A 576,716-nucleotide genomic window follows, 5' to 3' on the forward strand; every position below is an offset into this window, starting at 1 on the left:
AGCTGAACTTTACTATAGACTAGAAGCAGGAACCAGAAAACTGTTATGAACCAGTACAACTGTCCTCCCTTCCTTCTCTGGACACATGATCTCTTATTATCTGCTTTGTTTTTCTTTCTTGGCATTGGCTTTTTCTATTTCTCTGTGTACAAACTAGAAAATGGTCACTTTAGTCATACCAGTTCAAATGCAAACTAAGATTGAGTAGCATCTCCTATGTTTTAAGTCCTCTGGGGAAAGAATATGATTGGTCCAGTTTTGATTGTATGTCAGTCTTTAATCCAATTTGTGACCATGGGGATGGGTCAAATGACTTTGCAGTTCTTAGGAGCTGAGCAAGAATACTCTTTTGAGAAGGGGCCATGGGTGAGTATGTGTCTGTATGGCAGTGGTTATTGAAGAAGAAATAATAGACAGATCTACTACTCTCTCGATATCCGTAATCTGAGGAATGTGTTAGTTGTTCAGTCATGTCTGACTTTTTGTGACCCCATGGGCTGTAGCCCACCAGGTCCTCTGTCCATGGAATTCTCCAGGCAAGAATTCTGGAGTGGGTTGCCATTCCCTTCTCCAGAGGATCTTCTTGACCCAGGGATCGAACCTCGGTCTCCTGCATTGCAGACAGATTCTTTACTGTCTGAGCCACCAGGGAAGCCCAATCTGAGGAAAAGATAAATCAAATTAACCATTCATTCATTCTATAGACATTGGTCTCAGTTTTCTTCCTCTTATGTTTCTTTCAAAGAGTGTCATAACATTTATGTAGTTTCCCAAATTAATGAATTCTATACCACCAATAAGCATCACAATAGCTAATATTCATTGAATATTGTACTATGTGATAGGCATTCTATGTACATTATTTTAAGTTCAATCTCAAAACAACTACAAATAAGTATTATCTATTTTGTAGATAAGCAAAGTGAAATTTGGAGATGTGAAGTCAAGCTTTCAACATCTCTTTTGGATTACTGCAGTAATCTGCCATCTCCCTGCCTCTGAACTGGCCTCTCCAATTCTTTTTTTGCCTGGCAGTCACAGTGGTATTTCTAAAACGCAACAGATTTGTTATGTTTGATCATGCTACTTTCCTGCTTAAAATCCTTATAAGATTCCCTCAAGATAAAGTCCAAATTCCTTCACAGGATGTATAAAACCTTTTATGATCTGGGCAGCCTTTACCTTACCAACCTCCAGCCTCATCTCTTTCAGTCCTGTACCTCACAGTCTATCCTCAAGCCACACAGATTATTTTCAGTTCGTAACAATTCATTTCTTTCCTCTGCACAACAACCCTGTAGTCATTATCCCGCAGACTCCTACACATTACCCATAGTCAGGATTCAACTTAGATGTTACGCTATTCAGAAGCCTTTTCTGACTGAATTTGGTACTCCTTCTTTATACTTTTGTATCACTCAGTGATTTTCTCTTATGCTTATCAAACCATGCTGTAATCGTGTGTTAACTTACTCTGTCTCTTGCATTGGATCGTAAAGTCCTTGAGTGGAAAGATGCAGTATAGTTTAGTTTTGAAAACCCTAAGATTAGGGTAGTGCTTGGTGTGTATTTGTTGCTCAATAAATATTTGTTAAATGAATAAATCTGAGAGAGGTCTGGAAGAACTTACAAAGTTACCTGGAGAGAAACAGATATTCAGCATTTCTTGTTTAGTAAATGGATTATTCTGACAGCTATTTCTCCTTAACTATATACTTTTGGCTTATAATTTATAAAAATTGAGCAGATACAAATTTAAAAATTGAGAAAATTAACCATAAAAACATATCACAAAATAATAAAATAAGAAAGTGATATAAAACAGTAACCTAGGAGTGTTAAACTTAATGTAAGATAAAGAAGACTGAATGAAGTAACAAAGTTTGAGACTGGGGAAGAAAAAGCAAGGAATTGAATTTTTTTCAGCGCCTTCTAAATTGAATGGATTTTCCCCCCGGTAATATCTGATTTAATTCTTAGAATAATTCTTTGAGGTTGCTATGCTACAGTTGCATTAAAACTAAAGAAATTAAAGATCAGAGTAAAATAAACTGAATGATTATACAATAAACTTTCTACAGATAGAAAGCAAATGAAACAAAACTCAACCATAGAAAATATGGGGTATATGTGAGGATAAATCACCCTACACCCTAAATGATCCTTTTTTGGGGTCTCTGTATCAGCTTTCCAGCTTTCTTTCCTAAAGTGATTTCCTTCACTCTCATCTGCTTTGAATGTATGGATACATCCTTCCTTTTACCAGGATAAATTCCATCTCCTCTTTCAAGCTTTGTCTCACTCAAGTTGCTTCTTGAGTGAAATTTGTTTCATTAGATCTGGTTTTTGATTTAGCTAAACTTTTCGGAGCCTAGCAAAGCACTGATTTCTCTTTCAGAGAATTATAAGCACACAGCAGGAAAAACCAACACAAAAGAGACTATTACTATCGATCACTCAGGAGAAAAAAAATCCTTAATAGTGGCAGTGTTTAAGTGACTATATTCTGCGCTGTGAGAACACCTGGAGTCATTTTTAACTTCCACCACTCCCTACTTCTTAGTCGGGTCAGTTTTCTAAACTTTCTAAATCTCAGTTTTCTTATCTACGAAAAGAGAATCGTATTGAGTCTCCTACTTACTCCAGAACTTCTGTGAGGAGCAAATTAGAGGATATACGTGAAAATATTTCACAGACGTTTGGTAAAAGGCTACAAAATGTTTGTACCTGGCTACAGATGAGACCACGACAAGTTACGTTCCTGGGCTAAACAAACTCAGAGGCTAATCGCTAGGGAATGGAAGCGGAGCGTTGCTACGGGACGTCATCACCCCGCGCCAGACGCGACGGTTTCCGGATTGGGCTTCAGGCAGTATTCCGCGCCATGGGGGTTTGGCGGCGTTTGCTGGTGTTTGGTGGAGTGTCGCTTCGGGGCTGCGGCGGGGTCCGTGTCCCACTTGGGGGAAGCCGACTAGTGATTTGTCGGCGCCAGGTCCGTGTTGCTGCAGGGCAGGTGGAGGCGGGCGGGTCGGAGATGCTGGGGCGCCAGGGCTGCAGGTTCCCTGCAGGTGTTCTGCAATTGTCTCTTGCCAAGAACTCACTTCAGTCCCTCTTGGGCCCCCTCCCCTGCTCAGTGAGACCCCAGTTGTCTGGATGTGCCCACTTTCCAGGCAGGCCCCCAGTAGGACCAGGGCGAGGCATAGAGGGATGTGAAATAGACGGTTAGAACATGGATGTGTGGCTTGCACATGCTTTCTTAGTGTTTATTTAGAAAATAGGTTAAAGAGAAGGAAAACACGTGGGGGATTTAGCTCCGTAAAGAGGGAGATTGTTTACTTGCTATTTTTAACGCCTGGTAAATAAATTCCAACTTAAACAATGTGTCTCTGCAGTTTTTATCAACAGCTATTTGTAAATAACACTAAAGACCTAACTAATGGAGATGAGCAGAATTAAAGTAGAAAAGAAAGCCCTGTTAGTCGCAAATACCTCATTGTTTAACCGCGTAATAATGGAGATAGCTTATTTTAAAACTGTTTTTTCTTCTTCTCAAGTTCTCTGGCGCTGAGAGTGAGACCCTAAAACAAAGAAGATCACAAATCACGTCTCGAGGACTTCCAAAGCAGAAACCGATAGAAGGTGTTAAACAAGTTATAGTTGTGGCTTCTGGAAAGGGTGGAGTTGGAAAGTCTACTACAGCAGGTATTATAGGATATTCTCATTTTGAGTAGAACTTTAGGCCAACTGGCAAGTGCACAATATTAAAGTTGTAGTTTTGTTCTTGAAAAAGTGTTTGTGAAGTTTCTAATAGCTGGTTCCTTAGTATGAGGAGTTGGTAGAGACTGAGGGCTTAGATTTTGGAGTTAGGCAGAACTGGATATGTTGCCAGGTCTTTGACTCCTTGACCGAGGAAAAGGTAGTCAGGTTGCCCATCACATCTGCAGTTTGAAAGTGAAGTCGCTCAGTCGTGTCCGACTCTTTGCGACCCCATAGACTGTAGCCTACTAGGCTTCCCCGTCCATGGGATTTTCCAGGCAAAGTACTGGAGTGGATTGCCATTTCCTCTTCCAGGGGATCTTCCCAACCCGCGGCTCGAACCCGGGTCTCCTGCATGGTAGACAGACGCTTTATCGTCTGAGCCACCAGGGAAGTTCTCTGATCTTCAGTTTACTTAACTGTAAAGTGACAATGATGATAATCTTTTTCATAGGGTGGTCATGCAAATTAAACTAGTTAACCACTTAGCCCCCTGTCTCCTACATAGTAAGTACTCAACATTTGATTGTTATTATTTTTAAAACATTTAGTAAGTTTAATATTAAATTTATTTCTGTTTTTTTAATACTAAATTTATTTGTTTTATTTGCGTTCTTTTCTAATCTTTTTCAGTGTGCATTGAGCTAAGTAGTTGCAATGAGATTGTTTACATTATTGTGACCTATTTTCATTTAACCATAACAGTTTTCCAGCATTTATAAAGTCAAAATAGATCTAATATTTGAAAATCTTTTAATTATTTAAAACATTTAATCTTTAGATCTTTATATTAATATACTGGAACAGAGGATTTTTTTTTGGTGGAGTTTTCAAATTGATTATAGATTTCATTGTGACTGAAATGCTGCTTTCGGAACCCATAAAAGAAGTCCCACTAGAAATGTAAGAGGTACCATCCAGGACTAATGAACAGGTATTCCCAATTTTTTTCAAAAGAAACTTTTTATTTCTAAAAAAACTTTCAGTATAATAATGTAAAAAGGTAGCTCCCCTCCTTCCAGTTCAACAGAGGCAACTTGTATTATTAATTTGAAGTCATAAATCTCTCAAGTTTTGTTGCATCACTTAAAATTTTCAGTCATTTTAATAGGAATGGCTTAATTCAGATCTTTTTCCAATCTATCCTTTTTGCAGTTGATTAAAAAAATAACTATCCTTATTGTATTTCATTTTGTTAGTTTTGACATAGTTCCTCACTATTAAGATCTTGTATATATCATGTATTTTTTTTTCAGCTTTTGACTCATATTTCTGCATTTTTTCAAATTGAAGTGTAGCTGATGTACAGTATTATGTAAATTCCAGGTATACAGTATAGTTCACAATTTTTAAAGGTTATATTCCATTTATGGTTATTAAAAAATACTGGATCTAATCCCTATGTTGTATAGTATATCCTTATAGCTTATTGATTTTATAATAGTAGTTTGAACCTCTTAATTCCCTACTCCATCTTGCACCTCCTCCCTAAGATCTGTAAAGTTTTTTTTTCCTCAGATATTAATCTAAACTTGGGGCATATATGTACCTTAAAATCACTTAATTCCATTGAAACCAGTGACATTTTGAAATAAAAAGGGCCAGGTACAGAGTTCTGTGACTTTCACTAGAGATCCTGTGTCTTGACTCAAAGCCATATTTGGTAATTCCTGGATACAGCAGTTCTGTAGTTGTATAACCAGGTATAGATCCAACTATATAGTGTTATTAGCTTAGTTTTTCCCCCCCATTTTGACCTGAATGTATTGTGGAAGAGTTTTTCAGATATTTTGAAGAAATTAAGATTTAACAAGAATTGTAGTTATGATAGATTCCTACTATACTGTTTGATAGATACCATATTATTATTTAAAATGGTTAGTGATTGTTCTTAATGAATTTATGCTGTATCCTACACACTCTTGCTTTCTTTCCTAGGGACGTACAATCTATCTGTTTGATATTTTGTGTGTAAAATTTGGAAGCTCTTAGTTTTCAGTTCTAGAATCCACCTCTACTTGTGTTTTGAAAATTAAGGTTTCAAAAAAAAAAATACCTGTTTTCAGTGGTGTGAATCCTTTTGCAAGCTCTGTGTTTACTTGGTTTGGTTAAAGATGGAAGGCATTTTCATGATAATAGCCATAAGTTCTTTGGGTTTTGTGCAATATAATTTGTCAAATCTGTAGGCTAGCACTTATTTAAAGCAAATTTATTTATTGTTTTAGGTTCTAAGATCATCTAATGCTATGGGCTGTGGCAGCATTTAGACAGGAAAATATATGAGAAAATGTTGAGTGTGTGACATACGTGTGCTTTAGTAAGCATCCCTTCCTTGTTTTCATCTTTGTTAGCATCATACCATCTATCTCAAATAATTGATCTATACTTTTTCATAACTGCTCTCTCTGCTTTAGAAATAGATTATTTCTATGTAACTCTGTTGGCATTATATTTCTTTCCCTTATACATATTTATTCCAATTCCAAACTGTCTCAAAATATTTCCCATCTGAATATGTGCTAGAAATATTTTGGATTAGAATGAGGACCTTTGATTAATGCAAACATGCTCTTAGATTCTATTGTGTAAATGGAGAAAGACCCTCACATTGAAATGAATTACTCTGCCTCAAAGTTGGATTATGTTTAACCTACAGTATACCTGAAATTCAGAATTATTTTATAATTTATGATTTAATGATTAAATCAAATATTAAACATTAATAATGATTTAATAATGAATTGTCAAGTGCCATTCCCTAGGCTGAGGACTTTACACTTTGATTTGATTCTCACAACAGTTATGAAATAGGACCTCATTTTATTGAGGAGGAAACATACTTGGGGGTAAAAATACTCAAGATTGTAAAAGACAAGAGTGGTGACCCTGGGGTTTGAACCAGGTCTGCCTTGAGAGTTTATGTTCTTAAATACTTCAAAAGAAACAGTATTGGCATCATCTGTAACATTGTCCGGTAAGGAATTATCATCCACAGTATGAGGGTCTGTTTATCAGTTTGGGAATATATTCTTTTTGGACCTCTTTCTCATCTCAGATGTAGCGTATCTCACTTGCTGGGTTAACAGTGGTTTTGGGGCCTACTGCTTTCCCTGTTTATGTCTGAGATTCACTATTAATAGGCACTTTTGGGAAAATGTTTCATTGTCTTACCTTTTTCCCTTTTTCCCTTCCCTTTCCTCACTGGTCCAAGCTTTCAGTTATGTGGGTATTTGTGAGTTAGAGTGTTTGGAATTCCTGTATTACCTGCATTTATGTTTAAAAAACAGTAGGATCAGCTCCATTTTTATTTATTAAAAAGTAATTTTTCTGCAAAGTATTTTTTGAAAATAATTGAATGATATATACATTAATATGATTAAAATATTTAATGGATTATTTAAACACAGTTGTAACATATGATAAATGGATTATTTAAAGTTTTGAGGCAGGCATCTGTTGCTTATGCTGAAATGTTACTTTCCTTTATGTCTTTTTTACTTTCTATAGTCTCTCCATGTCCTTGTTTATTTTTTTAATAAAGGATTTATATTAAAATTTTACTTGCTTTGGTTATTACATTGAAAATATTAAAAGGCAAAATAAATTCTGGTAGAAGGAAAGTTACTAACTTTAATTACTTCTTTGTTTCTTACAGTGAACCTTGCACTTGCTCTAGCAGCGAATGATTCGGTAGGTATTTATTAATAGAACTACTAATTTATTAACATTTTTAAGTCAATGATTTAGAGCATACTGATGTTTTTCATTTACTCTTATCAGGGGCTGTATATTGTAGCTCTAGTTATTTGCATGTCTTTAAGGGGCTAAAAAATCTGCCATAAGTACTGGTTACATTTAATAATGGTGATGAAAATGAAAGGAGATTGCTGGTCAAGGAATTCAGGTAGCCTCTAGAAGTTAGAGAAGGCAAGAAATGTTTTTTTGTCCTTAGAGCCTCCCAAAGGTATGTAATCGTGTCAGTACCTGAATTCTAGCTCATTGAAACCCATTTGAATTTCTTTGATAATTTTTCACAGTAAAAGTAGGAAACTGATACAGGAAGTCAGTTTTCTTAAGTCCTTAAATTTCCAAAAGTGTCTTTATTTTACCTTCATATTTGCTAGTTTGACTAGATGTAGAATTCCAGGTTCACGATAATTTGCTCTCTGAACCTTGAAAACAGCTTTCCATTTTCTTCTAGCATGCTAATAAGATGTCTGGTGATAGTTTGATTCATACTGCTTTGTAATAACCTGTGTTTTTCCCCTTGAGGCTTTTATGAGTTTCCTTTATGTCTTTTAAATTTAGAAATATCACAGATATGGTTGTTGGCATTATATTTTTTTTTACCTGTTTGGAAATTGGGCAAGCAGTACAAGGCTTGAGTCTTTTTCAGCTTAGGGAAAATTTCCTCATTGATTACTTTTTGTGATGTGCTTGTTCTTTCTCCAGGAATCTATTAGGTAGATATTGATTGTTTATGCTTGTTAATTTTTCTCTCATATTTTCCATCTCTTTGTCTTTTGCTCTGTGTTTTGGAAGATGTCTTATGCTATTTTTCACACTGCTATATTAGGTTGTGGTTGTTATTTAGCTCTTTTTATTTTTAATTTGGAAATTATATTTTTTCTAGTTTTTCAGCACTGTTTGCCTATTTTGCAGTTGCTTTTCCTGATCACTTAAAAAAATGGTTGTACCATTAGTTTGAGTCTCTCCGAGGATGCTAATTAGAATTAATAAAAAAGATTCCTTTTAATGATCTCTATTTATTTAGCATGGTGGTTCTTATAATGTGGTCCTCTGACCAGCAGAATGAGCATCAAATACCTGGGAACTTGTTAAACACATAAAATCTTGAGCCCCAGATGTACTGCATCAGAAACCCTCAAGGTGGAATCCTACAGTCTGTGTTTTAACCAGCCCTCTAGGTGATTTTGATGCATGCTAAAGGTTGAGCCACGGAGAAGGCAATGGCACCCCACTCCAGTACTCTTGCCTGGAAAATCCCATGGATGGAGGAGCCTGGAAGGCTGCAGTCCGTGGGGTCGTTGAGGGTTGGACGTGACTGAGCGACTTCACTTTCACTTTTCCCTTTCATGCATTGGAGAAGGAAATGGCAAACCACTCCAGTGTTCTTGCCTGGAGAATCCCAGGGACGGGGGAGCCTGGTGGGCTGCCGTCTATGGGGTCGCATAGAGTCGGACATGGCTGAAGTGACTCAGCAGCAGCAAAGGTTGAGCCATGCATCTAGAATTTTTTAGAACTCTAAATTGCTAATGCATTCTTTTTTGTTTTCTTGTGTGATTATTTTTAATTTAGTTTTAAGCTTTTTTTGTTTGTTTGTTTGTTTGGTTTCAATGTGAATTTGGAATAGAAGAGAGATACTCGTGTATGGTTAGGCAACTTTATTGAAATAAAATCCAGTACTACTTTTTAAAGAATACTTTTTATTAAAGCACTTAGTTACCTTGAAGAAAGGACCCCATCTTTCTTAAATTAGGGAGGAAACAGGAAAAGTTCAGTGGATAGGAAGGTAAGTAAATTCATAGGTGTGGGGATCTTTTAATTTGGATATCATTTCAGCCAAAGCTTTGAGTCATAACATAATGTGAAGTAACCATGTAATAAATGATCTAAGGATGAAAAAAATAGTTAAAAGGGATTGATTCCTTCATGTCAGATGTTGCTAGTTTTTTAAAAACTTTATTATTTATTTTCATTCATTTATTTTGGTTGTGCTGGGTGTTAGTTGCTGCTCACGGGCTTTCTCTAGTTACAGTGAGCACCACTCTTTGTGGTGCACAGGCATCTCGCTGCCTCTAGGCCCACGGGCTTCAGTAGCTGCAGCAGACAGGGTTACCAGCTGCGGCTCGAGGGCCCCAGAGCGTGGCAGGCTTCACTAGTTGTGGTGCGTGGGCTTAGTTGCCCCACAGCCTGTGAAATTTTCCCAGACCAGGGATCAAAACATGTCCCCTGCATTGGAAAGTGGGTTTTTATCCAGCACACAACCAGAGAAGTCCTAGATGTTGCTAGTTTGGTGAGATGGTAGCTCCGAAATTTCTGTTTTTCTGTTTGCTTCACCCCACCCCCACCCCCACCCCCTCCTTCAGGCATGAGAGCAGCTTCGTCTTTAATGGTCTAGATGTATGACAGGGAAATTGGCCGCAAGAAAGGAAAAGCAATGTTTTTCTCTGGGCCACTTTTTCAGAAAGCATTTTAGTATCCTTAAGTGTCTTTAAAGACGTTGTAGAATCTTCCTTAGGCAGGGCTTCAGTATTCTGTTGAGTTTTTTTTTTTTTTTTTCATTTCTTGATTTTTTTTCTTTAGCAATGTTAGTATAGAACTTAGAAAAAAGAAAGTCAGGAAATTTGAGCAGCATGCTGTGGAACTCAAAGATAATCAGACATAATGCAGTATTTTATAGTTGGTTACTGTCTTGTCCTAGTTAATTAGTTTGCATGTATTTAAGAAAGATTCATTGTATATAGCTTGATTAACAGTGTTTTTGATTTGGGAGCAACATGTTTGACTTAAACTGTGATCTGCCGGAGGACTAACTGCATATAGAAAAGAAGATAGATCATATATAAATATATGATTTATATATATATATGGCATAGTCTTATAATCTGTATTCCCCAACTTAAGATTTTAGTAATATTGCATTTATTTCAAGGACATGTTTGGTCTATAGGGAAAACTCAAGATTCCTCCGAGGCCTTCTCATTGCCTGAGCTGATATAGATGGCTTATGTCCAGGGACATTTATTGGGGAATGGTACTAGGGTATGTTGCTTTGGGGCTTAAAATCTCCAGGCATGATGGTGTCTTTGGAGCTGATCTAGTGATTCATTCCCATGGAGTCTTAATTCCATGGAGCTTGTGTTGTAAGAGGGGTCTCTGACCCGCTTACCCTTTAAGCCAGCTTTGCCCAAGACCTTGCTAACCGTTTTCTCCTTTCTTCTTTGGGTTGCCCTTTTTCAGCATCGCAGTAGGAAGATCTAATAAGGCTTGTTTGTTGGCTTAGAGGAAACAGGTCCAGAAAGTTATTCATTTTACTTACAATGTTGGTCTTTATAATCTCTAAACAGGGTTATATAAACCCCAGGGGATATGTAAGATAGTCATTGGAATGTGGAATTTTTCTTTATGTTGTATGAATTTTTATCTTTTAAAATTTATGTTTTTTGTATACACTTTATAATTTATAGTAAATTAGTATAGTGGCTCTAATAAAGTCAACAGATGTATTAACATGTATTGAGGTTGTATACCTAAACATTTTTCACCGAGTGGGGTACGTGGTCAAAAAAGTTTGGTTGTCACTGGCCAAGGCAAAAGAAAATTTCTGAGCTGGATCATATGCCAGTTCAAAAGAAGACTACTTTATAGCTGGAAATAAAAGCCTTAGAGGAATAGGGTGTGAATTTTCCCTGCCTTTTCTTTGCCTTTTGTACTTTCCTTTGGGGAGGTGGCAGGTAGTGTTACAGGGCAGAATCTGGGATCCTGTCACGTGTACCATGCATTTAAATATTCACTCCTGTGGTATATTGGAGCTGGCTCGTGCTAGTTGTGAGAACTGTTAAATTTTTAAGAATTTTCCAGTTGATATCCTGTTGTTAGCTCAAAATAGGCCATGGTGGGAGTATTTAATTAATGAAAATAGACAAATACTGAAAATTAGACTTCCCAGCTCACCCTGGGCCATTGTTAAACATTTTCTGGCACAACACTGATTATACGTATTACCAATCATATATTTTAGTCTTTCTTTTTTCTATCTTCTTAACCACTTTTATTATGGATCTCATTCTTCTACAGTGTAAATTTAGTGAACAGAGAAGCACTGAAACTGGAGAGGGGAAGGTAAAGGTCACCAGAAACCATTGATAAGCTATGTGATATTCCTAAATCAGTTCACTTCAGTTCATTTTAGTTCAACAGACATTTAGTGAGCACCTCTAACACTCACTGTCAGACACAATGAGTAATATAAAGAAAAGTAAATATGCCTACTAAGACTGCATTAACAAAACTGTTTTGTGTGTGTATATATAATTACGTAAGTGTATATATGTCTCTTTGTGTATGTGTGTGTGTATTTTGGTGATGGTAATTGTTTCAGTTCAGTAATTGTTTCTTCTGTGAGTGGGACAAAGTGTGCTTAAAGCAACACTTAATAAGGTTTTATCGTAGTTTGTTTCAGAGTAGGCACGCTGTGCATTCTTAAAAGTTTTATAATCTAGTGAAGACAAGAGGAAGATAAATGTCTTAAAATGATGACCTGTGTTCAAGGTCAAATATAGTAGTGTTTCTGTCCAAGACAACTAGCTTTTATTTCAGAGAAAAGCCGTCTTTTTTTCATAGAGCATTTTTGTGAACATAATTATATTTGCCTTTCACAGAAACCTATAATGCAGTACACTTAGTATTTATCAGTTTTACAGTCTTTATTGATTTTGCCCTATCCTTGTCACATTTCATCAGCCAGCAAATGTCCTTGTCTCTGCAATATTTTTCCAGTATGTATCTTTCTCTTTTCATTGTTCCCACTCTAATTAAGCCTCATATTACTTTTTTTTGGCTCATTCATTCATGTACACCTCAAACAGTTACAGAGTGCCTACGCTTCCCCAAGAACTTTGCTACTTTGGAGAATATAGAAATGCATGAAATACAGCCCCTGCCTTTAAGGGCCTCGCAGACTAGGAGACTGCTGCAAGCACGTCTTACCTGCCCAAGCACAAATCCATTCAGTACATAATGCCAGATGCAGCACATCTTACCTGCCCAAGCACAAATCCATTCAGTACATAATGCCAGATTATTCTTACTTGAGCACCATTGGAACTCCATTTCACCCTGCTCAGAGTCACTCCTGAATGCCTTTGGTGAGCTTCAAGATCTTCTGTAATCTGGCTCCCATCCACCTTTCTGGGTTTATCTTCAGCTCTTCTAGACAGTCCCTGTGCTCTGGCAAATCTGGGTTACTTGCTGTTGCCAGTTTGGGCTTGACTATATTATGTTCTTAATAGCTTACAGTGTTTCTTCTATGTTTCTACTGGAGTGTCTCTACATTTTCTTCAGCTTTACAGGTCTTCTCCTCCAGGCTGCGATGCATGGCTTGAGCTGGTTATATTGTGCCCCTAGAGTACTTCTCAAGGGCATTGAGTGATGACAGGCATCCAGGGTATCCTCCTCTTCATGTGCACCCGCAGACTGCATTCTGATGCACACTGAGGCACTGTGTGAGCTAGCCTGCCCTGAGAGGTACTTAGTGACGTGCTCCCTGAGTTCACTCCCAGTGAGGGTCTTTCTTCCATCTTGTGAAATCCAGTAGCACTATTTATTGTTACTATTATGTACCTATGTAACCATTCTGGTAATTTTATATAGCAAATAATAAAAATAACATTTATCGAACATTTGTTATACGTCAAGCACTGTTCCTCATTATATGTTTCTTAATTCATTTATTCTTCATAGCAACCATATGGGAACAGATACTGTTATGATCCCTGTACATAATAAGCAGAGGCAGCTGGAGGCTAAGTACTTTGCCCAAGCTCACCCAGGAAGTAAACAGCAGAGCCAGGTTTGAATGCCAGCCTAGATCCTGTGCCCTTAGCCTATTTGTTATACTACGCCTATGATAGCTGGATTCTTATGATTCAGAACTGTGTTGTCTTCATTCTTGGCTATTGACTTAGGAAATAGACAACAAATGTTTGCTACATGGATGAATCAAGTGTATATAGATGGGTTTCATAGTATATAAGTGCAAAGTTTTGTTTTGCATTGTTTTTTGAGGAGTGGTGTGGGATGGGAGGGCTTGTGGCTTAGTGGGCTGCATTCTATTCTTTTCCTGATTCTTAAATGATAGTGTGCTCCATCATTCTACTTGGCTCTCTTCTCATTTTATACTGTCCAGTAATCTCATCTTTCCCCACTACCCCAGTAACTACCCATGTGCCCTGGATTCTAAATGCATTAGCAGCCTAGATATCCTGGGTGCCAGACCTGGCTATCTCACCTACTGTAGATGCCCACTTGAGTGCTTTACAAACATTCAGGCTCAACATGTATAAAACCAAACTCTTCTTTCTTGTAATTGTCTTTGTCCTGTGACAGTCATGTGGTTCCCTCCCACCTCCAAATCAGATACCTGTTCCTGCTGCTGCTACCACTCAAAGCTTTCTGGAGTATGTCTTCTCATTTCATTCCTTAATGCCATATCTTTTTCAGACCTTTATTATGGATCTTTCATGAGGTGATTTCAGCTGTTTATTTTCTCTGCTATGATGCTTTGAGGACAGGACTAGTACTTCCCATATTATTTGAGAGGTCTGTTTCCTTGTTTAATTTCCATGCTAGTTTAGGAAGCTTTTTGGGCCAAGGATCTTGGCCTTATTCCCTTTTTTTTAATTCTCAGTCTCTAGTCCAGTGATGGTATATAGAAGGCTCTTGGTAAATGTTGGTAATGACAATGGAACACGTTAAGTGAAGAGTGGTTGTGAATATATATACTAATATGTTTCACATATGTAGATTCTAAGTGTTGGATAAGCTATCTATGATTTGTTGAATGCTAAATTATGCCCCTTTCCCCCCTGAGCAAATGAAATTGAAATCTAAATGGGATAATGTGAAGTGCTTAGCACAATGGCTGATACACAGTAAGCTTTAAATTACTTTTTAGTATTGTAGCTAAATAAAATTTTTTTGCAAGTAATGTCTCAAAAATTGATATGCATTTTACTTAATTGACTATTAACAAAAACTTAAGTTTTTACTTATTTTTCCATTGCTACAATGAATCATTAAGTAGAATTTTAATTGGACTGAAAGATGGAAAAGGAAGCAGTATACTCTTCAAAGAGTTTGTATTTCTTTGGTTATTTTTTTTTCCATTGATGTTTATCTCAAAATATTTTTTTTTCCATGATTACATAATGTCTTCACACTTATTCTTTGCAGATGTACTTCTCTATTTCACAAAATTATTATGAGAGGCTCTTAAACATAATTAAGATTGTCTTAAGTCTTTGAAGTTCTGTGATTATGTTGGAAAAACTGGGAAGTTTTAGTTTGAGATTTAAGTTTTGGTTTTTGAAAAGTTCATTGATCTTGGAAACAGAACATATGTACTGCCACTTAAAACACGATGATTTTCTTCATTAATAGTTATGTGTATAGCAGTTAACAATCCAGCTTTTTGGTGGCAAATAGACCTGGGCTTGATTCTGGCTCTGCCTCTTGCAGCCTGTATAACTTTTGCCTGTACCTACCTCTTAAGGCTGTGAGTATTAAAGGAGATAATACGTATATAGCACTTAGCACAGTGTCTGGCACATTGCCATTCAGTTGCCTCTGATTCTTTGTAACCCCATGGTCTGGCATATAGTAAATGCCAATAAGAGCATTAGCTGTTCTAGTATTCTAAATTCCAGCCTGGACACATTAACTGTAATATTAGTTATAATGTGAATTTGGATTAAATATGAATGAAACTCTGTTTTTCACAGTTCATAGGAAATCCTGATGTATACTACTTAGCTCATATTGGGGATTATCTTCTCTTTAATGCCAGTCTTGTAAAGAAATTACAGTATATTAAAGCAACCTATTAATTTTTTTTTTAATCATTGCTTGGTAGTATATACAACATACACATTTCTTATAAAAATATTTTGTTTTGTTAATGGTTAGCCATTTTGGAGGAAGGGTGCACTATTCATGTTCAAAGTATAGATATTTTAAAGCTGGAGAGGAAACTCGGACAAGAGATCTGGAAGGAACAATTGCAAAATCATTTTCCCTCCTTTTTGTTCTTCAATTCAAAAGTAATTCTTGGTAAGAAGAGTGTTTTTTAAGTGAATTTGAACTCACACATTTTGACATTTACTGAGGAGAGACTCAGAGGATATATATGTAACTAGAGCAGAAATCTTAATTAAAACTAAGAATTTGTTTTAGGATAAGAAATGGATTTATTTTAGTAGTTATAAATAAATTTATAATGACTTTCTTACAAATATTTGATAATTGTGATCACTACACATATTCATACATATTACATTCATAGGGGATTATCAGTTTATAATCAATGAAAAGAATAAATAGATTTCCAGTGAGGCACTTTTGTCTTGGACTTCCCTGATAGCTCAGCTGGTAAAGAATCCACCTGCAATGCGGGATACCTGTTCGATCCCTGGATTGAGAAGATCCACTGGAGGAGGGCATGGCAACCCACTCTAGTATTGATGCCTGGAGAATCCCCATGGACAGAGGAGCCTGGTGGGCTGCACTGCATGGGGTCCCAAAGAGTTGGACACAACTGAGTGACTAAGCACAGCAGAGTACTTTTGTCTTATTCCTTCATATATAGGTTTGTTCATTCATTCTTTTATAAAAACATTTGTTGAGGGCCTGTCATCTCCTAGGTTCTATGCTTGACATGGGAATTCAGAGCTGAAAAAGCCCTACCGCTGTCCTCATCTTAGTTAATTTACAGCCTAAGTGCCTGTTTGGGAGATTGTTATTTCAGTTGGAGCCGGGATCTCTGTGTGACTAGATGATTTTTGACTTGTCTCTGGTCTACTTCTCTTCTCATTTGCCACAAATGCTCTTCCAAATATTTCCCATTTTCAATCTGTCTATCACATTCCACATTTCTTCACCCTGAAAGGTTGTTGTTGAACCACGCAAAGACGTCGGGATCCTTGGCCTCTGGAGGAGAAGAATTCAATCCAGGGCCAGAGACGAGGCTTGATCGCTCAGAGCTTTTGTGTAATAAAGTTTTATTAAAGTATAAAGGAGATAGAGAAAGATTCTGACATAGACATCAGAAGAGGGTAGAAAGAGTACACACTTCCTAGTGTTAGCAGTGGAGTCACATACTCTCCAGTGAATCCAAAGAATGTCTGCTGCTAAGTCACTTCAGTCGTGTGCGACTCTCTGCGACCCCATAGACGGCAACCCACCAGGCTCCTCCGTCCCTGGGATTCTCCAGCCAAGAACACTGGAGTGGGTTGCCATGTCCTCCTCCAATACATGGAAGTGAAGAGTGAAAGTAAAGTCACTCAGTCATGTCTGACTCTCAGCAACCCCATGGACTGCAGTCCACCAGGCTCCTCTGCCCATGGGATTTTCCTCACCAGACCTGCTCCCATAATTTACATTTTAAGATAACAGAATTAGCCAGAAGGTTTAATCCAGAGACTGTCCTCAGGCAGGATACATTATTGTTAAATGATCCTAAGGAATGTAGAGGAAAAAAAAAAGTTTGTCCTTTCTTCCTCCTTGAGAATTCCAGACCCCTCTCTCCTTGGGGACCCCTGGACTTCTTATCAACCTGCGTAGGAAATGACTCTCTCAACCCCTAGCATGTGATCTTGCCTCCTATTCAATTTGAAAAATGGACTTTTCCTTGGTAACTTGTTTACTGTCCTCTCCCTGTATCATTTGTATCTTCCTGTGATCATCATGATTACGTTCCTCTCCTTCCTCAGGGAAAGAGATTTCAGACCCGATACCTCTACCTGGACTCTTGATCCTCCATTTTCTGTCTTTTCTAGGATTTGACTCATACATTCCTTTTGTTATCTTCAGTTTATCTTTACTCATTCTTTCCCCGTGGTCTAGAGAGCTCCTCATCTCACTCATACACATCGAAAAGTATGAATGTGTATTTGTTGGGTGAGTGAATGAATCAGCAGATCTTCGTTAGCCCCTGGGTCCCCTCAAGCTTCTGCCCCCTCCGACTTTCTGGTTACAGCCATACTTGAGAGAGTTGTCTACACTTGCTGTATCAGTTTACCCAATTCTCGTTTGCTTCTCGACTTCTGTAATTTGACTTATTACTATGCTGTTGAATTTCCTCTTGTAGTTATCAACTATCTGCCAAATATATATGCTGTGTCCAAATTGCTTGATTCTACTTGATACCCTGCTACATTTGATACTGCTGACCACAGTGGCTGACGTGTTAGAGAATCTTTATTTGTTTGGCTTTTTTATCATTCTATCTTGATTCTTCTCTCTTTCTCCAACCCTTTCAGTTTCTCTCTAACTTTTCATATTGCTCCATTCCTATTTTTTAACATTTTTCTCCCTTATACTTAACATGCCTTCCCTTTGTCTTTATATACTGCTTCTTTGTCATCTGTCTCTTTTTAAAAATCCAGAGCTTTATTTTCAGTAGTTTGTTCAGCATCTCCATTTGGTGTTCTACAGATCTGTCAGATTTTAATCATTGGAATGGAACTACCGTAATTTTCTTCCTCTCCTGAACCTTCTGTTCCTGTATTCTTTGATAAATCACTTATATGCTACCATTACTCATGTCAGTTATCTATTGATGTGTAACAAACCACCCTAAGCTTGGTCATATAAAGCAACAACTATTTTATTTTGCTCACGGTTTCTATGGGACACAAATCTGGCTAAAGCATAGGTGGGATGGCTTGACTTTGTTCTACAACATTTGGGGCTTCACCAGGGAAGATTCAAATGGCTGGGGACAGAAATTATCTGGGACTCTTCATTCATATGCTTGGTCCTTAGACCGGGATGATTTGAAGGCTGAGCTTAGCTGGGATTGTTGATTGGAGTACCCTGGCTTTTCCATATCACATGGGCTTAATCGCAGCATGGCAGCCTCAGTGCAGTTGGACTTCTTATGTGACTGCTCAGAGCTTTGAGAGTTAATGCCCCACTGAATGAGGAGGAAGATGTATGGCCTTTTGTGATCTAGTCTTGGTCATCAGGCTGGGTTCTGGTTCTGAAGTACTCATGTGCTTCCTGGATTCAAGGGGGAGGAGGCATAGACCTCACTTCATAATGGGAGGGGTACTAGTAAATATGTGGCCATGTTTTAAAAATATCACACCACATCTATTGGTGTCCTAATTTAGAAACCTTGATATTATCTTGTCTTTAGTTTCTTCAATCCCACTCCACTTTTATATATCTGTTACTAAGTGCTGGCCTTTTTAAATTTGTAAGTATCTCCTTTTCTCCATTATCATGAACATATGTAAGACTTTTATTACCTTTCACTTAGGAGTTTTCATAACCTCTTCAGTTCAGTTCAGTTCAGTCACTCAGTTGTGTCCGACTCTTTGCGACCCCATGAATCCCAGTATGCCAGGCCTCCCTGTCCATCACCAACTCCCAGAGTTCACTCAAACTCATGTCCATCAAGTCGGTGATGCCATCCAGCCATCTCATCCTCTGTCGTCCCCTTCTCCTCCTGCCCTCAATCCCTCCCAGCATCAGAGTCTTTTCCAGTGAGTCAACTCTTCACATGAGGTGGCCAAAGTATTGGAGTTTCAGCTTTAGCATCATTCCTTCCAAAGAAATCCCAGGGCTGATCTCCTTCAGAATGGACTGGTTGGATCTCCTTGCAGTCCAAGGGACTCTCAAGAGTCTTCTCCAACACCACAGTTCAAAAGCATCAATTCTTCGGTGCTCAGCTTTCTTCACAGTCCAACTCTCACATCCATACATGACTACTGGAAAAACCATAGGCTTGACTAGACAGACCTTTGTTGGCAAAGTAGTGTTTCTGCTTTTGAATATGCTATCTAGGTTGGTCATAACTTTCCTTCCAGGGAGTAAGCGTCTTTTAATTTCATGGCTGCAGTCACCATCTGCAGTGATTTTGGAGACCCCAAAAATAAAGTCTGACACTGTTTCCACTGTTTCCCCATCTATTTCCCATGAAGTGATGGGACTGGATGCCATGATCTTTGTTTTCTGAATGTTGAGCTTTAAGCCAACTTTTTCACTCTCCTCTTTCACCTTCATCAAGAGGCTTTTGAGTTCCTCTTCACTTTCTGCCATAAGGGTGGTGTCATCTGCATATCTGAGGTTATTGATATTTCTCCCAGCAATCTTGATTCCAGCTTGTGCTTCTTCCAGTCCAGCATTTCTCATGATGTACTCTGCATGTAAGTTAAATAAGCAGGATGACAATATACAGCCTTGACGGACTCCTTTTCCTATTTGGAACCAGTCTGTTGTTCCATGTCCAGTTCTAACTATTGCTTCCTGACCTGCATATAGGTTTCTCAAGAGGCAGATCAGGTGGTCTGGTATTCCCATCTCTTTCAGAATTTTCCACAGTTTATTGTGATCCACACAGTCAAAGGCTTTGGCATAGTCAATAAAACAGAAATAGATGTTTTTCTGGAACTCTTTTGCTTTTTCCATGATCCAGCGGATGTTGGCAATTTGATCTCTGGTTCCTCTGCCTTTTCTAAAATCAGCTTGAACATCTGGAAGTTCACGGTTCATGTATTGCTGAAGCCTGGCTTGGAGGATTTTGAGCATTACTTTACTAGTGTGTGAGATGAGTGCAACTGTGTGGTAGTTTGAGCATTCTTTGGCATTGCCTTTCTTTGGGATTGGAATGAAAACTGACCTTTTCTAGTCCTGTGGCTAGTGCTGAATCTTCTAAATTTGCTGGCATATTGAGTTCAGCACTTTCACAGCATCATCTTTCAGGATTTGAAATAGCTCAACTGGAATTCCATCACCTCCACTGGCTTTGTTCGTAGTGATGCTTTCTAAGGCCCACTTGACTTCACATTCCAGGATGTCTGGCTCTAGGTGAGTGATAACCTCTTAATTAGTCTTTATTATCTCTCCCACTTGAATTAAATAGTGATTCCTTACATTGACTGTAGGATAGTTCTTACTACATACAGGTCTATGTCCAAATTGCTTAATTTAGCTCTTAAAGGTTGGTGGTGATGGTTTAGTCACTAAGTCGTGTCCGACTCTCACGATCCCATGGACTCTAGCCCGCCAGGCTCTCTGTCTGTGGGATTTCCCAGGCAAGAATACTGGAGTGGTTTGCCATTTCCCTCTCCAGGGGATCTTTCTGACCCAGGAATCAAACCCAGGTCTCTTGCACTGCAGGCAGTTTCTTAAAGGTTGTGTCTACCTAAATTTCCACTCTGTGATTGACTTTGCTTCAGCTTCTCCTTTGCATTAGCTGTCTTCTTTGTTTTGTTTGCCCAGTTCCTTTCATTCTTCAAGTCTCATGTTGGCAGTTTTCTTCCTCTTCTAAACCTCCTTCCTCTCTAAAGCCTTTTTAGTGGCTTCACATAATGTCAATGTCACTTCTTTCTCATTGGTTCATATGGTTATCTCCTGCCATTAGAATGACCATAACTTTCACAAGGTCAGGGACTATATCTTAAATCATCTGCCACTATTGCCTGTCCTATTATATACTCAGTAAATGCTTGCTAGGCAACTGAAAACAAATTTCACTTTGGTCAAATTCTCTAAATATTTGAATGAGTTACTGGACTTTCTAAAATGTCTATAAAATTACCAAGGAGTCATTTTTGTCTTGGGAGAGTTATGCTCAGAGAAGCTTTGAAGTTAGGGAGTTTATATTCTGTGTGTCAACATTTTATTTCAGTTAAATCATATACAACAAAACCAAAAACCTTATACTTGCAATATTATCATTGTGTGCCAGAATTTAGGGAAGTGAACAAGGATTAGATTTAAAAGAAGCTTTGATAAGATTAAAGCCTGTGAGAATAAAGTTGAAACCAGAACAGTATTGTTTTCGTTTGAAGCATTTGAAAGTTTCAGTTTTGGCCTTGAAAAAGTTCACGTTACAGATTTTGTTCCAGCCTATTTCTGTTTGGTCGGGAACATGTGATGCTTCGCTTTTGGCAGCTGCGCTGTGTGAAAGGGCTGGGGTCAGCACTGCTGTGCAGAAATGGGTCAATGAGCGTTCAGATGAAAGCGAAAAAAACTTTTAGAGTCTTTATTTATTGTTGGTGTAATAAGACAAAATAATTATAAGCTTGAACCTCTTACTGTCCTTACTTCCTCCTTCATCTCTCAAATGCCTTGCCAAATTAACCACATCAACGAATTTTACAGAAAATGGATTGCTGTTTTAAATAGTTCTTTAGCTATTATTCTTAAGAAGCTTCTTCAGAAAGTCTTTCTCTGTTGTCCTCCAAAAGGACATAAGTCTCCTTTGTATGTCTATAAAAGTCTGAAATGGCCATTTAAGAGAGCAGGCAGCATGTTCTGCTTGAGTGAGTGATAAAGTACAGTAACCACCTGATTTTCAGCTGAGCTGGAAGGAAGAACTCTATCCTGCTATTTCTTTAAAAGATGATTTTATCACTGTCAGGACAGATAACAAGCTAGGATTTTTTAAGAGCAATAAATGACAGGTTGGTTTATCACTTGTGGCTTTTAAACAATGTAACGTTCTTAAATTAAAGAGAGAAAGTACTCAGGTAATCTTGGGAAGCAGTTTCCATGCCCTGCGTGGGAATATGGTTGCTCTATGTTTAGATTTTTCCTGAATAAGATAAGACACATATGGTTTCTCCAAACCCTGGAACAGCCTTGCTCTCAAATTTGTGCTGGAATGTTATCTGGAATGTGATGGGGCTCTTTGTCAGTCACCATGGAAACTGACCAAAGCTCTATCTAGTCCTATTCTTTGGGCTATTTGGGGTGACTTAAATAAAAGATGACCAGCAAATGTAATCCTATTCCCCACATATATATTTTCTTTAAAAGTTATTAAAGATACAGCTTACTAAGAGAGAAAAGGGTATCTGTATCCTATTTTTATTAGGCTACTTAAAACATTCTGTGCAGCTGAAGACTATTCTGGCCAAGGAACATTAATGAAAACGCTCATTTTGGATGGGCATAATTCCATTGGTTTGTGATTTTGTCTTTTGGCCTCTGTGCTTATATATGCAATAGAATAACAAATGCTGAATTTCCATTTACTGCTTAGTGATGGAGAGGGACTTGTCATAGATTTTAAGTCATGTGTATTATATTATATGGTTGCCAAGTGAAACGTGGTTTATGTTGTACAGAGATGGACGAGTTAAAGGCATCTGTGAGCAATTAAGATAATTAAGTATTCAGGTATTATAGACATCTAATAGTACATCTTCTGAAATGACCAGTTTGTAGCCAAAGTTAGGGAGGACTTTATATTTATGGTAATCCTTAGAAGTCTGAGCTTTGACAGTCTCTTTCCTCAGTGGGAGACTGGTGAGCAGAGGAGTATGATCTGAACAGAGACTATGGGGATTTGCCTGATGCTGACAGAAGAGCCTTTTAAAATTTTTATTTATTTTTAAATTAATTTTTATTGGCTGTAGTTGCTTTGCAGCATTGTGTTCAAAGTCTTTTTTAAATAGTTAATTTTAGAAATTGAGGTGAAATTTACACTAATAGTGTTAAGAGCCACACTGCCTGCATTATTCCATATTCAAAGGTTTATTCCGTTTTCAAGGTCAGACTCAGAAAAGGTAAAAATGGAAACTTGAATTGTTGAGGCTCCTCTTGGTTATTTCAAATAACATGATTTCCTTTAATGTTCAAAACAGTCTATCTATAGGAAATTAAAATACTCAATGCTTCTACAGATAGAGATACTTTGAATCATTCATTCAAGTACTTACTAAGTACTTATGTATTGAGTACTTTTCTGGGTCCTGGAGATATAATGATAAAAAAGTCCACAGTCCTGTTTTAAAGGAGTTTACAGTCTGGTGGAAGAGATACAATAAATAAATATATACTTTTAGGTAGTAGCAAGAGTTATGAAAGATAATAAAACAGTGTAAGGAAACAGAAAGTGATGGGAGGTGCTGTATTAGATTGGGTTGTCAGGAAGGGACTGTCTAAAGATGTCAGAGCAGAGACCTAAGTAAATTGAAAAACTGGGCCTGGGGAAGAGCAGAAGCCCTGACATGGACTCCACTTGGATTGTTTAAAGAATACCAGGAAGGTCAGTGTGTCTAGAGTGGACCAAGGGAGAGGGTGGCAGGGTCACGTCATGCAGCCTTATAAGCCATGGTGGAACTCTGAACTTTTTTTCTGAGTATGATGTCAGTTTTAAACCAGGGCAGTGACATGATCTTATTTCCTTTTTAGAAGGATGCAGCTGCATTGTAGAGCATAGACTATAGGGGAGTAAGAATGGAAGCAGAGAGACTTGCTAGTAGCGGTTGCAGGAGTTGAGGCTAAAGATGATAGCTTGCACTGTCATCTGCCTTGGTGGTAGCTATGTGCTGTGCTTAGTCATTCAGTCGTGTCCGACTCTTTGCGACCTCACAGACTGCAGCCCGCCAGGCTCCTCTGTCCATGGGGATTCTCCAAGCAAGAATACTGGAGTGGTTTGCTATGCCCTCCTCCAGGGGATCTTCCAACCCAAGGATTGAACCCAGGTCTCCCTCATTGTAGGCTGATTCTTTACCATCTGAGCCACCAGGGAAGCCCAAAAATATTGAAGTGGGCAGCCTATCCCTTCTTTAGGGGATCTTCCCAACCCAGGAATCGAACCAGGGTCTCCTGAATTGCATGTGAATTCTTTACCAGCTGAGCTACCAGGTAAGCCCTTGGTGGTAGAGTTAGTGTTAATTAAGTACTTGGGTCCGAAACCCATCACTTGAACTATATCATCATCCCGAACTGAAACTTGGGATTTGGGAAAATGGTCTTATATCAAGTAGTACATTTTTAAGATTGTGATAATGGAATGCATGTATTTTAAGACTTATCCAAATTGCTAAAGCCGTAGAGAGTTAAAAAAAAAAGACATTGGTTTTAAATGTTCTAATTGGTATAGCACATTGGTTTTAAGCAGTTGTCTACTTGTTACTTTATTAGCCATTTCCCCATACTTTCTTTGGCTTAAAATAGTGGAAAGCTTCGTTCTTTTGGAAGTTCTCTAAGGAATTAAAAAAAAATCATGTCAGGATGAATTGGGTACTGACTAGAATGGTTAATTTCCAAAAGTTACATAGCATAGAAATTCTATCATGGTAGGGACAATTTGAAAATTAATAGATGCTGGTGATAATAGGATAGAGGGGGCTTGTTTATGAACAGAGTATTTTAGTGAGCAAATGCCAGCTGTGCATGACTAAAGGTGGCATTCATCCAGGCAAAGGATGTTTTGGGGGAAATTTGTGTACTTTTTTTTTTTAACAGCAGAGAGACTTTTTTTTAGTTAGACTACTGGTCTCTTTACTTTTACAGAGGATTAAGTTTCAAAGGAAGGATTGGACCACTCTGGTGGGATGAGGTGGTGGTGGAGGACATATTTGGAATCAGAGGGATGTTTGCAACAATACTGGGCTAGAATTTCCCTAAATACTATATTTCATAGGCATTTGACCAAATGTTCAAGGGCTAAATCTTCATATTACTTGTTTTCCTCCATTTAATGAGAATGATTGAGCTTAATTAGCTCCCAATTTTGTATTTACAGTGGTCACACCACAGAGCTTGTGAATACTTTGACAAACTTTTTTCCCCACATTATAGTAATAAATAATACCTGTTTTGAGCATCAGATCTTTTCAAAAGTAGTTTGGTAGTAGAAATTGTTTTTGTAATGGAGAAAAAAGGACTAAAGATTGTTATAAGTAGTCAAAAGAAAAAGGGAAATATAAGAGTCTGCAATACGTCTTTTTAAAACTTTTTTGACTGTGCCACACAGAATCTTGTTAATAGTTCCCTGGCCAGGGATTGAACCCATGATTCTTGCAGTAGAAGTGCAGTCTTAACCACTGGACTGCCAGGGGAGTCCCTGAAATGTTGTCTTTTTACAAAAAGTATTTATTAATTTATTTTTTGGCCACTCCATGTAGCTTGTGGAATTTTAGTTCCCTGACCAGGAATCAAACCTATGCCCTATGCAGTGGAAGCTTGGAGTCCTAACACTGGACCTCCAGGGAATGCCCCTGAAATGTCGTTTTTAAAGGAGGAAATTAAAGTCAGGAAAGAAGAGACCTGCCTGGAAACAAGTCCTGTAATTGCAACTTGAGGAATCCACCTTTGACAGAATCCCCTGCAAAGCTGCTACTTACACTTATGGTCCTTGAATTAGGGCTCTGACATTTTCATATTTGCCATGGAAATGATCGTGATAATAAATGATGCTTTATTTTTATACTTGACTAGATAGAGAATATGGAAGCCAGATGTTGTTTTAAGTGTGTATCTTCTGAGACTGCAGGGACTGTAACATAGGCAATAGTAAACTGAAGGCAGCAGAGTGGGTGTTGCAGAAGCTGGTAGGGCAGGGGTGGGACAGATAACCTCTGGTTTTTCTTGGTAACTCTTGGTTTTGGTTCTGGCTAGGTTGACTGATTACATCACATGGACTGTGGTTTTCCGATTGATGTTGTGAAACTGGAGAACCCAAGGCATTCCTTTAAAGTGTGTTTAACTGTCTGCTTTATGTCAGACTCTATGGTAGGTATTTTGAATAGAGTGGTGAATAAGACAGTTCAAGTTGTTTATTTACCTCTGTGCTAAGTACTGCAAAGGAGAAATCCTGTTGTTAGGGAAGCATGTAACAGGATGCTGATCCTAATCTGAGGGCTCAGGGAAGACTTCCCTGAGGGAGTAACAGCAGTTATATCTTCTTTCCAACAACCACCATTGCTCTCTTTCCCAGTACTCTGTTCTACTTTATTTTTTCCAGTTTCAGTTCAGTTCAGTTCAGTCACTCAGTCATGTCCAACTCTTTGCGACCCCATGAATCGCAGCACACCAGGCCTCCCTGTCCATCACCAACTCCCGGAGTTCACCCAGACTCATGTCCATAGAGTCAGTGATGCCATCCAGCCATCTCATCCTCTGTCGTCCCCTTCTCCTCCTGCCCCCAATCCCTCCCAGCATGAGAGTCTTTTCCAATGAGTCAACTCTTCACATGAGGCGGCCAAAATACTGGAGTTTCAGCTTTAGCATCATTCCTTCCAAAGAAATCCCAGGGCTGATGTCCTTCAGAATGGACTGGTTGGATCTCCTTGCAGTCCAAGGGACTCTCAAGAGTCTTCTCCAACACTACAGTTCAAAAGCATCAATTCTTCGGTGCTCAGCTTTCTTCACAGTCCAACTCTCACATCCATACATGACCACAGGAAAAACCATAGCCTTAACTAGACGGACCTTTGTTGGCAGACTAATGTCTCTGCTTTTCAACATGCTGTCTAGGTTGGTCATAGCTTTCCTTCCAAGGAGTAAGCGTCTTTTAATTTCATGGCTGCAATCATCATCTGCAGTGATTTTGGAACCCAAAAAAATAAAGTCTGACACTGTTTCCACTGTTTCCCCATCTATTTCCCATGAAGTGGTGGGACCAGATGCCATGATCTTTGTTTTCTGAATGTTGAGCTTTAAGCCAACTTTTTCACTCTCCACTTTCACCTTCATCAAGAGGCTTTTTAGTTCCTCTTCACTTTCTGCCATAAGGGTGGTGTCATCTGCATATCTGAGGTTATTGATACTTCTCCCGGCAATCTTGATTCCAGCTTGTGTTTCTTCCAGTCCAGCGTTTCTCATGATGTACTCTGCATGTAAAGTTAAATAAGCACGGTGACAATATACAGTCTTGACGTACTCCTTTTCCTATTTGGAACCAGTCTGTTGTTTTCCAGTTTAATAAATGCTATTGCCCCCAAATTCTTACTTTTCTTCTTCCTTCGTGTCTCCTTTTCCAACTCCCCTAACCCATCACCCCCATTAGAATGAAAACTCCTGGAGAGCAAGGACCTTTGTGCCAGAAAACCCTGAATTGAAAGGAACACGGAGAGGTAGATGAATGTAAAAAAGGCCAGTGAGGTGGCAGTCAGTATGAGAGGGAGAATAGCAGCCTTGGAGACCCTGTCAAGGATTTTAGAAGTTTAGAATTTATCCTAAGGGCAGTGGGAAGCAGTTATGAGCAGGGGATAGAAATGTTCAGATTTGCTTAAACATTCCTTCACTGTTGCATGAAGAATGGTAGAGATGTTAGAATGGGCCCAAGAGACCAATTTAGGCTATTATAGTAACCTAAGTAGCAGAACATGGGTGATGTCTTCGACTCAGATTTTAGCAGTGGAAATGGAAAAGAAAGTAAAATTGGTAGGTCTTGATGATGGATTGGATACAAGAGAGGAGATGAAGAAGTCAGGGGTGACCTTCATCTCAGACTTCTTTACTGTACAGGTGAATTGATGTCAGATACATTTTCCTGATGCCTTTGAAAAATAACGTGCACATTTTCAAGTTTTATATATAGAAGAATTGTTCCTGATTGTGAAATATTAGCAAATGTGTTGAACTTTTCCAGTCAACTTTTGGTAAAGACAGAAGTGCACCTTTTAGTCTATACTCTTTTACCTACTAGTAAGTAATCTATATCTTTGCTTAAGGCTTGCTAATTGTTATAACTGACTGGGGTCCGAACATTTCTTTTTTTAATGGTTTTATTGAGATACAATTCACGTACAGTTACCTACAGTTAGATTCATATACAAATAGATACAGTTTATCTATTTTAAGTGTACAATTCACTGCCTCTTAATATATTCACAGAGTAGTATATCTATCAATTTTATAACGTTTTCATTACCCCAAAAGAAACCCTGTGTGGCTTAGCCATTATTCTTCAATCTCCTGTACTCCAGCCTTAGGCAACCGTTAATTTACTTTCTGTTTCTATTGTTGTTATTCAGTTGCTAAGTTGTGTCTGACTCTTTGTGACCCCATGGACTGCAGCAGGCCAGGCTTCCCTGTCCTTCACTATCTCCTAGAATTTGCTCAAATTATGTTCATTGAGTTGCTGATCCCATCCAACCATTTCTTCTTCTGTTGCCTGCTTTTCCTCCTGCCTTCAGTCTTTCCCAGCATCAGGATCTTTTCCAGTGAGTTAGCTCTTTCAGCGAAGTAGGCAATGGCACCCTACTCCAGTACTCTTGCCTGGAAAATCCCATGGACGGAGGAGCCTGGTAGGCTCCAGTCCATGGGGTCGCTAAGAGTCGGGAACGACTGAGTGACTTCCCTTTCACTTTTCACTTTCATGCATTGGAGAAGGAAATGGCAACCCACTCCAGTATTCTTGCTTGGAGAATCCCAGGGACAGAGGAGCCTGGTGGGCTGCTGTCTATGGGGTCACACGGAGTCGGACACGACTGAAGCGACTTAGCAGCAGCAGCAGCAGCAGCTCTTCCAGCTCACTTGATTCGTTCTTCTGCTTCAGATATTCTGCTATTGATTCCTTCTAGAGTATTTTTAATTTCAGTAATTGTGTTGTTTGTCTCTGTATGTTTATTCTTTAATTCTTCTGGGTCTTTGTTAATTGATTCTTGCATTTTCTCCATTTTGTTTTCAAGGTCTTTGATCATCTTTTCTATCGTTATTCTGAATTCTTTTTCAGGTAGTTTGCCTCTTTCCTTTTCATTTATTTAGACTTCTGTGTGTCTAGTTTGTTCCTTCATTTGTGTAGTATTTCTATGCCTTTTCTTTCTTTCTTTTTTTTTTTTAAACTTATTGTGTTTGAGGTCTCCTTTTCCCAGGCTTAAGGGTTGAATTCTTTCTTCTTTTTGGTTTCTCCCCTCCTAAGGTTGATCCAGTGGTTTGTACAAGCTTTGTATAGGGTGAGATTTGTGCTGAGTTTTTGTTTATTTGTTTGTTTTTCATCTGATGGGCAAGGCTGAGTGAGGTAGTAATCCTGTCTGCTGATGATTGGGTTTGTATTTTTATTTTGTTTGTTGTTTAGATGAGATGCCCTGCACAGGGTGCTAGTACTGGTGGTTGGGTGATGCTGGGTCTAATATTCAAGTGGTTTCCTTTGTGTGAGTTCTCAGTATTTGATACTCCCTAGGGTTAGTTCTGGAGAAGGCAATGGCACCCCACTCCAGTACTCTTACCTGGAAAATCCCATGGATGGAGGAGCTTGGTAGGCTGCAGTCCATGGCGTCGCTAGGAGTCGGACACGACTGAACGACTTCACATTCACTTTTCACTTTCATGCATTGGAGAAGGAAATGGCAACCCACTCCAGTGTTCTTGCCTGGAGAATCCCAGGGACGGGGGAGCCTGGTGGGCTGCCGTCTATGGGGTCGCACAGAGTCGGACACGACTGAAGCAACTTAGCAGCAGCAGCAGCAGCAGGGTTAGTTCTGTCGTAGTCTAGGGTCTTGGAGTCAATGTTCCTACTCCAAAGGCTCAGGGCTTGATCTCTGTTCAGGAATGAAGATTCCACAAGTGGTTTGTTATGGCATTTAAGTGAGATTAAAACAAATATCCAAAAACAAGAAACAAAAGATGAACCCCCGACAAATGGCAGTTACAAAATCAGGCAAATAATAATTAAAATAATGGACCATACACATATACATATACACCCATGAGCAGAGTCAAAACAGTCCAACAAAAATAAAGTACAAAAGATTGACCCAGCGAACAAAGGAAATCAAAAATTATATTTACTGGTTAAGAGCAAAACTAAAGCACAAACTGGAAAACAAAACTAAAGCAAGGTACCAAGTGGGGAATAAAGCAATGAAAATAAAACTAACAAATATGTTGAATGGAAAGGAAAGAAAAGAAAGAATAGATATGCAAAGTTAAATAGATGTAGATGAAGAAGATTTATATACATTAAAGATTAACTGCAAGGGGAAAAGGACAGTAGTAAAGGCAAGGAAAGGAATAAATGTAGGAAAAATATAATAGGTTAAAAAATTAAAAATTAAATTTAAAAAAAGAAGAAAAGGAAAACTCCACAGAACTGCAAAAGCTCAATGTAGAGGCAGAGGTTTATAACAACAATAAAAAATGTGACTGAGGAAAAAAAAAAAGCTCAAAAGCTTAATTAGATTTCATAGTGCCAATAAAATCAACAACTATAGCAGAGGGGGAAATAAAAGGAAAAAAAAAATCCAAAAGAATCTACAGAACAGGTCAAAACATAATAAATGTTTTTCTTGAGTCACTGCTCTCAGAGTCCTTTCCCTCGCTGGGAGTCACAGTCCACCTCAGCTCTCTAGGAGGCCCTCCAACACTGTGCTGATCTCTGGACCTGCTGTGGAGGCAGCTCAGATTCTAATCTGGTCCTGCTTCTATGTGTTCTTGCTTCCAGTGTCCACAGCTCTCAGAACTAGTGCGTTTTCTTTTGTGGGAGCTCTCAATGACCTTTTATATATTCCATAGACACAGAGTCTGCTTAGTTGATTGTGTGGATTTAATCTGAAGTTTGTACAGCTGGTGGGAAGGTTTTGGGTCTTCTTCCTTAGCCACACTGGCCCTGGGTTTCAATTGTGGTTTTATTTCCACCTCTGCATGTGGTTTGCCCACTGGGATTTCCTCCTGAGGCTGCCCTGGAGGGCTTGGGTTTGCCCCTGTGAGGGCCAGGTGTGGAGGTGGTGCAGCTGCTTGGGTCACAGGGGTTTTGGCAGCTCCAGGTACTCAGGGGAGTTGGTGGCTAGGACAGCCGGAAATATAGTGCTCAAGAAGGCTATGGCAACCAGTATTGGCCAGTATGCTCCAGTATTCTTACCTGGAGAATCCCCCTCCCTGACAGAGAAGCCTGGCAGGCCACAGTCTACAGGGTTGCAGAGTCAGACACTACCAAAGTGACCCTGCGCGCACTGGCGTAAGACTTTTTTCCCTGTGTCAGCTCTGCCCCAGTGAGAGTTGGGCGTGAAGGCTGCGCAGCTGCTTGGCTTGCTGGGACCCTAACAGCACCAAATGTGCAGGGACACGGACTGCCTCCACTGTGGGAGTTATGGCCCTGTCAGAGTCTTCTTCCGAGTTTTGTAGCTGGCGATCAGAAGGCCTCTTTGGCCAGTCTTTCTCCGTAGCTCCACCGGTTCAGGCGCTTAGAGGGCTCCCTTGCCTGGGGTCCTTCTCTGTTGTTCGGCGCATCAGGCACATCTGGGGCACCCTGGGTGGGGTCCTACTCTGTAGTTGGGCACATCAGTCTCTTAAAGGAGTACCCTGAATGGAGTTCTGCTCTTTAGTTCAGTGCATCAGGTGTTTGATGGGCCAGCCTTTCTATTATTTAGCTGCTGATGCTGGTGTGTGGGGAGATAGAGGCTATGGTGATGGCCCCACCCGCTACGCGTGACTCAGCAGTATCACCTTGCTTCCATGGTTACCTGGCTTTCCTCCACAGGCATTCCCCACCACAATCTCCTCTCTCACATCCGTTCGATCCATCTCTCCTCAGTCAACAGCAGCCCTCCCCCAGGATTGCTTCACAGTCCCTAAACTTCAGCTCCCAGCTGTTGCACCTTCAAGGAGACTTACGTCTCCCTGTCCAGGGTATGTATGACTGCAGCAAGGACTGTCTGATTCTCATTCCATTTAGGCTGCCACAGATGAGTTGTTTCACTCACAGCCTTAAATGTTTCTCGTCTGACTCAGCTGCTGCTGCTCCTAAGTTGCTTCAGTCATGTCCGACTCTGTGCGACCCCATAGTCGGCAGCCCACCAGGCTCCTCCGTCCACAGGATTCTCTAGGCAAGAATACTATTGTTGGTTGCCGTTTCCTTCTCCGCCTCTGACTCAAACGATTGCCCCAAAATGGGGGTTGGACCCCTGCTTCAGTTCCTCCACCATCCAGTCCTACTAACGCTCCCTGTTTTTCCGTCTAGTTCCTTCACCCTACTGAGTTTTGTGTGGTTCTATATATTCTTTTCCTCTGGTCAGGTACTCCTTTCTGCTCTTAGCTGGAGTTCTGCATGCACTTCTGTGTCTGAAGATGTATTCCTGATGTATCCATGGAGAGAGTTGTACTCCACGTCCACCTACTCCTCTGACATCTTGTTCTCTGAATGTTGAGTTTTAAGCCAGCTTTTTCATTCTCCTCTTTTCATTATTGTCAAAAGGCTCTTTAGTTCCTCTTCAATTTCTGCCATTAGAGTGGTATCATATCTGTATATCTGAGGTTGTTGATATTTCTCCCAGCAATCTTCATTCCAGCTTATGCTTCATCCAGCCCAGAATTTTACATGATGTACTCTGCATATAAGTTAAATAAACAGGGTGATGGTATACAGCCTTGTCTTACTCCTTTCCCAATTTGGAACCAGGCAGTTGTACCATGTCCAGTTCTAACTGTTGCTTCTTGACCTGCATACAGGTTTCTCAGGAGACAGGTAAGGTGGTCTGGTAAATTTTCCACAGTTTGTTGTGATCCACACAAAGGCTTTAGCATAGTCAATGCAGCAGAAGTAGATGTTTTTCTGGAATTCCCTTGCTTTCCCTATGATGCAACAAATGTTGACAATTTGATTTCTGGTTCTTCTGCCTTTTCTAAAGCCAGCTTGTGCATCTGGAAGTTTTCAGTTTATGTACTGCTGAAGACTAACTTGAAGGATTTTGAGCATTACCTTACTAGCATGCAACTTGAGTGCAGCTGTATGGTAATTTGAACGTTCTTTGGCATTGCCCTTTTTTAGAATTGGAATGAAAACTGACCTTTTCCTGTGGCCACAGCTGAGTTTTCCAGATTTGCTGACATATTGAATGCAGCAGTTTAACAGCATCATCTTTTAGGATTTTAAACAGCTCAGCTGGTATTCCATCACCTGCACTAGCTTTGTTTGTAGTAATGTTTCCTAAGGCCCAGTTGACTTAACACTCTAGGATATCTGGCTCTAGGGGAGTGACCACACCATTGTGATTATTCAGGTCACAATGTGATTATATACCTTTTGTGTATAGTTCTTCTGCCTGTTCCTGCCACCTCTTCTTAATCTCTTCTGTTTCAGTTAGGTCCTTGCTGTTTCTGTCATTTATTGTGCCTCTCTTTACACAAAATGTTCCTTTGGTATCTCCAGTTTTCTTAAAGTGATCTCTAGTCTTTCCCATTCTATTGTTTTCCTTTACTTCTTTGCACTGTTCATTGAAGGAGGCCTTATCTCTCCTTGCTATTGTTTGGAACTGTGCATTCAGTTGGTTATATCTTTCCTTTTCTCCCCTGCTTTTCGCTTCTCTTCTTTCCTCAGCTATTGAGGAGTAAAGCTTCCTCAGACAACCATTTTACCTTCTTGCCTTTCTTTTTTTGCAGACGGTTTTGGTCACTACTTCCAGTACAATGATTCGAACCTCCATCCATAGTTCTTCAGACATTCTGTCTACCAGATCTAATCCCTTGAATCTAGTTGTCACTTCCACTGTATAATCATAAGGGATTTGATTTTAGGTCATACCTGAATGGTCTAGTGATTTTCCGTACTTTCTTCAATTTAAGCCTGAATTTTGCAATAAGGAACTGATGATCTGAGCCACAGTCAGCTCCAGGTCTTGTTTTTGCTGGCTGTATAGAGCTTCTCCATCTTTCGCTGCAAAGAACAGATTGATGAATATGATTTTGGTATTGACCATTTGTTGATGTCCATGTGTAGAGTTGTCTCTTATGTTGTTGGAAAAGGGTATTTGCTATGACCAGTGTGTTATCTTGGCAAAACTCTGTTAGCCTTTGCCCTGTTTCATTTTGTACTCCAAGACCAGACTTGCCTTTACTCCAGGTATCTCTTGATTTCCTGTTTTTGCATTCCAGTCACCTGTGATAAAAAGGACACCTTTTTTGGGGGGTGTTAGTTCTACAAGGTGTGGTAGATCTTCATAGAACCAGTCAGCTTCACCTCCTTTGGCATCAGTGTTGGGGAATGAACTTGGATTATGTAATATTGAATGGTTTGCCTTGGAAACCGACCAAGATCATTCTGTCTTTTTTGAGATTGCACTCGAGTACTGTATTTCAGACTCTTTTATTGACTATGAAGACTACTGTCTCATTTTCTGTCTCTACAGGTTTGCCTGTTTTGAACATTGCATTTAAGTAGAATCATTCAATACATGATCTTTTGTGACTGGTGTGTTTCACTTAGTGTAATATTTTCAAGGTTTATCCATGTCATAGCATGTTTCATTTCCTCATTTCTTTTTATTTCTGAATAATAATCCATTGTATGGTTATAACACATTTATCTGTTTCATCCACTTGATGGATGTTTGGGTTGTTTCCACTCTTTGGCTATTATGGATAATGCTGTTGTGAATATTTGTGTGTAAGTTTTAGTATACACATATATTTTCAGTTCCCTTGAGGGTATACCGAGCAGTGGAATTGCTGGGTATACCATTTTACATTCCTACCAGCAGTATATGAAGGTTCCTGGTTTTCTACATCTTCAACAATGCTTTACTTATTTTCTCTTTTTGATTATAGTCATCCTCGTGGGTATGAAGTGGTTTCTCATAGTAGTTTTGAATTGAGTTTCCCAACAGTGTTTCTATTGGACTAAAATAATAAGATAGAGAAAGGACAGTTTACAGGCTGACATAGAATATGTTAATCATAAGAGAGTAGAAATGAATTGGCATATGCAAGTAAGTATTTTAATCATTGTCTAAGACTTTGCATTATCTTTATGATTCTTATTTATCAATTGACAATGAAGACATTTTATTTTGTACCTTAAATTGAAAATAGTTTTGAGGTTCCAAAATGCTTTTCACAAATTCCCTGAATATTTTTGTTACAGTTTTTCTTTCCCTTTAAAATATAGTCTTCATCCCTTTTGGCTCCTAAAAGACATAGTTGAGAACATTTACTGATTTTGAACAAGTTCAGTTGAACAATCCAAGGACCATCTTGTACTAGTCACTCTTTTTACTGTGTTTACATGGGGGCTGCCTTCACAAATCCTCCAATCTTGTGGGGGAGACAGATACACATTTATTTATATATAAGGAAGAATGTGACAAGTGTAGCAGTTGGTGGGTATAAATACAGTGTGTTACTATCAGAGTTATTAACTAGAAATTAATTCCAGTTTTTAGCAGAGGCAGTAACTTGTAGACTAGGTAGAATTTTGGCTGGTAGAAAGCAGAATAGAAGAGAATTTTAGGTTGAAGGAACTATGTAAGCAAAGTCCTAGAAACACTAAGGTGTTTGGAATGAGAAGTAGTCTGTGTGATTATAGTTTCTGCTGTATTGGAACAAGACGGCTCATGGGGGATCCAGCTGAAAATAGCCTGGATGCATATGACATGTAAAGGACTCTGAATTTTGTCCTGTAATCAGTGGGATACTTTAGAGATAGATGGGGAGGCAAGGGAGGCATTTGTAATGAGAAGGGTGAGAACTGACTTATCAACTAAAATTCACTGAAAAATAGGGGTTTATTATTTCACATGAAAGAAATCTAGAAGTTAAAGAGTTGGTTAAAAGAAACCCAGTTATATCAGGGCTCTAGGATGGCATTGCTGCATATTTCTTGTTTTAATCTTTATGGTCACAAGATGGCTCTCATTCAGTCACAAACAGGATGTTAAAAGGGTAGGCTGTCTTGTTGTTAGAGAAGAAAACTTTGACTAGGCACTCCTAGCTTGACTGACCAAGATTGGATCTCATGACAGTGACTTAGCTGCAAAAGAAGCTGGGAAATGGGGAATCTGATTTTTTCCATCTTTATAGTGGTACTCTTGCCTGGAAAATCCCATGGATGGAAGAGCCTGGCAGGCTACAGCTCATGGGGTTGCTAGAGTTGGATATGACTGAGCAACTTCACTTTCACTTTTCACTTTCATGCATTGGAGAAGGAAATGGCAACCCACTCCAGTGTTCTTGCCTGGAGAATCCCAGGGACGGGGGAGCCTGGTGGGCTGCCGTCTACGGGGTCACACAGAGTTGGACACGACTGAAGCGACCTAGCAGTAGCAGCAGCAGTGGGAGGTGAGCTCTGCTGATGAAAAGAACAGGTGAGAGTAGGAGTTCTCAGAGGCTAGAAATTAGTAGTGTTAGGAGATGCTAATACCCTCTAGTTAGTAGTAAAAAGGCAAAAGGACAGATTTAAAAGAAAAGTTAGAAGTAAAGGAGAAATTAAGATTGGCTCCTGGTTTGGTGATGAGTGAAGAGATGATAATGCTATTTACCAAAGTGTAAAATCTAAAATCTAAGATCTAAAATTAAGTTGGGTCCTTAACCTGTTAATACCACTTACAAGGTGATACCGTCCTAGGCCTAGGACCCTATTATTGTACCTTCTAATCACCAAGCTAATGGAACTTGGAGGAGACTGTTGGAGGTAGTTCAGTCTTTTTTTTTTAATTGGTTTGATTTCTGTCATACATCAACATGAATTAGCCACAGGTATACATATGTCCGCTTCTCATTTTTAAGGACTACTTCTTGGACCAGTGTCAGCTCGCTGCATAAGAATCACCTGGGGAGCTTGTTAGATAAATCAGAATCTTTGGGAATTTGATTATTTTTAGATCTTCGATTTGACCATCAATTTTGTTAACAAGCTCCCCAGGTAATTCTGATGCACAGCTTGGTTTAGGTATATTTGGTAGGAAAAATGTGGTCTTTGGTTTTAGGCAAACCTGAATTTAAATCCCAGGTCTTCACTTATTAACTGTGTGAACTTGGCCAAAGCACTTCGCTCACAGAGCTCAGGTCCCTCATCTGTGAAATGTGTAATAACAACAACATCACCAATAATAATAATAATAGCTACTTTACACAGCTTTTTGAAATACACAGTATTTATGTAGTGTGTCTAGCTTAATGACTGCCATATTGTAAGGATTCAGTAACTGGTTATTTTCATGTACCTTAGTAAGTACTGGGTGTTTAATTTAGCAAAGAAACACATTTCTGTAAAGCTACAACAAAAAGAAAATAAAAAGCCAAATATAATAAATTGCTTTTCTTGTTACTTGGTATCCACTGTAATCAATAATTGATTTTTTTGGCCCAGCCAAATATATTCTAAGCTTGAGCATATAAGCTCTGTTTATTTTCCTAACTGCATTTTTGGCTGTGTCTGTTCTGTATAATCTATATAAATATATAGCCTAAAAATCAGTCAGTATACAGAATTACTAATCCCATTTCTGTGAAATACATTATTTAATATTCAGTAGAGGCTATTTTTCACAGTAATCTCATATGAAACCTTAAACTAGGCAGGATTCTTGCTCTGATAAAACAAAAACCAGACAATTCTGATAAAAGTAGTAAGTGCATATTTAGGATCAGTTTGTTATTCTTGGGGCTTATGTAGTTGCCTGGGTTAATAATTGGAATGTTATTGTGATGACTGTCTCGTGATAAATAACTACTCATTGAGAGTGAATGCTCGTTGTTCCTGTTTCAGTGCGTAAGGAGGTCTTGGTGGAAGGGAGAAGATGCTTACATTGGCTATTTACTTTGTGCTAGGGAATTTGACTTAATTTGTCTTATAGGAAAGAGGCAGCCTGCTGTAGTGGGTTGTTCCTGTGGACTCTGAAGGCATGCTGTCTGGGTTCCTTTCTCAGCTCCTGCACTTACAGATGTGACTTTAGGTAAATTACTAATCTTTGTGTGCCTTGACATTATACTGTACACCTACCTCATGAAGTTGTTGTGAGGATTACATAAGCTAACATACCTAGAGTACTTGCAAAGTGCCTGGCTTATAGTTATATATAACTGTTGGCTATTATTAGTTTCACAAATTTCACAAATTTACACTGTTCTGTGTAAAAATCCTGTAAGGTATGTATCTTAATCTTTTTTTATAGGTAAGAAAACTGACATTTGATGAGGTTAGTAACTTAGCCACAGTGCCGTCTATTTGGTGATGCAAATCCTAGATAGCTTCTTTCTGCATTCTACTATGCCTTTAATAATTTAGTTATTTTTAAAAAATTATAAAAATAATTAGTTATGTGATTCATATGGTAATAAGTAATATTGATTTCATTTATCAAAAAATATTTTTGCTAATTGGCAATAAAATGGATTAACTATTTTTGAACTTTGAGTAAGCTGTTAATATTTTGAAAAACATTTTTTATTGATCCTCCCTTAAAAATATTGCATCAAGGGATGTGGAGAAAAGGTAACCCTTGCACTTTGTTGGTGGGAATGTAAATTGGTGCAGCCACTATGGAAAACAGTATGGAGTTTCCTCAAAAAACTAAAAATAAAGTTGTCATATGATCCAGCAATTCTACTGCTGGATATATATTTGAAGAAAACAAAAACAATAATTTGAAAAAAAAACACGTGCACCCCAGTGTTCATAGTAACATTATTTACAAAAGCCAAGATATGGAAGCAACGTAAGTATCCATTAATAGATTAATAGGTAGTTGAACATACATTTACAACGGAATACTACTCAGCCACAAAAAATAATGAAATTTTGCCATTTGCAACAACATGGATGAATGTGGAGGGTGTTACGCTTAGTGAAATAAGTCATTCAGAGGAAGAAAATACTGTATATTATCCTTTATATGTAGAACCTAAAAAATACAACAAACTAGCAAATGTAACTAAAAAGAAACTGGCTCACAAATATAGAGAACAATTGTGGTTACCAATAGGGAAGAGTTAAGCGGGGAAAGCGATATAGGGGTAGGGAATTAAGTACAACTACTGTGTATGAGTACATCATGAGGAACGCTGGGCTGGAAGAAGCACAAGCTGGAATCAAGATTACTGGGAGAAATATCAATAATCTCAGATATGCAGAAGACACCACCCTTATGGCAGAAAGTGAAGAGGAACTAAAAAGCCTCTTGATGAAAGTGAAAGTGGAGAGTGAAAAAGTTGGCTTAAAGCTCAACATTCAGAAAACGAAGATCATGGCATCCGGTCCCATCACTTCATGGGAAATAGATGGGGAAACAGTGGAAACAGTGTCAGACTTTATTTTTTTGGGCTCCAAAATCACTGCAGATGGTGACTGCAGCCATGAAATTAAAAGACACTTACTCCTTGGAAGGAAAGTTATGACCAACCTAGATAGCATATTCAAAAGCAGAGACATTACTTTGCCAACAAAGGTCCGTCTAGTCAAGGCTATGGTTTTTCCTGTGGTCATGTATGGATGTGAGAGTTGGACTGTGAAGAAGGCTGAGCACCGAAGAATTGATGCTTTTGAATTGTGGTGTTGGAGAAGACTCTTGAGAATCCCTTGGACTGCAAGGAGATCCAACCAGTCCATTCTGAAGGAGATCAGCCCTGGGATTTCTTTGGAAGGAATGATGCTAAAGCTGAAACTCCAGTACTTTGGCCACCTTATGTGAAGAGTTGACTCATTGGAAAAGACTCTGATGCTGGGAGGGATTGGTGGCAGGAGGAGAAGGGGACGACAGAGGGTGAGATGGCTGGATGGCATCACTGACTTGATGGACATGAGTCTGAGTGAACTCCGGGAGTTTGTGATGGACAGGGAGGCCTGGCGTGCTGCGATTCATGGGGTCGCAAGGAGTCGGACACGACTGAGCGACTGAACTGAACTGAACTATGTATGAAATAAATACGCTACAAGAATATATTGTGTAGCACAGGGAATATAGCCAGCATTTTTTAATGGCAGTTAATTTTGAGTGAACTCCGGGAGTTGGTGATGGACAGGGAGGCCTGGTGTGCTGCAATTCATGGGGTCGCAAAGAGTCAGACACGACTGAGCGACTGAACTGAAGTGAATGAAGTATAATCTTAAAAAGTTGTGAATCACTGTTATAACCTGAAACTTACATAATATTATAAATCAATTATGCTTCAATAAAAAATTAAATATTGTATCAAGATGTATTGAGATATTTTAAAGTATAGTGTAATTGTAATAGGTATTTAATTGAAATTAATTATATAAATATAACTTACTTGGGTTTAGATAATGATATTTTTATAACATCATTTTATACTTGATGATCATAATATTTCAGTTCAGTTCAGTTGCTCAGTTGTGTCCAACTCTGTGCGACCGTAATAGTACCTTGAGGTTTTTGGACTTTATTTTTGTTTGTTTTGTAGTTATATAAATATTTGAATACAATACTGTTATTTACTTCATTTATAATATGGATGCATTTGTGATACATCTAAATCTAAATCCTGAATTATCTAACCCTAAATACATTTTATGGAATATATATACAGTTTTGCCTGCTAATAGATCGCCACTAATGTGTATGAATAATGTTGACTTGAGACATTTGTGTCTACCTCTCTGTATCTTTTATAAGAATAATTGTGTACTGAATAAGAAACTTAATTTAAAATATTAAAATGAAAGATAGGCTGTGTTTTTTGTTTTTAATTAATTCTGTAACAGAGGGGGAAGTATGTTAAACTAGCCTCTAAAACCAGTCTTGCATTAGAAATGTTTCCTTACTTACTCTTCCTTCTTCTCTGTAAGCACACAGATACATTCACCACACTTACCAAACAATAAAATAAAAATATTGTTTTATAAGGTAATTTTCAGAAGGTAAAAAGCCCCAAACTGCTTTTTCCCTTTATAGTTTTAGGTAGAAAGCGTTGTACACAACTTGCTTTGATATTTCCCATTAGAAGCAATAGCGATTTTGCTTTGAATAGCTCTCAAGAAGCTATGTGTTTCCTCCTCAGCACTGTTTGGCCTACCTTATAAATTTCTTTTGGTAAAGTGCAGCGTGTTGCCAGAAATTCATTTTCTCTCTTTGGAATGGAATGGAAGTTGCTGAATTTGCTTATGGGTTAGAAAGAGAACAGTTACCTAAATTTTACATTCAATATATTTTCCCTTAGTTTCGTTTAGTTTATAACATATTGGTGGCAAAACTGTTCCACATCCTTTGAATTTCACGATCTGATTCTGTACAATAAGAAGTTATCCAGATCTTTATCACAGAACAGTCTTGTCTTTTTTTTCTTAATTATTCTCCCCTTCCTCCCTACCTTGGCTCTCACCGATTCCTTTTTTCTCTCATTTTTATTCTTCTCAGTGGTTTATTTCCCTCATCTCATCTCTTTGAGGAATAAGGAGGGCTCTAAATCCTCGGTAGGGCAGTGTTGAAACAATTGGTGAAAGGAGAGCAGAGGACACATGAAGACGTGGGTTTTAAAACCATGCTTGGCTCCTGTGATTTTGAATCTGGAGGGTGGATCAGGTGCTGTGTTTACATCTGATTCCTGCATTGCTGCATTGCTTTTCTTTGCAAGAGCTGCTATCAGAATTGTAAATGCTCTTCCCTGCATTGCAGTTTAGTTAAGGACATTTTGAAGGAATTGATGTTGGTTTTCAGTGCTTTTGCTGCAGTACCTTATCTGATTTGGGAAAGAAGGTTCTTACTTGGTTAGGTTTGTAGTTCTGTAGGCTTAGATTCTGTCAAAAAAAGGGGCTGGTTGATGTCGCAGATAAGATGACCATTATTTTTAGAGGTTAGTATCTAGAAGTATCTTTTTCTGCATCTGTATTACCATGGTGATAGAAGGCGTCCTAATTTTTCTCTGATTTTGAAGACTCTGCTAAGAGCATCAATACTTTTTTTCTTTAATTATAAAGACCAAAGATGCAAGGTTTTTCTTAATCTTAGTGGTTTTATTCCTAATTTACTTTCTCTGATACTTGCTAGATGAAAAGGTGGAACTTAACGCAATTCCTTTTGTTAAAGATGATGTTGCCTGTCTCCATGGTATGTGTGTGTGTTCTGGAAAGGAACTCATACACACACACACACACACACACACACTTCTGTGTTTTTTATGTTAAAAAAAAAAAAAAGCCTTTTTCTGCTTAAAACCCTGGATTGAACCTAATCTTGATAGTGAACAGGTATAAAAATTGCCTTCTTTTTAATGAGCCCTTTCACACTATATTGTGGGTCTAGTTTTTAAAAATTTAGATAGTGTGCTTTTTTTTTTTTAAAGATAGTATACTCTTATTTTTTATATATATATATGTGTGTGTGTGTGTGTGTGTGTGTGTATTTTACAGCAGCCCACTATAACCAGTCTTTGCACTAGATTTTCTTCTATGAAGTCCCATTTTTCTGGATTTGAGATCAGTAGGAAAATGCAGATAACATTGGATTTTCTTGGGGAAAAGTGGTGGTTAAGAATAGACTGCAAGGAAATGTATGACCCCTCGCCCCTTTTTTTTAATACTAGATATTTTAAACTTTACCTACATTAATTAATTTTGAATTTTCTAACTTAAACTGTTAGTGTAGAGGTGTTAGGAGAGGGAATTTCATGAACTCATATAGAGTGTTAGATCTTAAGAGAGACCATAGGGATCATATAGTAACCAATCTTGATACTCTGTAGAGGAACACTGGAGGTTTATTCATTCATTCATCCACCCATTCACTCAATGAATATTTATTTTACTATTGCTATTTTAGGTGCTGGGGATATCCTTAGCATTATGGAGTTCACAATTAATAGATATTAGACATCATAAGTAAGTAAATAGCATATTGGAAAGTGATAAAAGTAGTCTAGGATAAGGGGGAGAGAAAAGTACTTGTGTGGGGGTGGGTTTGGTTTGCACTTCAAAATAGGGCAGGTCCCAATGAAAACATGATATTTGAGCAGAAACTTGAAGATGAGAGTGTAGCCTATGTGACTATCTGTGGGAAGATTGTGTCAGACAAAAGGGATAGCCAATTCAAAGGCTAATACATGGGGCCATGTCTAGTTTACTGTTCACTGAATAGTAAAAACATCACTTTGGCTTCTGGAGTAAAAGTGGACTGAAGTTAACAGGTAAGGAAAGTTGACAGGATTGGAAGGCAAGGATATGAGAAACTGGATAGATTCTGTGGGGTCTGGTGAGTCGTAGGGACTTTGGCTTTTCATGAATGAAATGTAGGAAGGGGTGTCAGTGAAGGTTTTGGGTAGACAGCATCTGACTTATGTTTCAACTCTGAATCATTCTGACTGCCCTATTGAGAAGAGATGCTGGGGTAGGGTTACTGGATTTAGAAAATAAAAATATGCTCACTAAATTAAATTTGAATTTTAGATAAACAGTAGTTTTTTTATCTACATTTGCCCTAAGCCTTGTGACTGTTTACCCATGTGGCAGAATGTAAACTCCTATTTTATAGTTAAAAAAAGAAAAAGAACGCTCTTCATTGTTACTGTCGTTTACTGTCGATGACTGTTACCCTGATCCTGCTGATCCCAAGGCATGGGCCCTTAGAGCAAATTTTCCTCTTTGCCTTTCCATACTATCCAAATTACTGTTTTTCACATTTTGGTCATCTTATCCCCGAGAGTGTTACAAATGCAGTTTGTTGGACTCCGCCCAGACCTACTGAATCACAGTTTCTTGAGATAGCACAGAGTAAATCCATGACTGCCTACTGTTCTAGATTCTATTTACAGTAGTGAATAAAACATACAAAATTCTTTGCCCGAATGAAATTGGTATTCTAGTGGGTGAGACAAATAAGATAAATAAGTAAATATATAGTAAGTTAAATATTTATATAGGCGCTAAGAAGAAAGAAAAAGCACGACGAGGAAAGGACATATGTTATGTAATGATGAGGGAGTTGTAGTTTTAAACAGCTTATGCCCAGTGAAGACCTCACCATATAGTGATGTTGGAATCGAGACTTGAAGAAAGTGACAGAACAAGGTAGATCCCTGGAGGTATGCATTCTTCACTGAAGAAATAACAACTACAAAAGTCCTACTGCTGCTGCTGCTGCTAAGTCGCTTCAGTCATGTCCGACTCTGTGCAGCCCCTTAGACGGCAGCCCACCAGGCTTCCCCGCCCCTGGGCTTCTCCAGGCAAGAACACTGGAGTGGGTTGCCATTTTCTTCAGGCAGGTGCAAATCTGGTGTGTTAAATACACTGCCGGGGGCTGTGTGTCTGGAGTGAAGTGAAAGGGGAAAAATAGTAGGGGAAGAGATGAGAGGAAAAAATAAGAAAGAGGAGTGGTTAGTGAGTGTTAGTAATTAGGCTTTATGGTATGTTGGAAAGAGACTTGGAAGCTAGACCCAGCTACGACATTATCTCTGGACCAGTTTCTTCTTTGCTAAAAAGCAGTCAGAAGATTAAGATGATCTCTTTTGGTGTTGTTTTTGTTTGTTTGTTTTGTTTTTAATCCTAAATAATCTTTAATTTGATACTCTTCCATTTCTAGCTTGTTTACAAACAGTTTATCATTTGAGATTCTTTTGTCCTTTTCGTGAGCTCATCTCTACCCTCTGTCTAGCCATGTGAACTTTTTCCTTTATGTTGCCCTTGTTCCTCTTTCTTTCTTGATTGAACTTGAAGATTTAGACAGTCCTTTGATAAATATAGTAGGAAATTGTTCTCTTATCACTTTGTCCAACCATTACTACTTCTGACATTCAAAGTTATTTAATGTTAGCTAGGAATTAAAGGCGTGCTGCGATTCATGGGGTCGCAAAGAGTTGGACATGACTGAGTGACTGAACTGAACTGAACTGAAAGAATTAGGAACCTCTTCATGGATCACAGCCTTGTTGTGGGGAAGGGACTTGCGTAACTCAGTGAAGCTATGAGTAATGCCATGCAGGGCTACCAAAGGCAGGCAGTCATGGTGGAGAGTTCTAATAAAACGTGGTCCACTGGAAGAGGGAATGGCAAACCACTCCAGTATTCTTGCCTGGAGAAGCTCATGAACAGTATAAAAAGGCAAAAAGCTATGACACTGAAAGATGAGCACGCCCCCCCGCCCAAGTCAGAAGTATCCAATATGCTACTGGGGAAGGGTGAAGGGCAATTACTTATAGCTCCAGAAAGAATGAAGCAGCTTGGCCAAAGGGGAAATGACGCTTAGTTGTGGATGTGTCTGGTGGTGAATGTAAAATCTGATACTGTAAAGAAAGATATTGCATAAGAACCTGGAATATCAGGTCTATGAATCCAGGTAAGTTGGACTTGGTTGGTCAAGCAAGAGAAGGCAAGATTAAACATTGACGTCTTAGGGATCAGTGAACTAAAGTGGATGATAATGGGCGAATTTAATTCAGATGACCATTGTATCTACTTCTGTGGGCAAGAATTCCTTAGAAGAAATGGAGTAGCCCTCATAGTCAACAAAAGAGTCTGAAATGCAGCACTTGGGTGCAACCTCAAAAACAACAGCATGATCTCAGTTTGTTTCCAAGGCAAACCATTCAACATAACAGTAATCCATGTCTGTGCCCTAACCACTAATGTCAAAGAAGCTGAAGTTGACCATTTCTATGAAGACCACCAACACCTTCTAGAACTAACACTCAAAAAAGATGTCCTTTTCATCATAGGGTATTGCAGTACAAAAGTAGAAAGTCAAGAGATACCTGGAGTAACAGACAAGTTTGGCCTTGGAGTACAAAATGAAGCAGGGCAAAGGCTAACAGAGTTTTGCCAAGAGAATGCACTGATCATGGCAAACTCTTTTCCAGCAACACAAGAGACTACTCTACACATGGACATCAACAAATGGTCAATACTAAAATCAGATTGATTATGTTCTTTGCAGCCAAAGATGGAGAAGCTCTATACAGTCAGCAAAAGCAAGACCTAGAGCTGACTGTGGCTCAGATCATCAGTTCCTTATTGCAAAATTCAGGCTTAAATTGAAGAAAGCAGGGAAAACCGTTAGACAATTCAGATATGATCTAAATCAAATCCTTTATGATTATACAGTGGAAATGACAACTAGATTCAAGGGATTAGATCTGGTAGACAGAGTGCCTGAATAACTGTGGATGGAAGTTCGAATCATTGTACAGGAGGCAGTGACCAAAACCCTCCCCCCAAAAAGAAAGGCAAGAAGGTGAAATTGTTGTCTGAGGAGGTTTTACTCCTCAATAGCTGGGGAAAGAAGAGAAGTGGAAGGCAGGGGAGAAAGGGAAAGGTTACATCCAACTGAATGCAGAGTTCCAGAGAATAGCAAGGAGAGATAAGAAGGCCTTCTTCAATGAACAGTGCAAAGAAGTAGAGGAAAACAATAGAATGGGAAAGACTAGAGATCTCTTCAAGAAAATTGGAACAAGGGAACATTTCAAGGGAACATTTCGTGCAAGAATGGGCATGATAAAGTACAGAAACAGTAAGGAGCTAACAGAGGTAGAAGAGATTAAGAAGTGGCAAGAACATACAGAAGAACTGTATACAAAAGGTCTTAATGACCTGGATAACCATGATGGTGTAGTCACTAACCTAGAGCCAGATATCCCAGAATGTGAAGTCAAGTGGGCCTTAGGGAGCATTACTACAAATAAAGCCAGGTGATGGAATTCCAGCTGAGCTATTTAAAATCCTAAAAGTCGATGTTGTTAAACTGCTGCACTCAATACGCCAGCAAATCTGGAAAATTTAGCAGTGGCCACAGGACTGGAAAAGATCAGTTTTCATTCCAGTCCCAAGGAAGGGCAATGTCAAAGACTGTTCAAACTACCATACAATTGCACTCATTTCCCATGCTAGTAAGGTTATACTCAAAATCCTTCAAGCTCGGCTTTAGCAGTACAGGAACTGAAAAATTCCGGATGTATAATCTGGGTTTAGGAAAGGCATAAGAACCAGAGATCAAATTGTCAGCATTTGTTGGATCATAGAGAAAGCAAGGGAATTCCAGAAAAACATCTACCTCTGCTTCATTGACTATGCTAAAGCTTTTGACTGTGTGGATCACAACAAACTGTGGAAAATTCTTCAAGTGTGGGAATACCAGACCGCCTTACCTGTCTCCTGAGAAACCTGTATGCAGGACAAGAAACAACAGTTAGAATTGGACATGGACCAATTGACTGGTTCCAGATTGGGAAAGGAGTACGTCAAAGCTGTATATTGTCACTGTATATTATTTAACTTCTATGCGGAATACTTCATATGAAGTGCTGGGCTGGATGAATCACAGGCTGGAATCAAGATTGCTGGAGAAATGTCAGCAACCTCAGGTATGCAGATATGATACCACTCTAATGGCAGAAAGGAAAGAGGAACTGAAGAGCCTTTTGATGAGGGTGAAAGAGAAGAGTGAAAAAGCTTTTGAAACTCAACATGAAAAATCCTAAGATCATGGCATCCATCGCTTCATGGCTTATAGATGGGAAAAAGTAGAAGCAGTGACAGATTTTGTTTTCTTCGGCTCCAACATCCCTGCAGTTGGTGACTGCAGCCATGAAATTAAAAGACACTTGCTCCTTGGAAGGAATGCTACGACAAACCTAGACAGCATATTAAAAAGCAGAGACATCATTTTACCAGCAAAGGTCCGTTTAGTCAAATCTGTGGTTTTTCCAGTAGTCATATATGGATGTGAGAGTTGAACCATAAAGAAGGCTGAGTGCCGAAGAATTGAAACTTTCAAATTGTGGTGCTGGAGAAGACTCTTGAGAATCCCTTAGACTGCAAGGAGATGACACCAGTCAATCCTAATGGAAAACAATTCTGAATATTCATTTGAAGGACTGCTGCTGAAGCTGAAGCTCCAGTATGTTGACTACCTAATGTGAAGAGCCAACTCATTAGAAGAGGCCCTGATGCTGGGAAGGATTGAAGGCAGAAAGAGAAGAGGGCGGCAGAGGATGAGATGACTAGATAGCATCACTGACTCAATGGACATGAATTTGAGCAGACTGTAGGAAATGGTAGAGGTCAGAGGAGCCTGGCATGCTGAAGTCTGTGGGGTCGCAAAGAGTTGGACATGACAGTGACTGAACAACAACAAGAACAAGATAAGAAGCATTTTTCTCTACTAAGAGACTTAAATTCTTTGAATGACAGCTTGACTTAAAGCTTAACAGAGAGAGGAAAAAGAGGCTTGACTAAGTTTCAAATTGAATAAATCCCCAATTCCAGTCCAAGGTTAAATGTAATATAATGTATAGATAATCATGGGATTCTTAACTGGATATCTCTGTGGAAAGGACACTTTTGAGTAGATCTTAATCTTAAATGACTGTTTACTTACAAATAATCGGGTAGACCACTCTAAGATGTTGTTTTGATGGGTTCTATTAGCAGATGTCATGGATAAAAAGATCATCATGAAGCTTTGCAATCTTCTTTAGTAATAATTCTGTTGGAAGAACAAAGCACTATCAAATTTATTGCTGGAGGCTTTGAAATCCAACACACAGAAAAAACAGGACTTGTAGGCGCTCAAATTGCAGCTTTCATGCAATGGTAATGAAACATTATAATCACTCTGAATAATTCTGCCGCCTTGTCTAGCTCTCACAGGGTATTGTGAATTATAAAGAAACAAATCCAAAAATCTAAGTAGTATCTTGGGGTTTGATGTGTTTTGTTTTTGTTGTCTGCTAGAGTGTGAGTACTGCAGGAGAGTCACAGAAGGGGTATAATACTAGGTACCAACGTATTAGGTTAAGTTTATCATGGCAGTTCTACTTTACAATAGTTGTTGTTTAGCCACTAAGTCGTGTTCAATTCTTTTGTGACCCCATGGGCTGTCGTCCATCAGGCTCCTCTGTCCATTAGGTTTCCCAGGCAAGAATGCTGGAGTGAGTTGCCATTTCCTTCTCCAGGGGATCTTCCTGAACTAGGGAGTGAGCTCACGTCTCCTGCTTGGCAGGCAGGTTCTTTACCGCAGAACCACCTGGAAAGCCCACCTTACAACAGTGCATTTACAGGTGGTTTTTTTTTTTTTTTTTTTTGCTAATAATCATTTTCTTTGTTGTGTATTTGATGAGGCTTTTGTAGTGATTATTCTTTTGGGCCTGGCTGTAATGAAAGAAATCTTAATTGGACCTTTCTTGACTAAATATAATTATTTTAGAAGGAGTGAGGTGGAAAGGCATTATAAAACTTAGTTGAACAATCAGTTGCATATATTTATTTGTAACCTTTACCTTGCTCATTTATTTTCCTACAGTGTGAAACTGTTGAAAGTTTAAATTGAAACTGTTCGTACACTTAAAATAGGAGCCTATTGAAAAATAATGGTGTAAATTTTGAAAAACAAAGTTTATTTTGCATCTTTTGAACATTATTGAATTCTAGACTTGAAGATATGTTTCAGCTGATTTTTGTAGCTATGGTAATTTTATCAGGTTGGTAGCTGTGCCACAATCAAAGTACAATATACTTTAATTAATACAGGCTTTGGAGTTTCTATTTAATGGGCACTAATTTATTTGCATTTTATAAAATCAAAACAAGACATACTAAGTTCCAGTGAAACAGCCTAATACATGTGCTCCTTATTATTTTTAAAAACTATCCAATTAAAGATGAGGAAGTAAATCTTTACTGAGGTAGCTCCTCTGACACCATAAGAGATGACTGTGTCCTGCCTGCTCTTGGCTTCACCAAAATTAGGTTGTTGGGCAGCTGAATAACTTTGTCATGAAAAAGTTTATTTTTAAAATCACTGTTGGCAAACTATGACCTGTGGACTAAATCCTGTCTGTTTTTGTAAAGGAAGTTTTATAGTACACAGCCATGCTCATTTGTGTTCACATGTTGTCTATAGTTGCTTTGCTGCTACAGTGGCAATGATCAGTACTGTCAGATCAAATGATTCACAAGGCTTAAAATATTTTCTGTTATTTGGCCCTGTCGGGAGAATCTTGCTGACTCCTGTTTTTTAATCTAAGTCTTCTGTAGATAGGTTGTGTTCAAGTTACGGTGGAGTTTTATGTGGTTGGTATTTTTGTGTTTAATTTTCTATTCTGTTTCATTCTAAGGAAGAGTAGTGAAAAAAAATCATTTGGAGTGTTAGTTTCTAGCTTCCTCATCAAAAGTAGGTATAAAACCACTTCACACGGTTGCTATGAGGAGTCAAGGAGAACTGTAAATAAAATCCTTAAAGTGCCTGGCACCCAGCAGGAATTTAGGTGGTAGGGAGATATAATCAGGGAAAGTCTAGGTGTTTCTTTGGGTGATTTAGGATGGCATGTTTTTAGAGATTCTGATTTGTCCACAGAGCTGGCTGTGGAAGCCTAGTTTATACAGGTTCTTAATACAACACTGTTGATTAACTTTCCTCCATCCTTTCCTTCCTGCTTCCCTGTGCCCCTCTTTCTCTTTCCTCTCCTTCTACTAACCATTGTATATTGCAGGAAAAATGGGGTATGAGAGGATGGTCATGTACCAGGTCTTGACTGAGTACCTGGGATGGGCTGCCAAGTGAGGGTCCTTGGCCTTGTGCAGGAAAGAGTTCAAGAGCTAGCCATAGTAAAATGAAAGCAGGTTTATTTAGAGAGACCCACTCTTTTGAGGGGCTTCTCTGGTGGCTCAGATGGCAAAGAATCTGCCTGCAATGCAGGAGATCCAGGTTCGATCCCTGGGTTGGGAAGATCCCCTGGAGAAGGGAATGGCTACCTACTCCCATGGAGAATCCCATGGACAGAGGAGCCTGGTGGGCTACTGTCCATGGGATCTCAAAGAGTCTGACATGACTTATTTACTAATACACACACATACACACACTCACACTCTCTTTAGAAGGTAAGAGGTGACCCCAGGGCATGGAGTCTTTTTGAAAAGTGAGAGCAGAGCTTGGCTGTGGCAGGTGGTTAGTGGTTTGCATAATTTAGTTTTTATGGGCTTCTATGGTGGCTCAGAGTTAGAGAATCCGTCTGCCAATGCAGGAGACAGGGGTTTGATCCCTGGCTCAGGAAGGTCCCCTGGAGAAGGAAATGGCAACCCACTCCAGTATTCTTGCATGGAAAATCCCACTGACAGAGGAGCCTCATGGGCTGTAGTCCCTGTGGTTGCAAAGAGTTGGAGAGAATTTAGCAACTAAACAACAAAGAAGGAGTAGCAGGAATAGTCTAACCATCTTAGAGAAGGAGTGGGGATTTTCAGGAGATGGGGCACCACCCTCTTTGGGGCCTTTTATAATTGGCTTCCAAACTGTCATGGCACCTGTGGGTGTATATTTAGCATATGAAAATGTATTACAGCGAGCATATAGTGTGGCTGAAGGTCTACTGGAAGCTGAATCTTCCTCCATCTTGAGCCTAGTAGGTTCTAACCCGTTTTGGTCTTGTCCTCTTGTTTTTCATGGTTGTGTCATTCTTTTAACGGTTATGTCCTGCCCTCTTCCTTCCTGTCTCAATACCTTGGCTTCTCTGTTTCCTTTTTGATACATGTAAGCATTAGTGCTAAATTTAGTACTAAATTTAAATTAGTACTAAATTTAGTCAGTCAGTAGAGACTTGTAGAGGATTTTCTATTATTCTTCTTAGTTCCATCGTCTTGGAAGCAGAGGAAATTAACTTCTTGTGATCTCCCTCCCTACCCTCTTTATTCTTATGTGATAATGTGTACCAGCAGCTATCTAGGTGTGTGTGTGTGTGTGTGTGTGTATATATATATATATATATATATATATATGCATGCAAAATCCACTCCTACCACAGCAAATTTTAGAGCAGGTTTTCAGTTTTGTTTTAACCCATGATGCCAAGGGCTCACTTGTAGACGAGCATAGTTTTCTTCTAGAAGACAGGACAGATAGATGATAAATAGATTCTCCGTAACATTTTGAAGGAAACTTAACGATCTAGTGATGATAAAATTGAGCTTGCAATCTTCTATTGCAAGCACCCACTTCATTGTTTTCTTGTTTCTTGAAAACATAAACTTAGAAAACTTAAGTTATTTTACTTGACAGGTATTTTTAGAAGATTAATTTGAAACCTGGGACCTAACCCTTTCAAGTTACTTTAAAACCAATCTTAATATAAATGAGAGCAAGGACAAAGAATCTTAGAATGTTTTTTGTTTTAATTGCCATTATTATTATTTTATGGTAGCATTTAGTTTTGTAGGTGTCATGGAAAAGATATGGAAAAGAGGTGATAGTTATAATATTAGCAGACCCATAGATAATAGTTAACAGTTATCTAGATTTGTTAGGTTTGAAAATCTTTTTATCCATAGTGAATTTACTCCTATTTTCAATTTAACTGGATTCTTTTGTTTGTGGTTTAAAAAGGAGTTAAATTGGGTCAGAATTTCTCATTGAATGTTCTACCTTTTTAAAGCTACTGACTGACCTGAATTTAGTACCAGTGCTTCAGTTCAGTTCAGTCGCTCAGTCGTGTCCAACTCTTTGCGACCCCATGAATCGCAGCGTGCCAGGCCTCCCTGTCCATCACCAACTCCTGGAGTTCACTCAGACTCATGTCCGTCGAGTCGGTGATGACATCCAGCCAGTGCTGACATACATCAAAAAGGTAACAGAGGAGAGAAAGGTATGAAGACCAGCAGGAAGAGAGGAAAGTGAGAGAGGGACAGAGGGAAGGAGGGAGGAGAGGGAAGGACGGAAGAAGGTTAATCAGAAATGTTACATTTGCCTTATGACCCAGCAATCCCACTGCTGGGCATACACACTGAGGAAACCAGAAGGGAAAGAGACACATGTACCCCAATGTTCATCGCAGCACTGTTTATAATAGCCAGGACATGGAAGCAACCTAGATGTCCATCAGCAGATGAATGGATAAGAAAGCTGTGGTACATATACACAATGGAGTATTACTCAGCCATGAAAAAGAATACATTTGAATCAGTTCTAATGAGGTGGATGAAACTGGAGCCTATTATACAGAGTGAAGTAAGCCAGAAGGAAAAACACCAATACAGTATACTAACGCATATATATGGAATTTAGAAAGATGGTAACAATAACCCTGTGTACGGGACAGCAAAAGAGACACTGATGTATAGAACAGTCTTATGGACTCTGTGGGAGAGGGAGAGGGTGGGAAGATTTGGGAGAATGGCATTGAAACATGTAAAATATCATGTATGAAACGAGATGCCAGTCCAGGTTCGATGCACGATACTGGATGCTTGGGGCTAGTGCACTGGGACGACCCAGAGGGATGGTATGGGGAGGGAGGAGGGAGTAGGGTTCAGGATGGGGAACACATGTATACCTGTGGCGGATTCGTTTTGATATTTGGCAAAACTAATACAATTATGTAAAGTTTAAAAAAAAAAAAAAGAACCTGGATAAACTAGGCTTCCACAGCCAGCTCTGTGGAGAAATCAGAATCTCAAAACACATGCCATCCTAAATCACCCAAAGAAACATCTAGACTTTTCCTGATTATATCTCTGTACCACTTGAATTCCTTCTGGGTCCTGGCACTCTGCTAAGGATTTTATTTACAGTTTTCACTGACTCCTCATAGTAACCGTATAAGGTGGTCTTCGGAGAAGGCAATGGCACCCCACTCCAGTACTCTTGCCTGGAAAATCCCATGGACGGAGGAGCCTGGTAGGCTGCAGTCCACAGGGTCGCTAAGAGTCGGACACGACTGAGCAACTTCACTTTCACTTTTCACTTTCATGCATTGGAGAAGGAAATGGCAACCCACTCCAGTGTTCTTGCCTGGAGAATCCCAGGGACAGGGGAGCCTGGTGGGCTTCCGTCTATGGGGTCGCACAGAGTCGGACACGACTGAAGTGACTTAGCAGCAGCAGCAGCAAGGTGGTCTTACACCTACTTTTGATGAGAAAGCTAGAAACTAACATTCAAAATGATTTTTTTAAGTATTAAACCCAGTTTTTATATATCACTATTCTATTAAAGGTAATGTATTCTTCCTCCTTTTTCATTTATTTTATGGCAAACTGAGAGATAGATAGTAATCTCAAGTCCCTTAGCTTCTGTGAGTCACAGAGGGATATTAAATAATTTCCTTACAACTGCCATTTGAGTCAAAGTTAGGGGCATAAATTTGAGTGTACCTTATTTTGTCAATTTATGGGAACCAGACAGGTTTAAAAAGTAATTTTGTGTCTGGAAATAGGTAGATAACAGAAAATGAGAGATTGTTTAGTGTTAAAAAGTTTTGAGAGTTTAAGGAATTTTATCTTGCCAGCATACAGGGAGAGAACTGAGTGAGTTGTATGTCCTGGGGAAACAGAACTCAAAAGCACGTGTTAGTATTAGCATTCTGTTTGCTTGTATATGAGAAAAACCAGTAACAAATTGATTTAATCTGTGAAAGGAGAAAGAGCAGGGAGGTGGTAGGGGGAGAAGAAAAAAAGACCTATTTAGAGATAGTGAATTTTGTTTGTCTTTCTTTGTTAATCTGCTGATTAACTGTCAGCTAGTGAAGAGACCAATTAGATATTCTGCTCTTGGGCAACTGCATAAATCATCAAAGAAAATGGTTTTGGTTGTTTATGAATTCTCTGGAAGACTTTGGGTGTTCTACTGTGACTTGCACATAAGAGGTTGCCTCTGTATTATGTCTGCCACTATCCTCATTAGCATTTCCATGCCAGATTTGCATCAGAATTCCTCACTTGCTTTAATTATGGTCTTGTTTCCATGATTTTCTCCCCTCATTTTGTAATCTTTGGTGTGTTAGATAGTCTTTCCAAAAGTTAATGCTCCATCTTCCTGGGGTTATGTTTGCTGTTGTAAACCATTATTTTAACATTGTGTGCATGTAATTTGTTAGTTCTCAGATCAAAAAATCTTAGTCTGTTTGTGACTGTATGGGAGATCTGAACCACAATGTTTAAAGTATGTGCAGTGGATTTCTTTGGTCGGTTATCTGAAAGAGATTAGTAAACCAACAAAAAATATTTACACCTAGGAGTTTATGTTCTTTTACCTTACTGTTGCTTTAAAAGTTTAGGTTGTGATTTTGAAATATTTTACAAATTAGCTTCTCTGTAGTTAGACTTACTGTTGCTGTGCACTTTCTCTTTGATGAAGAGTGGGGGAATCTTATGGTAAATTCTGTTTTCTTACAGTCAAAAGCTGTTGGTTTGTTAGATGTGGATGTGTATGGCCCTTCAATTCCAAAGATGATGAATCTGAAAGGCAATCCAGAATTATCACAGAGTAAGTAAAGAAGAGATAAAGAGTATGACAATATAGTTACACTTTTATTTAGTACCTGCGGGGTGTCAGGCATTGTGCCATATACCGTGTATACCTTACACGCACTGCAATATAAGGTATGGAGCCAGACTGTCTGGGTTTGAATTCTGGCTCTGTCACTGATTAACAGTGTAGCTTTGAATGACTTGTTCAACCTCTTTGTGCCTCAGTGCCCCCATGTCTAAAATAGGGTTAAACAATTGTACTTACCGGATAGAATTGCTATATTTAATTGCTTAACTACAAAATTGCTGTAAGTGTAGTGCATATGAAGCCCAGTGCTTGGCACACTGTACATGGTCAAATTTAGCTCATCATCGTCTTCGTATATAAAATGTGTGGATGTATGGGGGTGTTTGAATAGAAAGAATCTAATATATTTGTTAGAAGAGCTGAAAATTATTTTCTCTAATCAGATTTTTGTTATATTTATTTTAAATTGTTTTTGAAAAAATTAATTTCTCTCCCGAGCCTTCACTGCCATCAATAATAGGACAGAGTAATTTTTTGAATAAATCTTTAACATTTATAGCTGTTGTTATTATATTTTCTTACAAAACTATTAAATATAAAGCTTTAAGAACAAGGAAATTCTATGCTCAAAAAGAGAAAAATTGAAACAACTGGTAACTTTCCTTGAAAAATAGTTTTGCATGAAGACACTTTATTAAAATTTATTTGTAACTATATTCTGAAAGAGATGGGAATACCAGACCACCTTACCTCCCTCTTGAGAAATCTGTATGCAGGTCAGGAAGCAACAGGTAGAACTGGACATGGAACAACAGACTGGTTCCAAACAGGAAAAGGAGTATGTCAAGGCTGTATATTGTCACCCTGCTTATTTAACTTATATACAGAGTACATCATGAGAAACGCTGGACTGGAAGAAGCACAAGCTGGAATCAAGATTGCCGGGAGAAATATCAATAGCCTCAGATATGCAGATGACACCACCCTTATGGCAGAAAGTGAAGAGGAACTAAAAAGCCTCTTGATGAAGGTGAAAGTGGAGAGTGAGAAAGTTGGCTTAAAGCTCAACATTCAGAAAACGAAGATCATGGCATCTGGTCCCATCACTTCATGGGAAATAGATGGGGAAACAGTGGAAACAGTGTCAGACTTTATTTTTCTGGGCTCCAAAATCACTGCAGATGGTGACTGCCGCCATGAAATTAAAAGACGCTTACTCCTTGGAAGGAAAGTTATGACCAACCTAGAAAGCATATTCAAAAGCAGAGACATTACTTTGCCAACAAAGGTCCGTCTAGTCAAGGCTATGGTTTTTCCTGTGGTCATGTATGGATGTGAGTGTTGGACTGTGAAGAAGGCTGAGCGCCAAAGAATTGATGCTTTTGAACTGTGGTGTTGGAGAAGACTCTTGAGAGTCCCTTGGACTGCAAGGAGATCCAACCAGTCCATTCTGAAGGAGATCAGCCCTGGGATTTCTTTGAAAGGAATGATGCTAAAGCTGAAATTCCAGTACTTTGGCCACCTCATGCAAAGAGTTGACTCATTGGAAAAGACTCTGATGCTGGGAGGGATTGGGGGCAGGAGGAGAAGGGGACGACAGAGGATGAGATGGCTGGATGGCATCACTGACTCTATGGACATGAGTCTGGGTGAACTCCGGGAGTTGGTGATGGACAGGGAGGCCTGGCGTGCTGCGATTCATGGGGTTGCAAAGAGTCGGACACGACTGAGTGACTGAACTGAACTGAACTGATAGTAAGCATATGAAATTGAATAATTTCTTTTATTTCTTATTGGACCTTTCATTTTCCATGAATCTAGGACAAAATGCCTGTATTTACTGAAGGGTTTTTATTGAATTTTCTGTGTACATAACAGAAGGTGTTATTTTTGTCATTGTGATTAAATGTTAGTAAGACATTATCTGCTATTTAAGGTGCCTTTGTTTGTGCTGAGATGGGCTTCCCTCACGGAGAAGGCAATGGCACCCCACTCCAGTACTCTTGCCTGGAAAATCCCATGGACAGAGGAGCCTGGTAGGCTGGAGTCCATGGGGTTGCGAAGAGTCGGGCACGACTGACCGACTTCACTTTCACTTTTCACTTTCATGCACTGGAGAAGGAAATGGCAACCCATTCCAGTGTTCTTGCCTGGAGAATCCCAGGGACAGCGGAGCCTGGTGGTCTGCTGTCTATGGGGTCGCACAGAGTTGGACACGACTGAAGTGACTTAGCAATAGCAGCAGCAGGGCTTCCCTCATACCTCAGTCATTAGAGAATCTGCCTGCAATGCTGGAGACCCAGGTTCGATTCCTGGGTCAGAAAGGTCCCCTGGAGAAGGAAATGGCAACCCACTCCAATATTCTTGCCTGGAGAATCCCATGGACAGAGGAGCCTGGTGGGCTGCAGTCCATGGGGATCAAAAGTTGGACACAATTTAGCGACTAAACCACCACCAAGGTGGTTTTGTTCGTGCTGTAGTTGTTGAAATCAGTTACAGCGTTAAGTTCTGAATAACCGCTTATCAGATAATAAGGATTCTTCCTATTATTTTGAAGGAATTTAAGGCTCTAGTGATGATAAAAGGGACCCTAGCCGTCCTACATTTCAAGCACCCACTTAAGTTGTTTTCTTGTTTTGTGAAAATATAAACTTAAAAGAAAGCTAATTTATTCTAGTTTCTTTGTTCTTTGCCCTTTTAGTGGAATGCGTACTTAGTTTACAAATATGTGCCATGAGCCAAAATGTCAAACTTACACAAAGAAGTAATGGATTTGTGTACTTTAAATGATAGACTCTTTATGTCTGTCTCTTTATTAAAGTAGCATGAAAACTAGTGCGTGTAGCACATAAGTGATGGCAAAATGGAGCCCTTGGTGTCAGTTTTTCTTAGTCTGTTCAGTCTATGCCAGTATAAATACTTGAAGTGAACTTTAATTTCTTTTTTCTTGTTTTTCTGAAGCTGTACTCTTAAATTTGATGTTTGCAAATTGGCTGCCATTAAATAGACTTTCTGGTAAAAATGAGCTACTGGAAATCTTGGAAAGCCTAAAAAGAATATGTGTTGACAAGCAGATCTCAAGTCCCATAAGAAATAAACCAAACGATTGAGGCATTCACTTAGAAGAGTGTGGATTCTTGAAAGCCCATCTTATAAATTGGTTTTTGAATCTTAGATAAACCTGCTACCATTGTACTAATTGGCATCATTTTGACTTTTCTATGTTTTTGTCATTTTAATTTATCCTGTATTACTGTTTATTAAAGAAAGCACAGTGCAGCATGAAATTATCTTACTAACGGTAAGAAAAAAGATTTGTTTTCCGTGGTTCAGATTTTGGGGAGATAGAACTGTGAGCAGAATCTTAGCTTTATAAACGTTTCCCCTGTTCTTGGACTTAGCTACACAACCATAGAGGGAATGGGACTTCAGGATTGTATTTTTTTGTTCATTATTTAAGCAGACATATGGTAATGTAGTTTTGATCAATTTGTTAATTTTAAAACTCCATGTTAAAGTTGGCAGATTCATTCTCTTATATTTTTTATTTTTGAGGAGATTATAGAAAAACCATACTTTTTATACTTATGATATTTTAGTCTTGATCACCAAGGGAAATTTTACATTTGTTTCTAGAGAAGTGAGTTCAGTAATTGAGGAAAAATTTGTTTATAATAGTTTTGGATTTCTTAGGCTGAAAATGTTTCTATCAGCTTAAAATGACAATAGTGATTTTCTACGTTGGTTTGAAGTATGCAAAATTATGGTAATGGAAAGTCTAGCTGGTTTGTAGAGAGAGTATTGTACAAAAAACCTCACCAGGTTGACATTATAATGGCTGCAAATGACCAGTTGCTTTGGGAACCTAATGGAATTTAGAATAAAATCCATGTGTAGTTTGAGAAATTATCATCTTACCATGAGTTAACCTTTTTTTTTAGTCTAAAGAACAAATATCAGTCATTTTTCTCTTTTTTAAGTTTGTAAATAACATAATATGCAGATTTCATATTATAGTATAGCCAAACTATACTCCTAGAAATGATTGACTAGGAAGGTTTTCACTTGAAATTGTAAGAAAACATTACATGGTAGTTGCACACAGAAATGTGTTGTTAATTCACTGATGTAATACTCTTTTTTGTTGAGGATTTTCACTAAGCTTTCTCAACTAACTTTTATTGGTAGACATCTGCTTTCTTTCACAGTTTTATGATGATGAATTCACACTTTATCACAGTTGTGAATTTATCACTACTTAGTTTTACTAAAGAATGTCTTATAGTATATTTAGCTAATAAAGTAGGAAAATTTTTAAGGCCTGTGGAGAGAGGTTACTAAAATTGAAATGTCAAGTAATTTTATTGAGGATGACACAGTTCTTATTAATAATGATTAACTATGAGACTTTTTTTTAAAGTAGGATTCACTTTTTTTTGTTGGGGGATAGATTTTCCACTCATGTCACAATATTCTGCTCTCTCTGTCTTAATAAGCATTTTCCAAGTTTATGAAATGAATGTGTGTACAGAAGAGACAGAGAAAATGTGGAAAATCAGCTTGGCAAATGACTTTTTATAATAGCAGTCATCTCCAGTAAGAGCTATCAAGAAGTGACTAAATTTTCTTAAGGTAATTTAAGTGCATAAAGAATGAGAGTGAATTCTACTTATTTCTGAAATTACCTTTTTTCTTCCAAGGCAGAGAGTTAGGGGTGTTACTGAAGTTACTGATTTGAATAATTAAATTTGGATGCAGTAGTTACAGTGAAAGTTTCTCATTTACAATTTACTTCTTCTGGTCATTGTCTTGTGGACTCTTGGGTTTAATCTGATGCTAGAGTTCCTCTGATTATCTTTGGAAAGGGTTCTGGGATGTATTGCATAATCAAGGTGTTATAGAAATGACTTTTTTCTTGCTGACTTCCTGGATTTTGTTTACAATCTGTTTTATACCTACAATATTAAATTGTTGTTGTTGTTTACTCACTGAATTGTGTCCAACTCTTTTGCAACCCCATGGGCTGTGTAGCCTACTAGGCTCCTCTGTCCTTGGGATTTCCCAGGCAAGAATACTGAAGTAAATTGCCATTTCCTTCTCCAAGGGATCTTCCCTACCCCGGGAAGGAACCCACATCTCCTGCATTAGCAGGTGAATTCTTTACCGCTGAGCTACCAGGGAAGCCCAGAATATTAAGGCAAAGTGTAAATCAGGAGTTGAAGGAATCTTGAAATCTTATTAACTTAATCATGTTAATCTGTAAATCTTGTTTTGATTTACTCTGGCTTTCAGTTCAGTTCAGTTCAGTCGCTCAGTTCTGTCTGACTCTTTGTGACCCATGAATCGCAGCACGCCCAGCATCCCTGTCCATCACCAACTCCCAGAGTTCACTGAGACTCACGTCCATCGAGTCAGTGATGCCATCCAGCCATCTCATCCTCTGTCGTCCCCTTCTCCTCCTGCCCCCAATCCCTCCCAGCATCAGGGTCTTTTCCAATGAGTCAACTGTTCGCATGAGGTGGCCAAAGTACTGGAGTTTCAGCTTTAGCATCATTGCTTCCAAAGAAATCCCAGGGCTGATCTCCTTCAGAATGGACTGGTTGGATCTTCTTGCAGTCCAAGGGACTCTCAAGAGTCTTCTCCAACACCACAGTTCAAAAGCATCCATTCTTCGGCGCTCAGCTTTCTTCACAGTCCAACTCTCACATCCGTACATGACCACTGGAAAAACCATAGCCTGGACTAGATGGACGTTTGTTGGTAAAGTAATGTCTCTGCTTTTCAATATACTATCTAGGTTGGTCATAACTTTCCTTCCAAGGAGTAAGCGTCTTTTAATTTCATGGCTGCAGTCACCATCTGCAGTGAGTTTGGAGCCCCCCCAAAAAAAGTCTGACATTGTTTCCACTGTTTCCCCATCTATTTCCCATGAAGTGATGGGACCAGATGCCATGATCTTCGTTTTCTGAATGTTGAGCTTTAAGCCAACTTTTTCACTCTCCTCTTTCACTTTCATCAAGAGGCTTTTGAGTTCCTCTTCACTTTCTGCCATAAGGGTGGTGTCATCAGCATATCTGAGGTTATTGATATTTCTCCCGGCAATCTTGATTCCAGCTTGTGCTTCTTCCAGTCCAGCGTTTCTCATGATGTACTCTGCATAGAAGTTAAATAAGCAGGGTGACAATATACAGCCTTGACGTACTCCTTTTCCTGTTTGGAACCAGTCTGTTGTTCCATGTCCAGTTCTAACTGTTGCTTCCTGACCTGCATACAGATTTCTCAAGAGGCAGGTCAGGTGGTCCGGTATTCCCATCTCTTTCAGAATTTTCCACAGTTTATTGTGATCCACACAGTCAAAGGCTTTGGCATAGTCAATAAAACAGAAATAGATGTTTTTCTGGAACTCTCTTGCTTTTTCCATGATCCAGAGGATGTTGGCAATTTGATCTCTGGTTCCTCTGCCTTTTCTAAAACCAGCTTGAACATCTGGAAGTTCACGGTTCATGTATTGCTGAAGCCTGGCTTGGAGAATTTTGAGCATTACTTTAGTAGCATGTGAGACGAGTTCAATTGTGTGGTAGTTTGAGCATTCTCTGGCATTGCCTTTCTTTGGGATTGGAATGAAAACTGACCTTTTCCAGTCCTGTGGCCACTGCTGAGTTTTCCAAATTTGCTGGCATATTGAGTTCAGCACTTTCACAGCATCATCTTTCAGGATTTGAAAGAGCTCCACTGGAATTCCATCACCTCCTCTAGCATTGTTCGTAGTGATGCTTTGTAAGGCCCACTTGACTTCACATTCCAGGATGTCTGGCTCTAGGTGAGTGATCACACCATCGTGATTATCTTGGTCGTGAAGATCTTTTTTGTACAGTTCTTCTCTGTATTCTTGCCACCTCTTCTTAGTATCTTCTGCTTCTGTGAGGTCCATACCATTTCTGTCCTTTATCGAGCCCATCTTTGCATGAAATGTTCCCTTGGTATCTCTAATGTTCTTGAAGAGATCTCTAGTCTTTCCCATTCTATTGTTTACCTCTATTTCTTTGCATTGATCACTGAGGAAGGCTTTCTTATCTCTTCTTGCTATTCTTTGGAACTCTGCATTCAGATGCTTATATCTTTCCTTTTCTCCTTTGCTTTTCACTTCTCTTCACAGCTATTTGTAAGGCCTCCCCAGACAGCCATTTTGCTTTTTTGTATTTCTTTTCCATGGGGATGGTCTTGATTCCTGTCTCCTGTACAGTGTCAGGAACCTCAGATAAAGATATTTATCTTTAAAATATCTCAGAGATAAGATTTGTGTTCTTTAAAGAATCCTGTCACCTTACTTTATCAAGACAAAAGTCCACCCTTCACTTGGCTTATTGTTTCTTACACAGGTCATTGAATAGTCTGAACTAAATACTTTTTTTAGTATGGTAAAACCCTTTTTCCTTTTTTCTTTGCCAGTTCTGAGCTGGTGAATAGGCAGCCTCTTTTTTGGAGTTCTACTTGTTCTGCTGCAAACCATCTTAGCCAAAGGCTGTAGCACATAAAGTCCATGAAGAATGCTTTATTTATCTAAAGAACAAACAAGTGTATTTTAGTAGCTGTGTGTGCACAGTCAGGCACTTGTTCATATCTGACTTTTTGTGATACTGTGGACTGTAGCCCTCCAGGTTCCTCTCTCCATGGATTTCTCCAGGCAAGAATACTGGTGGTGGTTTAGTAGCTAAGTTGTGTCTGACTCTTGCGACCCCTTGGACTGTAGCGCTCTAGGCTCCTCTGTCCATGGGATTCTCCAGGCAAGAATACTGGAGTGTGTTGCAGTTTCCCTTCTCTAGGGTATCTCCCTGATCCAGAATCGATGCTGAGGCCACAGGCAGTTAAGGCAACTGGGAAGCCCCCATTGAGGCATGTGCATTCCTAAATAATATGATTCTTAGACTTCCCCAGTGGCTCAGACGGTAAAGCGTCTGCCTACAACGTGGGAGAACTGGGTTCGATCCCTGGGTTGGGAAGATCTCCTGGAGAAGGAAATGGCAACCCACTCCAGTATTCTTGCCTGGAAAATCCCATGGACAGAGGAACCTGGTGGGCTACAATCCATGGGGTCGCAAAGATCGACACAACTGAACGACATTTACTTTACTTTACTTACTCATATCTATTTCACCGTGGAGAAGAGTGGTGCTCAGAAAGAATTAGGGCTGAAGTCAGGGGACTTGAAGGTATGGTTTTTCCAGTGGTCACGTATGGATGTGAGAGTTGGACTATAAAGAAAACTGAGTGCTGAAGAATTGATGCTTTTGAACTGTGGTGTTGGAGAAGACTCTTGAGAGTCCCTTGGGCTGCAAGGAGATCTAACCAGTCCATCCTAAATTAAATCAGTCCTGAATATTCATTGGAAGGACTGATGTTGAAGCTGAAACTCCAATACTTTGTCTACCTGATACGAAGAACTGAGTCATTTGAAAAGACCCTGATGCTGGGAAAGATTGAAGGCCGGAGGAGAAGGGGATGACAGAGGATGAGATGGTTGGATGGCATCACCAACTCAATGGACATGAGTTTGAGTAAACTACAGGAGTTGGTGATGGACAGGGAGGCCTGGCATGCTGCAGTCCATGGGGTCCCAAAGAGTCAGACAGGACTGAGCGACTGAACTGAACTCAGTATGAAAGAGAAGTTAATTACTACCCTTCCCTGGATCTGATTGCTGATAATTTATCAGACTAAAGACACATTCTATGAATTCAGGACAATGGAGTGGGATGTTTACTGAAAACAGGACTGAGGTCTCAGAGTTCTGCACTGGCTCCCTAGTAATTTCTACCTCACTTCATATTCTCTTTTCTAGTCTAACCCCAGATAGACTAGATGTTTTGTTTTTTGTTTTTCCCCTTATTTCCTAATCTTTGATCATTTTTAGTATTTCTCAACATTATCAGGACATTTTCAGTATCTTCTCTGAAATGAGAAAAATTAAAAGAAACTTACTATTATTAGGTATTGTGGAGGGATAGCTTGCAATTTTGTTTGTAATACTCTAGTTTTTATGTATGTTTTCTCTGAATTTTTGCTTTTTAGAACAGAACACATTATTGCTGATTCATAGTTACTTTAATAATTCAGTGAGTACTTTAGAAACCTTTAAGGAATATTTTAACAAAACATATGCTCCCCCCTCCTCCTTTTTTTTTCTTTTTGAGCTAACAGAAAGTAAAGCATTTAAGACGGAAAAAGAGTTTGGTGAAAGCAGAACATAAAATGAGTTTTGAAGTGGAAGATAAGGGAAATAATTCATCCATGAATTGGGGATTCTAGGGCAAAAGGCAAGAGGCCATTAATAATGAAATTATACTAAGAGGCATGAAAAGTTTTGATGGTCTGGATTTGGAGGCTAGCAAGAGAGAAGAGAAATTAGACATGCTATCCCTGGTGGCTCAGCTGGTTAAGAATTCGTCTGCAATGTGGGAGACCTGGGTTTGATCCCTGGGTTGGGAAGATCCCTTGGAGAAGGGACTCACTTTAGTATTCTGGCCTGGAGAATTCCATGCACTGTGTAATTCATAGGGTTGCAAAAGCGTCGGACACGACAGACCGACTTTCACACACACACAAAAATAATGAAATGAGGCATCTTTTTCATTTTCTTTCTGCACTTCCACCCAGGATTTTGTCTATGTGGCATGCATCTATATAGGGTAATGCATTGAAATGCCATCTTGTTCTTTAAGATTGGATAGATTTTGTATACCCATGTTCATAGCGTATCCACAGTAGATAAAATGCAGAAGCTACCCACGTGTCCATCAGTGAATGAATTTAAATGTGGTATATACATACAATGTAGTATTAGTCAGCCTTAAAGAGATAATTTTGACATAACCTGAAACATGGATGAATCATGAGGATGTTATGCTAAATGAAGTAAAACCAGTCATAAAAAAAGAGAAATAGTATATGATTCCCCTTACGTAAGGTACTTAGAGTAGTCAGTTTTATAAGCACAGAAAGTAGAATGGTAGTTGCCAGGAGCTGGGGGGAAGGGGAAATGGGGAATTATTGTTTGGTAGGTATAGAGTTTCAGTTTTTTAAGATGAAAAGAATTATGGAGAGGGATGGTAGTGATGGTTGGACAACATTATATTTAATATCACTCTTTTGTATACTTAATGATGGTAAGTTTTATGTTATGAATGTTTTACCACCATTACAAAAGGGAAAAAACTGGGTATATTTTTTGACAGTATTAACTGTACTAGGCTTAACAGTATAGGGTTTCTTCAGTATGTCTATGGTCTCAACCCAGTGAATCAACTTGCTCTGTAAAAGAGCAATCATTACAGAACTGGGAGAAAATAGAATAGTGAGGTTTATTTGGGAGACTTCGTAAGCTTAGCTGTAAACTTTCTCTGTTGTTCAGTTTGGAAACTTCACTAGTATACAAGTTATGAATTATAGCCAAAAATTACATTTTTCTGTCACAAAAAGTGACAGAGCTTACTGTATTTTAAATTCTTATTGTTATTGCTACCTGTATTACCATTTGTAACATTATCAATGTTATAAACACCTCTGTGATTTGGTCCCTGCCTTCTTTTTACTTCTACTGCCTCAGTTCCAATAACCTTGTTCTGTTATTCAGCAAATACCAGTCTCAGTGGCCTCTGTTTCTCAAAAATGCCAGCACAGAAGTGCTGAGGACCCTCACATAGTATATTCTCTCTCCCTGAGACACCTTACATTTCTAGTGTCTTCCACCCTGCCTCCACAACTAATTTCTACTATCAAGTCTCAATTTTAATGATTCTTCTTCTATGACTCCTTCTCTCACTCCTTACTCTCCTTACTGCAATTGCAAGGGTAAGTTATCTGCTTAATTTTTTCAGTCTCCTCTACCGGACAGTAGAATATCCACAAAGCTGAGGCTTTCTGGCTCAGTTTCACTTACACTTGGTTATATAGTAGACGCTCAGTCAATCTTAGTTGAATAAAAGAAGTTTTCTGTTAGATTTCTTGTACATTAGATGCATACTTTATTTTCTACTTTGGGTATGTGAGTAACTTAATTTGCAATCATAATATATATATATAATCTTTTTAATGAATAATGTAGACTGTTCTAAGGTATTTTCTTAGCCATTAGTCTTTGTGGTAGATGAATGATTCTTACACCACTTTTTTCCATTTTTCGGAAAAGAGAAAGAACCTATATGGTTAGTAATTTGACATTTGGGAATTATGTTACATGGAGTGAAATGGTTGTTCACATTGTTTCAGTCTGTAGGACAGTGCCACTCTTGCCTCATATTTTAACTTAAATGTTGAGTATAGCTCTGGTTAGCTATAAGAGGTAGAGGATTGTGGGGCCTGAATTTGGGCCATGATGAAAAGGACAGAGTTCACAGTCCCTGCTCTGAGACAGAACAGCCTGGGAAAAGAAGAGGAACTGGAACCTCAGCATGCATCATCCTACTTTTCCTCAGACTGCCTTCATTGCCAGGCTAAAATAGTGCATGGACAACGATTATTATGTGAATGTATTAGTATAAAGATGTTATTTGAGACTGTTTATTCTGGAACTTGTTATTTGTAATAGGTTTGGAGACATGGTGAGTGAGGAAGCAGTGACAGTAAGTTTTGATTTTATTCTGCTGTCACTGAGGTATTTCAATTAAGGAAAGGAAAGCAGAAATAGCAGCTTGCAGTTTGATGGGCTTTGGGATCTCCCTTGCAATATTACAAACCACAGACTTTTCTTGGAAAAACTGGGTTCCCCAGAAAGCAGAGCCCTGCACACTAATAATTTATTAGAGAGTAAAACTGGACTGAGGAAGGAGAAAAGGAGGGAGAGCCAATATGAAAATGTGCTGTCAAAAATGACTAGAGATGTTTTTGATTGTCGTAACTGGGGGGAATGTAGTGGGTAGACACCAGAGATGCTGCTAGATATCCTGCAATGCACATATCCTGTAATGCACAAAGCACAATAATAATAAATTATTGGTGGTGGTTTAGTCACTAAGTGTGTCTGACTCTTGTGACCCCATGGACTATAGCCCACCAGGCTCTTCTGTCCATGGAATTCTCCAGGCAAGAATTACCGGAGTGGGTTGCCATTTCCTTCTCCAGGGGATGGGATTGAATCTGGGTCTCCTGCATTGCAGGCAAATTCTTTATCAACTGAGCCACTAGGGAAGCCAATAAATTATTATCTGGTCCGAAATGTCACTTCTGCTGGAGTTGAGAATTCCTGATTTAGATAATGTAACCCAAAAGAATTTCAGAGAGATTGCAGTACTGTATAGGGCTGAGAATAGAATTTTGGGGAAATAACCTAAGGTGATCAGAGAAAGACTGACAAGGAGTGACCAGAGAACCAAGAAGAAGGCAGGAAGAAATGGCATCCTGGAAGCCAAGGGGGAGCCTTAGGATGAAGTGGTCAACATTTTTTGGCTTCCCTGGTGGCTCAGAAGGTAAAGCATCTGCCTGAAATGTGGGAGACCTAGTTTCAATCCCTGGGTCAGGAAGATCCCCCGGAGAAGGAAATGGCAACCCACTCCAGTACTTTTGCCTTGACAATCCCATGGACGGAGGAGCCTGGTAGGCTGCAGTCCATGGGTTGCAAGTCCATGGGGTTGCATGGGGTCAGCAATTTTAGAGAGGCTAATTTAGATAAGTATTAAAAATTATGTATTTTAAATTTGATAATATTTCTGTTTTCAGTTTATGAAACTACTGTTTTATAAATGTGCACAACTTGTGTTGTGCTTCTTGAAGAAATGTATTTTATAAAATATTTACATTTGGCCTCTGGGAAATCAATCATTTGGAAACTGAGCATGACTAAAATGGTACTATGCTGTGCTCCAGGGGAAAAAGATGAGTAAGATGTAAACTCTATTCTTGAGGCGCTTACAGTGGGAGAGACGGGAAATGTCAGCATGCAATGTAACATATGAAGAGGTATGATCAGAGAACCATGGAGAGGACCTTCTAATCTTCCTGTGATGTAGTACATACAGCCAGCCCTGGATCCTGAGAAGGCTTGAAAGAGCAAAAGACTTAGGCATATTGAAAACAAATAATGGAAAGATTATGTTTATTTTTTAATTTCAGTGTTAAAAATGGCCATTGGGAGTATGGGTGATATGTTCTGCCATGAGCAGTATGTATGGGATGTTTCACTTATAAATCGCAATGTAAACTACCACCTTCTGTCTCCACCCCAACACAGCCCTTTGTTTAGAATGTGCCTGAGGCTTGTCTCATTTCTGTGCCGTTTCTCTTTCCTCTCTACCCACTTCTGTTTCTTTGTAATTCCAAGCAGAGATAGGAAATGGTAGTTATAACTGAGGGCTGTGGGGAGTTGGGAATTTTTCTGGAGAATCTATAAGTTTATCCTAGAGTTGGCTTTTCCTCTTGTCTATCCGTTTCCTCCAAAATGAATGATAGTCATCTCCTTACATCCTAACCCTGGGTGTGACCAGAAGTGAAGTGAGATTTTTTCCTCACAAATTTGTGTTTTTTAATTTTTAATATTTAGATTATAAACTGTTTACTTATCTTCATATTCTTCTGAGTGTTGGTCACAAAGAGTGGGACATGACTGAGGGACTGAGCACAACGCACAGCACACACTATAGTAGTTCTCAAACCTTCTGGTCTGTGGGGCCTTTTATGCTCTTAAAAATGATTGAGGATCCCACACAGCTTTTGCTAATGTGTGTGCTGTGCTTAGTCGCTCAGTCGTGTCCGATTCTTTGCAACCCCATGGCCTGTAGCCTGCCATGCTCTTCTGTCCATGGGGATTCTCCAGGCAAAAACACTGGAGTGGGTTGCCATGCCCTCCTCCAGGGGAATCTTCCCAACCCCCAGGGATCGAATACAGGTCCCCTGCATTGCAGGTAGATTCTTTACCATCTGAGCCACCAGGGAAGCCCAAGAATACTGGAGTGGGTAGCCTATCCCTTCTCCAGGGGATCTTCCTGACCCAGCAATTAAACTGGGGTTTCCTGCATTGCAGGTGGATTCTTTACCAGCTGAGCTACACAGGAGGTTATATTTACTGATATTTATCAAGTTAGAGTTAAGACTGAGAAATTAAAAAAAAAACTTTATTAATTCATTAAAAGTAACATCAAGCTCATACTTATTAACATAAATAACATTTTAATGAAAAGTATTTTCTGAAGTAAAACATCAGTGAGAAAAGTGGCATTGTTTTATACTTTTGTAAATCATTTATATGTCTGACCTGATAGAAAACTGCTTGACTTTCATAACTCGTTTTTCGTTCTGTCTGTTGCAATATTTTGGCTGAAATATATGAGGAAATTCCAGTCTCACACAGACATGTAGTTAGAAAAAGAGAATGATATTTTAGTAGTTATTTCAAATAAGTGTCGGTTTTCTTTGATGCTACACCGAAATTTGACAAGTAATAGTTTCATTTTAAAGTTTATGTTATTGAAGTATAGTTGATTTATAATGTTGTGTTTCTACTGTACATCAAAGTGATTCAGATATATTTGTGTGTGTGTGTTGTGTGTATACATATACACTTTCCATTAGGGCTTCTCACAGGATATTGAATAGAGTTCCTTGTGCTCGACAGTGGGACCTTGCTGTTTATCAGTTCTATGTATGATAGTTTGTTAATCCCAAATTTCCATTCCTTCCCTCCCTACCCTTCTCCCCCTTGGCAACCACAGGTTTGTCATCTATGTGGTCTTTAAGTTTGTCTTTCAGGTAAAAATGGTGGTCCATGAAAAATATGGCCAGTTAGCTTACAGCTCAAACAAATATACAAGTGCTTTCCCTTGGCAATTGTAATTGTGTGCTGCAGAGATGCTTTATATGTATCTTCTGTGTTGTCACACAGAACTTTAAAAAGATGTGTACTCAAGGGTCAAGATTTAATAAGTAAGTTTCACTACTTCACCCAGGGCTGGCCTTTATTTTTACTGCAGTCCATGGTGGGGGAGAGTCTGATGACTGCTAGTACATTTGGTGCAATTGCCTTGATTTGTGCTAAGGCATCATTAGTTTCTAGTACCCGTCATCGCTTTTGGACCATCAGTGCAAAAGCTGACTGAGTGGAAGGCCAAATGATGTCTTAGTACTTTTATGAAAATAGTCTTCCCCTCGTGGATCATCTGAAAGGTTTTCTGGGATCTCTAGAGGACCAGAGAGTGTGCTTGGAGACCTACTTGTTTAGTAAGACATTCTTCAACCCGACGTCAGAATTCTTGGTTTCTGGTTTAGTAATGCTTGTTATGGATTTCAGGAAATTATTGACCTCATTTTTTTCTTCCTTTTTTAAAGTAATGTGGAAATGAGTGCTTTGCAAATGAATTAGTTTGTGTCAGAAGTCTGGAAATATTATTTAAATGTGGCTCTTTATAAAGAAGTCCTGTAGATTTGCACTGGGACTTTTCTCTCCATTTATTTTGTTTATACCTGGACTTGATAACCTATTTTTTAAAAATTTCTAATTAATTTTTCAAAAATATAATACTTGAATATGATCTTTATCAATGCAGACACTGCAGTCATGTTAGAATATAGGCTATAAGATACAAAAGATGTCCTCAAAGCTGCTTATAATCTGATTAATATACACTCAGAAATAGCAATATAATATATTTTATGCTATTACATGATTGCTTTGGAGAATATAGGAGACTAGAGAGGGCAAGGAGAAGTAGAAAATGTCTTTGTGAATTTGATAGAATTAAACTGGACCTTAATGGAAACGGAAATGATAGTGAGCCAAGAAGCCCAGAGAATACATCATACTTCACAGTGAAGCTTTTCCCCTCCCAAATAGCCATTCAGTTTCCCCTTGCATTCCTTCTTCCCTTTCTGTGGTTTGGGACACAGTTTTTCTTACACTTCTCAATTTTGGACCACTCTGAGGCCTATGATTTGTGCTGCTGTTAAGACAGTGTGCTGTGGTGGAAAGATATTAGGCTTTGGGATCTCACTAATGCAACCCCCATTTCTGATGTCACCATTTACTGCCCATGGGCAAGGTCTACAACTTTGAAGCCTATATAAAAAATAAGTAAGAAAATAAATTTAAAGGTTCCTAGTAAATGCTCACTGCCTTTCACTGTTATTACAAGTAGTTGATAGTGACAGAGGATGCATCAATTAAGATGATAGCATCAGTTGGTAAAGAATCTGCCTGCAATGCGGAAGATCCTGGTTCGATTCCTGGGTCAGGAAGACTTGCTGGAAAAGGGATAGGCTACTCACTTCAGTATTCTTGGGCTTCCCTGGTGGCTCAGCTGGTAAAGAATCTACCTGCAATGCGGGAGACTTGGGCTTGATCCCTGGGTTGGGAAGATCTCCTGGAGAAGGGAATGGCTACCCACTCCAGTATTCTGGCCAGGAGAATTCCATGCACTGTATGGTCCATGGGATTGCAAAGAGCCGGACACAACTGAGCAACTTTCATGCTGTGATGAAATTTATCTGTTAGACTGGGATAGCAAAAGGCTTATTACAAGGGAGGTAGTAATACAGAATTGTTACCATGGATTTCACAGTCTGAGAGACTTGGAGTCAGATCTTGACTGCAGGCTATGCTATTACCTTCATTTACTTTGAGCAAGTTGACTTATATTCTCCAAGCCTTAGTTTATTTATATAATAAATGGGAATGGTTTTAGGAAAATAGTCAGCTTCGATTGTCATGGATATCTTGACATACATTGCCCAGTTCAAGAGGTCTAACCATGTAAAAGAGACTAAAATATTTACTGTCTGGTTCTTTACAAAAAAAGTTTGCCAGTTCCTGTTATATATAATTAAGTTATTTGGAATCAGTTTGATTCTTTGAGGATAACTTTTAAACTTAGAGTGGGTCCAGAACAGACTTCAGTCCAGGGCTAATTTACCCCAATACTACTGTGATGACTTCCAGAGGACTCTACCGTGTATTGGTAAATCTTTCCTCTCTGGCTGGTGGGAACATAGCAAATGTTCCCAGCCATATGTGATCTTGGGAAATTGTACAGTTTGCGGCTTCCTGCTGATTCTTTCCTTGGTCCCGGGGAATTTCCTCTTACTCATGTGCAGATGAATACTCAACAGCGACTCCTCGGGTCCCCTGTGCAGTTCTCTGCAGTGCTCTGTGTTGCTTCCGCCTCTCTGATATTCTGCCCCATAAATACTTGCTGCCTTTGCTTCACTTAACTCTTGATTATTTTTTTCTCAATTCACCATGTTACTGGGCTTTGTTTGAATTCCCCCTTCCTGTGCCACAGTCTGGAAAGTCCTTCAAGGGCACTGAACTGGGGCAGTCGTAGCCCTCGTCTTCTGCTTTCCCTTCTTTCAAGGATTGTGGGCTTCCTTCCTGTTGTCCTGTGTCTGAAAATGTGTGGTTTTTCCATGTGTGTGTGTGTTGGTGGGGTGGGGTGCTGAGGCTGGGGGTATTTATAGGGTAAATACTGCTGTTAGTTTTTATTGCCAGAAGCAAAGATATGTTCATAGCTTTTCTTTTTCCTTCCTGTGTACTCTTTAGGAAGTCAGATGAGTCCACAATTTTACAATCAGCTTTTTTTTTTTTTGTAGCAGTTAAGTTCCATAGCCATTTGTATTAATCTGGATTCTTTAGAGAAACAGAACCAATAGGAGATACAGATAGATAGATGGATAATAGGGAATTGACTTATGTGGTTAAGGAGGCCAAGAAGTCCCAAGATGTGCAGTCAGCAAGCTGGAGACCCAGAAGAGCTGATGGTATAGTTTCAGTCCAAGTCCACACATTTGAGAACTAGGAGAGCTGATGATGTGAATTCCAGTCTGAGTCTGGAGGCAGGAGAAGACTGATGTTCCAGCTTGAGGACTGGCAGAGAGAAAATATTCTCCCTAACTCTGCGTTTTTATTCTATTGAGGCCTTCAATGGATTGGATGAGGCCCACCTACATTGCCCTCAGGGGCTTCCCTGATAGCTCAGCTGGTAAAGAATCTGCCTGCAGTGCAGGAGACCCCAGTTCGATTCCTGGGTTGGGAAAATCTGCTGGAGAAGGGATAGGCTACCCACTCCAATATTTTTGGGCTTCCCTTGTGGCTCAGCTGGTAAAGAATCCAGCTGCAATGCAGGAGACCTGGGTTTGATCCCTCGATCCCTGGGTTGGGAAGATCCCCCAGAGAAGGGAAAGGCTACCCATTCAATATGCTGGCCTAGAGAATCCCACAGACGGTATGTATAGTGCATGGGGTTGCAAAGAGTTGGACACGACTAAACAACTTTCACTTCACTTCACCTAAACTGGGGAGGGTAATCTGCTTTATTCAGTCTGTTGATTCAAATATTAATCCCACCCAGAAGCACCCTCACAGGCACACCCAGAATAATGTTAAACCAAATATCTGTGTACCCTGAGATTCTGGCTAATTGCCATAAAATTATATATCACACCACAGTATCTCCCAGTTTGCCCTTCATCTGATTTGTATAATCATTAATCTTTATAACGTTAAATGCATTACCTTTGGCCCCATTTTCTCTCACTGTGGAGATTATTCCTGAGTTTCTAGAGTAATCTCAATCTCATTTCAAAGAAAAGCTGTGATAAACTTAGTGTATTAAGAAGCAGAGACAACACTTTGCAGACAAAGGTCCATATAGTCAAAGCTATGGTTTTTCCACTAGTCATGTACAGATGTGAGAGCTGGACCATAAAGAAGGCTGAGAGCTGAAGAGTCAATACTTTCAATCTCTGGTGCTAAAGAATATTCTTGAGAGTCCCTTGGACAGCAGGGAGATCAAACCAATCAATCCTAAAGGAAATCAACCATGAATATTTATTGGAAGGACTGATGCAGAAGCTGAAGCTCCAATACTTTGGCCACCTGATGCGAAGAGCCAACTAATAATTGGAAAAGACCCTGATGCTGAGAAAGATTGGCAGGAGGAAAAGGGGGTGACAGAGGATGAGATGGATGGATGGCATCACTGACTCAATGGACATGAGTTTGAGCAAACTCCAGAAGAAAATGAAGGACAGAGAAGCCTGGCATGCTACAATCCATGGGATTGCAAAGAGTCGGACATGACTGAATGACTGAACAACAGCAAAATCAGCATTTCAAGCAGCTGTTCCCTGGGATCACTTTTCACCAAAAACACAGAAGTGTGCTTTTCAAAGTATTTGAAAGGGACTGTTTGTAAATCTGTAGAAGTGGTGTGGGAGGGAAAACCACAAGAGGTAGGATAATAACTGTTGATAACAGTGGAAGTAGTAACTGTTGATAGTGGCTACTACTTCTAGGCCTGAAGAGGTTAGAGGAGGGAGCATGTTAAGCCTGGAAGGAGACTGTTCTTGTAGAGATGGCTGCTTTGGGAGAAGCATTGGCACTCGGTAGAGGTACCCAGCAGAGAAGGCAATGGCACCCCACTCCAGTACTCTTGCCTGGAAAATCCCATTGGCAGAGGAACCTGGTAGGCTGCAGTCCATGGGGGTCGAGAAGAGTCGTACACAACTGAGCGACTTCACTTTCACTTTTCACTTTCATGCATTGGAGAAGGAAATGGCAACCCACTCCAGTGTTCTTGCCTGGAGAATCCCAGGGACGGGGGAGCCTGGTGGGCTGCTGTCTATGGGGTCGCATAGAGTCGGACATGACTGAAGTGACTTAGCAGCAGCTGCAGCAGCAGAGGTACCCAGCCAGCTTAAGATCATCCTACAGAGGGAAAGTCAGGAAATGAAATGCCATAACCACTCCCCGCTTCCTCTTTCTGCTCTGCTTTTGATGTGGTCTATGGAAAAACAAAGAAAAGCAATGCCAAAGAATGCTCAAACTACCACACGATTGCACTCATCTCACACGCTAGTAAAGTAATGCTCAAAATTCTCCAAGCCAGGCTTCAGCAATATGTGAACCATGAACTTTCAGATGTTCAAGCTGGTTTTAGAAAAGGCAGAGGAACCAGAGATCACATTGCCAACATCTGCTGTATCATTGAAAAAGCAGGAGAGTTCCAGAAAAAGGTCTATTTCTGCTTTATTGACTATGCCAAAGCCTTTGACTGTGTGGATCACAATAAACTGTGGAAAATTCTGAAAGAGTCGGGAATACCAGACCACCTGACCTGCCTCTTGAGAAATCTGTATGCAGGTCAGGAAGCAACAGTTAGAACTGGATATGGAACAACAGACTGGTTCCAAATAGGAAAAGGAGTACGTCAAGGCTGTATATTGTCACCCAGTTTATTTAACTTATATGCAGAGTACATCATGAGAAACACTGGGCTGGAAGAAGCACAAGCTGGAATCAAGATTGCCGGGAGAAATATCAATAACCTCAGATATGCAGATGACACCACCCTTATGGCAGAAAGTGAAGAAGAACTAAAGAGCCTGTTGATGAGGGTGAAAAAGAGGAGAGTGAGTAAGCTGGCTTAAAATTCAACATTCAAAAAACTAAGATCAGGGAAGCTGATCCTATCACTTCATGGGAAATAGATGGGGAAACAGTAGGGAAACAGTGCAAACAGTGGCTGACTTTATTTTCTTGGGTGCCAAAATAACTGCAGATGGTGACTTCAGCCATGAAGTTAAAAGACACTTGCTCCTTGGAAGAGAAGCTATTACCAACCTGAGACTGTGTTAAAAAGCAGAGACTTTACTTTGCCGACAAAGGTCCATTGAGTGAAGGCTATGGTTTTTCCAGTAGTCATGTATGGATGTGAGAGTTGGACTATAAAGAAAGCTGAGCACCAAAAAATTGATGCTTTTGAACTATGGTGTTGGAGAAGACTCTTGAGAGTCCCTTGGACTGCAAGGAGATCCAACCAGTCTATACTAAAGGAAATCAGTCCTGAATAGTCATTGGAAGGACTGATGCTGAAGCTGAAGCTCCAATACTTTGGCTACCTGATGCAAAGAAGCAACTCATTGGAAAAGACTAGGATGCTGGGAAAGATTGAAGGCGGGACGACAGAGGATGAGATGGTTGGATGGCATCACTGACTTGATGGACATGAGTTTTAGCAAGCTCTGTAAGTTGGTGATGGGCAGGGAGGCCTGGCATGCTGCAGTCCATGGGGTTGCAAAGAGTCAGACAGGACTGAGTGACTGAAGTGAACTGAACTTTATGGTAAATAAGACTGTATAAGTAGCCAGCTGTGGAAATCAAGTAATCAATAATGGTAGACATGTAAGCTTCTATTTTAAAGAGTTGATTTCTGTCATAATTTTTGATTATCATTTGTGAAAGCAACAGCAATAAATTAAAATTTCTCTGTTGTGTTTCTCCTGCCAATAAAATGAATGTAGCATTGTGGCATTGAGCCAAATGAGAAAGATGAGGAAAGAAGGCAGAATCCAATCAGTCACTAATGATATTGGTTGAATCTGAGTATAGTATACAGACTGTTGTTGTTTGGTCACTAGGTCGTGTTGAACTATTGCGACCCAGTGGACTATAACCGACCAGGTTCCTCTGTCCATGGAATTCTCCAGGCGAGAATACTGGAGTGGGTTGCCATTCCGTTCTCCAAGGGATCTTCCCATGAGACACTATTGAACTTGTGTCTTCTGCATTGGCGGGTGGGTTCTTTACCAGCACACCACCATACAGACTGTTACCAAATCAAACAGGCAAGTAAGTGATGTGTTGGGAGGTTGCTTAAAAAAATTGAAGAAGCATGATATATTGAGGTGTAAGAAAAACCATTGGCCTGAAAAGCCCTAGAACTATTAAAACAACAAAAACAACACGGCAAAACTTAGCGTGCTTGCCAAGCAGAACTCTCCTGGAAGAAGACCCTAGGTTCTGTGACCCTGTTTGATGCTGACTGATAAACTGTACTCCTAAACCATATCGTGGTAAATGTGCTGTCTTATGGAACAAATCACATCTATTAGTATTAACATTTTTGTGTTAAGAAAAAGTTTTAGAATCATTGTGGTACTATATATGTGTATTTGTTTTTAAAGGTGTTGGAAGCATTTAAGAGAATTAAACATATTAGAGAATCTCATGTTAGCTTTGTAATTTTAATTTGAAATGTTTTATTGATATTAAACATATGTATTAATTAGTATTTTTTTTGATTGTGGGTGAAAGGAAACACAACACAATGTTGGCTTAAACAAGGTAGTTTATTTCTCTTTCACATAAGAATTTGGATGCATCCATATAGGCCTGATAAGACAGTTTTATTCCACAAGGTGTTCAGGAACCAGGGTTTTGTTTTTTTTCCCCCCAGTTTGCTGCTACAGTACATTTAGGAAGATTTTAACTTGAAAGTATTAAAATAATTTGGTTAAGTTTCTAAAGTGTTAGAGCATTCAAGATACTTGGATTTATTTCATTTATTATTTCTGTTTATTAAATTTACAAGAGTTACTTGGGTATTTAGAGTGATTTTGGTAGTTGGTAAGGCTACCCTGTCAGGCATTTGTTAGATTTGAGAGTGTCAGGTTTATTTGATTTCTAAATATAGTTTTAAATATTTTAGACAACTTAATTTACCTAACTGTATAATTGGAGATAATGAGGAGATAACATGCTGTGCACCTGGAGTTGAGACTGCTGACATTAGTTCTTTAAATGCTTTTGAGTGTACATTTTATATTGTCAAGGGGGAGTAAATAATTGCTTTAATATTTGCATATCTTTCATGAGACTTTGACAAGCTTAGCTCTTTGCTGTTAGGAGACTCAGTCAGTTGTGTCCAACTCTTTTGTGACTCATTGGACTATAGCCTGCCATGCTCCTCTGTCCGTGGGATTTCCCAGGCAGGTATACTGGAATGTGTTGCCATTTCCTTCTCCAGAGGATCTTCCCAACCCAGGGGTTGAACCCATGTCTCCTGCATTGGCAAGTGGATTCTTTACCACTGAGCAACTAGGGAAGGCCCTTGGTATATGGTAGATGCTCACTAATATGTTGAATGAGAGAGTGAATGGAAAGAAATCTCTTTAAGTGGTGAGTGTTCATTGATACCTTAAAATAAAACTCATTTTTACAGAAATGTAATTTATATTTAGTCTTTTGTGGGGTTGCAACTTTTATATAAGTTAATTGCCTGTAATTTTAAGTGGTAGAGAATGGAATTTTTAAATGTTACTATTTTATAAATGCTTTAATGGTAGCCCATATCCAAAATAAAAAGCTATCTAACATTACAAAGTTTCATTACCTTTTTGAATAGTTTTCAGATTACTGTGGGGTCACAGACATTAGTGACTCTGCTTCCTATTAATTCTTTTTTTTTTTTTCTGTTTTCTTATCTATATACTCTGATATATGGACCGTTCATATAAGTTCCCAGATATCTAGTATAACTTCATGGGTAATGGTAAGGCTTTTATTGTATATGCAAAATGCTTATTGAAAGGAGTTGGCCTCTGAGTATTTGTAAATGTATTATTTCTTTTATTTCCTAGTTGTTAATGTTTTTATTGTAATTTATGTTTATTTACATTTCTCAGCTATACCTTTGGGCTTTCTTGGTGGCTCAAATGGTAAAGAATGCAAGGCAGGAGACCCTGGTTTGATCCCTGGGTTGGGAAGATCCCCTGTAGTAGGGAATGGCTACCCATTCCAGTATTCTTGCCTGGAGAATTCCATGGACAGAGGAGTTTGTCGGACTGTAGTCTATGGGATCTCAAGAATCGAACACAACTGAAAGACTAACATTTTTAGCTTTATCTTTATTATGGCTTTTTTTTGTTGCTGTCATGTTAGGTCTGTTTTTTTTTCCCTCCCCTGGTAGTCTTCTTAAGATGGTTTTTTCATTTTTATGCCTTGTATCTTTTCCTTTCCTCTTAACTTGAGTTTAATGTATTGTTTTAACCACACTGATGTAGAGAGTGTGCTGTAACCAGAGTGTTGTCTTTGGCTGTACATCTATTTATTTTCTCTATTGTATTTTGTATTCTTGTGTTTTTTAAATGTTGGCAGTCATAATTTTGTCTAACTTTTTTATGTTTTGTTGCTTCAAGTATACACATTAATATGTATTTTAGTTACTGTATGAAGCTCAGTTTTGTGTTAAGCCCTTGTCATATGGCTAAGATAGCGTTTGTCCCAGTATGTCACTCCTGTTTTGCTAATTTGCTGCTAAATTCTCTTATTTTGCCTTGTGGGCATGTATTGCTAGTATGTTTCAAATTCCAGCTCCTGAATCCCCTGTACTTGGAGCTTGCTGTAGCTGCTCAAAAATGAATTTGAGATTTTTAAAAGCTTGGTGGGTTAATAAAACCAGTTTTATATGTCATATAAATTTGATAAGAAGGCTGGAAATGTCACCATATAAACAGAAAGATAGGGATTACAGAAATTTATATAAAAGATATATCAAAATAACCCAAAATAGTCAATTATAATTTTACAGCCATAACCCCAGTTAAGACTTTTCTGTTGGCTTAAAAGATGATACACATTAAGTATAGAATAACTTGGTCTTTCAGAGTTAAATCATTTCAGGAAACTTGTTTGGACATCATCAAGCGATAGAAAGAAAACATGCTCCTATATTTGCTGCTCTTTAAACTGTGTGTTATCTTCTGATCTCATGTATGTTGGCATGACCTTAATTAAACCTTCTGCTTCTTTGGAGATATATGTGGTAAGAATATGAGACTTAGTATGAAACAAGCCTAGACTCAAATCCTTACTCGTTTTGTTGCTAGCTGTTTAACTTTGGGCAATTTAGTTTTCTGATGTTCGACTATGTTATAAGAAGTATGACATATAAATACTTCATGTGTCATATGAAGGCAACTTTTCAAGGCCACAGCTAGAAGTGGTTAATTTCGTATAATAAATTAGCTTTCCTGGGGCCTTCCCTAGTGGTCCAGTGGCTGGGACTCTATGGTCTCAAAGCAGGGGGCCTGGATTCAACCCCTGGTTGGGGGAACTAGATACCACATGCCACAGTGAAGTGTTTGCATGCTACAACTTATAAAGAAAATATTAATAATAAAAAAGTGATAATAATAATATTTTACTGTACTGAAAATGCCTGAGTGACGAAATATAGGGCATGCAGGTTTACTTTACATCTGTTTACTTTTGACTGTTTACCTATTTACAGAAGTGTTTTGGCCATTATGTTAACATGTAGTTTTGAGTACCAGCTATACTGAGCAAGAAGAATATGGTATTGGTTGGAGAGGCAAGAAAGAGGCATGAAAAAGATAAATAATCATACAGGGTAACATTTAAAAAGAAATAAATTTATTTACTTGTAAGTGAAGGAAAATTGCTTCACAATATTTTGTTGTTGCTGCTGCTGCTAAGTCACCTCAGTCGTGTCCGACTCTGTGCGACCCCATAGACGGCAGCCCACCAGGCTCCCCGTCCCTGGTTGTGTTGGTTTCTGCCTAATGTTAACATGAATCAGCCGTAGGTATACCTATGTCCTCTTCTTGAACATCCCCCCCACCTCCCACCCCATCCCAGCCCTCTAGGTTGTTATAGAGCCTTGGTTTGAGTTCACTGAGTCATACAGCAAATTCCCACTGGCTATTTATTTTCCATATGGTAATGTATGTTTCCATGTTACTATGTCCATGCATCCCACCCATTTGTTAAGTGTTTGATGCTGGAGGAGATTAGAAGAGGGGATGGCTATGGAGAGCTGGTTTCGAGGCTGCCATGCAAGAAAGGCATTAGAGACTGGGGACAGCCTTCAACTTTCCTCAACTGTAAAATGGAAATAGTACTGCCTCATAGGATTGTTATAAGGATTCAGTGAAATATGGTAAATATCTGTAAAGTATCTATACGGTGCTGTATGACACATAACTGCTATTTTTGTTATTCTTCTACACTGAATGTAAGTGGTTCCTTCTGTCATCTTAAAAAATTTTTCCTTCACAGATGCCTGACTACTCCATTAACTTGGAGATAACACATAGTTTTCAACTTAAATACTAACTTCTTATCTGGAACATAATGTTGAAAAAATTCTTATCCGTATCTGGTTGCAGCAATAAAAAATGTGGTCAGTTAGTGATCAGTTAGTGCTCAGTTAGTGATGCCAAAGCAGGTGTAAAGTAGGCTGGAGCTCAGGAATTGTGGTGTATGGGTTGTTGGAGTATGTGAAGCAAGTATTTATCATCCTTACCTGTAGTCCTGTTATCACCTGTTTTTTCTAGTCCTCCTTTCACTTCTTCTTGTTAAACTCTGCAGTATAAATTGACAAGATTCAAATGTAGGATGCCAAGTTTGTCCCTGTATTTCTAGTTACTCAGTAAATATTTGCTAAGTAGTTAGGTGGTGCAGTGGTAAAGAATCTGCCTGCCAGTGCAGGAGATGCAAGAGACGTGGTTTCGATCCCTGGATTGGGAAGATCCCCTGGAGAAGGAAATGGCAACCTGCTCCAGTATTCTTGCCTGGAAAATGCCATGGACAGAGGAGCCTGATGGGCTGCAGTCCATGGGGAAGCAAGAGTTGGACACAACTGAGTGAGTGAGCATACACATACACACACGCACACGCACACACACACACACACACACTAAATGAAGAAAATCAGAAAATCATAGCTCTAGATTGGTAAGAATTTGAGATAGTAATCCTTCCTCCAAAATATCTCTTTATATATTATCTTATTTATATTATTCTAGAGAGCAGCTTCTATTTAAAATATATATATATATCCTCTATAAAACTTAAGTTCTCAATGTGGTTTACTCATAGCAGATTCTTTTCCTAAGGGAAGCCACCCACATGAGAAAAGGAGAGTTTTAAATTGAGGGAAGGAATGGGTTGGAAAAGAAAGAGGCAGTGTTTTAATTGGGAAAAGGGTTAGATTTTGAGAAAGATTTGCTTGAATGGCTTTCAGTTCTTAGATGAGTGGATTCCTGGGATGGTATAGTAAGGCTCTAAGGTGGTACAAAAATGAAAAGTACTCTGGAGATAAGTGAAATTGTAATGTTGATTGATAGGTGTATTAGGTGCTCAGTGTGTCCGACCCTTTGCGACCCCATGGACTGTAGCCCACCAGGCCCCTCTGTCCATGGGATTTCCCAGGCAGGAACACTGGAGTGGATTGCCGTTTCCTTCTCCATGATTAATAGATATACAATAAAAGCACTGAAGAATTGTCTTTGTGTTCATACTTTTTGCTCCCTTCTCTGAATTCTAGATGTCTTTCCTTTCCACTTCTATTAATATTTACAGTATTACTACTTTTGGGCTATCCAGGTTTTCACGTGAATTTTGACCCATTTTATTCTCACCTTTACTCATCTTCTCTCTAAATTCTTTTCTTCTAGGTAAGCTGGTAGGATATTCAAAACCTTTCCTAGGTACTATTAATTGGTGGAACTACTTTGTCTCCCCAAACCACTTGAAGTTCTCCCGAAAGAACAATAGTGGATACAACTCCTTGCATCTTATTTCTCCTAAGAAAGGTTCTTTGTTTTAGAAAGAAAAGAAGGAATATGAAAGTGGATGGTGAGAAAGTGAAATTGTAAAATTTGCCTGTCAGTCCTTTCTTACTTTTTGAAGGTTCTTATACCTTTGAGTGTCTTCTCATTAATTTGTGGGTAAAGGCTTGTTTTTATAAAACTTTTATTATTTACTTGATTCTATGTTTAAATACTTCTTAAAATTCATAAGATGAGGTTCTATATTCTTGGCTGCACTCTGCATTTTAAAAATGAATTTAATACCTTTAATTATACGATATCAAGGTATAATTTTTTTCAAGACATATATTCCTGACCTTGGTGTTCAACTGTGTTTAAAATACTTTCTTTATTTTCAGAGCTAAGGGACAGAGTAGAAGGTACAGAGATTTTTCAGGCTTATTGCTAATACCAAGTAAATGGGAATGTCTACTATTTAGCTGATTTGCGAACAGTGGGATTGCTACAGAAAAAGATTTGATTCTAGATCAGAGTTATCCTTGGAACATTTAATGATGTCAACTTTAATAGAAAGGTTTAAAACAGCCCTTGTTATGCCCATTTCCTTTTACCTAGTTTTTAATCTTGACATGGTCACAGTGTCTATTCTAGCTTGACAATTAGTTTATAATATAAAAGTGGTCTCTAAATCTGTTTGAAATCCACTGGTGACATATAATCCATTAATTAAATTCGCACCTGTTAGAAATGATGGGACTGTGTTGTAATAGAATGAGGAGGATACGACAGTGTGTCATTCATTCTGTGAGTGACATTGTGGCGATTGAGATAGTTTGACTTACAGTAAGACTCTTTTGTGCTTAAATGCATGAGCTCTTGTGAAGATATGAGCAAGTGGGAAATAATGATCTGTGTCATGGTATGTTCTGCTAATGATGGTCTCTTCAAAATGCTATTATTCACAGGACAGTGGATTCCAAAGTATCTATGCAAGCTTACAGTAGTATTGTGTTAGTTTTCCTATGAGGTTTATGTGGAGGAATGGCTGTACACATTTTCTTTAAATAAAAGTGTAGGGTGAAGAAACTAATTTGTACATGTAATCATGAGTTATTTTTCAGTCTTTCTCTGTTAATTTAAATGTATGGCTTCAGCCTATGCCGGCAATATATTTTGGTAGTTTTATTAATTAGACTAAAATGCTTTTAGGCAGCATCAGTTTTGTTTACTCCAGTTTACATGGGAGAAGATAGTGAAGGATGTGCCTTCTTCTTTAATGTATATGCAATCCATGTTTCTGTTTCAGTGTACATTTTTTACAGTTAAATTTTGAAAAAAACATTTAACATGGTGCTGAATCTGCTCACATTGCTGAGCTTTTGGTTTATAATTGATTATTCACTAAAGTACAAGAGATATTTAAAGTATACATTTTCACTGGACTAGGAACTAACATGCTAATACAGTAGATTAAAGATTGTTCCTTTATGGTGTTGCTGTTCAGTCACTCAGTCGTGTCTGACTCTGGGACCCCATGGACTGCAGCACCCCAGGCTTCCTGGTGTCCTTCACCATCTCCCAGAGCTTGCTCAAACTCTTGTTCATTGAGTTTACAGTGTTAGACATTTTAATTTTCAGTTTTGTGAAAAGATTTTGATTGACCCAATGTCTTAGTCTTCAGGTTACTGTTACAAAAATATCATATATTCGGTGGCTTAAATCACAGACATTTATTTCTGTCATCAAAGTACTAGCCAGGCCCCACCCTGCTTAGCTTCCAAGATCAGACGAGATCAGGCGTGTTCAGGGTAGTATGGCTGTAGACAGACATTTATTTCTCACAATTCTTGAGTCTGGGAAGTCCACAAGCAAAGTGCCAACAGATTTTGGTCTGGTGAGGACCTGCTTCCTGACTCACAGATAACCATCTTTTCATTGTGTGCTCTCATGGTAGAAAGGGCAAGAGAACTCTCTGGGGTCTCTTTTAGGTCACTCATCCCATTCATGAGAACTCCACTCTCATGACCTGATCACCTCACAGGACCTACCTCCTAGTACCATCAGATTGGGGGTTAGGTTTGCAACATAAATTTTGATGGTGAAGCGGGGGTCGGAAATCACAGACGTTTATTTATTTATTTTTTTACTTTACAATATTGTATGGGTTTTGCCATACATCAACATGCATCTGCCACGGGTGTACACACGTTCCCCATCCTGAACCCCCTCCCACCTCCCTCCCCATACCATCCCTCTGGGTCATCCCAGTGCACCAGCCCAAGCTTCCTGTATCCTGTATCGAACCTAGACTGGCGTTTCGTTTCTTATATGATATTATACATGTTTCAGTGCCATTCTCGCAAATCATCCCACCCTCTCCCTCTCCCACAGAGTCCAAAAGACTGTTCTATACATCTGTGTCTCTTTTGCTGTCTCGCATACAGGGTTGTTGTTACCATCTTTCTAAATTTCATATATATGCGTTAGTATACTGTATTGGTGTTTTTCTTTCTGGCTTACTTCACTCTGTATAATAGGCTCCAGTTTCATCCACCTCATTAGAACTGATTCAAATGTATTCTTTTGAATGGCTGAGTAATACTCCATTGTGTATATGTACCACAGCTTTCTTATCCATTCATCTGCTAATGGACACCTAGGTTGCTTCCATGTCCTGGTTATTATAAACAGTGCTGCGATGAACATTGGGGTACACGTGTCTCTTTCAATTCTGGTTTCCTTGGTATGTATGCCCAGCAGTGGGATTGCTGGGTCGTATGGCAGTTCTATTTCCCGTTTTTTAAGGAATCGCCACACTGTTCTCCATAGTGGCTGTACTAGTTTGCATTCCCACCAACAGTGTAAGAGGGTTCCCTTTTCTCTACATCTTCTCCAGCATTTATTGCTTGTAGACTTTTGGATCGCAGCCATTCTGACTGGCGTGAAATGGTACCTCATTGTGGTTTTTATTTGCATTTCTCTGATAATGAGTGATGTTGAGCATCTTTTCATGTGTTTGTTTGCCATCTGTATGTCTTCTTTGGAGAAATGTCTATTTAGTTCTTTGGCCCATTTTTTGATTGGGTCATTTATTTTTCTGGAATTGAGCTGCAGGAGTTGCTTGTATATTTTTGAGATTAGTTGTTCGTCAGATGCTTCATTTGCTATTATTTTCTCCCATTCTGAAGGCTGTCTTTTCACCTTGCTTATAGTTTCTTTTGTTTTGCGGAAGCTTTTAATTTTAATTCGATCCCATTTGTTTATTTTTGCTTTTATTTCCAATATTCTGGGAGGTGGGTCATAGAGGATCCTGCTGTGATGAAATATGTCGGAGAGTGTTTTCTCTATTATCTCTTCTAAGAGTTTTATAGTTTCTGGTCTTATGCTTAGATCTTTAATCCATTTTGAGTTTATTTTTGTGTATGGTGTTAGAAAGACATTCAGTCCTGAACACCTAGTTTGAATTTCTAATTCCAGTTTGAACTTCACACCTATGTTTTGAGCAGAGTCAAACTACTCAATGGCACCCCACTCCAGTACTCTTGCCTGGAAAATCCCATGGATGGAGGAGCCTGGTAGGCTGCAGTCCATGGGGTCGCTAAGAGTCGGACACGACTGAATGACTTCACTTTCACTTTTCACTTTCATGCATTGGAGAAGGAAATGGCAACCCGCTCCAGTGTTCTTGCCTGGAGAATCCCAGGGACGGGGGAGCCTGGTAGGCTGCCGTCTATGGGGTCACACAGAGTCGGACACAACTGAAGTGACTTAGCAGCAGCAGCAGCAGCAGCAAACTACTCAAACCATCTGTATTTCAAATGGAGGAGTAAAGGAATAGATGATACTCATATTCTCTTAATTTACTTTGGTATAATCTTTTTCCTATGAGATGAGACTGTTATTACTATTGCAGGTTTTAGCCAATGCACTAAAACAAGAAAAGGAAGTAAGTATTATTAATAGTGGAAAGGAAAAGATAGAATTGACATGGATTTGATGTAATATGTCTACCTTGAAAATTCAAAGATATGAATAGAAAACTATTTGAAAAATAGAGTTCTGCAAGATATTTTGGGGGGATATAAGATCATTAAATAAAAATCAGCAGCTTTCCACTTTTAGTTCTGTCAGGTAGGCAGACAGTGTTTAGAAAAACTCTTCCTGAAACATGTATATTATCATATATGAAACAGATTGCCAGTCCAGGTTCGATGCATGAGACAGGGTGCTCAGGGCTGGTGCACTGGGATGATCCAGAGGGATGGGATGGGGAAGGAGGTGGGTGGGGTGTTCAGGATGGGGAACACATGTAAACCCATGGCTGATTCATATCAATGTATGGCAAAAACCACTACAATATTGTAAAGTAATTAGCCTGCAACTAAAATAAATAAATAAACTTATCAAATTGCACGCTTAAAAAAAATAAAAAAAATAAAATATGGAGGGTTCGAGAAAAAAAAAGAAAAAGAAAAACTCTTCCTGTAATGGCATACCTTAAAATATTATGTGGAATTTTAACAAAAAGTACTTTTCAATGCATACCTGAGGTAGTAGGAAAGGAAGAGAGTTTCTGAGAACTTAGAAATAATAAGAAAGTGTGAGCTAATTAGTATTGGTTAGCACTGGAAATGATGCCTACCCAGGTATTACCTGCTGATCCTTGGTAGCTTAGGACCTATATTTTTATAGATCTGTGTATGAGAGAATGGAGATGAAGTTTGGCACCTTAGGTGGTGGGGAGGGAAAGAAGTTTCAGTGGAGAATCACCAGGTATAAAGCTGGGATGTCTGAAGGATGACATCCTTAATAAATGACCAGTGAAAGAGCTCTTCCTTACACTGGTGGTTATAGGGATGTATATTGAACTTGTCTTTGGCTCTGGGTAGAATGCAAACCAAAGGAAGTGGGCAGTGGGGTGGGGGTGGGGGCGGGGCGTGGGCGAGTGGTGGGGGGAGACAGATAAAACAAAAGATTAGACACAACTAAAGAGGAAGTCAGTTAACTAGAATATAGATGAAAAGAAAATACTCAGAATGTAACCTATAGAGAAGACTGGGGGGAAAAAAAGAAATTTGAAGGGCATGGAACATAGCATGAAAAGGTCTGTCATAGGTCTAATAAGACCTTCTAGAAGGAGGTAATGGAGAAAATGTGACTGAGGCATTCTTTAAAGAGACAGATAATGTTTGAGAGGTTTCCAGATAGAACTAAAATTTAGGAAAACAATAGCGTATAATTTGGCCTGGGAGAGAGAGTCATTAGATTTTAAACATTCAGATGGGAAAAGGAGCAGTATTGATTAACTTTATACTTTAAATGTTTGTGTACATTACTGGATCATCATTTTAAGAACAGAACTGGACCATGTGATTTCTATTTTAGAAGGGGGAAATGAGGGAAAGAATCACAATAAAAAAATAAGGCTACTCCTCAAAAAACTTAGGTAAAGAGAAAGTACAATACAGAATAGTTGATATGAATTCAAATGTACCAATAATATTAATATTATGCAACTCTCCAGTTGCAAGATTAATATTGTAAGACAGGATAAAACAAAACCTAAAACCATAATTACAACAAGAGTAAAATCCGGATAGGTTAAAGCTGTTTAGAAGAGTTGTTCCTTAAAACATAAAAACGTACATAGGCTAAAAGTTAAAGGATCGAAAATGATAAATCAGGCAAAATGAAAGTGGGTATAATATTAATAGACAAAATAGACTTTGAAGACTTTTAAAGCCAAAGTATTACTGAAAGTGAGGAATTGCTACCTGTAAACAAGCTTCCTCTAATGGCTATCTATGGACTCTTCTTTTTGAATGTAAGTGGAACATTTGGAAAAATTGACTGTGTGCTGGCCACTGAAACAAGTTTGAGTAAATTTCAAAGATTATACATTCAGACCACATTCTCTAATTGTCACACAATTAATTTAGAAGTTTATAACAAAATAGTAACTAAAAACATCTACACATTTGGAAATTAAGTTGATTAATAACTTATGGTTGAAAGAAGAAATAATGAAAATGAAAACATGGGACAGTGCTAAAATAATATTTAGAAGTAAATAGTCATGTTATATTTAAAAAGAAGAAATTGAAAATAAATCTGGTAACTCTTTAACTGAAGAAATTAGAATAATGCAGTCAACCCAAAGATAGTAGAAGGAATAAAGTGATTAAGAACAGAAATTAATGAACTTGAAAGCAAAGATACAGTGGAGAGGACCAACAGAACTGAAAAAAAATTAATAACTTAGACAAATTTCTGGTAATGTAGACTTAAAAAATAGATGTATAAAAAATTGGAAATAAAGAAGGGAATTGACAGATACAACCATTAGTTTTAATTATGAGAAAGTGTTTTAAACATTTTCTGAAATAGAAAATTCCTGAAAAAATATGTATCACCAAAACAGGTTAAGAAATAAATAGAATATCTAGATCATTCTATACTTATTAAAAAAAATGGAATCAGTAGTTAAAAATCTTATTGTGATGAAAATAGCAAGCCAACACTCAAAAAACTGGTAATTCCAATCTTTTTTTTTTTTTTTTAATTTATTTTTTAATTGAAGGATAATTGCTTTACAGAATTTTGTTGTTTTCCAATCTTACACAAACTCACTCATGGAATAGAAAAGTATACAATACTTTACAACTTATGAGGCTTAACTGTGAGGCTAGTTAAACCTTAGAAGCTGGGATGAAAAGAGAAAAATTATGGAACAGTCTCCCTAATTAATGTATGTAAAAAGACTGAAGCAAATGTTAGCAAAACAAATTCAACATTATACAAAACAACTATATTTTGATTAAATTTGATTTAATACACAAAAGCACATTTGATTCAGTATTAGTAAAACTTTGTTAATGTAGCTTACTATTTTAGCAGATTAAAGCAGAAAAAGTATAATTCAGAAAGATGCTGAAAAAGCATTTTACAAAACCCAGAAACCATTTATGATCAAAACTCTTCTCGAACAAGGAATAAAATTATCGGAACTTTCTTTAACCTGATACAGTGTATCTCTTAAAAATATATAGCAAAAATCATACTTACTGGTGAACTATTAAAAGCATTCCATTTAAAATTATGAGTAATAGAAAGACGCTGGTATCACGGCTTTATTTAACATTATATAGGCACTCCTAACCTGCAAAATAAGTTCCAACACATACTAACACAGGTGAATAGGGAATTAAATAAAAGAAGCAAACTGTCATTATTTGCAGAAAATATAATTAAGTAGAAGTAAACTTAAATCTATAGAAAAATTATTAAAATGGACACAAATTTAGTAGGGTGATTAGATATAAGATTAATATATGAGAAAATTAAACTTCTATTTAGTACCAATAAAAAATTAGAAAGTTCAGTTTCAAAAAAGATACAAATAGCTTCAGAAATACAGGGTACCTGGGAACAAATCTAGCAAATGTACAAATTTCATGTGGAAAATTTTTTTTAAGTTTTATTGAAATAGAAAAATGGTAACGATGACCCTATATGCAGGACAGCAAGAGACACAGATGTAAAGAACAGACTTTTGGACTCTGTGGGAGAAGGCAAGGGTGGGATGATTTGAGAGAAAAGCATGAAACATGTATATTACCATATGTGAAATAGATGACCAGTCCAAGTTCAATGCATGGAACAGGGCAATCACAGCCAATTCATTGGGACAACCCAGAGGGATGGGATGGGGAGGGAGGTGGGAGGTGGGGCTTGGGACAGGGGGACACATGTACACCCATGGGTGATTCATGTCAATGTATGGAAAAAACTACCACAATATTGTAAAGTAATTAGCCTCCAATTAAAATAAATAATTTTTTTTAAATGTCAATAAATGGAAAACAAATGATGTTCATGGATAGGAAGACTAAATTTTATAAAAATCTCAGGCTTCCTAATAGTCTTGCAAATTCAGTCAAAACTCCACTTGTCAAAAGTGATGACCAAGTTGAATTTACATATTATAAAGATGAGCAAAGGGTCTATGAACAGATAAGAGAGAATAATATGTGGCTTGCTGTGCCAGATAAGAGGACTTATTATAAAGCTGCACTATATGCCCTATTTGAGGATAGACAGACTTAAGGATAGACAGATAAACAACTAGAACTGAATAGATAGTCCAGAAACAGAATATACATATTTGGAAACCTGATTTATGACAAGGCTAGCATTGCAGATTATTGATGATGGGACAATTTATTATCCACACAAAAATAAAAAAGTGAATCCTCACACTACACACACAAATTAATTTTAGATGGTTTAATGACTTAGATGGCTCAGATGGTAAAGCATCTGCCTGCAGTGTGGGAGACCTGGGCTCAACCCTGGGTTGGGAAGGTTCCCCGGAGAAGGCAATGGCAATCCACTCCAGTACTCTTGCCTGGAAAATCCCATGGACGGAGGAGCCTGGTGGGATACAGTCCATGGGGTCGCAAAGCATCAGACACAGCTGAGCGACTTCACTTTAATTAATGACTTAGATGTGAAATTCAAAGCCATGGAGGTTTAGAAGATAATATGAGACTGTCTCAATGACTGTATTACTAAAGGCTTTCCTAAAGAAAACCCAAAAAGGTTAGAATATAAATGAAAAAAATCGATTAGTTTGATTACATAAAAAGTAAGAACTTCTGCTATTCAAGAGACATTATAAAGGATTCAACAGAGCCTTGTTCAAGATGATGAACTCAAATACCTAGTGCATTTGATTAATGAATTTGATACTTGTGCAACTGGAAAATGGGAACAAACAGCTAATAAATACATAGAAACTGAAGGAAACGCATACACACGTTCCGCACAAAGATCTTATCAGTTCAGAGAGACAAAGGAAAAATAGTATTGTGTGCTATATTGCTCATCTGTTACTAACATTTACATGACTATGTAATAAAAATTGTGTGATATAATTGTGTTGGGAAGATGGGTGCATGAAAAGTGTGTCAGTGTTTGTGGAAAAGAGCTAAATAATATGTCATAACTAAAAACTGTCAGACTTTTGGTTTGGTGGATTAGCTAATTGTATAGTATCAACATTAATTTTATAGTTGTGACTAATTGTACTACGGTTATATAAAATATTAACATTAGGGAAAGCTAGGTGAAGGGCATATGAGGACTTTGGCTATATTTGCGACTGTCTGTAAGTGTAGTATTAATTCATTATAAGAAGTTTAAAAAGTCAGTTAATTAGCCATCTGTATGTCTTTGGAGAAATGTCTGTTTAGGTGGGTGGGGTGAATTGAGAAAGTAGCACTGAAACATAAATTCAGTTCAATTCAGTTCAGTCTCTGTCGTGTCCGACACTTTGCGACCCCATGAATTGCAGCACTCCAGGTCTACCTGTCAATCACCAATTCCTGGAGTTTACCCAAACTCATGTCCATCCAGTCAGTGATGTCATCCAACCATCTCTTCCTCCATCGTCCCCTTTTCCTCCTGCCCCCAATCCCTCCCAGCATCAGGGTCTTTTCCAATGAGTCAACTCTTCGCATGAGGTGGCCAAAGTATTGGAGTTTCAGCTTCAGCATCAGTCCTTCCAATGAACACCCAGGACCGATCTCCTTTAGAATGGACTGGTTGGATCTCCTTGCAGTCCAAGGGACTCTCAAGAGTCTTCTCCAACACCACAGTTCAAAAGCATCAATTCTTTGGTGCTCAGCTTTCTTCACTGGTGAACTCTCACATCCATACATGACCACAGGAAAAACCATAGCCTTGACTAGACAGACCTTTGTTGGCAAAGTAATGTCTCTGCTTTTGAATATGCTATCTAGGTTGGTCTTAACTTTCCTTCTCAGAAGTAAGCGTCTTTTAATTTCATGGCTGCAGTCACCATCTGCAGTGGTTTTGGAGCCCCCCAAAATAAAATCTGACACTGTTTCTCCATCTATTTCCCATGAAATGATGGGACTTGATGCCATGATCTTAGTTTTCTAAATGATGAGCTTTAAGCCAACTTTTTCACTCTCCTCTTTCACTTTCATCAAGAGGCTTTTTAGTTCCTCTTCACTTTCTGCCATAAGGGTGGTGTCATCTGCATATCTGAGGTTATTGACATTTCTCCCGGCAATCTTGATTCCAGCTTGTGCTTCTTCCAGTCCAGCGTTTTTCATGATGTACTCTGGATAGAAGTTGAATAAGCAGGGTGACAATATACAGCCTTGACATACTCCTTTTCCTATTTGGAACCAGTCTTTTGTTCCATGTCCAGTTCTAACTGTTGCTTCCTGACCTGCATATAGGTTTCTCAAGAGGCAGGTCAGATGGTCTGGTATTCCCATCTGTTTCAGAATTTTCCACAGTTTATTGTGATCCACACAGTCAAAGGCTTTGGCATAGTCAATAAAGCAGACATAGATGTTTTTCTGGAACTCTCCTGCTTTTTCGATGATCCAGCGGATGTTGGCAATTTGAGCTCTGGTTCCTCTGCCTTTTCTAAAACCAGCTTGAACATCTGGAAGTTCATGGTTCATGTATTGCTAAAGCCTGGCTTGGAGAATTTTCAGCATTACTTTACTAGCATGTGAGATGAGTGCAATTGTGCAGTAGTTTGAGCATTCTTTGGCATTACCTTTCTTTGGGATTGGAATGAAAACTGACCTTTTCCAGTCCTGTGGCCACTGCTGAGTTTTCCAAATTTGCTGGCATATGGAGTGTAGCAATTTCACAGCATCATCTTTCAGGATTTGAAATAGCTCAACTAGAATTCCATCACCTCCACTAGCTTTGTTCGTAGTGATGCTTTCTAAGGCCCACTTGACTTCACATTCCAGGATGTCTGGCTCTAGGTGAGTGATCACACCATCGTGATTATCTTGGTCATGAAGATCTTTTTTGTACAGTTGTTCTCTGTATTCTTGCCACCTCTTCTTAATATCTTCTGCTTCTGTTAGATCCATACCATTTCTGTCCTTTATCAAGCCTATCTTTGCATGAAATGTTCCCTTGGTATCTCTAATGTTCTTTAAGAGATCTCTAGTGTTTCCCATTCTGTTGTTTTCCTCTATTTCTTTGCATTGATGGCTGAGGAAGGCTTTCTTATGTCTCCTTGCTATTCTTTGGAACTCTGCATTCAGATGTTTTTATCTTTCCTTTTCTCCTTTGCTTTTTGCTTCTCTTCTTTTCACAGCTATTTGTAAGGCCTCCCCAGACAGCCATTTTGCTTTTTTGCATTTCTTTTCCATGGGGATGGTCTTGCTCCCTGTCTTCTGTACAATGTCATGAACCTCAGTCCATAGTTTAGCAGGTACTCTATCAGATCTAGTCCCTTAAATTTATTTCTCACTTCCACTGTATAATCATAAGGGATTTGATTTAGGTCATACCTGAATGGTGTAGTGGTTTTCCCTACTTTCTTCAATTTAAGTCTGAATTTGGCAATAAGAAGTTCATGATCTGAGCCACAGTCAACTCCCGGTCTTGTGTTTGCTGACTGTATAGAGCTTCTCCATCTTTGGCAGCAAAGAATATAATCAATCTGATTTTGATGTTGACCATCTGGTGATGTCCATGTGTAGAGTCTTCTCTTGTGTTGTTGGAAGAGGGTATTTGCTATGACCAGTGCGTTCTCTTGGCAAAACTCTATTAGCCTGTGCCCTGCTTCATTCCGTACTCCAAGGACAAATTTGCCTGTTACTCCAGGTATTTCTTGACTTCCTACTCTTGCATTCCAATCCCCTGTAATGAAAAAGACATCTTTTGGGGGTGTTACTTCTAAAAAGTCTTGTAGGTCTTCATAGAACCGTTCAACTTCAGCTTCTTCAACGTTACTGGTTGCGGCATAGGCTTGGATTACCATGATATTGAATGGTTTTCCTTGGAAACGAACAGAGATCATTCTGTCGTTTTTGAGATTGCATCCAAGTACTGCATTTCAGACTCTTATTGACTATGATGGCTACTCTGTTTCTTCCAAGGGATTCCTGTCCACAGAGGTAGATATAATGGTCATCTGAGTTAAATTCACCCATTCCGGTCCATTTAGTTTGCTGATTCCTAGAATGTCGATGTTCACTCTTGCCATCTCCTATTTGACCACTTCCAATTTGCCTTGATTCCTGGACCTACCATTCCAGGTTCCTATGCAATATTGCTCTTTACAGCATCGGACCTTGCTTCTATCACCAGTCACATCCATAGCTGGGTATTGTTTTTGCTTTGGCTCCATCCCTTCATTCTTTCTGGAGTTATTTCTCCACTGACCTCCAGTAGCATATTGGACACTTACCGACCTGGGGAGTTCCTCTTTCAGTATCCTATCATTTTGCCTTTTCATACTATTTGTGGGGTTCTCAAGGCAAGAATACTGAAGTGGTTTGCCATTCCCTTCTCCAGTAGACCACATTCTGTCAGACTTCTCCAGCATGACCCGTCCGTTTTGGGTGGCCTGACATGGCATGGCTTTGTTTCATTGAGTTAGACAAGGCTGTGGTCCGTGTGATCAGATTGGCTAGTTTTCTGTGAGTATGGTTTCAGTGTGTCTGCCCTCTGATGCCCTCTTGCAACACCTACCATGTTACGTGGGTTTTTCTTACCTTGGACGTGGGGTATCTCTTCACGGCTCCTCCAGCAAAGAGCAGCCGCTGTCAGTGGGTGTTCACTATATGATGCAGAGAGTTCATACCTGGTGCTCTGTGACAGCCTAGAGCAGGTGGGGTGGGTTGGGAGATGGAAGGGAGGTTCAAGAGGGAGGGGACATATGGATACCTATGGCTGATTCATGCTGATATACGGCAGAAACCAACACATGTTGTAAAGCAATTATCCTCCAATTAAAAATAAATAAAATAAATTAGAAAACAAGAAACAGCAACAACAAAAAAGTCAGTTAAGAGTTATTGGCTCGGGAGAGTAATAAAATAGAAGAGGGTTGGGGATTATTGACATTTAGTAATAATTTTAATTATACTACTTGAGTCTTTAATCATTATGCATATGTTATTGAAGAAAATAGAAAGTAGAACGAGGTCCAAAGCAGAATGAAGGAAAGTTGTTACTCTGAAAATTTAACTTGGATGCTTTGGAAAGAATTGATGAAGTTATGTGGAAAAGAGTCCTATTACCAAATTAGCTATGAGGAAGATTGAGCTTGTTAGTTTAGTCAGAAGTTATAGAGGGAAACCATAAAGAAATATATACATTCTTAAACATTTTAGTTTGGAACAGTAAAAAGCATTCTTATTCACCAGTCTTTTAATGAAGGGTCGTAGTTTTTTCTTTGTGTGAAGTGAAAGTCGCTCAGTCGTGTCCAACTCCTTGCGACCCCATGGACTATACAGTTCATGGAATTCTCCAGGTCAGAATACTGGAGTGGGTAGCCTTTCCCTTCTCTAGGGGATCTTCACAACCCAGAGATCGAACCCAGGTCTCCCATATTGCAGGCGGATTCTTTACCAGCTGAGCTATCAGGGAAGCCCTTTTCTTGTGTAGGTATCCAATGAATAGAGTTGAGTTCAGTAATGGATTTCTTGTATAAACCATGCCTATATGCTTTATACATTATTTTAAATTTAAACTTCTTTAAAGAGGAGAAAGAACTGAAGAATATATGATAAAATCTGAATGTGTAATCTTGCTAGATTTTTATGATTTTGTCCTAAACTTTTAGCTCTGTACTTGTCTAAGTTATCTAAGATAAGAGGGCTTTTTATATACTTTGTTATAGTGAAAATGTAGGATATGGTAGCGAAAATGACTGGAGGCATGACTGCACAGATAGTTTGATAAAAGAAACTATATTTTATAATAGTCTTTTGCCCCATGAAGTGTATTTTCTTTGTTTTGTTGTGAGCATAAGTAGTACACTGGTTTTTATCTTAAGATTAATACAATTTCTTGTTTCAGATTAGAGTCAAGTTGTTTATTTTTTCTTTCTTTTATTGTGGTAAAAACCACATAACTTAAAGTTTACCCTGTTAACCATTTTTAAGTGTACGTTGTTCAGTCACTCAGTCGTGTCCGACTCTTTGTGACCCAATGGACTGTAGCACGCCAGGCTTCCCTGTCCGTCTTCATGTCCTGGAGCTTGCTCAAACTCATGTCCATTGAGTCGGTGATGCCATCTAGCCATCTCGTCCTCTGTCGTCCCCTTCTCCTCCTGCCTTCAGCCTTTCCCAGCATCAGGGTCTTTTCCAGTGAGTCAGCTCTTTGCATCAAGTGGCCAAAGTATTGGAGCTTTAGCTTCAGCATCCGTCCTTCTAATAAATATTCAGGACTGATTTCCTTTAGGATGGACTGGTTGGATCTCCTTGCAGTCCAAGGGACTCTCAAGAGTCTTCTCCAACACCACAGTTAAGTGGTATTTAATACATTTATAATATTGTTCAGCCATCAGCACCAACTATCTCCATAGTTCTTTTCATCTTGGAAAACTGAAACACTCTGCCCATTAAACAGTACCTCTTTATTTCTACTTCCCCATGCTTTTGTCAACCATCATTCTACTTTCTGTCATTTTGACTTTCAGTATCTCATTTAAGAGGAATCATAGAGTTGTTCTCTCTCTTTTTTTTTTTTTTGGTGGATAACTTACTTTACTCAGCATAATGTTCTCATGGTTCATCCTTGTAGCATATGTCAGAATTTTCTTCCTTTTTTGAGGCTGAATAATATTCCATTGTATATCTATACCACATTTAGCTTATCCATTCATTCATTAATGGGCACTTGGTTTGTTTCCACATTTTAACTATTATGAATACTGTTGCTATGAACACGAGTGTACAAAAATCTCTTCGGGACACTGAGGCCATGCTTTCAGTCCTTTTTTGGTATATAGTAAGAAGTAGAGTTGCTGGATTGTATGGTAATTCTATTTTAGTTTTTTGAAGAACTCATATTATTTTCTGTAGTATTTCCGTTTTACATTCCTGTTAATAGTGCACAAGGATTCCCATTTGTCTATATTCTTGCCAATTGTTATTTCTTGTAGGTTTTTATTTTTTACATTTTGATGGCAGCTATCCTAATACTGTGAGGTGACCTTTCATTATAATTTTGATTCACATTTTAATAACAATCAGGATGTTGAACATTTTTTCTTGTGCTTGTTGGCCATTTGTATATCTTCCTTGAAGAAATGTCTATTCACTTCCTTTGCCCATTTTTGAATTTTGTTGTTTTATTGAGTTTTAAGAATTTTCTCTATATTCTGGGTGTTAATCTCTATAGAACAGATGATTTACAAATATTTTCTCCCATTTTGTGGATTGCCTTTTCACCCTGTTGATATTGTCTCCTGATGCACAACATTTACAAACTTTCATGAACTCCAGTTTGTCTGTTGTTTCTTTTGTCGCTCTTGTTTGGTGTTGTATCCAAGAAAGACTCACCAAATCCAGTGGCATGAATCTCTTGCCCTGTGTGTTCTAAGAGATTTATAATTAATAGCTCTTTCATTTAGGGCTTTGATCCATTTTTTAGTTAATTTTTTATGTTAGGTAAAGGTCCAACTTCATTCTTTTGTGTTTGGATATCCAGTTTTCCCAGCTTTCCCCCCATTGAATGATTTTGGCCTCTTTGTGAAAAAATCATTTGACTGTATAAATGAGAGTGTATTTCTGGGGTCTCTATTCTATTCCATTGGTTTATATGTCTGCATTTCTGCCAGTACCCCACTGGGTTTTGATTGCTGTAGCTGTGTAGTAAATTTTGAAATAAGGAAGTAAGAGTCTTCAAGCTGTGTTCTTTTTCAAGATTGATTTTCATATTGGGGATCCCTTGAGATTCCATATGAATATTAGGATGGATTGATTTCTGCAAAAAATGTTAACAGCATTTTGATAAGGATTGCATTGAATCTGTAGGTGACTTTGGGTAGTATTGCCATCTTAATGTTAAGTCTTTCAGCTGATGAACATGGGATGTGTTTTTATTTTTGTCTTCTTTAAATTCTTTCAGCAATATTTTATAGTTTTAATTTTACAAGTCTTTTATCTCCTTGATTAATTCCAAAGTATTTATTCTTTTTGATGCTGTTATAAATAGGATTTTCATTATTTCCTTTTAAGATTGTTCATGTGTATAAGAAATAAACTGATTTTTTAATTTTAACTTTGTATCTTCTACTAGGTTTACTTATTAGCTCCAATAGTTTTCTTTCTGGAATCTTTAGAGTCTTATATATAAGATCATAATATCTGTGAAACGAGGAAACTTTACTTCCTCCTTTGCAGTTTGGATGCTATTTATTTCTTTGTCTTGCTTCATTGCTCTGGCTATAACTTTCAGTATTATGTTGAGTAGAAGTGGCAAAAGTGGGCCTCCTTGTCTTACTCCTGATCCTAGAGGAGAAACATTCAGTCTTTTATTATTGAGTACTATGTTGCTTTTGGTTTTTCACATTTGGCTTGTATTATGTTGAGATTTGAAGTAAGAAATTGACAGACAAATTACTTATTGAGGCTATTTTTTAGAACACTTGAAAATTATAGATGTGTTTCTGAAACTATATCCCACCTATTTTTAGATGTTGAATCTATTGCATATGTTAGTTGTATACTTGGTATGATGTTTTAACTGTTTCAAATTGAGATGTATTAATTTAAGAGTAGCAATATGAGTAGCTTTGTTATTTTTCAGTTGCTAAGTCCTGTCTGACTCTTTGGGACCCCACGGACTGCAGCACACCAGGCTTCCCTGTCCTTCACTCTCTCCCAGAGTTTGCTCAGATTTATGTCCATTGAGTCAGTGATGCCATCCAACTATCTCATCCTGTCACCTCATTCTTCTGCCCTCAACGTTTCCCAACATCAGGGTATTTTCTAATGAGTCGGCTCTTCACATCAAGTGGCCAAAGTATTTATTGGTGCTTCATCTTCAGCATCAGTCCTTCCAGTGAATATTCAGAGTTGATTTCCTTTAAGATTGACTGGTTTGATCTTGCAGTCCAAAGGACCCTCAAGAATCTTCTCCAGCACCACAGTTGAAAGTATCAATTCTTTGGTGCTCAGCGTTCTTTATGGTCCAACTCTCACATCCATTCATGACTACTGGAAAAACCATAGCTTTGACTATACGGACCTTTGTTGGCAAAGTGATGTCTCTGCTTTTTAATACACTGTCTAGGTTTGTCATAGCTTTTTTTCCAATACCTTAGTTAGATTTTTAATTTGACACTGCTTGATGATTATGTTTATGTATAGTGACTTTCTCTTCTAAAAAATGTTTTTTTCTCTTTCAGGCAACTTAATGCGGCCTCTTTTGAATTATGGTATTGCTTGGTGAGCATATTTTTTTTTTACTTTATGTTAGTTTTCAGAGTAATATTGATTACCCTACGTAATTTAGTTGTATTTTTGGTTTCCTTCTGCAGTATGTCCATGGGCTTCCTGGTTGAAGAGACTGCCCCCCTTGTTTGGAGAGGTCTTATGGTAATGTCTGCCATTGAGAAACTATTGAGGCAGGTAATAAAATTGCTTTAAGTAGAATTTTATTATGGGTACACTGTGGTAAATATTTGCTGGTGAAGGGTCATTAAGGTTTCCAGTCATGTTTGAGATGTTTTGCAAAAGAATCCAGTTGACAGACTGAATTTATAATGAGTTATGTGGCGCCAAGACCAAATTCCACCATCATGTGATTGAAACTTTCCCATTGCTTTTCAGTACTAATGTCTAATGCCTTATTTTATATTGTTCTGTTTCCCTTTTCAGACTCTGTTGAGTCTGTAGTACAATGAGGATATCTATTTTATAAGTAATCTGCCTTCTTTAGATTTATGGTTAATTTCATTGTGGCCAATATTGAGTTATAAGGGCATTGTAGAAATTCTTCAAATGTAGAAAAAAATATTTAAACCACTGTGTTTATGATTTAAAATTGCTTCAGAAGAAAATGAAATTTTATTTTACTCTGAGTACATATGGCTATATATTTATATATATAGTGTCTGTCCAATCAACTTTAATTTATCCTTAAGGAAGAGAACATTTGATTTGATAATCTAAAAATATCAGATGGGCTGTATGTTATTTATAGAAATAAATTTTATTTTTTTCTTAGTTGCTGTACATTTATAGTTAATTATTTTCTAGGTTATAAGTACTTCACATTTTCTCACTGACTCACAACAGTTACCCCTTATTTATTCACGTTTTACTTTAGGTCAGGCACCATGCCATAGGTTGACAGTTCTAATCATAGGTACTCCTATATTCATTTCCAGTTGTTAAAGTAAGTAGATATTTCTTGAACTCTGAAACTCTTCTTTTTCCCCTGTAACATCTTGTCTTATTTTTCTGCTGCTTGAGTTCTGATAAATTTGCTTTTTGATCTTTGTTCCCAGGATCTTTCTGTTTTCCCAGCACATTTAAGTCTCTTGGCTACATTTCTTTCTCTTTTACACTCAGATCCCATAGTTAGTTATTTCAGTTATACTCCTAACAACATTCTGTCCATCCCGTGATCTTGACCTTTATTTTCGTGGATTAAACCAGCCTTTTTTTTCTTTAAGGAAATTTTAAAACAATCTTTATTCAGTTTATAATTAGAGTCAATGAAAATTTGGAAACACAGAAGGAGGATTCTGATTTTAATATTGTTGACTGAAAAAAAAGTACAACCTATAATTTGAAAATTATGTTTTGTTTGGTGGACAAACCGAGGACTTAATCCTTGGATGCAGTCTCTCGGATAACTCTAAGGGACTGCTTCAAAGTGGTTAAGGGAGGAACCAGGATATATGAATTTTTGCAGCAAAGTTTTCCAATTAGTCAGAACATCAAAAGATTACCGTTAATTTGGGGAGAATGGATACATGTATTCATATGGCTTAGTTCCTTTGGTGTCCACCTGAAACTCTCACAACATTGTTAATTGGCTATACTCCAGTATAAAATACAAAAGTTAAAAAAAAATTACTGTTACTAAAGAAAACCACATATCTCAAGGTAAGGAATTTAGTGCTTGTTTATGTACAGGAAGATGCAAGAGCTTGGGCTCACTGAAATCATTCCTCAGTTATCTGGGGCCTCAGCTATCTGGGGCCAGTATCCTGTGCTTTCTCCTTCTAAGCTTGCTCTCAGGGTGCACCATCGGGGTGGCTGCAGCAGCTGACAGACCGCTAGATGACAGACATCCTGTTTCTATCCTAAGTTCCCTCAGGGCTAACTGTCAGGGAGGCTACAGGGCAGTGGCTTGATGGCTGCAAGTCCTTTGTTTACCAATATGGCAGGCAACATTTTTTCATCCTCATTATTGGTTTTCCCCCTCCTGTGTTAGGGTTAGAATTATCAACAGGAAATGATTCAGAATTCCTCCTAAGGCTTTGTGGATGGCCACAAGAAGGTGGAAGTTCTTCCACTTTCCACAGTAATCAGACACTTAGAGATTCAAGTCAGTGAGAAGAGACACAGAAATACAGGCCAAAGGTTGGTGTTCTGAGGAGCATGCTCTGTGAAAGTATAATAGCTGGTTAGATGCTCTGTGGGCTTCCCCTGATGGCTCAGCAGGTGAAGAACCTGCGTGCAATCCAGGAGACACAGGACACGCAGGTTCGATCGTTGGTTGGAAAGATCCTCTCGAAAAGGAAATGGCAAACCACTCCAGCATTCTTACCTGAAAAATCCCATGGACAGAAGAGCCTGGAGGGCTACAGTCAGCAACAAATTTCCTTCGTTTCTTGATGTTCTATATAGCAGTGGATTGTGGAGGATACCTAGTTCATTGGCCAATTAAAAAAAAATTGAATATAACACATGTACAGAATATAACACGTATACATGATCTGATCTGATACATGTACATAAGGGTCCAGATAGATGGATTATCCCAAAGAGAAAATACCTTTGTACTCATCACCTTGGACAAAATAAGCAGAATACCAGTGTTTCAGATGCTCTTCTATCTCATCCCAGATACTAATTTGTAGGGAGATGATAAGTACTTGTGGTCAGTCTGCCATCTTAAGCTAAAATCTGTTTTTAAAGTTGTTTTTCCTTTCTTTCAATGTTTTACTGGGTTAAACTTACAGATATAGTAGGATGCACATATCTTATATATGGAGTTCAATGATTTTTGATAAACATATATAACTATGTAACCACACCCCAGTCAAGATAGAGAACATTTTTATCCCCCTCTAGAAAGTTTCCTTGGGCTCCCTTGCTGCTGCTGCTAAGTCACTTCAGTCGTGTCCGACCCTGTGCGACCCCATAGATAGCAGCCCACCAGGCTCCCCCATCCCTGGGATTCTCCAGGCAAGAATACTGGAGTGGGTTGCCATTTCCTTCTCCAGTGCATGAAAGTGAAAAGTGTAAGTGAAGTCGCTCAGTCGTGTCCGACTCTTAGTGTCCCCACGGACTGCAGCCTACCAGGCCCCTCCATCCTTGGGATTTTCCAGGCAAGAGTACTGGAGTGGGGTGCCATTGCCTTCTCCACTTAGGCCATCACTATTGTGACTTCTGTCACTCTAAGTGAGTTTTGTGTGTTCTTATATATTTCATATAAAGGGAACCTTGTAGTATAATTTCCTTTTGCATCTCATTTGTTTTTCTTAGCCTAATGCTTTTAAAATCATCCTTGTTGCATGTATCAGTAGCTGAGTCCTTTGTATTGCTGAGTAGTAATTCCTTTGCATGAATATAACCCAATTTATAACTTCTGATGATAGACAATTGTGTAGTCTCCAGTTTTGGGCTATTATGAATGATGCTGCTGTAAATACTTGTACAGGTATTCATAACGGTTCCAACTGTTTCACATCCTTTTTTTGTGTGTGTTATCATTCTCTTCACTGGTGGCTGTAAAAATGATGTCTTCCGATGGTTTCGGTTTGTGCTTCCCTGATGGTCAGTGATGTTAAGCCCCTTTTCATGTGCATGTTAGATATTGCTGTGTCTTCTTTCATAAGTGTTATGTTCAAGTCCTTCACTTTTTTTGGCTCATTTCTCTTCTTGTAATTGAGTATTCTGGCTATGAGTCCATTATCAGATACATATATTGGGAATATTTCTCCCAGTCTGTGGCTTGCCTTTTGATGAGCTGAAGTTGTAAATTTTCATGAAATCCAGTTTATCAAAAAATTATGTTTAATGCTTAGTGCTCTCTGTGTCCTCTGTAGGAAATCTTTGCCTGTCTACCCCAAGGTTGTAAAGATATTCCTGTATATTTCTTTTATCTTAAAACTTATGGGTCTGGCTTGTATATATTGAATTAATTTTCATGTGTGAAGTGAGATAATGATCGAGGTTTATATTTTTCGTTGTTGTGTGATAACAGGAAATATTTATTCTTTGTCCTTTGGTCCTGACACAAAGCTCCCCAAACCCTTGGAATTTCCTGAGTGGTAGATTTGTCCTTTGTCATTCATAAGGAGCCCCTTTTTCAGCACACTGGCTGGTTCATGCTAGGGAGATGACTTAGGGTGGAATCTCTAGATAGCCTCAGATGGGACTGGTCACCAGAAGACCAAGTATTTAGAGAGTTAGAATTTTCCACCTCACCTGCCTACCTCTGGGAAGGGGATATGGGGTGGACTGCAGATTAAACGCTATAAAACTCTTGAATAAGATTTGATGAGCTTCTGGGTTGTAAAACACATCCATGTGCTGGGTAGGTTGTGTACTCTAGCTCCATGGGGACAGAAGCTCCTGTGCTCAGAGCCCTTTTGAACCTTGCCCTGTGTACTTACCACTTCTTCATCTGCCCTTTCATCTGTATCCTATACCCTTTGTAATAAACTGGGAAATGTAAGTAAACATTTCTGTGAGCTCTGTGAGCTGCTCAAGTACAATATAGGCACACCTAAGATATTTTAAGTTTGGTTCCAGACCAGTACAATGAAGTGAGTATCACAATAAAGCCATTACACAAACTTTTTTGTTTCCCAGTGCACAAAGAGTTTTGTTTCACTGTACTTTAGTCTGTTAAGTATACAGTAGCATTATGTCTAAAAGAAACATTGTACATACCTTAATTAAGAAACACTTTATTGCTGGAAAGCATTAACCATCATCTAAGTCTTCAGCAGTCCCTTGGACTGCAAGGAGATCCAACCAGTCCATTCTGAAGGAGATCAGCCCTGGGATTTCTTTGGAAGGAATGATGCTAAAGCTGAAACTCCAGTACTTTGGCCACCTCATGCAAAGAGTTGACTCATTGGAAAAGACCCTGATGCTGGGAGGAACTGGGGGCAGGAGGAGAAGGGGACGCCAGAGGATGAGATGGCTGGATAGCATCACTGACTTGATGGACGTGAGTCTGAGTGAACTCCGGGAGTTGGTGATGGACAAGGAGGCCTGGTGTGCTGCGATTCATGGGGTTGCAAAGAGTCGGACACGACTGAGCGACTGAACTGAACTGAACTGAAGTCTTCAGCAAGTCATAATCTTTTTGCAATAGTGACATCAAAGGTCAGTGATCACAGATCACAGTGACAAATACAGTAATAATTAACAAGTTTGAAATATTGTAAGGATTACCAAAATGTGATGCAGAGACACAAAGGGAGTAAATGCTCATGTGGAAAAATGGTCCTGAAAGACTTGCTTGATGCAGGTTTGCCACAAACCTTCAATTTGTAAAAAATGCAGTATCTGTGAAGCATGATAAAATGAGATATGTTTGTAATTGAACTTAAGGAGAGGGATCTTGAGAACCTCTGATTAATAGCCAGTTAGCCCCAAAGCACATGTAACAGCCTGGATTTGTGATTGCCATCTGAATTGGGTGCAGTCTTGTGGGACTAAGCCCTTAATATGGAATCTGATGCTATCTCCAGGGAGAGAGTGTCAGAGTTAATTGCTTGGTCATATTGGAAAATACACATTATCTAATTTTTCTAGCATTATTTGTTGAGAAGACTTCCCTTTCCCCATTGAATGGACTTGATACATTAGACAAAAATCAATTAAGCTTATGTATAGGGTCTATCTCTGGACACTGCTGTATTCCAGTAATAGTTGAATCCTTACAGTAAAACCATATTGTCTTAATGATTGTAGCTCTTTAGAAGGCTTATTAATATCAGAAAGTGAGAGTCCTCCAACTTTGTTCTTTCTTAAGATTACTTTGACTACTTTAGGTTTTCTCACATTTCTATATAATTTTCATATTCAGCTTATCAATTTGTAAAGCATATTACTGTTTTCATTAGGATTTGTTCAGCTGCTAAGTCGTATCCAACTCTTTGTGACCCAGTGGACTGCAGCACACCAGGCTCCTCTGTCCTCCATTATCCCCTGGAGTTTGCTCAAATTTATGTCCATTGAGTCGATGATGCTGTCTAACTGAGTCGGTGATGCTGTCTAACCCTTTCATCCTCTGCCACCCCCTTTTGCCTTTAATCTTTCCCAGAATCAAGGTCTTTTTCAGTGACTCAGCTCTTCCTAATCAGGTGGCCAAAGTGTTGGAGCTTCAGCTTTAGCATCATCTTTCTAATGAGTATTCAGGGTCGATTTCCTTTAAGATTGACTGGTTTGATCACCTTGCAGTCCACAGTACTCCAAAAGCATCAGTTCTTTGATGCCCACTCTTCTTTATGGTTCAATCTCACATCCATACGTGACTACTAGAAAAACCAGAGCTTTGATTATATGGACCTTTGTTGGCAAAGTGATGTATCTGATTTTTAATATGCTATCTAGGTTTGTCATAGCTTTCCTTCCAAGGAGCAAGTGTCTTTTAATTTCATGGCTGCAGTCAACATCCACAGTGCTTTTGGAGCCCAAGAAAACAAAATCTGTCACTGCTTCCACTTTTTCCACTTCTATTTGCTGTGAAGCGATGGGACCAGATGCCATATCTTAAATTTTTTGAATGTTGAGTTTTAAGCCAGCTTTTTCACTCTCTTCTTTCACCCTCATTAAGAAGCTCTTTACTTCCTCTTCAGTTTCTGCCTTTAGAGTGGTATCATCTGCATATCTGAGGTTGTTGATATTTCTTCTGGCAATGTTGATTTCAACTTGTGATTTATCCCACCTGGCATTTCACATGATATACTCTGCATGTAAGTTAAATAAGCAGGATGACAATATACAGCCTTGTGGTACTCCTTTCTCAATTTTGAACCCGTCCATTGTTCCATGTCCAGTTCTAGCTGTTGCTTCTTGACCCACATACAGGTTTCTCAGGATATAGGTAAGATGGTCTGGTACTCCCATCTCTTTAAGAATTTTAGTCAGTGAAATAGAAGTAGATATATTTTCTTGAATTCTCTTGCTTTCTTGATGATCCAACACATGTTGGCAATTTTTATCTCTGGTTCCTCTGCCTTTTCTAAACCTGGCTTGTACATCTGGAAGTTCTTGGTTCATGTACCACTGAAGCCTAGCTTGAAGGATTTTGAGCATAGCCTTGTTAACATGTGAAATGAGCGCAATTGTACAGTAGTTTGAATATTCTTTGGCATTGCCCTTCTTTGGGATTGGTATGAGAACTGACCTTTTCCAATCCTATGGCCACTGCTGAGTTTTCCAAATTTGCTGACATATTGAGCACAGCACTTTAACAGCATCACCTTTTAAAATTTTAAATAGCTCTGCTAGAATTCCATCACCTCCACTAGCTTTGTTTGTGGTAATGCTTCTCAAGTAATGCTCCAGGATTTCTGGCTCTAGGTGAGTGACCACACCATCATGGTTATCCAGATCATTAAGACTTTTTTTGTATAATTCTTCTGTGTATTCTTGCCACTTCTTCTTAATCGCCTCTGCTTGTTTTAGTTCCTTACTGTTTTTGTCCTTTTTTGTGCCTATCCTTGCATGAAATATTCCCTTGACATATCCAATTTTCTTGAATAGATCTCTAGTCTTTCTCATTCTATTGTTTTCCTCTATTTCTATGCATTGTTCTCTTAAGAAGGCTTTCTTATCTCTCCTTGCTATTCTCTGGAACTCTGCCTTAAGTTGGGTATATCTTTCCCTTTCTCCCTTGGGTTTTGCTTCTCCTCTTCCTCCATTATATGTAAAGCCTCCTTAGACAACCACTTTGCCTTTTTCTATTTCTTTTTCTTTTGGATGGTTTTGGTCACGGCCTCCTGTACAACATTACAAACCTCTGTCCATAGTTCTTCAGGCACTCTACCAGATCTAATTCCTTGAATCTATTTGTCACCTCCACTGTATAATCATAAGGGATTTGGTTTAGGTCACCTGAATGGCCTAGTGTTTTCCCCTATTTTCTTCAATTTAAGCCTGAATTTTGCAATTAGGAGTGTATAGAGCTTCTCCATCTTTAACTCCTAAGAATATAATCAATTTGATTTCCATATTGACCATCTGGTGCTGTTCCATTGTCTTCTGCTTCTCATTATTTCCAATAAGCAATATGCCCTAATTTGTCTAATTGATGTCCATAGCTCAGTAGCTAAGGGCATGGACTATGGAGCCACAATTGCCTGAGTCCAATACTTACTACACATGTAATAGCTGTATATCCTTGGGCAGAAAGCTCTCTGGGCTTTAGTCTCCTAACCAGTATAATGGGGTTAATAGTATCTACCACATTATAAAAATTAAATGAGTTTATAATATTCTTAGAAAGCATAGTAATTTTATATAAGTGTGCCATGTTATTACTGTACTTTATCAACCTTAATACAAATTAGATTCTCTCCAAATTTTAACATTTTCTAATCAGAATGCATCTTATGAGTGATAACTTCTCAGAATTCCTTTATCTGTGGCTTGAATTCTGGTTCTTCCAGAGATATTCTGTGTTGTTTCTTCATTCATCTGGGGTGTTTTCAACCGGAGGCAACTTTATTTATTTTCAAAATTTAGTTTTAATTGGAGGATAATAGCTTTATAATGTTGTGTTCATTTCTGCTGTTCATCAACATGAATCAGCCCTAGGTATACACACATCCTCTCCCTCTTGAACCTCGCTCCCACCTCCCACCCCTTGAGGCAACTTTAAATAGAATTCGTTTTTGGGACCAGTCTGGTGGTCAGAATTCAGATGGAAAGCTCCATGGGTACCAATTTTGGTTCATTGTCTTTAGGAGGTGTTTTTCTGCCTTCTGCCATGGCCTGGAGAGGTGCATATTTCCTTGAAATTTATTTCTCACTTGAGGATTTATGTTTTATTTACCTTTAGAAGAAGAGAGTTTAGTCTTTTAGGGCCCCAACTTTACGAAAGTTTCTTCTATTAGATTCTTTCTCATCTTAGGTGTTTGCTCTATTTTCTTCTGACATAAAATAATGATACATCTTATAATAAGTAGGGTATTAGATTTCTTGATATTAGGTGTCATTATTATTGTCATAATCACCACCATCCTCCCTGAGACATCTAATTTCATGACTTCAGCTATATTAATTATAGTAGCAGACTTCTCTTTGGTTAATATTCCGATTTGAGGTGGTGATTTTGTGAGGAAAAGGAATTAGTCAAGAAGAAGAGAAGTAGTTCAAGTAGGAAAAGAACTAAGAATGCTAATATCATAAAGTGTTTGCAGCCATGGTTTTTCAACATATCTGCATAGTAGAGTCATTTGGGAATTTTAAAAAAATTTCAAATTTCAGGTCACACCCCAGACAGAGTAAATCATAAACTCTTGGGGTGTTAACTAGGCATCAGTGTTTTTGGAACTTTGCATCTGATTCCACTGTGTAGATAAGTTTGGGAACCACTAGTTTCAAGAAGGATAGGTCAGTGAGAGTGAGGATTGAAAAAGGGCAAGAAATAATAGATGGTAGGTAACCATTTATGATCCCTTAGTAGTATAGTGAATGAAAAATGTCAGATGATAGATGTTTAAGAATGAATTTATAGCATGGCCTTGGAAGTAGAGTTGTATAAAGCCCATAATATAAAATAGGCCATTCAGCAGTGATGGGGAAAAGGAAAGAAAAACAGGGTGGAAACTTAAGGAGGAATGGTATCAAATGAAAACCCTTTTCATTTGTTTTCCGAGTAGGGCAGGCATACCTTTTCCAAAGCACAGAATATAGTGTAGAAGGACTGAAGAATAGAAAATGAGAGGATTATTGAAAGAGGAATATTATGAAAGAGGCAAAAGGGAAGGGGATTAAAAAGTTATGAATTATTTATAGAAAATAAGTTTTCAGTCCAAGTTTGGTGAGTACAATGAAAAGAAGAACAGATGAGGGAACCCCATCATAACTGATACTAAAAAGAGGTTAACCAAAATTCGTATTTCCTAGATCTTCTCAGTGGAAGGAAAAAGATAGTGAGTTTACTCAGTTGAGCAAATTTGGTTCACAAATTTCTGTATTCATAAAAATTGTCTAGGGAGCTAGTTGAAAATTCATATTTATAGCCTTCCCATTCCACTCCCCCACTTGAACATTTTCCTCAGTAGGTTCAAAGGAGGGCCAAGAAGTTTACATTTTTAATAGATTATCCCAGGTGAGTCGTCTTAATGCTGGTGGTTCTGAAATCAAGGTTGGTTATACCTTGGGCTAGAGGCAGTGCTTTTGAACTGCTTTCAGAGGAATAAAAAAAAGATGAGAGAAATGAGCCCTGTGCAACAGCCAAGGCCCACTGGATGCTAAATGTGATTTTTTTAGGTTTGATGAGTTTTTGTGACTGTCTTTAGCAACTCTCCAAAGCCTGAAAGCTGACATAGGTGAAATCTGTTGTTGGATCCAGGATCGGCATGGCAGAAAATCCAGACGGGAAACACATCCAGGGCATCAATGAAGGAAATATTGAATTCACGGTCTGGTTTCCTGGAAGACAGGCAGTCAGGAGGGATCAGGAGGCTGAGTGTAAAATCGAAGGCATCACATAATTGAGAATCATTCTTTATGGGGAAGAAGTGGTTCAGTAGCTTGGTAGGAACAAGTGTAGAAAGTTTCAGATAAATTGATTTTGTTAGGGAAGGGAGGGGCATTAGAAAGGTTGGGCCTTCCTTCCTTATTTGAAAATTTGGTGTTGTTGAAGAAAGGCACGTTTCTCTCAAAGTGAGAAAATTGTCAAGGATCAAGTTATCTCATTGTGGGATGGTAATAGGGTTGCTAGATAAAATGCAAGATATACTTAGTTAAGTTTGAGGTCAGATACACAGGGAATAAGTTTTCAGTATGGACATGTCCCAAATATTGCTTGGGTCATGCTCACACTAAGAAAGTATTCATTGTATATCTGATATTCATATTTAACTGAGAGGCCCATGGATGGAGGAGCCTGGTGGGCTGCAGTCCATGGGGTCACGAAGAGTTGGACACGACTGAGCGACTTCACTTTCACTTTTCACTTTCATGTATTGGAGAAGGAAATGGCAACCCACTCCAGTGTTCTTGCCTGGAGAATCCCAGGGACAGGGGAGCCTGGTGGGCTGCCGTCTATGGGGTCACAGAGTCGGACACAACTGAAGTGACTTGGCAGCAGTGTCCTCTATTTCTTTCTTTCTTTTTTTTTTTTTTACTAAGTCTGGCAACCTTTGGTAGAAATGATGTTTCATAAGATATAGATAAGAGCCAGGCTGGGAGAAGGTTGTCACGGTGGTGGAGTGGAACTGAGTTGTTTGAGAAGAGAAAGTATGAAGTAGTATCAGGGGAATATTATTTAGCCAAGAGTGTCACATATAAATAATCAAAATAAGATGACCATTAGAGTGGGAGATGAGACAAAGAATTATTGTGTATTAAAGTAAGGGAGCTCTGCCAGGATCATTCTTTGTAATTTTGTAAAGAAAGATGGTTTGTCAATTTATTTTACCAACGTCTGCAGCTTCTTCTGAAGCATAACTTATTTTTCTGGATACAGAAGCAGTTGTATAGGGAGTCTCTCATGGTTTCAGTTGCCAGTGTCTAGTTAATTTATCTGCATAATATCACCCCACCTCCTTTCAACCTCATCTACTAAAAGGATGGGAAGAGATTGATGAATAAATGTTGTGTGTTCATGAATGCATCTTGTGATGAGTTGCAGGAAAGCATGCCAGCCCATAAAAATAGAAGTTAAACTTTATGATCAATTAGGAAAACTAGGCAGATAAATGCTAGAATGTCATTTTGAATAGTAGATTTATCTTTGTGTTTTTCTTTTTATTCTCCTGATTTTGGAAACAATTTCCTTTTATTTTCCATCTTGACTTTAAATAATTAAAGGCACAAACATTTAGTATCATTTCACTCAATGAATAACTGATAGTTTAAAATTTTTCTATTATTCGTTGATTCTGGAGTAATATTTTTTTTCCTCTTAAGTGGTGCTCAACATAGATATAATTAGTTTAACTCAAACAAGGAAATCTTGTCTTAGAATCTTTGACTTTAAAAATGTGGGATATTGGAAAAATAACTTTAGTTAGTAGAAGAAGAGCATGGGAAGGAAAACTTCAAAGGCTAGTCTGGTGTCAGCACCTGCTGCGGTCACAGTGTAAACCCTGAAGACCAGGGATTTTGGCAGCAGTCTCAGTGCTTTTAGTTCATTCTCCAGTATCCCCAAATGTGAAGCAGATGCCAGTTTCTTCTCTAGGGCTCTGATAATGGCATATAATGAGTTGGTTGTTTCCTAGCAACTAAAGAAGCAGTTTCACTTTAGCTGATCCTGCAATAGGAATGAGACATTTTCCCTTGATAGCTGGTATTAGTGATTTCCCTGACAATGGAATTTCACTTCTGAATAAGGAATGTTCTCAGCCTTTGGTTTCCTAAAGAATTTTGCTTTTGAGTGTGGGCTAAGCTCTGCTTAATCCTGTATAAAATGAAAAAAATTTCTTGAGCCCCCTAAGTACCTCTCATGGGAAGAGCCAAAGGAGTTTGATACATCATTTCTCAAATGGCAAGTCATTATACAAGAAGCTATAATGGGTGTATTTTTCCCAGTGTTTAACAGGATAATTAACAGCCAGATTCTTTTCTGTATTTAATGTTTGAGGCAACCAAGGTTTATTAAGTATTGGCCAATGTATGGTAGAAAATATATATATGAAACTTTATTACCATTTCAATATACAGTGTAATAAAAATATCTTCTAATCTATAACCTACTTTATTTCAAACAGTATTCTATACATAAAGTTACTATTATACCAGTTATTACAATAGTTCATTTTATACTAAACTGTTGAACAATTTAATGTTTAACTTTAAATAATTGCTAATATTTAGTTGTACTTAATTGTGGCATATCTAAATCCTTATTTGGCAGTGGTAATAGATCAGAGGTCTTCTGATTATTAAGATACATGGAAGCATGAAAATATTACTTTAAATGATTTTCTTTTAGTCATTCATAGTTTAAACAATTCCTAAGGAAATTATCTGTTTTTCTTCCTTTGATATTATATAACTAATAATCATTAAGAATTATAATATGATATATTAAATTTCAGAAGTTCCTACTTAGTCAAAGAAATAAAATGTTAAATGATGTTCTTAAGATAATTAAGTTAACCATGTCTAAATATACTAAAGAAATTTATTGCCTTGCATGGAAAAGTTTCTCAGACTATGCATTAAATGTAGATCAAGTTATTGAATGTTTTCCTTGTCACTTTTGGGCATCTGCCCTTATTCATTTCTATGATTTTTGCGTCATCAGATAGTTAGCAAGTCTCATATTTAAAAACACTTTATTAGGCTTCCATGAAGCATTAAAGAACAAAGAACATTAGTGAATTCAGTTGGACAGGACAGTAGTCTCTCAGGCACCTAAAGACCTGATTTTTCCTTAAAAAGTCTTTAAACATGAGGCACAGTTTCTGTGTAATATCTCAGTTACTACTCTTAGATTTCTTTGGGACTTCTGAGGTGACAGAATCAAGCATGTTAAGCATTGTTTTTAATTATCCTTTCCCTTTTAAAACTATAGATTAGTCAACAAGGAAATAGAGATACAATATAACTAAAGTCTAGTTCTTTGAAATACTTTTCTGAGGCAGTATTAGCTAAGAAATAGCTCAATTTGATTAACCTGGCAGGCGTTTCTTTTGATCACTGCATTTATTCACTCATTTCGCAATCAGATACTTGTACAGTATCAGATACTTGTACTTCTACAAATACAGTACAATTCTGTACTTTTAAAATGTCATCAGACTTTTTGTCATTGTCAGCAGCACATATTTAAGTGGCTCCTGCAAAGGTTTGTCTAGTCAAGGCTATGGTTTTTCCTGTGGTCATGTATGGATGTGAGAGTTGGACTGTGAAGAAGGCTAAGCGCCGAAGAATTGATGCCTTTGAACTGTGGTGTTGGAGAAGAGTCTTGAGAGTCCCTTGGACTGCAAGGAGATCCAACCAGTCCATTCTGAAGGAGATCAGCCCTGTGATTTCTTTGGAAGGAATGATGCTGAAGCTGAAACTCTAGTACTTTGGCCACCTCATGCGAAGAGTTGACTCATTGGAAAAGACTCTGATGCTGGGAGGGATTGGGGGCAGGAGGAGAAGGGGAAGACAGAGGATGAGATGGCTGGATGGCATCACTGACTCGATGGACGTGAGTCTGAGTGAACTCCGGGAGTTTGTGATGGACAGGGAGGCCTGGTGTACTGCGATTCATGGGGTCACAAAGAGTAGGACACGACTGAGCGACTGAACTGAACTGACTGTGTTTGGGGGGCCACTGTTTAGATGCTGAGGACACAAGGATTATGTAAGATGTAGTTCCACCTTTGAAAATGTCAAAGCTTTTAGTTGCAGACCTACTTTTGAGTTTTGGTCATAAGCAAGATGTTTTGAACATTAGACGTTTTGATAATGATACTGTTTTACAGTGTTTTGTTTAAGGCAGTCAAGGCTGGTACTTAGAGGACAAAGCTGAATATTATATAGTATTGACCATTCAAGTTGGTGGTATTGTCATGAGACCAGGTTTAACCAATTCATTTCGGTTCCATGTCATAGAAGGAACCATGCAGTCACATTGAAAGGGAATGAGTTCTCAGGAATTGAAAATGGCTTATGAATATAAATGCTGGTTATTTCCTCCAACTTAAAGTACCCTTTTTAAAAATAACAGTTGTCAGAGATGACTTACATGAGTTCCTCCAACTCACCATGATGACTATTCTTATATATGCAGCTTTGAATACAAGCTTTTACAGTGTTCTAGGCTGGCACCGACTTCCCTAATCCCCCACCCCAAGCCATTTCTGGTAAATTTCTCAAGCATCAGAGTGGATCTAACACGTCATTACTTCACCAGTTTACTCATGTGTGCTGATCCCTGTTAACACAGGCGTAGACATACGTTTTCACCTGATAGAACTACTTAATGACCAGAATGTTTAAATGGGTATTTTTATGAAGAAAACAATAGAAGTAAAGCAACCAAAGTACATATATAAAAAGAAGGGTTCTTGTTGTCCAGTGTCAGCCACTGATATTCTCTGTGTAGCACTGATATTCTTCTGTGTAGTTTTGGGTTGGAGCAATTTCTAAGTTTGGGAGGACCCTGCTTCTCAGAGCTTCTTTTCTAACCTGACACCCACAGAAGGCCTCCCGCTGCAGCCCTCTGACCATATATACCTGAGTCAGATTATTCTCTGCTGTCTATTCTCTGCTGATCAGCCCTACTCCTGGTACCTTTGGAAGATGAATTTTCCTATTTGTGGTCATGAATTCCTTTCTCAGGTTTTAGGTGTTTCAGTCATATCTTGCTCTGGTCTAGATGCAGGAATCAGCATGTCATCTCCTATCCCTTCTCATGTGGTACCTCATTAGCTATTTCTTCACATGGCTCACCCCTTTGGCAAGGATAGGCTTTGTCACCTGTCTAGTTAAATGTCCTTCTTCCCTAGAACTTTTCAGTAGTGTATTCGGTTTCTCATTTCTGGTCTTCCCTTTTCTTCTCAGCTCAAAGCCCTTGTTTACTTTGGATAGCTCTTTTTGCCTGAGTGAAAAACATGTTCTCAGCCTATCTGTAGGCTCACCCACCCTCTAGGAGTGATAGAAGCTGTGGACTCAGATTACCAGTTTTGAGTCCCTGGCAGTGGTTCTAGTGCTTCCCAGTGAGAGAGATGGGGCCTTCCTGATTTTGTCCCATCATATTAATTTTTCATTCTCAGTAGTGAACATAGAGAATCAGGATTCATTTTCAGGACGTAGAGTGGGAAGGGAGGCACAGTGTGACTATTCAGTCCCAATGAAATACAACAGCAGATTTCATTTATGACTTTTCTGACACCTAAATTGGGAAGTAAGGACAAATAAAGAAAAACAGAGCATCTGGCTTGACTCCAGGCCTTGCATCTGGAAGGAAAGCAGGAAAGGAAGTAACAAGGAAGAAAGGACAGAAAGGTACTAGGAAATTGAAGTAATTTTTGTGGTTTAAACTTGGTCAGTGTTTCATTGACCATGCAAAGATGCTCTAGTATTCTTTTGCGTCTAACAGCACAGGAAGCTTTCCCCATTTCCTTCTTTGTGTAACTACCTGGGGGAAGTAATAGGGGTCCTTGGACAGTCATTTCATATTAAAGATGGCTCTCACTGTAGCTCTGACATAGTAGGAAGCATACAGAATCCTGTCGTGTTTTTAAGAGAATTGACAAAATGGACTCTCTCAATTAAGTTGAAGTCAGCAATCAAAATTAGTGCAAAAGGAATCACTACTAGAAAATTGTGCCAAGCCAGTGAAATACATTAATCAAAGGGCAATGGAATGATGTCAAATATAAATCATTAGCAGCAAAAACCAACGAGGCTAAAATAATTGCCTTAGGAAATGAATAAAATAAAAGTAGACTAATTATCCAAACCTTATAATTTCCCATTTCTACCTTGAACACTTCAGAATTCCTAACTTTCTATAACTTTCTAATTCTTTTATATTGTTGATCCAGACTTTTAAGAATAAGCTACAATAATATGAAATGAGTCTAGGATAGAGGGTAATTATAAAAGGTAGGACCTTGTCTTCTGCAGTTATAATTAAGAAGCCTTAATAAAGATCAAGATTAATAAAGTAAGATTACTTACTGGGCCCTTAGGAGAGCTTCTTAGAGCTGTGGCCCCTTTGGATGGACAGGGCTTTTTCTATTTCCTTAGGTCCAGAGGGAGAATCATGGGTGAGAATCATATCTTAGAAGCCTACTGCTGCTGCTGCTAAGTCGCTTCAGTCGTGTCCGACTCTGTGCGACCCCATAGACTGCAGCCCACCAGGCTCCACCGTCCCTGGAATTCTCCAGGCAAGAACACTGGAGTGGGTTGCCATTTCCTTCTCCAATGCATGAAAGTGAAAAGTGAAAGTAAAGTCGCTCAGTCGTGCCTGACTCTTAGCGACCCCATAGACTACAGCCTACCAGGCTCCTCCATCCATGGGATTTTCCAGGCAAGAGTACTGGAGTGGGTTGCCATTGCCTTCTCCGAGAAGCCTACTAGAGCTGTTCAAATTCCAAAAATATTTGAATAGATCCCAAGCAGGCTATAAGGAGAGTTGTGGTTGTTACTGGGGACTTTATAGGATTTTGACCACTTTTTATTATTTAAATAGATACTGTACGTAATTGATTTTTTTTTTCCTAATTGATTTTAAGATAGATATTTTTTCAAATTTCAGTATCTCTGAAATTGGAGTATATTTTATAATCATTAAATCTTGACATCACATTTGTTTAATTATTAACTTTTTAATCTTTTTTGGTATATAAAATAATGGTATATCATACAATCTATGATGTCTTCTGTATGGAAAATATTATTTTAACTGTGACTGCTTTGGTGCTGATTGAATTATATTCTCATCTTTTTCACAGTCACTGCAGAATGATTCTATGTCATTCATTTTGGTCAGGTATTTTTATTGTTGAAAGACTGTTTTAAACTGCTGGTGACAGCTTTGGCAACCTATTCATCCTCTTTCATCTCCTCATCACTAACTTAATTTTCCTTCTTATTGCTTAGCCAGAGCCTGCCAGATTATTCTTCCCAGTGTCTGATTTTGGGGATGTCAGTCATTGAGTCTCCCTATTACTTTTTACAGCAACCTATCCTCTGACATTTTTCATTTGTTCAGTGGTTAGATTTAGAGAAATTGTAGATAAGAAAGGCATGAAACTTGATGGCATAGATTCTTTTTGTTTCTGTGAACCTTTACTTAATTTTTATTTGATGTTGATAAAAAGTGCACTGAAAGAAATGAAAACATCCTTTTTAAAGAAAATTTCTTTTTGTATTTATGCCAAGCCTATATATATATGTATGTATGTCCATAGCAACAAATTTGTCAGATCCTCAATGTAGAAAGCATCAGATTAAATAGATTGAATTAATGTATTATCACTGGATAATTTTAAACTACTAAAAATAGCTAATATTGAGTTTTTACTATATACTGAGCCTTATGCTGTTTGCCTTTATTAGCTCATTTAATGTTCACAATTCTGTGTAATAGATACTGTTATTCTTATTTTACATATGAGGAAACTGAGGCATAAAGACATTAAATAACTTCAGCAGAATCCTACAAGTAATCTTTCTGATTCCCTAGGCTGAGCTTTTAACTAAACTGTACAACTGAAATCTCAAAGGTTTAAATTTTCACTTAAAAGAATGAAAACACGCCTTTTGCTGTCATCTCTGAAATACTAATGGGTATTAATATATTGAGACTTTTCCTTTGTCATTTGACTATATATTTTGTATTTTATGCTTTGTACCATATAAGGCATATCTGAGAGAATGTCTTGATAAATCTCTTTACAATAACATTCATTAGTTAAATACCGTTTTTCATTCCACTTAAATTGCATTTTTAAAAATTTAGGCAATATGTTAATTTGGTACAGTTTTTATATGAAGGTAAGTTATAAAGTCTTTACCAGTATTTGATAATGGGAAATTTGACAAACCATTTATAAAGTGTAGTAGTTATAGAATGCCTTTTTAAAAAATTAAAATAGTTTTATAAGGATTCATTATTTGGGTTTGATGACACTTCACTGAGGTACTATGGCGTTTCCCAGTTACCTAGAATAAGCTGCAATTCAGTAGAGGGAAATGACTTTCTGTCTTAGTGATATAGTGAGTATCTATTATATCTAGATGAAACCTCAACACTGCTTTTCTTAGTGGTTATTTGTTGAGACTTCTTCACAGTTCAGAGGAATTTATGGGAGCAAAGAGTCATCGATATCAGAATAGACTAGTTACTATTCAGTGACAAATTTCAGCTAACCTCATATATTGAGTTCTTTTCAAATCATTTTTTTGCCAAACATTTTGATTTAGAGAGAACAGATGTAGTTTAGACCAAATATAAATTTAGAGGGGTCCCACGACTGCCCTCACTCTGACACTAGTTACAAATTCAGGGATTCCCAAGACCATCCTTAGATTCAGTAATTTGCTAAAAGGACTCGCAGAACTCACTGAGTACGACTGCACTCATGGGTATGGTTTGTTACAGGAAAAAGAGATTAAAATCAGCCAAAGGAGGAAGTGCCTAATGCAGTATCCGAGGAATTATCGTTCAGTATGGAGCTTCCATTGTCTTCTCCCAGTGGCGCCAGGGCACACTACTGCCCTGGCATTGATGTGTGATGCTGTGCATGGAGTATTGCCAACCAAGGAAGCTCACCTGAGCTTGGTATTCTCAGAAGTTTTGCTGGGACTCTGTGACATGGTCATTGTTGACTGTCCGAGGCTGGTCTCAGTCTTTAGTCTCCAGCTCCTCTGAGACTGACCAAAGAGAAAGCCCCCATTCTAAATCACATTGTTACTACCTGGCTATGCCATCGCCCCAGGAAAACAGAGACCTTAGAGATTACCTCCCACAAGCTGAAGTCAAAGGTCAGTGTTTAGGGGTCTTTTTGAGCAAGGTTAGATTATTCACTACAGAGATAAATGTGAATAAAACTGACTTCCAGAATGAATGTATGCCTAAGCTAAACTTGGGTGTTCACCTAGTACGCTAAAAACATTGTTGCTGAGTTTCTAGGTATTGTTACTCAGTATGGGAATTCCTTGAAAGTACAGTTTTTCTCAGTTGTAGAAAGGCTGCTGTGACTGTTCTGGAAATCTTGAGTCTGCTAATTCCGTCACACCCCATATACCTGCCATTTTGGTAATTACCCCAATGTAATCCTCTCTGGTCATTACAAAATTTTTCTCATCTTTATATGTGCTTGGAACTTCTCTCCTAAACCTGAGTTTACTTTCCTCTTCCCAAAGCTTTGTTTCGAGGATCTCTGGTGCCCCAACTTACATTAGATGTATTCTCCTTAATGTCATTAACTGAGAACTCCTCTCTGTCTCTTTGCCTTTACTGAAAATTGCAATTCCTTGTAGACAGCACTTTTCATGAAGTCTTCTTAAGTGGACGCACCTCTTTCACTTACTGTGTACCCATGGGTTTAGGGTAAGGTCTGACACATTGTTTTTCCCTAGAGCAGCTTCTGCTCTGGTACTCCTCCGTACTTACTTTCTCTTCTGATAGTCATGGTTACAAAAAGTACAGTCGACTTCTCCTGTTCTTCTTTGGTCATTCTTTTTTTTTTTTTTCTTTTTTATAATTATTTGTAAATAATTATAAATTTAAGTAAATAAACTTATTTGACTGTGCTGGGTCTTAGTTATAGAAAGCAAGATCTTCAGTCTTCCTTGCAGCAAGGTGGGATCTTTAGTTGTGGCATGTGGGATCTAATTACCTGACCAGGAACCGAACCTGTGTCCCCTGCATTGGAAGCTTGGAGTCTTAGCCACTGGACCCCCAGAGAAGTCCCGTCATTCTTTGTTAGTTGCTAAAGATATTGCCATTTCCTTTTACTCCTGTTCTAGCCACCGTCTTGGATAACTTCAGAGTCCATATGGACAATCCAGTTAATATCCTGGTCTTTCAGTTTCTTTGCCTTTTTTGTTTTTTTTTAACAGAGCTTAAAACAATTTTTTTAAATTGCAGTATAACTCACATACTATAAAACATACTATTTAACCATATTAATTGTACAATTCAGTGGCACCAAGTACAGTCACATTGTTATGCAGCTCTTACTATCATCCATCTCTCAAATTTTTCACCTTCCTAAACTGAAACTCTGTCCCCATTAAATACTAACTCTCCATTCCCCCTCCCCACACCATCCCCAGCCCCTGGCATCTACCAATGTACTTTCTGACCCTATAAATGTGGCTGTTGTGGGTTCCTTGTAAAAGCAGAATCAAACAGTATTTGTCTGCACCCACTGCATATGCCTAGTCGCTCAATTGTGTCAGACTCTGTCCGGCCCCATGGACTGTAGCCCACCAGGCTCCTCTGTCCATGGGATTTTCCCAGCAAGAATGCTGGAGTGCATCACCATTTCCTTCTCCAGGGGATCTTTCCAACCCAGGAATTGAACCTGCGTCTCCTGCTTTGGCAGGTGGATTCTCTACCACTGAGCCACCTGGGGAGCACCTATTATATATTGCAGTGCATTTTAAGGTTAACTGAATATATGTCTGTAAGCAGGTTGTACCTCCCCACCCCTCCCAGTGCTGTACAGTAAGTTCTCATTAGTTATCTGTGTTATACATAGTAGTGTAGACATGTCAGTCCCAGTTTCTCTGTTCATCCCACCTACCCTTTTCCCTCCTTGGTGTCCACATGTTTGTTCTCTATGTCTGTGTCATATTACAGTTTTAACACAAGCCTCAGCACATTCCCTGGGGGCTCTGGAGATGGAGTGACTTCTTGGGGATCACCCCCTTCGCCAGGCCTTTATCCTCCATCATGGGCTGGTTGTTGCATGTGGGTTATCCCCAGGTGGGATGCACAATCTTAGGCATGGGATGCCTTTGTGATGCTTGGATGGAGACTTAGCTGAGTGACATCTTCTGCCAACACTCCCAGCAGTTGGAAGAAAGAGTGACTCAGTTCTGAAGGGGGCCCAAGTGGCACACATTAACATCCAGCTGAAGCTCAGGGATGAGAGGAAACTGGTCTTATGTGTGTGTTCTGTCCATCATGTTTTGCATGACTTCTGACAGCTGGTTGCTGTTGTTTAGTAGCTCAGTTGTGTCAGACTCTTTAGGACACAAAGAGTGGCGTGGACTGTAGCCTGCCAGGTTCCTCTGTCCATGGGATTTCCCAGGCAAGAATACTGGAGTGGGTTGCCATTTCCTTCTCCAGGTCTTCGCCTTCTTAATGTGAGTGCCTTTAACCTCCATTCTATGTCAGCCACCCATTCTCATGGTATACCCTCAATCTTGTCCCCTGGAAGTGCTCATCTTACTCATCTTGCCGGTATAATTTTTATTCTCTGCTGCAGGCAAGCTTCTTGAAGGAATTTTCCAAATCTGTCTCACTCCTTCATTTATCATCTACTTCTGGCACCTTCACCCTACTTTAGCCAGGATCACCAGAAATGTCTATTAAAAAAATCCTTTGTATACTTTTCTCATTTTAATTGATCTGTTCTTAATTGATCTATTCTTAATTTTGAATACCCTTTTCCATTGGTTTTCATAATACTACATTTCCTATGATATCTACTTTTTAATCTTCTTTTTCTCTTTCTCCTTTATAGTTTCTTCTCTATATTCATTTAAAAAATATTAGTCCTTCAGTTCAGTTCAGTTCATTTTAGTTGCTCAGTCATGTCCGACTCTTTGCGACCCCATGAATTGCAGCACAGGTGTAATTATCCCAACTCACAGGCTTGGAGACTAAGTGACCCTACTTAGTAAATGGTGTGGCCAACATTTGAACTGAGTCTAAAGACTTTACAGTTCATCTCTTAGAATCCCATCTGATCTCGTGCTTTCCTTGGGCAATAGCAGCCAGCCCTGAAGCCCAGATACTATATTCACCCCATCTGTCTCTTCTGATGGTAAAAACACCCATCCCATGGGCAGCTGCCTGCTGGCTAGCTGGATATCTCAAAGTCATGGAGTCCAGATGAGAGCTTGTCATTGTCTCCCACACCTGAACTCCTCCTTCTGTGCTGGTGACAGAGACTCAGTGATTGACACTACCATACCGTACCTGTTCTGGCCAAAATCCTGGCTGTCATCTTTGATTCGTCCTTCTCCCCTCTAGCCCCCATATTCCTTGTGTCCTAGTCTCCCATCTCTGTGGCTGCCCCTCCCGCACTCTCCCTTCTCTCTCTCCTGGGAAAGCTATAACAGACTTCTACATCTATATCCCTCTGTAATCTGAGATAGTCTGACTAATCTTTTTAAAATGCAGATCTCATCATGTACTTTCCTGATTTAGACTCTTTAGTGACAATTTGTTATTTTCTGGACAAAAGTGCAAAAATCCAAGTTGGGAAATAAAGCCCTTCTTGATCTGATCACAGCTCATTCCCCTACTCCCACTCTCTGCTTCAGCTGCCCTAAACTATTTGCTATTCCTGGATTCATTTTGCTCTCTTGCCTCCAGGACTTCCCTCATGCTCTTACTTCTTGGCAAAATGCTCTCTTCTGTTACTCCATCTAGTCCTTGAAGTCTTGGCTTAGGCGTTACCTCCTTGGGAAAGCCTTCTGTGGTGCTTGCAGTGCCTTGAAAGGAGCACACACTCTCTCGTCTCAGGGCCTTTGTACTTGTTGCCTCCTCTGCCTTCTGTCTCGTCCCTGCCTCTATCGTCTTGCTGTTCATTACAGATAATGGTCTGTGGTGAGCCTACATTCCCCACTCCCCATTACAGTTAAGAAATCCTTCTCTTCACTTTGTGAAATCTGAAACAATTCTATGACATTTTTATATATTAGGAATGTAGAATTTTGAACCATTTGCTTCTAATTTGCATCTCCTTCTCCCTTAATCCAGACCTTCAAGAACAAAACAAAAAACCTAAGCCTGTTCTTTAGCTTTATGCTTCTCCAAGCAAGCTGACATTGCCTAACTTGAGAATCGATTATGTGCCAGAAGTCAGCTGATGCTGTTTGTTTAAAAAAAAAAAAAAAAATGGCATTTACAGCTTTCAGCTCTAGTCACTGAACCTGACAAGTTCCGACATCTCTTCTCTTGGCTGCCTCTCACTTCTTTTTCTGTTTCCATGGAAATGGACATCAGATCACAGAAACATAGTAAGATACTGGTGGCTAATTGCTGTTGCAGATTTCTGGATTCTCTTTGCCTGTGGAGTGATTATTTTAGTGACTCCTGCCCACTGTGTAGTACATGGTAGTCAGCTAAAGCATCTGAGGCTGTTTCTGGGTTTGGAAGCTAGCTGATGTTTCCCGGTTGTCACTAACTAGTATTGTAAAAGCTTATTCCCTGTTTCAACTCGGAGGGAAAATATGTTTTAATTTTAGAACTGTAATCCTGTTGGATTTCAAGCCAGGATACCTGGCCTTGGGCCCAGGTCTGTTACTGTCTCACTTTCATCAGATTTATTGGATGAGCCCATTGCTACCACCTAGCCCTGAGGCTTATGTCCAAATGTCCCAGAGAAAAGCCTGCTTCTCTACAAGTGTGTTTTCATAGAAAACATAGAAATAAGATACACAACTAATTTTAGTTAAGGAGACCAAACCAGGTTTCTAAACATCTGAAATAGAAAAATGCTTTTAATTCTAGCCCTTTACTTTCTTTTCCTATAAAATTATGAGAATAAGATGGCATGTGGCTAGAAATACTAGGTTAAGATTCCCTTTTTAATGTACATGTGGTTTCCCAAGGCAAAAAAAAAACCTATCGTATGGCAGAGTGATTAACATTATAGTTGAAAAAAATCTATTCATTTCCTAGTTAGTGAAGGAGGAGTTATTACATTGCTTATCTAATTGTGTTTTATTCACATCCAAAATGTATTAGGATTTGTCATAGCCATATGCCTCTCTGGTAGGCTTATCTATACTAGATTAGGATTTCCTTGTAAATCTAAATGTAGGGCTTGGAAAGCTAGGTTTTTGCTAAATGCAAAAAGGACTGAATGTACCTATAAAAGAAATTAGTATTTGCTGAACCACTTCTTGAGCATACAGTGTCTGCTGTATATCAAGTGAGCCTGAGTAATTGAAATTTAGTATGAACAGAATAAATCTTTTTTTTTTGCATGACTACACAGAATAAAAGATAGGTTTGTAGCAAATTCCCACTTGTAGTCGCAAGTATATAGACATAAACTATACATGATAAGACATTATAAATAAATTTAATGGGGAAGAATCCATTTTATACTTTGTAGTAAATTTTTCAAATTGAAAAAAACTGCTTTATTCAATGTGTCATGAATTTAGTCTCCCATAACAAACCTGCAGTAGACTTTGGGGAACGGTCACGTCATATTCCCTCTGTCAATAAATGGGAAGGATGTAGAGAAAAGGGAACCCTCTTACACTATTGGTGGGAATATAAATTGATATAGCCACTGTGAAGAGCAGTATGGAGGAGGGTCCTTAAAAAACTAAAAATAGAGCTACCATACTACCCAGCAATCCCACTATTGGGCATATACGTAGAGAAAAACCGTAATTCAAAAAGTTACTTGCACACCAGTGTTCATTGCAGCAGTGTTTACAATAGTCAGGACATGGAAGCAACCTACATGCCCATCAACAGAGAAATGGATAAAGACGATGTGATGCATATATATTATACAGTGGAATATTACTCAGCTATAAAGAAGAACAGAATTGGGTCATTTGCAGAGATGTGTATGGACCTAGAGACTGTCATACAAAGTGAAGTAAGTCAGAAAGAGAAAAACAGTTATTGTATATTAATGCATATATGTCGGAGAAGGCAATGGCACCCCACTCCAGTACTCTTGCCTGGAAAATCCCATGGATGGAGGAGCCTGGTGGGCTGCAGTCCATGGGGTCGCTAAGAGTCAGACATGACTGAGCGACTTCACTTTCACTTTTCAGTTTCATGCATTGGAGAAGGAAATGGCAACCCACTCCAGTGTTCTTGCCTGGAGAATCCCAGGGACAGGGGAGCCTGGTGGGCTGCCGTCTATGGGGTCACACAGAGTTGGACATGACTGAAGTGACTTAGCAGTAGCAGTTAGCAATGCATATATGTGGATTCTAGACAAATGGTAAAGATGATCTTATCTGCAAAGCAGAAATAGAGACACAGACATAGCGGACAAACGTATGGATACCAAGGGGAAAGGAGGCGGTGGGATGAATTGGGAGATTGGGATCGACACATACATACTACTATGTATACAATCGATAACTAATGAGGACCTGCTGTATAGTACAGGGAACTATACTCAGTGTTCTGTGGTGACCTAAATGGGAAGGAAATTAAAAAAAAAAGAAAGGATATATTGCACATACGGTTGATTTGCTTTGCTGTACAGCAGAAACTGACACAGCGTTGTAAAGTAAATCCCCTCTGTTTGTGACACAGTTGCACACTTCAGTAGTTTTACCACAGATGCCAGTGCTGTAAGTACGGTGCATGTATGCTTAGGCGCTCAGTTGTGTCCAACTCTTTGCAACCCCATGGACTGCAGCCCCGCGGGCTCCTCTGTCCATGGGATTCTTCAGGCAAGAATACTGGAATGGGCTGCCATTTCCTCCTTGAGCAGACCTTCCTGACACAGGGATAGAACCCATCTCTCTTGTATCTCCTGCACTGGCAGGTGGATTGTTTACCACTGAGCCACGGTACCCATAAAGTACAGTGCTTTAGACCAAAAGTTTATTTTTAAAGAAAATATATTCTGTAGTTGTTGGAATAAGACAATAAGAAAAAAAATAGTCAAGAAAGAAGTTGTAATGGCCCATTACCTCACTATCAAAGTAAGCTACTATTCACTTTGGGCATATTCCCTCAATTAAAAAAATTCCTACCAATATACAGAACAAAATTGGGGTCGTGCTGTATATGGTGCTTTGTAGTCTACTTGTTTCATTTATTATGTCATGATATTTTACCCTGGTATTATATATTCTTTAAAAATAATTTTAGTAATTATACTATCTCAATTACAAAATTTATTTAAATTTTAAGATATTAATGGATATTTAGATTGTTTCTGACAAACAACTGTAAGCAAGAGCCTTTAAATTTTCTTTATCCCTTCAGTCAATGTAGGAAGTAACTAAATTATCTGGTTTTCCAAGCTGATACCCCAGCTGCTTTCACTTTGATTTCCTTCTTGTCTGCCACATCTCAGTTTCCTAAATCTCACTTATTTTATCTCCAAAATGTCTCTTGAATTTGTTTCTTCATCTTTGTTCTCCCTGTGATTGTGGTCATCAGAATCACTGAAACTACTTTGAGAACTGCAGTAGTTTTCATAGCTAAAGCCACCTCTCTGGTCTCCTCTTTCTTTCAATGTATGGCTCCTCTTATGGTCCTAATTGTCTTTCTAAGGTGTGGATATGGTCATATGCATATGTTCCCTGACTCTGAAGTCTTTAATGTTTTCCGCTATCTGGTGCATAAAGTTTAACTCTTTAGCCTGATATTCACAGGTGTCATATTTTGGCTCTATCTAGCCCTCTAACCTCATTTCTTTTTCCCACATTTTACATATCCCAGGCAGCCTTCCCTAAACATGTTAGGAAATCCTTCTCACAGGCCTTTGTCTCATCTGTGCCCTTATTTCCTGGGAATGGGACTGTGCTGTCCCCTACCCCCATCAGTTCCTTACTCCCTTCTTTCAAGATTTCAGCTCAGTATTACCTATTCTGTAAAGCCCTGCTGCTATTCAGTAAAGTAACCACTAGTTACTACCACTAGTTAATACCTGTGGCTATTAAAATTAAAATTAATTAAAATTAAAAATTCCATTTCACAGTTACATTAGCCACATGTGGTTAGTGGCTGTTGCATTGGACAATGCATATTAAAGAACATTTTCATTCTTGCAGAAAGGTCCATTGGAGAACATTTCTATAAAGCTGTTCCTAAAATAATTGATTCCTTCCACAGAGCTTCCATAACCCTTAAGATGAGCTATTTTTAAAAGCCTTTGCATTCCTTTAAGGGTAGATGAGAGACCAAGCCTTATCCTTTTTATCTCTAGCACCTAGAATAATAGGTGGCATGCACTTGAATTTCAGGATGTGTTGGCTTGAACAAATGAGTGAAAAAATGACATGATTTTGGGGGAGTCATATGAATAATGACAATGTTAGGGGTTTTTCAAGTCTAGAGAAATGCTGATTCCATCTTGTAAAGTGCATGGTTATCAGTTTCTCTTCATTAATGACTCACAAAACCTTGGACAAATTGCTTGGTTTTTGATGCTTTTAACATCTATACACTGTGTAATTAGGTATGTTTCCCCTATATAATGTAATATAAGGTCAATATTTACTAAATCTGTGCCAGATATTGTGGACATTACACAAAAGCATAAAGCACTGCCAAATTCCATACTTCCACTTGAGCTTATATTCCATGAGCTGTGAGAGCAGACATTAGTGTCTTTGTGTGTGCCTGAAATCTCACCTCCTTTATTTTATTTCATTTTCATAATATCTTTATGAGGTAATTTTTGTTGTTGTTCTGTTTTGCAGTTAAGGAAACAGAAGCATAGGGAAGCTAAGTAGCTTGCATGAGGTCATATGTAGCTGGGAAGGGACTCTTTACTATTATACCATAGCTGCCTCGCCTATAACCTCATTTGAATTGTTAATATAATCAGTGCCTCTGGCTAGGTTTGGTGATTCATATACTTTATAATTGTTCATGGCTGGAGTATGTCTTGGGTTTTGGTTTTAAGAAAAGTCAACAGCCTGAAAAAATAGTAAAGAAGAAAATGATAATGCCCCCACTGTTAACGTTTTATTATTGACTGCTATTGCCTGGTACTGTGCGTGGACTAATGGGATATACAGATCAAGTTAAAGGAAAAACCAGAAAGTCTGGAACTAGTAGAATTCCAGAAGTCTTTTGGAGGTATTTAATTACTTTGTGAATTGCAACTATCATCCTATGCCAGTGGCTTTCTAGCTAGTTTTCAAAAACTTGTCAACGCCCAAAATCAACATGTAAAAAATTACACAGTACAATGCCTGGCACAAAGTTAGTGTTTAGAGGTAGTTTGTTTAATGAATGTATGAAAAATAACAGAAATACTGGTAGTAATAATAGTGGTTATTATTGTTGTTAACACTGAATGTTTTCTGTTTCCCAAACGGTTGTGCTAAGCTCTTTATTTGCATTATTTCATGGATTAACTATTAAGCACCTACAATGTGCTAGGCACTATGCTTAGTACTGGAGATACAGTGGTGAGCCACATGAAGACCCTGTTCTCATGGGTTAGTTAATATTTTTTGGTAGGAGAGACAGAAATAAACAAATAAATAAAAACATAATATGATAGAGGTTACTGATCAGTGCTGTTGGAAATAAGTAGAGGAAACTAGGGAAAGCTTATATGAGCAGGTGACATTTAAAGCAGACTTGAATGGAAGGAAGGAGATTGAGCCATCCAGGCATCTAGGGGAAGAACATTCATAGTGGCGGGTATAAGTGAGCAAGGAAGCCAAGGATTGGACCATTTAGGGTTTTACAGACTCTGGTAAGGATTTTGGACTTTGTTCCAAAAATGACACCAACTACTGAAGGTTTTTGTACAGTGGGATCATGTGATAGGATTTTTGTTTTCAACTTTGGCTGCTTGGGTACAGAACAGAAGTAGGTGGAATGGGAAGGAACGGATGAGAATGGTGGAAGTAGCGAGACCCATTCAGGACCTGTTATAGTATTCCAAAAGCCCTGTGAGGTAGGTTTTATTGTTTTCTTCATTTTTAGGTTAGAGCACAGAAGCCCAAAGAGATTAAGAGGTTATTCAGTATTTCATACCCAGTCTGTCACTAATCTCTGCCATTATATTATTCTGTCTGATTTCCATGAATGAGCTTTAAGAATTTGTGACATTGTATATTATTTCAGTATAGCTAATAGTGTATAGATTTCAATTGAATGTTATCTTTCTTAATTAGATTGTTTTCTTAAGGTATAGCAACTTGTGAAATCATGTATTACATAGAATTTGTTAATCAAGCAGAATTCAATGTATAATAGGGAGAATTGTATAGGTAGAGTGAAATTTATGTATATTCTTATTAAAAGGCACTTAATGTTATAATGCTTTTATATTAGAGCAAGTTTCTTGTTTATGCAAGCATAAAGTACTCTGAGATTTAGCTTCATTGAAAGACTGGTTAATGGAAATAATGAAAACTCAGTGATTGAATTAAAATGTCAACGCAAGCACCATTTTTAGATAACATGGTATAGTGAAAAGAACATGGGCTTAGGAAAGGCATATGATCTCGAAAAATTGCTTGAATCTTTCTTTTTATTTTTAATGAAAGGAATGTTTATTGCTGTGTAACTGACTTGTTCTAATCCTTTTCCCAGATACCTTTTTTTTGTTGTTAAATTTATTTTTAATTGAAGATAATTGCTTTAAAATATTGGTTTGATTTCTACCATACATCAACATGAATTAGCTACAGGTGTACATATGTCTCCTCCCTCTTGAACCTCCCTCCCACTCCCCACCCTTTCCTACCCGTCTAGGTTGTTATAGAACCCCAGTTTGAGTTCCCTGAGTCATACAGCAAATTCCCATTGACGATCTATTTTACATATGGTAGTGTATTTGCTTCCATGCTGCTCTCTCCATTCATCTCACCCTCTCATTCCTCCCCTTCCACCCTTGTCCGTAAGTCTGTTCTCTGTGTTTGTGTCTTCACTGCTGCCTTGCAAATAGGTTCATCAGCGCCATCCTTCTTGATTCCATATATTTTCATTAATGTATGATACTTGTTTTTCTCTTTCTGACTTACTTCACTCTGTATAATAGGCTCTAGGTTCATTCACCTTATTAGAGCTAACTCAAATGTGTTCCTTTTTATGATTGAGTAGTATTCCATTGTGTATATGTACCACAGTTTCTTTCCTTTTATCTTCCTGACCATGAATTCTTCATGTCTTAAGTGAAGATAAAATTATGTTCTTCACTGGATTGTTGTGATAGTTAAATATGATGATGCATATAAAATGTCAAGTATATTGTACATGGAGGTAGTAAATATATTCTTTCTTTTTAAAAACAATTTTGTGGGTTTGAGAAGGATAGCTCAAGAAAATTTATCACTTACTAATTAGTAGCCAAAATTCTTGCAAAATCTTAGTGATTTTATTCATTTCCATTCAGTCTTAAGGATCATGTCTTATGAAGAACTGTCAGAGGTAGTAGAGTTGTTTTAGCCTCTGGGAGACAAAATTCAGAGATGTATGAGAGCTGTCTTTAAATGTGTAAAGGGCTGTCATGTGGAACAGACATTTGTTCTTTATGACTCAGGAGAGCAGAACTATGATCAGAGGGTGAAAACTACAGGGAAGGTTATTTTGGCTTATTAAAATGAAGACACTTCCAAAAATAGAATGAGTGCTCTATCATTGGGAACTGTGTGCATAGCTACACCAGTTATCCAGAATGTATCAGCAATGGAAGGTTTTTTAAATTTAGTTTGAATATTTCTTCAACCTGGAAGCATTGGAACATAAGCTAGATGAAAGCAGATTTCTTGTCTTAGCACCGTGATATCCTCAATGCCTAGTACTGTGTCAGACTGTGATCTGATCGTAGTACTATCATATGTTGAATGAGTGAGTCAGGTGCATACTTCAAGTACGATTATCTGCATTCTTCACTCCTCTTCACTCTCCTTAATTAAGTTTAGTTACTGATTTTTGGTTGATATTTTTATATGTTTGTTTCGGTTAAAAATAAGGGAAACTGTGAACTGCCATTTGGTAAGAAAACAAATGAGTGGAATTAAAGTTCCACTAAAACAAATTAGTGGAACGTTTCTCAACAGTAGCACTATTGACGCTTTGGGCCAGGAAGAGGTTATCTTGTACATTGTAAAATTTTTAGCAGCCTCGCTAGCTGTTGGATACTCATCAGATAGCCATAGCATCACCTCCTGTACAGTGTTACAAGCCTCCATCCATAGTTCTTCAGGCACTCTGCCTACCAGATCTAGTCCCTTGAATCTATTTATTACTTTCACTGTATAATCATAAGGGATTTGATTTAGGTCGTATCTGAATGGCCTAATGGTCTTCCCTGCTTTCTTCAATTTAAGCCTGAATTTTGCAAAAAGGAGCTGATGATCTGAGCCGCAGTCACCTCCAGGTCTTATTTTTTCTAACTGTGTAGAGCTTCTCCATCTTTGTCTGCAAAGAATATAATCAATCTGATTTCGGTACTGACCATCTAGTGATGTACATGTGTAGCGTCGTCTTGTGTTATTGGAAGAGTTTGCTATGACCAGTGCCTTCTCTTGGCAAAACTCTATTAGCCTTTGTTCTGCTTCATTTTGTACTCCAAGGCCAAAATTGCTTGTTATTCCAGGTATCTCTTGACTTCCAACTTTTGCATTGCAGTCCCCTAAGGTGAAAAGGACATCTTTTTTTGATGTTAGTTATAGAAGGTCTTGTAGGTCATCATAGAACTGTTCAGCTTCTTCGGCATTAGTGGTTGGGGCATAGACTTGGATTACTGTGATGTTAAATGGTTTGTCTTGGAAACGAACCTAGATCTTTCTGTCATTTTTGAGATCACAACCAAGTACCTCATTTCAAACTCTTTTGTTGACTGTTAGGGCTACTCCATTCCTTCTAAGGGATTCTTGCCCACAGTAGTAGATAAAATGGTCATCTGAATTAAATTTGCACATTCCAGTCCATTTTAGTTCACTGAGTCCTAAAATATCGATGTTCACTCTTGGCATGTCCTGTTTGACCACATCTAATTTACCTTGACTGATGGACCTAATATTCCAGGTTCCTATGCAGTATTGTTCTTCACAGCATTGGATTTTACTTTGACGACCAGATACAACCAAAGAATGTTCAAATTACCACACAATCGCACTCATTTCACATGCTAGCAAAATTATGCTCAAAATCCTTCAAGCTAGGCTTCAGCAGTATGTGAACCATGAACTTGCAGATTTACAAGCTGGATTTAGAAAAGGCAGAGAGGAACCAACATCTGCTGGATCATAGAAAAAGCAAGAGAATTCTAGAAAAACAGGTGCTTTATTGACTACGCTAAAGCCTTTGACTTTGTGGATAAAAACAAATTATGGAATATTCTTAATGAGATTAGAATACCAGACCACATTACCTGCCTCCTGAGAAATCTGTATGCAGGACAAGAAGCAACAGTTAGAATTTGACATGGAACAACAGACTGTTTTAAAATCAGGAAAGGAGTACGTCAAGGCTGTATATTGTCACCCTGATTATTTAACTTATATACAGAGTACATCATACGAAATGCTGGGCTGGATGAATCACAAACTGGAATCAAGATTGCCAGGAGGAATATCAACAGCCTCAAATATGCAGATAATACCACTTTAATGGCAAAAAGCAAAGAGGAACTAAAGAGCCTCTTGATGAAGGTGAAAAAGGAGAGTGAAAAAGTTGGCTTAAAACTCAACATTCAGAAAATGAAGATCATGGCCTCCAGTCCCATAATTGCATGGCAAATAGATGGGGAAAATGTGGAAACAGTGTCAGATTTCATTTTGGGGGGCTCCAAAATCAATGCAGACGGTGACTGCAGCCACAAAATCAAGTCAGTTGCTCCTTAGAAGAAAAGCTATGACAAACCTAAGCAGCTATTAAAAGCAGACATATCACTTTGTCAACAAAGGTCCATATAGTCAAAGCTATGTTTTTTTTTTTTCCCAGTAGTCATGTATAAATGTGAGAGTTGAACCATAAAGAAGTCTGAGCCCTGAAGAATTGATGCTTTCAAAGTGTGATGTTGGAGAAGACTCTTGACTTGGACTGCACAGAGATGAAACCAGTCAATCCTAAGGGAGATCAGCCCTTTATATTCATTGAGGGACTGCTGCTGAAGCTGAAGCTTCAATACTTTGGCCACATGATGCAAAAAACTGATTCACTGAAAAAGACCCTGGTGCTGGGAAAGGTTGAAGGCAAGAGGAGAAGGGGACGACAGTGGAGGAGATGGTTGGATGGCATCACTGACTCACTGGAACATGAGTTTGAGCAAATTCTTGGAGACAGTGAAAGACAGGGAAGTCTGGTGTGCTGCAGTTCATGGGGCTCCAAAGAGTCAAACCTGATGTAGTGACTGAAAAACAATAAACCAGTAGCATCCCTCTCCTCACTCATTACAATGAAAAATGTCTCTAGACTTTGCCAGATATCCTTTGGGGAACAAATTGTCACTTGTTGAGAACCACTGAGTCAGTGAATAACTCAGTAGGACACACCAATGCAAGTAGACAAATATAGTATTTTCATTAGATGAAAATAGAGAAAATGGTATCCCTTAGAAAACTTTGTAAATTATTTGTTTTAAGATGAACTATGTGCTGGTATCATGAAATGTATGTTGTTATCTGCATACAGCTTTATAATGAAGTTGTCTGTGTAATGCTTCTGGGTTTCTACTTTGCTTTGAAACATGAAGTTGATTCTTTAGTTTTAGCTTCTTAGTAAGTGAAGGTTTACCATATTTCTTTGGTAGTGGTAGAATTGCTTATTCTGGGTCTTTGGATCCAAATTGCTTTGAAAGAAAAAACTGAAAGAGTTAGTCTGTCCGTTGAGTCTGACTCTTTGCGACCTCATGGGCTGTAGCCCTCCAGGCTCCTCTGTCCATGGAATTCCTCCAGGTAAGAATATTGGAGTGAGTTGCCATTTCCTTCTCCAGGGGATCTTCCTAACCTAGGGATCAAACCCCGGTCTCTTGCATTGCTGGCAGATTCTTTATCATATAAGCCACCAGGGAATTGCTTTGACTGCCATTATCTATTGTAGTATAGGTATGGAGGGTTCAAAACAAGGTTACTGGAGATGGTCAAAAACAAAGACAGCATGAGGTATAATGGCAGGAAATGTTGCAACAGCAGAGTGCTGATCACAGATTCTAGAAGAAGGAATACTGAGGGTTTTTTTGTTTTTTAAACTTATATCTGTGTTCTAAGTTTATACTTTGGTCTTAGTTTAGGGATATGATCATCTCAAAAACAGATATGATTTTGTAAGTAACTATGGTATACACTGGTCACATTAGAACTAAACTATCTTAGACTGTATGGGTTTCCCTGGTGGCTCAGATGGTTTAGAGTCTGCCTGCAGTGCAGAAGACCTGGGTTGATCCCTGGGTTGGAAAGATCCCCTGGAGAAGGAAATGGCAACCCACTGCAGTATTATTGGCATGGAAAATCCCATAGATGGAGGAGCCTAGCAGGCTGCAGTCCATGCGGTTGCAAAGAGTTGGAGATGACTGAGCATCTTCACTTCATTTTAGACTGTGCTGAGTTTGTACTTCTCTGACTTGTATTACTAGTATTTATGTTGGTATTTTCTCTTGTTTAAATCTTCTAAATAGTTAAGTTCTAAGAAGTCCTTGTTTGAATTATATTTTAACTTCATATAAATTCTTGTCACATCACACTTTCTTTATAACGTGTTCTACAGAAGTTTTCATGGTTTTGATTTAATTATAAGCTAGGCATTGTTGCATTTTAATATACAACACTTGCATGCATATTGTGATGTAGTCATTTGTAAAATATAGTCTCACCAGGCATTATTATAGAGAAGCATCTGTCAGCATTTCCATTATAAGCCCTAATGTAGTTTTAAGGAGTTTCTGACTTGTCTATTTCTAAATTGCTTTGCACTGAAACTAGTATAGAAATTGTCAGATGAAATCCAAGTTTTGTTGTATTATAGAGGGAAAAATTGACACTAGTATTTTCTACTACTTTGTGTCACAGCATTTAAAACCCTCATATTTTTAGCAGATTCAGATGGTTTTTATTTGATATTTAATTCCCATGAACCCAAGTGAGGAAACTGACAGCCTCTTAAATGGGCTTGTTTCTTTTCCTGTGTTTTGTTATAACATTTCTGATAGATTTATTTGAAAAGTATTTACTGAGTAGATGCATTAAGTATTTTGTTAGAACCACCTTAGAATATGAAAGTGTCTTTACAAAGCCCATAGGAAGTCAGATCTAGGTTTACAGTGAATAGAGAAACTTATAAAAGCATCAACTATGATGAGATTCTGGAACCAGTTCTGTAGTTGAGAAAGTGAATAACTGTTTAGTGATCAAGTTTTGGGATTCTTATTCTCCTTGTCTCTCCTCAAATTGTATTACTTTGCAATCATTATTAACCTGGCTGATTCCTCCCTCGCCCTCTTCTTTGTGAGATGTCATTGTTGCTATCAGTAGATGCTTCTATGGGAATTCTCAAGTTGCTTTTATCTTATATATATTATAAATATAAAATATAAAAATTTAAAGAGAGACTCCTAAAAAAAAAAGAGCAAAACAACTATGGTCCACAGGCACACCTCAGAGATACTGCAGGTTCAGTTCCCGACCAACACAATCAAGTGGACATGGCAGGAAGTGAGTCATACAAACACTTTGGTTTTCTAGTGCAAGTTACATTTACACTCTACTGTAGTCTGTTATGCAATAGCATTATTTCTAGAAATGTACAAATCTTTTTCAATAAATACTTTATTGCTAAAAATTGCAGACCATCATCTAATAATGCAGGGTTGCCACAAACCTTCAAGCTGTAAAAAATGCAATATCTGCAAAGCACAAAATAAGCTGAAGCACAGTAAAATGAGGTATGCCTGTACAAGGGAACACCCATAATACTATCAGCTGATTTCTCTATAGAAACTTTTCAGACCAGAAGGGAAAAGCATGCTATTTTAAAAGTACTGAAAGGAAAAAGAAACAGCTTTCAATCAAGAATATTCTGCCCGGCAAGATTATTGTTCAGACTTGAAGGAGGAATAAAGAGCTTTCTAGAGAAACAAATGCAAGAGAAGTTTATCCCTACTAGCTGGCCTTACAAAAGATGTTAAAAAGGAAAATCTTTAAGCTAAAAAGAAGTTACTAATTAGTAACAATAAAACAGACAAAAAACCTCACCAATAAAGATAAATTTATACTAATGGTATTGGATTAAAAACTTGTGAAACTAGTGTGAAAGTTAAAAGGCAAAAATAATATATTTACCATAACTGTAACTACAATAATTAGTTAAGGAATACACTTAAAAAAAGATGTAAAATATGACATCAGAAAACTTGAAACATTGGACAGGGAGCAAAAATGTAGAGTGTTAGAATGACTTCGAACTTAACTTGTTACTGTAGGTATGTATGTGTGTGTCCCGGGCGGCACTAGTGGTAAACAGTCTGCCTGCCAATGTAGGTTAGACGTAAGAGATACAGGTTCAATCCCTGCGTTGGGAAGATTCCCTGGAGGAGGGCATGGCAACTCATTCCATTATTCTCGCCTGGAGAATCCCATGGACGAAAGATCCTGGCAGGCTGCAGTCCATAGGGTTGCACAGAGTCGGACACAACTGAAGTGACATAGTGCATACACAGACACACACACACACAGCTTAGGTGACATAATGCGCGCGCACGCGCGCGTGCGCACACACACACACACACACACACAGTTTCCCAGGTAGCGCTAGTGGTGAAGAACCTGCCTGCCAGTGAAGGAGACTTAATAGACATGAGTACAAAAATAAGGCCCACATATTTGTTGATAATAAAAGACTCATATACAGTGAAAGGATGGTAAAAGATGTTTCATGCATATGGAAACAAAAAGAAATCTACCCAAATCTATGAGATGCAGCAAACATCATTCTAAGAGGGAAATAGTTCTAGGTGGGAAGTCTATAATGATAAATGCCTACCTTATGAAAAAAGAAAAATCTTCAATAAACAGTCAATTTATACCTAAAGAAGACAGATAAGAACAACACATGAAATCAAAATTAGTAGAAGGGAGGAAAGATCAAAGTGGAAATCAATGAAATAGAGGCTAAAAATACGATAGAAAAGATCAATGAAACTAAGAACTTGTTCTTTGAAAAGATATAATTGATAAATCTTTAGCCAAACTCACTAAGAAAAACAGAGATGGAGTTCAAATAAATAAAATTAGAAATGAAAGAAGAGAACTTAAAACCAACACTTCAGAGATACAAAGGATTATGAGACTACTTTGAACCACTATCTGTGTCAACAAATTGGACAACCTAGAAGAAATGGATGAATACTAGATACATACAGTCTTTCAAGACTGAGTCATGAAGAAATAAAAAACGTGAATATACCAATTACTAGTAAGGAGATTGAATCAGTCATCAAAAAACTCTCAACAAAGTCCAGGAGCAAAGAGCTTCACTGGTAGATTCTACCAAAACATTTAATACCTGTTCTTTTAAACTCTTCCAAAAATTTGAGGAGAAATTGCTTCCAAACTCATTTTACAAGGCTGACAGCATCTTGATACCAAAACCACACAAGAATAAAAAGAAAATTATATGCCAGTGTCCCTTTGAGCATAGATGCAAAAATTCTTAACAAAGTATTTACAAACCAAATTCAACAATACATTCAAAGGATCATACACCAAGAACAAGTGAGGTTTAACCAAAGGATGCAAAGATGGTTCAATTAATATGACACACCACATTAACAAAATAAAAGATAAAAATTATATTATCTTCTCAATAGATACAGACAGAACATTTGACAAAATTCAACACCCAGTTATGATAAAAAAAAAAAAAAAACACCTCTCTCAGCAAAGTGGTATCAGTTCAGTCTCTCAGTCGTGTCCGACTCTGCGACCCCATGAACCGCAGCACACCAGGCCTCCCTGTCCATCACCAACACCTGGAGTTTACTCAAACTCATGTCCATTGAGTCGGTGATGCCATCCAATCATCTCATCCTCTGTCATCCCCTTCTCCTCCTGCCCTCAATCTTTCCCAGCATCAGGGTCTTTTCAAATGAGTCAACTCTTTGCATGAGTCGGCCAAAGGATTGGAGTTTTCAGCTTCAACATTAGTCCTACCAATGAACACCGAGGACTGATCTGCTTTAGGATATACTGGTTGGATCTCCTTGCAGTCCAAGGGACTCTCAAGTCTTCTCCAGCACCACAGTTCAAAAGCATCAATTCTTTGGCGCTCAGCTTTCTTTATAGTCCAACTCTCTATCAACATAATAAAGGCCATATGACAAGCCCACAGCTAACATCATACTCAGTGGAAAAAGCTAAAAGCTTTTGTTTTAAGATGAGAAACAATACAAGAATGTTCACTCTCTCCATTTTTACTCTATAGTATTCAATTTTCTCCACTTTTATTTTATTCACTCTGTCCACTTTTATTGTTAGTAAAAATCCTAGCCAGACCAATTACGCAGGAAAAAGGCATTCAACTCAGAAAGGAGGAGGTAAAATTATTATTTGCAGATGATGTAAGTTTATATGTAGAAAACCCTAAAGACACCACTGAAAGAAACAGCCTGTGAGAACTAATAAACACATTCAGTAAATTTGCAGTATCCAAAATCTGTCTTTTTTATACACTAACAACAAGCTATAAGAGAAATTAAGAAAACAGTCCTATTTGCAGTTGCATTTAAAAAATACTGAGGAATAAATAAAGTCAAAGCCACAATGAAATAGCACCTCACACCTGTCAGAATGACTGTTCCAAAAAAAGACGAGAAATAAGAAGCATTGGCGAGTATGTGGACAACAGGGAACTCCTGTGCAGTGTTGTTGGAGATGTAAAATGGTGCAGTCACCATGGAAAACAGTATGAGGATTCTTTTAAAAATTCAGAATAGAACTCTCATACAATCTAGCAATTCCACTTTGGGATATTTATCTTAAGAAAATGAAAACAAATTTTCTGCATTGAAGGAACTCTTCAAAACCGTTGGACCAAATGCCTTTTGGGTTATAAGTTGATCGTTGACTATTTTCTTGTGTTATTTATTCATTCATATTTTCTATTTATTCTTGTGTCAGTTTTTAAATTTGTAATTTCTTAAGAAATGATCCATTTCATCTAGTTTTAAGTTTATTAGTATGATATTGTATTTAGTAATCTCTTACAATATCAAATCTCTTCTTATTCCTAATGAGACTTGTCAAAGTGTTGTCTTATTTTATTGATCTTTTTTGAGGAAAAAAGCTTTCGGTTTTGCTGATTGAGTTTATTGGTTATTTTTGTTTTATTGAAGTATAACTTACATATAATAAGATACAAGGATGATAGGTGAACATTTTGGTGAGATTTTGATATTGGATACACCCATGCTCTGTCCGATATACAAAACAAAATAAAGAGCATTCTCATGACAACAGAAACTTCCCTTGTGCCCCTTTTCAGTCATCCCCTCTCCCCATCCCCCACAGGAAGCCACTTTATGAAATTTTACAATCATAGAATAGTTTTGCCTTTGTTCAGCATAAAGTTTTTGAGATTATCAATGTTGCATGTATTAGTAATTTGTTCTTTTTTGCTGAATAATATTTAATCATATGAATGTGCCACATTTTATTTACTTTATGTTGAGGGACAGTTGGTTCATCTCTGTTTTTTCAATGTGTTTCATTGAAAAATGCATGTGTTTCATTGTGTTTCAATGTGTTGATACCTAGGAGTAGAATTGCTGATTTATAGATTAGGTATTGGAGAAGGCAATGGCACTCCACTCCAGTACTCTTGCCTGGAAAATCCCATGGATGGAGGAGCCTAGTAGGCTGCAGTCCATGGGGTCGCTGAGGGTCAGACACGACTGAGCGACTTCACTTTCACTTTTCACTTTCATGCATTGGAGAAGGAAACGGCAACCCACTCCAGCGTTCTTGCCTGGAGAATCCCAGGGAAGGTGGAGCCTGGTGGGCTGCCGTCTATGGGGTTGCACAGAGTTGGACACGACTGAGGTGACTTAGCAGCAGCAGCAGCAGATTAGATATACATTTAACTTTATGAGAAACTACCAAAGAGTTCTCCAAAGTGATTTTATACTGCCACCAGTGGTGTATGAGAATACCATTTGCCATGTATTGTTGCCCACATTTGGGGCTGTCATTCTTTTTGACTTAGCCATTCTGCTTAGAGTTTAGTGATAACTTACTGTGTTTTACATTTGCATTTCTCTGATGACCAAAAAGTGTGAGGACCTTTTCATATGGTTATTAGCTGCTGGAATATCTTCTTTTGTGAAGAGTCTGTTCAGTCTTTTGCTCATTTTTAAATGGTTGTTTTCTGTTTATTTGTAATATTTTGATTAACAGTCACATAAAATTAGATGTGATTTCATCGATCTATTTAGAGTAGCAAGATAGAGTGTGTATGTGCACATGTGACAGAGGAGAGGTAAAGAGAAAGAAAGAAAAATATTTTATCACGTTTGTCAGTCATTTTTAAATGGTGTTTTTTGATGGACAGATTCTTTTTTAGTTTTGGTTGTCTTTTGTATTTAGACATGTGCTTCATCTCAAATTATTTTTTGTGTATAGTGTGAGAAAGAAGTTAAACTTCATTTTTTAATACACGTTTCCAGTTTTCTAGCACTAAATTTAAGAAGACACTTTCCTCCATTTAACTAACTTGAAGCCTTGGTTGAAAGAAAAATACATGTATGTATATATGTATAGAAAGGTAGATAGATATTATCTGTGTATGTGTGTAGGGAGTCTATTTTTAGATTATGTATTCTGTTATCTGCCTCATGCCAATACGACTTAGTCTAATAGCTGTAGGATAAGGCTTCTGGATTTGTTTTCTTTTTAAAGAATTGTTTTGGGAATTTTAGATTGTGTGCTAGTTCCATGGAAATTTTGGAATCAGCTTGTAAGTTTCTTCAAAATGATTGCTGGACTTTTGCTGGGGGGTTTGTGAAATTGATACCTCAATTTGGAGAGAATTGCTGACATAGCAATATTGAGTCTTCTGATGCATGAACATGATTTATCTTGCCATTTATTTAGGTCTTTTGAAATTTCTTACAGTAGCATTTTGTAGTGTAATAAACTTGTACATCTTTGTTAGGCTTATTTTTAGATACCTTTTTGTTTCTTTTTTAACTTCATTTGGAATTGTGTATTGCTAGTATATGGAAATACAGTTGAGTTTTGTATATTGATCTTATATCTTCCTCTATTCCTAAAATCATTTATTATTGCGATTTTTGTAGAGCCCATTGAGTTTTCTGCATACCATGCAGTCATATTATCTAGGAATAAAGAAGCTTTCCGTTTTCAATATGTATGTCTTTTATTTCTTTGCCTTGGCTTACTGCACTGACCAGCTTTTTCAGTATAATGTAGCAGCAGTAAGAATGGATTTCTTCATCTTTTTCCTGACTTTTTGAAAAGCATTTAATGTTTCATCATTAAGTAAATATGTTATGTAACCTTAGTTTTTTTACCGATCTCATCTCTTAGCTTCAGATAGTTCCTTCCTACTTTGCTAAATGTTAATATTATGAATGGGGATTGAATCTTGTTTAATGCTTTTTCTATATATGTTGAGATGATCGTACAGTTTTTGTCTTTTATTCTACTAATGTAATAAATTACATGAGTTTTTATTAATTAGATCTACTATGTATTCATGACGTTAAATCCCTTTGTCATGATGTTTTATTATTTTTATATTTTGATAAATTTGTTTTTTCTAATTTAGAGGTTTTAAAAATCTGTGTTCATAAAGGATGTTGGGTTATAATTCTCTTCTCTTAGAATATCTTTGTAGTGATTTATTGTCAAGGTTGTCTTCAGCTTTTTGGTATTCTATAGCATAAATTTCTTCAGTTTTAAATTGCTTTTCTCTTCTTTTTCTCAAGGTTTATTATTATTTTTCTATTTTTTAATTGAATCTTATTTTGAACCATAGATGTAAGTATAGTCTATAAATGTTTCCCTGAGTATTGCTTTGGCTACCTCATTTTAAATAGATGTTGCATGTTATTTTAGTCTAATATATTAAATGTTGCAACAGGAATACTGTATACCTCGTCACAAATAAGATTTCAGTAAATGGTTTAGTACATACTCACGTTTCTGCTGAGGAAGAACAGAAGCAAAAGGCAAAGGAGAAAAGGAAAGATAGACCCATCTGAATGCAGAGTTCCAAAGAATAGCAAGGAGAGATAAAAAAGCCTTCCTCAGTGATCAGTGCAAAGAAATAGAGGAAAACAATAGAATGGGAAAGATCAGAGATCTCTTCAAGAAAATTAGAGATATCATGACGACATTTCATGCAGAGATGGGCTCAATAAAGGACAGAAACAGTGTGGACCTAACAGAAGCAGAAGATATTAAGAAAAGGTGACAAGAATACACAGAAGAACTGTACAAAAAAGATCTTAATGACTCAGATAACCACGACAGTGTGATCACTCACCTAGAGCCAGGCATCCTGGAATGCGAAGTCAAGTGGGCCTTAGGAAGCATCACTATGAACAAAGCTAGTGGAAGTGATGGAATGCCAGCTGAGCTCTTTCAAATCCTCAAAGATGATACTGTGAACGTGCTGCACTCAATAAACCAGCAGATTTGGAAAACTCAGCAGTGGCCACAGGACTGAAAAAGGTCAGTTTTCATTCCAGTCCCCAAAAAAGGCAATGCCAAAGAATGTCTAAATTACTGCACAATTGTGTTCATCTCACACGCTAGCAAAATAATGCTCAAAATTCTCCAAGCTGGGCTTCAACAGTACATGAACCAAGAACTTCCAGATGTTCAAGCTGGTTTTAGAAAAGGCAGAGGAACTGGAGATCACATTGCCAACATCCACTGGATCTTTGAAAAAGCAAGAGAGTTCCAGAAAAACATCTGCTTTATTGACTATGCCAAAAGTGAAGAAGAACTAAAGAGCCTCTTGATGAAAGTGAAAGAGGAGAGTGAAAAAGTTGGCTTAAAGCTCAATATTCAGAAAACTAAGATCATGGCATCTGGTCCCATAACTTCATGGCAGATAGATGGGTAAAAAGTGGAAACAGTGGCTGACTTTATTTTTCTGGGTTCTAAAATCACTGCAGATGGTGATTGCAGCCATGAAATTAAAAGACGCTTACTCCTTGGAAGGAAAGTTATGACCAGCCTAGACAGCATATTAAAAAGCAGAGACATTACTTTGCCAACAAAGGTCCATCTAGTCAAGGCTATGGTTTTTCCAGTGGTCATGTATGGATGTGAGAGTTGGACTATAAAAAAGCTGAGCACCAAAGAATTGATGCTTTTGAACTGTGGTGTTTGAGAAGACTCTTTGAGAGTCCCTTGGACTGGAAAGAGATCAAACCAGTCCCTCCTAAGGAAGATGAGTCCTGGGTGTTCATTGGAAGGACTGATGTTGAAGCTGAAACTCCAATACTTTGGCCACATGATGCAAAGAGCTGACTCATTTGAAAAGACCCTGATGCTGGGAAAGATTGAGGGCAAGAGGAAAAGGGGATGACAGAGGATGAGATGATTGGGTGGCATCATCGACTCTGTGGACATGGCTTTGGGTAGACTCCGGGAGTTGGTGATGGACAGGGAGGCCTGGCGTGCTGCAGTTCATGGGGTCACAGACTCGGACACGACTGGGCGACTGAACTGAACTGAACAAAGCCTTTGACTGTGTGGATCACAACAAACTGTGGAAAATTCTTCAAGAGATGGGCATACCAGACCACCTGACCTGCCTCTTGAGAAATCTGTATGCAGGTCAAGAAGTAACAGAACTGGACATGGAACAACAGACTGGTTCCAAATAGGAAAAGGAGTATGTCAAGGCTGTATATCGTCACCCTGCTTATATAACTTACATGCAGAGTACATCATGAGAAATGCTGGGCTGAATGAAGCACAGGTTGGAATCAAGTTTGTCAGAAGAAATATCAATAACCTCAGATATGCAGATGACACCACCATTATGGCAGAAAGTGAAGAGGAACTAAAGAATCTCTTGATGAAGGTGAAAGAGGAGTGAGAAAAAGCTGACTTAAAACTCAACATTCGGAAAACTAAGATCATGGCATCTGGTCCCATCAGTTCATGGCAAATAGATGGGGAAACAATGGAAACAGTGACAGACTTTATTTTGGGGGGCTGGCTCCAAAATCACTGTAGATGGTGACTGCAGCCATGAAATTAAAAGACGCTTGCTCCTTGAAAGAAACACTATGACCAACCTAGACAGCATATTAAAAAGCAGAGACATTACTTTGCCAACAAAGGTCCATCTAGTCAAAACTATGGGTTTTCCAGTAGTCATGTATGGATATGAGAATTGGACCATAAAGAAGGCTGAGTATCGAAGAATTGATGATTTTGAACTGTGATGTTGGATAAGACTCTTGAGAATCCCTTGGATTGCAAGGAGATCAAACCAGTCAATCCTAAAGGAAATCAGTCCTGAATATTCATTGGAAGGACTGCTGCTGAAACTGAAGCTTCAGTATGTTGGCCACCTGATGTGAAGAGCTGACTCATTAGAAAAGACCCTGATGCTGGGAAAGATTGAAGGCAGGAGGAGAAGGGGATGAGATAATATGGTGGCATCACCAACTCAATGGACATGAGTTTGAGCAAGCTGCAGAAGATGGTGAAAGACAGGGAAGCCTGGCATGCTGCAGTTCGTGGGATCACAAAGAGTTGGACATGACTGAATGACTGAGTAGCAACCACCTGTCTTCTATGAATGCTGTTTAGTCTCTGTGGATCTGGGCTTTTTGGCCCCAGATTGTAGCCAAAGAGATAAATCACAGTTTTTCTGAGACATGAAATGTTATAGTCTTCATATGGCAGCTCTAGGTGTGGGCTGGGTAATGTCTTTGTTGGCTGGGAAGGCGGGCTGTCTTGTGCCCTGGAAGATATTTAGCATATCTGGCTTTTATCCACTGGTGCCCATAGCAGCTCCACTTGTGACAATTCACATTTTCTCTAGACCTTGGTAATGTTCTGGTTTGAGGATGAGGTCAGAGTTGTACCTGGTTGAGACATATCACTCTAGGCTAGTATCTTTGTGTCCTTTTTGTTATTCCTGTAGATATAGTAAATTTCCATGCAAAATGGATATATATTAAATTGCTTTTTTCAATTGATAGCAAACCAGGAAGAATGTGGCAAAAACAACTATTAGCTGCTTCCAACAGTAGGAAAATTATAGACTACCTTGTTTGGTTACACAACTGATATCTGGATCAGGGACTGCAGACATTTGAATGTATGGTTCAAATAGTAGAATAGTCTGGGGAACAGTAGCTCTCTCTTCTGTGTCTGTTGCTTAGATGTGTCCCACTAGTCTTTTCGCTGAGAAGCAGAACTGCTTCCCTGGTTTCAAAAATCAGAGTAGATATGCATTCATAATCTTGGACAGTGAGAAAGGCACATTTCTTGTTTATATTTCATTTGTGTGATAAATATCTGAAGCATGCTTCACAAACTACTGCAGTGGCACATAAAATCTTCTCTCAATAAAGGTAGCTCCTGACAAAGGCTATACACTTCAGAGTGAGTAGATATAACTCAGTCTTCCCAAGTTTTCCCCTTTGTTAGAAATTCAGTGTTTTTGTTTCCCTCCCATTATAAATATTTGTATGAAAAATATCTTATCTGCATTTCAAAGAGTTTATATTATAAAGCTAGATTGCTTCCCGAGGGTCTGGGCAGCCATTTGTGATGTTACTTTTAACTTTAGATTTTTCTTGACTTTTTTTGCCTTTTTGTCTACCACTCTAACTTTAAAAATACTTTCAAAAGTATTTAACAGTGAAGTACAATGCACCAATCTTAATATATTATACACTCCTGCATAATTGCTACCCAGACCAAGATCTAGAATGTTTTTAATACCTGGAGGTTCCCTCATATTTCTTCCCACTCAGTGCTCACTTTCAAAGGTAATCAGTATATGACTGATATTGATACTGATTGATTGATATTTATTTATACATGTATATATGTTTGTTTATTTTTCAGCTACATTGAGGTATATTGAGAAATAATATTAAAATATGTTTCAACTGTATAACATGATTTGAAAGGATTCCCACGATTAGCACTTTCATCACCTCACATATTTTGGGGTTTTTTGTTTGTTTTTTTTTGCTTTTAACACTTAAGTTCCATTCTGTTAACAAATTCTGATTAGGTTACCAACAGTCGTCATCATGTTGTACATAAGGTGTGTGTGTGAGTCTCTCAGTTGTGTCTGAATGTGACCCCATGGACTGACAGGCTCCTCTGTCCGTGGGATTCTCCAGGAAAGAATACTGGAGTGGGTTGCTGTGCCTTTCTCCAGTATATATTAGATACTCAGACCTTATTAATCTTGTAACTGAAAGTTTATACCTTTTTCACCAGACTCTCCCTTTTTCTTCTACCCCCTTAATCCCTGGCAGCCATTATTCTGCTTTGTTCATGAGTTCAACTTCTTTTTTAGATTCCACATATAAGTGGTACCATACAGTATTTGTCTGTCTCTGTCTGGCTTATTTCACTTAGAGCATAACACCCTCCATGTTCATCCATGTTGTTGCAAATGGCAGGGTTTCCATCCATTTTAAGACTGAATAATATTCCATTGTGTATATACATCACATCTTTGGGGCTTCCCGTGTGGTTTGTGATTCAGTGTTAAAGAATCCCCCTGCCAGTACAGGAAATGCAGGAGACGTGGGTTGGATCCCTGGGTTGGGAAGATCCCCTGGAGTAGTAAATGGCAACCCACTCCAGTGTTCTTGCCTAGAAAATTCCATGGAAAGAGGAGCCTCTTGGGCTGCAGTCCATGAGGTCATGAAGAATCAGACATGACTGAGCGACTGAGGACACATGCACATCTTCATTCATGTATTCATCTGTGGCACTTAGGTTGTTTCTGTACCTCGGCTGTTGTGAGTAGCGCTGCAGTGAATATGGGAGTACAAATATGTCTTTGAGGCAGTGATTTTGTTTCCTTTGGATGTTTACCTAGAGGTGGGATTTCTGGATCATACGGTAGTTCTGTTTTTCATTTCTTGAGGAACTTTCATACTATTTTCCATCATGGCTGTCCCAATTTATATTCCCACCAGTAGTCTGCAAGTTTTCCCTTTTTACTACATTCTTGCCACCATTTATCTCTTATCTTTTTGATAATAACCATTCTAACAAGTATAAATGACACCTCATTATAATTTTGATTTGCATTTGCATGGTGATTAGTGGTGCTGAGAACCTAATCTTGTACCTATTGGCCTTTTTAATATGTCTTCTTTGGAAGAGTGTCTATTCAAGAACTTTGCCTATATTTTAATTGTTTTTTTTAATTGAATTATATTAATTCCTTATATATTTTGGATGTTGTTCAGTTGCTAAGCTGTGACCGACTCTCTGTGACTGACTCCATGGATTGTAGCATGCCAGGCTCCTCTGCCCTCCACTATCTCCTGGAGTTTGCTCAAATTTTAAAGTTTTCATTGTACAGATCTTACAGCTTCTTGGTTAAATTTATTCCAAAGTATTTTATAGAGAGAAAATATTTTTGAGGAGATTTTTGTGTGAGGGTTCATATAGAAAAGAAAGAGGAAGTTTTCCTGAAAATAGAAAGTGTTGTTTTTGTCACATTATTTAACAAATGATAGAACTCAAACTTTGCAGATGCCTCAGTGATGCTGTTCCTCAGGGTGTGCAGAACTTCAGGAGTTTGAATGGCAGAAAATTCCTAGCTTTCCCTACCCACTTCAACACTTGCCTGCATATCTGCAGTAGTTCTCAATTCCTGGTTCCTTTCCCTATTCAGAGCTCTATTTTTGTGTACTTTCATCATTTCCTTTCTTCCTGATTTCTCCAATATCTTCTAGTGTTGATAACTTTCCTTCACTGCTATGACATTAAGAAACGGAAAAAGGTATAAGAAAGAAAAGCAAGAAGAGTCATTGTCTTAAGTTTAATAAGACTTCATTCTTTAAGTGAGAATTGCTGTATCCAGAATGCTTCTCTTCCTCAAATCTAATTTGCACATTCATTATTGATTACAGTAATATCTTTATAAGTGTCATCAAGAAATTGTTACTTAAGTATAATTGATATAATTTAAGGTCTATATTTAGAAATCATAAGCTATTGTGAAAATTTCTGAATAAAGTAAAAACCAAAGGTATTCGTACCTTGTGACAGGAGATTTGGCAAGTAAAATTTTCAGTGATTCTTAGAGTGGCCTGTGTCCTCAATAGTTGTTAGTTGGTGAATGTGTTACATGACTCTTAAAAGCCACAGTAACTCTAAATACTGTTTATTACAAGTTATGGTGGTATTCTCTATCAGGCATCTTCTTTGTTTCAATTTTGAATTTCCTATCTAATTTAAGATTCTAAATATTTCTGATGAGGAAGTATCCTGTTTTGTTGTGAATCTGAATCCGTCTGGTTTACTTGATGAAACCAAATCTGTCTGGTTTGCTTGGAAAACATACACCTCATGGTGGTACTGCCTTTTCATCCTGGTGCTAATCAACCTAAAACAAGAGAACAGTTTTCCCCCAGGATCAGATAATCTTTGAAATTCTGGATCTGCATCTCTACTAATTTAAAGTAATTATAGGATGACATTCTAACCAACTCCTCAGGAACTATGTTGCACTATTTCTTTATAATTGAGGATAAGACTAAGCAGAGTCCTTTTGAGAGGAAATCAAAGAAATAGCCTGGTGGCTCAGATGGTAAAGTGTCTGTCTGCAATGCGGGAGATCTGGGTTCCATCACTGGGTTGGGAAGATCCCCTGGAGAAGTAAATGGAAATCCACTCCAGTACTCTCGCCTGGAAAATCCCATGGACGGAGGAGCCTGGTAGGCTACAGTCCAGGGGGTCGCAAAGAGTCGGACATAACTAAGTGACTTCACTATACTTCTTCAAAGAAATAGTAATCAGAAAGGTTAAAGGCATGAAAATATATGGCTTGCTTCTTTTCAAGCTAGCCCATGACCTTGTTTCTCACTTTACCCAGATTAAGGATAATGTATTAGCCAGGCTTCAGCAATACGTGAACCGTGAACTTCCAGATGTTCAAGCTGGTTTTAGAAAAGGCAGAGGAACCAGAGATCAAATTGCCAACATCCACTGGATCATAGAAAAAGCAAGAGAGTTCCAGAAAAACATCTATTTCTGCTTTATTGACTATGCCAAAGCCTTTGACTGTGTGGATCACAATAAACTGTGGGAAATTCTGAAAGAGTCGGGAATACCAGACCACCTGACCTGCCTCTTGAGAAATCTGTATGCAGGTCAGGAAGCAACTGGACATGGAACAACAGACTGGTTCCAAATAGGAAAAGGAGTATGTCAAGGCTGTATATTGTCACCCTGCTTATTTAACTTATATGCAGAGTACATCATGAGAAATGCTGGGCTAGAAGAAGCACAAGCTGGAATCAAGATTGCCAGGAGAAATATCAATAACCTCACAGATGCAGATGATACCACCCTTATGGCAGAAAGTGAAGAGGAACTAAAAAGCCTCTTGATGAAAGTGAAAGAGGAGAGTGAAAAAGTTGGCTTAAAGCTCAACATTCAGAAAATGAAGATCATGGCATCTGGTCCCATCACTTCATGGGAAATAGATGGGGAAAGAGTGGAAACAGTGTCAGACTTTATTTTGGGAGGGCTCCAAAATCACTGTAGATGGTGAGTGCAGCCATGAAATTAAAAGACGTTTACTCCTTGGAAGAAAAGTTATGACCAACCTAGATAGCATATTCAAAAGCAGAGACATTACTTTGTCAACAAAGGTGTGTCTAGTCAAGGCTATGGTTTTTCCAGTGGTCATGTATGGATTTGAGAGTTGGACTATGAAAAAACCTGAGTGCCGAAGAATTGATGCTTTTGAACTGTGGTGTTGGGGAAGACTCTTGAGAGTCCCTTGGACTGCAAGGAGATCCAACCAGTCCATTCTGAAGGAGATCAGCCCTGGGATTTCTTTGGAAGGAATGATGCTAAAGCTGAAACTCCAGTACTTTGGCCACCTCATGCAAAGAGTTGACTCATTGGAAAAGACTCTGATGCTGGGAGGGATTGGGGGCAGGAGGAGAAGGGGACGACAGAGGATGAGATGGCTGGATGGCATCACTGACTCGATGGACATGAGTTTGAGTGAACTCTGGGAGTTGGTGATGGACAGGGAGGCCTGGCGTGCTGCAATTCATGGGGTGGCAAACAGTCGGACACGACTGAGCAACTGAACTGAACTGAACTGATTAGAAAGTTAATGAAGAAACACACTGTCAGTCATTTACATTGGGGAAGTCTTAGCATCTAGATAAGGAGAATGAAAAAAAAAAATAGGGAAAATTTTACCAAGAAGGAGCCAGTAGGAATGAAACAGATATGAGAAAAAATGTGATCTTTTACATGGAGAAGGTAGAGTAGTAAAGAAATTTGAGACTAAGTTAGTTAGTCTTATATCACATACATAAATAAAAGGACCTATTTTGTATTACAGATAATGAATAGATACATTGTCTGAAATTTGTGCATTCTATATTTAAACAAGCTGTTTAGAAATCTTCTGACTATGCATTTTTGAATAATTTATATTCAAAATACAATTTATCATCTATAAAGCTGTTGATGGAACTGATTTGCATTAAAACATTCATCATGATTCTGAATAAGAAGAATACACAGGATCACAGAGCACTTAATTATGTTTCTTTAAAAATAAGTGTCAAGAAAAGCATTTAAAAGTAAAATAAAATGTAGTACCTAAGGGACAATTTTATTTCATAATTCAAAGTATTTTATAGCTGTGCGTGGGTTAATAGAATTATTTTATGTATTTTAATGTATACATTGGGCTTCCCTTGTGGCTCAGCTGATAAAGAATTTGCCTGCAATGTGGGAGACCTGGGTTCGATTCCTGGGTTGGGAAGATGCCCTGGAGAAGGGAAAGGCTACCCACTCCAGTATTCTGGCCTGGAGAATTCCATGAACTGTATAGTCCATGGGGTCGCGAAGAGTTAGACACAACTGAGCCACTTTCATTCTCAATGTGTTCATTATGTTGAAGGCTTTTTATTATTGATTTTAATGGCTTTGCTTTTCTAAATGAACTCAGACTCCTTTCTTCTTTTCTTGTTTAAAGTATGATAACACATTTATAGGAGACTTGGAAAATACCGAACAAGGTTAGGTACAGTTTCACTATATATTGCAATTATTTTTTAAAAAAAGATAAAGATTTCTAGTTGGAGTTTCAATATCAAACTCTCAAAAATTAATAGAATGAATATACAGAAAAGTAGACGGATATAGTAGACTAAAAAGCACTATGAACCAATTCAACATAATTAAGATTTATATAGTTTTCACACAATAGCAGGATACAAATTCTCTTCAAGTTCCCCTGGACTATAAACCAGGAGACATTGGAACATATCTAGGGATATAAAACAGGTGCAAAAATGTTATGGGCAGACTTCTTTCATCAATTCCCTTTAGGTCCAGGATATCTCTCTTTCTAATTAAGAGATGCTTGATCCACATTGGTAATTTTTGGAATTATATTTGTGCTTATCCTATTTCTATCTTTATACTTTGATTTTTAGCTGAAAAAAACTTTCTCTTACTTTTTCTGAGTAGTCCAGTGGAGCCCAATTAACAAGACACTGTTGAGGCTGGAAACTATAACCCAGAGCTATTATTTGCATATTAAAAAGAAAGACATTCTAGTCTGGAACCCAGTTCCTATTAAATAAGATATATTTACACGTAGTTATAAGACCTAATGGAGATCAAAAGCGTTGGTAAACTATTATCCAGAAATACAATGTGTATATGAATAATGCATTATGAAAGGAGTGATTTGTTAACTCACTAGGTAATCAGATATTTTGTAGATGTGTATTATCAAAATGGAATAACATTCTAAAAGTTCTATATATAGAAGTAGTTTGTGACACATCTGATATTCCTTTCCTGTATGAAAATTTAGATAATATATCTTTAGAAATCTTGTCATTTAGAAGGTAATTTTAATTATTTTTGTTGTTATTGACAATATGTTAAGGTTAGACTCTTTTCTTTCTCTTCTGTCTTTAACATTCCACATCTTCCTTTGTAGAACGAGGCAAGGGAAAGCAGCAGGGCAATTTGGATTATTATTACTCACATAGAAATGGGAGTTTGGAAAATTAGCTTCTAAAAAGTGAAGTATTCCCCCAAGATTAATTTCATTAATACTTATTAAATGGTAATGTTTTTAATCTGTTTCTCCTGTTTTCTGTATCCTGACTCTTTGTATATCCCTAATTTGTGGTGACCTATTAGGTGATATGGGCTTCCCAGACGGCCTTGGTGGTAAAGAATCTGCCTGCCAATGCAGGAGACTGAAGAGACATGGTTTTTATCCCTGGGTCAGGGAGATCTCCTGGGGGAGGGCATGGAAACCCTGCCCTCTGTTCTTGTCCGGAGAGTCCCATGGACAGAGGAGCCAGGCAGGCTACGGTCCATGGGGTTGCCAAGAGTTGGACAGGACTGAAACAACTTAGAACTACATAGCATACACATTAGAAAATATAAAAGATTGATAATACATGTGGGTTAAAATATTTAATACTATTCTTTGACATTTTTAACCCAGTGTATTCTTTGTTAATATATGCATGAAGGGATATGGTGAGAAAATGAATTCTCTAAGAAAGAAAGTTGGAATTTGTATTATTTTTGAGCAGAAATATTATTTATAGAAAACGACAAATAACAGTATTTTATTTCTCTGTCCTGAAAATTTTAGTTATCTTCAGCTAGGATAAGGAAAAAAAAAAACCATAATAAGTTGGGTAAATATTGACTTAATTTCATCCATATCATTACCTAGATGACTTTGATTCCTAAATTTGTGCCTCCCTTAGGGTTTCCCATAACAAGTTGTTCAGGCCAAACATCTAGGACTCATTCTTAATCTCTTTCATTCCCTTACCTTATATATACAACTTACCAGCAACTTCTATAGATTTTGCATTCCAGATAGATCTTAAATCTGTCTACTCCTCTCATCTTCTCCAGCAACCTAGTATAACCTATCATCATTTGTTCAGAATAGTGCAGGAGCCTCCTAGGTGATATCTCTGCTTTCACTTTCTTGTATTTCACTCTGTTCTCCAAATGATATTCAGAATGATCTTTAAAACCTTCCCTGCTTAAAATCATCCATATACTAGGCAACCATCTTATTATTTGGAAAACTTGAATATAAAGAAAATCAAGTATTTATTTTATTTTTCCTGTACTATTAACCATAAAATTGATGAAGAAAATTTTTTACAGAAGTATTTCAGCTGATAAAGAAGGAATGATAGAATTATAGTTATCAACATTTTACAACTCTTAATGAAATATTATAATAGATCTAAGTAATTAACACTGGTTGCATATATATATATTTATAGACTTCCCTGGTAGCTTAGCTGGTAAAGAATCCACCTGCAATGCAGGAGATTCTGGTTCAATTCTGGGTTGGGAAGATCCCCTGGAGAAGGGATAGGCTACCCACTCCAGTATTCTTGGGCTTCCCTGGTGTCTCAGATGGTAAAGAATCCTCCTGCCTTGTGGGAGACCTGGATTCAATCCCTGGGTTGAGAAGATCCCCTGGAGGAGGGCATGGCAACCCACTCCAGTATTCTTGCCTGGAGAATACCCATGGACAGAGGAGCCTGGTGGGCTACAGTCCATGGGGTTGCAAAGAGTTGGACATGACTGAGTGACTGAACACAGAACAGCATATATATATATATATATATGTATAAAGAGAGAGACAGAGAGAGTATACTATATGTTTATCTGCCTCCTGTTTAGAGTACGTAGCATAAGCTATGAAGCAGTCTTGTTTGAAATTCTAACCTGAATCTGATTAAACTACCAGTTTATAGGAAATACAGGACACAGAAGAACATGTTAAGTGACACAGGGAGGTGCAGTCAGGAAATCCAGAATTGGAAAATCTTGTAGGACTCAGTTTTTTCAACAAATAAATTACAGGGGAAAACAGTAAAGGAACAATGATTTATAGATTTAAAGGGTCAGGAAACGGTTAATTGCAATATCTGGGCCTTATTTTGATTCTGATTTGAACCAGTAAGCTTTTTCAGAAAATGATACACAGGGAAATTTGAACACTATCTACATAGTTGACAATTGTAATAAATTATTATTGAAAATAATGTATAATGGTGATAATATTGATTGTGGTTATACTTATAAGAGTCCTTATCTTTTAGAGATACATACTAAAATGAAATGATGTCTAAGGAGTAGGTAGGGAATAAGTAAAATACAGATTAAGCAAGACCAGCTATAAATTAATAATTGTTGAAACTGGGTAATAAAGATATCAGACTCCATTTTGCTTTTCTCATATATGTCTTAACTTTCTTTAATAAAATTGGAAGCAAAACAAAAAGTCACTGTGCCTATAGTCAAAAATATTTATCTTGGCAGGTTCTACCTAATATGACCTCTACTTAGCTCATCTCTGCCTTGTTTACCTTTGTTCAGAGTACAGTTCTCCCTTTTTCTTAGGTACCGCAAGTTCATTCCCATTTTAGGGCCCTTGAAATTGCTGTTCTCTCTATCTGCAACCCTCTTTTCCTGGACCTTTAGTGTCTGTTCACTCTTAAAATTCAGGTCTCATTTTAATTTTTTTTCAGGTCTCATTTTAGTGTCATCCCAGAAGAGCTGGCTGTGATAATCATTTCATCTTATTTTATTTGTCACAACACTTACCGTGATTTGACATTTTCTTTTATATTTATTTATTGACAGTTTCCACCATTAAAATGTAAGCTGCATAGTGGTGGTGATAAGATCTTGACTAGCATGTTCGCTTTTAAATTCCCAGCACTTCAGGTGAATACCTGGCAGATGCAGCTGGCAGTTAATAAATATTTGGAATGAATCAATGAAATCTTTGTTAAGCTGGTGAATTATTAATCTTTTACATTTGGAATATTAACAGTATATACTGTTGTTGCCTAATGAAAGTATTTAATATTCAGCTGGCATTCTTATTGTTAATGTTTTCAAAGACTCATGTGTGGGAGAATTAACTGTGTAGCAAAGCTTCAGAAAGATTTTTTAAAATTCACAAAATGTCACATTTTCTCTTAGCATTTATTTAAAAATATTTGTATTTTGGGTAATTAATGTCACATCGTGTCTAAAAGCTGTTTTCCATATCTGGATAAGTAGAGGTTAAGTTTTGTGATATGTGTTTATATGTGATATAAAAATTTGGCAAACATTCCTTGGCTCATGTGAATAATAGACACTTACAATTATATCTTCCATCAAGAGGGAACTGAGAAATAATTTATAGGTAAATGCATAGAGGGAATGAGACTGTAAAAATATGTACAAATAAAAATATGTACATATATATATGAGGTGTCATTCAAAATAATTACTTAAGGAAATTGTTCATTATGGTTGTTGAATAAAATGATAAGTTTCCTTGGTAAAATAATTTTTATCCTAATATTTATAAGTAGAAACATAAATGACTGGTAGATTTTCTCCTCCTTGTGTCCTTAGGATGCTTCCGCTCTGCAGCACATTCTGGGCTCCAGAGTTGGGCTTGTTTTGCTATGGCCAGGGTGGTCCTCTCACCATCCTCCAGTTTGGCACACAGGTGTCACAAAGGTGATCATGGCCTTTCCACTGGAAACATGATGCTGTATGCTTCTTGCCTTCACTATCTCCTGTTAGGGATATAGTGGAACTTCTTCAGACTTGACTCTTGGTCAAGACATATTTTATTCTAAGTGGGCTTGTTTGTTTGCTCCTTTGCTCATTTCCCCATTTATTTCTTTATTTAATGCAAGTTTATTGTGGTTTGTCATGTAGAAAGCACTAGCTTTGAGATTGTAGAGAATAAGATAGAAATGAACATGGCATGATACACTCACCCCAAGGATGTTGCCTTGGATAACTGCACTTTGTGGAACATCTCTTCTGGAATTGCCTTTAGAATGAGTTTTTCGTTACCTATGTGCTCATTCATTTATAGTCCTATCTTAGGTTTAGGAGGAGTCAGAGAAAATGAGCCTTTCCTGTCTCCCTGGGAGAGGGCTATAAAGACAGAATTTCATCAGGCTCTGGGGTCTCATAGGGCCTAGTTCTCCACAAAAGAAAATGTGGATTTCCCTTGTCTTGGTCCTGGCCTTGCTCCCAAGCTCATCCTCCAGTGTTTAGAAGTCATTCAGTTCCCAAAACCCCCTTCCTTTAGTTCTCTAGCATTTTTACTCAGGGAAGGAGGCTGCTTACCTGTGACAGGGTCCTGGGGGAGTTGTCATCCTACAGGATGGTGAGCAGAGACCTCCCTAGTACCTTATTTTCCATCCATTGCGCTTAGAACCTGAAGATTGGAGAGTCTTGGGGTCTCTCAAGGCTGGCCATAGGGGTTTTGGTGAGTTGTGCTGTTTCTTCCTGTCCAGAAGGAAGCTCAGTCTGGCTTCAAGATGATGTCTGGTCCTCAAGGGATTACCGATGCCCACAGGCAATTCCAGTTCAGATGAGGGTGCCTCTGGATTCAGTTTGGGGGCTTCAGTCTCACATAGTTCACTGAACTGTTTCACCAGTGAGTTTGCGAGGTGGTCTGTCCTGCTGGAGTTCATGGGTATCCATGCAGTGTAAAGGGTAGGAGTGCAGGCACTGGAGTCCTGGGACTGATTAAGGCCCTGCCACCACTCCTCTGTGGGTCATTTGGGGTGTGGGGTCTACACTTAAACAGGAGTGTACAGGAGGCCTTCAGTAGGTGAATAGGGATCTGCCAGTAGAGCAACATATGGAAAACTCAGCAGTGGCCACAGGACTGGAAAAGGTCAGTTTTCATTCCAACGCCAAAGAAAGGCAATGCCAAAGAATGCTCAAACTACCACACAACTGCCCTCATCTCACATGCTAGTAAAGTAATGCTTAAAATTCTCCAAGCCAGACTTCAGCAATATGTGAACCATGAACATCCAGATGTTCAAGCTGGTTTTAGAAAAGGCAGAGGAACCAGAGATCAAATTGCCAACATCCACTGGATCATCGAAAAAGCAAGAGAGTTCCAGGAAAACATCTATTTCTGCTTTATTAACTATGCTAAAGCTTTTGACTGTAAGGATCACAATAAACTGGAAAATTCTGAAAGAGATGGAAATACTAGACCACCTGACCCGCTTCCTGAGAAATCTGTATGTAGGTCAAGAAACAACAGCTAGAACTGAACATGGAACAACAGACTGGTTCCAAATTGGGAAGAGAAATTGAGATAGAAGGGATGGGGGTAACTGTTATTGAAAAACAGTATGTTATATGGAAAGAATGTGGGCTGTGATGACGAAGGTTAGTGGCTTTGGTGGTGGGAGGTTGTGGAAGATTTCTTTTGATTGTCTCTGTTTTTCAACAGAATGAGACTTTTGATTGGGCATGTATGTACCTTGCCTGGAGAAGGAAATGGCAACCCACTCCAGTGTTCTTGCCTGGAGAATCCCAGGGACGGGGGAGCCTGGTGGGCTGTCATCTCTGGGGTTGTACAGAGTTGGACACGACTAAAGCGACTTGGCAGCAGCTGCAGCAGCAGCATGTACCTGGCCTGAAGATACAAAGGTGAATGAGACTTGTCTTCTGCCCTTTAGAGAGAGATTTACTATTTAAACAGGATAGCAGCTTGGTTCTACTGTTAATACACATTTCTTCCAGTTATATTGGTTTGTGCTCAAGTTTTAGCCTTAGTTTTCTCACTGTTGGTCTTTCTTCTCTCGTTTTTATCTTTTAATAGGTCATTGATTGAGGAATTCAGAGAGAGAGGGGAGATACCAACAGATTGATTCAGGCCATAAAATTAACTTACATTTTATGTTGGCAATCCACATATATTTGTTTACTCTGACTTATTGTCCTATATGTTAATATTTCAGAATTACTAAGACTATACCTGATTCACGGAGTTAATTTCTTACACCCAGATATCCTTGCTTTCTGATGCTAAAGTAGCTTGGTCAGAACTTCAACCCTTAATTTGTTCCTTCATAACTAGTTTGCTGTTGTTTTTAAAATGGGGACCATTTTTAAGGTCTTCACTGAGTAGCTGTTACAGTATTGCTTCTGTTTTTTGGCTGCAAGGCATGTGAGCCTTTAGTTCTTTAACTAGGGATCAGCCTCACACCTTCTGCATTGGAAAGCAAAGTCTTAACCACTGGAATGCCAGAGAAGTCCCTAAATGCAAGAAATCAAACTGTTTTAAATGCAAGAAATCAAACTTCATATTATATGCCTGCTGTTGCTGCTTCTAAGTTGCTTCAGTCGTGTCCGACTCTGTGCGACCCCATAGACGGCAGCCCACCAGGCTTCCCCGTCCCTGGGATTCTCCAGGCAAGAACACTGGAGTGGGTTGCCATTTCCTTCTCCAATGCATGAAAGTGAAAAGTGAAAGTGAAGTCGCTCAGTTGTGTCTGACTCTAGCGACCCCATGGACTACAGCCTACCAGGCTCCTCTGTCCATGGGATTTTCTAGGCAAAAGTACTGGAGTGGGGTGCCATTGCCTTCTCTGACTATATGCCTATTCTGATGCAATTTGAAAAAGTATGTGTTCATCATACTAAATAAAATTATATTATTTTTCAACTGAAAGAGAAAAAAGAATTCTCATGTTCAATGTGCCTTGAAATTCATTATCTGAAAACAGTAGTCTAGTTGATAACAAAGATTTTTAAACAGACAGCCATGATATTTAAATTGAAAATGACTTCTCTGGGCAATAGTACTGAAACTAAGAGAAAATATTTTCCAGAATAGCAATATATGTCATGATTATCTTATTTGAGAAACCATAGCTTACTAACTAGAGTTAGTTGTGGCTCAGATGGTAAAGAATCTCCCTGTAATGCAGAAGACCAGGGTTCAGTCCCTAGGTCGGGACTGAAAAGGGAATGGCTGTCCACTCTAGTCTTGTCTGGAGAATTCCACGGACAGAAGAGCCTGGTGGGTTAAAGTCCATGGGGTCACAAAGAGTACGACACGACTGAGCAACTAACACTTGTATTGAGCCTCACCATTATCCAATTATTTTTCTTCTGTTTCATGGCATGGCTTACACTTCCTACTCTGGACTGGATTCTGTTATGTCTACCACTGGAGGCAAGGATCGATTAGAGAAAATTGTAGTGCAAGTTCCATTGATTACAGGTTTTTGGTGTAGTTTTTGTTTGAGAAGAGTCTAGTGATACTTAGTAATATTAATTTCCAGTTTTATAGACAACAAACTGAGGTCTCAAAAGATGACTTTCATAAGATTACAAGTGATATACCAGATTTGGTTTGTTTTTTGTCCTTCTGTCCCCATTTCAGGGGCACAGGAGCTTCAGTTAGTTTGTTCATTGCTGTATTCTCAGTGTCTAGAACAACACTTGGCACATGAAGATGTTGGAATTAATTTCTTAGTTAGGGTTAAACTCCATAATGGTGATTCTGTGTACCCTCTTATATTCTGGCGCTGGGCATGTGTATTAATGTGTGATCTGCAATATTAAGATAAATAAGAAAACACTAGATACCTGTTTCGGAAAGAACAATTTCTAGATACATTACCACATTCACTTGCTCATTAGGGGACAGGATTATTGTGAACAAGTCTGGACATAATGACCAGTGTTCATAAATGAGAATGAAGGAACAGCTGTTCATTTAATGGTCTTTTAATGAGATGCATAAAATTCAGTCCGTTTTTCTATTTCTTTGCAATTTGGTTGTTTCAGGTTTCTTAGATGTCTTTTGGGTACTTCTAAAGTAATTATGTAGTTTAGGAAGTTGGGAAATTCAGAAGTTGATGAGATGGGAAGTAGATTGTTTTATGTGTTTTCCCCTCTCTGTCCACAAACATACTTCCAATCTATATCTGTATCATCTTCATCATCTTTCTCAAAATCCTTTGTTAAATATAGCTTGGTCTTTTGTATTAGCTGTTACATTTTTAGTTTTCGCTAGGAAAAATCACTTATGAGTGTACATTTATTGTTTTTTCTTCAGATATGTAGGTGACAGGTCTACTTAACAGGAACAGGATACAGGTCACTAAAATGTAGAAATTTAATTAATATATTCAAAGAACAGATGTGACTTCTTTTCTGCTCTTTTCTTAGCCTTTATTTTTAGTCATTTACATAATTTTAAATTGTACTTTGACACAATGGTTTCATGCTTAATTTTACTGGTGAGAAAATTTCCTTTAATTTGCAAAAAGGCATTTAAATCAGCTTATCCCATCACTTCATGGGAAATAGATGGGGAAACAGTGGAAACAGTGTCAGGCTTTATTTTGGGGGGCTCCAAAATCACTGCAGGTGGTGATTGCAGCCATAAAATGAAAAGACGCTTACTCCTTGGAAGGAAAGTTATGACCAACCTATTTAGCATATTCAAAAGCAGAGACCTTTGCCAACAGAGGTCCGTTCTAGTCAAGGCTATGGTTTTTCCAGTGGTCACGTATGGATGTGAGAGTTGGACTGTGAAGCAAGCTGAGCGCTGAAGAATTGATGGTTTTGAACTGTGTTGTTGGAGAAGACTCTTGAGAGTCCCTTGGACTGCAAGGAGACCCAACCAGTCCATCCTAAAGGAGACCAGTCCTGGGTGTTCATTGGAAGGACTGATGCTGAAGCTGAAACTCCAGTACTTTGGCCACCTCATGCGAAGAGTTGACTCATTGGAAAAGACCCTGATGCTGGGAGGGATTGGGGGTAGGAGGAGAAGGGGACGACAGAGGATGAGATGGCTGGATGGCACCACTGACTCAATGCACATGAGTTTGGGTGAACTCTGGGGTTGGTGATGGACAGGGAGGCCTGGCATACTGGGATTCATGGGTCGCAAAGAGTTGGACACGACTGAGCGACTGAACTGAACTGAACTGATGACATCTAAACATATGGAAAATATATTTTTAAATTACATTTTCAGGTCTTTTTGGAATGTGATGACCTCAGAAATCGACACATATTTTCTTAGCCCTTGATGAGAAGAATAGACGTGATATGCTCATTGAGAGAAATTTTAGTGCTGACTTGCACTATATGACAAATTGCTCTTTAAAGTAACTTTTTTCAATATGATACTATTTAATTATTTAATGCTTTTTACAAAATTAGTGATCTCATTTCTGCTTCAGAAAAAAGCCTCTGTATATCAGACAAAGGTATTTTTATTATCCCTATTTTACAGGGTAAGTTTTAGGCAAATCATCTGATTTCTCAGTTTCAGTTTTTTTATCTGGAATGTTAGGTCCATGAATCATGGTAAACTGGAAGTGGTCAACAGGACATTTTTTAAGACTCAGTGAACTAAAATGGACTGGAATGGTCAAATTTAATTCAGGTGACCATTATATCTACTACTGTGGGCAAGAATCACTTAGAAGGAATGGAGTAGCTCTCATAGTCAACAAGAGTCCGAAATACAGTACTTGAGTGCAGTCTCAAAAATGACAGAATGATCTCTGTTCATTTCCAAGGCAAACAACTCAGTATAACAGTAATCCAAGTCTGTGATCCAACCACTAATGACAAAGAAGCTGAAGTTGAATGGTTCTTTGTAGACCTATAAGATCTTTTAGAACTAGCATCAAGAAAAGATGTCCTTTTCATCATCAGATCAGATCAGTAACTCAGTTGTGTCGGACTCTTTGCGACCCCATGAATCTCAGCACACCAGGCCTCCCTGTCCATCACCAACTCCCGGAGTTCACTCAGACTCACGTCCATCGAGTCAGTGATGCCATCCAGCCATCTCACCCTCTGTCGTCCCCTTCTCCTCCTGCCCCCAATCCCTCCCAGCATCAGAGTCTTTTCCAATGAGTCAACTCTTCGCATGAGGTGGCCAAAGTACTGGAGTTTCAGCTTTAGCATCATTCCTTCCAAAGAAATCCCAGGGCTGATCTTCTTCAGAATGGACTGGTTGGATCTCCTTGCAGTCCAAGGGACTCTCAAGAGTCTTCTCCAACACCACAGTTCAAAAGCATCAATTCTTCGGTGCTCAGCCTTCTTCACAGTCCAACTCTCACATCCATACATGACCACAGGAAAAACCATAGCCTTGACTAGACGAACCTTTGTTGGCAAAATAGTGTCTCTGCTTTACAATATGCTATCTAGGTTGGTCATAACTTTCCTTCCAAGGAGTAAGCGTCTTTTAATTTCATGGCTGCACTCACCATCTGTAGTGATTTTGGAGCCCCGAAAAATAAAGTCTGACACTGTTTCCACTGATTCCCCATCTATTTCCCATGAAGTGGTGGGACTGGATGCCATGATCTTTGTTTTCTGAATGTTGAACTTTAAGCCAACTTTTTCACTCTTCACTTTCACTTTCATCAAGAGGCTTTTTAGTTCCTCCTCACGTTCTGCCATAAAGGTGGTATCATATGCATATCTGAGGTTATTGAGATTTCTCCCGGCAATCTTGATTCCAGCTTGTGTTTCTTCCAGGCCAGCGTTTCTCATGATGTACTCTGCATATAAGTTACATAAACAGGATGACAGTATACAGCCTAGAAGAACTCCTTTTCCTGTTGGGAATCAGTCTGTTGTTCCATGTCCAGTTCTAACTGTTGCTTCCTGACCTGCATACCAATTTCTCAAGAGGCAGATCAGGTGGTCTGGTATTCCCATCTTTTTCAGAATTTTCCACAGTTTATTGTTATCCACACAGTCAAAGGTTTGGCATAGTCAATAAAGCAGAAATAGATGTTTTTCTGGAACTCCCTTGCTTTTTCCATGATCCAGCGGATGTTGGCAATTTGATCTCTGGTTCCTCTGCCTTTTCTAAAACCAGCTTGAACATCAGGAAGTTCACGGTTCACATATTGCTGAAGCCTGGCTTGGAGAATTTTGAGCATTACTTTACTAGCGTGTGAGATGAGTGCAGTTGTGTGGTAGTTTGAGCATTCTTTGGCATTGCCTTTCTTTGGGATTGGAATGAAAAGTGACCTTTTCCAGTCCTGTGGCCACTGCTGAGTTTTCCAAATTTGCTGGCATATTGAGTGCAGCGCTTTCACAGCATCATCTTTCAGGATTTGGAATAGTTCAACTGGAATTCCGTCACCTCCACTAGCTTTGTTTGTAGTGATGCTTTCTAAGGCCACCTTGACTTCACATTCCAGGATGTCTGGCTCTAGATCAGTGATCACACCATCATGATTATCTGGGTCATGAAGATCTTTTTTGTACAGTTCTTCTGTGTATTCTTGCCACCTCCTCTTAATATCTTCTGCTTCTGTTAGGTCCATACCCTTTCTGTCCTTTATCGAGCTCATCTTTGCATGAAATGTTCCTTTGGTATCTCTGATTTTCTTGAAGAGATCCCTAGTCTTTCCCATTCTGTTGTTTTCTTCTGTTTCTTTGCATTGATCGCTGAAGAAGGCTTTCTTATCTCTTCTTGCTATTCTTTGGAACTCTGCTTTCAGATGTTTATATCTTTCCTTTTCTCCTTTGCTTTTCGCTTCTCTTCTTTTCACAGCTATTTGTAAGGCCTCCCCAGACAGCCATTTTGCTTTTTTGCATTTCTTTTCTATCGGAATGGTCTTGATCCCTGTCTCCTGTACAGTGTCACGACCCTCATTCCATAGTTCATCAGGCACTCTATCTATCAGATCTAGGCCCTTAAATCTATTTCTCACTTCCACTGTATAATCATAAGGGATTTGATTTAGGTCATACCTGAATGGTTTAGTGGTTTTCCCTACTTTCTTCAATTTAAGTCTGAATTTGGCAATACGGAGTTCATGATTCGAGCCACAGTCAGCTCCTGTTCTTGTTTTTGCTGACTGTGTAGAGCTTCTCCATCTTTGGCTGCAAAGAATATAATCAATCTGATTTTGGTGTTGACCATCTGGTGATGTCCATGTATAGAGTCTTCTCTTGTGTTGTTGGAAGAGGGTGTTTGTTATGACCAGTGCATTTTCTTGGCAAAACTCTATTAGTCTTTGCCCTGCTTCATTCCGTATTCCAAGGCCAAATTTGCCTGTTACTCCAGGTGTTTCTTGACTTCCTACTTTTGCATTCCAGTCCCCTATAATGAAAAGGACATCTTTTTTGGGTGTTAGTTTTAGAAGGTCTTGTAGGTCTTCATAGAACCATTTAACTTCAGCTTCTTCAGCGTTACTGGTTGGGGCATAGACTTGGATTACTGTGATATTGAATGGTTTGCTTTGGAAACGAACAGAGATCATTCTGTCGTTTTTGAGATTGCATCCAAGTACTGCATTTCAGACTCTTTTCTTGACCATCATAGGGGACTGGAGTGAAAAGTGGGAAGTCAAGAGATACCTGGAGTAACAGGCAAGTTTGGCCTTGGAGTACAAAATGAAGCAGGGCAAAGGCTAACAGAGTTTTGCCAAGAAAATGCACTGGTCATAGCAAACACCCTCTTCCAACAACACAAGAGATGATTCTACACATGGACATCACCAGATGGTCTATACTGAAATCAGATTGATTATATTCTTTGCAGCTGAAGATGGAGAAGTTTATACAGTCAGCAAAAACAAGATCTGGAGCTGACTGTGGCTCAGATCATGAACTACTTATTGCCAAAGTCAGACATAAATTGATGAGAGTAGGGAAAACGACTAGTCCACTCAGATATGACCTAAATCAAATCCATTGCAATTATAAAGTGGAAGTGACATATGGATCCAAGGGATCAGATCTGATAGACAGAGTGCCTGAAGAACTGGGGACGGGGTTCATGACACTATACAAGAGGCAGTGATCAAGTCCATCCCCAAGAAAAAGAAGTGCAAAAAGGTTGTCTGAGAAGCTACAAATAGCTGAGAAAAGAAGAGAAGCGAAAGGCGAAGGAAAAAAAGGAAAGATATACCCAGCTGAATGCAGAGTTCCAAAGAATATCAAGGAGAGATAAGAAAACCTTCCTCAGTGATCAGTGCAAAGAAATAGAGGAAAACAATAGAATGAGAAAAACTAGAGATCTCTTCACGGAGAAGGCAATGGCACCCCACTCCAGTACTCTTGCCTGGAAAATCCCATGGACGGAGGAGCCTGGTAGGCAGCAGTCCATGGCATCGCAAAGAGTCGGACACGACTAAGTGACTTCACTTTCACTTTTCACTTTCATGCATTGGAGAAGGATATGGCAACCCACTCCAGTGTTCTTGCCTGGAGAATCCCAGGGACAGGGAAGCCTGGTGGGCTGCTGTCTTTGGGGTCACACAGAGTCGGACACGACTGAAGTGACTTAGCAGCAGCAGCAGCAGCAGAGATCTCTTCAAGAAAATTAGAGATACCAAGGGAATGTTTCATGCAAAGATGGGCACAATTAAGGATAGAAATGGTATGCTAACAATATGTTGCTGCTAAACATATTAATATCTTCTGCTTCTGCTGCTAACAGAAGCAGAGGATATTAAGAAGAGATGGCAAGAATATACAGAAGAACTATACAAAAAAGATCTTAATGTCACAGATAACCACGATGGTGTGATCACTCACCTAGAGCCAGACATCCTGGAGTGTGAAGTCAAGTGGGCCTTAGGAAGCATCACTACGAACAAAGGTAGTGGAGGTGATGGAGTTCCACTTGAGCTATTTTAAATCCTGAAAGATGATTCTGTGAAAGTGCTGCACTCAATATGCCAGCAAATTTGGAAAACTCAGCAGTGGCCACAGTCAGGTTCCATTCTAGTCACAAAGAAAGGCAATGCCAAAGAGTGTTTAAACTATCACACAGTTGCACTCTTCTCACACACTAGCAAAGTAATGCTAAAAATTCTCCAAGCGAGGCTTCAACAGTATGTAAACCAAGAAATTCCAGATGATCAAGCTGAATTTAGAAAAGGCAAAGAAACCAGAGATCAAATTGCCAACATCTGTTGGATCATAGAAAAAGCAAGAGAGTTCCAGAAAAGCATGTACTTCTGTTTACTGACTACGCTAAAGCCTTTGACGGTATGGATCAAAACAAAATGTGGAAAATTCCTAAAGATACAGGAATACCAAAGCACTGTACTTGCCTCCTGAGAAACCTGTATGCAGGTCAAAAAGCAACAGAACCGGACATGGAACAACAGACTGCTTCCAAATTGGGAAAGGAGTTCTTCAAGGCAGTATACTATCATCCTGCTTATTCAACTTATATGCAGAGTACGTCGTGCGAAATGCCAGGTTGGATGAAACACAAGCTGAAATCAAAATTTCTGGGAGAAATATCAATAACCTCAGATATGCAGATGACACCATTCTTATGGCAGAAAGTGAAGAGGAACTAAAGAATCTCTTGATGAAAGTGAAAGGGGAGAGTGATTTTTACTGGCTTAAAACTGAACATGCAAAAAACTAAGATCATGGCATCCGGTCTCATCACTTCATGGCAAATAGATGGGAAAGCAGTGGAAACAGTGACAGACTTTATTTTCTTTGGCTCCAAAATTACTGCAGATGGTGACTGCCATGAAATTAAGTCACTTACTCCTTGGAAAAAAAGCTATGACCAACCTAGACAGCATATTAAAAACCAGAGATATTACTTTGCTGTCAAAGGTCCTCTAGTCAAAGCTTTTGTTTTTCCAGTAGTCATGTATGGATATGAGAGTGATCATAAAGAAAGCTGAATGCTGAAGAATTGATGCTTTTGAATTGTGGTGTTGGAGAAGACTCTTGAGGGTCCCTTGGACTGCAAGGAGGTCCAACTAGTCCATCTTGAAGGAAGTCAGTCATGAACTTTCATTGGAAGGACTGATGCTAAAGCTCAAGCTCCAGTACTTTCGCCACCTGATGCGAAAAACTGACTCATTGCAAAAGACCCTAATGCTGGGAAAGATTGAAGGCAGAAGGGGACGAGAGAGGAGGAGATGGTTGGATGGCATCACCGACCCAATGGACATGAGTTTGAGCAAGCTCCGGAAGCTGGTGATGGACAGGGAGGCCTGGTGTGCTGCAGTCCATGGAGTTGCAAACAGTCAGACACGACTCAGCGATTTAGCTGATCTGTAAAAAGGACTTTGTACAAGATAACCTCCAGAGTCCCTGCTATCTCTGAAATTCTCTGTTGAAAACCATTTCAAGATGAGGATACAGAGGCACCAAAGAGTTAAGCAGCTTGCTTAAATTCAGAGAATCAATCAATAATAAAACCTTAATATCTGACTTTCGGACTAAGCTGTTTTTTGACACTTTCACACAACCCTTACACCTGAAACTGCTGATATCTTCCCTTTACTGAAAACACATCAGTTTACAAAAATTATTCTACACATTTAATCCTTTTTATTTTTCTAAAAGCCCAAGTATATGTCTGTAGTCTCAAGTTAAATCCTTATAATTTAGTAGGCGCTTATTCATATTTTTAAAAGGAGGAGGTCTTTATAAATAGAGGTTCCCGTAGCAAACAAAGGGCTTCCCTGGTAGCTCAGTCGGTAAAGAAGCTGCCTGTAGTGCAGGAGACCTGGGTTCCATTCCTGAGTTGTCAAGATCCCCTGGAGAAGGAAATGGCAACCCACTCCAATATTCTAATCTGGAAAATCCTATGGACAAAGGAGCCTGGCAGGTTACAGTCCATGGGGTTGCAAGAGTAGGACACGACTTAGCAACTAAACCACCATACCAACAAAGGAAAATCAGAAAACAAAGCATATTTTAAGCTGTGTTGTAGGAGAAATAAAGTAAGTTAAAGTAAACTGATCTTATATATAGCAAAAGAAAAAAATAGAAAAAATTCTTAAGTGACAACTTTTGTCCATCCTTTTTGTGTAAATTATTCCACGATTTGTATTTGAGTGTGATATGCATTGGAATGATTTGAACTTTCTGTTGTTGGCTAAGTATATCTCCGTCATGAATGTTTATGGACAGAAGTTTTGTATTAGTGGGAAAACTGGGTTAGGTCCTCCCCCTTTAAGAGTCTGTGATTGAATCCCCTCCCCACTCCTTACCTCAGTGGTAGTTCCCCATACAGCTTTTCAGGAAGAATCTATTTTGTAAATTATGACATTTTATAGAGATATAACATATTAATTCCTAGATGAGCCAGAATGAGGTATTTTAGGATGGTACTCAGGACTGATCAAAACAAATTTATATTTCTTTGTAAAATTCAGCTAATTTTTCCATAAGAAATATCATTCCATGAAATAAATTTGTTAAATATACCAGTTTGCTTTTACCTTTCTTGTTTTTATATAAAGTACTCCCATTAAAAAAATTAGAAAAAAAGCTTGTGTTGTCATTTTGGTGCTTTTGGATAAGAATACTTTCTATTCACTTTTTTCTCTAAGCAAATCTCTCACAAATGTTTTTCAGCTTACACAAACAAGTCATCATCACATTTTCTTTTTTTAAGTTATTTTAAGGAATCTTACTGATTATCTAAACACTTGATTTTAGCAGAAGAGAATAGTTAGGGCCACAGAGGTTAATTAGTTGACCCATGGTAATACAGTTAATTAGAGACAAAAATGATTAGAACTTAGGTATACAAGTTTCCCAGACTAGAACTCTTCTGTTTGATGAAGAGCTATCTGGATTCTTATCTATATCCAGCTAGATTCATAGTCTTGATTTTTGCTGAGCTCCTTCTTTCCAGTGCCGTTTTTTTTTAAATCATAGTAATTAATGTCTGAATCAGAATTTGAAATCTAAAAGCTGCATTATAATAGCTCATACTTGAAATATAGCTGCATATGGAGCTATAAATTCCTCACAGTTGGTTTTCTATTTGGTGTTAGATCTTTAAATTTTTGGATTAAAACCTAGTGGGCCAGTTTAAGAAACACTGTGTTCAAAATTGTAGGTATTTAAAAACATATTTATTTTCTGTCTTAGTCTTTAGAAGATATTTACTTTGTTTCAGACCGTTGCTCCACATAATTTTTTGTGTGTAGATGGTTGGTAGAATGATGATTCTATGATTTATGATTCATTAATGATTTATTGATTGACAACAAAACCAAAATTTAGTGGTGGGTTATTATTATTACTATTAATATTCTTTACTAACACATAGTTAACATTTCCATGGTTATAAGAGCCTTTAATCTGTTGTTGTTGTTGAGTCACTCAGTCATGACTGACTCTTTGTGACCGCATATACTGCAGCAGGCCAGGCCTCCCTGTCTTTCACTGTCTCCCAGAATTTGCTCAAACTCATGTTCACTGAGTCAGTGATGACATCCAACCATCTCATGCCATCCAGCATGAGATGCTGGATGTGGTCCCCTTCTCCTCCTGCCATCTATCTGTCCCATCATCAGGGTCTTTTCCAATGAGTTGGCTCTTTGCATCAGATGGCCGTAGTATTGGAGCTTTAGCTTCAGCATCAGTCCTTCCAATGAATATTCAGAGTTGAGGGTTGATTTCCTTTAGGATTGACTGGTTGATCTTGCTTTAATATGTAAAAGACTCTTAAAGGATTATGTAAGGAAAGAATACTATGACATACCATAAAAAATACTCAGAAATAGAGGAAACATCATTCTAATTAACCAGTAAAGGGGAAAAAATAAGGAAACAAATGATTCTTCTATTTCTTACTTATATTATGTAAGTAAATAATTTTCTGTGAGTCTATAGTGTCTACTTTTTTATTATCATACTCTGAAAAAGTGGTGTAGTAAAGCTCATTTGTTCTTGGGGTTGTGCGAATAGAACAAGGCCTCGGAGAATGGGCTTGGAATAGTCATGCTGCTCCTAATTCTCTGGGAGACTTGGAAACATGACTTGAGTCACACAGACCAGAATTTATATCCCAACTCTATCACTCACCATCAGCCTTACCTTGGGCAACTTTCTTAACTTCTTTAATCCTCAATATTCTTATCTCTATAAGAAAGAAATTATAATGCCCATTTTGCAGTGTTACATAAATGTATCTGCCTTAGACTCTCAAAAACGACTCATTTCCATTTGCTCTCCTTTACCTGTTACCTGCAAACCCTTCCCCCCACCTCTTCCCTGTTCACTAACCCAGTTCCTCCTGATGCACCATAAGGCTCAAGTATAGGATTCTAGATGGCAGGTAACTGGAGCTCAAGAAATCATCTGGAACAGTTAGTCAGATCACCCCTAGCATTCAGTACTGTTAATACATTGGGTAGATTGCTTTCCAGGAGCAGAAAGTCCCTCAAGTTCTGTAACATCTTTAAGAACCTCCTTCAGGACCTTGGATCCTCGCAAATACAGTATTTTTTCTAAGGAGTTTTTAAAAAGAGTATTATAGTTTTTAATTTTCTTAAAGAGAGTCCTACACATCTAAATATATTTTATAAACTGTTCCAAATTAGGTTGGGTTTCCCTGGTGGCTCAAATGGTACAGAATCCACCTGCACTGCAGGAGAACTGGATTTGATCCCCGGGTCGAAAAGATCCCCTAGAGAAGGGAATGGCTACCCAGTCTAGTCTTCTTGCCTGGAAAATCCCATGGACAGAGGAACCTGGCAGGCTATGGTCTATGGGGTCGTGAAGAGTCAGACATCAGTGGGTGACTAAGCATGCAAATTAGGTTAGTAAGGTGGTTTGTTATTCCTACTTAAAAAAAATTCTGAAGCTTCAGCGTTTAGGTGTATAATAAAAAACAAAGCAGAGTTTTTATTTTTTAAATATCTTTTAGTAATTTTAACATTTATTTTTAAATGAAGGATAATTGCTTTACAGTAGTGTGTTAGTTTCTACCAAACATCAACACGAATCAGACATACGTTTACCCATGTTCCCTCCCACTTTAACATCCCTCCCACCACCCTCCCCACAGTATTTTTTAAAAATAAAAGCATCTTGATTTTCAGGCAAGTTTGTAATATTTTAGGCCTTTTTGGTAGCAGTCGTATCCTTTACTAACATCATCTTCCTAGGTTATGAACATCTATATGTATAAGCAGTTGGTCTAAAGCAGGAATCTGGAGAACTTATATGTTCTCATAATTAACTGATATATTCTTACTTTTGTGGTAACATTATTATTTTTATACCGTGAAGTTTTACTGTTTGAGTTGTACTGTGGATTTACCTGGGTGTCTGTGGATTTACCTGTGTGTCTGTGGGCTGGACTGGGAATTGGATAATCTTTAAATATTGCTTCAGAAACTGGGTAGCGTTACCAAAGATTGGCCCATCTATCAGCTTTTGGGTAAGAAGTCATCTGTGAATTGATGCTGTCCGTGTTGTCAGGTTCAGTCTGCTCTGTATATCTGCTAGGACAGTTAATGAAATGGAAGATGATGTTAAAGAGAAGGATAAAATGAAATGAAATATGATGTTAAAGGGAAGGATAAAGAATAAAGTTTCTCTTTCTCTCTCAGAACGTTACTGCTGTCATTTGGGTTGGTAGTATCTGGAGGGATTTATTCAAGGCATTTTCCACCCCACCTTCTTTTCCTATGGCAAGGAAGAAATTTAAAAATGGACTAGAGAATTTTCATCTGAAATAAATGAAAATATTAAAGAAGTTTTAGATCATTGTTATAACTCGAATAATGTGTTTTCACCACGTAACTGGGTTGCTGCTGCTGCTGCTAAGTTGCTTCAGTTGTGTCCGACTCTATGCTACCCCATAGACGGCAGCCCACCAAGCTCCCCCGTCCCTGGGATTCTTCAGGCAAGAACACTGGAGTGGGTTGCCATTTCCTTCTCCAATGCATGAAAGTGAAAAGCGAAAGTGAAGTCGCTCAGTCGTGCCCGACTCTTCGCGACCCCATGGACTGTAGCCTACCAGGCTCCTCCATCCATGGGATTTTCCAGGCAAGAGTACTGGAGTGGGTGCCATTGCCTTCTCCTGTAACTGGGTTAGCTCTTATCAAAATAGTCTCAAGGATAAGTTCATTAAATTTTGTTGTGTCATTTATTTCTACAAGTTAGTAGGTCGTCAACTCAAGTGGAATTTTTTTTTGTTATTCAAGTTTTTATTACATTATTTGTTATTTAAATAATTTCATCTTTGTAGCAATTTTCTTCTTGCAACCAAAATAAAATGTTATATGATTTTATGAATAAGCCACTGGGCAGAGCAAAAACCATGGTTCAGACTTAATCCTAATTTGTGTTCTATTTTAGATCTATATTTTATGTAAAAGGTACTTCATATGGCAAAAAAAAAATTAGTTTTAATAGTGTAATAAATTGACTCAGAATTACTGTCAGTGGATATGGATTGAACACTGAACACTGGTTCATTATGGAGGGAATTAGTTGTGGAGAGTTCAGAGATGCATAAAGAATGGACTCATGTCAGGGAACTTACACTGAAGTTGAGAAGATAATTTTATATAAAAATAATTACCTAGAATTCTTGGAGTTGAAGACCTATTCAAACCTTGGAAGTTAGTTGAAGCAAAAATCCTAGTAGCTTGGTGATTTGCCTGACAAGTTTGTCCATGGGTCTGGGACAAGGTTAGCTGCATCTCCTGTGCCAGAGGTAGCATGGTTTCATGTCTGGGATTCTGAACAAAGTATAAGTACTGTTCTATTTGCTGTTAGGGTTAAATCATGCAGTTGGAGAACCAGGAAATCAGGGAGAGATGGCAGGACTTCGGTACGGGATAGAAGGAGCAACAGATGGATAACCAGAGTCAGATGTCAGGACACGACATTAAGATCTACTCATGCCTCAAGTGGGCATAAGGGTCAACCAACTATTCAAGGACTGATTAAGAGCAGACAGGAAGGAAAGAGGCAATGTCTGACTTAGCCAGCTTCCTTTAGAATTTGCTCTGTTACCGATGGACTTATTTTAAGCATTGTATGAATAGGTTTTCGAGATAAAGTCCACTTTTAAATTATTCAATCTAGATTTTTCTCCCATTTCTCCTGCTTCATGATTTGTCTTTTTGTTCTTAAGTCACACCTTTTTCTTGTCCTCAGGAGTGTAATTCTTCTTGGCCACTACTTTGGCTCCAGCAGATCATAACTCTAGCTCTTCTTTCTTGGCAGTGATGTTCCTCCCTGAATCCACAGGGATCCAGGGCCCACCCTGGCTGATGTTGTTTTCATCTGGCTCCCATTGACCTTGCTTACAAACCTAGGATAGCTGGGACACTCTGCCTTCCAAAGCTTTGCTTTGGAAAAGCTCGTCTTGACCCTGTGGTAGTAGCATGGCCTGTGTAGTGCTCATGATGGAAACCACTGGAGGCTGACTGTGGTACACTGCCCCAGCCAGCTGAGAAGCTAAAAATGGAATGCATCCATGGGCCATTTCTTTTTAACACTTACAACTCAGACACTTTGCACTTGTACTCCCAGCATCCTCTGCTTCGAGGCTTGATAGGTGCTGCTTTGGTCAGCTTCTTAAGAGAAATATCTGTGGAAGGAAGTGGTCCATCTTCTTTACCCATTCATAGCAACATACTCTTCATAACTGATGTCCTGCTGTCTTCATAACCTTATCTGTCCAAATATAAGACACACTTTTATCTCCTAGTCATTCCTCAGTAAAGAAGGAATTACCTTTATTTGAGCTTTTGGGTTTCTGTCTGATTATCAGGCATTATTTTGAATACAAAACACAAATATTGTTTGGGGAAGACATATTAGCCTTAGGTCATCAGGCACTCTATATATCAGATCTAGTCCCTTAAATCTATTTCTCACTTTCACCATATTAAGGGACTTGATTTAGGTCATACCTGAATGGTCTAGTGGTTTTCCCTACTTTCTTCAATTTCACCCACTCCAGTGTTCTTGCCTGGAGAATCCCAGGGATGGAGCCTGGTGGGCTGCCGTCTATGGGGTCACACAGAGTCAGACACAACTGAAGCGACTTAGCAGCAGCCCCTAGATGAAAAGGACATCTTTTTTGGGTGTTAGTTCTAAAAGGTCTTGTAGGTCTTCATAGAACCATTCAACTTCAGCTTCTTCAGCGTTACTGGTTGGGGCATAGACTTGGATTACTGTGATATTGAATAGTTTGCCTTGGAAACGAACAGAGATCATTCTGTCGTTTTTAAGATTGCATCCAAGTACTGCATTTTGAACTCTTTTGTTGACCATGATGGCTACTCCATTTCTTCTGAGGGATTCCTGCCTGCAGTAGTAGATATAACGGTCATCTGAGAATGGGAAAGACTAGAGATCGCTTCAAGAAAATTAGAGATACCAAGGGAACATTTTATGCAAAGATGGGCTCAATAAAGGACAGAAATGGTATGGACCTAACAGAAGCAGAAGATATTAAGAGGAGGTGGCAAGAATACACAGAAGAACTGTACAAAAAAGATCTTCACGACCCAGATAATCACAATGATGTGATCACTCACCTAGAGCCAGATATCCTGGAATGTGAAGTCAAGTGGGCCTTAGAAAGCACCACTACGATCAAAGCTAGAGGAGGTGATGGAATTCCAGTTGAGCTATTTCAAATCCTGAAAGATGATGCTGTGAAAGTGCTGCACTCAATATGCCAGCAAATTTGGAAAACTCAGCAGTGGCCACAGGACTGGAAAAGGTCAGTTTTCATTCCAATCCCAAAGAAAGGCAATGCCAAACAATGCTCAAACTACCACACAGTTGCACTCATCTCACATGCTAGTAAAGTAATGCTCAAAATTCTCCAAGCCAGGCTTCAGTAGTACGTGAACCGTGAACTTCCTGATGTTCAAGCTGGTTTTAGAAAAGGCAGAGGAACCAGAGACCAAATTGCCAACATCCTCTGGATCATGGAAAAAGCAAGAGAGTTCCAGAAAAACATCCATGTCTGCTTTATTGACTATGTCAAAGCCTTTGACTGTGTGGATCACAATAAACTGTGGGAAATTCTGAAAGAGATGGGAATACCAGACCACCTGACCTGCCTCTTGATAAATTGGTATGCAGGTCAGGAAGCAACAGTTAGAACTGGACATGGAACAACAGACTGGTTCCAAACAGGAAAAGGAGTTTGTCAAGGCTGTATATTGTCACCCTGCTTATTTAACTTCTATGCAGAGTACATCATGAGAAACGCTGGACTGGAAGAAGCACAAGCTGGAATCAAGATCGCTGGGAGAAATATCAATAACCTCAGATATGCAGATGACACCACCCTTATGGCAGAAAGGAAGAGGAACTAAAAAGCCTCTTGAGAAAGTGAAAGAGGAGAGTGAAAAAGTTGGCTTAAAGCTCAACATTCAGAAAACGAAGATCATGGCATCCGGTCCCATCACTTCATGGAAAATAGATGGGGAAGCAGTGAAAACAGTTTCAGACTTTATTTTTTGGGGCTCCAAAATCACTACAGATGGTGAGTGCAGCCATGAAATTAAAAGACGCTTACTCCTCAGAAGAAAAGCTATGACCAACCTAGATAGCATATTGTAAAGCAGAGACATTACTTTGCCAACAAAGGTTCATCTAGTCAAGGCTATGGTTTTTCCTGTGGTCATGTATGGATGTGAGAGTTGGACTGTGAAGAAGGCTGAGCACTGAAGAATTGATGCTTTTAAACCGTGGTATTGGAGAAGACTCTTGAGAGTCCCTAGGACTGCAAGGAGATCCAACCAGTCCATTCTGAAGGAGATCAGCCCTGGGATTTCTTTGGAAGGAATGATGCTAAAGCTGAAACTCCAGTACTTTGGCCACCTCATGCGAAGAGTTGAGTCATTGGAAAAGGCTCTGATGCTGGGAGGGATTGGGGGTAGGAGAAGAAGGGGACGACAGAGGATGAGATGGCTGGATGGCATCACTGACTCTATGGACATGAGTCTGGGTGAACTCCGGGATTTGGTGATGGACAGGGAGGCCTGGCGTGCTGCAATTCATTGGGTCACAAAGAGTCGGACACTACTGAGCGACTGAACCAAACTGAACCCCAGTTGGTGCTAGCTGAAATGTTTTCCTTGAATAAGGTTGACAAAAAAGATAAATAGTAAGATGAGGACAAAAAATAAAAGTAATTTAGCAGAGATCTAGTAATTATTTCTGATGGCATACCCTTCAAGTGTTGGTTGTCTTAATAACAGAGAAAGAGCAATTTAAAAAAGCAATACCATAAGATGTGCTGTTTTAGCAAATACAAATGCATATTTATAAGACAGGAAAAAACAGCTGTTCTAATGTTATCTGAAGGACTTTGGACAAAGCTTAGTGACTGATTTGATTCCAAAAGTCCTGTATCTCAAACACTTTAGAGGAAATTAAAAGTTACATGTAACTGTGTAAAAGAGACATCTTGCACAGAGCTTCTGTTGGCAGACTGAGGTCTGAACTGTTGCTCCTAATCTGTACCACATCCCATCCTTCTCAATTGCCCTGAACACTGATTTTTTTTTTTTTTTTAATCTCCTATTATGCTGTTTATGTGCCCCTTCAGATACGATGCACCTATTTGACTCCCTAACTGCATTGCTGGGTTCTCTGCTGCAGCACTGCCTCTTTATCCATAGGGCATCTCTGAACCACCTTGGTAACTCCACTCCTAGACTGACTCAGTCTGTCCCACTGGGATCTTTTAAGTCTAGAGCCTGAGAGGCAGCTGAGAAGGTTTTACCAGAGGTGGAGTTACCTTGAAGGTAATGAAGCTTAAGTTCAGGATTCCACACAGTCTTGGGTTATAGAATGTTCTCAGTGGACAGCGGAAGCCGGTTGCAGTCAGGGACAATTTCTGTGTAAGCATTTCTGGTGTTCAGGAGGTCTTGGAGAAAGGAACTCTAAGGTGCTAGCATGTTATGATGATTTCTTTTACATTCTAAATAAATATTCACTTTTGTATCTAGTTTTGCATTCCTGACTTTGCATTCTTATTCTTAGAGAAGACCACCGAAGTTGTATGTGCTCCATGACACAAAGTCCGGGTGTTCTGCTGTGCTGTGTGCTCTGTTACTAAGTCATGTCTGACTCTTTGATACCCCATGGACTATAGCCCACCAGGCTCCTCTGTCAATGAGATTTTTCAGGCAAAAATACTGGAGTGGGTTGCCATCCCCTTCTCCAGGGGATCTTCCCGACCCAGGGATTAAATCTGCGTCTCCTGCATCGTCAGGCAGATTCTTTACCATAAAGTCTCCTGGGAAGCCAGGATCTGCTGCTGGGTTTTACTAAATTAGATGCCTGGGTGTTTTGCTAGTACTTATTTCCCTGCATTTAGTAATGAATAATTTATGTGAGTAAATCCACACTGAATAGAATATAAAGAATCCCCAAATCATTCTAAAATCGATGCTTTGGTAGTTCTTTTACAAGAGAACTGGAACTTTCTGGCAGACAGTATATTTTAATATATTAATATTGTATTCCTTGAGAGCTTCCCTGGTGGCTCAGTTGGTAAAGAATCTGTCTGCACTGCAGGAGACCTGTGTTCGATCCCTGGGTTAGGAAGATCCCCTGGAGAAGGAAATGGCAACCCACTCCAGTATTCTTGTCTGGGAAATCCCGACAGAGTAGACTGGTGAGCCCCAGTCCATGGGGTTGCAAAGAGTTGGATATTACTGAACAACTAACATTTAATTTCAATATTATAATAATTTGTTAATTGGGGTCACAAAAAGTCAGACATGACTTAGTGACTGAACAACAATAATGTGTTAATTATGTTAATTTTATATTATTATATATTCATCAATAGCCATATATTGATATATTAGTGAATGCCATAAAACTAGAAATCAGATACTGAGTTCAGTTCAAGTCTACAAGCCTTGGTGAAATGCCTACTATGTGTGATGAAGGTTCTGGGCCAGGTTTTTTATTTTTCCCATAGAGTTTGAATTCAGTTTAAGAGTCATTTGAAATTCATTGCCTTAACAGTGTAGTATTTTTAGTTCCTTGGAAATATAATAGGAATTCTCTTTAAAGATGTAAGAAATTGGAGCCAATGTGATAAATATGATTAAATGCCAAGGAACAACAATTATAAATTGTTGGCGCTAGTCATTTGATGTCCTCTGAAACAAAGAGGCTTGTCAGTTTGCCAGTACTAGGAGTTTCAGTGTAGAGGGTGTAAAATGAAAAGTATCCTTATATTCTTGTAAATAGTTTCATAGATGATGGCCATGGGTAACTTAGGGATAACTGTTTTCAAACCAAGAAACCCCATATTGAAAGTGAACTACTTCATGTTCATCATTTCATCATTCTCTTAAAGTGTGTCATGTAATCAGTATCAAATACTTGTGATTGAGAAATATCATAGAATTCCTAAAAGACATGTCAGTATATAATGTCAGATATTGATAAATGTTTTCAAGAAAAACACATTCAGAGAAGGAAAGAGACTGATGGTTGGAGGAGTGCTGTTTTAGAAAGGCTGTGCTGCCTTCCTAGCTATTCCATGAATGTACCAAGCGTATCCCCATCTCAGGGTCTTTCCACTTGCCATTGCTTCTGCCTAGAATGCTTTCTAAGAATTGCATGCTATTTTTCTCACTTCAGACTCTGACCACCCTGTCGAAGGTAGTCCCTTACACCACATTCTATTCCTTTTCTCTCTTCTTCATGTGTTCCTCACTATCTGACCCTGGGAACTAAAGAGACTCAAAGAACTCCTTTGATAAATTCTTAGCTGTCTGAACTCTTACTGCCCACTCTCTGAAACTCAGAAATTGAAGACTTTTAAAATGTTTCTTGCTGTTTGATCTGGATATATCCAAATCAGGAACCAAGTAATTCTGCATAGAAAGGGATGCTTGTTTTCTTTGTAGTACTTTTTACTCTTTGTCTTTCTGTTTATCTACCTGTCTCCCTCACTAAAACTATAGTTGCTTAGTGGCTGGGACTTTGTTTTTTTCATTGCTGTCTATTCACCACCTGGAACAGTGCCTGGAATCATTTCTTTTCTCAGTAAATATATGTTGAAAAAATGTATTAAAACATAAATGAATCCATCAGACCCAATATCATATTTTAAGAATATCTGACTTTGTGGAAAAGGCTTATTTCACATTATTAAGTTTTAAGAAGCAGGATACACAGTATAATTTCCATTTCCTTTTTAAAAAATGTTAAGTATTTGCATGTGTGTATTTATTCATCCATTCCTTGAAAGAAAACTTGAGCGTCTCCTATGTGTCCATTCTATGTTAGATATTCTAAGTCATCTACAGTTTCATGAGAAGATAGATACTGAAAAGATAGTAAACGAATGCCATCTTTCCTCTTGCACTGCTCTTCAGCTATGTTGATCTTTCAATTCTCTCACTAACCTTTTTTGCACAGGTTATATCATTTTGTGTTGAATATTTCTCTCCCTCTGTACTGTAAATTCTGTGAGACTAGGGACCATGATACTATTCAATTATTAATTACCTTGCTCAATGCCTGATATAGAGTAGATACTCAGTAAATATTGTTGGTTGAATGAATGAACAAATGATTAGAAGAATTGTTCCTACATAATAGGAACAGCATATCTAATCTTTAATGAAATTTATGGGAAGTGATTTTCAAGCTGCAGCCTCAAGAATGAGGAGGAATTAGCAAGTAAAGAAGACCAGGTAGAAGTTCTAAAGCTTAAGCTCAGCCTTTATTCTAAAAGCAATGGAGGAGTTTTAAACAAACAAACAAAAAAACACTGCACTATCAAATCATTTTTGTCTGTGGTATTAAGAATAGACTGTATGGGCAATGCTGATACAAGGAAATTGGTTGGGAGATTTTGGTGATAAATGACTGTGGTTCATGTTGGGTTCTTGGCCATGCAGAAGGAGAAGTGAATACATTTCATAGATTTTTTAGAAAGTTTAATATAAATGGTGAGGGAAAGGGAACAAGTTAAGTATGATCCCAAGTCTTTGTATTAGACAACTGAGAGGACCTTACAGCCATTTGCTGAAACTGGGGATTCATAAGGAAGAACCATTTAAGGAGAAAAGAGCTTGAAGTACCCTTGGTGGTGGTGGTGGTTTAGTCGCTAAGTTGTGTCTGACTCTTGGGACCCCCATGGACTGTTGCCTGCCATGCTCCTCTGTCCATGGGATTTCCCAGGCAAGAATACTGGATTGCGTTGCCATTTCCTTCTCCAGGGGACCTTTCTGAGCCAAGGATCGAACCCAGGTCTCCTGAATTGCAGACAGATTCTTTAAAAACCAACTGAACCACTAGGAAAGCCCCAAAGTATCCTTGATACCTATTTAATTGAGGCTGAACATTTTTCTAGGTATAGATACTTAGAAAAGTGACTGAAAAGTAATAATCAAATGCTAATAGTTTGGAAATCTAGTTATATTTATAAAATTTTCTTATCAAGTTTCAGTTTTCGTTATTAGTGTGTTATATGAAGAAAAAATAATAAACATTAAAAATTTTAGTAGGATCTGATACAGGAAACAAAGTGCTCTTTCTACCCCCTTCTGGGGTGCTCTTTCTACCCTCTTCTGATGTCTATGTCAGAAGCTTTCTCTATCTCCTTTATACTTTAACAAAACTTTATTACACAAAAGCTCCGAGCTATCAAGCCTCATCTCTGGCCCCAGATTGAATTCTTCTCCTCCAGAGGCCAAGAATCCCGGCGTCTTTGAGTGATTCAGCAACAACCTTTCATCTTGGGGGCTCGTCCAGGATTCTTCAGGACATGATACTGGGGCAACTTACTCCGTGCTTACTGAAGCCCCTGGCCACTTTCTTCCCGATCCACTTCCATAATGGGACTGTCTGGACGAGCCAAAAGATGGGCCTGATAATCTATGTGAGCCTACTTCTGCTGACTCCAAAAATCCTGAGTCTGCCGTTTGATCCTCAAGACAATTCCTTCCTATCCTGGGTTCACTCCTACGCAGCATTTCACAATCAGTCTAACTGCTGGGTCTGTGGGGTGCTCCCCTCTTCATCAGTGGAAGGCTTCCTGTGGTGGACATCTCCACTTCAAGGAAAAGACTTTCTCCAAGTCTGCAAACACCTTCAACAACAATCGCATGTGATGCCTCTTCTTAAACTGATGACATCTAACAACCTTAAGATGGACTGACGTATCTATGGACATAATGTGACTTTTCATTTTGATTTTAACTTGGTTTAATGACTATTTTGCCTTATGTCTGTAACTGTATAATGGGGTTTTCTAACCGTCTAAAAGCTTTTAATTTACAAATGGTTGTCCAAGCTCCTATGAGTGCCATAGGCTCCTCCAACTATTACTTGGGGCCACTGCATCAGAGACCCTCAATATGAGGGTTAGGAGAATATGTTGCCTCAACAATTTAGGGACCACACCCCTAAGCAGCAGGAAGTAGTTATGGAATGAAAATGACACCCCTTTCCCTTGGCAACACAATTCTCCTAAAAGAAAAGGGGGGAATGAAAGAGTAATTTCCTAGGCAGGTTGATAAGAAGTCTAGGGGTCCCCAAGGAGAGAGGGGTCTGAAATTCTTGAGGCAGGAGAAAGGACAAACTTTTTTTCCCTCTACATTCCTTAGGATTATGTATCCTGCCTGAGGACAATCTCTGGATTAAACCTTCTGGCTAATCCTGTTATCTTAAAATGTAAATTATGGGAGTAGGTCTGGTGAGGTCTTTACAACCTCCAGACATTCTTTGAATTCACTGGAGAGTATATAACTCCATTGCTAACACTAGCAAGTGGGTGCTCTTTCTACCCCCTTCTGATGCCTATGTCAGAAGCTTTCTCTATCTCCTTTATACTTTAATAAAACTTTATTACGCACACACACACACACAAAAAAAACTTGAAGGACAAAAAGCTAAGACCTCCTTAGGTAAAATTAGGGCTGTTCTCAGTGAAAATAGATTATTGGTCCCGAAGTCCATTGTGCAATGATATCATCATTATGGTATTGTGTGTGTTTTGTGGGATCATCTGAAAACTTAACCTTATTGGTCAGAGAAGGTCTGCTAGAAGCAAAGATGGTTTCTTATACGTCCATATCAGCCCTTAGCATAGTCCCTGGCACTTAGTAATCTTATTTTAGATTTGTTATTATTTCATTATTCTAGAAAGTGAAAACTATCTATTATTTTAGATTTGTTATTAATTCATTTTTTTGTTTACATCACTATTCACCACATTTGTTTTTATAGTGATATTATTTGTGTCATCTTGGTTTTTAGGTAGATTGGGGTCAACTGGATTATCTGGTTGTTGACATGCCACCAGGAACTGGAGACGTGCAGTTATCAGTCTCACAGAATGTTCCCATTTCAGGTAACTCTTACAGTTAAACGGAATTTGTGCTATCCTTGATGTTTTGTTATTGTCATACAGTAAAACAAACTCTATGACAGGCAAACATTTTTGTGTCTTAAAAACATTATCATTTATAAATTTACCTTTAGAAATCAGATTCACGAACAAAAGTTGCAAAGAACTGCCAAACAAAAATATAAAGAAAGACACTTTGAAAAGGTAGTTATGTTAGTCTGTGTTTTAGAAAAGAAGTAGTGCTTAAGTATTATTTAGTTAAAACCTGGCTTTTTGGTTCACAGTCGTTCAGCACTTACAGCATGGTGCCTGATATGTGGCAGGCACTCAGTAATATTTATTGAATGAATATTGAATAAGAATAAATACTGGGAAAATTTGGCTTTTTAATAAATACAACTATGGGAAAATTTTATATCCTGCCGATTAGTTAATGTTAAAGTTGAGAGCAATAAACATGTTCGTTTACATCAAATACAAAATATATAACACTTCAGTATGGTAGTGGATATCTTTTTATGCAATGGAATTTAAATATTAGTATTAGCTTTTATATTGAACCTGTTTCTAAGGATTTTCCTGGATTCCAATGCAAAAATAGTTGTAAATCTCTCTGTAAATCTCTCTTATATACATATAGGACTTTGAGGAAAATAATGGAATTTTAAAATGTCTTTTCAAATCTGTTATTTGTTGGTAATAAATAACCAGGAGCTATCATGGACAGTCACCAAAAAGTTTAGAAACTAGGTATTTGATAATATATATACATTCTTCCTGTGGTCATGTATGGATGTGAGAGTTGGACTGTGAAGAAGGCCGAGAGCCAAAGAATTGATGCTTTTGAACTGTGGTGTTGGAGAAGACTCTTGAGAGTCCCTTGGACTGCAAGGAGATCCAACCAGTCCATTCTGAAGGAGATCAGCCCTGGGATTTCTTTGGAAGGAATGATGCTAAAGCTGAAACTCCAGTACTTTGGCCACCTCATGTGAAGAGTTGACTCATTGGAAAAGACTCTGATGCTGGGAGGGATTGGGGGTAAGAGGAGAAGGGGACGACAGAGGATGAGATGGCCGGATGGCATCACTGACTCGATGGACATGAGTCTGAGTGAACTCCGGGAGTTGGTAATGGACAGGGAGGCCTGGCGTGCTGCGATTCATGGGGTCGCAAAGAGTCGGACATGACTGAGCAACTGATCTGATCTGATCTGATCTGATACATTCTTTGAAAATATCATTATGATATTACTAATAATTATGACTGCTTTTGATATTTTAATTAGATTTGTAACCTTTCTGGAGCCTGAGGCTTTTACTTTGTTGGGGCAAATTATAATGCATGAGATGGGAGTAAAGTGCAGTAAAACAGGAAAGTAATTTGTCCTTTCTGTAGTCAGAGTTCTAAATAGTCTGTATTTTTTTCTTTTTAAAGTAGTTTTGGGACTTTTATTTTTTAAATACCAAGAGTAATCGCTAAATGTTTATTGAATAAGTTGTACTCCTTGAACTTTGAAATGCCTGTTGCAGGATTCCAAAACTCTTATTTATGTGGATAATATTGATAAAGTTGAGCTAAATTATTATTTATTCCCTGAGTTGTGAATTGGTACCTTGAAAAAATTTAATTTACTTCACACAGATAAACGGATGTCCCTAAGCAATTTTCCTTTGTTTATTCAGATAATAGCCCCTCTATCTGGATAGGATTTATGATTATATCACCCTGTTTAATTTGTGCTTATACTCTAAAACAAATAATGTGTAGATTGAGGTTAAGATTTACTTCTCCTTTGAGGATTTCTTTATAATGTCCTAAAATTTAACTAGTATCTCTATTTCTTACCTTTGATGAAGAGTCTACCCTGTAATAGGTAATTAATGTTCAGTTCAGTTCAGTTCAGTCGCTCAGTCGTGTCTGACTCTTTGCGACCACATGAATCTCAGCACGCCAGGCCTCCCTGTCCATCACCAACTCCAAGAGTTCACTCAGACTCAACGTCCATCGAGTCAGTGATGCCATCCATCCATCTCATCCTCTGGCGTCCCCTTCTCCTCCTGCTCCCAATTCCTCCCAGCATCAGAGTCTTTTCCAATGAGTCAACTCTTCACATGAGGTGGCCAAAGTACTGGAGTTTCAGCTTCAATATCATTCCTTCCAATGAATACCTAGGACTGATCTCCTTTAGAATGGACTGGTTGGATCTCCTTGCAGTCCAAGGGACTCTCAAGAGTCTTCTCCAACACCACAGTTCAAAAGCATCAATTCTTCGGTGCTCAGCCTTCTTCACAGTCCAACTCTCACATCCATACATGACCACTGGAAAAACCATAGCCTTGACTAGACGGACCTTTGTTGGCAAAGTAATGTCTCTGCTTTTCAGTATGTTAGATGAATAAAAAGCAATGTTTTTAGAATTTTGCTCAAATGTGCATGACGGATCAATAGCATTGCGTACATTCATGCTGTTGTGCAGCCATCACCACCATCCATCTCCAGAGCTTTCTCATCTTCCCAAACTGCAGCTCTTTACCCATTAAACAATAACTCTGAATTCCCTCCTACCCCAGCCCCTGGTAAGCACCATTCAGAAACAGTATTTTTTACAATAAGATGAGAGAATGATTCTAGAATGAGGAAAACATATTTATAAGATTGCATTAAACATAAACCTAACATTGATTTTATGATTTAATAATAAACTTTAATTATTTTTTAAAATGAAGAAACAGTGTTTCCTTCTTAATTTTGTTGTCATTCTTAAAATCTGCCTTTGAGAAAAACTCATCAACTCAGTTTATGCTGTACTCCATAGTAGGTAGCTGCTGCTGCTGTTGCTACTGCTTCTTCTTCTTCAAGTTTTTGTTTTCATTTATCTTTTGTGCCTTTTTATTTGTTATTGAAGTATAGTTGAGGTTGCAAAGCAACAAATACTATCCATATGAAGGTAGGTACTTAGCACTGTACAGAATCCATGGATGGTTAAATCAAGTCTTTCCCATAGACAAGTGTTCCAAACCTTTTTTTGATTCTTGGACCTTTTTTTGATAATTTGATGTATAAATGGAAATGTATTTATACCTATAGAAACACAATTTTTATGTATAATTTCAGAAAGTTCACTGTCCTCAGGTTAAAAGTCCCATCTGAATCCTTGTACACCGTTGATGGGAATGTAAATTGGTACAGCCACTGGGGAAGACGGTAGGGAGGTTTCTCAAAAAACTGAAAATAGAACTACCATATAACTCAGCAGTTCCACTCCTGGATACATATCTGAGAGAAATGGAAATACTAATTCAAAAAGACAAACACACCCCAATGTTCATAGCAACATTATTTTCAATTGCCAAGATATGGAAGCAACCTAAATGCTATCAATAGATGAGTGGGTAAAGAAGATGTGGTGAGTATGTATATATATCTATGTATATCTATGTATACATATGTGTGCACACATACACACAATGGAATACTACTCAGCTGTAAAAAACAACAACAAAAAACAAAAAAAACAATGAAAACTTGCCATTTCCAACAACATGGATGGGCTTGGAGAGTATTGTGCTAAGTGAAAGAAGTCAGACAGAGAAAGACAAATACTGTACAATATCAGTTTTATGTGGAATCCCCAAAATACAACAAACTAGTGTATATAACAAAAAAGAAACAGACTTACAGATATAGAGAACAAACTAGTAGTTACTAGTTGAGGGAGGGAAGTGGAGAGAGGCAGCATAAGGGTAGGGAATAAGATATACAAAACAATATGTATAATATAAGCTACAAGGATATTATATTTTATAATACCTATAAATGGAACATAAAGTTTAAAAATTGTGACTAACTATATTACACACCTGTATATAGTATTGTATATCACTTATACTTGAAAACTAGAAGTCCCAGTCTTAGGAGATAGAGCAAAGGGAAGGGCAAGGAGAGGGAGTGGCGGGTAAGAAAAGAAACATGGATAGCTATAATATGGAGTACGAAGAAGTAATCTGAGAGATATAAACCCCATGGTATGGAGGAATGGCAGCCCACTCCAGTACTCTTGCCTGCAGAATCCCATGGACAAAGGACCCTGGTAGGCTACAATCCATGGGGTCGCAAAGCGTCGGACACAACTGAGTGAACAACACACACACACACACACACACACACACACACACACACACACACACGGAGGATCAAAGGAAGAAGAGATTATAGGTTTGAAGGGATTTGTAGAACACTTCATGGAGATGAGGTTTAAAGAATAAACAGTGCATTGGGGAGCATTTTAAGATCGTGCCACACCTAGTTTGTCTTGTCTTGTCTCAGGAAAGAGATCTGAAAATGAAAATTCTAGTGTTCCATAATTCTGTTATGGAAAATTAATGTATATTTCACTTCCCGATTCTGATCCATTAAAAAAACAATCGGACCAGGTAGTAAAGATGCTTTCAAAAATACAGAAACTTAGCTATATCTGGACTATAACACTAAAATTTTCGTTTATCAGTATTTTCTAAATTTTCTTTAACAAATGTGCATATTTTTATAATTTAAAAAAAGTAGGTCAAAAGCACTCATTCTTTTTTTTTTAGAATTGAAGTATAGATGGTTTACAATGTTGTATTAGTTTCTGCTGTACAGCAGAGTGATTCACTTATACACATACATATGTTCTTTTTCATATTCTTTTCTGTTGTGGTTTACCACAGAATATTGAATGTAGTTTTCCTGTGCTGTACAGTAGGATCTTGTTGATCTACATATAGTCGTTTGCATCTGCTAACCCCAAACTCCCCTACTCCATCCCTTCCACATCCCGCTTTCCCCTTGGCAACCACCAGCTATTCTCTATGTCTGTGAGTCTGTTTTTCTTTTGTAAATATGTTTGTTTGTGTTGTGTTTTAGACTCCACATATGGGTGATATCGTATGGTATTTGTCTTTCTTTTTCTGATTTACTTTGCTTAGTATGATAATCTCTAGGTCCATCCATGTAGCTTCAAATGGCATTATTTCATTCTTTTTTATGGCTGAGTAATATTCCTATATATATATATATATATACACACATGTTAAGTTGCTTCAGTCACGTCTGACTGACTGTGACCTCATGGACTGTAGCCTCCCAGGCTTCTCTGACCATGGGATTTTCAAGACAAGAATACTGGAGTGGATTGCCATTTCTTCCACCAGGGAATCTTTCAGACTCAGGGATTGACCCACCTCTTCTGTGTCTCCTACACTGGTAGGCAGATTCTCTACCACTGAGCCACCCAGGAACCCCTATATGTGTGTGTGTGTGTGTGTGTGTGTGTGTGTGTATGTATGTGTATGTAGGAGAAAGAAATGACAACCCACTCCAGTATTCTTGCTGGAAAAATATCATGGACAGAGGAGCCTGGCATGCATGACTAAAACCACTGAGTGTATATATCTGTGTGTGTGTGTACAGCCAGCACAGCAGGTAGGGATCGAAAGTGGTTGACGCAGTTTGGGAAAAAGAAACTAGAGACAGAGTTAAGTCGCCAGTCCAGGTTTGATGCACGATACTGGATGCTTGGGGCTGGTGCACTGGGACGACCCAGAGGGATGGTATGGGGAGGGAGGAGGGAGGAGGGTTGAGGATGGGGAACACATGTATACCTGTGGTGGATTCATTTTGATATTTGGCAAAACCAATACAATATTGTAAAGTTTAAAAATAAAATAAAATTAAAAAAAAAGAGAGACAGAGTTAAAGGTTTAAAGATGGGACCGGTGGACTCAAGACCTCTTAGATCAAGAGCCCTGTTCCTTGGAGCCACATCACTTTTATTTAGTGTCTTGGCAAGCAGAAAGTATCTGTTGTGTTGCAATAAAGTCAGCCTCCTGTGTTCCCAGTCACGTCTCCCATTTTATTGATTACTTTAAACTATCTTTGTTAGTTTTTGTACAAGGGGTATCACCTAGCTGGAGGTCATAGACCCGCATATGCCTTGGGAAAACATCTTAGTGTGTGCACAAGCAGCATTCTGGACTTGCTCTGACCCAGTGTTCCAAGGTCCACACTGTGTTTTTCCTTAGCTTAGCAGGGCATGACAACCCCAACTGATCAACCCAATGTACTTTTATTTGGGTTATGCTGTATTGCTGTATTTTGCTTTTATTCTTTTCCCATGGTGATTTTCTCATGGCTTAGCCAGAGCAACAGGTGGCTGACTATTAACTCCTGCATATATATATAATATATAATATATATATCTCACATCTTCTTAATCCGTTCATCTGTTGATGGACATTTAGGCTGTTTCCACGTCTTGACTATTGTAAATAGTGCTGTTGTGAACATAGCACATATATCTTTGAACTATAGTTTCTTCTGGATATAGGCCTGAGTAGGATTGCTGGATCATATGGCAACTTTATTTTTAGCTTTTTGAGAAACCTCCATACTGGTTTTAATAGTGGCTTCACCAACGCACGTTCCCACCAATGGTGTAAGAGGGTGCCCTTTTTTCTCCACATCCTCTCCAGCATTTGTTATTGGTAGATTTTTCAATAATGGACATTCTGACTGGTGTGAGGTGGTATCTCATTGTAATTTTGATTTGCATTTCTCTAATAATTAGCAGTTTGAGCATCTTTTCCATGGCCCTGTTGGCCATCTGTTTGTTTTCTTTGGAAAAATGTCTATTTAGGTCTTCTGCCCATTTTTAAATAGGGTTATTTGGTTTTTTGTTGTTGAGTTGTATAAGCTGTTTATACATTTTGACAGTTAAGCTCTTGTCAGTTGTATCAGTTGCAAATATTTTCTCCCAATCCATAGATTGTCTTTTCATTTTGTTTATGGTTTCCTTTTCTGAGAAAACACTCATTCTTTAAAGACAATACATTTCTGTGTAAACAGATACCATGATGATTGGCTGTTATTAACAAACTGCCACTTAATGACAGTTTTCCATGTGTTAGTTTTTTATTTGAGGATCACAGGTGTTATATTATGTCTATTTTCTTAAATTTTTGAAGGGCTAAGTAACTTTCTCAAGACCACACAGTTACAATGAGTCATAGCAGAGGTTTTATTAGTTCTGATTGAGTTTAAAGCTTATACTGTCAAGCTCTACATCATGCTGCCCTAGTAGAAAACCCAGCAATATTTGACTGATGGATTTACTAAGTTTAGTTCTAGTCCATTCAACCCATTTAGGCTGTAAATATTCTAATCTAAGTTATCTCTAATAAAAATAAACTTGTCTGTGAATATGTCTAAACCCATGCACCCTATGTGGTGAGTATCCAACCAGTGGTCTAGATTGGTTTCTCCTGCATTCAAGGCTTTTGCTTATTTGTTTCTGACTCCTGAAAGATTGCTTTGGGCCTCTTTATACATCCTAGGGAAGACCTGAAGGCAGTCTAGAAGCAGTCTCCTTTGGGCTTTAGGAAAGTAGTATTAGTCGCTCAGTTATGTCCAACCCTTTGCAACCCCATGAACTGCAGCCTGCCAAGCTCCTCTGTTCATGGGATTTCCTAGGCAAGCAAAATGGAGTGGGTAGCCATTTCCTTCTCTAGGGGATCTTCCTGACCCAGGGATGGAACCCAGGTCTCCCACGTTGCAGGCAGACTCTTTACCATCTGAGTCACCAGGGACGCCCTAGGAGACCTCCAAATCATTCTTGGGAAGACTGGTGTTGTCTTTGGGGCTGGTCATACTGGTCATGGGCCTTTGGCTGGTTTCCAGGCACACTGGCTCTCAGTATAGAATTGCAGCTCTTGGTGTTAATATAATGATGGTTTATTATGTCAATGTTAAAGTTAATAGCAGTGAGAAGACTAGATTTTCTATAGTGAACATGTCTTAATTTTATAATGAGAAAAACAGAGCAAGCCGGACATATCAGAAACACACCAGAAAGGATATGAGGGGATGTTGAGGGGACAAGTGCATTGGTGATTGTCTCTGTATATGTATATTTCTTACAGGCTTAGGTCCTGAAGTGTAGTTTTATTCAGGCCATGGTCATTTCATAGCTAACATTTCTAAGTAAATACTAAAATTGAGCCAGTTCCCAGGATTTAGAGGGAAGGGCACCAACCAAAGACTTACTGGCCTGGCTTGAATCATGGCTTTCATCACTTCATATAATCTGGAACAGCCTGACAGAATCATGTCTGCCCTTCTAGACCTACCTGAATTATCTTTCTCTAATTATGAACCTCATTTTCCTTTTTTCTTATCATTGACTTTAGAACTCTTTTAGGATACTCTGTGTTATACTTTTTCTTATGTCCCATATCCCACAAACCACAGAAACTTTTACAACTCTCAATTGAGCCCCGCTATGATTCGACTTCCTTTTCTTTCCCACTAAACTCCTTCGTATAACCTGGGATTACTCCCCCTAAACCTTACATACCCACTGCCCTTCTTTCCTACCTTTACTTTCTCTAATATAAGACACAGTTGACCCTCACTTAGAATGTCTTCCTTTCCCATTCACTGGGTACCCTGGTCCTGCTTACTCTTTATTCTAATGGCTACTACTTGCCATTTTCCCCTAGTCTCCCAGTTAGAAACCCTTTATCTCTCTTTGGAATTCACATAGCATTTTATTTGAACGATTTCTATAGCACTTCTTATGTTCTGTATTCAAAACTTACATAACTATGTTATCTTCTCTACCAGACTGTTACACTCTTGAGAGTAAAGCCTCTGCTTCATTCATCTTTGTGTTTCTTGCAGGGCCGAACTCAGTGCCTTCCTGTAATCACTCAGGAAATGTTGATCAGTGAATGAGTGTTTTATCTGTGTTGGTATTATCTTACCAACTAGGTGGTAAGCTGCTTGAATGCAATGATTTTTTCCCCACTTATTATAGTATTTCTTAGAGTATCTTGGGCAATGGCTTATGCAATTAATATTGATCGAATAAATGACAAAGTTAGTTGACTAGTTGTCACTGTTTATGTGCCCCCTTATCTAACTCATTCCTGTGATCTCTCCTAACCCAGCTGCTTTTACCTGGGAGCTCTTTTCTGTGTATCAGTTAAAGCATTACCTTTAAAAACATCAGTCAGTTCAGTTGTTCAGTCGTGTCCGACTCTTTGTGATCCCATGAACTGCAGCACACCAGGCTTCCCTGTCTATCACCAACTCCTAGAGCTTGTGCAAACTTATGTCCATTGAGTCGGTGATGCCATCCAACCATCTCATCCTCTGTTGTCCCCTTCTCCTCCTGCTTCAATCTTTCCCAGCATCAGGGTCTTTTCCAATGAGTCAGTTCTTTGCATCAGGTGGCCAAAATATTGAAGTTTCAGCTTCAGAATCAGCCCTTCCAATGAATATTCAGGACTGATTTCCTTTAGGATGGACTGGTTTGATCTCTTGGCAGTCAAAGCGACTCCCAAGAATCTTCTCCAATATCACAGTTCAAAAGCAACATAGATTTTATTTAATTCTTCCTTTGAGGGAAAAACATTTTCATTTTAGGGATTTCTTTATGCTATCTTTTTTCTTGTGTTATGTATAACATACTTGTGGTTAGTTGATATCTTTTGATACTAACTTTTCTTTGGTGTCTGGGATAATAGTATACATGTGGGCACTTGTTATTTGGTTACATGCAGGCTCTGTATTATGGGCTTCCCAAGTGGCTCAGGGGTAAAGAATCAGGTAAACCTGTAATGCAGGAGATGCAGGTTCGATTCCTGGGTTGGGAAGATCTCCTGGAGAAGGAAATAGCAACCCACTCCAGTATTCTTGCTTGGGAAATCCAACGGACAAGGGGTTGCAAAAGAGTAGACCAACTTAGTGACTAAACAGCAATAACAACAACAGGCTCTGTATAAAATTATGGATGAGAGTCACTAGTGCTGCTCCATTGAAGGTGATAAGAAATTCTTTTATTTACTTGCAGGGACATTTGGCAAGGGACTAAATATGTGATTATCTTTATGTGTGGAATACCTGCCTACCCCATAGACTTAGAAGGAGCAAATGAGATAATGAACATAAAAGCTCTATATAAATGTATAGTCATTTTTAGAAACTACTTGAACACTTTAGAAGAGTTTTTTTTGGGGGGGTGTGAAATGTTGTGAATTAGGAATCTTTATATGAACTTTGCATTTCTCCAACCCATGTTGAGAATGAAATTGTGTTTTATGCTTGTAAAGAGACATCATTTTGCAAAATTTATGGAGACAGACCTGTACAAGTAAAAGATCTTCTTTCCGAGTGCTAATTAGCAAGTCTTATTATGTGTTCCATTTTGTTCCATAGGATAGATGACAAGCTCATTATAAGAGGAAACTTTAAAGAAAAAAATCCTCCTCTTATTTGTTAAGAGTGTTGTGTAGCAAAAATAGTGATAAATGTGTTGGCAGCAGTATTAGTAGCTAATGATTTAAATTTGAGCTTCCGTGGACTACTGAATCATTATATACTGCAAATATCTAGTAGCTGTAGTAATTTCTAGAGGGAAAAGGGACAGAATAGAGGGTGAGAAATAATCAATTATAGTCCTTGCATTTGCTCTTGTCTTGTTGAACCTGTCAAAAGGAGAAGCCAGAGTTATCAGTGACAATTTTGTTGTGTTATTTTTCTTATTTTTTTTTGTTGCACAGTTTGCTGAGTTTTTGCTTGCTGTTTGTTTTGTTGTAAATTAGTTGGTGCCATATATTGAGTTGGGTATATTCCAGTGTTGACGTGTAGTGTTGTTGTTTTTGTTTTAATCCATAGTGATGTACTCTTGGGAATTATCGAACACTTAACTGCTCTCCATAATGGAAGAGGATTAATATTTCTTTGAGAAACATTATAAGTTCCTTGAAAGTCTGAAAATATAGGCACCATGTTACTATTTGAATTCTAATAGATGTTGCCTAAAATATTTTTCTTGCTTTGTTAGATGACTGACTCTTGGAATTAAGTGAAGAATTTATGCCTCTCATGAAATCTGTGAAGCATATTTTTGTTTTTTGAGAGACTAGAGAGTTTTAGTGACTCATATTAAGGTGCTGTATTAGTCAGGGTCCTAGCTGGAAAGAGGTGACACACTTTAAAAAGAATTAACAGAGTGAGTTTAATGAAGGGATTAGTTACCGAGGTGTGGGCAACAATCAGGAAACCAACAAGGGATGGAGAAATACCCAGAGGCTGGTGACAGTCAGGAATTTTTACTGACTGTCTGCCTGAAGGAACAGAGGGTGAAGCCTGTTAGTGAGACCTGGCGACTGCTGAAGTCATGGTAGAGGGGCTGTTTGTTGGGAGCTCTGACCACAGAGGAATGCAAGCAAGGGCAGAACTTCTGCAAGACAGAGAGGAAGCAGTGTGTGTGGTACTTACAGTGGTCCCACCTTTTTCTCCTCTCACAGCTTTGTGCCCTGCGTACCTGCTATGGCAGATCCCTATTGAAAGCCAGAAGATAAGGAAATTCAGGCGCTAGAATTCACACAGGTCAGCTACCTGGGTTGATCAGGACAGAGAATGAAGCAGAGCTTGGGAAAGAGGGAGAGGAAGGAAGTGGAGCATAGCAAGTGGAAAATAATCAAAACAGCTTTTTTTTTCCTTCATGGTTGTCATTATAACTGTGAATTAGTGACTTGTGATTGATGAAGCACAAAGATTCCTGCCTTCTGAAAGTTTGAAGCTAATACAGATTTCAGTAAAGTCAAATTAGTGAAAATTCATGCTATCAGATGTCAAAATTTTACTATCGTCAAATTAATGAACAGAATATTTATATTGGAGATAAACTGTGATGTTAAGTATATTTTGTTGCAGTGGGGAGTAATGGATTGAAGGGCTTATTTTGATAGGATAGAGTTATGAAAAAAAAGTTCTCCTTCACTTTATTAAATAAAAATAGATGCAGGAATAAAACTTCTGGAAATGATTCTTAAAATAGAAGGGACAAAGACTGAACACTCGTGAGGGCGGTACATGATCCCTTCTTGGTCTTCTTTCTTTTACTTCCAAGGAAGGGCATAGAAAGCAGCCAGGTGGTCCTCATGTGGGTGCTGTCTTCATTACTTTCCCACAAGGAGGGAGAAGCTACTGCGTGTGGCAGAGTAGGCAGCTAGACAATATGCTGAATATCCACGGACTCAAGCTGCACTAGCAGACTGGCATGGCATTATGGAAATGAGGTTATGCCCTTTCTTCCTGTCTGGAGCCCTTCCTGTCTGGACGCTACAGATAGAAGGAAAGCCCGAGGCCTTTCTGCCTCTTATTCGCTTAAATGAGATGAGATGGGAATTTTAAATTGGGCCACCTTAATATTTCAGTCATCATTTAAAGTGAAGGGCATTTATTGCTTATGAAAGGCAGTGGGCCTTTTGCCACATTAACTGAACTCCTATTCACTCATCGTAGATGCCAGTCCAAGCCCACACTTGTATTTTTCCCACCACCAGCTTGGGCTATTCAGTTATCTCTTTTACAGTAATACTCTTTGACTGCCCATTTTGACAGTAGTGTGTGTGTGTGTGTGTGTGCGTATAAAATTGTATTTTGTCTTTATTTGTGGCTGTCCTGTGTCTTTGTTGCCTTGCAGGCTCTTCTCTAGCTGTGGCAAGCGGAGTCTGTTCTCTAGTTGTGACGTGCAGGTTTCTCAGTGCGGTGGCTTCTCTCATTGCAGAGCATGGGCTCTAGGGCAAGCAAGGGGCTTCAGTAGTTGGACTCCTGGATTCTAGAACGCAGGCTCGACAGCTGTGGCCCATGGGTTTTGTTGTTTCACAGCCTGTGGGATCTTCCCGGATCAGGGATTGTACCTGTGTCTCCTGTATTGGCAGGGGAATTCTTTATCACTGAGTCACTGGAGAAGCCCAACAGTAGTTTTTATTACATGAATGGATCAGAAACATATTGTTGCCTTCATTAAGTAAATTACCATGGGCCATATTTGGCTGCTTTGGATTTTAGTGCTATTTTCTCCCTACATTGTACAATTTGTAATTACCTCAAATTGTAAAGCTTAAAGCATGCTTATACCTGATAGGTGGCAGACTTAGGTCATAGATTTCCCTAGTATTCAGAGATAGTAAATCTTCATTATGTTTTTGGTTTGTAGTGTGAAACTAAAGGAGACAGTCAGTTTTGGATTTCTCCCCTGGTGTATTTCCATAAAAATGTTGGGCAGGGTTATAATTAATGGATATTTGGCAAATAATCACATGATGAAGAAGAGAATTACTGTTTTATCCATCAAATTATAAAAATTCTTTCCAAAATAATTTTTTTTTGTTGTTTGTTAGGCAAATTGTAGCCAAGGATTAAAGACCAGGAATTGTATTCCAGTATTTTATCTTTAAGGACTCTCCTGGTATTCAGTCTGAAACTTCAGTCTTTGTTAGTTTGGGAATCAAATTATAAAGCAAATATAATGCTATTGGTTAATGAACAATAATGTTTCAAATTAAATGTAAGAAGCAGGGCCCCTGTATTTGTGTCAACATATATTATAGGTAGAAATTATAATGTGTCAGTTAACAGTTTAAGGAAATAGCCTAAGAATTAACAACTTTTAAACTATGACATGGAAAGACCCAGGATTTGAAAAACTTCCCCAAATGATTCTTATGTAGATATCAGAATCATTCTGTCTAGAACAACTTATCTGATAATTCCTTGATTTATCCAGCCTGTGTTTTGATGGGACCCTTCTGATATCGTTCATTCAGTTTTATCCTTGAAGAATTTCTAGGCACTTTGTTCATCATATGCCTGACAGCTAAAATTCCTTAATATCTTAAAGTTCAATGAATAGTTAATGGCCAAGGGATAGTCAGATTCATATTAAAAACTACTTTTAAATCTATTAAACATTTATATGTAGAAAAAGGATGAGACTCACAATCTATCATTTAAAATCTATCATTTGCACTTTGTCTTAGATGTTAAAGATTTGATCAGAGTGCTGTGTAGCTCTGAAGAATGTCTTCATATCTTAAGTATGATTTGAAACTGGAGCAAAGCTTTTCCATGAAAAATCTCAGTCTTTCTTTTGTGAAATACACCTGGTTAAATAAGTTAAGGTAATCAGGGTATAGCAGTTCTCTTCTTTGGGGTTCGTGTTAGAGAAACAATGTGTTCAGAAAGGAATGTGTATCATTATGAATAAAACAGCCTTTGGTGGTGGCTCACTGAGAGCATGGGCAGCTTGAGCTTTATGTGCATGCTGCACTCAATATGCCAGCAAATTTGGAAAACTCAGCAGTAGCCATAGGACTGGAAAAGGTCAGTTTTCATTCCAATCCCAAAGAAAGGCAATGCCAAAGAATGCTCAAACTACCGCACAATTGCACTCATCCCACACGCTAGTAAAGTAATGCTCAAAATTCTTCAAGCCAGGCTTCAGCAATATGTGAACCGTGAACTTCCTGATGTTCAAGCTGGTTTTAGAAAAGGCAGAGGAACCAGAGATCAAATTGCCAACATCCGCTGGATCATGGAAAAAGCAAGAGAGTTCCAGAAAAACATCTATTTCTGCTTTATTGACTATGCCAAAGCCTTTGACTGTGTGGATCACAATCAACTGTGGGAAATTCTGAAAGAGACAGAATACCAGACCACTTGACTTGCCTCTTGAGAAATCTGTATGCAGGTCAGGAAGCAACAGTTAGAACTGGACATAGAACAACAGACTGGTTCCAAATAGGAAAAGGAGTTCGTCAAGGCTGTATATTGTCACCCTGTTTATTTAACTTCTATGCAGAGTACATCATGAGAAACGCTGGCCTGGAAGAAACACAAGCTGGAATCAAGATTGCCGGGAGAAATGTCAATAACCTCAGATATGCAGATGACACCACCCTTATGGCAGAAAGGAAGAGGAACTAAAAAGGCTCTTGATGAAAGTGAAAGTGGAGAGTGAAAAAGTTGGCTTAAAGCTCAACATTCAGAAAACAAAGATCATGGCATCTGGTCCCATCACTTCATGGGAAATAGATGGGAAAACAGTGGAAATAGTGTCAGACTTTATTTTTCTGGGCTCGAAAATCACTACAGATGGTGACTGCAGCCATGAAATTAAAAGACGCTTACTCCTTGGAAGGAAAGTTATGACCAACCCAGATAGCATATTCAAAAGCAGAGACATTACTTTGCCAACAAAGGTCCGTCTAGTCAAGGCTATGGTTTTTCCAGTGGTCATGTATGGATGTGAGAGTTGGACTGTGAAGAAGGCTGAGCGCCGAAGAATTGATGCTTTTGAACTGTGGTGTTGGAGAAGAGTCTTGAGAGTCCCTTGGACTGCAAGGAGATCCAACCAGTCCATTCTGAAGGAGATCAGCCCTGGGATTTCTTTGGAAGGAATGATGCTAAAGCTGAAAATCCAATACTTTGACCACCTCATGTGAAGAGTTGACTCATTGGAAAAGACCCTGATGCTGGGAGGGATTGGGGGTAGGAGGAGAAGGGGACGACAGAGGATGAGATGGCTGGATGGCATCACTGACTCGATGGACGTGAGTCTGAGTGAACTCCGGGAGTTGGTGATGGACAGGGAGGCCTGGCGTGCTGCGATTCATGGGGTCGCAAAGAGTCGGACACGACTGAGCGACTGATCTGATCTGAACAGAGTTTGAAATCCAAAATATTAAATCTTAAGAGTCCAGCATGAACAGATGCTTATAGAAGAAGATTGCAGAGACATTTGTGTTAAACAAGTAGGCTTCTCTAGGTGTTTACTGATCAACATAAAGATGGACTCAAGACTTGAGGATTTAATCTTTACTGATAGTATCAGAACTGAGGGAAAGAATGAGAATGAGAGAGAGAGCGAGCATGTGAATAGAATATGAGAGAACTGGATGGTTCTAGCCCAAGCTCTTTAGAATCTCCAGAAACTTCTCTTATCCTCAGTGGTTCACAGTGAACGCAGTCTGAATCCCTAGTGAGTTCATCATTAAGGTAGGTGATTGGAAGCCTGTTGCCTTTGACTCCATTATTGAAGAGCTAATCTCTCTTTCTAAATAGCAGATGTGTGTCCAGATTCCTTTAACAAACTTGAATTCTTAATTAAAAGTGCACATGCTCTCTCTCACCAATGACTTTGAAATTCTGTGATTTCCACTAATTATTGTGTTTTATAATGCTTTTTGGCAGCAATTGGCATAATTTTCTGTGACAAAATTCATTTCTAAAGTGAGCAACGTAATGATTGATCTTTAAATTAGTAAAACCTATACCCTTTGTGACTATACCAATTCTCTCCTCTGTTGGAATGGAGTGTAGAATCCAAAACAGTGACTCATGAAAGAATTATTTATATTCCCTGTTGAAACACAGTCTGGGGGTACATTTAAGGTGAATCTGCCTTTTTAATTTTGTTTTACTTAATCTGCTGCTAATGTTAGTGGACATTTATTGATATTACCGGGAATAATGTTTATAATTCAGGAAGTTTGGGAGTTATAGAGAAGAATGGCAAGGGAGAGCTAAAAAATACTGAAGCAAATCTCCTTTATAGTCAATAAACAATTATGTAAACATAATTCTGCTAAGCTAGCAGAAAATGATTATTTTGCTGTAAGTATCTTTAAATAAATCAAGGAGCATCAGCAGCATTAAATATTAGAGCACTGTGAACATTAAGAATAGCAGTTAATTTCTTCTTTTAAGTGTTGGTTGACTTTACATTGATGTGCTAAAGGATTATATAGAATTACTCATCCAGGTATACTTAAGGGCAGTTTTTGTTGTATATTTTTATTAGGTTCCAACACTGAAGTTCTCAATCAAGCATGGGTATTAGATACAATTTATGCCTTGGAGACTTAGAATGCCATAGTTGAGTAATTCCACACTGGTATAATTATGATGAGCCTAACATCTGGAATGATTAGTTTTAAATGCTTCAGTTCAGTTCAGTCCCTCAGTTGTGTCTGACTCTTTGCAACCCTATGGACTGCAGCATGCCAGGCTTCCCTGTCCATCACCAACTCCTGGAGCTTACTCAAACTCATGTCCATCGAGTCAGTGATGCCATCCAACCATCTCATCCTCTGTCATCCCCTTCTCCTTCCACCTTCAATCTTTCCCAGCATCACGTTCTTTGCATCAGGTGGCCAAAGTATTGGAGTTTCAGCTTCAGCATCAGTCCTTCCAATGAATATTCAGGACTGATTTCCTTTAGGATGGACTGGTTGGATCTCCTTGCAGTCCAAGGGACTCTCAAGAGTCTTCTCCAACACCACAGTTCAAAAGCATCAATTCTTCAGCACTCAGCTTTCTTTATAGTCACTCTCACATCCGTACATGACCACTGGAACTAACTGCTCTGAACTTGGATCCAAATCTAGATATGCAGTTATAGATGCAGTTTCCTGTCAATACTCAAGAGAATTAGCAGTTAAGACAATACTCTAAATAATTATTTTTCAAGATGTTTATATATTTTCCAGAATCTGATAGACAACTAACCTCTTATAGTAAATCCCAGAGGGTAAAATGCCTTTTATATAGATTACAACTTGGAAAATAACATTTAAACAATATTATTTATTTAGACTTAGACATTTACCCTAGAAAATGAATAGAAAATTCTTCATGGAATTCTTGAGATGGTACTTTATGGTACTCTGTTTTTACCCCTTGAAAATTATTATCCTTATTGCAAAGTAAACATTCTCTTTGTTGCTATTAGTATTCCTTGTGGTCAGTAGAGGGAGCACAAGTTTCCTAACCATCACAAAACTGAAGTGACATCATCAGTGATGGTATAGAGGGGAACAATCTAGGCTAGTTCATATTGGTTCCTGTTCCAGAGTCTGTGAGAAAAATGGAAATTTATTAAGTAGAAAGTCAAGAATTGTAGAGATAAACTGTAATATCAGATTTAGAGATCATATTTTAAGTTAAGAGATTAGTAACAAAAACCAACATAATTCCTTTAAAATTGAAAAATATGCATTGTGATGCACAGATTGGTTAATGACTAATTTTACTGGAGATTTTGTTTCTCTTTTGTTTACTTTATTTCTTTGTAATTTGTAGAGGTCACTTTCGGGTGTCTGGAATAGTACACGTGTGATGCAGTAAAATTTGGTACAGCAGAAGAGGTGTAGTGATTTCTATAGGGGTCAGTTATGTTTTTGTATTGTTTAACAAGGGCTAGACATTTTTTTCTCAAAATTGCTTCCTGAAGACTGATTGCATTGCAATTAGTCAGTAGTTAAGAACATATATTTAAGGGGAAGAAAATCTTACACCAAAAACTCTTATGAATGTAGCTGGTAATTCCAGAGGAATGTTTACATGTTTTATGAGCATTTTATGGAACATGGAAGATGATCGTCTGTCCTTGTCAGAAGTTTATTATGATGGATGAGTGGTACTGTTTAAATTACAAACAAGCTCAGGCATCATGGACGCTTATTTGTGATACCATGTTAGTGTTAAGTACAAGAAAACCAAGACACTTTAATCCCTCTTTCTAGGGTCTTACAGCTATCACTAAGCATTGTTGTAACAGTTTTGTTATTTTTTAAAAAGTGAAATAGCTCTTTAAATAAGACCAGTGGAAATAGGTTCATTTTATAGAGAAGTTAATTGAGATGTATTGAGATTTAGTGAGCTATCCAAGATTATATAATACATTAGCATAGTCAACAAAACCAGAATTCAGAGCTTTTGCTTCCTGGTTCAAGGAGTTACAAAGAGTTCTTAGAGCTGTAGTCTAGGATAATTCGAAAACATAGGACAATTATTTAAATCCCTGATCCTTTGTTAAGTGCCTGTTTTGTGTACAGCATAGTTATTTTGTTTGATTAAAAATTGAGAAAAATAACCATCCATGAAACTATATTGTCTACTAGTAATATAAACAGTGAATGAAGTGTGTTTCAACGAAAAAATGTTTATATTATCTTAAAGCTAAAGGTACTTTTTAGGACTAATAGAAAACCCCTCTATACTGATTTATCGTTATGAGAGAATTTGGAGGAAATAGCCGAGGGGTTGGAGAAGGCAATGGCACCCCACTCCAGTACTCTTGCCTGGAAAATCCCAGGGATGGAAGAGCCTGGTGGGCTGTTGTCTATGGGGTCGCACAGAGTTGGACACGACTGAAGTGACTTAGCAGCAGCAGCAGCAGGGGTGGGGGGCATTGTTTACAGGTGAAGAGAATGGCTCTGAGATTGAGGGACTATAATTCTTAGAGGAGGTGGTATTTCACATATGCTTAAATAGGATTACTGAGGCAGTCAGGTTGAACTGAAAACTACAGTTAAAAGGGAATGCAAAATCGTGTGATCAGAGAGCTGGCTGAGACCTTGAAGACTATCTGCCCTTGCATTAATTTTACGGCTAAGGAAACTGAGACCTGGAGTGATTCTGAGTTATTTGCCCAAGGTTAGTCACACAGGTAGATGGGGGCAGAACTGGAATTAATTTTCCTCCAAATGCCTGGATATGATAACAGAACCGGGAAGGTGGCAAATTATGGAAATACACTGGATGTGCAGAGTTGAGTATATTTTTGCACAACAGTTATTTCCATCAGTCTTTAAAAAAGGAAAAAGAGAAATGTTGGTTTGTTTTGGGTTTCTTGGGAAGAATAAATCCAAATAGAAGAATGTAGTGATCCATGGAACAGTTCAAAAAGTAGGATGAGCTGCCTGATGGCAAATATGAAAATGACCTTGCCAACAACGTCTAGAACATTTTTACTAATAATAGTAATAAAGATAATAAAAATATAACCAACAGCAACAGCTACCATTTATGGATTGTTTACCTATGGCATCATGTCGAGTATCGTATGTACATTACTTCATTAAATTATTGCATCCTGTGACCTAAGAATTACTATGCCATTTTGTAAATTAGAAACTAAATCTCAAAGAGATTAAGTTATTCCCCTTGTCACACTGGTAGTCAGCTATGGAATAAAAATTTGAATTCTCATTCTGTTTGAATTCCAAGCCAGTGTTTCTGAAGCTTGACTAATGAATAAACCCTTCTTCTAAAGGAAAATAATCTGCTCATGCCCCAAATAGACTTATTTTTGTTAGTAGGCTACTTATCTAAGCATAAACACAAATCCTTAAGCTTATAGCTCTTATATAATTTTTAAAAACTACAAAACTTACAAATTACATTCAAGCAAATGTGTAAGATCAGTAAAATCCAAACTAATGACATTGATTTAGCATGAAAGATAAAGTTTTTGCTGAAATGAAAGTACCAATTGCAAGATGAATTTGTAGCTAACTGCTGCTGCACAGTTGCTCTGGGTTTAGTGTGCCAGTGCTGCCACATGCTTTGTGAGGACTTGATGCTGCTGCTGCTTTTCTCTGTTCTGTCTTCTTCAAATTGTCCCTTCAGACTCTGTAGTGCTCTGTAATAGTACCATCTGCCCTTCACTTGATGCATCAGTTATTTATTGTTAATCCTACTTCTGTTCTCATTGGCTGTGCCAAAGTACTACTGCCAGTTTGGTGGTCTGGAATGCCGAAATGTCACGGCAGTAAATATTTCATTATAAGATTGTGGTCATCAGGTGACCTAAAATATGTTCATTTTTTCAGTCTATCATCTAGAAGAAACCCCCAAATTTAAGAAATTCATACTGTCTACAAATCATAACCAGGTCTCTGGTGTTTCTACTTACAGGAAAAAATTGCACTGCACTTTCCCTCAAAACTCAAAACCATCTGGTTACTGTGGGGTAATAGTGGAGACCCAGGAAAGCCTCCATCTCCATCTACTTTCAGTGCTGCCTTAGTTCAGACTGCCCCTGTTTTGCATCCAAGTTTCTGCCACAAGCCCTAGTTTTATCCCCACCAAAGGATTCTCTACAGTATAAACCACAGTAGCGAGTTTTCTGGAATACAGATTTAGAGCTCAGCTGGGTATCGCTTCTTTCTGGAAACTTTCCCTGTTGTTTCTTCTTATCACTTGTTTCCTCACCCCATTCACGACCACCTTAACCATCCTCTTCTCTTGTTCTTCCTTTATAACTCCATAACACCCTAGGTCTACCTTTATTATAACCCTTATTAGCATATTGTGTTGAATCCTTAATTTGGGGGTTTCCCCAAGTAGGCTGTTAGGTTCTTGAAAGTAAAGCATACCTTGTGCATCTTCTAGGTAGCACGTTGTGTGTGTGTGAAAGAGAAGAAGATCCTGATGATACAGCTGTGATCATGAATCACAGGTCAGTTTTAATTTTAGGAGTGAGGAGTCAAAACTTGGCAAGAACAAAACAGATATTGCCTTATCTTTCCTATTCATGTATGTGAAATTTATGCAAATTACCTAAACGGTTAATATAATAGACTCTTTTAGTGTGTAGTCAACATAATTTTGGAAGTAATCTTTCCATACGGAATTAAATAATAGCATCATTTTGCTGTGGTTTCTGTTTCCACTTGGTTAGGTGCTGTCATTGTCTCCACGCCTCAGGACATTGCATTGATGGATGCACACAAGGGAGCTGAGATGTTTCGAAAAGTCCACGTGCCTGTAAGTATTTACACCTTCACTGTTGGAAAAGTAAGAAATGCTTCTAACTGAAAAAAGCAGATCATTGAGAAATACAATCCAAAATTTAATTTAGTCCTGGGTGGAAATCTGTGTGAACACCCTACTTCATTTTTTGTTGTTGTTTAGTTGCTAAGTCATGTCCAACTCTTATGCGACTCCATGGGTTGTAGCTGCCAGGCTCCTCTGTCCGTAGGCTTTCCCAGGCAAGAATACTGGAGTGAGTTGCCATTTCCTTCTCCAGGGGATTTTCCTGGCTCAAAGATTGAACCCACATCTCCTGCATTGGCAGGCAGATTCTTTACCACTGAGACCGGGGTAGCCCATTCTTCATTTTAATTGTTACTTTAAAAATACACATATAGGTGGAAACAGGAATGCACATTATATTAATCAAAGAAAAATCTGAAATATCCTTCAAGTATGAGTTTTCTGAACAATTATTCCCTCTCTCAACTATCTGTAGCTGTCATTATCTAAAAAAAAAAAATGAGAATTTTGAGAAATTATTTAGGTAGATGACTTTTTTCCTTCTGTCTTCTACAGTTGTAACTCATTTATAGCTCACCATCTTCTTGAAAGTAAGAATTTGCTATACAAAGTGGCAAAAAATAAAAATATTATAAAAAGGAGCGAGAAGACAAAATCAGATGGACTCAGAGTGAAGTCTGTAAACAACTTGCATGCTATTAAGGGACTTAGGTGTGTGCTGGAAGTATGCCATGTATTTTCAAGCAGTCACAGGGAAAGAAACATAGGCTATTATAAGACTGTCCATTTCTGTGGGGTTAAATAAAAGAGCTTGAAGCACTACTTATAATAGCCAGGACATGGAAACAGCCTAAATGTTCACTGACAGATGAAAGGATAAAGAAGATGAACTATTACTCAGCCATCAGAAAAGAATGAAATAGTGCCATTTGCAGTAACATGGATGGACCTAGAGATTATCATACTAAACAAAGTAACTCAGAAAGAGAAAGATAAATGCCATATGATATTACTCATATGTGGAATCTAAAGTGCTATACAAATCAATTTATTGATAAAACAGAAGCAGACTCACAGACATAAAGAAGACTTGTGGTTGCCACGGGGATGGCGGAATAGGGAAGGAAAGGAACAGGAGTTTGGGATTAGTAGATAACATATATATACATATATATAACTGAGTCACTTTGTTGTGCAGAAGAAATTAACACAACACTGTAAGTCAACTGTACTTCAGTAAATTTTTTAAAAAAGAGCTTGATGCTCAAAAGAAGCAGAACTGAGAGAAGAGACATTACTCTTTCCTAGATCCTCAAGAATATTAATAAAAGAAACCCTGTAGGTAATGAACACATTTTCATCACCTTTGTAACCATAAATAGAGGGTTCTTCCTCCTAGCGTGCCTCATCAAAAGCAAGTGGATTTGTGCCAAAGTGTGGTTTAGAACAAGTGTTTCAGTATGAAGCCAAAATTATACTTCCATCTCTGTGGCTCCCAATGGCTTTGTTTAATTCTTGGTTAGATTTTAGAGCTTATAAAGCGGAACTTTTTGTTTTTGTTTTCCTATATGGCTTATTGCAGAGTCTTTCATATACTTCCCTGGGCTGCACAGTAGGACCTTGTAGTTTATCCATTCTATATATAATAGTTTGCGTCTACTAATCCTAGACTCCCAATCCAACTCCCTGACCCCAGCAACCACAAGTCTGTTCTGTTTGTGAATCTGTTTCTTTTTCATAGGTAAATTTATTTGTGTCACATTTTAGAGTCCACGTATGAGTGACATTATATGGCATTCATCTCTCTTTCTGGCTTACTTTGCTTAGTGTGATAATCTCTAAGTCCATCCCTGTAGCTATAAATGGCATTATTTCGTTCCTTTTGATAGCTGAGTAACATTCCGTTGTATATGTACGTACACACACCGCATCTTTATCCATCCATCTGTTGGTGGACTGGACATTTAGGTTGTTTCCATGCCTTAGCTATTGTAAATAATGCTTCTGTGAACATTGGAGTGCGTGTTTCTTTTTTATTTAGTTTTGTCTGGATATATGGCCAGGAGTAGGATTGCTGGATTATACAGTAGCTCTATTTTTTGGTTTCTGAAGAACCTTCTTACTGTTCTCCACAGTGACTACACCAATTTACATTCCCACCAACAGTGCAGGAGAGTTCCCTTTTCTCCATGCTCTCGCCAGCATTTGCTGTTTGTAGGTTTTTTAGTAATGGCCTTTTCTTTGCAGTTTTGATTTGCATTTCTCTAATTAGTGATTTGAGTATCATTTGTATGTCTTCTTTAGAGAAATGTCTATTTAGGTCTTCTGCCCATTTTTTTATTGGGTTGTTTTGTTGTTTTGTTTTTTAGTTATTGAGTTGTATGAGCTGTTTGTGTATTTTGGGAATTAAGCCCTTATCAGTTGCATCATATGCAAACATTTTCTCCCAGTCCATAGGTTGTCTTTTCATTTTGTTATGGTTTTGTTTGCTATGCAAAAGCTTATAAATTTGAAGTTTAGCTTGGACAAATTTTAAAGCAAGTTGACTCATTGGAAAAGACTCTGATGCTGGGAGGGTTTGGGGGCAGGAGGAGAAGGGGACGACAAAGGATGAGATGCTGGATGACATCACTGACTTGATGGATGTGAGTCTGAGTGAACTCCGGGAGTTGGTGATGGACAGGGAGGCCTGGTGTGCTATGATTCATGGGGTCGCGAAGAGTTGGACACGACTGAGCGACTGAACTGAACTGAACCAAATACCTGCTTCAGATAGAAAACTGTCTTGATAAAGCACTTAGTTGAACAATTTTATTTCCTATTATGCCTTCCGAGATAAACTAGATGCAAGTAATGTGCCTACGCAGATAACTAATAAGACTACTTATATGAGATTTTAAAGTATAAATCAGCAAAAAGTTAGATAGTTACCCACCCAAAATTATGAGAACAAGTAATTCATAATCCGTCTTTCTGGCAGGAATTAGATAACTGAGCCAATGATCTGTTACTGCCACTTCAAGGTCATGATAATAACCATTCTATCAGCATATAAGTGAAGCGAAACTTCCAGTTCTGTAAGATGAGTGCAGAGGCAAGTGTCCAGCTCACTCAAAAGGAGCATGAAATCCTTGAGAGAAAAGTTTTTAAAAGAGAGGAAGCCAGAATTTTGTTAGGTGGGTGTCACTAATGGATAAAAGTTGAGCTGTCAGCCAGAAAGTATTGTGAGGAAGTATTAGGCAGCATAAGGCTTGTGGGACTAGGGCAGGATTAGTTATGGAAAAAAGGAACTATTCGTGAAGTGAAAGTGAATGTCGGAATATAAATTTGCAGAGTCAGAGCAGTCCTGGGTCATGACAAGGTACAGGATATGGTTGGTCATGGGTGTGTGGGACTGAAGAGGAGTGGAAATGAAAGTCATTGGAAATGCATAATTCCTCCATTATTTTTTTGACATTGTCTGTTGTCTTTATTATAGCCCTCATTCTTCACTGATTTTAATTATTTGCCTTCTAAACCGCAGAAAATTTGAAAAAGCGGTAGAATGTTTTAGTCAGCTCTTAACCTGCAAAACAAGACAGGTGTTCGGTAATCTTTGCAAGTAAATGAATGAGAACTTCCCAGCAGAGAGCTGTGTAAACTGCTGGAGGACAGCCATGGTGTAGGTGCCTTGTGAAGGGAATCCTGGCTTTGAGCAAGATGTGGATTTGATGACCTCTGAGATCCTTCTGGCACTTAAGAGCCTTGCAGTCTGAGTAATGGTAAAGCATTTGAAATTAGAAAGTGTTCCATAAATGCAAAGGAGAAATGTTATGCTTTGTTTATACCACTTTATTTCATTTTTTTCCTGGTTTTTAGTCTTGTTCTCTTTTTTTCCCCTTTTGAAGTGCATTAGTTACCATGGAAACAGTGATGTCATTGGAATTCATTGGTATGGTCAGAGTTTATTAATGTCTACAAAAACGTTTTGAAATTAATTTAAATAATTTCTTAAAATTCAAGGCTCCTTAGGGGAAGGAGAAGAGCTATTAAATTCTCTGTTCTCTGCCTGAAATGATATTGACTTTGCCAAATTCTTGATTATGTCAGTATTTGTAGATAGACAGTTTTAAAAAAAAAAATAATTTTTCAATCTTACACATTTTTAATGATGACTATATACTATGTCCAGAGAAGGCAATGGCACCCCACTCCAGTACTCTTGCCTGGAAAATCCCATGGATGGAGGAGCCTGGTAGGCTGCAGTCCATGGGGTCGCTAAGAGTCGGACATGACTGAGCGACTTCACTTTCACTTTTCACTTTCACGCATTGGAGAAGGAAATGGCAACCCACTCCAGTGTTCTTGCCTGGAGAATCCCAGGGACAGGGGAGCCTGGTGGGCTTCCGTCTATGGGGTTGCACAGAGTCGGACACGACTGAAGTGACTTAGCAGCATATACTATGTCATTCTCATCCATTTTTGTTGACTTTTATAAGAAAGCCCTTATAAATGTTAAAAAGCAAAAACATTACTTTGCCAACAAAGGTCCGTCTAGTCAAGGCTATGATTTTTCCAGTAGTCATGTATGGATGTGAGAATTGGACTGTAAAGAAAGCTGAGTGGTGAAGAATTAATGCTTTTAAACTATGATGTTGGAGAAGACTCTTCAAAGTCCCTTGGACAGCAAGGAGATCCAACCAGTCCATCCGAAAGGAAATCAGTCCTGAATGTTCATTGGAAGGACTGATATTGAAGCTGAAACTCCAATACTTTGGCCACCTGATGTGAAGAACTGACTCACTGGAAAAGACCCTGATGCTGGGATTGAAGGCAGGAGGAGAAGGGGACAACAGAGGATGAGATGATTGGATGGCATCACCGATTCAATGGACATGAGTTTGAGTAAACTCCAGGAGTTGGTGATGGACAGAGAGGCCTGGTGTGCTGCAGTCCATGGAGTCGTAAAGAGTCGGACACGACTGAACTGACTGATAAGGAAGGCCCAGACACCTCAATTTAGAGCCCTTCCTCTTCTGTTTGAACTGTAAAATCACAGGTATTTCACTACCCAGCCCTTTCTTCTTAGGTAATCTCCTTTTCAGAAGCTGAAAAGTATATTAAAGTATGTCATTGTTTAGTCGCTAAGTCATGTCTGACCCTGTGCAATCCTATGGGCTGGAGCCTGCCAGGCTCCTCTGTCCATGGAATTCTCCAGGCAAGAATACTGAAGTGGGTTGCCATAACCTTCCCCAGGGGATCTTCCTGACCCAGGGATTGAACCCGTGTCTTCTGCACTGGCAGGTGGATTCTTCACCCCTGAGCCACTAGGGAACCACATAGTAAAGTATTTTTCTTCTCTTATTCTTTCTGTATATAAAGGGTCAGTTAGTAATTTTAATTCAACAAATACTTATGTTTATTTATTCTACAAATATATATTTACTTACATTGAGTGCCTTCTATAAGCAAAGTACTGTGGTAAGCTCAATTGATGATTTAAAATAAAAAAGTGAGAATGAAGCCTTTTCTTCAAGTACCTTATCATTTTGTAGACTAACTTCATTGTGGTGCAGGGGCCCTGAATTCTGAGGGACATGAGAACTCTTTCTTCTCTGGGCTATCAAGGAAAGTTTTCATGGCAAAGCCATATTTGGCTTTTTTTTTTTTTTTTTTTGTTCCTGTAATTTTGTACATGCTGGTCTCTGGCCTAAACAGCCATTTCCAGTTCATATTCATTTTTCAAATTCCTGCTCAGGCATGACATCCTCTAGGAAGCTTTTCCCAACCTACCAGAAAAGGTTAATACTTCTTTCTCTGAACTACTTGAACATATATCTAGTTTGTCTCTTATTCCACTACAAGTTTACCTATCAGTCCCAACAGAAGAATCTGAGTTCTTAGAGGGCAAGAAACATATCTTAAATATCCTCAAATGTTCCTTCCTACACTGACATTTGACCTGTGATATAATGCCATCCACAATCTGCTGTTCCCAGCTCAAGGCCACTCTGATTGGCATTCTCTCTGCCCCAGGCAAACGGGTTGTCTTTCACTTCTTTGAGATTTCCATAGTTTCTCTTCTCTTGGTCCTCAGCATGCTGTTTTCATATTTCAGAACCCTTACCCTCACTTCTCACTTGGTAGATCCTTTTTATCCTTTGGTGCTTAGATTAAATGGCTTTTTCTCTGGGAGACTTGCTCTGACCCTATTAATGAGGTAAGCTTTTTCTAGTGTATGATTCAGTAATGCTCTGCTTCCCCTTTTGTAACTGTTTTCACATTTCGTCAGTATTTTCACACTGTACTGCCATACTGTTAACTCTGTGAGTACAGGGACCACTGACCTCCTACTGTGTCCACCATGTATGAAAGTGAAAACAAAGTGAAAATCACTAAGTCGTGTCTGACTGCGACCCCATGGACTGTAGCCTGCCAGGCTCTGTCCATGTAATTCTCCAGGCCAGAGTCCTGGAGTGGGTAGCCATTCCCTTCTCCAGGGGATCTTCCCAACCCAGGGATCAAACCCAGGTCTCCCACATTGCAGGCAGATTCTTTACCAGCACAGCTGCTCAGTAAATTTATATTGAATGAATGAGTGGAGGAGGATTGTTATTAGTTTATCATGAGACTAGGGAAGGGACAGAATTCAGTCTGAAAAAAACCAGGAAATAACTAGTGTTCAGGGTTATTCAGTTTGCTATAGTTGACATAATACATTTGTATGTGTCTTTGCTAGCTAGGCTCTGGTTCGGTCAAACCTTAAATATTAGGTTGAAGAATTTGGAAATTCTTCTTGAAATGTTTAGAGGCATTCATAATGAATGCTGGGTAGGAAAAAGACAAAATTAGAATGGAACTTTAAAAGAAATTAATCTTGCGGAGATAAGTAGAATAGCAGCCAGGAGTGTGGAGGCAATAAGAAAGCATTAGCAATGGTCAGAGTCATTCACTCTCTAGGTTGTGACCCACCAGTGAATCAGGAAATCAATACAGTGAGAGATATAACCAAAGTTTTAAAACAGTATCAGGGTAAATTGCTCTTAGGAAGAGAAAGTGTTATTTCGTAGGGATATGGTCTCAGTCATAAACACATATACATGTGTTTTTGTATTAGATCAAGATGTCAAATATTTCTCTTATAAGACAGTTTTAGAAAGTTTCAAAAACACTAGTGTAGGTGATAGGTTCAGTTCAGTTCAGTCTCTCAGTCATATCCGACTCTCTGCGATCCCAGAGAGTAACCTTACATGGTCATCTGAGTTAAATTCACCCATTCCAGTCCATTTGAGTTTGCTGATTCCTAGAATGTCGACATTCACTCTTGCCATCTCTTGTTTGACCACTTCCAATTTGCCTTGATTCATGGACCTGACATTCCAGGTTCCTATGCAATATTGCTCTTTACAGCATCGGACCTTGCTTCTATCACCAGTCACATCCACAGCTCGGTATTGTTTTTGCTTTGGCTCCATCCCTTCATTCTTTCTGGAGTTATTTCTCCACTGATCTCCAGTAGCATATTGGGCACCTACCGACCTGAGGAGTTCCTCTTTCAGTATCCTATCATTTTGCCTTTTCATACTATTCATGGGGTTCTCAGGCAAGAATACTGAAGTAGTTTGCCATTCCCTTCTCCAGTGGACCACATTCTGTCAGATCTCTCCACCATGACCCACCCGTCTTGGGTTGCCCCATGGGCGTGGCTTAGTTTCATTGAGTTAGACAAGGCTGTGGTCCTAGTGTGATTAGATTGACTAGTTTCCTGTGAGTATGGTTTCAGTGTGTCTGCCCTCTGATGCCCTCTTGCAACACCTACTGTCTTACTTGGGTTTCTCTTACCTTGGACGAGGAGTATCTCCTCACTGCCGCCCTTCCTGACCTTCAACGTGGGATAGCTCCTCTAGGCCCTCCTGGGCCCATGCAGCCACCGCTCCTTGGACACAGGGTTGGTCCTCCCGGCCGCTGCCCCTGGCCATTATATCCACTATGGCTCCCATGTAGCCATCATGGTCAACAAAAGAGTCCATAATGCAGTACTTGGATGCAATCTCAAAAATGACAGAATGATCTCTGTTCGTTTCCAAGGCAAACCATTCAGTATCACAGTAATTCAAGTCTATGCCCCAACCAGTAACGCTGAAGAAGCTGAAGTTAAACGGTTCTATGAAGACCTACAAGACCTTTGAGAACTAACACCCAAAAAAGATGTCCTTTTCATTATAGGGGACTGGAATGCAAAAGTAGGAAGTCAAAAAACACCTGGAGTAACAGGCAAATTTGGCCTTGGATGCACTGATCATAGCAAACACCCTCTTCCAACAACACAAGAGAAGACTCTACACATGGACATCACCAGATGGTCAACACAGAAATCAGATTGATTATGTTCTTTGCAGTCAAAGATGGAGAAGCTGTATACAGTCAACAAAAACAAGACCAGGAGCTGACTGTGGCTCAGATCATGAACTCCTTATTACCAAATTCAGACTTAAATTGAAGAAAGTAGGGAAAGCCACTAGACCATTCAGGTATGACCTAAATCAAATCCCTTATGATTATACAGTGGAAGTGAGAAATAGATTTAAGGGCCTAGATCTGATAGATAGAGTGCCTGATGAACTATGGAATGAGGTTCGTGACATTGTACAGGAGACAGGGATCAAGACCATCCCCATAGAAAAGAAATGCAGAAAAGCAAAATGGCTGTCTGGGGAGGCCTTACAAGTAGCTGTGAAAAGAAGAGAAGCGAAAAGCAAAGGAGAAAAGGAAAGATATAAGCATCTGAATGCAGAGTTCCAAAGAAGCAAAAAGAGATAACAAAGCCTTCCTCAGCCATCAATGCAAAGAAATAGAGGAAAACAATCAAATGGGAAAGACTAGAGATCTCTTAAAGAAAATTAGAGATACCAAGGGAACATTTCATACAAAGATATGCTCGATAAAGGACAGAAATGGTATGGACCTTACAGAAGCAGAAGATATTAAGAAAAGGTGGCAAGAATACACAGAAGAACTGTACAGAAAAGATCTTTACGACCCAGATAATCACAGTGATGTGATCACTGACCTAGAGCCAGACATCCTGGAATGTGAAGTCAAGTGGGCCTTAGAAAGTATCACTACAAACAGAGCTAGTGGAGGTGATGGAATTCCAGTTGAGCTATTTCAAATCCTGAAAAATGATGCTGTGAAAGTGCTGCACTCAATATGCCAGCTAATTTGGAAAAGTCAGCAGTGGCCACAGGACTGGAAAAGGGCACTTTTCATTCCAATCCCAAAGAAAGGCAATGCCAAAGAATGCTCAAACTACCGCACAATTGTACTCATCTCACATGCTAGTAAAGTAATGCTCAAAATTCTCCAAGCCAGGCTTCAGCAATACATGAACCGTGAACTTCCTGATGTTCAAGCTGGTTTTAGAAAAGGCAGAGGAACCAGAGATCAAATTGCCAACATCCACTGGATCATAGAAAAAGCAAGAGAGTTCCAGAAAAACATCTATTTCTGCTTTATTGACTATGCCAAAGCCTTTGACTGTGTGGATCACAATAAACTGTGGGAAATTCTGAAAGAGATGGGACTACCAGACCACCTGACCTGCCTCTTGAGAAATCTGTATGCAGGTCAGGAAGCAACAGTTAGAACTGGACGTGGACAACAGACTGGTTCCAAATAGGAAACGGAGTATGTCAAGGCTGTATATTGTCACCCTGCTTATTTAACTTCTATGCAGAGTACATCATGAGAAACGCTGGACTGGAAGAAGCACAAGCTGGAATCAAGATTGCCGGGAGAAATATCAATAACCTCAGATATGCAGATGACACCACCCTTATGGCAGAAAGGAAGAGGAACTCAAAAGCCTCTTGATGAAAGTGAAAGAGGAGAGTGAAAAAGTTGGCTTAAAGCTCAACATTCAGAAAATGAATATCATGGTTCAGGTCCCATCACGTCATGGGAAATAGATGGGGAAAGAGTGGAAATAGTGTCAGACTTTATTTTTCTGGGCTCCAAAATCACTGCAGATGGTGACTGCAGCCATGAAATTAAAAGACGCTTACTCCTTGGAAGGAAAGTTATGACCAACCTAGATAGCATATTCAAAAGCAGAGACATTACTTTGCCAAAAAAGGTCCATCTAGTCAAGGCTATGGTTTTTCCTGTGGTCATGTATGGATGTGAGAGTTGGACTGTGAAGAAGGCTGAGCGCCAAAGAATTGATGCTTTTGAACTGTGGTGTTGGAGAAGACTCTTGAGAGTCCCTTGGACTGCAAGGAGATCCAACCAGTCCATTCTGAAGGAGATCATCCCTGCGATTTCTTTGGAAGGAATGATGCTGAAGCTGAAACTCCAGTACTTTGGCCACCTCATGTGAAGAGTTGACTCATTGGAAAAGACTCTGATGCTGAGAGGGATTGGGGGCAGGAGGAGAAGGGGACAACAGAGGATGAGATGGCTGGATGGCATCACTGACTCGATGGACATGAGTCTGAGTGAACTCCGGGAGTTGGTGATGGACAGGGAGGCCTGGCGTGCTGCAATTCATGGAGTCGAAAAGAGTTAGACAGGACTGAGCGACTGAACTGAACTGAACTGAACTTTACATGAAGATAGAGACAAGTGACACATCTATTCTCTTCATTCTTGAGCATAGTTTTCCCTCTGTGATCATCAAGTTGTCTCATTTGTTTCTCTGTAAAGTTTAATACGCTTGATGTACTTAGTCTTTCATCATTGGCTTTCAAGGCCTTGGAAGGTGCTATTAGAATTCGTTCTTGGAACTCTACTAGTTTGCACATGATGTATCACATGTGGCTTCCTTCTTCACAACTGAACAAGTTTTCCATTTTCAAAAATGACTTTTCTTTAGTCACAACCTTTGTAAGACTGAGTAGATAGCATTCTGCATCTCAGCCATAGTTTATCTTAGAGACTGAAGCTGTTTGCTCATTTTTGTCTTCCTCCAGCATCTCTCAGTGGTCCATGTATGCTTTAAGTGGAAATGCAGTCCTATGTGATTTACATGAATTACTGAATCTAACCCTCACAATAACCCTGTGAGGTAATAACATTATTTTCCCCATTTTTCTTACATGGAAACTGTAGTACAGAGATTAAAGATTTCACATAAGGCTATGTATCTGTTTAGTGGGTCTCTGGGATCCTATTCTAAATGGTCTACTTTCCAGAGTCCCCATTCTGTAAAAAAAAATATTAAGACTTTTATTAATTGAACCAAAACCCAAGATATCGGGGTTAATCCAACTCTTAGGAAGAATAAAAAAGACATTCCCTGGTGGCTTAGCTGATAAAGAATCCACCTGCAGTGCAGGATACTTGGGTTCGATCCCTGGGTTGGGAAGATCCCCTGGAGAAGAGAGTGGCTACTCGCTCCAGTATTCTGGCCTGGAGAATTCCATGGGCTGGGTAGTCCATGGGGTCACAAAGAGTCAGACACGACTGAGTGACTTTCATTAATTCAATCAGGTTATAGGCCCTAAAAGACAACAGCAGTAACTACACCAAATATTAATAAGACTAAGAGGCTTTTTGGAAATGGACAATTTTCTGAAATGCTTGCTGAACTCTTTGTTAAACACAGTGTATATTACTGGTTTTATGAGGGAGTTTAGATAGCCTTGCCAAGTGAAAAAAGTCAAAAGGGCTGGGTCGGCCCAGCGGGAGCCCTGGCAGATAAGGAGGGCTGAAGATTCAGCAAAGAAGGGCAGCCAGCAGATGATAGAGGTCTCCCGGATGCTTCCCCAGGTTTTTTGTGGCTTTCCTCTCTCAGGCAGCAGAAATCCTCTTGTGCTCCAGAACACTATCCACAAGCTTGATTTTCATATGGTTGAAAATGAGAGGGGAACCAGTCAAATAAGAATGCCCCTCATGAAGGCTGGTGTTGAGCAAGCAGAGCGAGGACCCCACAGAGTCTTTGATGAGATGGGCTGTTGGTGAAGCACTTCCCATAAAGTGATAGTGGATTCAGGATATGGTTCCAGGTGGCCATGGAGATTTGTCCATAGAGGATAATGAGCAATACAGGCAGGATGTAGAAGGCCCCACAGATGGAATAGATAATGTAAGACATCAGAGAAGTATTCACCAGGCAAGCTGATATTTCTTCTTGAGCTTTAGCCTGCTGCCACAAGAATGAAGGGATGGAAATGTGGATGAAAATGGCCCAGATGATGGCAAGCAATGCACCGCATGGCCCACTATCTGCTGTTTACTGTATTCCAGGGTGTCAGTGATGGCCCAGTACCAGGATGGAGGCTTTGCAGCATGTGATGTCAGAAGATGACCAGATGTCACACAGGAGTTGGCCAAAGCTCCAGGGGTGGGTGGTTGTATACGTGATGCTGATGAACATGACCAAAATAGAAACTAAGAAGTCAGTCGTGGCCAAGGAGCCAATGAAATAGTTGGCAGGGATGTAGAACTTCCTGGTCTTGGAGATGGTAGTGAGTACAAAGGCATTGGTAAAGAAGACAGCCAGAGAAATCTTGAGTGCTTGAAGGGTCCCTCTTCCCTAAGTCCCTGGAGTTTCTGTGGCATTTGGGGATCTCTTGGGAGCCGCCTGCAGAATGCCTCCACTGACTGGTTTGAGGGGCCATTCTAGGAGACTCTCTCTTTCCACAGACTTTCACACATACAGCTTCTTATTTCATAGTTGTCCAGCTCACAAAATAAAGTCATCCTTCTGTTTCACACTGGAGGCAGTCAGCCATCAGAACAGACCAAGTGAAAAGACCTCAACACTCAAATATTTAAGAAACACTAAGGTGATTGCCAACCAGATTCTGCATTCTTAATTGTTATTTCTGTGAATTATCTAGAGTTGAGGTTTAGTAATGTGGATATCATCAAATATCACAGGGTTAAGGAGATTAAGAAATAATTTAGCTTAAGTGTTTTGTGACCCATCTCATAGGTTGTTGTGGCAGTTAAATAAGATTACACGTGTACTTCTTAGCATAGATCTTACCTCATGACATTGTAAAGGATAGCTCTGAATGTTATTGTTATAGTGGTAGATTTTAGAAATCATTACAACCTCTCATTTTAGAATTCAAGGCTTGGAGAAGTTAAGTCGTACCACATGGATCCAGAAGTAGTTGGTCCCTGAGAGAAGAATGAATGCAGGCCTTCCCCACTCATTGCTCTGTCTATTGCCAGACTAATTTTGAAAGAGAAAACAAGAACGCCAGTCTCATTTTTTAAGATTATAATGTCTGTACACATGCTTTAAAATATACCAGAACCTGCTTCAAGGCTAAATGGAGAACTGAAAAGCACTTGTGAATCTAATCAATTTTAGTTATTATTATTCATTCTCTGTTTAATGGTGAGTTTTTCCTCTTCATTTTTTCTTAAATCATAGCTCTTTATCCTTGTGACAGGTTCCAGCCAGCAAGAATTTAACCTGATTGTAACCTTGAGAAATTGGATTATATAGTAGCCTGAAAATCTTGCTTGTTACTTACTTGAGTCCAGGTTTAAAATGCCAAAAAGAAATTAAAACTGGAGTCTTCTGAGTCTGCTTAATTCAATACATTTAGACACAAAAATCCAGTATTTAAGGGCAATGTTGATATTTCAAGAGAGTCAATTTTTTAAAAGTTAATAAAAGAAGTGCCCTTCTGAGCCAGTGATGGATTAGAATCATGTAAGAATAGCGTGCTAAAGGTTTGTGGTGGCTGGTGCTAGGCAGGCATGTAGCATTTACTTTCTTTCAGTGAAACCAGCTGAGGTAAAAAGAAAAAAGGATCTTATACTTTGATGAGACATTAAAAAATGGTTGAGCATGCTCACAGCTGCGTCTCAGTGGTTTTATGTAAATTAAGCTGTGGCAAAGCGTCTGTTTTCTAATGTTTCTATGATCAAAGGATACACAAAATAGCTCTACAGTAAACACAAACAGCTTAACAACATATAAAGTATTCACACAGTATAAAGCTTTTTTGGGGGTGAGGGGAGGGAGTGATCATGTGGATATGTATTCCTTCCTATTTAAAGAATTTTTATGAACAGCATTGTAATATGGGTATTATAATTTTCTGTTTTATTACATTAGCTACCCCTGTTCAAAAATCATTAATTATAGAAGACTGCTCTTAAATGACTAAGGCAGTGTTTTCTAATCTTTTTAATATTGAAAGCTCTCTTAAATTTTCTCCCACCCAATCCCATTTTTTGAAAAAGTTGTTCAGCCACATAGTCTGTGTATCTTAGGAAGTAATTTGTTTTCTCTTTTCTAGTTAAATAATATGTGTGTGTATCACTGTTGTATGAACTTCTGAACAGAAAGAGATAACCACACATGAGTGTTATCACACCCAGTTGATACAATTTCAACTAAAAGCAAAGAAACCTGACAGTTTATCTGTCCTAAATAGTCTTAAAGGTAAATGTTTCATTTCTCTTCAATTTTTTAAAAATATTAATAAATTACAGGCCCTGATAACATTTTTTTTTTTTTTTTGCATTTTTGGGACCTTAGAATAACATTTGATAGGAGAACTATCAAATAAGTTCTACACTTTGACTTTAGTGGTCAACAGCAGCATTGTCCAATAGAAATATAATCAAACCACAAATGTAATTTTAAAGGTTTTAGTAGCCATATTTTTTAAAATGGAAAAAAACAGGTGAAGTATTTATCCTTTAAATTTTTATTGGAGTATAGTTGATTTACAATGTTGTGTTAGTTTCAGGGAACAGCAAAGTGAATCAGTTAAACATATACATACGTATATGTATATATACACACTTTTTTTTTTAAATTTATTTTTAATTGAAAGATAATTGCTTTACAGTATTGTATACACTCTTTTTTTAAGACTCTTTTCCCGTATAGTCTGTTACAGACTGTTAAGTAGAGTTCCCTGTTCTACACAGTAGGTTCTAATTATTAGTTATCTATTTCATATATGCTGGTATGTATATGTCAATCTCTATCTCCCAGTTTATCCCTCCCCCTCTTATCCCCTGATAACCATAAGTTGGTTTTCGACTTCAGTGACTCTATTTCTGCTTTGTAAATAAGTTCATTTTTACACTTATTCCGCATATAATCAATACCATACAGTCTTTGTTTTTCTTTGTCTGACTTCACTCAGTATGACAATCTCTAGGTCTGTCCATGTTGCTGCAGATGACACGATTTTGTTCTTTTTTATGACTAAGTAATACTCCGTTGTCTGTGTGTACCACATTTTCTTTACCTTTCCTTTGGTGATAGACATTTAAGTTGCTTCCATGTCCTGGCTATTATAAATAGCACTGCATTGAACATTGAGGTGCTTGTATCTTTTCAAATTATGGTTTTTTTCTCAGGATATGCCTTAGAGTGGGATTGCTGGTTCTAGTTTTAGTTTTTAAAGGCTCCTCTATATTGTTTTTCATGGGGTTTTACCAGTTTACATTCCCACCAACAGTGTAGGTAGGTTCCTTTTTCTCCATACCTTCTCCAGCATTTGTTATTTGTAAATTTTTTGATGGTGGCCATTCTGTTGTGCTGCAGTCCATGGGGTTGCAAAAGTCTGTGGGGTTGCAAAGATTAGGACATGACTTAGTGACTGAACAACAACATTCTGACCAATGTGAGGTGATACTTAATTGTAGTTTTGATTTGCATTTCTCTAATAACTAGTGTTGTGAGCATCTCTTCATGTGCTTTTTGGCCATCTATAATGTCTTCTTCGGATAAATGTCTATTTCAATCTTCTGCTTACTTTTTGGATTGAATTGTTTGTTTTTTTTATATTGAGCTGCATGAACTGTTTGTATATTTTGAGATTAATCCCTTGTCAGTTGGAAGTTACTTTTAAAAATATAGTTAACTCAGTATATTGAAAATCCTGTCAACATGAAGTCAATATAAAACTTGAGAATCGAGCAAAAAGGGATTCCATTAAACATACTAGGAACTCTGGCAATTCAATAAGAAAAAACCCACATAATCAATGGAAAAAATAGAGAAGAGACCTGAGCAGTACAGAGCAGAATATACAAATGACCAATAACCATGTAAAAATATACTTAACTTCGTTAGTAATTTTGACAACACAAAACCACAGCACAAAGGAGAGCTGGGCACAGCATCAGAAAGAATAAGAACAGACTAGAATGCAGTTTGCACCTCTGCAAGTTTCTGTCCCCACCTCTGACCACAGGGAACCTTTAGAGGGTAAGGTTTCCAAATGTCATGCCACTTTACTTTTGGTGAAATTTAATCAGGAGCCATACAAGGAAGGAATTCTGGGAAATACAGTTCCCAGTACAAACAGCTTGACAATGGAACAATCCAACACAACGAGATACTGCTGCTGCTGCTAAGTCGCTTCAGTCGTGTCTGACTCTGTGCAACCCCATAGACGGCAGCCCACCAGGCTCCCCCGTCCCTGGGATTCTCCAGGCAAGAACACTGGAGTGGGTTGCCATTTCCTTCTCCAATGCGTGAAAGTGAAAAGTGAAAGTGAAGTCGCTCAGTCGTGTCCGACTCTCAGCGACCCCATGGACTGCAGCCCACCAGGCTTCTCCATCCATGGGATTTTCCAGGCAAGAGTACTGGAGTGGGGTGCCATTGCATTCTCCGAACGAGATACTAGTGTATACTTACTCTACCTGCCCAAATGAAAGAAGCCTGTTGATATCAAACACTGGTGAAGCTGTGGCACGCAACTGGTACTGTGTGAAAATGTAAATTGGTTCACTGCTGGTGGGAGTATAAATTGGTAGAACTTTATTGGAAAACTGGCTTTTTTTTAAGTTAAATATGCATAACCTAATACCCAGCAAAAAAAAAAAAAAAGTATTAAAACATTAGTAGAAGCACTGTCTAATAATAGCCAAAATCTGGAAACAGCACAGATGATCCAATGAGAAAATGAATAACTGTGATATAGTCATCATGGAATCTTAGGACTCCATGCAAATGAACTGCAGATGTATGTGATTTAGCTGCATGCATCATACAGACACAAAGGAATGTATTGCATGATTACATTCATATCAAGTTCAAAACTAGACAAAATTTATGGTGTTAGAAATCAGGCTTTTAGTTTATACCTTTGGCAACTTGTTTTGGAGAGTATAGAGGGAGACTTCTAGGGTGCTGGCTAGACTTTATTAACAGCGTCATGGTAACATGGGCCTACTTTATGATAAGTCCAGTCATGCACTTATGATTTGTGTGCTTTCTGTGTGTATTCATGATATACTTCAATGAAAAAAGGTTAAAGAATAACTTGTAAACTTTAGAACATTATTAACATATTTTACATTCTTTTACTTGTACTAAGTCTTTGGTTTCCAGCGTGTGTTTTATACTTACAGCACATCCCGAATCAGACTAGCCACATTTCAAGCGCTTAGCAGCCACATGTGGACTAGTGGCTACCCTATGAGACATTAAGGGTCTAGAACCCCACCATTCCAGAGCTTCTCTGGGTTTAGATTTTTCTTTAGTTCTTTCTTTGGAATGTCATGTGGAAAGAATAAGGGATTATTCTTCCTGAAGACCTCATATTAATTTTACTGCTACCTCTCTCTTTATGGAATATTTTCTATTTAAAACAGATGGTTGGTTTTGTGTGCAGGTTCACAAGATGACCAGTAAACCATCATTTTGGATATTTGTTCTTACTGCTTTCTTGGCTGCTCTTCACATGACCACCTTTTTTTTTAAAAGTAGGCGTTTTATTGATGTCTGATATACATATGAAAAGGACATGTATTGTAGGTATATATTGCTCAGTGCATTTTTGCAGAGTGAACACACCCATTGTTTGTGTTCAAGAAACAGAACATCACCCATACTCCAGAAGCTTCTGCCTTGTGCCACCTCCTGATCACTGCCCTCAAAGCAGAACCCAAATTATAACACCATTGGTTAGTTTTACGTGTCTTTGAACTTTATATAAAGGGAATAATAAGTATATACTTTCATGTGGCTTCTTTTGCTTCCAATTCTGTTTGAGAGAGTCACTTACGCTGTGGACTGTGGCTGAAGTTCGTTCTTTCTCATTGCCGTGTAGCATTCCATTGTATGTTAGTCACTCAGTCGTGTCTGACTCTTTTCGATCCCATGGACTGTAGTCTGCCAGGCTCCTCTGTCCATGGGATTTCCCAGGCAAGAATACTAGAGTGGGTTGCCATTTCCTTCTCCAGGGGTTATTCCCGACCCAAGGATTGAACCTGGGTCTCCCACATTGCAGGCAGATTCTGTATCATCTGAGCCACCGGGGAAGCCCTTTCCATTATATGAATATACCACAATTTATTTCTCCATTTTATTGTTAATGGACATTTAGGTAGCTTTTCATTCTTGGATAATTAGTTATGAACACTTTTATGCATGTCTTTTGGTGACTGTTATGTTCACATTTTTAACATATAACAGAGTGGAAATACTGCGCCACAGTATAGGCATACATCAGTTTAAGTAGATAACTACCAGTTCCTCACAATGGTGCACCACTTTGCACTCAGCTGAAGCTACGAGTTTCAGTTATCGTATGTCATCATCAACATTTGATATTTGGCTTTTTAACTTTTTATAGGCAAGGGGGTTGTTGTAGTCATAAGGACCTTTTTCTGTTCTAATCAGGTCTTAAGCATAAATGCATGGTATTGTGATTCTAATTTGCATTTCCCTGATGATGATTAAAATTGAATACTTTTCCTTGTGTTCGTTTGTTTTTGATTATCTTTTTTTTATGAAGTGCCTTTTAAGTCTCTTGCTTATTTCTCTATTGTATTTTCTTATTTTTTCTTATTGATTTGTAGGAGTTCTTTATATATTCTAGATAAAAGTCCTTTGTTATATATGTATATTATAGCTGCTATCTCTTGCTCTATAGGTGGCCTTTTTACTCTAATTATGTCTTCTGATAAGTTATTAATTGTAATGTAGTCCAGTTTAACAAAACATTTTCATTTATGTTTAGGGCTTCTTTGTGTCCTGCTAAAAAAATCTTTCCCTGCATTCAAGGTTTTAAGTATATTCTGCTGTCTTCTTCCAAATATGTTATTGTTTTATCTTTCATATTAGCTCTACAGTCCATCTGGAATTACTTTTTGTGCATGGTGTGAGATAGAGGGTTAAGATTTCTTGGATGTTATATGGATGTCCGATTAACATTGCAGCACTGTGTCATCTCCATTATAAATTAGTGACTTTAATTTATGAGTCTGCTCTTGGCTGTCTGTTCCATTCCATTACTATACAGCTTTTTTTTTTTTTTTGAGAAATGTGGTATCTGTGTGGAAAGTTTTTAATTGAGGAAATTCTAGAGTTAAGAGGAATTACTTTGTTCAAAATAACTTAGGAAGCAGTATTAGGCATTAGTCCTTTAACTAGATGAAGAATATCAGTAATAGAACCAAGCTTAGGTATCACAATCTTTTACGTAAAGGGTTATCTCTAAATTGTTTTGATGGTACATCTTTATGAATAAGTGATGTTTGAAAGTATATATAATTATATATATACACATATATGGAGGTAGATTCTGTTATATATACTACATAGAGATATAAATTATATAAATATGCTATATGTACCTATATATAGATTCTATAAGGTATGCTATATATAGGCAACACTCTAAATTCTATATATTATTTCCATTGTAACACACAAAAAAGTTGGGATTAAAAGGAAATCATAAGGAAGAAATAGAAACTCTAGTAGTTTCTTCTAACACCTTTCTGTCAGCCAATATGGGCTGGATTATGTGTACTAACACGGAGAAGGCAATGGCACCCCACTCCAGTACTTTGCCTGGAAAATCCCATGGATGGAGGAGCCTGGAAGGCTGCAGTCTGTGGGGTCGTTGAGGGTTGGACACGACTGAGTGACTTCACTTTCACTTTTCACTTTCATGCACTGGAGAAGGAAATGGCAACCCACTCCAGTGTTCTTGCCTGGAGAATCCAAGGGACGGGGGAGCCTGGTGGCTGCCGTGTATGGGGTCACACAGAGTCGGACACGACTGAAGGGACTTAGCAGCAGCATGTATACTAACAACTGTCAAATTTCAGTGGCTTAAAACAACATGAGTTTATTTTTCTCATGCTACAAGTCCATTACAGTTTGGCTTTAACACTCGTCTGCATTTTTCTTACTCTGGCACCCAGACAGATTGAGCAGCCACTTTATGGAAGCTTGCTTGTCCCAGGAACAGAGGGAAACATAATGGGGAATTAGCAATTAAAGCCTCTGCCTAGATGTGACACATGTCACTTCAGTTCACATTTCATTGCCAGAACAAGATACATGTCCTCACCTAATTCAAAGAAGAAAAATGCTAACTTTGTGCCCAGGAGAAAAATCCTGTGAAGAAAAGAACTGTGCAGGGGAAAAACTAGAGTATTTTCAGATCAGTTCAGTCGCTCAGGCTTATGCGACTCTTTGCGACCCCATGAACTGCAGCACGCCAGGCCTCCCTGTCCATCACCAACTCCTGGAGTTCACTCAAACTTACATCCATCGAGTCGGTGATGCCATCCAGCCATCTCATCCTCTGTCGTCCCCTCTTTCTCCTGCCCTCAATCCCTACCAGCATCAGAGTCTTTTCCAATGAATCAACTCTTGGCATGAAGTGGCCAAAGTACTGGAGTTTCAGCTTTAGCATCATTCCTTCCAAAAAACACCCAGGACTGATCTCCTTCAGAATGGACTGGATGGATCTCCTTGCAGTCCAAAGGACTCTCAAGAGTCTTCTCCAACACCACAGTTCAAAAGCATCAATTCTTTGGTGCTCAGCTTTCTTCACAGTCCAACTCTCACATCCATACATGACCACTGGAAAAACCATAGCCTTGACTAGATGGATCTTTGTTGGCAAAGTAATGTCTCTGCTTTTGAATATGCTATCTAGGTTGGTCATAACTTTCCTTCCAAGGAGTAAGCATCTTTTAATTTCATGGCTGCAATCACCATCTGAAGTGATTTTGGAGCCCCCAAAAATAAAGTCTAACACTGTTTCCCCATCTATTTTCCATGAAGTGATGGGACCAGATGCCATGATATTAGTTTTCTGAATGTTGAGTGTTAAGCCAACTTTTTCTCTCTCCTCTTTTACTGTCATCGAGAGGCTCTTTAGTTCTTCTTCACTTTCTGCCATAAGGGTGGTGTCATCTGCACATCTGAAGTTATTGGTATTTTTTCTGGCAATCTTGATTCCAGCTGGTGCTTCATCCAGCCCAACATTTCCCATGATATACTCTGCATATAAGTTAAATAAGCAGGGTGACAATATACAGCCTTGACGTACTCCTTTCCCAATTTGGAACCAGTCTTTTGTTCCATGTTCAGTTCTAACTGTTGCTTCTAGGTGGTCTGATATTCCCATACTTTTAGAATTTTCCACAATTTGTGGTGACCCACACAGTCAAAGGCTTTAACATAGTCAATAAAGTAGAAGTAGATGTTTTTCTGGAACTCTCTTACTTTTGCATTGATCCAACAGATATTGGCACTTTGATCTCTGCTTCTTCTGCTTTTTCTAAATCCAGCTTGAACATCTGGAAGTTCATAGTTCACCTACTGTTGAAGCCCAGCTTGGAGAATTTTGAGCATTACTTTACTAGTGTGTGAGATGAGTGCAATTGTGCAGTCATTTGAACATTCTTTGGCATTGCCTTTCTTTGGAATTGGAATGAAAACTGACCATTTCCCCTCCTGTGGCCACTGAGTTTTCCTAATTTGCTGGCATATTGAGTGCAACACTTTCACAGCATCATCTTTCAGGATTTAAAATAGCTCAACTGGAATTCCATCACCTCCACTAGCTTTGTTCATAGTGATGCTTCCTAAGACCCACTTGACTTCACATTCCAGAATATCTGGCTCTAGGTGAGTGATCGCACCATTGTGATTATCTGGGTCATGAAGATCTTTTTTGTATAGTTCTGTGTATTCTTACCACTTCTTAATATCTTCTGCTTCTTTTAGGTTCATACCATGTTCTGTCCTTTATTGTGCTCATCTTTGCATGAAAAGTTCCCTTGGTATCTCTGATTTTCTTGAAGAGATCTCTAGTCTTCCCCATTCTATTGTTTTCCTCTATTTCTTTGCATTGATCACTGAGGAAGGCATTCTTATCTCTCCTTGCTATTCTTTGGAACTTTGCATTCAGATGCTTATATCTTTCCTTTTCTCCTTGGCCTTTCGCTAAAAACTGTCACCTCTGAAATGACAGATTTCAGAGCATACATTTACTGGATTTGTGTTTGTCAAAGAAATAAACAAACAAAGAAAAATCCTTTTAGTTTTTCTATTCCATGTCATTTTTAAAACCCTTCAGTCTTGAGAAATGAGTCTCCTGCAGTTATAAGCATAGCAGTCTCTCTTGCTTAAACTCTTCAGTGGCATCTCTGCACTCATACAGCCTACATACCTAACATGGCCTGCAGCCCCTACCTTTCAAGCCTCATCTCCCACCACTCATCCCATACCTCAGCCGTACTGCCTTTCAGTTCCTTGAAGTAGACATGCTTCTACTTCGTTTTTGAGTGTATTTCCTCACTTTTCCTTGTTTTTAACCTGCTTACTCTTTAACTGTTGGATCAATGTATCAAACATTTCCCCACACTGTGACTCCTGTAGTAGAGTCCTCTCTTCTCTACAGTCTTCTAATACTCTGTACTTTGCTTCTAGAGAAACTGTTCTAGTTTTTAAAATCAATTTTTGCACTAATTATTCAATCTGTTTCTCCAGTTAGCGTGCAAGCTCCAAGTCTGTTTTGCTCACTACTGTGTGCTGCTTCTTGTGTTTAGCCTCGTTATTGGCATATAATAGCATAACATTAAATCCTGAGTTAGATTACAGTTTTATGTCTGTGACATTTATGTAGTCTATACAGGGAATGTCTGAGACATTTATACAGTCCATAGCAAACGATTTTCTAATAAGTTAATCACAGACAAACTGCAAATATACTCTTGCTCCATGTCTCTATATCTTGGAAAGCCTAAGAGGTTCCAGAGAAGGAATACATTTCACATTCTCTCCGAATTAGAATATACCCTTCTTTAAATTTTCATGATGCAATTTTCTTTCTTCTCCTTCTTGAGTGATAATTTTATTTATATTATTTTTATAAATATATATAATTTTATTTATATAAAATTTCATTTTATAAAAGTATGTAATTTTATTTATATTTATGAAAACCTTACAGTTAGGGGATATATACATTCAACATAAATGATATAAGACAGCTCAAGTAATGAGTGTATTATGTAGACATAGTGAATAAAATAAGCTGTGTGATATTTAGCTGGGTTTTCCTTAGCTTTCTGAAGATGGCACTGAATTACCAAAACATGGTATGATTTATTTTTTGTGACACTTTCCATCAGCAAAAGGGCATGTAATGCATGGAAAATGCTTACCTGCAAATTTATATCCCTCACTATTTGTCTTCATTTACATATGTCGTAGGAAACTTTACTCTTTCCTGTTTCTCTTTTCAGAAAGAATAACACATTTGATCACCTTGTTGATATATTTAATTGTGGACTATCAGTGCTATTCTTCATTTAAAACGCAAATGTTCTAATAGAGATATCTCCCATAATGATGAGTGTATTGGCAGGATTGGTGGGATGATATGGACATTGTTACCTATAAGCCTCTGATAGTTGTTTTCTGCATTTTTACTCTAGAAGACAACCAGGCTTTCTATAAATGAGGAGTAAGATTAAAAGGATCATAAATAGATCCTGTCTGTTTATTCAGCTAATGTTTATGAAATATCTCTTTTGAAGCTGGGGAAACTCAGAAAGAAATGAATACTTTGTATATAGCTTTAAATTTTTGTTTTAAATAATAACATTTTGATAAGAGCTGAGTTTCAGTCTTTTGCTAACTGTGTCAGTTTTCTCACCTATGGAAAGGATATGCTAACAACCCATCTCATAAAGTTCTATAAAGAGACAGTAAGATAGTGCATATATAGCCCTTGGTCCTGGCTTCCCTGGTGGCTCAGACGGTAAAGCATCTGCCCACAATGGGGGAGACCCGGGTTCGATTCCTGGGTCGGGAAGATCCCCTGGAGAAGGAAATGGCACCCCACTCTAGTACTCTTGCCTGGAAAATCCCATAGATGGAGGATCCTGATAGGCTACAGTCTATGGGGTCACAAAGAGTCAGACACGACTGAGCGACTTCACCTCACTTCATACAGCCCTTATCCCAGGGCCTGACCTAGAATAAGTACTCAGTATATGTTGCCGGGAATGATTGAAGGCAGAAGGAGAAGAGGGCATCAGAGGCTGAGATGGCTAGATGACATCACTGATACAATGAACATGAACTTGGGCAAACTTTGGGAGATGGTGAGGGACAGGAAGGCCTGGCATGCTGCAGTCCATGGGGTCACAAAAAGCTGGACACGATCAGGAGACTGAACAACAACATTTCTTAGCTGTTTTCTACTGTGAGGCTTTGTCCACAGTTAGCCTCTTAACTCTGTCTTTTCTTTTGTTGCTTCCTGCTTATTTTTTCCATGTTGACCTCAAAGTAAAATTCTGAAACAGATCTGACTGTGTATCACTGCCTCTTCAGTGCCATCTCTGTTGTTTCAAAAATGAAATCTCAAATACATGGATAGCATTTATCACCTTAGCATCTGACCTCGACCTTTCTACCAAACTAATTTCTGCCTTGTCACCTTTACTGGACTGCAGCCAAAATAGGCCCTACAAATCAAAATTCACTGCCTTGGCTTCTGCCCTTTTCTTCTGCCTAGAATTCCTGCTGTAGGCCTCAACCCCTCTTCTTACACTCAACCTGAAGAAACAGTTCTCTGTGGGAAACCCAGAGATCCATCCCTCTTATTCTTCCAAAACAGAATTTTTGATCCCCATCATTTATAATTTTTTAGCACTTATCTCATTATTTGAGTTAATGGCATCTGTCTTGCCCTCCCACTAGCTTGAGTTGCTTGAGAGCAGAGACCATTACTTATTCATCATAGTATCTCTGAAACCTAGTAGGCACGCAGTAGAAGCTTGTTGAAATAACGGATTGAAATTCAGTTTAATTTTGTTTTGATTTCAATGTGTCTTTATTATTCTAGGTTCTGGGCCTTGTCCAAAATATGAGTGTTTTCCAGTGTCCAAAGTGTAAACACAAAACTCATATTTTTGGTGCTGATGGTGCGAGGAGACTAGCACGGACCCTTGATCTTGATATTCTAGGTAAGACCACCGGATATTCATTTGCAAAGGAAATAGCATGGTGATGAAGATCATCTCAGAATGATGAAATGCTTTTGGCTTTGTGTTTTGAATTAAGTTAGTATAGCGCACTTCTCTGTGTTAACCTTTTTTTGGCTTTTTATGATACTTCATTAGTGGAACACATTTTGAATAGGGGGTTTGTTCTGCCAATTATAACTCTTGCTATAGATGAAAACTGCCCATAACCTGAATTTGCAAAGAAAGTTTTGTGGTTTGAGTACTCTGATTTGAAGTCCACATTTTAAATAATGGTCATCAGTTTGTTTGCTAAGTTGGGAAGACATGTCTTAGTATAAGCAGAAAGTGAAGGTGAAAGTCACTCAGTGTCTGACTCTTTGTGACCCCATGGACTATATACAGCCCATGGAATTCTCTAGGCCAGAATCCTTGAGCGAGTAGCTGTTCCCTTCTCCAGGGGATTTTCCCAACCCAGGGATCAAACCCAGGTCTCCTGCATTGCAGGTGGACTCTTGTGGACTGAGCCACAAGGGAAGCCCAAGAATACTGGAGTGGGTAGCCTATCCCTTCTCTAGTGGATTTTCCCGACCCAAAATTGAAACAGGGTCGCCTGCATTGTAGGCAGATTCTTTACCAACTGAGCAGATGTATACAGAAATACCTATTTCATATGTTGTGGCAATCTTTGGAAGTGTCAGTTCTTGATGTGCGTGAAGAAATGCCTTCCTCATCAGTTCTGAATGTATAAGTCCTCTGCTCTAGAAAAAACGCTATTTACTGTTTTCTGTAATCTTTTTATGCTGTGTCTATGAAGTATGGCTCCTGAAACTCACCTTGTCTATACTGTTCATGTTACTGAACTGAAGAATTAATTAGTAATTGAAGGAGAAGTAAAATCATATGTTAAAGGAGCAAAACACAGATTTTATTTTTTATTTTTATTTATTTATTTATTATTATTATTCTTTTTTACTTTACATTATTGTATTGTAGAACATTTTATCCCAAAACAATGAATTTCAACTTTTTCTCAGCGCACATGGAACCTTCTCCAGGATAGATGTGGGGAAAACACAGATTTTTAGATAAAATTTTTTTTTTTTTAATCCACAAGCAGCTTAATGGACTTTTTAGGGAACATGTTTTGATATTCTGCATATGAGTTTCTATTCTGGGTAAAGGCAGATGTTAGCTGCTAAATAATGCAGTCATAGAGTGAATTATCAGTTTTAGGTAGTTAGCAATTAATATTCCTTAGAGATCAAGGAATTAAAAACATTCTTTATTATAATTAGTTTTCTAAAAGTTAATGTTAAATGTATTATTGTTTTTATGCATTTGTACTATAGCAGCTACCACAGTACCAGGTGAATACTAATGATATATTTTGATACATTTTTATAATTAAAGATACTAATTTTATTCTGCAACTGTTTCTCATTTAACTAACCTAGGAAGTTCAGTTTCCCAAATCTGCATAATAACAGCAGATTGACATTCACTTATATATAAAGTAAATGTGTAATTACAATGGCATTATTGAATTATGCTGACAGTATTATAATTCCCTAATTTATGAATGGGTGGTATGATTTTCTAAGTCACTTATTTAGAATTTGAAACACGTCTCCTAGAGAAACCTACATATGGAAGTTACATTTTAACCAACAGCTCACAAATGTATGCATGCATGCTGAGTCCCCTCAGTCAAGTCTGACTCTTTGTGCCCCTATGAACTGTAGCCCACCTATGGACTGTAGCCTGCCAGGCTCCTGTCCATGGGATTCCCCAGGTAAGAATATTGGAGTTGCCATGTTGCCAATGGCAGGTGCAGTATTGGAGCTGCCAATATTGGAGGGTTGCCATGCCCACTTCCAGGGGATCTTCCCGACCCAGGGATCGAACCTGCATCTCATGTCTCCCTCATTGACAGATGGATTCTTTACTACTTGAACCACCTGGGAAGCCCTGCAAATCAAATGTATAGTTACCCTAAAAATGTATCAGAAACACTGATTACTGATCAGAGAAACTCGGCTAGTGCGATAGACTGTTGTATCTCAAACTCTTTCGGGAAAACTAATTTAGAGTTCTAATGTAGAGCACATCTGCTCCCTTTAATGTGATCGTGGGGCCCAGAGGGCTCTCGCATGAACTGAAACAGGGGTTCTGATGATGAAGAGGTTGGAATTGGGAACAAGGAACTGAAATCAGGAACTCTCACAGCTGTGACCTCCTGGGTGGGTGACATCCCCAGGACTCTTATTTGTCCTTTACTGACCCTCTTGCTGCCTCTTATTTTCATCTAGGGAGCTGTGTTTCAAATGGTTTATTTGGTAAAATGGCTCTTCAGAATTTTATCCACATTCAGCTTGTGGTGGTGGTTGTTAGTCACTCAGTCATGTCTGACTCTTTGCGACCCTATAGCCTTCCAGGCTCCTCTGTCCATGGGATTTCCCAGGCAAGAATACTAGAGTGGATTGTTATTTCATTCTTCAGGGGATCTTGGCAACCCAGGGATCGAGCCTACTTGGGAGGTGGATTCTTTTTCTTTTTTTAAATTATTTATTTTAATTGGAGGATAATTAATTTACAATATTGTGATGGTTTTTGCCATACATCAACATGATTGGGCCACAGGTATACATATCTCTCCCCAATCCTGAACTCCCCTCCCAACCTCCCTCCCCACCCTATCCCTCTGGGCAGGTGGATTCTTTACCACCGAGTCACCTGGAAAGCCTGTATTCAGCTATAGGGACAGTTTATACATAGTAATTCGGAGAAGGCAGTGGCAACCCACTTCACCACTCTTGCCTGGAGAATCCCATGGATGGAGGAGCCTGGTAGGCTGCAGTCCATGGGGTCACTAAGAGTCAGACACGACTGAGCGACTTCACTTTCACTTTTCAGTTTCGTGCATTGGAGAAAGAAATGGCAACCCACTCCAGTGTTCTTGCCTGGAGAATCCCAGGGACAGAGGAGCCTGTTGGGCTGCCGTCTATGGGGTCGAACAGAGTCGGACACGACTGAGCGACTTAGCAGCAGCAGCAGCAGCATACATAGTAATTAAGGTCTCAGATCATGTCACAGAAACCTCTTTAACTTATGTCTCTGAAATGTGCTTCCTTCAGCCCTAGCCCTTCAAAAATACTTTTCAAGGCCAGACTGAACCTCAGCAACTCTCACTACATTTACCCTATTTAAATTTTCTCTCTGCACAGCTGTTAGTCCACTGCTGCTCTCACTGTGCCATCTACTTTCTCACAAGGTTTTCCTCATCTTATTCTCCTCTTCTGCGGATTGTGAGTCTCTGGAGGGCAGAAATGATGTCACTAGCTGACTCATTGGAAAAGACTCTGATGCTGGGAAAGATTGGGGACAGGAGGAAAAAGGGGTGACAGAATGAGATGGCTGGATGGCATCACCGACGCAATGGACTTGCATTTGAACAAACTCTGGGAGATAGTGAAGGATAGGGAAACCTGGCATGCTGCAGTTCATCGGGTCGTAAAGAGTCAGACACGACGAGCACTGAACAACAATGAAAAGTTGGCTATATAATGGAGACGATTTTACTGTTTTGTTCTGATACTGTGGTGGGAATGAAAGCATTCAAGATTCTTTACTATATACTGGCAGTTCATAAATCAAGAGAGAAAACTTTTTGGGTTTCTAAATATTTTCTGTAACATATCTTCCCCTGCTTCCCACATGACAGCTTCCTATAGTCCAAAGTTGATCTATAGAATAGACATCAAATGTACTGAAAAACTAGCCTTTACATGGTTATTGAAATATTCATGCATTTTTGTCTATTGAACACTTAGAAAAGAGAGTTGGCTAAGATCTCAAAATATGCTGATAAGAGGCACATGACATATCTGTTACTCCGTACTTCATAATATAAATTGTGGTAGGTTTGTAACTTTGTAACACATTCTTCTTCTGCATTGTTTACACTGAATGACATGGTACTGAATGAATATTTTATGTAAAACACACATACATACATGTTTTGATAACCTTTGCATGGACTTTAAAGTGGTTCTAAGAATGCTGAGCAGCATGAAAGTCAACTCTTCTACTGCATTTACTGCATTTTAAATCTCAGCTTTACTTGTGATGGTGTGGTAGAAAGAATCAATTGGATGATGGATCAGAGCATTTTTCCTCCGAATTCTACTACCTAATATATCCTCAGGAAAGACACACATATACAAGTCTGTATATTGGAGGTTCTTATTATTTCCTGAGAGCTCAAGTTCACAAGTTATGTATACTGCTATATAGATTGATATGTAATAAAATAAAAATAATTCTATCTGATAAAGAGGCAGGTAGTTGAACTAACAAGTCTGCCCTGCTTTTCAGCAGTTCTCTTTGCTCACCCATCTGCCACTATCAGGAAGATTTTTCTGTTGTGCTTTTTAAAAACTTCTTTCCCTCTTCATCTTTCCTTTTCAGTTTCCTGTTATTATGTGGCAAGATATGTCTATATCATATTATTATGTCTATATCAGTTATTACAGGGAGAAAAATTTACAAATATCTTCCAGGTCATTTTTGCTGGAAGACCTCCAGCAAAGAATAAATCAGAGATCTTATTCCTTGATTGACTGCCACACTGCTTTCAAATGTAATCATGGTATTACCCTCAAAAGGACTATTTTGTCCCTAAGTTTCATTTGAAATTTGTTTTTCAGAAATTTAGCAATTTGAGGATAGTCATAACTCAGGTTGATTTGAATCAATTTGTTTCTGCAGTTCAAAGAGTAAAATTTCAAATGCCTGTATAAGCTTTTGTGGTACTAATGGATATCTGGTGGACTCTTTTAGGAGACATCCCCTTACATCTTAACATAAGGGAAGCCTCAGATACAGGCCAGCCGATTGTGTTTTCACAGCCTGAAAGTGATGAGGTAAGTTATATTTATAAATATGTTTTTTATTTTCACAGGATATATACTTTTTGATATATAGAAAGAAGGTTGGGGAGATCAAGTTTGTCTATTGGGAATGAATGTATTAACCAAATATTAGTTAACTTAATCAAAGCTTCTTTAAGTTACTGTAAGGTAGACATACCATTGCTGATTCTGAATTATCAACTGAACGGGCCCAACTACAAAGAATCATCACCCAACCAGTTTTCTCATGAACAATGAACAATGGAAATTTGAACATGAACAATGGAAATTTGTAAAATTCTTTTCTTGCTAGCTAGCAATATCTAACTGCCTCAAGTTATTTTATTTCAGTGTTAGAAGTTCGGCTGATTGTTGAGAGAAGGAAACCAAATACAAGAAAAAATTGAGTTGAATGTAGGGAAACTGTATAAACCTTTAGAGATTGAATTTTCACTGCGTTTATTTTAATAAATATGATTGAGGAGGTAAGGTGGGAAAATTAATAGTGTTTCATTGTCTAATATAATTTGTGGTACAGATAGATTTTTCAAAGACTGCTGAAGCTCACTGCCTTTAAGTGTAAACTCTTTTGTTGTTCAGTCTCTGAGTTGTGACCAACTCTTTGTGATCCCCTGGACTGCAGTACACCAGGCTTCCTTGTCCTTCACTATCTCTCAGAGTTTGCTCAAGTTCATGTCACCAAGTCAGTGATGCTATCTAACCATCTCATACACTGCCACACTCTTCTCCTTTCACCGTCAATCTTTCCCAGCATCAGAGTCTTTTCCAGTGAGTTGGCTCTTTGCATCAGGTGGCCAAAGTATGAGTTTCAGCATCAGTCCTTCCAGTGAATAATCAAGGTTGATTTCCTTTAGGATTGACTGGTTTGATCTCCCTGCAGTTCAAGGGGCTCGCAAGAGTCTTCTCCAACACCACAGTTCAAAAGCATTAATTCTTTGGTGCTCTATGGTCCAACTCTCACATCCATACATGATTACTAGAAAACCCATAGCTTTGACTATGTGGATCTTTGTCAGCAAAGTGATGTCTCTGCTTTTTAATATGCTGTCTAGGTTTGTCATGGCTCTTTTATTTTACTCTTTTTAAAATAGAAATAAAATCATATGTGTATGATTTTATTATATATAATACTTTTATTATATACATAATATATATAATCATATATAATAAAGTCATATATATCTCTTCTTTCCTAAGTAGCAGTTGCTGTTTATGTTAGAAAGTGACTGGTGTATCAGTTTTAAGGTAATTCTTATGCTCCTTTGCCAAACAGCCTCAATCAGTCCTCTTAGCTTTTCTTTTTTTCCCATACCAAATAAATGTAGCTTTAGAGTACCGTTATTTTGTCCACCCATAACTATTCCCCCTTTCATTCTAGTTTGCTTCCTCTAATCCTGTATGAACCGAAAGACAAAGGAGCCAGACTTTGTTAGAACTGTGAATACAATAAGGGCAAAGCTGACAACCAGGAGTCTGAGATTGGTCAAGTAGATTCATTTTGAACTGTCTCTTTCAGGACCCAGAGCTCCTTTCTCTTTCTTAAGGGTTGACAGTTATGGTACAGGCGATTGAGTTGCTGGGATATGATGTCTGAGTAAACTTACTATTGTATATATCCTTGTTTTTCCTTTCTCTGCCTCTTATGTAGTAATAAATGTTAAATTTCCTTTTCAGTCTTTTCTTTGAAATCTTTCAGATAAGCAAAAAACATAACCTTTTATTGCTTTCACAACTGAAGCATGGCAATCTCATCTACTGTAAGTGTACTTTATGCAGTGAATGAAAAGTTGTATGAAAATTGAGGGTTTTTAAAGTCAAATACTTTTAAATGCTTCCTGAGAGCAGCCTATTTAAAGATATGTAGTGGTGAATCCTTTTCAATAAGAATAATTGTCTAGTAGTTTATTTCAATTATGAATTTAGGTTTTAAAATATTTTCCCTCCTGTCCATTATTTTTTTTCTTTGAGATTCTCCAAAAGCAAAAACATTTCAGAAAGTTAAAGGAATGTAACATAACAGAGAATATAGAGCAGCCATCAAAAAGCAATATGATTTAAAGCTCTAAACAGCAGTGTTTGTAGAGTTTTTTGGTTACATGTTTTTTTAAATCTCATTTACACTTACGTAAAATTAGATCTATTATTTTACTGTTGCTGGCTGACATTTATGGTAATGTGAGCAAGCTACCCCTTTGTGGTTTAGGCTAGACTTAATCTGGTGAAGTCTCAGCTAAAACTAGTGAGAATTTCACACACCACATTGTCAGCCTTACATATGAAGACTTCTGAGCAGTTTTTTAAGATTCAGACATGTCCATAAAAAGAGATTTAGAAAATGGAGCTTTGTATTTATTTTGTTTCCATGGAAGTTATTGTTTCCTACTCTTAGATTGCAGACATTCATTGTTATTAACCATCTTTCTAACAATAATAGCAGTTATAGTATGTTAGACACTGTTAGGCATCTATATACTTTCAATGCTCACGACAACTTAATACAATGTATAAATAGTTCCCATTTTTCAGTTGAGAAAACTGAGACTCATAGAAGCTAAATAATTTTCCAAGGTCACAGAACGGATAGATGCCAAGATGTGATTAAAAAGCAATTCTCTTCCTTCTAAATGTTGTCCTCTTCATTGTGTACCTCTGGTGGTTTAGCCGCTCAGTCATGTCCGACTTTTGCGACCCCATGGACTGTAGCCCGCCAGGCTCCTCTGTCCGTGGGATTTTCCAGGCAAGAATACTGGAGTGGATTGTCTTTTCCTTCTCTACTCACCTTCTGAGTCCTCTACTAATAGCTATGATTTCTTCAGTTCCTTCTAAGAAATGAGCACAGTACTTGAGTGCATTAAATACAACATACTCTCTTAATTTGATTCTCATAACACATTTGTGAGGTATGTTTGATAATCTCCATTTTTCAAATGAAGAAGTAGAGATTCATTCGCAGTAAGGAATTTGTCCAAGATAGTACCCGAGGCTATTTCCATACTCAGCTCTGAAACTGTAGGCTTGCATCCTCTTCCCAAGGCAGTATCTGCTTCCCTTCTCAATTAATTGCAAGCTTGCTTCAGTGTCTGTCTATTGTGTATATTTAGGCTGGCTTTCAGTTCACCTCCTTTTCATATTACAGAGATCTAGATAAGAGGGGTGGTCCCATTGGTGTGCACAGTGGCAGCCATAATACAGAATATCTTAACCTGGGTTTGAGAATTCCTCTGAAGTTATATCCAGAATGTATGAATGTGCATTTTTCTGGGAAATTGAACAAGAGAGTTACTAGATTCTCAAAAAGGTCTCTGCATGAAAAGCAAAGCATTAATTAGTATTAGCCTGGGATTTCATTACCAAGAATGCTACTTTCTAAGTGTGACCTTAGATAAGTTCCCTCATGTCTCTGAACCTTTCTCTCTGTCTGTAAATTGGTATCATAATAAGAGGGATTAAATGAGATGATAATGTGAAAATATTTTGCAAAATGCCAAGTAGAATACAGCTATGAGTATTTATGTCTTCTGAAATGTCCTGTGAAAGTTGTCATGGTACTAATTGTCTTTCTTCCGCCCTTCATCAAAGGGTTGAGCCCATTTATGCCCTTCCCCTTACATAGCTTCAGGTAAATGTCACTCTTTGGTGACATCTAAAAATCAGCAGAATTTGAATCATAAGATGAGGATAGAGTTCTCAGCCTCAGCATTAAAGATTTTACTAGGACATCAGGAATTCCTAGACATTAGGAAACTGTTGTTGAGTCCTGGAATTAGGATCCTTCTGATGACTTTTATGGTGAATGTTACCTTCTAATAATCCCCTTCCCTTTTCCCCTGTGAACTTAAATGGAAATCTGCTCTCAGAAGCTGGTTTCAGCCATCTCAACAGATTCTGCCATATGCATGGAAGCTTAGTGCCCATTCTACCTGAATGTCTTCATTTAAAGAATGAAAGAAGTGTTTACTTGCAAACGTGATAAATTCTATAAAAATTAATGGGATGGAATATGTCAAATTATTTGTTAATTCTTAGCCCTTTAGACGGAGAAGGCAATGGCACCCCACTCCAGTACTCTTGCTTGGAAAATCCCATGGATGGGGGAGCCTGTTAGGTTGCCATCCATGGGGTCGCTAAGAGTCGGACACGACTGAGCGACTTCACTTTCACTTTTCACTTTCATGCACTGGAGAAGGAAATGGCAACCCACTCCAGTACTCTTGCCTGGAGAATCCCAGGGACGGGGGAACCTGATGGGCTGCCATCTATGGGGTTGCACAGAGTCAGACACGACTGAAGTGACTTAGCATAGCATAGCCCTTTAGATTGACACTTTTCATTGTTAGCTTTTAGGGGTTTGCTACAGGCAAATTTATTAATAAATAAAAGTTTCATCTTTAGCTTTTTGTCTTCTTACTAATCCCTCCTTCTTTTGTCTATCTTTAATTAATCCCTCCTCTCAGCACCAGGTTCCAGGGCTCTCATTCTCTGTCCATAAAATCTTCTGAAATGAGGCATTAGGAATGTAACTCTTCCAGTAGTATTTAAAAACATAGTGATGAATTGAAAGGTGTGGAATGTGTTGAATTTGAGGCATCATTGGAAAAGTTGGGAGGGGCTAGAGTACCAGTTAAAAAGCTCCAAGTGGCTACTACCTACTCAACCAAAAGTCAAAACCGTCTGCATATGTGCACCATGGGCTTCCCTGGCAATGTGGGAGACCCGGGTTCCATCCCTGGGTTGGGAAGATACCCTGGAGAAGTAAATGGCAACCCACTTCAGTACTCTGGCCTGGAAAATCCCATGGACAGAGGAGCCCGAGAGGCTATAGTCCATGGGGTCACATGACTGAGCGACTTCACTTTTTCACTATGTGTACAACTGAGGAAACGAGAGTAATTGAAGCTATAAATATAAGTAGTGTAAAATAGCCAGAGAAAGCAATAGAGGAAGGGAGAGAGAGTGGACACTTAGGATTCAGAACTCTTAAGTTCAATAACATTTCCTCTGGTGTGTGTAATTCTAATTGTTCATTCAACTATTTCTACCTTTTGCCTTTGGTTGAGTCCAGGACACAATGATGAACCTATAATAGACAGTTAATCTTGTGGTTTCATTCTGTTTGTCAAGTAAAAGTCTTAATATTGGATGTTAAAAGCTATGCTGTAAGATATACCTGGTAAAGGCTTTAAAAGGTAAGTAGAAGCCTTATTGTCTTATAATTTCTACATTATAATCTCATAATATGCAGATGACACCACCCTTATGGCAGAAAGGAAGAGGAACTAAAAAGCCTCTTGATGAAAGTGAAAGAGGAGAGTGAAAAAGTTGGCTTAAAGCTCAACATTTAGAAAATGAAGATCATGGTATCTGGTCCCATCACTTCATGGGAAATAGATGGGGAAACAGTGGAAACAGTGCAGACTTTATTTCTTTGGGCTCCAAAATCACTGCAGATGGTGACTGCAGCCATGAAATTAAAAGACGCTTACTCCTTGAAAGGAAAGTTATGACCAACCTAGATAGCATATTGAAAAGCAGAGACATTACTTTGCCAACAAAGGTCCGTCTAGTCAAGGCTATGGTTTTTCCAGTGGTCATGTATGGATGTGAGAATTGGACTGTGAAGAAAGCTGAGCACCAAAGAATTGATGCTTTTGAACTGTGGTGTTGGAGAAGACTCTTGAGAGTCCCTTGGACTGCAAGGAGATCCAACCAGTCCATTCTAAAGGAGATCAGGCCTGGGTGTTCTTTGGAAGGAATGATGCTAAAGCTGAAACTCCAGTACTTTGGCCACCTCATGCGAAGAGTTGACTCATTGGAAAAGACTCTGATGCTGGGAGGGATTAGGGGCAGGAGGAGAAAGAGATGACAGAGGATGAGATGGCTGGATGGCATCACCAACTGGATGGACGTGAGTTTGAGTGAACTCTGGGAGTTGGTGATGGACAGGGAGGCCTGGTGTGCTGCGATTCATGGGGTCGCAAAGAGTCGGACATGACTGAGCAACTGAACTGAACTGAACTGAACTGAATCCTAATATGAAATGACTGTGTATGGAAAACTAGAACTTCACATCTTTAAAAACAAAGACAAAGGGGAAAAGCTCACCGTAAAGCTTGTGTACTTTGGTTGTCATACAGTGCCTTTACTTGGTAATGATAGATAAAACAAAAGGAAGGGATTTAATTTACTTAGTCCTCAGGCAGGAAAATTGTCCAAAAGGATATGTTAATATGAACTCTTCAATGGGATTGTAAATTACTTGAGGTCATAATAGTAATAATAGTAGACATTCATTCATTATTTACTTTTTGTATTACAGTACTTCACATACTTTATTCTTACCTAATATGCCCCCAAGCCCTTTGAGGTAGATACTATTATTATAACTGTTTTACAGATAATGGAACCAAGCCTGGAAGGGTTAATTCACTTGCCCAAGGCCAGTGCTAATAAGTAATGGAACTAGGATTTTAAAGCTTACTTGTCTGACCTTAAGGCCCCAACTCTTCACCAGAGAGTGCTTCTGCCTCCTTTTTTTTTATCATTGCATCCCACAGATTTCCCTAAACTATGCCTTGCATTAAGAACCGAGTCAGACACGACTAAGCGACTGAACTGAACTGAAAAGAACCAAAAAGTATTTGTTGAATGAATCTTCATTGGCTGAAAAAATTCGATCTCAACAATTTTGTGGAAATTGAAACTGTTAAACTAAGCACTTTCAGTGATTTCTCAGCAAATGACAATCTAACTGTTACTTTCAGTGTGATATATTGAAAGTTTAAGCTTGGGGATAGTCCATTAAAAAGCAAAGGTTAAATGTAGCAAATTTGATTATTATGGAATCTTTATTTTGTATAGTGAGATAGGTTTATATCTCTAATTTAATGTAAGTAAGAACTAAGAAATTATAGAATGATGGCCTTAGCTTGCTTTAGTGCGCTTTTATTTACACAGTAAAATATTAGACTTAAATACCTAGAAAAGCTACTAGGAGATAAAAGGTGTTAATATTTATAAAAATGCGTGGGTGAAAATAAGCACTTTGGCAGGGGGGAGCCACACTGTGCAGCGTGTGGAAACTTAGTTCCCCAACCAGGGATGGAACCTGTGCTGCCTGCAGTGGAAGCACAGAATCTTAACCACTGGACTTCCAGGAAAGTCCTGAAAATCACACTTTCATTTTAAAAGAAATATTTCTTTATCAAGTATATGTTATTTCCATTTTAAAGCAAAATCTGTTGTTTCTGGTGACTACAGCAGAGATTGAAACCCTTTTTAGACAGTACATTTTGATTGGAATTACTTGTATTTTGAATTTACTGTTTAATGTGTGATGTGGCTTCCCTGGTGGCTCAGTCAGTAGAGTCTGTCTGCAGTGTGGGAGTCCCGGGTTCAATCCCTGGATTGGGAAGATCCCCCAGAAAAGGAAATGGCAACCCACTCCTGTATTCTTGCCTGGACAATTCCGTGGACAGAGAAGCCCGGTGGGCTACAATCCATGGGGTCGCAAAGAGTGGGACACGACTGAGTGACCAACACTTTCACTTTCTTTGTGATGTGGTGGGTTTTCCAGGTGGCTCAGTGGTAAAGAATCTACCTGCCAATGCAGGAGTTGCAGGTTCAATCCCTGGGTCAGGAAGATCCCCTGGAGGAGGAAATGGCAACCCACTCCAGTATTCTTGCCTGGAGAATTCCTTGGACAGAGGAGTCTGGTGGGAGTCCATGGGATTGCAAAGAGTCAGACACAACTGAGAGACTGAGCACACAGCCTACACGTGATATGCTAGAAGGAGCTGGGCTTTGGAGTCAGGCAGATCCAGTTGTGAATGTTCTTCATCCTGCTAACTTTGTGACCAAACAGACAAGCTCAGTTTCTTCATCCACGTTGAGCCAATGGTGTTTATTTTATATCCGTTGGATTGTGTGATTACTTATACTAGTACTTAGTACAGTATGTACTCAGTAAAAACATATAAGGTCTTATTCATGCTTTGAGAGCTATTTAAAAGATTTAAAAGAAGAATGTAAATGAAATTTTAACACTTTCTTGGTAAAATAAAATATAATTCACCTATTAGGGAACAAACATAGTTTTTTCTTTTTTTTCGGGGGGTCTTACAGTATTCTGCTTATTGACATGGGTGTTGAGTTACAGAAGTGTGTTCAGTTGGTACACTTGCATTGCTGTGTGCACTTAGGATCCATGCATGTATTTTTAAAGAAATCTAAATACATATCACCAGTGAAAAAGTAGCGTGTGAAAGTACATTTACGTGTGATCTTCTTACATAGTCAAGGTAGATCTTTAAAGTATTAAATAAAATTACTCTGTAATTCGTTTTTTTTTAATTACACTGTTGTTTCTAGATCAAAAACTGACAAATACCAAGTATATAACTTCTAAAGAAAAGGAGTCAAGTGTTTATTTATTTTTAAAAGTTAGTAGAAAAGAAGTTAATATAGGTTGAATATGAAATTAAATCAGGTCTTTTGAGGAGACCACAAAAACTTGATAAATACAAACCCAAATATATCAATTATTAATATTAACATAAATAACCAATTACTCCTATTAAAGTCAAACATTTCTGCTTATAATCATTGGATCTTTTTCAAGAAGTAGAGCCAAAATGTAAGGTGTAAAGTAGTAATGTGAAACATATATTTTATGTAATCATATATAATATGTTTCAACAATGAAACAAGTAGCCTGGCAATATATATATAGACAATATACACTTAAATGTGTGTCATTGTTGTAATTAGCATAATTTAAAATTTCCTTAATGAACAGTTTTCCAGCATGTTGATTGAGAGATAACAGACATGACTGACTTTTTTCATTCCCAACTCCCAGGGGGAAATGCAAGTAAATTTTTTATTTTAACATATACACAAACCTATTCTTATTCAAATTCTTTCCCCATTTAGGTTATTACAGAAATTGAGCAGCGTTTCGTGTGCCATATAGTAGGCCCTTGTTTTTATGTATATGTATATTTAATACCTATGTATCCACAGATACATACACATACACATATACACACACATAAAGGTAGCTATATGTGTGTATACATATTCTTCTTCTTTCTGGTATAATATGTGACAAATATTAAATTTATGATGTGAGTTACGAACATGGGTTTCTTTTTGTGGCACAAAATTATAATATATATATGTGTATATGTATATAATTATATGAAAAAGTGAAAATGTTAGTTACTCAGTCGTGTCTAACTCTTTGCGACCTCACAGACTGTAGCCCGCCAGGATCCTTTGTCAATGGAATTCTCCAGACAAGAATACTGGAGTGGGTAGTCATTCCCTTCTCCAGGGGATCTTCCTGACCCAGGGATGGAACCTGGGTCTCCTGCATTGCAGGCAGATTCTTTACTGTCTGAGCCACCAGGAAAATCCGACATAATTATATATATCAAAATAATTCTTTTCCTTTTCAAAATGCTGATTTCTAATTATGTTGTATCAACTTCATAATGTAAATACACAGGGGTCTATATTAAACTATTTCCCCAAATGGAGAAAATATTTACTTTTGAGTATAGTTTTTTAAAAATAATCAAGATGTATGAAACACGGTTAAACATCAAGTCAGGGTAGTTCAATTAAATTCAGTTAGCAGTTCAGTCTCTCAGTTGTGTCTGACTCTTTGTGACCCCATGGACTGCAGCATGCCAGGCTTCTTGTCCATCACCAACTCTCAGAGCTTGCTATCCATTGAGTCGGTGATGCCATCCAACCATCTTATCCTTTGTTGTCCTTTTCTCCTCCTGCCTTCAATCTTTTCCAGCATCAGGGTCTTTTCCAATGAGTCAGTTCTTTGTATCAAGTGGCCAAAGTATTGGAGTTTTAGCTTCAGCATCAGTCCTTCCAATGAATATTCAGAACTGATTTCCTTTAGGATTGATAGTCAGAGTAAAGAAGCCTCAAACAGTTCTTTTACCATCCAGAGTCAAGGAACTGGTCTGCCTGTGTTCAAAGCCCAGCTCATCTCGCACTAGCTGTGATGCTGTGGACAATATTCTTCATCTTTCTGAGTCTTGGTTTTCTTGTTTATAGAGTGGGAATAATGACAGAATTTACCCCTTATGATAATTGTGAGGATAAAATGAAATAGTACTTGACTGTTATTAAGTACTCAAGTAAATTTTAACTATTACCATTACATCAAGTGGTGCTGGTTGTAGGGGTAGTAGAATTAGTATCTACACAACTCTTAAGTATATAAATGTATAAATTAACAGTTTTAGAAAATCTTACTATTGTCTTACAGTTACTCTTTATAGATAAGGTAGAAGAAGTAAGTAGTATTTGCATTTTAATTGTTTAAAACTTTGAAATACAAATGCCATGACCATTGTTCTAACTGGACTGTGCAGGCTTTAGGTCAGTTGTGGCCCACTTGATGCTTGGGAGCTGCTTTTTGTGTTATGTTGTACTGGGGTCGTAGAGATGGACAATGTGACAACTGATTCTAGGAATTCTTGCATGGTGCTTAAATCTCACTGCTTGGTGCTGGTATCAGACACCATTCCCAAAGAGAATGATGAAAATGCTTTCTGAAGATCAACCTAGGATGGTATAGATAGTCTTTTCAAAAATGACTAACAACTCTTAGTGCCAAAGAAGTATGGCAGTATCCCACTCAGGATATCAACTTTTCAGAAGAGGAAGGTGTAATTTTTCTGCAGCTGGACTGGGTTGCTAGTTTGCTGAAACAGGAATTAGAGTTTGAAAAACAGTAATTGCTGCTACTAAATATTGATTTTTTTTTTTTTCTTCAGAAAGTTACCCTCCAAATAACCTAAAATCCTTTCTCCTCTGCCCTGCCCGCAATGTTCCCAGCAGTATCTTCTCACTATTGAATTTCTTCATCACATTCTGTTCAACTCAGCAGACAGCGACGGCAGTTTGTGAGTCACTTGATGTGTACTGGGGAGAAATATACAGCAAATAAATCTATTCTTTTCCAGGCCAAAGCCTACCTAAGGATTGCTACTGAAGTGGTAAGAAGATTACCACCACCTCCAGAGTCATTCCCCAAGTGTCTTGGAAATTTGCCTGGTCTTTGACAGTTAAGGCCTTTGGAAGTCAGCAGTGTGGTGGTGAAACCTACAGAAACAATAGCAATCATAATTATTTTCTTGTATTTCTAAAGAAATAATGTCCAGTCTTCAGATTTGATTTGCTAAACAATGACTCACAAATAAAAATTTTACATACCAATGCTTAAATTTAAAAAAAGTTTTTTTTAATGCTTAGGAATATTTTTGAAAGCTATTGTGTGCCAGCATCCCAGAACTGCATTTTATTTTATTGAACTATCCCAAGGCAAGGAATCATGAGTTAATATTACAAGCCCAACCTTCAATTCAGGAGAGAACCTTGCTCTTTCTGCAGGACTATAGAGTTAAAGGATTTACTGAGTATGAGTATGGACCTGAGTATGACAACTTTCCATCAGGCAGTGTGGTCTGGGTCTGAATCCTACATCTAGTACTATCTTGGACCCTTTCTTAATACAAATGAACTTCTACTTCTTCATCTAGAATAGACTCTCCCTCTAGACTTTATGAATCTGGGTCTGGGCATGTATATTTTTAACAAAATTATAAATATTTTGATTGTTTTGATTATGATGGCAATAATAATGATAGCTAACATTTATCAAGGGTTTTCTTGTGTCCTTATAGTTAATCTTTCATTGATTTGAGTGGAGTACTGTTGTTATCTCTGCTTTATAGATGGGGAAGTTGAGATGTGGGAAAGTTAAGTGTTGTACTGAGTGTTACTGTTCTAGCAAGTAGAGGTTTGAACTTGGGCAGTTGGATACTGGATCCTTCCTTTTGTACACCAAAGGGCATTTGTTTATTTCAAAAGAGGAATGTGAATATAGTGTTCAAAATTTCAACTTATTTGACCATTAACTTTCCCACCTCCCCTTCCCCTTTAGGAGCATTTCATGAAGTTCATATTTCAAAGAACACACCTTGAAAAACATCTTGTCTGGTTGAGGCTCAGAGAGAGAGAGTCAAGGGCTTCCCAAGGTTATAAAGCTGTAAGTACTGATAAGAGTTTAGTAGTTAATCCTCACTTTAAGGAGATGGTCTGTGACCTTTGGCAGATGCGTGAGTTTCTTTGCTCTGTCGTTAAGCAGCCAGAAAATTAGGTAAAGAGTTATATCTCATTATAAACATGTTTTTGCACACTTATGTTCACATAAAAAAAAAACTATGCATAAATGTTTTTGCATAGTTTAGCAGCTTTATTTGTAATAGCCAAAACAACCCAAAGTTTTTCACTGGGTAAATGGTTCGACAACCAGTAGTATATCCATACTATGGAATACTACTCATTGATGAAAAAGAACAAAGTATGGATACATGCAATGACCTGGATAAACTCCAGATAATTATGCTGAATGAAAAAGTAATCCCAAAAAGTTGTGTACCATATGATTCAACTTAACATTCTTGAAATGACAGAATTATAGAAATGGAGAACAGATGAGTGGTTTCCAGGGGTTAAGGAGGAGATTGGTGATGGGGGAGGGAATTGTGTTTGTGGCTGTACAAGGGCAATATGAGAGATCCTTTGGAGGATGTAAGTGTTCTGTATCATGACTATATCAATGTCAGTATCTTGGTTGTGAAATTGTGCAATAGCTTTGCAAGATGTTAACACTGGAGGAAACTGGTAAAGGGCACAATGAAATTTCTCTGTATTATTCCTTATAAGCTGCATGTGGATCTACAAATACCTCAAAATAAAAATAAAAGTATAATTTAAAAAAACAAACTTGTGCTGCTATATCTGAACTGAAGTCTTCTGGACCAAATTATCCATGCTAATTAAAATCATGAATAAAAGTATTTGTGGACACACAGTAATCATCATTCATCACTCTGAAAAAGAAGAAATGACTTTAGGTGGTAGATATGTAATTGTATTTTATTCTCTTTTTGGAAGAAGGCCGATGTGGATAATCATTGAGTACTTCAAAATACCAAAAAAGCAAGTAGTTGAACCAAGCTTAACCCTTCCTGGAAAAGGAATAATTTAAATAAGCTTCCAGAAGTGCCTAAAGTTGTGTACCAGAATTTAATACATCTGATGGAAAAATGAGAAAGAGTTTACTCATAAATATGTGACTTAGAGAAGATTCACATATGTAATAATGTGCTCCCTTCTCCCTCACCTATAAGTCTCTGCACATGCTTCCAGGTAAGTCACTGAAAAATAACTGTGGTTGGAGTTTATACCCAGGTTCAGAAATGAAGGAAGGGAAAGTAGCTCTGGGAGCAATAATGAAGCTTATTCCAGAATTTTGCCCCTGGTAGCCTTTGCTAAGCTTCAGGGAGCTGACTTCAAACAGACTATCAAGCACAGCTAGTCTGCCTCTTGCTAGAAGTAATAGTTATTTCTCATCCTTCACATTTCCATAGAATGTAGAAAATTTCCATTCACCAGTCCAGGAGGGAAAGACAAACTCTTGATAGCTTACAGTGAGCTATGTCAGATTCCTGATCTCCGAAGAAGATTTATCTTCGGGACCAGGAACCAGGCTTGATCACTCCAGAGCTTTTGTGTAGCAGAGTTTTATTAAAGTGAAAGAGGACAGAGAAAGCTTCTGACATAGACATCAGAAGGGGGACAGAGAGCGCCCTCACTCACTAGTCTTATCAAGGCCTTTAATACTTTTACCAGACCCACTCTGACAGCATACATCTTAAATTAACAAGATTAGAACTCTCAGGCCAGTGTATGCTCCTCGGTTCTGTCTCGTTACAACAAAGATTTGGAATGACGGACATTAAAGCCCTCAGCGCATCACAGCTCTCGGGTCTTGGACAAACTGTGTTATAGCTCTTAGATAAATCAGTGTTACACCTCTATTTTATTTAGAAGATAGCAGGAGAATCCATCCTCAAAGCATGAGGGCATGCCAACCCGAAGACGGGAAGAGGAGAGTGGAGGAGCGCGCCAGCACACAGGAGAGAGAGAGAGCCCTTTGGCTCCTCTTTTTATATGTTTTTCCCTCCCCCTGGGCCTGCCCTATGCAAATTGGGCTAGCCAGGAGTGCCGTTTGTTCTACCTGATGTCCTCACTCTGGTCCTCGGACCTTCCTTTGACCTTCCTTTGTTCTGTTTTCATGGGCTTTTCCCTTCCTTGTCTTTTAGCCACTGCCATTTTGGACTCTGCTTCCTATTCTACCTACCTAACAGAACTGACAATAGAAAGGTCTCATCAGACCCACTCCCACATTTTATGTCTTAAGATAACAGGATTAGTCAGAAGGTTCTTGTTAAGGAGAAACATGTCCTCCAGCAAGATACATTGTTATATAGACTAAGCCAAAGCAATGTAGAAATAACGTTTATCCTTTTCTCCTCCTTGAGAGCCTAGACCCCTTTCTCCTCAGGGACCCCGGACTTCTTATCAACCTGCCTCTACCTAGGAATTGACTCTCTCACTCCCCCAGTTGCTCCATCCCAGGGAAAGAGGAGTGACTCACGGGAAGATTGCTTCCTATCTCTGTCTCTGATTTCAGCCAAATCCTGAGCTTTCCAAGGTAGGCTACTGGGAAGCCCAAAGCTGTCCACCTCTACCTTGGACATGGGTGAGCAAGTCCATCTAATTTAGGGGTAGGGTATTTGGTAACCCATTGTGGTCACATGTACTTTAATCCAGCTACTGGTTTTTTGGGTTGTTTTAAAACTTTTATCTGAATTCTGGTTCTCTGCGTTCCAAACAGGGGAAGAATCCCCCTAAACAGACTCCTTGGAAACACTGAATACCTTTTTAGAATCCTATAAAGTTAAAACTGAAGAATATATGGAGATATATATCAAATAAGTCCACCACTGTATTTGAAGCACCTCTTGGTAAAAATTAAGTTCATTAACAGCCGGAAGTTTTTTTTAAGAGGAGAAGGGGAGTAGAGTTTTCAGAAATAGACATATATAGATATGATATCTTGATTTTCAACAAAAGTACGAAGGTGATTCAATGAGGAATAGATCATCTTTTCAGCAGTTGTACTCAGTCGAGCATCTTTTTGCCAAGAAATGAACCTTGGCTTATACATTATGCATTTACAAAAATTAAGTCAAAATGGATCATATACCTAAATTCAAAATCCAAAACTATGAATCTTCTAAAAGGAAAAGATGTGAGAAAAATCTTCATCATCTTGAGTTAAACTTGTTTAAATATGGCACAGAAAATTGCTATAAAACTGTAAAAGAAAAAGTCAAAAATTGTACTTCATAAAAATTAAAACAGCTATTTGAAATTAAAACAGTAGTTAAGGAAATTAAAAGGAAATTTACAGATTGGGAGAAAATATTTATACAAAATATCTGACAAAGAATTTGTATCTAAACTATATAAAGAACTCTTATAACCTGATAATAAGAAGACAGAAAACCCAGTTTTAATACACAATGGAGTATTACTCAGCCATTAAAAAGAATACATTTGAATCAGTTCTAATGAGGTGGATGGAACTGGAGCCTATTATACAGAGTGAAGTAAGCCAGAAAGAAAAACACCAATACAGTATACTAACGCATATATATGGAATTTAGAAAGATGGTAACAATAACCCTGTATGTGAGACAGCAAAAGAGACACAGATGTATAGAACAGTCTTTTGGACTCTGTGGGAGAGGGAGAGGGTGGGATGGTTTGGGAGAATGGCACTGAAACATGTAATATCATATAAGAAACAAATCACCAGTCCAGGTTCGATAACAGGATGCAAGACGCTTGGGGCTGGTGCACTGGGATGACCCAGAGGGATGGTACAGGGAGGGAGGTGGGCGGGGGGTCCAGGATGGGGAACACATGTACACCTGTGGTGGATTCATGTTGATGTATGGCAAAACCAATACAATATTGTAAAGTAATTAGCCTCCAATTAAAATAAATAAATTTATATTAAAAAATAAAAATAATTTCCTTTAAAATGAGTAAATAATGGGACTAGAGACTTCACCAAAAGAGATACCATTGGAAAGTAGTGTGAAAAATACACAACACCTTTTGTCATCAGGGAAATGCAAACAAAGCAAAACAAAAAACTCAAAATGAGAGGTTACTCTACAGCTATGAAAATGGATACAATGAAAAAGACTGACCACATCAAGTGTTGATGTGATACTCTGTGGATCCTCTGGAACTTTCATACCCTGTTGTGGGGAACATAAAATAGTACATTTACATTTGGAAGACAGTCTGGCACATTTTTAAAAAGTGAAAGATGCACTTACTGAACAATCTAACTATTCTGCTCCTAGTTATTTACCAAGAGAAGCAAGTATATATTCATATGAAGATTTATACACAAACATTCCTAGCAAATGTGGTCCACTGGAGAGGGGAATGGCAAACCAGTCTTCTTGCCTTGAGAACCCCATGAACAGTTCGAAAAGGCAAAGATAGGACACTGAAAGATGAACTCCCCAGGTCGGTAGGTGCCCAAAATGCAACTGGAGATCAGTGGAGAAATAACGAAGAGACGGAGCCAAAGCAAAAACAACACCCAGCTGTGGATGTGACTGGTGACGGAAGCAAGGTCCAAAGCTATAAAGAGCAATATTTCATAGGAACCTGGAATGTTAGGTCCATGAACCAAGGCAAATTGGAAGTGGTCGAATAGGAGATGGCAAGAGTGAATGTCAACATTTTAGGAATCAGCGAATTAAAATGGGCTGGAATGGCTGAATTTAACTCCGATGACCATTATATCCACTACTGTGGGCAGGAATCCCTTAGAAGAAATGGAGTAGCCATCATAGTCAACAAGAGTCCAAAATGCAGTACTTGGATGCAGTCTTAAAAACGACAGAATGATCTCTTTTCATTTCCAAGGCAAGCCATTCAATACACAGTAAAGCAAGTCTATGCCCCAATCAGTAATGCTGAAGAAGCTGAAGTGGTTCTTTGAAACCTACAAGACCTTCTAGAACTAACACCCAAAAAAGATGTTCTTTTCATTATAGGGGACTGGAATGCAGAAGTAGGAGGTCAACAAACACCTGGAGTAACAGGCAAATTTGGCCTTGGAATACAGAATAAAGCAGGGCAAAGGCTAATAGAGTTTTGCCAAGAAAATGCACTGGTCATAACAAACACCCTCTTCCAACAACACAAGAGAAGACTCTATACATGGACATCACCAAATGGTCAACACTGAAATCAGATTGATTATATTCTTTGCTGCCAAAGATGGAGAAGCTCTATACAGTCAGCAAACACAAAACCAGGAGCTGACTGTGGCTCAGACCATAAACTCCTTATTGCCAAATTCAGACATAAACTGAAGAAAGTAGGGAAAACCACTAGACCATTCAGGTATGACCTAAATCAGATCCCTAACGATTATACAGTGGAAGTGAGAAATAGATTTAAGGACTCTGATAGAGTGCCTTCTGAACTATGGACGGAGGTTCGTGACATTGTACAGGAGACAGGGAGCTAGACCATCCCCAAGAAAAAGAAATGCAAAAAAGCAAAATGGCTGTCTGAGAAGGCCTTACAAATAGCTGTGAAAAGAAGAGAAGCCAAAAGCAAAAGAGAAAAGGAAAGATATACACATCTGAATGCAGAGTTCCAAAGAATAGCAAGGAGAGATAAGAAAGCCTTCCTCAGTGATCAATGCAAAGAAATAGAGGAAAACAATAGAAAGGGAAAGACTAGCGATCTCTTCAAGAAAATTAGAGATACCAAGGGAACATTTCATGCAAAGATGGGCTTGATAAAGGACAGAAATGGTATGGACTTAATAGAAGCAGAAGATATTAAGAAGAGGTGGCAAGAATACACAGAAGAACTGTACAAAAAAGATCTTCATGACCCAGATAATCATCATAGTGTGATCACTGACCTAGAGCCAGACATCCTGGAATATGAAGTCAAGTGGGACTTAGGAAGCATCACTACGAACAAAGCTAGTGGAGGTGATGGAATTCCAGTTGAGCTTTTTCAAATCCTAAAAGATGATGCTGTGAAAGTGCTGCACTCAATATGCCAGCAAATTTGGAAAACTCAGCAGTGGCCACAGGACTGGAAAAGGGCAGTTTTCATTCCCATCTGTAAGAAAGGCAATGCCAAAGAATGCTCAAACTATTGAAGAGTTGCACTCATCTCACATGCTAGCAAAGTAATACTTAAAATTCTCCAAGCCAGGCTTCAACAGTAAGTGAACTGTGAACCTCCACTTGTTCAAGCTGGATTTAGAAAAGGCAGAGGAACTAGAGATCAAATTGCCAATATCTGCTGGATCATCAAAAAAGCAAGAGAGTTCCCGAAAATCATCTATTTCTGCTTTATTGACTATGCTAAAGCCTTTGATTGGGTGGATCACAATAAACTGGGAAATTCTGAAAGAGACTGAAATACCAGACCACCTGACCTACTTCCTGAGACATCTGTATGAAGGTCAAGAAGCAACAGTTAGAACTGAACAGGGAACCACAGACTGATTCCAAATAGGAAAAGGAGTGTGTCAAGGCTGTATATTCTCACCATGCTTATTTAACTTATATGCAGAGTACATCATGAGAAATGCTGGGCTGGATGAAGCACAAGCTGGAATCAAGATTGCTGGGAGAAATATCAATAACCTCAGATATGCAGATGATACCACCCTTATGGCAGAAAGTGAAGAAGAACTAAAGAGCCTCTTGATGAAAGTGAAAGAGGAGAGTGAAAAAGTTGGCTTAAAGCTCAACATTCAGAGAATAAAGATCATGGCATCAGGTCCCATCACTTCATGGCAAATAGATGGGGAAACAGTGGAAACGGTGTCAGACTTTATTTGGGGGGCTCCAAAATCACTGCAGATGGTGATTGCAGCCATGAAATTAAAAGACACTTACTTCTTGGAAGAAAAGTTATGACTAACCTAGACAGCATATTAAAAAACAGATACATTACTTTGCCAACAAAGGTCTGTCTAGTCAAAGCTATGATTTTTCCAGTAGTCATGTATGGATGTGAGAGTTGGATTATAAAGAAAGCTGAGCACCGAAGAATTGATGCTTTTGAACTATGTTGTTGGAGAACACTCTTGAGAGTCCCTTGGGCTTCGAGGAGATCAAACTAGTCTATCCTAAAGAAAATCAGTCCTGAATATTCATTGGAAGGACTGATGTTGAAGCGGAAACTCCAATCCTTTGGCCACCTGATGTGAAGAGCTGACACATTTGAAAAGACCCTGATGCTGGGAAAGATTGAAGATGGGAGGAGAAGGGGACGACAGAGGATGAGATGGTTGGATGGTGTCACTGACTCAATGGATGTGAGTTTGAGTAAACTCCAGAGTTGGTAATGGACAGGGAGGCCTGGCGTACTGCAGGTCCATGGGGTCGCAAGGAGTCGGACACAACTGAATGACTGAACTGAACTGATTCCTAGCATCTTTATTTATAATATCCAAATGCTGAACAGAACTCAGATTTCCACCAAAAGGTGAATGGATAAACCAGATTGACTGTGACTTGAACAGAGGATTCTGGTTGGCTGTAGTCCATGGGGTCACAAAGAGTCAGATGTGATTTACTGCTAAACCACCAACCACCACTCTGTAATAGAATACTTATTAGCAATAAAGTGGAATGAATTATTAAATCTTGAATTATTAAAATGAATTCTTAAATTATTAAATCTTAAAATAATGGTGCTAAATGAAAGAGTCAGGGGAAAAAAAGGCTACAACCTGTGTAATTTTATGTACATACCGTTCTAGGAAATGCATACCGACTAGACATGGTAGATCAGTGATTGCCTGGAGATGGGCCCTGGGAGAGAACGGGTATGGAGAGAGGAATAGATATAAAAGTAAATGAAGAAGCTTTGGAAAGTGATGGAATGTTCATTAAGTTGATTGTGGTGTATACCTAGGTCAAAACTCATCAAGTTGTACACTTTAAATATGTTCAGTTTATTATGCATCAGTTACACTTCAAGAAGGTTATTAAGAAAAATGATGCATTCATGAGTTGCTTTCTGCTACTGGATTATACTTTCTAGAATAGTGTTTTTATAAGAAAATAACCCTTTTAAATGACTGAAATGTCACAGTTTCCATGCATAGTTATTTTCAAATCCCTTTTTCAAAGTCTCTCTTTTTTTTTTTTTTTTAACTAAAGAGACCTTATTGAACAACTGCATGAGCATTCTCTCTTCCTTGTGCTAGTCTGAGTGACTGCTGATGTTTGGAGTTCAGATTGAAACTTGTAGGGTAATCAATTCAATTATTTGCTTTCTTTTCTTACTTCTGCCATTTCTGCTTGTGTTACCTGAAGCAGCAAATTGTTTTCACATTTAAAACTATTTACTTTGATTTAAACTCTACATAGAGTATAGTATAGAACTTGGTCACAGACCACTTTTCTAATAAACTATAATTTAAGTAACATTTACACCTTCAGTTTAAAATGTAACAATGCTTTGGAAACCTTGTTAAACTCTAAAACTGGATGACCTATATAAATATTGATGTGCCATATTTTCAACTTACTGGAAAAGTAGCTGACTTTTACTCCTGGGAATGTCAGGTTTATAACAACAGATAACTCGATTACTACATAAAGGATGTTTAGTACAAAAACTATCGTTTAATTTAAAAAGACAAAAAATGGTTATGTTTTTGAAGGTTTTTTCAAATTACTTTCCTACTCTTTATTATTTTTAATCTTTTGTAGGTATTTTCAAGTATGACAGTTGTGAGTTCTTGTTTATCTCATCTATACCCTGTGCCTTTGGTAATTTTAATACTGTAAGTTAGTTTGGACCTTTACAGTAACATCAGTTATCTTTTACAAATTGAATGTATCAAGCAATAATGATTTTTTTTACTATTTAAATTGAAAAGTAAAATAGGAACAATAAATTATCTTCAACTGTATCTGTTTCAAGCATTTAAAAAAACATTGTAGAATATGGGTGTTGCAGCTGTTGAACTGTTGTTTAAACATTATTTCTCACACTGTGCCTAATGGATTTAATTATGGTTCACACACTTGTTCCTTTATCATCTCTTCAGATGGAGAACTATACAGATAATTGAAAACCACTATGAGAATGTGTTATTAGGCTGTCTTGGCTGATGAGGGTATTTTCTAATTATGTCGTAAAGGTTCCTGGCAAATAAATTCTATTAAATACTGGCTTTCTCTTATAGTTCACTAATCTAGTTACTCACCTAGATCAAGTACAAAAGAAAGCCAACATATTGAAACTAAAGGGCCTTGTTGTTACTGGAAGCAAACATAAACAATAGTGTTTAGTCTAAAATCCATTTAACATTGAGAAGAACTGATCAAAAATATTTCTTCAACTCTTTTCCAGCCCATACTTGATCACAAGGAGCTTCTACTTTACTTGAGGACACTAAACTATGACAAAGTATATGTTTAAATGAATAAGAGCAAAACTCCCAAGTATATTAACAGTTTGAGGGAAATGGCCTGGAGAAAGAAGATCTGAAATCAGGTTTGTCGAGTAACAAGATGCAGAACGTGAGAGTCACGAGTTAGGTTTTATTGGGGCAAAGTGAAGACTGCAGCCCTGGAGACAGCACCTCAGATAGCTCTGAGAGACTGCTCCAAGGAGGTAGTAGGGGAAGGTCAATATGTACGATTTTGGTGAAGGGGGAGTTCAGTGCAAATCAGGCGCTTACTTTACAAAGGGTTTTCTGCTAGTCACTATGAGCTGGTGCCCCCATGAAGAGATTTAGCGCTCTTCTACACATGAAGAGATGCAAGGATTGGGATCATGAAATCAGTTTCTGAAAAAGATTCTAACTAAAGACCTGTTCCACAGTTGCCCTGAAGTACAAAGTGCCTTACTTTCCACCCTGAATTCCTCTCACGGGATTTGAAGGTTGGCAGCTGCAACAACACAGGGTTCAATCTCTGCAGAGGCAGGTGGCAAATGCTCTTGGCAAGTGCCAATTTGTAGGCACTTGACAGGTTTGAAGATTAGAGGGTTAAATAGGAGGAAATAATATGAGTAAAGAAATGGGTGTCAGTGGGTGGAAGGAATATGGTGTATATTGGCAATCTGTAGGAAAACTAACCCACTTGGAAATATAGTTTCATATTTGGATGTAATGGGAAATAGGATAATAGGATGGAAAAAACTGATCCTATTACAGAGGGCCTTGAGTGACATGAAGTGCAGTGTGACCTTGATACAACAAGTAGTCATAAGACTTAAAAAAAATTTTTTTTTATCTATAATGCATGCTTTCCAGAAAAATTTAAAAGGTACAAAAAAGCATTCCATGAAAAATAATTCCCCCTTTTCATAGAGCCTAACAAACTGATTTCAAAATTTATGTGAAGAGAAAGATCAAAGAATAGCAAAGAAACTCCTGGAGTAGAAAAATCAGCAGGAGGAGGAGGAGGGCAACTTGCCTTACCAGATATCGAAACTCACTATAAATTTATAGTAATTAAGACAGTTTGGAGTTAACATAGGGATAGAAAAATTGACAGCCTAGAAACAGTTTATGCATATTTAAATATTTGATTTATGACAAAATGAGTATTGCAGATCACTGGAGAAATATTGCTGAGACAGAAAAATAATTGGATCTCTACCTCATGCCATATAAAAATCAATTTTAAAAGTAAAACTTATAAAATTTTGAAGAAAATACATGACTGTGATCCTAGGAGTGAAGAATCTCTTAAACAATAACCTTTCATTCAAAAGGTATTCATTATAAAATAAAAGATTGATAAATTTGGCATTACGTTAAAATTTAAAATGTCTGTTCGGTAAAGGACATCATGTAGAAATTGAGATAAATCGTCAGCTGAGAACATATTGCAGAACCTATAATTAGTTATTCATAAGAATTCAAGAACTACAGATCAGTAAGAAAATAAAAAAGAAAGAATAGCTTAATTGAAAACTCGGCAATAGAAATAAAACAGGCATTTCACAGAAGAGAAAACATGAATGGCCCATTTGTAAAGTTTAAAAATAAAATAAAATTTAAAAAAATCATAGAGCACAATATCAACACAGCTTAAAGCTAGGGAATTAGGTTGAATTGTTGTATTTAATTTACATTAATAAATATCTTAAAAGAAGCAAAAAAAAAAAAAAAAATGAGACACAACTCAGTCCCAGTAGTAATCAGAAAAATGCAAATCAAAATCAATGAGAGGTCATTTATACTTACCGGATTGTAAAAAGTAGTTAAGTCTTATAGACCAAGTGTCAGAAGGGACGTATCTTAGACCCTAGTGGTAAAATGGTAAGCAGCCATTTGCAGAACACTTTGTTGTGATACTGCAGTCACATAAGCTACGACTCTGTTCTTGGTATTTCTGTGAGGTTTCTTACACACGTGCACCAAAAGACATACAAGAATGTTCATAGCAGCACTGCTCAGGGTAGCAAAAATCTGCAAATAACCCAAATGTCTGGCAGCAGAAGAGTGGATAAATTCATTGCAGTATGGTCACACAGTAGACTATCCTGCAGCAGTGATAATGAACTGCAGCTCCTTTTTAAAAATGGATGAATCTTAGAAATGTAATGTGCAAAAGGGGCAAGTTACAAAGACTGTTTACAATATGGAGATCCTATTTCAGCAATGTCTTTGCAAAGACTGTTTATAGCAATGCTATCTTACAGAGCTCAAAAATAAGCAAAACCAACTAATTTATGATTTAGCCATATAAACAAATATGATAAAATTTTCTTTAAAACCTATAGGAGTCATAAACATTAAAATCAGGTAAAACGTACTTCTAGGGTGAGAGACAGGGGTGAGAGATGAACACAAAAGTAAATACATTGTTGGTAAACTTTTTTTTTTTTTAGTTTGGGAGGATGGTCATGGATATTGTCTTGTTACTTAACTCACTTGTGTGTATTCTTTTGTGTGTATGAAATGTGACCTTAAAAATATCATTTGGAGAAAAAATACATTTCCTCCTACTCAGTCAACCACCCATTTCCCTTCCACAGAGACTTGTTAAATAAGTCGTGGAACATCCATATAGTGGAGTATAATGCAGCCATTGAAAGAGAATAAAGCACCTCCATATGTTCTGAAATGCAGTGATCCCCAGGTTTGGGGTCTTAAAGAAAAAAGTGTATGTGGAGCTACACTCTGCATTAAAACATACACACATACATATGTATATGCCAGTTATCTCAGTAAGATTACTAAGAAACTGGCTCTCATAAGTTCCTGACTCTTGAACTAACTTAAATGGAAGCCATATTTTTTAAAAGTTGATTCAGCCATATGTCGGAAATGAGGCGATTGTGGAAAAATAGGGAGACCAGCTGGAAAACCATCACAGTAGTACCACCCTGAGGGAACCAAGGCTGCAAAAGGATGATGGAAGAGCATGGGGAAGTGAAACGTGTATCTTGGTGCTGTGGATGATTTAGCATGGCATCCTGCCAAGTTGCTGTTGCCAAAACCCAGCAGTCTAAAAAGTTACGTGAAACTACATTTTTAATCTGTTGAATTCAATTTGTTTTATTATCCTGTTTATGACCTGTTGAATCCAAGATGTGGTCGTGGAATGCCACAGCCCAAATAGATGGTCTTCAGGTTTTGTGGAATCTCCTTTTTGCATTAAAGCCACAAAGGAAGAAATCGCTACAGAATATGAAATTCTTCCTGATTTACTGTAAATAAAACATTTTGATCTCTCATCCTGAGAAGGACTTAATTGACAAGTCTATGGTGAGATTATACAAATGTGTGCTTACTAATGTGCCCTATATAGCAATGGCAAAAATACCCTCCTAACTGGATATACTTCCCTGGTGGCTCAGAGCGTTAAGCGTCTGCTTGCATTGCAGGAGACCTGGGTTTGATCCCTGGGTGGGGAAGATCCCCTGGAGAAGGAAATGGAAACCCACTCCAGTATTCTTGCCTGGAAAATCCCATGGACGGAGAAGCCTGGTAGGCTACAGTCCATGGAGTCGCAAAGAGTCGGACACGACTGAGCAACTTCACTTCACTTCACTTCAACTGGATATTCTAAGAAGTACTTTGAAGGCAGAATGTACTCTTAATACTTATAGTTAAATTCAATGAAAGTATTATAAATATTTCAACTGGTTTTCTTCTACCCAGCTGCATTATGATACGAATTTCTTCATATGTATCCACAGTTATGAATTGTTGATTTTACTTAAATGTCTCATCAATCATTGGCATGCCCGTATTTTTACTCATTCCCAGGGGAATCTGCTGGCAAGCTAAAATAAAATAGTCCTATACACTTTTTCTCCGTTTCTTCTCATGCTGCTTTTCTTCTGCTCTTACCATCATCACTCTTCCCACGGTTGCTCTTTTAGTCAAAATGAAGCTGGGAGTTTGTTGTGTGCAGGCATACTGATGGCAGTGTTGTGTGTGTGACTCTCTGCTCTCCCGTGTTTCCTGAACCTCAGATGGAGTCATCACTTTCAGCAGTACAAATCAGTTACTACTTGTTGAAGTACCTGAGTCTTTGAACATCTGTTGTCCTTTACATCATCAATGGGACTCAAAAGACATTCACTTGAAGGTTTTTCTCTCATACCACAGGGATTTTCTAAAACTCGTGTTATTTCCTGTGGCCCAGAGATTGTTTCATTTTCCTGCAAGAGGAGGAAAAAAGGGATCTAAGTGCTTCCTGTGATTGCATAAAGTTTATTTTCGGAGCAAAATTCTGTGTTTTTTTTTTTTAATTACATCCAGTTTTCCTTGCTGGAGAATTTATAGGGAACGTTGGGTGATGTTTGCTCCTTTTTTTGCACCAAGGAAGTGTTTCTTTTTACTGATTAGAAAGTTTTAAAATAAATATCCTGTGACTCTCTAGCTCAAATGTTTTGTGGTAGGAAAAAACATTGCCCTGAAAAAAACATCTATCTCCTTATTCTTTGGTTAGTGTTCAGACTATTGCTTGAAACAGTCAACATTATTTAGTCTCCCTCTGCACTAACCAATTTTTATAAATAGTATACATAAAATCACTAATAAACAAAAATGTCAAAACCTTTTATTAGTTTACATCTTTTTATGGTGAGGGGAGAATTTTTACTGTTTTGAATTAGCAAGTAATTGTTTTCTGTAGAATCAGGGAGATTTCTTATCCTTTCTAGAGAGGAATTTTCATATAAACAAGTTTTTTATATTTATATAAAACTTCCAATTAATTACATTTTACAGTAAATATTAAAAAAATGAAGATTCATAATAATCACTTCCTATTAGTAAAGAATCAGTTACTACTTGTTGTAACAGGAGCTATTTAGTCAAGTTGCTTTTTTATAAATGAGACATTGAAAAGAGTAGGAAAATATGCCATCTAAGTGTTTAGGTTGGAACCTGTATAACCCACTTTCATTTCTGAATGATGGTTTTATTGCCATGCTTTTTAGAACACCACTTTAGTGTTCTGATTTTTTAGAAACAAGTGTGTATGTGACTTGCTTGCACATTTTCTGAGACCATATTTTCCAAATGCACAATAGGTACTACCACCTCTGTTTTGGTTTCACTTCACAACCCTGTTAATAAAAATCCTTGTTACAAGCTAATTTCCCTTGACAATTCCAAGCAGCCCTAGCATGTTACGAATGACAGTGGTATCAGTTCCCATGTAAATAAGAACATTAGTCACCATCTCCAAAACTGGTTTGAGGAAGAGGGAGAAGGTAGATTTCCTAATGAAATGAGAGACAAAATTGTCAGTTTATCCGTATGGGAAAGTACCTTACAAATATGAATTTCTTTCCCTCTATTTTTCCGTATATTTAGTAAGCCTGTAAGGTACCCATTTTCTTGGGTAGAAGAAATAGGTTTGGAAAGTTCAGTGAATTTGTCTAGGTAAGACTGTTAGAGAAAAATATACCCAAAGAATCTCAGGAATCGTGATAGGCATTTATTAGCTGGAACAGTCCATGATATTAAGTGGATATCAACTGATGGGGATAAGATTCTACTCACATTACCTTATATTAGAATTTCTTTGCTTTAGTCTCCGGAGTACTGGATGTGAACTTGAAGGGAAATTGTAATTCAAACAGCTGTACCAGATAGAATAACCATAAGTGGCGTTCTTGTTGAATGAAATATTAATCAAGAATGTAATTTTGATTCATTTCTTTTATTCATTTACTATTTGACTCGTATGAAAGAGTTTTATAGCTTTAAAGAAATATTTGCTTTCTTCCAACTCCATTGCTCTGTTGTTGTTGTTGTTTTTAAATAAATACTGGGAGAAGCCTTCAAGAGAGGCTGGCATCTGGGAGGAATAAGGAGTTTGCTTCTTGATTTGCCCACTGTGGAGGGTAGTGGGAGGAGGTGTGGAGTGCCTCAAGTGTTTTAGTTTGCTAGGCCATCTGGTCATCAGGAAAATGCTGTGTTTTCAATTTCACAGTGAATGAGGAGTTTATTAAAGAGGAGAGCTTTTAGTTAAAGTAAGGAATCATATTTTGTGTCTGCCACTAAGAGCTTCAGCTTGCTTAATTGTGAAAAGAAGGGTCACATGTGGACAATTCTGCCCATCAATATGACTCTGTAATGATACTTTTGTTTCTGTTACTGGTGAGAACTTGAAGACAGTGGTTTGGAAAGATGAGCAAATGTGCAAGGGTTTAGAGTTATTATAACCTGGAATAGAGTTATTCCAGTCCCATAAGGTCTCTCCCCACCTCCATACACTCTTTATGAAGAGAAGAAAATGAGCCAAAGGGATGAGTTTTTCTTAGGCCAAAGAAAGAAATCAGAGCTTAAAGTTTACTGCCAAAGTGTCTGATCTAGGTATCAGTTGGAAAGCTATGAATCAAGTTTAATTGATCAACATCCATCCACTCTTCTACTTATTGAACTACTTTATGCTTTAAAAGTTAAAACCAGGCTCATGTTTTATTTACCACTTTTTAAATAAAGCATTAAGTTCAAGAGAGGCTGTAGGGGGAAAATCAAGTATAGGAAAAGAAATCGATGCAGAAAGCATGTCTTTGCACTAAACATTGAGATTGAAAATCTGGCAATGGGCAGTGGCCCACAGAAAATGAAGAGCCTTGGAGGTGAGTCCACCTGTTGCCACCTGTTGTCATCTTTACAAGTAATTAATACAATTCTCTGAAGCTACCTGAATTAAACCTTGAAAGCTCAAATCCCGGGATGCTATTTAGACTGAGCAGCCTTAAAGTTTTTAAAGGATTTGTAGAACCTGCAGTCCCATAGGAAAGTGCAGTTTGTTTCATTCAAGGTACAGCTAATCACTGTGAATAGGAAGAAATTTTCCTGACCTTTGAAAGAGACTATTGCCCGGAGGGTCTTTGGTTTATTAGGAGTGTCTGTCGAGATGAGAATTCTTTTTGGCTTCATTTGAAGGTGCCAGTATGGAAAGAAGATGAGGAAAGTAAGGAATGGATTGCCCTTCCAAGAAGGGCAAGAAGAATGAAATGTGCAAAGGTTTGAAGGTTGAGAATTTAGTCGGGATCCACATTACAGATTAGAAGGTCAATGTGGCTGAGGCTGGGCTGGGCTGGGGCTGAGCATTGGTGAGCTAGGAAGGGGCGAAGGGCCAGGTTGTTAAGGGCTTCCTTCCACTTGAAGGAACTGGACTTGCCCTACCTGAGATACTGCTCCTGCTGCTAAGTCGCTTCAGTCGTGTCCGACTCTGTGCGACCCCATAGACGGCAGCCCACTAGGCTCCACCATCCCTGAGATTCTCCAGGCAAGAACACTGGAGTGGATTGCCATTTCCTTCTCCAATGCATGAAAGTGAAAAGTGAAAGTGAAGTCGCTCAGTTGTGTCCGACTCTTTGTGACCCCATGGACTATGGCCCACCAGGCTCCTCCATCCATGGGATTTTCCAGGCAAGAGTACTGGAGTGGAGTGCCATCGCCTTCTCTGCTACTGGAGATAAGGAGCCATTAAATGGGGCTGTCAGGTCTGCTGGCATGCTAGCTCACCATCTTCTCTCCAGTCTCCCACCCACACGCAGTGTCCTGCTTCAGTGTGCATGTGCAGACAGCCTGACAAGCACCTCAACCTCAAAACCTTTCTCAGTTTTCACATTCTCTGCCCCCACTCCTCCGACTTTGTTCTCCTTCGGTCTGCTCTGCATCTGAAATCTGAAACTCCCCTAATGTGAGTTTAGTTGTTTACCATTCTTCCTGTTCCCACACTCTGTTACCTTTAGTGAACTTTGCAGAACTTCTGATGGTTTAATGTCCCTTCACCCAGTCCTTCCCCTCTGTCCAGATTTATCTTTTGTATTAATCAGGGTTCCCCAGAAAAGCAGAAGTAATAGGGCAGCAACCAATATATAGGATAATTGAATAGCAACATTCTCTCTCTTGATATGTAGAGAGAGGGGTTTTGAGGAATTGGCTCAAGTGATGGTGGAGCTTGGCAAGTGCAAAATCTGCAGGGTGGGCTAGTAGGCTGGAGACACCTGGAGAACTGATGCTGCAGTTCAGAGGCTGTCTGTCAGCAGAATTCCTTCTTGCTTGGGGGAAGTCAGTCTTTTGTGCTATTAAGGCCTTCAGTTGATTGAATAAGGTCCACCCACCCACGTTATGGAGGGCAATCTGCTTTACTCAAAGTTTACTGATTTAAATGTTAGTCTCATCTGAGAACACCCTCACCGAAACATGCAGAATAATGTTTGACCAAATATTTGGGCACCAAGGCTCAGCCAAGGTGAAACAGAAACATCATCACATCTTCCTTTCTTCTCCAATCTAGACTCACACAGTAAACGGCTCATTTGCTTCTCCCTCACTCCCTTATTTTGTATAATCACTATATGCTACTTTGTTCTTGCCAGCGCTCTTATGACTTCTGCTGTTGGCTTCTTCTCCTCCTGAAACTGCTCAGCAACACTGTAGAAAACCACACACTCAAGTGTAAGACTGCTACAACAAACGTGGTTTCCAGCTTTAATGGGGTCCTCTGGCTCCTGGGTGCTGCTTGTATGTCCCTGGTCAACACCCTTTCCATTCCCATAGAGGTTATTTCAGATGTCTGCAGTTCCGGGGGGTCTCTTACTCATCCCAGTCTCTCTTCCTCATTAGAGGAGCTTACCTGTTACAACGCAGTGGAATCATGTGTGTTGAGCATGAACCACCTCAACTTGCTGCTCTGCTCCGAATCATTTGAACAATCTTGGCTTTCCCACATTAAGAGATTACTGAGAGCAGACAAAAAGCCCAGCAGGCATTCACACTTTGCCTTCAGAATTCATCCAGAGCAACTCTGTCTCTTCTCGCTTTTGATCTTGCTGGCACCTTGATTCCTTTCCCCATACCTCCATTCTCTAACTCCCATTTTCCACTTTGTCTCTTTGTTGTTGTTCAGTCGCTCAGTTGTCTCCAACTCTTTGCGACCCTAGAGACTACAGTATTCCAGGCTTCCCTGTCCTCTATCTGCCCGAGTTTACTCAAACTCATGTCCATTGAGTCAGTGATGCCATCCAACCATCTCATCCTCAGTCGTCCGTTTCTCCTGCCCTCAATCTTTCCCAGCATCAGGGTCTTTTCCAGTGAATCGTCTTTTTGCATCAGGTGGCCAAAGTATTGGAGCTTCAGCTTCAGCATCCATCCTTCCAATGAATATTCAGGGTTGATTTCCGTTAGGATTGACTTATTTGATTAACAAGTGGCTTAGTTTGAATTCAACTTGCTGGCTTTGACCTTCATGCTTCTCAAGGTCACATGCTCTGGGGACTGCTCTACTCAGGGAGGAGAGAAGTGGCAGTGGCGAGAGAGACCTACATTTAGTTCCTGTACCTGTGGCTCAACCAGAAAACATGTTACTCGAAACTGCAGAGTCCCTCCAGATTTTGATGGCTCCACATTCAACATGACACCCTGTAGTTCTCACTATGAGTCTCTCTGCAGCCAGCCAATGCTTGCTGCAATTATCAATACCCAAGGGGACTTCCTGACATCTTCTGGTTTATCAGTATACCAAGAAGCTGTTGGAAAAAAAGCATTTCAGTAAGTTCTGGTCTCTGTGGAGAGGACATCTAGTTTGGCTGTCCTTCAGACTCACATATTCCACCCATATAGGCCAGAAATAGCTCACTACTAGGAGGACTCTTTGAAGGACAGAGATCATTGCCACCTCCTCCTGACTTCCCTTGCCTCCTCCATGGTGGTCCACTCCATTTTTCAACTTGCTTTGCCTGCTAAATGTCCACCTCAACTCCTGCATCTGATCTAGTAACTCAGGGTGATCAATCAAATGGAATTTAGAAATGGTAGGACATGGTGTCTGGATGTGGTTGGGCAGATGGTACCAGTAGAAATGAGGAGCAGGGTGTTTTAGGAGGAGGATGATAACTGGCTTTGACCATGTTAAATTTCAGATGCCTATGGAACATGTGATCATTGTGACATCTTGACAGGTTTTTATTAGGCCTTGATCATACAGCCTGACTTACACCCTTCCCTTGAGGCCATGTGAGTTCACGTTTCATCTTATAGTTGCTGAAACAAAAGAAACAATACTGATCACCTAGTCCCCATCATTTAATCAAGGAGGGATTTATTATGTGTAACTGAAAAGACCCTGTTAAAACAGGAATTACATACACACAGCAGAGACAGGTCCCGGCTTGTGGCAGTGCCAGCCACCCCTCAGTCTCTGTCCTAGTTTCTCATCATCTTTGCCCAGCTGTTGGTGGTCTGAGCTTCATCCCTGAGGAGAAGATTCAGATGCTGGTGAGCCAGTAGTGAAGTACTGGAATGCATGTTTTTAAAAAGTATTAATTGGAACATGATTGCTTTACAATGTTGTGTTAGTTTCTTCTGTACAGCAGTGTGAATCAGCTACATGTATATACATATCCCCTCCCCTGCAAGCCTCCCTCCCATCCCCCTACCCCACCTGCCCGGAATATACCTTTATAGTTACTGACCACTCATTTTATTCTTTGGGTCAAGTGCAGAGTTTCTGCAGAACTATTAAGTAAGGTTTCTTAAAAGACCTCTGTTTCTTCATCAGTTAATCTGAGCAAGTAATAAAATTGCTCTTTCAGATGCTGGCCAGCAAAGTGGAGAACAGCAGTGGGGCAGCGCCTGATCCTACAGGCATCTGGAAGGATCAGAATTGTCATCTGCTATTTGCAGTATTGGTTGGCATCAGAAACAGGCATGGAAGAAAACGTGCTGGTACGTCTCCCGAGTCTATCTCTAGACCGGGAAACTGGCTCATTTCCCATATAAAGACCTCCTGTTGAAAGGCCACTTATGAATCCATGATGAAGTGTGCCATGTGTGTGTGTGTGTGTGTGTGTGTGTGTGTGTGAGAGGACCTTGCAGATCTCTTTACCATTAGAATGATGGTGACAGGAAGGCAGCTCTGTGTCCAATCTGTAGCTCAGAAAGGTAGCTGGGCTTCAGATAGATTTGGGAATCATTACACGCTGGTGGAGGTTGGAGCATTTTTTTTTTTTCAGGTAACTTTTATTCTTCAACTCCCAAATTCCTTAATTTCAATATTAGAAATTTATATTCTCCTTAACTGTGCAGAGATTCAGTAGGCATGTGACACTATAAGGAGTATTGAGGTATTTTTCCATTATTACAGTTGTGAATAACCACTGCTGTCAGGTATGTGTGTGTTAATCATTCGGTTGTGTCAGACTCTTTGCAGTCCTATGGACTGTAGCCCACCAAGCTCCTCTGTCCGTGGAATTCTGTAGGCAAGGATACTGGAGTGGGTCGCCATCATTCCCTTCTCCAGAGGATCTTCCCAACCTAGGGATCAAACCCAGATCTCTTGCATTGAGGAGGATTCTTTACCGTCTGAGCTACTACAGAGCTATAGGGTATAAATAAGTATAAATAACCTTTTTAAGTGGAAAAATAAATGGATGGAACACTGAAATTTTTAGAGAAAATTTTAAAACTATTTGTTAATTTCAGAAAGATTAGTGAGGTTTCTGAATGTTTTACAACAAGGAAATCCTTGAAGAGTTTGTAGTCACCAAAAACAGAGTCAATAGAATACATAGAAAAATGGACAAGCCCATTGTCCTACTTTCTAAGTACGAAAGTAAATCTAAAGGTGCAACCAAGGACAGAATTACAGAGAATGAACAAATGGATGGAGAAAGTATGAATCAGTATCACCTTAAGGGTAAGTTAAACTCTTTGGGATGTTCCTTATCTTTCTCAGCCTACTTAGAAATGAATGGATGATGATGCTTTAGTGCCCCAGAGTCTTTCATTACTTCTAATCCCAAAGTAAAAGATGATAGTTCCAATATGACTATTAATTCCTCAGTTAACTTGCATTATTTTGTCAAGTGCCACCAAGGAATTGCTGTCAGTCCCCCAGTTTTCTTTTTTCCTTTCCTCTGATGTACAGAGCTGCTCTGGGTAATATATGCTTCTCATCAGATTATACTGATCTGCAAAAGAACTGGTGTCCTGGGGCCAGGAGACCAGACTTTTCAAGGTTGGTGGCAGTGGATCTTACATTGGTAAAACCAAATGTGTTTTGCTGGAATATTGATAAAACCATTCATTTTTACTGAGGGCTATTCACATTGATAGATGGTCAAGTACAAGAAGCAAAATAAATATGGATGATCCTGGCATTACTGCCTCTGACACTTTTTTTATTACTTTAATATTTTTCTATATAGTCTGTAGGTGTGGATAGATGCCAGGCTGACAATTTTCCTATGCCTCCCAGAATTACATTTATTAGTTTTATGTATTAATTCTTAAAGGAAAAAATATTTTTCAGTATGAAGATGTGGTGCTTCAACTTGATGATGTGACTGCTGCTTTCTATATACAGTAGTTTAGCATATGCAGATGATACCACTCTAGTGGCAGAAAGCAAAGAGGACTTAAAGAACTTCTTAATGAGAGTGAAAGAGGAAAGTGGAAAAGCTGGCTTAAAACTCAGCATTCGAAAAACTAAGATCATGGCATCCGGTCCCATTACTTCATGGCAAACAGAAGAGGAAAAAATGGAAACAGTGACAGATTTTATTTTCTTGGACTCCAAAATCACTGCAGACAGCAACTGCAGCCACGGAATTAAAAGGCGCTTACTTCTTGGAAGGAAAGCCATGACAAATCTAGACAGCATATTAAAAAGCAGAGACATCACTTTGCCAACAAAGGTCTGTATAATCAAAGGTATGGTTTTTCCAGTAGTCATGTATGGTTGTGAAAGTTGGACCATAAAGAAGGTTGAGCCCTGAAGAACTAATGTTTTCAAATTGTGATGCTGGAGAAAACTCTTGAGAATCCCTTGGACAGCAAGGGGATCAAACCAGTCAATCTTAAAGGAAATCAACCCTGAATATTCACTGGAAGGACTGATTCTGAAGCTGAAGCTCCAATAGTTTGGCCACCTAATGAGACCAGCTGACTCATTAGAAAAGACCCTGATGCTGGAAAAGATTGAGGGCAGGAGGCGAAGGAGCAACAGAAGATGAGATGATTAGATGGCATCCCCGACTCAATGGACATGAGTTTGAGCAAACTCCAGAGATAGTGATAGGGCTTCCCTGGTGGCTCAGAGGATAAAGCTTCTGCCTGCAATGTAGGAGACCCGGGTTCAATCTCTGGGTTGGGAAGATCCCCTGGAGAAGGAAATGGCAACCCACTCCAGTATTCTTGCCTGGAGAATCCCATGGAGAGAGGAGCCTGGCAGGCTACAGTCCACGGGGTCGCAAAGAGTCGGACACGACTGAGCGACTTCACTCACTCACTCCAGAGATAGTGAAGGACAGAGAAGCCTAGTGTGCTGTAGTCCATAGGGTTGCAAAGAGTTGGACATGACTTAGAAACTGAAAAAGAAAGCAAAATATGCAGATAAATTGAAATTTGCAATTATTGAAATCTTCTTAAAACAAAATTTGTATAATTCTCTGCCTTAATAATCTATATTCAGTATAGCCCTTTTATCTTCTATATTTTATCTTGCTTCAGGACATAAAGGATCATTTATACTTCTATTATAGAGCTATACATATGTATATATACATACATGGAGGGAGAAAGTCATTTACGTCTCTATCTTCAGGTTCTAGCCCCTGAAATGCGTTTGAAACGGTAGCTAAAATCCTTTTTTGTCCAGTGTTTTCTTCTGGTTGTCTCTTAATCCAAGGGCTCCCTGAGCACTGCCCCAAATTCAGTTTCACTGGAAATTTAGTTATTTGAGGTTTTAAAATCGATGTTGATCCTTTTTTTCCAATTTCAACTGGAAATCATACATTTTAATAAGATATGTTTATGTTGCTGACTAAGCCAAGCAAATAACTATCTCCTGAGTTCTACAAAGCAAGCATTTTTAAGCAAAATCCTAAGTTAGATTATTTGAGATTTGAATTGCCGGTTGAATGCTATGATCATCTCCATCTTTCTCCTAAGTCTTCATTCATTGTTCAGGCAATGAATATTTATTGAGTGTCTACAACCTGTCAGACAGCATGTGAGATGCTGGGGAACACATGGATAACAATCCACAATCTTGCTTTCAGTGTACTTATAATGCTAGTGGGATTTCAGGCAGGGATTCTCCTTCAGCATCACTGGCTGATAAAATCAAGACTGGATTTCAAGTTCATTGTTCTCTCAGTCAATTGAAAAAAAAAGCAAAATTTTAGCAGCCTTCCTGAAAAATTCAAGCTCTCTGGCTGTGAAAGTTTGTAGGGGATTTTAACAGTTGATGGTATGAGATGAGTGGTTTTCAAATTCTAGCATGCCTAGAATTACTGGTTCAGTTCAGTTCAGTTCAGTTCAGTCGCTCAGTCATGTCTGACTCTTTGCAACCCCATGAACTGCAGCACGCCAGGCCTCCCTGTCCATCACCAACTTCCGGAGTCCACCCAAACCCATGTCCATTGAGTTGGTGGTGCTTGCTGGGCCCCACCCCCAAGATTCTGATGCAGTAGGTCTGGAGTTGGAGGGAGTGGGTTGGTTTGCATTTCTAAGAAGTTCCCAGGTGATGCAGATGATGCTGGTTTGGGGGCTACACTTTGAGAACCACTGGTCTAAAGTATTTTCTTCCTTAACAGGCTGTCCTTCTGGTGATAATAATGACATTAATAGTAATAAACATAGAATAGCTCACACCTAGTGAGTTCTTGTCGATTATCAGGTATTCTGCCCTTTACATCTATCATTACATTCATTCCTCACACAACTTAATGAAATAGTTGTGATTACTATGCTCATTCTGTAGGTGAGGAAACAAACATTTGGAAAGGTTAAATAATTTGCCCAGAGTTAGTAAGTGACCAAGGCCAGGATCTGAACTTAGTCTTTCTGACACATATCTGTGCCCCAGCCACCACACTATTCTGCCTTCCTATGATGGCCAGCACACCTGGGCAGTGACAGTACAATCATGATCTCCTTGGGGGACACCAAAGAGATATCTGTCGGGCCTGTCTTCACATGTGCCTGCACCTAGGGGTGTTCTGAGTAGATAGCCCTGTGGCCATTCATCAGTTCAGTCAGTTTGGTCGCTCAGTCGTGTCCCACTCTGCAACCCCATGGACTGCATGCAGCACACCAGGCTTCCCTGTCCATCACCAGCTCCCAGAGCTTGCTCAAACTCCTGTCCATTGAGTCGGTGATGCCATTCAGTCATCTCGTCCTCTGTCGTCCCCTTCTCCTCCTGTCTTCAATCTTTCCCAGCATCAGGGTCTTTTCCTAATGTGAGTCAGTTCCAAATTATTGGAGTTTCAGCTTCAGCATCAGTCCTTCCAATGATATTCAAGACTGATTTTGTTTAGGATGGACTGGTTTGATCTCCTTGCAGTCCAAGGGACTCTCAAAAGAGTCTTCTCCAACACCATAGTTCAAAAGCATCAATTCTTCAGCACTCAGCTTTCTTTATAGTTTAACTCTCGCATTCATGGGAAAGAGCAGAACTTCCTTTAGTCATTTATTCTAGTGACTAAGAAGCTTTTTGCAATGGAAAATTTTCTTTTTAATTGGATGAAATGCCTCCATTTTACATATTTTAAAAGACTTTAAATCACCAAGAATTAGATAACCATAGCAAAGCACACCCAGTTGAATTGACCACAGCGCTAGATGGAACAAGATTTGACAGTGAGGGCTAGAACAAGGTTTGCTTTTTCCCAAAGGTCTGCAGGGGAATTCCTTCCACCTCCTAACCTGGCATCCAGCTCTTCTCCTGCCTACCAACTGTAGAGAGCCCTTTCAGGTGGACTATTATTATAATAATATGACTTTATTATTATAATAATATGACTTTATTATTATAGAACAGAGATGCAGAAAACAACATAGAGTGATAGCATGATATAATTATTCTGAGGTGAGCATACTTTTCAAGTCAATAAATAGAACTTTGTCACCCACTATGATGGCTAATTGTATGTGTCAGCTTGACTGGGCAAAGGAATGTCCTTATGTTAATGCTGCCCTAATCTTCTAGGTTGTTCAAAAGTCATGCTCAGGAAAGGGTCCTAGGAATAGGATTTACTTGACTGGTAAAACATGCTGTATTTCTGAGGGTGTCTGTGAGGATTCCTCTGAAAGAAATTAGTTTTTGAATCAGTAGACTGCGTGAAGAAGATTGCCCTTCGCTTATTTAAAAATTTTGATGTGTCTTTAAGTCTCTTTTAACTTAAAGATTCCCTTTCTTTTCCTTAAAATTTATGTAGAGGATCCGGGCCATTTGACCGTTAGAGCTACCCCAAATCTGGCATCATCCCGTCCAGGCAGAGCCTGAACAGAACAGGAAGGCAGAGGAAGTCTGGTTTGCTCTCTGCTTAAGCTGAGACAACCATCTTCCCCTGCCCTTGGGTGCTGCACTCCTGATTCTCAGGCTCTGGGACTCAGACCAGGACATACACCATTGGTCCCCTGATTCTCAGGCCTTCAGACTCGGGCTGGATCACACCTCTGGCTTTCCTGTTCTCTAGCTTGCATGTGGTAGATCGTGGTACTTCTCGGCCCCCACAATCACGTGAGTCCATTCCTGTAATAAATCTATATGTGTGTATTTTTATGTATCTATAAATATCCTGTTAATTCTGTTTCTCTGAAGAATGCCGACTAATACACCCACTTGAAGTCCCACCTTCCCCACAAAAGTAACCATATCCTGACTTTACTGTAATCATTTAGCTGCATTTTTTATCATTCTGTATATGTGCCTCCCTTAGCACTGTGGTTTAGTTCTTGCTCATTTAAAAAATTTGAGGTGTCTTTAAGTCTCTTTTAACTTACAGATTCCCTCTCTTTTCCTTAAAATCTATATAGAGGAGTCCAGGCCACTGGACCTTTAGCATTTCCCCGAATCTGGATTGTGCTGATTGTAGTCTCTTGGTGCAGTACAGCATGTTCCCCTGGCCTCTGTATTTCCTGAAAATTGGCAACTAGGTCCAGACACTGGATCAGACTCACTTTGGCAAAATTGTGGGTGGTATTTGGCAAGATCATAGGAGATACGTGTTATCTGATTGTCTCTCTTTTAGTGATAGGAACAACTTTGATGCTTTAATGTGTACATCTTTTAACTCATTAGAGTTGCACAGTGATGCTATCTTAATTCTATCCTTTCTTTCTATTAATTAGAATACATTTATAGAGAGATTCTTCATTACTATTGATTAATCAATGGTATAGTTTACATAGGGAAAGAAGGATAAATGCTTGATTCTTGCCTTTTATTTACTAATTCTCACGAATTAGTACCCTGTCATACCTCAAAGGTGACCAGTTCCTTTTTTTAAAAGGTTATGTAAACATATTTATAGGTTTAAAAACGCTGCATGTATTATCATTATAGAAACGCAAATTATCACACCCGTATAAAATCACCACATCGCACCTGAAACCTTCCACTATTCTAACGAGCCCCAGGTTCTTTTCAAGAGAAATTAAATTTTAAAGCCATTTCTAGTGCTGCTGGATCAGTCTGTTTCTAGGCCTTTTCAGTGGACACAGCTAGGAAAGATATGTATCTGTAGATACATGTATCACATCAGATCAGAGTTCAGATCAGTCTCTCAGTCGTGTCCGACTCTTTGCGACCCCATGAATCGCAGCACGCCAGGCCTCCCTGTCCATCACCAACTCCCGGAGTTCACTCAGACTCACGTCCATCGAGTCAGTGATGCCATCCAGCCATCTCATCCTCTGGCGTCCCCTTCTCCTCCTGCCCCCAATCCCTCCCAGCATCAGAGTCTTTTCTAATGAGTCAACTCTTCGCGTGAGGTGGCCAAAGTACTGGAGTTTCAGCTTTAGCATCATTGCTTCCAAAGAAATTCCAGGGCTGATCTCCTTCAGAATGGACTGGTTGGATCTCCTTGCAGTCCAAGGGACTCTCAAGAGTCTTCTCCAACACCACGGTTCGAAAGCATCAATTCTTCGGTGCTCAGCCTTCTTCACAGTTCAACTCTCACATCCATACATGACCACTGGAAAAACCAAAGCCTTGACTAGATGAACCTTTGTTGGCAAAGTAATGTCTCTGCTTTTGAATATGCTATCTAGGTTGGTCATAACTTTCCTTCCAGGGAGTAAGCGTCTTTTAATTTCATGGCTGCAGTCACCATCTGTAGTGATTTTGGAGCCCAGAAAAATAAAGTCTGACACTGTTTCCACTGTTTCCCCATCTATTTGCCATGAAGTGATGGGACCAGATGCCATGATCTTTGTTTTCTGAATGTTGAGCTTTAAGCCAACTTTTTCACTCTCCACTTTCACTTTCATCAAGAGGCTTTTTAGTTCCTCTTCACTTTCTGCCATAAGGGTGGTGTCATCTGCATATCTGAGGTTATTGAGATTTCTCCCAGCAATCTTGATTCCACCTTGTGTTTCTTCCAGTCCAGCATTTCTCATGATGTACTCTGCATATAAGTTAAATAAACAGGGTGACAATATACAGCCTTGACATACTCCTTTTCCTATTTGGAACCAGTCTGTTGTTCCATGTCCAGTTCTAACTGTTGCTTCCTGACCTGCATACAAATTTCTCAAGAGGCAGATCAGGTGGTCTGGTATTCCCATCTCTTTCAGAATTTTCCACAGTTTATTGTGATCCACACAGTCAAAGGCTTTGGCATAGTCAATAAAGCAGAAATAGATGTTTTTCTGGAACTCTCTTGCTTTTTCCATGATCCAGCAGATGTTGGCAATTTGATCTCTGGTTCCTCTGCCTTTTCTAAAACCAGCTTAAACATCAGGAAGTTCATGGTTCATGTATTGCTGAAGCCTGGCTTGGAGAATTTTGAGCATTACTTTACTAGCATGTGGGATGAGTGCAACTGGGTGGTAGTTTGAGCATTGTTTGGCATTGCCTTTCTTTGGGATTGGAATGAAAAGTGACCTTTTCCAGTCCTGTAACCACTGCTGAGTTTTCCAAATTTGCTGGCATATTGAGTGCAGCACTTTCACAGCATCATCTTTCAGGATTTGAAAGAGCTCCACTGGAATTCCATCACCTGCACTAGCTTTGTTCGTAGTGATGCTTTCTAAGGCCCACTTGACTTCACATTCCAGGATGTCTGGCTCTAGGTCAGTGATCACACCATGATGATTATCTGGGTCATGAAGATCTTTTTTGTACAGTTCTTCTGTGTATTCTTGCCATCTCTTCTTAATATCTTCTGCTTCTGTTAGGTCCATACCATTTCTGTCCTTTATCGAGCCCATCTTTGCATGAAATGTTCCTCTGGTATCTCTGATTTTCTTGAAGAGATCTCTAGTCTTTCCCATTCTGTTGTTTCCCTCTATTTCTTTGCATTGATCGCTGAAGAAGGCTTTCTTATCTCTTCTTGCTATTCTTTGGAACTCTGCATTCAGATGCTTATATCTTTCCTTTTCTCCTTTGCTTTTCGCTTCTCTTCTTTTCACAGCTATTTGTAAGTCCTCCCCAGAAAGCCATTTTGCTTTTTTGCATTTCTTTTCCATGGGGATGGTCTTGATCCCTGTCTCCTGTACAATGTTACAAACCTCATTCCATAGTTCATCAGGCACTCTATCTATCAGATCTAGGCCCTTAAATCTATTTCTCACTTCCACTGTATAATCATAAGGGATTTGATTTAGGTCATACCTGAATGGTCTAGTGGTTTTCCCTACTTTCTTCAATTTAAGTCTGAATTTGGCAATAAGGAGTTCATGGTCTGAGCCACAGTCAGCTCCTGGTCTTGTTTTTGCTGACTGTATAGAGCTCCTCCATCTTTGGCTGCAAAGAATATAATCAATCTGATTTCGGTGTTGACCATCTGGTGATGTCCATGTATAGAGTCTTCTCTTGTGTTGTTGGAAGAGGGTGTTTGTTATGAGCAGTGCATTTTCTTGGCAAAACTCTATTAGTCTTTGCCCTGCTTCATTCCGTATTCCAAGGTCAAATTTGACTTCCTACTTTTGCATTCCAGTCCCCTATAATGAAAAGGACACCTTTTTGGGGGTGTTAGTTCTAAAAGGTCTTGTAGGTCTTCATAGAACCATTCAGCTTCAGCTTCTTCAGCGTAACTGGTTGGGGCATAGACTTGGATTACTATGATATTGAATGGTTTGCCTTGGAAACGAACAGAGATCATTCTGTCGTTTTTGAGATTGCATCCAAGTACTGCATTTTGGACTCTTTTGTTGACCATGATGGCCACTCCTTGTCTTCTGAGGGATTCCTGTCCGCAGTAGTAGATATAATGGTCATCTGAGTTAAATTCACCCATTCCAGTCCATTTCAGTTCGCTGATCCCTAGAATGTCGACATTCACTCTTGCCATCTCTTGTTTGACCACTTCCAATTTGCCTTGATTCATGGACCTGACATTCCAGGTTCCTATGCAATACTGCTCTTTACAGCATCGGACCTTGCTTCTATCACCAGTCACATCCACAGCTGGGTATTGTTTTTACTTTGGCTCCATCCCTTCATTCTTTCTGGAGTTATTTCTCCACTGATCTCCAGTAGCATATTGGGCACCTACTGACCTGGGGAGTTTCTCTTTCAATATCCTATCATTTTGCCTTTTCATACTGTTCATGGGGTTCACATCTGGTCTTTCCCCTATTTTTTTTACTAGTTGCATTTTTTCCACAGTGTGTCTTAGCCCTCCCATAGTCTCCGTTCCACATGTAAAATATACCATATGTAATGTCCACCATTGGTCCTTATGTCAATGTCACCCTAGCCATCTCGGTTGTCTGAAGCCCATTCTCAGGAAAGGGTCTTAGGAATAGTATTGCCTAAGTCCTTGCATGTTGCAGAGTTTGTCTGTGCCCTTTATACTTGAAAATAACTTCTGCTGGGTATTACATCCTTGATTCATACTTTCTTTCTTCAACTATCTTAAATACGTTACCCCATTTCCTTCTGACAAAAAGCATTGCTCTGGGGAAAACCAAGTTGCAGTTTCATTTTCTTTCTCTTATAATTCATCTGTTCTTTTTTCTGGGTCCCTTCCTGTCTCTTCCTTCCCTTTCCAGATATAGCCTCATATTGGTCATTTGGGGTTGATATTCTCAGGTACATACTGTGCTTTTTTTCAATATGTATTTCAAATATATGTGTATATGTGTATCAGTTCAGTTCAGTTCAGTTCAGTCGCTCAGTCGTGTCCAACTCTTTGGGACCCCGTGAATCACAGCACGCCAGGCCTCCCTTTCCATCACCAGCTCCCAGAGTTCACTCAAACTTACATCCATCGAGTCGGTGATGTCATCCAGCCATCTCATCCTCTGTCGTCCCCTTCTCCTCCTGCCTCCAATCCCTCCCAGCATCAGGGTCTTTTCCAGTGAGTCAACTCTTCACATGAGGTGGCCAAAGTACTGGAGTTTCAGCTTTAGCATCATTCCTTCCAAAGAACACCCAGGGCTGATCTCCTTTAGAATGGACTGGTTGGATCTCCTTGCAGTCCAAGGGACTCTCAAGAGTCTTCTCCAACACCGCAGTTCTATATTTAAATTTTTATTTAATTTGTCTATGCTCTGCAGCATGTGGGACTTTAGTTCCTTAAGTAGGAATCAAACCTGCACCTCCTGCATTGAAGCATGGAGTCTTCACACTGGACCTCCAGGGAAGTCACTATATTTTTCACTGTAGAAGATTTTTTCTTGAGTTACAGTTTTTAGTATTTGTTCTTTGACTTTGACTTTTCTGCAGGGACTCTTCCCTATACATTCAGGCTCCCTTGTTTATCTTTAATATTCCTCATTTTCTCTGGATCTCTTTTTAATTCTTTTCTTCATTTCTTTTTGGTTTTTAAAATGTTTCTCTTTTTTATATTTTCTTTCTCTTGGGACATTATTGTGTATATTTATTCTATATTCCTTCTAGTTTACTTTTCATTTCTGAAATGTTTTTCTTTTATTTCTAATTTGTATTAGTTCTGTCACCTCATTTCTGAGCTCTTCTAATTTTGATTGTTTTTTTCAAGTCTTCTATTATTTCCTTAATGCCTTTGAACTCATTTTAAAGTAATTAGGTTACAATTTTGTACTGTATCGTGTATTTCTGGCTTGCTTTCCTTGCCTATGGGATGCTTCTGAGTTCCCTGTTTTCCTTTTTCTTATCATTATCTGTATGGTATGTACCTTGATACTTTCCTATCACTCATTCTTAGTGAAATTAGTTTTTCTCAACTTTAGAATGAGGCGGGGGTTAAACAAAGTGTTTCTTCCTCACAAAGCACCTCTCTTGTTGATTTTGTGCCCATGTTCAAACATACAGTAGCCTGCTCGCTCAGCTTTCTTGGCTCCGTTTCCCGCCTGTCCTTTGGCCTGAGCTTTCTCTTTCCTTCCTCTCTGTTGTCCCTGTTCTGCTCATCTCTGACTGCACTCCCAGCAGCTCCTCCCTGGTGCGGGCCCCGTTCTAGGAGGGAGCCCCGATCCCACAGGGGCCCCTATGTCCTGCTCACCTCAGGCCCCTTGCACTCACTTTGTATTGGTGAGGGTAAAACCTCCTGGTTTTAGCTTCTGTCCTCAAATTGGCCTTCCCTATTTTCCAGTGAAAGCAGTAGGCTGTGCTGTGGTTTTCCTGTTCTTGGGTCCGTAAGTCAGAGCCCCGCGGCTTCCCTCTTCTTCCTCCTGCACAGATGGGCTACCATGCAGGCCTTGTGAGTGTTGGTTTGTCTCCACCCATTTATATTTTGGGGTGCATGGGGATACCTCGTTGTCCAGTTTTGTTTTAAATGTTGTCCATAGCTTTCTGCTTCTGCAGTTTTCCAGAATCCTGCCTACAAAGGAGCTCTTGATCGATGTTTGCCCAGTTTCCTTCTCCTTGGGAGCAGGGAGAAGCATTTTAACCTCCCTGCTGAAGACATTTAAAAGTGCTTCTGATGGAGGACTCTCTCTTCTCCTCAGCCTGCTTAAGCCTTTTTTCCTCTCCGTGGGCGCATTTGAGCAGGATGGAAGGAAAAACAGGTATGCATTAGAGCCTCACAGTGTGGCAGAAGCCTTGGAACGTTTTCCTGTCTTGCTCTCCATGGGATCAAACTGAAAGGTGACTGAGCAAGCAGAATGTTTCAGAGATCAAAGTTGATTCTGTTCCAGATGAAGCTTGAGTGACTCATTCTTAATAGGCGAGACTCACTTAAAATACAGTTTTTCTAGGGCTGATACTATGCTTCCAGGCAGCACCAGGCACCACTAGGGGAAACCAACACTGTGACCAGAGAAGCATTTTTAACGCTTGTATTCACATGGTGAAAATTGGAGAGGTCTACAATTTTAACCCTATTCTAAAGGCCAGTTTCCTGAGTATAAAATCTCAGCAACCCACCCAAGGTGGCTTTCCTCACTCTTGCTTCTGGAAGAAGGCAGTGACATGGCTATGTCAGCTCTCCTTCCTCCCTGCCTGGCAGGTCGTGTGCCCTCCCTGGGTCAGTGAAGGACCGTCTACTCGCCAGGCTCTGCAGTTTCTCTGTGCAGGTGCTGGACATCCTTGGAAATCCAAGTGCTGTCCTGCTTGGGGCCGTTGCTGACAGCTGGGGCTCCTTGTGAGTTTCAGACCAGGCTGAGGCCCCCTGTGACTGGCATTTCTTTTATTAGCCAGGAGCCTACAAACAATCAGACCTTCTACCACAAGCCAGCATTTGGTGTTTGGCTGGAAAGTGTCTCTTGGTGACCTTTATTTGCATTGGCCTGCAGATAATAAGTTTCCTTAGTGAGCAGGAGGTGGGAGGAGGTAAAGGGCATATGTGAAGCCTAAGTATTAGCTGTGAGGACTTAAGTATAGGATGTGCGGCCCGCGCTGGCCACCTCAGTTCCGCTGCCCTTTAGGAAGGGAACGGTGACTGTATCATTAGCCACCCTGGCCAAGCACCACCCTGGGGGTCCTTACAAGTTGAAAGAATTTAGCGATTGTACAGCCAGTGTCCTTCAACGGTCCCTAAAGCAGGAGACCACACCTGGTAACCATGAAAGAGATGAAGCTTTGCCATATTGTAGGCAGCCAATTGGCAGCCCGCAGATGAGTTTTGTTTGGACTTCAGAAAATTTTTAAAAAATTTTAAATTTCCTGTCGTCATTGAAATATCAAGAGACTCATGTTTCTTTCTTTCTTTTTTTTTTTAATGTCAATCTCTGGCTTCTCTTAGAGAAACCACAGATGTGGCAATAATCAGCTGGCATTGAGTGGCAGCTGCCTCCTAACCTAGGGGCCTGTGAGTGTCCTGTTGCCATAGTCCCCCCTCTCCTGCCATCATTTTTGCTCCTTCTTATGGATTATTCTCATCAGCATACAAACCTAATGTTATCTCTCTGTTAAAAGCAGTCAACCTTTTCTTGACCCCACTTCCCCTGCCAGTGCTCCTTCACATTTCTCTTCCCCTCTTTGCAGCAAAAACTCCTCAAAATGTATTCACGCTCACACTGTCCATCTGCCTGCTCCCATCGTCTCTGCCATGTTCCATGGTCAAGCCCTGGTCTCCCTGTCTCCACCACAACACAGCAGAGTCACCAAGGACGCTGTGTCGCAGGTTTCCTCCAAGTCAGCCCAAGAGCTGCCTGTGATGCTGGCCCTCGGTGCTTCTCACGCTCCATTGCTCAGTCTTTGCTCAGCTGCCCTCCAGGTTCTACAGCTCTTAAGCTTTCCTTTCTCTCAGGTCTCTTTGCTAGGAAAGACTTAGGTCTCTGCCGTTGATACTCATCTCTGTCCATACTCACCTCATTATTGCCTTCAGTCTCATGGCTTTAAAAAGCATCTATGTGCTGGGTCCTCAGTGTGTGTATCCAGCTCAGGCCTGAACAGCAGTCATAAGTGCCCTGCCTCCCTGACTTCTCCTCTTGATGTCTCACATTGGCACATCCACACTAAGCTCTGGTCTTTCTTCCTTTGCTAGCCATCTTCCATGTACCTTGCCACATTCACTCTTCACCTTCCCCCACACTCCTGCTCTCTGCCCTGCAAGAGTGACTTGGCATGGCTACTCCATTCTAGTTGGTTCTACCAAGGTAAGCACATCAGGAGATCAAGGGAAAGAGTTGAGTGATGTCAAGGTGTTTATTCCTCAGGGTCCTTCCCTGTAGAGTCACCTAAGGCTGGCTGCATCCCTCTATCACAAGCAAGTCAGCACACTAATTCCAAGAGATACATGCACTGTGTATCATTGCATCATTATTTACAACATCCAAGATACAGAAGCAACCAAGATGCCCATAGACAGATGAATGGATAAAAAAGGTGTTATACATAAAATGGAATGCTACTCAGCCATAAAAAAATAATGAAATCTTGCTATTTGTGACAAGATGAATGGTCCTGGAGGTTATTATGCTTAGTGTAATAAGTCAGACAGAGAAAGACGTGTTCACTGTATGTGTAATCTAAAAAACAAAACAAATGAAAAAAATACAACAAAACACAAACAGACTCACAGGTGAGTAGCAGTTAGCAGAGGAGAGAGGGTTGGAGGGAGGACAAAACAGGTGAAGGGATTAACAAACTACCAGTTACAAAATCATTGTCACAGAGCTGTAATGTACAACACAGGAAATACAGTCAGTATTTTATAATAACTTGGTATGGTGTGGAATCTACAAAAATACTGAATCAATGTTTATATTCCTGCAACTAATATAATATCCTATTATAATGTTGTACATTAACTATTTTGTTGTTTACTCTCTAAGTTGCACCTGACTCTTTTGTGACTTTTTGGACTGTAGCCTGCCAAGTTCCTCTGTCCATGGGATTTCCCAGGCAAGAATACTGAAGTGGGTTGCCATTTCCTTCCCCAGAGGATCTTCCCAACCCAGGGATCAAGCCCTCATCTCCTGCTTGGCAAGCGGATTCTTTACTGCTGAGCCACCAGGGAAGCCCAAGTTAACTATAATTCAATTTTTTAAAAGTAAGTCAGCACAGATATTTCTGCGTGATTCTGTGCTTTTTGTGTCCGGTAACTAACCCCTTCAGGCCTAGGGCCCGTCACTGCCCTGCTGCTTACTAGACTTAGAGTGCCACCCTGACACCTGTTTTCCCTACACCTTGCCCACACCTTTGTAAATAGTCCCTCCATTAAGCCATCCATGAATTACCCTAATTTGAGTATGTCGTGTTTCCTGCTGGGATCTTGATTGTACCTCCTATTGTTGCCCTTTTTGTTTGAAGAGGATGTTATTGAGAGTGACCATCCTTTGTGTGAAGACAGAAAGGCAGATCTGTGTCCATTGTTTTAATGTTACACTTTGTCATAGCCTGAGGGAAAAAGCAGAGCGACGCTGTCATTCTAATAAATACCTGTAGCTAGACCTTCAGGATGATAGGTAACAATTCAGAAGTAAATGCAAATAAGGTAAAGGAGCATTTACCTCAGATGATGACTGCTGCATGCTCCAAGCCAGTTGCAGACTTACGTGGTCCCCTCCAGCTGTGGGAATAGATAACTGTGATTCATGGAAGCCTTCCAGGGAGGCTGCAACCTGCATTCCTACACATATCCAAACATTTTGCCAAGATACCATGTAGTGTAGAAATATTGCATCTCCTTGACCTGAAGAATGGGCATTGATTTAGCTGCTGGAGACAGAGGTAGCTAGAATCATTATTAATTTATCTACAGGCACTGACCAAAGCCATTCAATAAACAAGAGTCCCATGCAAGGATTATGTTTCATTGGTAGTACCATTGTTTACTCTTCTTGTCAGTGCCATCTGTATACTCAGCTAAAACCCAGTTAAGCAAGATCCTAGCTTGTTAACACTTCATGTTCTTTTTGCATCTGTTTATGTATAAAAGGAAGAACTTCAGTAGCTCATCTTCTGGTAATGCTTGGGACAACAGGAGAAGAGGAGACTTTCTCTGATGTGGAATTCTGAGGTGGGGCGCGGTCTTGTCACTAATCTCACGTCCACCGTCTGTCCCTTTCCTCCTCACAGAACTCCTCTTGCTTCTAACTCACAGTGTAGATATCACCCTGTGGGCTTCCCTGGTGGCTCAGATGGTAAAGCGTCTGCCTGCAATGCGGGAGACCCGGGTTCAGTCCCTGGGTCGGAAAGATCTCCTGGAGAAGGCAATGGCACCCTACTCCAGTATTCTTGCCTGGAAAATCCCATGGACGGAGGAGCCTGGTAGGCTACAGTCCATGGGGTTGCAAAGAGTCGGACACGACTGAGCGACTTCCCTTTCACTTTTCACTTTCATGCATTGGAGAAGGAAATGGCAACCCACTCCAGTATTGTTGCCTGGAGAATCCCAGGGACTGAGGAGCCTGGTAGCTACAGTCTGTGGGGTCACAAAGAATTGAACACAACTGAGCGAACTCACTTTCACTTTGTGTTTTCTTTCTGCAAATAAAACAATTTAATAAATATATTAACATGCGATATTTAGAGAAAAGATCTGTGAACTTTTCCAAGCACGTTTTTGTTTTTAAAATTACAGGAAAAAGATAATAAATAGCAAAGGTAAAACATAGTTCAAGATGAAATAAGTATCAGTTATTGTATCATTTATTGGAACAAAAACTATTTTTAAGGGCCTGGGTAAAGGAAACTGAGAGCAGAAAGGGCAAATAATCAGAAAGGCAAAGATATACATACAAAAGGTTGATTCTCCAATTATTTATTCTGGTGGAAACAAAAATGTGTTACAGTAAAGAATGTTTGAAGTGTGATATATCCATAATAGTTAAATAAGTTGTTACATGCCAATAAGCACCCATCAAATATCATCTTTTCAAAGTATATTTGAATACTAGGAAGCTATTTAAGATGAAATGTTAGGTGAAAAAAGAAACTGTATGTTTAGTATTGTTCCTGATTTGATTATATGTGTGTGTGTATTTTATATATGTATATATGGGCTTCCCTGGTGGCTCAGTGGTAAAGAGTCTGCCTGCCAATTCAGGCAGTATTCTTGCCTGGGAAATCCCATGGTCAGAGGAGCCTGGTGGGCTATAGTCCATGGGGTCGCAAAAGAGTCAGACACAACTTCGCAACTAAACAACAAAAAAACCCAATATGTGTGTGTGTGTGTGTAAATATATATATATATATTTACACACACACACACACAACACACATTCCTATATTAATAGAAGGATTAGGGCATATGCCAAAATGCTTGCAATGGTTATCTCAGATGATAGGATTATAGATTATCAGTATTTAGTTCTTTATAAGTTCTATATTTTATAGATTTTTTGCAATAAACATATAAACATGTTCATCATATAATTAGAAGTGGGAAAGTTACTCTTTAAAGGAGAGGATGTTGATTTCTAGAAAGGAATGGTGGAATTTCAGACAGCAAGGAATGGGCATTTTAGTGTGTGTGAGAGACTTCTGTTACATCACACTTAACAGACAACAGTAATTAACAACAAATTTCACAGAATAATAATGATGAACTTTTATTGTGTATTTACCATTTTCCAAGCACTCTGCATTAGCATACTTTATATTCATTGCTTCTCTTTTATCCTCTTAAGAGCACTATGAAGGTAGGTACTAGAATTATCCTAAAGAGATACGTGAGGCTTAGCAAGGTTAAGTATATTGGTTAGAGTAAATCAAACTGCTATAACATCAACCTGAAACCTCATTGGATTAACAAAAAGGAAATGGATCCTTTAATCATGTAAAGGCTATTTCTGGATCATGTAAAATCTCACTGTCAGCATCAGTTGAGGGTGGGCTGGTTTCCACTCCATCTGTGGCTCCCAAGCCTGCCCTGGAAATTCATATCAGGCCAGCAGCCAGGATGACTGAGGTCATGAAGGACTCTGCAGTTTCCGTGGCCAGAACTCAATCGTGTGGTCACCCCGTCCTGCAGGGGAGGCTAGGAAATTGAGTCTACCTATATTCCCAGGAGGAAGGGGAGAGTGTTGTGGAGAATGGCTCACTAATTTCTGCCATGTTATGTGTATGACTGGAGATCTCATGCCAAGTAAGTGCCAGAGCAGGATTTGAATACAGTCAGTCCTATTCCAAAGCTGACATCTGAACCACAGAGCCAGACATTCACACTGCAGAGGACTTGAATTTTAAAAGCAGACTCCCCATAGGCATTGGCTTCATAGAGCAGTAGAATGAGATATTCAACTTTATTTTTTTACTTACTTTAGGAGATCTTATTCTGTTTTTTAAAAGTTAGACTCAAAATGAAAAGAGAGGTTGAGGTATAGCCAGTGCTAAATACCCAAGAATGGGACAAACATTCAAAAATTGTAGATACAATGACCTGAGATATTTTAAAATACTTTCAGTGGCACTAAGGTAGATTTTAAATAAGTGTAATGCAAGGAGAACAGATTGTTATAAACTGATGACAAAGGAAATGAAAATTTGCTTAATGCGTATTCTATCAAGAACAGTCTTTATGTAAGAAAGAGCAGGACAAACATAATTAAGAGGGAATTGGGACTGATATGCAAAACAGCAATGACCATGCAGTTTGTTCTATAAAATAAGTTCCAAGACATCTGTTTCATGGAGATGAACAAGGTGCAAACATTTGCCTTCCATTACTCCCAAGACCAACCAAAATGAAAGCATAGAACTACCAAAAGAATAAACCCACAGCAGAGAAGGGAATAGAACTTTGGTTCACAACAGAATGAGAAACCTGAACACATTTCTGGAAGGTTGAGAGTGAGCTGACGGGTGAGAGGTAGGGAAAGATAACAGACAGCCTAGCACCAGTTGCAGGGGCCAAGGAAGCTGGTTGGCCTAGCAGAGGAGGCCTTGCATTGAGAGTCAACATGGGCTTTGGAAGCAGCGGTGAGCAGCTGGGGGTTGGGGAAGAGGAGGTGGTCTATCAATTGAAGGCTTATTTTTTGAAGAATCTAGTCATGTAAAGTTAAAAATATACCTGACACAAGGTAGAATGTGGAAGGGAATAGGGAATTCAAGACAAGATATAAAGTTTTACATAAAAAGAAACAAAAGTGTGAATATTATTTAATGTTACAGTGATTATTGTTAAACTGAAAAAAATTTGAAACATTGAAAAGAGAGGCGAAAAATGGGATAGTATAAAAATCCTTATCTTTGTATCATAGTCAGTAAAATTGTTTTAGTTGAGAAATTAAGAAATAGAAATAATTCTTAATTTTATCCAACATATTAGCCAGAAGAAATAAGTAACTTCCAAAAGAAAAAATATTAAGAAAGTTTGCTCTTTGGATAGTGCCACTGGAAGGTAGAGAAGGGGATAGTAGGTTTTGAGGTCTTCTGCATTATTTGACTTATTCACATATTATCTTCATGGAAAGTAAAAATCAGTTCAACTTTCTAAATTCCCTTGCTTTCTCATACATAATACTTCCCCAGAGAGCCTATTAGAATGTGGATTTCTGCTCTGTTTCCAGATATTCTCATTTAACAGAGAGGTTCTGATACAGGAAGTCCACGAGTTGTAGATTAGGAGCTGTGGCTCTAGGCTGTAAGAAATTATGTCCAGTGTTTGTGCCAACATCACAGGTATGAGAGCTGAGCCAGCATTCTCTGCTCTCCCTTTCCCCACACATCTTATGAAATGTGGTGTTTACACCTAGCTGCTTACTTCCTGGAGATGAAAGTGTTTTCAGGGAGCGGTCTGCTAATCTGTGCCCACAGATGAGGCTGAGAAGATGGCACCACTTCCATGACTTCCCTTTGACCCGTGCCAGTGCTAAGTCCAAAAACACTTGCCTGTGCCCCCCAGAGAGTCATGCCACTGCACATGACCACAGAGACACGTTAGTCATTTACAATGAGAAGGTGACTGCCACTCAGGCTAGATATCAAGACACTTCTCTTACGGAAAAACCATCTACAGAACTAGAGTAAATCTTGAAAGTGGCTTGGTAGATGTAGAATCAGAGTTTATGGGATAAGTAGAATGTTTAATAGAATACAACTCTCATGGCTCATCCTCTTTCTCCACAGCATGGCCCGCCTAGTAGACTGGTACTTACCAACCCTAGCTGTACATTACATTCATGGCAGGAGCTTCCCAGAAGCACCAGCACAGGCTCCACCATAGATCAGTGAGTCAGAATCTCTGAAGGTGGGGCCCAGGCACTGATGCTTTTGTGAAGCTCCGCAGCAGGCCGTAACTACTGCCAAGAGTTGAGAATCACAAGGCGCTAGGGTCACAGAGCATTCCTGCCAAGTTGCCTTAGAACTCCCTTCCCCCAGTCCACAGGGGAGACATTAATGTGTCCCAGGGAAACGCTTAGATGCCTGGAGCTCCACTTTGGTGTTTTCCCTTTAGTCCATGACTAGCACCTTAGTATAAAACGTCCAGAAACTCAATGTTGTCTGCAATGCAAGGAAAACCTTGCTTTATGCATATTAATTCAGCTCTCATACCTGTGACTTAATATTTTTTCTTTTGGAAGTTACTTATTTCTTCTGGCTAATATGTTGGATAAAATTAAGAATTATTTCTATTTCTTAATTTCTCAACTAAAACAATTTTACTGACTATGATACAAAGATAAGGATTTTTATACTATCCCATTTTTCACCTCTCTTTTCAATGTTTCAAATTTTTTTCAGTTTAACAATAATCACTGTAACATTAAATAATATTCACACTTTTGTTTCTTTTTATGTAAAACTTTATATCTTGTCTTGAATTCCCTATTCCCTTCCACATTCTACCTTGTGTCAGGTATATTTTTAACTTTCATCTGCCGATGGACATCTAGGTTACTTCCATGTCCCAGCTATTGTAAATAGTGCTGCAATGAAGATTGGAGTACATGTGTCTCTTTCAGTTCTGGTTTCCTCAGGGTGTATGCCCAGCAGTGGGATTGCTGGATTATATGGCAGTTCTATTTCCAGTTTTTTAAGGAGTCTCCACGCTGTTCTCCATAGTGGCTGTACCATTTTGCATTCCCACCAACAGTGTAAAAAGGTTCCCTTTTCTCCACACCGTCTCCAGAATTTATTGCTTGTAGACTTTCAAATTTATATTTCTAAACATCTTCATAACCATGGAGTATGGAAAAATTCTTAAACAGAACATAAAATGTGCCAACCAAAACAGAAAAGTGGATAAGTCAAACTGTATTAAAATTTACACTGTAAACCAAAAGACTATTCAGAGAGGGAAAAAGTAAGCCACAGAGTGGGAGATAGTTATACTGCATGTATCTGACAAAGGCCCTGTATCTATATTATGCAAATAACTACTACAAATAATAACAAAAAGATAGAGTAATAGAAAAATGAGCAAAGGCTTGAGCAGCCAAGATGTCTTCCCTAAACTCCAGGCTTGAAAATACAACTGCATATTCATGATATCCGTTAACCGGGCATTTTAAATTTAACCCATCCAAAACACTTCCTGCTTCCTCCTCTCCCTCTCAACTGAGTAGTGTATGCGTGCTCGGTTGTGTCCGACTCTTTGCTACCCCAGCAGGCTCCTCTGTCCATAGGATTTTCCAGGCAAGAATACTGGAGTGGGTTGCCATTTCCTCCTCCAGGGGATCTTCCCAACCCAAGGATCAAAACTGCATCTTCTGTAGCTCCTACCTTGCAGGTGGATTCTTTACCAATGAGCCACCGGGAAAACCCCCAAACCCTTGGAGTCATCCTCAGTTATGCTCTCTCTTCCTTCCCATCTCCAATCTGTATTAGTTCTGTATTGATTTGCAACAAGTTATACCTAATTTCTGCTTGCTGGGAAACTGGACACAGCTTAGCTGGGTCTCCAGGATCAAAGTCTCTTATGAAGCTATAGTCATGGTGCTGGCCAGAACTGAAGTCATCTCAAGGCTTGACTGTGGAAGACCACTTCCAAATTCACTCATGTGGCTGTTGGCAAGCCTCAGGTCCCTACTGGCTGTTAGCTAGAGATGACAGTTTCTTGATGTATGGGCCTCTCCAAAGGAAGTTTGCAGCATAGTATCTGGTTTTCCCCACAGTTAGCCAGAGAAAGAGCCAGAGAGGGCAGCTAGACAGAAGTCACCTTTAATAAGCTAGTCTTGAAACTGACATACCATCACCTTTGCTATATTCTTTTCATTAAAAGTTAGTCACTAGGTCCAGCCCACACTCAAAGAGAAGGAAGGATCACTGGGGGTCATTATAGAGGCTGCCAACTACACAATCCAGTTCTCCCATTCTTTTACCAAATGTGTAGAATCCAAGTATTTCTCACCACCTCCATTGCTAGCACCCTGCTCCTCCTGGCTTATTGTAGTAGCTTCTTATATGGTATCTTTCCTTTCTAAGGCCTGCTATGCACAAACTATTTGACACTCAGAAGTGAGAGTGACTCAGTACAGTCAGTAAAAGCAAGACCTGGAGCTGACTGTCACTCAGATCCTGAGCCTTCTTAAATGAACAATGTAAAGAAACCAAGGAAAACAATAGAATGGGGAAAAACTAGAAATCTCTTCAAGAAAATTGAAGATAGCAAGGGAACATTTCATGCAAGGATGGGCACAATAAAGGACAGAAACATTAAGGACCTAACAGAAGCAGAAAAGATTAAGAAGAGGTGGCAAGAATACACAGAACTATGCAAGAAAGATCTTAAGGACCTGAATAACCATGATGGTGTAATCACTCACTTAGAGCCAGACACCGTGGAGTGTGAAGTCAGGTGGGCCTTAGGAAGTATTACTACAAACAAAACTAGTGGAGGTGACAGAATTCCAGCTAAGCTATTTAAAATCCTAAAAGACAATGCTTAAAAGTGCTGCACTCAATATGTCAGCAAATTTGGAACACTCAGCAGTGGCCACAGGACTAGAAAAGGTCAACTTTCATTCCAATCCCAAAAAAGGACAATTCCAAGGAATGTTCAAACTACCATACAATTACAGTTATTTCACATGCTAGCAAGGTTATGCTCAAAATCCTTCAAGATAGGCTTCAGCAGTATGTGAACCAAGAACTTCCAGATGTACAAGCTGGGTTTCCAAGAGGCAGAGGAACCAGAGATCAAATTGCCAACATTAGTTGGATCATAGAGAAAGCAAGGGAATTCCAGAAAAAACATCCACTTCTGCTTCATTGACTATGCTGAAGCCTTTAACTGTGTGGATCACAACAAATTGTGGAAAATTCGTAAAGAGCTGGGAGTACCAGACCACCCTCTCTGTCTCCCGAGAAACCTGTATGTGGATCAAGAAGCAGCAGTTAGAACCGTGAGTGGTTCAAAACTGGGAAAGGAGTATGACAAGGCTGCATATTATCATTCTGCTTATTTAACTTCTATGCAGAGTACATCATAGGAAATGCCGGGCTGGATGAAAGACAAGCTGAAATCAAGATTGCCAGGAGAAATATCAACAACCTCAGATATGCAAATAATGCCACCCTAATGGCAGAAAGCAAATAGAAACTACTTTAGTTCTTTAGCCTCTTGAGGGTGAAAGAGGAGAGTGAAAAAGCTGGCTTAAAACTCAGTATTCTAAAAACTAAGATCATGGCATCCTGTCCCATCACTTCATGGCAAATAGAATGGGAAAAAGTGGAAGTGAGAGATTTTATTTTCTTGGACTCCAAAGCACTGTGGACAGTGACTGCAGCCGTGAAATTAAGACACTTGCTCCTTGGAAGGAAAGCTATGACAAACCTAGACAACATATTAAAAAACAGAGGCATCACTTTGCCGACAAAGGTCTGTGTAGTCAAAATTATGGCTTTTCCAGTAGTCAAGTACAGATGTGAGAGTTCGACCATAAAGAAGGCTGAGCACCGAAGAATTTATGCTTTCAAATTGTGGTGCTGGAGAAGACTCTTGAGAGTCCCTTGGACTGCAAGGAGATCCAGCCAGTCAATCCTGAAGGAAATCAGCCCTGAATACTCAAGGACAGATGCTGAAGCTCCAATATTTTGGCCACGTGATGTGAACAACCAATGCATTGGAAAAGACCCTGATGCTGGGAAAGATTGAAAGCAACAGGAGAAGGGGGTGGATGAGGATGAGATGGTTAGGTAGCATTACTGGCTCAATGGACATGAACTTAAGCAAACTCTGAAAGAGAGTGGAGGACAGAGGAGCCTGGCATGCTACAATCCATGAGGTCGCTAAGAGTTGGACATGATTGAGTGACTGAACAACAACAGTGAGTGTGAGCCCTTGAAATATGAGTGAGATCATGTTAATCCCCTGCTTAAAAAAAAAAAAAAAACAACTCTGATGTTCTATAAGCACGCTCTGTTCCTGCCCCAGCCTTTTCTTCTACTATTCCGTTTTGTTCCCTCTGCTCCAGCCACTCAGGTGTCCTTCATGTTCCTTGAACACATTAAGCATGTACCACCTTAGATCCTTTGCACGTATGTGCCTTCTCTAAGATATTTGCAAGACTGTGTAAGGATGTCATCTTTCAGTGAGTCCTTCCCCAAATGCCCTGGAAATAGCAATACATATACCTCTTCACTCCTTTACTGCCTGTACCCCTTAACCAACTTTTATTCTATTCCATAGCACTTACCATCAGCGTTGTTTTATTTCATTATTTTCTGTCTCTCCAGTGGAACTTATTGGTGTACTAGGCACTCAACAAATATTAAATACCTACGTTCATACATGCCTACCTTTGGTCAGGTTATACCAAGTTCTTGCTCTTCCTATGGCTGTGAACAAGCTTGAACAATTTTGTGTGTGTGTGTGGCACCATTTGACCATTGACCTCATTGGACTTGTGTTGAATTCATCAATTAACTTTATTACAAGTGGAAGGGGTGAGTAGGGATGGGTAGGAGGGTAGGTGGAGAGATTGCCTGCTACACTCTTAGCCGTCCACACTGCATCCCTGACCAGCCCACTGATTCTTCATCCTTCTATCAAAATCTTTCTCTCCTGAGCCTCATGGTACCTTCTTGTTGTCATTTCTAGATCCTGAGTCCATCCAAGATCTTAGCCCAGCACCCTCCAACCAGAACCATGGCTCTTGCTGTGCCTTTGAAATCCTAAACTCTGGAATACCAATGTTTGACCCCAACTTCTACCCTTTCAGTTTAGCCTCCTTCTATTTGTCCTTGAAACACACGGAGACCTCCACCCTATACTCCTCCAATTTTAGCCAAGCAACTGTCCCCTTTTGGCCTATGTCTTCTATCTAGCCTGAACATTTGATTCATCACCATATTCTGTACAAAGAAGATGGGGTGTAGTGATGGAAAGCACAGGCTCTGGAGATACAAATACAGGTTCAAAGCCTGGCTTCACAACTGGCTAAATCTTGTGATGTTGGGCAAATTAATTAGTATGTCTAAAACTTACTTTCCTTAAATGAGAATAATGGCTTCCTTATAGGGAGGTTGTGAGGATCGTAAGAGTTTTAAAGAAATGCTTTGCTCACAGGACAATAAATGGAAACAGTGACTATTGAGGTCATTTTTAAATGAGTTAATGTTTAGAAATCTTTAAAAGAGTGCCTGGTACACCGTAATTAACTATTTAATGTTTGTTAAATAAATTAATATTAATTTATTTCTGTTTCTTTCCAATATCATTCCTTACCTTTTCCTCATGCTCAAAACCTAGTATCTGTTGCTCCAGTGTGAGTCCTGTTCAGTCCCATCACACACCTGGCAAACTGAAGGCAGAGGAGAGTCCTGGGCTCCAGCCTCAGCCGCAGCTCAGGGCAGCTCCTCAGTCCTTTTACTGTCCATCAACAGCACCCTCTCTCCTTTGCTTAGCAGTTACCTTGGCTCTTTTCACTCAGATCTAGGGCTCTCCCTCACCACGTGGTTATGCGTGCAATCCTGTTCACAGAATCCTCAGCTGTGGATCCCAGTGCTGCTGCTGTGACCCTGGACAGGTTACTTAAGCTCACCCGTGTTCAGTTTCTTCCTCTGGGAAGCACGGAGATTAATGTGCCTCTCACATGGGGTGGTTAAAAGGATTGTGTGAATTAACACATGTGAAACACTTAGAGCAGCGCTTGGCATATAGTAGCTTCACAGTAATTGTATGCTATTCTAAGTCATTCCAATCTTAAAAAGCACATGAAACACTCATATTTATGTCTTCCCCTAGCAACTGTCTCTTTCTTTCTGCTCTCATATTGAAGTTTCTTGAAAAAAAAAAAATAGCCTTTGATATTTTCTCCCTTGTTCTAGTGCTTACTTCTCCCCCTCTATTAAAATGCATTGCCCCACTCTCCCATTAAAACACTTTTGCTTAGGTTTTGCAAAAAACTCTATGTGTGTCTGCGCGTGCACAAGAGTGTGTATATGTTTGTGCATGTGCATGTGTGTGTGTGTGTGTGTGTGTGTGCATGCACTCTGGGACATCTGATACTGCACTACTCTCTTCTTCATGTCTCTCTCTTGGCCCTCCAAGACACCATTTTCTTTGTGTTCTCTTTTCTCTCTGGTCCTGTCTTCCTTTTTTTCCATTCTTACCTTATAAATGCTTGTTGTCCCTGGTTCTCTATCATCGGCCCTACCCCCTTTTCAGGTTATACATTCTCTTCAATCCTTCTACCCCAGTCTTTAGCATTCACTTACATGGAAGGACTCCCAAACTGAACTCTGAATTACAAACTCATCTATCCCAAGGCCTGCTTATAATTTTGCTTAGTTGTCTATGGGCTTCTTCAGTGTATCATATCCAAACTTGAGCTCTTCATCTTCCCCACCAAACACACTCCCCTGCCATTCCAAATGGCAGCATCATCCACCCGTTGGCAAAGCCAGAAAATGGAGTGTCACCCTCAACAGCACCTTCTTAATCACATCCACCTTATACCTAGATGATCTTACAGTCTTAGAAATTCTGATTCCTATTCACTTCTAAAATCTGTCCCCACCATTCCGCTCCAACTGCCTCTTAGCTGTTCTCTCAATGTTCAATATTTCTTGCCAGGATGATTGCAGTTCCCTCCTGCTGAAGTCTCTCCACTTTCCTCTCTAGTTGTGCCAGTCTACACTTCACAATTCTGCAAGGATGTCTTTTTAACATTTAATTCTGCTTATATTATTCCTTTGCTTACAATTTCCAATAACTTCCCATGAATAAAACTCAGACTGCTTAGGCTCCTGAGAGGCTGTCATGAATGTGCCTCTGCCTGCCCTTCTGTCTTTACCTCCTAGCTTTCCCCTGTGTGAATCCTATGCAGTTCTCTGGACACATCATTCTCTCTCTTACTTACCTTCCCAGCTTTGCCTGGAATGTCTTTTCTGGTTCTTTATTTGACTTAATTATACTCAGCCTTTAAGAGTCATCCAAGCTTTATCTTCTCCTGGCAGCCTTCCCTGACCACCTCCAGCCTACCTTAATTTCTTTGATTCAATTAGGAATTAGTTGTAGCTAACGCGACCGAACTGAACTGAACTGAACAATCTATTCAGCTAGCTTTAAAAAAGAGAGAAAGGAGGAACAGGTGCTCATAAAGTTATCATAGGGTTGAAGGAGCAGGTTCTAAGCTGAGTTTCCAGGGGTGACTCCGAAATTATCACTGCAGAACTGGCCAACCAAGGGTTCACTGCCTCTGCCAAGAGCCATGTCAGCTGGAAACTGGCACCCCGCGGGAAGCTGGGGGCTGCCCCGTAAAAAAGCCTCCACACCCTTGTTTGTTAGGATAAATGATGCCAGCAGTCACAGGTAACCACTACATCATGGCATCTATACTTATGTTCCAAGTCTTTCAGTCTTTGCTTTTGGTTGGCAGAGACTAAGTCCATGTGGGGAAACAGTTGCAAGGTAAAGTAGTCCTTAGCTTTCCATTCCCTGATGCACAGTAGGTGTGATGGAAGGAGAGTGGAATAGAGCAGAAGGGGCCAGCATGTGTGTCTGTCTCTCACCCCTTTATGCTCTCATACCCTCATGTACACTTTCTGTAGACACACTTACCACTCATGCTCTGCTTAACTGCCTACCTGTCTGTCTCACCTGAATAGGCTGCCGTTTTCTTTTCTAAAAAATTTTAATTAATTGGCTGTGCTGGGTCTTCATTGCTGCATCCAGGCTTTCTCTAGTTGCGGCGAGCGGGGGCAACTCTAGTTGCAGTGTCTGGGCTTCTCTTGTGATGCACAGCTCTCGGGCACACGGGCTTCAGTAGTTGTGGCACATAGGTTCAGTTGCTCCATGTGTGGGATCTTCCTGGACCAGGGATCGAACTGGTATCACTTGTGCTGCAAGGCAGATTCTTTTTTTTTTTTTTTTTCCAAGGTGTATTCCTAACCACTGGACCACCAGGGAAGCCCCAGGCTGTTACTTTCTTGAAGGCAGAAACTATTTTGTTCATCTCTGAATTGTGCCCAGCACATAGTAGGTTCTCAATGAGTGCTTGTTAACTGAATTAATGAATAAGAAGTTTTAGCATTATCTTGGAATTCTCCTTTAATCAACCAGCCAACAACTTGTACCAGTTTCGTCTCCAAAATGTCCTTCCAACAAGCGCTCATCTCACCACTGCAACAACCTCAGTATTAATTTCCACCACTTTGTTCCATTCTGTGGGGTGAACTCCTTATCACCACTGAACTTAACCTTTATGAAACACAGATCTTCTCATGTCACTCCCCAGTCTAAAAGCTTCCAATGGCTTTTCCTTTAGGAAAAGTACAGATTCCTCAGCTTAGCATTCAAAGCCTTCCTCCCTCTGTCCAGCCTGCTTTTTGACTTTGGTTCAGGACACTCCCTCACACACTCTTCATGCTAATCACTCCCTCAGCGCAGCCAGAATGCCGAGCGAGCTTCCTTTGCTCAACTCTGTTCAGCCATCACTGTCTGGCTCAGATGCCACTTATTCTAGGGATGTTTCCCATTACCTGCTCTTTATACCTTCACCTTCCAGCACTCCACATCTGATCAGATTGCCTTCTTTTAAGTTCTAGAGCTGTGGTGTTTACACTGTGCTGCACAGGGCCCTGGGACTCTATGGGGTAGGGGTGTTTCTAGGGCTCTGAAGGGAGCAGAGGGAGGCTGAGCCCCCATCTTACTCCACCCAGAGCAGCTCTGCTCAGTCAACCCATGTACTGTGTTCCATATAGACTTTGTTGAAAAAAGGTTTACATTGTTATGGATAAAAACTTTAAAAGGCACTTTCTAAAGGACTTTATGGGTATAGCAGTCATCCTAATGAATTGTTTAATCACATGTGCCTGGCACTGCATCTTGCTCATTGAATCCTCTGTGTTCTTAGCCTGATAGAGGCAGCCAGTCGGACTAAAGGGATAAGGCCTAGAGAAGACATTATGGTGAACACAGACTCCATGCAGAGCTGGAAGGAAGATGAGGGCTAGTCTTACGCTACTTCCTCAGAAAAACAAAAAGGGAAAAACAAAGGGAGTATTAAACAGGTGGAAGTTTTAGATCGGTATGAGCAATTTGCCAGGGCTTCCTCGGTGGCGCTAGTGGTAAAGAACCCACCTGCCAATACAGGAAACAACAGAACCATGGGTCTGATTCCTGGGTTGGCAAGATCCCCTGGCGGGGGACATGGCAACCCACTACAGGATTCTTGTCTGGAGACTCCCATGGACAGAGGAGCCTAGAGGACTAGAGTCTATAGAGTCACACAGAGTCGGACATGACTGAAGTGATTTAGCACACATGCATAAGCAATTGCCCGTTTGACCTGAGCAGCCATGGGCCACCCTGCAAAAGCCCCTCTGCTGGGAGTGGCATAGAGGTGATCTCAGTGTCAGGCCAGCCACCCCACCAGAAGGCCTCCCAGGCCCCCTGGACTTCTGTGCCTCTACCCTCTTCTGTTTTGAGTTCCCACTGTGAATCCAGATGGTTCAGTGTCTGGATTTTTTGAGACTGTAACATCAGCAGTATTTTTTTTTTTTTAGCTGTAAATGGATTGATTTGACACTTTTATATTATCAAATTGATTGCTGTCTGTTTCTGACTAAAGAAAGGCCCCCCAAAAGGCAGGCCCGGAACTGAAGTGGGGGAGTCGGTCAGGTGAGGGAGCCAACACTGTGGCTGAAGCAAAGCTGTTGGCATCTTCTGATCACAGATTTGCTGGGGAAGCACATTTAGAGGGACATTTATAGCGTCTGCTCCTTAGTAGTAAATGGGAATTTACTTGACCGAGGTAATGGATTGTGGGGGATTCTGTAACTGTCTCTGTGGGTGGTCAGCAGCCTGTTTGTTAGCCACACTAGAAGTCAAGGGTTTACTTTGCTGCCTATTTAACGTTATACTTCTATGGCAGTTTGATTGAGTTTCCCCACTTAGAGGTTGGGTAATGGTACATTTTATTCCCAGAACAACTAACTTTTTACTAGAAAACAAGAGGGTTACTTATTATTTCCATGCCTTGAGATCTTTTGTGTGGTGTGTTTAGGAACATGTTGGGAAGCAAGATGAACAAAGACCCCAGGACTGCCACTGTTCTCAGGGAATTTTAACACAGTATACTTAGAAATGTTGAATTTGTTTGCTTACTTAACTGGACCAAGTACCTGTCTTTTCTTGGAGTGTTTTATAAGATGGAAAAGTGCTAGATGCAGCTTGATAATTCTGTTTCATTAATATTATTCTAATTAATTCTTGAAGCCCTGGCTAATATCCTCGGGGAAGAATAGTTAGCACAATTAATTAATTGTGCTTCTTTTTACTTTTCTGTTTCCAGAGATGCTTGTTTAATTACAGGCTTATGGTGTAATATTTTTCTTTAAGAAGGAGAAACATTTGATTTCATAAATCTCATAAGGAAAAACTCAACAAATAAGCTTTGAAGAACATATCTTCATATCAAGACAGGATATCCTCCTTGATCAGTTATTCTTGTGAACAGGAGATTAAACAGAAGTAAAATTTGTAAATTATGTTATAGATGTCAGCTGACATTGATATTAATATTAAACAAGGGCTGGCTTACAGTGCAGAACAATTTGTGATCATTACATTTCTTCTACAGCTTAATTGATCCTATATCTTTTAGCCTCTTGCACGTATGTGCTCACATTCCATACCTGCTTCCTGATTCTGTTGTCATTAGGTTACCTCCAGTGGATAATGGGACAAAGGAGAAATGACAGTATTTGAAATGCTAGCTGCTGGCATGCATGTTCTTTCATATCAAACCATTGTCCTATAGCTAAAGATTCCTTTGAAATTCTGGCAAATTCATAAGGTGTTCTGTTTTCTTAAACCTGATGCTACATTAGCTAGATAGTTTAGCTATTTGTTATTTTCAACATGGTAAATAAGAAGGGAATTTATGTAATTGTCCATGACCGAAACAGGATTAAAAATCCAGATAGTTAAGTGTTACAAGCATATGGCCTGTTTTTATGACTAATCACTTGAGATATGTAAATAGTGTCACCATAGAAGCAGTAGAAGGAAATATAAAAATATGTGATATAATTTTGTTTCAGAGGAGGAATAACCAATTACATTACACAGGATCTGCGCTAAAAGAACCAAGAAATTTCTTGTGTATGGCTTAGGACCAAACAGTGCTGTATTTTATGGGCTGGAACATAAGAAACCAAAGTCCAGGATTAAAAGGACTGTCGTAAGAGATGCGAAATGCTTAGCACAGACCATCTTTGATGCAAATGCCACAGTTGTAAAAATCGCCTGGTAGTGCTGGGCAGCCCTTGAAATTTGGTTCATATGTCAAGCTTGTCAATGCATTACCCATTCTGCCAGAGGCTTAAAATTGGTTCTTTTCTTGGTTCACTTGGGGTAGGGGGAGGGAATGCAAAATTTGTTGCTCATTCATTATACATACAAGGCAACATCTATTCCCTGCTCCTTCTTCATCTGCACTTCTGCCTACAGAGTATATTAAATAACCATAGAAATGAACTTTGTGGTTAGAACTTGCTGGCCCAAAGGTGAAAATAGATAGGTAGGCATGTTACCCAACAAGTATTCAGCTGGAATGCGCCAGCTGTTGAAACACTAAACCCTCCAGTATGGGTTGGTCAATAGCTACAGTCCTGACACCCCCTCCCACCAACTGCTTTCTGCCCTGGCTGCCACAACCCCTCCTCTGGAACTTTCTAGGCTTTTCCATAATCCAGCAACTAAAGGGATAATGCCTGGTTCAGCAGGACCCTGCTAGAGCACCATGTTAAATGTTTGAATAGCGTCTCTGCACATTACTTAACAATAACAAATATTACTTAACTCTTTGAAAAGCAGATTTTCAATACGAGACTAGAATGTTATCTCCCACTGCCCATATTGAGTGGTATATCATTAGAGTCCATTGTCCAGTTAACAAGTAGGAGATGGCACACCAAATTAAAACAATTTGTTTAGAGTTTACTTATAAGGGAGTTATCTGCAGAGATGTGGGTGTGTGTTGGAGCAGGGCACAGAGGTCCAGCAGGAACCCAGGACTAAGAGCAGGAAAACTGCCCTCACCCTGGCCCCTGATGGATGGCAGAGGGGTGGCCGTAATATAGAGAAAGCAGTGACCTTAAGTCAAGGACACAGTAAACCTGAAAGGGGTCCTGAAGACATAACTTTTTTTTTTTAAAGGATTCTTAGTTTTGGCTTTTTCGTTTGTTTGTTTTTAACTTCTGGCCACATTAGGTCTTCGTTGCAGCACTTGGGCTTCCTCCAGTTTCCCCAAGCGGGGGCTACTCCAGTGTGGTACACAGACTTCTCATTGCGGTGCATGGGCTCTTGAGCACGGGCTCAGTCCTCATGGCATGTAGAATCTTCCCGGACCAGGGGTCAAACCTGTGTCCCCTCCATTGGCAGGAGGATTCTTAACCGCTGGACAACCAGGGAAGTCCCAAGACAGAAATTCTGATTTGCCAGTGACAGTTTGAACAGTGGCCCCACCTCCTGTGAGCTCCCCATTGGCAGAAGCTGACAGGAAGCCGGGAAGCACAAGAGCCCGTTGACATGGTCTACAGGCTGAAATTCCTGGAGCAGCCCTCAAGAGAGGGTGGTGAGTGGATATGGAGGGACCAAGGGAAGACATCCCAGCCCACTGTCAATCACTGTTCTTCTGTGGAATTTTTCAAAATAGTTCCCATCCACAGAAAGTGCTCTTTACACGGAGAAGATGTGAAAGATTAGCTTGTTTCTTTAAATTTATTACACCAGGAAATGTATCTCTTTTTGTTGTTTACTGACTTCACGCTCCAGTTATGCTTGGTGTCACACCAAAGCCACATCTCTCTGGTGGCTCTTTCACAATCAGGTTTATACAAAATTTCAATATTAGAATGATAAAAAAGCAAATAGGTGTGCAGTTGTTCAGCAGAGATGCCTGAAAATAGAGGGACAGAAACTCTAACAGATGTAGTTGCTCCTGAGGGAGGGCCATGCAATTGCTTATTCTTGGTAAGATTCAGTTGAGTCCCTGTGACGTCTGCACATGTGCAAATGCAACTCTCTTAGCCGCTCTGTGAGTGAAGTCTGCCTTAGAGAGGTCACAGTTAATCTCTGACCAAACTAACTCATGTTCTTTCACCATGTAAAAACAGATGCATATTATTGTATTATCAGTTCAGTTCAGTTGCTCGGTTGTGTCCGACTCTTTGCGACCCCATGAATTGCAGCACGCCAGGCCTCCCTGTCCATCACCAACTCCCGGAGTTCACTCAGACTCATGTCCATCGAGTTGGTGATGCCATCCAGCCATCTCATCCTCTGGCATCCCCTTCTCCTGCCCCCAATCCCTCCCAGCATCAGAGTCTTTTCCAATGAGTCAACTCTTCACATGAGGTGGCCAAAGTACTGAAGTTTCAGCTTTAGCATCATTCCTTCCAAAGAACACCCAGGACTGATCTCCTTCAGAATGGACTGGTTGGATCTCCTTGCAGTCCAAGGGACTCTCAAGAGTCTTCTCCAACACTACAGTTCAAAAGCATCAATTCTAAAGCACTCAGCTTTCTTCACAGTCCAACTCTCACATCCATACATGACTACTGGAAAAACCATAGCCTTGACTAGATGGACCTTTGTTGGCAAAGTAATGTCTGCTTTTTAATATGCTATCTAGGTTGGTCATCAAAAGATAGATTATAGGACAAAGAGAGGCTGGACTTCTTTTTTTTGGCCTTTGTTCCTTTCCAGTTTCACCTCCAAAATGTTAACTACACTGTGGTCTTGGTAAGAGTTGGATTTGCACTGCCTGAGGTCCAGGGTCTCAGTTATTGCCACATCTACCTGCTTGGTACTTGCAGACCTGAGGGAGCATTGAGGTGGTGGAGCACATGAATGATTAGCCAGTGGTGGCAAAAGTAGCTGTCAAAGGGTAAGATAGCCAAAATCCTACTGCCCTGATGGAGTAGTCAACCAGGAAGTGTTCTCACTGCCTCTTCTGTGTGGAACCCCTGGCCACACTGGGATGCCTGGACCAGTTACTCCCAGGAATAACATCCTGGACCAGTTACTCCCAGGAATAACATCCGCACAATTGGTGACACAGAATAGCTGAGTTCTAGATTCCCAATAGGGAAATCGCTTGCCCCCTTGCATGATGGGGATCATGTATGACTTCAGGGGATGTTTGTGTAGACCGTTCAGCACCGTAGTGGTCTGCCCTGGCCGGAAGAACCACTTTTCTTCCAGTCAGCATCCTAAACAGCCATTTCTCTTCCTTGTGGTTCTATTTCCAGAGCCACAAGGTAGAGCATCGGAGGTTGTTTCTAGCTTAGTAACTAGCACAATGGCCGTTCCCAGAGTAAAGCCCAGTGCATGACAAGAAAGAAGGCAGACATCCTAGAAGCTAAAGATTTCCTAACACTTTAGCAGGTCATCAGTCACCTTTCAGTCTTATTTTCATAGTTACCAGTGAATCCTATTTGCTGTCTTTGTGACTTAATTCACATTTTACCTTAATGTCTTAGGACTTTGCTTTTAATCTGACACCTTCCACCCTGCATCTATTATCCTGCATACCATGGAACCTGAGGGAGAATGTTGGAGTCAGAAGGTGGGCAGTGCTGTCTTGGGCCTGCAGCCTCATGCCCATCTTCTCAGGCATCTTAGATCATCTGAAGAATCATGCTTCCTTTAGTCCCTTTACTAATGTCTCTGTAAGTACTTTGTTTAGGGCCTTTTGAGCTTCCCTGGTGGCTCAGACAGTAAAGAATCTGCCTGCAATGCAGGAGATTGGGTTGGGAAGCTCCCCTAGAGAAGGGAATGGCCACCTACTCCAGAATCCTTGCCTGGAAATTCCATGGACAGAGGGGCCTGGCAGGCTACAGTCCGTGGGGTCGCAAAGAGTTGGACATGACTAAGCAACTAACACTTTCACTTCACTTTCATACTCATTTATAGAATTGGAATCAGGAGTCCCAATCACATGGATTATGAGCATTGATTTTGTACTGCTGGTGTTTTTCTCCAATGGATTTCTGTGTGTCAGTCCTGCCTCACCCACTAGATGAGTCTTCTCGAGGGCAGATCTGTGTGTCAGGTGCCCCTGGATTGGAGTCAACTGGCTTAAGTGCAGATCCCAGCTCTGACACTTATTAAGTAATTGAAGCAAGTGACTTCATCTCTCCCAGCCTGAGCTGCCTCATCTTCAACATAGACGAGAGTATCTATTCTTACGGGCTTGTGATGGTGAAACAAAATGATACCATCACACAGACTCTGGTACTTGATAGATGTTTAATAACTTTTAATAACTTAGTTCATTTCTCCACCCTTTATTTCATAACCTCTTAGTATATCTCATTATGCTGGAATGCAGTAACATCAGTGACCTGACTTACCAAAATAGAGAGGTTGTGGAATCCTTTCAAGGAGAGAATCTGAAATATCTTTACACAATTTCCCTCCTCGCCAGGCATCTAGAACATTGAGTATCCCAGTAACAATTAAATATATATATAATGGCTGGAAGTTATTTCTAGAGAGGAAGGTCATCTTCAGTGTGTGTGGATGTGAGCGGCCGGATACAGTGTCAAGAACAATAGCTATTCATTGTTCGGTTTCAAAGCTGGCACCGGCAAGCTAGTATTCTAGTGTTATTCCCACACAAATAAATCTTGAGCAAAATTTCCATGACCCAATAGATTGGTATAAACAGCTCGTTGCAAGAGCTTTTTACCTGCATCCCATGTCACTCATTTACACACTCAATGCTTTTCAGGGAGTCTTGTAAGGGCAACTTATGAATCAATGGTTGGTTGTTTTTTTTTAAACAAATGTTCATCAACCCCTACCCTCAAGATTGTTTTGTTGCCAAGTACACATGGCAAACAATTCGGTTCCTTCCACCAGAGCTGTTGATGGGAGATTCAGTCATCAGATAACCCAGCTGAAGGAAAAGTCCTTTAAAGATTCCGGAGCGATAACAGGCTGGTGGAGCCCCGCGGGCGGCCAGAGGTCCTGACTCCTGGGCCAAAGAATAATGATAAGCTTTTTATTTTTAAGTATTGGTTAGTGTTTAATAGCACTTATTATTTGCAGTGACCTTTACAGCTATTGTTATTAGTTATTCCATCTAGCAGCTCTGCGCTAAATGACAAAACTATTTTTACTCAAATCCACCAACCCCCTCTCTTCCCACTCCAGTCGCAACGCCTGTGCAGTTCTCAGCACATTGTACAGACTTTCATTTAGGTATCAGCTCTGTTTCCTCAGGCGCAGCCATCTCAGTGGTAAAGAACATTTTAAAGTCAAAACAACATAAAATGCGGTGCATCTTAATGTACTCATGTAAGTTGGATCATGTCAGTTCTCTGCTTTCAGTCCCACTGCAGTTCCTCATCTCACCTAGAATTAAAGCCAAAGTCTTGACAATGGCCTGGAAGACCCGTCACCCCTGCCCTGCTCTTTGGGCCTCCCTTCTTCCCCTTTGCTGTCGCCCTAACCCTGCTCAGTCCCAAGGGGCCCTTTTGCTGTTCCTCCAACCAGGCAGGCTCTTTGCATTGGTTATATCCTCTGCTTCTAATGTTTCTCCTTCAGAGACCTACGTGACTGACTCTCTTGCCTCCTTCAAGTTGTTGCTTAGATGTCAAAGAGGTCTTCCCTGCCAGCCTAATTTAAAACTACAACTGTGATCAAGTACTTAAAGCCTTCTAATATACTATATAATTTGCTCAGCTATAATGTTTACTGTTTATTTTCCCTCCCCCAGCACGACTGTAAAATCCACAAAGCAGGGACCTTTGACTGTTTAGTTCATTGCTATATACCAAGCACCTAGAACGATACCAAAGTCGTATAATAAATATATGTTGAATGAACAAATACCATGCCCCTGAAGGCTGTTGTAATGCAATTTGACCTACAGACTTAGAATGCATGTCAACATGTGGTTTATCTTTTTATTCCTTAGCAGTAGTTCCTATGCTTATTTTCCACTCATAACAAACAATTCATTTTGATAGCAGTTCTGCAGGGATAAATGAAACACACAGATCTTAAGGTTGCAAGGAAGTGTAAAATCTCAGTGTTGTAGCCTAAGAAAGGACTTTATGGGTATTCTAGCCCAAACATGCATCTGATCTAATGCCATCAGCTCTGGTGCCACTCTGTATGCACTCTCCTTCCATCTTTATAAAGATACAGTGGTTAAAAGTGGTTAAAAGGATAATCTCTGTGATTGGGTCTCTGTCATCTAACTCTTATTCCATCTTTGTCTTCTGTGTGACTGTGAACAAGGTATTTTAGCCTCTCCCACCCTCAGTTTCCTCATCTGTAAATGGTGATAAAAAGTAGTGTCCATCTCATGGGGTTTTGTGAGGATTAATGAGCTAAGGCATGTAAAAATTTTGGTGTATATTAAGCACTAAATAAATATTAGCTATTATTATTATTATTAGAAAGTCCTTAGCATTGAGCTTAATCAAGCCTTGTTAAACAGATACAACTGAGTTAACCTATTTTACTGCTGCTGCTGCTAAGTTGCTTCAGTCGTGTCCAACTCTGCGACCCCATCGACGGCAGCACACCAGGCTCCCCTGTCCCTGGGATTCTCCAGGAAAGAACACTGGAGTGGGTTGCCATTTCCTTCTCCAATGCATGAAAGTGAAAAGGGAAAGTGAAGCCGCTCAGTCATGTCTGACTCTTAGCGACCCCATGGACTGCAGCGTACCAGGCTCCTCCGTCCATGGGATTTTCCAGGCAAGAGTGCTGGAGTGGAGTGCCATTGTCTTCTCTGGACCACTTAATGACTCTTCCCTGAACCAGGAAAATCTGTGTCTACTTTGGCAGAAAAGTAACTGATGTTACCTAGCCAACAAATTTCAAGTTGCACCCTACCAAACCTAGACAGCATATTAAAAAGCGGAGACATTACTTTGCCAACAAAGATCTATCTAGTCAAAGCTATGGTTTTTCCAGTACTCATGTATGGATGTTAGAGTTGGACCATAAAGAAAGCTGAATGCCAAAGAATTAATGCTTTTGAACTGTGGTGTTGGAAAAGACTCTTGAGAGTCCCTTGGATTGCAAGGAGATCCAGCCAATCAGTCCTAAAGGAAATCAACCCTAAATATCCATTGGAAGGACTGATGCTGAAGTTGAAACTCTTAATACTTTGGCCACCTGATGTGAAGAACTGACTCATTGGAAAAGACCCTGATGCTGGGAAAGATTGAAGACAGGAGGAGAAGGGGACGACAGAGGATGAGATGGTTTGATGGCATCACTGACTTGATGGACATGAGTTTGAGTAAGCTCCGGGAGTTGATGATGGACAGGGAAGCCTGGCGTGCTGCAGTCCTTGGGGTCGCAAAGAGCTGGACATGACTGAATGACTGAACTGAGCTGAACTGAAACACCCTGTTACGCTTATGTTCAGTGGCTCTGGTTCTACTTCTTAAAGTCAGTACAAGCCTCCCCATCCTTCTCTATCCACAGACCTTTACCTCCTAGAAAGTAACTCGGATTCTTTACTTCTCCACTGGTTCCCCAACTCACAGGGTGATTTTAAGCATGTTTCCTCAACAATGCTAAATACTGTGCAAAGTGCTCTGATGTATTAAATAATTCAACCTCCAAATAGTCCCTTAAGATAGGTGTCATACCCCCTGTTTTGTAGATGAGGAAATTGAGACTTGGGAAGGCTGAGTAGCATGCCCAAGGTCACAGAGCTGCTTAGGATTTGAATCTAGGCTTTCTGACTCCAGAGTCCATAAGAATGCCAATGCTGTTTCCTTAACTCAATTTCATAGAACTGTAGTTCTACAAAACAAAGGTAATACTTATCTCAGATATCATGGTAATGATCAGATGTGATAAAGTATGAAAAAATGTTTAGTGCAGTGGCTCCATTATTGCTCAAAAAATGTTCATTTGCCACCTTTTTCCTCTGGTCAAACTGAGCATATCATACTGTAACTACTTCACGTTTTTCAAGTACCTGACACAGAGTGGGTCCTCAGGGGCAGTCACTGCTCCTTATTACCACGTGTGTGGTTTGAAGCCCTCTCTCTACCCTGATGGTTCTCCTCCAGCTCATTTAGATCTTAGAATGTGGCACCCAGAACATTCACCAGGTGGGCTTGGATAAAGCAGAGTGCAATGGGCAGTCACCACCCACAGAGAGTGAGCTCCCAATCAGGCAGTCCCTAAATTATGTCCTATTACCTGCTGTGATGATTTTTTGTTTAGTCATTTACGCTGTCAACAGGTATTGAAATTGCTGTCAGTCAAATCCTCAAGGTCTCTTTGCTTAGGCAGTTACTGATCCATACCTCACATGGCCTGTCCCTGAATAATTGATTTTTTCTTTTCCAAAAATGTCCTCTTTTTTTCTGATATTTTAAATACTACATGTTTGTTGGGAAAAATGCAGAAAATCACAAAGTAGAAAATTAAAATCACCATGAATAGCATGATCCAGAGATAACCACTCTTCTTTCCTGCATATACATCTTCCCAGCATATATGCATGTGTGTATTTCTTTTTTTACAAAATTAGGGTCATACTATTCAAAATGTATTCTGAGTCTGCCGTTTCTCACCATTTCCTCCCAGCTTAAGCCATCATCATCTTTTTCTTAAAATACTGCAGAACTGTGAAATTACTATTGCCCAAAATATGTTTCCCTACTTCCTTTCTTACTCCCCTATAGCCTGTGCTCCAAAAAGTAGCCAGTGCAATCCTTTAAAATCTTAACTCTCTCCTGCTTACAATCTCCTGTGGATTCCCATGTCACAGAAAAAACCCTAGCGCTTCCCTGGCTGGAGGGATCCTGCCTGGCGAGGCCTCTCCAACCCCACTTCCGTCTCCTCTACACCTGGCACACAGCGCTCCAGTCTTGTGTGCTTCCTTCAAATCCAGGCCCTTTCCTGTGTTAGGGCCTCTGCTGTTCCCAGCACTGCGCAGCTCGACTCACTTCAGTCCCTGATCATGACCATCCCTCAAAGACCATCCTCCCCAAAGAGCACCTCTGCCTCCATCACCACCTCTCCCTAACCCTGACCCATTTTCTTCATTGCTTTACGTCTTCTTCCGTAACATGATGTTGGTGGCTGTCATATTCCATCATACATGTGTACGATCAACCCCATATTGTTCAACTTGTAGGCTGTTTCCCTTATTTGGTATTAGAATTTATTTTAAGTATTTTATAGCTTTCATTTTATAAGATTCCATAATTTCAACCAGACAAGATGGTTTGGGCTCTCAATAACTTCCCTAATCAGGTACTTTTCTAAATGCTTTAATACACAGTGATGGAAACTATGTCATCTAGTGAGGTCGAAGCAATTATTCTTCCCATTTTCCAGAGGGAGGAAATGGAGTCAGAATCTAAATAACTCTGTCAACATCACATGGCTATCATGGGGTGGAGCTAGGATCCAGACACAGGCTCTCGGCTTCCTCAGCTGCTCTCTGAACCCCTCCTGCACCCCACCCACTGCCTCCTGATCTTTCTCCCAGCAGATGTCAGCATACCTCCTTCGTTCTACAAGCCAGACCCCTGTCTGTATGTGTCCAGAGGCACTGGAAGCCAAGTCGTGTGCCATTAAAATCCCTTTACAGATGGATGCTAGCCTATTTTCTCTAGTCCTCTTTGGGGATTATAGTTGAGCTACACTGAGTTCTCTTACTTGTACTATCAAGGAGTCTCTACTTTTCTTCCTTGTTCACAAAAAGATTGTGCAGCCTTGTTTGTTACCATTTCCAAACAAGGATGTCTGTGGAACAAATTAACATTGGAGGAACCCTCTGAGAGGGATGAAGTTGGTGTAAATTTTGCTAACAGTCTCTGCTACTAAAATTGAAGCATTTGCCCCTCTGCAAGTCTGGAAATTCTTCCATGCTTCATAAACGTATACATTATCATAGTGCCATTTTTCATATGTTGTAATGATGAATTCATGTTCTTTGAGGGTCCTGGGGCTGTTTGTCCTGCACCTCTGTTGCAGTGAGTATTTGGGAGCCCTTACAAATGCTGCCGAGATGGAATTCATCGGAGCCCAGAGACTTAAACGCAGCAGCAGGTGCCCTCCTCCTCTCCCCTCGCTATCTCAGACTTTAATTTCCTCTCGGCCATGTTTTTGTTCTCCTTTCTGGCTCACAGACATTCTTCTTGATAGGGAAGATGGAAACAAACTCGGAATTGAGTAAATTCTGTGTTCACTATATCATGCCAAAGTTAACAGTGTCGTCTGCCCCAAGCAGTAGGCCAACAACCTCTCTTGTTCTTTTTCTTGTTCTAAGTGTAACTGTTCTGTTTGCACGCATCCCAGGCCCCAGCCTTCCACTTCCCTGGCTTGATTCTTTCACTTTATGCCCTTCCTTTGTGTCTGCTCTTGGCTGCAGGTTCCTCCTTCCTGCTTTTGTAAGTGTCTTTGTAAATACAAACTCATTGGAGATAGAGTGATTTCTTCAGATAACTCCCTCGCTCCTTTCTTTCTGGAATTAGGTATGAATAGATCATCAGAATTATATTATGTGGAACCTGCAGTCTTTCTAGAATCAAGCTCTATGTGATTACAATCTCTGACCATGGGATCAAAGAGCACCTAGCCTAGCGCCTCGCGCTTTGGAAGCCTACAAAACTGGGAACAGCAACAGTAACAGCCAGCCTTTGAGTGTTTACCATGGGTCAGGCACTATGCGGTATGTACCTTATCTCATTTAATTCCCACAATCGACATACAAGGTAGGTCTTATTCTTCACGATTATAGTGCGAAACCTGCGCTCTGGGGAGGTGACATTTGCACAGCTGTGAGGGCGGAGCTGCAGGCCTGACTGAGGTCTATACAGCTTCCTGCGTGTGCACTTTAACCTCCACATTATGCTGCCCTCCAAGTTTAAGTCCATTGACCCACACTTTATTTTTGCTGGACTTGTGTAGTTCCTCTTTCCTACAGGCTCAGGAACATTAGCTGCTCATGTTCCTTCTTTGCTCTTATAAATCATATGATGACAAGTCCCCTTTGTCTCCAAGGGCCAGTCAGCTCCATCCTGCCATCCATCTAGTTCTACCCCACTGGCCAACAATAGGTCCAAGCAGCAGCTCTCGTCACCGTAAGCTTGTCTTTCTGTGACATGAGATTGTCAGCAAAGCAAGGCTCGAGTGATACTAAGCGCTCGACTTCTGGCAGAGTGGGGCTCCTCACAGACCTCTGGGGGTTCTTCCATCACTCCTCAGCCTGGAGAGAGCACGACTGACTGGGGAATGACAGGTGTGGCTGGCCAGGTGGGCCTAAGGGGAACCGGCCCAGCATCTTGCCGCCTCCTCTTCATGCTCTGGGAATATTACATTGCTTTGATGGATTTTTCTTCAACTATGATTTACACGCTACCTACTCGGAAAAAAGAATGTGAAGTGGTATACAATAAAACATGTCTGAAACAGGAGAGCTAAAACACATTTTTAAAAATAGAGGCAGTCAGAAAGAGGTCAGAAATCACTTGGTCTGAATCCCTGACAAGAAGTTTTATGGCACATGAATATATTTGATTAATTCCCATCACAACTGTCTGGGTGTCTGGAGGGGTGGGATGAGAAAAGAACTCTGCAGATGGGGAAAGCTAGAACCTCAAGGGCCTATTCTGTACACAGAGTTGAAATTGCACGGCATTATACCTAGTGACATCCATGGAAATACCACCTCGTCTAGGAAGCCTCGGGGGAAGGCAGCAGGGGAGCAATTGCCTGGGTTAATCCTAAATTTAGAGTAGCTGATCTGCCCAGGGGTCATAGGCAGGATAATTTATCATTGTCATTGACCAAGGACCACAATAAATTTGTCTTTAAATTTTAACACCTAATTTACACGTTATACAGATAGAACTCACAGTATCAATGTATCTCTCTGTTGTTATTTAAAGCACAGAATTGGTGTGAATCACAATGGAACCTTTTACAATTGCCACACTTCTTCAAGGGAAGCTTATGCTATGGCTTAACCACTGAACCAGGTTTCTACTAAGGAATGGATGACAGAGGAATGAATGAATAAATGAATGAATGAGTGCCCACATGGTCCCACAACACCATGAATCAGTCTCATACCGGCTGTGCCACAAAGAGTTCATTCTTTAAGGCTGGGCATGTGTCCTGGCAGTGCTTCCCATCAGAACAGAGGCTGGCACTAGGAGAGCTTGTGAGTCAAACTGGTGGCCATCAGCACGACCCAGGACATCTCGGGGCAGGGCTCGGAGAACAAGTACCTTGCTGACCCCATCCAGACACACACCTTCAACCACCTTGATAATTTTACTGTGACCAAGATTATTCTACAACCAGAGGAAAACATAGAGAAAGATCATTGGCAGAGGAGGGTAGGCTTCTGAATTTCTATGCCATTAGAGGTGTAATAGCACTCAAAATGACCAAATCAACCTGAGATCGCTGGTGGGTCTTTTCCTGATCCCCTACAATTCTTTGGGGGCATTTCTAAACTTTACCAAATGGAATCAGTATGCCAAGGCAACCTTTGCGGCCAAAGATGGAGAAGCTCTATACAGTCAGCAAAAACAAGACCAGGAACTGACTGTGGTTCAGATCATGAACTCCTTATTGCCAAGTTCAGACTTAAATTGAAGAAAGTAGAAAAAACCACTAGACCATTCAGGGAATATTTCATGCAAAGATGGTCTCAATAAAGGACTGAAATGGTATGGACCTAAAGAAGCAAAAGATATTAAGAAGAGGTGGCAAGTATACACAGAAGAACTGTACAAAAAAGATCTTCATGATGTGGATAATCACAATGGTGTGATCACTCGCCTAGAGCCAGATACCCTGGAATGTGAAGTCAAGTGGGCCTTAGGAAGCATCACTATGAACAAAGCTAGTGGAGGTGATGGAATTCCAGTTGAGCTATTTCAAATCCTAAAAGATGATGCAGTGAAAAGATGATGCTCTATTGAGTGCAACAAATTTGGAAAACTCAGCAGTGGCCACAGGACTGGAAAAGGTCAGTTTTCATTCCAATCCCAAAGAAAGACAATGCCAAAGAATGCTCAAACTACCTCACAATTGCACTCATCTCAAATGGCAACCCACTCCAGTGTTCTTGCCTGGAGAATCCCAGGGACGGGGGAGCCTTCTGGGCTGCCATCTTATGGGGTCGCACAGAGTCGGACACGACTGAAGCGACTTAGCAGCAGCAGCAGCACATGCTAGTAAAGTAATGCTCAAAATTTTCCAAGCCAGGTTTCAACAATACATGAACCATGAACTTCCAGATGTTCAATCTGGTTTTAGAAAAGGCAGAGGAACCAGAGATCAAATTGCCAACATCTGCTGGATCATCAAAAAAACAAGAGAGTTCCAGAAAAACATCTACTTCTGCTTTATTGACTATGCCAAAGCCTTTGACTGTGTGGATCACAATAAACTGTGGAAAATACTGAAAGAGATGGGAATACCAGACCACCTGACCTGCCTCTTGAGAAACCTATATGCAGGTCAGGAAGCAACAGTTAGAACTGAACATGGAACAACAGACTAGTTCCAAATAGGAAAAGGAGTACGTCAAGGCTTATTTAACTTATATGCGGAGTACATCATGAGAAACGCTGGGCTGGAGGAAGCACAAACTGGAATCAAGATTGCCGGGAGAAATCTCAATAACCTCAGATATGCAGATGACACCACCCTTATGGCAGAAAGTGAAGAACTAAAGAGCCTCTTGATGAAAGTGAAAGAGGAGAGTGAAAAAGTTGGCTTGAAGCTCAACATTCAGAAAACTAAGATCATGGCATCTGGTCCCATTACTTCATGGCAAATAGATGGAGAAACAGTGGAAGCAGTGTCAGACTTTATTTTGGGGGGGCTTCAGAATCACTGCAGATGGTGACTGCAGTCATGATATGAAAAGACGTTTGTTCCTTGGAAGAAAAGTTATGACCAACCTAGATAGCATATTAAAAAACAGAGACATTATTTTGTCAACAAAGGTCTGTCTAGTCAAGGCTATGGTTTTTCCAGTAGTCATGTATGGATGTGAGAGTTGGACTATAAAGAAAGCTGAGAGCCAAAGAGTTGATGCTTTTGAACTGTGGTGTTGGAGAAGACTCTTGAGCATCCCTGGGGCTGCAAGGAGATCTGACCAGTCCATCCTAAAGGAAATCAGTCCTGAATGTTCTTTAGAAGGACTGATGTTGAAGCTGAAACTCCAATCCTTTGGCCACCTGATGCAGAGAGCTGACACAATTGAAAAGACCCTGATGCTGGGAAAGATTGAAGGTGGGAGGAGAAGGGGACAACAGGGGGTGAGATGGTTGGATGGCATCACCGACTCAATGGACATGAGTTTGAGTAAATTCCGGGAGTTGGTGATGGACAGGGAGGCCTGGCGTGCTGCAGTCCACGGGGTCTCAAAGAGTCAGACACGCCTGAGCGACTGAACTGAACTGAACTGAAGACAACCTAGAAACTAAGTACTGGCCAGGTTCGGTTAAAAAGAAACAAAAACAGGCTGAACAAAGAAATATCAGGCAACAGATCTAACTAAAACTATTCTTTTAGTTCTTTCTGTTTCCCTAATGTAAAGGAACTAAGTACACAGTTATTTACAGGAGAGGCAATAGTTATTTTTGTAGGCAAATGCTAATATTCCCTCGAGTATAGCAAGGGACAGGGGAAATGGTATTGGTAAGTCTGGGTGTGGCTATTTCTTGTCAGCTTGATGGAATTTGGTGAGTAATAATTGTTAAAAACATCTTGTAAGGCTGGATGAAAACATGTAAAAACCTTTCGAGTATGGCAGCAAAAACAATCTCCACAAGTAATTGTGTCAATTTATTTAATTGGCCTAGAGTTGGTTGACTACCAAGTTGTTCATCCACTTATCCATCTATCCTTCCACCATTCACTCTTTCAGCACTTACTAAGCAATGTAATGGATTGATTTGTGCCCTCCTAAATTTATTGGGGTTTTTCTGGTGGCTCAAACAGTAAAAGAATCTGCCTGCAATGCAGGAGACTCAGGTTCAATCCCTGGGTCAGGAAGATCCACTGGAGGAGGGAATGACTACCCACTCCAGTATTCTTGCCTGGAGAATCCTGTGGATAGAGTAGCCTGGTGGGCTGCAGTCCATGGAGTCGCAAAGAATCAGGCAAGACTGAGCATCTGAGCACAGCAACCTTAAACTTATATGTTGAAGACCTAACTTCCAGTATCTCAGAATGTGACTGTATTTGGAGATATGGTCTTTAAAGAGGTAATTAAGTTAAAACGAGATTATTATAGTGGACTCCAGTCCAATATGACCAGTGTCTTTTTAAAAAGAGGAAATTTGAACAGTGATGTATAAAGAGAAGATCATGTGAAAACACAAGGAGAAGATGTTCCTCTGCAGGCAAAGGAAAGAGGCCTCAGGAGAAACCAGTTCTGCCAAAGACACCTTGATCTCAGGACTTCTGACCTCCAAAATTGAGGAAACACATCCCTGCTGTTCAAATCACGGATTTCAGTTGTTTAAGTACCGGTTTGCTGTACTCGGTGGTGGTGGTGATGGTGGCCCTAGCAAACCATAGGGCATAGTTTGGCCTTTCGTAGATAATAATACAAGCATCTATAAAATACCAGGGCCCTGTGCCCAGTAGGAACAAGATACGTTCTCTGCCTTCAAAGAGCTCCCAGCCTGCTAGGTGCAAAATTCTGCCAACTGTTGGGGAAGCTATAAGGTTACAGAAGTGAATCAAATACCTAGTTTTGTGAGATGTTAATATTCTATAAACCAAAGCTCTTGCCCCCATTGGTCTGATTATTGAGGCCATTAATGGCATATGCCCTCATTTTATTTTGAATTCTGACCAAAAAAATTTCAGGGTGAGGGGGTCATTTGGGAGTTAAGTGAGATTTTTATCACCCACAGTAACTAAATACCTGCAGAAGCCTGGGAGGTTGTGTGATTTTTTTTGTTTCTCTAATTCATGTGAGATCATTTAAACATAAATGTCTTCAGAGCATTTTTGCTTCTTTAAACATATCAGAAAACTCATTTTCACAGTAAAATCATATCTTCATAGCAGATCCATTTACTCCCAGCTCACACAGCTTTAGCTGATCTCCACAGTAAGCAGAGGGTACGGCAGTGACAGCTGGCACCCTGGTTCACTCAGATTCTGTTTGTGCAATCACTGTTTATATGGAGACTCTAGCTCAGGGAACAAATCATGACTTGAACCAACATGGAGGTCATAGAGCAGGGCCCTGTGCCTTTTGAAATAGAACACAATCACACATGAACCAAACTGTAGAAACATGGAGGTTTTACAGCTCTAAGGGCTTTGGATGCTGTCCAGTCTTTAAAAAAAAAATAAATCCCTCATTTTGTAGAGTTGGAGGGAGAAATACATGTTAAGTGACTTACCTATGGTAAAAAACAAAACAAAACAAAAAACTGGCCAGTAGCAAAAATAGGAAGAAGACCCTTGTCTCTTGCTCTAAGCACAGGCGTCTTTTCTGCTACTGTAGGTTGCTGCTGCTGCTGCTGCTAAGTCACTTCAGTCGTGTCTGACTCTGTGCGACCCCATAGACGGCAGCCCACTAGGCTCCGCCGTCCCTGGGATTCTCCAGGCAAGAACGCTGGAGTGGGTTGCCATTTCCTTCTCCAGTGCATGAAAGTTAAGGCTTGGGAAATGATGCTCCAGAGCGAATCCCCTCACAGACACTGTGTCTGTGCTTCAGGTGCATTGTCACCAAACAGAAAGTGTTAGTTGCTTCGTCGTGTCCGACTCTTCGTGACCTGGTGGACTGTACCCCGCCAGGCTCCTCTGTCCATGGGATTCTCCAGGCAAGAACACTGGAGTGGGTAGTCATTCCCTTCTTCAGGGGATCTTCCTGACTAGGGATTGAACCCAGGTCTCCTGCATTGCCAGCAGTTTTTTTTACCATCTGAGCCACCAGGTGCCAGAGAGGGCTATCTATTCCTTGGTTTTGATCTGAGCAGCTTGAGTCCTATTGGTTGGTGTGGGAAATGACGTCAGGCAAGGATCACCATCTTTTCCATTCAAAAATAGAGGTGCTTATTAATGTAACAAGTGTGGAAGAAACAGAAGAAGAAACAAAGGCTTATCAGGCACCAACTACGTGGCCACACTTTAGAGCAATGCCAGAGTCAGGTACAGTTATTCACATACCAGTGGACAGGTTTGTCCTGTTCCACAGCCTGTGATTCTCCCACTATTCTACATTGCTTTCCTCAGCATGATGAATAAGTGTTATATTATAAGGCTGGGGCTTCCCTGGTGGCTTAGATGGTAAAGAATCTACCTGCAATGCAGGAGACCCAGGTTCAAGCCCTGGGTCAGGAAGATGCCCTGGAGAAGGGAAAGGCTACCCATTCCAGTATTCTTGCCTGGAGATTTCCACGGACAGAGGAGCCTGGTGGGCTATATAGTCTTTGGGGTTGCAAAAAGTCAGACATGACTGAGCTACTAACACTTCTTCTTTTCATTATAAGGCTAAACTAAAGTATATTAAGATGTAAAGACACACAAACATAGAATAATATCTTAATTGCTAAACTTCAGCTTTTTTCAGTTAGTCACTCTGACTGCAGCACTGGTTTCAACTCTAGGCTAAAATAGAACACTGTTGAAGCTCATTTTGAAACTCCTTTGGCCAGATGTTTGCCCAGAGTTATATAACTTTGGGGCAGTTTTGCATCAAGAGCCATTGCATCTTTTTTTTACCATCTGAGATGGCTCAGATGGTTCACTTAACCCTTGTAAGGGAGGAGATTCACGTCTCTCTGGGGCCTCTTCTCTTGCTTATCAGGTCTGGCTTCTTTCTCAGTTGAGATGCAGATCCCTTCTATGAACATGATTTTTTAACCCAAAAACGTTCTTGAGTACCATGTCCAGCTCCACAGTCAGAAATCTGAGTGCTTAAGTCTCCTGCATTTTATTTTATTTTTTCATGGACTGATGAGAGAAAGGCCACAGTGATATCTGGTGAGTGTGTCGGTCTGGCTCACTGAGATTCTATTTGTGTAGAGAATGCTATGGCACCCCACTCCATGACTCTTGCCTGGAAAATCCCATGGACAGAGGAGCCTTGTAGGCTGCAGACCATGGGGTCGCTAAGAGTTGGAAGCGACTGAGTGACTTCACTTTCACTTTTCACTTCCATGCATTGGAGAAGGAAATGGCAACCTGCTCCAGTGTTCTTGCCTGGAGAATCCCAGGGACGGAGGAGCCTGGTGGGCTGCCGTGTATGGGGTCGCACAGAGTCGGACACAACTGAAGCGACTTAGCAGCAGCAGCAGCAGAGAATGCTGACCTCTCAGGAACCATGTGGTGTCCCAGGCACCGTAATAAGTCTTTTCTGTAGATGGTTTCCCCTAAGACTCAGATAACCTCATGTTGCACTGACATATTTTGCAGAGGTGTAAACTCACTTAGGAAGATCAAACAACCCAGCCAGGTTCACACCGCCATCAAGAAGCAGAGCTGAGCTTCAGACCCAAGCTGGCTGAGCAAAACCCTGAACTTTCCAACCACTGCCTGCTACGTCCTGACTCTCTTGTTTCTTTGTACATTTCTCTGGCCAGGAGATTTTCTCCACCTGACCATTTATTTTCCATAATTCTTGCTCTTGTAACAGATAATTTTCAAGGTCCTTTTGAGTATTGAAATTCCATGACTGATTAAATTTTATAATTTATGCAGTTTGATTCATTTGCACTAACGCCTGAGTTCATTTATTGCATTAATTCCTTTGCTGAAGGTTCCAGCAGCTTTTCGGTTTACTTACGGATCTCCTGATGCTGTAGATCTCATGCTGCTTTTCCCAGAATAACGTTTAAACCCTGAATTTTAAAAATGTAAGGTTTAAAAGCATATCTGAAAGGATTTTATCATGCACGTAACATATCAATTTTCCACATGGACCAAAATAGTCATTTTAAGCCCTGCTCTCTTGGTTGTCTTTCCCTAGTCTCACAGATGCAGTGCTAATTGCTTGCAGCTTTGGGCTCTCTTTAACATGAGGTAACAATTTGAACGTCTTGGGCTTGAGTGCTGCATTTGTTAGAACATGCCCGGCCTGGAATTGGCCTTGGCTCCTCAGGATGCTGAATCTGCAGAGATCAACTTCCCTGAATGCTGAGAAGCTTCCTGGAGAACCTTCTGTTGTGCTTCTCTTGGACATCCCGTGGTGTCACTGGTTCTGTAACCAGTGCCTCTCTTATTTGGACCTGGCACCACTGGGTGATGGCCCTTTTGACCAGCTTGGGATCTGAGTCCTTCTAATGAAGCTGTGCTGGTAGAAGTATGCTTCTGGAAGGGGGCGTTTATTAATAGACCTACTGGTTTGACTTGCTCCAGTGTCTGAGTGGCTCTTTGTAGGCAAAGGCACACCCCACTTGAGACCCATCTAAAATATATTCTGACTGGATCAGGAAGGCAAGGAAGATGCAAAAGAAAGGAAGTGACAGGATTCTGTAATCACATCTGTAATTAGGGGGCTTTGGGGCATAACTGGGGCATAATTTGGGAGAATTTTTCTATGTTGTCTTGCTTGCATCTTATCTCTAGTTCCGGTCATTGGAATCAGAGAAGCCCAGGTTCCAACAAGTTCTTCTATTGATGGCTGTGCAATAATGAGGACATCATTTGACTCCCAAACCTCAGTTTTCTCATCTGTTAATTGGGATGAGGGTCCCTCCCTCATGGGTGTGAGGTGAGGATAACAGGTGATGATGCTGCTGAAGCCCCAGGCACCCTGTGCTCGACTCTGCAGCCAGTGCACGGGCAGGAGCCACATGACACTGTTCTTACTCCCCTGCTTGCCCTGCTCTACACAGGACACATGCTAGAAAAATAAGGTTTATGCCTACTAGCATTTTAGGAGCACTTGTAGGTCTTCCCTGATGACTCAGATGGTAAAGAATCTGCCTGCAGTGCAGGAGACTCGGGTTCAATCCCTGGGTCAGGAAGATCCCCTGGAGAAGCGAATGGCTACCCACTCCAGTATTCCTATCTGGAGAATCCATGGACAGAAGAGCTATAGGGCAACATCCATGGGGTCCCAAAGAGTCAGACTTGACTAAGCGACTTTCACTTTACCACAGGTATGTGCTATGCAGTGCACATGTGTTTGATAAGGTTTCATATTTTCAATATACTTGAGTAATTGCTACCTCAGAGCAGGCTGCTTTCAGTTCGGTTCAATTCAGTCACTCAGTCGTGTCCAACTCTTTGCAACCCCAAGGACTGCAGCATGCCAGGCTTCCCTGTCCATCACCAGCTCCCGGAGCTTGCTCAAACTCGTGTCCATTGAGTCAGTGATGCCATCGAACCATCTCATCCTTGTACCCTTCTCCTCCCGCCTTCAATCTTTCCCAGCATCAGGGTCTTTTCCAATGAGTCAGTTCTTCGCATCAGGTGGCCAAAGTGTTGGAGCTTCAGCATCAGTCCTTCCAATTGGTATTCAGGATTGATTTCCTTTAGGATTGACTGGTTTGTTCTCTTTGCAGTCCAAGGGACTCTTTAAGAGTCTTCTCTAACACCACAGTTCAAAAGCATCAATTCTTCAGCACTCAGCTTTCTTTATGATCCAGCTCTCACATCCATACATGACTACTGGAAAAACCATAGCTGACTAGATGGACCTTTGTCAACAAAATAATGTCTCTGCTTTTTAATATGCTGTCTAGGTTTCTCATAGCTTTTCTTCCAAGGAACAAGCATCTTTTAATTTCATGGCTGTAGTCACCATCTGTAATAATTTTGGAGCCCCCAAAAATTAAGTCTGTCACTGTTTCCATTGTTTCCCCATCTGTTTGCCATGAAGTGATGGGACCAGATGCCATGATCTTTGTTTTTTGAATGTTGAGTTTTAAGCCAACTTTTCCACTCTACTCTTTCACTTTCATCAAGAGGCTCTTAGTTCCTCTTCACTTTTTGCCATAAGGGTGGTATCATCTGCATATCTGAAGTTATTGATATTTTTCCTGGCAATCTTGATTCCAGCTTGTGCTTCATCCAGTCTGGTATTTTGCATGATGTACTCTGAATGTAAGTTAAATAAGCAGGGTAACAGTATACAGTCTTGACATGCTCCTTTCCCAATTTGGAACCAGTCTGTTGTTCCACGTCTGATTCTAACTGTTGCTTCTTGACCTGCATACAGATTTCTCAGGAGGCAGGTCAGGTGGTCTTAGATTCCCATCTCTTAAAGAATTTTCCATAGTTTGTTGTGATCTACATAGGCTGCTTTAGAAAGACAATAATAACTTTATGAATTAGCTTACGCTTTTTACATATTTTCACCAAATTAGACCTCCACCCACCACACCTTACAGCTCCCTAGAGGAACAAAAGCAATGAGCAAAAACAGTGCTTGCCTCCTGGAGACTCACAGTCCCTTCTTCTGGAGTTTTCTTCTAAAGAACACCCCACTGAATGCAGCCGTCAGGGGCTTACTGCTCTTTCCTTGTGGTGAGGAGAAGTAGGCCCGGGTCCTAGGCTGGCTGAGACTTGAACAAGAATGTTGAAGAGTCAAGACATGTCTGTTCTGGGTCTTCCCTGGTGGTCCAGTGGCTAAGATGCTGTGCCTCTGCAAGGGACATGGGTTCCATCCCAGGTTGGGGAACCAAGATCCCACATGCTGCAAGAGATGGCAAATTTTAAAAAAGAGACATGTCTATGTTGGAGGCTTAGCAGAGGGCAAGGGACTGTACTGCAGAGAGCTGGCTGAGGCCACCTGACCAAGGATGGTCCTTGCCCTCCCCACAGACCCACATGAAGCATTAGAACTATAACCGGCACAAAGTGGTATTTATTAACCACCATTATTATCACCAGTATTATTACTACAGCACTTGTTGGGAGACTCTCTGGGATTGGGCTTTGGTTGTCTTTCCAAAATGATCTTCTGTCATAACAGAATCTAGGGGTGGATTTTGAAACCAATAATTCCACAGTGAAGGAACAATTTGACAACCTTGGGATTGATTGTACAAATCATCTGAGGCCCTCTTCCTTATTCTCTCTGAATAGCCAGGACAAGCTGAGCCCTGGCTAGGTTATCCCGATTTATCTGTACTATTGCTGTCTCCCGAGCCAGCAGGAAGTGATGATTACCTCACTGTGTATTCACCCCATGGGCTGGTGGAAATGGGATGCAGTCAGCCTGCTAAGTCCACACTGTCATGCATTTAGGCCTCAGAAATCTGATTCCAAGAATGTATATCTTGCATCACAATCTGGATTTCCAGAGGAAAGTTTTGGACAAAATAACCCAGACCCAGGTCTGGGTAATTTAAAGCCTGGTGAAATGGGGCAGAAAGAGCCCAGAATATACAGGTCTGAATCTTGGCTGGAGAGATGTGGAAGATTTGAGGCGCCAGACGATTGGCTTCTCTCCAAATGTTTACCACCCTGGTGCCATGAGGTAGTGGATGGGCCACGTGCTCATTCTCCTCCCTTCTCTCTCTGCCTTTCTCTCCCCTCCTCCTCGGATTTTCCATAGTCTGGAGAAATTCAGGAACCTGCTGACCAAGAGGGAGAGTGATGAGAAAAATGAAATGACAGATTCAGACCAACCCTGCCCTGGCTGAGGACACCATGAAGTGTGAGTGCTGGCCCCGGACTTGGAACCCCAGCTCTCACTCACATCTGCCTGGGCGTGACCTTTGTCCCTGGCAGCCTTGGTTCTCTGGAGAGAGGATGACATGAGGCCTGGGGCCACATCTCCAGGAAATAGGAAGGTGGTGGCGGCTGCTGATGCAGAGAGTCCAGGAGAGCAAGGGCTGCTGTTTCTTCCTGCCCGGTGCCTCCCCGCCCCCGCCCCGCTCCACCCTGTGGCACCCAGGCTGCCTGTACTGCTCGAATGCCACAGACCTTGCTGGGGGCCTCCAAAGAGACCTCAGAGGCTTGCAGCTGGCAAGGCCTTTAGTTGGCATGTCTCTGAGTTCACCTCCCAAAGAAGAAAGCATATGCTGCTGCGGCCAGTGACACTCCTCACTGATGTGCCCGCTGCCCAGGCAGTAACTGTTCAGTCTGGCATTGCTTTCTCTTCTTCCTAAAGCCTAATATCACAAGGAGTCCTGAGCCCTGAACCCAGTCCAGCCTCTGGGACAGAAGAAGCTGTGCTTTTATAAACCCACACTACTGCAGGTTCTATACAGGCAAGTGGTTCTCCAATTCCTCCCCTTCCCCAGCAACTATGTATCAAGCCAGAGGACTGATCTCACTGGTAAAAGGTGTTTTGCAACGGTCACTGCTCCACTTTGGGCTGCCAGCAGTCTGTGGATGGGGGGGCACCAGAGGCCAAGAAGGTGGCGAGCTGCAGACATGGACACTGATCACATGTGTGTGTTAATCACTCAGTTGTGTCCGACTCTTAGCGATCCCGTGGACTGTAGCTCACCAGGCTTCCCTGTCCATGGAATTCTCCAGGTAAGAATACTGAAGTGGATTGCCACTCCCTTCTCCAGGGGATCTTCCCTTAGCCGGGGACTGAACTCAGGTCTCCCACATTGCAGGCAGATTCTTTACCATCTGAGCCACCAGGGAAGAGGGGGATGGGAAAGTGCTGGCTGGCACTGCCTGGGCACACCCTCAGAACCCTGATTTCTCTCCTGTGTCCCCCAACCCACCTCAGCAGTCTGGTGCCAGGCTCTCCGTTGCTGGCTGACCCCCATCACCCAGCTGCCCCTGGCCACATTTATAAAGGACGTCTCTCCAGGAGTCCTCTCAGAAAGGGGGTGCATAGCAAAGGGAGGCCTTTCATCCAGAATTCTCACACTCACCAAAGGCTTCAAATTTGGATTTTAAAAGTTTTATCTTCAAAGATATGCTAATAGGGCTAAAAGAAGGAAACGATCATCGGCTTTAAATTTCTGCCAGACTTTGGTACCATGCCCGTAAATTTCAAAAATAAATCCTTCTATTATATTGTGAATAGATGATCACACTGTTTTGTGTTTTAAATTTTACATGTGGCACAAGCCTTCATTTATTAAATTTTTAAAATATGTCACAATTTTTGAAACCCTATTTGGACATGCCTTTGTTTTCACATCACATCTACTTCTGCTTTATTGACTACGCCAAAGCCTTTGACTATGTGGATCACAACAAACTGGAAAATTCTTCAAGGGATGGGAATACAAGACCACCTTACCTGCCTCCTGAGAAATCTGTATACAGGTCAAGAAGCCACAGTTAGAACTGGACATGGAACAACAGACTGGTTCCAAATTGGGAAAGGAGTATGTCAAGGCTGTATATTGTCACTCTGCTTATTTAACTTATATGCAGAGTACATCATGAGAAACGCTGGGCTGGAGGAAGCACAAGCTGGAATGAAGATTGCCAGGAGAGATATCAATAATCTCAGATATGTAGATGACACCACCCTTATGGAAGAAAGTGGAGAGGAACTAGACTAAAGAGTTATGAAGACTCTTTAGAGCCTCTTGATGAGAGTGAAGGAGGAGAAAAAGCTGGCTTAAAATTCAACATTCAGAAAACAAAGATCATAGTATCCGGTTCTATCACTTCTTAGCAAATAGATGGGGAAACATTGAAAACAGTGATAGACTTCATTTTCTTGGGCCCCAAAATCACTATAGGCAGTGACTGCAGCCATGATAAAAGACACCTGTTCCTTGGAAGAAAAGCTATGAGAAACGTAGACAGCATATTAAAAAGCAGAGGCATTACTTTGCCAACAAAGGTCCATTTAGTCAAAGCTATGGTTTTTCCAGTAGTCATGTATGGATATGAGAGTTGGACCAAAAAGAAAGCTGAGTGTCAAAGAATTGATGCTTTGGAACTGTGGTTTTGGAGAAGACTCTTGAGAGAGTCCCTTGGGCTGCAAGGAGATCCAATCAGTCCATCCTAAAGGAAATCAGTCCTGAATACTCATTGGAAGGACTGATGCTGAAACTAAAACTCCAATACTTTGGCTACCTGATGTAAAGAAGTGACTCATTTGAAAAGACCCTGATTCTGGGAAAGATTGAAGGTGGGAGGAGAAGGGGACGACAGAGGATGAGATGGTTGGATGGTGTCACTGACTCGGTGAACATGAGTTTGAGCAAGCTCCGGGAATTGGTGATGGACAGGGAAGCCTGGTGTGCTGTAGTCCATGGTGTTGCAAAGAGTAAGACACGACTGAGCGACTGAACTGAACTGAACTTGTTTTCACATGCCCAGAGCCTCAGAGGATGAAAGTGTCCCAGGCCTCTCTTGACCATCAGCTGCTTTCCTCTTGGTGGACAGTAGGAAAAGCTGTTCCCTTTCCACATTGCTGTTTCAACCTTAGAAAATCTAAGGTGTATCTCCCTATTTCGTTACAGCACTGACCTATGATGGAAGAGGCCTTCAAGGTTTAGGGATGTACAGTTCTGGATAGTCCCTATTCTCTTGCGTTTCTAACAAGTTCCCAGGTGAAGTGATGTAGGTGGTTCAAGGGCCACATTTTGAAAACCACTGTCCCATGGACAGAGGAGCCTGGTAGGCTGCAGTCCATGGGGTCGCTAAGAGTCGGACACGACTGAGTGACTTCACTTTTCACTTTCATGCATTGGAGGAGGAAATGGCGACCCACTCCAGTGTTCTTGCCTGGAGAATCCCAGGGACGGGGGAGCCTGGTGGGCTGCCGTCTATGGGGTCGCACAGAGTCGGACACAACTGAAGTGACTTAGCAGTAGCAGCAGCAGTCCCAGGGAGATGGGCTGGGAGGGAAATGTGAGTGAATACTCAAAGATCTAGTTCTTTCTTTTTATAATTTTTTAATTGGAGGAAAATTACAATGTTGCATTGATTTCTGCCTTACAACAACGCGAATCAGCCCTAATTATACATATATCTCCTCCCTTTTGAGCTTCCCTCCCCTCTCCCCATCTGACCCCTCTAGGTCATCACAGAGCACCAGGCTGGGCTCCTGTGTTGTATAGCAACTTGTTCCCTAATAGCTCATTTAGTAAAGAATCCACCTGCAATGCAGGAGACCCCGGTTTGATTCCTGGGTCGAGAAGACTGCCTGGAGAAGGGATAGGCTACCCACTCCAGTATTCTTGAGCTTCCTTTGTGACTCAGCTGGTAAAGAATCAGAGACCTGGGTTCAATCCCTGGGTTGGGAAGATCCCCTGGAGAAGAGAAAGGCTACCCACTCCAGTATTCTGGCCTAGAGAATTCCATGGAGTGTATAGTTCATAGGGTCACAGAGAGTCAGACATGACTGAGCAACCTTCACTTTCTTACCAGCTATCTGTTTTACATGATAGTGTATATATGTCGATACTACTTTCTCCATTTGTCTAGTTCTTTCTTATTCTCAAACTTTGCTGTTGGCTTCAGAGGCGGGGAACCCTAAGCACCATAACTGCCGCTGCACAGAAAACCCAGGTGGGATTGATCTGAGTCCGGAAAGCCAGAGTCTCAGGCATGGACCTACAGCAGAGGAGCTAGAGGTCTGATCAGCTGTGTCCAATGAGAATATAATGCAAGCAACAAATGCAAATCATATATATTATTTCATGTTTTCTATATATATTAAAAATTAAAGCTTAATTTTAACCATATATATATTTAACCTAATTATCCAAAATGTTATCTTTTTGATATGTCATCGACATAATTATTAATGAGACGTTTTACATACTTTTTTTCGCACCAAGTCTTGGGACCTGTTCTGTGTTTTCCGGGAGCACGTGTGGAGAGTGCACGTCTACATTCACCACGTACTGGGGTCACCTGCCTCTGAAGAAGAAGGCCTAGGGCACGGAGGTCAGCAGGCAGGTCCCTCCTTCCTGTCCTTCCTAGAGCCTCTAGAATCTGTTCTCCACATCTGAGAATCTTTCCTGTGTTCCTCGTCATCGCTGCTTCTGGAGAGCACGAGCAGGCGAGTGGGCCAGATCAACTCTGCAGGGCTCCTTTCCTCGCGTCTATGTGTCTGAAGTCAGAATCCAAGAGAATCACGCCTCCCCGCCACTTTCCAGACTGAACCATTGACACATATGAGCAGAGCCCTTGGGTGTTGATGGGGAGAAGATGAAGCTTTGGTTGGGGAGAAATGGATATCTGAAATCGATTGAGACAGAGAGCAGAGGAAGAGCTGTGGTTGGCCTGAACAGTCTTGAGTGTTGTTCAAATGTTGCCAGCGGGTGTGAGCTGACACTTCTAGGAATTCCACTGGCCGAGGATCCCAGAGCACAGTGGGTATTTTTTGTTTTGTTTTGTTTACAACATTGAGTCCACAGCCATTGTGCTCTGCCCATGGCATGGTGCCTTTTCTCCAGTTGCAGTCATGAAACAGGCAGGTATTGAGTGCCCACTGCATGTGCCAGTATACGGGGGAGGCAGTTGATTATAATTATTTGGATCACGTGTTTTAGAGCCAGTCAGGCCTGAGTGCATATCTCCACTTTTGCAGTGTGATCTTAGGAAGTGTTTTAATCTCTAAGCCATGGTTTCTTTGTTTGCAAAATGGGGATAATAACACCTATACCACAGAAGTCCCGTGAGAATGAAGTGAGGTGATATATGTCACTTCTGACCTCAGAGCCTGGCTCACAGGCATTCAGTGAACGGCAGCAGCTGGGACTGGATGAGGTGAGCAAGGTGTACCGTGTGGAGCTCTCACCACCATCACCACTGTTGCTCTTAAGTTATTATTGCCATAGTAGGTGCCCTGGGAATTACCAAGCTGCATGAGGCATGATCCTTCCTCTCCAGGAGCAGGGGGTCCCTGAGGGGAGAGAAGATGTACACACAAGTGAGCCAGGGATGAGCTAGGTGTGATGATTGGGAGAGGAAGGAGAGATTGCTTCCATCCAGGAATTCAGAGACTGTGTACATGAGGAATGGATGAGAGGGCTGCTGGCAGAGATTGAGGAGAAGGACAGTTTCTGGAGAGAAAGGCTCAATCAAGGCCACAGAGGTGAAGAACTGTGCTCAGGGAGAATTGAATGGCTGTGATCCTGGCACATGGAGACAACTCAATGAGACTGGTCAGAGGCTGGTTGCAGCCCATTTGTACAGGTCTTACATGCCAAGCAATGGCATCCAGACTGTGTTTGGTAAAAAATAGAAAACCATAGACAGCATCCCAGGAGGGAATGACAAGAGTAATGATAAATACTTTTTTTTCCTTTTGAAACAGGGAAGTTTTGAGAGTCAGAATTTACTGACATTGCCTGGTCAAAACTGAACACGAATCTTCATGCCTTGAGATGCAGGTAACTTGTAAATCATGTCATCTGTTACCACCCATTTGCAGTCCTACTGCCCCAAAGGAACCCTGTTAGCAGTGGGGTAGGCAACCTTCCAGACTTTCCTCTGTACAAAGACAACACACAGAGAGGAAAAGGCTTTAACCAAAATTGGAGCATACCAAACTCACTGTTCTGTCATTTACCTTTTTATTGTAACTGACTCCCCAGTCCCCCTCCTCCAGCCTTTAGTAACCACCACTCTACTTCCTATTTTTATGACCTTAACTAATTCAGGAACCTAGTATAGATGGGGATCATTAGGTATCTGTCCTTTTGTGATTGGTTTATCTCATTTAGCATAATGTCTTCTAGGTTTAACTATGTTATAGAATGTCAGAATTTCCTTCCTTTTTAAGGCTGAATAATATCTCGTTCTTATATATATTACTTTTTTTTTTTTGGCCCATCATCCCCTGATGAACACTTGCTTTCATCGTTTGACTCTTGTCTGTTATGTACTTTAAACTTATATTGTGGGCATGTTTCCATGTGAGTTCCTATAGAACCAGCTCATTCTTCTTCATACTGCCTACTGTTCCATCGTATGGAAGTGACCAATTGAGAATCCCACAACCAGCTAGTGGTATGATGAGGATTTGAACCCAGTTCTTTCTGGCTCCAAAGGCTGAGTGCTTTTCTGTGCTCCAGGAGACGTGAGGGATGTGTACATTTTGAGCCACTATGTGGCCAGAATGGTGTTAGGCACATATAAAATAATGGGATACAACTTGACTGGGTTCTGAAAGGATTTTGAAAAATTAAGTGATGGGAGTGTGTTGAGGCCAGATCTAGTCCTGATTTAGGAAACTTCCCACGACCTAGTGATGGCCAGTGACACTCAGATTGATTTTTCCATTGCTGAAAGGAAGTGGAAGTGATCAGAGAACATAAATAACCTAGTAAAGCCAGGCAAGACTGTGTCTTCCCGTGACACAGTTATGGCCAATTCTTGGTCAACACTGACCTGTGCCCCTCTCAGTATGGCTCTGCTGCTGCTGCTAAGTTACTTCAGTCATGTCCGACTCTGTACGACCCCATAGACGGCAGCCCACCAGGCTCCCCCGTCCCTGGGATTCTCCAGGCAAGAACACTGGAGTGGGTTGCCATTTCCTTCTCCAATGCATGAAAGTGAAAAGTGAAAGTGAAGTTGCTCAGTCGTGTCCGACCCTCAGCGACCCCATGGACTGCAGCCTGCCAGGCTCCTCCATCCATGGGATTTTCCAAGCAAGAGTACTGGAGTGGGGTGCCATTGCCTTCTCCACAGTATGGCTCTAGAATAGGAATAAACAGTAGCATCTTTAGGCCTTGTCGCTCATCTGGCCCAACCCTTTGTTTTAGGCGAGGAGGGAACTGGAGCCTGAGAGAAGGCCCCATTCCCTGCCGGCACCTCGAGGGTGTGGCTGCTGGCTACTTAAGGTGTTAAGGTACTCCATATTGTTTCCCATCCCAGTTTTACTGACTCGTAGTCACTCTGTTGATGGTGGAAACTTGTGCATTATTTTTGTTCTTCATTTTTCCTGTACACATACATTCTTTCAGCCACCTGCCTGGCTTTATTAAAAGTTATTTATGGTCTCTTAATACCTCTACTTCCTTCTTTTTCTTCCAGCAATGGAAAATCAATCTGAGTGTCATCCCCTCAGAGGATATCCCCTGAAGATGGCTGGAAACGGTGGATTTGTCACCCAACTTTCTTCCCTTCACTGATCAATTGGAATTTCTTCCACGGGCCTGAGCCCCAGTGTTATCTCACTGTCTGAATCCAGGCAGGCCTTGCACTGACTTGCCAAGTATCCATCACTTTGTCTTCCTGTCATTGGCTGATCTGATCTCTGCACTGATTAATTAGTTTCAAATCCCTTCCTATTGATCTAGTAAAATTGACTTCTTGAATTCGTGATGGGAAATTCTGAGAGTGTTTCATTTAGACTCTGAGGGGCATCTTTTTTTAATGTCCTGTCAGAGACTTCCCCTGGGATCGAGTCATTGTCCACTGTGCAGTCTCCTGAACCACACAGAACAAATGCGGAACTGGCGGAGGTCCTCTCCCTGCTGCTGAGTCTGGGAGCTTTTACAGCAAGCACTTCTGCCTATTCATGGGGCAGGTTTCTGTATCCTCTCACCAAAGGCACCTTGGACCACTGTCTTTCTACCTCTCGAGATTCTCTGAGCTGCATCTAAGCATCACAGCTTAGCCTTTCAGGGTGGGGCCTGCTTGCCATCCACCCATGTCATCTGGGGCCAGAACAGAGCCGCTTCCCCCGCCCCAGTGGTATGCTGCTTGATTTATACGTATCTTCTTTTTCTTTCTACTGGCTGTGATCCCCCCTCTCCCTGCAGGAAGGGTTGGAGTAAAAGTCCCAAAGTTGAATATTCTCTGTTCTGTCACAAAGAGAAATGAGCAGAAACACATGGCCTTAAAGGTTAGGAGAGAATTCCGTTGAGAGCCAGTCCCAACCTGGATGCAGGACTGATTCATGGCACTCAGCAAGATGCCTTTCGGGGTGTGGTCACTCACTGGCTGGAATTAAATCCTAATACCTGCTTTCCCAGTCAGCAGCCACCACGATGCAGGGAGCTTGTTTATTTAACGTGATCAGACCACTGTGTCCAGCTAATCTCCACTTGCCTATCTCCTCTAAGATAGCTTTCCCCAAAAAATGCGTAAACACATTCTTTGAATCTTCTTAGAAGTCCCTTAAAGCCCCCTGCGAGGCCTGCCCCCACTGGGCAGGCAGTGGTGAGTCACCCCGAGGTGGGAGGGTTCTCATACATCTCCGTCAGGCACGGCAAGAGCAGCAGCCCAGCCAGGAATGAGCTTCTCCCTCCCAGCAGCCTCCCTGCAAGGCAGGGCCCTGGAGAGCCGCTGTGCAAGCTGCAGCATTTGGCTCATTCATTTGTCTTCATTAACGTTGCTTATAGCGAGCCCTTTGTCACATATATGATTATGGGAGATTCAATTCTCCTGAATGTGTAAACACAGAGCTCCAGTGTGAGGCTCCAAGCAGGCAGCAGCCTGAAGAGGAGCTTTTTTGCTGTTGGGGGGATGACATATACTTTCAGCCCCTGAGGATGGGGCTGCACTGGGGGGACTGGGTCTTAAATGTTGGAGACTGGTTCTTGCTTCTCAGTCCTTGCCCCCGGGGCTGAGTCCTTGCCCACCAGTCACTTCACATGACTCCATGTCCTTGTCCGTTCCTCCCTCCCCTCAGCTCCACAGTCACCAAGTCCACTCATATTCAGCATTCCTGCCTTAACCTCGCTTAACTACATCCCTTCCTCATTCCTCCTCCAGGGCCCTGTCCTCATTTAAGGCCACCATCATCTCATGGCTGGATTCTTGGACAGCCTCTTCATCATACTCCCTACAACCAATCTTGTCCCACTCTCCTCCATTCTCACCCTGCTGCTATCTTCATCTTTCTGAAATCCCTATCAGTCTGGGCCACCCTCCTTCCTAGGAAAAGGCTGAACTGCTTCACTTGGTCTGCAAGGCTCTTCAGAACTAGGTCCCTGGAACTTCTAGGCTTTGACCCCATCAGCATGATTGTTTCCTTCCTGCATCCCCTTTTTGGGTTATACTTTGTCACAGGGTTCCAGAACAATTCTATCTTGTGCCTAATATCTTAGGGCTTTTAAAAAGATGGGCTTCCCTGATAATTCAGTTGGTAAAGAATCCACCTGCAATGCAGGAGACCTCGGTTCAATTACTAGGCCGGGAAGATCTGCTGGAGAAGGGATAGGCTACCCACTCCAGTATTCTAGGGCTTCCCTTATGGCTCAGCTGGTAAAGAATCTGCCTGCCATGCAGGAGACCTGGGTTTGATCCCTGGGTTGGGAAGATCCCCTGGAGAAGAGAAAGGCTACCCACTCTAGTATTCTGGCCTAGAGAAGTCCATGGACTGTATAGTCCATGGGGTGGCAAAGAGTCACACACAACTGAGCGACTTTCACTTTCACTGTCCTTAAAAAGCTAAATCAATCTTTTAATTACTTAAAAAATATTTTTATTGAGGTATAATTGACATATAACATTATATTAATTTCAGATGTGTGTGCAAGCTCAGTTGCTCAGTCATGTCCAACTCTTTGTGACCCCATGGACTGTAGTCTGCCAGGGATTATGCATGGCATTTCCCAGGCAAGAAGGGTTGCCATATCCTTCTCCAATTTCAGGTGTACAAGCTAACAAATCAATATTTGTATACACTGTGCAATAATCACCACAGTGAGTCAGTTACCATCTGTCACCATACAAAGTTGCAAAACATTTTTTCTTGTGGTGAGAACTTTGAAGATTTACTCTTAGCAAGCTTCAAACATGCAATACAATATTATTGACTATAATCACCATTCTGTGTATTACCTCACTATGAATTCCTTTTTTAGTTTCTAATTTGCTTACTCTGCTATTTCTCATATTAGCACAGAACATGGGGAGCTGGACTAAATAAAATACCCATGTCACTGTTTCCTTAGTATCATTCTCCAGGGGCTGATGTTTCTATTCTGAGCTGTTATACTCAGGCCACTTTAGGTGCAAGAAGGAGAACAATCAAGTTACCAGAGGGAAAACGTGGGTATTTATTAAAGAATATGCATGAGGGAGGGCTTCTCTGGTGGCTCAGTGGTAAAGAATCTGCCTGCAGTGCAGGAGCTACAGGAGACACAAATTCAATCCGTGTTTGGAAGATTCCCTGGTGGAGGAAATGGCGACCGACTCCAGTATTCTTGCCTGGAGAGGATCCCCATGGACAGAGGAGCCTGATGGGCTGCAGCCCATGGGGTCACAACTGAATCAAGTTAGCAAGCATACACACATGCTTGAGGGACCAGAACAAAATCTGGCTCAGGTAAGGGCAGAAACAAGACAGCCACTGGGCCCGGCCAGTCTCTCTTTCTCTCTGTGACTTTCTGTCTTTCAGTCTTTCTCATTTGCTTCTCTTCTCTCCATTCTCTTAACTCCTTCTTGGCCAGCTTCTCCTCTTTGTTGTTATTTTTCAGTTGCTCAGTCATGTCAGACTCTTTGCAACCCCATGGACGGCAGCCCACCAAGCTTTCCTGTCCTTCACTACCTCCTGGAGTTTGCCCAAACTCATTCCTCTCCTTATTCATCTTATATACCACCCAGAATGGCAGCCATAGTCCAGGGCCTATGTGGGCTTCCAACTTTAGCATCCACCACTCACTACAGCTTCCTGTCACTGGAGAGAGGTTGGGCGGGTGCTGAGTCCTCGCTCTGAAACAGGCTGCAGCAGTCCTGCATCCTGGTAAGTCTTGGGTCTGGTTGCCCTTCACTCAGAACTCTTTCCCACATTCTTCCCCATAGCTTTGATCCAAGAGGGGCAGGTTACAAGGGTATCCTGTTTTCTCTGTCAGAGGCTGGGAGCAGAGGCAGCTTATCAATGGGAGGTCATATTAACTTATTACATTAACTGTATTAGTAACAAAGTACCATAAGAAAGTAACAAAGGAGGCTGTATTAGTAACCAGGTACCACAAACTAGGTGGCTTAAACAATAGAAATCTGTTGTCTCAGTGTTGGAGGCTAGAAATCTGAGATCAGGGAGTTGGTTGTGTAGATTTCCTTCTGAGGGCCATGAGGCAAGGATGTGTTCCATGCCATTCTCCTAGCTTCTGGTAGCCTCGAGCATCCCTGGCTTGTATGTGGCATTCTCCCTGTGTCTTTGTATCATCTGCCTTCTGTATGTGTCTGTCTCTGTATCTGTCTTCCCTTTTATAAGGACTCCAGTCATATTGGATTGGACCCCACTCTAATAACCTTGTCTTATTTTGATCTTTCTACAAAGACCCCATTTCCAAATAAGATCACGTTCACAGGTACTGGGGATTAGGACTTCACCATCTTTTGGGGTGTGCAGTTCTATCCATGACAGAGGCTAAGGGCAGGGCTGAAGATATCTCTGCAGTTCCTCTCCTTGGCCCCCTTAGGAGCTTCATTGTGAGCCCACTTTGGCAGTCCTCCAGACATGACTAGACACTGGAGTAAAAAGAGACAATTAGGTGTAATTGAGGCCCCCACTGCAGACAGGAAAAACCTTGCAAATCTCAAATAAATACCTTCTACAGGTAAACAGTGCCCCACTGCACCCTGTCCAGGAATGTAGCCTTGTGGCTTTGTAAGACCTGTAGGGAAAGGTTATTTATAACATGGATAGGTTGGTAGCTCTGATGACAACTATTAATGTGGTCAATAATAACTACACCAGTAATGCTAATACTGCAAAAGGTCAGTTTTCATTCCAATCCCAAAGAAAGGCAATACCAAAGAGTGTTCAAACTACCACACAATTGCACTCATTTCACACACTAGCAAAGTAATGCTCAAAATTCTCCAAGCCAGGCTTCAACAGTACGTGAACCGTGAACTTCCAGATGTTCAAGCTGGATTTAGAAAAGGCAGAGGAATCAGAGATTAAATTGCCAATATCCATTGGATCATTAAAAAAGCAAGAGAGTTGCAGAAAAACATCGACTTCTGCTTTATTGACTATGCCAAAGCCTTTGACTGTGTGGATCACAATAAACTGTGGGAAATTTTGAAAGAGATTGGAATACTAGACCACCTGACCTGCCTCCTGAGAAATCTGTATGCAGGTCGAGAAGCAACAGTTAGAACTGAACATGGAACAACAGACTGTCCCAAATTGGGAAAGGAGTATGTCAAGACTGTATATTGTTACCATGCTTATTTAACTTATATGCAGGGTACATCATGCAAAATGCCAGACTGGATGAAGCACAAGCTGGAATCAAGATTGCCGGGAGAAATATCAATAACCTCAGATATGCAGATGACACCACCCTTATGGCAGAAAGTGAAGAGGAACTAAAAAGCCTCTTGATGAAAGTGAAAGAGGAGAGTGAAAAAGTTGGCTTAAAGGTCAACATTCAGAAAACTAAGATCATGGCATCTGGTCCCATCACTTCATGGCAAATAGATGGGGAAACAGTGGAAAGAGTGACAGACTTTATTTTCTTGGGCTCCAAAATCACTGCAGCTGGTGACTGCAGCCATGAAATTAAAAGATGCTTGCTCCTTTTAAGAAAAGCTAGGACCAACTTAGATAGTCTATTAAAAAGCAGAGGCATTACTTTGCCAACAAGGGTCCATCTAGTCAAAGCTATGGTTTTCTAGTAGTCACGTATGGATGTGAGAGTTGGAGCATAAAGAAAGCTGAGTGCCAAAGAATTGATGCTTTTGAACTGTTTGGAGAAGACTCTTGAGAGTCCCTTGGACAGTAAGGAGATCCAACTGATCCTAAAGGAAATCAGTCCTGACTATTCATTGGAAGGACTGATGCTGAAGCTGAAATTCCAATACTTTGGCTACCTGATGTGAAGAACTGACTCATTTGAAAAGACCCTGATGCTGGGAAAGATTGAAGGCGGGAGGGGAAGGGGACAACAGAGGATGAGATGGTTGGATGTTGTCACTGACTTAATGGACATGAATTTGACCAAGCTCTGGGCATTGGGGATGGACAAGGAAGCCTGGTGTGCTGTAGTCCATGGGGTCACAAAGAGTCAGAGATGACTGAGCGACTGAACTGAATTGATACCACATGTGCCTTAAAATTGTCTTCATATACATTATTTTATTTGATCCTCATGACAACTATGAGAAATAGGAAAAGATTTTATTTTGTTTCATTTTGTTTTACTTATTTACTGAGGAATAATTGACATAGAGTAGTATATTAGTTTCAGGTGTACAACATGATTTGCTCTTTGTATATATTGCGAAATGATCACCATAATGGGTCAGTCTTATCACCATGCTGCTGTGCTGTGCCTAGTCACTCAGTCATGTCTGACTCTTTGGGACCCCATGGACTGCAGCCCACCAGGCTCCTCTGTCCATGGGATTCTCCAGGCAAGAACACTGGAGTGGGTTGCCATGCCCTCCTCCAGGGGAATCTTCCCAACCCAGGGATTGAACCAAGGTCTTCCACATTGCAGGTGGATTCTTTACTGTCTGAGCCACCCAGGAAGCCCACTTATCACCATACTTAGTTACAAAACTTTTTTTCTTATTTTGAGAACCTGTAAGATCTATTCTCTTAGCAACTTTCAGATAGGCAATACAGTATTATTAACTATGGTCTCCATGCTGTACATCTCATCCCCATGAATTATTTATTATTTAACTGTAAATTTGTACCTTTTGACTCCCTTCATGGATATTTCCCCAACACCCGCCCTGTGCCTCTGGCAACCATCCATCTATTCTCTGTATCTGAGAGCTTCTTTTTTTCTTGCAGAACATATGGTATTTATGTTTCTCTGAATTCTTTAACATAGCATACTGCCCCCAAAGTTCATGCATGTTGTTGCAAATGGCAAGATTTTTTATGACTGAATAATATGCCATTGTGTGTGTATCACATTGTCTCTGTCCGCTCATCCATCACTGGACACTTAGGTTGTTCCCACATCCTGGCTATTGTAAACAATGCTTCATTGAACATGAGGGTGTGTATAGCTTTTTGAGTCGATGTTTTCATTCTCTTCAGGTAAGTTCTCAGAAGTAGAATTGCTGGATCATATGGTGGTTCAATTTTTAATTTTTTGAGGAACCTCCATACTGTTTTCCATAGTGGCAGTGCCAGTTTACTTTCCCACCATGAGTGCACAAGAGTTCCCTTTCCTCCACATCCTTGCGGGCGCTTGTTACCTCTTGTCTTTGTGGTGGTAGCCATTCTGACAGGTGTGAGGTAATCGCTTCTCGTGGTTGTGATTAGCATTTTCCTGATGATCAGTGACAGTATCTTTTCTGTGTACCTGTGCAGATTTTTGTCATATTACTTCTTTGTGCCTCAGTTTCCTCATCTGGGAAATGAAGATAGCAGTAGCTGCTCAAAGGGTTGTTGTATGAGTTAAATATATTAATAAATTTTAGCTCTGATACCCTGTAAGCATGATGAAATGAATGCTGTTTTCATTCACTGTCATTTATATTACAGATAGAGAAAAGAGACTGGGAGGTTAAGAGTCTCAGCCAAGACTCTCAAACCCACTGCCAAGCGGGGGCCCTCACAGTTCAGGGGCAAGAGGATCAAAGGGTGTCTCTGTAAATCCAGAGAGAAGATGACACTCCATCCCCGTCACCTCTTCCTGTCATATCTTAGAGTTATTAATACTTTGCTCGAGGCTCATAATGTCTTTTCTTTAAACTGTGTTTTCATTTATTTCCTGTCAAAGCTGTTTTCTTGTTCCCCAAATTAAGAATATATAAAGAAAATATATTTTAGGATGAAATAACATGCAACTCTTTAGTTATGCCTGTTATCTCTGAAAGGTATGAAATACAGTTGTTTGCCAGAGAGAGAAAAGGAAAATCATACACCACATGTACACACACATATTAGAAGACATACGGGACCTGGAAGAGGGCACATAATTTTTCTTTCGTTTCAGTCTAAAAACCATCTAGCCCATTCTGTCAAGCCCTTCTCTCTCATCTCCCTCCACATCTCTGATTCCCACCTGTTGGAGACTTGTTTGTTTTTTTTCTCTCTCTCTCCCCTCTCTGCATCCTCTTGGCTTCATTCTAGGATGTCATAGGTGGGGCTCCTCAGAGGCTGCTGCTAAGATAAGGGGTCATGTGAAAATGACGTACTAGGAAGCATTTCCAGGAAAAATTGGTGGGAAGGTAGGATCAGGAAGGGAGGTCTAGGAAAGCTTCAGGCAAAGTCCCATGGAGTTGCTCTTGGAGACAGAGGAGTTCAGCCTTCAGAGTTGTCCTCATCAGGAAGGGATGGACAAGGAGCTGGAGGAGTTCCCACCTGTGATCAAGGGCTGTCCTGCCCCCCTCCCTCACCAGGACAGAAATGCCCCCATCACTTCCAGCTGTCTGAGTGCAGGCCTGAGAAGTGGGAAGCAGGTGCTGGCTTTGAAAATGAAGGCACAGCTGGAGCTGGTGTGTATGAAGATAGTAGATCTGAGGAAAGACTCCATCCTGTAAGAGGCCGCGTGAAGCCCCTGCTGTGCAGGGCTAAGGAGGCCTTAAATTCTTCTGAGTGGAAAGTCTGCAAAACAAACACACCTTTCTGTTGTTCGTGTGCATGGTCTCTGGACAAAGTTTTGACATGTCATGCTACTCAGGGTCTGTTTTTTCATTTGTTTTAATAAATTCAGAGAAGGGAAAGAAATGACATGGGTGAAGTGGGGAGAAACCCTCACCAGTTCTCAAACATATTTTAGTTTCATGTTATTGGTTTTTAAACAAAATTCAGAGACACCATGGGGTCTCGGCGGACCTTTGAAGGATTCTTGATTCAGTGTCAGGTGCCCCTATAATCCCAGGCTCATCCTACATCTTTATTGTTTACTTCATCTGCCTTACTCTTCCCCTTTCTGTCCAAAATTGGCCTTGGTTTATTTCCTTCTCCTTTTTTCTCCTTTGAATGCTATGGCTTCAACAGTAAGGGGAAGATGCTGAGAAAGGTGGGTTGAATACCCAGTCTGGATCCTTTTGGAGATCAGTGCTCTATTTGAGGTGATAAGAGAGTTGGGGGCTAGCCCCCAGTGGCAGGAATGAAAGGGGCACAGGGAGGGATGGAGAGAGCATGCTTTCTGGACTCTACGTGTCACAAGGTGATTTCAGAAACAACGTTCTTCCTAATGAGGGAAGATGGGTTTCTGGCCTGCAGGTGGAGGGGCCAGTGCTTGGTGGGGGCAGGGTGCTGGCAGCTTGCACCCGTGGCAGGGAACTGGGCCACTCACCTTCACTGTCTCTTGGCAGAAAGGCAAGGTGCTTCCTAATGGAGACTGATGAAGCTGGAACACAGATAATGAACTGAAACAGGATTCCTCACTGAAATGAAAGTCAGGGCTGGCGATAATGAACGCAGTTGTCTCTATTGAGCCCAGAAGCTCCACTCTACGTGGAACTTTGTGAAATGAGGTCTTCCTTGTAAAACAACAGGTTGTGAGGAGTGGAACCTATGTTTAAATTGCTGTTAAACTGAGCTAAGCAAAGTCAAGAAATAGCCTTCCAACTCAAGAGATTAATCCTGCAAGCAAGGTGCTCAAAAATGTCCAAGGGGCTTGAAGTCCTTCTTGAATCTTTCGGCAACCTGTGAAAGGAAAATGTTGTAAAATTTCTCCTGCCAAGAAGGAGCTTAAGCATCTCAAGGGCAACCTGAAGCTATTGTCCAAGGTTGTTTCTCTGAATGGACAGTCTCAAGTCAGGAACTTGTGATATTGTGAGTGAACAAAAGAAGATAAGAATACTCAGATTCAAGCATTTTGAAACTCTGGAGAAATGTTTCCCTGGGCTGGGGAGTATCACCAAAATATCCCAGACTTTGGGACACAGTAAAGAAGGAACTGAAGGAATGTTTATTCCATAATAAGGTCGGATAATAAGTTTACTGATCCTGTACTCCCAGTATGAATCTCAACATCGCTAGCTTTTCTGCTGTGCTGGATGAAAAGAATGGGGTCTGGATCGAAGAGATGTGCTCTTTGAGGTAGGATAATTATTGATTTTCAAACTTCTGGTTATCTGTATAGCATTTGATATTTGCATTGTTGTTCACCAAAGTTTTAACTCATGTGCTCCATGATTGCCAATGGTATACCGAGTCTGTACTTCAGGAAATTTTGGGTAGGTTGGATTTTTTAAATCAGCATAACTTTTATGATTGAAGGCAGTAATAACACCAGTCATCTATAAATCACTTCCACAGTTTACAGAGCATTTTAGTATTACAGGCTTAGTCACTCAGTGTTTGACTCTTTGTGACCCCATGGACTATAGCCTACGAGGTTCCTCAGTCCATGAAATCTTCCAGGCAAGAATACTGGAGTGGGTTACCATGCCCTCCTCCAGGGGACCTTGCCAACCCAGGTACTGAACCCACGTCTCTTGTGTCTCTGGCATTGGCAGGTAGAGTCTTTACCACTGCGCTACCTGGTTTCAATTGCCACAACACCTTTTGAGGAAGTATTGTCATCTCCATTTTCCAGACACAGGAACTGGGACTCAAGAGGGTTCAGGGGCACACTCAACTTTCCACTGCTTCTTGGCTTGTGTTCATAAGTCAGTTCTCCCTACTGCAAATCGTATTCTTTTTTAAAATTCAGCACTCACTAATTAAATCAATTCCCCTGTAGAATTAACCTGGCTTATTATGCCATGGTTATTAATTTTTCTTTTTAATGTGTATGGTGTCAACAAACATTTCTTTATATTTATCAAATTACTGTAAAGTGGGATGTACCTGCAGTGGGTCAACATTGAATGAGTGTCAACTAAGACAGAAAGAAGGATTATTTTCCCCATGTTGTGGGTAAGGAAATGAAACAACAATAAGGTTAAGTGAATTTCCTAAAGTCTTGGTGAAATGGTAGTATCAGTGCTGAGTATTTTAAGCTTCCTGGTTAGCCCATAAAACACCCCTATATTTTCTATTCTTGCTTTGATAGACCAACTATTGGCGATACCCATAAGAACACTTCCAGTAGAAGCAAATTGTGTGACCTTACACAATACCCAAGACAGATCCATAGGTCTGTGCTTTGATGTGTGCATGGTTTGGCAGTACAGTTTTAAGAAAAAGAATACAAAATTAGTAAGAGGCTCTGAAGATTAAGCTTCATGAACTTCATAGTAAATCCACCTCTGCCAATAGCTGGCAGGAATGCTCCAGACTCTCACCACACTTCAGGTCCCAGAGTTACACTGGATTTTTGTCTTCCTTCGTTAGTGAGCACGCAGCCTGGAAAGGTGAAGTGAAGCCCAAGTTGAGGACAAAGATATTGAGAGAAGCTGGGCATTTGAAAAGCATTCAGGTCCCCAAGGGCTTCCCAGGTGGTACTAGTGGTAAAGAACCCGTCTGCTAATGCAGGACATTTAAGAGACATAGGTTTGATCCCTGGATCAGAAAGATCCCCTGGAGAAAGAGACAGCAACCCACTCCAATATTCTTGCCTGGAGAATCCCCATGAACAGAGGAGCCTGGCAGAATAAAGTCCATGGTGTCACACAGAGTTGGACACGACTGAAGTGACTTAGCACTGCAGCACAGGTTTCCAAGGCCAGATAAATTACTTTCCAGAGAACCAAAATAATTGCAGGTAGGATCAAGGAACAACTTTTTAATAGTTTCTGCACAAGTTATGAAGAAATGACTAGCCACAAGTCAGAGGGGCAAATTGGACCCCAAATTTCAGAGGTGGACTCTGCAAACTACAGAGTAATCTCAACGTTAGCCACCAGCAAATTTCTCAAATGGGTTATCTAACAAATAGTTTGTTAAAATATAGAAAGGGGAGACATGGTTACCAGGTTCTAAGATGGATTCAGTAAAAAAAAATAACAAATCAAGTTCATTTCCACTTTTTTTAAGTGAAATGTTAAGCCTAAAGATCAGGGGAATATGTTTGGATTTCAGAAGGCTATTTGATGGGCTCTTTCATGAAACCTTTTCAAGCAAGTTGGAGAAATGTGGCTCGAACCATGGAATAGTTAAATAGTTTGGTTTGGTTGACTGATAGAGTGAGATGAATTAGTGCCGAAGTGAAAGAATTGCCCATTTCTTTTCAGCTCTTGTTCAGTAAGGATACAAAGATGAATAAGACAGGGCTCCTGCCTTCAAGACTTCAGCAGAGAAAAATGATATATAAGGAACTAGCTATGATCATTCTGGAGAGGGCTGTACCAGGGTTATAGCCAGGAAATGGAATGACTGAGTAGAATCACTGGGGTGGGGTGTTGGGAAAGAGAACTTGATTGCAGTTAGCAATGTCAGCTGATACAGAGGCCGTCTTACAAAGTAGTGAGGATTTCAACTAGAGAGGAGATAACTTGGGGAAGGACACTGAACCAAATAAGTTTCAGGTTCCTTTCAAAGGCTAAGGTTCCGAGTTTGTTCATGGTTAAATCACAACGGCTGGTTTCAACACAGCCAAGCTTGGCTACTGCTCTAAGCCTGCATCTCCACAGCCAGACCATGGGGCAGGGAAAGCAGAACTGCTGAGAAGGGTACCAGAGTCAGCCTGGAAACCACAACCGCGCTAGGAGCACAAGACGGGGAAGGAAAGCTTGTTAGCTTGTTCAAATTACTGGGAACCTCATGAATGAGAATGTCTTTGGCTATTTAAAAAAAACTACAAGCTAAAGGGTCAGGGAATTAAAGGAGCCTTGTGGTCTAGCAAATGAAAGCTGGCGATTTGGATGTGAGACCCTCTACTCAGAGAGATTGAATTTATGTCTCAGGAGTGCTGAGAACCTCCACATTCTTCTCATTTCAAAGCTTGTTCATGTCATTAAAAAGACTGATTCTGCTTTTCTAGAGAATAATGTGGGTTGTTTATTAATGTTCATAGGAAATATTTCTACAATGCCACCTCAGGGTCTGAAACCAACCTGACTGGATGAGGCACATCTAAAGTCTAAAAATCCTAATAATGTCAGCTGTGTTTCCTGTGCAGAGCACGCTTTAAAATGAAATATTAAGTCACTGAGTCATCTAAGTACCTGGAAACGATTCACATCAGACTGGGAAGAATTTATTAGAAAAACACATCACAGTTCCCCAGCACAAGAGCCACCGCTCGCCGTACACAGCTGTCGGCAGCAAAGTTCTCTTAGGTTCTCTCGCAGGCAGGTGTCCTGCCCTAAATCTAAATTCTGACCGGGAATCTCCTCTGTAACTCAAAGTCACTGTAACAAGATAGCCACCCCGCCTCAAAATCCTTTATACTGTCTCTCCCGTGGGGCTCACCCTTTCTCAGATTGGCACCCTCCTCCGAGGACAAAAACTGGGCATGTGGTGTGAGCGGACCCTTTTCACCAGGCAGCCCCTAATTACGCACGGCCTTTCTCCAGCGCGCTCAGCAGCAAAGACCAGCCAGACAATGAACCCATGTTCAAGGCTCCGGATAATGCCGGCCATTTAATGTGGTTGAATATCGCAGCCAGGGCCTTCCTGTTTCCAAACCAGTCAATAGAGGTGTGGGGCCCTGACTGTGTTTCCCAGCCTTTTGCCATCCCGTGGAAGACAAAGAGGAGTTTGATGTCTGTGCCCTGAATACTTAGCATGAGAGGCTGAGGTCCAGCCATCTCCCTGTAAGGTAGTAGAAGGCTGTGGTGCTTGGATTGGGTAGAGTCCAGTTTTCTAGGCAGCACCGCTCGCTCTGTTCACAGGTCCACAGAGAGAAGGGTCTCAGTGTGACTGGAAGGATCTTCTGTCACAAAATAGTACCTATTTTCCCACATAAGCACACAAACATCCTACCTGATTTCTTTCAGCATCAAAAATATTAGTTGACTATAACCATCCGTTTTCGTACCCTGGCACTCTGTGTTTTATTTGTAGAACCGCTTGTGCTCTTTGAAAATTTAATGAAACAATATTAAATAAATAATCCAGAAGTAGCATAATCAAATGCCAGTACATCCAGGCTGGGAAACTGTTCTGAGAAATTGGCTATGTGTAAAGCTCACCTTTTCCTGTTCAAGGAACTACCCTGCTAGTCTGAACATGTGAAAATCTAGCTGGGATGGACCCTCACCCTTTGACTCTCAGCAATAGAAAGAGAATGCAGATCTGTACATAGCAGTCTCTTCATTTTATCCATAGTAGCTTCACAGTCAGATTATTCCTACATTTTGGATGAAAAAGGAATGCTATGAATAGCAATAAACTGAGGGGAACCAGTGGGCTGGAGTGTTATGTAAGAGAGAGGGATCCTTCCCTCTCCCATCCGCCTTCCTCCCCACCCTCCGTTTGTAAGAAATACTATCCCAAACATCTCAGACAGCTGAGAATGAAAAGCTACTATGAAATATATACTCTCTTGCTCCTCCCCAGACCATATCTGGCAAGCACACAGGACTTGTGTGTTCTTGGCTAAGAATATATAGATGGATGGATAGATCAATAGATACAGACAGATAATTATATTATCATTTAATCACTAGTGATAGCATAGAGGCTGTTCAAGTAAATAAGAGAAAACCCATTTCTAGAAACAATCAGGCTACATTAAACCTTTCAGTTCTTTTAAAATTCTTCTTTCATTATTCTTTCATATTCTTCTCTCATTCTCCCTAGTACCCATTACCAGCTAACTCAAGGTCTTACTTTAAGAAACAGCAACCCTGGGGAGCTTTCCATGGTCTCCTGAGACTGGGTTGGCTGCCCTCATTCTTAGCATACTCTTTGTTCTCTATCAGAGCATCATCATGCCAGCCTGTGTGGTAACTGTGCATTTAACTATGCTTCCCTGTCGTCTATTAATTCCCCATCTTTCTTACCTTGTAGTCTCCAGTGATCATGACACTGCGGTCATGAAACATAGTAGGTATTCAGTGGGCATTTGTCAAATGAATGGCCTCACTATAATTCAAGGTCACCCTACTTTGTAGAGCCAGCCAGTTTGAATTGGGACCCTTTTATGTGTGAACACCATGCTCTGTCCTGGTTCTCCTGAGGTCACTGAAGGATATGAGCAGTGGCCCTGCTCCCAGATCCCTTGCAGACGAGCTAGACAAATGAGACAATCAGAAACTCATCAAGAGCCATGTCGAGCTGCTGATTTCAGCTGAAACTTGGAAGAATGAGAGAGCACGGAGGCCGAGGAAGTCCTGTAAGGCAAGGAGTGAAGGGGACTGCAGCTGGGCTGGAAGGAGGGGGAGAGTTTGATTAGGTGGAGAGGGTGATGAGGGTGTGGAAAGGAGGAATAAGAGCTGCAGGTAGGGATGAGCCTGGCCTGAACAGGGAACAGGGAGGTGGAGGCTTAACTGGAGCAGAAAGTCCAGATTCTCCACGAGCTGGAGAAGCTAGAGCTGGGTTATGAGGATCTGGAAGGCTGGGGGGAGGGGTCTGGGCTCCAGACACTGCGTGATAGGTTAACAGTGTAAAACTAGGAGTAAGGGAACTTCATGATTTTTTTTTTAAGTCATTAAAGAAGAAAGTCCTAAAATAAGAAAGTCTATGGTCATGGCAAGGAAGACCTGAGAGCTGGGTTGAGAAGGCTGCACTGTAGCCATTGCAGTTATCCAAGAATGAGATGACATGGCCTGGGTTAGGGTGACACAGGAATGAAGAGGGGGAAAAGAGGAACTGGTAAAACATTTTGGAGAAAGAAACAGCAGGCTGGCCTTAGCTGGAGACACTGATGCTTTTCACAAGCCTGAGGTCTTATTTTTCTGAAGGTACAAGTGGGCCCCAGTGGCCAGGGACCAGATGGCCAGCGAGGAGGAAGGAGATGGCTTTGGAGTCTTCATGCTGTCCTGATGCCCCTTATATAGATTGCAGGTCAACCTTCCCTTCCCCAGGGTGTCCCCCTGTATAACTTTTGCTCACTCCTCCTGCCAAACTCTGCAGGGTAACCTCCTCCTGTTGGCACCATGGTTCTGTCTTCCAGGTGGTTCCAGGGCAGCTGCCTTGTGGGGCTTCAATTCCCTCCCCAGTGAAGCACCCAGGCCGTACTGGGGCCTCAGCAGAGGGCAGGACCATACCAGGGGTGGCTGAGAAAAAGTTTGGTTTTTAAAATATTCCAGCCTTTGACTGCCTTCTCATAAGTCCCTAGGGTTCTGCATTCATACTTTCCTCTAATGGCTTTCATCATGGTCTTGACAGCCATCTTGTGAACATTTTACTTGAAAAGAAACAGTGCTGTGTTTCCAGAGTGTGCTCAGGAGGAACAGCCGGGAGCCTTGTACCCCCACTGCCGGCAAATCTCCTGGTCTGGAGAGAACTCAGGGCCTGGTGGCCATGATTTATCATTCTAGTGTCTTTCCCAGACAGCCCGCCTGCTCCCCTGGTTCAGCTTTTCATCATCGTTTCGGGGCTGTTTGCTCAGCCTTCACTACAGTTGTTGCAATTGTGTTTTGGACCTGACCTCCTGGCGAGCCGTGGGCTTGGCTAAGGGAGCTGGCAGAGGCTGAGCCCAGGGGAGGAGAGCGCCCGGGCTCCTGAGGGCAGGAGGAGGCTGAGACACAGGCGTGCACGTTCTGAGCCAAGAAGCAGATTCATTGAGCAGCCAGCTTCAGTGCCCTTGGGGAGCGTTCCCCAGTGACCGGGGTCCTGGCTGTGCCATGGTTCCCTGCTCTGTCTCTCCTTAATTCCCACCTCCCCTTCAGACTGTCATACTCTGTCACCTCCCAAAAAAGGGTGATGAGAATTCTCTCCAAACGGTCCATGGTTTGAAATGACCTCAAACACAGCCCTGAGGGCAGGGTGCAGCTGCATGCTTCTGTTCCCTGGGAGCCAGTCCACTCGGCCTTCCCCCTGCCACCGTCTTCACCCCTAGCCTGCAGGCCAGTGAGACAACAAGAGATAGAGAAGAGGAAGGGGCTTTGGCCTGGACGTCCGGACATCCAGGAGTCCAGAATTGTCTCTAAGCGACTTCTTCCATGTTGCCTACTTTATAAGAACCAAGCCACCAGCCTCTGTCTTGACCTAGGAGAGATGGGTTTAGCTTTACTGATCATGTATTGTGTGCCAAGCTACTTATATACCCTGTGAATTCTCAGGACAGCCCTTAAGAAGTAAATGTTGTTCAGTCACTAAGTTGTGTCTGACTCTGCGACCTCAAGGACTGCAGCCTACCAGGCTGCCCTGTCCTTCACTATCTCCTGGGGTTTGCTCCAATTCATGTCCATTGAGTCAGTGATGCTATCTAACCATTTCATCCTCTGCCTCCCCCTTCTCTTCCTGCCCTCAGTCTTTACCAGCATCAGGGTCTTTTCAGATGGCCAAAGTATTGGAGTTTCAGCTTCAGGATCAGTCTTTCCAGTGAACATTGAGGGTTGATTTCCTTTAGGATTGAATTGTACCCTAAATTTATAGTTGTTCAGAGAGTGAAAGTAACCACGCAAGGCTGCACAGCTAGTAAGTGCTAAAGCTGAAATTGAAGTCTTCCTAACTTTTCTTTTTCCACACTGCTTCTGAGAATGGGTGGGCCAGCCCATACACTGGTTCTTCTGATCTGTAGTCAAACATGTATATTAGAAAGATGTTACTGACATAAAGATATGTTTATTGAGTTCCTTCAGTGTAAAGCAGGAAAATACTTCTAGATTCTCAGAGGAAAAGTGCCATAGAAAAACTCAAATTCAGTTCATAGTGGTTCCTGACCACTTCTCTTCAGGGCTGTTTTGATGAGGGCATCATGGTTTCCACTGTCAGCCCAGACAAGTCTTGAACAAGAAGAGCGTGAAGGCTGATCCCAGCTGTCTCCTGTGTGTCAGAGAACTCGTCATGCAGTCTGTCTGGGTTCCCATTCCTCCACCTCAAAAGAGAAACTGAAATCCCATGCCCTTACAGAGCTTGGCTGAAAATAGATGCAGACATTTCAGGTTTACAAAGGAGCTGCTGACAAGCAAAAAGCTATACTCAGGTCATTTTGTGTTATCCCCTTCTGGGAAGACAAGAGAAGAGAAATTTTTCCTTTACCAGTTTCCCTTCACTTTTTTTTTTTCATTTAACATTGTATTGATTTTTAAAAATATTTGTTTATTTGGCAGCACTGGGTCTTAGCTGAGACATGCAGAATCTAGTTCCCTGATCAGGGATCAAACCCAGGACCCCTGAACTGGAAGGTTGGAGTCAGCCAACCTTCAGTTGGTGGAGTCAGCCACCAGGGAAGTCCCTTCCCTTCACTTGTGAAACAAATCTGTCCCTCCTTGTCCTCCTGTCACCCCTAACATGGGGGCAGAAGCAGTTTGCTCCATCAAATTGTACACCACTAGCATTTTCTGCACAGGCAGCAGATTTTGGGGTTCAAGCAGCTTATAGCTCAAGCATGTCTTCCAGGCAGACTCAGTTATTCTGTACCTGGCCCTGGCACAGAATTAACGCTGTTTCCTTCCTCTTTCAGTGAACTGCCTGCTCTTCTGGACTCAGGCTTTGGGGTAACAGACTTTGCCAGGTGACCCGACTTGTTAGCTTAGCCCCTTGGGGCTCTTGGAAAACTAGGCCATTTTCTGTCTTTGTCTCAGATCCAGCCCCAGGGCGTTCCTTGAGTTAGGCCGAGACTTCTGCATGAACCCCACAACCTCCGTAGAAGGCTTGAGCCAGACCACAGATCTCAGCCGTCTGTCGGGGCTCCTCCCAGTCCCCCTTCTTGTCTTCCTTAGATGACCTCACACTCTTTCACCACCCTGTCCTTCCTACACTCCAGCTCAGCCGTGACTAATGGCTTATATTAGGTCTATCAACACCAACCACCCAGTAATGACCACATGAAATACAGTGTTGACAAGGATTCTAAAGTTAAGCCTCAGTTTGGTGGGAAAGAATAGCCTAAACTTGATTAGCGGTGTCTGTCATGGGCTCGGGAGGAAGGGGGTAGACACACATGTGTGGTACTCGCTGTCTCTGCACCAGCATTTTAAGAGCTTGTTTCTCTGGCCTTACATCAATTGTTTGGTTTTGTTTTTTAAATCTTCATTCAGCTCACATATTTTCCTCTTGGATGTGCAGTGCCATTTTTCCCCCTGAAAGAGTAGCACATTTAAAAGCACACATTTATATTTTATCATAATTGCCCTCCTCAATGCAGTGAGTCTTGGAGAAGGGGTATTCTTTGCCACTGAGTTCTGTGGAAAGTTTTGTTCCTTTGTATTTCCCTCCTATTTCCTTGAGAAGTTGGAAAAAAAAAAAAAGAGAGCATATATTTTATGGAGTCAGGTACTAGAAATTCACTTACTCACTAAATAAGTCTTTATTGAGTGGTTGTTATGTGCCAGAACTTCTAGGCACTGGGATACAAAAATGAAAATGACACCAACTGTCTGCGAGAAGCTCACATTCTGGCTTAGGAAAGCCACGTTAACAGTTGTCTGTAAATGTGACACAGAGCCTCGCCACCTCTTCTAAGGGAAGCCACCATGATGTTCCCGGAACTGGAGATTTGTCCTCACCAACTTTCATTTTCAAAATAGGCTAAGCTGTTGAAGGAAGAACTGACCTCCTCTAGATTGTTATCTGCCAGTGAGTCTCAGTTCCCAGTGTCAGAGTTCCCATGGTACCTTTAAAATGCTCTCAGGCAAGAACTGCTGCTGCACTGGGCTAAGAAATCTGACTGAGGTAGCAACAAGCTATTTGGCAATAGTCCTCAGAACTACCTTTTCAGCCTGCACAGACTCCTGTGTTCTGGAGTTGGCTGCCCACCCTGGATCCTGAATCAGCTCTGCCTTGGGCTTCAGATCTTTGGGCTATCCCCACTTCTCCCAGCGTAATCTCAAACCCTGGGGCTTCAGATTCCAGGCTGCATCCTAAAGTAGGTCTTGGTGCTTCTGCATGTGAAGTCGCTTGGCTGACACCACTGCCCATCTTCAGTGCTGCCTTTTCAGACTAAGCCCAACCCCTCATCACTGACCTAGCATGCCCCATTTCCGCTAACAGTCATTGCACCAGAATGGGTCGCCTCCGTTGCTGCTAAATGGTGCTAGAGCATGGGGAAAGGCCTGTGTTAGTTTGGCGATGTCCAGGTATTTCACATTTGCTCTCATTGTGATTCTGGGCTGAATTTCAGTGCTCATCAGCATGTTTGGCAATCCAGAGACTCAGCCTTGGCCTGGAGAAGGCTAAAGCCATCTGTTCTTTTAAGTGATAGAAAGGATGAGGCTGGATTAGTTAGAACCAGGATAACACAAGGGATGCTTTCTGAAGAACGTGACCTGGGTGGACATTTTGCTTTGTGTGCTTAAGCAGAAATCCATAAAACTGGAATGCAATTGTCAGAAAACTGTTGTCACAGACAGAAACTGAGTCAGTAGTTGCCAGGGGGTGAGGGATAGAGGCTAGGGAAGAATGGTTAACGGATACAGAGTTTTGGAGAGAGGTAGTGAAAAATGTTCTCAAATTAGGTAGTGGTAATAGTTGTAGAACTCTGTGAATACACTGAAACTCATTGAGTTGTATACTTTAAAACAGCGAGTTTCGTGGTTTGTGAAGTGTATCTCAATAAAACTGTTATTAAAAGAAATCTATGACCTATAGCTGGAGAAGGCAATGGCACCCCACTCCAGTACTCTTGCCTGGAAAATCTCATGGGCGGAGGAGCCTGGTAGGCTTCAGTCCATGGGGTCTCGAAGGGTTGGACACGACTGAGCGAATTCACTTTCACTTTTCACTTTCATGCATTGGAGAAGGAAATGGCAACCCACTCCAGTGTTCTTGCCTGGAGAATCCCAGGGACGGAGGAGCCTGGTGGGCTGCTGTCTATGGGGTCGCACAAAGTCGGACACAACTGAAGCGACTTAGCAGCAGCAGCAGCATGACCTATAGCAAAAACAACAACAACTTGGTATACATTTAACAAACACTGTTTACTATCTACTATATGCATCAAGCTTTATCTGAAGCATGAGAGGCATTTGCAAGTGTGACAAACAAGGGGTTTGTAGCTATAAGCATCCCATAGGTGCAACTGGAACTCCTCCTTGCCCACATCCAGGACTCACCTGGATACTGTCGGCTTACAGCCAGGTGTAAACACCCACCCAGCCATAGTGGTCACCTTTGAACTTTCTACCAAGGAAAGACTACTTGTCTTGGCAACCCTGCAGCCTCTCATCTCCAGGGAGTGTTTCACTGATGAACCAGCTTATCTCACTCGTTTGTTAGTAATCACAGGAACAGAACAGTTTGTAATGCATCTTTATCTTCCCCTATGCTTGTGAGAGTCATCCAGGCCTTTCTATCAGGCTCCATAATCAGGCTCCCCAGAGCTAATACAGGAAAGAGAATGCTAATACAAGACACCCTCCTAACTGCGTGTACTCCTGCAAGGTGGGGTTGCCTGGCAGCTTCCTTAGTAGGCCATCATACCCAATTTTCATCCTCAGTTGGAGAGGTTAAGTCCATGGCGTGGCAGTCGTGCTCCTGGACACAGGTGAGACCCGTAGCTCTACTTCCTCTCTGGGAGACTGTCTCTGCCTTGGCAGGAGTAGTATGTCATTTATGTGATATCATTCTCGGCCATGTACCCAAGCTCACCTCCATCTACGATCAAAATAAGCTTGGAAGCAGTCTTCCTATCCTTCCCAGCTTACATTTTCTAACTTCCAGGAGGGCCCAGCATTTGGCCCTCAACCTTACCTCCAAACCACAGCAGGGCCAGGCCTTAACTGTCTCCCACTATAAATACAACTCACCGTCTGACACCCACCTCTCTCCTGTGGAGCCAACCCAATTGTAATGAGATGAGAATCTCCATTTGTGCCGAATGAGTCCCCAGACAGGAGAGGAGAGGGACAACACTCATTCAGTATGGGGACAGGCAGGAGTTCACATCCTGCGAGCCACTCTCTGTGAGCTGAGCCTAGACTCCTGCTCTGAGGTACATGTGCTCGTCCCTTGGGGAGGGAAAGCGGTGCAGACAAGCACAGCTCGAGTAGTGTATTTGGAAACTCTAGGAACAGTGAAGAGGGGGCCTGTGAGAGAACAGAAGAACTCAGGGTGTCTAGAAACTAGACACTTCCAGTTTAGAGGCTGCTAGGGAGTTGGGTGGGGCTCACTACTTCTGTAAGGACCTGGGCTACGTGGGGAAGCTTCCTTGGTAGAGGCAATAGAAACAGAACAATTCATTTTTACTCTTGATGAAGTGAAACCTCAGCTTAAAAAAATTCTGTTGCGACCGGAGCCCTTCTCAGAGATAAACACAGAAAAGCAATATTGGCTCTTGCCATCTCCCCTCAGGAATTGTGCCTTCAAAACATGCCAAGTCTCAGTTGGAAGGTCATGAACAGGTCCCATCCAGCTGTCTCATAGGAGAAGAAAATAGGAGACCAGAAGGGGAAGAGTTTAAAATAACAAGGGGGCTCTTTAAATAGAGCTGTAAAACTGGGTGGCAAACCTAGTCCAAGGGTTAGAAACAAGCTTTTCCTCCCAAGTTTCTATGGCAACTAGATAAAATCTACAGCAAGAGTGTAGCTAATGAAATATTTCTCCTAGACCAACATGTAGCGATAACTAATGAAGGCCCACTTTGTGCAGGGATCCAACACAGGTTACATTTTTAGCTCCTTCTGTGTTTTTCCTACAAGAACTGGGCATGGAGTTTGGTGTGACGCCGTTTACTATACGTCCTGATCTCTCATAGCACGGAGTCTAGAAAGCGGGGGTAGATTTGCTGGTGTGGCTCCAAATCCCTTGGACTGCAGAGAAGCCTTCTCCCTTCCTCCTTCCCCACCCCCACCAACAGTTTTGGCTTCGTTCGACACACATTCCCAGTGTTAATTTGGACATTTAGCGTAAATGCTCATGACTGACTAATTTTATCTGTACACAAAGAATAAACACAAGCTGGTGAGGTTAGTTGGGGGCTACTTGTATTGTACATGATTAAGAAGCGAGGAGAATGCTTGGACTTGGAGGCCTTGAAATGCTATTTTAACCTGGTCACTTATTAGCAGTGGGGCTTTGGGCAAAGTATTTACCCTGTGTCTCAGTCTCCCCAAAAATGGACCTGAAGAAAGTGCCCACCCAAAACCGGGTTTGAGCCTTAAAAGAGATTAAAATGTATAGATGTGCCTAGCTGCTGCTGCTGCTGCTAAGTCACTTCAGTCATGTCCGACTCTGTGCGACCCCATAGACGGCAGCCCACCAGGCTCCCCCGTCCCTGGGATTCTCCAGGCAAGAACACTGGAGTGGGTTGCCATTTCCTTCTCCAATGCGTGAAAGTGAAAAGTGAAAGTGAAGCCGCTCAGTCGTGTCCGACTCTTAGCAACCCTAAGGACTGCAGCCTACCAGGCTCCTCCGTCCACGGGGTTTTCCAGGCAAGAGTACTGGAGTGGGGTGCCATTGCCTTCTGTAGCAGTAACTGCTATGGAGTAGGTTTTCAATAAGAGCTTATTGAATCTAATTAAATTGCTTGGACTACAAATCACTTTCAGGTTCCAGAGGAGCTCTGCTCTTCTTACCAAGAAGAGTGAGTCCCAAAGCCTTTCTATTAAGATGGCTTCTTAGAGAATAATTTTAAGATAAAAGATTATTCTAAACACGGAACACATAATTGGATAATAATACAAGTGGCTAACACTACTGACGCTTGTTTTGTGCCAGGCATGGTTCAAAGCATCATATGTACATTTGCTTGTAATCATCACAGAATTCTTACGTGGTGCATGCATGCTGAGTTGCTTCAGTCGTGTCTGACTCTTTGCAGGCCACCAGGCTCCTCTGCCCGTGGCAATTCTCCAGGCAAGAATACTAGAGTGGGTTGCCATGCCCTCCTCTAGAGGATCTTCCCTACCCAGGGATTGAACCCAGGGCTCTTATGTCTCCTGCACTGGCAGATGGATTCTTTACCACTAGCGCCACTTGGGAAGCCCTCTTATGTGGTAGCCAATAGTATTATCTGCTTAATAGATGAGGCAATTGAGGCACAGAGAAGTTAAAATTCTGGTTAAAGTTCTGGATTAAGTTACCACCATTACCACCATCATGAGTCTGCCATTGTGCTAAACGTTTCATTACATCCTCATAACTTGATGTGAGGATGAGGACAATAAGCCTTGTTATAGTAAGCGGTTAGCCCAAGATCACAAGGCTATTAAGAGTATGTGGTGTAATCAACATTCAACATAAGCAATCAGGCCATCCGTAAATAAAGACAGCTTAATTTTTTTTTAATTTTATTTTATTTTTAAACTTTACAATATTGTATTAGTTTTCCCAAATATCGAAATGAATCTGCCACAGGTATACCTGTGTTCCCCATCCTGAACCCTCCTCCCTCCTCCCTCCCCATACCCTCACTCTGGGTCGTCCCAGTGCACCAGCCCCAAGCATCCAGTATCGTGCATCAAACCTGGACTGGCAACTCGTTTCATACATGATATTATACATGTTTCAATGCCATTCTCCCAAATCTCCCCACCCTCTCCCTCTCCCACAGAGTCCATAAGATTAATCTATACATCAGTGTCTCTTTTGCTATCTCGTACACAGGGTTATTGTTACCATCTTTCTAAATTCCATATATATGCGTTAGTATACTGTATTGGTGTTTTTCTTTCTGGCTTCCTTCACTCTGTTTTCTTTTCACATCTTTATTCTTTCCATTTCTTTTTCTTGCTTTATTACACTGCTTATGCCATCTTTGTCCAATGATGACTAGAAATGGTAGAAGTGGAGGCTTTACCTTGTTTCCATCTTAGGGGGAACGCAGCCAGTACTTAACTGCTAAGTATCTTTACTGTAGGTTTTTATAGATGCTTTTTATCACATTCTGGAAAATTCCCTTCTAGTTCTCATATATTGAGAATTTTACCACAAACGAATGTGGAATTTTAAATGCTTTTACTACTCTTTTAAGATGGTGATGTGGCTTTTCTCTTTTATTCTGTTAAAATGATGAATTTCTATGATTGATTTTCAAGTATTGTACTAACTTTCAATCTGGAATAAACCCCATGTGGTCATGATATATAATCCTTTTTATATTGCTGAATTTGATTTGCTAGCATTTTTATTATGAATTTTTGTGCCTATAATTTATGAGCTATATTAGTCTGCAATTTTCTTTTCCTGTATGTTATTGTCAAGTATTGGTATCAAGATTCTTCTAGCCTTAAAGAAGAGTTGAAGACATATCTGTTAGGGTTCCACTGTATACATATACATGTGTGTATATATATGTATATATATACACATACATATATACATATATGTGTATCTACATATCTATGTATGTGTGTATGTGAAGATAGAAAAAAAAAGAAAGGAAGAAAGATGGCTATATTGCAAGTATTTGTAGGACAGGTCATCAAGGAGGACAGGTTGGAAACATTTGCCCAGGAGTTGAAGCTTCAGTAGAATTTTTTTTCTTCAGGGAAACCTCAAGTTCTGCTCTTCAGGCCTTTTTATGTGATTGGATCAGGCCCACTCCTGTTGGTGAGGATAATCTCTTTAAAATCAGCTAATTGTGGATGTTAATCACATCTAGAAAATGCCTTCATAGCAACACCTAGACTAGTATTTGCATAGCTGGGGACTATTGCCTAGTAAAGCTGGCATAAAACAGACCATCACAGCCTATCTCTTATTGATTTGACACTCATATACATTTCCTTAAACTGTTCTTAACTTTCAAATAAAGGCTGCAACAAAGCCCATTAACAAAACCCTACTTTTACTTAACATGGTGCAACTATCGTGTATACAATCAGAAATGCACTGACTCTTTCCCCAAAAGAGGATGCAAAAGTCTTGGGTGAGGTTCCCTCTTCTCCCTGATATCCTATAACTTAGATATTCTTATATAAAGTTAACTATTAATATATCTTATGTTAGATGATACGGGGATAAGAGAGGGAAAAAACAAACATATGCATATATATATATATATATAAAAACATATTTAACAAAATAAGCAAGAAATACTCATAACAATTAAAGTCTTCATTTCTATAACATGGTCACATGGTCATAGCTGGTATTTATATCTACCTTCTTACACTACCATTTCCATATTCCTTTAGTTTGCAGCAAGAAGCTTAGCTGATTTTGGTTCTTTGCCTTGTAGTGTGATCCAAACTTTTATTCCTGAAGGGTCTGTCTGGACCATTAGCAGTCCTACTTGAATTGGATTGTTCTCATTTTCCAGTGCTGTCAATCATATGGCGGTAGTACTAAGAGACACCCTAAGCGATTCCTACATTCCAGACATACTCTTCCATATACCCATTGTGTAGTACCAGCCCAGTTTCCCCTTGATAAGCAGGATCAATAAGTCTGGCCAGTAAAGTAACCCTCTTATTTGCCTGTTGACTCAGATGGCATAGTAACTTGGTGGCCCCTAGTAAGACCAGTGTGATATCTTCTGGAAGGGAAGGGTGATCAGGCTACTGTAGACTAAATTATGACATAGGACTGGAGAGTTGCTCTATCCTTGAGGCAGAACAGTGAAGGTGTATTGCTGGCTTTGCCAGCTGAAAGCAAACTGCTTCTGGTGGTCTTTATTAATAGGCTTTGAGAAATGGGTATTTCCAGAGCAATAGCTACGTATCAGGTGGCAGGGGAAATGTTATGTTTGCTCAAACAATGAAACTGCTTCCGAAACAGCAGCCGCATTTGAAGTCAGCACTTGGTTCAGTTTACAATAGTCAACTGTCATTCTCTAAGATCCATTGGCTTTCTGCACAGGCCAGACAGACAAGTTCAGTGTAGATGTGATGGGAATCACCACCTCTGTATCTTTCAAGTCCTTGATTGTGGTAATACTCTTCCCTAAGTGTTTAAGAGAATTCATTATAAAAACTGTCTGGGCCTGGAGGTTTCTTTGTGGGGAAGGTTTTAATTATGAGTTTAATTATTTTGATAGACATAGAGCTAGTCAGATTTTCTCCTCTTGTTTTTGTTTTGGCAGTTTGAGTTTTTCAAGGAATTTTTCCAGTACTTCTAAATTGTGAAATTTATTAGCATGAATATTTCATAATATTGCCTTATTATCCTTTTAATGTCTGTAGGATGTCTATAGTAGCATCCTCTTTTTCATTCTTGGTGTGAGTAATTTGTACTGTCTCTTTTCTTGATCAATTATGCTAGAGTATTATAAATGAAAATAGAGTATTTCTTTGATTATGCTTTTTGGTGTCTTTGTTTCAACTGACTTTGGGGTTAATTTGCTCTTCTTTTTCTAGCTTTATAAGGTGAGAATGAGATCTTTGAATTCAGATCATTCTTCTTTTCTAGTATAAGCATTTAAAGCTGTAAATTTCTTGGGACTTCCCTGGTAGTCCAGTCGTTAAGATGCTGAGCTTCCACTACAAGGGCATGGGTTCAGTTCCTGTTTGGGGAACTCCTGCAGAGTACACGCTGCTGCTGCTGCTAAGTCGCTTCAGTCGTGTCCGACTCTGTGCGACCCCATAGACGGCAGCCCACCAGGCTCCCCGTCCCTGGGATTCTCCAGGCAGCAGAGTACATGAGTTGTGGCCAAAAAAATAAAAAAACTTTCTGAATTTCTAAGATATTCTTCCTTAAAAGAAAATGAATTTTTTAAAAAACTATAAATTTCCTTCCAAGCAGACTGCTTTAACTGTTATCACATGAGATTTGATATGTTGATATCATTATCACTTAGTTTGGAAATTTTCCAGTTCTCCTTGTGCTTTCTTCTACACATGGGTTATTTAGGCTATGTTGTTTCACCTAAAAATATTTGGATTTTTCCTGATATCCTTATTTTATAGATTTCTAATTTAAATGTACTATAGTCACAGATCATGTTGTATAATATTTCAACATGATGGACATATTTCATTATGTAAATATATTCCATGAAGAGACTGGATTCTTAACTGTATGGTGTTTTCTAAATGGCAACTTGATCCAGTTGATAATTTTGTTTAAAATCTTCCTTGTCTATTCTGATTGTCTAATTGTTCTATCAGTTGCTGAGAGAAGGGTGTTAAAATCTCCAGCTATGATTTCTATTTCTCCCTTTAGTTCTGCCAGTTCTTTCTCACATATTTTGAAGCTCTGTAATTAGATAAGTATATGTTTTGAATTTTTATATCTTGCTGATTTCTCCTTAAGAAATATCATTTTTCATCTGTGATAATACTCTTTACTTTGTCTGATATTAATAAATCACAGCGGTTTTTTATGTTTACTGTGTGCATATATTTTTATATCCTTTCACTTTAAGCTATCTTTGTATTTATATTTTAATTGGCTCTCTTTTAGACAGTATTTAGTTGGGTCTCACTCTTTAATCTCTCCTTTTTAAATGGAATATTTAGTCCATTTATAAGTAGGATGATTATTAGTTTTAAGTCTGTCATCTCTTTTTTTCTAGTTGCCGTATGTTTTTTTTCCTCCTTTCCTGATTTCTTTTGGGTTAATGGATTGCTTTTTAAAAAAATTATTTATTTTTAATTGGAGAATAGTTGCTTTACAATATCGTGTTGGTTTCTGCCATATATCAACATGAATCAGCCATAGGTATACATATGCCCCCTCCCTTTTGAACCTCCCTCCCACCTCCCACCTCTCTAGGTTGTCACAGAGCCCCGGATTTGAGTCCCTTGTGTCGTACAGCAAACTCGTGCTAGCTATCTAATTTTACATACGGTGATGTATATGTTTCAGTGCTACTGTCTCAATTCGTCCCACCATCTCCTTCCCCTCCTGTGGCCACAAGTCTGTTCTCTATCTCTATATGGTCATTGCTGCCCTACAGATAGGTTCATCAGTACTATCTTTCTAGATTCCATATATGTGTTAATAAATGATATTTGTCTTTCTCTTCCTGACTTACTTTCCTCTGTATAGTAGGCTATAGGTTCATCCACCCCATTAGAACTGAGTCAAATGTGTTCCTTTTTATGGCTGACTAATATTCCATTGTGTATTTGTACCACAACTTCTTTATCCATTCATCTGTCAATGGACATCTAAGTTGCTTCCATGTCCTAGCTATTGTGAATAGTGCTGCAATGAACATTGGGGCACATGTGTCTTTTTCAATTATGGTTTCCTCAGTGTATATGCCAAGAAGTGGGGTTGCTGGGTTATACGGTAGTTTTTTAAGGAATTCCTTGTTTTTAAGGAATCTCCATATTGTTCTCCACAGTGGCTATATCAATTTGCATTCCCATCAACAATACAGGAAGGTTCCCTTTTCTCCAAACCCTTTATAGTGTTTATTGTCTGTAGATTTCTTGATGATGGCCATTCTAACCAGTGTGAGGTGATAGCTCATTGTAGTTTTGATTTGCATTTCTCTAATAATGAGCAATGTTGAGCATCTTTTCGTTTGTTTACTAGCCACTGTATGTCTTCTTTGGAGAAATGGCTGTTTAGATCTTCTGCCCACTTTTTGATTGGGTTGTTTGCTTTTTTGGTATTGAGCTGAATGAACTTCTTGTATGTTTTGGAAATTAATCCTTTGTCAGTTGTTTCATTTGCTGTTATTTTCTACCATCCCGAGTGTTGTCTTTTCACCTTGTTTATAGTTTCCTTCACCGTGCAAAAGCTTTTAAGTTTAATTAGGTCCCATGTTTATTTTTATTTCCATTACTCTGCAAGGTGGGACATTGAGGATCTTGCTGTGATTTATGTCAAAGAGTGTTCTGCCTATGTTTTCCTCTAAGAATATGATAGTTTCTGGTCTTCCCTTTAGGTCTTTAATCCATTTTGAGTGTATCTCTGTGTATGGTGTTAGGAAGTGCTCTAATTTCATTGTTTTAAACACAGCTGTCCAGTTTTCCCAGAACCATTTACTAAAGAGACTATCTTTTCTCCACTGTATATTCTTGCCTCCTTTGTCAATGATAAGGTGCCCATAGGTACATAGGTTATCTTTAGGCTTTCTATCTTGTTCCATTGGTCTGATTTCTGTTTTTGTGCCAGTACATACTGTCTTGAGGACTGTAGCTTTATAGTATAGTCTCAAGTCAAGGAGTCTGATTCCTCCAGCTCCACTCTTCTCTCCCAAGAATGCTTTGCCTGTTGGGGGTCTTTTGTGCTTCCATACAAATTGTGAACTTTTTTGTTCTAGTTCTTTGAAAAATATTATTGGTAATTTGATAGGGATTGCATTGAATCTGTAGATTGCTTTGGGTAGTATAGTCATTTTCACAATATTGATTCTTCTAATCCAGAAGCATGATGTATCTTTCCATCTGTTTATGTCATCTTTGATTTCTTTCATCACTGAATTATAGTTTTTCGCAAACAGGTTTTTAGTCTCTCTAGGTAGGTTTATTCCTAGGTATTTTATTCCTTCTGTTTCAGTGGTGAATGGGATTGTTTCCTTAATTTCTCTTTCTAATTTTTCATTGTTAGTGTATAAGAATACAAGAGATTTCTGTGTATTAATTTTATGACTTTATTATATTCATTGATTAGCTCTAGAGAAGGCAATGGCACCCTACTCCAGTACTCTTGCCTGGAAAATCCCATGGACAGAGGAGCCTGGTGGGCTGTAGTCTGTGGGATCACTAAAGAGTCAGACACAACTGAGTGACTTCACTTTCACTTTTCACTTTCACGTAATGGAGAAGGCAATGACAACCCACTCCAGTGTTCTTGCCTGGAGAATCCCAGGGACGGGGGAGCCTGGTGGGCTACCGTCTATGGAGTCGCACAGTGTCGGACACGACTGAAGCGACTTAGCAGTAGCAGTAGTGGCACCTTTAAGGTTTTCTATGTATAGTATCATGTAATCTGCAAACAGTGAGAGTTTTACTTCTTCTTTTCCAATCTGCATTCCTCTTACTTCTGTTTTCTTCTAATTTCTGTGGCTAGAACTTCCAAAACTGTTGAGTAATAGTGTTGAGGGTGGGCACTCTTGCCTTATTCCTGATCTTAAAGGAAATGCTTTCAGTTTTTCACCATTGAGAAAAATGTTTGCTGTGGGTTTGTCATATATGACTTTTATTATGTTGAGGTATTTCCTTCTATGCCTACTTTCTGGAGAGCTTTTATCATAAATGGATGTTAAATTTTGTCAAAAGTTTTCTCTGTATCTATTGAGATGATCATCTGATTTTTATCTTTCAGTTTGTTAATATGGTGTTTGACATTGATTGATTCTACATTGAAGAATCCTTGCATCTCTGGGATAAAGCCCACTTGATCATGATATATGATCCTTTTAATGTGTTGTTGGATTCTGTTTGCTAGAATTTTGTTGAGGATTTTTGTATCTGTGTTCATGAGTGATACTGACCTGCAATTTTCTTTTTTGTGGCATCTTTGTCTGATTTTGGTATCAGGGTGATGGTGGCTTTGTAGAATGAGTTGGAGTTTTCTTTCCTCTGCAATTTTCTGGAAGAGTTTGCGCAGGAAAGGTGTTAGCTCTTCTCTAAATTTTTGGTAGAATTCTCCTGTCAAGCCATCTGGTCCTGGACTGTTGTTTGTTGGAAGATTTTTTATTACAGTTTGATTTCCATGCTTGTAATTGATCTGTTCTTTTTTTCTGTTTCTTCCTGGTTCAGTTTTGGAAGGTTATACTTTTCTAAGAATTTGTCTGTTTCTTCCAGGTTGTCCATTTCATTGGCATATGGTTGCTTGTAGAAATCTCTTATGATCCTTTGTATTTCTGTGTTGTCATAACTTCTCCTTTTTCATTTCTAATTTTATTGATATGGGTCTTCTCTTTTTCTTGAAGAGTCTGGCTAATGTTTGTTTATCTTCTCAAAGAACCGGTTAGTTTTACTGACCTTTGCTATTGTCTCTTTCATTTCTTTTTCAGTTATTTTTGCTCTGATTTTTATGGTTTCTTTCCTTCTACTAACTTTGGGGTTTTTTTTTGTTTGTCTGTTTTTGCTCTTTTTCTAGTTGCTTTAGGTGTAAGGTTAGATTGTTTATTCAATGTTTTTCTTGATTCTTGAGGTAGGCTTGTATTGCTATAAACTTCCCTCTTAACACTGCCTTTACTGCATCCCATAGATTTTGAGTTGTTGTGTTTTCATTGTCATTTGTTTCTAGGTATATTTTGATTTCCTTTTTGATTTCTTCAGTGATCTGTTGGTTATTCAGAAGCATAGGTATTTGTGTCTTTTGTAGTTTTGTTTTGTTTTTTCCTGTACTTGATATCTAATCTTACAGTGTTGTTGTGGAAAAGATGCTTGAAGTGATTTCAGTTTTTTAAAATTTACCAAGGCTTGATTTGTGGTAGAAGATGTGATCTCTTTTGGAGAAAGTTCCACGTGCACTTGAGAAAAAAGTGAAATCCACTGCTTTTGGATGAAATGCCCTGTAGATATCGATTAAGTCCAACTGGTCCAGTGTATCATTTAAACTTTGTGTTTCCTTATTAATTTTTTGTCTAGATGATCTGTCTGTTGGTGTGAGCAGGGAATTTAAAAAGTCCCCCACTATTATCGTGTTACTATTGATTTGCCCTTTAATAGTTGTTAGCATTTGCCTTATGTATTGAGGTGCTCCTATGTTGGATGCATATGTATTTATAATTATTATATCTTCTTTTTGGATTGATCCCTTGAACATTATGTAGTGCCCTCCCTTGTCTCTTATAGTGTTTGTCATTCAGTCGTGTGTGACTCTTTGCAACCCCATGAACTGCAGCCCACCAGGTTCCTCTGTCCATGGGATTCTCCAGGCAAGAATACTGGAATGGGTTGCCATTTCCTCTTCCAGGGGATCTTCCTGACCCAGAGATTGAACCCAGGTCTTCTGTATTGCAAGCAGATTGTCCACAGTCTGAACCACCAGGGAAGCCCTTGTCTCTTGTAATGGTCTTTATTTTAAAGTTTATTTTATCTGACATGAGTATTGCTACTCCAAAAGTATTGCTTTCTTTTGATTTCTGTTTGCATGGAGTATCTTATTCTAGCCCCTCACTTTCAGTCTGTGTGTGTCCCTAGGTCTGAGGTGGGTTTCTTGAAGACGGCATATATAGGGGTCTGTCTCTCTTAATCAACTACCAGCACTGGCGTGTGGGGAGAGAGAGGCACTACAGTGATGGCTCCACCCCCTGCCCGTGACTCAGCAGTATCACCCTGTCTCCATCACTGCCTGGCTTTCCTCCAAGGGCATTCCCTGCCATGATCTCCCTACTCGGTCCTCTCGGGCCATCTCCCCACAGTCAACAGCGGTCCTCACCCTGGGATTACTCTCCAATCCCTATGTCCCTGCTCCTAGCCACTACACTTACTAGAGGACCTGTGTCCCTGTTTGCTACAGATTGTGTGGTTCTCACTCTATTCAGACCATCACAGGTCAGCTGCTTCACTCTCCAACAGCCTCAGATGCCTACGCTTTGTCCCAAACTATTGCTTTGCTGTGGGGATCTCACCCTGCTTCAGTTCCTCCACCCCAGGTGAAGGTCCAGTCCCACTCACTCTCCTCTTTTTCCATTCCTTCCTTCATCCTAACGAGCTTTGCATGGATCTATATATTCCTTTCCAGTAGTCAGGGACTCCTGGCCACTCTCAGCTGGTGAGATTCTCAGCTCTGTGAGATTCTCTTCATCTGAAGATGTGTTTCTGATGCATCCCTGGAGAGAGAAGTACTCCAGGTCCATCTACTCCTCTGCCATCTTGTTGTCACACTGGAATACTTTTTATTATGTTAAACCACATGATTGTCCCATAGATCACTCAAGTTGTTCATTTTTTTAACCTATCTCTTATCTCCAGAATGGATAATATCTATCTTTCTTCAACTTTAGTAATAATTTTCATTTTATATATTGTACTTTTCAGTTTTAGAATTTCCATTTTATTCTTTTCTATAGTTTCCTTTTCTCTGCTGAGATTTCTCATCTCTGCACTCATTTTGACCATATTTTAAGTCCTTTAACATATGTGTAGTAGCTCTCTTTAAGTATTTGTTTAATAATTTCAACATCTGGAACGGCTTTTTTTTTTTTTTTTTTTTTTTTCTTGTTTTTATTTCTTTGTATCATTTTGTCTTTTTATTTGTGTGCTTGGTAAATTTTTGTTGTAGCCTGGACATTATGAATAACACATTATAGAGACTCTGGATTATGTGTTGAGTGTAAAGAGTGTTGAATTGTTCTTATGGCTGGTTAAGTCACTGGTGGATCCTTTTTGGCTCTGTCAAACTCAGTTTTGTTTTGTTTTGTTTTAGGGGATGTCTGTTTTGGTTTTGAAGTTAGTCCTTAGTCTATGATATGGTCCTTACTCTTAAAGTTCTTACTTCTCAAGTCCTAAAACAAAGTCTTTCTGAGGTTTCAACTGAATTCTAGACTAGAACTCCAGTACCTGCCAGTGCTATACAACCTTTGGTGTTACCACTGGTACTACCATGCAACTGTCAGCCCTACAGAAGTTGATCCCTGCTGAACCCAAGAGTCTCACCTGGTGATGTGCAGTCCTGTCTGTGCCAAGGATCCATGGTGAGTCTCCACAGACTTTTGGGACCTCTTTTTGCATGGATTCTACTCTAGCATCTGATCTCACAAATATTAACTGTTTCAGCAGCTTGGAACTATAATCTCTGACTTATCTTCTCACTCTACATTGTCCCCATCTCCCTATATTATGGCAGAACTATACCCAGAGCACAAAACTGGGGTAATTGTGGGGTTAATGTCATGCTTCCCTTCTCTCAAGAACTGCAGAATTACAAAAACCACAGTCCTATGCTGCCTGTCGTTCTTTGCCTAAAAACAGTTACCTCAGGTGTTTTGTTCATCGTTAAAGTTTATTGCAGTAGGAAGACAAGCCAGGTATCAGTTACTCTGTCATTGTGGAACACTGAAGTCTCTGAGCACATCATCTTAAAACCATTTTGAAGAAACATAGACCACTTGTAAGTGATGTTTGCCAATGGGAAGATCACACTTCTATGAAGAAAAATATGGCTATCTTCTATCTTTTTAAAATGAGTATTTAAAAGCTATTGCAATTGAAAATGTCATACCATTAATTCTCTTATCAAATGGCTAAGAGATATTTACATTTTTTACTTGCTATATACCAAAAGAGAATAAAGTTGGTTCAACCAAATTTTTTGATAACCCACATACAAGGCCCTGAGAGGTAGGAAGAAAAAAAAAATTTGAAAAGAGCCCTAATGTCGAGAAACTTACTGTACTAGGAAAGACAAGTTAAATATGAAGACAAGGCTGAACACAATGATATACTAACACTTGTCAGAACAAACAGGCTAGACAAGCCTGACTTCACTTCCCTTCTAGCTGCAGGAGCACCTCTGCATCACATGTGATCCCTCACCGGAACTCACGTCACAGGAGCTAGACCAGGATTGGGCACCTGACCCAAACGCTATCAGTCTAGAGATAGGGCTTTGCCGGTGATATTTCCCTCTAAGGATTTGAATTAAGAGACCCAGAGGCTGCAGTCAGATGGTGCTCTGTGAAGCTCTGTGAAATAAGGGTTACTTTCAGTCCATCCTGGCTGATCCTTATGTGTTTGTTTTGTGCCTCTAAGGTGTAGAATCATCTAGCGTAGCCTTAGCACTCAATGAGAGAACACTAGGTTTTAATCCCAGCTTAGCTAATTCCCTTGTAGCCTCCCAGCTCCTTGCCTTGCTCTCCTGTCCATAAACAGCACGAGCACTGAAGGTCTGGGTCCTTGTTTCATATCAGAATATCATTCTAAGAATTAATGAGATCATGTCCATAAGAGGATTTAATATCTTTAGTGTGGTAAACTCTCACAGATTGCAAACCTACCCAGCAATCGTTGCCATAATAATTATAATAAGCAATAGAGAATCTTAACAGAAAAATGATTTTCTACATTTTTCTGTAGTTATGAGGAAGAGTGGGAAGTGAGTAGGAGGGGGTAGAGAAATAAAAGCTAGCCTCACTTTGGCTTAGATGGCATCTGACTCTCCATTGGAGGTATAGACATAAGAAGAGTCTCAGAAGGACTAATTTCCTTATCCTTTACTCTGCCTCCCCACAGCCTTCTCACTGTCCTCTTTGAGAGAGCACCAGTGAAAACAGCTCTGTCCTTAACTAAAGCTTTCCTATTTGTTGGGATGAATGGTGACATTTGGTGTAATGGTAGTGCCGGTCAGGTTGAATAATTGCTTTGCTGTAAAGGCAGAGCTGTAAGAAACACAAGACAGGAACAGTATTAAATTTGCAATGGCCAACGAAATGAGGTTTCATTTTGCATGTTTTGGATGATTCGTGTTAATGTACAGGCAGCATTCTGACATGCATTGGCAGAAGTATCAGGCAAGCCTGCATGAGCGATAACGTTCCCCATGAAGGAAAAACTAGGGCCAGAAGGCAACCAACTATCATAAAAATAATTAATTGTTTTACTTTATAATGGCCTGGCAAGATTGCCATTAAAAAAAATGAATCATGCAAATGGAACCATGATGTCAGACAGGCTGTCCATTGAGACATAAGAGACTAGTTCCTGCTATAAATTATGATAATGAATTAGTTTTAAGCATATTTTATGAGATTAAGAAGTGCAATGTCAAATTATTTGTCTTCAACATCTCATTGCTTTGAATGCCTTTCAGAATACAGAGGGTAACACTTCCTTTCAAAAATTCCTTCCGAGTTTACTGGCTGTTGCTTCACCAATCAGGTCTTTCTCCTAGGATGGTTTTAGTGCATGATTTTCATGACTCAGCTTAAACTGAACAAGACCCCATTGTTGGCTTTCTTGTTTTTGCACAAGCATTATTGACAAGATCTGCATAACTCTTGGGAAAAGGTCTGTTGTCTAACCAAGCTACTATGGAAACCTGATCCAGGCCATTAGAAGCCCAATGCCTTTTCCACTTGAATTTGTGAAGAATTTTGAGACTGGTCAAACTTCACTCAGAAAATATTCATCAGGGCAGAGGGGTACAGCTTGTTCCTTACACTTTGCTTTTCATCTTAAATCAGCTTTGCAAATAGACTCACTGGCCCAGAGTGAGGGGCAGGCAGCACTGCCCAATGGGTAAAAAAGGGTATAGCTTTCACTTACTTTACTCCTTACATTCTGACTGGGCAGAAGCAGAGAGAAGCAAGGGCTTGGCTTTTTTTTTTTTTCTTAAAGCACACCTATAAAATTGATAGGTGAAAAAAAAAGGTAGGTGCCTATTTTATAGCAATAAATAGTTGTATGTGTAAGAAAAAAAGTTAAAACTTTACATCTCCAGGTTCTAAAGAGGAACCCAGAAGTATAGTATATTGTGCTGTCTTAGGAGCACTTTGCTCTTCCCACCCCCTTTCTCTAGATAACAACCTGAGAAGTGAAAGAACATGCGGGAAGCCTACGCCAGGAGTGCCCCAGCTCTGGCTGGTCAAGGACTTCCCTCAATAAATTCTTCAGGCAGTTTCCTTTCCCTGTTTATTGCTGAGTATCCTGAGGCCCTAAAAGGGTGGAGGAAGGATTTACTTTCAGTTTCTTTAGGTATAAATCTCATCTCTGTGAAACAAGCCTTGCAAAATTTATAATGTGGTTATTCGTCATTATTTATGATTCACGTACACTTAAACTTTATGACGGCTCTGACCACAGTCATCTCTACTGGAACATGGGCCAGAGGGAGAGGGCTGTGAGGACGTTTCCTGTGAACACTGGTAGGATTCCTTACGATGTGACAGCCGGGAACCAGGTGTCTATAAGCAACAGTCTCCCTCTTGGGATGAGAGATGCTGGATGTGCCCGTGCTGTGCTGGGCAGGGTACAGAACAGGGTACAGTGTACAGAGGAGAAGGGAGCCGTTTCATATTTTCCTTTCATCCTCCTCAGAGGTGTTGATATAATCGCACCATTATCTGAGATAATTGGGATAACTCAATACACAGATTCTACCCCTAATTTTTGCCAAAGTTTAAGCTCTTTTTCCTGCCAGATCTTTTATACAGGCTAGAAATTCAGTGCTATTGAGGTTTGTGTCTTCCTCACCCTTTTGCTGAAGTTCTGCAGATCTTGCCAATAATGCTGGTGCAAAAACAAAGCAAGGGAAAGGGAAAAAACAGGAATTTGAATAGTCCAGTGCTGGATGATCTGCCTTCAGTAAGGTCATTCCTGACCCAGGGGGTACAGCTGGAGTTGGGGTGTAGTTTGGGCCTCCGCAGACTCCCCTGGGGAGAGTTTCTCTAGGCTTCCTTTATAGAATCTAAAATACTGGCACGGAGACTTCCAGGGGGTGGTCAGCTTCCTGGCAGATCCAGTGAGAGGTAAATTCTGAGATGGGAGAAAGGCTATTGGATTATAAAACACTAGATTAATTGGTTCAATCAACAAATTTTATTGAGAACCTACTATGGGCTGGCTACTGTTCCAGATCCTTGGAATGCTTTGCTGGACAAAGAACCCTCAGAATTCTGCCCTCGTGGAGCTTACATTCTAGTGGAAATAAAACCAGTAAAAGCTAAGGGGGATTGGGAATGCTGAAGGGTGCAAATCTGGTTTTAAACAGAATTAATTCATCAGAGTGGCCAGGATAGAGCTCACTGAGACGTGACATTTGAGGAGATTTGAAGGCAGGAAAGGAGTACTCCATGGGGCTGTCAGAAGGAAGAGCATTCAGACAGAAGCTACAGATGGGAGGATGGCCCTCAGGCAGGAACCGATTGGTGCCTTTGGGACAGCAAAATGCCTTGCGACTGGAACAGAGTGGGCAAGAGGGGAGAAGAGGAGAGGCAGTCAAGAGCAATGGGTGGAACAGAGCAAGCCGTGATTTTTAAGCCATTGGAAGGACTTTGGCTTTTACTTTGCATGGGACAAGCAGCCCGGACAGTTGAGCAGAGGAGTGACATAATCTGACCTTGTGCAAGGGTTACCCTCGTTACTGTACTAAGAACAGGCTACAGGAGAACAAAGGAGGAAACAGACACTGTTGAAATCACCGAGGTGAGAGATGATGGGTGGCTCAGCCCAGAACTCTAGGAATGGCAGAGGAAAGAGAGAGAGAGAAAAGGGGAGGGTTCTGGATATATTTGCCTGTAAAGGTAAAGCCCAAAAGATCTCCTAATGGTAGAGAGTGAATGAGTGGCTTCTAATTCCAGGAATAAGTACTCTGATAAACCCGAGCAGAAGAGAAATCTCAGTGCCCAGTGAGAGCCCCCTGCCCAGGCTTGGTTGACCCCAGCAGCAGGGGCAGCATTGGTAGGAATAGCAACAGCTCAGTTGGTCTGGCTTTGCTCCGTCCTGACCCCTCTTGGACTTTTGGCTTGTCTTTTCCATTTCTTTCATTGGCTACTTGGCCCCAGACACCTCTGGGGTAATATGCCAAATTAATATTAAATGTCCACTCTGCTGTTTATTCATGCATTTATCCTGCAATACATATCTGTCACCTGTTCTGTGCCAGTCACCATCCCGGAAGCTGAGGATAAGAGACTCACAGTCATCCCTTGGTTTACTCAGTGGAGCTGGGCTCTCTGCTCATCCACTTCCTCCAGAAGACCACTGGGGATAGGACTGTTTTTGTCTCTATTTTACAGATGAGGAAAGTGGAGCTTAAAAAGTTTAGGTAACTTTTTAAGGCCACAAAGCTAATTAGTGGTGAGCTATGATTTGACATAGTTATGTCTGACTTAGATGGTTACTTTTAACTTCTATGTTCTAAAACAGAATTTGGAAAATTGATTCTGTAAAGAGCCAGAAAACAAATATTTTAGGCTTTGTGTCTTTGTCACAACTGCTCTGCCCTTGTAGTGGGAAAGCAGCCATAGGCAATATGTAACAACTGAACATGGCTGTGTTCGATAAAGCTTTTACTCATGGACACTGAAATCTGAATTTCATATTGTTTTCATATCATGAAATATTCTTCTTCTGTTGACGTTTTTCACCATTTAAAAATGTAAACCCCATCCTTAGTTCACAGGTTATTAAAAAAAAAAAAAAAAGGCAGGCAGCAAGCCCCATGGGCCATAGTTGTCAGCTCCTACTCTGAAAAATAAAGTCTCTTTCCTGATCATTTAAACTGGAGGATTTTTCACACACAGTGTGTCCATTCAATTTTGATCCTCATAATTCTAAGGTTCAGAGCTGAAGAAACTGAGGGTGACTGCCCCTGGGTCCGCTGAATGCATTCGGTGGCTTCTGTAAGGGTCACCACCCCATTGCTTATGGCTGCCTGCTTTCTGTAGAATGCTGACGGCAACAGTCTCCCTGGAACATCATCAGGGTCCATGCAGGCTTCAGTTTACTTAGCTGAAGGTTCTCAATAGTAAAATCTTGAGACCAGAAAGTAACACAAATCCTGGGTTTGACAAGAGACTTAAAGAGTGCGTAGGAGAGATTAATTACACACCTTTCAAGAGCTTAGCCTCTAGCATCTGAGCCAAACAAAATAATTGTCTCCTGCCAGTCCCTTATTGGAGAAGGAAATGGCAACTCACTCCAGTGTTCTTGCCTGGAGAATCCCAGGGACGGGGGAGCCTGGTGGGCTACTGTCTGTGGGGTCGCACAGAGTCAGACACGACTGAAGCAACTTAGCAGCAGCAGCAGCAGCCAGTCCCTTTGCTGTGAATTTAGCTGTCTCAGAATGTTCCCTGTCCCCAAATCTCCTAACTCATGAGAAGAAGCCCCAGTAGATGTGGCATTTCTGGTCAACTGTGTATATGAGAACATTCTCTGCCCAGGAATGATGTGGGACTGCCACACCATCTGACCTTTTTAGATCTAGAATCTGCCATGATGCCCATGACCAAAAAAATGCTTGTATGACTTTTGATTCCACATGAACTGTAAAGTCTTTAAACTAACACATGTCATGATATTTAAGACATGTGGGGGACAAAACCAACTGATTAAAAGTCTACCAAGCAAACAAAAAAGGTGCAGTGAACTCCCTACTGCCTTTAAAGGGGAATGTAGGAAATCAAGGGGCTTTCCTGGTGGCTCAGCAGTAAAGAGCCCACCTGCCAATGTAGGAAACGTAAGAGATGCAGGCTTGATCCCTGGGTTGGGAAGATCCCCTGGAGAAGGGAATGGCAACCCACTCCAGTACTCTTGTCTGGAAATCCCATGGACAGGGGACCTTGGTGGGCTATAGTCCACAGTGTCGCGAAGAGTCAGACACGACTGAGCAACTGAGTGCAGTGTGAGCGCAGGAGATAAAAGAGCATTCTTGGAGGAGGAGGAGGAGGATAGTATTTGGGAGATCAATATCCTGATCCTTCTAGAAGTTGCCCCTTGGGCGATTTCTACTGAATGAGGATCAGATCACCTGATACTGCTTCACATCATAGGTGAGTGGTTCCAGGGAGGACACTGGCTTAACCAGTTGAGAAGCCAGCAACTTAGGCACTGTTGACCTGGGTTGAAAAGGTGACCTGAGATCATCAGACTCCTCCATGGAAAGATTGTGACTGAGAGAGCTGATGGAGTGGGGCAGTAAATGTACAGCCAGAGCTATCACGTGGGGTGGTACCAGCTGAAGTGAGAAGGAAATCAGTAGTCTCCAGGGAGAGGAGACTCCACGTGCGGTCACGATGGAGTGCCGGAGTTAATCTTTTCAACCCTTCCACTGAGGTCCGGCCACTTTTTCCAGTTCCTGCCTCTAGGACACCCATCCCAACCCCACCAAGGAACCTATCATCATTGCTATCCTTGGGTTTCTGGAAGATTCCTTCCTTTTAAGGCAAATCCCCTTTACTTGATATTGCTTGAGTGAGTATCTGTTCGTATCAACGCGAGGAATGATAACCAAAACACATGTTCATCCATTTGCTCACTCAATCAGTATTTATTTTTAAGCTCTGGGGATCCAGCAATGAACAAGGCAAAGCTGATGCTCCTATGGGCTTGTGTTCTAGTCAGGGGGAGTAGATAAAGAGGCTAAACAGATGAACAAGTGAATATATATTATATCAGATGCTGGTAAGCACAATGGAAGAATGTGGAGAAAAGGACAGAAGTCCTCATTGATAAGATGTCATTTGGGTAGAGACCTTAGGAGGTGGGAGAGCCGGTCCCACAAATAAATGTGAGAAGCTGTCCAGGTCAGTAGGACAGTGAATGCAAAGGAGGTTTGTGTTCGGTGTGTCTGAGTCTCTGCCAGGGGACCCAGTGGCCGGGCTGAGTGAGGGTGAAGGCAGCAGATGCATCAGAAAGACCGCAAGAGTTTCTGACTATTACTATTCATTCAATAATCTTCAGAACTTTACTATGTGCCAGGTCTCTTAAAAGTTCTGGAATCAGGAGTTAGGATACAAATGTCTTCTGTCTTCAGAGGCTCCAAGTTTCACTCCGACCATCTGACACTAAAATAATCTGCAGCTTGTATTTTCTGTACTCAAAAATGAAACAAATATCATAAAGCAGTGAGTAGTCTGCTTACTTACTGGGGCCAGTATATCACATGGAGAAAGGTACGGAATGGCAGGACTGGAACAAGGCTTTAAGGTTTTATTCATCTCCTTCTAGCTTCTGCCTTCATAGTGGAAGCGTGCTTTCCGAGTTGCCCCAGAAATGTAGCTACCCTCTCCTGAGCTCTGAGGACTGTCTTTGGAAATGCCTTCTACAAACCCAACACTGAAATTGTGCAATGCTGCATGAAGACATAAAAGCTTTCCCCACAATGTACTGCTACTACTAAAACTGTCACCGGGTGACCTGATTCCTTCATTCAAATGTTATTTTTAGTGAATGTCAGATAAAGGAAGAGTATCATGATGAAGTCGAGAACAAATCCCCTGCGCATGCCCCTCTTTTCATCTGTGCCACCCATCAAGGACGAGAGTGACACCTGGCCAGCTTCTCTCTCTTTCAAGATGGGATCTAAGAAGATCCCAAAACAGTCATGCTTCAGCCGAAAGATGAGTCTGCCTTTGCTCTTCCCCAAAAAAAAAAAATCAAAACTGTCCCCCATTTCAGTTCCTAAATGCATAATAACTCTACTAAGTAATGGACTTGAATGTAATTTATCATTCTCCCAGAGACAGAAATAACATTAGTAACTATCATTTGGATACATCTGCTCCTCACATTGACAGTCAATCTAAGAGATTGTTTATTTGTTTCTATGTCTTCTATGACTTGTGCTCCCTTAAAGAAAATGCATGAAAATGAAGTATTGCTAAATCTCCCATCGGGCTCTCATTATGGACAAATAATTATTGCTCTTGTCTCTGCTGTTCTGCTGGTGGTGGCTCTGTGTGTATGTGTGCATGTACGTATGTATTTTGTGTGCATTTGTGTGTCTTTGTGTTGGGGTATGTGCATGTGTGTGTGTGGATGTGTGATGGTGTATGTTGTAGGGTTTGGAGAATCTACATTAGAAATCTGCCTCTCTTTGTCCCAGTGAATTTCCATTTTCTATTCCTTTCTTCTTGTAAGCCAAGAAAGGCAAAAAAGAAAGTTTGTTCAATTGTCAGAAACACAGATTCTTGCCATCTGTTTAATAGGGTACAAAAAAAGAAATTGCTCGAGATAACACTTAGGATTTGATGAGGGCAATTGGTTTCTTTGGATAAAGTGCAGTGCTAATGTGACCAGGGCACAGGTTCAGTCGCTTATGGGTCACCTCAAGTCACACACAGATGAGACCTGGCTTTATAGTCTGTTTCTAAAAGCTGAACCTCAACCAGCTGTCCTTTCAGCGTTCAATCTTGGCCGCAAATAGGAAACCACATGCAGTGAGTATGGTTCTGTGAAAATTACTACAGAGGAAACAGTTCAGAGATCTGGCCGTGCCAATGGGAAATACCATCTATATGACATAATGACTAAATGACAGAATGTTGCCAACACTGGGTACTGTGTAAATATAAAGAACTCCACATCTGTACACTAATGTCTGTTTTTTCAGTATGATTAGTTTCTTTACATACCCAGTAGAGCCTAATGGTTAGGATCTTGAGCTCCAGAGAATATTTTCTCTTGCATTTATATTGGAGTATAGTTGATTTACAATGTTGTGTTGGTTTCAGGTATACAGTGGAATGATTCAGTTATCCATTTATCCATTCTTTTTCAGATTCTTTTCCCATATAGGTTAGTACAGAATATTGAGTAGAATTCCCTGTGCTACACAGGAGGTCTTTGTTGATTATCTATTTTATAGATAGCTCGTGTATATGTTAATCCCAAACTCCTAATTTTTCCCTCCCCGCAAGCTTTCCCCACTGGTAACCATAAGTTTGTTTTTGAAGTCTATGAGTAAGTTTCTGTTTTGTAAATAAGTTTATTTATACCATTTTTTAAATTTCACATATAAGCGATGTCTGTATACTTATCTTTGTCTGACTTCACTTAGTATGATAATCTCTAGGTCCGTCCATGTTGCTGCACATGGCATTTTTAATTCAAAATCCCCCTTAGCTTCTTACTAGCCGTGTCATCTTCAACAAATTAATGAACCTCTCTAAGCCTCAATTTCCTATCTGTTAAATAGAGGCTTAATAGTACCCAACTCATGATTAAAAGGATTATATGAGATGATGCATGTAATGCATTTGGCCTCCTTTCCCCCACAATCAGCATTCAGTAATGTTTTGCTTTATTGTTCAGTCACTAAGTCCTGTCTGACTCTTTGCAACCCCATGGACTGCAACACACTAGGCTTCCCCATCCTTCACTGTGTCCCGGAGTTTGTTCAAACTCATGTCCATTGAGTCAGTGATGTCATCCAACCATCTCATCCTCTTTTGCCCTCTTGTCTTCCTGCCCTTAAACTTTCCCAGTATCAAGGCCTTTTCCAATGAGTTGGCTCTTCGCATAAGGTGGCCAAATTATTGGAGCTTCAGCATCAGTTCTTCCAATGAATATTCAGGACTGATGTCCTTTAGGATTGACTGGTTTGATCTCCTTGCTGTCCAAGGGACTCTTGAGAGTCTTCTCCAACACCACAGTTCTAAAGCATCAATTCTTCAGCGCTCAGCCTTCTTTATGGTCCAACTCTCACATCCATACATGACTAGTGGAAAAACCTTAGCTTTAACTATATGGACCTTTGTCAGCAAAGTAATGACTCTGCTTTTTAATACGCTATCTGGGTTTGTGATAGTTTTACTTCCAAGGAGCAAACGTCTTTTTATTTCATGGCTGTAGTCACTGTCCACAGTGATTTTGGAGCCCAAGAAAATAAAATCTGCCACTGTTTCCATTTTTTTTCCCCAACTGTTTGCCATGAAATGATGGCACCAGATGCCCTGATCTTAGTTTATTGAATGTTGAGTTTTAAGCCAGCTTTTTCACTCTCCTCTTTCACTTTCATCAAGAAGCTTTTTAGTTATTCCTTGCTTTCTGCCAGGGTAGTGTCATCTGCATATCTGATATTGTTGATATTCCTCCTGGCAATCTTGATTCCAGTTTGTGATTCACCCAGCCCAGTATTTTGCATGATGTACTCTGCATATAAGTTAAATAAGCAGAGTGACAACATACAGCTTCAGTAACTCTTATTGTTATTCAGTAGTATTTGCTTCTAAAGATAATAATAGTGCCTACTTCATCAAGCTGTTGCAAGCATTAAATGAGATAATCCAGACAAAGAGCTTAGCACAATGCCTAACTCATAGTAAGGACTCAATAAATTCTGGCCTCCATAATGGTGATGATGATGACAATGACCAGAGAGGTGAAGTAGCTATCTGCAGTTTACACAGCTGGCTCGTGGGTGGGTGGGAAATAGAAAATGAGTGCAGTGTCAGTTCTGTACTCTGCCTCTATATTAAAATATGAGCTAAGAGCTGGTAATGAGATCTTTTCTTTCCAAATTTTAATTTCTGTCACTTCAGTAAGGTAAGGTAAGGTGAAGTTGCTCAGCCGTGTCCGACTCTTTGTGACCCCACACACTGTAGCTTAACCAGGCTCCTCCATCCATGGGATTTTCCAGGCAAGAGTACTGGAGTGGATTGCCATTTCCTTCTCCAGGGGATCTTCCCGACCCAGGGTTCGAACCCAGGTCTCCCGCATTGTAGGCAGACTCTTTATCGTCTGAGCCACAGGGAAGTCCCAGTATACAATTTCTTTAATATTTGAAAAGGTTGTTTCTCTTTATTTTGGGGAATCCATGTTTTCCTAGAACCACATTTCAAGCATAAGTCTATTTCTTGTCCCATCTTTTACATCATAAATTAACCACTTTTTCAATTTTCAAGAAATTTCAGTGGCCATTTTTTTTGTAGAGAAAGAGAACCCCTTCTGGAGAGCAGTAGAGAACAACAAATGAGGCTAAGTGAGACTCAAAATGACAAATTCCTATGTATCATAGAAATCCAGAGGCAGTTACATATAGCAGATATGCAGAGTGTAAACGTGCCATGTGGAACCCTCAGATGCCAAGGGTCTACCCTCCTGGTTCGTTTCCCAGGATATTGTTCTAAGAAAACTCCTTGGAGGATTTGGAGAAAAGCCTAAGATAATTGCAAAGAACATTAACCTCAAACTGTCTCTTGGTATGCAAGTTTCCTGCAAGTTCAGAATTAATCACACTCATTTTTTAAAATTTAAATAAAGAGATATGATAAAGAACACCTATTATCATAGTCAGTAGTAGAGAAAGTTACTGTTTTAATCTCACTAATCCATCATGATGGTTGAGATGAGATGGGGAAGGCACATTTCTTCAGTGGCACATTTCTACACTTCTTCTTTTTTTCTTCAACAAATCTCATTTGAAATTTAAGATTGCATCATAATTTCTTATACTTAATTATTTATTATTAGTTTAAAGTGGAAGTGTAAAGGAAAGTGAAAGTCATTTAGCCGTGTCCAACTCTTTGCAACCCCATGGACTATATAGTCCAGAGAATTCTCTAGGCCAGAATACTGGAATGGGTGGCCTTTCCCTTCACAAGTGGATCTTCCCAACTCAGGGATCAAACCAGGGTCTCCTGCATTGTAGGCAGATTCTTTATCAGCTGAGCTACCAGGGAAGCCTCTTCAGATTCACGCCAATTAATTATTACTTCAGATTCAAGATTACAAGCATTTTTCAAATGCTTTTCTACCTATATTCTAAGCTGAGCCTTATAAAGGCAAGAATAGATTTCATGGGTGGTAATCCTCATGGGAATAAACATATTTCTCATTTTGTTCTCAGCAGAAACTTTTTATTTCATGATAGTGAAAATGTTTTAAGGCATTATAAAAAATGGGAAAGGAGGATAATGGGAAGGATTGAATTCAAAAACAAGGACTTGAGTGGTGTCAGATACAATGAAATTCATAGCCCAGTGGTCGTGTCTTACCATGATTAGATGTCACAGGAGACCAAAATGAGTCCCATCCCTCTTGGGTGGGCTGCACCCCACACTATGCAAGTTTGCCTGGGATTTGAGTAGAGGAGAAGCAACAACCCCTGCTGGTGATTCCCGCTTCCAGTGGAGTAGTTTCTAGGTCCTCTGAGCATCATTGTGGATATTCCTTACTCTTGTGGTACTTTCCCATACAGAAAATTCAGCACCTTTCACTGCTTAGCAAGTAAAACAACAAAAAGTCTTCACTTGAAACCTTTGTGTGTGTAGCAGTTTTACATAAAATAAACATGAGGAGATGAGGGATTTTATAATTCAAGCATAGCTTAAATTTGAATTTAATACACTGCTGAACTTAAATATCTCTGAGCCTACCTCCTGAAATGTTCTGTTCTCTCTTTCCCTTTCTCTTCCCTCTTAAGAGGGAATTTCTTCCATTTTCTTATGTATAGCCATTTAGCTTTTCCTTTGTTCTGGCCCTTCCAGATGCTGTATTTAGTCTGTCTAAATGGCCCATTAAAGGTTTTTATGCATTCATTTTTTCCAATAAATTTTTATCGAGCTCCTATTTTGTTCCCCTCACTGAGCTTGGCATTGGGTATTCAAAGAAGAGAAAGTAGATATAGTCCTTATCCTTATGGAACTTAGCAGTCAGTTCTCTTCACAAAAGGAATTCTGGTAGCAACAGTTCTGATAGCAATTCTTTTTAAATCTCACTACATGATAAATTGGCATCTGAACTTCCTAATTTATCATGGCATCCAATAGTCTGTCATCATGATAATAATTTTCAAATGTGCTAAACCTTCATGGGACTATGGCACCGAGCTATTCATGTCCTAAAGTCAGTTGTTTTTCTTGAAAGTCAACAAAAGAAGGACCAGGTCCGGAGAGATGCTGAATCCAGGGGAGATTATGCCTGGACACAGTCACGGCTGACCTCAGAGCCATCATGAAAAAGAAGAGGAGAGAGAGCCGTGTCATCAGTGCCTGCCTTCTTTGGGGGAAAAAAAAAATACAAGGGAAGTACCCAGCATGTTCCTAGGAGTATGGATCAAAATAAACAGTGCATTGTGGACACATGAAAACAGCATTCTTCCAACATGTTTAGGCCTCAAATTAGAGATCTTGGGGACAGACAAGAGTGGAACAAGTGTGAGGGCCAGGAGTTTGAATTAGCTCAAAGGGAGCCCTTTTTCTTTGCTCACAAGTGCCACGCAGGTGCGACTGAAAGCATTCAATGGGGGACAGCTAGGGACATGCAAAATCAGAGTCTAAGCCAGGAGACTCTGGTACTCGGGGCTGGAAAGGAGGGCAGCAGTCAATGGGCAAATTGTGCTGCCTTCTTATCAGGCCTCACAAGCTAAATAGTGCAAGACTTGTCCAATATGCAGATGGGGAAAGAGCAGATTCTTGTTTTCTACTAATGGCCTCGTAACTACCATCCAGTGAGAAGCAATCATGACAGGCAGACAGTGGGGATTTATTTGGAGCAAGAGGGGTGGAATGGCTCATTTGGGCCCAGGCATCACGCAGCAAGTCCACACAGCAGCGTGCCTGGGGCAGCCCTGCCCAACAGAAGCCAGCTGCAGGCCAGCCTCGGGACACCGGTGTAGTGGGTACTTCTGTTAGATACAGCAGGATGGGTTTTTCAGATGTTTCTGCTCAGGGATCCCACCTGCCAGAGTGTGGACATGCAATCCCTGGAAGCCTGGGATTTAGTAGAACACTCATGGAAGTTGGAAGAGTTGGTTTCACTCTCCTCTTTTAGGTTAAAATATATATTTGAATATTATGCTATTCCTAATATGTTGCTTTTTAAACATAAAACTATTTAAATTACTAGTTAAGTTGCTTTACATGTCCCAACCCCCAAATCTTTCATGCAAAATTTGTATTCTAGGAAGATGGATTTGTTAATCCCCGGGCTACCAGTGCCCAGCACATGGCTACATATTCCTTGGGAGGAGGAAGCTGACAATTCTGGTTTGAGAAACAAAGCATAGGGGAAATGAGTAGCATTGCTGCAGATGCTGGCAGAGGGGTGAACTGCTACATAAGTCATCATTCTGCTCTGCCACCACCACCCCTGTTCCTCCTTCCCATCCCATGCCCTCATGTTGGTGTCATTTGAATGTCAGTTCCTGCCCATTCTCAGTTGTTTAAGTATGATAAACAACCCCACAGCCACCGCCTTGATAGATTGAAAAGCTATGAATTATTTAAACCCACTTGTCTCAGTCTTCCCAGGCAGAATCAACACAGCCTCTGTCCTCTCTGGATAGACCTATAAGAAATGTTCTGAGACAGAGACAAGCGAACATGTTTGGACATTAACTTCTTCCTTTTTTACCTGAAGTGGAAATAATGGGCATAAAAGAAGATGTGCAGTTTCCATCTTTACTAAAACTGGATAGAAACTGAGATGGAAGTAAAGTCAAATCAGATCCCTTTTCAACTTCGTAATGCAGCTGCTTTGGCACAGGGAATCCACATTGAGAGCATTGAGAGATTCCAGTTCTACCTAAAAATCCAGGTCTCCAAAGTAAAACAGAAAGTGAAGATAGGTATGCAGGTAAAATTCTAGCCTGTTCCTAAATTAACCGAGATTCAGACACAAGATTTGGCCTAAACGGCCGATAGCAATTCAGACAGTGAGAGCTTGCCCCAAAACAAAATGTGAATACAGCTGCTTGAGACATACCAAGGCCAGAAGAGTAAGTAGCCAATTCCTTGAAAACCTTGGTTGCAGAAGAAAAGAATCATGACTGTGTTTCCCATTCCATTCCTCTTCGCCTCTCTAGTTGGAAATGTCACTTGATCCACCCAGCGAATTCTGGGAGGCATTCCACCAGGAGAGAGAGAGTACATTTTCATGGGGTAAACGTCCCCAGAAAGTCAGAATATCTGCTTAAGCTGACAAAAAATGGTTGTTCTTTAACCTAGGAATTTGTTTGCAGCTGAGTGCTAGGCTCTTTTGCTTTTTTAAAAATGAAGCAAGAGATCTCATGGCTCAAGATGGGATGATTTCAGTTTGAAATGTGTCCCACCAAAGGGTGGGGCTAGCAGATGAGAATAATGTCACAAACAGCTGGCTTGCCAAAATCCACAGAAAATGAGAACTGGGCAATCAAAACTTGAAATCGCTTCTGAAATTCCAGCCTTCAAATCCAGAAGAGAAAGTTCATACCCTGTGTTTTGGAAGTTGCCAGTGGGACACTGTATTGTCAGGAGCTGGGGAATAAAGGGAAGCTCTAGCTCACGCAGCCTGTTTGGGACAGCGTGGGTGGGGGACCTGGTAACACTTAACTCTGCAAAGGCAACTCCACTAACCTCACCCAAAATGGAGCTGGGCAGGTATCAACTTCCCTTTTTCCCTTTTAAAACCAAGGTTTTACTTTCAGAGAGAATTTCCAAGGTAACCAAAGAGATTCTATTCACCTGATTTGACATTATATCCAGGAAATCCCTGGGCTGAAAACCTTTGGCTACAGATCAAGATGGTGAGGGGTCCATTCTGAGAGCAGTGCTGTTCTATGTGTGCAAGAGGTGTGCCAGCTCAGCAGGCCAGTGATGTAAGACTAGTTATGGAGTCTTAAAAACCATTGGCAAATGCTGTATGATATTGCTCATATGTAGAATCTTTTTTAAAAAAGATACAAGTGAATGTATACAAAACAGAAATAGACCTACAGACATAGAAAAAAAACTTAGGGTTCCCAAGGAGGGAAGGGGAGGGTGTTCTTTCCCCAGATTAGGAGTTTGGGATTAACATATACACATTGCACATGTGAAATAAATAACCAGCAAGGACAGGTGTGTAGCACTGGAAACTTTACTCAATATTTTGTAATAACTCATAAGGGAAAAGAATCTGAAAAAGAATATATATATATATATGTATAATTGAATCACTTTGCTATACATCTGAAACTAATACAACATTGTAAATCAACTATGTGTGTGTGTTAGTTGCTCAGTGACTCTGCAACCCCATGGACCATAGCCCACCAGGCTCCTCTGTCCATGGAGTTCTCCAGGCAAGAACACTGGAGTGAGTAGCCATTCCCTTCTCCAGGGGATCTTCCTGATCCAGGGAGCAAACCCAGGTCTTGCACATTACAGGCAGATTCTTTACCATTTGAGCCATTGAGCCACCAGGGAAGCCACATAAATCAACTGTACTTCAGTTAAAACAAACAAACCAAAAACAAAACCAACCCTGGCTGGACCAAGAAGAGAAGACTTGCCTGCTCTGTCCCTGTACACAGCACCAGCTCTCATCCACTTGGACAGGGCTTGAGCAGCATTGTGAATGAAGAACTCCCACTGCCCCGGAGCCCCACTTCCAGAGGGAGTCACATGATGAACAGATTCCCACCGATTTGCTTATAATTCAGTGTGTGATTTGTTGTCTTCTCTCAGGAGACAAAGACAAGGAATCTCTAATGATAGAATCTCACAGATGCTCTTGAGTTGGGAGGGTGTGCTGGCTGGGGAGGTGGCCTTTTGCTCTCTCCTCAGTCCCCACCCCCTTCTCTGACTAGGAGAAGCTCAGCCCACACCCTCAGCTCCAACCTTCTGTTCTGACACGGGGCTGGCTGTCCACTTGCCTGACCCTAGGGGAAACCAGTCTTGCCTGCTGGGTGTCTGTCCCATATGATAGAAGAAGGAATGTAGTTTCTTTTCTGTAGCCATCTGCACATCCTGGGAGATTAGGAAGGCTTTGCAAAGGTAAACAGTTACGTAAGGAAAGATAGACTTACTTTAGTCCTAGATCTTATTGAGTGGAGCCTGCAGGACCACGTGGGGTATTAAAAAATAATGTGGGGATTCGCGCCGTCTCTTCCCTGTTTGTTCTTCTGAGTCATGCTCTAGTTTAAGCAGCAAGAGAAATGATGACCTTTTCTCTTCACTCTAACTTAAAGAGCAGCTGATGCCTAATGGAAAATTTTGAGAAAGTTGTCATTATGAACCAATTCAATGGCCAGAGCATTTCCTGCAAGGCTTTTTTTTTTTTTTTTTTTTTGATAAAGAGAATTTCAGGATGAAATGCCTGGTGTGGTGGGAAGATATATCAGGCTATTGAGGGAAGTGTTAGAACCACAGGGAGACCAACAACAAGCCCTCCTTCGTGGCTGTGGCTCTCGGAAATTCTTTGGGATTTTTCTGGACTTTTATCTTGAAGACATGAAGGATACTTTGGACTGTGGGCAGGGAAAGAAAATTCAAGTGCAGACACTGGAGGTTTTTCCTGGCTGTACTGAAAACCTGCTGGGGAAAGGCACATTCCAGTTTCTTCCCTCACATGGAGGTGATAATTCATGCTCTATATGAATTTCATAAAAATATTTGGAAGAGCATGTGGTTAGTTAATCTTTGGGTGATAATCCAGACTAAATACTAAGGAAATGTACAGATAATTCTCAATCTGAAATTGTTTTATTGTGATCCTTTTGCCTGTGGCAGGTTCGTGATGCTGTGCACGAGGATGTGTTAGGAAAAGTTAGCAGAAGTAGGTCTCGTTATCTATTTAGTGATTATTCAAAGCCTTCCTGGGTAGGAGAGGGTGGAGATGGCTAATGAATAATCTAAGAGTAAAGAGTATCACGGAGAAGGCAGTGGCAACCCGCACCAGTACTCTTGCCTGGAAAATCCCATGGACGGAGGAGCCTGGTAGGCTGCAGTCCATGGGGTCGCTAAGAGTTGGACACGACTGAGTGACTTCACTTTCACTTTCATGCATTGGAAAAGGAAATGGCAACCCACTCCAGTGTTGTTGCCTGGAGAATCCCAGAGACAGGGGAGCCTGGTGGGCTGCCGTCTCTGGGGTCTCACAGAGTCGGACACAGCTGAAGTGACTTAGCAGCAGCAGCAGCAGCAGCAAAGAGTATCAAGGAACGTACTGTACAGAACATAGGAGCTAATTAATCTCTGTTGATGCTGGATAGAGAGGAAAAAGGAAACTTGTATTAAAGCAAGAGAGATATAGATTAGACGTAATGAAGAACTTGCTGCTAATGAGCATTTTAAGTTGCTGAGCAGGGCAAGTAAAACTATCATCTTGACCTTGGCCAGCTCAGAAAGCAATGAGGGGAGTCCCTTGGTGGTCCAGTGGTTAGGACTCGGCGCTTTCACTGCCAAGGGCCGGGGCTCAGTCCCTGATTGGGGAACCAAGATTCCATAAGCCTCAAAGCACAGCCAAAAGAAGAGAAAGGCAGTGAAGCAGGCTAGATTTCCTGCAAGGACCTAAACAAGTTAGGTCTGCTTTCTGGTATAGCAGGCTTCATTTCCCCACAAGCAGCACTCCAACCTGTGAGCTTGGCAATTTTTTAGGGTCTCTAGCTAGAAAGGTGCCTTTTGGAAACAAGAGCCTGTCTCATCGCTGTGAAAGTGAACTTACAGTTTTAGGAAGATGGTAGATTTCTTAACTGGGAGAGTCTTTTCCCACCCTCCCTCCCTCTCTTTCTTGCTATTTAAAACCTTCTTATTCAGTCTGTTATCCCACCACAGACACAGATTCTTCCCCGGGGGCTCTTCTGCCTCCCACTTAGGGAAACTACCAGGTGGTAGCACTTGTTTTCCAGGAACTCTCAGAAGCTTTTTCCAATTTTCCAAGAGCTCTCAGAAGCTGCTATCAGGCCATCAACTGCTTTACTCAAGGCCCGCTCTCCCGTCTTCCTCCTCTTCCCTCCAGTCTGGCTACTTCACTGCTCTTCCTTCCTCTCACGTTCTCCACTGCCCTCCCTGCTTCCCTACATCTTCCTTTTGTACCTTTCTCTCTTCTCCAGAGAGCTCCTCCCTCCTTCCTTCCTTCTCCTCTTTCTTTGGCTTTCTTCCTCCCTTCTTCCTTTTCCTTCTTTCCCCTTCTGAACCATGCTTGCTGTACCTTCCCCAGAGCCATGAATGGAAAAAATAGATTGCTTCTTGACTCTACAATAGGAAGCGTGGCTGAAAAGCCTGTGAAGTGCGGGAAAGCCACAACATGCATTCACATTTGTTTATTCATTCAACAGATATTTGTTGAGTAGCTACTATGTGCCATGTCCCTGAGATTAAAGCTCTTGTCAATCTTTAAACTGAGAGAGGGGTAGTCTTGCTCATCTGACACATAGGCTTAAATCAAAGATTAGAAGCTGGACTAAAAGACCTTGTGTTATTCTCCAGCTCTGTGTTCATAATCAGTGATTATTGCTACAGAAAAGTACAGCCAGAGCCTTTTACAAATGTTGCAAACATCCCAATGGCTATACTAGTTTGCCTTGGAATGTCACTAGGATTAAGTGTGGTAATTAGTTTCCTTTTTCCCAGCCAAAGACGCCTTCAGCATGGCAGTATCTGGCCCTTTCAAATTATTTGAGCACCCGGTTTCTAGACCATTGTAATCAATTGTTTCCTATGGGCAAACCCTTCTAGATAATGAGTTCATCCTCCTATCAGGGGAAAATACAGCAGCACAATTAATATTTAGGGATGAAAATGGATTACTGTTTTCTGAGTAATGAGCCCTGAGTCATGGTTCAGAGCTGAATATACAGTGCAAGAACAAAATTTAATTCTTTTCATGAGAACCGACAGACTTTACTTCAAACCAACTACACTTCATTAAAACTCTGATAAGAGTCTGCAAAGCAGCCTAGAAATCTTGCAGCTGTGGGTTCTCAGAGAGAAGCAAAGAATCCTTATATTGTTCAAGTATGACACAATGAGTTTGCAATGGAGTCACCCCATCCCAGATATGTTCAGAGTTCAGAGTCAATGCATTAATTCTCCTCGCCTGCCACCCGGGTTCCCTTAATGGTGAAAGGGAGGCAGCATCAATTCTCTTACTTGCTTTAGACTGTGAGGGATTCAACAGCCAAGCTGGGGAGGTGGGGAGGTGCAGAAGCCCAAGAAGGATCAACTTCCTCTGAATCCGAGTCTGGTACCAGGAACAGTGGTTTGAGCCAGTCACATCCAGTCAAGATATGGAGGAAGGAAAAATGAGTAGAGACTGGACAGGCCCCTACTGCATTAGTGAGCCTGCCTCTGGCCTAGGGCTTGGAGGGGTCTGAGGCTCCTCAGAGAACATCTCCTCCAGGAAGCCTTCTGTAATTCCTCAGGCTAAGTTAGGTGACTTCTCTGTGCTCGCCAGGTATTTTGTACATATTCCTTTATAGTTCTTACCATCTACTGAAATTGTCTACTTGCTCATGGTGGTGGCACCATGGACTTTGGAGAAAAGCTTTTTGGCTCTTTCATGAATAAGCTGTGTGATGTTGGGCAAGTCACTTAACCTCTCTGATGCGTGACTTCTGTTTATTAAAGGAATATTAGAGGTAGTAACAGGGACTTCCCCTGTGGCTCAGCAATGCAGGAGATGTAGGAGCTGGGGGTTTGATCCCTGGAGAAGGAAATGGCAACCCACTCCAGTATTCTTGCCTGAAAAATTCCAGGGACAGAGGAGCCTGGCGGGCTACAGTCCATGGAGTTGAAAATAGTTGGATGACTGAGCATGCAAGCACAGCACAGAGGTAATAACACTTCATAGGGTTGAGGTAGTAAGTTAGTGAAGGACCTGGCATATACTATCTATTATCACCATTATCATTATAATATAAACTTTCTCACTTTATGATAAGTTTTGTGTTCAGGGTTTCTATACTAAGAGCTTAGCACAGAGGACATTTCCAGTAAAAATCTGTTCAATGAATTTCATAGCAAACTGCCATGAGAGGCTAGATGAACCTCTCATGGGATGACCTGGGTCAATGGTGACACCCAGGGGGTCACCTACTCTTCTGCATCTTTGCAGTGGTCAATGAGAAGTGACAGAAATGGCCTTTGCAGTGAGGGTTAGGATAGGAAGGATTTCGTGCTGAGGAGGTAGTATGCTGTTAATAAATCCAGAGAATCTTGCACCAGATACAAACTCCCTGTAATACCTCAGGTGTGTCTATTTATTTATTTATTTTTAAGCTGTTTTCTTTAAATTGAAGTATAATTGCTTTATAATGTTAGTTTCTGCTGTGCAACAAAGTAAATCAGCTATGTGTATACACATATCCCTTCCCTTAGAAGAGGGTGACTGCTGGGGCATGTCTCCCAGGGAAAGCTCCCTGATAAAGAGCCCAGCTTCGTGTGTGTAGGAAATGGAGCTGTGGGTAACTTTGTCCCTCTCTGCACCTGCACTGCCTTTTAGGGGCCGCCAGCAGCAGTGGGCGGAGAAGGCAATGGCACCCCACTCCAGTACTCTTGCCTGGAAAATCCCATGGACAGAGGAGCCTGGAAGGCTGCAGTCCATGGGGTCGCTGAGGGTTGGACACGACTGAGTGACTTCACCTTCACTTTTCACTTGCATACATTGGAGAAGGAAATGGCAACCCATTCCTGTGTTGTTGCCTGGAGAATCCCAGGGACAGGGAAGCCTGGTGGGCTGCCGTCTATGGGGTCGCACAGAGTTGGACACGACTGAAGTGACTTAGCGGCAGCAGCAGCAGCAGTGGGAGGTCCTCTGGTCCCGTGCTGCCCACACTGTGCCCGTGTGTGGGGTGTACTCATGCATGGTTTGCTCTTAGTCAGAGTTACTAGAAAATGAAGGGCACTTCCAAGGGAGGAGTCCTCTGCACAAACAGTCAGATTTTCTTACATCTAGGATGTAGAGGTGTGGCCGTGTCTAAGGGGGACAAATTGAATAACTTCTCCGGCTGCTTTGCAACCCTTTGAGTACAGGAAATAATCAGTGTGTGTGTAAGGGAGAGAAAGAGAAATAAACACACAGGGAGATAAGAGAGTACGAGGCAGAGAAGAGAAAATCATAGCATTTCTAACTAAATTGTTTCTCCCGTGTTTCCTCTCTTAAAGTTAGCATAGCCACTGAAATAAGGAGGTACTGCTGAATTTGAGATATTTCAGACAGCAGTCTGAAATATTTCCACCAATATTTCCACCAATTGATCAGAGATGTCATTAAGAAAGAGAAGGACTAAAATCTGGGGGTGTAATTGCTACTTTCAGCAGCCTTTCTCCAAGAGTGAGACTGGCTCACCTCTGAAACAGGGGACTTCAAAATTGAAGGAGAAATGCTCGCATGCCACGGTCCCAAAAGTACAGCTGAGGAGAAGGCGTCATAACTGAGCAGGGACTAGAGGGAGCAAACGTCTAGTGTGAGTTAGGACATCTGAGTCCCAGTCCAGAATCTGCTCCAAACTAAGGCGTGACCTTGGGCAAGTTACCACATTTCCTCAGACTTCGGTTTTTACATCTGGTGGGTCTCCTCCGGCTCTAACATTCTGACTTCTTACAGCACAAGAGTGTGTACATAGGAAATAGCAGACAAGACAGAGCTCTCCTCTTTATGTATTCTTTCACATTGGGATTCTGATGCTACATTGGTCCATGTTTATCGATGTCTAGACACATATTCAAATGGGTTATATATTGATTCTTTTTCAAAGTTTCTTAAAGTGAGAACTGCTCTATCATTAAAAAAAATGTAGAGCTCACCAGCTCATGGCATTTATTTCAAGTATTTCTTTCTACATGTAATTCTTTTTTCGTGCAATTATTTAATAAGCATTTTTAACACCAACTGTGTGCCTGATGCTGTCCAATGGAAGATGCCAACAAGATTCCTGCACTCAGGAAGCCACCATGAAATGACAGCCCAGTAAAACAGTAGCAGCGTCTTGGAATATGCCTCAGGATCTGCCATGGACACACACATGAGTATTTCAGCTGAAAGCAGTTAATCCAGGGTGTGCCTACCTGCAGCACAGTACTGTGTCTGCCAGGTTTGAATTGACTGACTTGAATCGTGGCTGGCATACTTTGCCACTTCCTTTGTCCAAGCAACAATGGAAACAGAAAGGGGAAGTTCCCACCCAAAGTCTGAGAAGACAGGGTCAGGAGTCCTGATAACTTCCCAGGGGATGCTGGGCTTTCCCTCATGTTGGGATCACCCACTGAGATCCAGCTCCTGAGATGTGGTGATGACTGGGGTCCTGGCATGGAGGGTGTCCACTGCACGTTTTCCTGGCAGCATTTCTCTGCTTCTCTGAGGCTATCATCAAGTCTCACTGTCTCTGTATATGGAAAAAGCTCTAAAATTTTAACTCAAGGGGTACCAAAACCAAGAAGGAAGTGACCATCAAAGGGAGTATAATAGGAGGGATGCTCTGTAGGTACAAGCTTTGTAAACATTTAAGAGGAGGCTTTGTTATGACTTCCAAATTATATTTTAAATCACTAACCTGATAGTGTGTGTGTGTATAAGAGATGTTTTCTCTGTTCTCCTTTCCTAAGCATTTGAGAACCCTTAGGGATGGAGAAGGCAATGGCACCCCACTCCGGTACTCTTGCCTGGAAAATCCCGTGGACGGAGGAGCCTGGTAGGCTGCAGTCCATGGGGTTGCTAGGAGTTGGACATGACTGAGCGACTTCCCTTTCACTTCTCACTTGCATGCATTGGAGAAGGAAATGGCAACCCACTCCAGTGTTCTTGCCTGGAGAATCCCAGGGACGGGGGAGCCTGGTGGGCTGCCGTCTATGGGGCCGCACAGAGTCGGACACGACTGACGCGACTTAGCAGCAGTAGCAGCAGGGATGGGCCAGAGCTGAGAGTCAGATATGACTAGTGGGAGGAAATGGGCAAACAGCACCTCCCAGCCCTCAGTTGTCCTGGTTTACAAGAATCTTCAGGAACCTCCTAGACAAAGAATTTGAATTGAGTCCTCTAGCAAACTGGAGGAAAGGGATTTGGAAGAAAAAGATGTATCAAATACTAAATTGTAAGAGCTGTACAGTCCCTGGGAGCAAACTTATCCTTAGGGGAAAAACATTCTGGCACAGCAAGCCGGATTTAGCAAAAGGACTTAAGGATCAAAAGGAGTAATGACTCTCAGTTCAGCACAGAGTCTCTGTTATTTGAAGACACCCTGGTCCAATTATCTCAGTGTCGTATGCCAGCACTAGAGAGAAGAATAAATAAAACTGGAAGTGCGGTGTCACCAAAGTGTAACACCACGGAGCCCAGACAACTCTGCTGCAGGATGAGGCATCTCCCACCACAGGGCATGACACAAGCAGAAATACCTTCTCCTTTCAGTGTGGCCAAGGCACTTGGCAAAGTTCTGCCTCCCGAGTAGAACAGCAGCATTGGCAGGGCCTGCAGGGGCAGTCTGGTTGCTGGCAAAGTTGGAACAGGATCATGGCACTGAACACAGGCCCGGATAGAGTCTCAGACACGTTTGACACATTCCTCGGATTCCCAAGAACACCTTCGGGGTAAGGGGTGGTGAAGAGGGAATAAGGCAGATGGAGTCCAAAGCCGGAAACTCCATATTAACGATAAAATTGCTTAGTTAATTCCTATAGCCTGGAGACACAGTTCTTTGGAAATGTGCTTGGAGGAGTGCAAACATGTATGTTCTACTTCAGTTATTCTCAGCCTCACCTGCTTGTTCCAGCTGCTTCAGAAGTGGGCAGCTCTGCATGGATGTCAGTGGGCTTCACACAGGTGCTTCACATGGGGTTCATAGACAGTGCCACCTGAGACTGCCTCAGGACTGCTCTGCAAGCCCTTCACCTTCCTGGTGCTTCCCTACTGACACAGAGGCATGGGACCACCCCCCACCTTCAGATGCCCAGGTGTGAGCACCAGCCTAGAAATGCAAGAGAGTTACTGGTCCCAGTTTAAACCTTTGACTAGTGGGAAATGGGAGTTCTCTACCAATCGTAGAGAAATTCTTTTTCTCCCATCCCAGTACAGCACGCCATCTTTGAGATGCAGTTTATGCACTTTCTTAGAGGATGGTCTCATCAGATGGAGCAAGAAGGTCTGGAGAAGAGACACACAGTTTGGGCATAAAGTGTGCAGATGTTTGTGTTTCACATCAATGATCACCAAAGAGCATCCAGCGAGGGAGGATTTCAGCAACCAGTGGGACAGATGATTGATCCTGTGGGTACAAGCCAGTGTCTCTCCTCAGCTCCCCAGTGCTTGTCCTGTGATCCCATCAACAGTGTGGCCAAAGTAGCAAGGAGCCTATGCGTGGGTCCAAAGTATGGGCCCACCTTTGAGGGCCCACCTATGAACCTTCTTACCAAGGCTGCTCAAGGCTTCTTGGCAGAACCAGAGACCTGTGTTGATTCCTTGATATGACACCATTCTTCAGTGACGCATCTGGCTACTTCATAGCAGGGCTGTGATATTGGTCCCTTCTACCCTGATGGGCTGGAGAAGGCAATGGCACCCCACTCCAGTATTCTTGCCTGGCAAATCCCATGGATGGAGGAGCCTGGTAGGCTGCAGTCCATGGGGTCGCTAAGAGTCGGAGATGACTGAGCGACTTCCCTTTCACTTTTCACTTTCATGCATTGGAGAAGGAAATGGCAACCCACTCCAGTGTTCTTGCCTGGAGAATCCCAGGGACAGGGGAGCCTGGTTGGCTGCTGTCTATGGGGTCGCACAGAGTCGGACACTACTGAAGCGACTTAGCAGCAGCAGCAGCAGCAGCCCTGATGGGCAGCCTTCATCTTTACTGTTGGTAAATTAGTTGATACCTACTCTGCATATGGGTTTGTTTTGTCTCCAAGTAATGCCTCCACCTATATAACCACCAAAGGTCTTTCAGAACACCTGGTATATTGATGTAGTCACCCTTACAATGATATGTGAGACCAAGAGACCCATTTTATAGTACTGGCAGAAGAGAGGTGACAATAGGCACATAACTGCAGGATGTACCATGTACCTTGTCATCCAGAAGCAGCCAGTCTAATATCAATCAGTTCAGTTCAGTCCCTAAGTCATGTTCAACTCTTTGTGACCCCATGGACTGCAGCACACCAAGCTTCCCTGTCTTTCACCATCTCCTGGAGTTCACTCAAACTCATGTCCATTGAATCAGTGATGCCATCCAACCGTCTCATCCTCTAATGTCCCCTTCTCCTCCTGCCTTCAATCTTTCCCAGCATCAGAGTCTTTTCCAATGAGTCGACTCTTTGCACCAGGTGGCCAAAGCATGTCAACAGAGTGGTGGAAGAGGCTACTAAAGACTCAACTAAGTCGTCACCTTGGGGGCAACACCTTGCAGAGTTGGAGCAATCTTCTGTGGGCTTGCACTATATATGTTGGATGGTCAGCCAATGTGGGCTTCCCTGGTGGCTCAGTGGTAAAGAATCCACCTGCCAATGCAGGACACACAGGTTCACTCCCTGGGTCAGGAAGATCCCTTTGAAAAGGAAATGCAACACACTCCAGTATTCTTTCCTGGGAAATGCCATGGACAGAGGAGCCTGGCAGGCTACAGTCCATGGGGTCACAGAGAGTCAGACACGACTGGGTGACCAAAAAACAACAATCAGGCAATATACCATGGTGGCTCAGACAGTAAAGCATCTGCCTTCAATGCAGGAGACCCGGGTTCAATTCCTGGGTCAGGAAGATCCCCTGGAGAAGGAAATGGTAATCCACTCCAGCACTCTTGCCTGGAAAATCCCATGGACAGAGGAGCCTGATAGGCTACAGTCCATGGGGTCACAAAGAGTCGGACACGACTGAGCGACTTCACTTCACTTCACTTCACTTCACTTCATGTTCCCACTAGTTAGAGCACATGGGTCTGGGAAGGAGACATGGCCTGTCTTATCATCAGTTCCAGAAACCTTCTCAGGGAAGGTTTTGCATTCCTACAAACAGAATTTTCCAAGTTTAGAGGCCCTGATATTCAGAGGTCCAAAGGTTTCCTTTGAACTTGAATTGTATCCACCTCCTGCTCACTTTGTGCTCCTTATACTGGAGGATCAGCAAGCAAAGAAAGAGGAGCTATGGTGGTTCTGCACAATGTGAGCAGGGAAGAGTACTTCTGAAATCCACAGGATTCACAAAGATGTATATATTTTGTTGCATCCAGGGAAAGTGGGTAATTATAGCAATCACAGCCCAAGGGCAAAGCAGTAAAGACCTCACATCCCTTGGGAGTGTAGATCTTGATTATACTACTAGGCTAGCACTGCACATCAGTGGCAAAGTGCTGGCCAAGGTGATAGAAATCTGAAACAGGAGGTGGAAGAGGGGGAGGGTGAATGTCAATTAAGGCCTTAGAACCAGCTGGCACTACATCTTATTTCATTAACCCTCTTGCTCTGAAATTTTTTTTGGAAACTTCAACTGCCACCACCTTGAGGGAAATTCTGTGACTGATTAGACTTAGACCTCCCCTTCAGGGAAAAAGTAAGCGCACCCTCCTCTTAGGAAAATCGAGATTCTAGAGTAAACCAAGTGAGCCAGATGACAGAGGGAACAGCAGGCTGCTTGGTACAGGGTGGGATGTATCAGCTGCTGCTTATCCACCGCTTGAGATCTTTTCCACTTGTCTCTTGCTCCAGCTGACCAGCAGCTTCACAAAGGCACAGCCTGACAGCTCTTTGCCTCACACCCATGCTGTGCACGACTTGCCTGTTACTCTGGGATTTCTTCTATTTCAAGACATTGACGTAGATGTTCACAGCAACCCTCGAAGGTGTACACCTGGGTGTCCAGTGGGGGTTTACTCTATAGAGTGAAACTTGTGACCAGTGGGCTCTGGAAGCAGAGAATACATTCTTCCCCTGTCTTTCCCTACAGGGGCATTGCTGAAACATTGTTTACATGGCTCCATGGAAAATAGTCCTTTGATATCAGTCAGTTGTGCTCAGTGGTAGCCAGCACAATATGCTTCCTTATCTGGTTTCTATCTCCTGCTTCACTTCCTTTGTTCTTCACTCCCGATCCTTGGTGTACCCTTCCTAACAGTACCTGAACCTTTGCCTCGGGCTCTAGAAACCAGGCTAAGAAAGGGTACCTAATGATAGAAAAAGCAGATAAATATACAAAGATGAAATTATTCTCCTTCACAGAGGAAAGGTAAGTCAACATTTCAACCTAATCGTAGATGAACAGTCTGTTGTACCCAGTGTCCTCAGTGGAGCTGATATTTGGGTTTGAGTCCTTGATATCAAGTAGCAAGAGCTATAGGAGGGAAGTTTATAAGCCTTTTTAGATTGCCACAGGAGACTTCCATTGGAGTTTCAGAAATTTTTAGTTTCATGTTTTTATATAGAATTCAAGAACATCAAACATTTATACAGATTTGAGTTGGCCCAGGGTTACTTTGTAAGAAAGTGAAGTTGTTGTTACATCTTTATATCTGATCTGTAGATATATTTTCAGCATCTTGCACTCATCCTCTAAAATCTTCAGTACTTCTGTTTTCTTTTCTGTCTCCTTTATCTCAACATCTTTAGCTACATATTATTTGGAAGTGGACAGTTAAGGTTTGAAGTTAAGTGTTGATAACTAATAGAGTTTAATTTGGTAGTCCTCCAAGAACCCCAGGAGGTTTTTATAGAATAACCCCTAAATTCAGAAGACCATGTTTCTAATGGTAGAACTTCTGGCATCTACAATTGGCTGGTAAAGACAGATTTGAGGTTTTGTTTTAAAAAAATAACATATACAATTTTTATTTTTCAGTATGTCTAGCACTTAATCCTGGAGAAGGAAATGGCAACCCACTCCAGTGTTCTTGCCTGGAGAATCCCAGGGACAGCAGAGCCTGGTGGGCTGCCGTCTATTGGGTCGCACAGAGTCAGACACAACTGAAGCGACTTAGCAGCAGCAGTAGCAGCAGCAGCACTTAATCCAAGCTATTTTCTTTCTGTGTCCTTTCAGATAATGATCTTTAACTATTAGAAGAAAGGGCAAGAAAATTTAAAAAGCAAAACAAAACCCTGACTCAGTTTACCATCATAAACTGTTTAATAATTAAGTTGAAAGTTAAAAATTTTTTACATGAGTATGCTTAATATTTTACTATACTTACATTATGACATATCTACATATCCATCCCTCTATCCAACCCAGTAGTCCAGTTTGTTTTTTGATGCATTTCAAAATAAATTGCAGCCACTTTCCCCCCTAAATACTTCTCTGGCTTGATTTCCTTCTTAAATAGTCTGCATGTCAGGACAAAGCAAAGAATTCAGCAACTGCTGCTTAAATCTCATTCATTGCTTTGGGAATCCAGGGAAAGTGATATATATGGATGGAATGAATTCAGTTTCTCCTCCTATTGTCTCTCTAGCAAGGAGGTGACTAAAGCCATGAATGTTCATTTCCTGGAAACTGAAGTCCTGACTTGTAAGAAAGAGCCACCTTTGTAGTAAGACAGAACCATCAAACAGTTCTTACATAGCCTCATGCCACAGTAAAACCAGCTCTCAACTGTTTACTTTAAAGACTCAAATCATTTTGCAGTGTCTTTGTGTTTATAGGTAAAAGTGTTTGAAGCTATAAATCAGACCTTGAACTAAGTACAAAGTTTGAGTCAGACCAACATAAGTTGTCTGATTGCATTCCTGACCCACACAGATGCCCTCTGTGGATAAAAGAAGTTGCCCCATCTCAGTCCTGTCTAAATTCATCATTTCCCTGACATGGCACCAGCCACTGGGCTGGCGGCTTCTCCACAAAGTGTCCCATGACAGCTTCAGCCCCAGGGCTCTCCCTTGCCCACCTGGCACGGCTCTACTTACTACCACACAGTCGAGCACTTAACTGTTTAACCATCTTATGTAGAATGATCGTGCCTTCCTTCCTGTGTCTAAGTTCTTGGAAGATAAGAAACCTGTCTTCTGAATCTTCTACATACCTAGGGGGCTTGGCATAGTGCTAGGCACACACCTGAGACTACAGATCTTAAACCTTCACTTGTGTGTGTATGTATGTGTGCATATATGTTTTCTCATTTAAAGCTCATTGTATAATAGACTGCTTGGCCTACTTGCTTTTAAAAACCTGGTTCTGGGTACTTTTAAAGCGTTTCTTTGCGGATATGTGATCGTGGCAGTTAATATCAGCCAGAATACTTTTCAACAAGTCCGCAGGCAGTCGTCATGAGCAGGGACTTAGAGACAGGGTTTTTCTGTGTTGGAGCCAGAATTCAGAAATGCTCTGCTTTTCTTGGTTAAAAGAGACCCAGGGTTTTTCTTTTCAACACCCATTTGCACTGACCTCTTTTTCTGGCTTCTCAGTAAAAGGATTAAGGACTCAGGAAGCACTGGGGGAAAATGGCTTGTTTAGCTGGAGAAGGGACTTAGGCATGTCTAACAGTGTGGAGTGGAAAAGCCACGAAGCTTCCTCTTCGGGCAGCTCTACAAATCCAGATCCCTGTCCAGCTCTTGGTCATCCCCCAGTGATGTGCATGGCAGTATCTGTTTGTGTGTGGGTGTGGGTGTGGGTGTGTGTGTTTAGTCACTCAGTCATGTGGAATTCTCCAGGCAAGAATACTGGAGTGGGTATATTGCATGAAACTATTCCCTCAGGTCAGCACATCCTGGGAGTTAGCAGGATAGCATAGGGTGCTAAGCACTGGGGCTATTCATTAACCCACACCTAAACGACCATTTATGTTGTCTTCCAGAGGGTTCAGTCTCTTCTGAGAATGTAATCCAACGCAACATGTTGATCCTTACTGGAACATCTTGTGGGTTTAGCTAAAACATAAATACCCTGATATGCTTAAAAAGTGAAAACAGATTCAAGCAATAGATGAATGTGCCTTTCTTTCTTCCAAATTTCCCCAGAGAAACTGCCTTCTCATTCTGACTTTTATGTGACAGAAAAATCACCTACAAATGCACTGGAAATGTTGAAAATAATTTCACTGAGGCCTTGTAGTAGGTCACAGCAACTGGGTCTTATGGCTTGCTCCTAACCTGAGCTGGATTTAATTCCAGAACCCAGGTGGGCTATAAAGCAACACCCTCTTTTCATTATCCATTTTTTTTTTTTTAACTGTGATTCTACAGTAGTTTCAGCAATAAACAGGCTGAAAGAAATCCTTGGAGGCTTATCATCAAAGTTGGATATAGAAAAAGAGATATCAGGCACCCAGCAAGAAAGTGTCTAGACAAGAGTCCCAGAGCTTCTACTTTTGTATTTCTTCCTTCCTCTGTCATTCAACAACATCATTGTCTTCAGTGTTTTTCATAATGGTCTACCCTGGAGTGGTCTGGAAAGCAAAGAGTAGAGAATAGACTTTGCCAGAAGAAACATAACTGCACTGAGGGAGTGGAGGTAGGGCAGTTTTATAGTGATCTTGGCAAAAAAGCACCATGTGAAATTCAGAGGTCACTCAGTTCTGCTCTTCACATCATGCATGTGGTGGCCTTGGATTACCATCAGAGCCTAGAGATTGCAGAGACCCCCTACGCCACCTCAGACACAGCCTGTGAGTTGCCAGATTGGAACCCCTTCAACTTACTGGCTTCCCTGGTAGCTCAGCTGGTAAAGAACCTGCCTGTAATGCAGGAGACCCCGATTCGGTTCCTGGGTAGGGAAGATCTACTAGAGAAGGGATAGGCTACCCTCTCCAGTATTCTTGGACTTCCCTGGTGGCTCAAATGGTAAAGTATCCACCTGCATTGTGGGAGACCTGGGTTTGACCCCTGGGTTGGAAAGATCCCCTGGAGAAGAGAACAGCTGCTTACTCCAGTATTCTGGCCTGAGGAATTCCATGGACTGTATATGACTGTATGCAGTGGCTAGCCCTGCAGGAACCAGGGGGGGTCTGCCTATTTTATAGCTAGATCTTGCTCAGATGAAGGAGGGTGAAGGATTAATAACTCCCGTTCCCCATTAAACCCTAGTTCCCTCACAGGAGGCTGTTATCAAACCCACAGCCTATTTAAGAGAGTTCCCAGAGAGGATTAAAGGAAGTCAGCCTCAGACTGTTAGGAGGGAACATCCTAAAAGATTTCCCCCAGAGGAGGAAACAATATGTGGTGAACAAAGCCAAAAGTACAGCTGGAGGCAGAGATGATAGGGATTAAACCCTGGATTAATACTGACAGTGTTAGATGGAATTGTTCAGTAGATAGTAACAGAAAATCCACTATTAGAATGTCTATTGTTTACTTAAGAAAACCTTGAGTTAAACAGTCCCAGGTTTGTGTCAGCATCTTCAGAACTCAAGGGTTCTGAGTCAAAAGTCTTTGCAATTTTCTTCCCCTCATGATGACAGAATGGTTGCCATAACTCCAGGCATTGTGACCTCACAGAGCCATTTTCAAAGGCAGCTAGCAGAAATGTTCTTTGTGTGTCCTCTCTCTTTCATTAATTATAATCATAACTAACATTTTTGAACATTTGCTAATCTTTCAGGGACTATCCTAAGTACTTTACATGTGTTAACTCCTTTAATTCTACAGCAGATAGGAAAAATCAAAGCACAGAGAGTGCAGTTACCTTTATCAGGGTCACAGAGACAAGATGTTGTAAAGCTGGACTCAAGCTTTTGGCAGTTCAGCTCTAGAGCCCTTACAGTGTTAAACCACCTCTCCATTAGGGAAGAAGAGATTTGCCAGAAGACCCTTGGCAACTTCACCTTATGCTTCATTGTTTAGACCTGGGTCACATGACCACCCTGGCTGCAAAGGAGGCTGGGAATACAAATATCTGCCTATTTCAACCTATAGGAAGATGGAGGCTGTGATGGTCAGTTAAATAGCCAACCAAAAGTATCTGCCATGGTTGTAAAAGAAACAATGGCTCTTGTCATAACTGAAAGGTCCTAGTGCTCTAAGGGTTTAGGTGAAAGTCTCAGGTCACAGGGCTATTTGGCTTACTGGGGAAGAAAAACAAGCTTCTGCTCAAGACCAGCCAGGAATAACAAAAATGCCAGCAGCCTGGTAGTCATATCTTTCAACCAGTCACTAGAGTGTCTGTGCATGAGCAGCTCTTATTAAATTATTCATCCTGATTTAATGGGGAGGAAATCAAATGCAACAGGTGTGGTTCTTCCTGCTTGTTGAATGGCTTTAAAACAAGCTTTCAGATACAGGTTGCCTTGGGGCAAAGCAGCAGGAGGACAAAGCAGCTGTATTTTAAGCTAATTACCAAAATGCTACACTAGTACCTAGCAAAGACGGACATTTGTTCCTGTGTCAGTGGTCATAGGATAAAAATATGGAAAGAAAAAGAGAATATTACATAAGCAATTTGCTTACATGTACTTCAAAAAAAGCCTCTTGAATACAGAATACGGTCACATCTCAAGTGTTATTGTACCTGCTTGTAAACTTGAGTAGAATCTCATTTTAATAAGCTTGAAGAGACTTCCGAATTGCTACATTAGATCCAAATCTCATTAAACTTGAAGCCTATTGCTATAATATACTAAATATACTCTATTGTTTCCTGGGCTTAAAATTCACTTGCACAAAGCCAGCATTAGGTATGCATTTTCAAAGGTGTTGGGGGGTAGGGAGGAAGAGATAGGCACTAAAGGACATGCTTGCCTTGTGCCAACCCATTAGGGCCAGAGAGGGTAAATGGTGCTACATCTTTCTGCACTGACTGTAACTGAACACAACACAATATCTTAATGAAATGCAACATGTTTTTCAAATCTTAGGTGGTTTTGTTTCATGGTTTTATAAATTATATGGTTGTTTGGTTTTACCCCTATTTTTCTTTCTTTTTTTTTGGTCATGAGCTCATTATATTAGTACTAACAGCTAAAATAGGGTATAAAATGAGCAGGGTTTTGAATTGCCATTATCTATTCAGAAAATTGGAGAGGGCAATGGCACCCCACTCCAGTACTTTTGCCTGAAAATCCCATGGATGGAGGAGCCTGGTGGGCTACAGTCCATGGGGTCACTAAGAGTGGGACATGACTGAGCAACTTCACTTTCACTTTTCACTTTCATGCATTGGAGAAGGAAATGGCAACCCCCTCCAGTGTGCTTGCCTGGAGAATCCCAGAGACGGGGGAGCCTGGTGGGCGGCCGTCTATGGGGTCGCACAGAATCGGACAGGACTGAAACGACTTAGCAGCAGCAGCAGCAGCAGCGTTCAGAAAGTAATCAAAGGTTCACTAAAGACAATCTGTAACTGGAAAATGCTGAGTGCTCACAAAGCAAACCTACCCAGATCCACTCTTTTTCCTCCCTGGCCCTACAGATAACCATCACCTCCACTGTCCCTCATCTCCCTGAGCCTCAGTTTTCTCATCTGCAAAATAGGGAACTGGACTCCATGATTTCTTGGGCTTTGAAGGCCTGAGACTCTGAAGTTCTGTGATTCTGTACACCCTAGGTCATTATTTAACAGAGACGCCAAATTCAATAAATATCTTGAAGCCACAACTGACATGCTTTTGTATATGCTGCTAAAAATATTTAACAGAGTGATAAGGGATATAGTCAACCATATTGTAATGATTTTGTATGGTGAGAGATGGTTACTGGACCTGTGGTGGTGATGATTTTGTAATGTATTTGATTGTCAGATCACAATGCTATACACCTGAAACTAACATAATGTTGTATATCAACTATACTTTAATAAAAAGAATATTTAATAATGCAAACAAAACTCTATATGAAAAGGAAATATCTTCATTCAGAAAGCAGATGATTAAGAGGGTAAATATTTCTAAATGCTTTGTTGCACTGGGATTTTTGTTCCCCAATACTATTTCCTGTGTGCACCCTGACAAATAATGTTAAGATGTAAAGCACTCTTAAGGGCATGGAAATAGCCTTGTTCAGTTGGATGTTAAAATGACATTCTACTTACATTATGCTTTATGAATGGAAGGTTAATGGAATTGTGCATGTTTCAGTTTTCACTCTGCAGGTTATTTTATAATAAGGATGAGACTGTCCTACCTTTAATCTGGTGTTTTATTAAATTAAATGCATTGCAAAGAAGGGCCATTTTATTCTGCTGTTCTATCTTATATTCAAAAGCAAGAGGGCCTGCCAAATGCTTCTCTTGTTGATTCTTTTAGGAGTCTCCTATTTCCAGTGAATGTGATATAAGCCCATACTTAGTACATGGAAGAAAGATATTATTAATTTCTTTAAATCTAAGGTCTTTAAACAAAGGCAGGAACTTCCTTTTGGGTTTTTATGATTTGCTATTATCTCACCTAAAAAAATAAAGACTTAAGCATATGAGTGGGTAACTCAAGGGTTCTCAACTAAGGGCTTACCATATCCCTTAACTCAGTAGTTCTTACCCGGGAGGTTATTGGCATTGGTAGAATGATATTCAATATTTGGTTTGCATGACTGACCATGCATTGCAAAGTATTTGGCATTCCTGTCTCCCACCCACTAAACACCAGAAGCATGCTCTGACCATTGTGACAACCATACTTGCTCTATACACATTACCAAATGCCAGCGCCTCTGAAAGAGTCCTCTGCAGAAAGGAGGTCTGGTCATAAGAGATTAGTTTTCAAAAACCCAAAGAGGATCTGTGTCCACATGTGGAGAATGTGACATTTCATCGTTCCAGTCCTCATCTCCAGTGGATGTACCTTGGTGACTTCATTGCTCCCTGGATGATGACACATATTAAGAGGAAAAACCATATACTTTCTCCTAGATCTTGAACAAGCATCAAAGCTTGCAGCATGTAACTTTATAGAAAACATACACTTGTTTCTTTTTTGTACTTTATGAAATAGACTACATGTGTCCATGGTAAAATAACTCTTGAGAAGTAAAGATCTTGTGTAAGGAGAAACACAACAAGAGAATGAGTGGATTTTATTTCCTTGTTCCAGATTCTTCTGTGGTGCCAGGATTTTGAATTCCAATGAAGTTGAGCATTTTTGGGTGTTGGGTGCTAAATGAGACAGATGCTGTCTTGGGCCCGTGAAAGATGAATCAGACATGTTCTCTGCTTTTGAGGCTCACAGCTGTGCCTGGGAGGCTGACTGCTAGAAAACCAGAGTGTAAAGTAATAAATACCACCATGGAGGTATGTTTACATGCGATGGGAATCAGGGAAATGGGTAGCTGATTTCACCCAGGCATCCAGGAGTGGTGGTGGTGGGAGGAGGCAGAACTGGCAGATCCAGGGAAAGCTTCAAAGAAAAGGGATCAGATGAGTGGACCTTAAAGAATAGTACATGGGCCTTTGCCAGGTGGTGATGGGATAGGGAACAGAATTCTAGTAGCAGCATATACATGGTCACAAAGGTGTGAAAAAGAATGGAGAAAATCCAGTGCAGTGAGGCATTAGTGAAAGGGTGCTGGAGCTGATGGTAAAAGATAAGTCAGGGTAGCAGCGTTTAGAGGTCCTGATATACCAGGCTAAGAAGTTGGAACTTAATTCATAGATAGAAAGGAAGCAATTTAGATTTTAAGCAGGAAAGTAAAATAATCAGATTTACATAGGGACAGAACTCTGATGGCAGTATAGAAGATGGATAAATGTAGACAGTTTCAACCAGGGATACCAGGTAAGTGAATTAACTGAATACTTCACTTTTAAGCATTCCTTCTTAAGACTTGAGAAACCAAGTTAATTCATAGCAAATTACAGGCAGGCAATAAATGTGAACTAAAGAGCCTCTTGATGAAGGTGAAAGAGGAGAGTGAAAAAGCTGGTTTAATCTGGTCCCATCACTTCATGGCAAGTAGATGGGGGAAAATGAAGACAGTGGCAGATTTTATTTTCTCAGTCTTCAAAATGTCTACAGACAGTGACTGCAGCCCCAAATAAAAGACCTTTGCTTCTTGGAAGAAAAGCTGTGACAAACCTAGACAGCATATTGAAAATCAAGAGACATCACTTTGTATAGTCTGTATAGTCAAAGCTATGGTTTTTCCATAGTCATGTATGGATGTGAGAGTTGGACCATAAAGAAGGCTGAGTGCCAAAGAACTGATACTTTTGAACTGTGGTGCTGGAGAATACTCTTGAGAGTCCCTTGGACAGCAAGGAGATCAAACCAGTCAATCTTAAAGGAAATCAACCCCGAATATTCATTGGAAGGTCTGATGCTGAAGCTGAAGCTCTAATACTTTGGCCACCTGATGTGAAGAGCCTACTCACTGGAAAAGACCCTGATGCTGGGAAAGATTGAGGGCAGGAGAAGGGGGCGACAGTGGATAAGATGGTTGAATGGCATCATCAACTCAGTGGACAAAAGTTTGAGCAAACCCCGGGAGACAGTGAAGGACATGGAAGCCTGGCGTGCTGCAGTCCATGGGGTCACAAAGACTCAGACATGACTGAGTGAACAACAACATCTGAGGGGCAGAACTGGGATCTGGATTCAGGTCCTAGGCCCTAGAACTGGCATTCTTTTTTAAGATTTTTTTTTTTTTTTAAGTGGACCATTTTTAAAGTCTTATAGAGTTTGTTCCAGTATTACTTCTGTTTTATGTTTTGTTTTTTGGCCACAAGGTATGTGGGATCTTAGCTCCCCGACTAAGGATCAAACCCACACCCCCTGCAATGGAAGGTGAAGTCTTAACCACTGAAATACCAGGGAAGTCCCTAGAACTGGCATTCTTGACAATTGTACCTTTGTAGCAGAGACGGTGGGCTGCTTTCCCCAGTTTATACTTCACCCCTGCATTTACCAACCTCCTTGTTCTAGGGGGAGCCACGTGACTAGTTCTTGCCAGTGGAATATAAACTTTGGTATTGAGTGTCAGCTGTGGGCAGAGAGCCTTCTCCATACTCTCGTTTTCTGCCAGCTGAATACAGATGATGAGAATGAGGCTCCAGGGAACAACAAAGCCATGGTGTGGAAGAGCCCATGTCCCTAAGGCGTAACATGGAAGAAAACTGCTGAACCAAAACCCTTGTATTGTATCATTACATAAGCAGGAAATAAACTGAGATTTGGGGGGTCTGTCCACAGTGCAATACAGCGGTGCTGCCTCCCTTTCTTGCCTGAGGGTCAAGAGCAGAACAGTAAGCTTAAAGCTTGAACCTCTGGTGCCCTAGTAGGTTACCCAACATTGCTAAAGGATTGTGGTAATGACCTCAGATTGCATGGTTTTCCCACACCGAGAGTGGCTCTCTCTTTTCAATCAGCATAACAGAACAACCAGAAGGTGTTAAAAACACAGAGTATGTTTGTAAACACATTGTTCTCGTGTCTTCTCAAAATCCTTGAAAACTCAGGAAGAGGAAAACAACAGAGCTTTGAGCCTAGTAGCACCTCTCATCTGTGAGAGGCCTCCATTCTAGTCCAACTTACATTTAGACGTCACTCCCTCTTTTACACCCCTGCCTGCCAGATCGCAGCCACCTTTGGTGTGAAACCTGGCACATGTTTAATGGGCTCACAAGAGACGATACAGCTGCTTCCAATAGTAAGCAAAAGAGTAACACACCTGGGGAAAGGCACGTGAGTGGAAAGGAGGAAAGCTAGCAATGTGGAGAGTTCACATACATTCCTACCCAGCTGTGAACTATGTCACCGCTTTGGGCACCTGGGGTCCATCCCAGAGGGACCCTCAAGGGAGACATACAGACTGCACTGCGTTATCTGCCTGGGAGTAGAAAGGGAAAGCACTTACCCAAGAGAGACCATCCCCCATTGGTCAAAGGTTGCCCAGTGGGGTGTTAAGCCCTGAACCCCCCAGGTTGCACATTCCTAGGGGCCAATTCCAACAGGTACTCAACGCTCAGATGTCAAAGAGGCCCCCGTTAGAGAAGAGAGGCTGTGAGGTGGAGCACCAGCGGTGTCTGATACATGCCTCAATGTTAGACAATGCAGGTGGGATTTGAATCCAATACCTTCTAATCCCAGAGAACAATGTCACGGCTCACACACTGGGGAGAGAACAACAGGCTTGGAACTTGGAACTTTTGCTTCTAGTTCTGGAATTGCTACTTCTTTCTACTTGATTTAGGCAAATTCTTTAATACCTGGATCTCAGTTGCCTTACCTCTAAATAGGGATACTGAACTAATTCCTTATTCCCCAAAGTGTGTTCAGTTTTACAATAGTGTTGCAAAATACTGATTAGCAGGTATAGTTGAGAAGAGGGAGTTTTGTGGCTAAGTAATACTGGTAAATGCAGCAGTTATGCAGATTTCTTAACTGAAGAAATAAAAATTATGCAGATTTCTTCACTGAAGGATATCTCAGAGTCTTTTTTTTTTTTTTTCATTTGTTTATTTAGCTGCACTGAGTCCTAGTCGCTACATCAAGTCGCAAGATCTTGTTTATTTGTAGCATATGCAATCTAGTTCCCTGACTGGAAATCAAACCCTGGGCTCCCCTCTTGGGAGCACAGAGTCTTAGCCACTGGGCCAGGAAGCCCCATATCTCAGAGTCTTTATAATATATATTACACAAGCTACTTTATTCAAAAAACATTTCAAAGAACTAATTTGGTTGACATTTATTGAGCACTTACTATTTGCCAGGAATCATGTCAAGATCTTCTCTTACATTGTCTCAGTCATTCATTTCTTCAGAACAATATTTGTCAAGCTTCCTGCTACGTGACCACACTGTTCCTGGCACTGGAGATACCTCTGGGTACAAGATAAAGTCCCTAGTTTTTACCTGGGAATGAGGTAAGGACAGACAAGAAATAGGTAAGCATGAACAAAGAAATTGGCATGCCTCATCTCATTGTATTCTCAATTACTGCGACAAGGACTGTCTTTATCATGCCTATTTTATAAATACTGAGACTAAGGACTAGAGCGGGTAACATTTGAAATCACAGAGGTGGACGTGCTAGAACTAGGACTGTGTGTGCATTAAAGTCTAATTTAAAAGTGTTGTTGGCATCAGGTGAACAGCATTGGGTTCATCAGTATCCTGGGTCCAGCGCATACCTTGTCATCAATCCACACACAGCTCATGCCCATGGCTATTAAGGTGACCACCACTCTGCTCTGTTGTCTTGTCCACCATTCTGAAGGTCAGTGTTCTGCAAAACACCAGTTTGAGAAACAATGCAGATAGTCTAGGAGGAGGACCTCTGGCCATAATGAGACAAGCAGCAGCAAAAGATTTTGCTCATACCCAAGTGGAGATTTGGAACTCAAATGAATGAGAGGTGACAGTTTTGCAAAGTATTGCATAGTGTCTCATTAGTTATGCCTCTCAACAATTCTGAATAAACTATTTTTCTCTTCTTACTGTAACATTTACATTTTTTTCTCTATAAAAAGTAAATGGTGGTGTGGAAGTTTTTGCACCTTTAATAACCTAAGGAGTGACTTGTCAGTGATAAGCTGATTTTTACAGCATATACTTTTCCTTGACACATTCCTTTGAAGAAAATTAAAAATCCAGGACCTGATTTTAATGATCCTTTGGTCTGTGATATTACTCTCAGAAAAAATAATGTAGGGAAAAGAGAATTATATTTTCTGTATATGACCTACTGAAATAATCAGGATTGTTGCATGTTAGTTATAATGAACTATCCTTTGAAGATATAGGCTATTTGTATATAGATAGCACTTCCTTAAATGCTTTGCTATTGAGGGAGGAGCCAAGATGGCGGAGGAGTAGGACAGGAGAACACTTTCTCCCCACAAATTCATCAAAAGAGCATTTTAAGCGTCAAGTAAATTCCACAAAACAACTTCTGAATGCCGGCAGAGGACATCAGGCACCCAGAAAAGCAATCCAACTCTTGAAAGGAGGTAGGAAAAATATAAAGACAAAAAAAGAGACAAAGACGGAGGGACGGAGCTCCGTCCCGGGAAGGGAGTCTTAAAAGAGAGAAGTTTCCAAACACCAGGAAACCTTCTCATTGCGAATCTGTGCCGAGCTTTGGAAGCACAGAGGGCAACATAACAGGAAGAAAAATAAATAAACAATTAAAACTCGAAGATTGCGGAGTCCTACGGTAACTCCCCAGTGGAGAAGCAGCGCAGGCGCCTGCAGGCGCCATTAACAAGCGGGGCTGGGCAGGGAGGCGCAGCGCGGGCTGCATCGTAGAGTAAGAATCTGGCCTGAATACCTGAGCACTATCTGAGCGAAATAATTTGGGCTAACAAACCAGACTGTGGGATATCTACTACGAAAAGCCAGCCCCAACCTAAGACCGCCAGGCCTGCACGGAACAAAGAATTGAACAGAGATAGCCGGCTGCAGACCCCCCTCCGGTGATAGGCAGCCAGAGCCGGAAGGGGGCAATCGCAGCCCCAGAGAGACATTATCTATAAAACTGTAAGCAGGCTTCTTTGCTAACTAAAACTTCTTGGGGTCTGGACGGTTAACATCTGCCTAAGAAGGTGCCCGGTTTTGCGCCCAGATAACCGAGTGGCGGGAGGCGATAAGTCGCAGCATTGGCGCCGCCAAACACCTCATCACTTGAGCTGCTCGGACCTGGGAAGAGCACAATACTCAGGCCCAACTGAGTCTGCGCCTCTGAGGACTATCCGAGTGCCTGAACCTGAGCGGCTTGGACCTGGGAGGTACATGCAACCCAGGGCCAGCCTTGGATTGTTCCCGGCGGAACAACCCAGAGCCCGAGCAGTGTGGGCAGGGAGGCTACACGCGCAGTGAGCGGGGGCAGACCCAGTGTGGCTGAGGCACTGCGAGCGACGCCAGTGTTATTTGCTTGCAGCATCCCTCCCTCCTCCCCACAGCACGACTGAACAAAGAGAAGAAATACAGTTCCACCCATCAGAACACTGACACAAGCTTCCCTAACCAGGAAACCTTGACAAGCCACCTGTACAAACCCACACACAGTGAGGAATAGCCACAATAAAGAGAACTCCACAAGCTGCCAGAATACAGAAAGGACACCCCATACTCAGCAATTTAAACAAGATGAAGAGACAGAGGAATAGCCAGCAGATAAAGGAACAGGATAAATGCCCACCAAACCAAACAAAAGAGGAAGAGATAGGGAATCTACCTGATAAAGAATTCGAATAATGATAGTGAAATTGATCCAAAATCTAGAAATTAAAATGGAATCACAGATAAATAGCTTGGAGACAAGGATTGAGAAGATGCAAGAAAGGTTTAACAAGGACCTAGAAGAAATAAAAAGAGTCAATATACAATGAATAATGCAATAAATGAAATTAAAAAACACTCTGGAGGCAACAAATAGTAGAATAACAGAGGCAGAAGATAGGATTAGTGAATTAGAAGATAGAATGGTAGAAATAAATGAATCAGAGAGAATAAAAGAAAAACGAATTAAAAGAAATGAGGACAATCTCAGAGACCTCCAGGACAATATTAAACGCTACAACATTGAATCATAGGGTTCCAGAAGAAGAAGACAAAAAGAAAGACCATGAGAAAATACTTGAGGAGATAATAGTTGAAAACTTCCCTAAACTGGGGAAGGAAATAATCACCCAAGTCCAAGAAACCCAGAGAATCCCAAACAGGATAAACCAAGCGAAACACCCCAAGACACATATTAATCAAATTAACAAAGATCAAACACAAAGAACAAATATTAAAAGCAGCAAGGGAAAAACAACAAATAACACACAAGGGAATTCCCATAAGGATAACAGCTGATCTTTCAATAGAAACTCTTCAAGCCAGGAGGGAATGGCAAGACATACTTAAAATGATGAAAGAAAATAACCTACAGCCCAGATTATTGTACCCAGCAAGGATTTCATTCAAGTATGAAGGAGAAATCAAAAGCTTCTCAGATAAGCAAAAGCTGAGAGAATTCTGCACCACCAAACCAGCTCTACAACAAATACTAAAGGATATTCTCTAGACAGGAAACACAAAAATGGTGTATAAATTTGAACCCCAAACAATAAAGTAAATGGCAACGGGATCATACTTATCAGTAATTACCTTAAACGTAAATGGGTTGAATGCCCCAACCAAAAAGACAAAGACTGGCTGAATGGATACAAAAACAAGACCCTACATATGTTGTCTACAGGAGACCCACCTCAAAACAGGGGACACATACAGACTGAAAGTGAAGGGCTGGAAAAAGATTTTCCATGCAAATAGGGACCAAAAGAAAGCAGGAGTAGCAATACTCATATCAGATAAAATAGACTTTAAAACAAAGGCTGTGAAAAGAGACAAAGAAGGTCACTACATAATGATCAAAGGATCAATCCAAGAAGAAGATATAACAATTATAAATATATATGCACCCAACACGGAGCACCGCATGTATGTAAGACAAATGCTAACAAGTATGAAAGGAGAAATTAACAATAACACAATAATAGTGGGAGACTTTAATACCCCACTCACACCTATGGATAGATCAACTAAACAGAAAATTAATAAGGAAACACAAACTTTAAACAATACAATAGACCAGTTAGACCTAATTGATATCTATAGGACATTTCATCCCAAAACAATGAATTTCACCTTTTTCTCAAGCGCACATGGAACCTTCTCCAGGATAGATCACATCCTGGGCCATAAAGCTAGCCTTGGTAAATTCAAAAAAATAGAAATCATTCCAAGCATCTTTTCTGACCACAATGCAGTAAGATTAGATCTCAATTACAGGAGAAAAACTATTAAAAATTCCAACATATGGAGGCTGAACAACACGTTGCTGAATAACCAACAAATCACAGAAGAAATCAAAAAAGAAATCAAAATTTGCATAGAAACGAATGAAAATGAAAACACAACAACCCAAAACCTGTGGGACACAGTAAAAGCAGTCCTAAGGGGAAAGTTCATAGCAATACAGGCACACCTCAAGAAACAAGAAAAAGTCAAATAAATAACCTAACTCTACACCTCAAACAACTAGAAAAGGAAGAAATGAAGAACCCCAGGGTTAGTAGAAGGAAAGAAATCTTAAAAATTAGAGCAGAAATAAATGCAAAAGAAACAAAAGAGACCATAGCAAAAATCAACAAAGCCAAAAGCTGGTTCTTTGAAAGGATAAATAAAATTGACAAACCATTAGCCAGACTCATCAAGAAACAAAGGGAGAAAAATCAAATCAATAAAATTAGAAATGACACTGGAGAGATCACAACAGACAACATAGAAATACAAAGGATCATAAGAGACTATTATCAACAATTATATGCCAATAAAATGGACAACGAGGAAGAAATGGACAAATTCTTAGAAAAGTACAACTTTCAAAAACTCGACCAGGAAGAAATAGAAAACCTTAACAGACCCATCACAAGCATGGAAATTGAAACTGTAATCAAAAATCTTCCAGCAAACAAAAGCCCAGGTCCAGACGGCTTCACAGCTGAATTCTACCAAAAATTTAGAGAAGAGCTAACACCTATCCTGCTCAAACTCTTCCAGAAAATTGCAGAGGAAGGTAAACTTCCAAACTCATTCTATGAGGCCACCATCACCCTAATACCAAAACCTGACAAAGATGCCACAAAAAAGAAAACTATAGGCCAATATCACTGATGAACATAGATGCAAAATCCTAAACAAAATTCTAGCAATCAGAATCCAACAACACATTAAAAAGATCATACACCATGACCAAGTGGGCTTTATCCCAGGATGCAAGGATTCTTCAATATCCGCAAATCAATCAATGTAATACACCACATTAACAAATTGAAAAACAAAACCATATGATTATCTCAATAGATGCAGAGAAAGCCTTTGACAAAATTCAACACCCATTTATGATAAAACTCTCCAGAAAGCAGGAATAGAAGGAACATACCTCAACATAATAAAAGCTATATATGACAAACCCACAGCAAACATTATCCTCAATGGTGAAAAATTGAAAGCATTTCCTCTAAAGTCAGGAACAAAACAAGGGTGCCCACTTTCACCATTACTATTCAACATAGTTTTGGAAGTTTTGGCTACAGCAATCAGAGCAGAAAAGAAATAAAAGGAATCCAAATTGGAAAAGAAGAAGTAAAACTCTCACTATTTGCAGATGACATGATCCTCTACATAGAAAACCCTAAAGACTCCACCAGAAAATTACTAGAACTAATCAATGATTATAGTAAAGTTGCAGGATATAAAATCAACACACAGAAATCCCTTGCATTCCTATACACTAATAATGAGAAAACAGAAAGAGAAATTAAGGAAACAATTCCATTCACCATTGCAACGAAGAGAATAAAATACTTAGGAATATATCTACCTAAAGAAACTAAAGACCTATATATAAAAAAACTATAAAACACTGGTGAAAGAAATCAAAGAGGACACTAATAGATGGAGAAATATACCATGTTCATGGATTGGAAGAATCAATATAGTGAAAATGAGTATACTACCCAAAGCAATTTATAGATTCAATGCAATCCCTATCAAGCTACCAACAGTATTCTTCACAGAGCTAGAACAAATAATTTCACAATTTGTATGGAAATACAAAAAAACCTCGAATAGCCAAAGCGATCTTGAGAAAGAAAAATGGAACTGGAGGAATCAACCTACCTGACTTCAGGCTCTACTACAAAGCCACAGTTATCAAGACAGTATGGTACTGGCACAAAGACAGAAATATAGATCAATGGAACAAAATAGAAAGCCCAGAGATAAATCCACGCACATATGGACACCTTATCTTTGACAAAGGAGGCAAGAATATACAGTGGATTAAAGACAATCTCTTTAACAAGTGGTGCTGGGAAATCTGGTCAACCACTTGTAAAAAGAATGAAACTAGAACACTTTCTAACACCATATACAAAAATAAACTCAAAATGGATTAAAGATCTCAACATAAGACCAGAAACTATAAAACTCCTAGAGGAGAACATAGGCAAAACACTCTCTGACATACATCACAGCAGGATCCTCTATGACCCACCTCCCAGAATATTGAAATAAAAGCAAAAATAAACAAATGGGACCTAATTAAACTTAAAAGCTTCTGCACATCAAAGGAAACTATTAGCAAGGTGAAAAGACAGCCTTCAGAATGGGAGAAAATAATAGCAAATGAAGCAACCGACAAACAACTAATCTCAAAAATATACAAGCAACTCCTACAGCTCAACTCCAGAAAAATAAATGACCCAATCAAAAAATGGGCCAAAGATCTAAATAGACATTTCTCCAAAGAAGACATACAGATGGCTAACAAACACTTGAAAAGATGTTCAACATCACTCTTTATCAGAGAAATGCAAATCAAAACCACTATGAGGTACCATTTCACACCAGTCAGAATGGCTGCGATCCAAAAGTCTACAAATAATAAATGCTGGAGAGGGTGTGGAGAAAAGGGAACCCTCTTACACTGTTGGTGGGAATGCAAATTAGTACAGCCACTATGGAGAACAGTGTGGAGATTCCTTAAAAACTGGAAATAGAACTGCCTTATGATCCAGCAATCCCACTGCTGGGCATACACACTGAGAAACCAGAAGGGAAAGAGACACGTGTACCCCAATGTTCATCGTGAGCACTGTTTATAATAGCCAGGACATGGAAGCAACCTAGATGTCCATCAGCAGATGAATGGATAAGAAAGCTGTGGTACATATACACAATGGAGTATTACTCAGCCATTAAAAAGAATACATTTGAATCAGTTCTAATGAGGTGGATGAAACTGGAGACTATTATACAGAGTGAAGTAAGCCAGAAGGAAAAACATAAATACAGTATACTAACGCATGTATATGGAATTTAGAAAGATGGTAACGATAACCCTGTGTACGAGACAGCAAAAGAGACACTGATGTATAGAACAGTCTTATGGACTCTGTGGGAGAGGGTGGGAAGATTTGGGAGAATGTCATTGAAACATGTGAAATGTCATGTATGAAACGAGATGCCAGTCCAGGTTCAGCACGATGCTGGATGCTTGGGGCTGGTGCGCTGGGAAGGCCCAGGGGGATGGTATGGGGAGGTTGGGAGGGAGGAGGGTTCAGGATGGGGAGCATGTGATTTTTAAAAAAAAAAAAAAAATGCTTTGCTATTTTTGCCATTGAGAGACCCCTCATAAAGCTCAATCTAGATCTAATCTGACTTTAAAATTCCCAGATGAAAGGAGCTTGAAGGAGTTACAATTTGTAAAATCCCCACAGTTAATGGAAACATCACTCACATACACTATTGTGTTTAAATAATTATGTGACCACATTTGAAAAATGAAAAAAAAAAAAGAAATACTGTTCTTTGTGGAGATTTGCATAAGTAAAGAGTCACAAATAATAACAACAACACAGGATAGTTTGAGGATGATGAGACCTCAGTCATTTGAGGCCTTTAGGACCACATCTCCCATTGAAACTGGAATCTCTAGCCATATAGTTCCCTCTGCTTCTGCTGGTTGGCATGCAGCTGGGCCATGTTCTTCCAGTGTGCATTAGGGAAAAGAACAGGAACTGGAAAATGTATGAGAGTAAATGTAGTGCCATTCACCATAGACCATGTGGTTTTTAAAAAATATATATATCATTTTGCTTAACAGGACTAAGGCAGAGATCACAGAGCTGACACAGTAAAGGTGAGTTAGAATGTGTTAGAGGCTGCTCCAGGAGAATGTCCAGCACTCTTATGACTTGCCACTAACCATAAGCCAAGCCTCAAAACCTCGTTCTCTGCTTTTCTATGAGAAAATATGATCCACCGTGTCCAACCTTTTTAGAATAACCCAGGTTTCACAAAATGTGAAGTATAATTATATAATATTTAACTAGATGGTCAAGGGAAGTGCATCCGCTATTCTAAACAGGTCGTGGCGGAAAACTAATTACAGATGACTGCAGAGAGAAAAGGGCAGTGTGTAGATAGTGAGATGGAAAAACACATTACAAAGCAAAGGCCGTCTCACTTGATCTTTGAAATTATTGATTCAGGATTCCTGAGTCTTGGTTAAGAGGAAGTAAATGTTAAAGCTGTAATTCTCATCTTACACAGAGGAGTGTAAGAACTCTCTACAAGAACTCTTTGGATGCTCATGCAAAAGCAGAAAGAAGAGGACAACCCTTGCAAAGGAAATGTTTGCCTGTTTTACTAGAATGAAATCAGAATTAGAACCGCTTTCCAGAATGGCTGAGATAGCAAAGTTCTCTGTTTAAAAGGGGATTTAGTCCAAATAGTCCCCCTGTGCTTTGATCTTTTTACATCATTGTTCCCAGGCTTAGACCTCCTGTGGGTCAAAAACCTACCTCTGGCCTGACACAGCCTACATTTTTATGAGGATGACACAAACAAAACACTACCTACTTGAGAAGTCCAAAAGAGGTGACTAAAAGGAAATACGCATGATAGGTATGGATGGCTAATTTTTTTCCCTTCAATAATTCATCAGACACATACTGAGCAATTTCTATGTCTCTACCAGGTCTTGGAAACACCAGAGTAAATGACATCTTATTTGTGGAGAGCTTTCTGTTTTTCCTTTTGTGTAATAAAAAGGATAGATAAGTCATAGGAAGCCACGCTGTGGTAGCTAACAGGGGACATACATGGTCTGGGAGCACAGAGAAGAGATGTTTAAGAAAATCTTGGAAATCAGTGAAACCTTCTACAAGTTGCCAAACAATAACCATGAAAAGGAGATTTGGAACACTGAGTTTCCTTATGCATGATCTTTCCTTTATTCATGATCTCCTCTTGGTATCCAAGCACATAGAAGCTATTTTTTTTTTTTATTTTATTGTGATTGATTTACAGTGTTGTGTTTAGTTTCTACTGTACAGCACAGTGACTCCATTATACGTACATATATTCTTTTCCATGATGGTTCATCACAGAATACTGGATATCGTTGTCTGTCTGTCTGTACTGTCGTACCTTGTCTATCCATCCTATGGATACTAGTTTATATCTGCTAATCCCAACCTCCCAATCCTGCCCTTCTCTTCCCTGCCCCTGACAACCATGAGTCTGTTCTCTATATTTGTGAGCCTGTTTTTGTTTCATATTTTCACTTACGTCATATTCTAGATTCCACGTATAAGTGATGTGATATGGTATTTGTCTTTTTTCTTTCTGACTTCCTTCACTTAGTATGATAAGTTCTAGATCCATCCGTGTTGCTGCAAATGGCATTATTTCTTTCTTACGAAATAATGGCATTTTTCATTATTTCATATGGCTGTATATATGTACCACATCTTCTTTATTCATTCATCTATCAAGGGACATTTAGGTTGATTTCATGTCTTGGCTGTTGTAAATAGCGCTGCTTTGAACATAGGGGTGCATTTATCTTTTCAAAGTATAGTTTTGTCTGGGTATATGCCCGGAAGTGGTTTGCTAGATAATATGGTAACTCTATTTCTATTTTTTTGATGAACTTCCATACTGTTTTCCATAGTGACTGCACCAATTTACATTCCCACCAAGAGTGTAAGAGGGTTCACTTTTCTCCACAGCCTCTCCAGCATTTATTATTTGTAGGCCTTTTAATCATGGCCATTCTGACTGATGTGAGGTAGTATCTCATTGTTTTGATTTGCATTTTTCTATTAGTGATCATGAGCATGTTTTCATGTGCCTCTTGACCATCTGTATGACGTCTTTAGAGAAATATCTGTTTAGGTTTTCTGCCATTTTTTGATTGGGTTGCTTGTTTTTTAATTATTGAATTGTAGGAGCTGTTTGTATATTTTGGAAAATAAGCCCTTGTCGGTTGCATCATTTGCAAATGTTTTCTCCCAGTTCATAGGTTGTCTTTCCATTTTGTTTATAGTTTCCTTTGCTGTGAAAAAGCTTATAAGTTTGATTTGGTCCCATTTATTTTTGCTTTTATTTTATTGCCTTGGGAGATGAAACCCCTTTCAGAAGTCTACTCTATTTCTTTTCCCTGCATACTGTCACCCTATGCTGTGGTGAGTGGAAGAGCTCTGCCTCTGAGGACCTATTCACAGTCTGCTAATAGAATGAATGTTTGTGTCCCCTCAGAATTTATATGTTGAAGCTGTAGCTCATATTGTGATGGTCCTGGGAGGTGGAATCTTCGGAAGGTGATTAAGATTAGATGAGGTCCTAAGGATGGAGCCTTCAAGAATGAGATTAACATGCTTAGAAGAATCACAGGAGAGATTGCTTTGTCTGCTCTCTGCCATGCAGGATACCATGAGAAAGCAGCTGTCTGCAACAAGGGAGAGAGACCTCACAAGAAAGCATGCCTACACCCTGATCCTAGACTTGCTGTTTCCAGAGCAGTGAGAAGTAAATTTCTGTTGTGTATAAGCCCCCGCCACTCTATGTTATTTTGTTATAGCAGTCTGAGCTGACTATGACATGGCCCCTTGCTTACCTTCACTTAGTCTTACAGGTCACATTGGTCTCATGCTGTCTGAATCCTTTACCAGACTTGGTACAAAGGCAGTGCTGGGCACAGGTCCAGTTAAAGAGCTTGGCCTTCATCACTGTCTTTTAACCAAAGCACAATGTCAGCTTTGTCTCTTTTATTATGCTGATACCTGCACTAATCAAATTTAACATTTCTGTCCTTCTATTCATTTTCTATAGCTATCATTCCTTTAATATTTTATTACCTACTTTTTTAGAGGAAATGGTTTTTTGTCCAATGTGGCGAGGGTATGGTAGAGAAGAAGATGACTGCAAAGGATTTATCTAAATAGGGATTCACATAAAATCAGTTACTATCAGTTCAATAAAAAATTGTGTCTATTATGGGCCAAGTGTAGGCAACTTAAATTTGGGGTGTGTAATTTGATGTACCGGAGAAGGCAATGGCAACCCACTCCAATACTCTTGCCTGGAAAATCCCATGGACAGAGAAGCCTGGTAGGCTGCAGTCCGTGGGGTCGCTAAGAGTCAGACATGACTTCACTTTCACTTTTCACTTTCATGCATTGGAGAAGGAAATGGCAACCCACTTCAGTGTTCTTGCCTGGAGAATCCCAGGGACAGGGGAGCCTGGTGGGCTGCCGTCTCTGGGGTCGCACAGAGTCGAACACAACTGAAGTGACTTAGCAGCAGCAGCAGCAACTTGATCTACATGCAAATAAACGGGTAGATGGATGGATGGATAGATGGATGGAGGTGGCTGGAAGAATAGTCAAACAGATAAGGCAGGTGTCTCTGTCCTCCATAACGTCACCAAAAGGAAAACAGTTCACATTCCTAGTGGGTTATATGCCATAACTACAGTTGCCATGTTGTCTAAACCAAGACTGCCAAGTACTGGCATCCTTGTGTAGATAAGCTGACAGAATATTTGAAACTGAGATTGCCAAAGAGCTAGGACTTAAGTTCACTCTACCTGCAACACAAGACAAAAATAAAACATTAAAAGAAAAAATCAGTTCTGAACAGGAAAAGAGGGATGTTTACACGAAGGAGTTGATACGTGGGTTGGTTGTTGAGGGGCAAGCAGGCTCATTCCATTAGGCAACCAGGAAGGGCAGAGCATCGAGTGGAGAACACACTGTGTCAACGGCACAGGGCTGGGTTAGCTGCTACCCAGCGGGCCAGGAGGATTGGGGTTCTACCCTGAGGTGCTGGGAGATGCTTGAGAGACGAACTAGGGTTGCTGGTGAAGAAGTTTTTTGCTCCATAAGAAATGAGGAGACAGAGATGAAGTGACACTTTAAACCTGAAACGAGGAGGACCAGGGAGACTGACAACCCAGCTTGAGCTCCAGAAGGGCACAAACCATGTCTCCTAGTTCAACAGAATTCCACCAGTAAACATTAGAGCTTAAAGGAAGATTAGAAGAGCTCTACTTCCTAGTCTCCCAGTCCTCATCTCCAAATGGGAAAACCCAATGACTTGAATGACTCACTGCCTGCTCAAATGACTCAGTTATTACTTGATGATAAAATCAAATTTATGCTTTGCCACTTACTATCTCTGACTTCGGGCAAATTACTTAACTTTCCTCACCCATAAATTCATGGTTGGTGTGATGATTCAGTGATAATATATGTAAAGTGCTTCGTAACATGCCTGATATGTAGGAAGAACATAAATTAACATAAATTAAACTAAACATAAATTTATGTTAAATTAACACAAATTTTATGAACAACAAAAATAGTAACTATAATGTTATTGAAGTTCCTTGATTTTGTCCAATGCTCTTTTATATATGTCAGTAAGGCCCAATTCTGGCTGATCCTCTTAATCATCTGGGATGTTTTAGACAGTTACAAATTTCCTGGCCTACCCCAAGCCTACTGAATATGAATCTTGAGATGATTGGGGAACCTGAGCTTTCAAAAATTTCTGCCAGTACGAACTAGGATTAGAAACAACTGTCCATATTTACTGCTGTTCAAACTTTATTTTTTTAGTCTTTGGTTAAGAAATAGGAATTAGGTATAGGATCAGGCGGTTGGGAAAGGGGTATTGCACATAATACTCCAGTACTCTTGCCTGGAAAATCCCATGGACGGAGGAGCCTGGAAGGCTGCAGTCCATGGGGTCACTAAGAGTCGGACACGACTGAGCGACTTCACTTTCGCTTTTTACTTTCATGCATTGGAGAAGGAAATGGCAACCCACTCCAGTGTTCTTGCCTGGAGAATCCCAGGGACAGGGGAGCCTGGTGGGCTGCCGTCTATGGGGTCGCACAGAGTTGGACACGACTGAAGCGACTTAGCAGCAGCAGCAACTGTGTCCCCAGCAGGTTAAAAACACACATCTGTGCTCCCAAGAAAGGCGGGATTGGACCACAAGATTGGAAATGGGATATTTCTCACTGGTGGAAATGATTAATTATGACCAGTTTTGCACATACATTTGCATGGCTCCTAATATCACATATGCAAACACAACTTTAATAACATGACTTGTTTGCCAATGTTGAATGCTAACTGTAAATAATTTCTATTTTTTGTAGTGTTTAGGAAACTTCAATATGGTACTTGCTGGCAGACAGTTGCTGTCTCCTGGATTTAGCAACATATTAAGTAATCACTACAGAAACATTTTTTCACTTACTGCTAACAAAAGAAGTCTAGACGACAATTTGTGGTTGTCTATGGAAACAGAAGATAGGTAAAGCAGAAATAATTTAAATTTAAGAAAACAAATTTAAATATGGCCTATAGTTTCCTTTTTTTTCTTACTAAGATTTTACTAATACAGAAAAAAATAGGTGATTAGAAGTTTCACCCCTTCTTTTAGGATCCTAGTTAGTCTCTCTGATGTCATCGACAACCAACATAAGGTGGGCAATAGAATGAAGGAGAGAAAATAAGCAGGCACCCTGATAAGCCAGTAGCTGGAAATATTAATCCCTGAACAACTACCTGTTAATGTCCTCCTCTCCCTGCCTTTCCTCCACTCCACCTCACCCCTACCATCCCCCAACACCCAGTCCATTGTTCTTAGTCTATATAGGAATCAAAGAAACTTCTGTTTGACCTGCAGATTCCTGGGACTCCACTTTCAGAGTTTTTGATACAGTATGTCTAGGGGGCGGGAAATCTGCAATAAGAACAGTACCCTCCCTCCCTAACCAACCAACCCTGTGGTTTTGATGTAGATGGTCATCAGGACATACTTTGATAAACACTGCCTTGGGTAATGTAGAGCCTTCAGATTCAGTGGTTCCTGGTCCAGTTGCATCAACATCACCTGAGTTCCTCAGACATGCAGAATGTCTGGATCCAATCCAGGTCTGCTCAAACAGAATCTGCATTTTAACAAGATCCCGGGCGTGATTCCTAGGCACATTCAGGTTTAAAAAGCTTTGGTATTTCACAGACCAAAGAGAAGAAGTACCTTCTCCCCTTTTTGCATGTATGAACCTATTTGGTTTTTTTGTTCTGTTTTTCTGACAGTCTTCCTCTCCTCAGTTACCTGGGATTGCTGAATTCCTAAGGTGGGTCCCCAGACCTCCTGAGTCAGAAACTCTGTGTCTTGGATTCTTTTTCTCTGCCTTTCTCCCTGTCTCTCTGTCTCTTCCTCTGTCTGTATCTCTTCATCACATTCTATGTCCTTCTGTCTCTGACCCTCCCCACCTTCCCATCTCAATCCCTTTAATGAAAAAAATTGAGCACACCTCCCAGGGGATTGTGGGAGGTGGAGGGGACTTCAATATGGGCAACAGTAAAGAGACTGCCAATAGGTTTTTGTTGGTACTGTTGATTACTTTTCTGACGTTGGAGAGCTGCATTTTATCCTGCTATCTCTGCTCCCTTTTTTTTTTTTTTTAATTTGCAAGTGTTTGCTATAGATTATTATCATGCTATTTCTCCATGAGACGTGAATAGTAGTTTATCAAAATGTCAGCATAAAGACCAAAAGTCAAGCAAATTTGCTGCAATAAGGAGAGGCTGTAAATTTGCTGTCAGTTAAGAAATCCTCTCAATTCAAAGTGCAAATCTAACCAAAAGCAGTTTTTAATAATTGAGACTGAATGAGTATGAGGTTAACCCAGTGTACATGCACTTTGGTCTTGTGCCTTGTTGAATTTCTCAATTTTAATAATAGGGGCTATTATTTATGCTGTAATTCTAGGCACTATGCTATCAGAGAATGCCTAAAATATAAATCAGGTTCATTTTGCTAATTTCATTTGTTGAAACTCATATCTACTCCTCTTTTATTCTTTTTGAATGTTAATAATGATATATCCAGGAATAACTTTCTTCTTCAAATCTTAATTACAGTTTGGGTGAAATACTGAACCATTTTAACATTGCAAATATTTGGCAAATAAGCCTGATAAGAGAAATTTTTATAAAGGTTTTCATTGTGTCTTGGATAAAAGCACAAAGAAATGAAACATGTGGAGAAAGACCTTTACCTCCTTGGAATTTTAAGTCTTTCTGCAATAAACACAACAGTGGAGTCATAGAAGACCAAAAAAAAAAAAAAAGACTTCCTCAAATCTAATTATCAAAAAGCAATTCATCTTGCTTGAGTATTTCAATCAACACATCCCTGAAGCCACTTTCTCAATTTGCCCTCCTGTCTGATGTATGGAATTGTGTGTGTGTGTGTGTGTGTTATCATTTGGAGAAACCTTTAGCATATGGTGGAAAAAAGGCTGTTTTGTTACTTTTATGTTTTATTTCTTAATGGCCTACTTTGCAGCAGCTTTAGTGGAATGGTTTAAGCTCAATCTGACTTTTTTGAGTCTTTTACTCTGTGACAGTGACTCAGCTGGGTTAGAGCCAAGATGTTTACCTGATTGAGGCTGGGGGTTGGGGTGGGGGGGGCGCTGTGCCTCGGCCTCAGCTTTTCCCGCTTTTGCAGAGAGCTTACAAATTGTAGGCACTCAGAATAAGTGGCATCATTAGTGGGCGTAAAATACCCTAAGGGCATGGGAATGATTTAGAATTCTAGGATTCGGTAAAGACAGTGCATGCTAGGGGCTCAGGTGTCTGAGAGAAATGGATCCAGTAGTAGTGCTGAAATGTGACCTTGGTTATATCAGTTGACCTTAATTCTTTACTTTTAAGGTGAATGTGGACATTTTCTCTTTATTGAAATGCTGCTGGCTATCAGGGCAGTATTTGTCAAGCACAAGGAAATCTTTTCGCTTTAAGACAATTCTTTTAGGTAATGTTTTGCACAAGATTATTTAACATGGGCAGCTTCAATCTAAGATTCTGTGAAAATTGCATATGTCACAGAGGACATCAGCTCATAACTAGAGAGGTCATTGGCAAAATAAGCTATTTCATTTCCCTGAATAGGGAGAGATGAGCTGGGCTCTTTGGAAATTTGGTGTTTTGAAATGAAAATTGAAATTGTATAAATAACTTAATCAACCAGTATTTTGTAGCCAAGGTCAAACAATCATGCCTACATTAGTATTCCCATCAAATGTGAATGCCCTTGGCAAATCAATAAAACATAAGTGCTCAACTGAATTCGTCCTGTGTAATCACTGTGTTAAGTACTGCTGGGTTTCCAGAACCTTAGCTATAGTCCTTGCCCTCCAGAGGTCTACATTCCAGACCTGTGCTATTTAACAGAACTTTCTATGATGATAGAAATACTCTTTACCTTATTGGATGGCCATTTTAATCAAAGACAAAATTAGTGTTCATAAAATCATTAGTGACCACCCATAAGGAGCTTAATAAAGAAATGTTGTCTTGGACCAAGGGTAATTTGAGCTAAGCCTTGTTAGCTAGGATAAGACAAGTGGAAAAGAGAAGAGTAGATGTTCTGGACAAAAAAGGTAGTAGACAGGAAGAGCTTGGTGCTATTGCTGAATAGTTAGGTGATCACCTTGATGGGAGCTGAAGGAAGGTTCCTGCTAGAGCTGAAGAGGAAAGAAGACTGGCAGGGGTGGGAAGGAGGGCCCAGAGAGAACTCCTATTATATACTAAGCGCCTCACATGTATAATATAATTTAATCCTCACAACCAACTGAATAGTTGCTGCTATTATCTTTATGTATGCTCAGGGAAAAGATTCAGGGGAGTTAAATAATTTCCCCCGAGATCACCCACTAGAGTAGTGAGCCAAGGTTTAGAACCCAGGCAGCTTTCCTCCAGATTCCATACTTTTTTAAAAAATAATCATTTTATTTATTTTTGACCGTGTGCGGACTTTTTTCTAGTTGTGCTGAGTGGGGTTGCTGCTCTCTAGTTGCAATGCACAGGCTTCTCATTGCGGTGGCTTCTTTTCTTGCAGAGCAAGGCTCTAAGGCACGCAGGCTTCCGTAGTTGCAGCACATGGCTTTCATAGTTGCGGCTCCCAGGCTCTAGAGCGCAGGCTCAATAGTCATGGGCTTAGTTGCTCTGCATCATGTAGGATCTTCCCAGATCATGGAAAACCCATGTATCTAGCATTGGCAGGCCAACTTTTCAACATTGAACCACCAAGGAAACCCCAGATGTCATACTTTTTAATCACCTCACTCCACTGCAGTGGTTGAGAATTTGAGCTCTGGGATCATCACACTTCCATCTCTATTAGCTTGTGACAATAGGCATCCGTAAATTGAGGACAGAAAAAGCACATTATTTGAGGTTATTGTACTAGGATTACCTAAGATATTTCATGTAGAGCACCTAGTAGTTCCTGGCACATAATAAGGGCTCAATAAATCTTTGTCTAATCTCATGTTAGAAATAGAGGCAGCAAAGAAATTAGGGCTAGCTTGAGTAGGCATTAGGCAATCATTGCATCTTCTTAAACTGAGTTTTGATGTATTAAAACTATTATAAAGGACAGAATGGAAGAAAGAAGGGAATACTGGGATGAAGAAGACCTCCAAGAGGCAGGCAACCTCACATTTAACAGATGAAAGAAATGTAATTTTATTTTCCCTTGGAAATAAAAGTAATATATATTGACTGGAGATAATTTTAAAATGTTAGAGGATAAGAAAGAAATTAAAATCACACTTAATACATCAAAGAGATGATTGCCATCAGTATTTTGGCATATATCCTTCCAGGTTTTATGTGTGTATGTATTAATACATTTTTAAAGTTTACCATATTCACCTCCAGTAAAATTCACATTTTTTGTGTACTGTGGAGTTTTGATAAGTGCACACTGTCCTGTTAGCACCAGCACAATCGAGTTACAAAACAGTTCTATCAACCTCAAAAAAATTCCTTTCATTGCCCTTATAGTCAGCCTCTCCTCTTACTCTCATCCCCAGCCCTGGGTGACCACTGATCTGTTTTTCTTTCTCTAATTTTGCCTTCTCTGGAATGTCATATAAGCAGACTTGTGCAAGATGTAATCTTTTGAGTCTGGCTTTTTTCTCTTAGCATAAGGCATTTCAGATTCATCCATGTTGTTATGTGTATGAACAGTTCATTTTTTTTTTTATGACTAAGATTTCACTGTATAGATAGATGTACCACAACTTGTTTCCGTTCACTCTAAGTACATTTTGAGTTGTCTCCAGTTTTTGGCGATTTGAATAAAGCTACTGGGAAATAATTTTCATTTCTCTTTGGTGAATATCTAGGAATGGAATTGCTAGATTATTTGTTAGGTAAAGGTTTAACTTTATAAGAAAATACTGAACAATTTTCCGGGCTGACTATATAACATTTGCATTTCCAATAGCAACTATAAGGGTTCCATCACTCCACATCCTAACAAGCACTTAGTATAATTATTTTTTAATGTCACTGTAACAGGTATATGGAGAAGGCAATGGCACCCCACTCCAGTACTCTTGCCTGGAAAACCCCATGGATGGAGGAGCCTGGTAGGCTGCAGTCCATGAGGTTGCTGGCAGTCAGACACGACTGAGCGACTTCACTTTCACTTTTCACTTTCATGCATTGGAGAAGGAAATGGCAACCCACTCCAGTGTTCTTGCCTGGAGAATCCCAGGGACGGGTGAGCTTGGTGGGCTGCCGTCTGTGGGGTCGCACAGAGTCGGACACGACTGAAGAGACTTAGCAACAGGTATATGGTAGTGTATAATGGTGGTTTTAATTCACATTTAGCTAATAACTAATGTTGTTTAGATGTGGTTTTTAATCTTCAAATAAAGAAAATTTATTTTCTTTTCTGAACAATGTGCCTGTTCCTCTTGCCTTATTGCACTGGCCAGCATCTTCAGTGTGATGTTTAGTAGCCCTGATGAGAGCAGACAGCCTTACTTTGCTCCTGTTCTAAGTATGATGTTAGCTGTAGGTTTTTTGTAGATGTCTTGAATTAGGCTGCACAACTTCCCTTCACTTCCTAACTTGTGAAGAGTATCATGAGTAAATATAGAATTCTTTCAAATGCTTTTGTGTGAATATTGAGATGGTCATGTGATTTTTCTTCTTTAGTCTATTGATATGATGAATTACATTGATTGATTTTTTTAGTGTTGAACCAGCCTTGCATTCCCACTTAGTCATGATATATTAATCTTTCTATATGCTGTTGTATTTTATTTGCTGGTATATGTGTTTGTGTATATGTGAGTTGAGAAGGTCACCTGGAGAAGGGAATAGCTACCCAGTCTAGTATTCTTATCTGGAGAATTCCATGGACAGAGGAGCCTAGCGGGCTTCAGCCATGGGGTTGCAAAGAGTCAGACAGGACTGAGTGACTTTAACACACACACACACATTTATTTAAAACAACACCAGGATTATACTGTATAGACTGGCTTGTAATCTCTTTTTGAAAACATATTTTCTTTAATCTACAAGAAATACATGTTTGCAAAAATACATTCTTTCTGGTTACTCTGGCAGGTTAATTTATCTTTCCTACATTTTCTCTTGGTAGAGGAGTTATGTGTGTTTTAAGTTTACTAAAATAAAAACTGGGCTGAGGAATTTCCAACCCACACAAATTAACTCTTCTAATTAGCTGATAAACTTTGAGAAGAACTATCTGCATCTTTGATGAAATATGAAGGGAAAACTGCTCTAAGTTTTCAAAGCCATTATAAATGCTGAGAGCAAAGGAATGATTGTTGATTCCTGAAACCCAGGTACTCCTCAGGAACCTGGAAAGTTGAAAATCTCTATCTTATGATAGTAACCTTAAACAACTTTAGCATACAACAGAGATCTCTGATGTTTGTAAAGAAAGTTCTCTTCCATTAAAAAATACTTGTGTAGATGGCTATAGGTGCAGATTTACATTCTGCTGCTGCTGCTAAGTTGCTTCAGTCGTGTCCGACTTTGTGCGACCCCATAGACGGCAGCCCACCAGGCTCCCCCGTCCCTGGGATTCTCCAGGCAAGAACACTGGAGTGGGTTGCCATTTCCTTCTCCAATGCGTGAAAGTGAAAAGTGAAAGGGAAGTTGCTCGGTCATGTCCGACTCTTAGTGACCCTATGGACTGCGGCCCACCAGGCTCCTCCGTCCATGGGATTTTCCAGGCAAGAGTACTGGAGTGGGGTGCCATTGCCTTCTCCGGCAGATTTACGTATACATATGCAAATACATAAAACACTGAAAGGAGAGCATCAACAACCTTTTGATAAATTATATTCTGAAGCATTTTTTTATTTTGAGATTTTCTTCCCCCTGGATAAGTAAGTTTTTTCATTAAAAAAAAAAAAAACAGAAATGTGAATGTTTTCAACTAGAAACATACATCCAAGACTGATACTTACTAAGTACCCACTTTAGGCTTATTTTTAGAATTCCAAGAATCTGCTTTTTTTCCCCAAGTTTTATTTTAGAAAAAGCAATCTAGTTACTCTTCAGATGCTCATAAAGAAAATGGAATTGCTGTATTTTGTATGTGAGTCAGAGCTCAAGATAATGGTGAATCTTGCCGAAGGCCTCAGGGATACTAAGCATGAAGTTTGGGAGGAGTTAGGTTTTCATTGGTGTCCTTCTTTCCCAGGCTGGAGTTCAAATGAGTCTGAGTCTCTCAAAATGTTTGCACGAGAGGATGAACTTCAATGTTTGCATCATTTCCCCTGTTTTACACTCTCCTCGCATAGACCACAGCTGAGAGTTTTAGAGAAAAGGCGCTTTCGGCAAGTGCAAAGTGGTATTGTCATGTTGCTACTGGAGCTGTCTGTGAGAGCCAAGAAAATAGGACAGAATAAAAAGGAAGTAAAATAAGTCATAGTGAAACCCTCTCTCTCAGAGGAAGGAGAGCAAACATTGAAATATTGCTTTTTCCTGGCTGCTTATTAAAGGGGAAATTTGCCTACTGTGCTGGAAGAGTCTTTTATCCATCATTCAGTTGATGTGAAGCTTCCAACTTGAGGTTTGTTTTTGTATGCACAACCCATTCTATTTTTAAGGTGAACTCCACTGACAGTGAGTATTGAACAGATTCAGCATTTCTCTGATTATAAAAGATGTTGATTTGTTTTCATCCTTCAATAATTTAAACTAGTCCAATTGTCTGAAACAGATCAATTTAAACTGTTGCAAAGTCCCTTCAAATTTCTGAAGTATATGAAGTCATTATTTATAGGAGAATGGAAGTCTTATTTTTATTATGGATCCGTTTCTTTGAAATAAATGTAATTTGGTTATCTTGTAGAACTCACATAATTTTGTCATTTTCAGAAATGTTTAGGTACAGGGTATTATAAATCAATTAGCTAATATAAAAACCTGGAGTTTATAGATACAGAATTGTAGTGCCACATTATGCAATTAAATATCCCACATTCTGTTTTCATAAGTCCAAGGTCATTGGTCTAAATTACAATTATATAATGTCTGTTATGATTGTTGGTGATTGGTATAATTCGACTAATTATTGTCTAAACAATGAAAGTTGGCTGGGACTCAAACTGCAACAAATGCTTTTTTATATGAGAAGAATAAAGAAACTGAATGCTTTTTCCTTTTGTCATTTATTACGTTAGGCTGCAATTAATCATAATACTGTGCTGAGGGTGTGTAGAAAGCTGTCCTTATTTTCCAGGATCATCTTTCTTGAATGGGATGGAAGGTAACCCTCAGAGAAAAATAAATGATCATGTTTAGAGAAACATCACATTGACTGGCTAATTGGAAGGACAGTGGAAAAATCCCACAGGAAATGGTCTGAAGCTTGTGACTTTTACAGTCAATGCTCTTCTTAGACAGAGCAAACATTCCATTTAATGGCATAAAAATCTGTTTAAATTGAAAGTACCATCTGCCCAGCCTTCTTATCTGACCATGGGTTCAAAAATAACCAATGCCAGATAAAGAAATAAAATGTTTAAATAATAAAATGTCATGAAATACGGAATGAATTTGGATATAAAATAGTAAGAGTGTGATTACAAATTAGGAGACTGCCTTTTGAAAAGGCACTAGTACTTCAGGGAAACAATATATTTTAAATTTACTAAAACACCTTCTTATCCTTTCCAACCTTTTCTAGTTATTTCTTTGTCTGTTTTGACCAGAAACTTTGAATGAATTGATGAAGAGAATTTGGTCATTGTCACTTCATAAAGGCATGGAGATTTCTTTGAGTACAGATAACACAGAAACCACGGCCCATGCCCCCCTGCCCCCGCTGCCCCACCAAGTAAGAATAGAAGAGGTAGGGAAGAAAATAGTATACACTATTTAGCTGTGCACACAAACGTGTTAGGAACTGCACAGGCTTCTTGGAATTTCTTAGCTTCTCTCCTGGAGCTGAGGAGCCCCCTGGTCCCTAGAGGTGAGGTCCCTAGAGTTTTTATAAACTCTGTAAAAGTCCATTGCTCACAAGGTTCTGGGGGGACATCCCAGGGGCCCAGAGTTGGCAACAAGTTTCTTCCATGAACCTCAAAGCAATGAGATTTTCTCAGTCAATTCCATTTGTCTTACGGTCACTTCCCTCAAATTCTACATAGTTACCCCTTTTTCCCCATCCTTTTGCAAAGAACTTTTTAACTTGGAATATGTTTACAGAGGCTGTATCCCTAAACATTGTATCCTTGGTGTCAGAAAATTCCTATTGAAAAAAATGCTAGATTAGATAGGTTCCATGCTAATCTGACATTCCAAAATTAATGGTATGGTTCTGAAGTACTGAATGATATAAATTGCCTTAATACAGCACAATGTAGCATAAATAAAAACACAAGTTCCTTATTTAACTCTCATTTGAACATTTTATGCTGCTCACCTTAAGGATTGTCTCCTTTCCTTGGCAACTAACAACAGGTAAGCAGAGACAGGCTGACTGTTGTGGAGTTGGACTTCCTGGAAGCAAATGAGGCCTTCTGGAAGGCCATATAGCACATCTTTTAAACATGTCAGATATGCAACCCAGTTGCCTGGGTTAAATTCGCATTCTTCCATTACCAGCTCTGAATCCTTAAGCCAGTTGCTTAACTTCCATAGATCTCCATTTCCTCATTTGTAAAATGGAATATATAATTATATGTACCTCAGAGGATCACTGTGAGAATTAACCAAAATTATTCATATCAAACACTTGATAAATTTTAGCTGCCATTATTATTAATTCATTTCATCTACCTTGATATTCCTCCATCTGGCATTTCAGACACAAGGATTATTCAGAATTACTATTGAGAATGATTTAGCCTACCCAAATTCTGAATGCCTAAACAACAATTCTAGAAAAAGTTATGTATCCTTTAGATATAATACAGACACATTACAACAAAGTCCTGCTCTCTGGGTTTCCCCTCAGCACTGATAGAGCATCCTTAGACCACAATTACACCCAAAGTTTTTTAAGTGGACACAAAACCTCTAAAAAATTAGGTAAATGCACAATTTGCTGGCCAAGTAGCATCCCAATGATTTTGAACATCATGATAACAGAAGTTTCTGATCCACTGGGACATACTCTTCTTATTTTTCTAAGTAGAGAGAGCTGTAGCTAAGTAGAGAGAGGGCTGTAGTTCCACCAGCCCCTTTTTGGCTCATAGAACTATTTCTTCAGTTTTGAAGATGCAGTACAATGTGAAGGGAGAAGATGCTTGAGCACCTATATAGCCTGCTGCCCACGTGGTCTTTGATGGTTTGTCAGGGGTTTGGTTCTGGAGTTCATATTTTGGGTTATTGGTAGATTAGAGGTTATTGGCTAGAATTTTTTCTAAGCCATAAAAAATAGTTACTTTGGTTTTTTAGGGCATAGCATTCATGAATGTTATTAAAGATTAGTATGGAGTATAAAAATTTGTTTTTCTTAGAATTCTTGACCTAAAAAAGTAACCTTTTCATTTTAACTTGTGAGCGTACCTTGCAGTACAAATAAATAGACTGTAGCAATATTACATTGCTTAGCTGCAGCAGCAAACATTTTATCTTTCTTGGATACTGCAAAATCATAAACTGAAGAAGTCGAAGTCAATTTATGAACTCTCTAAGATCTGGCTTAGGAAATAGTTAGAAAATAGATTGAAAACATATATTTATCCTTATGATACATGCAAAATAATCTTAGTACACTTCCCTAAGTGCCTCTACTATGCTACACTGGCTATGTAAGATTATGAATGCATTGAGTTTACTTAATATGATGCTTTTGGGAATGTGTATAATTGAAAGCTTCAGAGATAAAACTAGCATCAATTGAGTTGAAAAGTTCCTTTTTAAATAAGAGCTGTTAAATTATACTGCAAAATGCTGGAGAAAATATTGCACACTATCTAAATGTGAAATTAATGTCTCCCTCAACATTGCTGTAAGTAGTGCGTTTCAACTTAGTTCATAATTGAGTGAATTGTTTCTTTTGTTTCTGACGATTCAGATTTCCCATGTAATAATACATGGTATCGTTTCTTCATTTCTCTCTGTAACCAAAGTTGCTGCTAGACTAAGCTGTTTGAACAAGAAAATTAGTGCCTTCAGTTCAGTTCAGTTAGTCGCTCAGTCGTGTCCGACTCTTTGCGACCCCATGAATCGCAGCACGCCAGGCCTCCCTGTCCATCACCAACTCCCGGAGTTCACTGAGACTCACGTCCATCGAGTCAGTGATGCCATCCAGCCATCTCATCCTCTGTCGTCCCCTTCTCATCCTGCCCCCAATCCCTCCCGGCATCAGAGTCTTTTCCATTGAGTCAACTCTTCGCATGAGGTGGCCAAAGTATTGGAGTTTCAGCTTTAGCATCATTCCTTCCAAAGAAATCCCAGGGCTGATCTCCTTCAGAATGGACTGGTTGGATCTCCTTGCAGTCCAAGGGACTCTCAAGAGTCTTCTCCAACACCACAGTTCAAAAGCATCAATTCTTCGGCACTCAGCCTTCTTCACAGTCCAACTCTCACATCCATATATGACCACTGGAAAAACCATAGCCTTGACTAGACGAACCTTTGTTGGCAAAGTAATGTCTCTGCTTTTGAATATGCTATCTAGTTTGGTCATAACTTTCCTTCCAAGGAGCAAGCGTCTTTTAATTTCATGGCTGCAGTCACCATCTGCAGTGATTTTGGAGCCCAGAAAAATAAAGTCTGACACTGTTTCCACTGTTTCCCCATCTATTTCCCATGAAGTGATGGGACCGGATGCCATGATCCTCATTTTCTGAATGTTGAGCTTTAAGCCAACTTTTTCACTCTCCACTTTCACTTTCATCAAGAGGCTTTTGAGTTCCTCTTCACTTTCTGCCATAAGGGTGGTGTCATTTGCATATCTGAGGTTATCAATATTTCTCCTGGCAATCTTAAGGTGTTAATCAGTCACAGAGCTGAGAGGAATATTTCAAGGTAAATAAACACAATTTTCTGAAAGCGAGCAAGTTTGCTTCCTGATTTTCCTCAAACCATAGGTCTCTCACCACGGTCTTCCTTATCTTTTGTAACTTGTGGCTTCACTCATATAACTTATTTCACTTCTTAGGTTTATCTCCATGGACACTAACCATCCAATAAATCATACTTTGGGCATTTAAAAACAAGATATAAATCAGCAATTCTCAACCTGTGTTTTGAATATCCAAGGGTGTGTTAATGTAAATCAAGGGGTGTCTTTAGTTCTTTAAAAGCTAACTCAAAATTGCATTGGACTGCAAGTACTCTGCCTGGAAAATCCATGGACGGAGGAGTCTGGTAGGCTGCAGTCCATGAGGTCACTGAGAGTCGGACACGATTGAGTGACTTCACTTTCATGTTTTACTTTCATGCATTGGAGAAGGAAATAGCAACCTACTCCAGTATTCTTGCCTGGAGAATCCCAGGGACAGGGAAGCCTTGTGGGCTGCCGTCTATGGGGTCGCATGGAGTCAGACACGACTGAAGCGACTTAGCAGCAGCAGCAGCAGCAGCAAGATGCTGCTGAAAACTAGAATGAATGATTTGCAAAAACCTGCCTTTTAAGATTTGAAATACAGTTGCCCTCAAACAGCATGGGGATTTAAGGCCCCATTTTCTACTCAGTGGAAAGTCCTCTAGTAACTTTAAAGTTGACCCTCTGTGTCTATGGATCTGTATCCACAGATTCAACTGAGGGTCATTTAGTATTACAGTATTTACTATTTTAAAAAATCCACATGTAAGTGGACCAGCACAGTTCTAACTTGTATCATTCAAGAGTCTACTGTATATATACAAAAAGTATTCTTAGGATGGCTATAACTACTTGATTGTGTGGGTGTGCTCAGGCATGTCTGACTCTTTGCAACCCTTTGGACTGTAGCCTACCAGGATCCTCTGTCCATGGGCTTTCTCAGGCAAGAATACTGGAATGGGTTGCCATTTCTTCCTCCAGGGAATCTTCCCCAGCCAGGAATCAAACCTGCATCTCCTTCATTGCAGGCAGATCCCTTACCTGCTGAGCCATCAGGAAATTGAAGAAATCAGTTGCTAAGCAAACAACTGAATGGTTTTAAAATGTAACTTGCACTTCCTTCCAGTTTTGGATTCCCATTCCCTTTCCCCAGATCCATGATATTGAGAGGCACTGTGTTGATATTATAAAACTTATAGAGAAAACAGACTCTGCTTATCAGATTTCACCATTGAAATGTTTAGGCTCTAGAGACCATTTTCATTTTAAAAATTGGCTTTCTTTAGCCAAATAAAATCATAGATGTGTGATTTTAGAACTCTTCATTTGTAAAGAAGCAAAGGCCCCCAGCAATTCAAAAGAATTATTTGAGTTTACCCAACCAGTTAGCAACAGAGTTCCACCAAGTATTTGGGTGCCTTCCCACCAGTATTGTATTTTTTCCCCAAAACACCAAACTATAATCTCATTGGCATGTATCCATCATACATGTTAGAAAAAAGTGAGTGACAAAGCAAGGGCATAGGAAATTGAGAATTAGAAATTTCAGGTAGGGTCAATGACATTGTGTCTTAAAGTATAATCTGATGATCACTTATATTAATTACTTGGATGTTTAAATCTAGATTCCTGGACCTGGGGTCTGGATAGTAAACCCCAGACCTACTGAATTTCAGTCTTCCAGTGACAGAACCCAGTAATACTCAATTTAAACAAGCTCTGCAAATGATTTTTCCATACCCTAATGATATTCTACATGTTTCACTAGAATGTTATTTAAAATGTTTTAAACTATCAATATAATAGATTCCCATTTGAGAACTGTACCAAATATTGCAATAGATTCTGAGGGGTCATGGAGAGGAGACTTGGGGCGAAAGGGAAGGGCCTTGAGTTTAGGTTCCAGTCCAGGCTCTTCCACTTTGCTATGTGAGTCTGGGCAAGACACTTAACTCTCTGAGTCCCCAGTTTTTTCTTTTCTAAGATAAGATAAAAATACTGCCAGCCTTGTAGAATTGCTAAGAGATAATGGATATAAAATACCTGGCAGGCACTGGGCCTAGCATAGTCGAGGCATGTAACTATTAATTACTGTCATTACCTAAGCTAGTATAACTGTTATTTCCCATGCTTCTTCCTTTATCATGTAAAGTAGAAATACACTGAATTCTACATTGTTTCAGACCTAGCTACCATCCGTGGATCATTTCTGTCCTTCACTCCTCCTCCTATCGTCTGTGGCTTCCTGCCTACCTCTTGGCCATTTCACTGTCTATTAGTTACCTCCACCAGGAGGAAGGGAAAACAAGAGATTCAATTCAAAACACCTATTTTCTTCATTTGTTGTTACTTTTACCAAAAAGTTTGGTTTGAGAGAAAGAGGCTGAATCACTGGCCAAATAACATTTTTTGGTTTTTTGAGAATTGAGTTCCTCTATTTTGTAGATAATTTCTGTTCCTGCTCTTGAGATGGATAAGTAGTAGTCATCTACTTGACATGCTCTCATTTGAAAAGTTTAGTCAACATCGCATGATAAAGGGATATTTCTAAATGAATCATTTGAATCTTGTTTCCTTCCTTACATTTTAGGGAAACTGGGAAGATTTGGTTTAGTGAAACTCATTAAGATCCCACAGAGCAGGAACCCGAGTATGAAGTAGGTCAAATTCAATCTCCTGGTCATGCCCTTCAGGCACTGCTGATGCGAGCGTCTAGCGTGGCACAAGTGGATTGCATGTGGACGGAATCCTAGATCGCAGAGCTGCTCAGTACAGCTCGTTCCTGATGAGAAGGTGCTTGCACACAGCCCTGCAGCCAGGAGTCTAGTTTTCATGTAAAATGCCCTTGGTTCCTACAAATCTTCAAGTTTTTCCTCATGAAAAACTCTTAGTGTTAGGTGTCTGCTGCTTGGAAAGGAGAGCCGCCTCTTAGCTACATGAACTGTGAGCTTCCAGAGGTGATAAAAGCCAAAACATCATACAAAGGTGAGTGTAGCGGTGGGGGCGGGGGGGCATTGGTGAGGGGATTTTCTCTTAACCATGCTGATGTATAGTCTGGCAGGAGGGTAAGGGTGAGGCGTGGCTATCTGGGGGCCTGGTCTTTTCTCCTCCCTGCTCTGTACCTATTGCCAGTCCTGTGTCCTGACAGGGTATCCGATCCTGGCCGTAGATGGATGGATAATGTGGGTGAGAGGTGTGGTGTGAGTGGCCCACTAGAATAGCATCTTCTTGAGGATAGATATTTTGGGGGGGTTGGGGAGGGGCTTGGGTTTTTGGAGGTTTTTTCCTTTCTCTTTTTGGCTGCACTGGCTCTTCACTGCTGTGTGTGGGCTTTCTCTAGATGCAGTGCCAAGGCTTCCCATTGCGGTGGCTTCTCCTGTTGCAGAGCATGGGCTCTAGGGCTCCCGGACTTCAGCAGTTGCAGTGCATTGACTCAGTAGTTGTGGTGTGTGGGCTTAGTTGCTCTGTGGCATGTGGAATCTTCCCAGACCAGGGGTGGAACCCGTGTTGCCTGCATTGGCAAGTGGATTCTTTACCACCTGACCACCAGGGAAGTCCCTTGTTTTTTGTTTTTAGTTTCTTTTAAAAAATTGTATTGGAACAGTGTTGTGCTAGTTTCAGATGTACAGCAAGTTGACTCAGTTATGCACATACATATATTCATTCTTTTTTAGATTCTTTTCTCATATAGGTTATCACAGAATATTGAATAGAGTGTACAGTAGTTCCATGTTAGTTATCTATCTTATATATAGTAGTGTGTGTGTGTTCATGCCAAGCTCCTGACTTATCCCTGAAGGTAGATATTTTTTTAATTTATTTTATTGCTTTTATTTAAATTTATTTTATTGGTGTAGTTGATTTATAACATTGTGTTAATTTTTGCTCTACAGCAAAGTAGTTCAGTTGAGTTGGCCAAAAAGTTCATTTATAACATCTTACAGAAAATTTGAATGAGTTTTTGCCCAGCCAATGCATTCTTTTTCATATTCTTTTACATTTTGGTTTATCACAGGCTATTGAATATGGTCCCCCGTGCTATACAATAGGACTTTGTTGTTTATCTGTCTTATATAATAGTTTGCATCTGTTAATCCCTAACTCTCAGTCCACTGCTCCTGTACCCACTTTTCCTTCTGGCAGCCACAACTGTGTCCTCTATGTTTATGAGACTGTTGTATTTCGTAGATAAGCTTCTTTGTGTCATATTGTAGATTCCACGTATAAGTGATATGAAATAATATTTGTCTTTCTCTTTCTGACTTACTTCACTTAATATGTTCATCCCTAGTTCCATCCTTGTTGCTGCAAATGGCATTATTTCATTCTTTTTTATGAGTAAGTAGGTGGCTCAGTGGTAAAGAATCTAGCTGCCAATAGAGACACAGAAGACATGGGTTCAATCCCTGGGTTGGGAAGATCCCCTGAAGGAGGAAATGTCAACCCTCTCCAGTATTCTTGCCTGGGAAATCCCGTGGACAGAGGAGCCGGAAGTATAGGGGAGCGGGGAAATGAAGAAGGAAATTATGAAATGATGATTGGCTTGTTTGAGTCAATCTCATAATCTAGAGTATCCTCAGAAAAAAAAGAAGATGCTTCTTTGGTCAAAGGCATATGAGATTCATGCTATGCTAGACCCTCCAAAGTTTTAGGGTCTACCCCTGATACTATTAATGTTGATGATTGGTTGGATTGGAAAAATAGTAATGATAATAATAAAGAATAACAGCAATAGCAGCAACTAACGTTGATATAGCACTTATACCATGTGGATTATCGTTCCCAATCCATTTGTAAACTTAATGAATGATAATAAAACTATAATGGCACTTTGCTATAGCAGTGTGAAAGCTTAGTTTAATATGGAATCAAGGCCATTTAGTCACAGGAATGCAACATTACAAAGGGTAGCAGCTAGCCTGGTTTCTCTAAAACGACACTGTGTATGTGTTTGTGTGTGTGTGTGTGCGCATATATATACATCTAAATACACAAAGCCTACTCAAAATTGTTTTAGTAATAACCTTGATTCTGCAAGTTAGGTTGCTAGGCAAAGCTACATATAGATTTTACCTTAATACCATGTCCTTTTATTCAGAGCATGGTTTTCTGGGAAGTTTCCAAAACCACAAATGCAAATTATACATGCATCTCTAGAAATTTCCCTTTTAGGTGAATGGCAGTATGCCCACAAATGTGATGTAAAGAGCATACTTTTAAATGAAGCCCCTTACTAGGTCTTATTTTATAGATCTGCTCTGTGATCTTTATTTTGTCATCTTTGCTGCTTTAACACTTTGGCTCTCAAAGGTACTTTATTTAAATTCACTGAAGGCCAACTAGAATGAATGGAACCATTGAACAGATTGTAATGTCCTTGAGTGTGTCCTCTGTGAAAGGCCATAAGCTTTGAAGGAAGACAGGCTTGAGTGGTTTGAATTATAGCTCCACTAGTGGTCACCTGTATGATCTTAGATAACTGTCTTAATAATAGGAAATCTCCACAAAATAGAAAAAGAAATAAGTTCCTAGGGTTATTATGAGGATCAAGTGAATAATACATGTAAAAATGCTTAACACAATAACATGACATGTAAGGTGTGTCCATGGGGGCTTCCCAGGTAGCTCAGTGCTAAAAAATCCTCCTGCCAATGCAGGAGACACAGGTTCAATTCCTGGGTCGGAAAGATCCCTAGAGGAAGAAATGGCAACCCATTCCAGTATTCTTGCCTGAAAAAATCACATGGACAGAGGAGCCTGGCGGGCTATAGTCCATTGGTTCACAAAGAGTTGTACACAGCTGAGCATACACACAAGCTATACACATACTTAACCCCTCTCAGCATGCTGCACAAGATAGGCTGCTTAGATACCTAGACATCCACAGAACTAGAGTAAATTAAGGAAAAAAATGAACAGTATTTCCTCTTGTGTGTTTCGCCTTTATGTTCACATAGAACACTTCACTTCTGACACTTCTGGTCACCAAATGCATGGAGTGTTTTTCCCCACAACAAGCAATTCTCTGTGACACCAGCTGTGCAACATGCAATTTAACTCGACTCTGACACTATCTACTTGGAGATAGTATCAGATCCTGAAGGTTGAGGGTTCAGTCCCACAAGACAACTCTCACCTCATTTCAGACGGCAATCACAAATAGTTAGCTGGTCCCCAACTTCTGTCTGGCTCGGCTGTGAATCAGAGGTTCCCACCACCCCTATCTTGGGCTTGATTAATTTGCTAGAGAGGCTCAAAGAACTCGGGAAAACACTTACCAGTTTATTAAAGGATACAGGTGAACAGCCAGATGAGGAGATACATAGGGGGAAGTCAGGGAGGGTCCCAAGTGCAGGAGCTCCTGTCCCTGTGGAGTTGGGGTGCATCACCCTCCCAGTGTGGATGTGTTCACTAACCCAGAAGCTCTCTGAATCCCATGCTATTGGGATTTTATGGAAGCTTCCTCATGTACGCCTGATCGAGTTCTACTTACTCCATTTCTAGTCCCTCTCCTCTTTCTAGAGAAGTCGAGGTGGGGGCAGGGCCAAAATTTCTAGTCATGGTTTGGTCTTTCTGTTGACCGGCCTCCATCCAGGAGCCTACCCAGAGTCACCACACTAGATCAAAAGATGTTTCTAGTGTTCTTATCACTTAGAAATTTATAAAGTTTTAGGAGCCCTGTGTCAGGGACTAGGAATGAAAACCAAACATGTATTCCTTATTATAAATCACATTATCACACATAGCCTCAGGATAGCCCCTTCCTTCTCTCATAGACTGTTGCAGTTAAACTTAGACATAGTGCTTTCAGCCCACTCTCTTCATTGCCACAGGCATTATCTTACACACACATGCACACAACCTTTTATTCCATTTTCTTAATTTTCTGCTATTTTCAGGATAAAGCCTAAGTTCCTTGTTGAAACATGCAAACCTTCCTCATCTAGCTTTAGGCCTGTTGGCTCATTTCTTGAAGGCCCTGAACTGTTTCTTCAATCTTGCCCTGTTCTTTTACACCTCTGTTCCTTTATATACATGTGTGTGTGTATACACACACAATTAAAATTTTATTTTTTACTCAGCCTAAAATACCCGTCCACCCACTGTGTATCTACTATCTCTTCTTTCAAGGTAAAGCTCAAATATTATCTCCTCTAAAAAGGCTCTCTGGACTGCCTGGAGCCAAGTTGGTCACTCCCTTTTATACCTTTCTGGCTCCCACAGTTCTTTGGTTGTCTTTACTTTAGCAGTGTCATACAGTAATTAAAATTCAAACACATTTAGCAATGCTACTTTCTGGATATGTGACTGTCATTAGCTTTGTTTTCATTTGCAAAATGGAGACAATATTACTACCTATCAGACAGAGTTATTGTAAGTATTAAATGAGATAACCCATCTAAAGCACATAATACGCTGCTTGTGTGTACATGCTAATTGTCTTCAGTCATGTCCGACTCTCTGTGAGTCTGTGGACTGTAGCTCACCAGGCTCCTCTGTCCCTGGGATTCTCCAGGCAAGAATACTGGAGTGGGTTGCCACATCCTTCTCCAGGGGATCCTCCTGACCCAGGGATTGAACCCACGTCTCTTATGTCTCCTGCATTGGCAGGTGCATTCTTTACCACTGGCGCCACCTTGGAAGCCCAATACAGTGCCTAGAACATGGTATTTACAGGGCCTCACAAGAAGGCAATGGCACCCCACTCCAGTACTCTTGCCTGGAAAATCCCATGGACGGAGGAGCCTGGTAGGCTGCAGTCCATGGGGTCGCGAAGAGTCAGACACAACTGAGCGACTTCACTTTCACTTTTCACTTTCATGATTGGAGAAGGAAATGGCAACCCACTCCAGTGTTCTTGCCTGGAGAATCCCAGGGACGGGGGAGCCTGGTGGGCTGCTGTCTCTGGGGTCGCACAGAGTCGGATATGACTGAAGCGACTTAGCAGCAGCAGTAGCAGCAACAAGATCCCTGTTAGACTGTGCATTACTTCATTTTTGTATCCCCAGTACCTAGCACAAAGTCTGGATCACAGTAAGTATTTAATATATGTTGGAAGGAAAGGAGGAAGCAAACAAGCTACTTTTCATCTCTATTAACAAAGAGAACAGAAAGTGTTAAACTGAGGAAGGCTCATTAGTTGACCTTTCTTTCAACCTTCAGTTAATACTTGGATCTTCAGTTTTACTAGTTATAAAATGCCTGCTTCCTCCTCTCCTCCTAAAAGCTTAAGTTTTCTAGATATGTCTTGGTTATAGAAACTGGTCCAATACTGTCCTTCAAAAAGAGAAGAAAAATTAAGAATGCATTTAAACTGTGAAATTAAGGAAACTTGGTAAGATGGAGGTCAGATAAACCATTCAATGTTATTTCTAGAGTACTCTATTTTCTGTATATAGTATCAATACTTTTATTTTCAGAAGAATTCACTCTCCCAATTGTCAAATTTTTAAAAATTAATTGTTAATAGAATGATAATGTTATCTTATACTTAAAATTGAAACTCAGTTGTGTAAAACATTTGCCAAGTTTCACTGTTGAACCATAGCAGCCCATTTCTTTCTAACTAAAAGTGAGCTTTGGCAGTGGGTGGCAAGATTTTTGGTTTCTAGTTCAGGGGCAGGTATTAACAAGTGAGTTAATGAAGCCAAGTTTATAATTTAGCATATTAACAGCACTGCTGTTGATCTCTTAGATGCTTTGAGATCTTTAACATTATTTCATTTTTCTGAAATTCAATTTCCTCATTTGCAAAAAGAAAGTAAAAATACCTGCAGGAAGATAGGAAGGTTAAATATGAAGGTTAAAGGAATAATGCAGATAAACATCTAACATGGTGCTTTGCACGTAGTAGATGCCCAGTAAATGTTATTTTCTTTTTCATCAGGATTTTGTTACAGCATCATGTTTTGTTCGGTCTAACCTGCTTACCTCACTATACTGTAAACTCATTCATGGCAGAAATTATGTCATACTCATCTTTGGATTCCTAACACCTAGCACACTGCTTAATACATAAGAGGTGTTGAATATGTAATTATGGAAGCCATGAAGAAAGGATGGGAGGAAAAAAAGAAGGAAGAAAGTTAGGAGAAGGTGAGGAATAAATAGAACTAAATACTAACTAGGTAGAGTTGAGTACCATGGAACAAAAACCCTATATAATTATTCAAATTATTATTTTTTAAATATTTATATTTTATCATGTTAATTCTAATAAGTGTAAGGAATTACCAGCATTATAAAAATACTAGAATACAACTTTATACTTCTGAAATAAAAATAAATATATATCTCCTTTTGTTTTATGCCAATGTACATGAACAAGCATTACTGAATGACAATTGCTTGTCAAAAGTGTAACAAATGTGAGATGGGCTGTGGTTTTGATGGCATGTGTCACTTATGCCAGCAAAATAAGAAAAGTGTCACTACATTTCAGGGCTCTTATGTGGCACTTAGAAAACTCTACAGCCTGCTGTCTACTCATTCTGTGACCTAGTCAAGGTGATTTATCACAGGTGAAAAGCATATGTTTTGTGCCTTTATAGTGATGTGCTTGACACATTACAAAATGATACAATCTATATAGTATAAAGTTGCAGTGCATACTAATCAGAGATGTTATGCTTTGAGGTTACATAATTCACTGTTTGAAAATACCTTATCTGAAAAGAAAACCCCAAAATCTGCTACTGAGATTGTTTTCAGTTTTCTCGAACAGACTTTGGTACGCCTTCTCTAGTGTGTGCTATGACCTCTAACTTTATTTTAGGTTTTTTGTTGCTGTTACTGTTCTTTACCCTTGTTGACAACTGATGTATACCATTTGCTTTTTACTTTTTAAGAGAGTTTTAATCATAAAATGTAAACAACATTAAAGTATAAGAAGTAACAAATTCCTCTTTATTGTATCCTTACCCTGCCTGCCTTGCAACCCATCCACTTTCTTCCACAGGTACACATCTTTCCTTACCATACATTAAATGTATAGATATATGTACATATATGTACACATATATTTTTCACATAAATGGAATGTAGTTTTATGTATAGATACAGACATATATATATATATATATAATTAAGTGACATGCTTTTTTCATTTAATATCTTAGAGATCTTTTCATGCTGCTGCTGCTGCTAAGTCGCTTCAGTCGTGTCCGACTCTGTGCGACCCCATAGACGGCAGCCCACCAGGCTCCCTTGTCCCTGGGATTTTCCAGGCAAGAACACTGGAGTGGGTTGCCATTTCCTTCTCCAATGCATAAAAGTGAGAAGTAAAAGTGAAGTTGCTCAGTCGTGTCCGACTCAGCGATCCTATGGACTGAAGCCTACCACGCTCCTCTGTCCATGGGATTTTCCAGGCAAGAGTACTGGAGTGGGGTGCCATTGCCTTCTCCTCTTTTCATGCTAGTACATATAAATACATCTCATTCTAATGGTTGCATAGCATCCCATATTATGGTTCTAATGTAGTTGATTTATCTATCTTCTTTTAATCAAAATAGATTTGTTTTCCCTCTTTTACAATACAAATAGTACATCAGTTGACATTCTTGCCTATCTTTCCATGAGTCAGAGTCCTAGAAGAACTGCTGTGTTAAAGGGCACACCATTTTTTTGAGTGCCACGTAGAATAGTCTTTTGCAACATTTAGTAATCATTGCTATTTGGTTTTTCTTCCCTGTTTTATACAAGGTTATGAATCTACTCTGGTTTAACTAACCCTTCAGACACATTGAAATGTCAGTATAAAGAAGCTTCAGCTTCTTAACCGAAAGGGGAATGGAAAGATTGTGCCTCTTATGTTAATTTAATCGGGAAGCTTTAATGATGTCTCAATGTTTGGGTCTTCACCATAACAAAGTTTCTCTTAAAGTTGAGTTCAGTTTGTTTTATCTTATTGATTTATCTTATGCCACATCCAAGAGTAGTTTAATCACTTATATAGGTGCATGCTTAGTCGCTCAGTTGTGATCCTTTGGACTGTAGCCCACCAGGCTCCTCTATCCATGGAATTTTTCAGGAAGAATACTGGAGTGGGTTGCAATTTTCCTCCTCCAAAGTACTTTCCTGACCCAGGAGTCAAACCCACATTTCCTATGTCTCCTGCATTGCAGGTGGATTCTTTGCAGGCTGGAAGTCCCTTAAAAAAAAATTACTCCCCTCCCCACAGCATGGATTTGAAGCGGGGCACACAAATATGGAGTTAAGTGCTTCTCATTAGATTATTCAATTGCAGTCCAGTTCTACTGAAGCCCTATAGAATTACTGCTGCTAAATTTAGTGTAAATTTTCTGTTTTTGTTTTAGTTTGGGACAGAACAAATGTTTTCATTATCTCTTTCATATTGTAGAAAGGGAAGAATCTAAGAACTCTGAAATTTTAAGTGTTGAAAATAAGAAACGTAGGCTACAATTTTACAGGTCATGTTTTGAGCTATCTTTTTAAAAGGTCACAGAGATTTCTAAGAATGGGGATATATCACGGCCCCTCAAATGGAAAATTATGAATGATGCTCATAGAGGATTGAGGAATTAGGGCCATAGAGATTTGGGGAGATTATTTGATGATGGTGTTTGAGGACTGTTTGGTCATGCATCCTAGACTCTCTCCTACATTCTCCTGACTGCTATGGTCACATGTGGAATGATTTTCTTTATCATTTTATTGCTAAGTTTGTACCACAGCTTCAAAATCAAAAAATTGTAAAGTGGAAAAGGAGTCCTTGGAGAGCATGGACTTCTTTCTCTTGCCCTGAAGCAATAAAACTGAGCTGCATTCTAGGGTAATCACAGGTCACCTGTCTTTCCAAATGATTCCTACTGAATTTCACTTTTTAGTTTTTTTAAAAACTAGTTTAGCTTTACTCTTGTTCACTGTTGCAGCTCCTCTTCCTGATTCAGACTCTGGTTGTTTATCATCTCCTTGGTGATGGAAGCCTTCTTTGGTACACCCTCCTTCCCAGTGGAGAGCATTCTTCTAACATACTTATCACTATAATCCAGTATTGTTCTCCCATTTCTCTCCTGTTAAACAGTGAGAATAGATTTATCTTTATCTTCATGTCTCTAGCACCAAGCACAAAATCCAGCACTTTGTATATGTTGGTTAAATGAATGGACAAATGAACAATTGACTGAATAAACCAGTTGGACAAACAGTCCTTAGATGTCATAAATATATTTCAATCTAGAGGAAGATATAGTCATTTTACTTAGATGCTTTAAAATGTTTTTTGTAGGGATGATAATCACTTACTTTGGAAAATGACTAGTGCATGATTTGGTGTTTGTTTTCCTTGTAGCTCATCTGGTAAAGAATCTGCCTGCAATGCAGGAGACCCTGGTTTGATTCCTGGGTTGAGAAGATCCACTGGAGAAAGCATAGGCTACCCATTCCAGTATTCTTGGGCTTCCCTTATGGCTCAGCTGGTAAAGAATTCGTTTGCAATGCGGGAAACCTGGGTTCAATCCTTGGCCTGGGAAGATCCCATGGAGAAGGGAAAGGGTACCCACTCCATTATTCTGACCTGGAGAATTCCGTGGACTGTATAATCCATGGGGTCACAAAGAGTCAGACTCGACTGAGTGACTTTCAGCGTGCCTAAAGGCATCACAGGAGAAGGCAATGGCACCCCACTCCAGTACTCTTACCTGGAAAATCCCATGGATGGAGGAGCCTGGTGGGCTGCAGTCCGTGGGGTCGCTGGGAGTCGGACACGACTGAGCGACTTCCCTTTCACTTTTCACTTTCATGCATTGGAGAAGGAAATGGCAACCCACTCCAGTGTTCTTGCCTGGAGAATCCCAGGGACAGGGGAGCCTGGTGGGCTGCCATCCATGGGGTCGCACAGAGTCGGACATGACTAAAGCGACTTAGCAGCAGCAGCAGCAGCAAAGGCCTCACAATAGCTGTTGTTCATCCATCATTTGGTAATTTGCTGGATTCTTACTTAGCCCGTGGAAACGATTTGAGAGCTTTCTTGTAGAGACCTCTGATCATTTGGACTGGGACAAACTAATCTAGAAAACTTTGAAATTTTCAGGGGCATTTGCACCAAGAAACATTCCAAACTTTGTGTAGGATTGTGTTTAGATTGCCTTTTTAAAAATTTGTCAGATGAGGGCAAAAATGACAAGACCTGTATCAAAACAGAACACACTGTGAAAAACAGTGGCATTTGGGAAACATGGTAAAGAGTGTAGGCTTTTGAAAATGTGATTAAAGTGAAACAGGATTAGCAAAAATTTAGGGTTCAAGATTAGCATAGAAATTAATTTCTGAACAAGCAGGTTGTCTTGTTTCATTTAATTACTTCCTGTGTGATTATGTAAAGCTGAAATTAATTTCTGAACTGTGTTTTAGCCATGAAACTGTGCTGGCATTTCTCAATATTTTATTTGTGTCTGTGGCTAGATGCCTATTTTGTGTCCTCCCATCATGCAGTGGCTAGTCAAAGACCTACCATATGTACCCTTGTGAGCTTCTGATCAGTTGCTTCTGATCCTATCTCATGCAGCACTTTGCAGTTTGTATCTGAACCATTCCATAATCAGTATATTTTTGAGGAAGATCTTTTTCTCGCCAAGCAACCTTGGAAAGCTTCATGAAGATGCTGCTGAGCAGCATAGAATTTGCAAGTGCTTAATCAGGGTGCAGAGCTTGCTCAAGGTGGGAGAATTAGTTCCCATGAATACATCTATACGCATTCAGCAGAATTTCAGAACAGGGCTCAACCCCTGATAGGAGCCTGCAGTGTGGCCCAGCCACCTACTTGATTCAGGGCTGAGAAGGATGAAAAGAAGAAAGAGTTGTGACAAAAGTCTCAAAGCCTCACTCCCTGGCTCTATAGAAGTTTTCTGGGTTTAACATCCTTCTGTTTTAGGCTCTATTTTTCTCCTTTTCACTGCTAACTAAATCACTGAAACTTTATCATGCTTATCTTGACATGACTCCTTAGATTTTACTCAATATAATTTTTTATACCTGGGTGAAATGTAAGCATTCTAAATCCTCTTCAAACTGGTATTGGTTTGTTCTGGACAGTAGTTCTGTTGCTCTAAATTAAAAGCTATTCTTCCCAGTACGTTAGGTATTCAGTTGCTCTGGAAACATTGGCTATCCCAAGTTATTGGAGTAGATATCTATTTATTTCTAGGCTCCCAGTATTTTAAAATATTTCCTATAATTAGGCTTTGAAATGATGGAACAGTTATGAATAAAAGTTATTCCTGTGACTATCTAAAATATCTACTAATAATTCAAAATGATTAAGAGGAATTTTGTGCTTGGCATTTAAATATCTATCATGTGTTTGTGTATAAAGTCATACTAATTTTGTATATATACTCACTTTAGGAAAAATATGGTCAGAAGAGTAAAGTAAATGCTAACGATAATGCTCAAATCATATTATTGAAGAAAAGTAAACATTATACAGAACTATAAACATTAAAATTAAAATGTGATTTGATATTTTAAAATTTAAAAGTATAATCATTTGCTGAAATTTACTAAGAACAGCATTTATTACTTTTCACTAATTCATTCACTCTCAAAATTTTCCTTAAATACTATTTACATTAACAATATTAACGTTAAATATTTTCAGGTATACTTTACTTCAACATTTAAAAAGCATACACAAACCCTGATACAGTAGCTTTACAGTCTTTGAATCAATTACAATCAAACAGTACAAACTAGAAAAAACTGAGTTAATAGTCATCAGCAATTAGGATAGTGATGATTTTGGGGAAAATAATCTCCTACAGTGATTATTTCAATAACTTACTCATTACTGTGAAAAGAGCATGAATAGATACTTTTAGCATTCTTTGCAGAATTTATCTTCTAATGACAACTCTGTTTAAAACTATGTCACTGACTTACTATGTAACTCTTTGGACAGACTTCAGTGTTTCCGTCTCTAATATATGGATAAATATGTTTAAACCTAATTTTTAAGATTGTTTGACTAAATGAAATATAAAAAATAAAGCAATGTCTGAGAAGTAGGCATGCTTTATATTTGTAATGGGTTTACTAAATGTAAGTGTTTGAGAATATTGAGAAATCTTGATAAGAACAACTTCCCAGCATGAAAAGCCATATTAATATTGCCATACATTGACATTTACAGCCACATATGACATTTAAATCCAGTTGCATATGGTTGCTAAATAAAGAATCTGATATAATCAAAGACGTTTTAAAGCTCAAAGGATTCTTAAAGAGCTGCTAGTCCAGCCTCCTTATTTTATAGATTAGAAAGTTAGGTTCAGAAAGAAAGACATCTGGTCATGTTTTCAAGGAGTGACTACAGATCCAGATCTCCTTAGCTCCAGCTGTTATTTTCCTCTGAGGGCTGACTTTTCTTGGGCCCTTTGAATGTGCATACCAAACAGTGTCTGGAAACTTAACATACAGTGTCCCATAGGTACAATTTTTCAAATGTACATAAATGCCATGGGGATTAACAAGATACATTCATTTTAAATAATAAGAAAATTCATGACAGCTTTTTGCTGTTGTCATTTTGTATTTGTCTCGTCAACAGATTCTTAAAACACAAACTATCACATGGAAGCCATTGAAAAATTTTGAAGTGACTATGAAAAGTTTCGGAGAAGGCAATGGCACCTCACTCCAGTACTCTTGCCTGGAAAATCCCATGGATGGAGGAGCCTGGTAGGCTGCAGTCCATGGGGTCGCTAGGAGCCGGATACGACTGAGCTACTTCACTTTCACTTTTCACTTTCATGTATTGGAGAAGGCAATGGCAACCCACTCCAGTGTTCTTGCCTGGAGAATCCCAGGGACGGGGGAGCTTGGTGGGCTGCCGTCTATGGGGTCGCACAGAGTCGGACACGACTGAAGTGACTTAGCAGCAGCATGAAAAATTTGGGAACCATGACATAGTGTCCTTTTTCCTACCTATTAAAATTTTGAAGGAAAGGATAATGATTTATTCATTTGTGATGATGACGATGATAATGATGATAATCTGGGAGAACAGACGCCCAGATATACTGATGCAAAGATGAGTCTGAGACTCAGGGTTCAGCTACGGATGCTGATATTGGTATGTGGCCTGTGTCACTGGAGCGTTATTTACCATGCATTCACACCAAGTGAAAGGCAGCCTTCTTATTTTATAAGCATGTTAAGACACATAGAACATTTGATTTTAATGGTATTTTTCACTTTACCTGAGTAGCATCATAGGAACATCCACTTAGTCCTTTATCCTGACTTACCAGCAGCACTTATGACTCTGGTTTTCAAATATCTCCAGTGAAAGAAAGTGAAAGTCGCTCCATCCTGTCCAACTCTTTGCAACCCCATGAACTGTAGTCCATGGAATTCTCCAGGCTAGAATACTGGAGTGGGTAGCCTTTCCCTTCTCCAGGGGGTCTTCCCAGTCCAGGGATTGAACCCAGGTCTCCGCATTGCAGGCAGATTCTTGACCAGCTGAGCCACAAGGGAAGCCCAAGAATACTGGAATGGGTAGCCTATCCCTTCTCCAGCTGATCCTCCCGACCCAGGAATCCAACTGGGGTCTCCTGCACTGCAGGCAGATCAGAGAAGTCCGAAAAACCCTAAGATGTCTAACACTGTCAGGTCTTCCTTCTTTTCAGCCTTATGGCTGTATAAGCTCATTTCCTTTTGTTCACTCACCACTGCATCATTTATATGCTTAAAAATAGTTTTCCTTTTCTCAAGCAAAAGAATCCAAGTTACTTAAAGCTCTTACAGAGTATATTTTCCATAAATTTTAGCACACTCAGAAGTACTTGTATTAAATTGTGCTCTGTTGAGGAGAAGAGTGAAGAGCACATCACTAAGAGTGAAACGCTCTGTCGTGAGTCTGCACAAAGCCAGGCTTCAGGAAAACGTGCTGAGGCTTTCCCAGGAGAAATGAGGACCTGGAACGCAACCCCTATTACAATTCCACAAACCAACTGTGCCTTCGGTTAGAACATTCTTGGAGTCTCCTCTGTCACATTCTCAGTCTCCTCTGTTACATTCTCTGGGTTCCATGTTTGTCCTGACTTATGCGCCTCATCCCCATTAAGTTGAATGAGTTTTACTCGTTATCAACAGACCATCCCTTGTATATGGGGAGCTACCATATTCTATATTTCTCAGGAAACAAGATGCCACAGGAGTAATCTTACACGGGAAGATAACCACAGTCTTCCTTAAGGCCTCCTATTATTGTAGCATAATCTATTCCTGTTTCTCTTTGCATTTAAGTGCCCAGAGTCCGAGTAAACTTTTGCATGTAAAAGAAAAACTAAGATTTTTAGGCTACAATTTTGGCAATCCAGAAAAACCTAGTTTTTGTATAGACAATTTGAGAAATAAACACACATTGCTAAAGATTTGTGACTATTATTTGTGTTGAATCAACTAAAACATACAAACTATATTTTTAATTTTTGGATTTTCAAAATTTATTTTAAAGTGTTAAGTGTTTAATTATGTTTATTATTTTTCTGTAGTACTACTATTACTACTACTTTGCTGCTACTGCTATTAATATTACCGAGAGGACTTGCTGAGTAAGAATTCTGTTTTGCTTGTCTTAAAACACATCCCTTTATCACTTTTCTTGGAATGTCCTGCTAAAAGTTTAGTTACATTGAAGAAAATGGAAACGGTATACGAAGGAGGGATGGCTTTTACGAAATGGAATTTGTGGAATGCCCTCATTTTGGATGAGTTGCAGACTTCCAAATTCCACAGAAACCCAAATAAAAACAGTTATATGCCAGTTAAAACAAGACTTCATTTGGTCTTGGAATGGCCTCTTTGTCATTTAGTGGTATGGCACTAACCTAAAAATTGCAAAACACAAAACCATGAGATTACAACTTTGACAATAGAAGAGAAAAAAATGAGTTAGAGTACCTCTAACGATCAGAATCTGAAAAATACCTTAATTACAAAAGTAATTTGAGCAAGTTAGTTGTTTAGTTAGACTAAAGAGAAATTATTGTCTATTCAAACTCGTCATTCTACAGAAAATTTTATCTGTCTATGCTTGGCATGTTTAAAAGGAGAAATTATAGATAATGAAACTATTAGAGAATAATAGAAATTGAAAGACTTATTTGCTCTTCACTAAAACATGTAATCTATGGACCTAGTTCTCAGTTAATATCCAATCCTAGAACATGAAAATGAGCTCACTGCAAGCAGAAATCATGCCTTTCACATTTGTATTTTTGATTTGAGCACAGTCTTTGGTACATAGTGGGTACAAAGTGATAGTTGTTGAATGAGAGAGTATATCAAAAAAATATTCCAAAGAGATGGTCTACTTAGGTTTCAGAATTCTTGTTGATTGTATTCTATCTGCCAGACAGTATAATTTTAAGGAATGTTGTGAACAAGAAGATATGATTAGTATGTGCAGTGTTAAAAAAAAATCCTCTTTCTAAAAAGTCCAATAAAATATATGGACAAATAAAAAGTATATAAGATGAATATGCAAGAAAGTATATATGATAAATGTGTTTTTTAGAAAATTACCCAGAGACAGCCACTGTTAATATTTTTATTTATTTTCTGCCAGGCTATTTAAGTATTTACATGTTTGTTCATATGTTTGAACAAATTTGGAATCATACTGAATTTCTAAAATACATCAAACTCCGAGTATATCTCATATGTGAAATAATCCAGAGTAAACTTAAAATAATTACCCTATAACCAGCTTACACTCAATATATCACTTTCAAACAGAGTAAACTTAAAATAATTACCCTATAACCAGCTTACACTCAATAATATCACTTTCAAACAACAAGCGTTCTCAACATGATTAAACTAAAAGCAAAAACCTAAATAAGATTTGGACCAATGTAACAGGACTAGGGAGACTAAGATTTCCAATTGTCAGCATTCCTAGAGTGTCCCACTTTGTATGAAGACTTTCCATTTTCAAATGAGGACATTTCATTTTAGCAACTTAGACAGTATTTCATTTTAGCAACTTAAAGAGTATTTATATGATGGTATTATCAATGCAGTGGACATGCACTTGGGCAAACTTTGGGAGATAATGAGGGACAGAGAGACATGGCGTGCTGCAGTCCATGGGGTCGCAAAGTGTCAGACATAACTGGGCAACTGAACAACAAGAGTATTTATTCTCAATGTTTTAGGAGAGTTTAATAGGCAAGCCGTCTTTGTAAGCTGCAGGTGTACAAAGTGGCATCTGATTTCTGAAGATATCTTAACAAACACCTATTATTGTGATGATTTAGCTAAAAATACTTATCAGAATGGTGGGCTGTGGTAGCCAATTACAACAAGTTAACTGATGAGATGTTTGGAGAGGGTGAAGAGTTTTACCCTCAGGTAAAGTCAAAGAATTGTCAGCAGCTTGTTCCAATACAAGGTGAACATACAGAATGCTGTCAAAGCCAGAGCTCTTTTATTAGAATTATTATGCCACTTGGGATGCATACCACAGAAACACAAACCTACAGGCCACTCTGCAGATGTATACATAGTAAATCGGAAAACAGTATCCAAACTTCAGTAGCCTCTCTTTTTTTCTAATCCCTAAATCACTGTGGAACATGATTTCTTTGAGGCCAAGAAGCTGCCTTCCACTGCAAAACCCTAAAAGGCATGGCAGTATTTTGAGGTATCAAATGAAAAGATCACTTTGAAGTGCTCTAAAATTGTATTCCCTTGGCTTAAAAGAGTTAACTCACTTTCAAAAACTCTTACTAACTGAAAATGAATTAGGCACCAAGGAGAAGAAGGTTAGCTGTAGTAACTCACTTTTGGTTGAAATCCCTCAAAAATTCTGCTCAAGGCTTGTGCTATTGAGATAGAGATCCCAGTTGTCATGAATCAGGGAGCATGTGGCTCACTGTTTAACAGTCCTTCACTCAGATTTTCTGATAGAATGAGTGTACTGTTTCTACAATAAAATCAAATAGGATAACTGGTATGAAGCCATCCCATTTAAACAATGAGGAAAAGAAAAGAAAGTCTAAACAACTATGTATTGCCAGTTAAATAAACTGATTGTAAGAATACCCTGGAAGAGAAAATATTTTACTCAATATTTTATCTTTTACAACATTATGCAAGTTGGAAAAAAATATCACAAACATGCAAGGAAGTATTGGGAAATATGAAAATAAAGTCATTGTTGCATTAAGAAAAAGTCTTCAGGATTTTTGGAGAGCAAATTTCAATAGAAGAATTTAAGATCCAATGAGACCCAGAATTATAAGACTAACAACCCAATTTTAAAATAGGCAAAAGATTTTTATAGAAATCTTATCAGAGAAGAGATACCAGTGGCTAAAAAGCACATAAATAGATGTTCAACAGAATTTGTCATTAGGAAAATGTGAATTCAAGGTACTTATAAGATAGTACTTCTTACCCATTGGAACAGCTATAATAAAAAGATAGACAATAAGAAATATTGACCGGATTGTAGAGAAACTAGAACCCTCATACACTGCTGATTGAAATATAAAATGATAGAATCACTTTGGAAAATATGTGGCATTTTCTTATAATATTAAAAATAAATTTACTATATGACCCATAATTTTCACCTGTAAGTATCTACCCAAGAGAAATGAAAACATATATACATGCAAACATTTTTGTATTCATAGCAGCATTATCCATGGTAGCTAAAAAAGTGCAAACAATCAAATGTCAACTAACTGGTGAACAGATAAACAAAATGTGGTAAATACATCCAATAGAATACTACTCAGCAATGGAAAGGAAGCAATTCCTGATGCATCTGAAAATACGAATGAACCTCAAAAATAGTGTAAGTCAAAGAAGCCAGACACATGAGACCACATATTGTATTATTCCATTTATATTAAATGTCCAGAATAGGCAAGTCCTTAAAGATGGAAAGATTAGTTGTTGTCTGGGGTGATGGTAGAAATAGGACTGACCGTAAGTGGCCTGGGTGAGACCATGAGCACCTGGATACTATTAATAAATAGGATTGTGAAGACCCAGAATTGGCTACTGGATGCCGGGGGCTATATTGCTGATTAGGGGGTGGGGTGGGGGAAGAATGATGAATAAATTGTGGGAGTATAAAGGACTGTAAGCTTAGAAACTACAAAGCAATCTTTTGTCAAAGAATGTTCAGAGAAGCTGCCCTTATAACAGGGATATGACTGGCTTGTTCTAGGAATAGATTTTAGAGATGGGTTTTGGAGGAATGCAATTAATTTAGTTTCATCAGGATGAATTTTTTTTTTTTCCTTTTCCTTTGTAGGGAGGGATGAGGTACAGGCCTCAGACAAAACTTACAGAGAAGCTAAGAGTAACAGCTTTGTCCTGGGTGTGATGGTGAGTGTGGGTGGGTGTTAAATTAAGTGTGAAACAGGAAGGAGTGAAGCCTGGTCTGTGGGCTAACCTTGTAAAATAAATTCAAATTCCATAGTGTTAAAGTGGCAAAGGGACCATTTAGGGACACGGAAACTTCAGAGATATTCCTTGACTTCTGAAGGTCACACAGTAAGCAGAACCTGAGATAACAAATTCAAGTCTCCTGATCCCCAGTTTGGTGGTCTTTCTACTACACTAATTTGTGCTCCAGCATTCCTTTGTATTGTGGTAAGAGCATCTTCACCTTTCTTTAAATTGGTAATTGATTGTGCTGTGCTGACGATATAGCCAAGGAGGAGTTCTACAAGATAAATTTCTGACTTAGAAAAGCAACCCTTTGTTGCTTTGGGGTGATAGGAAGTCAAAGGTAACCTGTGTGCGGTGCTGTGTGTGCTTAGTCACTTAGCCATGTCTGACTCTTTGCGACCCCGTGGACTGCAGCCCGCCAGGCTCTGTCACTGGGGAGTCTCCACACAAGAATACCAGAATGGGTTGCCATGCCTTCCTCCAAGGGATCTTCCCAGCCGAGGGATCAAGCCCAGGTCTCCTGCATTGCAGGTGAATTCTTTATTGACTGAGCCACCAGGGAAGTTAAGTATCAGCAAATCCACATGGGAAACCTTCCAAATGGAACACATTTTATCATAAACCTTGTAGTACAAAGGGAAATACCAGAGCATGTGGAAAGATCAGCTCAGTTTTATCAATATTAGACAAACTATCTATTGTCTATATCTGAAAATTTTTGTGCAGAGTTTTAGTGTGGAAAAAGAGCTTAAAAATAGAATCTGTGCCATGAAATCATCAACAGTAGAGGCAATGCTATTGGCAGATTTACATAATTTAAAATAAGTCAATTAAAACGTATGTTCTTTGCTTGATTTGCTTTGGTCTGTAAGAACATTTAAAAAGTCATCAAAGACAATACAATCTAGTGGTGGAAATAATAGGTTTGCCTAGACCATTTCATTCCATTACATCAGAGGCTCCCGCAGACAAACAGTACCCAAGGTGGCCTGTAAAATGCCCAAGAGAAAATTAAGAGAGAAGGACAAGAAGATGGAGAATCAAAAACTAAAAAGGAAGAAGGAATAAACAGCTAAAGTAGGAGTAAGGGGATAAACAGTGAAGAGAAGAAAAGGCAAGAATAAAAAAGGAAATTAGTAGATGTATATAGAGACAGTTCAATTGCTTCAAGACAGTTTACCTTATTCTGCTTTTTACATTGCCTTTCTTTTTCAATTTTCAACCAGTATAATTCCAATTTTTATTGCAAAAAATTTAGGAAAAATTTTAATTGCAGAAAAAGCAAATAAAGTAAACACTTGCTATAATATCACCATGTATATGAAATCTCTTGTTCAGTCACTAAGTCATGTCTGGCTTGGACTGCAGCACACCAGGCTCCCCCTCAAACTAGTGTCCATTTAGCTGGTGATGCCATCCAACCATCTCACCCTGTCTTCCCTGCTTCTCCTCCTGCCCTCACTCTTTCCCAGCATCAGGGCCTTTTCCAGTGAGTCAGCTCTTCACATCAGGTGGCCAAAATATTGGAGTTTCAGCTTCAGCATCAGCCTCAGTTCTTCCAATGAATGTTCAGGGTTAATTCCCTTTAGGATTGACTGGTTTGATCTCCTTGCTGTCCAAGGGACTCTTAAGAGTCTTCTGCAGCACCACAGTTCAAAAGCATCAATTCTTCAGTGCTCAGCTTTCCTTATGGTCCAACTTTCACATCTGTACATGACTACTGGAAAAACCATAGCTTTGACTATACAGACTTTTGTTGGCGGAGTGACATCTCTGCATTTTAATACAATGTCTAGGTTTGTCATGGTTTTTCTTTCAAGAAGCAAGCATGTTTGAATTTCATTTCTGCAGTCACTGTGTGCAGTGATTTTGGAGCCCAAGAAAATAAAATCTGCAACCATTTCCATTTTTTCCTCATCTATCTGCCATGAAGTGATGGGACCAGATCTTAGTTTTTTGAATGCTGAATTTTAAGCCAGATTTTTCACTCTCCTCTTTCACCTTCATCAAGTGGCTCTTTAGTTCCTCTTCACTTTCTCTCATTAGAGTGGTATCATCTGTATATCTGAGGTTGTTGATATTTCTTCTGGAAATTTCGATTAAATCTCTAGTAACATGTTAGTTAATAATACTGTCATCTTGTTTTCAAAACATTTTCTTTTTATAAAAATAGAATTGTACTTCCTTCATTGCTTTGTAGTCTAATTTTTTTCACAGAAAATATGAATATCTGTCTACCTCCATAAATATATACTTTTAAAATATTTAAAATTTATTTTTAATTTAATCTATTTTTAATTAAATCCACTTTATTTAATTTTAAAGAATCTGATTTATAGGACACAGAGCTTTTATGAACTTTTGTCATTTTTACTTTGTTATCATGTTTGTAAAATCTCAGAATTTTTAATGTAAATACTTCGGGGGGAAAGAATAGAAGAGTTGTTTAATGTCTACACCTAAGAGAACCAAAGCTAGAAATAAATGCAGTATATGCCAGAGCCCTGTGCTGGGCTGTGCTGAAGAGAGATGGGAAGCCTATTTGGGGAAAGATGAGTGTTATTATTCTTCACTATGTAATAGGTATGCTTGAAAGAACCAGTGCATTCATCAGAAAAAAAAATCACATTGTTATTTGTGACGCTTTTTGAAGAAAATGCTGAAGCATGGATTGGCAAGACATTCATCATCTACTGCAATTTATAATAATAGGTGGAAATAACAAAGCCTTAATTGTGAAGAGATTAGACGCCTTATTATTGATTTCAGAAACTGTTAGTTGCACCAGTTCTTTAGAATATTCCTTGACACTTTAGACCCATGGTTACTTGTCACTGGTAACTCACAATTACCTACCAGGGAGATGTAATATGGAGAAATATAGGTGGTACTTGGGGAAGGACATCTAACTCAACTTTCACAAGCTAATTCAGCAATTTGTCTAAATGATTTGTATTTTCCGAAGTGATTATCTCAGCTGGTATTTCAAAATAAATCCAAAGTCTTCTGTTAGTAATAAATCCATAGAAATCCATAAAACCTAGAGTGTTTCATATTATTATTACCAAATGTTTACTGAACTTTCTACTAATCAAATTCTAGTTATTGAACAGGGCCAAACATTCATCTGTGATGCCTACCTTGAGGGGCTTACAATCTAGAGAGTGGGAATACAGATATTCACAAAAATTATGTGTATAGTTAAATAGTCAAGCAATACAGGTTCCTGTTTCCCACTGTAATGATTTAAAATTACAGTGGTAACAATCTCAAAGAGAATTCTTAGGAACCTTTGCAGTTAGTTTTTAGCTTTATGGGGTTAAACTTATTGGGGTTGATTAAATTCAAGCTGTGATCTTTCATAAAAACTCAATGGAGGGTCCAGATGGCTCAACAATACCTCCTTTTGTGAGAGGAAATAACTTGAAGATTTTTGACTAATTAAAGTATTTGTGCTGGTGGGACCTGAATGAATTGTTATTCCTTTAAAAGGAGTCTGCATTACAAATAACTTTATAAAATACTAATTATTCAAAAACATAATTTTAATTTTACTCTTTCAGTTATGTCCGAGGACCAGAGCAGCATGAATGTAACATTTTGAAGTTAGACTCTGATACCATCTTTGGGATTTCAGTCTGAAAATACAATTCTGAAAAATTAACAGAACAAGGTTTTGTGGGACAAAATGCCAATAAGGTCATTGCATTTCTTTCCTACTGTTCCAGTCCCATGCTCACAATTACCTTAACTCTTGTCAAAATATTTTCTACTGTAATAGCCAAAACATAATTAACACCTTTTCTTCATGCTGAAAATATCATTGGTAGCCATAAAACAAATTTGGAGAAAGCTTTTCAGCACCTTAACTCAGCAAATGGCCACTGTGGTTATACTGTGGTTATTGGTTATTGGTATTGCCTGCTCATGCGAGTAACACCCCATAATACCCTGCTTTCTCTCCTCCCAATAGCTCTAAGTATACGGGATATGGAGAAAGAGAAAGGTTGAGGGAGGAGGTAGGGGTTAGGTGGGGTATGGAAACAAGTCGTGAAATTCTGTGGGAAATTAGACATGAAATAACCTTTCTGTTATTGTTATTTGCCTCTGTTATTCTCCAACTTTTTCATGTATTTTTCCTGTAATCAGGGTGATATTCTGAGATAGTATGTTTTCCAAAAGCCTGTCTTAATGTCAGACAGGCAAAAAGTATGGGTTAATTTTGTCATGAATGGAAAGGCCCTTTATGGCTTTTCCTGTATTTTTGGTTCAGGGTACAAAAGCCAAAGTAGTTATAATCAGAGATTTCCAGCAGGGGGTGTACCCACTTCTATAGGGTAAGTTCTTTTGAAACCAAATCACATCAAACATCTGAATATTATATGTAGTGTTACTGCTGATGGTAAAAGCTGGAATGTTGATAACATTTTTTATGGCTATCATCTCTTTTGATCCTAAAAAGACTGTGCATATGAATACTTTGTTAGGATGTGTTAAAGAAATAGAAATTTGTGGAGGATATTTAAATTAAAAACCTAAAATGCCTGACTGAAATCTTACTCTGCTAATTTTTTCAAAGTAAATGAAGAACAAAGCTTTGGGTGATTTTAATTATCCAGTGGAGAACAAGTGCTTAAATTTTTTCCTTTTTAGATAAGAAGAGTAGTTGATCCGAGAGGGACTGGTGATATTTACTCTATCTCTCCAGAGTGTTTCTGTGTGTATGTAAAATGATAAGTTGCTTATTTTCTCAAAGTTTTTTTTGTTTTGTTTTGGGTGGGGAGGGTTGGTGTTTAAAGCTGTTTCCCTGAAGGCATGGTTCCTGATCAATTTTAAAATATGCCATATTATCCTTGAGTTTTATTTTCTGCTCTTTATAGCCTTTAATTGATATATCTAAGCATTTTTAACCATAGAACTTTGACTCCCTTTTTCCATTTTCAGATTTTTATTTATGCAGAAAACTGTAGGCTTTCTTTTTCGAGAGGAGCAGATACAAAAATTAAAATGATATAAAAATTTGTTAGTTATTTGTACTGGTAAGCAGCTCACCAGTGTATTAGTATTAATAAGGAGCAAAGTTGTAAAGTTCAGACTCCTTAATTCAAGATGGATGATATAGGAGGACTAAAGAGTAAAAACAATGTCAGTTATGACAATTATCATTTGAAAACCATGGCTTCCCCCTCTCCCTGCCCTGCTTCATTTTCTTGTGTCTATATTATGAAAAATATAAATTTGAAAAGTCTTTTTTTGTCTCCAGTGTTATGTCCTGATTCTTCAGTATGATGTCCTGTTTTGAAGAAAACAGTAATATGTAAAGAATGTTAACACCTTTAAAAGCTCTGATTTGACTTTGGTTTGTACTGATACATGCCATGGTTATTAAATTTCTGATTATTTAGGAAATAATTTTTATATTAGGGTGGACACCCTATTATAGTACTTAATACTTCAACATCAAAATTCTAGCTTTGAATTGGCTTCTTGTACTTTTAGGAACTTTTAATACAAAGGTCAAAAAACGCATTTAAATGCATGGACTTTCCAACCTGTACAAGTGATGTGTGTATTAAGGCATTAGTACCGCATTTTGATGGGTCCACTCTCCAAAATTTCCTCCTCTCCTCTTTTTCTTCCTTTTTTGTATATTTTCTTTTTTTGCAAGTTTTCTGTAGTGTCCTTTTTCCTTGCCTAGGGTTTATAACTGAAAGAAATAAGTACCTAGGTACCTCACTTAACCTATTTGGTACCATTCAGATGCAAGGGAGTGGCTGGAGGAAGTAATTTTAGTCATGCCTTTTTAAAATTAGGGAGCAAGAGACATAGAGAAATTAAACATCTATTCTGCTTTTGTCTATTAAGTTTACCTTAGAGAAATATGGAGTAGAAGGGCAGGGGTGTGGAAGAAAGAAACAGGACTTCTGCTGAAATTTTGTGGCAGATTTACTGACAAATATTTTCTAACAGATTTTTACCAAAAGGCAGTTTTGTTTTTCTTTACTGACAGACCCTAAACGTACTTCTGGTTGGAAGCAGCTGCATCATTATAACACTAAAAAGCAACCTTGGCTAACTAAAGTACCTTATGTAACATAAGAAGTAAAGAATACTTTAAATTTAAAAGCCTTTTTTATATGTTTACTGATGATGAGCCGTTTTCAATGCAGGAAATAAATCTATTCCCCAAAAGAAATTGGCCCCCAAGTTACTTCTTTCTTTTAAACATAACAAATTGGGGTAGATTTATGTTTTTGCTCATTCATTCTTTCATCTGCCGGCAGCTATTTTAAGAACTACGTGTAAGACAGATTCTGATGACCTTGGGAAAGTCACAAGACCTCAGTTTCTTCAGTGATGAAAGAAAAGACATTTTTCCACCGCCCTTTAACCACGACTCAATGCCAATGCTCAGATGAGAAATACGCCAAAAGCCCAGGGTACCTCCAAACTTGTGAAATTTCTACGTCTCCAAAAATATTGACTATATTTGAGACAGTATAATAAAAGCCAGGTGACCGATGGTTCCTAAAGGTTTGCTCAGTAGTAGTGTGAGCAGGGGTCTTCTGGGCCACCTGAATTCAGTCCGCCCCATGTCTCGGCATCTCGCTCAATTTCCTTAAGAATGGATTAAACCGAGGGCCTGCCTCCGTCCCTGTGCGGTGTCGACGGAGAAACGGAATCTTCTTGCTCCCATGGAGTTTTGCTTTCTGGGTGAGTACGGCACCAGGTCCCGGGCGGGTTCCGTCTAGTTGGCCAGAGATCCCAGGCAGGAAACTGGCTGCACACGCGGGAGCATGTCCCTGAGAACGAGCGTGGTGCATATATTTTCCTCTCTTGAATTCTTTAATACTCAGAAAGCGTAAGCTGATTTATCGAGAATCATTCAGTGCCCATGCGATGTTTGTAACGGCTAACATAATATCAGGTCCCTTTGCAGTACTGTGGTTTGCTCTCTGTTACGGCCAGAAACCGGAACAGAAGGAAAGGGAGAAAGCAGGGAAGGTCGGAGACGACAGTGCTCAGAGCTGCATGGTCGGCAGCTTCTAAAGCGTGGAGGATGGGACGGAGGAGGAGCAGAATACGGCGAAAGGGGGAAAGCAAAGGAAAAATATTCACGCCAATGGGTAAAAGGGAAAAGGTGAGAAGGAATGGAGTAGGAGAGGGAACCAATGGATGGGAGAGGCGGAGGAAGAAGGGGGAGGGGCAGAAGCCAATGGGGGAGCCGGGACGCGAGCGAGAACGCGGCCCCGCGCACTCGCTCCCTCCCTCTGGCTCCGGCGCTCGCGCCTTCCCAGGCTCCCGGGAGACGAGGGCAGGGGCGGGGCCCAGCCGGGCGCGCGGCGCGGGAGGCGTCGGGAGGTGAGGGCGGCGGGGGCGGGGGATTGTGGGGAGGGCGGTGCGGGTGCGCGCGCGCGCGCCCCGTCGAGGTTGCGCCGCCGCTCCGCCCCCGGCCGGGTGTGTGGCAGCGCGCGCGCGCGTGTGCGTTCCGGCGGTGCGCGCCGGGAGAGATGCTGAGGTAAAGTTCGGGAGAGAGGGAGAGATCCGTCAGCGCGAGGGAGCCCGAGTGGCCGCCATTACTGAACCCGGCGCGGCGGCGGGCGCCGGGGAAGGGGGGAGGGACGGGGCCGCCGCTGGTGGCGGGGAGGGAGGGAGGGTGGGTTACCCGGCCACGGGAGCCGTAGGGCTTGAGGTTTCGGGGCGTGTGTGTTGGGGCGGGCGGGGGGAGGTGGCTGAAGGGACGCGGCGCTCGGTGAGCGCGCCAGGGAAGAGAGGCGAGCAGAGAGTGGAGGAGGAGGCGGCGGCGGCGGGAGCGCTCCCCAGGAATGTCGCTGCCGCCGCCACCACCGGGGCCGCTGCCGTTGAGGAGGAGACGGAGGAGACCGACGGTGTTAGGTAGGACCTTGCGACTCCCCGCTCCTCTGGGCCTGCCCGTTCGCCCCCTCCCCGCCGGGGACCCTCCCGCCGCCCACTGCCCCGCTCGGTCGCCGCCGCCGGTTGTAACCAGTTCAAGGGGCTGGGGCCCCGCCGCCGCGGAGGGGAGCCCGGCGCCGCGCTCTGTCCTCGCAGGCCGGGGCGGGGAGCGGCTGCCGTGGGGGGGAGACGGGCGGCGTGAAGGGCAGAGAGGCCGGGGGAGGGGGCGCTTTCCCCACAGGTGATGGGGCAGGGGTCGGCGGAGGCCTGGTGGTGGCCGGAGTCCTCTCCAGCCCGCCGCCCTCACTTGCCCTGGTCTCGGGTGGTGCGTGGGGGAGGAAGGTGGCGGTGTCTATTAGCCGGGCGGCTGCTGTTAACGAGTTCCACCTGGAAGGGGAGAGGTGGGGTGGGCGCATATTCGCGGAGACACAGTCTTCATTGCAAACTTGAGCGCCTTTCTGGGGGATCGGCCCTTTCACTTTTTCCCCCTAGCTCCCCCCGGACCCTGGGTTCTGTTCACCAATTTCTTGACTGCTCCTAAAGCTCGGGGTAGGATGTGAGAAGTTGCACTGCGCAACCGAAACACAAGAGTCCTAAGGGTTGGCTGCGGCTGGGTTGAGGCTTTGAAATTGAGTTTTCGCTAGAATAACCTCTAGATTTTCCCTCTGTTTCCACTAAAGAAAAGTATCGGGGTGGGGGTGGGGAACTGCGCGGGAGCGCGCGCGCACTTATCCACACATAAATACACTCGCTCCCTCTCACCCTCCCTCTCCAGCGTTATTAGAAATGCAAGTGAGGTGGAGGCTCAGGGTGTAGCTGAGGCTGAAAGGTGCTCGGAAGTCTAGGCAAACTATCAGGACGTTTAGTAAAATTCCGAGAAAGTTGTAAGGAAGATGGTTATGCTTTTACAATATGATAGAAATCCGGTTTGGGCCCATGTTTAATATATGGAATTCGAATGTTTTAAGTATAGACCAAAAGAGGCATACAGATGGTGTGTACGCGCGTTTTTAAGTTTAAATTCCCATCGGTATTTGCTTTTGCATTTGTAATTGGTAGGAGACGACATCATTTTTTAAAAAGTGTTCAGGTATGAAACAGTGAAATGCGTCGCTATGTTTACTGATCTTTTCTTACGCAGTCTTCTACAGGTGTTGGGAGGGCGGGGTTTGCCGACTCCACTTAAATTCCAAAACCAGTATTCATTTTGAATATATTAATAAGTGTTTATTTCCATTGATATTCTTATTCATTTCAGGGACTGTTTCTTAAATCTCCACTCAAGATGGTTCTTTTAACAAAAATTTGATCTGGATTCAACGCTTCAGAAAAGTATTTGGTTGAGTAAAATATGTTAATAAAATGTGTTTGGCAGTACTGTCAATTCCGGTTTATTCGACTTTAATGTGATGAAACTGTACGCTTATTTAGTATTCTTAAATAGACATACTGACCATACCGGTAACCTACTAGGCAGTTTTCAGATTAAGATTTCGCTTCCATTTTAAATTGCTTTTTCATTTTTGGCTCTTTCATCTATTTGTTGTTTGAAATTGACCCACGTTTCTTGTATATGGTCGATCAGAGGAAGACACTGGTAAATGCAGACTACCAAAAACTTGCATAGGCCTTGGAGCATGTGATTAAACATACATGATTGAAAATCTGGGTATATCTGTGCATTTAACTTTCAAGAAATAGCACTACTGATCTAATTGACTTAAAGCAGAAATTAGAGCAGTTCAGGTGACTAGATAACAATCGATTTGGTTGTCATGTGTAGGCTGCATTTTTTTTAACCCACTTAAGCATGTATTTTACCATTCTTTGTATATTAATTACAAGAGCATTGGGGAATGGGGTGTGTTACACTTGGATATCCCAGAAAGAATTGTCACAGAATTCTGATATCTTCATCAGTTCTTTAGCACTCCTCTCCCACATTTAAATTACTTTAGCACTTTAGACATTGTATTGCAAAAGTAATGTCTTAATTCTGTCACATGGTACTTAACCTAAATGTTTTGAAACCAGGACCCCACCCCTCTCTCTTTCTGTTTGAAAAGCTGATTTAATCTATACACTTAAACTCTTTTGGAGAAAATTATTTCGACCTTGAGAGTTAAGATTTTTTAAGGAATAAAATATTGTATTTGCATTCTTTTTTTGGAATTGATATTGTGGTACAGCTTAGAATAATATTTTGTAACTCACTTATACATTGAGGAAAAAGTTATTTCTCAAGAAGACTGTACTAAACTTTTACTTTTTCATCATTAATGGTACTTAACACAAGTGTTGCTTTTAGTATTCAGTTCTTAAACATGAAATGGCATAATTGGGATTTTCTTGGTAGCTGCAGAATGTTCTGTCACAACTTAAGTTTCCATAAATATTATTTTTGAAATTTATTTGGACTGATTTTTTTCTTTGCATACCCAGAAGGTATGCAGATAATATAGTTGGCTCAAGAAGTGTTGTATAGTGTTCTGTTTTAGTAACATTTGTGTTCCTAAAGGATGTTTGGGGTACACCATGGGAGTTTGGTTTTGCAAAGAACTGTGAAGAAAGTTTGTAAAGTGTTCCATTATTTGGTGACTTGAGTAATCAAGCTCCTATTTGTTTAAGTGAAGGTTGTTGATAATTTTCTCAAACTAGGAAAACAAAGAAAAATATTAGTTCACTGCTTAGAATTTTAGGTATGAACTTTAATTGGTTTTCAAATTCTGTTCCTGTATTTTAGGTATGAACTTTAATTGGTTTTCAAATTCTGTTCCTTGGATCCCTTATGGATTTTTGCTGGATGCCTTGAGACTTCCTCTGATATCTCACCCTTAGAAACCAGGGCAGCTTTTATTTTTGTCTATTAAAAGTATTCTTCCTAAATACAAGAATTACTTTGAAAAAAAAATCATCTGTATTAAAATTTGTTTGAAAGCGTCCAGTTTGTATTCATTAATTAAGATTACTTTCATTCAGCACTTACGTGCCTGGCCTTAGGGGTACCAAGATAAGTTAGAAATATGTAGCTCAAGCTATAGTTGAAGCGGTAGTAACTTTACAGTAATAAATATTGATGGTTACAAGTACTAAGAAATGTGGAAAAGAGAACCACTGTTTTCTATCAGGGCCTCTTTGGGAAACCTTTACAGAAGAAGCATTTGAATTTGAATGTTTTGACTGCAAGTAGAACTTTGAAAGTAAGAGAGACAAAAAAGGTTTTTGTTTTGTTTTCTCTGTATTTTGGAGATTGTCCACAATTCCTTAGATTTGCAGTCAGATAAAATAGGTTGTTAATATTTGATCATGTCTGTATTTTACTCCTTAGAACTATTGGGGAAAAGTTATGCATAACTGTAATTTTGGGGTTAACATAATGACTAGTATGGTTCCCTTTGGTTAGATTTTCAAGCTTTTCATCACGAAGTTTTCATTTTTCTAGCTTCATGTTAGACTTAGTATATTCTATTATCCCTGACCAATATTTTATTGCGCACCTAGGCATTAGGGTGGAGAAGGCGATGGCACCCCACTCCAGTACTCTTGCCTGGAAAATCCCATGGACGGAAGAGCCTGGGAGGCTGCAGTCCATGGGGTCTCACAGAGTCGGACACGACTGAAGCGACTTAGCAGCAGCAGCAGGCATTAGAGTGAAACAAGGAAATGTTGCTCCCTTAAAAGAGCTTACAGCTTTGGTGCGAAGCTTTGGTGCTTGACGATTTAGGAATAAATGCCAGTTTAACACAGTAGAAGAGCCATATACAAAGTAGTAGATATTGATGTAAAAATTGGTGTAAAGAAATTTAAATAAAGGAGATATCCTTTTGAAGTTGCAGGATTGGGATAAGTGAGAAAAAAAGACACTGTAGACCCAAAGCATAAGGAGGTGTGGATAAATTAACGGAGAGAGTGGGGGAGGAATATAAGGTAAAAATGTACAAACTCAGTTTGTACATTGTAAGCCAAATTGAAGGATTTGGGGGAAAATATTAACACAAGGTTAATAGAAGGAGTAATGGGGAAATAAATTATCTCTACATTCCTATCTTTGTTAACTATATTTGGCATTGTCAAACAGCCTTGGAAAACTGATTCTTTGCCTTCTAATAGGGTATACAGTTTGTTCATTTTCTTCCTATTTAGTATTGTGATCCAGCATTTTATATTTCTTTCTATACTTGCCTTTTTAGAACCAAGATAATATCTCTCTTCATTTTCTTCTTTATTTTTGTTTTGGTTGACTGTTAAAGGGAAGGAGAGACAAAGATCCAGATTTCTACTTTACTATCTAAGTTTATAACTCTTGGAATACTTGTTACAAAGGGTATCACATCACATGGTCTCTTAAATTATTTTCTCAAGTTTGTGATCTTGAAGTTGATGTTACTAATCTTGACTTTACCTCATTTCATTTCTGTGTTTTCACTTGTCTTGGTAATACTGTCACCTGAAACTCAAGTGTTAGCACCATCTGTTGCTGAGACTGATTAGTTTTTCTTTAAGAAACTTGACTCATTTGTCTTTTATTTCTTTTATCTAGTAGCCAGTCACCAAAGTCTTTGTCTTGAATGGCTCTTTTCAGTTCTGTGATAGTTCAGGTGCTTTCAAGCCTCTAGTGTTTGCCCATCTCTTAGGCACTGTGCCCCTCCAAATCCAATTTTGTATTTCACTTCTAATTTAGAATGGTTTCTTATTGCTCACTACAAGGTCTAACTTGTATTTGCCCTTGAAGACCTTCCATAGACATATCTTCAGAAATAAGTAAGTTTCTACTTTCTAACATGGCAACTGTACTCAGCCACTCCACAGTAATCACATACCAGGAAGAACTTTTTAAAATCCAAATCCAGTCTCTTTTTCAGAGTTTACTCAAATCCTTAAATCTATTGCAGGAGTCTGCAGATTATAGTCTGTGAGCACAGTCCAGTCTACTGCTTATTTTGTTTAATGGCTTTTTACATTTTGAAATGGTTGGGGAAACAATTTTGAATAATATTTTGTAATATGTGAAAATGACATGGAATTCTAATGTCATTGTCTATAATGATCATTTGTGTAAATATTGTCTGTGGCTTGTAGTATTTATTGTTTGACCTTTCACAGAAAAAGTTTCAAAGCCCAAATTACGAAGTATTCTAATTTGTACTGATCTTTCATTTCTTTGAGTTCTTATTACATTTATCAGTTTTATAGTGTATCACATTGCCTATGTCTTCTCATCTGTAGTACTTGTTAAAGAGTGGGCAGTGGTTTTCAGCCTTTTTTAAAAAAAAGCATACCTCCTTTTTAGTCTATACCCTTTTTTTGAGATTTTTATTTGACCACTTAATGTTCCCATAAGTAAGAAAATTGTAGTTTGTTTTCCCTCCTGTGTAGTATTACAATAACGAATGGCAAATTATGCCCTTCTCCCCATGTCTCCATTCTCCAAAGTGAGAAGAAAGAACTTGGACCCTGGAAGGGAGTATATTCATAGCTCCCTGGCTTAGTCAGACCACCCTCTCTGACCACCCTATCTAAATTTCTGCCATAAAGCGAAGCAAATAGTAGCTAAGCACAGTATATATTTAATGGGTTGTTTACACAGGTTGATGTAAATGAGGTGACCCTTGATTCTTCTGTTTTCACCACAGAATAAAGAAATGGACTAGGAAGGGCTGAGAATAACTTTGATACCATGTCCTCAGAGACGACATGTTGTTAGAGGAAAGTGTGGATTAAAAATAGTATTGGCAGTAAATCTGTTTGGAAATAGTTTACACCATTATGTTCTGCAGTGAAACTTTTTCAAACAATAAATACTTGAAATATCAAAAGATAAAAATGGGTAAAAAGCAGAATTACCTTTGCTGAGTAGAGTTTGGAAAGATCCCTGACTGCTGCATACTGAGACCCTTCTGGAAGTACCCTTCAGGCTTAATGTTTATAAACTCATTATTTCTGTTAATGAGCAGACTAAAGGTCTTGGGGGAAGAACTGGACTTTCTATATTAGAATATTCTGGAAAAAAAAAAAAAGAATATTCTGCAGTGCTATACCTTATGGATCCATAATAGTATGTGATTTTTGTTAATTGTGACTATGAATGTGACTTCAAGATTTTCCAGGATCTGAGTTTGAAGATTGATTCATTTAGTCATCAAATACTTGATCTCCCATGTATATCAGGCGCTGATCTGAGTGCTGGGAATATGATTAAAAAATAAAAAATCATCCTAACGCTCTATCCTGGATCCTGCCAAGATATGCTTTCATGAAGACTAATTTATGGGAATATGACTTTAGCATTCCTTTCAACCTTAAGGTTGTATGCTTATGTGGTACAAACCTTAGTCAAAGAAAATACGGAATATGATTGGCATTAACATTGTTTACTTAACTCTTTTATATGTTAAAATGGCTTTTTCATTTCCTCTTCTAATTTTTATAGCGTAAGTTTGTATTGAGATATACTTAAGTATATTATTAAGGTAATATTATGCCATATTCATCTTTTAGTATACAGTTGATATTTTTACTCTCAAACTTTTCTAGGTAAGTTTATCTAAGATTGTGGAATATATGATCATCTTTGGGCTTGAATCTGTCTTCTGTCTTGAATATTTGTTTATTTAAGGGATGTTTTCTTTATTTGACCTAAAAAAGATGGAGCAGGGCTTCCCTGGTGACTCAGTGGTAAAGAATCCTCCCTGGTCTGGGAAGATCCCACATGGTGCAGAGCAACTAAGCCCGTATGCCACTGCTATTAAACCTGTGTTCTAGAGCCCAGGAGCTGTAACTACTAAAACCCTGTGTGCCTTAGAGCCTGTGCTCCGCAATAAAAGAAGCCACTGTAACAGGAAGCCTGCACACAAAAATTGGAGTATTGCCCCCACTATCTGTGACTAGAGAAAAACCTGTGAAGCATCAAAGACTCAGCACAGCCAAAAATAAATATTTTTTTAATTAAAAACAAAAAGAATGTAATTACAAAGCTGCTTCTGTGTAATTAGATCTTTGAAGTGTACTTTTCTGTAGTAAATGATTGTGATTTTAAAAAATATTAAGTGTAAAAAATAAAAATTAGGGGATTATTCTGACTGAATACAGGCATACTTTGTTTTATTGTGCTTTGCAGATCCCGAGGGTTTGCACATTGATAGTTTTTGGCAACCTTGTGTAGATCAAGTGTATAGATGCCATTTTTCCAAGTGTTATTTTTTAAGGTATGTACATATAGACATAATGGAAGCACAGTTAATAAACTACAGTATAGTGTAAACTTTCATATGCATTGAGAAACCAAAAAATTTGTGTGACTCACTTTATTGTGTATTTGCTTTTTTGTGGTGTCTGCAACCAAACATGCAATATCTCCAAGGTATACCTGTACATTATTATAGACCATAGTTAGTCTTTATTCTGATAGCTTAATTTTTGACAAAAATTTTGGAACCTTGAATATATGTGTATTTCCTCCATAAATAGCTTTATGATGTCTTTTAGATTAATAAATGGCAACCCACTCCAGTGTTATTGCCTAGAGAATCCCAGGGACGGGGGAGCCTGGTGGGTTGCCATCTCTGGGGTCGCACAGAGTCGGACACGACTGAGCGACTTAGCAGCAGCAGCAGCAGCACTTATTTAGTAAACCTAACATGCTTTACTTTTTACTTTTTTTAACCAGGGAATTAAGAACATTTGATTGTAGTATTTATTAGGCTTCATACATTTGTTGAATAGCTACTATGTGGGAAGGACTATTTGGGGCTCTTGGAATATGATGATGGAATGAACAGATTTGTGCATTTGTACATCTTTTTAAACCTAGAATGGGGAGGGGAGAGGGGTAGAGTTAATGACAAATAATAAAGAAGTTGTAAATTAGGATAAGCAAAGGAGAATTTGGAGATTGTTAGGGAAAGTAAGGGCAAAGGTAGGAACATGTTTAGCTTGTTCAGGATTCTTCACTGTGACTGGAATAGAATGAGGAATGGGGAGAATAAAATGGGAATAGGTCAGAGAGTAAGATATGGTTAGAGAAGGTAGATCTTGTAGTAAGCCATTGAAAAGACTTCGCTTTTACTTTTTTGGAGACACGGGAGAGTTTTAACCTCAAGAAAGGGACGGTCTTACGTATGTTTTAAAAGAAATAGTCTGGCTGCTCTGTGAACAGACTGAGGAAGAGGAGCAGGAGTGGAAGCAGAGAAATTAGTTCAGAAACCTTTGGAGGAATGAAGAGCCAGAGATGAGAATGGAATGAGATCAGATTTATAGCAATAAAGGTAGTGAAAAGCAATGATTTCTGAATGTATTTTGAAGATGAGGCCAGCAGGAATTTTCCTGACAGCATATAGTAACTTGGAAGTGTAAAATATTTTTTAAAATATACTTTTTATTAATTCATGAGTGCAACAGTTTTGTGAAAAGTTACAAAATTTAGTTTAAATCCAGAATTACTAAGACTCTTTCAGTTGACTAGATTCCTTATAGAGCTTTAAAAAAAATTTTTTTTATTTTTGCAGAAGGCCACTTCATGTTATTAAAACTCCATTAAAAGGATCATGTTGTGTTTGAATGACTTAAAACGTCTCAAAACTTAATTGTAGAGATAGCTTCATTTCAGCACAGTTGTCCAACTTAAAGATTATACATTGTTGTTAATTTCTGTAGAGATACTTATTCTAAACATTTCCTTGAAAGTGTATAGGATAATCTTAAAAGCACGAGGAGAAATTACATTGCAGGTTATTACAAGTAGCACTAATGCTTAAGAAGGGCTTCCCTCGTGGCTCAGTGGTAAAGAACCTGCCCGCCAATGCTAGAGACATGGTTGAATCCGTGGGTCGGGAAGATCTGGAGAAGGAAGGAAATGGCAACCCACTCCAGTATTCTTGCCTGGGAAATCCCATGGACAGAGGAGCCTGGTGGGCTACAGTGCATGGGGTTGCAAAAGAGTTGGACACGACTTAGTAAACATCAGTGACAGTGCTTAAGAAGGTAAAGATTGGTCATCAAGAGAGTCAACCCTGTAACTTTGAGTAGGTCATTATTGCTTTTTATTTGGTTTCTTTTTTTTTTTTTTTTTTACAAAGATTAAGTTATGTCAAAAATAGAAAAGCTATGTCTAGATCGACATAGTCAAGTATTAACCATTAAAAATACTTGAAAGGAGTTTTCAAATTGAATCTAACAGCCTGCCTATAGACATTGGCCATTAGCTTGTTAGTGGGAAATTTTAAAAAGGCATTCTTTTTTTCTCAGTACAAAAGAAAAACTACCTTGGTTAGTTAATAGTGTGCAATTTTGACTTGAATAGTGAGGGCCAGTGGATTAATTACATAAACTATCCAAGTGTCTGAAAGTAAATTTCCTTATAAACCTGTACAGAAAGTATAACTTTCTTTCTTGAGGTAGTTATACCATACTCACTCAAATGACAAAATCTTTTCAAGGACAAGATGACAATAGTTTTCTAGTCTAGGGTTTCTGAAACTTTTAAAATCTGAAAATACTTTTAAACTAAAGCTTCTGAGTTAAGTAAACCTGTAAATCAGATAGGCACTGCTCTGGTGAAGAGTTGGAGAGAGCAACTATTTATTTGTCCAGCATTCTTTCCTACCTCTAGATAAATGAATTTTCTCACCAGATAATCACTATATGGTGACTCATGACAAAAACTCTCGATCTGACTTCAAAAGGCCAGCAGGTAGCCTGCCTGAGAACATTGTTACTAGAAAGAACGTGGATGTTCTTTACTGTGTCTTAGTGGTAGTTTACTGTGAATTTGGTCTGTAAACCACACATGTCACACAAAGCTACCTTATTTTTAATTTGAACTTTAATATTTGTAAGTCAGAGACTGCCACTAATTAGGATGTGTCAGAGCCTTAGTACTGAAAATTTGTCAATACAATAGAGTTTTATTTCTCTGTTAAATAAAAAGCCTTCTAGTTTTCAATGACTGATAAGAGGATGATGACTTCATGCTTCCATTCACCTTACTTTTAAGGGCTTTTTCTTTCTGAAACTTTAAAAATTCATTTTGTGGTAGTGTTTTTATTTTGACTTTTATGCTGGATAACTTTAGATAGAAAAGTGTTTCAGTCTTCTGAGGTTTATGCTCTAGGAGAGCATGAATGATTCTTTTAATGTGTTTGGATAGGTATTTGTAAAATATATTAACCAAGATGTAACCATTATGATAAGGATTAGATTTGTAGTTGAAAATTTTCCACAATACTCAGGTCCATATAACATACTGTTACTTTTCTATTGAAAATTTTGTGTCTCTTAAACTGGAAAGCAGGGAACAGTCTTTCATTGCTTTGAATTGCTCTTAATTTTCAGAATAGATGTTTGTCCACCAGAGTTAATCAAGAGCTCTGCGTAGGTCTAGTGTTTGTAGAATTCAATGTAAAAATTCCCCAAAGAAATCGCTGGTTATGTTTTCTTTTGGTACACATTTAAAAGGATATCGTCTGCAATTTTTTGCTTGTTTAGTAAGAAAGAAAGAAAGATAGACTTTGTATTCTGCTGTTTGAAGGTTTTTTTTTTTAATCATTTGTTATGGAATCACCATGCTATTTTCACAGACTAATTTCCCTTTTTATTGCTCTTTATAATTTTGTTATCCAGTTAGTTCACTGTTTTCTTTTCAGTAAATATCCATTAAGTAGCCCAATTGTTCTTTTGTGTGGTTTAAAGAATGTTAAACTTGATGCTCAGTGCAAATATTCAGTTTGATCACATTAAGATTTAAAAATTTTTTTACTTGATAAAAGAGAGTTAATAGGATTGAGTGGGACTGCCCTAATTTCTTACACTGCTAGTTATTGTATGTACTGCTCTCGGATAAATACTGGCAAATCACCAGCCTGAACACGTCATTTTTTAATAAATCTTCAACAGCTTCCTTGATTGCAACAATCAAATCTTAAAAACAGAACTTAATATTTATTAAGCATTTTTTCTTTGCATTTAACATTAACAAAGAAAAACTTAGTTCTTAAATTTGTTTAGATAGGCAGCTCCATTTTATACATGGGGGAACCATGTCTCAAAAGATTTAGGATTTTACTGTTGTTGTAAACTAATAAATGTTAGGAATTTAATTTGAAGTCATTTCCATTTACTCATGATTTTCTACTACTGATTTTGGTGCTTCAACATTATATTACACAAGTGAACCTAGTATTTTGCTTGAGTGTTTGGTGGCTGATACAGTTAAAATCAGTATTTCATTGAGGTTGCTAGGATAAACTTAGATAATACAAGAATAAATCTTGATATTTTATTTTAAAATATTATATTAGAAATATAGTAAAAATTTTAAATTGCAAGAATAATTTCTTTTTACCATTAGTATAGCAGATGTGGACTATAATCTTAATAGATATTTACTTGCAATTTTGAGGGTAGTGGAGAAACCACATATTTGGGGCAAATAGTGGTTATTTTCTGACCTTTTATTTTTTTTCCCCTCATGGTCTTTATGATCTTGTATTTTGTCTGGATTGAAGATATTTTTCATATATGTTGATGTACATGACTGGATATTTTCCTTGTGAAATTTGGTATGGTAGAAATTATGTATTGCTTTTAATTAAACCTCAAAAGAATGTGAAGAGTCTCCAAATAAACCATTATAAGAGACTAATTCATTGTTTCCACACAGATAAGCTGAATTAAATTACGTGCAAGTCTTATGGGTTATTTGTTGTTGTTTTTATATCAAATAATTCTAAAAGATTGTCTCAGATATATAATCTTAAACTTCTTGAGCTTTGTGCTACTCAAAATACGATCTGGGAGCTTTTTGTAAATACTCTGAGAGGAAATAAATGCAGGAATCAAGAACATTTAGAAACAGTTTGGCAGTAATTTTTTGTCTCTTGAATCTAGTAAGAAATTGGGGCCTACATTTTTTAAAAGATTTCATTCAGATTAAAAATTTCATTGTGTTTTTAAAAATTGACTTGCGTATATGAAATAAAAATTGGTCCTTAGTTTGAGAAGTGTTGATCCAGTTAATCACTGTAACAATTTGTATTAACTGTTCATTTTTTCCTTTTTCTTATTTACGTATATGAATATATTTAATTGGTTTTGTATATAATATTTGATTGCGTAAGACTTAAAAATTCTAAGATCTTGCTAAATTCACATGAAATTCCGTGTTAGGGAATAAGGTTTGAGGAACCATGTAAGAGAAAGCAGATAGGTTTTTAAGTTGTGAGAGAGTTGTTAAGGCAACTAGTTTGTTTTAGTTATTATCAAACATAGCCTCCAGACAGAGAAGACAGGAAAATTGAGGGAAGGGAAGGACTAGAAACAAAATGCATATTTGGTTAATAGGGTTTTATTTTAAAGTTTGTAAGATCACATTAAAATTTGTATTTAGTTTTTTTAGTTGTTAGATTTGCCTTAAATTTTGAGGTCATCTTGCACTTTTAACAGTAAATCATAAACTGTCTTTGGTGATTTCTTAAAATACTGTGACATTGTTAACTTGTCTGGTGCTTTATTATGAACATCTTTAATGTGTATATAGTTCAGCATGTATAATTCATGACTAAGATTTGTCCTTTTTCTCTTTCTAGGAAGATGATCCATATGATCTTGAAGACCTTTCTGCACAGAAATGAGGGAAATACAAAGAACCAAATGTAGTTCTGAAATGTGGGATCTGTATTTTGAGATGATTTTATTTTCAAAATGAGAAGTATATCTGGTTATCTTTATGAATGTAGAGACATGACAAGAGAGTTATGATGGCAAAAAACAAAGAGCCTCGCCCCCCGTCCTATACCATCAGTGTAGTTGGACTCTCTGGGACTGAAAAAGACAAAGGTAACTGTGGAGTTGGAAAGTCTTGTTTGTGCAATAGATTTGTACGCTCAAAAGCTGATGAATATTATCCAGAACATACTTCTGTGCTTAGCACCATTGACTTCGGAGGACGAGTAGTAAACAATGATCATTTTTTGTACTGGGGTGACATAACGCAAAGTGGTGAAGATGGAGTAGAGTGCAAAATTCATGTCATCGAACAAACTGAGTTCATTGATGACCAGACTTTCTTGCCTCATCGGAGTACGAATTTGCAACCATATATAAAGCGTGCAGCTGCCTCTAAATTGCAGTCAGCAGAAAAACTAATGTACATTTGCACTGATCAACTAGGCTTGGAACAAGACTTCGAACAGAAGCAAATGCCTGAAGGGAAGCTCAATGTAGATGGATTTTTATTGTGCATTGACGTAAGTCAGGGATGCAATAGGAAGTTTGATGATCAACTTAAATTTGTGAATAACCTTTTTGTCCAACTATCAAAATCAAAAAAACCTGTAATAATAGCAGCAACTAAATGTGATGAATGTGTGGATCATTATCTTAGAGAAGTTCAGGCATTTGCTTCAAACAAAAAGAACCTTCTCGTAGTGGAAACATCAGCACGATTTAACGTCAACATTGAGACATGTTTCACTGCACTGGTACAAATGTTGGATAAAACTCGTGGCAAGCCTAAAATTATTCCCTATCTGGATGCTTATAAAACACAGAGACAACTTGTTGTCACAGCAACAGATAAGTTCGAAAAACTTGTACAGACTGTGAGAGATTATCATGCAACTTGGAAAACTGTTAGTAACAAATTGAAAAATCATCCTGATTATGAAGAATACATCAACTTAGAGGGAACAAGAAAGGCTAGAAATACATTCTCAAAACACATAGAACAGCTTAAACAGGAACATATAAGAAAAAGGAGAGAAGAATATATAAATACTTTACCGAGAGCTTTTAACACTCTTTTGCCAAATCTGGAAGAGATTGAACATTTGAATTGGTCAGAAGCTTTGAAGTTAATGGAAAAGAGAGCAGATTTTCAGTTATGTTTTGTGGTGCTAGAAAAAACACCTTGGGATGAAACTGACCATATAGACAAAATCAACGATAGACGGATCCCATTTGACCTCCTGAGCACTTTAGAAGCTGAAAAAGTCTATCAGAACCATGTACAGCATCTAATATCAGAGAAGAGGAGGGTAGAAATGAAGGAAAAATTCAAGAAGACTTTGGAAAAAATTCAGTTTATTTCACCTGGGCAACCATGGGAGGAAGTTATGTGCTTTGTAATGGAGGATGAAGCCTTCAAATACATCACTGAGGCTGATAGCAAAGAGGTGTATGGTAGGCATCAGCGAGAAATAGTTGAAAAAGCCAAAGAAGAGTTTCAGGAAATGCTTTTTGAACATTCTGAACTTTTTTATGATTTAGATCTTAATGCAACACCTAGTTCAGATAAAATGAGTGAAATTCATACAGTTTTGAGTGAAGAACCTAGATATAAAGCTTTACAGAAACTTGCACCGGATAGGGAGTCTCTTCTACTTAAGCATATAGGATTTGTTTATCATCCCACTAAAGAAACATGTCTTAGTGGCCAAAACTGTACAGACATTAAAGTAGAGCAGTTACTTGCCAGTAGTCTTTTGCAGTTGGATCATGGTCGCTTACGGTTGTATCATGATAGCACCAATATAGATAAAGTTAACCTTTTCATTTTAGGGAAAGATGGCCTTGCCCAAGAACTAGCAAATGAGATAAGGACACAATCCACTGACGATGAGTATGCCTTAGATGGAAAAATTTATGAACTTGATCTTCGGCCTGTTGATGCCAAGTCGCCTTACTTTTTAAGTCAGTTGTGGACTGCTGCCTTTAAACCACATGGGTGCTTTTGTGTATTTAATTCCATTGAGTCACTGAATTTTATTGGGGAGTTTATTGGAAAAATAAGAACTGAAGCTTCTCAGATCAGAAAAGATAAGTATATGGCCAACCTTCCATTTACATTAATTCTGGCTAATCAGAGAGATTCTATTAGTAAGAATCTACCAATTCTCAGGCACCAAGGGCAACAGTTGGCAAACAAGTTACAGTGTCCTTTTGTAGATGTACCTGGTGGTACATATCCTCGTAAATTTAATGAAACCCAAATAAAGCAAGCTCTAAGAGGAGTACTAGAATCTGTTAAACATAATTTAGATGTGGTGAGCCCAGTTCCCACCAATAAGGATGTATCAGAAGCTGACTTGAGAATTGTCATGTGTGCCATGTGTGGTGATCCATTTAGTGTGGATCTTATTCTTTCACCCTTCCTTGATTCTCATTCTTGTAGTGCTGCCCAAGCTGGACAGAATAATTCCCTAATGCTTGATAAAATCATTGGTGAAAAAAGGAGGCGAATACAGATCACAATATTATCATACCATTCCTCAATTGGAGTAAGGAAAGATGAACTGGTTCATGGTTATATACTAGTGTATTCTGCCAAACGGAAAGCATCAATGGGAATGCTTCGAGCATTTCTGTCAGAGGTTCAGGACACCATCCCTGTACAACTGGTGGCAGTTACTGACAGCCAAGCAGACTTTTTTGAAAATGAGGCCATCAAGGAGTTAATGACTGAAGGAGAACACATTGCAACTGAGATCTCTGCTAAATTTACAGCATTGTATTCTTTATCTCAGTATCATCGGCAAACTGAGGTCTTTACACTGTTTTTCAGTGATGTTCTAGAGAAAAAAAATATGATAGAAAATTCCTATTTATCTGATAGTACAAGGGAATCAACCCATCAGAGTGAAGATGTTTTCCTGCCATCTCCCAGAGACTGTTTTCCCTACAACAACTACCCTGATTCAGATGATGATACAGAAGCACCACCTCCTTATAGTCCAATTGGGGATGATGTACAGCTGCTTCCAACACCTAGTGACCGATCCAGATATAGATTAGATTTGGAAGGAAATGAATACCCTATTCACAGCACCCCGAATTGTCATGACCATGAACGCAACCATAAAGTGCCTCCACCTATTAAACCTAAACCAGTTGCACCGAAGACAAACGTGAAAAAATTGGATCCAAACCTTTTAAAAACGATTGAAGCTGGTATTGGTAAAAATCCAAGAAAACAGACTTCTCGTGTGCCTTTGGCACATCCCGAAGATATGGATCCTTCAGATAACTATTCAGAACCCATTGACACAATTTTCAAACAGAAGGGCTATTCTGATGAGATATACGTTGTCCCAGATGACAGTCAGAATCGTGTTATTAAAATTAGAAACTCATTTGTAAATAACACCCAAGGAGATGAAGAAAATGGATTTTCCGATAGAACCTCAAAAAGTCATGGAGAACGGAGGCCTTCAAAATACAAATATAAATCTAAAACCCTGTTTAGTAAAGCCAAGTCATACTACAGAAGAACACATTCAGATGCAAGTGATGATGAGGCTTTCACGACTTCTAAAACGAAAAGAAAAGGAAGACATCGTGGAAGTGAGGAAGATCCACTTCTTTCTCCTGTTGAAACTTGGAAAGGTGGTATTGATAATCCTGCAATCACTTCAGATCAAGAGTTAGATGATAAGAAAATGAAGAAGAAAACCCACAAAGTGAAAGAAGACAAAAAAGTAAGTTTAATTTATGGTTCATAATGTTTCTAAAGATGTTTTGACTTTTAAAAAATTACTTTTTTAAGATAATGGATTTGATGTCAGTGAGAAGTTACGCTGTCTGTCATTTAGTAAGTGTAATTGGCAGCTCTTTTTAATTTTCTGAATATTTTGTGAGGATTGATTATTTTTTGTTACTTCATTTTATTTATTTTTTGTTACTTCATTTTATTTACTTGTGCTTTAACTTGTTCATTTCGCAGAGTCAGACATGACTGGGCAACTGAACAGCAAAAAGTTTATTTGGGGTGGAAGTTTGATTTTGTATTCTTCAGCATAAAAGTTCTAGGTGAATAGGTAGATTCTGTCTACAGAAACTTAGATATAAAATGCTTTTGTTCATTTTCTCTGTTTATAAGCATCCTATTTGTCTGTTTTTCCCTTTTGACTTCGCGGTTTTGCAGCTTGATTTGTTGACATATTAATTTGATATATTGGCATATTTGATATATTGTTTTTTTGCGGTTTGCTTTTTGCACTTCCCAGATACTGCATTTTTTACAAATTGAAGGTTTGTGACAACCCTGCAATGATCAAGGCTTCATAGCACCATTTTTCCAGTAGCATTTTCTTACTTCTTACTTGCTTTTGTGTTACATTTTGGTAATTCTCAAAATATTCTAAATGTTAAAATTATTATAATATTTGTTACAGTGGTCAGTGATTTTTGATGTTACTTTTGCAAAAAGATTACAACTCACTGAAGACTCAAATAATGATTAACACATTTTAGCTACGTTTTTAAATTGATGTACATACATTGGGTTTTTTAGGTATAATACTGTCGTTACACTTAATAGATTGCCATATAGTGTACATGTAATTTTTACATGCACTGGGAAACCAGAGAATTTGTGTGATTCACTTTATTGTGATATTTGTTTTTAGGCAGTGGTCTGGAACTCAACCTGTATTATCTCCAAGACATGCCTATATAACATTGCTTTGAATTTTAGATTCATTGTGTTACGATACTTAAGAGAATTGGAAAACATGATATTTTGGAAGCTTTTAGATCTATAAGTGATTTTTTAATCCTTCAGTGTTTAACCTTAAACATAAATGTCACTTAAATGTTTGAACCTCTGTTCTTAAAAAGATAAACATAGATTACAATGCAGCTTTATAAATATAGTTTTATGCTGCAGTTACACTTTAGGGCTTTGTATTATATATGTACAGTGTAGTGCCTTGGATGTGTCCAAGGCTAACTATTTATATCATAGTTATCCGTGGTATTTTTCCTTTAAGCATTACAGAAAAGCTGGAGCATTTTAATGCAGCTTTTGTTTGCCTGGAAATTATTTTCATTGTGTAAGCTGGACTTGAATAAGTTTGTCTTCTATTTCAGTTTAGTGAGCATTCACTAAAAGCCTGGTAAACACTTAAGTCTGTACAAAAAGTTGTTGAAGGATATAAAAGAATTGAAGATGCACATCCCTAAAAAAGCTTAAATGTTAGTTTGAAAGACAGTACCCTGTTTTTGGAACAGAGGTAGAAAAGTAATACTAGAGCACTGTAGGGAAGCATGTGTAATAGTTAAGAGCACATGATCTAGAGCCAGACTGCTAGGATTTGAATCAGCTTACTAGCTGTGTAACTTCTGTATACTCCTTTCAAGGAAGATGGAGATAAACATATTTCCCTATGAGAAATACGTTCATAGTTATTTTAAATAGTGCTTGCTGTTGCTAAGTCACTTCAGTCGTGTCCGACTCTGTGCAGCCCCAGAGACAGCAACCCACCAGGCTCCCCCGTCCCTGGGATTCTCCAGGCAAGAATACTGGAGTGGGTTGCCATTTCCTTCTCCAATGCGTGAAAGTGAAAAGTGAAAGGGAAGTCGCTCAGTTGTGTCCGACTCTTCTCGGCCCCATGGACTGCAGCCTACCAGGCTCCTCGGTCCATGGGATTTCCCAGGCAAGAGTACTGGAGTGGGGTGCCATCGCCTTCTCCGAAATAGTGCTTGGCATGTGGTAAATTGATTAAATAAAAAAGTATATACATTATTTTGTGATAATACTGTCAGATACATATATTAAGTGAATACAAGATGAGAGATCACCATAGAGGTATAGAGTTAGGTTCACAAAACTTCATGAAAAAGATAAATCACCAGTTTTGAGTATTTTGATTGGTTTTTAGGAAGAAGAAAAGATATTTTAAGAGGGGGAAGTCATTTGTACAGAGGTATAAGATTGTGTCTAGGCAAGTTAAGATAAAATAGGAAACTGTCCCAGTTGAGGGTATTGTGCAATATCATTGCCTTTACAGGGAGGCCTGGCCTGCTGCAGTCCATGCGGTCACAAAGAGTTGGACACAACTGAGCAACTGAACTGAAACTTATAAGAGTCTGCTAAACTGAAGAGCTAGTTCAAATCCAAAAGCAGTTAGTTAAGCAGGGCCTGAGCAGTAAGAAAATTGTTTTGACTTGAGATTCCAAATAGGGAGGAGATTGGCATCAGGTAGTCTAGCTAGGAGGCCGATGTACGCATTCAGTTTTGAAGTGATGAGTACAGAGACCAAATGAGAAATCAACAAAACTAAAAGTTTTATTATATGAAAAGACTAGAAACATAGACCAAAATCTGGCAAAATCAGGTAAAAAGAGAAGGTGTAAACCCTGAGAATGAAAAGGGGAATATAATTACAAATAGATCAGATTAATAAGCGGAGAAACCAATGGCACACCACTCCAGTACTCTTGCCTGGAACATCCCATGCACGAGGAGCTTGGTGGGCTGCAGTCCATGGGGTTGCTAAGAGTAGGGCACAACTGAGTGACTTCACTTTCACTTTTCACTTTCATGCATTGGAGAAGGAAATGGCAACCCACTCCAGTGTTGTTGCCTGGAGAATCCCAGGGACAGGGGAGCCTGGTGGGCTGCCGTCTGTGGGGTCACACAGAGCCGGACACGACTGAAGTGACTTAGCAGCAGCAGCAGATTAATAAGATAGTAGAAAATACTGTCAACAATTTAGATCAATAAATTTAAAAGTTAAGCAAAGTTGAAGTCCATTACAAGAAAGCTTAGAATAATCCTGTAACTGTTAAATAAGTTATGAAGTAGTAGTTACATCTTAGCACAAAAATACCAGGCCCAGGTAATTCTAAGGAGACTTTTTATGGAACAGGTCATTCCAATGTTCTACAAATCCAGAAAATCAGATCAGATCAGTCGCTCAGTCGTGTCCCACCCTTTGCGACCCCATGAATCGCAGCATGCCAGGCCTCCCTGTCCATCACCAACTCCTGGAGTTCACCCAGACTCACGTCCATCTAGTCAGTGATGCCATCCAGCCATCTCATCCTCTGTCGTCCCCTTCTCCTCCTGCCCCCAATCCCTCCCAGCATCAGAGTCTTTTCCATTGAGTCAACTCTTCGCATGAGGTGGCCAAAGTACTGGAGTTTCAGCTTTTGCATCATTCCTTCCAAAGAACACCCAGGACTGATCTCCTTCAGAATGGACTGGTTGGATCTCCTTGCAGTCCAAGGGTCTCTCAAGAGTCTTCTCCAACACCACAGTTCAAAAGCATCAATTCTTCGGCGCTCAGCCTTCTTCACAGTCCAACTCTCATATCCATACATGACCACAGGAAAAACCATAGCCTTGACTAGACGAACCTTTGTTGGCAAAGTAATGTCTCTGCTTTTGAATATGCTATCTAGGTTGGTCATAACTTTCCTTCCAAGGAGCAAGCGTCTTTTAATTTCATAGCTGCAGTCACCATCTGCAGTGATTTTGGAGCCCCGAAAAATAAAGTCTGACACTGTTTCCACTCTTTCCACATCTATTTCCCATGAAGTGGTGGGACCAGATGCCATGATCTTCGTTTTCCGAATGTTGAGCTTTAAGCCAACTTTTTCACTCTCCACTTTCACTTTCATCAAGAGGCTTTTGAGTTCCTCTTCACTTTCTGCCATAAGGGTGGTGTCATCTGCATATCTGAGGTTATTGATATTTCTCCCGGCAATCTTGATTCCAGCTTGTGTTTCTTCCAGTCCAGCATTTCTCATGATGTACTCTGCATATAAGTTAAATAAGCAGGGTGACAATATCCAGCCTTGACGAACTCCTTTTCCTATTTGGAACCAGTCTGTTGTTCCATGTCCAGTTCTAACTGTTGCTTCCTGACCTGCATACAAATTTCTCAAGAGGCAGATAGGTGGTCTGGTATTCCCATCTGTTTCAGAATTTTCCACAGTTGATTGTGATCCACACAGTCAAAGGCTTTGGCATAGTCAATAAAGCAGAAATAGATGTTTTTCTGGAACTCTCTTGCTTTTTTGATGATCCAGTGGATGTTGGCAATTTGATCTCTGGTTCCTCTGCCTTTTCTAAAACCAGCTTGAACATCTGGAAGTTCACGGTTCACGTATTGCTGAAGCCTGGCTTGGAGAATTTTGAGCATTACTTTACCAGCGTGTGAGATGAGTGCAACTGTGCGGTAGTTTGAGTATTCTTTGGCATTGCCTTTCTTTGGGATTGGAATGAAAACTGACCTTTTCCAGTCCTGTGGCCACTGCTGAGTTTTCCAAATTTGCTGGCATATTGAGTGCAGCACTTTCACAGCATCATCTTTCAGAATTTGGAATAGCTCAACTGGAGTTCCATCATCTCCACTAGCTTTGTTCGTAGTGATGCTTTCTAAGGCCCACTTGACTTCACATTCCAGGATGTCTGGCTCTAGGTCAGTGATCACACCATCGTGATTATCTGGGTCGTGAAGACCTTTTTTTGTACAGTTCTTCTGTGTATTCTTGCCATCTCTTAATATCTTCTGCTTCTGTTAGGTCCATACCATTTCCATCCTTTATCGAGCTCATCTTTGCATGAAATGTTCCTTTGGTATCTGATTTTCTTGAAGAGATCCCTAGTCTTTCCCATTCTGTTCTTTTCCTCTGTTTCTTTGCATTGATCGCTAAAGAAGGCTTTCTTATTTCTTCTTGCTATTCTTTGGAACTCTGCATTCAGATGTTTATATCTTTCCTTTTCTCCTTTGCTTTTCGCTTCTTTTCTTTTCACAGCTATTTATAAGGCCTCCCCAGACAGCCGTTTTGCTTTTTTGCATTTCTTTTCCATGGGGATGGTCTTGATCCCTGTCTCCTGTACAATGTCATGAACCTCAGTCCATAGTTCATCAGGCACTCTATCTATCAGATCTAGGCCCTTAAATCTATTTCTCACTACCACTGTATAATCATAAGGGATTTGATTTAGGTCATACCTGAATGGTCTAGTGGTTTTCCCTACTTTCTTCAATTTCAGTCTGAATTTGGCAATAAGGAGTTCATGGTCTGAGCCACAGTCAGCTCCTGGTCTTGTTTTTGCTGACTGTATAGAGCTTCCCCATCTTTGGCTGCAAAGAATATAATCAATCTGATTTCAGTCTTGACCATCTATCTGGTGATGTCCATGTGTAGAGTCTTCTCTTGTGTTGTTGGAAGAGGGTGTTTGTTATGACCAGTGCATTTTCTTGGCAAAACTGCTTCATTCTGTATTCCAAGGCCAAATTTGCCTGTTACTCCAGGTGTTTCTTGACTTCCTACTTTTGCATTCCAGTCCCCTATAATGAAAAGGACATCTTTTTTGGGTGTTAGTTCTAAAAGGTCTTGTAGGTCTCCATAGAACCGTTCAACTTCAGCTTCTTCAGCGTTACTGGTTGGGGCATAGACTTGGATTACTGTGATATTGAATGGTTTGCCTTGGAAACGAACAGAGATCATTCTGTCGTTTTTGAGATTGCATCCAAGTACTGCATTTCGGACTCTTGTTGACCATGATGGCCACTCCATTTCTTCTGAGGGATTCCTGCCCGCAGTAGTAGATATAATGGTCATCTGAGTTAAATTCACCCATTCCAGTCCATTTCAATTCGCTGATTCCCAGAATGTCGACATTCACTCTTGCCATCTCGTTTGACCACTTCCAATTTGCCTTGATTCATGGACCTGACATTCCAGGTTCCTATGCAATATTGCTCTTTACAGCATCAGACCTTGCTTCTATCACCAGTCACATCCACAGTTGGGTATTGTTTTTGCTTTGGCTCCATCCCTTCATTCTTTCTGGACGAGATACCCTTCGTCCAAGGTAAGGAGCAATGGCTGCGCTTTGCTGGAGCAGCCGTGAAGAGATACCCCACGCCCAAGTTAAGAGAAACCCAAGTAAGACGGTAGGTGTTGAAATAGGGCATCAGAGGGCAAAGACACGAAACCATACTCACAGAAAACTAGTCAATCTAATCACACTAGGACCACAGCCTTGTCTAACTCAGTGAAACTAAGCCATGCCCGTGGGGCAACCCAAGACGGGCAGGTCATGGTGGAGAGGTCTGACAAAATGTGGTCCACTGGAGAAGGGAATGGCAAACCACTTCAGTATTCTTGCCTTGAGAACCCCATGAACAGTATGAAAAGGCAAAATGACAGGATACTGAAAGAGAAACTCCCCAGGTCAGTAGGTGCCCAATATGCTACTGGAGATCAGTGGAGAAATAACTCCAGAAAGAATGAAGGGATGGAGCCAAAGCAAAAACAATCCAGAAAATAGAATAGGAGAATTCATTCAGTTCATTCTCTGTGAAGTTACCTATTCTTAGTCCCAGAGCCCCATTTTACTTATGAGTGCACATGCAAAAATTTTAAAGTGCAAGTCCACAGACTCTTAACTGCAACTTTGAAATCCATAACCTCTGAAAATCAAAAATTTTTGTAGAATTTGGCAGCATGATCTGATTTACCCTGTTCTTGGGAAAATCCTACTTGAACTGGTGTGTGAGGCTACATATAATCATTGTTTGTCTTATTTAAAAAAATATCCATATAGTTCACTGCAGATATATTCATGTATTTGAACACAGGGTACTGACCCACAATTGTTGGGGTTGTCAGATGTATTTAAACGCAAAAAAAAAAATTAACAATATATAGAAACTACTTGATAAAATTTAATTCATTAGCTTCTTATTAATTTAGTGGAAAGCTACTAAATTATGAACAGATGAGAGCTTACTTGAGAACAGGTATCTATAAATACGCAAACAAGTGAATCACTTTAAATAACATCCTCATGAGGGAAATAAATTCCCTTTTGACCCAGAAACTAGATAGAATATTTATAATATCACCACTTCCAGTCAATATTATACAGAGATCCTAGTTAAAGCAAAAAGATAAGGAAAAAATAATAAAAGCATGAGTATTGGAAAGAAACAAAACTTTCATTAGTGGCTGATGATATGATTGGCCTATGTAAAAGCCAAATAGGATCTACAGATAAATTATAAATAAAAGAGCAAAGTTAGTTCCATATATCATCAATAATCAAGTCAGTTGCATCTCTATACCTCAGCAATAAATAACTAGAAAAAGTAATTAGAGAAGACACCATTTACAAAAGCATAGCAGATTATCTAGTGCCTAGGAGTAATTGTAACATAATGTGCAAACCTCTGTTGAAAAGCATAAAACATTATTTTAAGTCATTGAAGAGTATCTAAATAAATGGGGAGCTGTTGCCTTCCTGTCCATGAATGTGGCTTATCATAAACAAGTTATTGTTCTTCAGACTCTACATCTCTAAATTGTGTTGTTTCACTCAAAGTGTCAGATTTTTCAAGAAATTTTACACAGATTCTAATACAAATATGGAAGAGTAGTAAATACAAATATCGAATAGCTAGGACACTTCTGAAGAAGAAAGGCAGAGGTGGAATGGTGATATATGTGCTTATTCTGTCAAATTGTGTAGAACTTTAGTATTTAACACAGTGTGGTATTGGCATAGAGACAGTCACATTGACCAGTAAGATAGAACAGAGAGCTCCCAAATATACAGATCTCTGACTCAGAACTTTCCTTCCAAGTCACCTAAGGCTGTTGAACACTTGAAATGTGGCTAATCTGAATTAGGATAAACTGGTCTACAGGGTAAGTAAAGGCTTCTCTGAGACTTGTCATTTTTTAGATCTGATATATGAATAGAACTTAACTAGGGGAGTGGTTGGGTGGATGGAAGAATATTTAATCCTAAATGAATAGAATGTGCATGTTCTTAAAGGAGGTCACTGTGACTAATCAATGATCTAAAACAATTGTTGACAAACTTTCTGTAAAGAGCTAAATAATAAATATATGAGACTTTGAAGATGTAATACATCCTGTATCATAACTGCTCAGTTTTTGCAGTGCAAAAGCAGCCATGGACAATACGTAAATGAATTGAGTATGGCTATTTTCAAAAAACAGGCAACAGGGTAAACTGGTCCGCTAGGCCATAGTTGGCTGATACCTGACCTATGGGAGAGAATAGTACAAAGAGAGGTTTGAGAGTGGGGACTGGACTCAGACCTTTTTAGTACTGTTGGACTTTTTGTTATTGAGCCTAAGAGTAAATTGAAATGAACAGGGTTAGTGAATCTGCAATCACTTGGTTTCAGTGTGTAGTATAGGTTGAGTGATATGGAAGACCAGTAGGCATTTACAGTAGCCTAAGTGAATCGTGATGAACGATTTGAATAGTTGGAGTCAGGAGGGAGAATGGTGGCAATGGATGGAATGGGGTGGATTTGGTGAATATATTGCGTATATGAGGGAAGGGTAAAGATGATGAATGAGAGAGGAAAGATACCGCCTTGGTTTCTAGCTTGTGCAGCTTAATTAGTGATGATGCTATTCCTTACATGAAGTGAAGTCGCTCAGTTGTGTCTGACTCTTTGCAACCCCATGGACTGTAGCCTACCAGGCTCCTCTGTCCATGGGATTTTCCAGGCAATAGTACTGGAGTGGATTGCCATTTCCTTCTCCAGGGCATTTTCCTGACCCAGGGACCGAACCCAGGTCTCCCGCATTCTAGACAGACGCTTAACTGTCTGAGCCACCAGGAAGTTCCTTACATAGAGCATTGGAAATTTGCCAGGTTTGGAATTGAGGGGTAGAAGTTAGAGTTCAGGTCGAGGTGTCAAGTAGGTATTTAGATATGCAGATCTTCAGAGAAGAGGTCTGAGTTGGAGTACATATTTAGGAGACAGTGAAGCAGAGATGGCAGTAGATGAAATGACATAGGGGGAGTGAATACAGTTGTCTAACACAGCCTTGAAGAGCTACCAACGTTGAATGGCCAGGTAGCAGAGATTATCCTTAAAGGTAGGGAGAATAAACAAAGATCACATACCCTTTCTTAGCTGATTGCCTCACCTGTAAATTAAGAATTACAATGTTTTCCTTGAAATTGTGGGAGAAGTTGGAACTGTGTGTTTCAAATGCCTGCCATGTAGCAGTGCTCAATAAATGCTATTATAATGTGCTTCATGCCTGAAATATCCCAGTATACTCCATCTGTATTTCAGAATAGTCCTCTATCCCATTTGCTGGATTACTTTCCTGACTCATTTTTAAATTAAATACTCCTAAGTTTTGCACTTACGTGATTTCTGATCCTAAGTTTATGTACTTCTTTTCTTTCTTTTATTTTCTCTCTAAGAGAAAAGTTCATTCTCTTAACCTTTGTTCTTTGATTCCAGCATGGGAGCTATAGTCTAGGAATATTTTCTTAGGTTCCTTGACATCTGGAAAATCATAACATTTGGGCATTAGTGGCATTTAAAAGAGGCTCAAAGACCTGATTCTCCTAATGTGGGCTTTAATTGTCATTTCTGCCAATCAGAGATGGCTTTATGCTTAACTATCTTTTGTTCTGTACCCCCAAAGGAGTTTAGTATTAGTTGTGGGGACAAGAGCTGTAAGATATTCCTTGATTTGGAAAGATTTGTAAGGATTATTTTCTTAAATCATGGCCCATTATACATATATATTTCTGTGTAAAGGGAATTTTCTAAAACAGTACCTACTTTATAAGTTATTTTGATTTTCTAGCCTATTATAGTGAAAAAATAGGTGCTGGTTTATGACCTATTAAATTGATTTTGTAACTTACAAGTGCTTGTAAAACAGTGCTTAAGAGAATGAACTAAATGAGAAATTTTGAGTTGTATTGATAAAATTGCCAGTTTTTAACACATGCATGCAGTGAAGTGAGATGTACTTGTCTTTTCTTCAGTATCCATTTTGGTGCTATCCTCTTGATTCAGATAGTAAATAGTAGAATACTTGGTGAATTTTGTGGTGCATTAGAATAAGCTGGCGGAGAAGGCAGTGGCACCCCACTCCAGTACTTCTGCCTGGAAAACCGCATGGACGGAGGAGCCTGGTAGGCTGCAGGCCATGGGGTCCCTAGAGTCGGACACGACTGAGCGACTTCACTTTCACTTTTCACTTTCATGCATTGGAAAAGGAAATTGCAGCCCACTCCAGTGTTCTTGCCTGGAGAATCCCAGGGATACGGGAGCCTGGTGGGCTTCCGTCTCTGGGGTCGCATAGAGTTGGACACGACTGAAGCGATTTAGCAGCAGCAGCAGCAGCAGAATAAGCTGGTATTCTAATGATTTTTCATTTTCAGCCTTTTTAAAAGTTGTTTTCCTGTCGTTTCCAGGTCGTGAATCTTTTCATCCACTTATTTTTATTAGCAACTACCAACTGGTATTTTACCCTCAGATGTTCCTTCCAATCCATATTTTTTTTTTTTTTTTTATTGCTCCCTTCTTACTAAACCCCTCTATCAGTATCTTAGAAGATTCTGCTGCTTTAGCTATTGTACTAGGGCTTAGAGCCTGTTAAGGAAAGAATACCAAAGTAGGTATGTTTTCTTCAAAACAAGTTAATGTATTATTAGTAAGTAGTGAATTGATACCAAGCTATTACTATGGTAGATCCTTTAGAATAGCAAATCTTAAGTTAAGAATTATTAGACTTCTGACTTCTAGAACCTCAGTCTTTATTAAGTAAAATGCCCAGTTTGAAAATACTGTCAAGCCAAACAGTGGTAACAAGAACTTTCTCTTGATCTAGAAATTGTTCATCCCAGATACAAAAGTTATGAAATACGTGAAAATATGTCTGTGTTGAACTGCTGTTTGTCTGTATCAGAATGTATAAGTTATAGGGTAAGTTGCATGTTGTTGTTTTTTTTTTTTTAATGTGTATCACTTTTTTAGTGTAACCTTCTGACGGTTACTTAAGTGACTGTCGGTGTTCACATCTGAGAGAAACTAGAGTCCTGAAAGAATTATATTTAAGGCTAACTAAAAATTGAATGCTTGAAAAACTTACTATAGAAAGAGGAGTTCTTAGAGGTCAGATACAGATAATGTAGTTTGTACCTGTTTAATGAATAGGGTCATTTAACCAAGTCTTGAACTGCTTGACAGTTTCAGATTTTCTATTTTTTACCTATTTTTTTTTTAATCTAAAAATTTCTGGGCAGTTGATATAGGGTGCCCATTGTATCTATTATTACCTTGCAGACACTTCCTTAATGGAGAGAATAAGGGTCACTTTTTTAAAGGAAGTGTGTTCAGAAGAATGAGAAAACTGCTTTCCCAGATTCCTCAGTCAGCGTCAGCATCTTTTCCAGTTTCATTGCTGTGAGTTGGGTCCTGTCTCCATTCCTAACCAATGAAGTCTGGCCAGGAGAGTAGAATTATGCTGCTGAATGTTGACCTGAGCCTTTAGAGCTCTGGGTGAGGTTGGCTTCCCCCAAATTAGGGTAATTTCTAAGGGATGAAAGCCAGTGTCTACTGCAGGCTGGATTTATATCTTGTTTATAGTTGATCTCCATGTCCTCGCACAATGTGTTGTACTATGATCAATTGAAGTCAGTATGAATATATGACTTTTTTTTGTAGTGGTAATAAAACAACCATTTATATATATATATATTAATAATTGCATTTATTTGACTCAAGAAATTGTTTTTTTATCTAATAAGCATCTTACTGAATGCTTGCTATGACAGAGGAACACTGTCCAAAGTTATGACTTGGTCGTGGGCTCTGCTCTCAGGAATTCAGTCTAGTAAATTTGGTTTTGTTGAATATTAAGCATTTTTTATATTTTCATCAAGGTTAGTAAAACTTCTGGTATCTCTCATTTGGAAAGCATTTACTTAGGTGTCTTTAGTAACAGCTTCTATTGCTTTCATACTGGCTAATTGGCTAAATATGTTCTGCCTCTGATTGATTAGTTCTAAAGTGTTTCAGAAATTTCTCATGAAGTTAAAATTGGTTTCTTTAGTAGCATTTCTGGTGCTGGTGACATCAATTAATGGTATGACATAAGTGTGAATATATGAGTATTTCTGCCTGTATTTTACTGTTTGCTGTTTCTTTGGATTTGGTTTTTGCTGTGGGTTTGACCAAGATCTATTGCTCTTCAAATTCAAAATAAAATGTAATTCAGAATGGTTAGTGTTTAAAGTATATTTTGATTGACACGTTCTAATAAGACTTATTTTAAATGATTGTCAGTGGTATGCTTGTTTTTTACTAATTTAAGAGCAAATGTTAATGTCTTCAGTTGTCTCTATTCAAACTTTGTGTTTTTTCTTAGCTTTCATAGTAGTATGTTGAATGTTTAGCAAAACCTGGCATAGCACAAATTATTGAAGTTACTCTTAGTTCTATAGCATTATAATTTTTAGAATATGTTTAGTTAATGAAACTGGAGCCTATTATACGAAGTGAAGTCAAAAAGAATAACACTAATACAGTATATTAACATATATATGAAATTTAGAAAGATGATAATGACGACCCTATATGCAAGACAGCAAGAGAGACGTAGATGTAAAGAACAGACTTTTGAACTCTGTGAGAGAAGGCGAGGGTGGGATGATTTGAGAGAATAGCACTGAAACATGCATGTTACCATATGTGAAACAGATGACCAGTGCAAGTCCAATGCATGAAGCGGGGCACTCAAAGCCAGTGCTCTGGGACAACCCAGAGGGATGGGGTGGGGGGAGATTCAGGATTGGGGGACACATGTACACCCATGGCTTGATTAATGTTGATGTATGGTAGAAACCACCACCAAAATATAAACCAGAATATCTATCTATCTATCTATCTATCTATCTATCAAGGAGGCACTTAACTCCTGTAACACAAAATATGTGTTCTTACTATAATTTTATATGAGTGGGCAGTTGTTACTCTTCCAAGACTTATGAGTCTATAGGGTTATCAATTTTATGTGCTCCAAAATTTTATGTACTGCAAATTGTCCCACTCAGCCCTAGAAGAGTTATTTCTACAGTAGGTATTGTTGTATAATTTTTAGCTCTTAACTTTTTCTTGTCATCATAGTCGGAGTGTTGAAAGAGCCGTCAATAGGACTTAATCTGTGATTATGTAAAGAGACGCCTCAGAGGAAGGACGACTACTTTTTAAAAGTAGTAATTTCTGATGTTTGCAGTTCTTAGAACAAAATATCAAGGGTATGACAAAAGTCGTCTTGAGAAAGTAACTTTGTCCAAATAAAAGGTACATTTTGCATGTGCATGTGTAATTGTTTTGAGCTTTCTGGAAATTGTTCTTAGCCTTTGAGAATCTAAGGAAGGGTTTGGGAAAAAGGAAAAATGCACATTTGCAAAATTTTAGTGGCATTTTAAAGGTTTCTTATGTACTTACTAAAACTGTGGACTCTAGAACCTTTGTTGATGTAAGAGGAGAACACACTTGAATTTTTCTTCATTCTTTACTGATGCTCTCATTGTTGGATTGGCAAGTCACTAGAGTACCAGAAAGAACCTAACAGATGACATGAAAAGCAAAGGGAGAAGTAGTGGTTTTAAGAATAAAATGCTGGGTATAATATAAAACTTATTTTCCCTTTAATACACTTGAAAATAAATATTTAGGGAAGCTGGGAAGAAATCTACTCATCCTTTACTGGAATAGATTTTGCTAGGTCCCCCTCCTGGTGGTGGTGTTCAGTTGCTCAGTTGTGTTCAGCTTCCTCATCCTTCACTATCTCCTGGAGTTTGCTCAGATTCATGTCCATTGAGTCGATGATGTGACTCCAGATTTAATTTTTTTTTGTAATAAAGTTGTTAATGGCATTAATAAAATGCCTGCCAGGTAGATAATATATGTGGAAATGCTTTATAGGAAGATGTCATCTTAGAGATTAATCAGTATGAGAACCATTTTGTCTGATTAGTATATACAAGAACCCAGACCACATTTTATTTGCCCTCAGTTTTCTCTTCCTTCTTTTCACATAGTGTTAGGTTAAAGGGTGTGAGAGAGTATTCACACTATCTCTCATTTGTAAAGTGTTTGAACGTCTGAGCACCTAACATTTCTTATAGAATTGGTTTTTTTCTAAAGTATTAAGTAGATCTTCACAGAACACTGGCTTCCACTAAAGACTTCTTTCTTATGTTGGTGTGTTACGCTATGGGCTTCCCTAGTAGCTCAGCTGGTAAAGAATCCGCCTGCAATGTGGGAGACCCAGTTCGATTCCTGGGTCAGGAAGATCCCCTGGAGAAGGGATCGGCTCCCCACTCCAGTATTCTTGGGCTTCCCTGGTGGCTCAGCTGGTAAGAAATCCACCTGTAATGTGGGAGACCTGGATTTGATCCCTGGGTTAGGAAGATACTCTGGAGAAGGAAACAGCTACCCACCCACTCCAGTATTCTTGCCTCAAGGATCCCATGGACAAAGGAGCCTGGCAGGCTACAGTCTAAGGGGTCGCAAAGAATTGGACACGACTGAGCGATTAAGCACACACACACATGCTATGGTGTAATATTCTTCCAGCATAATCACTTTATAGTAGTTTTACTGCTTTGTAGTTCAGTAAGTTTTATTTTTATTATTACATTGTAAGCTTTTTGAGGGCTGTTATGATTATCATTCATCTTTGTGTACCCTATAGTAGTGATTCTCAATCCTGAATTTAAAAAAAACTCAGACTTCTCAGGGTTATATTTATAGCCATCTCCCAAATTTGAATTCTCAGTCCTTGTTATTAGCTAGCACAATGGTTCTCAACCACGGTCAGTTTTGACCTGCAGTGAGCATCTGGCAATGCCTGAAGACATTTTTGGCTGTCAAAACTAGGGTGGGGGTTTGCTACTGATAGCTGTTGGGTAAAGGTCAGGGATGCTGCTAAACACCCTGTAATTCAAAATGTCAATAATACTGAAGTTGAGAAACTCTGTCTAGCTGAATGGGCCTTTAAGGAAATTCCTGTGCGTTCTAGAAGTCGATCGTACGAGGCATGTTTGTACCTGCTCATTAGGAGAGGCAGGTTTTTCCTCACAGGTCATAGATATTACTTCCCTATCCTCACCATGATTGGTTAAGAATGTATTTTCATGAAGGAGGTGCTCTGGGTCTAAACTACATGCTATTGCTATTTATTTTAGTTGGCTGATCTTTATTCTGCCATAAAACATGTTTCCATTTCATTGTCACAGTCTTAGTTGAGGTTATCATAACTTCCTACTTGGATTATTGCAGTGACCTTTTTAAGAAAAATTTAACTTGATTCATTGTAGATGGACATACCATTGTAAGAAATAATGCAGAAAGATTCCATGTACCCTTTGTCCAGTTTCCCATAAAGGTAACATCTTACAAAACTAGTACAATATCACAAACAGGATATTGACATTAACCCACGGGTCTTTGAAGTCTGCCAGGTTTGCTTGTACTCGTGTGTGTGTGTGTGTATTCTGTGAAGTTTTTCACGTGTGTAGCTTTGTGTGCCCTGTCTTGCAGAATACCTAGCATGATGTTACGTACATGGTAAATGCTCAGTTCTTACATTCTGTTGAAGATACATTACTTTATTCCAAATGAATTTGCATAGAGTTGGTTGTTAATTCTTCTTGTAGTTTTATGATAGGAATCATTATTTTGTATGAATCCTGATTTTATTAGGTTCAAATACTTAAGTTTAGGTACACCTATATGTTGACTCCCATAGGAAAAAAAATTAGGTATAATGAAACTATTTGCATAACTGGTAAATAAACCAACAGTACCTTGTATGTTTATTAACAGAAACATTATATCGTGAATGCTTTCTCAGGCTCCTGTTTATCATTTTGTTTGCTTCTTTTAGTGTTGACTGAGCACCTGTGTGCCAGATACTGTGCCAAGGTGTAAGTAATAAAAAGGAAAATTACCCTTTAATAAAAAGGAAATACTCTAGGACAATTTCTAGAGTATTTTGGAAGTCCTACCAATAGGGCTTCTTATGCATTCACTGTAGAGAGTAAGGGAAAATCAAGATTGATTATTAATTTATGGTATAAGCAATGGTATAAGCAACGGGTGGGTTTAGATTTGCTGGGATAGTGAAGAAGACTAAGCTAAGGGTGAAAAGTTTCAGATCAGAGAGAATCAGGACATCTGTTTTGTGCCTTTTATATTATGTTAAAATACCTGTGTTGACATCCCAGTGGAAGTATAAAGGTTAGATGTATGAATCTGATACTCAGAGGAAAAGTTTTCAGGATAGAAGAACATTGAAAGCCATGAGTTTAGATAAATTCACATAAGGACAGAGAATGGGTGGAGAAGGGAGAACTTAGAACTGACACTGGGTAAACCAGAAAGAGTTATAGTAGATGAAACTGAAAAAGGAATTCTTGGGGAGAAAAGAGGAAAAACTAGTAAAGAGTCGTGACATGGGAGCCAAGAGAGCAAGTGTTTAAGAAGTGATCAATCAAGAAAGTTGCTGAGAGCTCAAGAGGAATGAAAAGTTTCTTTTTGATTTGATGGTGTAGAGGTGTCTGATTTTAACAAGCATTTCAGTGGGACGGGAGAGAAAGCCAGATGGAAGTAGGTTGAAGAGTGAATGGGATGTGGAAAAGTATAGAGATTGTAAATGTAGATGACATCTTCAAGAAGTTTTTCTATGAAGAGGAGCAAGAATTGGGACAGTAGAGCTCAATATGGGATCAAAGGAGGGTTTTGTTTTTGTGTTTGTTTTTTAAAATGAGAGATAGTATATTTGTATATTCATAAGAATGACCCAGGAGAGGGATAGATGGATGAAATGTGAATTGAGGACATTAGGAAGAGAGAGGGTAGGTAGTGCTTGTAGTTACATGAGTTTCTTTGATTGCCCAACTTCTCAGTTTTTCAGCATGCTGTGATACGTTGAGAATCTGTGTGGGACAGAGTATGTAAGAAAGGGAAAACTCAAATTGGAAGCTACTGGGGAAAAATTTGATTTCCTGTCTCTTTCCTTTTTGAAAACAGGATTACAATTTATGCGTTGTAGACAGTTTTTTTTTTCCATAGGCATAATTTTTAAGATCTTGATTTTTTTTTTCTGGTTACACAAGTAATCTTTGTCTTCTCAGAAAGCGTTTTCTTTACAAAAGGAACTGTACAACCTACAGTGAAAATTCTGTGTAACCTCACCCCAACCTTTTCTTTCTTTTCTTTTTTACCATCCTCTAAACTTAGAGGATTGTTGTCAATACTTTAGTATTTGTTTTTTAATTTTTTCTATAATATTAACATAAATGATTTACTTTGGAATGAGATTATATATCTGGTTCCTAAACTTTAGCATATATTAGTATATATAAATCTGTTGAAATCAACCTTCTTAATTCATCTTTGTTATCCATAATTTTGGTATACTTGATCTGACAAGAAGTAAAGGAGATCATTTAAAAATTTCTGTTTCCTTAGAGGTACATATTTCTGCTATAGTTTGTTGCTACTTGATGGGTTGAATTCTGGATAATTATCATGTGAGTCTCTCTTGTATGGTTCAAAGCTTTTTGCTTTGAAGACAGCAGCAGAGTTAACATTGCTCTTGTTAAAACAAAAATCATTCTTTTTTCCATCATTTCGTTTTCAACTTTTAGGAGTGTCTGTTAAAATGACATGTGGTTAGTCGCGTTTAGTTTAGTTTTTTTTTTTTTTTTACCAAGTCTGAGAGTCTTTTATAACCTACCTGATCTTACTCCATTTAGATATTAAAAAAAAATTTTTTTTTTAATCTTTGTTTTTGGCTGTGCTGGGTCTTCGTTACTGCGTGGGCTTTTCTCAGTTTGCAGGTGGTGGGGCTACTCTCTAGTTGCGGAGCTCGGGTTTCTCATTGCAGTTGCTTCTCTTGTTGCTGAGCTTGGGCTCTAGGGCACGAGGCCTTCCGTAGTTGGCGGCAGTAGTTGTGGTTCCTGGGCTCTATAGAGAACAGACTCAGTAGTTGTGGCGCACGGGCTTAGTTGCTGCGAGTCATGTGGGATCTTCCCGGTCCAGGGATTGAACCTGTGTCTTCTGCACTGGCAGACGGATTCTTTACTACTGAGTTATCAGGGAAACCCCCATTTACATTTATTTTTATGTTTCAGTTTGCTTTTTTCTCATTTTCTATTTTTATTTTTCATCAGCAAAAAAAAAAAAAAAAGAAGAGAAAGGAGCTATTAGTTTATTTGAGGCTTCCTTTTATCTTTAAGTTTATATTGAATCCCAACTTCAGTTTAACATCCTTAATCCTTCATAGTATATTGTGATACCCTGTTGCGTATTAACATAATTACTTTATCTTTTACTCCCCACCACCTTTTTTAGGATAGGTTGAAGCTTTTGGTTCTGGCCTACTAGTTGTTTAATTTTTACATTCTGTACATTGACTCATAAAATTACAGATAATATTCTGTTTAGTAGCTGTACCACTGTAACTCAGAATTAGTTTTGTGTTTAAGTGTTTATTTTTATGTTTTTCAAAGCACACATTTTCCAGATGTAAGTTCTTTAATACTGATGATGTTTCATTGTGGTTTGATTGAAGTATAGTTGATTTTGAATGTTTTATTAGTTTCACATGTACAGCAAAGTGATTCAGATATTATGTATGTGTGTGTATATATATATTTTTCATACTCTTTTATCTTGTAGCTTATTACAAAGTACTGAGAATAGTTCCCTGTGCTATGCAGTAGGTCCCTGTTGGTTACCTACTTTATATATACTAATAAATATATATATATAAATCCTAAACTCCTAAATTTATTCCTGTGTCCCCTGTTCTCCACCCAATGATGTTTCATTATGTGATTAGGATTTGTAAGAAAGCAGTTTGAGAGTGCTATTATTTAAATATTAATTATTACGTATTTGAGAACTTTATAGTTCCTTTTAGAGTTGCATATTACCCATATTTGGATGACACACTAAGTAAAGAATCCTTGACAGATCTTTTTCTCATTTCCTATAGAAATGAGTTTTCTGACTTTTTAGGTTTTCATGAGACCTTTGAGGCTAGCCTGATATTTTTTCACCATTGTTGGTCATTGGTTTCTTCTACCTAAATGCTTTTTAAGATTTCTGAAGCTTTCCAATTCTGCAGCATATCTGTAACTTGATGGTTTATTCCTATTTTTTGTTTATCTTCCTTGGTGCATGATGAGATTATTCTGTCTGCAAGTTAAATTCATTATTTCAGAAGAGACCTTGACTTGTACCTTGACTTTGTACCTTTCTCTTCTTTACGAACAGTATTCCAGGTCATTAAAGTATATTAATGAACAAAGCAGATAAAAATCCCTGCCCTTGTGTGGAGCTTAAATTGTAGCAGGCATATGATGATGATACGTGAGAAAATCATATAGTGTTGTGGATAGGAAAAGCAGTGTAAGAGGGATTGGAAGTTCTGGGCAGGAGACAGGCCATAGATTACAATTTTTAATAGTCAGTTTTTAATAGTGTAGGCCTCATTGAGAAGGTAGAGGGAACAGACGTAAAATTAGGAGCATATGTTGCATGCTGAAAAAGCAAGTAAGCCATGTAGTTGGAGGAAAGGAAGTAAAATGAAGGAGAAGGTACAGGAAAATAAGGTCGGAATAAAAAGAGGCAGAGTTCAAGGCATGCAAGATTGTATATGCCCTTAAAGGCCATTATTTGTGGAGTCATTATCCTGGTTGCTTTATTGAGAATGGTTTGTAAGGAATGATGGTAGAAGCAGGGAGGATTGATTAGGCAGTCAACACAGTAAGATGGTTAAGATGTGGGTAATTGCTGTATCATACATTTGAAAGTAGGATGTGAGAAAACAAGAGGTATCAAAGATGACTCCAAGATTTTAGTCTGGCAACTGAAAGGATGGAATTGTCAGCAACTGAGATGTATATAGAAGGCTAAACATGGAGTGCATTTTAAGGAAATACATCATTAGGAGTTCAGTTTTGCACATGTTAGGAAATGTCTCAGACGTTCAAGTGAAAATGTCAGGTAGAATGTTCCAAATGAGTCTAGAGATCAAGAGAAAGAGCTGAGCTAGAGGTATTGATTTGGGTTATCAGCATATGGGTGACATTACCAAGAGGGTGATTATAGATATTGAGAAAAAAAGACAGGGACTGAGGCCTGGGGTGTTGCCAGTATTACAAGGTTGCCAAGAGGGACCAGCAAAGGAGACTAATAAGGGGAGGACAAGTGAGAGAACAAAGGTAGTCTCCTGAAGTCTGTTCAAGAGAATAACTGTTGAAAGGTTAAGAGGAGAGCTGAAAACTGACTATTGCAGAACGATCATTTATAATATTAATAAGAGCAGATTTAGTGAAGTGATGAAAGTGATTAACTTGAAGTGAAGTCAGAGTTGCTCAGGTGTGTCCGACTCTTTGCGACCCCATGGACTGTAGCCTGCCAGCGTCCTCTGTCCATAGAATTCTCCAGGCCAGAATACTGAAGTGGGTAGCTGTTCCCTTCTCCAGGGGATCTTCTCAACCCAGGGTCCTCCCGCATTGCAGGCGGATTCTTTATCATCTGAGCAAAAGATTAATTTGAGTACATATAAAAGGGAATGGAAAGAGAGGGATTAGAGACAACTAGTATAGGTGATTTATGTGGAGTTTATTGTTGAGTTGCTCAGTCATGTCTGACTCTTTGTAACCCCATGGACTGCAGTACACCAGGCTTCCCTGTCCTTCACCATCTCCCAAAGTTTGCTCAAACTCATGTGCGTTGAGTTGATGAGGCCATCCAACCATCTCATCCTCTGTTACCCCTTCTTCTGCCCTCAGTCTCCTTTTGCCATCAGGGTCTTTTCCAATGAGTTTGTTCTACGAAAAGGAATTCTCATTCTGGAGCAGTTACTCACAGGGAGAGGAAGATGAAGATTTCTTTTTAAAATGGGAGCAAAAGTGGTTTTTGGTGTGTGTCAGAGAAATGATATAGTAGAAAAGAGGACTCTGATGATCTTTTCCACTTTATTCTGATATTTTGAATCATTGAGTGTTTTACCAAAGAGGGTATTCATTTCTTTAATGGGTTTTTTCTTTACTTTCTTTACATCTTACCTATGGTTGTCTCATTTCTTCTTTCATCTTTTATTTCAAGAATCCCATCTTAAAGACAATAGAGAAGTCCAAAATTTCTTGTTTCCTAGATTTATTCTTTGAAAACTACCTCCACTGTTTCTTGCTACCAAAGTTTTCTTCAGTTGGTTGATTACCTGTGAATTGAGGTATTGTGTTTTTTTCAGTGTTATTGATTATAGTATTTACTTCAGGATGTTGCTTAGTTTTTCTCCTTTGTTGTGTTGCTGATACTGCTGAAGGGGAAGAGCCAGTTCTGTAAAGAGCTATTTATATACCTTTTTGTGTTTACTTACTCTAATGATAGTTTTTAATATCTGCTAGACACTTAATTAGTAACATTGTTCATATTATTTGTGAAATGGAATGTTTGTTTTACTAGATACGCTTTTGCAGACATGAGATTTACCTAAGTGGCCAGAAAAAAAGACCATGGGTATTTGTATTTAAGCAGAAATTAAGATTTATATGTAATGATGAATCAGAAGTTGAATTATCATAAATCAGATTTGTTTTCTTACTAACACAATTATTTAATTGGGGGCTGCCACTTCTGACTAATGATTGGTCAAAAGCTATAGATATAAATGACCAAATAACCATATGCCCCATCTTTTTTCTTGCATTTCAGAAAACCTTGATGGCAATAGAAGTTGTCATCATCTAGCCTTAGACAGTTTAATTTATGAAATAGATTTTATAGTATATAAATTATTTTAAATTGGTATAAATTTGAAGCTATAGATTAGCAACTCTTAACTAAGGGTTGTATATTAGAATTATGTAGTTTTTCAAAATTCACATTTTTAAAGAACTCTCTGAAGCGATTTTTGTTCCTAAGAACTGTCAGTTTATAGAGCTTCCCTGGTGGCTCAATGGTGAAGACTCTGCATGACAATGCAGGAGACATGGGTTTGATCCCTGGTTTAGAAATATCCCACATTCTGTGGAGCAACTAATCTTATGCACTACAACGACTGAAGCCTAGAGCTTCAGTACCTAGAGCCTGTACTCTGCAACAGGAGACACCTCTGCAATGAGAATTCCTTGCACCACAACTGGAGAGTAGTCCCCGTTCGCAGCAACTAGAGAAAAAGACCAAATGCAGCCTAAATAAATAAATAAAAGATCTGTCACTTACAGAAAAAAGTTAGACATTTTTCTTCATCATGAAAGCTAATATAGGAGTGTCTAATTCAAAACAGCTTTCCTACACAGAATTTTATTTTGTAGCAGTATAAATTAGTAGAAAAATTGGTAGTCTCGTAAGTTTTTTACACATTTTTTCCCCTACAGTGTGTGTGACCTGTAACTCGATTGTCAAGGCGGTTAAATGTTAGTAAATTATCCCTTTAGAGTTTGCCAGAAATTCCATGCTATAAGCCACCTAGCCTTTCATTCCCTCAGATTAGTGGTGTTGAATCTGCAGAATTGAGTAACTTGCCTTTGTACATTTATGGACCTTGGGAGATATCCCCTCAGCATAACCCAGAGAAATCTAACCCCAATTTTAGTAAAGTGTTCAGAATTTAGATTGGTTCCTAAAGGGTAGTATGAAAAGCAAATTTCTTAAGAGTTGATTGGAGCAGTTAGGACTAGCTACTTACTTTTCTTACAACTTTTTCCTTTAGTTGACATTTCAGATTAAGATCTTTTATTTCTGTTGCTGCTACCAAAGGCTAGGCATTGCTGTTATCATTAATCTGCTTAAATGTAGTCTTTTTTCACCACTTGTATTATCATTCTAAACAAAACACCCATCATTGCCTTAGTTTTTACTTTTCTAATCAAATGGTGCTTCTAGTAGTTTACAGACTAGAAAGCATCTTAATGCTCCTCCTAAGAAAGACGACAACCCAACCACTGTATCCCTACCTCAGCTCATTTCTGCTTTCTTGCACATTGTTTTGTTTTGGTGGTGGTGGTTAGTGGAAGGATCGTCTAAGGAGTAGAAAGAATCCACACTACTTGACTTGATGGGCTAGGTCTTGAGCCAGGTCAAGTACTCCAGTGCTTTGATGGTGACATTCCAAACACCTAGTTATACTGTGTGTAAGCTGTATCACCAGAGTGATGGTATATGAAAATTTAAAAGTTGGACTTCATGAACTCTGGATGTTGCTAGGTAGAGCAGCCTCAAATTGAAATGAAAGAAAGGATTTAATTGACTGTTAGTTGCTCAGTTGTGTCTGACTCTTTGCAACCCCATGGACCTTAGTCCACCAGGCTCCTCTGTCCGTGAAGTTCTCCAGCAAGAATACTGGAGTGGGTTGCTGTTTTTTCCTCCAAGGGATGTTCCCGACCCAGGGATCAAACCTGGGTCTCCTGCATTGTAGTTGGATTCTTTACCGTCTGAGCCACCAGGGAAATTGCGTAACTCGGAACTTGAAAGAATATTGAAAGGTCAGTCCATCCAAAGGAGAGATTCCGATGGGAAGAATCGGAAATTAAAATGAGGGCTGTTATTTTAAGTGTTGAAACCTCAGCCTGTGCTCCCTTTCTGCCCCCCCCCCACACACACACATTTTTCTGATTAGAAATAGCATGTTTTTATCTGATTTGTAAGTCAGTTACAATACTCATGACAAATATAAATACACCCTACTTAAGGAAGACTGACTCAGAATCTCCTTAAGGGTTGAATTTCAGGCAGTATTTCCTTAGTTTTTGAAATGTTCATTCCCTGGTTAAGAAGCTATTTTCTCCCAATGCAAGATTGAAGTTAAACTTTGAAAATCCTTATGTAACTTTTTACTATTGTGAAAATGTTTTGTTCATTGCTAATAAAAATTACCTTTTTGGGTGCCTAGTAAAATGTTTTTAATAGACTAAATTAACATCTCATTTCCCACTGGGATGTTACTTTCTTTTATAAAAAATATCTTAATGTTTAAGAAATATTCAATAGATAGTATGGAAGAAAATGGGGAAATAAGACATAAATGATGAAACTAGACACTCATGGAGTTGCATAGCTTCATTATATAATCAATAAATAAAACTATGTTATGCTTACTAGTATAGCTATGCACAAAAATCTCACTTGGAACTTGTCAAAGACCAAATAACAAATGCAGCAATTAACATACCACACTTGAACTGTGAATTGTGTGATGCTTACTCCTTGTTTTTCCTTTTCATTGGCATTGAAAAATGATCTTTTCTAATTTTCCTGCCTATCCAGTTTTCTCTTATTTTCCAAAGAGAACAGTTTCTTCTGTTCAGCCATTTTTTGTCTGTTCACTTTCATCTCTTTCTCTTGGTCAAGTTGCTGTTTATAGCAGAATTTATTTATTGAATGCCATATTGATGGACATTAGGTTGGATGTAACTTTTAGATATTTCTTTTGATACAAATTGTGTATTTATATTGCTTGATACTAATGTTATTTTAAAGGGAATTAATTAAAATAGTTTTAACTTAAATATTTTTTCTTATAGCAGAAAAAGAAAACTAAGAACTTCAATCCACCAACACGTAGAAATTGGGAAAGTAATTACTTTGGGATGCCCCTCCAGGATCTGGTTACAGCTGAGAAGCCTATACCACTGTTTGTTGAAAAATGTGTGGAATTTATTGAAGATACAGGTAGGATAGAAGTTACCATTGCAAGACATTTGATTTAAAATTTATGCTACTATTTAATCATAGGTATGATTTAAGGTAGTAGTTTGAATGTTTTCAAAATGTTTAAGACTGATACTATTTTTTAACTCATTTTACACATGAATTTTTCCTTTTAAAATTCATAGCAATATTTATGAATGCAGAGGAGGTAGCTTGTTTGTGATGTTATTATTTATTCAGGAGCACTAGCTTAATATGGTTTATATGGTTTGAGTTGTATTTGTAAGGCGTGTGTAGATATCCTCACTGTTTTAAAAACAAGCCTGCTCTTACGTCTGTTTCATCCAATGAATCTGTTGGACTAGTCACAGTTGAGGAATATAGGCAGAATATTATGTTTATGTGCATTTAAAATGAATACAAGTTAACCATGAAACTGTAGTGATCTGAATAGACTACAAAATTTAATGGTTTGAAAACATGAGCTAATTTCATTATAGCTCTATTTATTCTTAATGACCTCTTTTGATAAGTTTTTTTTTTTTTTTTTATAGAAAAGTTAGGCAAATGTCTTATCTAGAAAGCTCATTTTTACTTCAGTGTAAATGGTGAAATTACATTAATTGGTTTTTAAATGTTAAATTAACCTGAGATTCCTGGGATAAATACCACTTGGTCTATGTGTTATTGCTGGACCCAGTTTGCTAAAATGTTAAGGATTCTGCATTCTAAGAATTAACAATTTATAGTTTTCTAGCAGTGCCTAGAAAATCCCATGGACGGAGGAGCCTGGTGGGCTGCAGTCCATGGGGTCGCTGAGGGTCGGACATGACTGAGCGACTTGCACTTTCACTTTTCACTTTCCTGCATTGGAGAAGGAAATGGCAACCCACTCCAGTGTTCTTGCCTAGAGAATCCCAGGGACGAGGGAGCCTGGTGGGCTGCCGTCTATGGGGTCGCACAGAGTCGGACACGACTGAAGTGACGCAGCAGCAGCAGTGCCTTATATCTGGTTTTGGTGTCAGGGTAAAGCTGGCATCACAGACTGAGTCTGTTTTCTGGAAAAGATTGTATAGAATGGTAATAGTTCTTTTTTTTTTTTCTAATTTTATTTTTAAACTTTACATAATTGTATTAGTTTTGCCAAATATCAAAATGAATCCGCCACAGGTATACATGTGTTCCCCATCCCGAACCCTCCTCCCTCCTCCCTCCCCATACCATCCCTCTGGGCCGTCCCAGTGCACCAGCCCCAAGCATCCAGCATCGTGCATCGAACCTGGACTGGCAACTCGTTTCCTACATGATATTTTACATGTTTCATTGCCATTCTCCCAAATCTTCCCACCCTCTCCCTCTCCCACAGAGTCCATAAGACTGTTCTATACATCAGTGTCTCTTTTGCTGTCTCATACACTGGGTTATTGTTACCATCTTTGTAAATTCCATATATATGCGTTAGTATACTGTATTGGTGTTTTTCCTTCTGGCTTACTTCACTCTGTATAATAGGCTCCAGTTTCATCCACCTCATTAGAACTGATTCAAATGTATTCTTTTTAATGGCTGAGTAATACTCCATTGTGTGTATGTACCACAGCTTTCTTATCCATTCATCTGCTGATGGACATCTAGGTTGCTTCCATGTCTTGGCTATTATAAACAGTGCTGCGATGAACATTGGGGTACACGTGTCTCTTTCCCTTCTGGTTTGGTAGAAGGGAAAGAGACATTACTAGAATGGTAATAGTTCTTTATTAAATTTTGGAGAATTCACCAGCGAAACTATCTGGACCTGGAATTTTGTGAGGAGGCTTTTAACTATAGATTAAATTTCTTTAATGGATATAGGACTGTACAGATTTTCAGTTTATTCAGTAAGCATTGACTGTGTCTTTCAGGGAGTTTATCCTTTTCATTCAAGTTGCTATAAGGTGGTTTATAAAATTCCATATCATACTTTTGATGCCTCTTCTTTTGTTTTTGGCATTACTAATTTCATTTTTCCTTCTTGTTAGAAGTTTGTCCATTTTATTGATCTTTTCAAAGAACCAGCTTTTGATTTTATTGATTTTTTTTTCTCTTTTGTCCATTTCTAAACTCAGTGAATTCTACTTCTTCTTTACTTCTTTTTGCTTTCGATTTTTTTTATAGTTTCTTAAGGTATAAACCTAGATTAATGATTTTGTCCAGTCTTCTATACTGTTTAGCATTTAAAATTTTCCTGTAAATATTATTTTAGCTGTACACCAAGGTCTTAATGCTGTTTCCATTTTCATTCAGTTCAGGATACTTTGTAATTTATTTCCCTTTTGACTTTTTAATTTAACACATTAATTTTTATTTCAGATGTTTTCCAGATAACTTTGTTATTCATTTATAGTTTAATTTTGTTGCAGTTGATAACAGTTTGACTTCAGTGTAACTTTATTGAGACTTGTTATTTATAGCCCAGAATGTGGTCTGTTTTGAAGTGTTCCTTGGGACCTTGAGCAAAATGTTTATTAAGCTATTGGATGAAGGATTCATCCAATGTCAGGTCAAGTTCTTTGAGAATATTGGTCAAATCTTATCTGTCCTTACTGATTTTCTTGTTGACTTGTTTTTTTTAATTGAGTACTGTTAAAATCTTTAATCATGATTGATACTTGTCTGTTTCTCCTTTGAGTTGTGTTAGCTTTTGCGTTATGTGTTTTGTAATTTCTTTAGTTTCACATATATTTAGGATTATGTCTTTTTTATGAAATAGTATCTTTATGATGCATTCTCCTTGTTTTGAAGCCTACTTAATCTAAAATTAATGTAGCAAACTGCATTTTCTTTCTTTTTTTCTATGAAGTATGTTTTTTTAATCCTTTTAATTGTATCTTCTTATTTAATGGAGTTTCTCATGGACTGAGTCTGACAATCCACCCTTCTAAGTGGAGTATTTATTAGATCGTTGGCTTTTTATGTAATTATCAATCTAATTGGTTTTAAATCTTCTGTCTTGTTTTTATTTTTTGTCTAGTGTGAACATTATTCCTTTTCTGTTTTTGCTTTCTTTTGGATAAGCTGAAAACTTTTTTCTCTTATTTTAACGCCAGCATCCAGTTACAATGTTTGTCTGTTAGGGTTATTTTAAGTGGTACTCTCGAATTTTAAATACATATCTTTAATCACAATTCATCTTTAGACAACATTACACCAGCATAATGTGTAGCTTAAGAACCTTGGAACAGTACATTTAACCCTCCAATCCCTTTTTCTATTGTACACTTTAAATTTACAATATGTTTTAAGTATCATAGTATATGTTCATAATTTTTACTTTAAATAAGTAATTATCCTTATTTTTGAAAGGTTTTCTTAAGTTATAATCCTCTTAGAAAACAGCTTTATAAAAATATAATTCACATACTCTACCCTCTACCCATTTAAATTGTACAGTCCAGTGGTATATTTGTATGTTCACAGAGTTGTGCAAGCATCAGCACATTCAATTTTAGAGCATTTTCATCACTTCCAAAGTAAACCCCATCCATTAAGCAGTCAGTTCCCCATTCTCCATACTCATCATCCCTTAACTTTCTGACTCTATAGATTTACCTATTCTGGTCTTCTTCTTTGCTTTAACATAGTGTTTTATAGCATCCACGTTAGCATCTCTCAGTACTTCATTTTTTTAAATAATTTTTATTTATTTTTGACTGTGCGGGGTCTTTGTTGCTGTGCGCATTACTCTGTAGATGTAGGGCGTGGGCTTCTCATTGTAGTGGCTTGTCTTGTTCCGAGAACTGGCTCTAGGGCACGCAGGCTTTAGTAGTTGCAGACGTGGTCTTTGTAGTTGCAGCTCCCAGGTCCTAGAGCACAGGCTCAGTGGTTGTGGTGCATGGGCTAACTCAGCAGCATGTGGAGTTTTCCCAGATCAAGCCCTGAATTCATTTCTTCTGCATTGGCAGACAGACTCTACCACTGAGCCACCAGGGAATCCCCATGCATTTTTATTGTTGAATAATGTTCCATTGATGCGAATTTGTGTTGATTGCCACTTTTTGACAACTCTGAATGTTGCTGCAGTGAACACTTATGTACCAGTTTTTTGTGTGGACACATTTTTCCCTCCTTCGAGTATACATACCTAGGAGCAGAATTTCTAGATCATAGGGTACGTATGTGTTAATCGCTCAGTCATGTCTGACTCTTTGCGACCCTGTGGACTGTAGCCCATGAGGCTCCTCTATCCATGGAAGGAGTGAGTTGCCATTTCCTTCTCCAGGGCATCTTCCTGATCCAGGGATCTAACCCGGGTCTCCGGCATTGCAGGCAGATTCTTTACCATATGAGCCACTAAGGAAGCCCCTATGTTTAACCCTTTGAGGAATTTTCAGTTGTTTATTGGCCATTTGTATATCTTTGGAAAGACATCTTTTCATATACTTTGCCATTTTTAAGTTCAGTTGTTTATCTTAGTGTTGAGTTGAAGAGTTCTTTATATACTCTAGATACAGTTCAGTTCAGTTCAGTCGCTCAGTGGTGTCCAACTCTTTGCAACCCCGTGAACTGTAGCATGCCAGGCTTCCTTGTCCATCACCAACTCCCGGAGTTCACCCAAACCCGTGTCCATTGAGTTGGTGATGCCATCCAACCATCTCATCCTCTGTTGTCCCCATCTCCTCCTGCCCTCAATCTTTCCCAGCATCAGGGTCTTTTCAAATGAGTCAGCTCTTCGCATCAGGTGGCCAAAGGATTGGAGTTTCAGCTTCAGCATCAGTCCTTCCAGTGAACACCAAGGACTGATCTCCTTTAGGATGGACTGGTTGGATCTCCTGGTAGTCTTAGGGACTCTCAAGAGTTTTCTCCAACACCACAGTTCAAAAGCATCAATTCTTCGGCGCTCAGCTTTCTTTATAGTCCAACTCTCACATCCATACATGACCACTGGAAAAACCATAACCTTGACTAGAGAGACCGTTGTTGGCAAAGTAATGTCTCTGCTTTTTAATATGCTGTCTGGGTTGGTCATAACTTTCCTTCCAGGGAGTAAAGATCTTTTAATTTCATGGCTACAATCACCATCTGCAGTGAACAAGTTGCTTTCAAATACGATTTGCAGTTTTTTTCCCCCAAATTTCTTGTTGGTATCATTTGAAGCACAAAAGTTGTAAATTTTGATGAAATCTAATTTTTTTTTGGTCACTGTGTGCATGGTATCATATCTAAGAAAGCTTTGCCAAAGCCAAGATTACAAACATGTATTCCTATATATTCTTCTAAGAGCTTTTTTGGTTTTACCTGTTACATTTAGGTCTGTGATTCATTTTGAGTTAATTTTTGTGTGTGGTACAAGGAGGCATCCCAGCTTGATTCATTTGCTTGTACATATCCATTGTCCAAGCACCATTTATTGAATTACCTTGACATTCTTTTTGAAAATCACTTGGCTATAAATGTGAGTAGTTCTTCCACTTATATTCCATTGATCTATATGCCTACCCATTTTTGTCTGTACCAGTTTGTTTTCAATATTTTATCTCTGGGGTTATTTTTGAAACCAGGAAGTTTAGTCCTCCAACTTTGTTCTTTTATTTCTAGGCTGTTAGATTTTTTCTTTTCAGTTTTTTGGATTGCTCCTCATCTTCTGCATGATATTTACCAAAAAATCTGTTTTTCTTTCCAGTATTCCTCTGTATATGATGTGTTACCCTCTCCCCCTCAATTCCCAACTGCTTTTAAGATTATTCTGTTTTTTGCTGAATTTTTTTATTAGCATATTAGGTTTTTTTTTTTTTTTGGTGTGGGTGTGTATTCTTTGGGATTTTCTATGTATATAAGGTCATATCCACTGTGAATAGGGATAGCTTTACTTCTTCTTTTGAAATTTGGTTGTCTTTTGTTTCTGTGTCTTGCTCTGGCTTGAACTTCCAGTGTAATATTGAATAGCTGTGGTGAAAGCAGGCATTGTTGGTATTCCTTACTTTAGAGGAAAGCTTTCTTTCACCATTATCATGTTAGCTCTGAATTTTTCATAAATATTCTTTATCGTGTTATAGAAGTTTCCTTCTGTATTAGTTTCCTGGAGTTGTCAGAATGAACTCCCACAAACTGGGTAGCTTAAAACAATAGAAATGTATTTGCTGACAGCCTAAAGGCTGGAAATCTGAAATCAAGATGTCAGTTGGGTCATGCTCCCTCAGAGACTGGATAGAATCCTTTCTTGGTTCTTTCTGGCTTCTGGTGGTGTCTATCAATCCTTGATATTCCTTGGCTTACAAGTAATAACGTTATTCCATTCTGTCTTTGGAGTTCTGGCTGTATCTGCCTTCTTAGAAAGATGCTAGTTGGGTTAAGGACTCACCCTCATCTTATATGACCTCATCTTATCCTAGCTGATTGTAGTGGTCTTGTTTGCAAGTAAGGTCCCTTTCTAAGGCATTGGGGGTTATGACGTCAACATATCTTTTGGGGAGACTAAGTCAATCCATAAAACATTTTATTCCTAGTTTGTAGAGTATTTTTTATTGTGAAAGGGTGTTGGATATTGTGAGATGATTTTTTGTGTCAGTTGATATAATCATGTGGGATTTTTTCTTTCATTCTATTAATGTGAGTTGCATTATCTTTTTGTTATGTTGAACCACATTTGCATTCCTGTGATAAATCCCACTGCCTCATGGTATATAATCTTTTTAATGCTGTTGAATTCAATTTGCTGTGTGGGTGCCCAGTTGCGTCTGACTCTTAGCCCACCAGGCTTCTCTGTCCAAGGAGTCTCCAGGCAAGAATACTGAAGCAGGTTGCCATCCCTTAATGTAGGGGATCTTCCAACCCAGGGGTCAGACTCACATCTTTTGCATCTCCTGCATTTGCAGGCAGTTTCTTTACTACTGTGCCACCTGGAAAGCCCTTCAGTTTGCTAGTGTTCTGCAGAAGTTTTTTGCATCTGTATTCCTAAAGAATATTGGTATATAGCTTTCATTTCTTTTGGAGTCTTTGGCTTTAGTATTGGGGTAATACTGACCTCATAGAATGAGCTAGGAAGTGTTTCTTCCTTTATCTTTTTATTCTTTAGAATATTTTAAAGCTAGTTTTCTCTGTTATTAAAGAGCTATCTTCAGGAACTTGTGAAGCATTTCTATGTTAGAGATTTTCTAAAATTTTTTCTTGATTTTAGTCTTTCAGTTTTATGTTTTGTTGCCAGTGTATCTCCTGCTGCTTATAATTTTATTTTGCATTTCCAGTTTACAACTTCTAATTTGTTGTGAGTCAGGAAAACATATGGCAGAATTAGTCTAAGTTGTGTTTTTGGTTAGGTTGAATAGAATCTGTGGGTAAACAGGAGGTATTCCTCCTATAAAGAAAAACAGTATATTTTAGTGCAGGGGTTTGTAACATTTTTTTGGTTATTTATAATCTTTTTTATTTGCATTTTTTAAGTTATGATAGGTTAGGGGATGAGATGACCAAGTTCCAGATAAATCAGGAATTTCTCTCACTATCCTAAAATTTATATTTGCATGTAGATGTAGTTAATCTGAAATGCCCTCATTATTACAAATTACAAAGAAAAGATTACCTCTAAAGCTTAGAGGTTATTTTTCTGCTCAGATTATGTTAGAAGCATGAGTGTCTCAGTGAGGTTCTTTAAATATTGGTCTGAAAATTATGTTGTTCCAACACATCAATGATAAATGAAATAATTGAGGTGAAATGAGTATAAATGAATCTCTGTTTTTTTGGTAAAATAAAGGTTACTATAACTTTGTTTTTATTTATACTTCATCATTCCCACTTGCCTTTTTGAAGAACTCCTACTCATTTTCGTTGATCTAAATAAATAACACTTTTTCACTGAATGTCATTGCCTTTTATCGTCTGTGCTTCCTTATCCTACCTATATATCAGTCCATTTTTATATTCATTCCTTTGCATATCTCATCAAACCCCACCATGTTATTCTCTTGGCAAACCTCAACTTTGATTAAACTAACTCTCTGCCTTCTCTGTAATTGGACGAGAAAAGTAGATCATGGCTGTAGAAAAACATAAACCATGCATTTCATGTTAAATATGTGACCACAAATCTGAAGTAATCATCCAGTGTTTTCTTTATTTCTAAACATTTTGAAAATTTTTTGAACCTTCAGAAATGTTACAAGGATAATATTATGAAGCATCCACATAACTTTCATCTAGATATACCAATTTTGGGGGAGGAGGTTACCACATTTCTCCCCAGACTTTTTTTTTTTTTGGCTAAACCATTGGAAAGTTACAGACACCATGTACTTCATTCTTGAATCTTTTAGCATATATCTCCTAAGAACATTTTCTCCACATAACCACAATATAAATAACACCTTTGGGAAATAAAACATTGATAAAAATCTTACTTTTTAATATTTTGTTTATAAGCAGATTTCCATTATTATCCCAGTAATGCCCTCTTACAGCTTCTTTGTTCTTTCAGTTTAGGATCCAGTCAAGGATCGTGCATTTGCATTTATTGTTATGCATGAAATATGTCTCTTTATCTTTCCTTAATCTATAATAGTTCTCTAGCCTTATATTTTCTTGACACATTTTTTGAAAATTCTTAAGTTTTTTTTCCCAGAATGTTCCTAAATTTTGTCTGATTCCTGGTCAGATTCAACTTAAACACTTTTGGCTGGAATTCTACATAGGGCTGAGATATCTTTCTTTGATGCATCACACTAAGAAACATATGATGCTATTTCCTAAAGGACTTCTTAGGTTGCTTTGGAAATTCTAGACTTTTAATAACCTTAACAGTGTCAGATAATGCTTAAAGTTGTGATCATTGACATCTGACTTTAATGATTCAAGAGTGACTTGTTTATTCTTGATATAGCCAAGAATTATAAATTAGCCCTTAAAGCGTTTCGTGAGATAATTTTAGTATGCCTGTGTCTAGCAGAAATTCCTTAAGGATTTCTAGTATATTAATAAATGGCCTTTTGTGTTGTCTGGCTTTGAAACATATTTTTTATCTGTTAGCAAGAACATTTTCTTCTTGAAGTAGCTGGTCATTGGGGTACAGCTAATCCTTTCTTTTTGTTTTTTTGAACACCATAGCCATTAGACCATAATCTCTAAGAGATTAGGGACCTGTAGCTCCTAAAACTGGGGGCACATATGATTAAATCTTTATTTAATAAATGTTTAAAAATGAACCCTAGTTTCTTTTAATAACCCTACATGTGTGTCCTTTGTGCCAATAGTAACACAAGAGTGATATCTTTTTAAGTCTTTATTTTCCAAAATAGAATTAGCATTTATTATTTTTTCCTAAAACGTAGTGCATGACCATTGCAAAAGATAGTGTGACTTTTTATAATTTAAATTTATATCAGTTCAGTTCAGTCTCTCAGTCATGTCCAATTCTTTGTGACACCATGAACTGCAGCACACCAGGCCTCCCTGTCCATCACCAACTCCCGGAGTCCACTCAAACCCATGTCCATCGAGTTGGTGATGCCATCCAACCATCAAATCCTCTGTCGTCCCCTACTCCTCCTGCCCTCAATCTTTCCCAGCATCAGGGTCTTTTCAAATGAGTCAGCTCTTTGTATCAGGTGGCCAAAGGATTGGAGTTTCAGCTTCAGCATCAGTCCTTCCAGTGAACACCCAGGACTGATCTCCTTTAGGATGGACTGGTTGGATCTCCTTGCAGTCCAAGGGACTCTCAAGAGTCTTCTCAAACACCACAGTTTAAAAGCATCAATTCTTCTGCACTGAGCTTTCTTTATAGTCCAACATCCATATATGACCACTGGAAAAACCACAGCCTTGACGAGATGGACCTTTGTTGGCAAAGTAATGTCTCTGCTTTTTTAATATGCTGTCTAGGTTGGTCGTAACTTTCCTTATAAGGAGTAAGCGTCTTTTAATTTCATGGCTGCAGTCACCATCTGCAGTGATTTTGGAGCCCCCAAAAATAAAGTCTGACACTGTTTCCACTGTTTCCCCATCTATTTCCCATGAAGTGATGGGACCAGATGCCATGATCTTCGTTTTCTGAATGTTGAGCTTTAGGCCAACTTTTTCACTCTCCTGTTTCACTTTCATCAAGAGGCTTTTGAGTTCCTCTTCACTTTCTGCCATAAGGGTGGTGTCATCTGCATATCTGAGGTTATTGATATTTCTCCCGGCAATCTTGATTCCAGCTTGTGCTTCTTCCTGCCCAGCATTTCTCATGATGTACTCTGCATATAAGTTAAATAAGCAGGGTGACAATATACAGCCTTGACATACTCCTTTCCTGATTTGGAACCAGTCTGTTGTTCCATGTCCAGTTCTAACTGTTGCTTCCTGACTTGCATACAGGTTTTTCAAGAGTCAGGTCAGGTGGTCTGGTATGCCCATCTGTTTCAGAATTTTCCACAGTTTACTGTGATCCACACAGTCAAAGGCTTTGGCATAGTCAATAAAGCAGAAATAGATGTTTTCTGGAACTCTCTTGCTTTTTTGATGATCCAGCGGATGTTGGAGATTTGATCTCTGGTTCCTCTGCCTTTTCTAAAACCAGCTTGAACATCAGGAAGTTCACTGTTCACGTATTGCTGAAGCCTGGCTTGGGGAATTTTGAGCATTTCTTTACTAGTGTGTGAGATGAGTGCAATTGTGCAGTAGTTTGAGCATTCTTTGGCATTGCCTTTCTTTGGGATTGGAATGAAAACTGACCTTTTCCAGTCCTGTGGCCACTGCTGAGTTTCCCAGATTTGCTGGCATATTGAGTGCAGCACTTTCACAGCATTGTCTTTTAGGATTTGAAACAGCTCAACTGGAATTCTATAACCTCCACTAGCTTTGTTCATAGTGATGCTTTCTAAGGCCCACTTGACTTCACATTCCAGGATGTCTGGCTCTAGGTGAGTGATCACACCATCGTGATTATCTGGGTCATGAAGATCTTTTTTGTACAGTTCTTCTGTGTATTCTTGCCATCTCAATATCTTCTGCTTCTGTTAGGTCCATACCATTTCTGTCCTTTATCGAGCCCATCTTTGCATGAAATGTTCCCTTGGTATCTCTAATTTTCTTGAAAAGATCTCTAGTCTTTCCCATTCTGTTGTTTTCCTCTGTTTCTTTGCATTGATCGCTATATGTTTATATCTTTAAAAAAATTTTAGATTTATAGCAGAATCAAGAGAGAGATTTCTCATTTACCCCCTCTCACACGTGAAACTCTCCCCAACCCCCATCACCAACATCACTCCCCAAAATGGTACATTTTTTACCAAGGATAAACCTGTGCTGATACATGATAATCACCCACAGTTAATAGTGTACATTAGTATTTACTCTTGGTGTTGTATATTTTATTGGTTTGGACATATGTATAATGACATATCCATCACTACAGTAGCATAAAGAGTGTTTTTACTGCCCTAAAAATCTTTGGTGCTCTGCCTATTCATCTCTCTCTACCTCTCCCACCCCTGGCAACCACGTACCTATTTATTGTTTTACCTTTTTATTTTACCTTTTCTACAATGTATAGTTAGACAATAATCCAATATGTGCCCTTTTCAGATTGGCTTCTTTTACTTAGTAATACGCATTTAAGCTTTCTCTATGTCTTTTCATGGGTTAATAACGCCATTCTGTCTTGACATTTCATTGTCTGGATGTACCACCATTTAATTATCCATTTACCTTCTGAAGAACAGCCTGTATTCTTCCACATTTGGGCAGTTATGCTATAAACATAGCTATAGCTAGAAAATAAATGCTGTAAACACCAGTGTGCAGATTTTTGTGTAGACATTTTTCATTTCCTATGAGTAAATTAACAAAGAGCATTATTGCTGGATGGTATGGTAGGAGTGGGCTTGCTCTGTGGCTCAGCATTAAAGAATCTACCTACAGTGCAGACGACAAGGCTTCAATGCCTGGGTTGGAAGTATCCCCTGGAGGAGGAAATGGCCACCCACTCTGGTATTCCTGCCTAAAATATCCTATGGACAGAGGAGCCTGGTGGGCTACAGCCCAACGGGTTGCAAAGCGTTGGACATAACTGAGTGACTGAGCACACGTGGTAAGAGTACCTTTAGGTTTCTTTGTTTTTTTGGCCTACCTTGAGGCTTGCAGGATCGTAGTTCCCCAAACCAGAGATTGAATCCAGGCTCCTGGCAATGGAAGCTCAAAGCGTACATTTAGTTTTGTTAAAAAACTTACAGGCGTCTTCCAGAGCATCTATACCATTTTGCATTCCCAGCAGCAGTAAATGAAAATTTCTGTTCTCCACATCTTTGTCAGCAGCAGCAGGTGTTGTCAATGTTCTGGATTTTGGCATTCTAATAGTGATGTCTCATTGTTTTAACTTGAAATTCCCTAGTAACATATGATATGGAGCTTCTTTTTATATTTATTTGCTATCTATATATCTTCTTTGATAAGGTATCTATTAAGGTCTTTGGCCCATTTTGCAGTGGAGTTGTTTTCCAGCAGCAGCAGTATATTTTGGATAGCAGTCCTTATCAGATAACATGTTTTGTTAATATTTTCTCCCAGTCTGTGACTTATCTTCTAATTCTCTTGATGTTGTCTTTAACAGAGCAATGACTTTTAATTTTAAGGAAGCCCACCTTATCAATATTTTTATCACAGCTTGTGTATTTGAGCTTATATCTAAAAAGGCATCACCATACCCAAGGTCATCTAGGTTTTTTTAAATTATGTTGTCTTCTAGTAATTATATAGTTCTCCATTTTACATTTAAGTCAGTGATCTATAAACTCGACAATCAGTTTGTTGATAACCATAAAATAATTTCCTGGAAATTTGATTGGGTTGCTTTGAATCTATAGATCAAGCTGAGAAGAATTGACACCCAAATGGTATTTGTCTTCCTATCCAAGAACATGGTATATCTTTCCGTTTACAGTTAATCTTTGAACAGCATGAGTTTGAACTGTGTGTGTCCACTTACACTTGGATATATTTCCGTAGTAAATAATATATTACTAAACACAATCCATGTTTGCTTGAATTTGTGAATGTGGAGCAACAGTGGATACAGAGGACCAGCTATAAGTTATACACGGACTAGCTCCTGCATTGCTCAGAGGTCAGTTGTATTTAGTCCTTTGCTTTGACTCATCAGTTTTATAGTTTTTCTCATACAGATCTTGTATATATTTGTTAGATTTGTACTTAGGTATTTGTGCTTTTCATGCTGTTTGTGTTCATGGGGTTCTTGGAGTGGTTTGCCATTACCTCCTCCAGCCAGGAGGCTTATCGCTCCTCTACAAATAGCTGAGGAAAGAAGAGGAAAGCACTGGAGAAAAGGGAAGGATACACCCAACTGAATGCAGAGTTTCAGAGAATAGCAAGGATAGATAAGAATGCCTTCTTGAATGAACAATGCAAAGAAGACAATAGAATGGGAAAGACTAGATATCTTTTCAAGAAAATTGTAGATATCAAGGAAACATTTCATACATAGATGGACATGATAAAGGACACAAACAGTAAGGACCTAGCAGAGGCAGAAGAGATTAAGAAGAGATATACAAAATAAAAAACACTGAAGAAATATACAAAAAATCTTAATGACCCAGATAACCACGATGGTATGGTCACTCACCTAGAGCCAGACATCCTGGAGTGTGAAGTGCAAGTGGGCTTTAGGAAGCATTACTACAAACAAAGCTAGTGGAGATGATAGAATTCCAGCTGAGCTGTCTAAAATCCTAAAAAATGATGCTGTTAAAGTGCTACACTCAATATGTTAGCAAATTTGGAAAACTCAGGACTGGCACAAGACTAGAAAAGGTCAGTTTTCATTCCAATCCCAAAGAAGGATAGTGCGAAAAATTGTCAAGCTACCATACAGTTGCATGCATTTTGCGTGGTAGTATGGTTATGCTCAAAATCCTTCAAGCTAGGCTTCAAAAGTACATGAACCAAGAACTTCCAGATGTACCTGCTGGGTTTAGAAAAGGCAGAGGAACCAGAGATCAAATTGTCAACATCTGCTGGATCATAGAAAAAGCAAGGGAATTCCAGAAAAACGTCTACGTCTGCTTCATTGTCTACGCTAAAGACTGTGTGGATCACAGCAAACTAAAAGATTCTTAAAGAAATGGGAATGCCAAGACCACCTTACCTGTCTTCTGAGAAACCTGTATACAAGTCAAGAAGTAACAGTTAGAACTTTATGTGGAACAACTGACTGGTTCAAAATTGGGAAAGGAGTACAACAAGGCTGTATATTGTCACTCTGCTTATTTAACTGTATGCAGAGTCCATTATGTGAAATGCTGGGCTGGATGAATTACATACTGGGATGAAGATTACCGGGAGAAATATCAGCAACCTCAAATATGCAGTCATTTCTCTAATGACAGAAAGTGAAGAGCAACTTCACTCTTGCTGAAGGTAAGAGAGAGAGAAAAAACTGGCTTAAAACTCAACATGCAAAAAACTAAAATCATGGTATCCAGTCCCATCACTTCATGGCAGACAGATGGGGGAAAGGTGAAAACATTAACAGATTCTATTTTCTTGGACTCAAAAATCATCATGCACAGTGACTGCAGCCATGAAATTAGGACACTTGCTCCTTCCAAGGAAAGCTATGAAAAACCTAGACAGCATATTAAAAGGCAAAGACATTAATTTGCCTACAAAGGTCCATATAGTCAAAGCTGTGGTTTTTCCAGTAGTCATGTACAGATGGACCATGAAGAAGACTGAGCACTGAAGAATTAATGCTTTCAAATTGCGGTCCTGGAGAAAGTCCTTTGGACAGCACAGAGATCAAACCAGTCAATCCAAAAGGAAATCAACCCTGAATATTCACTGGAAAGACTGATGCTGAAGCCAAAGCTCCAGTACTTTGGCCAGCTCATGTGAAGAGCTGACTTACTGGAAAAGACTGATGCTAGGGAAAGACTGTGGACAGAAGGACAAGGGCAATAGAGTATGATATGGTTGGATGGCATCACGGACTCAATGTACATGAATTTGAGCAAACTCTGAGAGATAGTGAAAGATAGGGAAGCCTGGCATGCTGCAGTCCATGGGGTTCTAGGTTCACATGCTGTTCAAGCCTGGCTTGAAAGCTTTTGAGCTTTACCTTGCTAGTATGTGAAATGAGCAAAATTGTGTAATAGTTTGAGCATTCTTTGGGATTGGAATGAAAAATGACCTGTTCTAGTCCTGTGGCCATTGCTGAGTTTTCCAAATTTGCTGGCATATTGAGTACAGTGCTTTAATAGCATCATCATTTAGAATTTGTATGTATTAATATTCTTCATTTTTTAAGTCACCATTCTCCTGGTTTTCTATGGTTCTTTGTTCATGGCTTCCTATAAAGAAATAGAGGAAAACAACAGAATGGGAAAGACTAGAGATCTCTTCAAGAAAATTAGAGCTACCAAGGGAACATTTCATGCAAAGATGGGCTCGATAAAGGACAGAAATGGTATGGACCTAACAGAGAAGAAGATATTAAGAAGAGGTGGCAAGAATACACAGAAGAACTGTACAAAAAAGATCTTCACGACCCAGATAATCACGATGGTGTGATCACTCACCTAGAGCCAGACATCCTGGAATGTGAAGTCAAGTGGGCCTTAGGAAGCATCACTACAAACAAAACTAGTGGAGGTGATGGAATTCCAGTTGACCTGTTTCAAATCCGGAAAAATGATGCTGTGAAAGTGCTGCACTCAATATGCCAGCAAATTTGGAAAACTCAGCAGTGGCCACAGGACTAGAAAAGGTCAGTTTTCATTCCAATCCCAAAGAAGGGCAATGCCAAAGAATGCTCAAACTACCACACAATTGAACTCGTCTCACATGCTAGTAAAGTAATGCTCAAAATTCTCCAAGCCAGGCTTCAGCAATACGTGAACCGTGAACTTCTGATGTTCAAGCTGGTTTTAGAAAAGGCAGAGGAACCAGAGATCAAATCTCCAACATCCGCTGGATCATCAAAAAAGCAAGAGAGTTCCAGAAAAGCATCTATTTCTGCTTCATTGACTATGCCAAAGCCTTTGACTGTGTGGATCACAGTAAACTGTGGAAAATTCTGAAAGAGATGGGAATACCAGACCACCTGACCTGCCTCTTGAGAAATCTGTATGCAAGTCAGGAAGCAACAGTTAAAACTAGACATGTAACAAACAGACTGGTTCCAAATAGGAAAAGGAGTACGTCAAGGCTGTATATTGTCACCCTGCTTATTTAACTTACATGCAGAGTACATCATGAGAAATGCTGGGCTGGAGGAAGCACAAGCTGGAATCAAGATTGCCGGGAGAAATATCAATAACCTCACATATGCAGATGACACCACCCTTATGGCAGAAAGTGAAGAGGAACTAAAAAGCCTCTTGGTGAAAGTGAAAATGGAGAGTGAAAAAGTTGGCCTAAAGCTCAACATTCAGAAAACGAAGATCATGGCATCTGGTCCCGTCACTTCAAGGGAAATAGATGGGGAAACAGTGTCAGACTTTATTTTTTGGGGCTCCAAAATCACTGCAGATGGTGACTGCAGCCATGAAATTAAAAGACACTTACTGCTTGGAAGGAAAGTTATGACCAACCTAGATAGTATATTCAAAAGCAGAGACATTACTTTGCCAACAAAGGTCCGTCTAGTCAAAGCTATGGTTTTTCCTATGGTCATGTATGGATGTGAGAGTTGGCCTGTGAAGAAGGCTGAGCGCCGAAGAATTGATGTTTCTGAACTGTGGTGTTGGAGAAGACTCTTGAGAGTCCCTTGGACTGCAAGGAGATCCAACCCGTCCATTCTGAAGGAGATCAGCCCTGGGATTTCTTTGGAAGGAATGATGCTAAAGCTGAAACTCCAGTACTTTGGCCACTTCATGCGAAGTGTTGACTCATTGGAAAAGACTCTGATGCTGGGAGGGATTGGGGGCAGGAGGAGAAGGGGACGACAGAGGTTGAGATGGCTGGATGGCATCACTGACTCAATGGACGTGAGTCTGAGTGAACTCCGGGGGTTGGTGATGGACAGGGAGGCCTGGCTTGCTGCGATTCATGGGGTTGCAAAGTTTGGACACTACTGAGCGACTGAACTGAACTGAACTGATAGCTCTTTGTGCATTTTTAAAGGTTAAAGTCTTTGTCTAATAAGTGCAGTGACTGGGTTTCCCCATAGGCAGTTTCTGTTAATATTTTTTCCTAGAATGGACCATACTGGCTTTTCTATGCTTCTTAAATTTTTTGTTGAAAATAAGATATTTAAATATTTTAGCATAGTGAAACATAGGCAAGCCCTTGTGCTCTTTTTTCTGGGAGCCATCAGACAAGTTAAAATTTACAACTATATTTCTTTGCAAACAAGATCTGTGTTCCTGCCTCTGACACTTGCAGCCAAAACCCCAAGTGCAGTCTACCTTCCTCATGGTCGTTGCCAGTCTAGGCTATGGCGAAGTAGTAGCTGGGCAGTTTAAAGCTTATTTCTTCTCCAAAACTTGTAATGGTGGTTGTAATTTTTTTAGTAGATTCCAGAGTTCTGCAGAAGTTGATTCTGATACACTGTGGCTGCTCCTTAGTTGTTTTTGACTTCCCTGGTGGCTCAGATGGTAAAGCATCTGCCTATGATGGAATGGGTGAATTTAACTCAGATGACCATTATATCTACTACTGCAGACAGGAATCCCTCAGAAGAAATCATGGTCATCAGAAGAGTCCGTAATGCAGTACTTGGATGCAATCTCAAAAACGACAGAATGATCTCTGTTCATTTCCAAGGCAAACCATTCAATATCACAGTAATCCAAGTCTATGCCCCAACCAGTAACGCTGAAGAAGCTGAAGTTGAACGGTTCTATGGAGACCTACAAGACCTTTTAGAACTAACACCCCAAAAAGATGTCCTTTTCATTATAGGGGACTGGAATGCAAAAGTAGGAAGTCAAGAAACACCTGGAGTAACAGGCAAATTTGGCCTTGGAATATGGAATGAGGCAGGGCAAAGACTAATAGAGTTTTGCCAAGAAAATGCACTGGTCAGGGCAAACACCCTCTTCCAACAACACAAGAGAAGACTACACATGGACATCACCAGATGGTCAACACCGAAATCAGATTGACTATGTTCTTTGTAGCCAAAGATGGAGAAGCTGTATACAGTCAACAAAAACAAGACTGGGAGCTGACTATGGCTCAGATCATGAACTCTTCATTACCAAATTCAGACTTAAATTGAAGAAAGTAGGAAAAACCACTAGACCATTCAGGTATGACCTAAATCAAATCCCTTATGATTATACAGTGGTAGTGAGAAATAGATTTAAGGGCCTAGATCTGATAGATAGAGTGCCTGATGACTATGGACTGAGGTTCGTGACATTGTACAGGAGACAGGGATCAAGACCATCCCCATGGAAAAAAATGCAAAAAAGCAAAATGGCTGTCTGGGGAGGCCTTACAAATAGCTGAGAAAAGAAGAGAAGCAAAAAGCAAAGGAGAAAAGGAAAGATAGAAGTATCTGAATGCAGAGTTCCAAAGAATAGCAAGAAGAGATAAGAAAGCCTTCCTCAGCAATCAATGCAAAAAAATAGAGGAAAACAACAGAATGGGAAAGACTAGAAATCTCTTCAAGAAAATTAGAGATACCAAGGGAACATTTTATGCAAAGATGGGCACAATAAAGGACAGAAATGGTATGGACCTAACAGAAGCAGAAGATATTAAGAAGAGGTGGCAAGAATACACAGAAGAACTGTACAAGAAAGATCTTCACGACCCAGATAATCATGATGGTGTGATCACTGACCTAGAGCCAGACATCCTGGAATGTGAAGTCAAGTGGGCCTTAGAAAGCATCACTATGAACAAAACTAGTGGAGATGATAGCATTCCAGTTGAGCTATTCCAAATTCTGAAAGATGATGCTATGAAAGTGCTGCACTCAATATGCCAGCAAATTTGGAAAAGTCAGCAGTGACCACAGGACTGGAAAAGGTCAGTTTTCATTCTAATCCCAAAGAAAGGCAATGCCAAAGAATGCTCAAACTACCACACAGTTGCACTCATCTCACATGCTACTAAAGTAATGCTCAAAATTCTCCAAGCCAGGCTTCAGCAATACTTGAACCGTGAACTTCTGATATTCAATCTGGTTTTAGAAAAGGCAGAGGAACCAGAGATCAAATCGCCAACATCCGCTGGATCATCAAAAAAGCAAGAGAGTTCCAGAAAAGCATCTATTTCTGCTTCATTGACTATGCCAAAGCCTTTGACTGTGTGGATCACAATAAACTGTGGAAAATCCTGAAAGAGATGGGAATACCAGACCACCTGACCTGCCTCTTGAGAAATCTGTATGCAAGTCAGGAAGCAACAGTTAGAACTGGACATGGAACAACAGACTGGTTCCAAATAGGAAAAGGAGTACGTCAAGGCTGTATATTGTCACTCTGCTTATTTAACTTTTATGCAGAGTACATCATGAGAAACGCTGGGCTGGAGGAAGCACAAGCTGGAATCAAGATTGCCGGGAGAAATACCAATAACCTCAGATATGCAGATGACACCACCCTTATGGCAGAAAGTGAAGAGGAACTCAAAAGCCTCTTGATGAAAGTGAAAGTGGAGAGTGAAAAAGTTGGCTTAAAGCTCAACATTCAGAAAACGAAGATCATGGCATCCGGTCCCATCACTTCATGGCAAAAAGATGGGGAAACAGTGGAAACAGTGTCAGACTTTATTTTTCGGGGCTCCAAAATCACTGCAGATGGTGACTGCAGCCATGAAATTAAAAGACGCTTACTCCTTGTAAGGAAAGTTATGACCAACCTATATAGCATGTTCAAAAGCAGAGACATTACTTTGCCAACAAAGGTCTGTCTAGTCAAAGCTATGGTTTTTCCTGTGGTCATGTATGGATGTGAGAGTTGGACTGTGAAGAAGGCTGAATGCTAAAGAATTGATGCGTTCTTTTGAACTGTGGTGTTGGAGAAGACTCTTGAGAGTCCCTTGGACTGCAAGGAGATCCAACCCATCCATTCTGAAGGAGATCAGCCCTGGGATTTCTTTGGAAGGAATGATGCTAAAGCTGAAACTCCAGTACTTTGGCCAGCTCATGCGAAGTGTTGACTCATTGGAAAAGACTCTGATGCTGAGAGGGATTGGGGGCAGGAGGAGAAGGGGACGACAGAGGTTGAGATGGCTGGATGGCATCACTGACTCGATGGACGTGAGTCTGAGTGAACTCCGGGGGTTGGTGATGGACAGGGAGGCCTGGCATGCTGCGATTCATGGGGTTGCAAAGTTTGGACACGACTGAGCGACTGAACTGAACTGATGATGCGGGAGACCCAGGTTTGTTTCCTGGGTCAGGAAGATCCCCTGGAGAAGGAAATGGCAACCCAGTCCAGTACTTTTGCCTGGAAAATTCCATGGATGGAGGATCCTGATAGGCTCTGGTCCATGGGGTCTCAAAAAGTCAGACCTGACTGAGCGACTTCACTTTCACTCTAAGTTTCTTTTATTGGGGAACCAAGCTCCAAAATTTGTTTCTTCGTCTCTTTTGCTGATGCCGCCTCCCGTGGAAACAATATAATTCATGGATGATCTACACAGCTTGCTTCTCCCTTACTGTTTGTTGTTTGTTTTGTGACTTTAGTGAAACTCTTTTATTTTATATCTATTAACTCAAATAGAACTTAGACCCTTTTAGAACTTCAGATATCATGAGTTCTGTGCAGTGTAAGGGTTAATCTTTCTAGTGGAAGAAAAAAAGGTGAAAGTACTTGGTTAAAACATATTTTAAGTTTAGTTTTGGAATATTGGTATAGATTTCTAATGCCTGTATTACTTGGAGGCCCAGGATGGATACTTTGGATGATTTAATTCACATCTAGATTATTAAGTTGGTGTTGCTGCTTTTTTTTTTTTTTTAAAGAAAAAATACATCACTCAGGTATCAGTGAAAGGAAGGCAAGGTTTTTAGCATGGATGATTACACATGTTTCCTTTTTCATGTAGCAAATAAATGCTTGTCACTATGTCAGGTTAGTCTATCATTTTTATTATGTTTATGGATTGGTGTTTTACTATACAAATAAACGTTTTCTTTCTCCATCAATTTGAGGTTTCTTTTCCTCATTATTGGATTCGAATTTTGCATTTTAGTTAGAAATACCACCAAAGTATTGTTGTATCTAAGTGCATCATATCTGTTGGTATTGTTGTTCAGTTGCTCAGTCGTATCCAACTCTTCGTGACCCCATGAACTGTAGTATGCCAGGCTTACCTGTCCTTCATCATCCCTCTCAAGAGTTTGCTCAGACTCTTGTCCATTGAGTCTGTGATGCCATTCAACCATCTCATCCTCTGTCGTCCCCTTCTCCTCCTGCCTTCAATCTTTCCCAGCATCAGAGTCTTTTCCAATATCAGCTCTTTCATCAGGTGGCCAAAGTATTAGAGCTGCAGCATCAGTCCTTTCAGTGAATATTCAGGGTTGATTTCCTTTAGGATTGCCTGATTTGATCTCCCTGCTGTCCAAGGGACTCTCAAGAGTCTTCCTCAGCACCACAGTTTGAAGGAATAAATTCTTCAGCAGTCAGCGTTTTTCACTGTCCAGCTCTTACATCCATATATGACAACTGGAAAAACCACAACTTTGACTATATGGACTTTTGAGAGCAAAGTAATGCCTCTGCTTTTTAATATGCTGTCCAGGTTTGTCATTGCTTTTCTTCCAAGGAGAAAGCGTCTTTTAATTTCATGGCTGCAGTCACTGTCCACAGTGATTTTGGAGCTCACGAAAATAAAGTCTGTTACTGTTGCCACTTTTTCCCCATCTATTTGCTATGAAGTGATGGGACTGGGTGCCATGATCTTCATGTTTTGAGTGTTGAGTTGTTGGAGTAGGATGTCATTTTGTCCCACAGTAAATGATAATTTTGGTTATTTAGTGGTGTCTGCTGTGCTTTATACCCACTGCAGTGTTCTTGCCTAGAGAATCCCAGGGACAGGGGAGCCTGTCACCCAGAGTTGGACACAACTGAATCGACTTAGCAGCAGCAGCTGTGCTTTATTGAAGTTAAAACTTTGGATTTAATGACTTTGACCCATGAAACTTGTCAGTGGATTTTTGCTACCTTTTTTGCGGGTTTGTGTGTTTGTGCTCAATCGCTCAGTTGTGTCCAACTCTTTGCAGTCCTGTGACTACAGCCTGCCAGGCTCCTCTGTCCATGGGATTTTCCGAGCAAGAATACTACTGGAGTGGGCTGCCATTTCCTTCTCCAGGGGATCTTCCCTTACCTTTATTTTCATGAATTTCTCAATGTTGACTTGTTTCCTGCAATGTGAGGTACATTTTTTTTTCCCCTTTCACATCTTTGTATGTAAAGATATTTGTGAAATTTATAAAACAAAATATTAATGAAATATTTTAACATGATGAAAATTAGAAGGGATTAATATATTGTCCCACACAAGCACCTTTGATATTGCTCCGGAAATAAGTTTGACAGAATCCACTGTTCTATTCTTTTTTTCCTCCTTGTGATCAGAAAAGTACAATGCCTTATCAAACTGAGTCTCTTTTAGAAGTTTCCCATTGAACATAGGGATAGGTCTTGGGCTGATGATATAAATCTTGGTTCATCTGTTGTCCCACAAATCCCTGCAACTTGTTTTTTTTTTTTTTTTCCGTGTCTAGTTTCTTTATGTTCTTTAGACTGGATAATTTCTGTTGTTTGTCTTCAGGATCACTTGCTCATTTCTCTGTCTTCATTTGTTGTTGATAGCATTCAGTGAATTTGTTGTTTCTGTTCCTGTATTTCTGATTCTAAAATTTCCATTTTGTTCTTCCTTATATTTCTGTTTCTTTGCTGATACTTTCTGTTAGGAAGTATGTTTCACATGTGTTTATAATTGTTCACCAAAGTGTTTTATGATGCTTTGAAATCCTTATCAGATAGTTCCACAACTGACATCTTTGCATTGGTGTCGATTAATTGTCTTTCTCATTCAGGTTGAGATTTTCTTGATTCTTGAAATGATGAATGATTTTCATTTTATTATGTTTTTATTCTAGATTTTGAATAGTATGCTGTGAAACTTTGAGTCTTATTTAAATCTATTTTTAACAGGCCTCCTCTGACACTGTACTAGCCGAGGAGGAAGGCTGCCTCATTGCTACAAAGTGAGGCTAGAAGATTGGACTCCCCACCCTGCTTGATCTCCACCAGCCTCTGTTGACCACTGTGGTGGAGAGGGGAGGTTACCTCTTAGGTCAAGGTGGTAGTTAAAACTTCAGACTTCAATCAGCCCTTGCTGACATCTTGAAAGGGGAGGGACACCTTTGTTGCTGCTGGCTAGTAGATTGCCATTGTTGTGAATGAGGAGGAGTAGGTTCCACGATGTTTGGCTGGAGTAGGGCAGTAATTAAAAAATGATTTTGCTTGCTAGTCTACACCTTTCCCAATCCTTTCACCAGAGAGAGCAGGCTTTTCTTGTTGGTTTTCTGAGTGGTGGTTTATTGTTGTTTTTATTTTTTTGCCTGTGTTCATCAGTGTTTCTGGGTTGCAGGCTTGTCTGTTGCCTGGTCTAGGAAATATAAGGCAAAAAGAAAACCCAGAGAACTCAGTCATGTTGTTTTTCAAGTTCTTAGAGTTGCTGTTAATTCACTTTCTCTTCACCTTTCAGTGTCTTTTGTTTTTTTTTCAATATATCACAGTCAGGAAATTAGATGTATTTAGTAAAAGAAATAGGAAGAATGTTTCTTCTCACTTTTTGTAGTCCATTGTGAACTTACTTTAAATGAAATGTTCAAAATTATTTTGTTCCTAAAAATATTTACCACCATATTTTGTAAGTCACTAAGTTGTACATAAGGTTAAGTATATTCTTTGTTGTACTTATATATGCATGTATAAAAGTCTCTTTCTTTATTTTAGGATTATGTACTGAAGGACTCTACCGTGTTAGTGGGAACAAAACTGATCAAGACAATATTCAAAAGCAGTTTGATCAAGGTAAAAAGATAATTACATAAGGCAAAATTACCATCTTGTTAGTTTCCTTATTGAAATTTCATATGAAAACCTCCTTAAGATTATGTATTATGGAAGAAAGTTTTGAAGTAGTATTAGGAGTATTTAATCAGACAGATACCAGAGTCAAGAAACAGGAGAGCTGTAAATCCATTAGCAGAATTGGAAAAGCAGTAAATTGAGTTATGATGCATCATCATCTTTGTGTATGCAGATTTACCTTTAAGTGCAATTTGAAAGTGTTTTTTTTCTTTCATGATACTGTGCCAACTAATTAGGGATTTTTTTAAAAGCTGAATTTCCTACTCAATTATATATGAGATCAAAGATTTAAGTGAAAAAAATGAAAACTGTGTGTACTAGGGAGAAAAATGAGTGAATATTTTTATAATCTTGCAGTAGGGAGAGGCCTAAACTTAACATGAAACCTAGTAAGCATGAACAAGATGATAAACTGGACTGCTTAAAAATGTAAAAACTTCTGTGTGGAACAGTGGATAAAACAAAATCAGGAGAAAAACTGCAAATCTAGGGGGGCTATGGACTTTCTTTGCTAGATTAAGCAATTTAATTTCAGAAGAACAACATACATAAGAAAATATGCTTGGCCTCTGTCAGTTATAAATAAATAAAAATTAAAACAAAAAGATTGTATTTATTATGAGAATGGAAAAGATTATTGGTAGGGCATAGGCAAACAGGTGTGTTGTATATTATTGGTTATGGGTGCTTTATATAGCTTTTGCTGGAGAAATTCCATTTGTAAATGTTTGTTACAAGTCTTCATGTAAGCCTACCAATAAATTTGTTGCAGTGTTGTTTGTATTTGGTTTTAAAGGTGGGGAGTCCACTCATGTTTACAAGCAGAATACTAGATAACCATATAGAATAATGAAGATTATATGTGTTGAAATGGTAAAATTGTTGAGTGTTGGAGAAGGGGGTGTGTATGCTTTGCTTTGAAAGAGTATTGTTAGTGTTTCACTTTTTAAAAGTATTTTGTTACAAGAACTGTTTAGACTTTATCAAATCCTTACAATTTTACCTCTAAGTAATAAAGGAAGAATAATCAGTACCAGGGTTTCTTGATTTAGACTTTCTGGTTTTGTTTTGTAGTTCTACCACTTACTGTGGTAAGTTGATTCAGTTGTGTCCAACTGTTCGTGACCCTATTGTCTGCAGCCCGCCAGGCTCCTCTGTCCATGAGATTTCCCAGGCAAGAATACTGGAGTGGGTTGCTGTGCCCTCCTTCAGATCTTTCCAACCCAAGGATCAAATCCACATCTCTTACATCTCCTGCATTGGCAGGCGGGTTCTTTACCACTAGCGCCACCTGGGAAGTCACTTACTGTCTTTGTGATCTCTGGAAGTTAATCTTTCTGAACAGCAACTTTTTAATCTAGAATTGGGCTTCCCTTGTGGCTCAGATGGTAAAGCGTCTGCCTACAATGCGGGAGACCAGGGTTCGATCCCTGGGTCGGGAAGTTCCCCTGGAGAAGGCAGTGGCACCCCACTCCAGTATTCTTGCCTGGAAAATCCCATGGACGGAGGAGCCCGGTAGGCTACAGTCCATGGGGTTGCAAAGAGTTGGACATGACTGAGTGACTTCACTTTGCTTCAGAATGGGAGTGATAAAAATAACCGAAGAATAATGAGATAATGCATATGATGAATTTTCTGTGCCAGACACTGTGTTAAATGTTGATTGGGTAGCTTATATTTCAAGGAATGTAGCCTGCCTAAGGAAGTAAGCGTTAGTAAATACAAGTTTTTAATCATAAAATCTTTATAGTTTTTTTAAATGAAATAAATTAAATCTTCAGTAATAGAATATTATATAAATTTTATGTCTGGGAGAATGTTTTATAGTTGTTAAAATTGTTTATGTGTGGAACAAAATGTAAAGATTGGTGATTCTTGGTTAAGGGTATGTGTGAGTTCTTTGTATTTTTATTATTATTGCAGAATTTCTACAAGCTTGAAATTGCAATGAAATGTTTCCTGCTCCCTTAAAAATTATTTAAAAGATTTTAATAACCTTGGATAATGCCTTAAAAATGAAATTCAATATAAAATATATATATGTGATTCATCTTTTTTTTTTCAAATGAGCAGAAAAGGGATGAAAGGAAACATGCTAAAGTATAAACAGTGATTATCTCTTGATTATGAGGGTACTTTTTTCTTTATCATAAGTATTCATTGTATTTATAAAAGGAAAATAAGACTTTAAAATAGCAAATTAACCTTATAATACACCTTTACTGTGTTCTGTTCTTATTCATTTAAAGTTAGAACTTCACTGATAAGTGTTTAAAGTGTTTTATATTAAAATTTTTAAAGTATAAGTTAAAAAGTTGAAGCTTGAATTTATATGTTTGATTCCTATCTTTGTGTCTCTGTTTCCTTATGACCTATTTTAAAAATAGCTTACATTGAACAAAATGTTTTAAGAGAAGAGAAATGTTAAATAATATTGCCTGTATACTAATAAGCCTAACAGGTTTTTTTATTGTAACAGAAAATGCTCCTTGCTTGGTTTTCTCTTTCATTATCTACAGTTTTATCAGGCAAACTTACATTAAAACAATGGGGGAGAGATGAATCTGCCTTTAAATAAAGGTGATCAATGAGAAGACTTAAATATCTTTGGATCTTCAAATACCTGTTTAGCTTACTTCTCTTGTTATAAATTTAAATTTATTATAATTTTTAATTTCAATTTTTGTCTTGTAGATCATAATATCAGTCTAGTATCAATGGAAGTAACAGTAAATGCTGTAGCTGGAGCTCTTAAAGCTTTCTTTGCAGATCTACCAGATCCTTTAATTCCATATTCTCTTCATCCAGAGCTACTGGAAGCAGCAAGTAAGTATAAGCTTTTTTTTTTTTTTTTGAGAGGGGTGATGGTAGTGGGTTTGTACATTGGTTGCTATGTGTTAAACGAGGTCATTCAGTAGAATGTGTAGCAAATAAAAATTCAGCTTCTAGAGCTGTCTATTAAAGTTCTTTCCCTTTAAATACTTTTAGCTAGCCTCCTAGATGACTAGGTGCTCCTAGAAGTTAGATCATAGTGCTGGAAGTTTGAGGTTTGTGTTTGAATCAAACTCAAAGGCATTGTTAGGAAAAAGAAATTAATTCTTCAAATGAATGTATCTGTAACGTACTTCAGTAAAGTATGTTTTTTTTTTTAAATATGTTTTAAGTCAAAGAAATTAACTTTGGCCTCATGTCTTAAGTCAGTTTTTGAGAGAGTTAGACAGGAAAATGAATATTTATTCAGTATTGATTCTTACTTGGCATAATCATTCATCCAGATGTTTCCACTTAGCAGATACTCATTTGTCATCTGGAAAATGAGGAAAAAAAGGTCTATTTGACTGTCAGGTGACCTAGTGCTTAATTCCTTACTGTGTTCTCAATATTTAGTTTCTAAGTATTTCTCTTCAATATGTCTTTCTGATTCCAAGTCTTCAGACTCTTTAGAGTGAAGTTACTTTCTTACGGTTTTGATTGTTAGAGTTCTCAGTTAATTTTCTTTTAATTAAAATCCACTTCAATATATTGGCACACGATCCAGTTGCCTTATACATAGTCTCATATATAAACTGGGAAAATGGTCCATTTGATAGCTTAGATTTTCTTCCTTTTTGACTGTAAACAGTAGCCTTAGAACTTTCCTAGTTAGGAAATTATTGAGGGCTGATTTAGAAGTAATATGTGGCAAATGAGAAATTTGTTAGTACTTGGTTTTTGGGCTTTCCTGGTGGCTCAGATGGTAAAGAATCTGCCTGCAATGTGGGAGATCTGGGTTTGATCCCTGGGTCAGGAAGATCGCCTAGAAAAGGGAATGGCTACCCACTCCAGTATTCCTGCCTGGACAATCCCATGGACAGAGGAGCCTGGTGGGCTACAGTTCATGGGGTCGCAAAGAGTCAGACACAGCTGAGTGACTAATACACAGTAAGTGGTATTCATACTACCTGTCATGAGTTGCTATGCAGATTGGACCCCTCCAGAGGAACCCACTATTATTTTGGAAGAAAGAAGTGAATGAGGAAGAGAAGCAGTAAGGGTGCTCTCTTCTCTCCTCCTATTTATCGCAGAACTGCCTTTCAGTTATCCTGTTTCATAATTTGCATAAGTTTGAAAAGTAACTGACCACTGTAGTGATTGTGAAAAAAGATGTTTGATAAGCTAAGTGAATTATAAATAAGTATATGGTGATGCTTTAAATCAGGTGCTGGCAAACTCACCTGTGGGCCAAAAATTCAGCTTGCCATCAGTTTTTAGAAGGCTTTCAAGCTAAGAATGTTTTTTTTTACATTTTTAAATGGTTGAAAATGTTAAAAGAAAAAATTATATGTTAAAATTATATGAAATTCAGATTTTTTTTTTTTTAAGTTCTATTGGAACAAAGCCACTCTTGTTGCATATTGTCTATGGCTGCTTTTGTACAACTGCAGAGTTGAATAGTTTCACCCACAAAGCCTAAAATATTTACTGTTAGTACCATGAATATTAAGAGCTTAACAGATTTATTAGTAATTAGTTGATTCTAAGTCAGTACCTAGTTAGATGTTGCTTTAAAAAATTACTAATACACGATTTCGCCATCCCCAAGTTATTCAGTTATTAGCTTTCTGAAGAGTTACTGTAATAAATGATAATCTATTTATTAGCAGATTCTTTACATTTTCTTTGTTTTTGTTTACCTCTCCTAACATATTTCATATACATTCTTGATTGTTTTATATAATAAGCATAGTAAGAAGCTTTATCAGTATTTTTTAATGTCTGTGTTTCATACAAATTCCTCACTACTTTTACAGAAATCCTGGATAAAGCAGAACGTCTTCATGCACTGAAAGAAATTGTTAAGAAGTTTCATCCTGTTAACTATGATGTATTCAGATATATAATAACACATCTAAACAGGTATTTTTATTTTTTGTTTTTGCAAGTAAAATGCACTACAGATTTCAACATAACTATAAATTGGATAATTTTAAGATAGAGACAAACTAAACAGATAGTTCAATTTTGAATCTCTAGATCACTTTTTCCTGGATTTGTAAAATAGGTTTTTCATCAACCTTTTTAAAGAAAGATATATGACCCTTTTAGTATACATAATGATTTTATAAAAAGTAAGTGTGGTGAGTACTTTTTTTTTTGTCAAAATGACACTTAGATAATTAACCAAATCAACCTGTTTGAAGTTGGAATAATTGAGATTTAAAGAGAAATCATATGCTCAAATGGCACATCTTATGATTAGAATCCAAATTTTATTAAGTGATTTAATTCCCTCTTCTTTTGTGCTATTTCTTTTGTATATCTTGCTTGTTTTGTTTAGATAGTCTTCATAGTGAAAGTCTATTAGAAACTTGAATTCATATTACCATCCTTCTTGACTGAAATGTATAACATTATCCAATATCAAAAACCTTAAATAGTGTAGAGCTTCAAGTTCATGCTTTTCTCTATAAAGAAACTCTTGCCAATATCATTCGTTAAATGAAAGAAAATACTGATATTGTATAATGGGATAAACCTCAAGACTTTGGAGTTAAATAGATTTGGTTTTGAAATGTTTTTAGTTCTGTGGCCTTGAACAAATTTTTTAACCCTTCCTAAGTCTTGAAAATCACTGCAGATGGTGACTTCAGCCATGAAATTTAAAAGATGCTTACTCCTTGGAAGAAAAGTTATGACCAACCTAGATAGCATATTGAAAAGTAGAGACATTATTTTGCCAACAAAGGTCCATCTAGTCAAGGCTATGGTTTTTCCCACTGGTCGTGTATGGATGTGAGAGTTGGACTGTGAAGAAAGCTGAGCGCCAAAGTATTGATGCTTTTGAACTGTGGTGTTGGAGAAGTCTCTTGAGAGTCCCTTGGACTGCAAGGAGATCCAACCAGTCCATTCTAAAGGAGATCAGCCCTGGGATTTCTTTGGAAGGAATGATTCTAAAGCTGAAACTCCAGTACTTTGGCCACCTCATGCGAAGAGTTGACTCATTGGAAAAGACTCCGATGCTGGGAGGGATTGGGGGCAGGAGGAAAAGGGGACGACAGAGAATGAGATGACTGGATGGCATCACCGACTTGATGGACCTGAGTTTGAGTGAACTCCAGGAGTTGGTGATGGACAGGGAGGCCTGGCGTGCTGCAATTCATGGGGTCGCAAAGAGTCGGACACGACTGAGCAACTGAACTGAACTGAAGTCTTGATTTTCTTGACTGTATAAGAGTGAGAAGAATAACACCTCACAGAGTTGTTATTGAGACTGAGAGTCCACCCTTCACAATATTTTCTACTAACATTGTAATGAACTCATGTTTGGTTTTTTTAAGCTAATAATGTCAGTGTCCAAAACAAGTACATTTCAGTCTGTAGCTCTTAAAAGAGAATATTAAAGTTTTGTTGTTTTCAGTGTAGCATAAAATTATAAACATTTCTAGTAACTTCTCTGAAGTCTCCCTCTCTGAGAAAATACCAGCATATATAACATTGCAGTATAGGTAGTGGAATTTCCTCTTTTGAAAATTACCATACAGGTGGTTCATGCTTTAACAGATGTGTACAGGGTACTAGAAGAGAGGTTATCTCGTATGGAATGTTGGGATGGTATATGAACATATTATTTTATAGTTTGATTGAAGTGCTGAAATAATTAAACTTCATTAAAAAATAATATGGAAAAGGGACAAAGGAAAGAGCATGTTCAAAGAATCATGTGCTGGTCCACCATCAGTGTTATGTTAGACACTTGGTGTGTTTGACTCCAGTGATACAACAGTTAGTGACAACAGGCACATTTGATACATTGAGGAATAGCAAAGAAGCATATGTTGCTTGAGCAGAGTGAAGGATAGGACAGTACTACTCAGAGTGTAACCTACGGACTAGCTTTAGTCCTCAAAATATTTTCACAAGGAGGTTGCTTTCATGTATATCACTAATTTCACTGTTGAGTTCAACTGACATTTAAGGGGTTGGGGTAGGGAGTAAGTGTCAGTGAAAAAAAACATTGCATGATTGTTTCTCTGAATGGTGTGGGGAGCCACTAGAAAGTAGAATAGAGAAATTGTATCACCAGACTTAAATTTTAAAAGAAATACTCAATTATTGACGATAATGGGTTTACTCTTTGTGCCATGTACTCTTATAAGTGCTATACAGATATCAGTAAATAAAATAATCACACGTTTCATGGAACTTACATTCTAGTATAGGAAATAAATGATAGATATATAATAGGTGATTGACAGATTGCAAAAATTAATCCATAGAGTTGTTCTTTAAATATATTCTCTTTCACCTTTCATATTCAGTGAGTTACTGTGTCATATTAGTTTTTTCTCCTAATTATTTTTCCTTTTCATTCCTCTGCCACTGCTTTAGTTTTAATTTCATCATTTCTCATTTAGGGAACTCTAATTTTTCATTGAGCTCTCTCTGCCAGTTTTTCTTTCTCCTTTGATCACAATGCCAGAGTGATCGTTTTGAAAACTCTTTCTGTAAAGATCACTTATATCCTGAAGAAAAAAATCCAAACATTAACATTAAGTGGCCTAGTTCTAACTTATTCTGTTAAATTTCCTTTCCGTTTCCACCACGTTATTATTACAGTGCCACTGTATTAAACTGATAGCATTTAACAAAAAGTATCAATTTGTGCCTGGCTCCTTATCACATCTTAACATAACTGCCTTAGTCTTTCTCAAAATTCAGTCCTCAAATCAGCAGCATCAGCAAAACCTGGGCGTTTGTTAGGAATGCAAATTAACAGACCCAACTCAAGACATAATTATCAAACTTGTGTTTTAACAGGCCCTCCAGAAGATTCTGATAGACACTGAGAACCACTGGGAGGTGGTGGGTTTTTTTTTTTAATGTTGATTTACAATGTTATGTTGGTTTCAGATGTTCAGCAAAGTGATTCAATTACATACTTTCTCAGATTCTTTTCCATTATATGTTATTATGGAATATCAAACATAGTTCCTGTACTATACAGTAGGGCCCTATCATTTTTTGTATTTTATATGTAGTAATGTGTATCTTTTAATTCCAAAGTCTTCATTTATTCCTCTTCTGCCCTTTCCCTTTTGGTAACCATAGGTTTTCTATGTCTGTGAATCTTGTTTCTGTTTTGAACAAATAAGTTCATTTGTATCATTTTATTTTTTAGATCCTACATATAAGTGATACTGTATGGTATTTTTCTCTTTCTGACTTAACTTTGCTTAGTATGTCTCTAGGTCCATTCATTAACTACAGATAGCATCATTTCATTCTTTTTTATTCCATTGTGTATATATATTTACCATATTTTTATCCTTTCATCTTTTGATAGACACTTAAGTTGCTTCCATGCCTTAGCTTTTGTAAATAATGCTGCTGTGAACACTGGGGTGGATATATCATTTCAGTTTAGAGTTTTCATCTTTTCTGGATGTATGCCCAGGAGTGGGATTGCTGGATCATATGGCAACTCTAATATTTTAAAAAACCTCCATACTGTTCTCCATGGTAGCTACACCAATTTACATTCGCACCAGCAACAGTTTAGGAGGGTTCACTTTCTGCCACACCCTGTTCGTCATTTATTATTTGTAGACTTTTTGATGATGGCCATTCTGAGTAGTGTGTGATGGTATCTCAGTATAGTTTTAATTTGCATTTCTCTAATAATTAGTAATGTAGAGTATGTTTTCATGTGCCTGTTGGTCATCTGTATGTCATTGGAGAAATGTCTATTTAGGTTTTCTGCTCATTTTTGATTGGGTTTGTGTTTTTTTTTTGCTACTGAGTTGTATGAACTATTTGTGTATTTGAAATTAACTCCTTGTCGATCACACTGTTTGCAAATATTTTCTCCCATTCCATAGGTTGTCTTTTCATTTTGTTTATAGTTTCCTTTGCTATGCAAAAGCTTGTAAGCTTCATTAGATCCCATTTATTTTTGCTTTCATTTTTATTACTTTGGGCAGCTGACCTGAGAAAGTATTGCTGTGATTTATGTCAGAGAATATGGCTTCCCAGGTGGCTCAGTGGTAAAGAATCTGCCTGCCAATGCAAAAGACACAGGTTTGAACCCTGGGTCAGGAAGATCCCCTGGAAAAGGAAATGGCAACCCACACCAGTATTCTTGCCTGGGAAATCTCATGGGCAGAGGGGCCTGGTGGGCTACAGTCCATGGGGTCACAAAGAAGTCAGATAGAACTTAGCGACTAAACAACAATGTCAGAGAGTGTTTTGCGAATGTTCTCGTCTAGGAGTTTTATGGTGTCATGTCTTACATTTAAGTCCAATGCCGTTTTGACTTTTTTTTTTTTTTTTTGTATATCAATGTGAGAAAGTGTTCTAACCTCACTGATTTACATGTGGCCGTCCAGCTCTCCTACTTGCTGAAGACACTGTCTTTTCTCCATTATGTATTCTCCTTTGTTGAAAATTAATTGTCCATAAATGTGTGGGTTCATTTTTGGGCCCTCTATTCTGTTGCATTGATCCATGTGTCTGTTCTTATGCCAATACCATGCTGTTTTATTACTTTTGCTTTCTAGTATTTGAGAACCACTGTTGTGACTGAACTACTCTTCCTAGTATTTTACTAACACCCATTACCCTTTACTCAACTCAAACATTACCTCCCTTCTGTTTGTTTTGACTCAACAACTAGACTTGCCCAGGTTCATATCTTTCAGATTTATAGGCATTTTCAGAATTTTTATTTGACTACCACATAGACATACCTGACTGGGCCCCACTATACACTGTATTTTAAGAGAAGGTTGATTTTATTCTGATTATTCTAATTTAGTCTCTTAACAAAAGATAATGCCTTTTTTTTTTTTTTTTACCACAGAACACATGTTTTTAGGGCATTTATTTTACCTCGGATGAACAATTCCTATATTCGGGGATGTGGGTCCTTTGGTTTAAGTTCTAAACTTTTTGATATGCACAGTTAAGTATAAAATTTTCCTGCTACTTTGCGCATTGAGCTATTTCTTTATGTGTGAAATGAGAGGGTTGGATAAAATATCTGAAACTTCCTCCCCATTTAATAATTTTGAGTTAAAATTCAAGATTTGATTCTTCTTGATTTTTATGTACGGTGGTAGTAATGCTTGCTCACACATTTAAAAGACTGTAAGTGCAAATTAGTAATATATGGTCATTTGTAAATTATTTATTGTTAAATCATAAGAGTTTTAAGGTAGAATGTGCTTCTGTGAACTGTTGTCATTGAAATTTGTGATGATGTGCAAGGTAGTTGGTGATTAAAAAGATTGTTTTTTTTAGAATACTAGAAACTTAATTTTTTTTGAAAGTTAAAAAGTCTCCTGGTTGGAAGTAGAATAATTTTTCTGGAAGTAAAAACCATCTTTGATTCTCATAAGGAATGGATTTTACTGCTGTCTTCTGTTATTAGAATGTAGTTGAACATAGAATGCACAAGAAGAAAATGTTTTAAATTTGAAGTTAAGATTTAAAAAAAGAAAAAGTAAAGCCAAATCATCTGAAACAATTTCCAACTCATGAATTCTTTAATTGTAATGAGTTTTGACTGGTTTCTAATTGTTCTTTTATATCATAATTTCAGGGTCAGTCAACATAATAAAGTCAACTTAATGACAGCAGACAACTTATCCATCTGTTTTTGGCCAACTTTGATGAGACCTGATTTTGAAAATCGAGAATTTCTGTCTACCACCAAGATCCATCAATCCGTTGTTGAAACATTCATTCAACAGTGTCAGTTTTTCTTTTACAATGGAGAAATTGTGGAAACTGCAAACACTGTGGCTCCAGCGCCACCTTCAAACCCAGGACAGTTGGTAGAACCAATGGTACCACTTCAGTTACCACCACCATTGCAACCTCAGCTGATACAACCACAGTTACAGACAGATCCTCTTGGTATTATATAAGTAAGAAGGATTGCAGACAGCCTGAAATTGGACAAAAGAAAATCTAGACATGCATGTTTCAGGGTTCAGTAGTATACTTCATGTTTCTTACAGATAATTCACATTCAAAATGATGAGACATTTCCTCTTTGAACTGTATGGTATTCCTTACTCATTTACATTACAAAACTAAGACCATGTGATAAGCATGACTGAGAGGTTTAATTTTTATAAACAAAAATAGCTATAAAATACAAAGCTGCTGTTGCATGCAACCTTATTGCAATCAGTATATCATTCCTGTGGCATTTTCTGTCACATTATATTGTGAATAAAATTTTTCTATAGAAATTAAATGATTTAAAAACTCACGTATATGAAACATTTAATGCTTTCCAGCCTGCTTTATGGCTGGTTTTGTTATTTGATGTGTTAATTTGAGCAACTTAATTTACTTTTAGTAGGTTGTGTAGATAACTAAAAAGCCCAGTTAAGTATTTTATTATTTCAGGCTACTTATGCCATGCTTGGGATGTTGTTTGAAGGAAAGAAAAATACATTTTAACATATTTCTGCACCTTCATCTTCTAAGTAAACCTGTGGATGATTTGATGGGGGTAAATGAAAATATTTCTTGTACACACATACCAAGGACATGCTTGTGGCTAAAGTGAGTTGATAATGTTGTGCAAAGGATAGTTGTCACCAACTCATTTCTTTATAGTCCATAATGAAACCAACATCTTGTATACTGTTAATTCTGTAAACAGATGCATGTTCAAAAGATCTATTATGGTCTTGTAATCTTAATCTAATATATTTTAGATATTTTAATTTTTTCCCTCTTGGGAAATACATTTAGTATAGTGTAGAAAATACTTCATGACATTTTCATATAAGGTTATATAACTTTTCATACATAAACATGAAATTTGTTGTAGAAAATTCTTTAAACCAAACATTTTAATCTAGGACTTCAATTATCTGTCCCTTGAATCTATTTTTATGTGGCCCTTAAAAAAACATATCCAAAAATCCATTGCTAATATAGCAATAAAAATACTTTGGGTACTGACAGCCTCTTTGGAGTATGTATATATAAAGTTGCAAACTTGTATTCATATTCTTTCTGTGATATGTTGTACTAAAATCCAAAGTGGCTTTTGCACCGTTTTGTAAAACAATTATTTTCCTTTGATGTTGGTACCAGATTTGCTGTAAATGACTGCTGCTTTGGAGGTTAAACATTTTGTTAGCAAAGTTACAACCAAAACACTAAATTACGGATAAAATTTTCAGAATTAAATGGCATAGGTAAATTTTGATAGGATTTATTCAAAATTTGTTCATTATCAAACCATGCCCCTTTTTTTTTCCCAGAAAGGAAAAAAAAAATGTGGGTTTTTGTTGCTAGGTTATATTTTGTGTAGTAAAGAAAAATTTCTTCAGTCCATGTTGTAATCTTCATACTGCAATTTTAAGGTTGTCTAATGTATACTATAGTAAATAGATGGTTTTGAGATTTGAGGCTCCTAAGAGTTTGATTTGCTCCATTTTTTCCTAAAATAAATACTGTCTTTCCCAACTGTTATGTCCTAGGTATTGTACTTCTAATTTTGACTTCAGAATCAAGATGTTGACATGAACCAGGCTGCTGTGGAAGTACATGTATATTATAAATTATCTTATTTGTGTTATACTCTTACATGTTATTATCTTTTCTAAGAAAACAAAGTCCCTATTATTCCTATTGCAAAGCACACAGGAATTAAGAAAGTACAGTAATTTTTAAAAAGAAAAATCTGGTAAATGTAGTATTCTTGTTCTATATTACTTATACCTATTGTCTATATAGCTTTAATTTATAGCTGTCAGTTTAACATCAGCATGTCTGGCAAAGAAAATTAAACTGTAAGAGTTTTATAAACTGTTTCTAGGTTGCTAAAGAATTTATTTTTCTACTATATATGGTATAGACAAAGCTCAAAACTATGTACAGGAAAAAAGCCTGACTATTTCTTTTGGAAGTAGGCTGAAAAGAGAATTTTCAGAACTGTTCATGTCTTCAGTTCATTCGGTCATAACTTTGCTATTGTAATATGTGAATCCCAGTTTATTTAAGCTATTCTCTTTTATACTGTGTTAATTTAACTTTCATGTACATTTAGTGCAACTTTTGTTATTAAAACTAGCATTTACCATTTTCCACATTTACTACCTTACACCTTCCCCAAAATTTATCTCCACTTTTCTATGCATTCTATAATTGATTTGAAAAGTTTCATAGCGGATCATTTAAAATTCTGCTTTTGGTTCAGTTAACCAATAGGTTACAGTTAATTGATAATTAAAATACAGTTTAAAGCTCAGTCTGTTACACTGAATTGATTGCGTTTGTTTTTGCCAAGGGTTTAGATATGTTTTTTAATGTTAGATAAGTAATTCTACAAGCAAAATAATATAATGAAACTTTTTTCTGGTAAGTTACTGGAAGGTTTCACTGTTTTAGGGACCTGTCATATATGAAACTTCTTAAAGGATGAAAAGAATATTAGATAGTCTCATAATTATGGGTAAATATTAAGGCATTATATTTTACAGTTTTAAATAAAATTCCATCTACACACATGTTGCCATCGTTTCATTTAAGCTTCAGTGCTTATTTCAATATTGTACTTAACACTATCTAGATTAGCAATATAAAGAAGCATAGTGGAACTGTCTAAATTTTCAGTAGATTTATGGGAAATCAAATTGTCTTCAACAGACACTTATTTAGGATATACAGTTAATTTTAGAACAAAATTCCAGGCAAAATATATTTTCATTTGAAATGGTATTTGTTAGTAGTGCTTTCTCCCTCTAATATTTACAATGTAAATAATGTAGGTACCAGCAATCTAACTTAGCCAAAAAGCAGCTTTTATTTTCCATACTGTATGTAAATAATATAGACCCTTTTTTTTTTTTTTTTGAGGTACTGGAATTTAATTTCTTATATCTCTTAGATAGTAACAGAAGGAAACAGTTGGATTAAGAACTTAGGCCTTAGCTTACATGGTGATTTTTAGTTTTTTATACGGTAATAATTGTGATGCTATTTGTCAATTGGATATAAATATATATATAATTTTAAAAAGTCAAAGTGCTTTGTTTCTTTGTTTATAATGTAATTTTTTGTGCTTCACCAACAGGATGCTGCAGTAAATTTAATATCAGTGAAGCTTCTGTGTAAAGAATGCTATGAATAAAACATTAAGAAGCTATGTGATTTTAAGTTATAGTTGCCTCTAATTTTACCATTTCATTGGTAAAAATCAACTTTTTTTTTATTCATAAAATAGGAAAATATTTTTTAAATTATGTCAGTATGGTGACATAATTTATTTTGAAAAGTGTGTTATTGAGCTTTTACTGTACCATGAGAGGAGATCCAAAATCTGTTCTGTATGTATACCTACGCATGATAATTTTAAAATGTTTGGAAAAACAAGGTTGCACAGGTTTCTTAGCTGTGGCTAGACATTATTTTGAGGTACTGGAAATATTGGAAGCCTATTCTAGTTTATAACAGAGGTGCTGACACTGAAGAATATAATATTTTTGTTTTCTTCATGGTTCATGAATATTACAGTCAAAGTTTATGGGACTATATTACCAGATTCTATGGATCTGGTGAGGTCAGTGACCTGAATGATGACTGTATATGTTTTATCTTAAGTTTAATCCTTTTAACTACCTTAATTCTTAGGCTGAACAATTTCTGATTTACTTCAAAACTTTATATCACATTTTAAGTCTTTTATTGTGTCTGAACTCTGTAAGTTCTCAGAAGCCTTTTCAGTTTATCAAATGTCTGAAAATAAAGTTTTCTAAGATTGAATAAGGGAAGGAACTACTCTTCAACATTGACTTCTTATGGTAGGGTCTGCGTGTAGTTGAGAAGACTCTTCAAGCATTAATAATGTCTGATGTCCAATGTCCAGTCATTAGAAGTGATCCAAGTACCATGATCTCTTAAGGTAGTTAAAGTCTACTGACTAATGAACTTTGGGGATATTCACTACTTAGCTGATCTCATCATCATTCCTATGAGCATGATTCCATTTTTTCCCCCTTATGGTGTTAGTTTTATCTCTGTGCTGTTGGGATCGAGGAATTGGTAAGGTTTTATCTCTGGTGCAGGGCTGGGTGGGAAAGATCCACAGTTCTCATGTTGTTTAAATCTTAAAGTGTTCGATATTAATCTTTTATAGAAATCTTTCAGGATCTTAGCTTGATGTATTAAATTTTAAATCTTGGAATTAATGCAGTGTTGGCAGTTCTGGTTTAGTTACTTTTACTCATCGTTGGAAGAGTGCCAAAACCTTGAGTAGAATGGACTTCTGCTGTAAGTAGATGCCAGGGAATTTATAGTTTAGGAACAACCTGATACTTGTTTATTCTCACAGTATAGATTTTCTGTTCAGCTTTATTTGCCTTATAAAATTTATTTTGAACTGTTTAATAATGGTTCTTGTTCTGATAGCTTGTCTGATACTTTCCCCTGGTATTAAAATGTATTTATTCAAATTTCTTTCTATTTTATATTAAATCTTAATCCCAGTATATGTGATGTTGGATTAGGAGTTGACATATTTTCTAATTGCTTAGTAATTCATCCAAATTAGTTATGTATCAGTACTCACCAGAGCTTCCCAGGTGGCTTAGCAGTAGAGAATCTACCTTCCAATGCAAGAGCCCCAGGAGACATGTGTTTGATCCCTCGATGGGGAAAATCCCCTGAAGGAGAAAATGGTAATCCACTCCAATATTCTTGCTAGGATAATCTCATGGACAGAGGAGTCTGGCAGGCTATACAGTCCATGACGTCAGCAAAGAGTCGAACATGACTGAGCACCAGATCATTTTTTATGACCTTGAACTAAGTAGTCTGTCCTATTTAATATGTTTAAGTCCCTACCAGTTTTTAATACGTGAACTGTGAACTTCCAGATGTTCAAGCTGGTTTTAGAAAAGGCAGAGGAACCAGAGATGAAATTGCCAACATCCGCTAGATCATTGAAAAAGCAAGAGAATTCCCGAAAAACATCTATGTCTGCTTTATTGACTGCCAGAGCCTTTGACTGTGTGGATCACAATACACTGTGGAAAATTCTGAAAGAGATGGGCATACCAGACCACCTGACCTGCCTCTTGAGAAACCTGTATGCAGGTCAGGAAGCAACCATTAGAACTGGACATGGAACAGCAAACTGGTTCCAAATAAGAAAAGGAGTATGTCAGGGCTGTATATTGTCACCCTGCTTACTTAACTTATATGCAGAGTACATCATGAGAAGTGCTGGGCTGGAAGAAGCACAGGCTGGAATCAGGATTGCCAGGAGAAATATCAATAACCTCAGATACGCAGATGACACCACCCTTATGGCAGATAGTGAAGAACTAAAGAGTCTCTTGAAAGTGAAAGAGGAGAGTGAAAAAGTTGGCTTAAAGCTCAACATTCAAAACACTAAGATCATGGCATCCGGTCCCATCACTTCATGGCAAATAGATGGGGAAACAGTGGTTGATTTTATCTTGTGGAGCTCCAAAGTCACTGCTGATGGTGATTGCAGCCATGAAATTAAAAGATGCTTACTCCTTGGAAGGAAAGTTATGACCAACCTAGATAGCGTATTCAAAAGCAGAGACATTACTTTGCCAACAAAGGTCCATCTAGTCAAGGCTATGGTTTTTCCTGTGGTCATGTATGGATGTGAGAGTTGGACTGTGAAGAAAGCTGAGCACCGAAGAATTGATGCTTTTGAACTGTGGTGTTGGAGAAGACTCTTGAGAGTCCCTTGGACTGCAAGGAGATCCAACCCGTCCATTCTGTGGGAGAACAGTCCTGGGTGTTCATTGAAAGGACTGATACTGAAGTTGAAACTCCAATCCTTTGGCCACCTGATGTGAAGAGCTGACTCATTTTTAAAGACCCTGATGCTGGGAAAGATTTGAGGGCAGGAGAAGGGGACGACAGAGGATGAGATAGTTGGATAGCATCACCGACTCAATGAACATGAGTTTGGGTAGGCTCTGGGAGTTGGTGATGGACAGGGATGCCTGGTGTGCTGTAGTTCATGGGGTTGCAAAGAGTCAGACATGACTGAGCGACTGAACTGAGCCAGTTTTTAAACGATCTTAACAGTTTTAAATTTCAAACTCTTAATTTCTCATCTCTAGATTCTTGGTATTTTATCCATATAAATATCTTTGTAGGTGTTTAATGAAGCCAGCTTATATTTAATAACTTAAATGATAAATAAATTAGAAGCAGTGTTCTCTGTCCCTACTATGGTTAATTATTTGTATAAAGTGAATTATTTCAAATGTGTAGGTGAAAGTGGTTTTTTAAAACTAGCTATGTGAGAGAACATGGATACTCTTGAGATTTCTTGAAATTTTACTTCCAAACACTTCATCTTTGTTGGCACTTAAAAGTACAGTTTTAGTTTATATAGAGAAACCATTATTAGCAATGTACTTTTTAAAAAAATACAAACTGTTTCATCCAATTCTTCTTTACAAAATAACTGTTGTAAGTTACATTAAAATCCATTGAAGGGGTTCCTGGGTAGCTCAGTGGTAAAGAATCTGCCTGCCAATGCAAGAGACACAGGTTTAATCCCTGGTCCAGGAAGATCCCACATGCCATGGAGCAACTGAGCCCCTGCAACACAGGGGCTATGTTGAACCTGTGCTCTAGAGCCTGGGAACTGCAACTACTGAGCCCACACTTCTAGAGCCCATACCCATGATCTGCAACAAAAGAAGCCACCAGAATGAGAAGCCCACACCACAACTAGGGAGTAACCCCCATTTGCTGCAACTAGAGAACACCTGCACACACCAGCAAAGACGCAGCACAGCCAATAAGTAATTTAAAAAATTTTTAATCCACTTTATGGTATAGATCAGGGTGAGCAAACTTGGTTAAAGGACAGGCAACAGATGTCTTTAGACTTTGTAAGTTGTACAATCTGTGGCACCATTCAACTCTGCTATGGCGCAAAAATAACCAGAACAATACAGAATTAAATGAATGTGACTGCATTCTAATAAAACTATGTTTATAAAGAGATAGCAGACTGGATTTGGTCGACAGAGCTTAGACTGATCCTTGCCTTAGATGGTTAGTAAAATTAATCTTCCAAGTTTTATTCATGTGGAATAATGTATGATAGAGTAACTCAGAATAATGTAGGTCAGAGTAAAATTTTACAAAGGATAATGACAGTTGCCTTCAATTCATACCACTTTTCCCCCAAAACTGAATAATCTCTTTTTTAGTTGTAAATAAGAAGTAAATGAGAACTCTCTGGAATAGTTTTTTTTGAAAGATCACAGTAGATTAATAAAACATTGCATCTAGAAGTTAGGGATGGTGATAGAATTTTATACAGCACAAGTGAATTGCTTTCACAGCTTTATTTCTGTTCTTAGTATTTTTTGAGGGTAGTTTAATCTGTAATCATGACCATACAGTGTTTTAATATGTTTTCATATAGGTTAGTGAAGTGATTAATATCTTCAAAGTGCTAACCAAAAATAAAATGTCCATAATGGATTAAGTGTGTGACCATCATTTAATGGGTGATCTCTTCAAACTGTAGATCTTCTGAAATCTTTTTGGTTGTTTTATATAAGTGCTATGTGAGGGTTATAATGACAAATCCTAATAGATTGGTTAAATTCAAACAAGTTCCTTCAGGTGAAACTAACCTTTCTCAAGTTTTAAGAATGTGCTGGCTTTCGAGTATTTTTCTGTTTATAGCAGTGGTTTCCATATATCAAAATCACTTATCAGAGCTTTTTAAGAATCAAACTATCCAAAAGCTATACAACTACACAGTCTTGAGGTGCGAAAGTAAGAGATTTATTCCCTGTCATGTGCCTTTATACTCCATGTAGTGAGGACAAAATGGGAGTTCCCAAAGGAAAAATTTTATATGGTAGGAGTTGATTATATAGGAAAAACCTTGGCATTCAAATTTAAACTCATAACTTTATATCATGTAAGCTTGATAGTAACTGAGCAGTTTTACAATCATACATTGTATTAAGCTAGTCAAAGCTAAGCTTTGTAATAGAGATCTGGGCATGTTAGGAGAGTTAATGCTATTTCCTAGAAAATTAAAAGTGTTTACAATTCCTTCTCTCCCATTTTGTGAATAAAGGGTTCGATCAGAGAAAGGGAGAAACTGATAATAAAGGCAATAGGGCAAGGATTTGGGGGAAAAGGACAGTAATTTACATCAGTTCATTCGCTCACTCGTGTCCAACTCTTTGCTATGCCATGGACTGCAGCCCACCAGGCTTCCCTGTTCATCAACAACTCCCTGATCTTACTCAAACTCATGTCCATCGCATTACTATTTAGGTTGGTCATAGCTTTTCTTCCAAGGAGCGAGCAAGCATTTAATTTCATGGCTGCAGTCACCATCTGCAGTGATCTTGGAGCCCCCAAAAATAGTCTCACTGTTTGCATTGTTTCCCCATCTATCTGCCATGAAGTGATGGAATCAGATGCCATGATCTTAGTTTTCTGAATGTTGAGTTTTAAGCCAGCCTTTTCACTCTTTTTCACTTTCATCAAGAGACTCTCTAGTTATTCGCTTTTTGCCATAGGGTGGTGGTATCTGCATATCTGAGGTGGTTGATATTTCTCCCAGCAATCTTGATTCTAGCTTGTGCTTCTTCCAGCACTGCATTTCGCATTGTGTACTCTACATAGAAGTTAAATAAGCAGGATGACAGTATACAGCCTTGATGTACTCCTTTCCCGATTTGGAACCAGTCTGTTGTTCCCTGTCCAGTTCTAACTTGCTTCTTGACCTGCATACAGATTTCTCAGGAGGCAGGTCAGATGGTCTGGTATTCCCATCTCTTGAAGAATTTTCCACAGTTTGTTGTGATCCACACAGTCAAAGGCTTTAGCATAGTCAATGAAGCAGACATAGCTGTTTTTCTGGAATTCTCTTGCTTTTTCAATGATCCAGCAGATGTTGGCAATTTGATCTCTGGTTCCTTTGCCTTTTCTAACCCCAACTTGAACATCTGGAAGTTTTGGTTCATGTACTGTTGAAACCTAGCTTGGAGAATTTTGAGCATTGTTTGCTAACATGAGATGAGTGCAGTTGTGCATTAGTTTGAACATTCTTTGGCATTGCCTTTCTTTGGGATTGGAATGAAAACTGACCTTTTCCAGTCCTGTGGCCACTGCTGAGTTTTCCAAATTTGCTGACATATTGAGTGCAACACTTTCACAGCAGCATCATTTAGGATTTGAAATAGCTCAGCTGGAATTCCATCACTTCTTAGACCCCAATATATTAATAAGTACATTGAATTTTAAAAATTGTTCTAAATATATGAGAATCAGACCAGATTTTAAAAATGACAAAATCATAAACATTTATAAGGGTCCCACCAAAAGTCTTAAGGATCAGAAATAAGAAAAAGTTGGTATTATAAACCACTGATATCTATTAAAATGAATTTGTAACTTAAAAGTACATAGTGTACCTAGACCTACATGGTTTTCTGATTAAGTTTACCAAATAAATAACACAAATCTTACATAAAGTCTTTAGCAGAACTGAAAAAGAGTAACATTTGATGAGGTCAATAGAATCTTGATAATTAAATTCAACAAGGACATAATTATGGGGCAATCTGATGAATATAAATGAAAAAAATCTTTTCAGCATTTAGCCAAATATTAAGAGGAAGAAATAGAGTTGGCTCAACTTTTAAAAATCTTGACTAATTTGCATTTATGGAATAAGGAATATGTATGACTCAAAAAGTAAAAACATTTTATAAAAATACGCAAATACTAATAGCTGGTATTGTCATACTGTTATCAGGCAGTATAAGGCAAAAAACATTACTAGAGAGATTATATTTAATAATGATAAAAACTTTACTCAAGATGAGATAGCAATTCTAAATTTGTAGGAACCTAATAGCATAGTATTAAATAAAGCAAAAAAGTTAGAAATAACAAAGAGAAAGGTTTACAATTCCAAGTACATTAGCATCTCTTCATTACTGAAGCAAATATCCATAAAGGTATCAAAAATTTGAACATGGCAAGCAAACATGACATAATGGACCTATATTAGTCACTGTACCCAATAACTCTAGGTATTTACATGAAACTTATAAAATTGAACATATGCTGAACCAGAAAGGAAATCTCACATTTCAAAGGATTTAAGTCACAAAGTTTGTTCTCTAGTTATATTAGAATTAAGATAAAAATCATTAACAAGGTAAAATCCTGAAATGTTTGGATAGTAAACATATAAAAGTTCATGAGTGAAAAATAGAAATATTTTAACTAAAAGATACTGAAAATAGCATCAAATCATGTGGGATGTTAATTGTGGGAGGTTGCTAGGGCCATGCTTAGGAGATTTATGGCTTTGAATGTGTAGCTGTGGATGCATATATTAGGAAACCTAGATTATGAGCAGGAAAAAAGTAAAAACGAAGTAGAAAATAGATGCACAGAGTAAAGTCACAACTCATCTTTTTTTCTATCTTTTCCCAAAATGAAGTAGTTAAAAATTTTTTTTTACTGAAGTATAATTGGGACTTCCCTAGTGGTCCAGTGGTTAAGAATCTGCCTTTCAATGCAGGGGACGTGGGTTCAATCCCTAGTATGGGAATTAAGATCCCACATGCCTTAGGGCAACTAAGCCTATGAGCCACAATGGGCCTAGTACAGCCAAAAAAAGTATAGTTGATGTACAGTGTGTTTCAGGTGTACAGCAAAGTGATTCAGTTATTTTTATGTGTGTGTGTGTGTATATATATATATATAATTTTTCAGATTATTTTCTCAGGTTATTGCTAAATATTGAGTATAGTTCCTATGCTATACAGTAGATCCAACCATGTTGGTTATCTATTTTATATATAGTAGTGTGTATGTATTCATCACAACTCATATCTTTGAAAAGACAAGCAGAATTACATATATTTTTAGGTATGTGATGGGAGAAAACATGTGACATTTATGGCTTCCCCAACAGGAGAATCACAACAGAGATTCTTTGGGCTTTGAAGCAATCCATGCCATCTGCAGTCAAGAATTACATACTTTTCAGAAAGTTCCTGGCATGCTTATGGGCCATGGACAAGACAGCAAGCATGATCATGGATTATCAATGACCATGTGGCCAGAACTATTTAAGATGAGGTAGGTTCTGTCAAATCTATCAAGGCATCATCAGGTCAGATGGAGCCAGCAGCAATCTCTCATAAGATAGAAGTGGTACATCTGTGAGTGGGCCTCCGCAGAGCTGGAGGGCCCAATCAAGTTGCATAAGCAAGTCATCTTGATTCCCATCTCATCAACTACTATTGCCCTAGTGCCTCTTTCTCAGTTCAAAACTATGTCCATATGGTAACCATGGAAGTGCACCACTGTTCAAATCTTTGCCTCTAGGATTCCAGTCAGCTGACAGTTCTCAGCTGCAACCCTGTCAGAATCTACTGCAGCATTTAAACTCAAGATGTAGTATCCATGGGCACCTATAGCCAATGACCAACCACTGGGTGGTGGTGAACAGATACTGGGATCTAGACATTTCTGCATCCATCAAGACCAGCAGGAATGGACTTCTGAGAGGGGCACCAGTTTCACTAAAGAGTGTAATGGTGGCTCCTCTCATCTGCAGACTGGGGGTGATGGTAGGAAAGTGGTCACAGAATTGAGCTAATTAATAGAACAGGAATGGTTGGAGGGAGTAGTCTCAGAGGCGTGACCAGGGAATTGTGGAAATGGCTAATAGAACATGTCATCTGTAGGGGCAAAAGAGATGGACATTCAGTGAGGATGCTGTTTAACATCTAAGAACAAAAAACAAAATTTTTCTAAACCAAGTATGGAGAAACAAGAGGCCAAAGGCAGCCACTCCAAAAAAAAAAAAAAAAAAAAAAAAGTGAAAATCCTTTACTTGGTTCCCTGACCTGTATTCACACCCAGAACCAACTGACTAAAAAGGTGAACGGATCTTCTGGGGGAAGAATCCTACAACAACTCAGCAAGTATAATATTTTCTGTCTTTTCCCAAAACGACTGAGGCCATTACTTGGTGATGGTACACTGGAGAAAGGAGAACCTTGGATTTCAAAGAATTTTAGACACAGAGGCTGAGTTGATATTTGATGCCTAGAGACCGAAAGCATCATCCCCACCCATTTGTTAGAAATTCACTAGTCTGCTCTCTGAAGAAACCAGATGGATCCTGGAGGATGACTAAAGGCTGTCATAAATTCAACCAAAAGTGGTCCTAATAACAGATGGTAGTGTTAGGCATGATATCACTGATGTGCTTGGTTACTCAGTTGTTTCCGACTCTTTGTGACCCCATGGACTGCAGTCCACCAGGCTTCTCTGTCCATGGGGATTCTCCAGGCAAGAGTCCTGGAGTGGGTTGCCATGCCCTTCTCCAGGGGATCTTCCAACCCAGGAATCAAACCCAGGTCTCCCACATTGCAGGTGGATTCTTTACTATCTGAGCCACCAGGGAAGCCTGATATCACTAATCAGTTAAGTCACTCAGTCAGGTCCGACTCTTTGTGACCCATGGACTGCAGCCCACCAGGCTTCCCTGTCCATCACCAACTCCAGGAGCTACTCAAACTCATGTCCATCGCATTGGTGATGCCATCCAACCATCTCATCCTCTGTCGTCCCCTTCTCTTTCTGCCTTCAATCTTTCCCAGCGTCAGGGTCTTTTCCAATGAGTTGGTTCTTCATATCAGGTGGCCAAAGTACTGGAGTTTCCGCTTCAGCATCAGTCCTTCCAATGAATATTCAGGACTGATTTCCTTTAAGATTGACTGGTTGAATCTCCTTGCAGTCCAAGGGACTGTCAAGAGTCTTCTCCAACACCACAGTTCAAAAGCATCAGTTCTTTGGCGCTCAGTGTTCTTTACAGTCCAAATCTTACATCAATGCATGACCACTGGAAAAAGCATAGCTTTGACTAGATGGACCTTTTGTTGGTAAAGTAATGTCTCTGATTTTTAATATACTGTCTAGGTTGGTCATAGCTTTTCTTCCAAGGAGCAAGCATCTTTTAATTTCATGGCTGCAGTCACCATCTGCAGTGATTTTGGAGCCCGCCAAAATAAAGTCTGTAACTGTTTCCATTGACTTTGCTAGCGTGTGAAATGAGTGCAATTGTGAGGTAGTTTGAGCATTCTTTGGCATTGCCTTTCTTTGGGATTGAAATGAAAACACCTTTTCCAGTTATGTGTCCACTGCTGAGTTTTCCAGATTTGCTGGCATATTGAGTCCAGCACTTTCACAGCATCATCTTTTAGGATTTGAAATAGCTCAACTGGAATTCCATCACCTCCACTAGCTTTGTTCATAGTGATGCTTCTTAAATCATGTCAATTCTTTTAACATCTGTTACATTTTGAAGACCTGAAAGTGTCTGGGCATCCCATGATCCATTACATTGATGTCACACTGACTATGCAGGAGGAGTCCTTGATGAGACCGTGCACTCCAGAGGAGAGAGAGAAGCCTTTTTAAGATCAGGGCTCTTTCACTTCAGTGGAATTTTTAGGGTTCCCCTCAGAGTAAGAGAAATTTGCTGTTATATATCTTGCATCCCCTACCACAAATAAGGAAGGACAGCACCTGGTAGGCCTCTTCAGGTTCTGAATGGAACCATTCTACACCAGAGTTTTTCAACCTTGGCAGTACTGGCACTGTGGACCAGATAACTCTTTGTGGGGTGTTTAGCAGTATCCCTAGCCTCTACCCAAGTTGATCTGAATAGCACTACCCCTACTCCGGTCGTGAAAAACTGGCTCCAACCTTGGCCAAATGTCCCCTGGGGAGCACAATCACCCCTGGTTTGGAACCTTTGTTATATACCTAGGAATTCTGCTGCCCCATAAACCAAGTGACACGGAAAGCTGCCAGATTTCAAGGTGGTACAGAATAGAAGAGTGTCCAGAAGAAGGTAAAGCTTTGGTACAAGCAAGTATACAATAGTATCCAGCAGACCTTCTGGTCTTAGAGGTGTCAATAGTGGAAATGTAGAGTTTGTTGAAAATCCTAAAGGGACAGACCCTTGGGGTTCTGGAACAAGATCATGCCATCTAGAATATGGTTTGAAACACAGCTCCTGACACATTCCTGGGCTCTGGTGGAGAAAGGAATATTTGACTGTGGACACCAAGTGCCCATGTTCTGTTGTAGGGAGGAAGGTGGGGAGTAGAGATACTGGATCATCACATGACAGAGGAAGAAGAAACCTTAAAGAACCTCAACATTTCTTCCCTGAGGAAGCTGAGTTCAGAGAGATGACTGCTTTGCCTAAAATCATTAACAGGTTAGTGGCAACCAAGCTAGGTGTCTTCTACTCCAGGTTACTGAGTATCTCACTTCATAAATTGAAAATGATTGCATTTCCCTGTGGAATATTGTTCCACAATTCTTGGGTTGTTTAGTACTGTGGCTGTAGATTAAAGAAAATTTAGTGGACTGCTTTGATGTCTTTCTCTTACAGGATGCATTCTGAGTCCCCCAAAACTTACAAAACAAACTTGAACATTGGGAACTGCTTGGTATGTGTGTGATATGTGTGGGTTCTTGGGTTTTAGATCAACAACAGGGAATCTTCTCCTCTACCCTTGCCCTATCATATGGTGGACAACAAACCTTTGGCCCAGGTTACACGGAGCAGCAGCTTTCGATTCTCATTTTGACCAAAACCCAGAATAAAAATTATTTTGACAGGATGATTCATTTGTGTATGTGCACACATATACACCTACACATAGAACATAGATATGAAAGTTTCCCAAACAGAACTTGCCCTTACCATATATTAATGCTTTCAAATATTTTCTGTATTTTTTTAGTGTTGATCATAACCAATTAATTATAGCTGCAATCCTCCCTTGCAGGTGATTTCACTGCCCAGTAATAGGTTAGGTCCCAAAGTTAAAAAAAAAAAAAAAAACAGCGGCAAAAAACCACACAAATGTTGAGAGTTGTAGGCCTAGAAACTCTAGATTTTAAATATAACTTGATAAGAATAGGTACTCAAAGGTTAATTTGTCAAATATGAACTACTTATTAGAAGTCATTTTTTTGGATGGAAATACATCTCCCACTGGGAGAACATATCTCTTAAGGTATAAAGCAGGTCAGTCCACAAAAATTTCTTTCCCTAAAACTTATACACAGGAGTAGGATATCAGCTGGGCAGCATCTTGGGGTGGGTGGGCAGTCAGCCACTTCACTGATGCCCTTATGCCTTCTACAGCCATTTCAAAAACAGGACACTCTCTTTTATAATACTCACAGACCAAAAAAAAAAAAAAAAAAAAAAAAACTAACCAGCCACCTTGAACAGTGTGATAACCAAAAATGCAAAATTTCTTGAAATGGAATTTTTTTGCCCAAACAATTGGATTATTAAATATATGATGTTTATAACTTCCAAAGATTCTAGGAGAAGAATTTTCACTGTGTATGAGTTATACCCACTTAAAAACATGTTCTCTCCAACACTGAGTAGGAACCAGGGACAAGAACTACACAATAGAGCATCTACAGGCTCTACAATAAACATTTTCTATTCAAACACGTTCAGTCCTGGGCTTAGTAATTCTATGAACAATACTATTTTAATTTTGCAGATGAGGAAACTGAGATGTAGATATTTTAAATGTATTTTTTTCAAGATTATACAAGCTTCATGGTGGATTTGTACCTTGATTGTTCTGACTTCAAAGTACATTTTTTTTTTTTAAAGGCATTTGAAAATTTTTACAATGAATATTTTGGTTGCACTGGGTCTTCATTGTTGTGTGTGGGCTTTCTCTAGTTTCAGAGAGTGGGACTACTCTCTAGTTGAGGTGTGCAGACTTCTGTTGCGGTGGCTTCTCTTGTGGAGCACAGGTTCTATGTGTGTGGGCTTCAGTAATTGGAGCATGCGGGTTCAGCAGTTGCTGCTCTAGAGCTTGAGGTCAGTAGTTGTGGCTAACGGGCTTAGTTACTCCATGGCATGTGGAACTTTCCCAGACCAGGGATCAAACCCATGTACCCTGCATTGGCAGACGGATTCTTATCCACTCTACTACCAGGGAAGTCTAAAACCCATGTTCTTGCACAGTCTTATCTGCTTCTTACTAATTTAATAGGTTGACTGGGAAGAAGTGACTGTTCTTTGACAGATGGTCCTTTGAAGTATTCCATAGTGCAATGAATTCTTACTGCACCAGGAAGTGGCAAGTAAGCCTGCAAAGCTGAGGATGCTGCAGTTTTGATCAACTTGGAAAAAACTGCAAACTTAGTGCTGTGTTACCTGAAACTTGAATTCCTGAGATTGAACATGGTAACATAAATACAACTAGGGACTTCCCGTGGTGGTCCAGCAGTTAGGACTCTTCGCTTTCATTGCTGTAGGCCTGGAAACTTTGATCCCTGGTCAGGGAACTAAGATCCTGCAAGCCACAGGACGTCACTAAGTAAATAAATACAAACGAGGTCAGAATTCTGAAAAGATTTTTCAAAAAATAAAAAAGAATGTAAAGAAAATTAGCAATGGTTTATAATAAAAAAACATAATTTCATACCTTGTATCATCTTCTATGGGGTCTTTGGGGTCGCAATGAGTTGGACATGACTGAGCTACTGAACTGACTGACTAATCATCTTCTATTGTTGATAGGGTACTGATGTTTAGGTCTGTCCCACCCCACCCCCAAGTGTAATTTGTCTTTTATTATACCATCAGAGGTTAAGCATGAGGTATGAGAGTTCAGATAATCCTTCCTTTTCTGGTCAAGAAATATCCAAACAATCATCTAAAAAATCACCCCTTTTTGGTGTGAGTCGGACATTTTTAGTGAATTTGCAATTTAAACCATCCATAACCATATCAATCTGATATGAAGGAAGTATTTTTGCATGAAATTGTCTCATTCATCTAATCTTTCAAATCTATTGTCACAAGTTATGTTTACTTTATTACCTTTTTATTCCCTCGGTATCTGTAATATCCCTTCCTCTACATTTTAAACAATGCTTCTTTATACCTCTTCTCTTTTTGTATTGCTCAGTCTTGCCAAAGTTTGTTAATTTTGTTAGTTTTATCCCCCCCGCCCCAAAAAAACAACTTTTGAACTTATTGTTTTTTTTATCTTTATCAATTCCTTCTACTTTCTTTGGGTTTATTGAGTTATTTTTATAATTTCTCAGGTTGATTGCCTAGATCATTAATTTTTTTTTTCATTCCTTTAATGTGCATTTAAAGCTCTAGGTTTTCCTATACATAGTACATAAGCTATATTCTACAAATTTTGATACAGTATGTGTTTTTATCATTGTTTATTCTGAAATATTTCCTAATTTATGTATTGTTAGAAGCATTTTTAATATTTTATATACAGAGTGTTTGTAGTTATTTTGTACAGTTTCTAATTTATTTGAATTTTTAGAGATCATAGTCTTTTTAAAATTTTTTTCTTATCTTGCTATAAAATATGAATTTTATTTCATCATAATCAAAGTCAACAAATTGCCTGTGATTTTTTTCAACCAAGAGAAAAGATTGATAAAAAGCACCTTAGCTGGGAAAGCTCAAAATTGGGATTCTAGCTGGTGCAACTCATACATGGAAGAATTGTAGGAATCATAGTCTTTCTGATAATACTTCTTTGAAATTACTTGAGATCTATTTTATGGAGAGTACATCATCAGTTTTCTTTCCATAGGCACTAATTTAGCTACTGTATACTGCTGCTACTGCTACTGTTAAGTCACTTCAGTTGTGTCCTACTCTGTGCGACCTCATAGACGGCAGCCCATGAGGCTCCCCTGTCCCTGGGATTCTCCAGGCAAGAACACTGGAGTGGGTTGCCATTTCCTTCTCCAATGCATGAAAGTGAAAAGTGAAAGTGAAGACACTCAGTCATATCTGACTCTTAGCGACCCCATGGACTGCAGCCTACCAGACTCCTCTGTCATGGGATTTTCCAGGCAAGAGTACTGGAGCCTTCTCCAAGCTACTGTATAGCTAATATGTAACTCAGTCATCATAAAATCAAACAATATAGCCACAACTGATCCAAAACACTGCCAGCTCCCAGGAAACCCTTGAATGTTCCACACATCCCCACCTATAATAATTGCTTCCTTGTTTTCCTTTTCAAGGTAATTGTTGTTAGTCTTTTTTTTTTTTTTTTTTTTTTTGGCATCCTAAGTTCAGTTCAGTTCAGTCACTCAGTCATGTCCTACTCTTTGTGACCCCATGGACTGCAGCACATCATGCCTCCCTGTCCATCATCAAATCCCGGAGCCTACCAAACTCATGTCCATTGAGTCAGTGATGCCATCCAATCATCTCATCCTCTTCTCCTCCCTCCTTCCATCTTCCCCAGGGTCTTTTCAAATGAGTCAGTTCTTCACATCAGGTGGCCAAAGCTTTGGAGTTTCAGCTTCAGCATCAGTCCTTCCAATGAATATTCAGGGCTGATTTCCTTTAGGATGGACTGGTTAGATCTCCTTGCAGTCCAAGGGACTCGCAACAGTCTTCTTCAACACCACAGTTCAAAACCAACAATTCTTTGGCGCTCAGCTCTCTTTATAGTCCAAATGTCACATCCATACATGACCATGGGAAAAACCATAGCTTTGACTCAATGGACCTTTGTCGCCAAAGTAATGTCTCTGCTTTTTAATAAGCTATCTAGGTTGGTCATAACTTTTCTTCCAAGGAGCAAGCGTCTTTTAATTTTATGGCTGCAATCACCATCTGCAGTGATTTTGGAGCCCCCCAAAATAAAGTCAGGAAGCAACAGTTAGAACTGGACATGGAACAACAGACTGGTTCCAAATAGGAAAAGGAGTACGTCAAGGCTGTATATTGTCACCCTGCTTATTTAACTTATATGCAGAGTACATCATGAGTAACGCTGGACTGCAAGAAGCACAAGCTGGAATCAAGATTGCCGGGAGAAATATCAATAACCTCAGATATGCAGATGACACCACCCTTATGGCAGAAAGTGAAGAGGAACTAAAAAGCCTCTTGATGAAAGTGAAAGTGGAGAGTGAAAAAGTTGGCTTAAAGCTCAACATTCAGAAAACGAAGATCATGGCATCCGGTCCCATCACTTTATGGCAAATAGATGGGGAAACAGTGGAAATAGTGTCAGACTTTATTTTTTGGGGCTCCAAAATCACTGCAGATGGTGACTGCAGCCATGAAATTAAAAGACGCTTATTCCTTGGAAGGAAAGTTATGACCAACCTAGATAGCATATTCAAAAGCAGAGACATTTCTTTGCCAACAAAGGTCCGTCTAGTCAAGGCTATGGTTTTTCCAGTGGTCATGTATGGATGTGAGAGTTGGACTGTGCAGAAAGCTGAGTGCCGAAGAATTGATGCTTTTGAACTGTGGTATTGGAGAAGACTCTTGAGAGTCCCTTGGACTGCAAGGAGATCCAACCAGTCCATTCTGAAGGACATCAGCCCTGGGATTTCTTTGGAAGGAATGATGCTAAAGCTGAAACTCCAGTACTTTGGCCACCTCATGCGAAGAGTTGACTCATTGGAAAAGACTCTGATGCTGGGAGGGATTGGGGGCAGGAGGAGAAGGGGACGACAGAGGTTGAGATGGCTGGATGGCATCACTGACTCGATGGATGTGAGTCTGAGTGAACTCTGGGAGTTGGTGATGGACACGGAGGCCTGGCGTGCTGCGATTCATGGGGTCGCGAAGAGTTGGACACAGCTAAGCGACTGAACTGAACTGAACTGAACTGATGGGATTGGATGCCATGATCTTAGTTTTCTGAATGTTGAGTTTTAAGCCAACTTTCTCACTCTCCTCTTTCACTTTCATCAAGAAACTCTTTAGTTCCTCTTTGCTTTCGGCCATAAGGGTGGTATCATCTCAATAACTGAGGTTATTGATATTTCTCCCAGCAGTCTTGATTCCAGCTTGTGCTTCATCCAGTCCAGGATTTCTCATGATGTATTCTACACAGAAGTTAAATAAGCAGGATGACAATATACAGCCTTGACATAATCCTTTGTAAAGCTTTGTTCATAGTTATGCTTTCTAAGGCCCACTTGACTTTGCATTCCAGGATGTCTGGTTCTAGACGAGTGTGAGTGATCTCATCATTGTGATTATCTGGGTCATGAAGATCTTTTTCCTACAGTTCTTCTGTATATTCTTGCCACCTCTTCTTACAGTTCTTCTGTATATTCTTGCCACCTCTTCTTACTATCTTCTGCTTCTGTTGGATCCATACCATTTCTGTCCTTTATTGAGCCTATCTTTGCATGAAATGTTCCCTTGGTATCTCTAATGTTCTTGAAGAGATCTCTAGTCTTTCCCATTCTATTGTTTTCTTCTCTTTCTTTGTATTGAGCACTAAGGAAGGCTTTCTTATCTGTCCTTGCTCTTTTTTGGAACTCTGCATTCAAGTGGGTAATCTTTCCTTTTCTCCTTTGCCTTTTGCTTCTCTACTTTTCATAGCTGTTTGTAAGGCCTCCTCAGACAACCGTTTTGCCATTTTGCATTTCTTTTTCTTGGGGATGGTCTTGATCACTGCCTCCTGTACAATGTCATGAATCTCTGTCTATAGTTCTTCAGGCACTCTGTCTATCAGATCTAATCCCTTGAATCTATTTGTCACTTCCACTGTATAGTCGTAAGGGATTTGATTTAGGTCATACCTGGATGGTCTAGTGGTTTTCCCTACTTTCTTCAATATTAGTCTGAATTTGGCAATAAGGAGTTCATGATCTGAGCCACAGTCAGCTCCTGGTCTTGTTTTTGCTGACTGTATAGAGCTTCTCCATCTTTGGGTGCAAAGAATATAATCAATCTGATTTCAGTATTGACTATCTGGTGATGTCCATGTGTAGAGTCTTCTCTTGTGTTGTTGGAAGAGGGTGTTTGCTATGACCAGTGCATTTTCTTGGCAAAACTCTGTTAGGCTTTGCCCTGCTTGATTCTGTATTGCAAGGCCAAATTTGCCTATTACTCCAGGTGTTTCTTGACTTCCTACTTTTGCATTCTAGTCCCCTATAATGAAAAGGACATCTTTTTTGGGTGTTAATTGTAGAAGGTCTTATAAGTCTCATAGACCAGTTGGACTTCAGCTTCTTCAGCATTACTGGTCAGGGCATAGACTTGGATTACCGTGTATTGAATGTTTGCCTTGGAAACGAACAGAGATCATTCTGTCGTTTTTGAGATTGTATCCAAGTACTGCATTTTGGACTCTTTTGTTGACTATGAGGGCTACTCCATTTCTTCTAAGGGATTCTTGCCCACAGTAGTAGATATATGGTCATCTGAGTTAAATTCACCCATTCCAGTCCATTTTAGTTCACTGATTCCTAAAATGTCATCCTACAAGGGACAATTTCAGTTCTACCATCAAGAATTGCAGTGAGAGCTGCTGCTGCTAAGTCACTTCAGTCGTGTCCGACTCTGTGTGACCCCATAGATGGCAGCCCACCAGGCTCCCCCATCCCTGGGATTCTCCAGGTAAGAACACTGGAGTGGGTTGCCATTTCCTTCTCCAATACATGAAAGTAAAAAGTGAAAGTGAAGTTGCTCAGTCATGTCCGACCTCAGCGACCCCATGGACTGCAGCCTACCAGGCCCCTCCATCCATGGGATTTTCCAGGCAGGAGTACTGGAGTGGGGTGCCATTGCCTTCTCCAGAGTCCTAATCACTGGGTCACCACAAACTCCCCTTCACACTAATGTTTTCATTTGTTTGCTTCAATTTGTTATTCTTGTGATCAGAATTCTTACAGTATTTTGACTCAAAAGTCTTTGGAATGTCTGAGGGCTCAGAGAGAAGGGGATTGGGAAATTCCTTACTGGATTGTCATTGAGAACTCTCATCTCTCCTGAAAGGGAGACTTGGGCTCATGGTGTGCCTTGAATAGCAGTATCACCTGGCCACCTGCCCCAAGTCCAGTCTGCACTGTGCCGTGGGTGCTGCATTGGGCACTATGTATATTTACATCATTCCATCCTCAAAACAGACTTGTGAGATGAGAAAACGGGTTCTCTAAGGTCACAGAGCCAAAGGAAAAGATAAAGGAAAGAATAGTTGCACTTAATTCATAAATATTCAAGACCATTAATTTATTCACATTTTTCCCATAGTAAAATGTACAAGGCATGGCCCCACGTGACTGATTTGAATTTGCCTCTTTAAAGTATTTTTATAATTGCCATTTACTTTATTTATGGAGAACTTGAAAAAAATAAATTTCCTTGGATTAAAGCATTTCGAATATATTTAGGGCTCACTAAAATTCTTATGACTGCTTAAAAATGTATCATGCATACATATAGTCAGCTGTACTGTAAATTGCAGCTAATGGATGTTCAGTTGACAAAAGGTGGAATAGTTTGGCTGATTTACTCCTTGGGCTTGTCCTGTTTTACTGGAAAACTCATCTAAACATGCATGTCACAAACTACTTTCAAGACAAAAGCAAAGCCTCAGATGAGTGGTGAAAACAGATAGCCCCATCTAACCTGGGAAGACTGTCTGCCTGAAGGAAAAGGCCATCAGTCTAAGTGAATGCTCCAAAAAGACACTTCTAAAAATAAAAGCAGCCTGCCTATAGGAAAAAGAAATATCATTAGACATTTTGACCATGGTTTTATTTCATTAAACTGCTGAGTGTATGCTGAGTTACAAGAAGTAAAATTCAATATATAGTTTCCAAGTGCCTTCTCTGTTTAAGGCACTATGTGGTGGGCTCTAGAGGACACAAAAATGAATGATCTGCCATCCTCACTATTGAGGAGGTTATAATCAAAGGAGGGGTAAACAGCAAGATAACATTTTATAAGCAATGTGTGATAAGACCTATGAGAAAGAAACAGATGTGAAATGAACCAAATAGTTGTTTGAGTACCTTTCATAGGTCAGGCATGTTTCATACAGCATCTTATCTTTCAATCTTACAGTAATGAGGTTGGTACTGTTCCCAGTTCAAGGAACTGTGGGAAAGCACAACCAAAAACCTAACCCAGGATCATACAGGCTGGGATTCAAATCCAGATATGTCTCCTCAAAAGTTTGTATTCCTAACAACCCCATGGGTTAAAAGCCGTGTGATAGATAGAAAAGAGGTCCTTGCTGACCTGCTGACCATGAGTCTCAGAATGATTAGAAAGGAGTCGGGAAAATGAACCATTTTAGGGTGACTTCAGCCACCATTATGGATGCCCTCCAAGGATGATTTGGCATTATTTTCTTAGCCTGGAGTGTAAAGTGGACTTCCCAGGTAGCTCAAATGGTGAAGAATCTGCTTGCAATGTGGGAGACCTGAGTTCGATCCCTTGGTTGGGAAGATGCTCTGGGGGAGGACAAGGCGACCCACTTCAGTATTGTTGCCTGGAAAATCACCATGGACAGAGAAGCTTTGTGGGCTATAGTCCATGGGGTTGCAAAGAGTTGAACAAGACTGCGCAACTAACTTCGCCTCTGCTGTCAGCCTCAAACTGTTTTTAAACAATAAAATGAATTGAGTTTTATTGTTCATGTGAGTACAAACACTGTGGATATATTTTCATGAAAAAAAGGGAAAAAAACACTAGCATCATCATATAAATTGTAAGTGTCCATTTTCACTCTCATTACTATTGCTATTTATGTATGTGATCATTTTAATTCTTAATTATCTTTTTACTCAGGTAACTATGTAAACCCAGTTGTCCTTCTCTTCGATTGCTTGCCTTCACTTGAATACCTGCCCCATGGTTTCCTAAGACCTATCACCAATGTTGTTATCATTATTTTGCAAGGTGAATGAATATAAATGTAGATTTTCATCATATGTAGACTATGTTGACAATCAGCAAAGAGTTTTCTTCCATATGAATTGTGTAGCTGAGATGAAATGCTAGAAGATTAACCCAGAATGGACAATTCATTGCTCTCTAGTTATTTTCAGTTCTACAAGTAAGCCACTGAGCAGACCACGCTGCCCTTTGACACAGTGTCTGTTTCTAAGCAGGTGACATTAAAGATGCTTGTCTCTGAAAATCATTCAGGAATTATTTTCCCTGAAGTGCTAATAGAGCTTGCTAATTAAAAAAAAAAAACACCATTTCTCAAAATGATATAAAGCATCATAGAAACAACAGGAAATTATTTCACCCACGTTTTGGTTTGCACAGGCCTACTTGACTTTGGGAAGGCTGGTTGTATGACAAGGGTTGATCTGCCATAGTGAAGACCACTACAGTTTTAGCTTTTCGTCAGCGGCAAACAAAGCTAAAGGCACCAGTGGCTCAAATCTCTTTTCTGTTCCTCCACTGATGAGAATCAAAATAAACTTTAAGATATCAAAAGCAACAATACTATAGTTTGGTAACAGATTCTTAGACTGGTGAAATCCTGTGGCTCAACTGCATGACTCTAGAATAGTTTCAATGAACTAGGTGCTATGACTTTAGACTCAGATTTTTATTATACCTTACGTGTTACATGAATGAAAGCTTGGTATGTATTAATAGTATGATTTTCTTGGGTCATTTGAAGCCAATAGGTTTTAAAATCCCAGTCAATAGTATACCTTCTTAAATATTCAAGCCTTGAGAAGAAAGTGTGAGTTTCCAGGGAAACTGAAGGATGATAGTGGATCTGTTACAGTCTATGTGCTCTTAATTTATGTGTGATGATCTGATGAATTGTCAACCTGCCCTTTTAAAAAGAGTGTGTGAGAAAATGTATATAAATGTGTTCCAGTGAAACAGGTCTTCATGTTTTTGTGTTTTGAAAGTGTGTTTTCTTCATAGAATGAGAACAAAAGTATATGAGAATTGATCTTTGAAATACAAGGGAGCTAAACATAATTTGACGTGCAAATATGTGAATCACACATCCTGCCTCAGAAATAAAATGTGGTCAAATATTTCATTTTATTCATTGTATTTATCACCATCTGAAATTGTCTCATTTATTTGAATACTTTAAAAATCTCTCTCTTTCACACTCAGCTAAAACTCCATGGTCACTACTCTACCTCTGGTACCTGCTATATAATAGGTATTTGATAACTAGTTTTTTTTTTTAACTTATGTGTCTGCTGGGTATTCCTTGCTGTTTGTGGGCTTTCTCTAGTTGTGGTGATCGGGGGCTGCACTTCATTGTGGTGTGTAGACTTCTCACTGCAGTTGCTTCTCTTGCTGAGGAACACTGGCTCTAGGTGTGTGGGCTTCAGTAATTGGGGTCCAGGGGCTCAGTAGTTGCCGCTCCTGGCCTTTAGTGCATGGGCTTAGTAGTTGTGGCTTAAGGGTTTAGTTGTCCAAGGCATGTGGAATCTTCCTGGTCCAGGGATTGAACCTGTGTCCCCTGCATTGGCGGGCAGATTCCTATCCACTGGACCACCAGGGAAGTCAGAGAACTACTTATTAAATAAAGGAATTACTGTGCGTTGAGGGCTTCCCTAGTGTCTTAGAGGGTAAAGAATCTGCCTGCAATGCGGGAGACCTGGGTTCAATCCCTGGGTTGGGAAGATACCTTGGAGGAGGGCATGGCAACATACTCCAATACTCTTGCCTGGAGAATCCCCATGGACAGAGGAGCCTGGGGCATACTCTGTCCATGGGGTCGCAAAGAGCTGGACATGACTAAGTGACTAAGCACACACACTGTGTGTTGAAAGATATTCAGTGCACTACTTTAGAAGTATATGTATCTATTTCTCAACTCAACTTGATGAAACCTCCACAAAGGCTATATCTACCAGCTTTAGTAAATGCCTCTTTACTAGATGGGATCAATATATGTTTAGTAAAGAGTATGGACAGAGTATAAAGTTCAGGAACACTGGTTAAAAACAATGGTGGTTAAAAACCCATCAGCATTAGATTTTAGCAACAGCGAAGAGCTGATTCATTTGAAAAGACTGATGCTGGGAAAGATTGAGGGCAGGAGGAGAAGGGGATGACAGAGGATGAGATGGTTGGATGGCATCACCGACTCAATGGACATGGGTTTGGGTGAACTCCGGGAGTTGGTGATGGACAGGGAGGCCTGGTGTGCTGCAATTCATGGGGTCGCAAAGAGTCGGACACGACTGAGCGACGGAACTGAACTGAAGTATTGTTCTCAATGCTTTCTGCTTTTTTAATTGCAGTATAATTGCTAATGGTGAGATGCACACATCTCGTGTATAGTTGATATGTTTTGACAAATATATACACCCATATAACCCACTGACTGAGATATATAGAACTTTACATCATTCCAGAAAGTTTCTCTGTACCATCTTTTAGTCCATTCCCTATTCCCCATCAGCCTAAGCAATGGCTGTTCTGAGTTCTGTTCCTATTAGGTTAGCTTTGCTTCTTTTTAAACCTTATATGAAAGAAATCATACAAAGGTACTCTTTTATGTTTGGCTTCTTTTGTACAATACATCTGTAAAATTCATCCAGGTTATGAATATCAGTGATGCAGTCCTTTTTATTGCTGAGTAGTATTCCACTGTATACTACAACTTATCCAGTTTCCTGTTGATGGAAACTATTTGGGTTGTTTCCACTTTGGAACTATTATGAGTAAAGCAGTAATATTGCAAACCTTCCTATATGAATAATAATATTGCAAACCTTTCTATATGAATCTTTGTGTACATACATCTTAATTTCTCTGGGCAAATATGTGAAAGCTTGTGTAAATGTATGTGTAAATGTATGTTTATCTTTATAAAAAACTGCCAAACTATTCTTTGAAAGTTGTATCATTTTATACTCCCACCAACAATATATGAGAGTTCTTAGTTGATCCACATAATTGCCAATATTTGGTACTGTCAATCTTTTATATTTTACCCATTCTAATAGGTGTGGAATTCTATTCATTGTATATTAACTAGCAATTCTCTAGCGATTAATGGTGTTGAATATCTTTTTATTTGCTTATTAGCTGTTTGAATATCTTTTTGTGAAGTATCCAAGTACCCCAAGTCTATGGGGTCTCAAAGAGTTGGACACGACTGAGCAACTGAACTGAACTGATATTCTAGGTATTGATTGCCCAAGAATTTCAAAATAGTTCTTAAAGATTTTCCTGGTTAAAGCTGTATTAGGGTTTCTCTACTGTTAGATAAAATTATAGAATAAGAAGCAGCATTGATTTGGATTCTGAGGATCCTGAGTTTAAATGCTGGCTTTCCCCTAACCCAGTATTGTTACTCATATGAATTTATACAAGGTGCACAATTCCTGTTAGCATCAGTTTCCTCAGCTGTAGAATGGGATAATAATTGCAAATATTAAATGCAATCTCATATGCCTACCAAGTAGTTGGTGCTTAATAACTATTACCCTCTCCTTTTCTATTTCTAATTCTTGGGTTGTCCTCTCAAGAAAAGAACACATATAAAGATGCACAAACTCTAGAAAGTAGATTTTTCTATATCAACCTATAAAGTGTTTCTCAAATTGGGATATAGAATCTCTTGGAGTCTTAAAACAGGTTCTCAGGGGTCAGAGTTTTCTACTGGATTTTAAAGAGAAATTATTTATATTTGGATGATTATCCTAAAATATTAAAATAAGCAGAGTCTGAAACTTCTGAATAAGTTATCTTGAGTTTACAACTAAGCATTGCCATAAAATTTCAATGTAAATTTTCATCTACCTTTGAAATTTCAGCTTTGTGAACTAAGGAACATCAGTGTGTCAGTGCTGTTTGGTTGGCATGTCCTGCTATCTATAATAAATGGTAGCAATGGCCAGTGTCTGCCGCTGTACTCGTATTCTGTGAAGGCAAAATTTCTATTTCCCTAGTAATAATGCTGCTGCTGCTGCTGCTAAGTCGCTTCAGTCATGTCCAACTCTGTGCGACCCCATAGACGGCAGCCCACCAGGCTCCCCTGTCCCTGGGATTCTCCAGGCAAGAACACTGGAGTGGGTTGCCATTTCCTTCTCCAGTGCATGAAAGTGAAAAGTGAAAGGGAAGTTGCTCAATTGTGTCCGACTCTTAGTGACCCCATGGACTGCAGCCTACCAGGCTCCTCCATCCATGGGATTTTCCAGGCAAGAGTACTGGAGTGGGGTGCCATTGCCTTCTCCACCTAGTAATAATATACATATGAATAACATTTTCCATGCTTGTCTTTAGTTTCTTACTTTTTTAAAGAAATCAGTACTTTGGTTTCTCATCAAGAAAATGATATGCCACTGAGTACTGTACTATTTTGTAGGTTCTAATGAGAAATGAACAGAAATAAACTGAATAATATAAATGATGTATTTGCACCAAGAGAAATCCAAATGCTTTCAGGACAGTCTATACAAATAAAGATTAAATGGTAATTTGAATATTCTAAACTGAAAACAGAGTGGAAGCAATCATAATAAAGTCTGATTTATGATCAATTTTGAAATGATGTAAATGAGGCAGTTTCAGTATCTAATTGCCTCTGTGAAATTCAGCATTCTCAAGCCTCATTCATGGCAAACATGGTATGGAACCTGTCTGAAAAACCACGAGGCTTATGATGCCTGTGTCAGACTTGTTTCTCTGTAGAACCTGTCTGCCTTGTTTTGGGGGTGAGAGGGTAATTTTGATTATACAGCCTCTCTGTTAATCCTTTCCTCTCTTGCCAACAATTGTTGAAATATTGTCCAAATGGAATCCCAAGAAGATGTAAACAAAACACTGTGAGAAACCTAGTTCCTTCTTAGCTTTCAATTGTCTGACTATAATCTCAGGGCTGAAATTGGAAAAAAAAAAAAAGTTAAAAAAACATTTAAGAGTTTAAAACCAACTCAATATAATCTTATCTTGTTCTAAATTTCAACAAAATTTGATTAGATATATATTTACTGCTGATTTCAATTATACTGTTACACCAACTCCATGTTGAAATAAATACTACAGCTTTATGGAGTCATCAATAAAGATTGCTTACTGCAGTGTTAACTAGGAGGCCTGATAGTCTGAAACTACCCTATTTCATAGAGTCTCAGCGCCCATCTATTGTGTGCTGTGGTCTGATTTCAAAAATGCTAAAATATTTAAAAAAATATGTTCCAGTATCTATAATTTGGTAGTAAACCAAGGTTCAGTTTTTCAGAACATACTTATGTGAATTGAATTCTCTGCATGAGTCAAAACACAGAAACAAGTCTAGTACAGAACTAAATCTGAGGCTACATCTTTCTACTATCAAACCCATGAGTGTTTACTTAGTTTCAGCCATACACATTATCTACTGCAATAAATTAATGTTCATTTGAATTATATTGATTTGTAGTTGTGTATTTGTAAGTTTGCTTTGGTTTTAGACTATGTAACAGCTACAAGAATGAGTTTATACCCAGTTTTATGTTTATACATATTTAAATAGCAATGTAATAGAAGTAATTACAGCAATATAGGGAGCCTAGAGAGAATTTATTTCTTTAAAGGGGGTCATGTGTAAATCACCTGTGAGAAATTCTGCTCTACTCCAAGTGTCATGACTCGAAAATCACACATTTTTGCTATTTCTATGCATATCTGATAATTTAAAGCCATTATAAAAATTTGATCTTTAGTCAACTTTCAAATTTTTTTTCTGTCTGTAGTAAAACATTTTTCCTCTTTTCAGAATATGAAGGGCTTAAACATGGTCACCTAGAAGTGTAGCCTGACCGAAGTTTACAACTTGTAGAGACATCAAGTTCATGTCGTTAGAACTCTGACCATCCTTCCAACTATGAAGTGAAAGTGAAAGTCACTCAGTTGTGTCCCACTCTTTGTGATCCCATGGACTGTCCCTGGAATTCTCCAGCCCAGAATGCTGGAGTAGGTAGCCTTTCCCTTCTCGAGGGGATTTTCCCAACCGGGGGATCGAACCCAAGCCTGCCGGGTTGCAGGCAGATTCTTTACCAGCTGAGCCACAGATTCCTCTTAACATGTATCCTTTAATAACCTGGCTGTACCGATGCTAAATGGAGTAAGAACATGAGGGGTTTGATATATTTCTTCAAATCATAAAACTGAACATCAATTTAATATTTCTTAATAGCTTTGAAGTCAGAAATGCTTATTTAAAAGACAGGTCATTAGAAAAAATACATCGAAGCATATTTTATTTGTAATTGGACAATTCAACAGACTGTCATTTTTGCCTGATTTGGGGAGAGATAAGAACAATATATTTTATTACTTCTCAAAATCTGTGAACAAAGAGAATTATAACTATAAACACAGAGAAAGATAGGTTCAGCAATAATCCATGTAGGCTTTCTGTTCCTTTCTCTATTTTTGTCTCATCAATACCAGAAACTCTTAGATGGGTTCACCCTATTTTCTTTTTGTACATCATAAAATTGGATACCAATTTTATTTTATTTTTATTTATTTTTTTAAATTTTATTTTATTTTTAAACTTTACAATATTGTATTAGTTTTGCCAAATATCGAAATGAATCCGCCACAGGTATACCTGTGTTCCCCATCCTGAACCCTCCTCCCTCCTCCCCCTCAAAATTACTAATCTTTCATAGATTTTTACTTCAAAATACTATGTTGTGGAAAGGGTAGAACGACCAAAAGAAGCAAAATCCCACTTATTCTCTAATATGCCATATGCCTGGTTAAGGGTGCCATTTTAACACAACGCAGGAAAGCTTATGCCCTTCACTTTAATTCAGCATATGGAGGCTTTCACCTTTGGACCTCAGTTCACAACGTGTCAGGCTGCGACTTGAGCAGTAGCTAAAATCAGGATGTTTAACTCTAGCATTCTAGTATGTCTTGCAGGTAGGTCTGTCCGGCATGTTTGTATCATAATAGGGTTAGGTTTAGCGTGTGGGAAGTACGCGGAAGCACAAGAATGATTCTCCAGTTCAGCTCTAATACTTTAATTCTTCTAATCGATCTCTCAGGCCAAACAGCTGCGTTTCAGCGTGTCCTCCAGTGTTCCAGCGGGTTGGAGGCCAGGCTACAAGGTGGCCTCAGGGAAAGACACCTGTGAGGGGCGTGGCCATCCGTCCTGGCTGCCCCTCCCATCTTACTGACTCCTGCGCAGAATGGATTCAGGCCGGATCCACTGGCGCTAACGCTAGCGGAGCCGGGGGCATCCTAGAGTGTGGTGCTGACCGTCTTAATCTAAGTTGGTTTAGTTGTTGGGAGGAATCTCCTGGAGGGCTGGACGCTAGCTTATATCGACAAAGCCTCTGGAACTGGCACAAGGCTACTATGTCACGGGTGAAATATTGGTGACACGTTCCACATTTTGCTGGGAGAACCCGAGCTCGGTCCAAAATCCTAGTGACCCAGAATCCTACTGGCCCAGCAAAGCAACCGATTCGCAAATTCTTAGACTTGGGGGAGATGCCACTTGTTCCAGGCAGGCCCCCAGGGCTGCCTCAGTCTTCGCAGCGGGGCAGCAGGTCCGCATCGCGCCCGTCGCAGACCACGCGGGTCCAACTTGCTAGCAGCTCCTCAAGCAAGCCTCGCTTGCCGCTCCCGGCATGCTCCGTGGGGCTGAGCGCCCCAGAGGACCCATCGTCCGACTTGGAGCCGGTGACAGGGCCCTTACCCAAGATCCTACGGGCACTCATTTGCATATCCCAGCAAGAGGCGAACTCGACAAGTTTCGCGGTTTAGCAGTCAGAATACCAAACATGTGAGCCTTGTGCGTGGATCCGTGAGATCAAATTTCCCTAAAGGTTTCAGAATCATCGAAAAGGTGCACAGTTCGGTCACCGTAACTTAAAGAGATGAGACCTTCCAGAGTTTATATACGCCGTGGACGAAAGGTAATCCGTGCTCGCTTCGGCAGCACATATACTAAAATTGGAACGATACAGAGAAGATTAGCATGGCCCCTGCGCAAGGATGACACGCAAATTCGTGAAGCGTTCCATATTTTGCGCCATTCCCCACCTCCAGACACTTTTTCCCTGAGTAACACAAAAAACTGTGAAGTATTGAGAGGTAGTTTTGGAGGCAGACCTCCGGTTTGCGCTTTCCGACATGCATCCCCAAAGCCTGAGGACACCTGGAATTCTCTCCCACCGGATCCTCTGCCCTCCCAGCGTCGATTCTAGCTCGATGGCTGCCTGGCATCCCCCCGGCCAACGTGTCTCAATTCTATTAAGTTACCTAGCTAATCTTGGTGTCTGCAGTCGAATGCTTGTTTTTACTGGTAAAAATACACTTTGGGTTTTGGGCGCTGAATTTTTATATTTCCCATGACAGAATCCACCCGGTTTAGGTAAGGCGGCAGTTTGAGTGTACCTTAGAAGTCAGATAAAAACAGGCATAGAAAACCCGTCTCAGAAAGACTTAGTAACCGGCTTGCTGCTTCTAGCCAGTTTTCAATTGATCCGGAAAGCTCAAGGATCCACCGGCCAACACTGAGTTCACTCTTTGGTAACAGTCCTTGCTTTTGTGTAGCTCACAGTCTGAGAAAAGAGTACGAATTCCAGTCAAAAACGACCAAAGTCACAAAGTAGGCCCGAGAAACGTGTACTACTGTTGCTTACTTCCTATAGCAAGGATTCATTAACAGCAATAATTCATTTATTTAATAATTCAGAAATGATTTGGTAAGGATTCATTGAGCATTTCATGTTTCAGGCAGCCTTTAGTGCTAAGATCTAGACCCACCTGCGCCTCTGCTTTGTGTTGTCTAGGGAGACAGATCAAAAGGCGATTTCAGAACTTTCAAGCTCTGTTAAGGAAATGCAAGATTTCTTATGTCCAAGATAACGTAGAAACGACATCACTTCAGTCAGTCGCTCAGTCGTGTCCGACTCTTTGCGACCCCATGGGCTGCAGCACGCCAGGCCTCCCTGTGATCACCAACTCCCGGAGTTTACTCAAACTCATATTTGCACATAAATTTACAGATGTAACTCAGCTTCATTCTCATTTCATAGATTGCCTTGCACGAATATTTTTCATAATATATTTTATACTGAAAAATCACAAATTCAGCATTGCGTGCCAGACGTTGTGCTTCACCGAAGGCGTTTCCTTTGGGCTTGAAACAGTATCTGGACCGTGGGAAGAAGAGCAAAATATGGAACGCTTCACGAATTTGCGTGTCATCCTTGCGCAGGGGCCATGCTAATCTTCTCTGTATCGTTCCAATTTTAGTATATGTGCTGCCGAAGCGAGCACGTTATGCGCCATCCACCACAAGATATATAAGGTACGGATATCTTTCCTCCTTTATAGTTATGGTGACCAAGCTGCGCCTCTCCCCAGCGAACGCGGAACATTTTGGGAAATTTGATTTGGTGCAGTCACTCACAAACCTCGCACGTTTGGTGCTCGACAACTAAACGGAGTCTAGTTCACCTCTTGGTGGGATATGCAAATGAGCGCCCGGAGCATCTTGGGTAGGGGGGGTCTCGTCGAGGGCCCCAGGGCCCCGGGTCCTCCTGCGGGAGTGCTCGGCCCGTGGAGCATGCTGGGAGCGGCGAGCTGCGCGCTGCAGGAGCCCGCGGACCAGCGTGACAAGCGCGCTGGGTGAGGCGGACGCTCTTCGGAGTGGGCCGCCCGCCTCCCTTTAGAGCTCGTAGTTTCCCAGTTAAACTTTCTTTGATGAGTACTTGGGAGAAAAAAAAGAAAAGTAATCACCCATTATCACACCTCGAAAAGTTAAGGTAATTCCGTAGTCTCACCTAATATTCACTCAACGTTCCAATTTCCTTGGTTGTTTAAAAGATGTCTTCCAAAGAAGGTTCTGTCCTCCCACGTTATGTTTGGTTGCTGTGCTTCTTAGGTCTCATTAATTTCCTAACATCCCATCTCCACTCCCCCCTCCCCCACCGCCATTTCTCTTCATGATACTGATTTGTAGGGCGAACCGGATATTTACACCATGAAACGTAACATTTCTTTCATTTGGCTCGTTTATCACTGATGATGTCGTTTAACTTGTTTCTCCATGTTTTTTGAAAATATATAGTTAGATATAAAGCTGTAATTAGATCCTGGTATAATTTACTAGGCTTTAGAGGCGCCCTGGTAGCACGTATCCTTTCCTATCGCATCTCAACAAAAGGCAGGTAATGTCTGGCTGAATCAGTGGGTTCAGGTGAGGTCACCAGCCCGAACCCTCCATTATCAAGTTTCCCATACACCTTTCACTTAATAATTTTAGAATACAGTGATGAACGTTGCCCAGGTAGAGGGTCTGGCTGGCTGGCTGTCGGTTTGTTTTTAAACTTTGGCTCGTGCGCTATAAAGAATGTCTACCTAAGGCTCTTGGTACCCCAAGGAAGAAATTGAGAGAAAAAGACCAGGATGAGAAACGAAGGAAGAGTATCATTGTCTTTTGAGCCTCTGGATCATTCAGTCCTTTCCATAGTTTGGTTACATGAGCTAGCAAGTTGCCTTTGTTTCTTATGCTAGATTGCAGTCCTGTTTCTGTCTCCTTGCTACTAAGAGGCTCTTCTGGAGCCGTTCAGTGGGTCTGTAGGCCCCACCTCCCTCACGCAAATCTTCTCTCCTGTAGCTACAGGTTCTTGCCACCGACCCTCGTTACTATTTGCATGCAGGCTGTTTCTTTTCTGGATATTTTCTGAATGTTGTTTTCTGTCAGGTTATACATTTGTTAAAGTCCTCATCCAGGAGAACAATTGAGGCGTTCAGTTAACGTCTTATATTTCCTTCCTCTCTTCTCTCCTTTCTATTACACAGCTGTCTTTTTCCCCCCTCAAACTCTTGTGTTCTTCTAGTCTTCTCCACTTTAATCTTTTTTTCCTCATCCTGTCCCTCCTCCATCTACATGGAATACCTCACTAACTGAGCATGCTTACCCAGTTCACCTTGCTGCTGCTGCTGCTAAGTCACTTCAGCAGTGTCCGACTCTGTGCGACCCCATAGACGGCAGCCCACCAGGCTCCCCCGTCCCTGGGATTCTCCAGGCAAGAACACTGGAGTGGGTTGCCATTTCCTTCTCCAATGCATGAAAGTGAAAAGTGAAAGGGAAGTCGCTCAGTCGTGTCTGACTCTTAGCGACCCCATGGACTACAGCCAACCAGGCTCCTCCGTCCACGGGATTTTCCAGGTGAGAGTACTGGAGTGGGGTGCCACTGCCTTCTCCTTATGCCTTTGTAATCACCCTCATGTTTTCAAGCTACACATTTGCAACATTGAAACAAACACTATTGGCTTCTGCCAAACTAAAATATATTTAAGATCCCATGATTAGATTTTGACTAAAAGAATTCTTGCTCTTATCACTAGTTAAATATGTGTAAGTCTCTAATCACTTTCTTTGGTGGGGTGTGCAGATAGTGTTCTTTAACACATCTTTTGGAAGTTATGTAGGAAACTTTTAGGGTAGGTTGCTTTTTAATTAGATAATCTTTTGTATCTTGGCTCCCACTCCAGTGTTCTTGCCTGGGAAATCTCATAGACAGAGGAGCATGGCAGGCTACAGTCCATGGGGTCACAACAGAGTTGGACACAACTTAGTGACTAAACAACAAGCATGAGAAGAAGAAGGGAGTTTCAGTGGGCATTTTTAGCAAATTGACTTTAGGAAAGATTGATTTAGAGGTTTTTTCTCAGCTTATCTTATTGACAAGAATTTTTATCTTTATATTCTGGAACATTAGACTGTGTTACCAATAGATGCTGTCATAATTCTAACTATTTACATTACAGATGGAATAAAACAGTCATTTGTGTTTTCTTTGTGATATGTAAAACTGGTGCATCTTACAATCAGTGGCATTATAGATCCAAAGAGATGAAAAATCTTATTTTTGGAGAAGGAAGCTAAGTGTGAGTTAAGTGTTTAATAATTTCCATGGGCAGTACTGGCACTGGTCCTACCTATCTTCTGAGACCAAATTCTTTTTCCACTGGACTGCTTGTAGTATTACTAGGTCATACTTGCCTGCAGTGCAGGAGACCAGGTTCGTTCCCTGGGTGGGGAAGATCCCCGGAGAAGGGAATGCCTACCCATTCCAGTGTTCTTCCCTGGAGAATCCTATGGACAGAGGAGCCTAGCAGGCAACATTCCATGGGTTTGCAAAGAGTCGGACGTGACTAAGTGACCAACACTTTCACTTCACTTTACTCTTTGCAATAGCTTAGAAAAGAATAAAAACTTCAAGACTTATTTTACAGCCATATTTCTGAGTTCTTCTCATCTTACTGCAACAACTGGATAACACACACTGATAAGTGGAAAATCTACCTTATTCTTTTTCTTTTTACTCGTAGAAAGGGAACATTCAGTGATATGACGCAATTGAAATCATTTCCTCTTTAGGAATTTTGCTCTAATTAAAAAGGAGCAGCTCAACTAAAATCCTCACATCCTCTTGAGCAGGGAATAAATGAATCACAACCTCAGTATCAGTGACCAGCTTTACCTGATGTGAAAATGGTGAACTTCAGCTAAGGAACAGAGATTATAAACCTGGGCTGCAGTTTGTAGTCATCATGGGAGCTTTAAAAAATATCAGTGCCAGAGCCCTCCCCTGAAGGTTCTGATTTAATTGTTCTCCATTTCTCTGTCTCTCTCTACTAACGAATCTCATTGGCACTCTCCTCCAGCCTCCTTCCTTTGCTAGTCTCTCTCTTTTATGGCTATTCCCCCTTCCCTCACGTACCCATAGACTCCTCAGAACACCTCCTAAATGCCCCACCTAGAAAGATCTCCAAGGATATTTCAAAACTCACCAGGACTGGGTTTTATTTCTTCAGGGCTCTTCTGGCTAACCCAGTAAACTAAAATGTGGTAGAGCGGTGTTTCCCAAACTTGCCTGGTGATAGATTTCCAGAGGATTGGGCTGTGAGGATTTGACTGTACTAGTCAAAGGATGGTGATGTTGTTCAGTTACTAAGTTGTATCTCTTTGTGACCCCTTGGACTGCAATATACCAGGCTTCCCTGCCCTTCACTGTCTCCCAGAGTTTGCTGAAACTCATCTCCATTGAGTCCGTAATGCCATCCAACCATCTCATCTTCTGCCGCCCCCTTCTCCTCCTGCCTTCAGTCTTTCCCAGCATCAGGGTCTTTTCCAATGAATCAGCTGTTCAAATTAGGTGGCGAAAGTATTGGAGCTTCAGCTTCGGCAGCAGTCCTTCCAATGAATATTCAGGATTGATTTCCTTTTAGGATTTACTGGTTTGATTTCCATGCTGTCCAGGGAACTCTTGAGAGCGTTTTCTAGCACTGCAGTTTGAAAGCATCAATTCTTCGGCCCTCGGCCTTCTTTATGGTCCAACTTCCACATCCATACATGAGCAGTGGAAAAACCACAGCTTTGACTATATGCTGACATTTGTCGGCAAAGTAATCTCTCTGCTTTTTAGTATACAATCTAGGTATGTCATAGCTTTCCTTCCACGGAGCAAGTATCTTTCAATTCCGTGGCTGCAGTCACTGTCCACAGTGCTTTTGGAGCCCAAGAAAATAAAATCTGTTACTGTTTCCACTTTTTTCCCTTCTATTTGCTGTGAAGTGATGGGACCCTATGCCATGATCTTAGTTTTTTTAATGTTGAGTTTTAAGCCAGCTTTTTCCACTCTCCTCTTTTACCCTCCTCAAGAGGCTCTTTAGTTCCTCTTCACTTTCTGCCATTATCATCTGCATATCTAAGGTTGTTGATATTTCTCCTGGCAGTCTTGATTCCAACTTGTGATTCATCCAACCTGGCATTTTGCGTGATGTACTCTGCATACAAGTTATGCAAAAGATGATACCCAGATGATTTATATGTGTTTTTTGGGGAGAGTTATGCTGGATCTTTGTTGCTGTGTGGGCTTTTCTCTAGTTTTGGTGAGTGGGGGTACTCTCTAGTTGCGGTACTTGGGCTTCTCATTGCTATGGCTTCTGTTATTGTGGGGCATGGGCTCTCAGGGGTTCGGGCTTCAGTAGTTGTGGCTTGTTGCCTCTAGAGCACAGGCTCAGTTGTTGTCGCGCCCTAGCTTCACTGCTCTGCAGGCATATGGGAACATCCCAGACTAGGGATGGAACCGTGTCTCCTGCATTGGCAAGTGGATTCTTTACCACTGATCCACCAGGGAAGCCCTGTGTTTTAAAGGCTACTTTTAGTGAAATGAGAAAGTCACTGAGGTAAGGCTGGTGTGAGATATTTTTCTGCACGGAGCCCTTTCACAGCAACTAATTGCTTTACTTTGTAGTAGCAGATAACCTCATATTCTCCCGCTCATATTACTGGAGAGCGGGGGAGGAGGGAAGGGGGGAAAGGTGAAAGTCTGCACAAGAGACTTATCAGTGATGAGCTTCCTTAATTTCCAAAAAACTGGCTCAAAACTCACCATCAAAAAACTAGGATCGTGGCATCTGGTCCCATCACTTCATGGCAAATAGATGGGGAAAAAGTGAAAACGGTGACACATTGTATTTTCTTGGGTTCCAAAATCACTGAGGATGTTGACTGCAGCACTGACATTTTAAAAAATTAGTCACTGAACAGCAACTACAGATTTACTTATATTCACACAATCCCTGTTTCTTCTGTTTTCATGGGAGAAGTGTCTCTTGTGTGGGAAAAATGTGTGCCCAGGTGGATAACTGCATCGTCTAGAATCTAGACAGTTCCCCAGGCTTATCTGATTAGAGTTATATGACTCCAAATCTATGGAAACTGTCTTAAAACTGTTAATTGTAGAAAACTGATTGTTGTTTAGTCCCTAAGTCATGTCTGACTCTTTGCAACCTCATGGACTGTAGCCTGTCAGGCTTCTCTGTCCATGGGATTTCCCAGGCAAGACTATAGGAGTGGGTTGCCATTTCCTTCTCTAAGATAGCTGATAGCAACACAAAATAATTCTTGTTTATAGACATGCAAAATCTGTCCTGACTAGTAGAGATTTAGTTGACTTCTGTCTGCCACTGTGGAAGAAGCTTGTTTTGCTTCCATTTGCAGATTCATTTCAGCATTCCTTTACTTCATATAAATTTGTGATTTTTGATTTCTAATTTGAGCTGTTGCAATATCTACCTTGTTTCTTCATTGATTAATACATTCAATAAAATCTTTAACACATGTTCATTTTATATCTGTATGAGAGGCATGATTTTTACTTTTTTTTTTCAAATATACTTTAACATCTTGGAGATCTTCTACTGAGCTGCTCATTGGATTCACCTAACAAAACTAGGTGTAGTTTTCCCCAGAGAAATGCAACTCATGGATTACTTAAAGCTTAGACACATCTTTTGTTTTTTGGCTCTCAAAATGGCAGTAACTTTGCTTTGCTCTCTGTTATTGTAATTTTAATAATGTTCTCTATTAATTTTGTGGTTTGTATGTGTTCTGCTTGCAGCAGTATCATTGCCCTCTCTTAGTAGCAATGATTGGGAATTTGGTGTTATGTCTAACTATAACATGTGAATAGATCAATGATTTGTAGAGATTGGGTCTCTGCTGGATGAGAGACAACAGAGAAACTAGTTTTAGTCTTATTTGTTTGGTTATTCATTTATTTGGGCTCAAAACAATTAAGAATATTGTATTTCACCAAGGAGAGCAGCTCTTTGCTATCTGAGCCAGTAAATGTTTTGTACTTCTGAATTTACTCTTGACTCATGACTGGTATTAAACTCTGTGTTTGTGTGTCTGTAATTCAAAAAAGTCTTTACATTTCATTTTATGGATGTATAACGTTTTTTTTCCAAATCCAGATGGTGTTATTAGTTGATAAAAATTTCCTAAGTTAAAGAAGTCCCGTTCTGATTGGCTTTTGAGATAAATAGGTGCCTGTTTAAATATAATATTCCTATAATTCTCAGAAAATAAGGAATGGGATTTCTGGGATTTAAAATGTGCTAGATTTTAAAAAGTAAAGGAATCAGCTCATTTTAAGAATTTAAGTTTGTATAATTTAGGTAAATCCTTGAAAACTATTTTAATGGTAAGATCCTCGAGGCAGTGTATTAGAATGGGCTTCAGAACATGACATTTCTTTAGTGGAAAGAAGGTCAGGCTCCTCTTCTGAGAGCAAAGGCAGAGGGAGCAAGGATGAGAGCAGATGCAGGTGAGCTTTCAGGGGTGTGTATGGAGTGGGAAGATACAGGGAGACTGCTTGATGGAATTCAAGTCCGAAGGACTCTCTATTTAAGTATGTAGGAGGTGAGGGAGCCTGCTGAGAATGAAGGGGTAGCTCTGGGCAGAAGGCCTGGGGAGGGTAGAAAAAACTTAGAAAGTATTTCACAAAGTGGAGGAGTTATCCTACTGATGTACATGAAAAGATTTTCCTGGGTACCTAGGCAGAGTTGTTTTTAAAATTTTAGTAGTTACAAGTTTATTTTAATGCAAAGGTTTTTAAAAATTTTAACAGTTTTGTTTTTAAATGTGCATTTGGAGAAAACAATTAGCACATCAAACCTAATATTTTATGCATATTACCTATAAAGCAAAAGTACTATTTAAAAATTAAGTTGCTTTGAAGAAAGGAATTAAGTTACTATTAGCTCTGGTGCTACTTTGATATGGCAAAAATCCCAAAGGTAGTGCTCAAAAAATTTGGGAAACAATTTGGCTTAAATAAAATATCCAACAGGGCATTTGGGCTGGAGAAGGCGATGGCACCCCACTCCAGTGTTCTTGCCTGGAGAATCCCAGGGACGGGGGAGCCTGATGGGCTACCATCTATGGGGTCGCACAGAGTCGGACATGACTGAAGCGACTCAGCAGCAGCAGCAGCAGCAGCAGAGCATTTGGGAAAAGAGGAGCACTGTGAGTGAAAAGATTGGTGAGTGATGGTGAGACTCAGCCACCTGAAATCACAGCTTTTAGCAGTGGCTCAGACCATAATTCTTCACTGAGAAGCTCTCATGCTTTCATGGGGATGTTACCAGTAACTGCTGAAAAATAGAATTTGCCAGAATCAAGATAAGCAACACAAACTGGCAAGTAAAACAGTCCTTTTCTTTTCTTTTTTTAAAAGAAACCAACATAAATTTATTATTTTACAATTCTTTAGATCAGACATCTGATATGGATCTCACTGAGCGAAAAATCTGTTGGCAAGGCTGATTTCTTTTCTGGAAGTTCTAGGGAAGAATCTGTTTCTTCACCTTTTCAGCTTCTAGAGGCCCCCTGCGTTTTTGACCCGTGGCCCCATCCATCTTCAAAGCTGGCAATGCCATCTGAGTCACTGCCATCTCTCTGACTCTCTCCTCGTACCTTCTTTTCCGAGCCTATTTTTGAATTCAGCAACTCTTCCCCCTCTTGTTGGGCTTCATGCCTCTGGGAGAGGAGAGGACAGCATATATAATTATGATAACTAATAAGTTGTAAAAGTATGAGCTCTACTAAGGAAACAGGTGAGAGTTGCTAACCAGGAGAGAGAGAGAAGATAATTTTGAGGTGATATTCACCAGGTGGGCAGGGTTGATGAAAAACCGTAAAAGCTCAGAGGTATAGAAGGGCATGATGAGTAGAGGGTGTATGAGATGATCCAAAAGGCCTAACTCAGATGAACTCTTCCTGGTCTTGATGGCTGAATGTTCTTCTAGTCACTAGAGCAACGAATTTTTGCTCAAATTCTAAAACATCCCCTTTAAACAGTGATACCTTTCTAGAAGGGCTAAGGCAAGAAGCTGTTATCATTTCTTGGGTTTATTTTTAATTCAATCTTGATGACGAGTGTGGGTCCCGGGATAGAGAACAACATAAGAGCAGCCGAGTATCTGAAATCTGTGGTTGTCTGTGTGGAGTATTCAAGGGAATGTCCCAGAAAATCAGAGGCCACTGATGAATTAGGGAGGGAAAAGATCAGTTCCCCAAAGGGGCTCACTCAGTGAGGACCATTCATATATTCATTCATTAAATATCTAATGAATGATGTGTCTCACTAATGTAGGAAATTCATTTAGTGGTCCACCTAATCCTTTAGTTTCTAGGTCTGATAAATTTCAAGACTCATCAGTAGAAGATGATGATGGTGATGTTTTTTGAACCTGTATGGCCTCCTCAGCCTTCAGCACTAGTGATAACTGGTCAGAGAACCATAACATTCATATCATCAAAAAATTAGCAGCTACAATGAAATGATTCCGAAATTCTCCCATCCTCAGGAGCATTGGCTTCTCAGAAGGAAAGTGTGAGACAATTGTCATTGGTGATGAAGAAGACATGGAAACAAATCAAGGGCAAGAGAAAAATTGCTCCAGTTTTATTGAATGGAGACCTCCTGAGACTACAACTGGAACCTGTGCTGTGGATTTCTCCACTTGCAGCTTTTCAGGAAGTAAGACCAAGACTGCAGTGTGTGTGTGCATGCTAAGTTGCTTCAGTTGTGTCCAACTCTTTGACCCTGTGGACTGTAGTCTGACAGGCTCCTGTTCCATGGGATTCTGCAGGCAAGGATACTGGAGTGGGTTGCCATGCCCTCTTCCAGGGGATCTTCCTGACCCAAGGATCAAACCCAAGTCTCTTACATCTCCTGCATTGGCAGGTGGGCTCTTTACCACTCTATCTACCTGGGAAGCCCAAAGGACTGGAGAGTGCCCACAGGTCTCAAATCACCCTTGAAAGGATAATTGAATCATGATGCAGTCGAAGGAACTGCTGAGCTATGAAGACCTTTTAATCCTGGTAGAATGAATACGGCAGGAGACTATTTAAGAATGAAGAGTCTGCAACTCATCATAATACTGATTTGGGGATCTCCCAGTCAGCATCATTACCCTGTAATTAGAAACAGCCAGGGGTGGATTCTTTATCACCAGTGGTCTTGCTTACTTAACAGACTCTCCAGTCTTCTTCCAAATAGCAACCCACTAAACCAGTTAAGGGGAAGGCAATGGCACCCCACTCCAGTACTCTTGCCTGGAAAATCCCATAGACTCAGGAGCCTGGTAGACTGCAGTCCGTGGGGTTGCTAAGAGTCAGACACGGCTGAGCGACTTCACTTTCCCTTTTCACTTTCATGCACTGGAGAAGGAAATGGCAACCCACTCCAGTGTTCTTGCCTGGAGAATCCCAGGGACGGGGGAGCCTGGTGGGCTGCCATCTATGGGGTCACACAGAGTTGGACATGACTGAAGCAACTTAGCAGGAGCGGCAGCAGCAAACTTTTGCCAGTTAAAGTCTCTTATGCTAACTGCAGAAAACCTTTTCAGAAGGGATGGATTATTTTAATAATTTGGTTTAATAAAACAGCTATATATTCTTTGATTTATCAGCATTATATATAATGCAAGTATACATTTATATTATATTTGGGTATGTTTTTTCTAAACTTACACAGGTTTACTGATCAAATAAGCTAGCATTACTTCCATTTAATGCTTGCTTATGATAAATATAAATTTGTATTTGACCAAATCAATCCTTATTCTGCTGCACTTTATTTAATTAGTGTAATAATTATGTTCTGTGGTATGTCAGCTTGAAGATAAGTTTCCAAGATCTTGGTAAGTTAAATCTTGGATTGACATTAGAACAAGTTAATTAATGGAAAGTCATTAAATACCTAGATCATTTGTAAATATGATGAAAAAATAAAGTATTAATTATTAAGCATATTTACATTTTTTATACTTTAGCTTATTTTAATATACTACAGAAAACCTATGTCATTGGTTCATGTTAGTGAACATCTTCGTTTCTACCATTTTGAGAAGTGGTATATGGAATATTAGTGACTGTAGAAAGTTATGTGAATCCATGAACTCTGCTAGTCTGATTAAAAGCTGGGGTGTGACAATTCACATTTTCCACGTGAAATGTTTTCTATGCAAAATAAAAGTTATTTTGGTTAAAAGTTAAAATGATTATAAATGGTTGAGACTGCTCTGAGAAGCAGTAGTTTCAGAGACTGTAACCGTGTGTGTGCGCCTGTGTTTCTAGGAAAAGATGAATTTTGTCCTAAATCAAGTTTTTTGAAATATTATTCTGTTTTTCTTTTAATCTCTCTAGAGTCTGTAATGAGGTCTCCTCTTTTCTTCCATTTGTGTTTTCTCTCTCATTTTCTTGATTTGTCTGGCTAGACATTTATTGATTTTATTGTATTTTACCAAAAACTCCCACCAGTTGTGGTTTAAAATTTTTTTATCTGTTTCTTGTTCTATATGTTGTTAATTTCTCCTCTTTATTTCCCTCCTTCTATTTATTTAGCTTTAATTTACTCCTCTTTCTCTTGTTTCTTTAGAGGAAATTTGGATTATTAGT

General features: G+C 39.5%; 2 protein-coding genes, 1 long non-coding RNA gene, 2 other non-coding genes and 1 pseudogene across 9 annotated transcripts; 4 read left to right on the top strand and 2 right to left on the bottom strand.

Annotated features, from left to right (window-relative positions):
• The first annotated feature begins 2,855 nt into the window (after positions 1 to 2,855).
• On the top strand, positions 2,856 to 246,603 carry NUBPL (NUBP iron-sulfur cluster assembly factor, mitochondrial). Of its 2 annotated transcripts, none has more exons than XM_070358699.1 (11): positions 2,856 to 2,992; positions 3,555 to 3,702; positions 7,412 to 7,446; positions 55,055 to 55,145; positions 99,700 to 99,739; positions 99,832 to 99,922; positions 182,102 to 182,195; positions 203,551 to 203,636; positions 228,722 to 228,842; positions 233,682 to 233,764; positions 244,765 to 246,603. In XM_070358699.1, exons 1-11 carry the CDS (start codon positions 2,885 to 2,887, stop codon positions 244,861 to 244,863), a joined length of 996 nt encoding a protein of 331 aa, XP_070214800.1. In that variant the 5' UTR covers positions 2,856 to 2,884; the 3' UTR covers positions 244,864 to 246,603. The 2 variants fall into 2 exon arrangements, with proteins under 2 accessions (XP_070214800.1, XP_070214801.1); XM_070358700.1 differs by lacking the exon at positions 244,765 to 246,603 and adding an exon at positions 239,016 to 239,401.
• LOC106701382 (5-hydroxytryptamine receptor 1D-like) lies at positions 215,166 to 221,658 on the bottom strand (annotated as a pseudogene).
• A 76,930-nt stretch (positions 246,604 to 323,533) lies between the features above and the next one.
• LOC138984386 (uncharacterized) lies at positions 323,534 to 327,623 on the top strand. The gene is made up of 3 exons (XR_011461646.1): positions 323,534 to 324,633; positions 325,581 to 325,656; positions 327,302 to 327,623. It is a non-coding gene; the product is annotated as an uncharacterized lncRNA (long non-coding RNA).
• Positions 327,624 to 455,801: 128,178 nt separating this feature from the next.
• Positions 455,802 to 534,874, top strand: ARHGAP5 (Rho GTPase activating protein 5). Of its 4 annotated transcripts, none has more exons than XM_070358702.1 (7): positions 455,802 to 455,925; positions 468,902 to 472,789; positions 497,461 to 497,608; positions 521,482 to 521,559; positions 524,314 to 524,445; positions 526,410 to 526,515; positions 532,199 to 534,874. In XM_070358702.1, the coding sequence occupies exons 2-7, from the start codon at positions 469,070 to 469,072 to the stop codon at positions 532,524 to 532,526; spliced, it is 4,512 nt and encodes a 1,503-aa protein (XP_070214803.1). In that variant the 5' UTR covers positions 455,802 to 455,925; positions 468,902 to 469,069; the 3' UTR covers positions 532,527 to 534,874. The 4 variants fall into 4 exon arrangements, with proteins under 4 accessions (XP_070214803.1, XP_070214805.1, XP_070214804.1 ...); XM_070358703.1 differs by lacking the exon at positions 455,802 to 455,925 and adding an exon at positions 456,110 to 456,302 and having other exon boundaries at positions 497,464 to 497,608; XM_070358701.1 differs by lacking the exon at positions 455,802 to 455,925 and adding an exon at positions 456,111 to 456,302.
• Positions 534,875 to 564,361: 29,487 nt separating this feature from the next.
• Positions 564,362 to 564,468, top strand: LOC138984533 (U6 spliceosomal RNA). Its single transcript, XR_011461819.1, has one exon. It is a non-coding gene; the product is annotated as a U6 spliceosomal RNA (small nuclear RNA).
• Positions 564,469 to 565,616: 1,148 nt separating this feature from the next.
• LOC138984534 (U6 spliceosomal RNA) lies at positions 565,617 to 565,723 on the bottom strand. The gene has a single exon (XR_011461820.1). It is a non-coding gene; the product is annotated as a U6 spliceosomal RNA (small nuclear RNA).
• Between the last annotated feature and the right edge of the window lie 10,993 nt (positions 565,724 to 576,716).

This window comes from Bos mutus, chromosome 21 (genome assembly GCF_027580195.1).
Source record: "Bos mutus isolate GX-2022 chromosome 21, NWIPB_WYAK_1.1, whole genome shotgun sequence".
NCBI classification, from domain to species: Eukaryota; Metazoa; Chordata; class Mammalia; order Artiodactyla; family Bovidae; genus Bos; species Bos mutus.

What these genes read in the sequence shown, in the direction of transcription:
- NUBPL (XM_070358699.1), top strand. Translation starts at nt 2,885, where the DNA reads ATGGGGGTTTGGCGGCGTTTGCTGGTGTTTGGTGGAGTGTCGCTTCGG. An exon ending in CAATCCAGAATTATCACAGA is followed by an intron (nt 55,146 to 99,699) that starts GTAAGTAAAGAA and finishes TTTCTCTTTCAG; the next exon opens with GCAACTTAATGCGGCCTCTT. An exon ending in TTGAATTATGGTATTGCTTG is followed by an intron (nt 99,740 to 99,831) that starts GTGAGCATATTT and finishes TTCCTTCTGCAG; the next exon opens with TATGTCCATGGGCTTCCTGG.
- ARHGAP5 (XM_070358702.1), top strand. Translation starts at nt 469,070, where the DNA reads ATGATGGCAAAAAACAAAGAGCCTCGCCCCCCGTCCTATACCATCAGT. An exon ending in AGAGCTACTGGAAGCAGCAA is followed by an intron (nt 524,446 to 526,409) that starts GTAAGTATAAGC and finishes CTACTTTTACAG; the next exon opens with AAATCCTGGATAAAGCAGAA. An exon ending in ATAATAACACATCTAAACAG is followed by an intron (nt 526,516 to 532,198) that starts GTATTTTTATTT and finishes TCATAATTTCAG; the next exon opens with GGTCAGTCAACATAATAAAG.